This window comes from Patagioenas fasciata, chromosome 3 (assembly GCF_037038585.1).
Source record: "Patagioenas fasciata isolate bPatFas1 chromosome 3, bPatFas1.hap1, whole genome shotgun sequence".
Classification (NCBI taxonomy): Eukaryota; Metazoa; Chordata; class Aves; order Columbiformes; family Columbidae; genus Patagioenas; species Patagioenas fasciata.
Genome location: NC_092522.1, coordinates 14183070 through 14752851, shown reverse-complemented (window position 1 = coordinate 14752851; position 569782 = coordinate 14183070). Strand labels below are relative to the sequence as shown.

General features: G+C 47.4%; 16 protein-coding genes and 3 long non-coding RNA genes across 72 annotated transcripts; 7 read left to right on the top strand and 12 right to left on the bottom strand.

Annotated features, from left to right (window-relative positions):
• Positions 1–27973: 27973 nt before the first annotated feature.
• Positions 27974–43057, top strand: LOC139827507 (uncharacterized). The gene is made up of 3 exons (XR_011738139.1): positions 27974–38726; positions 39705–39949; positions 41182–43057. It is a non-coding gene; the product is annotated as an uncharacterized lncRNA (long non-coding RNA).
• Positions 43058–105953: 62896 nt separating this feature from the next.
• Positions 105954–168403, top strand: MRPS5 (mitochondrial ribosomal protein S5). The gene is made up of 11 exons (XM_065833210.2): positions 105954–106050; positions 116236–116373; positions 128659–128784; positions 129076–129309; positions 132289–132323; positions 147114–147204; positions 151041–151087; positions 152156–152213; positions 154039–154101; positions 166255–166391; positions 167822–168403. Exons 1-11 carry the CDS (start codon positions 105984–105986, stop codon positions 168044–168046), a joined length of 1221 nt encoding a protein of 406 aa, XP_065689282.1. The 5' UTR covers positions 105954–105983; the 3' UTR covers positions 168047–168403.
• Positions 168404–173423: 5020 nt separating this feature from the next.
• MAL (mal, T cell differentiation protein) lies at positions 173424–188987 on the bottom strand. Of its 2 annotated transcripts, none has more exons than XM_071805837.1 (4): positions 188916–188987; positions 175703–175870; positions 175399–175524; positions 173424–175148 (listed from the first exon to the last, which is right to left on the bottom strand). In XM_071805837.1, the coding sequence occupies exons 1-4, from the start codon at positions 188961–188963 to the stop codon at positions 175074–175076; spliced, it is 417 nt and encodes a 138-aa protein (XP_071661938.1). In that variant the 5' UTR covers positions 188964–188987; the 3' UTR covers positions 173424–175073. The 2 variants fall into 2 exon arrangements, with proteins under 2 accessions (XP_071661938.1, XP_065689283.1); XM_065833211.2 differs by lacking the exon at positions 188916–188987 and adding an exon at positions 179271–179525.
• On the bottom strand, positions 188916–213677 carry THUMPD2 (THUMP domain 2 tRNA and snRNA guanosine methyltransferase). Of its 4 annotated transcripts, none has more exons than XM_071805835.1 (11): positions 209967–213677; positions 209177–209309; positions 207748–208157; positions 206549–206626; positions 205139–205191; positions 204762–204849; positions 204083–204154; positions 203356–203470; positions 201559–201676; positions 199765–200014; positions 188916–189006 (listed from the first exon to the last, which is right to left on the bottom strand). In XM_071805835.1, the coding sequence occupies exons 1-11, from the start codon at positions 210147–210149 to the stop codon at positions 188980–188982; spliced, it is 1527 nt and encodes a 508-aa protein (XP_071661936.1). In that variant the 5' UTR covers positions 210150–213677; the 3' UTR covers positions 188916–188979. The 4 variants fall into 4 exon arrangements, with proteins under 4 accessions (XP_071661936.1, XP_071661935.1, XP_065691518.2 ...); XM_071805834.1 differs by lacking the exon at positions 188916–189006 and adding an exon at positions 196073–199107; XM_065835446.2 differs by lacking the exon at positions 188916–189006 and having other exon boundaries at positions 199157–200014.
• Positions 213678–213804: 127 nt separating this feature from the next.
• CUL9 (cullin 9) lies at positions 213805–250250 on the bottom strand. 9 transcript variants are annotated; one of them, XM_071805825.1, is made up of 42 exons: positions 250080–250250; positions 249389–249449; positions 247657–248265; positions 246702–246856; positions 245900–246433; positions 236761–236899; positions 234178–234368; positions 233309–233693; positions 232898–233099; positions 232404–232611; positions 232107–232300; positions 231747–231964; positions 231373–231607; positions 230867–230972; positions 230318–230548; positions 230046–230136; positions 229786–229957; positions 229468–229573; positions 229005–229100; positions 228747–228922; positions 228395–228528; positions 228139–228315; positions 227767–227882; positions 227094–227276; positions 226605–226762; positions 226095–226305; positions 225838–226003; positions 225542–225687; positions 225264–225381; positions 224667–224863; positions 224324–224586; positions 223883–224246; positions 223451–223591; positions 219259–219423; positions 219006–219169; positions 217999–218092; positions 217706–217780; positions 217098–217208; positions 215937–216054; positions 215456–215589; positions 215172–215266; positions 213805–214786 (listed from the first exon to the last, which is right to left on the bottom strand). In XM_071805825.1, the coding sequence occupies exons 1-42, from the start codon at positions 250134–250136 to the stop codon at positions 214588–214590; spliced, it is 7695 nt and encodes a 2564-aa protein (XP_071661926.1). In that variant the 5' UTR covers positions 250137–250250; the 3' UTR covers positions 213805–214587. The 9 variants fall into 9 exon arrangements, with proteins under 9 accessions (XP_071661926.1, XP_071661927.1, XP_071661928.1 ...); XM_071805826.1 differs by having other exon boundaries at positions 230318–230545; XM_071805827.1 differs by having other exon boundaries at positions 215172–215263; positions 230318–230545.
• Positions 250251–257156: 6906 nt separating this feature from the next.
• On the bottom strand, positions 257157–271658 carry SRF (serum response factor). Of its 2 annotated transcripts, XM_065833739.2 has the most exons (8): positions 271118–271658; positions 269438–269704; positions 263927–264188; positions 263392–263571; positions 261632–261751; positions 260779–260970; positions 260177–260253; positions 257157–259917 (listed from the first exon to the last, which is right to left on the bottom strand). In XM_065833739.2, the coding sequence occupies exons 1-8, from the start codon at positions 271553–271555 to the stop codon at positions 259822–259824; spliced, it is 1632 nt and encodes a 543-aa protein (XP_065689811.1). In that variant the 5' UTR covers positions 271556–271658; the 3' UTR covers positions 257157–259821. The 2 variants fall into 2 exon arrangements, with proteins under 2 accessions (XP_065689811.1, XP_065689812.1); XM_065833740.2 differs by lacking the exon at positions 263392–263571 and having other exon boundaries at positions 271118–271656.
• Positions 271659–277488: 5830 nt separating this feature from the next.
• Positions 277489–321173, bottom strand: PTK7 (protein tyrosine kinase 7 (inactive)). Of its 2 annotated transcripts, XM_065834390.2 has the most exons (20): positions 321037–321173; positions 293212–293505; positions 291985–292087; positions 291339–291529; positions 289473–289620; positions 288395–288525; positions 287870–288136; positions 287507–287640; positions 286947–287082; positions 286693–286812; positions 286419–286568; positions 285999–286149; positions 285517–285644; positions 285028–285231; positions 280717–280872; positions 280306–280538; positions 279701–279781; positions 279469–279620; positions 279213–279391; positions 277489–278370 (listed from the first exon to the last, which is right to left on the bottom strand). In XM_065834390.2, the coding sequence occupies exons 1-20, from the start codon at positions 321065–321067 to the stop codon at positions 278210–278212; spliced, it is 3150 nt and encodes a 1049-aa protein (XP_065690462.1). In that variant the 5' UTR covers positions 321068–321173; the 3' UTR covers positions 277489–278209. The 2 variants fall into 2 exon arrangements, with proteins under 2 accessions (XP_065690462.1, XP_071661923.1); XM_071805822.1 differs by lacking the exon at positions 287870–288136.
• A 2073-nt stretch (positions 321174–323246) lies between these two features.
• Positions 323247–328290, bottom strand: LOC136100621 (heme-binding protein 1-like). Its single transcript, XM_065835905.2, has 5 exons — positions 328055–328290; positions 327757–327842; positions 324771–324912; positions 324446–324629; positions 323247–324290 (listed from the first exon to the last, which is right to left on the bottom strand). Exons 1-5 carry the CDS (start codon positions 328227–328229, stop codon positions 324116–324118), a joined length of 762 nt encoding a protein of 253 aa, XP_065691977.1. The 5' UTR covers positions 328230–328290; the 3' UTR covers positions 323247–324115.
• Positions 328291–328447: 157 nt separating this feature from the next.
• On the bottom strand, positions 328448–355693 carry KLC4 (kinesin light chain 4). 7 transcript variants are annotated; one of them, XM_065835885.2, is made up of 16 exons: positions 355566–355693; positions 344014–344280; positions 343613–343843; positions 343173–343251; positions 342861–343086; positions 342457–342544; positions 341963–342064; positions 341494–341667; positions 341237–341336; positions 340702–340754; positions 337567–337634; positions 337383–337491; positions 336574–336723; positions 330250–330374; positions 330087–330144; positions 328448–329016 (listed from the first exon to the last, which is right to left on the bottom strand). In XM_065835885.2, the coding sequence occupies exons 2-16, from the start codon at positions 344260–344262 to the stop codon at positions 328927–328929; spliced, it is 1902 nt and encodes a 633-aa protein (XP_065691957.1). In that variant the 5' UTR covers positions 344263–344280; positions 355566–355693; the 3' UTR covers positions 328448–328926. The 7 variants fall into 7 exon arrangements, with proteins under 7 accessions (XP_065691957.1, XP_065691960.1, XP_065691959.1 ...); XM_065835888.2 differs by having other exon boundaries at positions 336601–336723; XM_065835887.2 differs by having other exon boundaries at positions 355557–355687.
• Positions 355694–355820: 127 nt separating this feature from the next.
• Positions 355821–357493, top strand: MRPL2 (mitochondrial ribosomal protein L2). The gene is made up of 6 exons (XM_065834797.2): positions 355821–356111; positions 356200–356341; positions 356425–356540; positions 356630–356740; positions 357086–357159; positions 357249–357493. The coding sequence occupies exons 1-6, from the start codon at positions 355841–355843 to the stop codon at positions 357459–357461; spliced, it is 927 nt and encodes a 308-aa protein (XP_065690869.1). The 5' UTR covers positions 355821–355840; the 3' UTR covers positions 357462–357493.
• Positions 357494–358106: 613 nt separating this feature from the next.
• Positions 358107–375705, top strand: LOC136100394 (cullin-9-like). Of its 19 annotated transcripts, none has more exons than XR_011738132.1 (30): positions 358107–358275; positions 358958–359566; positions 363388–363542; positions 363811–364332; positions 364973–365108; positions 365543–365733; positions 366214–366598; positions 366808–367009; positions 367296–367503; positions 367607–367800; positions 367943–368160; positions 368300–368534; positions 368805–368910; positions 369229–369459; positions 369641–369731; positions 369820–369991; positions 370204–370309; positions 370677–370772; positions 370855–371030; positions 371249–371382; positions 371462–371638; positions 371895–372010; positions 372500–372682; positions 373014–373171; positions 373483–373693; positions 373785–373950; positions 374101–374246; positions 374407–374524; positions 375003–375128; positions 375209–375345. XR_011738132.1 is itself a non-coding variant. In XM_071805811.1 (30 exons), exons 2-30 carry the CDS (start codon positions 358972–358974, stop codon positions 375491–375493), a joined length of 5910 nt encoding a protein of 1969 aa, XP_071661912.1. In that variant the 5' UTR covers positions 358107–358259; positions 358958–358971; the 3' UTR covers positions 375494–375705. The 19 variants fall into 19 exon arrangements, 11 of the variants coding, with proteins under 11 accessions (XP_071661912.1, XP_065691495.1, XP_065691494.1 ...); XM_071805811.1 differs by having other exon boundaries at positions 358107–358259; positions 374932–375128; positions 375209–375705; XM_065835423.2 differs by having other exon boundaries at positions 369232–369459; positions 374932–375128; positions 375209–375705.
• Positions 375633–485689, bottom strand: LOC136100395 (phosphofurin acidic cluster sorting protein 1-like). 4 transcript variants are annotated; one of them, XM_071805820.1, is made up of 25 exons: positions 485418–485689; positions 399337–399424; positions 390395–390484; positions 389897–390022; positions 389547–389709; positions 389301–389392; positions 388185–388265; positions 387328–387387; positions 386530–386681; positions 382622–382715; positions 382225–382296; positions 381798–381925; positions 381542–381674; positions 381313–381417; positions 380112–380218; positions 379643–379797; positions 379439–379549; positions 378480–378582; positions 378085–378117; positions 377695–377737; positions 377553–377595; positions 377309–377450; positions 376924–377147; positions 376610–376723; positions 375633–376510 (listed from the first exon to the last, which is right to left on the bottom strand). In XM_071805820.1, exons 1-25 carry the CDS (start codon positions 485597–485599, stop codon positions 376395–376397), a joined length of 2757 nt encoding a protein of 918 aa, XP_071661921.1. In that variant the 5' UTR covers positions 485600–485689; the 3' UTR covers positions 375633–376394. The 4 variants fall into 4 exon arrangements, with proteins under 4 accessions (XP_071661921.1, XP_071661920.1, XP_071661922.1 ...); XM_071805819.1 differs by having other exon boundaries at positions 381798–381928; positions 485418–485688; XM_071805821.1 differs by lacking the exon at positions 485418–485689 and adding an exon at positions 484950–485332 and having other exon boundaries at positions 381798–381928.
• Positions 425334–429149, top strand: LOC139827695 (uncharacterized). Its single transcript, XR_011738611.1, has 2 exons — positions 425334–426237; positions 428167–429149. It is a non-coding gene; the product is annotated as an uncharacterized lncRNA (long non-coding RNA).
• On the bottom strand, positions 439309–450780 carry LOC139827505 (uncharacterized). Its single transcript, XR_011738137.1, has 2 exons — positions 442217–450780; positions 439309–440291 (listed from the first exon to the last, which is right to left on the bottom strand). It is a non-coding gene; the product is annotated as an uncharacterized lncRNA (long non-coding RNA).
• An 8756-nt stretch (positions 485690–494445) lies between the features above and the next one.
• On the top strand, positions 494446–497889 carry LOC136100069 (transmembrane protein 121-like). Its single transcript, XM_065834818.2, has 2 exons — positions 494446–494594; positions 496361–497889. Exon 2 carries the CDS (start codon positions 496362–496364, stop codon positions 497298–497300), a length of 939 nt encoding a protein of 312 aa, XP_065690890.1. The 5' UTR covers positions 494446–494594; position 496361; the 3' UTR covers positions 497301–497889.
• A 1009-nt stretch (positions 497890–498898) lies between these two features.
• RRP36 (ribosomal RNA processing 36) lies at positions 498899–512885 on the bottom strand. 6 transcript variants are annotated; one of them, XM_071805807.1, is made up of 11 exons: positions 511058–512885; positions 510098–510497; positions 509830–509935; positions 509434–509680; positions 509056–509165; positions 503769–503907; positions 501622–501688; positions 500666–500770; positions 500473–500547; positions 500271–500388; positions 498899–500037 (listed from the first exon to the last, which is right to left on the bottom strand). In XM_071805807.1, exons 1-11 carry the CDS (start codon positions 511156–511158, stop codon positions 499898–499900), a joined length of 1608 nt encoding a protein of 535 aa, XP_071661908.1. In that variant the 5' UTR covers positions 511159–512885; the 3' UTR covers positions 498899–499897. The 6 variants fall into 6 exon arrangements, with proteins under 6 accessions (XP_071661908.1, XP_071661906.1, XP_071661907.1 ...); XM_071805805.1 differs by having other exon boundaries at positions 509830–510234; positions 510331–510497; XM_071805806.1 differs by having other exon boundaries at positions 509830–510216; positions 510331–510497.
• Positions 512886–512976: 91 nt separating this feature from the next.
• KLHDC3 (kelch domain containing 3) lies at positions 512977–535548 on the bottom strand. 4 transcript variants are annotated; one of them, XM_065834120.2, is made up of 11 exons: positions 535410–535548; positions 528879–529114; positions 526414–526590; positions 524095–524210; positions 523530–523601; positions 523103–523316; positions 522730–522816; positions 521411–521519; positions 514714–514787; positions 513813–513891; positions 512977–513616 (listed from the first exon to the last, which is right to left on the bottom strand). In XM_065834120.2, the coding sequence occupies exons 2-11, from the start codon at positions 529030–529032 to the stop codon at positions 513550–513552; spliced, it is 1149 nt and encodes a 382-aa protein (XP_065690192.1). In that variant the 5' UTR covers positions 529033–529114; positions 535410–535548; the 3' UTR covers positions 512977–513549. The 4 variants fall into 4 exon arrangements, 3 of the variants coding, with proteins under 3 accessions (XP_065690192.1, XP_071661910.1, XP_065690193.1); XM_071805809.1 differs by lacking the exon at positions 535410–535548 and adding an exon at positions 533260–533387; XM_065834121.2 differs by lacking the exon at positions 535410–535548 and adding an exon at positions 532910–533086.
• Positions 535549–535760: 212 nt separating this feature from the next.
• On the top strand, positions 535761–537058 carry MEA1 (male-enhanced antigen 1). Its single transcript, XM_065834123.2, has 3 exons — positions 535761–536062; positions 536180–536288; positions 536369–537058. Exons 1-3 carry the CDS (start codon positions 535799–535801, stop codon positions 536530–536532), a joined length of 537 nt encoding a protein of 178 aa, XP_065690195.1. The 5' UTR covers positions 535761–535798; the 3' UTR covers positions 536533–537058.
• On the bottom strand, positions 536937–569496 carry PPP2R5D (protein phosphatase 2 regulatory subunit B'delta). Of its 5 annotated transcripts, none has more exons than XM_065834117.2 (16): positions 569351–569496; positions 568398–568481; positions 561847–562045; positions 560503–560702; positions 560002–560112; positions 557880–557972; positions 557260–557390; positions 556749–556808; positions 555959–556067; positions 555013–555066; positions 552049–552219; positions 549878–550005; positions 547756–547857; positions 540862–540934; positions 540268–540387; positions 536937–539900 (listed from the first exon to the last, which is right to left on the bottom strand). In XM_065834117.2, the coding sequence occupies exons 1-16, from the start codon at positions 569375–569377 to the stop codon at positions 539763–539765; spliced, it is 1800 nt and encodes a 599-aa protein (XP_065690189.1). In that variant the 5' UTR covers positions 569378–569496; the 3' UTR covers positions 536937–539762. The 5 variants fall into 5 exon arrangements, with proteins under 5 accessions (XP_065690189.1, XP_065690191.1, XP_071661903.1 ...); XM_065834119.2 differs by lacking the exon at positions 569351–569496 and adding an exon at positions 569005–569143; XM_071805802.1 differs by lacking the exon at positions 569351–569496 and adding an exon at positions 568735–568755.
• Between the last annotated feature and the right edge of the window lie 286 nt (positions 569497–569782).

Genomic DNA, 569782 nt, shown 5'->3' with positions numbered 1-569782 from the left:
GCAGAGCAGAGAGGCAGAATCACCTCCCGCTACCTGCTGGACATGCTCCTTTTGGTGCAGCCTGAGATAGGATTGGCCTTCTAGGCTGCAAGTGCACATTTCTGGCTCATGTCCAACCTTTCATCCACCAGCACCCTCAAGTCCTTCTCTGCAGGGCTGTTCTCAATCCCTTCATCCCCCAGCCTGTACTGGTACTGGGGGTTGCCCTGACCCAGGTGCAGGACCTTGCCCTTGGCCTCGTTGAACCTCATTACTTTAGCATGGCCTCACTTCTCAGTTTTGTCCAGGTCTCTCTGGATGGCATCCTGTCCCTCAGACATGTCAACCACACCACTGAGTTTGGTGTCATTCACCAGCCTGCTGAGGGTGCACTCAATCCCACTCTCTATGTCATTGATGAAGACATCCAGACACCTTGCCAAGGGCCTCAAAGTGCCTCAACTGTGAAACTTGCCTCTAGTTGTTGGTCTTGCCTTGTTCAAGATCCAAGCAGCAGTGATTCTCCAGGGGCTCCGGTGAGCAACGCACCAGAGCTACTTCGGAGTAGAGGCTGTGTGAGTTGTCTCTATTGTCACTGCACTATCTCAGAGGAAAACTCTGCTTAAACTCCGGGAGGTGGGCAAGGACTCTTGTACTCAGGATTTGCAGGATGAGTTCTTCAGTGGTGAGACAGGTTTTCTTCCCAACTGCTTTCACCTTGATGGGTCCTTGCAACCCCAAAATTCGGAGTGTGAGTGACAATACTGAGGGTCTTAACATGGCTTTTGTTACTGTGGCAGTTTCTTCTGTGAGTCTTGTAGCCTGACATTTTCTGCTGGCTATCAGGAATGGAGGACTGTGACCAGGCTCCCAGATGCTGGGGAGCTGAAGTTATTCTGTGGAAAATTGAGTACAGATGCTTTCTCCTTCAACCTTTTTCTTCTCCCACTCAGAGTTTCCTTAAATTCTTGTGTTATCTCTTTTCCTTGTCCTGTTATGTTTAGACAAGCATCACTTTCACCCTCTCCCATAAGGAGATTTTCCATGTGCTGCTCTTTCCCCTCTCAGCCGCCGGTTGCTTATCTGTGAGGTCTGGTGGCCCTGGCTTCCCTTTGTTCCCCAAATACACTCGCCTGTCACCATTTGCAATAAGCAGAGGCCTCTTAGAGGGAGTTAGATGGTGTTTGCTGTCAGTATTAGAACCTGTTCTTCAAATGGAGAGACATTTACAGAGATGTTTGGTTGACTACCTCGCAAGAGTTTCAGTATCTTCTTTAACAGCAGGGTCTTACAATACTACCTTGAGACATGGGGAGTGTTCTTCTTTTTCCTCTTTCTTTAAATCTGTTCCTGATTTTTTTTTTCTGCTGTTCAGCTATTTTGCTCTTGGCTTGGGAAAGGAATTACAGCTGTAGCATGTTTGCCATTTATTGTATAGCCCTTTGAGGTTTTTGGTTCTGTCTGTGAAGGGTTTGTCCTGCAGTGTCAAAATACTTCATATTGGGAAGTCTACAAGGAAGGTATGTCTGTGTAATTTAATCAAGGGGTCAGGAGGAAAGTGTGCCACTTGGTGAACTCTTGCTGGGTCAGGAAACACACTCACTTGTTATACGTGGTCCTGCAAAGACTGGCAGGCAAAGGATGGAAGATTTAGGAAGCTGTTCCCATGATGGGCAAACATGATGAACTAGTATCTGTAAAGGGGGCTTCAAGACTCACAAATCCCATTCAACCCTAGCACATTTGTGGATGCAACTTATTTCTCACTGTGAAGTTGGATGCTCAGATATCTCTAGATTTTGCCAGTGTCTATCTCTCAACATAGAAGTGGTGAAGCTTTTTTAAAAAACAACAAACAAACAAACAAACAAAAACAAACAACAAACAAAAAGAGGTCTGTTCCTTAGCATGTATAAATTGCCAAAAGCAATCTAAGAAAAAGCTGCCTTGCAAATGCCACCTCTCTCTTTCTACACTATCTACCATGTCTCTGGGCAGCAGCTATGCGCTGAACTGCTGCCTTTGAAGTGTCAGGGATGGGTGCTCATTGACATACTTTGGAAAGCTCATTTGAACAGCTACATATCTCCATCCCATGTGTGGGCTTCTTTATTCACACTACCTGCTGCAAACTGGGTTTATAATAGTAAATAAAACATCACGGACCCCAATTATGATGGTGATGCCAGTTTTGTAACTACTTGGCTACCCTGAGGACATGCCTGTGGGTGGATTTATCAGACAAGCCACCCAGAGAAGTGTCTAATCACTTTTGTGATGTACTTTACAATGGCAACTAAATCAGCAGAACATTTATTATGGAGGAGAGCAGTAAACATATTCTTTTATGCAGGTTTTCATCACTTGTACACATCAGCATGTCTTTTATTCCCCAAAGCACAACATGAGATCTTTTTAGAGCAGAAAATTCTGTTTCATATGTTTCACAATGTATTTGAAGTCCAGCACCAAAACTTTTCCCTTGTGCTCAGCTCTGATTAAATCTGCCTTGGATTCCCAGGAGAAATGATGGCTAGAAAGGAGAGCATTCTGAGATCTCCTCTGATGTATTGATGAAAACATTGCTGTGTTTTGTATTCCAGCAGACATGCTGCTGTGCTTTATTTATATTTTCAGTGCAATACAATTTTATATGTATCAAAACTGGCAATGGAATTAATATACAGTATATAAATGCATTATAGAAAAAGAAAACTATCGCAGCTGCTTTAGAGAAGTGATTAAGATTTAAAAGGCAATTTGCCAGTGGGAGAAAACAAAATAAACTCATTATTTACCATGGCTGCATCCCTAATGGAGTGTAGAAATTATTTTATTAATGTTTTTGGTATTTCAGACGGTGTTGTGGGTTTTTTGTTTTGTGTTGGTTGGTTGGTTTTCGTTTTGATTTTGTTTTTCTTGATGACTACAAAAGATCTGCTTCTTTAACAGGAAAGACAATTGCTCCAGAAGTTAACACTTTCTGTGGCAAACCCAGTTGCTCTGACAACTGCTTTTTCATTCAGATGATAATCTTCAAGAAATAATTTTCTGCCTCCATTTTGGGCCAACATACTTGTAAGTCAACTTGATTTATCCTCTAGAATGGGTCATGGCATTTCTTCTAGAAAAAAATCTATGCAGAGGTGTTGGGCCACTAGATAATTTGAGCTCAGCAAGAAGGGTACAGAAGGACTTTGACTAGCTTCTAAAAAGGATCCTTGGACTTTCAAAAGTCTGGAAAGTATCAATATCATCAGCAGTAGAAAAGAGGAAGGTATTTTCAAAAGTCCTGGTGAAAAAGGCAGAGGAATGGGTCATAAAACTTCTTACAAGGTGTCTAGATCTGTGACCTGGTCCTTCTCAGCCAGACTTTTACAACCCTCAGTCATTTTCTTACCACAGTGAAAGCTGGTTCCACTCTCTAAACCCTGGGATTTTTCTAAAACCACTGATCTCTGTATTTCAGAGACCTTTTGAGACTTCTAGAGTTTTGTTTCTAATGACTTTCCCAGTACAAGTTTAGCTTGCCTAGACTAACGCTTTTAAATCAACTGGGCTGTAGACCACCCCACACTCCAGGCTGTTGACATGATAAAGATGATCTGGTACTTCAAACAGCAGGGAGAAACTGTACCTGTAAGAGCTGTGACAATCACTGATTTTTTAATTATTTTTCTAAGTTGACTTAGAATGAAGGGAAATAGCAGCAATTTTCTTCTGACAAAGAAAAGGCTTCTAGGTTTTGTTAATTGGATAGCAAGGAAATAAAGACTTGAGATGTGTTAATTGCTTCTGTTGAGATGTCTATTGACTGAGCAATTAGGATGTCATTGCAAGAGAATGCTCGTGTATTGGGCTAGACCATTTGGATGTAGAAATTTTGAAACCTTTGACTTTTAAGGTAACTGTAGCCTAAATAAAGTAAGTAAAGATGCTGAAATGGTGGAAGATAGTGCCCTGAATAGCCCTTGGGATATACATCTGCTCTGTGTTAAGTGTACACATGAATGAATCCACTTCATTTTGGCTAGCTGTCTGCTTTACTTATTGCAGGAAGCTGTGAGTACAAAAGACATAACAAGAACTTGTGTCGTAAGAAGTTCTTTAATCTTGCTAATCAAAGGATATTAGTAATGCCTTCTGCTTTTGCATATGACTCTTTGTAATAATTTTAGTAGAGCAAAAAACATATCTGTAGCCAGTTTCAAGCTAATCTGACTGTCAGCAAAGGTATCTTATAATTAAATACTACTTTAGTCTGTTCTAGTATCTAGGTTTTATTCCTTCAAGGCTTGGAACTAATTACATTCAGGTTTAACCTTAGCCTAGGCAATTTTCTCTGATAGGCTTTGAAAGTGCTAAGCTCCAGAGGCTGACCTTCACTTTCTCTAACAGTTTGGATACAAAGCTGTAGTGAGATACAATTGCAAACACTGCTTCTGAGGAATTTTAACTAGTACTTTCCTTTTACATTTGAACTCAAGCTGTGGGCTGAGGAAGTAAAAAATATTTAGCTAAGTCAGTGGAGCACAATGTAGTGAAAGTGTAATCTGAATTAAAAAATAGGATGCTTACTGGCCCCTGCTGCAGACCATTTGGCTTATTCCCTTTGGGTCTGAGATTCCTGCATTGTGATCCTGTGCACATCTATTTGGGCCAGAGAACTGTTATATTTCTTCATGTGGCAGCTACGGCAACCTGGGGAGTATCATAGGTAAGCTATTTTACTGCTAGGATACTAGGAGTATCCTACTAGACTATTCTTGTCTCTACACCAAGTAGTTCTTGAGTGCCAGGTGTTTGCTGCTTCCTTCCCTGGGGCAGAGGAGATACCTGACAATCTTCTTTTGCCCCGAAGTCTGAAGGAGGGAAGGGAAACTGCAGGTTCCTTCCTCTAAGGGAACCGCTGCCCGGGGTGGCAGGTCCAGGAAAGTGCTGACACTGTGGCTGAGTCATCTTGGGTAGGGCTGGAAGGCCTTGCCATGTGTAACATCTCCTAGAAGTGAAACATATTAGGTTAGTGCGAAAGTAATTGCGGTTTTGGACCATGAATTTTAAATAATTATAACTAGGCTCAAGCACAACTTTGTTAATCAAAATGGCATTTTCTTTATCCTGCTGGTTGTGGAAGCATTTTCCCCTCAAAATGTTGTCAGGATGCTTGAAGAAGTGGTAGTTACTTGGCAAGAGGTCAGGTGAATATGATGGATGAGGCAAAACTTCATAGTCCAATTTATTCAACTTTTGAAGTTTTGGTTGTGCAACGTGCAGTCAGGCCTTGTCATGGAGAAGAATTGGGCCCTTTCTGTTGACCAATGCAGGCTGCAGGTGTTGCAGGTTTTGATGCATCTCATCAGTTTGCTGAGCATACTTCTCAGATGTAACAGCTTTGCTGAGATTCAGAAAGCTGTAGTGGATCAGACTGGCAGCTGAGCACCAAACAGTGACCATGACCTTTCTGGGGGGCAACTTTGGCTTTGGGAAGTGCTTGGGAGGTTCTTCTTGGTCCAACCACTGAACTGCTTGTTGCCGGTTGTCATATAAAATCCGCTTTTCATCACATGTCACAATGCGATCAAGAAATTATTCATTGTTGTCATATAGAAGAAGAGAAGATGACGCTTTAAAATGACAACTTTTTTTATTTTCAGCCAGCTCATGACACACCCACTTATTGAGCTTTTTCACCTTTCCAATATTCTTCAAATGACAAACAACCGTAGAATGGTCAACATTTAGTTCTTTGGCAGCTTCTCAGTTCTTTGGCAACTTCTCATGTAGTTGTAAGAGGATCCGCTCTTGTCTCCTTTGTGAAACTTCTTGAATCCCCACTGCACTGTAAGTTAGCAGTTCCTTGGTCAAATGCATTGTTGATGTTGCGAGTTGTCTCCGCTGCTTTATGACCCATTTTGAATTCGAATACAAAAATAGCTTGAATTTGCTTTTTGTTTAATATCATTTCCACAGTTTAAAATACATATAAAATAAATAGCAAGGAATAAGTCAGTAGCAAGAAAAAAAAAAAGTGAGAAAAGCACATTAAAATGACATATAACATAACCACATTTATTTAAGAACGTATTCCAATATCACATGGTGAATTTCAACAATGCAAAAACTGCAATTCCTTTTGCACCAACCTAATTGTTTCTTGGTAACTTTTCAGTTTGAGTCACTGATTATTTTAGTGTTTCTTGTCTGGATTTTTTTGTTTGCTTGTGTGTTTTTTGGTGGTAGTAGTTGATTGGGTTTTACTTTTCTTGTTTCTTTTTGTTTGGTTGGTTGGTTTTGTTTGGGCAAGTGTTTCTGACAGAACCTGCTCAGCCCAGCAGTTCCTTGGTCATGCCCATGACCTGCTGTAACATGCAAAAGAATTTGACATGACTTCTTGGAAATTTCACCTGCTCTCAGTATTAGTAATCCCTGCCTGTGTTTTATGACGGGACTATCATTATTTGCCTCTCAGCAGCCCATGTTTTTTGATAACGTGCCTCTCATTCATAGGTATGAAATAAAGAGATGCTGTTTCACAGCTAGGAAAGTTGGACCACAGAAATTTTTGGTGTCTGTGTTCTTGGGTGCTCTTAGGTTCCCTTGGTCAGTTGTTTCTAGGCCATCTGACCTCTCCAGGGTTACAGATTTGCCAGTGTCTCCAAGACTAGCTTTCACCTGCAAAACTAGGAGACGGCAGAGTGATTTTGGACAGTGGTTGAATTCTTAGTTATTGCCTGACGCCAACAGCTGAAGGACAAGGCTTAACTGTGAGGAAATGCTTGCAGGGCAACATATTTTCCCTGAACCGTGACCGCCCTGGTCATAACATGAAAGCCAGTTGAAACTCTGAGAAACTAAAATATGCTAAATATGGTTTTGTCAGATAGGAATCTCTCTTCCAAGCAGAGATTACCCAGAGGGTGAGTTGCTCAGGGCAAATTAACATTCTAGAAATAATAAAGCAAGTTTAAACCTGTTTCTATTTATCTGACAAGTGATTTCAGGCTAATAATGGAAAGGGCAGCAGCATTACACAGTAATAGGCCTCCTTTCCGTTGTTCTGTGAAACTGCACTTCATTAAATGGAACCTTTCTCCCGTCCCTAAATAGTAAACTATAGCAGTAGCAATATAAAACCACTTCAATATTTTATAGCAGCTAAGGCTGCCTGCTATTTATAATTACAGTCAATACTTGGACTGGAGAGAAATGCCTTAATTTTCTTAATGTTTCATGTGTGGAAAAACAATCAGGCTTTTCTTGTATTTCTAATTGCATTGGCTGGCTCTAGGTGAGTGTGCTTTTCCAAACTATTACCAAGCCCTGGCAAAAGTAGAACTGAAGTAAAACCTTCTCATAACTAAATTCCAGTCCTTGTTGCAGCATACTTGTGCAAGCCTCTTATCGCAAGTCCCATTGAGCTTTGGGACCTCAGTTCCACATTCACAGACCTTAAACCTGGATTAAATTCTTCCTGGAAAGGAATGAGCCTGGGAGCTTTCTCTGCCCTGATGAGGGCCAGCTGTGTCTCGTGCCATCTCCTGCACCCCTATGGTCCTGCTAGGAAAGGGAAGGTGGGTGCCTGAGATCTTATGTGGGGAAGAAATGGAGAACAGCTTTGCTCAGCTAATGAAGTACAGGTAGAATAGAGGAGAGCAAAGCAGAAGCCATAAGTGGCAGAGATTTTTCTATTATCTCTTGGGTTGTCTTGCTGGTCCTTAGGAAAGGACAGCCAGGACCATGAAAGCTCAGGCCTTAGTCTTGAAGAAAGGGAGTCCAACTTGCTCGTGTGTGTATGGAGGACCAACACTCAAGTGGTGCAGTCCCTGTCCTTGGGATAGGGATGAGAGATTCCACCAAGATTAGGTGGAAGCCATTAGTTATAGCACTGAAAGGACAAATAAGTGAGAGTCAGAGAGCATTTCTGGTTGATGCTGCTGGGATGAGGGGAGTTGAAACAAAGACACTGTGGGCTCTAACTGTCCGTCTTTCTTGGTTCTGTCTCCAAAAGTAATGTAGGTAACATAATTCCCAGGTTCTTTCCAAGCAGTCTGGGCAGATCTACTGCTTGGCCTTCCCAAAGAGATTCCCAGTCTACAAAAAGCAGCACTTGTGTTGTCATAAACAAAATGCTTTTGGCTGTGTGCTACAGAGAATGTACATCTGCAGACAACTGTCCTGTTGATGTCCCCTTCATCTCTCTCCTGAAGCCTAGCAGATTTATGCATCTTCAAGACATCTGTCTGTGCTTAGATTTGCTTCCAACTGATTCAGCCCAAATTTGGGCTGTGGAGTCTAAGGCAGTGATATATGGATATGGCCATCCTGATCCACTGTGACACCTTCTACAGCCTGTGGTCTGCCTGAACACCAAAGGACCCACTGCTTGGATCATGTGCCTGTGCATTACAATGCAGAGCAGTCTGAAACTTGCACATGCTTGCAAACAGATATTGTGTGAAAATGCATGAGAATTACCTTCAAGAAAGTTCCAAATTTGTTTGTTCATTGCTGTAATTAACATGTCCCTGCGACACTGGTTGGGTAGTCAAATGAGGAGAGAAGATTTATGCACAACTGACACCCTAACTGCAAGCACTGCTAGAATACCTATAACACTGCTGAATGCTTGCTGTAAACCTAATGTGGTTAACACACCTGAGCACAATCCAGAGCAGAAATTTCCCCATCACTCACTGCCGTGCACAGTAAACATACACGCTCTCATGGTAACATGCTGCTTGCCACTGTGCACGTGAAGTATAGGCTATTTAGGTATGTTACCAACTTGTTGGAATTGAACTGCAGTTAATATGAAAGCTTTGACGGTAAGTAAAGATGAGGTGTTGACCTGAGAAAGAAATTATTTCACTTTCTTCCCAGAAATACTGATCCCAGTAAGACCTATCATGTATTAGCCATGTGTCTGTGTGACAGTTAATAGAGCTAATGCACAGGTAGCCCTGACAGTGGTGACTCTAGGCCCTGAGCTGTGTGGCCTATCAGGATTAGGATGCTGTATGGCTGAGTTTTCCATTGTGGAAGAAACATGTTCATTTTTACTGGAGCAGCTGCAGTTCATGGTGTGCTGGCAAAGAGGATGATAGAAAAAAGTGCTTGCTGCCTGTGAGCCTTTGACAAAATCTTTGCAGCTCCATTCGTTGTGCTGGCAGCTGTGAACATGAAGGCAGAGGTTGGAAGAGGAAACCTTGACCCGATATCTGAAGCAGAGGCTTTGCAGACAGAGGGAGCATCTCCAGCAGGGATCTGGGGATGGGCAAGGAAAACAGTATCTTTCCACATAGGACTGGGTCTGATCTGCTGCCTGCAGTCTCTGTATTTTTGCCTGCAAGGCCTTTTGCCATCTCCTTTTCTTTCACAGGAATGCACAGCAACACCTCAGCATTATTAAATAACAGTCCCATCCTAGAAACAGCTCTTCACAATCTTTTCACACAGCAGATGTGTAGCTTCAGTGAATCATAGAATCATTTTGGATGGAAGAGACCCTCAAGATCATCAAGCCCAAACATAAACTAACTCTTACACTAAACCATGCTCCTAAGAACCTCATCTATACGCCTTTCAAACACCTACAGGAATGGTGACTCAAGCTTGATGCAATGCGAGTGAGTGCTTGGCTATAGCTGGGCTGAGGAAGCTGCTGAGATGCTCCAGGGCTAGCCACTGAATCCCATCCTTGTGCTACTCTCCTGCTCCCTTTTCAAAAAACCACAATGGTTTTATGTCCTCTGGGGAGACCCATCTTATCTACTGTCCATGCTTAGGAGACATTTCATGGCCAATAAACATAGCCATTTGTTTTTAGTCTTCTTCCAAGTGAATACATGAGGTCTTTTGAGGAATGGTACCAGGGGAGATTTCCCTTGGTTCTCACAGTTCTCTGTCTGCCACTGTTTTCTGAACACCAGTTGGTTTAAGTACATATTCCAGCCCAAATGTTTGTGAAGGGAGGGCATCTCTGTGTAGGCCATTACAAATCTCCCAGGGATTTGTGGTTCCCATCCCTGCAGATTCAGCAATGGGGACCATTGCTACCTGTGGACTCTCCCTACCTATTAGTTGGATTGTCCCCTGGTTATACTTTATATTCTGCCTATTTCCATCTAAAATACTGCATGTTAATTTTACCTGCTGGTACTTCAGAGGCTGGTGGGAGTTTACATCTTCTTGGGAGCTGGATTAGCAACTAGATAAGCAGTGTCACTCAGATCTCAATGACTTTTGCCTTTTGTTTCTTCAGTTATCTTGGGGTTTTTTTTGTTGTTTGTGCGGTTTGTTGTTGCTTATTTATTTACTTATTACCTGTTTCAGGAAAGTGTCACATTTTAGAGAAAAGTCTCTGGAAAAGCAATTAAAGTCTTCATAGGTTGTTCAAGAATCTGTGCCCCAGTGTACTTGTGATTTGAACTGGTGCCCTGAGCCTCACAGAGGAAGTGCCCCAAGAAACACAAAGGCAGAACTACCAGAAAATAAAATAAAAAATTAAAAAAAAAAAAAGAGAGCGAAAACCCCGCAACTCTGCTGTCAGAGAGATTACTGCAAAGGAGGGATGCCAATTTTGAACAAGATGACTGCCAGCAGCTTAAACAGGGAGAGGAGCTCACCAACCGCACGGTCTGGGAAGAATTCTCACATGTATAAGGAAAAAAAAGCTGCAACAAGCATGGCCTGGTTTTATGACTTGGCTGTAGCACCACTAGCATCAGAGCAAATCCAAGTATCACTCAGGGCAGGGAAAAAAAAAAAAAAAAAAAAAACAAAAAACCAAAAAAACAACAAAGCTCTTTATCCAACATCTTTCTACAGTGTTCAAAGTGGAGCTCAATAGTACCTAGATTAAATTATCCAAGAAAAACACAGTTGTCTAATCACTTACATGGCATTTTGCAGTTGATGCTCATGCCAGTTTTGTCAGTCTCCCTCATGTGGAATGTTGCATACCTGTCCGCTTTCATCTTCCTTGACAGCTAGGTCATATTTGACAATTCCTCCTCTAAACTGATGTACCTGTATTCTCCATCTCTTTAGAAATAAGAGTTTTCTGCTGTATTAAATAGAAGCCATTGTCTCTCTCACAACCCTTAGCTCCGTTCTGGTATTTTTCTATAGCAAAAGACTTTATTGGAGCCGAAGTATGTAATTTTACAAACTCCTACACAGCCACAAAGCACACAGATATTCATTGCATCAGATTTACACAGAAAAGCCACAGACTGCACCAAACTGGTTAGGTAAAACGAAGACTTATTGTTAGTGGTGATCCGGACGGGGAAAGTGATGTGCTTTGAACCAGACCACAAAGTCATTTGTTTTTATCCCCCTTGGCTACATAGTTACTGTTAGGATAACCCTGAACTGGTTGCCTCCTCTTCCCTTTTCCAAGGACCATGGGCAAAAGGGCCCTTTGTGTGCAACTCTCTTAAGAAATATCAGAGCACATTCAGATGAAAAGGTTTGACGGTGAAGGGGGATATTTATAGATAATTTTGTTGCCTTAAAGACAGACAGCTAAGAGATAATAGCTAAAGTTTTTAAAGAGCAAAATAATGATTCTACTTTTCAGCCAGCCATTGGAGAGGAAAGTATATATATTTACATATACTTATGTTGAGGGTGAGAAAAAGCCCTAAGCTCTTCACAAGTGATTTTACAGTGTCTTCCTAGTTAATACCATCTGTGATACTTGCTGAAGATTTGACTCCATATCAATTACATACAAATGGCTGTGTGCCAACAACTGAAGCTGGGTCAGGAAACAACACCAGTGCAAAGGCTGCATTCAGCCTAGCCAAAGTCTGTAGTGGCAGAGCCCCCCCCGCCCCAGGGGGATGGGGTTGTCGCCAGCCTGGCTGAGAGGTAAAGCCAGAGACAAAAGAGACTAAAGGAGCACCATTAGAAGGTAATAATGAGTGAGCAATCGCCGGACACATGCGTGCAGAGTGCGTGGACAGTGCATGCAGCCTATCATGTTATTGTATAACACGAGTTACAACCAATCACATTGTTGTAAGGCGCGTGGACAGGGCAGCTTTGCTATAAAGCTAGCCCGGTCCAATAATAAAGCGAACTCTGTGAACATCATATTGGTGTGTCAGGTTCCGTGGCTCGCATGGATAAAGCAACACTTTGGTGACCCCGACGTGATCCTTCCTATCGAAGCAAGATCGCCGGAAGTGAAGACGCGAGGACGCCACCTGGGGGCGACACCAGCCCAGCGCTCAATCGTAGCGGAAAGTAGGCCTACGAAGAAGCAGGTGGCATGGGAAACACGGCATCCGTGGAAGAAAAAATAATAGTGAGAAGTATTCTGCAGCTGGCTGCAAGAACAGGAAGAATTTTGGAAAAAGACGCGGTGGAGCGCCTTTTACTATTCGCCCAGCGTAAGGGCTGTGTTCATTCGACGGACAAATTTTTTTCTCCCGGTACATGGGAGGACATAGGGACCGAACTATGGGAAGCGGTTACAAGTGGGAGCCGCGAGGCTTGCGATCTCGCCGGACCATGGCGGGAGGTCAGGCAGCTAATGCAGGAAGTCTCAGAGGAGCCGGAGCTGTGTGCCGTCCCCTCGGAGCCGCCCGCCGCGAGCTGCCCACCCTCCGAGAACTCCGAAGAATCAACACCGCTGGTATGTCCCGTATCAGATCTGGAGTTCTGGGGCGGAGAGCAAATTATACCCTCTGCGCCCGTTGAGCCATTGCCTGGCTCCGACAACGAATGGCAGCAACCAGCAAGTTTCAACAAGCCAGGACAAGTTAATCCAGCCGACGTGCCTTTGCCGGAGGACCCGATGGAACACCACGACGGAGCACCGCAGAATCGCCCTGACTTCCAGGAGGAGAGCCACGTGCAGAGCCTGAAGGACTTACTGAGACGGCAGGAGAGCCAGATGCAAGAAGTTCTAGAAGCTATGAAACGACTAGATGGCGGTAACAGTAAAACTTCGCGGTTAATAGCATATAAAAAGGCGTCAGATGCAATTAAGGACGGGCTGGAGGCAACTGGCAGGGAACGTGAAAAACGGGGAAAACAGGAAAGGGAGGGGGTGGAATTAGACCTCACTCCCGAGGAGCTCCGTATTAAAAGGGAGCGAATACAAAAATGGGCTAGACAATGTGTTGAAGATGGGATGTGGTCTGTAAGAGAAGCAGATGAATATTTGAGAGCGCGATATGGAAAAGGCCTGGAGACTGGGTTAGCAGATCGGTTTGCAAATATGCGTCGACTTACTGATCCACAGGGAAACACAAGGGAATTGTATAGCAGTGATAATAATGATAATTTGGGTGCTGCCCCTGTGCATCAGGGTAGAGATATTCCTCGAGATCATTCTTATAATGCAGGGCAACATTGGCAAGGGGTAATCAGAGATGCAACTATTGAAGGGATCATGTTACCTGGTAGTATTACAGCAATGCCAGTGCACATAGATAATAGAGGACAAAGGCAGTGGTCGCCTTTTGATTGGAAAACAGTTAAGCAATTGCAAAGTGCAGTTATGCAATATGGTATGGATAATAAGCATGTGATGCAGCTAATCAATTCATTTTTCAAGGAGCAAGTACTAACTCAAACAGGTATTAGGGCGTTGATGGAGTTATTGCTTCCTCCAATGGGGTATTTGCTGTTCTTGGACAAGTGGCAGGGGAAAGTGGAATTGGCAGTATTAGAAAATGTTCGTTTACCAGCTGATGATCCGTTGCGGTTAGCTAGCATGGACCAGTTACTGGGTCGTGGGCAATATGCGGATGGTGCTACTCAGGCAGCACTTCATCCAAGGATTTTGCAGCAAACGCAAGGGCTTGCCTTGGCGGCAGTGAAAGAATTGCCAAATAGAGGTAACCCTGTGCCACCCTATTCTACAATAGAGTGGATCCTGGGGAACCATATATGACATTTGTGGATTGTTTAAAAGAAGTGATAGATGCCTCTCCTAACGTGACTCCAGAGGCAAAAGCTGCTGTGGGGAAAGATTTGGCTATGATGAATGCAAACACCCAATGCCAACAGATATTAGCCGGTTTGGGAAAAACTGCTTCTTTAGCAGAGATGGTGGAAGCTTGCACACAGGTACCAATTATGCAACAGGAGGTAGAAAAAGCAAAAATACATGCTCAAGCCCACGCTGCGGCCTTGGATGCAGCACGTAAGCCTGCAATGAAAGGTGGAAGCCCTTCTTCTTGTGGCCTAGCATGTTTTACTTGCAAACAGACAGGACATATTAAAAGAAACTGCCCTCAATATGCTTAGCAGCATTGCAAAAATGGCATAACTCTCCAGTTAATCTGGTAACAGATTCTCTTTATGTTGTGGGAATTGTACAAAGAATACATAGAGCACTTTTGCAGTGAGTTTCCAATTCCTTATTGTTTGAAGCATTGTTAGATTTGTGGAACGTATTACATTATAGGACAGCACCAGTATTTATCATGCATATAAAAATCCATACTAACATAGCAGGTGGTCTAGTAGAGGGAAACAGCACCATAGACAAACTTGTGGCAGTAGCAGATATATCCCCTTTTGAACAAGCCAGACAAGCTCACGAATTCTTTCATCAATCCTCAGCAGCACTCCGAAAGCAGTTTACAATTACAAAGGAACAAGCTCCAGCCATTATTGCAGCTTGTCCTGATTGTGCCCGCATAGTCCCTCTCCAACAAAAGGGAGTAAATCCTCGGGGCTTGCAGCCAGGTCAGTTATGGCAAACTGATATTACTGAATTTGCACCATTTGGCAGACAAAAGTACATTCATGTCTCCATAGATACCTGTTCAGGACTGCTGTGGGCTACAGCCTTGACCTCAGCAAATGCGAAGGCAGTAAAACATCATTTACTACAAGCTTTTGCTGTCATGGGTGTCCCTACACAAATCAAAACAGATAATGGTCCTGCATACCACTCTGACAGACTTGCAGCCTTCCTCACCCAGTGGAAGGTACAACACCTGTTTGGAATCCCTTATAATTCTACTGGCCAAGCAATTATTGAGCGTGCACACCGTGCATTAAAAAATCTTTTGTCTGTTTTGAAAAAACAAGGGGGAATTGGTGTGAGCCCAGAAGAGGTATTGATGAAGGCATTGTATGTGCTGAACTGGCTTAATCCTAAAAGTGAAACTGAAATGGAACCGGTTGTTATGCACCAAATCAAAAATGTCAAAGATTTTTCCGAAAATGTGCCTAAGGTTAGTGTGTTTAATCCGACAACACAACAATGGGAAGGTCCTATGTCACTAATAACCTGGGGAAGGGGATATGCTTGTGTTTCTACAGGTAACCACAAAAATTCATGGATCCCAGCAAAGTGGGTGAGACCTTGGCTAGCTAACAAGAGAAGAAAACGATTGCAGTGATGACAACCCTTAACCTCAGACATGTTATCGCTTTAAGCAACGAATGTAGCCAATGTTGAGAATAACGTTTTGTAAAACAGAGCAGCAATTAATCTTTTGTTATTGGACATGTTCACAGTTATGAAGACTTTGATTGTATGTGTTGTTTGAACTTAAAAGATAAAAAGATAGAAGATTTGCAGAACAAGAAAATAACAGAAGATACTGGGTTTTTTGGGGTGAATGCCTTGTTTGGTTAAAAGGAATATTGAAAACAGGTTTGTTCTTGTTAATTGTAATTGTATTAGCCTTAATGTTCTTACCCTGTATTTCACACTGTATTTAAAGCATGATACGGCATATTGTTAATATTAAATAAAAGAGGGGGAGATGTAGTGGCAGAGCCCCCCCGCCCCAGGGGGATGGGGTTGTCGCCAGCCTGGCTGAGAGGTAAAGCCAGAGACAAAAGAGACTAAAGGAGCACCATTAGAAGGTAATAATGAGTGAGCAATCGCCGGACACATGCGTGCAGAGTGCGTGGACAGTGCATGCAGCCTATCATGTTATTGTATAACACGAGTTACAACCAATCACATTGTTGTAAGGCGCGTGGACAGGGCAGCTTTGCTATAAAGCTAGCCCGGTCCAATAATAAAGCGAACTCTGTGAACATCATATTGGTGTGTCAGGTTCCGTGGCTCGCATGGATAAAGCAACAAAAGTCACTTTGCTTTGCAGAACAGCGTAGATTTCATCCTGAAAGTCTTGCCATTTCCCACCTCCTCATTTCAGTTACTGAGTCAAGGAATCAGTTATTTGAAAAACCCTGTTTTTCCTCTACAGTTTGGCTTGGGATCTTGCTGATGCATCCAGATTCTCTTTTTCCTTCATTAATTCACATTTAATGCCAAGCAAAAGCAAATTTTATGCTCATATATGTGTCTAGGACCCCCTTACAGAGAGAAAGCCACACCTGTAAAATCAGCCTTCCTTCAAATTCATTACAAAAATTGTGAAGACATTTCAAACATTCTTCTGAAACAGACAAACTAGAATTTTCTTTCAGTTACTCGAGGAAACAAACATTCTGAGCAAGTGTTCTTTAATATTTTTTCATGTTCTTGGAAGAGGTTTTGTACAAATGTGAAAATTAATTAGGATGCAGCATGTAGGATCTTGTTTATGTGAACATATTTGTTGAAAGTTTATGAGGGCTGAATATTGCAGTAGTTGATGCGTGCTTGTATTTCAGTTTCTTGTGGATGCCATCTGGTCCAGTTAAGTTGCTCTGTTGTTTTATATGTTGTGCTGTCGTGGGTTTTTTTCTCTCTTACGATTTTGTGCCTACTGTTGTCGGGAAGGAGAGGGAGTGGGAGAGAGGCAAGTGTGGACAGGCTGGAGGGAGGATGAAATATCTGTGAAAGTACAAGCACAGGATCAGTTCTGATGAATTCAGTTTGTATATGTGCTTTACATTAGGAACTGGCAGCACGTGACGAGAAGGATGGGTACATCTCACACAGATTTTTGAACAGTAGTCAGCTAATTTCAGGAGTGAGAGAGAACATCTGCTGAGCTGTTAGTGAAAAATACGCATGCTTTTATCCCCTGCAAAAATGGACGTTTTCAAAGCTGCAAGTAGTATGTATGGTAGGGGACTTGAATTTTTGGAATGGCCATACCTGGACAATGCAATTGCTTTGCTGAAAGTGCTGCCTGCTCATGCTCACCATGCCTCAGCAATCGATGCATTTGTGGAGAGTGAAATTTCTTTCTGTTCTCCATTGTCCTGGTGTAATGGAGGAGTAACACACTTCCTGAAACCCAAATGAAGGGGCTCCTGATCTTCTGTGCCCAAGGTGTTGCCTTTTCATGCTGAGGGCTCATTTCTGCTAGAAAGTGGCTCTTCCTTCATGGGACAGACCTCATTTAGTCCGGTAGAGACCTATTTGCCCATGGACAACTCTGCATTGGTACCTGGTGATCTGGATCCTTTTCCTGTGCTGCTCCTGTGTTGACCAGCTGCCATCCTTTCCCCGTTGCCATTCCGTAACAGTGCTGTCAGAGGGTTTTCCATCTCCTTGGTCACAGATTTTTCCTCCTCCCTCCCAGGTCCTCATCAGTGAGTGTTAACCCTGCTTTCGGGACATCAGTTCTCTTCTCACTCTATGCAGGCAGCAGCAGATCTGTTGCAAAACTGATTTCTATTCCACAGCAATAAACTTCTCTCCCCATCATGGCCTCCAGGACAGCTGTGCTGGTGCAGAGAGAGACAGGGCTATTCCAGGGCTATTCCAGGACTGGCCACTACCAGCTGCAGTCTCCGAGGAAGCAAACCAGGTGACAGTGACATGCCTGTCTCCCCACAGGGACCTTGTGGAGTGTTTCTCCCTGCAGTCTGGCAGGGAAATTAATTTTTCTTTCAGGTGCGTTGTAGCTTAGCCCCAGATCCCCCCAGCCAACAGCTAAAACTACTTGCCACTTGCTCACCCTCCCCCATCCCCACTGGGATGGAAAGGAGAATCAGAAAACAAAGGCAAAACTCGTGGTTTGGGATAAGAACAGCTTAAGGGAAAAAACCAAACAAACAAACCAACAAACCACAACAACAAAACTAACAACAACAACAAAAAAACAAAGGTGGCTCTGTCCAAGTGGGCTGAAATAATCAACTAATGGACTCTAAGTTATCAGAGGGGACTGAAATGTTTATTATAAACCCGGATGAAGAGCAGCATTTCAGGCAAGGTGTAAATAGTTGCAGCTTGCTTACCTGGTAGCATTATATTGAACATCCCTTTTCCCTGTACCTTTATATTTAAAGTTCCAAAACACTTTGGAGAAAGTATTTTCTTTGCAGATGAGAAGGAAAAGGTTTCTTAATCAAGAGATTAAGATGTCATTAGTAGGCCTGTGTACATAACATAGCAAAAACATGTGTGGAGTGCTGTATATTGCTTCGAAGACATAAAAATTATTTGGTAGAGTTTAAAATCTCTTTTTTATGACACTTCTTAGATATAAGAGCTCTTGTCCTCCCCACACATTTGTGTAATAAATTAAGAGACGCTTTTAATAGTGTAGAAAGAGGCAAAGCTTTGGGTGAAACAAATCTCATTCTTGGCGGGTTGATTGGCTTTGAAGTGTCCTGCCAAATGTAGGAATTGTGGTGTTGCTCATAAAACAGTACACTGGCATAGAAAAGAGCTTAATGGCTCAGATGGTGCTGTCTTTTGTGTTATCTTGACCTTGTGTCAGCCACAAAGGCCATGCAGTCAACCCTGTTGTGTGCTGCGGCAAGGCCTAGGATCATCCTGTTCCTTCTCCAGTACGTCCTTCAACGTTTTTTTGATGAACGACTGTGCTTGGGACTGTGGTACTTTACAAGGTGCCTGCACAAGAGGAAACATGTTTCTGTTTCATTAATCCTTTTGCATGAAAATCTACTCTTGGTTGTAGGTGTAGCGTATCTGTCAGTCTAGCTTTCTTTTCTTTTGCCAGGAGAGTCCCATGGATTGTCTCCCGTGTCTACCACGCTGGGGTCAGCATGGTCTTTGCTGTAGCTTCTTAGCCCTTCCGTAGTATTAAATATTGAGAAGAGTAAAAAGCATTGATTTTCTCTCAGATGTTGAATTCCCTCTAACCAAAGATCATTGTAGTTGCTGCTTGCATTTGCTAAGTAAATATGTTCCAAGAGTGTTCTGTACAGACAGCTTTGCCACAATGTCCTGTCCTGCACTTAACCCTCTCAGTTAAATGAGGCTGGTCTGCATGAGACAACTTTCTGAAGTATTTCTCCCAGTCCTTGAAAAATTGAGACCAAGAGTAAAATAGATTGGTCAGCTTGCAGGGTTTTAGGAAAAAAACATATATGGGAATTTCGCTGGGTTTCAGCAATGATTTCTCTGCTCACCTTTTGCCAAATGCTCGAGCTCTTTGTTTAGTAGCCTTGTATTGACAAGTAAAATGTGTTTGTAATTGCTCTGCTGAATCCAAGCTCTGAAGTGTGGCGATTAGGGACGAAGCACACTGGGATGCAGACAGAGATGTATGTACAGTCAGTGATTTTGTTCAGGAAGGAGTGCAGAGCTGGGCCGATCAGAGAGCTGAGCCAGGCTGAGACCTTCTCTTTATTAGCCAGTGACAATTTATAGGATTTACAGATACGGGCCTGGACTAAGATGTTACATAAGATGTTTTTCCAATAATTGTTATTAAAAACACACCACACTCATGTTTGTTTCAGTTACGTTCCCACTCATTCACAGACCAGGCCCAAGGACATTCACACATCCCATACACTTGGGGGTGGTTATCCGGCCCGAGATACCATTCTCACGAGTCTGGGCTATAACGTTTTACAATTATGAGAAACGTACTTCAAAATAATCTGTCCGTAATCTGTTAGTATTACGTCTTGGACTGTCCAGATGGCCATGTTAGTATTGATCTTCCTTTATCATCCAGGTGTCTGGAACCGCACATCTTGCTTTCCCACATTTTACTTTCCAACACTGAAGGCTTTAATCTTTCATACAGTGATAATCTGCTTTGTTCCTGAGTCTCAGGATACCTGGAACATACAGATGATGACTGCTCTACCTTGTCCAAAATGCTTTTCTGGTGGAGGTATCTCTATGACAGGGTGGCATTCTGTGAGTAAATTCACAGCTTAAGGTTGAAGCTTATGGCAGTGTGCTTGGCTGACAACTGATGTAGCTGAAGCAGTAACCTCACTGTTCCTGGCAGAGGGCTGGTGCACACAGATAGGGACAGGAAGCCCTTTGAAAATAGCAGGTAAAACCCAAAAGGGATCACGAGTCAAAGCCCTCGGATGTTAACACAACAATAAGGTAAATTTATTTGGAATACTGTGCTTCCTGGTCATGCCTTTACCTCCTGTATGGGACTGCTCTCTGGGATGTGGGATGATTGTACAACACATTTGTTCCTCTTTAAAAGCAACTGTGGAAAGTTAGGGTATAGTTCTGGGAAAAAAAAAAAAAAGATACTTTGCAGTAATTCTTAGAGAACTCAGTCTGATTTTTGAAAAGAAGATGAAAAAGTAGCTTGATTACAGGGTATGACAACTTCACAGGGAGAAAATAGCAGGTATTAAAGGCCTTATTAATCTAGTAGTGAAAACCTGAACAAAAACAATGTCTGGAAATTAAAGGCAGGAAAGTTCAAATGAGAAATAAAGCCTGTTTTCTGGCAAGAAGGAGGATTGGTGTGATCTCCCAGTGGGCATAACAAAATCTCCTTTTGTGCATGCCTTCAAGTCCAGACTCAGGGCTGTTTGGGGACAATGCATTAGGCAGTTGTGAATAGCTGAGTTATACCTTAAAATGACTGGCCTGAGCATCATAGCTGGTGCTATGCAAAGGTCAGGAGATTGTCTGGTGGACTCTAAGGCTACAGAAAAAGATACTGTTTTTATGTGCATGGTGCTGCAAATATGGACCACGAAAAAGCTGTATTTGAGTTTTATCAACTTTAGGGCATTCCATTCATTCTCAAATGTTTATCATCCTCCCAACAAGGAGTATGGATGGCACTGGATTAAGGAATTGCACTGGTTTAAAAACAAATAACTGAAGCACTAAACCACACTCATTTTTAACCTTCTCCATCTAGATGAGTTAGTGAAGAATGCTAGGGAAAGTGCACACTCCTCAGTGTCAGTAAATGGGAGCTGTCATGTTCACCCCATCCTTGGAGTGGGATGTGGAAAGATGGTGTACGATGTCTGGAAAACCACTCTCAGCCCATGCCCTGTTGCTAACAGCTAACTCTACACAGGAAGCCTCATGAGTGGGAGGAAACGGCAATTCTTCTAATGGCAAGCATCTCTTCACCGCAAAAACAGATTGCGCTAATTCTGGTAGCACCTGCCAGAGTCAAGTAAAACCTGCTGGAGTAACACAGCCATTGCTGAACTACATGCCATGTTCCAACTTTCAGAAAGTAGTCATTACCCACAGCAAAGAAACTCTCTGCATCCTACTGACTTTGCTCTCTGGAGGTGCTTGGTATGGTCAAAGGAACATGCCAGACAGAAGTGCTCCTAGGATTTAAGTGGCCCTAGATGAAGGAGCTCATCTTGCTCAGCACTGAGAAAGGTCCTTCTGGAAACTGTCCTCTTCCCAAAGCATTCTTCCTCCTGACTCTGTCACATGGCTTCTGCCCTGGAGTTAGAAGGGTTGTTCTCCTGCTCTCAGCAGACATAGATTGGAAAACAGAATTAAAAGTGTTTTTCCTTACCATTCTGAGCATCTACTGCCTACAAAGGCTTTTGAGCATGTTTATAGGACCAGCTGCTAAGTCCACTTTTGACAAACTATTCAGACAATTTTTTTGCACCTAGTATTCAACAGCGAATCAAAATTCTGGGGTTTGGCAGTACCTGGATGAGACAATTTTCCTTTCAAGTTAGCCCAAGCTCTTTCCCACAGTGCTTATCCTCAGGCTGTCCAACCTGCATCTTCTCAGCTATAGATAACAACTATATGCTTTGCGGCAGCCAGAATAGACAATGGCTGGATGAATTGCATTACAGTTCTGGTCAAATAGACTCAAATTACACATTACAACTACTGAAGTTAGGAAACAAATAGAAAAGCTAAATCCTAGTAAAGGAAAAGGTGCCAGAACATACACTGATATTTTTACCGTACAGCTCCTCAGACTTTCTTGCTAAGAGGACCACCTCTCCTTACTTTTATTTTTCTCCCTGATTGATTTTTTTTGTTTGCTTGCCTTAATGGATGGAAATCTCTCAGTGGGCTTTTTTAGATATATGTTTAGTCTCCCTGGGAGACCCTTTCAATAACTTGCAGACCAGCAGTGGGGCACAGGTGTGTGCGTGGGAGAACTGACAGCAGAAGAGCTCAAATCTGTAACCTCCTTTCCGACATCTTTTTTCTTCAGCTTATAGTTGGGAATGAAGCATATTTTGAAATGTCTTAAAATATTAATATAGCATAAGCGAGAAGTGAGTGGGTGGGGATTCAATTTTTCCAATGCCAGCAACTAAAATAAAACAGATTAACTCTAAGGATTTGTCAGAAAAAAAAAAAATGTCAACTTTTCTGTGTTTTCCTGTTAGTGAATAAAAAAAAGATGTGGAAGCAAGAGCCTCTCCTTCCTGCCCAACAGCAAAACTTGTTAGACTGTTTAAATGGAAGGGCTGCTCACCTCCTCCTCGAAAACAAAACAAATGAAAAACCCAAACAAACAAACAAACAAACAAGTCTCCTGCAGTGCTACTCTAACAGCTCTCATTTACAGACAAAAATTGCGCAAAACTTTAAATGGTCATTTCCTACTTTTATCTTCTATTGGTTTTAGTTTTGTATGTGAGCACACTGAAGTAAACACACAATTATACACACAATACATTTGTGCCTGCCATTTGAAGTTCTGTTACTGGTAGAAAATGAGACTCTTGCCAAGAAAATTGGTCTTGTAGGGTGCAGAAAAGGGACATAATTCTTCATGCTGTACATACTGAAATTTTTCTTTGTTTTGAAGTGACTGATGAGAAGGGTTACATGTAGATTGAATCATGGTAGATGAGACTGCTCTGCACTGGAATTAGGAATTAGGCAAGTTTATGGGCCCGAATAGTCTGTCAGGCTCAGAGAGCTTGTCAGGCTCAACAGCTTGAAATTCAGTGGCAACTACTTCCAAGTGACATTTCTGAGAGGGTCAATATGGGGGTTTATTGATGATTTGGATGATGGGACAGAATGTGCTCTAAAACATGATGATACCCAACTGGGAGGTGCAAATCATATGCTGGAGGACAGGACTACTGTCCAGAGAGACCTAGGCAGGATGGGAATTAGGCTGGCAGGAACTTTAAGAAGTTCAAATAGAGCAAAAGGCAAGCCCTGCAGCTGCAACCCAACCAGCGTAGGAAGCAGGACAAACCAGAGCTAACAAATTATAAAGCAGCTCTGCAGAATAGATGAGTATCCTGGTAAACAAGTTGTACACTGGCAAGGCCACATACAGATGCTGTGCTCAGCATTGGGCTGCCTAGCACAGGACAACACTGTTGTACTGGATCAAGTCATTGAGCTGGTCAGAGCTGGAGCACTCAGTGTGGTGGAAGAGGCAGAGGGAGCTGAGCTTGTTCAGCCTGGGGAGGGGAAGGTTCTGGCACTGGCAACCACCTAACAGAAGAGTACAGAGGAATCAGATCTGGACTCCTTTCAAAGGTACATGGAAAAAGTATAGGAAGCCATGGGCATACTCTGCAACTGGGGTAAATCTATCACATGCTAGACTGTCTCGGATTGTCTTTGTTCTAGCCACAGTCTAGGGGTAGAGAATAATCTGCTGAAGTCAGCAGATAAGAATTCAAACTCCTACTTCAACCAGGGGCTCTCCCACAACATATGAGCCTCCTCGAGCAAATGGGTCAATCTCTGTGCCTTGAGTTCATGTTCTGGGGCTGGGCTGGTGAAACAGCACTGTTGTCTCTATATTTTGTAAGGCTTCTGTAAGACAGAGACCAAAGAAGCAAGTAAGAGTAAGAGGGCCCCTCATCATAAGAAAGACATTGAGGTACTAGAGAGAGTGCAGGGAAGGGTGACGAGGCTGGTGAGAGGCCTGAAGCACAAGTCTGATGAGGAGTGGTTGAGGGAACTGGGGCTGTTCAGCTCGGAGAAAAGGAGGCTGAAGGGAGACCTTATCACTGTCTACAACTACCTGAAAGGAGGTTGTAGCATGGAAGGAATTGGTCTCTTCTCCCCAGTAGCATGAAATAGAACAAGAGGAAATGTCCTCAATTTGCACCAGGGAAGGTTTAGATTGGATATTAGGAAAAAAATTCTTCACAGAAAGGGTTGTCAGGCATTGGAACAGGCTGCCCAGGGAAGTGGTGGAGTCACCATCCCTGGATATGTTTAAAAGGCATTTAGATGAGGTTCTTAGGGACATGGTTTAGTGCAAGAGTTAGCTTAGTTTATGGTTGGACTAGACGATCCTAATGGTCTTTTCCAACTGGAATGATTCTATGATTCTATTCTGTGATTCTAGGAGTGTCTCTTCTAGCTAACAGTGGTGGCTTGACTTTCCTCTAAAATGCACCATCAAGAAGGTTTTAGTCCAGTCACACATCCATCATACCTTGAGGATACCTCTTGAAAAGCATTAATAGTTTACCCTCCTCTCACATTGAGCAAGAGCACTTTTGGCAGTCGAATATCCAGATGATCAGAGGATATTGCTGCTTTGGCTCTTTAGTCTGCCATTGAGATCAGCTGGGTTTAGGATCAAAACTCCTCAGGTAAATTGTGTGCAGTATTAGTCTTCCACGGGAGCTAATGGGTGCTGGGGAACCTGACGTTAATGAACCTCAGCCAAGGACCAGACTTCTGGCATTAAAAAAGCCAGGATTTGAAGAGCTCTTTTTCAGTAAGTGTAAATTAGAGAAAATGCTATTTTCTAAGTACAGAACGGTACACGGTAGAAGGGGAGTGAGAGTAACAATTAATTCTTTAATATCTGACATTTACAGAGCAGCCACATACCCGTCACTTTAAAAATACTTCACTAATTTTGTAAATGAGAGTGATGCCAGTATTGAGATCCAGCTTCCTGGTAAACACAGGGGAAGTTGAAAAACCAAACACTATAGTTCAGGACAACTATACAAAATGCCAAAGAAAAGTCTTCTGTAAATATAACTGCTATTTCATGCCATGAGCATGAACTCAGAGTTGGATCTTGGGTTGAACTGCAACTGGAGGACAGATTTTCAGCATCATCCTTGTGCGGTGAGGCACCCAGCCAAATTGCTGGAGATCACGGTTGAAGTGAGGAAGTTAGCTCATATTTACTGTAGGCTTGCAGGTGTACGCAGGACAGCTTTCCCAAAGGTCAGTTGATGGGTGGAAATTCCCAGAGCTGCTAGGACCTGACTGTGGGGCCAGTCCTTACAGAGTGAGGTTAGTGGAAACCCACCTATAAACACCATGGGGGAGGTGGGGTGATTGCAACACATACTGTGCTCAGGGAAAAGCTCCTGCCCCTGCCCTCTACCTACACTTCATAGTACCTTCAAGAAATTCAAAAATAAGATTCCTGTTCTGCCTCTTAAAGCAGGAGGAAATATTATTAATATATCAAATGTTAGCTACGTATTGAATTATTTGATTCCATTGAAAGAAGCAAACACGCATATTGACTGACTGTGTCACTGGATATTCAGTAACAACAATAATGGATTCTTGTTTGTGGATTATTGATTCTGTAGGACCATCTCTGAGGCGCAAATCTGGAACTCTGCAGCTGGATGCAGGGTAACTGCCTTGGCACAGCACTGCATGTAACTTCTCTGCGAAAGTTTCATTTAGTCTGCTGCTTTCAGGACATGTAAGAATATCTCCACTTGTCTCTGTTCTCAAAAAGAATACCTTGTCAAGGAATTTCTAGTAGTACCTTAAAGCATTTGCATGGAATAATCAGAGATTTACATGCAATTTTTTGATCTCTTAAAACCTTTTTGTTTCTTTCTTCTTAATATTATTATTTTCAAAACAGCATTTTGAAATAACATCTTTCTTTCCTTCTCCTCCAGTTTCTTTTTCATTTTCTCTCCCCTCTAGCACTAGTAAAAGGAAACCACCACTTCCTGGTGAATTCTCTTCCAAACACCTTCCAGTTATTATCGCTTGAACTGATGATCAACTGATGGTTTTCCACTATGTACATACTGTTTCTTCCTTTATTTCTTGTTACATGGTAAGTATGTGTTGTGAGTCAGCTGAGGCAGTACAGGCAGAGCTTTCAAAAGTGGTAAGAAAGTAAGAAAGAAAAAGCATTCAGGGCCTGGGGAGCTAGTGACATTATAAATAGGGAGTTGCATAGGGAGTTGAAAACATAATATGTCACCTCCCTGTATTTGTCCTACTATTTATTTCTTTAGTTTTCAGGGTTTTTTTCAGCAGCTGGGGAGGTTTGAAGTATTACTAGGTAATTGAATTAATGGGAAATTGTCAGCTTGTTTATACGGTAAGTCTGACAAAGCATATCCTACCTCATGTGATTTCTGTAAAAAATAAAATCAGAAAAGACAGAACAAAGAACAGCAGCAATGCACAAATCCGCATCCTGTGATTCTGGGGTCAAAACTAGAGATCTGTCATTTGTGAAGAGCTTAGTGGGACACTCCTGCCTATACTCTGTAACCCATGGAGCAAGTTTTATGTGTGATGGAAACAGCTTCTTCTCGCCATATTGCTAACAGGAAGTCCTCTTCACTAGGCTTGGCACAAAATGGAAGCCCTAGTCTGCAGCTGTAATAAGGTAGGGAAATGAGAGAAAAAAAGCAGATGGCCTGGATATCTGGAGGTACATGGACAAAACCATGGGCCATGCAGAATTTAAGCAACCCAAACACCACTATCATTCTGCATTAGATCCTAGCTCCTGCAAAACATCAGTGGTGTAATTATTTTTTTTTTTAATCCATCAGCTTTAAATGTGATTGAAGTGCATTTTCTTTCCTCAAGGTTTGCAAGGGGTTTTTTTTGTTGTTTTAAAATGAAGGAAAAGGTGCAATTCAGTGCAAGCATTCATTTTCCCCAAAACCTGTAAGATTTTCACAGCCTAGCAAAGTTGTCTGAGCACAAAGTTTCTGCTACTTGCTTCCCCTGCTGTCCTCAGCAGCACAGTTTGTTCCTCCAGCCTTTTCCACATGGCAGATTTCCAGGTGATGTCTGCTTCTTTTCCTCTGCAGACAAATGGCTGCAAGTCTAATCTTTGTGCTAGTTACTTCTGAAAACCAAGGAATGGGGGCATCCAGCATGCTTAATGGGGAAATGCCCTTAATACTCAGCTCCTTAATGCATGCATTCACTTCTGCAGCCAGTATTACAGCAGTGATGAGATGCCTTAGACCCAAGTGCTTTGTAAGCTTAGCTCTAGCAGCCCTCAGAGAGCAAGGTGCTGAGGTAGTTATCTACCCAAATGGTGCCATCTCCACTGGCAAGTTGGCCACCAGTGTAATTTTTGGTTTTCCTTTCTCTTAAACCTGAAAATCTAGCAGAAATTGTGAGATGGTATAATGAGAAAACAATGTGTCTTGTTTATTAATGTGATTCTGCTGCACTTGGTCTCATCTCCTTAGTCACTCAGTGATTGAACCAAGGGTGGCCCTGCCAGGACAGTCCATCCTTTTGGGCAAAGTAGGTTTCAGCTAGCCTATTATTTTGGCTTCCAGCCTCATGGTAGTCTTTGAGTGCCTGGTCCAAAGATGGCTATTACAGGCTCAGATCCTTGCTCACGGCTTTGTGTCTGACAATACATGTGCACAAATAGGAGACCGAGCAATCCTTCATTCCCATTGTAATGATTTGTAATGATTCTTTTGTAGCTACTTTAGAGTTAACTGACTTTGATACCAGAGGCTATAGAATCAAATGACAATCCCTTTGGACAGTGGAATTAGTTTGAAAATAGCTTTTTCAAAAGGTAGATTGTCTGAGACAAAATAGTTGCCAAAAACATTTGGAATTGAAATGAATGTTGCTGTTTCATTTTTGCTTTTGAAAGTTATCAGTATTTGACATCTTCTTGCTGAATATTAGAAGATGGATGATCCTGGGGTAGGATTTTCCTTCTTTTTTTTTTTTCCTCTCTCTGCAAGCTTTTACAATATACTCAACTTCAAAAAAAATTAGAGATCAGAAGAAAAAGTAACCTAGCTGCTCTTTGCTGCTGTCAAATATAGCAAGCAAATACAAAACAAAACAAACACAAAAAACCGCGAATAAACAAAACAAACAAGAAAAACAAAACAAACAAGAAAAACAAAAACAACAAAACCCAAATCAAACAAACAAAAACACACAAACAAACAAACAAAATAAACATTAAAAAAACCCTCCAAAACCTTCAAATCTGAAGATGAGGGAAAACAAGGAAAACTTTCTGGATGTCTCTTGAACATGTACATTACTTAATTTCCATGTTAGAGGAGCTAGAAGTGTGAGGGGACATATTCCAAAATGTGTCATTTGGGGGAAAGCGGAATTCTTTCTCTCACCCTCTCTCTTCATTTTGTTTTGTTTTGCTTCTGAAAAAACTTGAACAGTATGCCCACAAGGGGGTTGTGTATTGATTTGCTCATGTTCCCATTTCTCTCTCTGATCCTGACATTTTGTTGAGATTGTAATTATCATTATGTACCATCTTCCTGCTACAGTGGCAAAATCAATGCATGATGTCAGTTTGGAGGCTGAGTTTGTAGACACCTGGGTGCTGAGGAAGACCACCACAAGCTCTTGAGACAGTGAAGTAACACTACCAAATGGAAACATCTTGGGCTTTGATTGAAATGATCGTTAAGCAAGCCAAGACAGTTTCAGAAGGAGTTATAGTGAAGTGAAGTGTGTGTCCACATGCTTTTTTGACTGGTGTAGTAGAGACTGGAAGCAAACCTCCTTAGGAAATCAAACTCCTTCAAAAGAGAGTCTTGTATCTTCTGAGTCTATTAAACTCTGCTGGTATTCTTGGAGCTTGGTGCAATTTGCAACTAATTGGATCTTCTCAAATGGCAAGTGAATTAACAAAGAGTCAGAGAAAGCCAAGCTCGTTTCTTGTGTAAGAACAAGAACCATTGTGGGATAACACAGTCTTCTCCTGCTCTAAACTATGATTTAGTCCTGTTTTGGCACAAATCTTCTGTGTTCTTCACTGGCAATTAATTTGCCTCGTAAAAGAGGGTGGCTGACCCCGACTATTGTGGGGCACAAGTTTAAGGTCCCTGTGCTTCTTGCAAGCACAGAAGGAATAGCACAAGGCTTGTCTGCTTGTCTGGCAGCTATTTGTTACCTCTGTCAGTGGGAAGGCAGTGTGGAGTTGCCCGGCAGTGCTGGTAATACTGACTGGGATCAATATGCCATGGTCACTGACTCTTGTTTTGGGTTTGTGTGGCAAGGTTTTGGTAGCAGGGGAGCTACAGGAGTGGCCTCTGTCAAGATGCCAGAAGCTTCCCCCATGTCCAACAAAGCCAATGGCAGAATGCTTCAAGACAGACCCACTGCTGGCCAAGGCCGAGTCCATCAGTGATGGTGGTAGCACCTCTGGGATGACATATTTAAGAAAGGGGAAAAAAAAGTGTGTACTTTCAGTCAAGGAGAGGAGTGAGAATATGTGAAAAAAACAACTCTGCAGACACCCAGGTCAGTGAAGAGCAAGAGGCAGGAGGTGCTTCAGGTGCTGGAGCAGAGATTCCCCTGCAGCCCATAGTATCTAACATTGTGAGGCCAGCTGTCCCCCCGCAGCTGTGGAAGTCCATAGTGAGCAGATCTCCACTTGCAGCCAGGGAGGACCCTATGCTGGAGCAAATGGATGCCCGAAGGAGGCTGTGACCCTGTGGGAAGCCCATGCTGGAGCAGGTTTGCTGGCAGGACTTGTGACCTCATGGGTGACCCACACAGGAGCAGTCTGTTCCTGAAGGGCTTGCACCCCATGGAAGGGACCCATGCTGGAGCAGTTAGTGAAGAACTGCAGCCTATGGGAAGGACTCATGTTGGAGAAGATCACGGAGGACTGCCTCCCATGGGAGGGACTCCAGGCTGGAGAAGAGAAAGAGTGTGAGAAGTCCTCCCTGAAGAGGAAGAAGCAGCAGAGATAGGATATGATAAACTGACCACAGCTCCCATTCCCCTGTGCTGCTTGTGGGGAGGAGGCAAAGAAAACTGAGAGTGAAGTTAAGTCCAGGAAGAAGGGAGGGTGCAGGGAAGGTGTTTCAAAATTTGTTTCCATTTCTTATTATCCAACACTGATTTGACTGGCAATAAATTAAACTAGTTTCCCCAAGTCAAGTCTGTTTTGCCTGTGATGGTAGTTTGCAAATGATCTCTCCCTGTCCTTATCTCAACCCTTTTATTATGTTTTCTCTCCCCTGTCCAGCTGAGGTGGGGAGTTACAGAATGGCTTTGGTGGGCACCTGGTACCCATCCTGGGTCAACACACCTCACCCACACACAGAAAATCAGTTAAACTACCAACAAAGTCTGAGGTTTAAGCAAGGAGAACAGCAGTTGAGTTTTGCTGTCAGCTAATTATGATGGTTGCTTCCTTTTCAGTGATGTTCATACAGACAGATTTCCAGTCTTCTCCCTCTGCTATGCGTGCTCTGCATACTTAAATGAACCTTGCTGGAGCCCTCTGTGAAACTGCTGACAAACTCCCTTGCAAATTGGCACAGACACTGACTTGCTGTGATCCCTCTCTGCTTGTGATAAGCAGGCACTAGCCATGGTGAGAATGAATAAGTTCTTGAGCAGATGAGACCGCAGGTTTCCAGGAAGATAAAAACAGCTGTGATATTTCCCCATGGGGTTCCATTGCAACACATAACAGTGGAGGACTTGTGCTCTGTGGTGGATTACTGCGTTATCTGTACAAAAGGTTTTATCTAGTCCTTTTTCCTCGCTAGACCAAACCAGTAAAGCATCTGTGTGTGGGCTTCAGTCATGTAAGTGATCTCTGTCCTTGGAGGTTTCCAAGGCAAAGACACAACCAACCTGACCAAGTGCTGGAGATAATCCTCCTCTGAGCAAGAGACTGGAGACCTGCAGAGACCTCTTCCCACCAGCACACCTGTAATTGTGAAGAACTAGCATCCTCCATTGCCAGCTTTTGCAAGCTTAACCCTCATCAGCATTGGCAGAGTTATCACTGGGCTGCAAGCCAGCTCCCCTGTCCAGCCCAGTCGAAGCTCACAGCAAAGGGAAAGCTCCCTTTACTCCCACGAGCAAGACGCAGCCAAAAGGCAGCTGTGAGAAGCATGTGAATCAGCAGTGCCCATTGCCATCACAGCCTAGGCTGGCAAATAGAAGTTTGCCTTATGCTCTTCTGCTTTGCTTCCTTTCTATCTACAGTACAGGCTGCAGAACACCCACATCTAGACATGGCCCCTGCCATTTCCAGCCACAGAAACAGCTTCTGAACAGAGGTACCGAAAAAGATTATCAGAGGGATGGAACACCTCTGCTTTGAGGACAGTCTGAGAGAGTTGAGGTTGTTCAGCCTGGAGAAGAGAAGGCTCTGAGGAGACATTATTGTGATCTTTCAGTACTTAAAAAGGGCCTATAAGAAAGATGGGAACAGACTTTGTAGCAGGGCCTGTTGTGATAGGACAAGGGGTGATGGTTTTTAACTAAAAGAGGGGACATTCAGGCTAGATATGAGGAAGAAATTTTTTACAATGAAGGTGGTGAAACATTGGCACAGGTTGCCTATAGAGGTGGGAGATGCTCCATCCTTGGAAACATTCAAGACCAGGCTGGACGGGGCTCTGAGCAACCTGATCTAGTTGAAGATGTCCCTGTTCACTGCAGATGGGTTGGACTAGGTGATCTTTGATGGTCCCTTCCAACCCAAACTTTTCTATGATTCTATGATTTTGCTTTCTTTTTGCTTTTCCTTTGCATCAGTTTAGCCAGATCACACTTCTGTGGTGCTGCTCTCAATTCTGCTCTGGAAAATGCAGCTTTGTGCTCTTATTCAGGACATGAGTCCTGTCAGGTGTGGTGGAAGATGTAAACATCCTGGGTGTGGGAAGAAAAAAAAAAAAAGAAGAGAAGTGGGTACAAGAGCTGAGAGGTTTATTTCCCAATAAGTTAAAGGTCCATCAAAGACAGTGATATTTTTAACTTGGTGAGCAGGAGAAATAGTAAGCTGGAATCACATGAGCTTATTGCTGATTGAATTACCTGGAGGGGTGAGTAGGAACTGAAGAACGAATGAAGGTGGTTAAGGAGGCTGGTTTGTCTGAAGGGGCCCAGGACACAAATGCAGAGATGTTTCAGGCTCTCCTGTTGTCTGAGATGGGAGTCCCAAGGAAGAGGAGTTCTTTAGGGAAAGTCCAGATGAAAATCCTCCTGGAAAGGATGCTGAGGAATAATCAAAGAAGACACAAAGACAGTTATATCACTGGTCTCATGAAACACAGGGAGAAAAATGTGCCAAAAAGTTTTTTAAATTGACCCCAAACCAGAATTCCCACTAATTGCTACTGAATGCACCACATGGAATTCCACACAGCCTGTGTTTTCAGTAGTTTCCCATTGCCTGTCCACAAAATACAAAATTCATGGCATTGCTTGTTTTCTCTGCTGATACAACGAAGATGCAGCAGCATGTTTATTAATTACTTTTCTATGTTTCCAGTCCTTGTTTTATGGTTAATTGCTGTCAGCAGTAGTTAACTAATCACAGGAGGATTAAGAGTCTCCGGTGGGTTTCTCTGGAAGGAAGTGGTTGAATTGATGCTTGCCTGTTTCCTGAATAATTATCATTGTTGTTGCTTTTTTTTAAATGGGGACATTGCACTGAAAATGTGATAGAGTTCCATCTGGTTCTGTGGCTGATTGAAGCCAAAATCAGATATGGACTTTTTATTTGAGAAATAAATTTCTCAGAGTTTTAGATACATGTTGTACAGAAAAAAAATTAATTCCAGAAAATGTGAGGAGGTCCTTCTGCCAGAGTTGAGTCAGATCCCATCTTTTTTCTAGCAGCTTAGAGACTGTACCAGTGGTGTGATCAAGGTGGGACTCCCAATGCCAAGTGTTACTCCATCACTGTGCACTTTGCAAAGTCCTGCACTTCTCCAGAGCAAGTTGATGGACCTGTTTCCCACAGGCAGCAAGATATTCTTAAAGAATGCAGAAATGTGAGTTATAGCCAACTTACCTCCTGGCTTTGCGTATTTACAGAGATGATTTAGTAATACGCCTCTGTGATTTTGTATATGTCTGGTTTTAACTAATATTGGGTCTTTGAACACAGTAACAGCTCTAGTTAATTACAAATGCTTAGTGATTCTTAAATATGTCCTCACTTCTGTATCATCTTGCCAATTCCCAGATGTTTCCAGAAATATTTCTTCTGTTACAGCTGAAAAAGGACGGTTGCTTGAAACATCTTGAAAGGTATTTTAAAAAATAATGTAAAAGCACTTCAGCAGCAGATGTTCGTTTTTGGCTTAGCAGTTCCAAACACAGGAGCCCAGGGCTTCCAGCAAGCTTTGCCTTAACACCACCACCGCTTACCCTATGACCATGAGCAGTGTATCCTATTGAAATAGGGAGTTTAAATCAGCAAAGAGAAAAAAAATCTATCAAAAGAAAATGCAAGGTGTCTTAATGGTCACTACAGTTATCTGAAATTAAGAATATTATCGGCAACTCCCTTGCCAGTGGATCTGTTTCATAACTGATACTAATGTTCAACTCAAACCAATCTGCATTCTTCTCCAGAGAAGGGAAAATTTTCATTTTTTCCAAAAAGGTTACACATTGCCGGAGTTTGATGTGTTATGGTTATGGTGGCACAGACAGGATGGTCTTTTTGGCGTCGAAGTGCAGTGACTTCTCATGGCAAGCTGGTATTTCCCTTCCCAATAACTGTCCTAGCAGCACAAAAAGTAAGCCGGTAACTCCGTGCCCTGGTTTTGTTAAAAACAAGACCAGTTTCTCTTTTAGTGAATTTTCCTTTCAGCTAAGTTCTTCTAAGTGACTGCATTTTTCTGAATTTGGCTGCATTTTTTTCCGACACTGTTCGCTCTGGAGCTGATAACGTTAGCAATGGTATACAGAAGAGGCCCAGGTTTAGACTTATTGCTATGGCAGACAAGGTTACTGATAAATTTTTCACATCCCTTGAGAGGGGCATATTTGCAAGGAGGGTAGAACAGAGCAGGTGACTAAAATAGACTAACTAAGTATTCCATTCCATACACATCATACTCCCTGTAAAAGTGGGAGATCATGAGGGTTTCGGTCTCTCTGACCATGGCCAGCATCTGAAGAGGACTCTGCCTGTTGTGCCTGCGATCCAAGACCTGGTTCCAGATCCTGCATCCCTGAATCCAGCTCTGGTTTACTGCGGAGTCCAGCCCAGGACTTTGGGTACCTGCCCTGCAGCTGCTGGAGCAACACTACGCTATTCCAGGAAATTCAAGATTGTTCTTGTATATTTTGTATTATTTTCTTTATTTATTAGTAGCATTAGTAAAGCGTTTTTAAGTTTTCCAACTTGAAAGTTTCTCTCCCTTTTCCTTCTATTACCTTTCCTAGTGTGGAGGGTGGGGGTTTAACGGAGAGCATCTGCCATAGTTTATTGTCTCCCTGCAGTAAATGGTGAAACTTCGAGTATTAGTTAAAGCAAGGCAAACTTCCTGGAGCAACCATGGAAGGAAAAAATAACAGGACTTTTTCTTCCATTCAAGTAAATGCCTTTAAATAAGAAGTTTCAACATTTTTGGTGCAAGCGTGTCTGAAAATCAAGGTCGGGGAAAAGAAGTATTTGTCATTGGACCCAGTTTGGTATTCTAATAGATATGAAATGTAAGGGTTTTCTGAATTTGTTCAAGCTCTCGTTTCTTGCCTTGCTCCTTTGATGCCTGCAGTGACTAAAAGAATACAATATATTTATCTCTTGTTCTCCTATGAGAGTTTTCTGGCTCAGCTCTCCTTCTAAGGTGACTGGTGCTCTTCTCCGTACATGCCTTGACTCCGGGCATTTACTCAGCTGTGTGCGGCCTTACTGTGGAGGAATAGGCATCACTGCACCCAGTCTGTGCTTGCACCCACATGGTGGGATGCAGAGATGGATGGTTCCCTGTCTTCCCCTCTGGAGCACTGGGACCACCAGGAGCACAGTGCTTGGATCTGTGTCATCTCTGTCACTGCTCAGCTCTCCTGCACAGGACTGCCTGAGCAGGGAACAGAATACATGGTCACTGTTGCAATTCAGTGCAAAAGCCTGTAATGAGGTACTTAGCATTTTTGGAGGCTGACACACACTTTATAAGTGCTGATCTTTAAATAGCTTACCAAGCAGATTTTGCATCCACAAAGGAGATTTCTAAGGGATTTTTACCCTCTTGCCTAACACCTTCTTCCACCTTTCAAAAATGGATTTTTCTAATGTGCTGCTCTAAAATGTGAGGGCTTGTTGTTTTTGTTGTGTTATTCATCACTGTGGAAATCTTGGCTGAAGCAGCATTTTTCCAGCTAGTAAGATGGAAATCCTGCCTTCCTAAGAGAACTAACAAAGCACCAAGAGAAGGGCTCTTGTGAAGACAGAAGAAACAACTGGGGGGGAGAAATCTGAGTAGTATTTTTCCAATAAGTGTTCTAATTTGTGTAAGCTTTTCAGAGAACTGATGGGTATTTCAGTTTGGGACTCAGGAGACAGTGAAGAAAAGTGAGATGGAAAGTCAGCCTCAAAGAGGAAGGGGAAAAGGTTCTTCCAGATGGAGTGAGATGAACAAGAGCCTTGTTAGTCTTGGTGCTGCCTACCAGTTGTGGTGAGCTCGACCTCTCACAATTTGCTTTTCTCTTCTGAAAAGTGAGATTATAATGGTATCACATGCAGAAAAGGCTCTTGCAAGACAATGCTGTCATATAAACTCAGAGCAGTTACTTGGGGTAATTGCCACATTCCCCTGCTAATGTTAAAGGGAACTGGTGGTGGTCTCTGCCTTCTCTGGTACATATATGTGGAGGAGCAGACTCAGTGATTGTGAGTGCGAAGCAGCGCCATAATCTGGCTTGATGAAATTCAATATCATGTCCAAGCTGTGTTGAATTCAGCATCTTGGGAACAGTGCATCAGGAACAATGCTGCAAGGCCCTTTCATGGACAAATGGCCACAAGAGCTGTTCTCAGGGAGCATCTCCTGAACACAGGCTGTGGAAGGTTGCTTGTGCCTGAAATGGCTGGCCGGCCACAGAATCCTCTAATTTTCTGCACAGATGCAGATTCAAGTGGATGATGAGGGCTCCAACATATATATAGTGCAAATTAAATTGAGGTGGGAATAAACAAAACTATTTCTAAACAAATAAGTAAATGAAGACCATACTTTCTCCAGATCATACTTCCTTCGCAGTGGTGCCCAAGCTAGATGAATACTGATTTATGCTTCTTAGGATAAGCAGTACTGAGGAGGGAGGTGCCATCTTCTTCATGACTCTGTTCACATTTTATGCGTTTTTGATTGTTTATTTTTTTTTCTAACATGTTGTAAGTCCTTTTAGAAACACTGTAGCATTTCTAATACTTCCCCTAGTAAAGCAAATTGTTTGTAGCAAGTAGGTTTTCTGATGAATCCTGGTCCAAAACTACTAAGAGATCCGCTAGGAGCCTTGGGCAAGTAGAAAGTGCCAAGCAGAGACCAGAGGTGGTGGAGCAGCAGCGAAAGACTGGGGAGGAGTTGAAAGCAGACAACCAGGGAAACATTCAGGTAGGACCATTCTCACCTATTATTTACAAGTAGGTATTTACTTCTTCATTCCTTGAGCTAAGTGCTATTCTGCTAAAGGACAGCAAGCACAGCTTTCTGAAACCTGGGTGTAAAATACTGTTATGGGAAAAGCTTTGCCAGGGCTTGCAGGTATGTTTATGGTACTGGCTCCTGTGAGGAGGTAACATAAATCCAGCACCAAGGCTCATGACTCACATGCAGACTGAAACCTCTGGCAGTTCATCGCACACAGTGACTCACAGGAAATGTTCAGCTTCCTGCTAGGCAGTGATCCTCATCTTGCAGCCTGACTTCTGTAATTTTTCCAGTTTCCACAGGCTTTCCAAAGGCTTTGTTAAGTACTTCAACTTCTGTTGCAAATAACTATATAAATGAGTAGTGCAGCTAAATCAATCTGACATTCACAAGTGCTCAATGAAGTGACATTGACCTGAAATCAAAGCAGTTCTGAATGGCTAATCGATGGTAAGTAGATCTGCATTAAAATGGGTGCAAGCACTGTGCTGCTGAGGTCCAGTTTCAACAGAGACTTAAGGTTTAATGCAGTGTGAGAGTCTGCCAGACTCAGAAGACAGAGGCAACATTTCCTCTCTCACTAATTCTGGATTGTCAAAGCAGAGACCTGTCCACATCTTCCACTCTCTGGTCTTATTCCTTTCTATCAAAATTTCAATCAGCAAGTTTTCTTCTGATTGTAAGACAGAACATCTCTAACCAACACCAGCAGCGCTAGACTATATTCTCAAATCATCTAGTGTCTCTGTATTTCAATCCAAAAATTATTCATATGATAGCCCAGAGCCTGTAATAATGTATAGTTGTGTCATTATGGGAACAGTCTTCAGATGACCCGTAAACCCTTTATACAGGGTGTACCAGGACAGAACAGCCTATAATGTAAAAGGGCTCATCACCTGGCATAGCATTTTGCCCTTGGTCTTAGACCAGTAGAGTTAGGATGAAACTACACCACTGGAAAATCCCATTCCATCCCATTCTGCTTGTCTCAAAACTCCCCTGTAGGCACACTAATTCAGGGACCTTGTGTGAAGGGTATATCAGCCATTTATTCCTGCTTACCCTTTAATTCCTATAGGCATAATCCCCTGGAGTGTGTGTCTGGCTACCAGCTCTCTGCTGCCCTTCTGGCAGGTGCGATCCCCATCCCCATGGGATTTACTCTGATACCAGTTATTACAGCCTCCCCTGTAACTCCAGGTGATTTTGCTCTTTGCACAAGTCCTTTCCACCCTCAGCTCAAGACTTGGCTCAATGTTTGTTAGCAGGACACCAGAGTAAAGCCAAGGTTGTGTAAATCAATCATGGTGATGAAGAAAATGGAGGCAGACACATCACTCCAGCTCTGATGGCAAGGTGAGCATGCAGAAAGGCAGCAGGGTTCAGCTCAGATCACCAAAGAGGAAAAAAAAATATTTCTATGCTGAGAGTTTAGCAACTTCATCCTCCTGCTGCAAGAGTCTACTGTGACACGATCCTTGGCTGAAGGGTAGATGAGCATGTCTGTGTCCTAAATTCACTAGACTAAGTTGTGCATGGAGAGACACCAAGGACATGATGACAACAGGACAGATCCAGCTGGCTCTTCCTTCTCAGATCCTCATAAGGAACATCTTTCCTTGCATATGACAAGTGAAGGCTCCCCTGACCATCTTCCCTTCCCTGCATCTCATTTCACCTGCTCTTCCTCTTCCTCTTCTTTGCAAGTAGAGGATGCTGGGAACAAGGTAATGTGAATGGGAAGACCACCCTGCGGCTTGCATGTCCTCTGAACCATAAGTGAAGAGGGGTTGGAGTTTCAAGGCAATTCATATACTGTGAATCATCAAATCTTTATACTATGAAGAGAGCTGAGGTCCCAGATCTCTTAAATGCCCTGAAAAAATTCATCCTGTGTTTAACACTGTCCTGGGCCTCTGGAATTGTGCATGTCCTGAAGCAGTACAGACCCAACTGACACACCACTCTCTTCCTCAGCTTGTAGGCATATCAGCGCAGAATTCGAGCTGACTGCATTTCATCTGAGCCCACAGAGGACCATGCGAGAGTCATTGCGTGCAAACCACAAGGAAGGGGTAAGAGCCTCTTCAGAGGTGTTTCTTGAAGCTTCATAGCAACTAGGAAATCTCCAGCAGTTTCTGAGGCCGATTCTCTCAGAAACCTTTGAAGACCCTCTCATTTACATGCTTTAACCTTGTTTACTCAGGAATCAGAGTCATGCAGGGGTAGGAGTCATGCAGGGATAGGCTTCTTGCACAGAGTAACAGCCCACAAGAGAAAAAAAAAAGCAGGATGACTCTGTCTTGAGCTTTTATTAACATTTCCAGTGATAAACCTTAAAGCGCTCTCTATATATAGCAATTATTTAAACTTTATAGTTAACTGACATGACTCCAAACCGCATCAGACAGTCAAGCCTTCAGGTAAGAGTGCAGCAGCCACAAGCATGGCATGGATGCTTTCGAACAGAAATAGTAATTTCTTTCAGTAAATTATTGCCCGATTTTCTCACCAGCCTCCCAGCTGACTGAGTGTGCTGCTGCAGTGATATTAGCTAAACCTGTATGCATTTATTTCACAAACACTGTGCTGACAGCAGCAAAACAGGTAGACCTCACCAATGACATCATGAGCGGGTTTTGACTCAGTGGCAGGGCTAGAGTTATTCGTGACTCTCCTCAAAATGTTTGCTGATAAACAAGCAAAATAACTGAAATAATTCTGTTTATTTCCCTTGCTATTTGCTGCCAATTAGATGTTAATAAATAATTGCCATCTTTAATGAGATAGTGACTGTGAATGATACCAGTGATGAGCTTTTGATGGCAGACTGTAAAGGGAAGACCACACACACATGCTGGGCGAGTTGTGCTATCATGAACCTAAGAAATGAAGAGACCTGTAGGTTTTTAATTCATAAGCTGTGAAGAGGTGGTCCTGAGAAGTGCTTAGCAGATCCTGTTCCATGTGGCCATCAATATACTGCATAGCCAAGTCCATCCAGGGACCCTCAGTACCCACAGTGACAGGATCTGCTTTCCTCTCTTCATTAGTGCTGCAGGAACAGCCTTCTGGTGTGATGGGAGAAGTGGTGGCATAGGAGATTTCTTCAATGGCAGAAACACTTCCGCAGCTTTGACTGAAGGACCTGTGCCTAAAGGAGCAGACTGTTCTAACTTCGGGGCATCTGACACAATTGAGATTCATTGGTTGTGCCCCCCAGAAGAACCGGTGCATGCATGCAGCTGTTCAGGGCAAGGAGGACCAGATCTGCAGGGGCCAACCTATGGCTAACACAGTGAGTGCCTCAGCAGGGCAGAGAATCACCCTTTATTATTGATCAGTCTGTTCTAGCTGACCCAAAAGATTTAATTTTGTTGTTTATAGCTGATTCTGAAGCCCCTAAACTGAGCTCATTGTAAGCGAATGTCACCAACTTCTGGTGAGATAAAACAGTGCTACTGGGGCGGGAAGGGGGTTGGGGAAGAAGGAAAGATTGTGGGTTGAGCAAGATGACAACTGAAATACTTTTCAGTTCTACTTGCAATATAAAGAAATTGTGAAAGAAAGGCCCTGCAGCATTGAAAATGTAGTTATGAAAACAGAAACAGTTATTCTAGGGTTTAAGCAGGAAGGAAACTGGGGGGTTCTCCAGTCCAACCTCTTCCTTAAAGCAGGGTAAGCTTCAAAAGTAGCCAGGAAAGAAAGATATCTTGAATCTCACCACAGACCTGCTCTGAGTAGAGGGGAGACTTTTACATGAAAGTGGTATGACTATATATTCCCATCAGTTATGTTCTGATTTAGCACATGGACATATTCCCACTAACTTAAGAAGGAGATTTGCTAGCTGAAAGATTTTGTCAGGATAGAGTTGCCTAGCTCTTTGCAAAGTTAATGACAAGAACAAGTTTGGCATAGGAAACAGGTGCATTCTCACCTTCATAAAAGAGAAAAGTGATACTACCATTTCTTTTTCTTCTCCCCATCTGCTGAGTAGTTCTTTGTCAATAATCAAATGTATTTTGGAAGATGAGAGCCTTAATATATCCCACGCATGAGATGAGAGGGGTGGCAACCTTGACTGAAAGGATCAAAAGAAATAAATCTATAGCTGTCCATTTCAGTAAGGTAATAGTTTACCTTTGCAAATAGGCTATTTGAAAACGAGTTGCCAATGATTTCATCTGCAGTTGATTTTGTCCAAGTTATCAGTAATGATCATATGCACTGACCCTGTTTGGTGGTCAGCAAGGTTGAGGGCAGACCTATATTTAACTCAGCTGTTTAGCTTCCTCCTTTGGGAGAAAAGTGTTCCTGCTATCACAGGTCAGAGTTTTAATCAATGCTATGTCAGAAAAACAAACAAACAAAAAAGAACCTTAAGGCAGAACTATCATGCCTGTGGAAAGGATGTCAGACTATGTGCTGTATGCACTGGGTGACATGTCCCAACCCTGTATTTAATGGTAGCACGGGTGAGTTTGAGTTCCAAGTCTTACTCATTATTATTAATTTTTCTTCTTACAGAAGGGAGATGGAAACACTTCGCACACTGACTCTCATCATGCAGCTCTGACCTATCATGCTCTGCAGCAAGCAGAGTCCTTCTGTTGGATTCCTCTCTCTTCTGCCTGTGGATGGACTCCCAAGAGCAATGAGGATGCAGCAGCTGCTCAGCTACACCAGTGCTGTGCAGATAAACTCAGCACTGGAGCTGAGCATCAAAGATTGCTCTAGAGGGGCATACTTTCAGCATCTGGGTTGAATCCCATGTAGTTTGAAACAGGTTTATCTAGCCTGGTTTGATTTGCTTGGCCCAAAGCGCTGAGACACAGGTACCTTTGACCAAGGGGCATTCTTGGTGGGCAGGTAGTTCCGACCAGCTGTTGGAGGTGACCTAGGAGACATTTGGATCTTTCACTCTGAAAACACCTGGTAGCTTGGAGCAGACTCCCCTGCCACCCTGTTTTCACACAAGGACACTGAGTGTTGGAGCAGAAGGTGCTGTAGAAGAGGGCAGCTCTGCCCTGCTCCTGCTACCAGGCACAGGAGGCACAAGGAGTCGCGGAAGCAACCGGCTCCTCTGACCAGCGCATAGGACCTGGCTGTTTGGTAGTGCAAACCTGCCACCCTAGGTCTTCGTAGTCTGGTCTGAACAGCTGGACAAGAGCTCCCTGACTCATGTTTTGAGCCTTATGCTAGGCATTCTTTTTCTGAAGAAAAGAAATAACCTGATGACACAGGCCTCCCAGAGCCTGGGTAGTCCCCACTGCTCTGGACCAGGATGCCTCTGCTCCCTGAGATGTCACCAGCACATCAGAGACACTCTCTCCTCACTGGTGTTGGGTAAACCTGCTGCAAACAGAGTCAACAGTGAGACATTTGTCCAGTGAACCTGTGAGATTTATCCTCTGGGTTTTTCCTCTTCACCCTTGGTGCAAGTGCTGTTGGTGCTTTCACATGAGGTGGAGTTGCTATTTGAGACCCTATTTAGGCCCTTTGCAGCTCCCCATCACACACACACACACACTTTTTGGTTGTGCAAGAATGGATTTGCAGCAAATAAACATGTTTACTTGTCTGTATATCCACAGTGAATTTCAGTACATTTCCTAGATTCCCTCTCACATGGACCCCTCCAGAGCAACGCTGACCTCTTATAACCAAGCAATACAGCTGAAATGTAAAATAGGCAACACTGATCCACTGACCTCAAAATCTGCTCCTGAATAAATTGTGTGTATATGACTGTTAGATAGCACAAAGTGTTCAGATGCTGAGCAGGGAGGTAAATTAATCAAATAAGTTGCTAAAAAAACCCAATAAAATTATTCAGCTGTGATATGAATCCTAAAACTTTGATATTTCTACCACCTTCCAAAGAGTTCATATCCTCTGGTTTTGCACACCAGAAATCTTATGCAAGTGATTTCTACCACAGGCTACAAACAGCTGCATCATAGTCTTACTTTCTTTTCAAGCTTTAATCAAAAAAAGAGTGGAACCAATCCATTTAGTGTAGACTTCTGGTAACACAATTAGTTAATTGAGATCCTTTCTCTCCTTAAATTCAAAAATGTTCCCAAGCCCTTAAATGGCTGCAAAATTAAGTTATCTTTGGGGTTTGTTCTGGTGTTGGCATGCTGGATTTTTCACAAAGCTTATCTGCAGCACCAGGACAATCTGCCACTTAAAATGCAACAGCAGGGATATTTTACTTTCTCATGCTTGGTCTAAAATCAGAGGTGTTCTTAATTAATTTTTAAAGCGCTCTTTTAAAAGGCTCTAAAGTAATTAAAAGAATGACAGGAGACGTGGTATATTACCAGTGCCAAATATGATTCAGACAAACTGTCACTAGAAAATGTCTTTGACAATTCGAAGTCCTCCAAAATCTATTATTAAAGCTGTTTGGCCTTTTTAATATTTTTTCCTCTGTCAGCCACAGTGCTAAAACGTAATTTCAGATATAGTAAAATATAAATTACTGTGGAGGGCTCTATTGCAGTTTGTTATCTTCTCTGGCATAAGGAACTTCTGGGATGCATGGTTTGTATCCAGTATCAGCAGTCACAAAGGAGTATGATTGCCCGGCAGTCAAGTTCCTCTAGCATGGCTGGTCAAAAGGAGTTTATGAATCTTCCCCCTTGTCTCTCCTATTTCTGTTTCAGGTTTGCAGACTGATACAGTAAGGGGGAGCTTTTCAGATAGTCCAACATCTCATTGCTCTCAGCTCTGGCATCAGCCTGATTAGTTCGGGGCCTCATCCAAGTCAGTCTGGAAAACTGCTGAAAGTCTTCTGAAACTTTTGAAACTGTGGTTTCCAAAGGGCATTTTGGATGTTGTGGAAAACAGTATCCATAACATAAAAATGGAAGAAAAAAATGTTTAAGTGTAACACAAAGCAAATGTACATTGTTCTTTCAGCCTTTTCTTCATTTGGGGGAGGGTGTCTTTGTTCCAGAGTTCTCTGTTCAGAGCTAGGCATTTTATTCTGGTCTGCAGCCCCCTCTCATAACCTTGAGCCCCAGGACTATTTTAAGACTATGACTGGAACAACCAAGTCCGTTTGCATCCTTTGAACCCCTCCTACAAATTTTCTTCTTTTTTGGCTGGCATTCTACAAATAACCTCCTACTGCTGCTCTTCCAGCATCTCCCAGCTCTCCTTCTAATTAAGTTCATTTATTAACTGAAAAACAAGCAGGGATTGACAGGTTGTGATTCCTGCTCAGCTGTTCTGCAGTACCTGGATTTTAATTGCTCTGGGTTGTCTTTTGCTTTCTATCCCTTGGCTAGGAATCGCAGTAGTTTTAATGTAGGATGTGCTTCCAATAGACTGAATATTTTCCATCCATACATTTCTTTTCCTGCTCACAAATTCTGACACCAACTGAGATTTCCACACATCACCATCTTCCCATCAGAGAAGATGCAGTTGCTAGCACACCTCCCCAGTAAAGCTTTTACAGGGTGGAGAAGGAACATGGTTGTGACCCAAGCTACAGCCAACCTATGCTAGGTTGTACCAGGCTTTGCCTTTTGCAAGCTGGAGGGCCACCATGAGCTACCACCCAGGCAGGTTAAAGTATGGGTTTGTACAAAACCCTCCTGTCTTGGTTTGGTTAGATGTTGCCAGGGATGGAGTCAGGGTCTTTGTACTACCGGTTTTGTTAACAAATATAATGTAAAAATAACACCTTAACTGTAAATACTGCATTCTCCCAGTTTTAGCTTTTGGTGGCTGAATCCTGCAGTAATTTGATTACCTCCTGGCAGCAGGGGCTTTATTCCTTTGACAGCTCTTCCAGGAGCCAGTGTCACTTTTGTGTCACTAACTTGCTGAGTACATGGAGCACAGCCAGTCCAGGGAAGAGCTATACTGGTCAGCTTTGTGTTTCACACTTAGGTCTCTCTCTCTCAGGGAGCTTACACTTCGCTTTACCTCTATGTCATATAGATGTGTGGCTGACTTCAGCCCAGGGAAAGCAGATGTCTTCTTGGAGCACTGGAAATTGCTGCTGCTGCTCACTGTTTGCATGTGCAGATTGTTCCATGAGGTGTCATGGCGAAGGATAAGGACAGTTAGAGAGAGATTTGCCATAAAAATGGACAAGGCACGGAAAGGGGAATCACAGTGAAGGGGAAGGGAGGTTGAGAGCCCTGGAGGGAGAGAGCTGGAGAAGAGTTGCATACAGCAGTCCAGGTGGCTGCAGGATGTGAAAATCCTCCCACTATTCAGATTTGCCTAGCAACTCTTTTCTTGGCTGCCAGCATTGCTGGTGCCTTCCCATACAGATGCAGCCTCCATCTGATGGGGAACAGAGGAGGAAGGCACTGTAGGAACACAGCCCCACTCTTGGAAGATCTGTGCCAGGTGCCTTGCAAAGAGGCTGCAGTGAAGGTGTTGACTCAATGGTTGCCCCTGGCTGCTTATGGCCCTGGTATGGTGTCACCTTGTAAGCAATGGCTCTTTTGCAATACTGCAGCACTCAGAACAAAGTGTTAAATAGGAGCCCAGCTTTATCTCCTAACAGTGTTCACAGGGATATGGCAGAGTGTCATCTACATAGCTCTCTAATTATAAACACCAACAGCAAAAAGTACTAGCCATAGAAAAGTGATGGTGGAAAAACACTGGTTTGACCTTGTTATATCTCTGGTCACAGCAGGGTTAAAATCTACTTGTTGACCTACTTGCAAATCTTCAGCTCTTCAGAGAGAGTCTTATAAATAGATACCTCTGACAGAGGCTCTTATATTCCAGCCCAATGGCACAAATCCCACAGTTTTTGTGCCTTGTGAGTAACACGTTGTGTTATAAAGTAGTACAGGGTCCTCTCAGAGACTGAATGATTCCCATGCAAGAAGAGAAAAAGTCCTGAATCAGAGACAGAGGCAAATCTCTTTGGCAGCAATGGTGACAGAAAAGGGTGCTGACACCAGACCCTGAGGCTGATATTCAAAGACAGCTGTGGGGTAGGTCTAAGAAAACAAACAAAAAAAAGATGGCTTCTGGGAAGGGGAGGAGAAGGTCTGGGAACCTATGGCAGGGCCTGGGGTAGAGTGATATCTGTCTCACAGAGCTGAGGAGGTGCAAAATGGGAAAAAAAATAGATCTGAGAGGTTCCCCAGGACAAGCATTGCAGTTCATAACCAACCGGAGATCACAGAAAGGAGCGATGTAAGTGGCGCTGTGTAGGCTGAAAGTTTCCATGAGGCGTGCTGAAAGGGATTTGTAACCAGAGACTCTATTTGGTCCTCTCTTCCCCCTTCAGTTGTGGTTCACTGGAGCTAACAGTGCTTCTACCACAGCCCCAGGCCCTTTCAGCATCTCTCCTTCTCTCCTCCCCCCGGTCTGCTTTGCCTGGAGAGCTTTTCCTTCAGCTTGCAATATGTCAAATTGTGCTCCTTGCTCTGCGGTGAAGTCACTGCAAGCCTTAGTGAAATCCATTCAGGCATGGTGGGTATCTTTTCTGACGGTGCAGCATTTCCCAACAGATGCAGCATTTGTAAGAAGCAAGATGAGGAGACATTTCCAGTCAACAAAGAGGAGAGACAAATGTCAGTGTCAAGGCCTGGGCTGCTCAGCAGTGAGAAGAGCAGAGGTCTCTCCATCCTAGTCATTTCTGTGGCCCATGTGATGGGCCTGGCTTCATGGACTCCCAGTGTTCGTGGGAAGAGACCTCCATTGGACTCTTGTCCAACCTCCCTTACGCAGGAACATCACAAATGTATAAACCTACTGGTGATTTTGCTCTCCAGTCTCCATAAACAAAGCAATAAGCCATGAAGCACACAGTACCTTGCTAGAGTTCCATGCTGCATGGGCTTTAGTAGCTTCCCTGGGAGGAAGGTGTGTGAGAAGCAGCACAGAGCAGCACGCATGATTTCCCCTGGGAAGAAGGAAGAAGCAAGGGTGTTTGGAGTTCAACACTTTCTCGACTTCCATGCAGCATTATGCACACACGGTATTCAAGGCAAAGCTTCTATGAGTTTAATAGGAGCACCAAGCCCCTCTTTCCAAAGTGCAACTCTCTCATCTTTTCACAGGACTGTGATATCTTTGACTCAGCAGGGAAGAATTTGACACCAGGCCTCACCAGGAGGCCATAGTTTTCAAAATACACCGTGCTTTCTGCAAGAAGCCTCCTTGCACACCCACTCTGTCCTGAAGGCCTTCACCCACATAGTGTTTTGGACCAACAACATCATTTGTGGCCTACAGAACACAATTCAGTCACTGAAGGAAGCAAAGAAGAAACACCTCAGTGAGGCCCATCAGAGTAGCCTGATCTACCATCCAAAAGAGTCTCTGACTGAGAAGAGAAAGGAACATCAGACATCAGTTTATTTCTCAGCAGCTTAGCAGGAAATACACTGAGACATGGATCATCTTGAGACATAAAGTGTCCTTGCAGTCATGGTTGAATCATGCTCCCCACCAAGCTGCTGAAACCAGCCCAAAAGCTTAAAAAAACCCATGCTTAACTGTTATTCAGCAGAATTAGCCTCAGCTCAGCAAAGAGTCTCTGTGCACTGGCTGAAGTCTCTCCTTTGGGTGCAGCATTGACTGCACAAATGTTCTTGGGGAAGCTTTGAAACTTGTATGAATCCTTTTGTCACAAGAATAAGGCAGGCTGAAATTTAAATCTTACCACATGTTTGGAGACAGTAATGGTCTCACAGTGGCCAAGCCAAAGTTACACACACAAGGAGATTATTCTCTTGAAAAGGAAGTTAAAAAACCTTAGAAAGTTAAGAGAATCAGACAAGAATTGGAAAAGCTGGTCTGGAAAGAGGCTGAGAAAAGGTGACTTTAGTCCAGGAAGGAGGTGAGGGGAGCAAAACATGACCTGCTCATGAAGAATCCCAAGAAAAGCAGGAGTCATCATGAGGCAGACTTTGGCAGAGAGAAGTAGTTTTGTAAAGACATCAAGAGTTAGTGTTCAGATAACTGGAGCTTTCAAAAGGGTATCAGACTTCTTTCCTTCAGAATACATGGCAAGACAGTCCAAGCTCTTTTTTTATTTGTAGAAAACTGTCAGACTTCTTTTATATTCCTGACTGGAATGGCATGCAAATGCAATTTCCAGAGTATTCATTTAAAATAGATTTTTGAAAAGGTAGCTTTGCAGTAAATATATTTTTTACTTTAAGGTTTCCCTTCTCAGGGAAACACAATGTTCCCAAGTGCTACCAAAATGACCCAAGGAGCTCTGATGAAATCCTAAATTCAAAATTGCTGAATGCAGTTTCTGTATCATACAGATCAAAATAGGCTGTTGCATGTGAAAAAGTCTCTGCTTATATTACAAGCAAAGCCTAGCAAAATATATTACAACCAAGACACATTTGGGTTTAGGGAAGATGACCTTCACCTCACAATGCATTTCTGTCAAAATAATACTAAATAATTTTCCTAAATAGTAACAACTTTTGAATTCAGTGATCTGATCTTGAGGAAGCTTATCCGTCATTTTTATCCAGAAGTTTTGTAGCAATAAGTCATGTCATAATCACTTTGGCATCTATTGATAGCCCTACAACATGACAAATTTACTAACAGTGAGCTTGCAAAATCTGTGCATTGCAAATTTTTCTAGGAGATTGGTCCATTTGTGTTTCTCCATCTTCATGCAGCAGGAAACAGGAAAACTGACTGCAGATTCTCTCCGCTTTCATCTATCCATGGAACCAGGTCTCCAAGCAGATAGCCTCCTGCACTAAGCCAGTTTGAAGCACTTTGCAAAGGTATTGCACAAAGAAACTGGATAAGCTAATTGATTGAAAGGTTTGCCATGTGTTTAAAAACCTGCTTATGAAAGGGTCTATAAATATAGCATGGACAACTCTTTACAGTGGTTTAATTAGCAAAGGTTTTCTATCACTATAATATGTTTTAAACCTATGTAAATCAAAGGAAAGAAATGCTGAAAGGCCCCTCTGAACTAGCTACTGAAAGCAAACTATAGCTGAGAGTTAAGGACCCCTGTTTTTTTCATTTAAAGTGTCACTATTTACTCTGTTTTTCCATCTGTAATGTACTGTGACTGCTCATGTTGCTCTGTGTGATAACATGTTATGACTATTAATAGCCACCAAACACAATAAATCCCTATTACCTGCTGTTACAGGGAAGTAGAGTAACTTTTTCATGTCATGAAAAACAGTGGGAAAAATACATAGTGCACATTTCTGAGAGTATTTCAGAAAGGTTTAAGACAGCAGGAAGATTTTGTTTAAGGATTTAGCTTTATCTGACAACCAAGCTGTAATATTAAATCCTCCTGAAATCTGCCATCAAAAATTCAAGGCTGGGTATTATTAGAAGCGCTAGGCTTGGCAATTGTTGAGAGAGGTATGGAAGTTTGACATCTTGCCCTGGTTAAGGGAAAGATACTAATCCACAGCTGGGCTAAGGAGCCAGGGAAGCTGTTCTGGTTAACGCCACGTGGTATGCATCGTGACCAAAGGAGAAAGAAAGCCTGTTTTCATGCTACATCTAGAACGCCTGCAGGCAGTGAAAACCCATCTCTCTGCAGTTAAATTCAAGGAATTAAAGGCAAAAATCAAAAAAATGAAGGTGCAGGGTTTTTCTGTCTTAGTTCCTAGATTAATTGTAACTCAAACTGCTTCTTTGTGAAGGACGACACTCTTTGGAAAGCACATGTGCAAAGTGATTGCTGATGTACAGGAGACTGAGGTCTGGGTTAGGATTTGAGCCATTTGTTTCTTGTTTCTTCCTACAATGGAGTTCGCATCTGCACTGGTTAGTCCCCAGGGAGGCAAAGGAGAACATGTCCAGCAGCCATCACTTGAGTCAATATGCATCTGAGTTTCTGAGCAAGGCTTGGAAGGGAAGGAACAAAGGAGAGGCAGTAATGTACCTTTTCAGCTGCAAGCTTGACAAAGCAGTGCTCTTGTTCTCTGGCTAGTCAGCATTCAGGAAAATTTTCCATTTGCTGAGGAGGTAGACTTAAATGTCCTAACAGGGCAGATCTCAGTGCAGTGCTTCATCCGCCCACAGGAATAGCATGTGCCTTTGGGCCTTGGATACTGTCCTTGCCCTGCTTCTCTCCTTCAGTACAAAGCTTTGAGCTTATCTGTTCCTCTCAAAGCCATTATACATCCCAAAGGGCTACATGACTGTGATTTTCCTTTGTGTTCATGAGCTGCTCACCATCACTAGCTGCAATGGCAAGGTGAAAGCCATAAGAAGCCCAGCAAGCCCGCCAGGTCATTGCCCCACCCCTTATTGTTATTTGTCTCTCTCTCCCCTTCCCTGTCTAGAAACCAGCCTTTCATGAGGACGCAGGCCCCAGACTGGTCCTCCACCTGATGCTTGCTTCCTGACTACTTTCCAGAATCCTTTGTCCAGCAGAGCACTGTCATTTCTCCTCAGTTAAAAATGTGGCTGAGAGACCTGTCTCTGTGGGGGTTGGCACAGCTACTGGTGGGAGTTGGGCTTGCTTATTCACACTACTGTGCTTGCCTATCAGCCTGAGTAAAATCGATGTGAGATGCAAAACCTAGTAATCCCTTGGCAGATGAGACTAAAACCATGTGGGCAACAGCTCTTGAATGTTCTGTATATAAGGCATTCAGTCCATTATCTGCTATTAAAAACAAACAAACAAAAAAAAAAAAAAACCAAACAAAAAAAAACAAACAAACAAACAAAAAAAAAACAAAACAAAAAAAAACAAAACAAAACACCACCACCTCAAGCACAGACTCCGTTGCTGGTTTTTAATTGCTTAAACAGTTTTACAGCAGTCAGATCAGGACTTGGCACAACTCTTGCTCTGCCTGTGTAAGACCTTCCCACTCGACAGTCATTCTGCACCTCGATTATTTAATATACCCTATTTGCTTGTAATAGATTACATTGACCCAGTCCTGGCATAAGAGAAAAATGCTTTTCCTCACAGTGCTAATTAGCAGCAATGGTTGCCTGTTCCCAGCAGAGTGGACCTTCTTTTGTCTGCAAAAGTCTTAAAACAGTAGAGAAATTGAAATACTTTGTGCTAAAATGCTGAAAATTTGCCATGCTGAATTGCCTGCCTCTTTGTGCCTGGCAAGAAGAGCTTAACGTGGATGCTTTTAATTTTGCAGTTGAAAAGATATTCCTGGCAGCCGTTCCTTGCTGTTGCTTTGTTCCATGGTTTGGTGATGGAGGGGCTGCTGGATGGCAACATATGTGGGAAATGTGAAGGGATTATCCATCTGTGGCTCTGGTGAGACGGGAACACCAGTGAGAGGAGGCTGGCATCTCCCATCCAGAAAAACTCTTCCAGTGATTCGCACTGTTTTTGCCATCTTCTTTAATGCACCTTCACAGGGAAGCAGCACTCATGGTAGTTTCTCTTAAAATGAACAAGGTCCTGCCATACCAGAACAAACCAGGAAAAATGTTAAACACAGTTTCTCACGGAAAATAAACTCCTTGGGATGCTGAGATCTTAGCCTTTATAAGGACATGATGGCTTCAGTGACAACCAAGCCTGTCAACCTTGCCTCCACAGGCTGATACAAGAAGGCTTATATGTCACAACAGCAACGTGAACTAGGGTCATATCTGAAGTAATTGTGTTTGTACCTAGTCTGTTACAATCCCAAGTCCCTAAAATGAAGCTTGATTTTTTGTTTTGTTTGGTTGTGGTTTTTTAATATGTCATTAACAAGTCAGCTAACACAATCCACATGAGACGGGGTACTTCAATACAATAAGGCCATTCTGGCATTGCTGCCACATCTCATTAATAACTAGCTACCCTGCTACTGCAACTCCAATTTCAGCGCTCCCATTTGTACTCTGGTTAATCACCACCATTTTTAGCTTGCTGATGTTAATTGGTAATTCATTGGGGCTCTATCCCTTTGATGGACAGTGATTTCATCTCACCACTAATGCTTCTACCCCACTGCCTCTCTGCAATTGATTCGTAAAACTACAATCAATGAGAATTAAGTTTGAAGCTGGTTCAAAATCAGAATCATTGCTGTAATTGATTCACTGTAATTGTTCTGTCTTATCCTCCTGAAGTCAATGCTTCCATTCGCTGTTATTGCCTTGAAGGATGCATAAAGGTGTCCTGCCCCAGCCCAATGGCAGCTACACCTGAGAGACTGAAGTAGCACAGAACTGCAGTCCCCACGGCTTAGGAACAGGAGAGCAACTGCCTGGCAGAAGAAGCACCTGTATCTGTCACCAGCAGAGCTGCAAGAGGATGCCTAGAGAAAACATGAAGAGAGCAGGGAGCCATGCTGCTCTCTCTGACCCTCCATAAGGAAATACAGCCTGTGCTCACCAGAGTTCAGGACTGACAGTGGCTATAACAAATGCACTTAGTCCCAGAAAACACATGTTCATGACCAGCATGCAAGAGAGTATCAGGCTCCACTACACTTGGAAGCACAACAAAAAGTGTCATGGCTGTGTGGTTACAGCTGTGATGGCCTGATCATACAACCAGAATGAGCCTTTGTAGGTACAGCTAATATATTCTGTTAGCTTGGGTGACATTATTGGGGAAAAGACCCTGCATTAGCCACGGATGAACAGCTTTTATGCACCTGCAGGTGGCCCTGGAGGACAGCATACTTGCTTGTCTCCAGCTAAATCACACAAGAAAACAGCAGCCCATGGCCCTGCTGCACTTGAAACATTACAGAATCACAGAATGCTTGGGGTTGGAAGGGACCTCTGAAGATCATCTAGTCCAACCCACCTGCTAAGGCAGGTTCACCTAGAGGAGTGATGGACATTGATTTCATGAGATGGAATTAGCAGAGCCTGACACTGCCCTTGTGTGTGGTGACACTGGGACCTGGAATGACAAGGCTGGGCTGGCCATGTGTCCACATGGCACCAAGAATTTACATGAGTTGCACTGGCTACTGCTGGCTGTGATGGCTTGTCCAAGTGTGGATTGGCTGCAAGCCCCAATAGCTCTTCTGAGTTAAGAGGAGTGATGGCACAGAGCTGAACCTCATGTGTTTGAGGGCCTAAGAACATTATGAGGGAAAGGTGAAAGCAAGATCCTGTGCTGGAAGAACATTATGTAAACAAACATTTGAGCCTCAGACCAAGCCTTTTGTGACCCTGCAGTTGCATATACATCTGTCATAGGCTGAGGGAGCTGTGGCACGCATTCCATGTACTTTGAAGGTCTGAGCAGGGACCTGAGGGTTTCTGGGGATATGCAATACTTATTCTCTGCTCACCATCCCGCTTCCTTCTGCCAGGCAAGGGCCCTTGCCTGCATGCTGAGTCCCAAATGATTCCTGCATCTTCAATGTGTGCAGGTCTGAGGACACCACTCTTCCCTATTAGAAAATTGCTTTTTGTTTGGTAGCCCCAGGGGCTTCTTGGTTCATATCACTGCATATGAGCTTTACACTCTGACAAATCTCCAACTGGGAAATTAATACAAAATTTAGGTTTGATTTTCAATATGAATTTGCATGGGTTCCATCAGCTCAAAGGAAAGTAAGACTGAAGCCAATGGCTCAGAGCAAGAGATGAGTTATAATCCTTGCCTACAAAAAATTCTTCTAGCTTCGATGCGTTGGCAAGCCTCTCCTGCATTGGCATCATGATTTCAAAACAGCACATCAAATTTGCTGCAGCTGCATACATTACAGAATCAGTGTTTGCAGCTCAGCAAAGATGCACTGAGTAGGCTTCCATCTGACTCCTAGGTGCACTTACCAGGAGTAAAATTGCAGGCTGGATGCTGACAGTAAAAGTTCAGTTGCCCCTCTGAGGTCTCAGAAGGACAACTGGTTGTTTTATGCTGTCAGATTTTGCTTGGCCTTCAATGCCTCAAGAGCCCAAAGTAATAATTATTATCATAATTATATATGTGTATATAAACAATTATAACAGCAATATCAATATCTAGGTGATAATATTAACTTGTTACTAGTAGAATAATTCCTAGGCCAAAAGGAAAGGGACCTGTATTTACCACTGTGAGATCCACGCTTAAAACATAAGGGAGAATGGATGTAATAATAAGGTAAATTGTATGAGGTTTAACAAGGCGAAGTGCCGGGTCCTGGACTTGGGTCACAACAACCCCATGCAGCACTACAGTCTTGGAGAAGAGTGGCTAGAAAACTTACTGGAGGAAAAGAACCTAGAGGTGCTGGTCAACAGCTAGCTGAACATGAGCCAGCAGTGTGACAAGGTGGCCAAATAGGCCAACAGCATCTTGGTTTGTATCAGGAATAATGTGGCCAGCAGGATTAGGGAAGAGATCGTCCCCTTGTACTCAGCGCTGGTGAGGCTGCACCTCAAATACTGTGTTCAGTTTTGAGGCCTTCACTACAAGAAAGACATTGAGGTGATGGAGAAAGTTCAGAGGAGGGCAATGAAGCTGGTGAATGGTCTGGACACAAGTCTTATCAGGAGCAGTTGAGGGAACTGGGGCTGTTTAGTCTGGAGAATAGGAGGCTGAGGGGACACCTTATTGCTGTCTACAACTACCTGAAGGGAGGCTGTAGCATAGAGGGTGTTGGTCTCTTCTCCCAAGTAGCAAGTGACAGGATGAGAGGAAATGGCCTCAAGTTGAGCCAGGGGAGGTTTAGATTGGAGATTCGGATAAAATTCTTCCAAGAAAGGGTTGTCAGGCATTGGAACAGGCTGCCCAGGCAAGTGGTTGAGTCACCATCCCTGGAGGTGTTTAAAATCTGCGTAGATGTGGCATTTGAGGACGTGGTTTAGAGGTGGGCTTGGCAGTGTTAGGTAAACGATTGGACTTAATGATCTTGAAGGCTTTTTCCAAACTAAAGGATTCTATGATTCTATTAATGAAGGTTGAGTTTCCAACTCAGAGAGGCAATTCATTTTCAACCCCCTTGCTCTTCCTGGAAATAGACAACTGGGAGAACTAAAAAAATCAAGATCTTTATCCCCATGTACAGAAGAATAGCTCCAGCAGATGGTGAGCCTGCAGACAGAGAGTGAAAATGTCAGGGAGCCAGGGAAGGGCGAGGAGTAAGCAAGATCTGAGATGAGGTGGGAGGGCAGTTTGCTGCTGCACTGGCTGGTTACAGGACAAGCCTAGTTATTGCAGCAGATTTAACCCCTGATAGTGAAGGCATGCAGCTCCCCACTGCCCAGGAACCTGGGCTTTCTTGTGGATGAGCTGAGCTGGGGGCCTGGAGGAGGTCCCCCCATCCCGCACTCCTGCACAGCCAGAAGCTGGTTGTCTTCACAGTGAGAACCTCATATAGGAGGTGGTGGGATCCTGCTTGCAAGGATCTGCAGCAGTCTTGGCCAATTATGTTATTTTCCTACTCTTTTCCAAAACAAAGAAAGGAGCAAATCCACATGGTTTTGTCTCTAGTTGGTGACATTTTCCACTCAATAGCATTTCCAAGAGAGAAAGACCTCTGTCACTGAATCAGAAAAGTAATAACTTCCTCTTTGCATATCTTAAATTTTCATCTTAGAATTTTGCTGTTAGCACTTTTCCATGTTGACAGCTACATAGCTGGAACACTTCCAGCAGATACCTGAACACTTTGGAAAAACCCTCCTGGCCACATAGCTCTTAAAATATGTCCAACTTTTCTAACTGGTGGAGTGGCTTGTTAAAGTGAATGGTGGATTTCCTTAAAGAGCAGAGAAGGAAATAACAACAATGGGGGAAAAATCCTGGAATGTGCCAAGGTCGGGCCATAATGACCTGATCAAATCTGAGCCTGGATAAGACATGGAAATATCAGGTATCACAAAAACAATAGAGTTCAAATACCTGTGGCAAATCCTTTCCTGTAGTTTCCCCTAAGAACGGAAAAAATGTGTGAACCTGAGTTACCTGGTGCTTAATTTCAAAGCATAGTGAAATCAAGGGGAATCTCTTGCTGCCTTCTTTAATGGCCTGATATATTACTCTTGGCAAAGGAGTAATTGCAATGCACAGGTGGCTACTCATCCATGCATAGGTTAGGCTATGCACAGAGCTCAGGGGCTTTCAGAGCAGATCTTGTTCAAATGTTCCTGGAGCCACTGGGAATACATAATCTATGGAAAGTCAATTACATTTGTTTCTTACATCTTTTTGTCCCCCAGGAGCAGCCCTAAACTTTACTAATGTGGAATTTTATTGTCATATCTTCCAAGCAAGTTAGCTTCAGTCTGTTAGTCTCGTGGTCACACACATGAGGCAGAGTCCTTGTGCCTCCAAGACAAGTTGGACTTACATGTACTCACCTGCCTCTATCATGTACAAAATGCACCCTGGCAGCAGAAAGTCTACTGAGATAGTTTTCAAATGTGTTGCCTATGGAGCAAATACCTGCCCATCACTACGACATGTAGTCCCATGTGTTAGTAATCTAGATGTGGCTGTGCATCAGGTCACCACTAGCAATGTGCATCACTAAATGTGCCTGTGGCTGTCCAGAGCCTCACTGGAGCTGAGAAGCTGAACATCTCCCTTTGGTTAGGAGAAGCAGTGCTAGACCCCTGGCAGCAGCCGGAGGAGCCAAATGACCTATGGTTGCCTAGTAAACATTTCTGCACATCACAGCATATTTGCACACATTGGGCATGACTGTCTCCAATGAGATGCCATCTGGAATAAGAACAGGCAACTTCAAGCATGCATTTGAGCATTCAGACATGATTAGAAAGAAGACAGGAACATGGAAGTTAACATTCAGATATTTCCCAAGCTTGTATACCTAGAAGCCAAATGCTCCAGATAAACAGATTGTGTCCTATTAAATAAAAACAGTGTATTGACAAAAGCTTAGCCCACAAGATGTCATCTGGATCATAGTTACACAACAGTGTGGCCATTGGCTATGGATATTCTCCCTGCATTCTTAATAAAAACATTAATGCTTTGATACCTTCCCTGCCCACCCCAGCTACATTTCAAGAGAAGAGGGGTTAGTTTCCTAGGAGGACAAAAAGTGCATTGAGACACTGGGCTCTTTGTGCTTGGAGTGCTGTTTTGCCCTGGAGTGTTTCTGTGCTCACACAGCTCCAAACACAGTGAAGTCCTCAGCCACGTCTGGATAATCCAAATAAATAATGATGATAACCTACCAGCTCTTTGAAAACAGATATACGAGCTAAAGTCAAAATCTATTAACCTGATTCTCAGGTAGACTAAAGCCATTTTAAGCTGCTATGGCAATGGAAAGGGCTTCATAATTACAGCAAATTAAATTTATAGTTGCTTCAGGGAAATGTTCTTAAACCTTTCTGCCTCCAGTTAATTATTGCTTATTTAACTTAAGATATTAAACATTACTGCAAAGACTACAATAGATTCTCCTTCCTTGTATATTCACACCTGCAAACTAAGCTGACACATAGTTTTCTCAATTTGTGGACTCTTAGACATTTTCAAGTGCAAGTATATTTAAACTTGCCAGGAATGGACCTGGAATAGCACAATCTTTCAGACCAGCAGATCTTTCAGAGCTGCCTGCTTACAGGCACTGCTCTGGTGCAAAAGGGGAAGAGGCGGCAGTCTTGTTCAGAGAGAACAGCTAAAGACCATCAGCTTTTCAAGGACGTTTTGCATAACAGAGGAATGTGGTTTTGGTGTATTTATCCATATTTATAATGTGCTTGTCGTCATGGTATCCAAGCATTACATAATGGATTTAAAACAAGAGCAGCAGCCTGGGGCTGTCATTTAAACGTACTTAGGTTTTGAAGGCTGAGGTGGGATTTTGGCAGATGCAGCGGTGCACAGAGATTTAGAAATGACATTAAACAACCAAGGAGCCGCTTTTCAGTCATTCACAGCCAGATGCTGCCCCTTTTTTGCTGAAACAAATTTTGCTTTCCACAGGTAGTACCAGGTGGTCCTCCCTAAAATCTTTAATTCATTAGAGTAGGTTTGTCCCTGACTGGGCAGTACCAAGAAGACATAGACAGGAATTTGGATGTCCTCTCATGCCAACACAAGTGGGAACTTCCCATTCCAATCACTCCATGGCAGTTCAGGATTTGTCAACACAAACAAACCAATATAGGTGTCTTCCTACTAAGTTAAAAGAGTAGGAAAAGAAAAATGAAAATCTATTCATGATAGGTTATGGCGCTGCTGTTACAGGTGAAGATATGTTTGTGTGTATCTATGGTAAGAGGATGGATCCCAGCCAGGGATCTCCAGCATCGCAGCCAGAGCAGGTACAAGAGCCATGCCTGAAGAAGGGATTTTTCTGAGTGAGTTTAGATCTAGGAGAATGAGCTGGCAGTCCCAGATGTTGGTGTCCTGCTTTTCTGGGGCTCACATTGTTGCTGCCTCTTGGAGGACTCCAGAAATGGCCTGTGCATCTGTGCAAAGAGTCATGGCATGGGCCTCTTGGTCTTGGCAGTATTGCCTCAGGATGTCCTGTTTTTGAGGGAGAGAGGCAGACACTACCACAGTGAGGCACAGTGCCATTAGGTTCTTTCACCGGTCTTCCACCTCCTAGCTTGCCCCTTGCTGGATCTCTTGCCACTTCTTAGTTCTTCAGCTCTGCTCTTCATCCTCAGCTAGGACAAGGGGAGGGCATGGGGCACCATGCAGTGAGACCTGCTTCCCCACAGCATTTGGCAAGCCAAATGCATCTGCTTCACTCATTTCCTTTGCACAGGTCTCAAGAATCTGCTGTCGGGTGAAGAAAACCCCCAGGCCCAATCTCAAGACTCTGCCTGAAACATTAGCCTTTTCTTACCCCATTAAGTTAAAAAAAAAACTTTCAACATTTGTATGCCCTGAAGGCTGCATACACTAAATCCAGTCACCTCACGCTTCTCTTCTCAATAATTGGAGCAGAACAAGCTCTCTTTCCTTACGAAGTATCATCTCCAGCCCCTGGTCAAGTTTTATTGTCCTTTTCTGGATTTCGTCCAGCTTTTCAGCAGCCTTCAAAGAGGAACTGAGCCTGGCTCTCCAGCTGCTCAGGGCCAGGCTCCTCAGCACAGCTGGTGCTCTGCCACTTCTCCCTGGCACGGTCAAAGGTGGCAATGTCCCTCTTGACTACAGAATCCCAGTAATGCCCCCTAAACCTTCCCTGTCCTGTGGCCTGCACTAGCAGAGGGACCTGGGAATTAGGTCAAAATTTTTTATTTCCCTCTTCTGAAAATGCATGTGGATCAAAACCACACAGAAAATGACTGAAACCAGAGAAAACAGAACTTTCCTCCATGACAAAGACTTTAAGCCACAAGCAGTTCCCCCTCCCCCAATTCTTCCACCTTTCTCCTTTCATGTAAATAAAGTTATATGTGATCCCTTGATTAATCTGAGTTTGGTGAGACTACAGCAATACATGTATTATATTCTTCATTGAGACTAATGTATTCCATAATCCACACTCCATTACATTGTTTAGGTGGTAAAACCACAACATGACTTTTGCACATCCACGCCTTCAAGGCAGTTGAAAGAATTTGGGTGGGAGGGGAAATTAATCTTCAAGAAGTGATGCTGAAATTTCACCTTTTCTTTCCACTTTACAATTAAATTAAGTATTGAAGCATTAGCATTTTCTGGATGGTGGAATTTGTTTGTCCAGTCCTAATAAAATGCACTTATTCGAATGGGATATACTTACTGTGTAAGTTCACTAAATGGCCCACTATTTTTATTATGTGCTCTATTATATATTTATTATACATACATGTATCTGGTAGGCTCCTGTTCATCTGAAATTGTAATCAGCATTGATAACACCACTAAACAGCAGTGAGTCATACACATCACTTAGCCAGGTTGTAATCCTTTTAGCATGGTCTTTGTGCTTTGTCCTACATCCACTCCCCATACCTAAGCTGCAACATTGCCCATAGCTCAGCAGGCACCCAGTTCTTTTGGAGTGCAGGTTATTTGTGTCTGCTGGGTGGTGGCTGGTGATAGCAGGGGCACCATCGCATACCCCTCCTGCTGAACACTGTCCAAGTGGCTTCCAGAAGCTTGAGGAGGAAAATACTATGAAGCAGAAATGAAAAACCTGCCCAAATAGCAAAAAAAGCATGTGCATTGGTTACCAAGTAGGGGTGCCTCTCCTAGCTGACTCGGCTGAGTGCAAAGCACCTGAGTGCTCGTTGTGACTTTTGCAATAGTGATGAAATAATTTGGTGGTATTAACAGAAACTTGACAAGAGCAGGGGTTTCTCAAGTGTTAATGAACTTTCCTGGAGGAATCTCTTCTGTTCAAAGATGGAAACGGAACTTGCTCTGCTTCCTGCCTCCCATTCAGCCTCCTTGGTTTTCCTTGCCGAATGGGATTAGTGACCTCAGGGATCCTGCAGTGAGGGAGGGCTCTGGCAGGAGTGTCGCCACAAGCTTACTGCAGGTAGGATTCCAGCTTTGCCTTGCAACATCACCGTGTTTGATGTCACAGAGAGAAATATTTCTCTTTCACTACACTTTTTGCAGAAATTAATTTGTTGAGTCCCAAAGGAAATAGTTGCATTTAATATGGTGAGCCTCAGGAAGTGGAGTGGTTTTGAGCCCAGGCTCATACTGGGCTTAAATTTCAGCTCATCCTTGAGACCCTCTTTAAAAGTAAGCACTGCATTTCAGGCCTATTCCTTCTCTCCTGGTCGCCATTCCAAGGTCCAGGATTTCTGATGGCAGGACCCTTCTACAGCATTGTGTCATGTCTAGGCCTGTGCTATGGGGCCTAAGCAAGCTCAAGGCATCTTCAGGGCAGAGCTTGCTCCATGCTTGTCACCCCTCTGCCGCCCCCTTAGCATAGTGCCCCGGGGGCCTTATGCTGCTGGGGTAGGCTGTTCCATGGTCCTTCTCTCCAGAGGAAAAACATTTTGTGCATTCAAGTGAGATCACACCTCAGACTGGCTTTTTGGCCACCCTGGCCCTGAGCTTGCAGAACAAAATGCCACTGTCCCTCCAAAACCCAACAGCATGAGGCATATGACAGCCTTCTCTATCCTTCAGTCTCTCCTGCCCCTGTCCTCCAACCACCTTACCCCCAGAGCATCTTGGCTGGCACCACAGTGAAGGGCAGTACTGTGCTCACTGATTTTAGCTGTGCTTCCTGGCAGAAGTGATTTAACTCAATGATTATTTGTTTGCACTCCTCCTAGGTGGCATTTGAGATCTCAGTCAAAAGTGTAGAACTTGGGGTGGGGTGGAAATCAACCAGCAGCATTTCAAAATTATGGGGATTTTCCTATTTTATTGGTCACATCAGAGTTTTGCTCTGAAGCTCCACACCTGTTCTGCTGTGAATTCTAATCAGTTTTAATACAAAGCATTAGTCATAGCAAAGCTCTTCTACAGAAAATATCTCTGCATGCAGCAACAATTATTCAATCTTAATGAAGTCTTGCACAGAGAAGCTGTTCCCTTTCTGCCCAGCAAGAGTGGGGAGGTGGAGATGAACTTTAGATTGCAAGCCCCAGTAAACTTGACTTTTCTATATTCATTCCTGGATTAGGCCGGTACGTGGATGTAGCTAATGGGCTTTCAGCAATCCCTGCTCATTTAGAAAGTCTGGAGAAAAGTGCCTGGGTCTCAACACAGATGTTAGTTCTATCTCTGAATACACATTCCTTGAATATTATTACAGCTGTGCCAAAGATGTGTAGTTTGCGGGTAAAATCCACTTTATGTTTGGTGCCATCTAGACACGGCAGAGAGATGGGCCTTGCCTTGAAGGGAGCATGGTCATTTTAGATACCTTTGTAGTAGGATATTCCCCAAGTATAAAATGTTCAGAAGGCTTGTAGTTTTAAAATGTTCAGGGTTTATTGGAGGGCACTTGCTATCTTCTGGAGTCTGAAGGACCCAGGCAAGGAAACATAAATAGAAAGTAAATGTTTTCCTTCTCCTCTACTGCTCCTGCCTGTAAGGACTGCTATATCCCTATCCCTATCCCTATACCAGGGTAAATTCTGGGGAGCGGCCCTGCAATTTGTGCAGTGAGAAGTTCTTTTCCACCAAGATGAAAGATGTTGATAGGTCTTTGTCTCAATGAAATTGTTTGTAGCCTTTTTCACCATAGATAGTAGTTGCACATGAAAGCTCTACAATGCGAAAGAACTTCTCTTTTTAGAAGCCACTAGACCTCTTAGAAATGGCACGTGGACACAGGCACTTCTCTACAGACCTTCTCGTTTTGAAAGGGTGTCTCAGGACTGCACTGCTTTTATGAGGAAGACTTTTTTTTCTCATTTCCAATTATAACTTCCCTTGTTCCTGTCCTTCCACTGTGCATACCTGAGATATCCCCCTTCAGACAACTGACAACAGCAGTAAGACTTCTTCTCTTCCCTAGACAAAAAAACCCATGATGTACTCTAGCCCCTTGATTGCTCTCATGGTTCCTTGCTAGATAACTCTTATCCTGGAGAACCCACAACTGTGCATGATACGCCAAGTGCAGCCTCAACAGTATCAAATAGAGAGGAATGATCAGTTTCCTTGACCTTTTGGCTAATACAGCCCAGTATGTAGTTGGCCTTTGTCATCACAAGAGCACACTGCTGGCTTGCAGTGTTGCCTGGTGATATTACACAAACACACACAAAGTACAAGACTTTGGAACAGCAAAGCTAATCCAAGCTATGATGTTAAGTGCAGGTTTCCCTCTCTTAATCCAGAACAATCCCAGTACCTGCCCTGCACATTAATGAAACTGCACCAACAAAAGGTTGTGGGACAGCAGTGAAATGGGATGGTTCATTAGAACTCACTTTCACTTGTTTTCATTCTTCTAGATGGAGAGCAGACAGGGAGTCCAGCAAGGCAAACTTCCATTTTCCTAATGCAGCGTTGCATTCTCATCTGGGCTGGAAGGAATATCCTATGAAGAGCAGCTGAGGACTATGGGTTTGTCTAGTTTGGAGAAAAAGAGGCTGAGGGGTAACCTCATGGCTCTCTAGAGCTTCCTGAAGAGGCGAAGTGGAGAAGGAGGTGCTGAACTCCTCTCTGTGCTATCCATTACCAGGATTCATGGAAATGGTTCAAAGCTGCATCAGGGGAGGCTTAGACTGGACATTAGGAAGCACTTTTTTACCGAGAGGGTGATCAAACACTGGAACAGGTTTCCTAGAGAGACGACTGATAACCCAAACCTGTAAGTGTTCCAGAGGCATTTACCAATGCACTTAATAACAAGCCTTAACTTTTTGCCAGCCCTGAGTTGGTCAGATAGTTGGACTGGATGACCGTTGTAGGTCCCTTTCAACTGGAATTTCTATTCTATTCTATTCTATTCTATTCTATTCTATTCTATTCTATTCTATTCTATTCTATTCTATTCTATTCTATTCTATTCTATTCTCTACAGTGATAACGCTTTGCAGACAGGAGAAGCACAAAGGAGAAGCTGCAAAGACCCAGCCATGGCTGCTAATTAGCACTTCATAGATCTGCAAAGAAAATAATTTTTTCTTTTGTGAAGAAACTGGGTTAATATGACCTTTTACGAAGAAAAAGAGAACACTGAATAACTGAGATGAGAAATAGTTGCAGCATGGACAGGTCTGAAGTGAACAGAGTTGAGAAGTGTGGGAGCCACATGGAATGAGTTTCTTTACACATTTCAAAACACAGAAGAGAAGGAAGAGGGTATAGGCAGCCTTGGTTTCTCTCTGAGCTAAAGAAGTTATTGGTTTAGATAATACCATGGCCTAAATGAAAGAGATGACTCACCCTTCTTAGTAGTTTTCAAATATCATTGGGGATTTTTTTTAAACCAGATTATCAGCTTTGCATCATAGGGAGTTGGGTGAGCCGTTGCTAAGAAATTCATGCACTAGGTAAAATGAACTCACTGTGGAGAGAAGAAATAAAACAGCCATCCATGAGTACTGCACAGCAAACAGCATCACATGTTTTCAGGCAATCTCACACCTTCAATGGACATATTTTGTAAAGTTCAGTCAAATGGAAAGATTTAATGTTTTTTATTCTCCTCCTTAAGTCACAATGACAAACCGAATTATCACTCCTGGGGGAAGCAGATGAAAAATCATCCTGATTCTTTTTCTATCTTTGCTTTTGAAGTGACTGTGGTAGGTAGAAATTCCATTTTCCACTGGCCTATAAGGAGTCTTAATGCCCCATTTGCCTTGAGAGAATAGGGCTTCTCTTCCTGTCTAAAGGAGCTGAGCATAACTTCCTAACCTTCACTCTTAGCCACATGGTCATGGGGTAAAACAGAGAATAGGAAGCTTCTAGAAAAGAAAATGTAAAAAAAAAAAAAAAAGTTTTTTGTTTGGATAATGGTGGATCGCTAAGGTTGATTATAATGCCTCTATTCAATGGTTTGGAAGGTAACAGAACATGACAGTCTCTGGCACTGAGCTGTTTAAACAGCAGTGCTTACTTTGTGCAACACCATGTAATTGTTCAAACAAGACATGGTGGCGGGTTGTTCTACAAGGAGCTACCTTTATTTAGTAATTTGTTTCATTAGCAGCATTTTCTCCACCACCAAAAGGTCAACTCTATTAAACAGCTAATTTCTCTTGGTCCTCTTTGTCAGGTTTGATGGAGGTCAGAAAATATTTCTATCAATCTTCTCCCACCAAGTGTTTCACAAAGTCACATCTATTCTCCAGTGGTTTTTTATTCGAAGGGTTGTCAGGTTTGGGGTTTTTGTGTGATTGTTTTTTTAGAGACTGCCAAAATTTTGATCAAAAATGATGCAACGGAACACTGTTTTGCAATTGTTTTCAAAAATAAATAATTTATTACTGGAGCAAGGAAAACTGCAGGACCAGATGAAAGCAGACGCAAAGTGATACAACAGGGAGGAAACAATCCTATCTTCATGTATAAAATGATGGCTTGAGAGCTAGCTCTTACCACTTGAGACGCTATGGTAGAAGAAAGGCATGAAAGTGCCAGCTTAATGCACGGTAGTTGAAAGGGTGAATCAAGCATTTGTAACTATAACAAAAGGAATAAACACAACAAAGCAAATATCACTGTGCTTCTCAAAATGATGTATGTACCACCATCACTCTGCATACAGTGTGCAGTTCTGGTCCCACATCTCTAAAAGGATGGGTCAGAACAGAAGGTTCAACAAAAGACGAGGAATGATAAGCGATCTAGTACAATGGCAAATCATGTAGGGTGGGACTCTTCAGTTTGGAGAAGCAACACTTTGGGAAGGCATGTTGACAGATGTCTACCAAATCCCAAGAGATCTGAAGAAACTGAAGAGTGACTGACTATATAAGACCTAGGGGTCATAAAATAATGCTACTTGAGGTCAAGTCCAGAATAAACAAAAGGAAGGAACTTATCATACCTCTGGTGTAAACTCGTGGAACTCCTTTCCAAGGGACACTGTGGGTACAGTACTTGGAAAAAACATCTGTCAGGGCTACTAAAAAAAATGGAACAACTTCAGGAAAGCCCCTGCACTGAAAATAGTTGCCCAGAAGAACATAAGCAGGGAAGGTGTCATGTATGCTTGACCTCTTCTTCTTTTGAAATACGTGAGAAAGTTCTGTGATGTACATGGAAAACTCAGTTGTCAGGTCATGGAATTCCTGTGGTTTTTATTGCAGTAATATCTGATGACCACAGTCTCTTTGAATAAAAACCACAGGATGAGTAAGAAGAAAAATAATGCTGCGCCTCCCTGAGTTATTATCCATACTACGAATTTTTGATACCTGTAGTGAAACTGGTGTCCACTGAAATAACACCCTGAAATAACTCTGGATGTGGGGAGAGAAGATTCAGGCTTCTGAAGGAACTAGTCGGTAAGGTCCCTTGGGAATATGCTTTTGAAGCTATTTGGGTCTGTGAATGCTGGTCAGTTTGTGAGAGCCATCTCTTAAGAGCACAGGAGCAGACAATTCCAAGGGGTTGGAGGTTAAGCAAGGCGGAAGGCTGGTTTGAGTAAGCAACAATCATCTTCTAGAACTTAGGTGGAAAAGGAAAGTGTATGGACATTGGAAGCAAGGACAAGTGACATGGGAGGACAACAGAGATACTATTTGCCACTGTAGGGAGTAAATTCACATGGCCAAAGCTCAATTACAGTTCAAGCTGGCCAGTCCTTTGAAGGACAAAAAAAAAGAGAAGGGGGTGGGGGAGCAAAAGGAGGATCAGAGAAAACACTGGTCCATTACTTGATCGGGTTGGTCACCTCACAAATACGTAGACAAAAGAGAGATGCTTAATGACACCTTCTTTTCTGTCTTTAACACTAATGATGGGCCCTGGGACCTCTAGACCCCTGTGTTGGACCACCATGACTGGGGGAATTATGAACTCCTGGCTGACTCTGAATTTGTTCAAGACTTGCTGCTCCAGATAGATGCATATAAGTATATGGAGCATCATGGGATTCATCCCAGGTACTGAAAGAGCCAGCCAATGTCATCATGAAACCTCTCTCCATGTTATGTTTCAACAATTTTGAGAATTTGGAGAGGTCACAGTTGACTGGAAGCTGGCAAATGTTACCCCAATTTTCGAGAAGGGCAAGAATGAAGATGCTGGTAATTACAGGCTTGTCAGTTTCACTTCAGTGCCTGGTAAAATGATGGAGAATGTTATTCTTGAAGTTACTGAAAAACACTTGAGAGAAAATGCAGTCATTGGTCATAGCCAACATGGGTTCATAAGGGGAAAGTACTGCTTAACTAACTCAATTTCCTTTTATGACAAGGTCACTCATCTAGTTAACCAAGGGAAGACAGTAGACATGGGCTTTTTTAATTTTAGCAAAGCTTTTGATATTGTCTCTCACAGTATCCTTCTGCACAAAATGTCCAGCATACAGCTAGACATGTCCATCATACATTGGGTAAACAATTGGGTGATGGATCAGGCTCAAAGGGCTATAGTAAATGGGGTTACATCAGGCTGGTGGCCAGTCACCAGCGGGGTTCCCTAAGGCTCAATTTTAGGACCAGTGCTCTTTAATGTTATTATAAATTATCTGGATGCAGGAGTCAAATGTACATTAAGTAAATTTGCCAATTATACTAAACTAGGGTGAGCTGTGGACTTCTTCGAAGGTAGAGAGGCCTTACAGAGAGATCTGGATAGACTAGATAGCTAGGCGATCGCCAACCATATGAAATTTAACAAGAGCAAGTGATGGTTTCTCCACCTAGGATGGGGTAATCCTGGTTATGTGTACAAATTGAGGGGTGAGAGGATGGAGAGAAGTCCCATGGAAAGAGATCCGGAGGTCTGGGTTGACAGCAAGCTGCATATAAGTCAACAGTGTGCCCTGGCAGCCAAAAGGGCCAACCGTGTCCTGGGGTGCATCAAGCACAGCATTGCCAGACAGTTGAGGGAGGTGATTGTCCCAGTCAACACTGCACAGGTGCAGCCCCATCTCAAGTACTTTTGTGCTATTTTGGATGCCTCAGTGTAAGAAGGACATCAAACTATTAGTATCTGTCCAGAGTAGGGGGATCAAGATGGTGAAAGGACTTGAGGGCAAGACTTACGAGGAGCAGCTGAGGTTTGGAGAAAAGGAGGCTGAGGAGCGCCCTCATTGCACTTTACACCTTTGTCAAGGGGGCAAAATAGGGGGAGGTGCTGATCTCCTCTCTGTGGTGCCAGCAATAGGACATGAGGAAACTGGATGAAACTGCATCAGGGGAAGTTCAGATTGGACGTTGGGAAAAGGTTCTTCACTCAGAGGGTGCTCAGTCACTGGAACAGGCTCCCCACAGGAGTGGTCATGGCATCAAGCCTTGTCAGAGTTCATGGAGCATCTGGACAACTTTCTTAGTTATATCGTTTAGTTTTAGGTAGTCCTGTAAGGAGCAGGGAGTTGGACTCCATAACCCTTATGGGTCTCTTCCAACTCAAGATATTCTATCATTCTATGATTTTAAGAGAGAGGTTGAGCAGGAAAGAAACACTGAGCCTTAGTCACACCAAGATCAGCAGTTGAAACAGGACAAGTCCCCTGACAATAAATTTGGCAATTCCTCCAGTGCTATATCCCCAGCTTGCCTTCTGCACAGGCTCCCCTCTGACTCTAAGAAGGCCAAACTGGAAGAAGTGGCTTGTTTTTTCACCAGGGGATATTTTGTGCACCTGTATCTTGGCCTCAGTCTCCTTGATGTGAGCTGAAATGATCTTCTGGTTCTCCAAGAGTTTGTTTTGTTCCCCATGGGCAAAGCCAGGATGAAGATCAGGAAGGCATCACTGTTCTGTGCTCCTCACAACAGAAGCAGGAATGGGCTGTCCCCTTGCATCCATAGGCTGAAAGCAGCCTTTTGAGGGTATGGCTGTGTCTCCACTGGGAAGGAGATGTATCTTTCTGTAGGGACCCTGAGGCTGTCACCAGCACTAGGTGTAGACAAATTCTGACAAATACAGGGATGAAGATCCCTGACTCTGTGTTGGCTTGGTTCAGCTCATTTTGTCAGGATCCTTTCTCCCCAGAAACGGAGGTTGCTCCTTCATGCTTGTGCTTCGTATTGCCCCAAAAGCAGGTCAAAGACAGTAGTTCTCACAGAAATCCTGGTCCCCTTTGTCTGAAAAAAGAGGGTAGTATCCCCCTGGGTGTGAATCTCTTGCTATTACCCAACCTCTTAGACCACCCGTGTTGGACAGTCACATGAGTGTTTGGGGTTTTGTGTGAGGTTGGGGAGGGGATAGTTTCATCATGCTGACTCCTGTATCAGCATTTTTCTGACAGTGAAGTGTTCCTGCTTGGCACAGCCAGCCATGCATCTCTCAACTTTCCACAGGGACAGAGTTTTCACTGGTCTGTGCAGAATGGTTTTTTAATTTTGTTGTTATGGTGCCCACAGCCAGTCTAATGAGGCAGGAAAGATGCTGACTTATTTGAGGGAACCTGTCACACAAGCATTTCTCTATCTGGGAGTGAAACCAGTGTGGAAGCTTATCAGTCCATGCATTCAAAGCAGGGCTATTGGCACTTCAAACTGTTCATGGTGTGGGGAATGCTCTGAGCTCCACAGGTCCAGAATATGCCTCTGGCTTGCTTGATAAGATGTGACAGGCCACATCCTGTCCCTAGCTGCCGCTTGGTGTCTACCATTCATCCCAGTCTCCTGAGAAAGTTGAACATGTTGATGGCTGTATGACAGCCAGCCTTGTTGCATTTTCCAATGCACATGTGGAAGTAAAGCCAAACACCTCTGCACATCCCTGTCCAAATTCTAAAATACTCCATGACTCCCCAGTGTTGGTGAGAGGCATCTGGCTGCCCCAGGGGCAGGAACACTTGTGTCCCAAGCTCAGTTACATGGAGTTATCCAACAATCATTACTACCCGCAGGTTTGTTTGTAGGATAGAAGCCATGAAAATGTCTGAGAGATGCTAAAACTGCGCTGGGATAAGGTAAGTGCGGCCAGCTAGGATTGGCTGACCCTCCCTACCAAACAAAGATAAAAGTTGCTGAAGGAGTTGGGAACTGGCACTGTGGTTTTTATAACTGACCTCCCAATCATGAAGGGCAAGCTGCAGAAAAACATATTTCCATTCATTCAAGCAGCACTGAATTTATTGAAGGAATTGCACTCTATTTGTGGCTTTTTTTGGGAAAGAGATTGAATTCATGCAACAAATTATTCAGAAGTAATTGTTTGCCAGACTCTCATTATGAGCTCTATAGAACAGAGGAGTTGAAATATCAGATACAATTAACTTGATGTTATAAAACCCTTTAGGGATGTAAAGACTAGACCCTGCCAGCCCTTCTGTACTGTAAAGGCCTGGTTGCTGATTACTTTAATAGGAATCTATGTGTATTTAGCCTGTGTATGTCCGCATGTAGTAAAATCCATGAAAATCTGATGAGATATTGTCCAGGATATTTCTGAGCAAGAAAACACCACCCCGGGCCAATGCAAGCAGAATTGAAGTGTAAGTCTTCAGTAGCATTAGGCATTCCTCAAGCTCATGAACATTAGCACTGAAAAGGATTTTCAAAATGTGTTGCAGCTGGCAGGATCTCGCTGAGAGCAAAGCTAGACCAGCACCAGTCTTCTTTCCTAATTAGATCCTTAATTACAAGGTCTTTGCTCAATGCAGTTAATAAATCTCTTCAGGACAAGACACTGTGAGAACAATCATTACGCTCATCACAACACAGGGTCTGTGGCCAGAGCAGTGGTCCATGATCTCTAGGGTAAAGAAAGTGCAATTGATTCATAGGCATGGGAAAGCAACAAATCAGATTCAGCTGACACAAAAATGTCCTACAGAGTCTATGCCATTTCACCAAATTACTTACAGCAGCTCAGGAAACTTGGATCTAGCCTTTTTCAATGCACCGCATTTGGCTTTTAATGCAAATTTATATTCTTGTCAACTTCTATTTTTTAGTTCTGTTCCAGCTGAACTTCATTGGTCGATGTGAAATGTATTTTTAAATTTTAGAGACCTCAGTTAAAAAAAAATAGTAATGGAAATTGTTTCTTAACTGCCAAGGGAACAAAAGATCAATTATTTGCACAGTTCTGGGTAGAAGCAATGGGAGAATAAAGGGAGGATGAGTCCTGCAGCTGAGTTGAAAGCATTTCTTGAAGCATTTTGGATGGTAAAGTTCATCATAAGTGCGCAGAGGCAAATACTGTGTATTCCTAAGGAAAATATATGTTGGACATTTCCAGTATTTATGGCTATCATTTTTTCAGAAATAAGTTTTTAGTGCTTTTCACATAAATGTTGATCTTAGAATAATTCCATCTAATTAACTAAACCCAAAACAATGTTTGCATTAGCAACTGGCAAAAGAGAGATTCAAATCACTGTGATTATTCCCTGAAATCTCACACAAAGGAAACTTAATAACATCTGTCACTTCCTCAGCTAGAAAAGAAAAGAGTATTAAAGGAAAAAACCAAGAGAGAACCTGCTGAGATAGGGGCCTCAAGCATAATTCCTCTAGTCTTTTTTTTTTTTTTTCTAAAACAACAACTGTGATGGTGATCCTTAGAACAACCTACAGTGATGATTCAGTTGCGCAGCCTGTAAACAGCGGGATCAGATTTACTTCACCTCACTACGCATTGCAATGTGGCATAAATCTGTAAAACACAGCTTGTAACCACTGTTAATAAACAGCCATCATTTTGTGCTTTCAGTGTAGAGCATGTTCAAGAAATAGCTGAGACTATGGCTGTGATGTAACCGCACCCAACAGTCTGAGTAAAAGGAAGGTTCCAAAAGGTATTGTTTTGTTTTCTCAAGTGTCAGAAGTAACCAGCCTAGGCAAGTCATGTAGAAATAAGAAGTGGAGGAGCAGCTTAAAACAAGGAGGAAGGCAAGGTGGCTGGAACTAACTGGTGCATCCCCAAGCCCTAGTAGGATTTAGGAATAAAATCAGCTGTTAAGAAGGGCCCAGTTCATGCTGCTTTTGTAAATGCAAACTATGTTTTGCAACCAAGAACACTATAATGATGGCAGAAAAGATTGTGCAGTTGTCAGACCTAAATTACTTGCACTGTGTAAAAGTGAGGAATGTTAACAGTCCTCCACACTGGACAGGTTGAATATAAACTGGGGTCTTCTATGCAGGTTAGACAGTGGCTGATGAATTAGTGAGTGTCCCAAGAACATCAATGGTGTCCTTGCAGGATTTAAGGTCCAGCACTTCGGTCCTCAGCACTTGCAGTTCTCTGGATGGAGCCAGGTACACATATCCACAGCTGATGTACAAACCTGCCCATCAGGTTTTTACACTAGCAAAATTAAAATGGAAGTTTTAAATTATAGTTCAAATAAGCACACTTTCCAGCCAGTTCCAATCTTTGGTAGGGGAAATAACCACAGGAGACGGGATCGGTAGGGATTTTGACCTGCGTTAAACTCTGGCTCAATAAAATACAAAACAAGAAACAACATTGAAGGACAATGATTGCCACTGCAAAAATCATGTTCTCAGGACATAGCAGATAACAGATTTAATGTTGCCTGTGTGAACTTTATTCTAACCCTCCCCTCCATAACAGTTGTTGATTGCAATGTAATTAAGTGCTTTTTTCTCCTGTGCTAATGTCTCTCTCATGGAAGAAATTTGATTTTTTTTTAATTGTATAATATTAAACTATAACATATTGTTAATGTCAATTCCTGCCAAGCAGCCTGAATGACAAATGCTGAGAACTTGAAAGGGGCAGTGTAATGTTATTTGTGACACTCAAACTGCAAGTTTTGTGTGCTGTTTAATTTTCTTTGGATGTAGCAGAAAACATTAAGCGGTATTTGCAATATACAGTACACAGTACCTACCTGGCTTTATTAAGAGAGAAAAAGGATTAATTCTAGACTAGACCCTGTTGAGATGGGTGCCTTCAAGACAGGAATCTGCAAAGGACCAGAACACAGCACCGTATCATGATATTTCATGCACCTTTCATGAAGGGCCCACCACAGGGTGGTGCCCATCAGAGAGCGGGGTCCAGCAGCTTGGTGGGAGCTGGCGGAGGGACAGTGCAGTGGGGCAGCTACTTTCATCTTCTGCACCAAGCCGTGGAGCACACAGGCTCCCAAGTGACAGGCACTGGAGCCTAGCAGAAAAGGGGATGTCAAGATCAATACATTGAAGCACTCAGGAAAATGGAAATTTGACCCCAAAGGTGTGACACTGGCTGTTGCTCAAAAGGTGTTTAACTCCTGTCTTCAGTTGTGTGCTCGCATCTGGCATGAACATGTTGGGTGAATTCTCAGCTGGCTTTGCTTGGCATACTGCTATTTGTATTCATGAAACTGCGTGGGTTTCACACCAACCATGGACCCGCCCTCACATGTGTGTAGGAGGAATGGAGCCAGGTGCATTTTCCTCGGTCAAGGCAGTAATATACAGTTGTTGGCAGCGCACTGAGTGGTTGCTGTTCATCAGAGGATTTGCTTGTTGGAAGCTAGGTGGTTTGCACATTCATGTTGGATATATTGTATTGTCTAGTAGGCATGTGTGCGTGCATTATACATACTAAATTGCACAAATGCAAAATTGCAATAATATAATAATATATTTATATTATACATGTGTTTATTGTATTAGCTATTTTGATGGGGAGACCTTATTGTGACCTTTCAGTACTCAAAAAGGGCCTATAAGAAAGATGGGGACAGACATTTTAGCAAGGTCTTTTGCGATAGGACAAGGGGTAATCATTTTAAACTAAAAGAACAGAGATTCAGGCTAGGCATGAGGAAGAAATTTTTTACAATGAAGGTGATAAAACACTGGCACAAGTTGCCCTGAGAGATGGTAGATGCCCCATCCCTGGAAACATTCAAGGCCAGGCTGGACAGGACTCAGGTCAACCTGATCTGGTTGAAGATGTCCAAGCTCATGGCAGGAGTGTTGCACTAGATGAGCTTTGAGGGTCCCTTCCAACCCAAAATATTCTATGATCTTAAGAGAGTTAGTGGCATCTGAGAAGCAACTGCTTTTTCAGTAAAACATGAGTAAAGAGGAAGTAGAAATTATTTGAGGGTTACCAAATCTGAAGTTAATGAATAACATTAGGGGCATCCAAAGTCACAAATAGCTCTTTGGACTGGCTGAAAGCACTTAGATCCAGAGTAATGCCTCCCAGCTGGTGCCATGTGGGGTGTACTATAAATATTCACTTAAAAAGAGGTTGCCTCTAACATGAAAGAATGGTAACACGTGGTGATCCTGCTGCAAAGGCAAAGAATCCTGCTTAGATCTGTGGAAAAAGCAACTGGGAAGAGCAGAGGGAGGGAAACCGATGCTGTTGTCAGTCCCTGCTGTGCGCCTTCCACCCAGCACTGTGAATTTTCAGCCTGGATTGCATCATCACAGTGCTGCAAGAGTAGGCCAGGCCCAGGGAGGACTAATCCTCCAGGTCTTGCTTCAAACTGGAGCTGTTTGATGTTAAATGGAAAAGAAAAAAGTCAGTATTGAAAGGAAGACCAAATGACCCCACCATCCTTTTGCCTTATGAGACAGTGCCATGGAATATTTTTAGGTTTTCAAAATTTAATGTTTTACACTTTGCGCACTTCTGTGGAAAAGAGAGAGCAATGGAGAAAAAAAATCTTCCTTAGGCTTTCATTCCCCTATGCTGTAGCAAGCCTCTTCCTATCCCTTATATCACAGAGTACAGAATAATGTAGGTTGGCTCTGAAAACCTTGCACCTAACTTCCTGCTCTGAGTAGGTCCAATTACATGGGTTTGCTCAGGGCCATGTTTAGCTAAGTGTCAAAGGTTTTGATTGTGGGGTGACAATAAAACCCTGACAGATGTATTGCTAACCTCCTCTCCCCCCTCTTCCCTCTTCAGCCCCGCCACCAACCCCCTTCCCACTCAGGACAGGCGATTGGGAGGAAAAGAAGGACAGAGAGAAGAGAGTTGGAAAAATTAAAGATCTTTTACTAACGCTGCTAATAAGAATAGAGAAAATAATACAAAATATACAAAACCAATCTTGAAAGTCTCAGCAACTGCAGAGCCGGCACCCGAAGTCCTGGACTGGACTCTGTAGCCAACCGGAGCTGGATTCAGTCTCTCACTAGGCCTCAGTTCGCAGGGACGACTAGCAAGGTCCTCTCCTAGTGTCGGTCATAAGCAGAAGGGAAAAGGGACGAGATCCTCGTGATCTCCCACTTTTGTATGAAGTATTCATGTGAATGGAATGTTATACACAGTTGGTCAGTTTCTTGGTGACCTGTTTCTTGTTGCCCCTCTCAGGAGATGTGAATCTGTGCTTATCAATAACTTTGCATTCCATTGCTATGTTTACCAAAGTATGTATCTGGTTATCCAGCAAAATGCAGCTAATATGAAGGCTTTAGCTGACAGGCAAAATTCACTAAAAGAGAAACTTGGTTTTTAACAAAACCAGGACAATGAGGTTTGAGTACCTGCAAGGATGGCAACCCCACAGTCACTCTGGTCCCTGTTCCAGTATGTGTTGTGAAAAATCCATTTCTCTGTAAAATAGAGAGTCTCAGAAATACAGATTTGCAATCATGGCATTTTCCCGTAATAATATCAAATCCATACACCTTTTCCCACAATGTCAGAACATTAAAAACAAAATCAGGAAATAACAACAGATGAGACAAAATATTTCAAAATGAAGTGAAAAACATCTTCCCTGTATCTTTTTTGTCAGAACCATGCAGTTCTCACAAGGCTTTTCTGCTTTGACAGAAAGGCATGTTCTTAGGGGTTATTGCCTGTCCTAAACTTTTGCAGTTAGATCTAACTAGGACTTCAGTCAGTGTTACTGTTTGATGGGGTTCTGGCATACAGCCTAGTGCCATTCTCTTAACTTGGGCTATGGAATTAGAGCTTGTGATGGTGTTTTTGACTCTTTAGTCTCCGTATTGGCTTCTCTGTTGCCATTGAAATGTCTCTAACCAAAACACACTGATCTGTGAATGCCAAGACTGGGAGATTGCTCTATTCACTGCATGGTTTTGTTTGTTTCTTTGTTCGTTTTGCCAGATACACTTTTATGTGCAATGGTGCTGTTTACAGATGGATATATTCATCTGGTGTTGCCCTCTTCCTTCAAACACTCTTACTAACTTTGATTTTAGTGACTGGATGCAGCTTTGCATTTTGCTTTCATTGTTTCTAGGTCTTTGTTTAGGTTTGTTAGGTTTGTTCTAGGTTTCTTGTTCTTCATTAGAAGACAGGTAAAATACTCAAAGACATAACCACTCAGCTCTGATCAGCACTAATGGAGTTAAGTGGTGAAACAGTTGTGACAGATCTGGGTCCAATTGTGCACATAACTTTTCAGAGGTTGAGTGTAAATGTTTTTGAGCACAGGAAGAGTGAATCAGTAGATGTCAGGAACTCTGACCTTTCTTTGGCCACTAACGTGAGCCTACATTTTCTTTTAACAGCCTATGGAAAGCTTCTTTTATGCTGGCAGAAAGTGTGTTTCAGAGGTTGTGGAGGCTGAAGTACATGTTACCATTTATCTTCTCTGTAATCTGTCAGGCTTTAATACAGTAAGGTGTCATCAACTCAGTATAAGGTTGAGAAAACGCTGGAGAAACCCATTGGAAAGGCAGCCTGGGAATTGCTTTTAGAGGCAGGGCAATCTACCAACCCTCTGCACTCAAACTTCGGAGCCTTGCCTCTGAAAGATGGGACATTTAAATCCTTATATGGATAGAGATTCCTTCTGCTCCACCTCCTGGTCCTGGGCCAGAAATGAGCTTTCATTTCACAGTTCCAAACTTTTCATTCTGTTTCATTACAGAAGGAAGAGAAGGAGAAGGAAGAAGGAGAAGGAGAAGGAAGAAGGAGAAGGAAGAAGGAGAAGGAGAAGGAGAAGGAGAAGGAGAAGGAGAAGGAGAAGGAGAAGGAGAAGGAGGAGAAGGAAAATAGCACAAGCTGAGATTCCAGTCCTTCAGTGAATTAATTATTTCTGTGTGTATGTGTACATACTTGTATGTATACACACATATATATACAAATACAGACATATATACATTTATACATAAATATATGTGTGTATATAGGTAGGTATGTATATACGTTCATATATATCTGTCGGACTTATCTCCAGGAACAGCTATCCATTTTTAAATAGTCTGTTTTCACAGAACATCTACAGTACATTTCCAGCACCTGAATTTCTGAGCACAGATGCCTGCTTTACAGATGAAGGAGTTGGCTCAACCACACTTCTCCTGGAGCTGAGAATAAACCTACTTTTTGCAAGATCCCTTACAGGGCATTTTTCTGCTGCTCAGCTCTGCCTCCCAGTGTGCTGTTTCTCTGACTTCAAAGAATAAAATAATATCGGCATTCCTCTACATGGGATATAGCCATGCTGATTGCTATCAGACCCAGACTAATTGCGCATAAAAGGATGTGAGGGCAAATTGGTCAAGTCTTCCCATCTTTTCACCTCCACACCACTGATGTTTGGTTTGCCCCAACCTCCCTGAGCCACCTGCTTATAAGTCTCCATCAGTGCGGAGATAACAGCAGGTGGTCAGCTACAACCTACCCAAACCACAGTGCCCCGATCTCCTTGGACCTTACCTCAGTACTGACCAAGATGCAAAATCTGCTGCATTTAATTTTAGAAGTGGAGACTGTAGAGGCTACAAAACCCATTTGCGTGGGGTATTATGGGTGCACATGCAAGTGTGTGACTGTGAGGTTACAACAGGGAGGACATCTTGTGAGAACCTTCCCAAAGAGGTTCTCCCTTTACCTGTGGATGTGTTTGCCACCGGTACTAGCCTGCCAACAGAGTACTAGCTCAGGTATCAGGCCAGAACATGGCATTCTAGGCCATTTATGGGAGCCTGAATCTACCTGAGTTCAATTCAGTCATCTAGGAATTAGGCAGCTGCTCTAAAATCTTCTCTTATGTTCCTTTCTAGTCAACAGAAAGAGACTGATGCCTCCACATGACTAGCCAACCTATTTGAAAAAAGATGTAAGTGAGAAGCTCCGGGTCAGCTGAGGTGGTGGTGGTGCAGTCTCCATGCTTAATCACCAGTCAACCTCTGTCAGAACTGCTCCACAGCATGTTTGAAAGCAAATTGGGCTCTTCCAATTACCAAAATGCCTTGAATAATGAAAAAAAATGAAACATCCCAGGTGGGTAGTGGTGACTGCAAACATACTTAATGCCTCAGTTATCCCCAGTTGCTTCAGAACAAAAGGCAGAACACAATTAGACCTCAAGTTTTGGGAAAATTATGATGCTGAGAACACCATCCAGTTCCATCTGTTCCCTCCGTCATGTAGGTGGGTCCTAGAAGGCAGCACTTGTTCCATTTAGCTTTAGGTTGATTAAAGAAGACAGCCATTCATATGAAGCTGTACTGAACCACAGGCATTTCTGTGGCTAGTTGAAAGCTAAGAGGTCTGTGCATTAAGTCCTTCTCCATAGTAATGGGAGAGATTCAAGGATGCAGAACACTGTCTAGGTTTTCCCCACTGTCGTAGTTCACCCAGTTCCTGTAGCATACTGACCATCATGTAGGTATGCCCTGGGTGCACCAAACAGTTGGTGTTCTGCCTCCTTTCTACAGCCATGTAAGTTCTAGACAATGCCAGTGCTATTCTTTCCATAGAAAATGTTTTGTACTTAGGAGAAACTCCAGACCACGAATCTTCTGTCCACAGAGCAAAATTCCTGGTGTTGAGTGTTTCACAGGCCATGGAAATTGCCAGCCCCTTGCTCTCATTCTCTATTCAGGGTGCTTGGACTCTACTTGGACTACATGCCCTGTGGTACTTCTGGTCCCTTCTGTCCATGAGGGCACACAGGATGTATCTTGGCAGGAACACCACACAGTAGTGAGGAGGCAGGCCCTTGGAAAACAAGAGCTCCCTGAGCTGTTGCTCAGCCATTCCCAACCTGAAGCTTGGATTGGGGGTAAAATCTTGGCCTGAAAAGACTATTATTTTAAAAGTGATTTTGGGGGGGTTGGATGTGGGAGGGTGTTGCTCTGTATATATGTATCTATCCATGGCAAAACCAAGCGATGTTTTCTTGCACAAGATATAATTCGGTGGACTGGGAGAGCTCTGTGTACAAGTGTAGTACAAATGTGACACACATCTTTTACTCACATGAACTCATCCTATCAATGATAAAAAGCAGGAATTCATCACTTAATGATTTTACCTACATTATTGGCCTTTACAGTTGTTACCATTTTTTCTAGTATATGAAAAATAAGTTAGGTGTTCAGATTGAGTTGATCTTGAACTGCTTTCAGTATTCGTTAGACACAAGTCCCTGGAGAGAAAGAGCTCATAACCACCAAATTCAGTGGTTAATGCAGCTGGTAACCAAGAAAGCTGCAGATCACCTCTTATAAACTTTCGCGTGGCTACACAGATGAGAAGGGCACAAAGAAGAAGAAGTCCAGTGTACCTTTAGGAATAAAGGCAGTGCAGTAGCTATTACATTATTAATGTAATTTACGCTCTTCAAGGACATGGATAGCTTAGAGTAGCTGAAGAGTCATCTTAGACTCCTAGAAGTGCTGGTTAGACTGGGCCTGTGGAGTTTTGAGTCCAACCTTTGACTCACAGGTGGAGTAATGCCAACTCTAGATTATGTGAGCTATGGTTCTGACTAAGTCTTGGCAGCCTTCACAGGTGGAAGACCCCACCTCTGTGGAGACCTGTGGCTTGGCTACACCACTCTCCCTGGGAAAATGTCCAACTAATCATCCCAAATGGGAGAGTTGGCACTTTGGTCAACTCCTGTTGTCAGAAGAACTTCTCCCCAGGGAGAAACAATGGTAGAGAGAGTATAGAGCTGTGGCAAAACAGAATGGCACTGTGTAGAAGGGGAAGACAAAGCTAATTTTAAACAAGACACATTTCAGTTGCTCACCCATTTTTCAACACTCTCAAGTACCTGGACATGTCTGTCCAGGATTTCCTGTGGTGACACAGAGGATTAGGAACAACAGATCCTGAGTCCTCACCTTGTCTACTGATACCTCACATGATACTGTGTGGCTGTTATTTTTACAACTCAACCCAGCCCTGAGCCTGCTTCAGCAAGAGAGGGAGAAGTCACACCCAGGACTCCTCCCAGTGCCACCTCCTGCCAGTCCCCAGGATTATTGATATTCCATCCTGGATTTCATAGCTGCTCTCAGTCTCTTGACTTGCTGCATATCCACCATTCACTGACTTCCTGCTCTGCTGCTTGTTCCAGTGCTTCCACACATGCACCCTCTTATAAACAACTGCCAAGTTTCCTTTGAAAATCTCTACAGAGCTAGAACGTTCTACCTACTGTCACTGAAAAAGGTAGCTCTTCTCTTCAATAAAAATGAGAGAGTCAGAGACAGTAAAATCAGTGCATGAACACAGCTAACCTGCAGAAACCTGTACAAAATGATGACCCTAAAGCAGGTCACCGTCCTGCTCCACTCTGCTCTGTCTGGCACTTGCTAGTGTGTATTGTGTGGCTGGAGGAAAACTTCTATAAGCTATGGGCAGAGCAAAGGAAACAAGACCTCTGCACTGGGCATGAGGAATGAGAACGACTTGTTGCTGCTTTGTGGAGCTATGTGTTCTTTGTCGTGATTGCCGTGGAAACTCAGGCCCTGGGCTTGTACAGACTGGAGGGAAGAAGATTGGTGGGGCGGGTAGCAGCCCATGTTTCACTTGGTTTTTCTCTGTCCTTATTGCAGGGAGCTGTTGTCTGCTGTACTAACAGCACTGGAAGAAGGCAGAAAAGTGAGTTGAAGAACTCCTGTCACTCCAAGGGATACCAGAGCTGCCTGTGCAACTGTACTGCGTTCAGAACAGGATCACTGCAGCCTTTCTGCTTTCTCTTGTGTGAAGACAGCTCATGATGGACTTCTACCTTTTCATTGATGAGCTGGTTTGTCAATGGAAAAGTAGTTTGTTGTGCTCAAAGCTTTGGTGATACCATACCAATTCCCTCATGTACTGCCAAGATCTTAGCCTTTTGTATGGTGTGCAGTGCAATGCCTAAAGGTGTTCCATTCCAAGGCAGCCACGTACTTTATCTCCTCACTTGGGAGTTTTCTTGCCTTGATGCTGCTGCTTCTTTGTCTTCTAGTTCTGCTTCACACTGTTTCTCCCAGGTCTCAGGGTCGCACTGGGTTTGCTCTGCACTGGTTGTGCAGGCCAAACAAAGAAGTAGCTTGCAGGAACATAACTGCTATCCCAGTGCATTTTTCAATGCCTCAAATACCCACTTCCATATGTACAAAACAGACATTTTGAAAACAGAGACAGTGTCCCACGTCTGATTTGACACAGGTTAAACACTAGCCTGAGTGATCTTGGAAAAGTGGACCTCAGCATTGCCTGATTCAGTTATGCCAAGGGAAGGCATCTTCTCTACACTCACTGTAGTCTGTATTGCTTGGCAGGCTGTGGATACACAGAGGATATAAACTGTGCTGGCGCCACATGCGTAAGCTCAATGCTGCCCCTGCTTGTGCAGAGAACACCCTCAAGAGTTTGTCTTACAGCAAAATCAGCTTTGCAGAAAAGGCCACCTTCATTTGTGACCTGCTAACACTCAACTTAGTGTAATATACATATTGAAACTGAACATGGTGAGTTGGGGCAGCCACCAATATCAATACAGGCTGGGGGATGAAGAGATTGAGAGCAGCCCTGCAGAGAGGGGCTTGAGGGTCCTGGTGGATGAAAAGCTAGACTTGATCCTGCAATGTGCACTTGCAGCCCAGAAGACAAATCGTGTCTTGGGGTTGGATCAAAAGGAGCATGGCCAGCAGGTTGAGGGAAGTGATTCTGCTCCTCTGCTGTGCTCTGGTGAGACCCCACCTGGAGTCCTGTGTCCAGCTCTGGAGCCCTCAGTACAGGAAAGATGTGGACCTGTTGGAGAAGGGCCAGATGAGGCCACAAAAATGATCAGTGGGCTGGAACAGCTCTGCTGTGAGGACAGGCTGAGAGAGTTGGGGTTGTTCAGCCTGGAGAAGACTCTGGGGACACCTTATTGTGGTCTTTCAGTACTTAAAAAGGGCCTATAAGAAAGATAGGGACAGACTTTTTAGCAGGGCCTGTTGCGATAGGACTAGGGGTAATGGTTTAAAACTAAAGGAGTGGAGACTCAGGCTAGACACAAGGAAGAAATTTTTTAAAATGAGGGTGTTGAAACACTGGCACAGGTTGCTCAGAGAGGTGGTAGATGCCTCATCCCTGGAAACATTCAAGGCCAGGCTGGACAGGGCTCTGAGCAGCCTGATGTATCAGTTGGAGATGTCCCTGCTCATTGCAGGGAGTTGGACTAGATGACCTTTGAAGGCCCCTTCCAACCCAAACTATTCTATGATGCTATGATTCTATGCTGGGGCACATCTGATAGCTTATTTGGCACTGTACTTACTGGATCCCCAGTTGGGGTGTCTGTTGTGGACTTAGCAGCCCTCCATTGTGCTTGTAGCTTCTGGCTCACACTATACTGTGGGGTGCACAGCCACCCTGCTTCTCCCTGGCTCTTCTTCTCTCCATGTGGCTAACTAGGGAACATTCTCATCCTTAACCTCCTTACAGGTTAGCTCTGCTCTGAGGAAGATTTGGCTGGCCTCAGTTTTTGCTGTTTGGTTTTTTTCCTCCAGTCCATCTCTTCCATTTTTTAAAAGACAAGTGAAATCAGTTTGTTACGGGGGGAAGCTGTGACCAGAAGGTGAAATGCTTCAATAAGAGAAAAAAAGGAGAGAAAAATACTGATGTCTTTAGCCTGGCAGTATCCAGGAGCTGTAAGTCTCCTGGGATGTCTTGTTACAGAAGATCAAAGAGGCTCAGAGGACACTTGGCTGCTTTGGAAAAAATCTCAAGAAAGCTCTTAGCTCCATCCACAAGCTGTTTCCCATCCAGTAACTTAGCCAGTAAAGTATCTTCTGAGCCTCCTTTAAAGCAGTCAACTAAAAAGTACAGAGTATGAAGTGGGATTTTATAGCCCCATGTATATTTCCAAACTACATTTATACTCCTTCTGGAGATTCAGCATGGAATTTTAATGCAGAGAGTGGATGATATAAAAGGCAAAGTGGGGACCCTTCTGGCATGGATGGAAACTGCTGAACTCACTCTGTACTCTCTGTTTTTGAGAAGATAGAGCTGGTGCTGAGCATATTGTAATTCTGGGGCCAGGGCTCTTGCAGGACAGAGGAAGAGGCACCCAGTGAAGCAATGTGTTAGGCTGCAAGCATAGACACTCATAGCATTTACTTACAGTTGAGCTATAGAAATGGGAGGAGAGAGCCAGAAACCAGAACTACCTCATAACAAGAACATTTATCAAGAGATAGAGTTAATAGGCCTGGCCACTATTGCTGAGCAAGCTAAGTAAGGATTTCCCTGGCACACAGGTGCTTTATTTCTTCTTTAGCATAATTCTGCAATAAAAGCTCTTTTTCCCCGAGGCATTAGTGGCAGATGACAGGCCATAAGTGTAATTGCATAGGTAAGACATAGCTCTTGCTGTAGCTAATGGTTTCTTTCCTCAGTAAATGAGTGATACAGAAAAAAATGTTTGCACTTGGTCCCTCTCAAGGGTTCTGAAAATCAGAAAAGACAAAAGCATTTTCTGAGCACAAAACAGCATAATGTATTCACAATTTATATACAGAGCATTGATTCTTTATTCTGAACGAGGTAACAAATATCAGGCAGAATGAGTATCCATCAGCCTGATCATGTGCTCAGCAGAACACGCTTTTTTGTAATGCATGGCATTCACTATATCACCAGAGTCAAAATATTTGTCTCTGTTATTTTGCCCAGTGACTGGGTTTCGTCTAAGCAAAGATAAAGAAAAATGCTTCTCAAGGTGTTCTCAGGTCTCTAAGTGTTTCAGATTTTCTCAACCCATCATGATACAGAAAGTCACTTTGAGGCAGCAGAAGACTCATGGGGCAAGTTTGCAGAAAAATACTGTCAGTATGCTGCCCCTCTCCACCAGACAGCTGGGCTCAGAAATGAAGACTGTCTCAACTACAGGGAGGTACAGGACCGAGACTGAAGGCCATCTTCAAAACTTATCAGCCAAGCACACCCTACTGGCTGCAGCATTGTCTGACCATCTGTCTAAGTACATCTCAGGTGTGCCAGTGCAACATTTGAGGTACTGAGAATTTGGAAAGAAGTGAAGTAATGGTGGACAGCATGATGAGGTAGGCTCTTGTACTTTCCCTGTTAAATAAGCACTGGGGATCTGTCTCAGTGCCTGAATGTGAATGCACATAACACGGAAAGAAGGACCAGGGCACTCCAGACTTGGGTACCTGTGGTCAGCAACCACTGCATTGAAGGAAGCAGCAATAATCTGTCTTGCAAGTACTTCAAGACTAACAGCCTGCCTCTGCACGGCTCATTTTCCCATTTCCTGAGACTATATAGAAGGTGCATCTTAGTTAGGAAACAACACTGAAGTTAGGATGAGATTATCAGCATTGTGTGCCAGTTCATACAACCTACAAAGCTGATATGACCTTCTACACTGCGAAGATTTATTTGGTCTACTAGACTGGTTTAACACCCAGCCTGATGGATGCTGGTTTATGGCAGGTCTTCTGAGAAACTAGTCTGGCTTTTATCCTGAAGTATGCAGACTTCTCTGGGTCAGAACTTCCATTTGTGTCTAATTACTTCTCCTCAAACTGTAAGAGCAGAAGCGTAAGGCAGCAGCTCCAGAAGCTTACTCTTCACAAACTGGAGATACGGCTCAATATAGGTAAGTGAAGGTCTGTATTGGGTAGGAGTTACATGCAAGCCTGACCTTGGTTTGGAGAGCTACAGAAGTGACCTGAGCCACAGTCAATCACAAGCCAAACAGGAGGCAACTGTGCTGTCACTGTTGTCTCAGAAGCAGGGTTCTTTACCCCATGTACAAGCAGACAAATACATACACACAGAGTTGAGACATCATTTTATTACAGAATTGTGCAATGTCAGGTGCTAGGTGATAAAACCACAAAGCTTGCACACCTTCTTCACAGTACTCTCATCATTTATAATTTTGATTTTGGTTAGCACCCTTCCAGGTTTACAGTCCCCCCTTCCAGGACTAGTTATTAATTTATATATGGTTACACAATCATTTTCTTGTACTATGCATGCTCATGCATTAGGGTCTTTACTTGGGCAGAGGTCTTTCTTTCGGTGAGTGTGACTTTTAGTATTGTAACGAGATTATTATAAGCAAAGTTCATCTAAAGAATACTCTGACAGTTTCAAGATATATGTTAAACAAACTGAACTACTTGTGCAGGTTCCAGGATGTTCAAACTGCAAAGGCAGGTGCTTCTGATAAGGAGTTCTTCAAATCACTTATATTTGTTAAAGGAGCAAACTGACCCAAAGCTCATACACTGATTTACATATCCTTAGGTTAGTAATTGCTGACAGGATTCATTCTTTTAAGCGGTAATGATGACATCACAGAAGGCGTGCCTCACACTGGGATGTATCACAGGCAGTTGTCCTCATTGCATGTGTGCAGTCAGCTGTTTTTTGCTATTTGCTATGGGTCAGCTGTGGGCTGGAGAGCTGTGTCTGAGCTGGGAAGGGATGCAGCCTTGCTGAAGAGAGTCCCAGAGAAAGTGTGAAGTGGTTTCCAGGTCTGAGGCCTACGAAATGTGCACTGTGGCAGAGAGCAAAAAAGAGCAGGTGTTGACTTTATTTAATCTGTCCTGGGATTGTCTTCTCTGTCACCAACATGACTGGGCTTGCAGTCTGCCCTGGAGGCTGCACACTAGTGATAAGCATAAATATTTTAACATTTTGTATTAATGAAATTGGCTACCATTTGGCCCAAAGATAATAGCTATCGAACTGTCACTCAGAACATTCTAGGTGTGAACAGATGCATTTTCCCCTGCAGCAGTTTTCCTCTGATATTAGTAAAGTTTGCCCAGAGAACATTTTAGCAGCTCATTAAACACAGCTGGGTATTTTGTGTAGCACTAAAGAAATTCACTTAGTAATTAACTAAATGTATGACAAGACATTTTAACCACTGTTGTTTTTCTTGTGTGAGTGGTTTTAATTAATCTCAATCTAATGTCCTCCTAGCTGATGGCATGGCAGAGGAGGATTGACTGCCATTCAGGGTGGGAGCAATCTGTGAAGCCTGATGGCCCCAACAGGCTTTTCATCAAGCATGTCAGATCCTACTCCAAAGCAACCATCCACCTCTGCACTAGACTTGCCAGCCTTCTCCCTCTTGTCTCCATCGTATTCCTTCCAAATAGCATTCTTGATATTTCTCCATATTTTGCTCTCCTCTTTTGCATTTCTATGTTTTTCCTTTGCGTTCATAGGTGCCATGTAGCTTTGCCCTCCATGTTGCTGCTGCTTCTCTCTTCATTAAGGGCTTTTTGGGTAGTTTTGCAGCCCTGTGGGTTAAGCCATGTCCCACAGCGGTTCTTCCAGGTGCCTTTGCTCCCTGGGGCTGTTGGACAGCAATGCCAGAGCTGCTCTCTGCTCCCCAATGGCCTCAGGCCCGGGGGAGCTTTGTTGAGCCAGGGCCCCTGCATATTGGGCACCCTGGGACCTGTTGGTCCTCTGAAATTCAAGGGATGTATTTATCATTCCTTTCCCTGCCCTGCTGCTGTGCTCAGCTGCTTGAATCCCCAGCATTGCAACTGCAGTTGCAATGGCCCAGACATCACAAGCACAAGCACAGCACAGCTCATGGAAATGCATCTTCAATGTCCAGATCACAGTGTTTGCTGCAGGTGATCACCATGACCTCCATCAAGAAAAGTAATCGTCAAAAAGTCTTACGCTAAATAGCCATGTGTTTTCTGGCTATGATGGGGTCAGAGAGTTCTCATCTGGTCCATCACTGAAATCCTTGCAGGGCCAGCTTAGTGCATGTCAGGTTTTAGTGCAGCCTGGATCCTATCATCCAGCACCAGGAAGGAGCTCCTGAGGGAGTGCTCTGTGCCATCCTTCCTCCCTGAAGTCACCATCTGGCCAGATAAGCATTGTAGTGGCTCTTCTGGGGCAGCTATGGCATTTGTTTTGCACTCTGAGGCAGGGTGACCTCAGGGACACCTCAGGGCTCTCAGTTCGCTCAGGGCACATCCTGGTGCTGGGCAGCAATGCAGTGCTGCAGCTCCTATGGCAACGGGGAGCAGCAGGTCTGCTGCAAGGGGGCAGCTCTGCGACAGTCACTTGTTAGGTCAGCAGCTTGCAAACAGTCTATCAGGATACAAAGCCATTGACTGTGGGGTAGGAAGCAGGAATGAAGATGGATAGGGAGGGCCCAGGTAATTCCTGCAGCTAGGTTTTGCTGAGCAGCCAGATCTCAAGCAACCCCTTTGCTCAGCACATGGGAAAGTCTGTAGCGGATTTAGGAAGGTGCTAAATATGCAGAGTTTGCATCCTTGCCCTATATGTGAAAAAAAAAAAAAAGTATTCAGCATCATCTGCAGAGCAGCCACCATGCATCAAAGTCATAATTTCACCTCTGTTGTTCATAAATGGTGATATGATTTTGTTTTTCCTAGCAAGTAATACAACATGGGGTATCCACTGAAAAAAACTTCATTACATCTCAATGTCCAACGTTCTTAAAGATATCTGGGATATTCCCTAAGTTTAAAATGGACGCCCACAACCTCAAGACAGAACTGAATATAATAATATGAATATAGTTTTTAGAAGCTTCCCTGTATGATGTTTTGCAACCCAAGAATGAAAATTAACTGGTGTATTGGAATATTTTGGCCTTGTTCCAGCATCGTTCAAAAAGTTTTATTTTGTTCTATTCCACCAATACAGAGCAGGTGTGATGTTTGTGAGATGGAAAACTCACGGATGAACTCAATTTTCCTCACAAATATTTTGGCATAGACTGGCATCTCTTTGCCTTGTCAGTACAACGTAGCTTGCAAAGTTCGGTGTTAAATGGAAAACAGAGCAAGATGAGAACCTTGCCTCATCTTCTGAGCATTTAATGTAACTTCACTGCCAGACTTCTCTTACTGGATTGTGAAATGGTGTTCTGTATGTTGATCACAGAATCACAGAATGTTAGGGATTGGAAGGGACCTCAAAAGATCATCTGGTCCAATCCCCCTGTTGGAGCAGACGAGGTTACACAGGAAGGTGTCCAGGTGGGTTTTGAATGTCTCCAGAGAAGGAGACTCCACAACCCCCCTGGGCAGCCTGTTCCAGTGCTCTGTCACCCTCACGGAAAAGAAGTTTCTTCTCAAATTTAAGTGAAACCTCTTGCGTTCCAGTTTGAACCCATTACCCCTTGTCCTACCATTGGTTGCCACCGAGAAGAGCCTGGCTCCATCCTTGTGACACTCACCCTTTTGTCACGGTCCGTTCGGCGATGGACTCATGATGGTTCTCTTACCTTGATCTCACAGCACAAAATTAAGGCGATCAAAATGCCAAGGGGTTACGATTCAATCAAGCAGTGTTACTTTATTAATTTGGCTGTAAAGCAGCACGCGATAGAGAGAGAGAGAGTAAGAAAGAGAAAGGGGAAAGAAACGGGGAAAAGTAAAGGAAAATACGAGAAAAGAGGTTGCGTTTATCACCAGTCCAGTTCCAGGAGCGTTCCTCTGGTCTCTGGGTCCCGTGGAGGCCGACTGGTCCTCTGTCATGGTTCAGGATCCTCTGGTGGGAAGATCTTCGACAGTGTTCATTCTGGAGTCATCTTTTTGCTTCTTCACCCCATCTTGTTCCCATTGTTTTAGGCCGGTCTCCACCTTGATTTCACAACCCAGGCTCATACTGCGCAGGCTCGAAAGATTCACACTTTCTTTTGCCAACGCTTACGTGTCCAGCATTCGGGGGTCTTTCTCTGGTCCATTGGGTGACCTCAGGACCCTGGGCGAGCTTCTGGGCATGCTCCTTTTCGTCGGCCATTGTTTGAGGGAACAGATGAGGGACACGTGTAACTGAAGCAGCAGGTGAGAACACGTTCTTCTGGACGGCAGCTATTGCTTCTGGGTCAAAGAGATCCTCATAACAATAGCTTTCAGGAGGTGGGGGCTGGTTTGGCTGGAGAAGTAGGCAAAGTCCACACTAGCAGGAGCCACCCCGTATCAGAGAAACAGTTCAACACAATGCTTCTCCTCAGGCCTCTCTCCAAGTCATTGTCCATCTGTTCTTATGGTCTCAGCTTCAGTTCTCTAAGTTTTTGATGGTGATGTTCAGGCAAATACTGCTCCATCTTCAGACTGACTCTCACACCTTTATATATTTGTAAACATTAATAAGGTCACCCCTCAGTCTCCTCTTCTCCAAGCTAAAGAGCCCCAGCTCCCTCACCCTTTCCTCATAAGAGAGCTGTTCCACTCCCTTCATCATCTTTGTTGCCCTGCGCTGGACTCTCTCCAGCAGTTCCCTCTCCTTCTTGAACTGAGGGGCCCAGAACTGGACACAATATTCCAGATGTGGTCTCACCAGGGCAGAGTAGAGGGGAAGGAGAACCTCTCTCGACCTGCTAACAACCCCCCTTCTAATACACCCCAGGATGCCATTGGCCTTCCTGGCCACAAGGGCACAGTGCTGGCTCATCGTCATCCTGCTGTCCACCAGGACTCCCAGGTCCCTTTCTCCTTTACTGCTCTCTAACAGGTTGTTCTCCAACTTATACTGGAACCTGGGGTTGTTCTTGCCCAGATGCAAGACTCTACACTTGCCCTTGTTATATTTCATTAAATTTTTCCCTGCCCAACTCTCCAGCCTGTCCAGGTCTCTCTGGATGGCGGCACAGCCTTCTGGCGTGTCAGCCACTCCTCCCAGTTTGGTGTCATCAGCAAACTTGCTGATAGTACACTCTATACCCTCGTCCAAGTCATTGATGAATATATTGAATAATACTGATCCCAGTATTGACCCTTGAGGTACTCCACTAGATAGAGGCCTCCAACTAGACTGCCCCATTGACCACGGCTCTCTGGCTTCTTCCTTTCAGCCAGTTCATAGTCCACCTCACTACCCAATAGTCCAGACCGCACTCCCTCCGTTTAGCTGTAAGGATGCTGTGAGAGACTGTGTCAATGGCTTTACTGAATTCAAGATAGACCACATCCACTGCCCTGCCATCATCCATCCACCTTGTTATGTCCTCATAAAAATAATGAGGTTGCTCAAGCACGACTTCCCCTTAGTGGAGCCACGTTGACTGCCCCTAATGACCCTCTTATCTTTGATATGCCTTGAGATGACACCAAGGATAAGTTGTTCCATCACCTTCCTAGGGAGGGAGGTGAGGCTGACCAGTCTATAGTTACCCAGGTCCTCCTTCTTGCCCTTTTTGAAGACTGGAGTGATATTTGCTTGCCTCTCGTCCTCAGGTACCTCTCCTGTTTCCCAAGGCTTGGCAAAGATAATGGAGAGTGATCTAGCAATGACCTCAGCCAGCTCCCTCAGCACCCGCTGGTGCATCCCATCCAGACCCATGGATTTATGGATGTCCAGATTGCCTAATTGTTCCCTAACCCAGTCCTCATCAACCAAGGCAGACTCCTCCATTGTCCTGACTTCCTCTGGGGCCTCAGGGGTATAGGGCTCCTCAGGACAGCTTCCGGCAGAGTAGACAAAGAAGGCATTCAGTAACTCTGCCTTCTCTGTATCTTCTGTCACCAGGGCACCCACCTCATTCATCAGTGGGCCTACATTGCCTCTGGTGTTAGTTTTATCTGCCACGTATTTGAAAAAGCTCTTTCTGTTGTCCTTGACCCGTCTTGCCAGGTTTAATTCTGAGGCCTTAGCATTCCTAGTTGCCTCCCTACACCCTCTGACAACAGCCTTATATCCTTCCCAAGTGGCCAGCCCCTCCTTCCATGATCTGTAAACTCTCCTCTTCCACTTGAGTTTACCCAGCAGTTCCCTGTTTAACCACGCAGGTCTCCTGGCTCCCTTCCTTGACTTCCTACATGTTGGGATGCTCTGATCTTGTGCCTGGTAGAAGCTGTCCCTGAACACTGATCAACTATCTTGGGCCCCTTTACCTTCAAGCAGCCTTGCTCATGGGATTTCCCCTAGTAATTGCTTGAAAAGGCCAAAGTTTGCCCTGCTGAAATCCAGGGTTGCAATTCTGCTTGTTATTCTGTTCCTGCCATACAAGATGGGCTGTAATGGGATCCCACAAGAAGCTCCCATGTCACTGCTTAATATGCTGCTGAGCAGGAATCTGGGAAAATGCTGATCATTGTCTTTTTAGGCACCAGACCGGCAGTGAAGTGCTGTTGATAGAGACATCTTTGAAATACCTCTACAGTCAAAATCTGCCAACCACAAACAAACAGGCCATTAGAAAGATCACCACAAGCAGCCTTCCTCTGTCAAACAGCTTCCTGAATTTCAATATTGTCAACTGGAAGTGGGCAAACATTAGTAAACATAACTTTATTTTGCACAGTCCCTAAGGTATTCTTTTTCCCTCCTGTTTAATGTAAGGAAGGCTCTGTGTAACTATGGAAACCTTCAAGCTCACTTCACCCAGGTTTGGAAGGAGGGAGGCAGGGGCAGAGAAAATGGAGAAGAGATGCTTTTTTCTGTGGCAGATTTCTCACAACTCCTAAATCAGACAAAAACAAAACATGAGTTCTCTTAAGGGAAGTAATTTATCTTGTTCCACGCAAATTAATAATAATTTGAACACAGACTAATTCCCGATCTTGGTCTCTATGTTCTGGATCCTTCTCACCATCTGGCTGAGCCTGGGGTTTCAGTGCCTGCATGTTGCACAACTCACCATCCCTGCAGGAAGGAAACAGTGGGAAGAAAATCAGAAGGAGGATCAGAAGCATGAGAGTTGTAGAGGGTCCTACAGCTTTGCTGGTGGACTCATAGCAGGAGCGGAAACAGGAATCAGATCCCTGGTCATTATCCTTTCAGCCAACACATCCATTGGTACATTCTTCCTTTCATCCCAAGGACAGAGCTTTTGGTCTTGCACTTGTCTGTGAGAGTGTCAGTCATGGACACTGTGCAGTTCCTGCCTGCTCTTTGGGCAAAGGGGGTGGTGGGAGAAGATGAAGGCGCTGACAGGCTAGGCCCTTCTCTCCCAAGGCAGGGTAAATTTGCCCCTGCAGTACTAATCTTCAATGCAGGAAACAATACTGCAGGTGTTGGTAAGACCAGAAGTAAAACATCCTCAGAGTACAATTACAGAAACTAAAAGTAAGCAAAGGCTAAGGCTTTTTGTATTGCCTTTCTCAGTTGTATCAGCAACTGGGATGAAAGTTAGTGCAGGCCCAGGACCCAGGGATTAATGCCTGATTATGAACCAAAGATCAAAAGATCACAAGATCAAAGACCACCACAGCCTGGTGATGATCAAAGAATAGTGTTCAACACTAGCAATCACATGATATACTATTTGGCACACGAGCACTTCAGCTCTAGCCAGTGAAAACTTTAGCCAAAACTCTCCTGCTTAGGTGGAATATAAAGGCATCAAAGGAAAAAAAAATAATTGTAAAAAATTAAAAACTGCATAAAAACTTGAAAAAGCCTTATAGGCAAAACAGACAATAAAAATTAGACACTACAACACATACACAGCTCTGATTGGCAGGGTTTAAGAAGAAAGGAGGTCTATGAGAACAAGTGACTAAAAGAGATTGTAGCGGTGGAGTGGACTGAATGCCAGGCAATGGAATTTATTAATTATGGTGGATAAAATGCATATTCACTCAAACAGCATTTTTTCCTTGCCTTTCTTTTGAATGGATCAGGTGATTGTTCACAGAGGAAATGGAGCAGGAGGAAATATTTTGCACTTCATACCATGTCAAACTGTGTTTGTTACAGACAAACACATTTTCATCAGTAGGCCCCAATTATTTGTATCTACAGATCCAAAAACAATGGCTGAGGAGACAATCCAGCTCATTGAGGTTCATTCTTAACTAATACTAGAATAATTTCAACTGGAAGGAAAGTAATTTTGCCCAGGACCTCACATCATCTAGTCCAACTCCCCCCAACACAAGCAAACACTCTCAGAACTGGTCCAACTAGATCTGGTTCCTACAGGAGCAAATCTAGAAACAGCAGAGGAGTTTCCAGAGTCTGGGACATGCCAATATTTTGCACATGTGCAGACAGTGAGTGGAATGACCTGGTAAGTGTTATCATAGAATCATAGAATGTTCCGAGTTGGAAGGGACCCACAAACATCATCAAGTCCCAACTCCTGGCCTTGCATAGGACAACCTCGAAATTCACACCATGTGTCTGATGGTGTTGTCCAATTGCTTCCTAAACACTGTCAGGCTTGGGGCTGTGACACCTCCCTGGGAGCCTGTTCCAGTGCTCCACCACCCTCTGGGTGAAGAACCTTTTCCTAATGTCCAACCTGAACCTCCCCTTGCACATCTTCCTGCCATTCCCTCGGGTCCTATCACTGGTGACCAGAAAGAAGAGATCAGCACCTATCCCTCCTCCTCTCTTTGTGAGGAAACTGTAGACCACAATGAGGTCTCCCCTCAGTCTCCTCCAGGCTGAACAAACCAGGTGACTTTAGCTGCTCCTCATACACCTTCCCCTCCAAACCCTTCACCAATTTCATGGCCCTCAAGATATCGGATACTATAATATTATCAAATATAGTAAAATTAACAGAGAGATAAAGAGGAGATTGGAGCAATGTGGATGAGATTAAGGGTCTTCTGGGAAATAGGCTTGACCTGCATTTTATTTTTGTGAGACATGACAGGTTTGCTTGCCAACTGCAGGCATTTGAATGGAGCAGCTATACTTCGGCTTTGGGAGCACAGTGAAGTCCTGCAGCATTTCTGTGATCCAAGTTATGCTGCACAGCCCTCAAGTGGGTGATGTGACAGAGCCAGGAGATGCCACAGTGAGGGAAGAACGAGTGTTACTCCCTGTTTACCCTGAAGCATTTACACCCCTGAACAGCTGATTCAAGTCAATCTCATACAGCTGCTGAGAGATCCACAGCTTAAATAAACCCCTGGGGCAAAACAGGGGACCTCTGGCAGCTGTCAGGGATCTTGCTGCTTTCAGGCAAGAACCTCTTCTCATCTGAATATGGCAGTGACACCCCAAGTGCTTCCAGAGCCATATAAGGCCAGCGCTAGGGAGATGTATCCCTTAGAGATCATCTAGTAAGGAGTGCTTAAACTCAAGCAGAAGCTCTGATGTTGTTTTCAAAACAGCACTATGAGATACGATATCCAAGATCTCACGAGTCCACAGAGATGCCCTTACCTTTTGCAGACTCTTGGTTCTCATGGCAACAGTCTCCATTTTATCAGCTAGCTCAAATGATTTTAGGAGGTGATTGGGATAGTCTGTTTTCTTTATGATGTCTGCACTACTCAACCCTGCCAGGTTATGGTTTTTCCCATGTTTTTCTGGGCTTTCACTAGCATTACAAAAGCTTTGCCAGTTCTGCAGAGGAGGACTGTAGTTCAAGAACTTCTGACTTGTTATAGGTCAATACCTGCCATTCTCACAAGGCTAGCAGGTTTTTGCTAGCAGCTTAGATAACTCTTTTTTCTACCTCTTTGTTGCTTCTTGTTGGTCTGATGATTAAACCAACCTTTAAAAAAATGCATTCTCTTCAGGACAAATTTAAACAGAACAATGTTTTAACTTCTTGGCAGTGTTCATGGTGTTTTGTTTTGGGGTGGGTTTGCCTCTTTTTTGAGTAGGCACATCATGAACCAGATCAGGTTACTCAGAGCCCCATCCAGCCTGGCCTTGAATGTTTCCACGGATGGGGCATCTACCACCTCTCTGGGCAACCTGTTTCAGTGTTTCATCACCCTCACTGTAAAAGGTTTCTTTCTTGTATCTGAATCTCCCACCTTCTAGTTTAAAACCATTACTCCTAGTGCTATCACAACAGGCCTTGCTAAAAAGTCTGTTCCCATCTTTCTTATAGGCCGATTTAAGTACTGCATTTAAAGCTGCAATAAGGTGCAGAGCCTTCTCTTCTAGTCTCGAGCTATTCCACGGGACTCCATGGGCACTTCTGTCTTCCTGCCATTTCTTTCCCTGTAAAATGGAGGCATTTGCACATCCTAAGTGGCTGCAAAAACCTGCATCAACTGAAGACTACTGACTTGATATATTGTACAGGAGCTGATTATTAGCAACTTTTGAGTCTTTCTCTCTGAGGCTGAAGGGAAAACCAGACAGGGCCTCCCTGAGGCAGGAGGAGGGAGGTGAAGCAGTGTGGTCAGTGTAATCTGTGGGGTTAATGAGGCTATGCCATTTCCCACGTTTAGCTCTCTGTAGTGGTTGGACTGTTCATAGGTCAGGATCTGTCACATAAATGTTGAGGAGCTGCAAAGGACTCGATTTCAGGAAAATCTAGTGTTTTGCATGATTTGCTTTCTACTTAAGTGTATTACCTTCTGCTGCCACTGACATCTTCATATTGATGGAATATTTCAACAGCTTCTTCAGAACAGAAAACGAAAACCTGCACTATATATGTTCTATACTAGTTCTCAATTTTTGTACAATTGCTTAGATCAAATCTCGACAGGATATGGCTGTGAAGTTGTTCCACTGATTTCCAGTCAGCCACTAATTGCCTAGAGGTCCCAGCCCATGAAAACATATCACAGCATGAGCCAGGATTCCTCCAGGAGTACTACCTCATGGTTTGGGTAAAACAGCACTGGAGATAGAAAGAGGAAAACACAGATGAGTAGGGACTAATAAAAAGGAGGAATACATCGGCAGACTGACAGTAATGTTACAGCTTTCTGGCCCTGCTGTCAATCTTCCCCAGTCCATTTCACTGCAGAGGCAGTTGTCCCATAGGAGCCCATTCTCACCAGTCTCCTTTCCCAGAGCCAGCTGTTTTTTGGCAGCTCTCATCCATGGTTGTGTCTGATTGTAGGGACGTAAGTGTGCTTTGTGCACACCTGGCCTGTGACTTGCAAGTATTTCCTAGCCATATGTCCCAGGCTGCATCCAGCCCCACCTGAATGGCCCCTGGTTGACCTTGGCTGGTGGCCAGGTGGCCACGAAGCTGCTCTATCAATCCCCATCCTCAACAGAACAGGGGGAGAAAAATACAATTAAAAGCTTATGAGTAGAGATAAGGACAAGGAGATCACTTACCAATTACTTTCACAGGCAAAACAGACTTGACTTGGGGAAGTTAATTTAATTTATTGGCAATTAATAACAGAGTAAGATAATGAGAAATAAAAATCTAAAACCACTTTTTCCCTACTCCTCTGTTCTTCCAGGGCTCAACTTCGCTCCTGACTTTTCTAACCTCCTACCCTCGAGCTGTGCAGGGTGATGGGGAATGAGGATTGTGGTGAGTTCATAACACTTTGTCTCTGCTGTTCCTTCCTCCTCATGCTTTTCCCTCACTCCAGTGTGTAACCGTGCTGAGATTGAGTTCATTTTCTTCATAGTAGTTAGAATATTTTCTTTTCAGTAGCTAGCACAGTCTTTTGGTTTGGATTTAATATGAAAACAATGTGATAACACACTGAACTCCCCATGCCTTTCATAGAATCATAGAACACCAGGTTGGAAGGGACCACAGGATCATCTGGTCCAACATTTCTTAGCAGAAGTGTAGTCTACACAAGTCTACACTATCCTGTCCAGATGAATCTTAAAAGTGCCAAATGTTGTAGAATCCACCACTTCCCTGGGGAGATTATTCAAACTGCTGATTATTCTCATTGTGAAAAATTTCCCTCTTGTTTCCAATAAAATCTCCCCAGGAGCAACTTGTACCCATCGTCCCTCGTCTTTTCCATTAGACTCTTTGTAAAAAGGGAGTCTCCATGTTCTTTGTAGCCACCCTTTAAATACTGGAACGTGGTGATGAGTTCTCCCCTAAGCCTTATTTTCTCAAGGCTGAACAAGCCCAGTTCTCTCAGCCTTTCCTCATATAGCAGCTTCCCAGTCCTTGGATCATCTTTTGTGGCCCTTCTCTGGACCCTTTCCAGCCTGTCCACATCTCTTTTGTATAGCGGGACCAAAACTGAGGACAATATTCCAGGTGTGGCCTGACAAGCACTGAGTAGAGCAGGATAATGGCTTCTTTGTCTCTGCTGGCGATGGCCTTGTTGATGCAGCTCAGCATCCTGTTGGCTTTCTGTGTCACAGCAGCAGCACACTGTTCACTCGAGCTTGTTGTCCACCAGGACCCCCAGGTCCCTTTCCACAGAGCTGTTCCCCAGCTGGGTAGATCCCAGCCTGTGCTGCACCCCTGGATTATGTTTTCCCAGGTGCAAGACATTACACTTGGCCTTGTTCATAAGGTTCTTGTCAGCTCACTCTTCCAGCCTATCCAGGTTTTCCTGCAGAGTGGCTCTCCCAAAGTGCCTTTGCCCGGCACAGTTATTTTTTTTTTCCAATAGTCAGGCTGTGTTTTTGACTCGGTATGCAAAGAATGTGAGGACTCACTGATGTTTTGGTTGTCACCAAGGAGACCAAGGACTTTTTCAATTTTACAGCTGCACGTTCAGATAGAAGCTGGGAGGGAGCATAATGTGACAGCAGCCAGACTTACATCCAAGCTGACCAGTGAGATATTCCCTGCCATTAATGTCATGCTCTGTATATAGCTGGAGCTTCCTTTTCTGTTGTGTTGGTGTTTTTGTTCCTTCATGGATCAGCTGCTTGGGACTGGGGTGCTCTCTTTTTCTGGGACTGGCTGTTTGGTATGAACATCTTTGAGCACAAACTGCTGTCCGGGTCTCCACTCTCCTGGGATCAGCTGTATGGGACTGGTGTATATGATCACTGGTCAGGGATGCATTGGGTATCAGTCACTGCGTGGTGAGCAATTGTATTGTGCATCACTTAGTCTGTACATTTATATACTTTTTTTTTCCTTTCTTTGCTGTCCTATTAAACTGTTCTTATCTCAAATAATGAGTTTCTCCCTTCCTTTTCAATTATTTCCCCTATCTAGCTTGGGTATGTGCAGGTGGTAAATGAGATGTTGCATGGTCCTAGTTACTGGCTGGAGTTAAACCACAACAGTAACCCATGGGATACAGTCCTTCATGACCTTCTCCAATGTGAGTCCTTCCCACGGTCTGCAGTTCTTCACTAACTGCCCTAGCATGGATTCTTTCCATGGGGTGCAGTCCTTCAGGAACAGACTGCTCCAGCATGAGTTACCAGTGAGGTCACAGGTCCTGCCAGAAGCCCGCTCCAGTGCAGACTCCCCATGGCATCACAGCTTCCTTCAGGGCACGTCCACCTGCTTTGGCATGGGGTCCACCCATGGGCTGCAGGGTGGGTATTTCCTCTGCCATGGACCTCCATGTGCTGCAGGGGGACAACCCAACTCACCAGAGTCTGCACCACGGGCTGCAGGGAAATCTCTGCTCCAACTCCTGGAGCACTTCCTCCCCTCCTTCTGCACTGACCTGGGTCTATGCAGGGCTGCTACACATTTTCTCACTCCTTTCTACCTGCTGCTGTTGCGCAGCAGTTTTTATCCTTTCTTAAATATGTTATCCCAGAGACACTACCTACGTCACTCATAGGCTCAACTTTGGACAGCAGCTGGAAATGGCTCTGCCTGACACGGGGGCAGCTTCTGATGTCCTCTCACAGAAGGCACCCTGCAGCCACTTCCGTATCAAAACCTTGCCACATAAACCAAATACAGGCCCCACTACATCCCTGAGAGTGAGTGACACTTGAGTGGTGGGGATGGCTGAATCCCAGACACACCCAGATTGCTGCTGTTCCTGTTAGCAGTTTCCCTGGGTGCTCTCAGGAGCAGAGGAAAGAGATTTTGCCTGCTCTGTAGGGAGTTGGAAGCGCTGAAGTCAGCACTGGCAGGGTAGCTTTTTATGTCCTCTTTTACAGCATGATCAGGCTTACTTACTATGCCCAAGAGATAAGGGTCTGAGCTCCCCTCCAGATGCTAGGATGTCTGAAGCAGAGAGTACAGACCAGTCTCACATCTATTCTGCCTATGTTTGTTCTGTATTTCAGACACTGGCATAAAGCAGCTCAGCTGCACGGCCCAGATCACCTCCACTAGTTCACAGGCTCTACGGACAGAGGAAGGGTTTTTTTTATTATTTTTTGAGCGTTGCATTAATTTTAAATTTCCTCATACTCTGACATGTCAGGGAGGGAAGAAAGAAAATCCCATCAAATCTTTTCTCTAGAAATGTAGTTTAAAGAGGAGATGACAGTATGTTTTAATTTTTTAAAAGTTCTCTCAAGCAAAATTAATATTTATTTTGTGTCTGAAAGCATCCATTTTCTGAGCCATAACTTCTAGTGTCTGTTATTCATAATGTATCTTTTGGCTTCTTGACATTCCCTAGAGATGTCCCAGTCCCAGGCAACATGTTTCTTATTAGGACTGAATTCTACAGACCCTAGGTGGACACTGAGATCCTCCTCAGGAAGACAGGGCAGTCTGGCTCTTCTTGTTGCTGTGAGAGAAGTACTCAGGACAAGCTCTTGGTATTTGGTACAAGCTTCTTCATTTTCTGCTGCCAGTGGGGGCAGCTGACACTAGAGTTAACTTTTTGCTCAGTTCTTCACTATATTTGCTGTCTCATGAATGAGCCTTTGGCACCTAAGTTGACCTTGGTGTTGCTCAAACAAGTCATTCAGATAGGAAGCAACTGAACATAAGATGCTTAGCTGCCAGATGGCAGGACAGCCCTGGACAGCAGCCCAAAATATTACAATCTTTGTGTCTGCAAGTTCTCCAGCTCACAAGGCACCCTTGCCACCAGCACATGAAGGAGGCAAAAACAAGTGACTACGCGCAGGCTGATTGAGAACTCATCCAGGATGTCTTTACCTGCTGGCACTGTGTCATCTGTATTCCAAGCACTGACTGCTAGAGCTTATTTAACAACCTAAGCTGGGGAACTGGGGCTGTTTAGCCTGGAGAAAAGGAGGCTGAGGGGAGACCTTATTGCTGTCTACAACTACCTGAAAGGAGGTTTTATCAGGGAGGGTGTTGGTCTCTTCTCCCAAGCAGCAAGTGGTAGGACGACAGGAAATGGCCTGAAGTTGCACCAGGGAGGTTTATATTGTATATTAGGAAATATTTATTCACCAAAAGGGTTATCAAGCATTGGAACAGGCTGCCCAGGGAAGTGGTTGAGTCATCATGCCTGGAGATGCTTAAAAGATGAAGTGAGATTCTTAGGGACGTGTTTAGTGTTAGAGTTAGGTTATGGTTGGACTCCATGATCTTAAGGGTCTCTTTCAACCAAAGTGATTCTATGATTCTAAGTATATGCAACAGAAAGCTGTCCTGAAGGTCCTGGAGTCACTGCCAAAATTGAGATACTGCAGGTAAATAATCTGTTGGTCTGGCATGCATCATTAAACCATAATCAATGAAAGATCTGTATGGGGTGATTCAAAGACAAACACTGCATTACATGGTCTTCTTCAAGTACAGTGTTTGTAAAGAAAGAAAACAAAGACCGTCAATAGTCAAAGGAGGAATTCCAATTCAGAGCCTTTAGATTTAGTGCTGGTGGCAAATGCCTTTGTCCTGTATAGAATTTCTGCCCTCCTTTGTGGTAATTGTTATATTTCAGGATGACCTGTATCTAAGTTGCCTGTTGTGTTCTTTGTTGTTGTTGGTACTCATGCGCCCAATGGAGGCAGTGATCTGAACATGCAAACAAGAGCTTGCAGCTTTATTTCATTTCCTGCCGTCACGTGACAGTGGACCTAGCAGGACAGTCTTTGCAAGAGGTCTGCAGATGTGAGTGTTCAGCTTAACTTCAGCTGCTATTCCTGTGCAATTCTCACTCCACCCTCTATTTCACATCAGCTCTCAGGAAACTCAAGTGCTGAACACCTGAAGTGAACCCTCATGTGACAGAAGCCTTCAAGTTCCTGCTCTTGGAGTCTGCTCACACCAGAACAATAGAGACAATGGATTTGTGCAAAGACCCTGATTTGTCAAGTGTGCTGCCATTGCACTAACCCTGCCACAGCAAGCATCCATGTTCCCCAGCAATGCTGCTACTATGGAGTCCAGCAGCAGCCCTTCAGATCCGGAGTCCACTGCGCACCTGAGTGCTAGCAGTTGCTTTTTGGAGATAGCAGCCTTCTGCTTAGCAAATGATCCACGTAAGTCAGGTGGAACATGGTTTGTTATTGCCAGTAATGGGAAGAAGAACGTATAAATAATGTGAAGAGTTGAACAGCTGCTTCGTTTGCTACTGCTGTATCCCTGGATGCTGCCATGCAGAAATCAACTGTGATGTCTTTGATGCCAGGTGACAATAATACTGAGATCTCAGAGGGAATGTCTATTTCTTTAAAAGATGGATCAATGCTGTCAGAAGAACGTTACCCTGGCTGAGAGGTATCTTTGAGCAGCCTTCTGGGTCTACCACCCTGCTTTACATATATTTTTATTGTTCTGTATAACTGATTGACTACTTTTCTGATTGTACAGCCTTCAAAACAGGTGCCTGGCAGTAAGCATCTATTTCAAGAGGCATGCAAATCACCTTCTGTCCTGCCTGCCATTCAGTATACCTTAATGGAGCTGGCCACAGGAAGGACTCCATCTACCTCCATCTTTCACTTTGGCAGGTTATTGATGTGTAGCTTGTAACACTGTACCTCAGCAACACTAGAGAAGTGATTGCAGTAGTCATATTGACCTTTCCAGTAAGCTGCATACTGGTTTCACATTGCTCTGTTAAGAGCTTGGCCATGGCTTTTGGGACTGACAGATGCCATTTCAAAAGAATTAAATACCAAGGAACATCATTTCTGAAAGACTCATAACAGCAATGGCAGAAATACCCAGGCATCTTCAGAACTGCAAGTCTGTTTATGATATTTCTTTTGGCTTCATTAGCAATACCGCTGTGCAATTGCATGCCAACTATTATGAATGGCTAGTGCAGCTGCTCATTTCCCTGCTTGACTCTGAGCAAAACCAGTAGTTGCAAGGTCCATGCTGACCACTTACAAATCAAAAGTGGAAGAACAACCAGGCAAAGAAAGCAGTGATTGCTCTAGATACATGTGTTGGTATAATTTTGTATTGTGAAGAAGCAAGGGTTTCACCTGGTGCCTCACCACACAATGTTGTTAAAAGCAGCATCACTACAACTGCTATAACTCTGTCATGCATATCCCTGATAATGTGGACACCTGAGATTCACATGTCGCCTCCTCCATAAAACTGATGCTTATGCCCAACTAATAAAAAAAGTCAAGCACCCAGAACTGTTGAAGAAAACAAGTGATCAGCCAAGCCTGAGATTCATGGCCCAAAAAAAGAGGGGGAGAATCAGAGAGGTGGAGACAGAACACTGAGCAGGCCAGGAATGTTTCTGACTACAATTCAGTGAGTGGGTGTACTAAACACCCATTGAAGATTTCAAATTACTGAAAGCTGACTGGTTTCTGCAGCTGTGCAACGTCTCTAGATTAGAAAAAAGATGTATTGTCTTTGTCACTCTCCTTGGCAGCTGATCTTTGGTCCCAGAGGTACACTTCTGTAGCAATACTGGGGCTTTACAGCATGGGAGCCTCCACAGACTGGCACAGCAGAGGAGGAAATGAAATGCCATGGAAACTGCAGGCAGGAGCAGAAGGGTAGCATTTGCCAAAGGAAGAGCTGATTCTGCCAGCACAGAGCAAAGGAGTGACCACCTAGAAGACAGTGCACCACAGTTACTCCAGACTGGCTGATGATAACACAAGGTTTTGGCAGAAACTCTAAAAACATTCTGGTAGTAAAAGACGACAGCAATCTGGTGAGTATGCCCCATGCCTTCATGAATACTGCTGATAGCCTTGCTCTGGCATCTTTAATGACACCTTGCTGAAAGAGGAGATCAACAGTCCCAAAATGTACAAAAGCAAACCGTTAAAGTGCAGTTTTCCATGGAGAATGTATTATGCTTTCCCCTGTCAACCCTTCCTAGGCAACACTGGCAACTGTCTGTTGCGTTTGCAGAGAAGAGATGATTTAGCCCTCAGCAAGAAACCGGGAATGAGGCCACTTCCACGTGACACCAAGGCCTGGGATCAAGGTGGACATCCAGGCTGAAAGCCCCCAGTTCCTCACTATCCAGTGTCCCAGACAGGTAAGAAGGGTACAAAAGCTTTTATCTCCAGTACCTGGGGGATGGGTCCCTGGCACACAGCTGTTTCCACCACACCTGGAAGATCCTCCTACTCCTTTTTAAAAATGCATGACTTACTATTAGTTGCTAAACAGCTAAATACTCCTGAGATTTCCACATTATAAGGCCACCCACAACTGCCTGTGCTGTCTCACTTCATCTCGAGCCCTGAGAGAAAGGTCAGGCTGATTTTCCCTGGGACAGAGGAGTGCCTAAACCAAACAGCCAGTTCTGCTATTTTGGAAACTTGTTCATCAGAAACTGATTGGGACACCAGCCTATTCCCTGCTGGAGCTGACTCAAAGTGAATGAAGTCTTTCTGACTCCACTAGGTCTCAGAGCTCTTCTTCTGCAGATACATTTCCTCTTGTAGATCTGAAGTTCCAACCAAGGAGCCAAAGCAGTGTAATGCATTTAGTTGACACTCGTTTTACAATGGGAAAGCATGCATTGGAGAGTAACTTTAAACAACAGAGATTGTCAGGCAATAAACCAGGCAAAAAAACAGTGTTTATGTCACAGTTATTAAAAATTATCAGTTTTGCTGAAACAAATGAGCTAGATTGAGACTTTGCTATTATTCAAATATAGGAAAACCCTAAACAAAACCATGTCTCCTCTGAAATTTTTGCCTGCTGGTGTTAGAGTGCACTATTCATCATCCTTCGCTGGAGAGGGCAGTCTGCCTTTGAACAGTGCATTATCAGCCTGCATTGCTGTCTCTCCCAGTGACAGCACTGTTCACACATCTGCGACTAATACCAGTTCAAATCTTCTTTACTGCCAAGTAAACCAGTTATCGCAAGTGAAAAAATTGGAGCAAATACGGTTTTCTCCAAAATGTAAATGACAGCATGCCCAGACAGTAGGTTTACTGTAATTGTTTTCAGTTCTGGCAGGTTATCAGGTATGATGGGATTTTTGTCTACTCTGAGACAGCAAAGAAATAGCTGCTAACATAACTTCCAGTGCTTGACAGACCAGATAAGTCTCTCACAGGAATGCAGTGGAATAGTAAAAGCGCCAGGCTGCCTGGCGGACACCTGCGGAGTGGGGCTTTTTCCACCTTGGCTTCTCATCCCAGGCAGAACGGTGGCTACACCATGGTGTTTTAACAAACAGTTGTTCCTCCTTCTGGGTAGATCACCTCTCTGGTTCCTTTTACCCACCACCTATGCCTTTCCTGCCTGCCACAACAGTGCCATGCTGGTGCTAACCAGGTGCCACGAGTGGCTCAGGTCATCTGCTTTCTCTCTCACTTCTCATGGCATCACCCACAACAGCTCCTTGAACAGCAACCAAGCACTAGCCCTAGCACTTTCTGGGGACCCAGCCCTCACACGAAGACTTCTGCAGGCTGCTTGTGCCTCTGCAGAGCTCAGGCATATAGGGAGATTTAGCATGCTACTTCCAGTTCTACGGAGGGAACTTTGGGTTCAAACAGGTAACATAGTAATAGTTCAGAGCTAATGGAATCACATCTTTAAGAGGGTCTAAGTGAAATCCCCATGCCCCTAAACCTCACAACCATTCTGAGTCAGTTCAGAACTTTGTTAACTTCAGACTTGAAAGGTTTTGCTACAAAATGATTTAGCCTTTTGGAAAGTTTGGGTTCTTTTAGTAAAATATAGGTCCATTTTTAGGGGAGGAAAATAATTTTAATAAACAATTCTCACAAAGGGGGAAGTCTGTCTTCTTTGATTTGGATCTTGAAGAATATCCAGTAGTGAACTCCAGGAACTACCTTTTAGGACTGTGTACTACTTTTTTCTCCATCATTTGTAGGCTGTGCAGCATGGTAAGAGACTGGATAGTGTATAAACCAATTCCCATTGACACGAGACCAAATACGCTCACCCCTACACTGCTAGCGTTGATCAGCTGCAGCAGTGTGAGAAGGTACAGCTGCTAAACAGCCATTTTACTGGCTGCAATTTTTTTTTCAATGTAACAAATATGTACAAGGCAAATTCTTTCTCTCCAGTAAATGATGCACAGAAAGTGGCATTTCCATTAGATCAGCCAGTGTATAAGAGTGTAATTTTCTACATGACACAATTACTTCCAAAAGGAAGAAATGTAAACAAATACTGCAATAAACATATCTGCAGGACTTTATGAGGGACTAATTGTTTTTATCCTCAGTGACACTGCCTGGGTTACATCCTGAAATACATGGTATCTTAGTGCTGTGAGAATGGGCAGGGCATATTTAAAGTGCCTGAAGATTAAAATCCTGTTTAGAAAATTATATATTGCATCAATTTTCTGGCAGCACCTGGTCTGGCAGCACACTACAGGAAATTATTCTTTACAGCTTCTCAGTGTATTTTTGTTCCATAAGGTACAAAGCAACCACTGTGTTACATATCAAATTTATGACAAATACTGAACACATTGCAGGTTGCATGCTTCTGCTCACTAATGCAAATTAAGCTATTTGTTATTACTGTAGTCTTTAGCACTAGAAATAGTGCATGAGGAAGAAGACTAGTAATGCAGTATATGAAAACACCTGTATTGCAGAATAGGGCAGTCAGACCAATAACTCCAGTGGCTTTGTTGCACAGAAAGGAGAAAAATAAGAAGGAAAAAAGCTGCTATGAATAATTTCCAGCAAAATTTTCCCTGCCCCAAAAACTGCTTTGATAAAAGCAAGAATTCATCCCCTAGTGTTCTGCCTTTCCATTCTTGGCATAATAACACCCCATAGCCACAGTGGCAGGCACCATGAGTAGGCGATGGTTCCTGCCTCAAGACGACTGCACTGAAGGGTACAAGGTGTGTGCAGCATGCTGAACTACCAGGTATGGTTAAACTTGCTGCCACGAGTGAGTTCAGGGTCTTGAGCAGTTCCTAAAGCACATTTAGTTCTTAAGCTGCTGCAGTTCAGAGGAGTAACAGAGCTGCAGGAAGACTACAAGCTGTGTTTGACACCATTATTGTCAGGCGCAGGGAAGTTTTCTAAGCTACAGGCAAAGTTAATCTACACAGCAAACAGCTTCTGCTGGAGCTCACCTGCCCCTTGGGACCAAATGGCCACCAGCATCCCCAGAACTGCAATCGTGCCGTGTCTGCCGCCCTAACCAACAATGCAGAGCCACCGGGAACAAGCAGCCTCTGACGAGACACCTCACCTAACCGAGCCCCATTCACCAGAAGCACAGCACAGTGTGTGACAGGGGGATGGAACCACCGGGAAAGAGATCGCACCTCCCAGGAACGCCGTACCAGCTCTAGGCAGTGCTGCTGCCCCGGTATTGATGCGAGGTTTGGTTCTGGGCATCAGCCACCGCGCAGCACCGGTGAGCCCCCGGCTGCACCCATAACCCACCCCCTCGGCTGCCGGCACCGGCGGTTGCGAGGGCTTGAAACGCCGCGGTACCAGCGGGCCGCTGTTTGCTTCAGCTCCCGCAGGCCGCGTGTGCCGCCTGGGTCGCGCCGAACGGCAGAAGGACGGCAACTGACGGACGGTGGCGCCCAAAGCCCGCCCCCTGCCACACCAGAGCTGCGCGCCACCGCCGCCTGTCCCTACCCCGCCCTGGAGGAGGAGCCGTCCCACGCCAACGGCGGGCAGCGCCTCAGCGACCGCTGGGGTCCTGCCGCGGGCCTCTGATGCGGAGCTGTTCGGCGGCTTGCCTGTTGGACCGTTAACAGTGTACCTGCTGTCGGGAAGGGGTCGGAGCTGTGGAAACGTTCCCGTAAGTCTTCAGCTGAGTGTCACACGTTGGTTTTCACCGTTCTGACCTACTTTCCCCCCCAGCCAGTCTCTCGCTGCCTCCGCTTTCTCATCAGGCAATGTGCGGGGCAGCTAAGCACGGTGGCTGAGAGCGGGGGAAGGGGCGAGAATGGCGGCAGCGGTGGTGGCGATCGGCCGCGCGTGCACCTACGGTGCCTTCCGAGTGGCGTGGCGAGGTGACGGGGGAGCGCGTGGTACCTGTGGTGCAGCCTCGGGGGGCGGTAACCGCTCGCGGGCCCGTCTCCCGTGGCAACGGCTCGGCCCAGGCAGTCGCCACCTGAGGCAGGGCCCGAGCGGTTCCCCGCAGCCGGGGGTGGCTGGGGATGTGGGTGTGTGCGGACGTGGAAGGTGGGTTTGCTCTGTTGCTATAGATCTGGGGCATGACCTGAGAAGAGGAGACTGAGGGGCGACCTCATTAATATTTATAAATATGTAAAGGGTGAGTGTCAGGAGCAAGGAGCATAGAGCCTGGGTCTTCTCAATGTCAACCAACGATAAGACATGGGGCAACGGCTACAAACTGGAACACAGGAGCTTCCCCTTAAATATGAGAAGAAACTCTTTCACGGTGAGGGTGACAGAGCCTGGAACAGGCTGCCCAGGGGGGTTGTGGAGTCTCCTCTCCTGCTCCGGCAGGGGGATTGGACTAGATGATCTTTTGAGGTCCCTTCCAATCCCTAACATTCTGTGATTCTGCCCGCTCAGGGGTTACAGCACAGCGTGTGTCTGTGCTTCAGAGTCAACTGATCCTTGTCATATGTGGGCGTCTATACATATACGTATTTGTATTTTATAAGCCCTTACCCTGATTTTCCCCTCCATTGTATTAATTCCAGTGTGAGAAGAGAGTTTTGCTGTTTGTTGGACTCAGGCCAATCTGTGAGACTTAATGATAGTTACTGGGGCACAATATTAAATCACAGAATGTTAGAGATTGGAAGGGACCTCAAAAGATCATCTAGTACAATCCCTCTGCCAGAGCAGGAACACCTAGATTAGGTTACACAGGAACGCGTCCAGGCGAGGAGACTCCACAACCTCCCTGGGCAGCCTGTTCCAGTGCTCTGTCACCCTCAAAAATGGCTAGTGAATAACTCAAAAACAACACATAGATAAGCAGGTGCTGCTCTGTATGTGCACAGGTCAGAACACACCACAGTTGCATACATTCTCTTATCTCTTCAATCACTCTGGGTCCTGCATGAGCTAGATATGAATTCTGGTTTACATCTAAACAATGCTAATGGGGTTTTCTAAGCAAATGTTTATTTTAAAGGCTGTATGTTGCTAGGCATTGTGAACCTAGTTGCCTTTGCACGTGTTGTTTTTCTCCAGGACAGGAAATGTGATAAATACCTTGTCAAATAACTAGCTTCACACATTGTCATCAGTAGGTAAGGTTGCTGTTTTTTGTACTTAGGAGTTTCCATATTTCTTTCTTCACATGCGTTAAAGATGTACTTCATATCATAAATGGGCTTTAGGTATGCAGTTCTTTTCATTAGTCATCTTGTATCAGTCATTATTAACCCATCGGAGTAACCTGAGCAGTAATATATGCCTTGAGATAATGGAGAGAAGTGGTTTGCTTTTTAATTCAAATATTGGGTTTTTGCCCATTCTTTCTACCTTTCTTCTCTTTTGCCTTCCTGGACGTTTTTAATTGATAGAAATCTAGATTTGTTTTCTAGAATTCTTTAATTCCTCAGTAGCCGTTTCTTCATGGATTTTAATCCTCTGTGGTCATTTTTCAAAATTCAAACATATTCTTTTTCCCAGTAGAGGTTAAAATATACTAAAGAGGAAAGGAGAACATTTATATTTTTCCACTAAGTATCAGAGTTGACTTCGGATCTGTCCTTCAAAACTTGTGGTTAGAAAACTGGGAAAGTTGTCTTTTTATATATGAGAAATAATACAGTATAACTGAAAACTTCTGCTGGGTGGTATTTTCTGAATACATAGATAATATATATATATATATATTTTTTTTTTTTTTTTTTTACCTGCATGCTCCTCATTAGAGAAAATGTAAGTCTTTTCATTATACAGTGTTTTTAAGCAGTGAATACTACTGAGGTTTTGACACAAACTTAAGGTGATATAGGTGTAGTTATTGCAGTGCCGTGGGTACCTTAGCCTTTTGTTTTGCTAAGTGCCCTCCCTGTCCAGCTTTGGTGTCTGCCTTTCATCGACAATGTCCCCTTTCACCCAAGCTGTCCTGGCACTGTTGCAGAGCCTTTGGGGTGGTATTTTCCCCTTGTTCTGAAATGCTGTGGTCTGTATGATCTTGCAGCTGCAAATCGCAATAGTGTTTGGTGGGTTCTCCTGGGTAGCAACTGGCAGTAGCAAGTAAAACTTCTCTTCTTCCCTTTGGTTTCCACTGGGTTGTAGGTGTTGTATTCATTAGGGGATGCTATGAAATACCTTCATGGTGCTTAACAGCCAACCAGCCTGCATGTATCCAGTGAGGAGTCTAAAAGAGTCCTGATGAAAAATATATACATACTATGGGAAATTCTTATGGGGGAAAATCATCTGCGGCACTGGAGACTGCCTTGGGACACATCTTACTGTCTCCTTTTGCTTTCCCTTTTCCTCCGAAGAGACTTCCATCCTTAGGGTTCATTGTAAGCAATCAGCTGATAAATCCTGGTGAACCTCTCCTAGAATCCTTTATGCAGCGTAGGTATCTTCTATACACTTCAGTTTTAGGCAGAAGTCGTAATGAACTACATTAATGCCTCTATGTTCTCCAGGGACAGCTGGTGGCTGAGATGGGAGGAAAGGCCAGATTACAATGGTAGAAATATAATATATTCAAGCTTGGTATTAGAACACCTGGAAGCTGGGCATGCTTTTTCTTTCAGCCGAGGATGTCCCTTCTTTCTAACCCACCTTCAAAGGCAAAATACATTTCTCTAGCTTCCTTTGGCTTCTCCAGTATTCTACAAATTTCCTTGCCTCTCTCTGACAAGAATAAAATCTAAGCAGTTAATGAATTTCAGGTCCCTTTTCTTCCTCAGGACAGTCTATAATGAAGTGATACCTATTATATAACCAAACTGCAATTAAAGTCTGAGCATTCAGGAAGATTTGAAAGTAGTCCAGTGGTGTTTCCTTGGTGAAGGGAAACATTTTCACTGTCTAGTCACACAATATATCCTTATATGTATGTATACCTTTCTTGCCAGTAGACCAGGAAAAGTAAAAGGCTGCAACTGCTCCCAAATAATTTATTGAAATAATACGTGTCTTTTCAGGTGTGGCTCTCTCTGATTTGATTACCTTTGTGTTCCACACTTAGCCCAGATAGATATTCACCATTTCCGTGTGCTGTGATTTTGAATGCATAGTTTTTAGTTTGAGAAATTAAATTCTTCACATCCAAATCTTTCTAAGGTAGCTGGAGGGTTTTCTAAAAAGCAGTATGTATCAGTGCAAAGATTTCATTACTATGGGGGCCTTTCTTGAGCACTTATGAGATGATATGAAAAAAAAAATAGTAACCTTTCTTAAGTGTCTTCCCTGTTGTGGTTATTTGTTTGAATGTGTTATTTCTGTGTCTAGCAGTTTCATTTGAATAAAAAGCAGAAAGCATAATGTTCAACAGAAAAGACAGACCAAAAAAACCTCAACATTTAGTTGCCCATCAGAGGCTAAGTTAATACAGCTCGATATCTTTGGAACTGCAATTTGGAATTTAATCAGAACATCTGTTTTCTTGTACAAAAACCTTTTGAGAATGTTGTGGTTATTTCAGCCTAGAGCCTCCCATGTGTATGTCTGGAACAATTCTGGGCAGTTCTTCCGAAGTTCTAATTATAACCGCAAAATAAGCATCTTGATGGCTCTTTTAAAAAGTTTTTTTTTTTTACAATGCAGTTCTCACTACTGAAACCAACTTCATGCAGTGTTTCTTCCTCTCAGGAACAGAACTGAGTAAGAACAGTATTCTGTATTTAATTCCTGTGAAAAATAAGCACAGGAGTATAGATTATTAAATTGTTGCCAGTTTTTTAAGAAAAAAAATAAGCTTTCCAAACACTGCGTTCACTAGGAAAGTAAACGTGGATGTTTGGCGTGCGTGTTTTTCAGGATGTTAGTTAGGCGATACAGAAAGCAGATGGCAATGCCTGCCAGTTTTGGGCATTGTGTGTGGTGCCAGGTGCTGCACCCTGTGCATAAATCTCCTACAGGTATCATGTTAAACCAGTATGTAACTGAAATAAAAGTTAGGAAAGTTATAAGGAAATGTGTACAGTAAAGTAGTAGGCTTGTATATGAACTAGGGTGAGTGTAGAAGCAAAACTGTTAGGAATTTAAAGTTTGCAAAATTGAGACCATTAACCCATTAGGTTTACTTTTCCACCTATGCTGAGATGCATTGTTCTGTTGCATCTTGTGAGAAGAATGAAATGGTTTTATAATGTTTTTTTAAAGTGAATTTTTAGTGCTGTATATATGTGTATTTTTACTTGTATAAAATTTTGTATTCAGCCAGTGAAAAACAACGCTTAAAAATTAGTACAGGGTTTTAATTGTAAGCTTTATAGCAGAGAAGTATCACTGAAGGGTTAATTTTCTGTTAGTGCAGAGCACAACTTAAATATATTAAGCATGTGTTTTGTGCTTTGTCTTTGTGCTTTTGTGCATGTCTTTTTGCTTTGATGATGTGTCTTTTGCTAGTGCAAGACATCAGTCCAGCATTTATGACCTGTCATGTTTTTACAAATGATTCAGTTTTGAAGAGCTTATTGCAAGAAACATTTTAGATTTTAAATAAAAATGCCATCACATATGTTTGGAGGATATATAAGAAATGGAGGATATGATGCATTAACTGTATATACTTACATGTCAAAATGCTGGTTTATTGAGATGTGACATTTCAAACTGTTTACATTCCATAAATGCTTTTATTCTTCGCTCTCCTTTTCAAAGTGCCTATTCCCTTGGTAGCAGTATGTGTACAAAGTGTGTGTGTGTACTTTACTAAATACCAGCACTCAGCGTTTCAGACTTTGGGAATCATGTGGGTTTGGTTTTTTGTCTGGTGTTTTTGCCATGTCTTCCTCTATCTCTTGTCCTGCAGCAATTCAGAGACCAAAGCAGTCTCATCTCCCAGTGTTCAGAATATGGTCAGCACAGCCCCTGAACTTTCCTAGACATATAATTTTGATTGCCAGTTCAGAACTGGTGTTTTCTCTCTGCCAGTCTTAAAAGTATAAATTGCTCTCACTTTTTAAAAGATTGAATCCTTGATGAAAATAGATTTGTTGCTGTTTTCATTGAAGCCATGATCTCACTCTGGACTTTAACAAGTCATGCTATGAATTGTACTAGTTGGATGTTACAGTACTTTTAAAAAATGACTTTGGATCACCAGACTTTTAGAGATCAGTTGAAGGTCTTCTTTTTTCTATGATACCAGTGTTTATTTGGCTTCTCCTTTTTTTGTCATTTGACTTTTTCCTCTCTTCTGTGCTCCAGCTGTTCTGTCAGGATTTTATTTCTGCAGCAGTTATTCATCTGATGCTACTGTCTCTTGATTCTTCTTACTGTTGTCATTTTGCCCTACGTTTATTGCCTCTGTAAAGATTTTTTTCAAATCTCCATCATAATTTCAGAAGACAATATTTAGAATGTGAAACTTTTTCTTTGCTAGTCAAAGTAGGAATAAAACAACCAAAAGCACATTCCATTGCATGTATTTTTGATAATGAAGTAAACTATCTTAATACTGCTCTGTTTTCCAAATTAATGTATTGTTACTTAGGCAGAGAATTTAGAATATGCTTTTGTATTACAGAACTGTGAAAGAAACCAACACCTCTGCTCCTAGAAGTGCAGATCACCAAATCAAACAAAGCAATGACTTTCTCACTCTAATGTTTGAATGTATGTTTAAGCCTGGCCCAGACAATTAGTGTTGTTCATGATGTTCTAAATGTTGACTGGTTATTTATCTTGTTTTAGCTAATAAAGTGTTGCTCCAATAGAGAAAGTGAACATTTGTAGAGCCAGTTTAGCAAACAGGATATAAGAGGAGCACTCAGACATGGCAAGACAGGCAAGCTAAATTCATTTGCATCATTATTCACAGGCAAAAGAAACAAGAGAATTCCATATGGTACCCCTTGGTGGTGATGGTGCTGAGAGTTGGCAGGTAGTCCTGAAATTAAAATAACTGTGAAAGAGGTTATGGGACAAATCTACAGCATCATCATTAGCGGGATCAGAAACTATTCACAAAAGAATTCTAAGAGAATTCCAGGCTGAAAAAGAGTAAGAGTGTGTGACCTCCCCTTTGAAATTGCTTTGGTACCTGAAGGGTGGAAGGTGGTAAATGTGGCACCAATCTTTTACAAACAGCTCACAGAACGAATGTCTGTAAAAAGATTATGCATGCCTTTAGTAATGGATAATGCAACCTTACAAATCTCTTAGAGCTTGGGTGTGCTTGTTGTTTTTTCTGAGAAACTCGGTAGGATAACGGTGATCCAGTTAATGCACTGTGTATGTGATTTCCAAATAGCTTTTAACAGAGTCCGTCACCACGGACTTACAAGAATTTCAGCAGTTGTGGAATATGAGATGAGGTCCTGGTGTGTTAAAATAATCTGCTGAAAGGTAAGGAAGAGTGTTGGAGCTCTTTCATCAGAGGGAGATCACCAGTGGAGTTCCATAAACATCTGTAGCATATTCATAAGTGCATTGGAGAAGAGGTTGAGCAGCAAGGTAGTTAATTTTGGTGATAGTACTAAGTTATTTAGAAGAGAAGGACTGACATGGGAGTTCCCAAAGACTGAGTGCATGGGCAATGAAATGGTGAATAAATAACAGTGTAGATAAAGTGATAAAGTTCTGAATCCCTTCATATCAAAAGACAAAGTCACAACTGGAGAAGACGAATACAAAGGAGAGAAGGTTCACCAGAAATACTATAGCAACAGCTGAGTAAGATGGGACTTCTCAGCTTGGAAAATGCTTCCTGAGGAAGTATGACAGAAGTCCATTAGGTCACATGTGAAGTGGATAGGAATTGACTTTCTCTTCCAATCTGACAACTAGGCCATGGAGCTAATAAAAGACAGGCTGAAAATAATAGAATAAAAAGCGGCTAGGTTGTTATGTGATGAGTAGTAGATATGTGGACCTCCTTACCAAGGAGTGTTGTGGATGCAAGATGCCTACCTACATGATTCTAAGGAAATCATCTGTACTGAAAGTAGCGAGAGACTGAGAAAATACAAAGAAGGACAGTATTGTAAGTATTTGCTCACTTTTTGCTCTTCCCCAGGCAGTTGTATATAGTCCTTACTGGAGACAATGAGCTACTTAGGCCACTAGTCCGAACCACTGCATTTGTTCATAAGTATCCACATGTTTCTTTTTCTGATTTTTCTCAAAAAGGTGTTAAGAACTAGGAGTTATTAAGTCTTTGTATTAAAAGAAGCTTGTTCAAGGAAATTATCAGTACATGTACTCGTGTGTGTGAACACATCATTTATAGGCCAACAGAAGTATGTGAAGTGGGGAAAAGTGTGCCACTTCAAGTTATGTTGGAGGCATGACAAAAGTTGTAAGTGCATGAACAAAAGAGCATTAGATTTTGCAAGTTATTTTGAAGCAATTTCCAGGCAATTAAAAGGTAAAACAAGGAAAATATAAATACTGCCACACAGTGCAATTTTAAATTAGTTGTAAATATATTACATTATTTTTAAAAAGTAGCTTCTTTACTCTGATGCCATTCAAGAAATAGATTAATGACTTACATTTGGGTGAAAATTACTCTCAGATGAACTGCTAATTTAATCTTGTAGATTAACAGTTTGTCATTAAATGACTATTGAAAATGAACAGAACAGAATATTGAAAATGAACAGAACGGAATACTGAAAATGAACAGAACAGCTGAAAAATTGTGTTTATAGGTTTATCATTAGCATTGTCTATGGAGTGCTTATTAGGAGTGAGTGCTGCTTCAGTAGCAGTTTGAAGTGAAAGGAAGTGTTTGAGTAGTGAATAGCATAGTTTGTGTGTCTCATACTATGGCTCAGTGATATGTTCTGCATTCTCTGAGAATTTAAGAAGATATTTAAGAATCTTCTATTTCTTGTTCTCTTGTTTCTAGACTGCTTTTTATTTCATTAAAATTAATAGTTTTTCACAAAATGTTAATAGTGGAGTTTTATTGTCAACTTGAACTTTACATAGAGATAAATTATATTAAATTTACATTTTAAGACTACTTTGAGAGAAGTTTTTTAGAATTTCCTGATACATTACCTTAATTTACTGAGTAGATTGTTATTTTCCTAGAGGGAGCTAGTGTATTGACTTGAAAAACGAATTGTTATTGATACTGGATGGTAACAGAATATGACAAAATTCATGCTTATTTTCTGCTTTTAAATTCTAGCTGAAAAGATTGAATTTAAATGTAATTCAGAGAGAAGCAGCTTTTAAAATTTATTTTAATTTTATTATAATTTTCTGATTGACATGTTGAATAATCGATTTCAAGACAGTATAACCCTTTTTAGTTCGAATATGCACACTGTTTGGATTGATTATACAAGCAGGAAAAATATAGATTCCTTAATTTTGAAGAACCACCACTGTGCTGGTCAATAAATGGAAGTATATCTTGCTTTCATTGTTGTAGGTAAGCACCTGAGCCTTAGCAGTTATAACACGCGCTCTTTGGCTAGCAGCATTTCAGCATTAGCTGAGCCACCTGACAGAAAATGCATCACTGTGTACGCTGTATTGAAATAATCTGTTCTAGCTTTGTCATTATCAAATCCAGAGGGCCATGGGGAAGGTACTTCTGGAGATACATTCTCCTTTCAGGATGTCAGGGTAAATCAGGTTCACAAATTCACAGAATGACAAAATAGTTGAAGTTGGAAGCCTCTGGAGATTATCTACTTCACCTTCCCTGCTCAGAGCAGGGTCAACCAGAGTAGCTTACCCTCAACCACATTCAGCTGAGAGTAAAAAAAACTGTTTTCTTATGTTCAAGTGGAATTTTGTGTTTCTAAATTTGCATCCATTGCCTCTTGTCTTGTCACTGGTCACCAATGAGAAGAACCTGGCACAGTCTTCTTAAAACTCTCCCTTCAGATATTTATGTACATAGGTAAGATCCCTCCAGAGCCTGCTTTTCTCCAGGTTAAGCAGTCCCAGGTCTCTCAGATTCTTCTCTTATGAGAAATGCTCCAGTCCCTTAATCATCATCATGACCCTTCACTGGACTTTCTCATAGAATCATAGAATATCTGAAGTTGGAAGGGACCCATAAGGATCATGAAGTCCAACTCCCTGCTCCTCACAGGACTACTTAAGTCTAAATCATACAACTGAGAGGGTTGTCTAGATGCTTCCTGAGCTCTGTCAGGCTTGGTGCCATGACCCCTTCCTGGGGAGCCTGTTCCAGTGACCAGTTACCCTCTCAGTGAGGAACGTTTTCCTAATGTCCAATTCTCCATTATGTCCACATCTCTCTTGCACTGGGGATCCCAGAAGTGGGCACAGTGCTCCATGTGTGTGTCACTTGTGCTGAGGGGAGGGATCACCTCCCTCAGCCCACTGGAAATGGTCCTTCTAGCTCAGCCCAGGATGCTGTTGACCTTTTTTGCTGCAAGGGCACGTTGCCGGCTCATGGTCAGCTTGGTGGCCACCAGGATTCTGCAGGCCCTTTTCTTCCAAGCTGCTTTCCAGCCATTCAGACCCAGGATGTATTGGTGCAGGTGGTTCCTCCCCAGGTGCAGGACTTTGCATTTCACCTTGTTGAACTTCTTAAGGTTCCTGTCAGCCTGTTTCTCCAGCCTGTCAAGGTCCCTCTGGATGGCAGCACAACCCTCTGGTGTATCAACCACTCTTCCCAGTTTTGTATCATCAGCAAATTTGCTGAGGGTACACTCTGCCCCACCACCCAGATCATTAATGAAGATTTTGAACAGGATTATTGGGAAGATTTCAGATTTGGTTTTCATAGTACATATAGTATTTAATGTTGTATTTATTTATCACTTTTGATTGCGTCCAGGAACATTACTGCAAATTTTGCTGCGAGGACAGTATTTCTGCCCTTTGAGGGTACATTCTCAGTCTGTCAGCAATATATTAGGAGGCTTCTAATCTTATTTTCTTTGTGATATTTTCTACTGTAATATTTTCTCTCACTTCTACAACTTGCTTTACACTTAAAGACAAAAGCTTCAAGTCTGATGCCTTTTGGAAACTAAGCTGTATGAGTAAATATTACTGTTTTTTCTTCTGGTACAGAAAATGCTGTTTCAAAGAATAAAATGTCCTGTATATAAACACATTTCTGTCTTCATTCTCAGGGTTTGCTTCTGTGCCTGTGAACGGGAGTTGCTGTTCATATTCTAGCCTGGCATGGGCTTTGCAGACACGGTGTTTCATCTCCGCACCCTGGAATGTGACAGTTGAGCAACGCAGACAAAGCAGTTTCTTTAATACATGTAAGTCTTAAGCTGGATTGAAATTATTAACTGTAGTAAACAGAAGAAGGAAAGAAAATTTTGCTTTGGAGTGATACAGTCATGAAAATCTATGTATAGTAACTTTTTGTATCTGCTCTAGTTACAAATCTTCTAAGATTATAGTTGCAGCTACAACTCTTGACAGAAGTACATGCACACAGTCAGTTTATCTTTTAATAGCAAGCATGGGTTTGATTTATGTCACAGTGATCTAATACATGTGGTTGGATAGAAGGAGGAAACACCTTCCCCTCTGTTTCCTAGTCCTTTATTGACCATATTAAATTGTGTGTTTATTTTCCAAATTATTTTTGAGCCACAGGAAAGTCGTACTGCTCAAGCTGTGCTGTCTCAAAAATGCAATAACTAAAATGCAGTAGTGTGTTAAACAAAAATTGTTGATAATGTCCTGGCAATTGTCTGGCCAGCTGCAGTGTTTTCCTCTAAAGAATTACACACATGCTTAACATAATTGAGAAGTTATGGCTCTTTAAATTCATAGTTGAGACTAAAAGATACTGAGATAGCTGAGGGGCTGTTACACCTGCTTTGTGCTTCCTTATCCTGTCCTATAGGGGAAGAGAAGGAATGGTAAGAATGTAATCTCTGGAGTAGATAACTGCAGCAGTTTGAGAGTCAAAATTCTTTCACTGTTTATAACCCATAGAATGTAAGTGCTCTGCAAAATTAGGCTTTCAGAACTGGTGGTCTCTTCCTATTCTTAAAATTGGAGTGACAGAATACTGTATTAACTTTCTTTACATTTGCTAAAGAAACAGGTCTTAAGCAGTTGTGCTTTTTGTCTTATCCAGTAAATTTTGAGCATTGAGTGATTTCAAACAACTGAGGGTCAAGGTCTCAAAAGATCTGCAAAAGGCTGGAGTGTGAACCAGTAGCTCTGCATGGTAAAGGTTTTCTAATGATTGCAACTGCAGGCAAAATTAATTTAGAACTTTTTTGTAGGCACCAGAGCAGTCACAAGATAAGAATATGTAAGAATATATAAGAAGCTAAGCACTGTTTTTGTTTTGTTTATCTTAAATTTAAAACATAGCGCTCCAAGTGATTGCAATATGATTACGATTTGTAGGTTAGATTTTCCTTAATTATGCTCATGTTCATATTCACAAAGTCTAGATGTGGTCTGTTTTACCAGGAATTTTGCCAGCTGTCTTGTTAGATGACTTAATTAAAAATATTTGTTATGATGACATCACCATTGTTTGGCTTAAAAAATGTTAAACAAATTACATTTAGGCAAACTACCTAAAATTATTGGTTTAATTAATACAATGTAACAATTTGGAAGAACTTAAGTGTACTTTCTTATTTATTCAGGAGAAACAGTAGCCATCAGATTCAGAAAACTGAAAGGTTTATATTTCAAAGTACAGTTATTCTAAGACCAGTTTCTCTCTCAGAAGTAAAATGTAAAATCTTCAAAATTCAAATGAAGTCAATATTAACAGTATAAATCACTCATATCCTTTAGAAGAAGTGGTAACATTAAAAATGCAAATATGACAATTTTATGTGAAACAATTTTCAAGTGAAATGTCAACCAAATGACAGTCCTTTGTGACTGAGAAAGGTGACTCTACTTCTCTATCTCATTAGTGAAAGCTTACTTCTCTTCCATCATACTTTTAAAGATATTAACATGCTCTTGTTAGTTGGGTCATTTGTACCTTCAGCTTAACTAAGCGAAACTGCTTAACTCGTGTAAATAGAAGGAATTCCTTTAAACAGGAGGAATTGCGATTTAGGCAGTCTGTGGTCCTTACCCAGACAGCTGTCTCCTGTAACTCTGACAGAAACATACACAGGTTTATTCTTGACATATTTCAGTGAATTTGTAATGAAGTAATTCAAAATGATCTTGTTATTCCAAGATTAGCTTCTGTTCCTCCCTCCTTTCCCCTTTCTACCCTCTCTGCTATGGGAAGCAGTTCAGTTTCCATTTACTTAACAGTTTCACATGCTTATTTAGAGACGTCTTCCATCTTCAAGCCTGAGGTTTTTCAGATCATGTTAAAAAAAGTAACTTCTGAAAAGTCTTGCCTTCTTTTTCAGTGTGTCTCAATAGACCTGGTATTTGTCTGCTTGTGCCTGTTTCAGTCCAACTTTTGTCTGAGAGGGTGGGTAGGGTAGATCTGTTTTCCCTACCTTGTCACACGTTTACATGCTCTTACGTGCAGGCATACAGACTGAGAAATTCCACCAGTTCAGACTTTCTGAACAGATGCTTAAGCTTCAGTTGTTGAGAAACATTGATAGAAAATGCTGTATGTTTAATGGAATGAGTATGTATCTGTCTGACCTGTAGATGAGGAAAATATGCGATTTCAACTTGACAGTCATAGGATTGGGTTGATATATATGGGCTGTTGTTCCTGAAGACAGCAAAGGCACTCAGATCTGTCACCAATACTGAAACAATTTGGCCGTCTCCCAGCTATAGAAGTTATATTTTGACCCAGTCATCCAAACCAGCAAGCATAATTTTCTCAACATCCGTTGTGTATACGAGTGTATGTGAGAATAAAGAACTTTTGAGACTGGGACTATGTAAAAATTACACTTTCCTACTCACATTATTAATTTGATTAGCTACCCTTGGGAACAAATGAAAACAATTACTTCATTCCTCTGATACTAGGTGGTGCATCCTCTTAGGTTAGAATACAGAATAAGTAATATGGTGATTTTTTGGAGGTTATAGAACTAGATAGTAACAATCAAGGGAGAATACTTTAGACCAACAATATAAAATCATACTCCAAGTAACACGTTTTCTCTCTAGAGGCTTTGCTTACTGGAAGCAGTTGTACTCAGTGTAAGTCTATGTGTTTGTGTTCTTTATTGGAAACATCAGTTCCTGAAAGCCTGCTCTTTAATTACATTTTAGATTAAATTTTTGTAATCCTATGTGAGTTTTCTTTGGATCAAATTGTTCCTTTTTTCTGCCATGCCTAATTTGAGGATCAGAATGTTTTTTTTTTTCAATTTTTAAATAAGTTTTCTTTAAGTATGAACACTCCAGATAAACGGTTACTGACTTGCCACTTGTAATTGTCGATAGTAACATGAAGAGTTTTGATATTTCAGGATTAAGGATGTAAAGAGGTCCAGTTTTTTTTTTTTCTCCCCCATTTTGCAAGAGGGATACCTATGTGTGTATATGTGTTGAAGAACATTTGTTTAATTGTTTTTAGGCAGAAAAAGGTATGTGAATATTAAATGACTTACCGTTAATTTTACTTAATAGGAAGCACTATTTTATTTGGTTTTAATTTGTTACTGTGCAGTGTAACTTTTATGAAGGCATTTGGCCTCTCTTTTTTATTTTGTTTTGAGGAAACAAACCAGGCCAATGGGGTTTAGTTTGCAAACCTCACTGAAATCTCTGTTTTCTGTATCCATCTGATGACACTGAGACCAGCTTCGTAATACTTATTATTTTTTTTGAAGCTGCAGATGAAAGCTTTAATAATCAAAACAACCTTCAAAAGCATTTACAACAGCATCTGTTAGCTAAGTTACACAGTAGGAAAAACGTTTTTCATTGTGAGGATAGTCTGACATTTGACCAGAGTAGGGGTCTGGAGAGGTTGTGGAATTTCTATTACTAGAGATACTCAAAATATAACTGATCAAGTTTTTGGCCATCCTCACATAATCTTGAAGTTGAATTTATCTTTGAGGTTGGCTCTGCTTTGAGTGTGGGATTAGATCAAGGACCCCCTGAAGTCCCTTATAATGTAAAATTTTCTGTGAATGTGTGGTTCTAATGTATTTCATTCCTTGTACAGTATGGAAGATGTGGAGTTGAGTTTCACTTAAATGTACAAGGTGACACTGGAGTAGAAGCAACAATATATTTTCATAACTTCAAATTTAGTGACTTAATAATGTAGCTTGAGTGGGAAAGGGGGATTGTGTGCTTTAGGAGTCATGTTTAATTTTTTGTTGTTGTTCTCAAGTAACTCCTTGAATAATTTTAAGCATTGTTTCCATGTTTATGTCTTAGCTTGTTCTTTATATTTTGTGCTGTCCATATGCTGTTTTGTTTCCTAGTAAAACCATATATAATGAGAAATAGTCTGAGTTTTTTGGCTAATTATGTAGTAAAAATTGAAGCTTTAGGAAGCAATAGTTATACAGAGAGGAAAACTAATGGAAGATAAACCACATACATGCTTAAGGCTGAGAATCATAGAATCATAGAAGCATTTTGGTTTGAAAAGACCTTCAAGATCAAGTCGAACCACTAACCTAACCCTGCCAAGTCCACCTCTAAACCATGTCCCATCTACATATCTTTTGAACACCTTCAGGGATGGTGACTCAACCACTTCCCTGGGCAGCCTGTTCCAATGCCCAACAACCCTTTCTGGAAGAAACGTTTCCTGACATCCAGTTTAAACCTCCATTGGCACAACTTGAGGCCATTACCTCTTGTCCTATCAATTGCCACTTGGGAAAAAAGCCCAACATCCCCCATGCTACAGCCTCCTTGCAGGTACTTGTAGACAGCAGTAAGGTCTTCCCTCAGCCTCCTCTTCTCCAGGCTAAACAGCCCCAGTTCCCTCAGCTGCTCCTCATCAGACTTGTGCTCCAGGCCACTCACCAGCTTCATTACCCTTCTCTGTACTCACTCCAGCACTTCAGTGTCTTTCTTGCAATGAAGGCCCAAAACTGAACATAGTATTCGAGGTGTGGCCTCACCAGCAGTGACTACAGTGGCACAATCACTTCTTCAGTCCTGCTGACCACACTATTCCTGATACAAGCCAGGGTGCTGTTGGCCTTTTTGGTCACCTGGGCACACTGCTGGCTCATGTTCAGCTGCTGTCGATCAACACCCCCAGATCCTTTTCCACCAGGTAGCTTTCGAGCCTGTAGTGCTGCCTGGGGCTGTTGTGACCCAAGGGCAGGACCCGGTACTTGACCTTGTTAAACCCCATGCAGTTGGCTTCAACCCATCAATCCAGCCAGTCCATATCCCTCTGTATGGCCTTCCTACCCTCCAGCAGATCAACACTCCCACCCAACTTGGTGTTGTATGCAAGCTTAATAAGGGTGCATGCAATCTCCACATCGAGATCATTGATAAAGAGATTAAACAGAACTGGCCCCAATACTGAGCCCTGGGTAACACCACTCATGACTGGTCACCAACTGGATTTGGCTCCGTTCACCACAGCTCTTTGGGCCCAGCCATCCAGCCAGTTCTTTATCCAACGAAGAGTACAGTTGTCCAAGCCATGAGCTGCCAGTCCCTCCAGGAGAATGCCCTGGGGTACATTGTCAAAGGCTTTATTGAAGTCTAAGTACACAACACCCACATCCTTTCCCTCATCTACTAGGTGGATCACCTTGTCATAGAAGATCAGATTGATCAAACAGGACCTGCCTTTCATAAACCCATGTTGACTGGGCCTGATCTGTTGGTTGTCTTGTATTTGCTGCATGATGGCTCTCAGGATGATCTGCTCCATGACCTTCCCCAGCACTAAGATTAGAATGATAGGCCTGTAATTCTCCAGATCCTCCTTCTGGCCCTTCTTGTAGATGACCATCACATTTGCCAACTTCCAGTCAACTTGGACCTCCACAGTTAGCCAGGACTTCTGTTAAATAATTGAAAGTGACTTGGTGATCACCTCCACCAGCTCCCTCAGCACCCTTGGGTTTGGCCCCATAGACTTGTGGGTGTCCAAGTGGTGTAGCAGGTCACTCACCATTATTGGGGTTTCATTCCACTCCCTGACCCTGTGTTCCAGCTCAGGGGGCTGGGTACCTAGAGCGCAACTGGTCTTAGTATTAAAGACTGAGGCAAAGAAGGCATTTAGTACCTCCGCCTTTCCCTCATCCTCTAGTACTATGTTTCCCCCCACATCCACTAGAGGATGAAGATTCTCCTTAGCCCTCCTTTTGTTGCTGTTGTATTTTTAGAAACTTTTTTTGTTCGCTTTTACAGCAGTAGCCAGGCTCAGCACTAGTTGGGCTTTAGCCCTTCTAATTTTTTCCCTGCGTAACTTCACAGCAGTTTCCCTGCATAACTTCATGGGACAGTCAGCATGGCTTCGCCAAGGGGAAGTCACCCTTAACCAACCTCATAGCCTTTTATGAGGACATAACCAGGTGGATAAGTGATGGCAAAGCAGTGGATGTGGTCTATCTTGATTTCAGTAAAGCATTTGGCACAGTCTCCCACGGCATCCTCACAGCTAAACTGAGGAAGTGTGGTCTGGACAATCAGGTAGTAAGGTGGACTGTGAACTGGCTGAAGGGAAGAAGCCAGAGAGTCGTGGTCAATGGGGCAGTCTAGTTGGAGGCCTCTATCTAGTGGAGTGCCTCAAGGGTTGGTACTGGGACCACTACTATTCAATATATTCATCAATGACTTGGATGAGGGAATAGAATGTACTATCAGCAAGTTTGCTAATGACACCAAGCTGAGAGGAGTGGCTGACACGCCAGAAGGCTGTGCTGCCATCCAGAGAGACCTGGACAGACTGGAGAGTTGAGCAGGGAAAAATTTAATGAAATATAACAAGGGCAAGTGTAGAGTCTTGCATCTGGGCAAGAACAACCCCAGGTTCCAGTATAAGTTGGGGAATGACCTGTTAGAGAGCAGTGAAGGGGAAAGGGACCTGGAGGTCCTGGTGGACAGCAGGATGACCATGAGCCAGCACTGTGCCCTTGTGGCCGGGAAGGCCAATGGCATCCTGGGGTGTATTAGAAGGGGGGTGGTTAGTGGGTCCAGGGAGGTTCTCCTTCCCCTCTACTCTGCCCTGGTGAGACCACATCTGGAATATTGTGTCCAGTTCTGGGCCCCTCAGTTCAAGAAGGACAGGGAACTGCTGGAGAGAGTCCAGCGCAGGGCAACAAAGATGATGAAGAGAGAGGAGCATCTCCCTTATGAGGAAAGGCTGAGGGAGCTGGGGCTCTTTAGCTTGGAGGAGGCTGAAGGGTGACCTCATTTATGTTTATAAACATGTAAAGGGTGAGTGTCACAAGGATGGAGCCAGGCTCTTCTCGGTGACAACCAATGATAAGGCAAGGGGCAATGATTATAAACTGGAACACAGAAGATTCCACTTAAATATGAGAAGAAAATTCTTCTCAGTGAGGGTGACAGAACACTGGAACAGGCTGCCCAGGGGGGTTGTGGAGTCTCCTTCTCTGGAGATATTCAAAACCCACCTGGACATATTCCTGTGTAACCTCATCTGGGTGTTCCTGTTCTGGTGGGGGGATTGGACTAGATGATCTTTCGAGGTCCCTTCCAATCCCTAACATTCTGTGATTCTCTGTAGTATTCCTGAGTTGCCTGCCCCTTCTTCCAAAGGTTATACATTCTCCTTTTATTCCTGAGTTCCAGCTGCAGCTCTCTATTCAGCCAGGCTGGCCTTCTTCCCCACCAACTTGTCATTTGGCACACAGGGACAGTCTGCTCCTGCACCTCTAAGATTTCCTTCTTAAAGAGAGTCCAGTCTTCCTCGATTTCTTTGCCTTTCAGGACTGCCTCCCAAGGGACTCTACCAACCAGCCTCCTAAACAGATCAAAGTCTGCCTTTTGGAAGTCTGAGGTAGCAGTTCTGCTGAATCCCATCCTTACTTTTCCAGAACTTTTTACAAGATATGCACAGTTGAAATGCTGCCCACAACCTGCCAGAAAAAAACATTACTTTTAGCGTGAAGAGCTTGAACAGCCACTGTGGAAACAAACTCAATGTGCAAAGTGTTTGTCTGTGTTCTCTAATTTAGCTAAGTAACTTTTTTCCTGAATTGGCATATTTGTCTTGCTCCTCAGTAGTAGATTCTAGGCATCTGGTGTTTGTGTAGTAGCCATGAAATTATGAAAAAAAATTGTTTAACATGGAAGTTGTAAATGGAACCCAAAGTATCAAACTTAATACGTAGAGGCTTCTCATGGGACATTTTGTAGATTGATGTGATTTAGACACTGGTTCCTAAAAATTTTTGAATTGTAAATTATTATTATTTCCCATAATAGAAATGTACATAATGTATAAGGACAGTGTTAGAGTGGTTAATTTTCTGAGATCATCGGCAACATGCAGCTTAAACAAAGTACAGCACTTTACATTTTACAGTAATACATCACCCTGGGGTATGACTGAGGGTTCATTTAATGGTGTGCTTCACCAGAACTAGCAGGTTTATGCATCAGTCAGTTCTACTGAAGGGTGACTGCTACTGGGTATGTAGCTTTATCAGAGGTTGAAGAGTTTTGATAAGACTTCTGAACAGCATTTCAGTCATTGCTATCTTTTGTGTTACAAATGGAGGAAGCATCTGACCATAGTTTTCTTTGGCTTTGGAGCCTCGATAATTGGTTTTGATGAAATTGGTGAAAGAATACTAAAATGTTGTTGTGATCTGTTACGAAAAATAACAGAAGTATAGGTTATTATGTCATTAATATCTTTTGATCTCTGCTACCATGCTGCCACAAGACTATTTGTCATCAAAAAAATTTAAGAAAAAATTGTTTGTAGGTGGAAAAAATGAGTCTACTTATGTGTTTTACAAATTTGATCCTTTCTTCCTTTACTCCCTTCATTTTTCCAATTTACTGCTGCTTGTCTTTTTTCGTACTTTATATTATAAGCAAGCTGGAAACTCATCTTGTAGAAGGCAAATAAATCTGCTTTTAATCTCAATTTATTAGGGTTTAGGATACTGTTTTGTGATACTTTTTTCAACAAGTCTTTTTTGTAATACTTGAGAGTTACTGAGGTGTGGTTTAATATTATCTTCCTCTGAAGTAAGGAATAGGGCTGTCTGGTTCCTGAAATTCAGGGTTAGTATAGAAACACACAAAACCAAATGCTTTTCATCAAAATATTACAAACATCTTTTATGTAGATGAAGTAAAATAGAGTGTTGCTATAGAAACTTAAGTATTGGCAGGTATTAACCATTGCTTGCATAAAGCATGTTTTCAGCAAAATTTAGTAGTGGATCTTTTTCAAGGCCATAAAATAAACTCTTTCATATTACACTTTTTTTTTTTTTTTCAGTTAGTAGATGTGTATTTTTCAGTAACTGACTAGAAATGTGGGATGACTTATGAATGGGTCTATTTTAGCTCTGGAGGAATGCATGCAGCCTTCCATTTTATAAAAGCAAAATAAAGGCCACAAATCAGTGAGAGACATACCTGCTGTACTGTCTTCATTTCAGATTATTTCTGCAAATGTGAAAAGCAGTACAGCGATCCTCATTTCTGTTTGGGCTTATTTATTTCTCTATAAGACTTTTCTTCTGCCTATGTATATGCTCTCCAATCATCTTGGTGCTTTGCTGTCAAGTCAGATGAACCTTTCCTGTGGTCAGATTTTTATTTTCTTTGTTGCTGTGTTGTCTGTCATAAGCAATGTTCCCACCATTGTAGTCTTCTTGACTGCAGCCTGTCCTGTCCATAATCCATTCTTGTCACTTTGTCTTACAATCAATGTGATATCTGCCATCTTATAAAGAACTCTCAGCTCTGAAGCCCGCAGGCTTCTTATGTGTTTCATTAAATTCAGCTGCTTTCCAGTGATGACATTATTATGGACTGATTAGATGAACTGCATGTTGGTACCAAATGTGACATTTTCCTTTGGTTCTAATTTTGTCAGAATTTGTGCAGTGTTTGAGGCCAAACTTGACAGTCTGACCTCATCTCACTGAATTTGTTGGCATTGACTGGTCTGCTTTGGTAAAAACAATCTCTTTACTCTGTGACTTTTGCTGTTTTCCTCTATTGGGATTAAGTGATTTTATCATACAGATATTTAGAATACAGCTGAAAGTGCTGGGGTTTTTGAGTGTGTTATCAACTCAAGAGCTCCCTGTTCTTGTCTCTAAACTGTTTGTAGCTGCCCCTCTGCAGCCGCTTTGGTAGCTGTGATGACTCCTTGTAGGCCACACAAATTGTAGTAGTTTGGAGAACTGTTCCAGCTTAAAAATAACCTTGCAAAGATACAAAAATGTAAATACCTTTATTATAATTCCGTGTTTCCAGGCTAGCAAGATTATCATAAAAAAAAAAAAAAAAAAAGTGAGTTACACAATGTTTTCTGGATAAGTTAAGAGGCTTAACGTGGTAGATTGTCAACCTTCCAACTCATGCAACAGTCCTGTAGTCCGCTTGACATTAAAAGCTTCATCATACATTAGCCTACTTGCCATCAGTCGTTTTCTATACTCAACTTTAATGCTGTGCTATCTTAGGGTAATACTCACTACTTGTAGACAGTCTATCACAGTTTGGCTTTTATTGAAAGCAACACGCTGAGTCAGCAATGAAGTTTTTTGAGTACTGTGCAGCTGAAGGTTTGGGGATTTTTTTTTTTTTTTTTTTTTGCATTTAGCACACATCTACATTCATCCGTCTGTTGTAATCAGCTGGAAATGTTTTAAACCATGAACCTTTGGACACTGGGGTTTGCTTCAATGTCTAGAAAAGAGAGTGTAATTTCAGGTAGAAATTTTATTTTTTACAGGGACTAAAGCCTACCCAGGAGCAAATACAATTCTTGCTTCACAACATATAAGAAGTGTGATAAATGTTGCTGTTATTTACAATCCATGGGCATTTCTGCTTGTTTCTAGTACATAATTTCTACTTGTTCATACAGCAGAAATCTGTATTACATATTTTGGCTTGTTCTGCTATTTGTACAATATGTTATTTGGGTATGTAGTGACTTTTTAGGCCATTCTGCTCTTGCTCATCTTGAGAGAATATTATTTTCTAGCTACTTGGACTTGTGATGTTGTATGTCCTTCTGTCAATGCTTGCTTTCCAATGTACTGAGCTTTGATTACTTGGTTCAGAATTGTATTATACTTCTCAAAAAAGAATCACAATAATGCATCCCACTTTGAAATGGATTTTTGAAAAGATGTGCATCATACCTTTGGAAGAGAATGAAATAGACTATTCCAGTTGGTAGAGACCTGCAATGATCATCTAGTCCAGCTGCCTGAACGACAGATGGCTGACCAAATAAAAACGTAGTTGACACCATATACAGACTTATACCCAATACAAACCAATACAAAAATGAACCTGGCCACTTAATAGTAGCTTTAGAAATCCTGCATAGCTCCTGTCCCACACCTTGTTCTCGATACAGCAGAGCTTCCCCAGTTCCAATGTGTTTGCCAGTCAGTGGGACAGGATCTCTCGCATGCATTAATCTAACAGGCATGAATTGCTATTAGGAAACTGTTGTGATTTGAGCTTAATTATTTTAATTACCTTGGTTAAAAGTGTGTACTGACATTTTTGTCTGCTTTAAGTAGACAAAATCAGTTTGTAATCAGAGAAGACAAGATTTAAACTACCATAGGAACATTATCCCTGGGTGAAACACATCATAGCATTAATCTGCAGATACAACAATGGTGACACTTGTGTATTCTGTGGTGATAGCCTTGTCTGGACTAACAGGATGAAGTATTGTCTATGGTGTCTTCTTCACATCATCAGTTTCATTTTGGTCTAAGTTATGACGATATCCTGTATTTCCTTCAGTCGGGAAAAGCGTATAATATGTGCTTCTGAATTCGTGCTCTCATATGTTGGGTGAAACATCTTAAGACAGTGGATGCACTGTACACAGTCACTGAGAGGGGAGACCTGACCAAAGCCTAAGGCTCTTTAAAGTTTCTTACATTCCTTCCTCTTTACATCCCTTTGCATTTATACAGACAAGAAGGGGGACCTTGTATTTTGTCAGAACATGGGAACTGCAGCAGACTCACAGAGTTTGTTAACTTCTTGTGGTTTGTGGCTTTTTAAAGCAGGCTAACCCTTGGATATTTTTAGGAGTGATTCAAGTTGACTGTCATTGATATTCATCCTTGAATAAGTACTTAGAAGTATTGTTGCACTGAGTTACTAATGAATATTTTCTTTTAATAACGTGTGAATTAATACCTTACTGTTTACTGATTAGGAATGTTTGCCTTTAGATTGATCTTGGAAATCCTTTTAAAAACCACACCGCTGGCTGGGTGACTGTCTGGTTGCAATCATCAGGAGTAGAGGCAGATCTCTGCACCAGCTACGTATCCACGTAGTAGGAAATCACTTTCTTAGCAAGGCTGTAATACTACAGTATAAATCCAAGCAAAAACCAAGCAAGAGTTAACATTTCAAAGATTTGTTTGTTTTGTTCAGCTTCAGTTACCAATATAAGATGTACATTACTTATGAAAGCTTTTTTATTTCAGTGACAGCTGATGAGCTTTGGAAAGGAGCTTTGGCAGAGACTGGTGTGGGAGTAAAGAAAGGAAGAGGAAAGAGAAGGAAGAAAAAGCTAAGGAAGAATCTCAATAAAGGCCAGGAGATTGGTGAAGGTAGATTCACACATAAGGGGCTGACGACATATCGTGTATAGTGTTTCTTGATTTAATAAATTGACAAATTGTTGTTAATTTCTGTGGTGTCAGAATTGCTTGAGATATCTTTGTCTTTAAATAAAATCTCAATATGATTGTTTAATGTTATTCTTGGTTTTTAGATATAAATTCTTTATCATAAAATGCACTTGAAATATATGAGAACCTTCCATTTTATTGCATTTACAATGTGCAGAGTTTCAGTCCTAATTTCACGTAAAACATAGTTTTTTCTTTGTTATTTTTAAGGCCGTTCTGGTTTCCTCTGGCCTGGTCTTAATGCTCCTGTGATACAAAATGGGAAAGTCCAGGCAGTTACTCAACGAAAAAAAGAAGAACGAGAGAGAATTCAGTCGGAAATTGTTCAGCAGAGAGATACATGGGAGAAGAAAAGAAAAATAAAAATTAAGAGAGAGGGAGGATGGAGTGGGAAGTGTTGGGGAGGTGTCCTTTTGGATCCTCCTGACCCGGGTCCTAATGGAGGTAAGAAAACTGAATATCCTAGTATTATTTAACCTTTCCGATAAGGGACTCGAAGAAAGTGAGATCCAGACTTTTCCTGTGATTGAAAATTGATTTTATACTTCTTTCTTATGTACCCATATGTGAAGCAAGACAGCTAAATCAAAGAACAACTTGTGTTAACACAAGTGAAATTTGTTAAATCACTGCTTAGCTTAATATGGCTGCTAGACCATTGTATTATGTTATAGGTGTTACACTGTATCACAGAGTACTGTATTAGGTTGTAGATGGTTATAGGAGTCTTGAAATATAGAAATATTTTTCAGTGTTCAACATCAATTGTCTTGAGTGTGAAATTAACCATTTTTTATAGTTCCTTAAAGAACCCAGTGGGATAAATCAGGCTTTTTTTTCCCAGTTCAAGTAATGAAATACAGTTAAAGATTATATAGTTTGAATGTGGCTAATAGGAGTTATTTATGTCTTTATTTACTGCCTAGTTAAATATCATAGTGAAACTGGAAGTTCTGTACAGAGCAGAGAGGTGACCTTAACATTTTTTTACAAAGCTGTTACTCAGAACACTAGAAGTTCTATACTAGCTTTGCTTAACATTTAGAAGTCTGATCTTTTAAAACTAATTAAGTAGGAAAATGAGTTGTTACTCATGTTCAGCTGAGGTTTTTTTGTGAAGCGCTTAAAGATGCTTGTATGTTTATTGTCATCTTTCTGTAGACTCGTATAGTAAGATGAGCTATGAAAGGCAGTTGGTGTTTTCTGCCACTGTTTCTTCAGGCTTGTTGCGATCATTCTAACAGTTAAGGTGCTTCATCTTTTCAGAGTTCTCTTTTTCCAATAATATATTATCCCAGTGCAAGCTTAGATCTTGGAACATATCTTGCAGCAAGTCAACATAAATGGGAAATTAGATGCATGGAATCACAATTATGTTGTCTGGTCTTCTTACAGTCACCTTTGCTCTCCAGTCTGTCTGGTTCTTTGTTTATTAATTTCTTTCTGTCTGTGAATATTCTCTGATTTCATTCTATTGGACATTAATTAAAAATTCAGACATGCTTTGAACCAGGCCATAAGGTAGTGAGAGCATTATCTTCCTAGTGAGATCTAATGCTTTTGTCTATGTGGATTGAAGTTATACTGGCATTTTGTAGCTTTCTGCTTTATAAATTCTGCCGTTGTTGGTGTCTGCTACTTCTCTCTTCCCTTCCCAGGTTTTCCATTTGTAGCTGCTGTTGCTCTGGTGTCTGAGATATACATTGTTTACCTCCGATTTACCTTGTGAATTTAAGGAGAGCTTGTCTGCCAATCCCTTTGAGTATTTTTGCTTGTCTTCAATTTTAAGAGCAATTCATTCTACTTTAATATCAACATAATACTGCAGTATACAAATGAAATAATTCCTCTATTTACTTGCCTGTGTTTCATTTTATTACCCTGAAAGCAAATATACCATGGAAGGCAGGGACACGACAAAGAATTTGGCAGCCTGTTGCTGCAAAACAGGACATCTGCAAAATTAATGGATTGATCCAAATTCCCCATAAGTCAATGGTGGAATTCAGAAAAAATCAAGACAATTCCATGGTTCTAGTTCCATACTTCGAGCACAAGACTATGCTATTTTTAAATTCACATATATTTTCAGGTAGTTTATTCCATTAACAGAAGTGGCAGCTGTAGTCAACAACATTTTTGCATGTATGAATTTTACCTTCTGGTATTTTCCTTGATTTTGTTTTTGACTGGTACTATTGACGTACTATTTACTTGTTTTAAAGTTGGCTGTGTGGAAGCTGTAGTAGTCAAGTCAAGTTCTGCCAAAAAGAGGAAAGGGTACTACAATCAAAACAGGAAAATGTAACTGTCAGCTTGTATTATAAATGTGCTTGAGAAAAAGCAGTTTCTGATTACTATACACTAATTTCATTTTGATCTGTTGAAAATTGTGTGGCTTTTCACATCGCTAGAGATCTTTCAGCATTTTTTTTATTCGGAGAATTCATAATATTACAGGGGAACTGAGACACTGACTGTGTGCAAAGCACTGTAAAGGTGATAGGAGGAATAGACCTGAAACCACCAAACTCAGTCCTTTTGTCCTGAGGCCCTGGCATGGCCAGAATCATATGCTGCAGCTTCCCTTCAGCAACATTCATGTTTTCTAGTGAAAACAGGTACAGGAAGTTTATAGAAACTTCAGTGTTGTTAGTGTACAACATCTGAAAGATTTGGTTGATGTTGACAAATACATAAAAAAAAAATCCAGATTCTGAGGATGTACCCATTTTTCTATCAGCTTTGCTTTCTGTGTGATGTTCAAGGTAGTTAAATTAGTATGTCTTGCTTTACTGTTTTTAAAAAAAAAAAAAAAGATTATTTTTCTTTGTGCTGCTCTGGTTATTGAAGTTGTACAGTCTTTAGAGACTGTTTCCATCTTACTTCCCTGCATATATGGTACTTAAAAAGATGAGATATTGATTGTAGCTGGAGGTTATGGTCCTTAATAGAGCAGAATGAATCTATTTAACAGTTGTCATATCTCAATTATAACAGAAACTGTGTTGTAATTATAACAAGAGTAGTGTTATACTTTCTGGGAAGTTATCATTTTGACTGGATTTTTTTTAAGCTAGTTTTCTTCACATATGTTGACTTTACTGAAGAAATGAAAAAATCTATGCTTTATAAGTAAAAGCTATATGCTGTTTTTTCACTGACTTTATTCTAAAAGAGTTTGAATGAATGGAGTCAAGTAAAATAATATTTGAAGTATTTTTGAAAGGAAACAACTAATAAAGCTCACTTTAGATACAATTGTTCAAATTATTCATATGGTTTTTTGCTTACTGCTGAAATTAGCTTATAAATTACAGTTACATAAAAATCGTGTCCTTTTAAAATGATACCACCTACAGGGACCTGTGCTGATAGGTAAGTAATATAAGGAAATGTAATATCCTGTTTTTCTCCCAACAGAAACTTACGAAGAATTTGAAACAAGAGTCATTGAGGTAAGCATTACAGATCTATTCAAGGACTTTAAATACAGACTACTATTTTATATTAAGCTTCCAATTATTTAACCAGTCTTTGCTAAGTCAATCTTATAGCAAAAGGAATTAATCTGGTATTCGATTTCAACTACTTGACGTAATGCTCCAATGAAAAGAATACCAGATTATCTGTTGAGCAGGTAATATGTGATTCTAAGGTGGTTTGGGGTAACTCTGAAATGGCAAGTGTGACAGATAAAGCTTTAATAGTTGAGGAACAGAAATAATAAGGAACATAGTGAAGTATTAGCGTTATTTCTCAGAAAAAAATAGAAGTAGGAAGTTCTATCATTCTGCTTTTAAAATAACCAAATAATTAAAGGAGGAAGAGGCAACACAGGGCAGAGAATGAGTAAGACAAAGATCCCATTTTATGTGCCTCTCAATTAATAAAGATATTCACTTGTCCTAGACGTCTTAAACTATTATATTTGTATCTTCTCGGAAAAATATCCCGTCAAAATTTTGCATTCCTTATTTTATATCCACTTTGTTATTGTGCTTATTGACAGAGTAAGGATGATGGTTATGACTGGACTAATGTAAGTTTTGTTTCCAGTCTCACTTCTAAACAGCTTGTGTTACATCATCTCACTTTGAAAATAGCTATCAATCAAAAGTAGTAACTGACAAAAGATGTCTGTATTCCAATATTTTCCTTCTCTCTTCTTTTGGTAAATAAGATCGAATGTATGCTGTAAATCCCACTGTCTTTATTTGGAAGTAAAAGGCTGACTCCCACATGCTTATCTTGCAAACTTATTCCTGGTTTGGATTCACAGAATTCTCCGTACTCTTGAACTCTGTGACTGGCTGACTAGGGCGTCTTAATGGAAGCCTGGAATATTTTAAAGAACAGCATATGTCCTGATATGCATTCTGCATGTCCTGAGTATTTAATGAAATATAACGAAGCCAACTTCTGGGTCCTGCACTTGGATCACAACAGCCCCAGGCAACGCTACAGGATCAGAGAAGAGTGGCTGGAAAGCTGCCTGGCAGAAAAGGACCTGGGGGTGCTGATTGACAGCGGGCTAAACATGAGCCAGCAGTGTGCCCAGGTGGCCAAAAAGGCCAACAGCATCCTGGCTTGGATCAGGAATAGTGTGTCCAGCAGGACTAGGGAAGGGATTGTTCCCCTGGTTCAGTTTTGGGCCCCTCACTTCAAGAAAAACACTGAGGTGTTGGAGTGGCTTCAGAGAAGGGCAATGAAGCTGGTGAGGGATCTGGAGCACAAGTCTGATGAGGAACAGGTGAGGGAACTGGGGCTGTTTAGCTTGGAGAAAAGGAGGCTGACGGGAGACCTTATCGCTGTCTACAACTACCTGAGAGGAGATTGTAGCATGGAGGTTGTTGGTCTCTTCTCCCAGGCAGCAAGTGGTAGGACGACAGGAAATGCCCTGAAGTTGCACCAGGGAGGTTTATATTGTATATTAGGAAATATTTATTCACCAAAAGGGTTATCAAGCATTGGAACAGGCTGCCCAGGGAAGTGTTTGAGTCACCATCCCTGGAGATGCTTAAAAGACATGTAGATGAGGTTCTTAGGGACATGGTTTTGTGGTGGCCTTGCCAGTGTTAGGTTAACGGTTGGACTTGATGATCTTGAAGGTCCTTTCCAAACTAAATGATTTGATGAAATGAGTAAATTACCTTAGAATAGTTTTATTTTGGTAAATTAAGAAGCTACAGAGTTGTACAAAAAAAGTTAATCTCATACACTGGATGACGTCACTGTTTTCAAACATACAGTAACTTCCCAATATGTGACTGGTGCTATGCAATCCTTTGGTTGGTTGGTGTGAAGTGATATTAGCTGACTACTGAATCCGTGTCACTCAAGATATTTGCTGACTGACAGCAAAACTTTAAGCTAAAGGGTAAGGTCCTTAACACTACCGAAAAAAGTTCTTTAGCAACCCAAATTCTTAATGATTTCAACAGAAACACCACTCAGAATGTGGTCAGAGAAGATACTTATTTCAAATATGATAAAGGTAAAGTTTGCTTCAATAACAAAGTAATCCATTGGTAATAATTTTTTAGTGGTGAAATGTAAAGTGTTTGTAATACAGATATGTGGATATATATTACCTTTCAGTAGAAAAGCCATTACTGAAGAAGGCAACTTGCAACTCATTCCAAAGCTGACCATTAACAATTAGCCCTATGCACACCCACACTGTCACAAGATATTTTATGCTTCCCATTTATCTTATTAGGTTTTTTTTTTCATTTCCAATACATTAGTTGCTATGGAAACAATAGAGCTAACATAAGCGTTGTTGGGGGGAATCATGACTTCAGAAATAAATTGGTTTCTTGTGACTCATTTGCTCCCAGTCCAGAATCAGATGAAGCACAGCATCCAAAGAGGGAGCAGCCATGGAAGTTAGAACAATTATTTGCGCTCCATTCTTGCATGTTCCCTTCCCTTCTACTTGCAATGTAATTTTCGTGAACCTTGTGGTAGCAGTGGCCAAGTCATTTCCAACTCTGTCTACGGCAAGAAATTTGGGTTTTAGACAACTGAAGTCTCAAAATTATTTATTGCAATACCTAACATGTTAAAAGAATTTGATATTTGCTAAAATAGTTGATCTATTAGAAAGCAAAATCTTCTACAGTGTGGCAAATTGACCACTTCCAGCTTGGGGCATCAGAAAGTCCCCAGATAAGATACAATTTGATCAAGTCTTTCTTGTTCGTGAAGGAGAAGGGGCTAGGTGATTCAGTATTAGTTGGAACTTTTTTGTGGTGGGGTGAGGTCTTAGAGACATGTTCAGCTCCTTGTGCCCCGAAGCTCACTTCACCAGTCTGTGGAGCTCCACAAAGCAGGAAACTGTGCCTATGACTCCTCAGGTGGGCTGCAGGTTGGAGGAATTCATTCTTGCACAGCGTTCTGCAGAGGTGGTCGTGTGCCAGACCATATGTCTGATTGCATTTTGCTTGGAACATGGCCAAACATCTCCCTTTTTGAGACAGGAATAAGTGAACTAGTTCCTTGACAGTAAAATTAGAACTGCTGCCTAAAGAACTGTGAAACCTACTGTTGACTTGGTTTGGAGAGAAAGGAGAAGATTACCCTTTAAGTGGGTTTGTAGTCAAAGAGGGGAGAAGATAGCCACATCCTTGTCCAGAACAGGACCAAATGTCTAGAGCAGAGTCCCTTTATATGCCAGTTTTGTGGGGCGCATTACCACACAAGGCTGCATAGGTTTAGGAGTAGGACGTGAGATGAGCAAGAGACCTTAAAGCTAAATCAGTGTCTAGTTTCCATTACTGTCTCCTTTGAGGAAAAACAAAAAAAAACAAAAAAACAAAAAAAAAAAAAAAAAAAAAAAAAACACCAAAAAAAAACCAAAAAAAACAAAACAAAAAAAACCACAAAAAAAGATACTTTGAATTAGAGAAATAAATAATCTCCTTTAATAATACTGCTCTTACATGATGCCTTATTTAGAGACTGAGAATAAAAGGTGGAAACAGAAGTACTGAGTAACAGCTGTGAACCACATCTCTCATGTGAAAACAAGAAACAGTTTTCTGTCTTTTTGGTTTTAGCTCTCAACTCTATGACATTGTTTGTGTCACCTGGCTTTGAAATAATGGTCAACTTCTTTTTGCTTGAAATTGTTTTGCCGTTCCTTGATGAGTTACTTTCCATGAAGAAATGTTTAATTCAGAAATGGTTTTCACCAACATTTGAGAATTTTAGTGTTTTATTTTATTTGATAATAGGAGTCTATCCATTGTCTTAATTGAAATATATGTGGCCTGAGTAGGTAAGATTTTGCTCGAATTAAAATCAAATAGCTTTTACATGGCCTTGCATAACTAATAAATACTGTGTACAGGGTGCAAGAGTAAGAACAGAGTTAATATAACTGAGAGTACCACTCATGCACAAGCATAGCCTATTGGGAAGTGGGTTTCTTTAAGTCTGTTATGAGAAACATTTCCTTAACCAGAATAGCCTGATTCACAACATCTCCTTGTATGAAAATTAAAAGAATAATCAGGCAAGTCAGAAGATGAGTTGACTGACAGCTCTACCTCAGAAAAGCCTCTGAGAGTTCTCTACTGTCCTGATAAATGAAATGGATTTCTTTTTCCTTTATTATCTTCCTGCATTTTGCTGAGATGACCATCAGTTGGGAACCCATCCAGTGACTGGAATGATTTCTAGGTTAATCCTATCTATCAAAATCTTTGCTTGTTGCACTAGTTTTGAGTATCTTCTGAGACACAGAAAACACTGATGTCATAATGTCAGATTGGGTAATTAAAAGTCATGAGTTGGTTTATATGTTTCAATAAGTCCTCCTAAGGGGAAAGACATACGCTGTTCCACATTGCTGTGATAAGGATAAGAATCAATGGATTTAAATAACGAGCAAGGGAATTTTAGACATAAAGAATAAGTTGCAAATGGGAAGTTAAATTCTAGAATGGATTGTCTGGGAGTATATGGGATATCTGTCACTGGAGGTTTTTAAAAACAAGTTTGATAAATCTGTCAAGAGAGGGTGGGGAGGCAAAATCAGTAACCTTCTAACCCATTTTCCTATGATTCTTTAAGACTTTTCAGGTGCATTTCATTCAATCTGTAGACATCTTTGTGCACTCCACTTTATTTTGCTCTATAAGTAGCATAATTATTAAGATTAAGGCAGAATTACCTTCAAAGATATGCACTTAGCTCCCAAGGAGTGTTCATCTGACACTGTCATGAGGTAAAAGGACATGCTTGTTATCTCAGTAAATGTCATGAGAGGGAACAGGAATGCTTTCCTCCTTGGCAGCAGCTGGGAGTATTCTGTAATCTAGTCCATATGCATATAGATCTGCAGCCGTTGAACTGTTCTCTTTCTGTATCTGATGCATTTGAGAATAATGCTGTCCTGTTGGAACTTCCAAAGGGCTCTAGCAAATGTCCTGCCTGAGTTAAAAGTGTATTTTCTTCCTTCTCCTAATTTCTAGAGACCCCTCTCCCCCTAAATGTAGTGAATCCCTCCATCACTGGGCTCATGTTTTGTTTGCCCTGAAATGACAGTGTGCCAGCATTGTCTCAGTTGTCTCTGCTATTCAATAGTGCTCTTCTGTGGTAACAGTTGATATGTTGATCAAAATCACTTTGCAAAATTTGTTGAGCAAAATCACTTTGCACATTGCTCAGAGTGATGATGACATCCTTGCAAATGAAAAATAGTTTCTTTTTCAGATTTTTTTTGTCAGTCGTCTTTAATCTTTTTTTTTTTTCCGCAGGCCTTTATTTGCTTTGCTGCTTGATTCATATTTTCGCTGATTTAAGTCTTCATCTTTTTTTTTTTCATTTTTATTAATAATTTTATTTTTTATTAATAATTTTTTAGTGTTACAGCACTTAGATCTTAGAGTAAGATGAGTATTTGTAGGGTCCTCTCTGTTATCTTGACAAAGCTCTTCTATTCTTTGAATATGATCACTGTTTATTTTAAAACTAAATTGCTGTTTCAACTTTGACTTTTCAGTGTCTTTAACAGAATGTGTCAAGTGGTACTGATACACACAAGAACAAATGGAATTAAAGTTTATTGAGGGATATCTTTTCTGTTAATGAGTGTATTCAGGTTAAGTCTTAAGGTAACATTTATCAAAGGATCTGACCTTCACCGGCAGTTCATATTTAATGCTCTGTATGTCATGTATATCTAAACAGACATGACTGTAAACCTATCCAAATGAGTTTGGTATCAGGTTTTTTTCTGTTTTCTCAAGTATCTCTAATACATTCTTGTCAGATTTGTCATTGATGCCTAGAGACAATAGAAAATAAAATGAGTAGCAAACTTGCACTTAACGTCACATCTGGTTTGTTGCGATAATAAATGGATCGCATGCTTCTGTAACTTATTGCTAATGCTGGTGTGCATTTGTCTAGACTTCCCCAAAACAGCTTTTAAAGGACGGTATTGTTGGAATAAAAGCTAGTGATCATCTGATCATATGTAAGTGGATCATTTATGTACCAAATTCCCATTTAATAATGTTTTAGAGATTATGTTGAGAATGATAAATGCAACAAAAGCGAACATTTACATGAGCCCTAATGAGATGTCCTGAATTGCTCCGTACTGTTTTTATGCATTCTTATTTTTACATGTAAAATTAATCTATTCAGGTTTAAAACTACACGTGTGTGGTTTCATTTGAGATGCTGAAGAACCAGAAAAGCTGCCTCCATTTTTTTTTTGTTCCTCTTATATCAGGAGTAGCCATACACAAAGTAGATTGTTGTGGTGGGTTTTGGAAAACCCACACAAATTGTTAAAGCTCCTTCAAACAAATTAGTTTTAGGAGGAGACTTGGCACTTTGGATTTCAACTCTGATGTAGCAAAGACCATTTGGACTGCTTAGCCTTTAGCTGTTTGAAGGCAACTTGTAATACTTGAGTTGCATGGGCACCACTCATAAAACAAGTGATTTTTCTTAATGAGCCCTGCAGTTGGCAGTGCTTTCAGTTAATTGAAAGGACACATTACGGAAAAGTGGCTGTTGTTTTGTTTGGATACTACAGTGGGTTTTTACTAAAGTTGGCCGTTCTGTGCTGGCATAAGTATTTACAGTTAAATTCATTAGATTAAACAACGAAATAAGTTGCTATGCAGTGGTTCCATGTGCTATAAGAATCTGTTTAACTGCTTTATTATATCGGAATAATAAAAAAACTTTTAGAAGTAGGCTGTGGCTCTACTGTTGCATGAGATTGCCACAGATGTGAACTGAGAAAGAGTAATGTTTTTTGCAGAAAAATAGCAGCAGCAGGAAAAACCTCTATATTCAAAGCCAGCAGTGGGCCCAAGATAATTGAGTCCTATAATTTTCTGATAACGAGTACGAGTTTTGAAATAAACAGATCTTTTTTAGCATTCTTATTTTAAATAGATGGCATACCTGTTGCTATTTCTGTATGTGTTTTCCGTTTTGTTTATCTTCACAGCAGTACAGAAGATTAAAATAATGTTTGCTGGGAAATATACTTTGTAGCAAGAACCTGAAAGCCATTTTTAAAGGACTGTCTTATGAACAAAGATGTAGAAGCCCCTTTCCGTTTTGATTAGGCTACTAAAAAGGCTGTGCTCCTTTGCTGAAAGAGAGGAATTGCTTATTAAAGTGTTTTCTTATAATGTAGGAACAGAAAAGCTAACTTATTTTTTCCCTGCTTGTAGAATAGAGTACAGACAAGGTCAGATTTTCATATTAACTAGAGCTAAAGCAGTCACAGAGAAAAAACTGCCTTGAGTGAGTGTTATGGGAACAGCAGCAGGGACTGCATATTGGTTTTGTTTCTGGCTTTCCTATAGAGCAGTGGTGTCAAACTAATTTTCACCGGGGGTCAAATTAGCCTCGTGGTTGCCTTCAAAGGGCTGAATGTAATTTTATGACTGTGTAAATGTAGGAGTAGTTATATTTACACAAGTCCTAAAAGTACATTCAGCCCTTTGAAGGCAACCATGAGGCTGATGTGGCCCCTGGTGAAAATGAGATTGACACCCCTTCTGTGTTACTTAGAGTAGGTGACATGGGCTACATCCTTTGAAAAGGAAAAAAACAGATGTAGTGTAGCTTTAAGCGTGCAACATTGTGGGGTTATTCTAAAGGATCTGTGCTCAGATGTGAGGTGTAATATGAAGGCACATTTAGGCACGCATTTTGTCAGTAGCACATTTGAGCTGTTGTTCTTCCTAGTGAGTTATAAAAGAGAGAGTTGTGCACATGTGACATGATTTAGTGAATAATTTCTCTGCAGATTGGGCTTGTTACAACTGGATGAAAACTGCACTTCAGGTCTATCCCAGAGCTGTGATGAGTTAGTTTATGTGGAAAACACTTCAAGTATCTGGTCAAAAACTTTCATCTATTTTGTTGAGTGAGGGGTAAAGGAGTCCAGATTATTTTCTGTACTGCAGTTTTGTCCTTGGCGAATGGATGCACTGTAAACAGAATGGCTGGTTCTAATCTTCTTGCTTCTCAGAGGTTATAGCTACTGAATCAAGTTCTTCAAGAGAGAAGTCCTTTATTTATTCTACTGATGGCCAAGATGGAGACAGTTCTGATTGTTAGGTTATGTGATAAAAGGTCTGTCTGCTCACATGCAAAGGAGTGCAGAGGCAATAGCAGGTAGAGTAACCTGAGTAACACCCTGCTGGCACTGCTTCCAGTACCATTGCAGGAGAGCCATCACTGCATCAGTGGCTCATCTGCACAGACCAGAGCGGGGCACAGGCGGGCAGAGGAACCAAAATTACAGATTTGGAGAAAAGGGCACTCTGTTTGCCTCTTCCTGTGGCTGTACTGGGATAGCCTTAGCACCACATTCCAGGAGTGACCTCTGTCAAGATGAGGTTCTCCAGAGGACCGCACAGTCTGAGGGGGAGTTACTACCAAGGGGTAGGGGACACATTGTGGAATGCAGGGAAGAGCACTTCGGTATTATACAAGACTTATGGGATGTCTAGAGCAGGAGCCAAAGGGAGGGCAAGGGAGGAATCTAGGTCACTTGAAGAGGAACAAGTATGGGAAAATGGAGCAATAAGGGCATAGAAAGGGTTGCTCACATGTAAGCAGGGTTGGTCAGTATGCTTATCTTACCATGACCTGTGTCTGATCAGTATAGTCTGTCCTGACTTCCTATTAAACTCAATTTCTAGCTATTCTCCTGGGCTAGGGACTCTTGTTTACTGTGTGCATATGCATGTATGAGGAGGTCTAAATGCCAGCAACTGGAGTGTATCTATTTCCTACTAATGCACTTTCATCTTGATCAGCCAGAGAGAGGAAGGCTGTTAGTGCTGTTTGTGTGAGTACTGCTCATTTCTGTTTGTGTTGATCTGCAGGGCTTGCTGTATATATATGCATATATGTGTTGTATAGGTGTGTTTATGTCTTTGCCCTCTGTGCTTGCATTCCCAGCTTTCTTTAAGGGTACATGAATAGAGAGAGCATCTCCTCCTTTAAGGATCCATGGTTAAGGATTTTTTCATTGTAAAAAGGGGATAATAAGAGAGAAGCCATAAAAGAGAATATACAGTATCACAAACCTGACTGACAAACTATAGGGCAGGTAGTAATGAGAACCAAACCTGGTCAGCCACACTGGTTGCTAAGGGTATGTAAGTACTGTTTAACCTTGGGCAGTGGCTAAATTAGTAAACAGCTGCTTGTGTGCTCTCATCTTTCCTTCCCTGGGGGGAATGAACAGAAAAGGAGGAAAGACTCGTGGATTGAAATAGAAACAGATTTAATAGAACAATAATAAGAGCGATACAGAGCAATAGTTAGCCACCATAATGCACACTCCCAGCAATGAGGGTGGACACTGCAAGCACAGCGAGTCCAGTAAAATGCAGAGATGAAGCTATGCCCAGAGCAGGAGCCCTCACAGACAGGGCAGCTTGCCACTTACATAAGGAGCGTGGCATTCATGGTATGGAATACTTCTGTTGTCCAGCTTGATTGGCTCTCCTGGATCCACTTCTCCCTACATTATACACCTGCTTACTTGCAAAACATGGGAAACTGAGGAGCATCCTCGGTTTCCCTGGCAATAAGTATCAAAATCAGTTTTCCCAGCATTTTCTTCATGCCAGAAGCTAAAGAAATGGCAGTTGTGGAGAAGATAATCAACTCTACACCAGCTAAGCATGAACATTACCTAGGTAGCAACCATAAATAATAGGCATTATCAACACTACTCTTACACTGAATTAAAAAATGCCACAGGTACCTAGCTGAAAACTGACCACCCTGACTGAAACCAGTGCATAGGTGGACTGTGACAGCATTTATTTCATTAAGATTATTTGACAGAGGTCCAGTGGGATACTATGGAAAATGGGGAAACTGTAAGCAAAATATATGGAGACATAAACATGACAGACAGATGTAATGGTGGCAAAGAAACAAACCTTGTCAGTCACACACATTGGTGGGCTATCAAAAAAGCTGCCGGTAAACTGGTATTTTGCAACTCATAAGGATGCAAATCTGAGGGTCCACGATATTGGAGGGGTGTCACTGGAACTGTGCAAACTGCTGAAGGAATGTGCAGTAGAGGGGTCGAGAAGGAACAAAGGAAATATAGACAGAAAGGAGGAGTATAAAAGGGGCTGGCTGCATTTAAGATGGAACCAGTCCATAGACTTGCCTGAGTGAGCTCTGCGCTTGATCACCACAGTCTATCTTCTTATTAAATCCTTTCATAATTATCTCACTGTCTTATCTCACTCTGTCAGACACATGCATGAGATCTGCAGGCACTGAGTGCAAGGACTTTGGGAGGCTGGCATTGAGTGGACACTGGGCCAGCAACTGGCATCAGACCAGAGATTTGGGTACCCCCAGGCCTCTGGTGTCAGGTGCTGCAACAAGTGAGTGTCCTAGCCTCAGTATTTGGAGGGGCCACAGCTCTCTGGATTTAGGGAGAGTCCTACAGAATTTGAGCCTGGAATGCCAGCTGCATGAGGGGACCAGTGGGTGTGAAATTGGTGCAACTGCAATCAAACTGGGGGGTTTGGGCAGCCCAGAGTGGGTGGGATCTCAGTGCAAGCTACAGGAGCAGCTGAGTGTCTTTGCCACCAGTGTGTCCTGAAAATCATCTACTGAGAGGGACTAGGGTGAGTGAAGCAAATCAGGGGCTCAGTGCTGGTGGCTGGGGCAGGACCACAGGTTTTAGCCTGGTGCCAGCTGCTGTGGAGGCAGTGGGGAGGTGTGGGTCTGTGTCTTCCCCAAACTTGATGCTTGTTTGGGGGTGGTGGTGTAATTTACTAGCAAACTTCAAGCTGGACTAGCCACTGAGTAGGAAGCCTGGGATCCAGATGTTGGGTCACGCAAGCAGAGTTGCTTACAAAGTTACTTTTATTCAGGGGGGCCTGTGAATGTGGAGTACCTTTGAGACAAATGTGTGAATGCTGCATGTTTGCTACTAAGGACCAAGTTGGACCAGCTGGCAAGTAGAAGATCCATGAAGTGGGGAAGAGGGCCTGGCCAGTGGTATTAGATGGACAGAGGCACCATGGTGGTAGGTGGGCGATCTGCAAATGTGTGTGTGCTCGCGAATCTAGAGGATGTGTGCATGGGCCTGCATTAGTGAATTACAGTCTCTAGCAGTTGAAGGGGAGGAAAGGGATATGGCTGTTTATACTTAGTTTTTATGGAAGTCCTGGATGTTGGTGTTGTTTAAGGTAGTGCCTTGTCAGTGACAGTTTATAACTGGACATGGCAGTGTCTTGCACATTTGTCTCTGGGATACTTGCTCAGCTTTGCTACTTTTTGAACCTGCAGCCACATCCCTCAGCCTGGCTGGGCTAGACTCCAGTGGCCAAGCGGGACAAAGTCCTGGGCGTGGAGCTGTGGGAGGTGTCCATTCCTGACATCCCTTAATGACCTGGGAGCATGGAGCTATGACAGCCTTACCTCTGTTGGGCTGCTGAATTTGGCCCTGCATAACACATTAAATGTCAGTACGGACTGATAAATTCACTAGCTAGCTGTTCTTGAGAAGATCACATCTTAGTAATTGTAGCAGAAGACAGACTGATTTGCCTTCTGAAGCACTGCCCTTGCCACTGCCCACCATTTGCACACGTTTATGGAAACCGTGTGATACCCTTGTCACTTGTCAACAAGATGAGTTCAGCCCTCCAGCTAACCTGTGGAATTTCTGATTTTTTTTTAGGTACAGTAGGTTTTAGTTACAGCTGGGAGACGTTCTGTCACTGTGGTACAAATCTGCTCTGCCTTTGGTGCTTTTCACAGAGAAGGCTGATACAGTCATGATCTTGCTAACATGGGCTTGATTTTTGTTTCCAGGTTTATTACTCAATTCTTTTGGGTAACTGGCTTCCCAAACCTTTTGTCTATGTCCCTGAGCCTCTCTAGGCTCACTTGCATGGAAGTGCTTTGCTTTCAGCGGTGCACCCTGCTCTGATTTTGCTTTTGTCACCGTGTACCTTAGAAAAGTATTGGGTCCAGAGGACCTTATGCCATGAGGAGACCAGCCTGTGCAGACACTCTTCTCTGCATAACAACAGCGAAAGAATAACACCATCAAGAGTGTGGCGGCAGAGGTGGCAGGTTCCTAAAAATCACTACTACAATATGACTTCTAGAAAGGAGGACTTTCCACGGGCAATCAGTTTGGCCTGTCATTCATTCTGCTTTTACAAGAACAAAACCTTGAGGGAAGTGTTGGGTTTTTACCTTTTTCTTACAGAGTGCAACAGCTGAGAAGTACTTGAAATCAAAATAACCTCTAGCAGCCTGTCTCTAAGTGTACCCTATTTCCCTATTCTCAACTCTGCCTTTGAAACTGTTCCTTGCTGTTTCTCCTCTTAATGAATGTTTGAGGTGGTTTCATTTTGTATTTGAGAGATGCTTTTCTTCCCTCAGCTCTCAAAAGAAAGCTAAATTTGCATTATCACCACTGGATAATGGATGCAGAGAGACAGTCAACTTGAGGTACACCGTGATTAAGGTTGAGCATGCATCTGTTTTCAAATTTTAAAAGTGGCAATCTGGTAAATAGGGGTGTGTCTTAGTTTCAGTTGCTTTTCAAAGGTTACACTGTTTTAGAAGTGGAACATTGTTCATTGCGTATTAATTAATTCCAGTCAGTTTAATGCTAGGCTTTCATCTGCATTCTTTACTTGCAAGAAAGAAGGGAAGCATCACTGAGCACATGCCAGAAAAGCTCTGCTTTCTTTGCTGTCAGGAAGCATGAGGCTATGACAGGGAGAATCTGAGGACACTGTTGTTGCAGCAGTCATGGCTGCCTGCACACATTATTAAGCTTGAAAGGCCTTTGCCACATTTTGGGAGAGATGCAATAGCACTGATTGTGATGGGTGACTGAACACATTTTCCTTCAGAGCTGCTCAGAAACAGCTGACAAGGGCAGTTTTAGGAAGCCTTCTGGAGAAGCTCATTGCCAGTTCTTCATTGCCACCTTCTGGAGAGGAGAATAATAATTTTTGAGTACATTCTACAGACTACAAACATCATGCCCTTTATTTTTAACAATATGCATGCCAACTGCCTTTTTTTTTTTTTTTTTTTTGTACAAGTACTTATTCAGATGAGCAGTGGAAGAAAAAACTTAAATGCAAAGCAAAAATAACATGTGCCTGATGCTCCTGGAGAGATTACTTCACTCTCTTTTCCTTCATCATTATTCTGAATTTCTGTAAATAGCCTATTTCTAGAGGCGCTTTCATCTTAGGGGGCTTGGGGTTTTAGCTTGTTCTTGTGAGCAATAGAACTGCAGAAAGAAAAATTGCTTGGAATAAGTAATTAGCAAAGCTGATATTTCTTAAAGTGTTCCCTGGAATATATGTGCAGCTTGAATTTAACAGCATCTTTATTTTAATGAATGCAAGGTGGAATTTTTCAGAAGCACTCATTCCTAATCTGTACCTTGTGATGTCAGTGAAATTTCTTGGTTTGGAACTTAGTGTGTGTATGTGTGAATTTCAGTAAGAATGTTTAAGCCATGACCAAGTGGTTTATGATAATCTGCTTTCAGATATATAATGCTACAACCAGACTAGCTTCCTAAAGAAAAGGGTGGAACGCTGCTTAATTCACGTATTGACAATACATGTTTAACTTATCTGTTATTATAATTTATGGAAATCATATTGAAGCTTCAAGAAAGTAGACCCTGATGCACTTGAGAGGAGAGATAAGAACCATGAAGTAAATTGTATATTTTGACTGGCAGTTCTGAGACATGGATATTAACACAGTCAAGCAGTATCCAGTATGTTATTTTATATGTATATGTATTTTTTATATTTACCATACATTATATTTTTATATAGCTTACACAATAGCATATGAACTATACATTAAAATGTATGTCTATATTTAAGTAAACATATATTTTAATATATGAACAAAACCAAGGAAGCAAGAACGGGAGAGTAGAACAGGAGGTAGATGGATAAAGAATGTCAGATGATATATCTAAGGTAGGATACTGTAAAGCAGTGACTTGCCTGTAGTCACATAGGGAAGTCTGTAGCAGAGGCAGAAGCAAGTTTAGGTTTCCAGAATGCTAACCATAAGGCTAGCTGTCTCCCCAGTTGTTGTTGTGTCTCCCCACTCTAAATTAAATAGCTTTCTTGCATCTGTGCTTGAATTTCTTGCAGAGTTTCTGTAAACATGGTTAGTTTCAGGAATGAAATACCATTTTTTTCCTCCCCTCTCTCAAGTGAAATCTTCTTTTTAGCAGCTGTCATCTCAGTAATGAGACTTCCTTCTGCAGTCTGCAGGTAGTTTTAACCCATGTGAAGCAACAACATGCCTTGAGCAATTCCTGAGAGTGCTTCTAAAATATGTTAAAACATGAGGCGCAGTGAGATATTAATAGCACTTTCAATTTTTTTCCATTGTTTTAGTCACAGTTAATATCACACATGAAGCTAGCAGCATTAGAGCATTATCTTTTGTGCAGCTAAACACAACGGAGGGGATATTTTAATGAAACTCTACTGAGGTAACTTCTATGTCTGAGTATAGGTTTTTGGCAGCCTACATATTGGTACTCACTAGATGGTACGTGTTGATAAAGACAGAATATATTGTAATATACTGTGAGATTTCATAACAGACCTCTAATTCCCTTTTGGTAAACTGACTCTCTTTAAAACAAAAGTACAGTTGGATTGTGCCATAACAAGGTGTTTTCTGTTTTTTTTCTTCAGGTAAAAAATGTGTTTTGTATGAAGGCAAAGGAAGGCAGAAAAAAATCAGTACGTGCCTTAGTGGCTATTGGAAATGGTAAAGGGGCTGCAGGTATGTGTATTTAGTGTATGTAAAAGATGCCAAATTAATCATTGTTTGTAATAGTACTTTGGAAGTTATGATGACTTAAAGGGATACTTTGAAAAAAATAAAATAAATTTTACCCTTTTTTCCACTGGACAATGTTGAAATACCTGTAAGAATTTTGAGTTTCATATATAAAGCTTTATAATCAAATTATGTATGTGTTCTTTTGCACACTTTGTTATGTATAAAAAATAAATTGGGAAAAGTAGTAATATATGATTAGGCTTGGAGCATATATTATCCAGTGGTAAAAACAGTTTTTATTTAACTCTAGAGTGATGGAACTAACCACTGGTAGATCCTACCAGAGGGATCATCTATGCTTTCCTGTACATACTGTTTCTTTTTACTGTAGGTACTGTTTATGTTTAAAAAAAAAAAAAAAAAGCCTGAAAGTACTCAGCCATGCATATCTGCATTCGTTTCACCTAGACTTAGACACCTAGCTGCAAAGTGTAGTTGTTTAGTCTTAAGTCAAATAAAAGAATCGGACACCTGCAAAAGGTGCCTGGAATTACAGGTGGGCTGAAGCATCCCATTCATCCTGCTCTACTGGTGGTGGAAGAAAACCCAGCTGAGTGTGGCCTTCACCAAAGTGCCTGTGCTTGGCTAAAATGAATCTGGGTCTCCATGGTTAGTAGAGTACATAGAGTCATAAGAAAGTAGGATTCAGTGGACATGGGTTTGTCTTTCTGGTTTTGAAAATCACTTTCATGTTGTTGAGGTTCGTGGGGTTTTATTTTCATTTGCTCTAGCAGTGGTGACCATGTTGCAGCGAAGGGCAGTATGACTCATGATGCATTATCCTGTTTTATTTTCTACCTAATGTTAGTATTTCTAGGTAGAATTAGCGTAAATCTAGCCGTTTGGTTTTTGGGGGTCTTTTTGTTTATTCATTTTTTTGTCTTCCTAAGTCTCAGGTTAGTCCATTGGAGGTATTACTGGTTTTTGTTTAAAAACGGCTTGTTTACTGGTAGTCTCAACTAGCATCTTGATTCAGAAATTTTTAATGAACCTATATTTCCTTCTAATTTGACTTCTTTAGGAAGCTTTCTTACTTTATTGAAGTTAATCATTAAAAAATCCACTTTACAGGCTTCCTACAAATACTATATTTGCACTTTTATTGAAAAATAGAAGTACTCGGGGCAATTTGAGTCTGGCCTCATAGCAACTTCAGTGATCTGCAGCTTTTGACCCACTTGTAGGCTTTCTCCATTATGACTTTTTATAATGGCCTCTTCAGCAAGCAATTTGCAGTCTAACCATAGAAATTCTGTCTACAGCATAAAGTAAATTGGATAAATAAAAAGAGAGGTAAAATGATGAAGGACCTTCTAATATGAGCTGTGAAGAGAGACAGCAAAGACTGGAGAAAGAATACTGGTCAGAGATATTCAGTTTAGTTGTGATTTCCTTGTAACAGAACTCCAAGCACAGTTCTGCATGCAGGGTGCTGGTGACCAAAATATCTTTAGAAGCGATCAAAACCATCTCAGTGCAGCATTTAACTTTGATTAACTAGCCCTGGATCCTAGCTGATACCATGGTACTACTTCATATGTTAGTAAGATCATTCACATCAAAGACATAGATGACTGATATCTGGCATATTGTGCAATGTTATTCTCCTTAGAAGTTTGGAAGCTGCTGCAGTAAGTAATGACAATTCTTTCTTAAAGTAAGGAGATTAGCAATCTTGTCGAGAAGAGCCTTTTGAGTTGGTCAGAATTGATCTTTACAAAATGAGGAGAAAATAATTCACTCTACTGCAGCTTTTTATGGAGTTGTATGGAAAGTAAAAAATGGCAAGAAAAATTCTTAGTTGAATCAGTTTTTGCTGATGATGGTGAACTCAATATAGAGAAGGCTGAAGTAGTTCCTGTGTTATGGTTGCAATTTTCTAAACCAGTGTGTGCAATTTATAAAAAAATAAAATACGTTTTTAAAAAAATTTATCAACCAAAAGAAAACAAACAAGGCACACAAGCACATATTAGTACTTCAGTGTAATGGTATAGCCAGGTGTTTATATATTGGATATTACTGGATATAAAATACTTCACAATATTACATACTGGGAAAGCAAAGGCAGGCATTCCATGATGTATTCGTCACTGCCAAAAAAAACAGCGAAACACTATCACTGTCTTTTTAAAAAATCTGTTAAGGCTAGCAGATATTCCCAGAAAAGTGGATTTTCTTTTAAGGATTTTCCATTTCACTTTGTCAGTTACAAAAATTACTGGATATCCTTCATTTGATGGTACATGCTTTGCTCCTGGTAGCTAGCTTTTGGGATGGGTCAGATTCCAAGACAGAACTATAAAAGATAATGCTAATGCCACTTAATTGTAAAGGCATGAATAAAGAAACTATTCAGGCACTCTGTACAGCAATTACTTTCTTGCAGGTTTCCAGTTCTGTTATTAATGAAATAGTGTTTATCTTTCATTCTGTTTTCAAATACCAGGAATTAAAGACTGTTCTTGTTGTTGCAGGATAAGTTTTATCTAAGAAGCACCCTTGAATGTGCTAACTTTTTCTCGATAAGGAGACAGTTTTTGTGCATTCTCCTGTGGATACAAACCAATGTATATTAAAATTCCCTATAGATCTCAAAAGGACTGTGCAGAATTAAAAGAACAATCAGCTGAAAAAAAAAAGTGAATAGCTGTGAAGTAAATAATCTAAATAATATAATCCAAATAATAGAAGATTCCTACCTCTATCAAGAGGTAGGAATATGGCACATATTGTATTGGTGACAGAGTACAGGAAAGTGCATTTGCATTGCTATATGATTTAGTAAAGAAAATCCTGTTTTCAATATATATGTAGAACATCCATCTTTTGGATGTAAATAGTCTCCTGTAATGTCTGCATGAAATTAGTGAACCAGTGTTGGCCAGTGGGTCCAATCCCGTTTATTTCTGGATTAGGCTTTTGGATACAGGTAACCCACAATCCCAGCTGACACAACAGAAGCATCAAAGGACCAAAGAGCTACATCTGCTGATCTGAAGTTAAATGATTTTAATTCCAATCTACCTTGACATTGTTGGACTACAGAGTTTGTAAAAACAGTTGTCACATCCTCATATGCATTTCATACAGTCGGTTGTTGCCCTGGTCTGAGCTGACTGCAAATACTTCAAGACTGCCATGAAATCTCTTCATCACTACCATAGTTCACCTGGTAAATCGGAAGATATCTGAGGGTTCAGAGAGAATTAGGTAGCACTTAGTAAACTGTTAGTCTGTTTTTCCTCTGTTCTACAGGCATGTATTTTTTGCAGATGCCCTACTCTGTTAAACCTGGTTTTCGTAGTCTCTATTTCAGTAAGAGAAAGCCAGTCTCTTTCTTCACTTCTACGGTCTTGGAACTGCTGTTTGTACAGATGTAGCTGATATATCTGCATCACCTTCCATTTTGTCTTCCTTCCCTTCTTTCTTTTTAAGCGGAAGTGTGGGCTAGTTTTGACTGAAGCAGTCGCCACTATTCAATTGTTTTGAACAAGTTTGGACAAATACACAGAATACATAACTTAAGCCTTACTTGTTTTCATTTGACAACAAGCAATTGCCATCCAAATGTTAGGTATACAGAACTTCTAAACTATTACTTTGTCTGGTTTATTTGGTTATCTTTGGACCATTTTCTGAGTATGATCTCTGCAATGGAATGGAAATAACAGGTACTAAACGTGGTTGTGAAGTTCTGTGTTTTTTCCCCTCTGCTTTCTGAAGGTCTTGTCTCCTGTATTTCTCAGTAATAAAAAGACTTTTCTGTTTTTCAGGTTTTGCAATGGGAAAAGCAGGTGACAGGATGAATGCTTTACGGAAAGTAGGTTGATTGTATTATTTGTTGCTTTATGGCAAGCACAAATATTTCATACCTAAACATTTTTTTTAGTAATACATATGTTTTGTAGTCTATGCAAAGAAGTCCATGTACATGATCTGTCCATCTTGATACAAATAATCATAGAATCAGAGAATCATTTACGTTGGAAAAGACCTTTAAGATCATTGAGTCCAAAGGTAAACCTAACACTGCCAAGTCCACCTCTAAACTGTGTCCCTAACTGCCACATCTGCACATCTTTTAAACACCTCCAGGGATTGTGACTCTACCACTTCCCTAGGCAGCCTGTTCCAATGCCTGACAAACCTTCCTGTGAAGAATTTTTTCCTAAAATTCAATCTAAACCTTCCCTGGCACAACTTGAGGCCATTTCCTCTTGTCCTGTCACTTGCAAAGAGTCCAACACCCTCCATGCTACAATCTCCTTTGAGGTAGTTGTGGAGAGCAATAAGGTCTCCCCTCAGCTTCCTCTTCTCGAGGCTAATCAGCCCCATATCACTCAGCTGCTCCTCATATGACATGCATAATGCGATTGCCTTGCAATAAGATTCTGTTAATGCAGTCTTTATTCTCTTTCTGGTCCCTTTTCTATGTCATATACCTATCCCCCTTTGCTCACATGCTTCCAATACCTACATAGCATACAATCTGCTTATACAGTTAGTGTGTAGAAATTTTTTTCTTACACATGCATAATGACATATTAAGGCTACTTTTGACTTCAAGTTGCTATTTGTCTGTATTAATCTAGTTTTTGTTGTAATGCTCAACTAAGCTATCAAAGTAGCAATGCTAAATTACACAAAGTTTGATAAAGTTGCTACTATATTGAGAAATCTTTTAAAATATTAAATCTATTAGGAGAAAGTAGTTCTTTAAAGAGAGCATTTTAATTCCCATTAAGTAAATGGTTTAGATGTGGCAACCTGTTTCCCTAAGCTTTATTTATTGGGCTTTTTCTGTCTAGTTAACAAAAAAAAAAAAAGTGCATTTCAAACACTTCACAGAAAAATTCAAGAAAAAATGCTTTTTGCTTTTATTCCCTAGGCGAAGAATAGAGCAGTACGCTGCTTACATTTTATAGAGCTGTATCAGAACCACACAAGTAAGTATTATGATTATTTTAGACTCTTTCTTTAACTTTCAATAAGTACTGAATATGTGAACAAGAACAAGTTGCAACTAGTTACAAAGCATAAAAGATGTTAACTAAAACCTTTCTGATTTGATGCATTGTTTTATTATTATTTGTGCATTATTTTGCTTCTCCAGTATGCTGCGTGAAATCTTAGCCCCAACCTGTTTTAGCTAGATAGTGGTAATGTCAGAGTACATAGTCTGTCAATCCCTGTGTAAAATAAATCACCATTATCTGGAATTAATATGTGGTTTACTCTTCACTTTCACTCAGGTTTATATCAATAGTTGAAGAAAAGTACATGAAGAAAAGAATACATACTATGAGACGTTAAAATACTGAGAGATTAATTTTCCTTCTAGTCTCCTGTGTTTGCCGTGAAAGATGGGGACAGACTTTTTAGCAGGGCCTGTTGCAATAGGACAAGGAGTAATGGTTTTAAACTAAAACATGGGGGATTCAGTCTAGATATAAGGAAGAAATGTTTTACACCGAGGGTGGTGAAACACTGACACAGGTTTCCCAGAGAGGTGGTAAATGCCACATCCCTGGAGACATTCAAGGCCTGGCTGGACGGGGCTCTGAGAAACCTGATCTGGTTGAAGATGTCCCTGCTCATTGCAGGGGGGGTTGGACTAGATGATCTTTGAAGGTCCCTTCCAACCCAAACTATTCTATGGTTCTATGTTTTAAATTTGAATACTTAAATGCATGGTATTTCAGGGGTTTTTAAATGAGGACGGGTAGTGGTAAGATTAGATCTCTGCTGGCTCAGTTTGAGTTAAGGAAGTGAGGTTCTGTCTTCTCTCTAAACTGAACTCCTCTATGTTTTTCCCCTTTGTGTGTCAGATATGATTCCCTGTTGACTTAATCCATGTATGCTGACAAAGCCCAGCAGCCAGGGAGAACGTGGGCTGGAGAAGTCGGTCTGATGTTTTATTGTCACTTTTTGTTAGTTAAATTGAATACTGTACAAGTCCTCTCTGGTGTCAGACGTGGTACCAGTATGCCAAATATTCAGTTATCTTTCAGAAAAAAATTGAAAAATAGTGTCTTATAATAAGAGTATAGTAACATTTAACCAAGTCATGTAAATTAATATTCAGTATAATAAAACTTTAGCTTACAAATACAAAACTGCAGTTATCCTCATGAGTGTATTCCTTGAGCACTATTATTTCACACTAACAGATTAGGGATTTCATTAAAAACTGGCAGTGTTTCCACCATGCTTTCCATTCTACTTAACATAGAGATCTTCTCTGAGCCATTTTGAGTGCAGTGCTTGAATCCACTATTCAGAGACTGAGCCACTGAATCAAATGTATGTAACAGCCACACATGAAAGGATGTAAGTTTGGGGTTCCTTTTGTAGCAGAAAGAAGCAGGAAGACTTGAATGGTAAATATTCTGTACGGAAAATCCAAGAATGCTTAAGCCTATGGGGAAATCTTAGGTTAAAAGCCAAATTATTAAAAAATTGGAGCAAGAGGAAGAAGGTTAAATTGTATCACATGAGCTCACTTCAAAGATATACGAGAATTGTTGGAGGCATACAGACACTTCATATTTTTCAATAGTAACATAGCATTCACAGACACGTAAACGTTCCTAATCTATTCTGGAAATTTACTTTGATTAACCATTCTCTTTAAAGAACTCAGAGGAGAGTAAAACCAGCTTCCCATTCACACTTCTGAAAAAGAAAGGTACTCCTTAAATGTGCTGAGCTAAACCTTTTCTAGAAGGAAGAATTCAGCTGTAATGCCTTTTTTTTTTTTCTCCCCTCCAGTTTACCATGACATTACAGTGAAATTTAAAAGCACAAACATCCGCATGAAGAAGCAAAACAAAGGTAATTAAAGCTGCCTGGAAATTTTGAAGTCATATTAATTACTGACTGGTATTTATTTGATTAAGTTAAATGTGTGCAATGTCTGTTTACTTCAGAGATGGATCATTTGGTGCTAATCCACCATGTTTTAAATGTTGAAGATGATCAATTATTTTTCATTAGAAATATCTACCACTGATGGCAGGGCTTTGTTATTGTACATCAGGGTTTGTCCCTCTTACAATGTTGGGAGCTCTGTTCCAGGGTTTTTTTCACACTTATTTTATGTAGTTCTGTCTGCTCTATATTAACTAGATGTGGAAAAGTCTAATCTAATAGCATAGATGTTGGAGGCAAAGGTCTTTAGAAAAACCCTGCAGGTTTTTCTTCTCACCATATGCCCCACGCATGCTTTGGAGAACTGGTAGACTCATTACATTATTTTTCAGTGATTTTTTTTTTTTAATTGCTGTTTTCAAGACAAGATTCAGAGGTAGTTTAGTATGCAGCAGTGGGAGTGTTTCAAATGGGAATCGGAGTGCAGGTTGCATCTGTCTGCCAGTGTCTCTTGAACCCATACTGGGATAGCATGGGCAGATATCCTCCCTCAACAGCCTCAGGCTACCTGTGGTCATGAGCTGCAGCCAGGACAGCATCCAGCTTGCTGCTTCTTTGAGACCATTACTGCTTTGTTTTCTCTAAAATCAAGAGCTCCCAGTGTGGAAACTGTTATCTAACCTGGCTCCTTGTGCACCATGCCAGCACAAAGAGTATCTCATTGTTATACAGCAGCAGTGTTTTCATTTCTCCGTCTTTGCAAGCTGTTCTTCACTCTGATCGCAGTTCTAGTACAAGGAAATGCTTCTTTAGGCTCCTACAGGTTAGATGTGCATAGCAGTGGGTCCGTGCCTGGTAGCTCCCAGCTCACAGGTCTGTTCTTCCACAAAGCTACTGTTAAGTGATGTTAGATGTGCAGTTGCCTCCTCCAGACACTTCAGCCCAGGACCCTTCTGCCCAGACACTGGAGCCCAGCCCGATACCCAGGGATCCAGGGCCTTTGGTCAGGCTGAGAGTTGCAGCTGTCACTTTCCTGTTTATAGGTTCAACCAGTAGTGAAGCTGCATATGCATCCCAGAGATACACAGACACACAGAAACACACACAGGACACTGACATGGTCAACCACAGACAAGGCACTGCCTTCAACAGCACCTACATACAGAACTCACATAAACACAGCCAAGCCCCCTCCTCCTCTTCAGCTGGCAGAGGCAGATCACTAGTGCAGGCACACACAGCACTCTCCAGGTTCGCAAGCACACACACATTCATATATCCCTTGAATACCAGCATGGCCCCTCTGTCTGCCCAGCACCCCTGCCCAGATTCTGGGCCCTCTTACCCACTTCACGGATCCCCTACTTTCTGACTGGTCCAGCTTTATGCTTGCTAGCCAACACACATGCACCCACACACTTATCCTTCCTGTGCTCCACATTCACAATCCCCCTGGGTTTATATGAGCACAGACCTCCTACCCACCTGATACTCCAGCCTAGACCTGAGACCCCCCTACTCACTGACTGGTCCAGCTTCAAGTTTGCCAGTGAAAACACATGCACACCTCATGCACACCAGGACTGGGGAACAAACAGCAGCCACTGACAGGCAGACAGGCTGTGACTTGTGGTCCCGCTCCAGCCACTGGTGGGTTTATGCAGCACTATTGATTCTCACAGCCTTCTCAGTCTGAGTCCCCCCTGGTTCACAGTTTTACCATTCCAAAGTCCAGGTTGATCTTCCTGGAAGTGGCACCTGTAGTTTCTTGATAGCCCATCAGTTAGTGATGATGTTTGTTTCTTGTCATTGGCTCTCTGTTTATGTTGTCAGGTCTGTGCCTCTGTATATTTTGTTTTGGGTATTTCCTTAGTTTCCCAAATGATGGGGTCCCTAATCAGATAATTTCACTAGAATAAACATTCTCACACTCTCGCATGCTCTCATTGATGAGTGTGGCTGACCAGGTTTGATTCTCATCCTTGCCTCCATCATAATTTTTTGGTCATGTTTGTGTCCGTGTATGTTCTTGTCACTCTCCCTTACAGCTACCAGTCCAGTAGAAGTACTTGTAATTAAAAATACTTTCAGTCAACAGTGGTACTGAATCCCTGTCAATGAAGTATGACAGCTCAGCATGTCTAGTGTCACCAGTTCTGCACCAGCAAGACACAGCACAGATTTTATCATTGGACTGGAAATTGATGGAGGACCAAGACTGGAAATTGATGGAGGACCAGGACTGTGTTCCCCTCACAGTTTTAGCCAAAGAGATAGACAGCCCATCATAGATTGTTCCTCAGTTGTGTGTGTGCTGTCTCTAGTAGCTCCCACGTGAGTGCTGACCTTTTGAAGACCTTGCTGACTTTCTGCTACGCCTTGTCTCGCCTTCAGAGCTGTTCCAATATGTGCTTTGCCGCGCAGGGATACATCCAGAGCTACCTTGTAAACTGCTGTCACATTCTTCAGAATTGCAACATAAAAAAAGTTTTAACACATGAGGTAGTTTGGGGAGCTTGGTTAGCTTATTTCTAATGTATTGCAATTTTCAGTGTGATCCATTTTAGCTTCTAGGGTCTTGCTGTTTTGAAGACCTGCAATAATGGCATGAGGTCGTTTCTTTGCATGAATCTTTTGAGTTAAACCTGTATGTACAAATGTTTGATTTGACTTGTTTAGCCTGATTTTGTTTTCAGGACAGATAAAGATAGCTGCTGTTCTATACAAAACATTTAGTTTGCTGCCGAGCACCCTTAATTGTCCCTCTAATTTTAATATACAAATAGGAAACTAATTCACTTACATGGATAGTTCTTTGTAAATCACTTCAGTTTCGGTATGATAAGATCTAAGCTGCAAGAACATTTAAAGATTAGCTTATAAGAAGTCAGAAACTTGGGATAATTTTCCAGTCAGAACACTGTCATGTTCAAATACTTAATTCATCAATTTCTACAACCTTTGAGTATACTGAAGCATTGATGCTTTGGACATACTATTTGATTTTGTGTATCTGATATTCCTGTTCTGCACTATCACATTAGAAAGCATCTAAAATTGCTGTGAACCTTCAACACAATTTTTATTAGGTGACATTTTTATTCTGGGATTAGGGGTTCTTTTTATCAGCATGACAGTAAAATGATAGCATGGGCTTAGAAAAATCCTTACAAGTTAAGAGATATGGAGTCAGACTGTGTTATCTTTAACATTTCTGCACTTTTTTTGCATTTAAGGAGCTCTTGGGTGGTAAATTAGGTCATTTGGGCTATAATTTTTAAGATAACCACTCAAACTTCAGTTCAGTCTTCAATGTAATGAAGCAAAAACATGCCTGTAGCAAGAGTAGCACAACTGAACTACACATTTGACTGTGCGTGTACGAACAAATAATGCTATTACTGTTAAAGGAATATTCACATTAGATGTTTTCTTGTAGTGGAACATAGAATAAGATATACCTTCTCACCTCATCTGACATGTTACATTAATGAACCTCAGAAGCAAGAACCATCAGGGTCACTATATGATTAATATTACCTCACCAGACTGTTGTCATAATTTATTTCCATTTTTTTTATTAGATTTGCCTCTCTATTACCTTATCTTTTTCCCAGGAGGGATCTTTTTGTAGCTGACATACTGCTGTTGCCCTGCCCAGTGAGGCTTTTCTATTCAACTTGGAGAGTGAAAATTGCATATGACAGAAAGGTTGAGGTTGGAAGGGACCTCTGGAGGTTGTCTTGTCTAACCTTCTGCTAAAGCACAGTTACACAGAGTAAGCTGCACAGGACATGTCCAGACAACTTTTGAACATCTCCAAGGACAGAGACTCCGCAGCGTCTAAGGGCAACCTCTGCCAGTGCTTGGTCACCCTCACTGTGAGGAAATGTTCCCTGGTGTTCAGATGGTACCTCCTGTGTTTCAGTTTGTGCTTATTGCCTCCTGTCACTGTCCACGCTAAACAGTCCTGGCTCTCTCAGCCTTTCCTGATATAAAAAATGCTCTAGTTGCTTAATCATCTTCATGACCGTTTGCTGGACCCTGTCCAGCGTGTCCATGTCTCTGTTTGCACTGGTGATCCCAGGAGTGGACACAGTGCTCCAGGTGTGTGTCACTTGTGCTGAGGGGAAGGATCACCTCCCTCAGCCCACTGGAAATGGTCCTCCTAGCTCAGCCCAGGATGCTGTTGACCTTTTTTGCTGCAAGGGCACATTGCCAGCTCGTGGTCAACTTGGCGGCCACCAAGATCCTACAGGCCCTTTTCTGCCAAACTGCTTTCCAGCCATTCAGCCCCAGGTGCAGGCGGTTCCTCCCCATCCTTGAACTTCTTAAGGTTCCTGTCAGCCCATTTCTCCAGCCTGTCAAGGTCCCTCTGGATAACAGCACAACCCTCTGGTGTATCAACCACTCCTCCCAGTTATGTATTATCAGCAGACTTTCTGAGGGTACACTCTGCCCCACCATCCAGATCATTAATGGAGATGTTGAACACAATTGGGGCCAGTATTCATCCCTGGGGTACACCACTAATTACTGTCCTTTATAGTTCGTGCCACTGATTACCACTCTTTGGGCCCTTTTCAGATAGTTTTCTATCCATCTCACTGCTCATCCAGCCCATATTTCATCAGCTTCTCTGTGAGGATCTTATGGGAGATAACATGAAAAGCCTTACGGAAGTCACGATAGATAATATCCACAGCTCTCCGTTTCATCACAGAAGGTTGATCAAGCATGAATTCCCCCTGGTGAATCCTTGGGAACTACTCCTAATCACTTTCTTATATGTCATGTGCCTTTAAATGGTTTCTAGGATTGGTTGTTGCATCAGCTTCTGAGGATTTAGGTAATGCTGACGAGCCTGTACTTTGCTGGGTCCTCCAGTATTGCAGCATTTTCCATGTCTTGTGTCACCAGACCCTCTGCCCCTTTCAACAGCAAGCCCACATTTTTCCTGGTCTTCTTTTTGCCACTTAGATTACTTATAGAAGCCCTTCTTGTTGCCTTTGACATCCCTTGCCAGACTCAGTTGGGCTTTAGCTTTCCTAATGGCATCTCTGTGTGCTCAAAGAGTGCTCTGTATTCTTCTCAGGTTACCTGTCACTTTTTCTGAGTTTTGTCATGAGCATCTTCTTCATCCATGCAGGCTTCCTGGCATTTTTGCCTGACTTCCTACTTGTTAGGATGGACCACTCCTGAGCTTAGAGGGCATGATCCTTGAGTATGACCAGGTTTCTTGGACTCCTCTTCTCTCCAGGGCCTTATACAACAGGACTCTTCCAAACAGATCCTCGAAGAGCCAGTGCTGCCTTTGACCTTCACATCCCTAACAAACCCTTCCTTGTTTGTGAGTACAAGGTCCAGCAGGGCACCTTTCATTGTTGACTTCTCTGTCACTTGAGCCAGGAACTTGTCAATGCACTCCAGGTATCTCCTGGAGGTTATGCTGTATTGTTTTTCTGGCATCTGTTGAGGTGGTTGAAGTCCTCCACAAAGACCAGCACCTGTAAATGTGGGGCTCCTTCTAGCTTCTGTAGAAGGCCTCATCCACTTGTTCTTCCTGATCAGGTGTCCTTTAGCAGACATGCATTACAGTGTCACCCGTATTGGTCTGTGTTTTCATCCTTACACGTAAGTTCTCCGTTGGCTCATCATCCATCCCCAGATGATATCTAGAATGCAGATCTCCTTGCATTCTAGATATTTTCTCACGTAATGGGCAACCCCACCTCCTTGTCTTCCCAACCTGTACTTTCTTAAAAGCCTGTATCCCCCCACTGTAGCACTTCACTCATGGTAACCATCCACCACGTCTCTGTGATTTTAACAAGACCATAGACCTGCAACTGCACACCGATCTCTTAATTCTTCATGTTTATTCTCCATGCTGCATGCAGTAGTGCACAGGCACTTCAGAGAGGTACCTTAGCTTGCCAGTTTCCCAGAAAGCACTTTTCCATTAATGATGCCTTGCAGACACTTCCTTGCTTACATGCAAATGCTGGAGGTGACCCTGCTTAAGCCCTGTTTTGATGATTTTTGTTTTCCCTTTTGTTCATATCCCTCCAGACCCCTTGTTCGTTGACCCTGCCTGTCACCCCCTCAAAGTGCTACTGATAACTCTCTCCCTCTCCTGTTTTTCCTAGTTCAAAGCCATCCTCACTGTGTCAGCCATCCTACTGGCAAAGGTACCTTTGCCTCACTTAGCAAGGAGGATCCCATCTCTCGCAAGCACACATTGACATTCAAACAAGGTCCCATTGTCATAAACACCAAAACTCTCTCGCCAGCACCACCTCCACAACCAATTGTTGACCTGCATTATCAGTGCCCTTCTCCTTACACCCTTGCCATTTCTCAGCAGAGTGAGGACAACGCTACTTGGGCCCCCGTGCCCCTGATGCTTGCCCCCAGAGCTCTGTAGTTGCTTTTGATACTCTCCAGCTTGCTCCTGGCAGTATCATTAGTGCCCTCATGGAAGAACAAGGAGTAAGAGAGAGTCAGACAAACTTCAGCAGTCTGCAACATCTGGGATCCAGGCTCCTGGCAAGCAGCAAACTTCTCTAGATGACAGGTCAGGTCAGCAGGTGGGTGCCTCTTCCCTGTAATAGGGAGCTGCCCATTACTATCAGTTACTGCTTCCTCCCAGTCTTGCATTGTTCAGGGTCAGTTGGCCCAGGTACTTTACTTGAAAGCACAGCTGGGTTCTCCTCAGCCTTGAGGCCCATGAAGCTGTTTTATAGTGGCCTTTATGCAGAGGTGGAGCCCTCCTCTTGATGCCAGAAGTCACTAGGTTCCATTCTTTACCTTCCCCAGAGGTTGCACTTGCCATTCTACTGGGTTCTGCATGTGTCCACACTAGAGGTGGGGTCTGAGCCTCTCAAAGCTGTTAACACCATTGAGCAACATTTGATACCTATGAACACCATTGATTGGTAGTGCTTGGAAAAACTATGCATTGTGCATTTTGTTCTAGGCTTCAAATGTGCTGCAGCAGGATAGTTCTCTTGATCTCTGGGGGATTTTTCATGGTCCATTATAATCCCCTGATCCTTTTTCTGTTGCTGTTTAGTCAGTCTCCTCTATTTTGTACCTGTGCCTTTGATTTCTCAGCAAAGCACTCTGTGTCTGTCTTTGTTGAATTTCAGTGTTTTGGTTTCAAACTGGTCTCTCCAATTAGTCAGGACAACATTGACTTCTCCTTCTGACCTGCAGTACTCTTGCAGCCTCTCCCAAGATGATGCCCTCAAGCAGTTTTTTTTTCTGTTCCCCCATCCAAGTTGTCAATGAAGACACTTGCAGGTATTAAAGCCGTAACAAATCCACAGCAGCATCCTGTCTGGAAAATGCTCTTGGCCTGACAGCAGACAGCTGGTAACAGAGAAGTAAGAAATCATCATTAAAGTACATACTAGTTTATTTGTGAGAGTATCATACTGAACTGTGTCAAAATACAAGTCCAGTACTTCCAACTTAGCACCTTAGCCTTGGTAGCTTCTTGCTGCCAGTTTTGGCCAGTGCTTTGCCTTGCTGTGTATCTTGCCATTCTTCCGAGTTACACAACACATTAATGTATATGTATATATCCTCCAAAAACCAGGAAACACTTTTCTACTTAATGAATATTTTCCCTGTTTTGTGACTGATGGAACTAGATTATGCATTTCATGAAACAGGTTTGATGTTGTCAAAGAAAAATTGTGCTTATGTCCAATATGCTCTGGACAGCAGGCATCATTGGCCTTAAGAAGTGTAATGACAGATCAGTGTGTAAAATTTGTATGCGTGTGTGAAAGAGGCTTCATTATGTGCTCATGACCTGAAAACAAGCTGTAACATTTTATGTATATGCAAAATTGAGGTTTTAGGGATGGTATAAATAAAGCTCTTGCTGATTTTACCTTATTCATGACAGGCTTTTGTGTTATACTCTAAGAGTTCATAGCAGCAGCAGGAGCTGGCTGTAATTTAAGAATAATTAAATGACTTGTGGACATACTACAGAACAAGATTTAACTTGAGGCAGGCTCCGGACTTCATGTCTGCCCCCATTCCTGGTCGCTCCTGTTTCTAGCACGTGTCATCTGGTTAGAATGTACCGGGGGCATTGCTCCTCTGTGCCGCAGACTATCCCACCTTTTGGAGTGTAGACGGCACTTAATCTTTATCTCTGACTTGACTTTACAATTACAGGGGTCATGAGACTGCTAGCCACATTGATGCATCTCTAAGTAGTGTAAATTAGTTCCTAATGTGAATTAATAAGGGGAAACCCAGAACAGTTTGTCAAATACACTTATGTGGCTGTGAGGCCCAGCACTGATACCCTCTAGCTGTAATTAGTAGGTATAAGAAATAAATATTATTCATACTTTTCATATTAGAGTATGGCAAATGTAGACTGTCTTCACTTGAAGTATAAAAGATTCTTTCTGTTTCGTGCTGGCATTACAGCTGTATAGATATATATGCTGAAGCCTCTCATTTTGCATAATTAAGCTGGCAGTTTGTTTCCAGTTCCCATACACAGGAGTCAGGCAGCTATGTTGACAAATGATTGCAATAAAAACTAATGTTTTGGTAGAAAAGGTAAAGTCACTCTGAAATGCTCCTTTCTTGAATTTGTTCCTAATCGCTGCAAAGTGGAGAAAACTGTCATCATTATAGTCAGGATTACATATTAGACAAGTGAAAATCTAAGTTAAAAAAGTAATGTAATGTGAACGTGTGAATGTGAACTTGAATCAGAACAGTCCCTTAGTGTATTTAAAGTGGATATTCTATGTCGTGGTTGAGACAAACAAATGACATAGGCCAAGTTCTTCGAGGAGGAAAGTAGTAGATGCCATTTGTTGCCACAAGTGCATTTTTATACAGTTTTACCAATTCATGTGTCTCTTTACTATTGGTTACAAGTTACAGCAGTAACATCTCATTGGCTATTTTTGCTATCATCAATGTTACTCTTTTACTCACTTCTCTCTCACAGGTACATCCTTAACGTCTCCGGATAGTCATTTACTCCTATCTTTCTCATGGGTAGGCCTTGTTATCTTCAAGGCTAATTTCTGTTCCCATGCCCTCCGTCAGAGAATCCATGGACCCACCGTAATCCCACACAATTCTATTTCCAAACTCTTGTTAGTGGCTACCCAGAAAACCTAACATGGATTGCCCAAGACAGGTTGTATTAATTTATAGGAGGGATACATTTTAAATATTTATTTTGGTTACATTTGTATCTTCTTCAGTATGCGAAAATTTGTTACATTTCAGTGACCCTGTTGTCCTATATGTGCCTTATTGAAGTAGAGCCCAATAAGGCAGCTGGCCGCCACAAACAAGTTAAAGCTGTCTGAGCCTCACTTTTTCTCCACAGCTGGAGCTTGCAGTTGGAATCCTTTGCCTCTGTGTTTGGAATAGATTTTGTTCAGTTACTAATGAACTGATGAACTAGTTTGCTTGCCTAGTTCGTGTTTTAACAATCTGCAGAAACCTGATTGAGATTAGATGTGAGAAAAGCAATAATAAAAATGTCAGAAGTTAAATGCCAGGGAATGTTTAAATTGGATATTAGGAAAAATTTCTTCTTGGAAAGTGTTGTCAGGCACTGGAACAGGCTGCCCAGGGAAGTGGTGGAGTCACCATCCCTGAAGGTGTTTAAAAGATGTGTAGATGAGGTTCATAGGGACATGGTTTAGTGCCAGTATTTGATTAATGGCTGAACTCAATGATCTTGAGGGTCTCTTCCAACCAAAATAATTCCATGATTGTGTGAACTAAGTTGCTGAAAATGAAACTTTTACAAACAGCCTTTCAGGGGTCATTCACATGTAATTGTGTCTGAAACTTGACTTTGTTGTGTAGCAAAGAAAAGTATTTTCTCAAGTGGCAGAACAAGTGGCTTTGGATGGTTATAGTTTCTTTTCCAATTATAAGGTAAAAGAAAAAGGGACATAGTGGCACAATAAAACATGCAGCACTGGAATAGACATTTTTTCCTTCATTTACACGGCGGTAAGATTGTCCTACAGAGTACACTAATCAATAACCTTTTCAGCTTTTCAGCTTTTAAGTAAGATACATTAGAACTATCACAGATCAGTTTTTTTAAGATTAATAGAGCTAGGCCACGTGAAACAAATCTCTCTGGGAATGAGAGAGTAAAATTAGACTCTTGAAAAAATAACTCCTTCATTAAAATCTGGCAAGTCTAAGAAACCATTTGCAATTAATGCTAACATACTGCAGTCGTTCATTGGAGCTAATATAATGCTCTGTGATAGAGATGGATGCAGATGACCTCTGTTGTGTTTGTGGATTTTGAAATATGTTTGTCTCTCCTCCTCACTCACCTACAAATTTCAAGTTGTTAGTTACAAGCTTTTGTAATTTAACCTGCGGTTTCCACAGAAACACACAAGCATTTTTTCAGTGAGCTTATTGCTTTGAACGTTAAGTTGAAAGCAGAGTGTCACAATGCTAATTTGTTCTTTAAGCATGATTGAAATAATCGTTTTTTTGTTCTAGAAACATAGAGTGATGATAGAAACATTTGCTGTCTTTCCAATGTTGTTTTAGCTCCAAGGGGTCTGTTGCCTTCTTTATTTCCATTCCCTGTCCTTCACATTGTGCCACTAGTGTAATAACAAAATATAATTCGTGCCAATTGCTGGGTCAGAAGAAAGGAGGTGATGTCTCTGCACAGTACCTTGATAATCTGTGCTGTCTTACTCTCTTGATAATGTGTATTATTCTGCTAGCTTTTGTAAACTGAAGGGGAAAAGCATCACTTTTGTGGCTGGCGGCTGTTATATTTTGCATAGACTATGAAGCTGGTGCGTTGCTGTTGCTGAGTCAGGAGGCAAGTAACAGGTTCACGTTGTGGAGATCAGCTGCAAAGTGTGAATTTGGTATAAGTGGGTGTAATGATGCCTTCCTCAATTTGCAGGCAGCTTCAATCCCACTTTCACTGCTCAAAGCGCTGCTTACCAAGAGCTGAATAAAATAAATAGGTTTTATTTGGCTACCCAAAGGCCTGTGGGCAGCAAAAGATGCCACTACCAGTGGGCACTTACCCTCTTTCCCAGCAGTTCTGTGTTTAGGTCAGGCTTTTCTGTTGAAGCACTATTGCCCACAGACTTGGACTCTGCTTTTCCTTCCCTCCCCAGTTTCTCTGCCTGCTCTGTGTCTGATGGAAGCTGTGAGCACCACCGCAGGCTTTAGGAAGGCTCTGGAGGCCTCTCACCTAGTAGCGATCTCCCTGGTAATGGAGACACTGGCATTGCTTCTGCTGCAGGGTCCTTCTGGAAGGAAACCCAAAGGACAGCAGTACTTGAGCGTACCAGTTGTTTTGAGCAGTAACTTCACCATAGGATACCAGTTTAAATCCTTCCATCATGTACATGAACCAGGATTTTGCAGTCAGATTTACAATCATTAGTAGTTACTGAAGCCATCATTCAGCACTTGGTCACGTGAAATTGCAAAGGGAGTAGTTTTGAAGCTACGTAGGTATTGCTTTTTAGAAGATACAGTCTTGATCCTCTCCCCTTGTAATGGCTTCTTTTTAAGTTAACCTGTTGCCTTGCTTCTCTGCTTCTTCCTCTTCCTATTATTATTGTTGTTCTTGTTGTTGTTATTATTGCTAGTATTATTATTATTTCTTCTTGTTGTTGTTTTGGGAAGTACTAGAGTGGTATTTTTCTGCTGAGTGGGAGGAAGAAATCGCCTCTTGTTTGGTGAATGTTCCCAGGGTGGTGGGGTCTGTTTGTCGAACATTATTCTAAAGCTGCCAATAGAACTTCTAAGGAATACTACCCAAACCTGTAGTATTAAACAGTTCTTCAGGTTGCATTTTTTATGGTTTTATATTTTGAGTTTACAGGTGGTGACATTTTTGTTTGGTTTTGCAATATGTTAAGTAAGGTATATTTAGTACAGAACAAATCTATGATCTTTATTTAGCATGGCTGCAAAGACTGGGAAGAATGGTCTTGCCAGAATGGTAACAAAAATAACTAAGAAGAGGTTTTAGTCCTCTCTTCTTCCTTAGCTAAGTTGTGTGCTTACAAATAATCACATAAGGCTAATTTATGGTTTTGTTTTTCCCAGGGTATGGTCTTCATTGCCACCGAGCTATCATCACCATCTGCAAACTAATTGGCATTAAAGACATGTACGCCAAGGTTTCTGGATCCAAAAACTTGATTAACATTACCAGAGCTCTCTTTAAAGGCTTAACACAACAGGTAGATTGTATTCTCAGTGGTTCTGTACGTTAGATCAGGAGATAGAACAGGATTGATATCAGAACAGATTGTAGTCAAACGGTTTATGTTCTAGGCTTAAAATGAAGTAATTTTCCAAAGAGCAACTAAAATCAGCATGTGGGTAAATCCTCAGCAGTTGTATGAAGTTGTCAAGTCAGAAATAGCTGTATGTAACTCTGCCTGTTTCCACAGCCAAGTGCCTCCAGGGGACATCTGAATTTCTGGGCTTTCATTTGTAGTATTTTTGGTGACATTTGAAAAACAATGGGCAGAGGAAGTTGTAGCCTAGCTTGATTGCTGTTACCTGTTTGTCTGCATTCTGAGTTTTAATTGTCTAAGGACCAAACATCACAGCTCCTTCTATTGCTAGTATAATTTAAATCTCCGAAATAAGTCAGAGAGGTGGTGCCATTTCCTCTAACTCAAAGTGCTCACGTTGGAGGTGTCTTTCTCTGAGCCACCTGCCTGTAGTTGATGGAAAAATCTAACATGCAGCATTTCATCTGACTGCTTTGAACACTAGCCTTATGATGAGTCAGTCCTTTGGAAATTCCTGGTTATCTCGTTTGGTTGTAGTCTCGGTAGCTCCCAGGATTTATCTGCTTGCATTCCCAGTATAGCCCTGCAAACCTGTAGCTGTCAAATCTGTCACCACATCCTAGACAACTCTTCCAGTTTTAGGGGGTTATGATCCTCTTCACCTAATATGATTGTTACAGATTCTTATCAGTGTCTGAGGTTAATCAGGAGGTCTGTCATAGGTTTTTCAATGCATTGTCCCTGAGAAGTCTTCCACAGAATGAAGAGTAGAAGGGCCTGGTGCATAGATTATTGCTTTGAGAGATGTGCACTTGATATATTTTCTTGCCTGACCTGAATGGGAAAACCTTCCTGTTCCTAGGAGACATTTATTCTGTAAAATCTGTGTTAACAAAATTTTTATGTGAGGAAGAGGTATAGTTGGAAATAATGTTAAATTCACATAATTATATTAGCTAATATTACCTGTCAGTGCAGTAATAAGGACTTTACTGTTGTCAGAGCAAAATTTATATCCATAGAAAGATGTAAAAATGTTACAGCACGTTACTGACATGCTGACATGCATTCTTATTAGCAGGGTGTGGCCTCTCTGACCAGATCCTTTGCAGGAGCAAGTTCTTCTAGGATGACATTGTAATGCTGCATATCTGCACTCTAGCTACCTAATTCCTGATGCTTATGAAGTTAGCTCGTTTGAAACCCATGAGAATGAGCCTAACAAGTCATTTAATTTATACAGTATTTAAACCATTTATTAGTAAATTACTTTTTTTTCCCCTACCCCATATACCATGTAGAGTTTGAGCTGAAGTGAACCAACATTGTGCATCATTGCTTTGGTCGTCTTCTCTCTTTCCTGCTCCCAGGAGACTCACCAGCAGTTAGCAAACCAGAAGAGTCTCTACGTAGTGGAGTTCCGGGAGGAGCAGGGCCCTCTGCCTATTGTCGTGGCACTGCCTGAGGGGCCTGTTCGCAAGGATCCTGAGCCTGAAGATGAGGTTCCAGACACAAAGTTGGAGTGGAGTGAGGTGAAAGAAGCTCAGGGCATGAAGAAATCTCCCTGGGTGAATGTCAGACGGACAGTATGGTAAAAGCTTCGGTCCCTCTGTCTCTTGTGCTCAGAGGTGCAACTGGGAAAGCCCAACCCAAATGGACAGGTTGTGTAGGGTTACATTTCAGAGGAGGGCATCAATAGCTCTCTCATGCCATTCATATTGCTGTCCCATTGCTGCCATTCAGTAACACTGTTTGCTTTCCCACAGTTCTTCTGACCACTTCCATGACTAGGAATGTTCAGACAGAAACAGCCAGTGAACAGACCATGACTTTGCATTTACTCGATTCGTGAAGATGATATTTAATCCAGAGATCCCATGTTTCTTTCACAAGCTCTTGGGAAACAACTAAAAAGATAAGATTGTGAAAGAAATAAAGAATCTTCAGAATGAGTTCAGCGTAAGTTTGTTGGGGTCTTTTTGCAAAATGCCAGTTTCTGGGATATCTTGAAGGAAGCAGCAGCAGTGGGAGTTAATGTGCGCACTCTATACCTCCCTAGGCTCACTCATTATGGTGAGGGAACTCTGAAATCAGAAAGGAGGAGTTATGTGTCTTTCCAGTTTTTCACTATGAGAGTAATCAGGCATTGCAATAATCTCCCCAGGGAGATGGTGGATTCGCCTTTTAAGGTTCAGCTGGACAGGGTGCTGGGCCATCTTGTCTAGACTGTGCTTTTGCCAAGAAACGTTGGACCAGATGATTGTTTTGGTTCCTCCCAAACCTGGTATTCTATGATTCTGATGGGGAAAGAAGGGGGGCAAGGTGATGGTAGACAACAACTGGAGTTGTGCAATTCATGCAAGTCGGGGAGTTGCCCAGTTATCTGAGGACAGCCACCCCACAATCTCCTGTGCGATATTGGAGAGCTTTTTGACTGACATTGGAAGTCCAGTCCAAAACCTGCAATCCAGCCTTTCTTATGGTACTCTCTTCTGTACATGTGCTGGGATAAGACCTAACTTCATTTTCTGCCAGTTTGGTACGGAGCACAGTAGGGTCTTGGACCCTACCCAGAACTCAGAAAGTACTACAGCTGTTAGAGAATTAAAGGAGGAAGAGAAAGTCCACGATACACAGCAGCCTCTGACTGGAGATGGGTAGACCTCTTCATGTAGCATATCTCCAACTGAAGCACACAGAGGTATGTGCTAGATTCTGTTAGCTCACTGATTGGAAAATCCATTACTCAGTCCCATCAGAAGATAAGCAGACTCTGCATTCACATGCTAGGACGCAATGCTCTACCTGGCAACTCCATGTTTTTCTCTTGGGCATGGCAAAAGAGACACTGGGACCCAAACGATGTTTTATCACAAAGTATTAGAGCAATCTGCGCTATAAAACAATTTAGGAGTTAACTTCTGTGCCTCCCAGTCTGTGAGCGCTTGTCATAGCATTTCTCTCTATGCCAAAATATATTTCTACCACCTGTTTTACTTCAAGAATAGCCTGGGAGTTTACCTTTGAAGTTGTGATGCTAAAGACACTTAAGAGCAATATTTTGCATCTATTTCAATGCAGGTTTCTAAAAAGAGCAGTTGCGTAAGTTGGTGCAAAAGGAATTGCGGTTTTTGCATTGTTGAAATTTGCCATTTGAAACTGGAATACATTCTTAAGTGTGGTTATGTTATATCATTTTAATATGCTTTTCTCTCTTTATGGTTTTTTGCTCCTGACTTATTTCTTGCTGGTTATTTTATTTTAGACTATGGAAATTATGTTAGACAAAAAGCAAATTTGAGCTATTTTCTTATTCAAGTTCAAAATGGTTTGTAAAGCAGCGGAGACAACTAGCAACATCAACAACACATTTGGCCCAGGAACTGCTAACAAACATACAGTGCCAGTGGTGGTTCAAGACATTTCACAAAGGAGACAAGAGCCTTGAAGATGAAGAGCATAGTGGCCAGCCATTGGAAGTTGACCAGCTGAGAGAAATCATCGAAGCTGATCCTCTTTACAGCTACTTGAGAAGTTGCCGAAGAACTCAACATCAACCATTCTATGGTCATTTGGCATTTGAAGCAAATTGGAAAGGTGAAAAAGCTCGATAAGTGGGTACCTGACTGAAAAATCAAAAAAATTGTCATTTTGAAGTGTCCTCTTATTCTACGCAACAACAAACCATTTTTCAATTGGATTGTGACGTTACAAAAAGTGCATTTTATATGACAACCGGTGACATTCATTGGTTGGACTGAGAAGAACCTCCCAGACACTTCCCAAAACCAAAGTTGCACCAGAAAAAGGTCATGGTCACTGTTTGGTGCTCTGCTGCCGGTCTGATCCACTACAGCTTTCTGAATCCTGGAAAAAACACTACATCTGAGAAGTATGCTCAGCAAATCGATTAAGTGCACCAAAAACTGCAATGCCTGCAGCCGGCACTGGTCAACAGAAAAGGCCCAATTTTTCTCCATGACAATGCCCAACTGTACGTCACACAACCAACACTTCAAAAGTTGAACGAATTAGGCTATGAAGTTTTGCCTCATCCACCATATTCACCTGATATCTTGCCAACTAACTACCACTTCTTCAAGCATCTCGACAACATTTTTCAGTGGAAAATGCTTCCACAGCCAGTAGGATGAAGAAAATGTTTTCCAAGAGTTCATTGAATCCCAAAGCATTAAATCCATGACACTACAGGAATAAACAGACTTGTTTCTCATTGGCAAAAATGTGTTGATTTTTAATGGTTCCTATTTTGATTAATAAATATATGTTTGAGCCTAGTTACAATGTTTTAAAATTCACAGTCCAAAACTGCAATTACTTTTGCACCAACCTACTAGTAGGGTGAATGCCATTTGCCTTTTCAGAACTTAAAAGAAAGTAATATATTGATATAAATGCTTGTGTAGATGTTTTACCCACCATACAGTTTGCTCATCACTCACAGATAAAGCTGACTGTAAAATGAGAAACATCAGAAATTCCTGCATTTTCTGTGGAGCTGGCCATAATTTTTCTATTAAATTTCTTTGCTTTCAGACAAAGCAAATTCTTATTCTGCAATTCAGAAGGTGGAAGTGCTTCTAACTCATTGCATCACTGGAGGCAAGGTATCCAATATGCACATATTTGAGGAACAGCTAAGATTGCAGTTAAAAAGCTATTAAATTAAGGAAGAGTAGGCAAGATTACAATCTGGGCATAGTTAATCAGTTATATGTCTGTAATCTTGTTTTGTAATCACAGGAGCTAAGCTTTTGACTGCCTTCAAGTGGATAGTCTGTTTTAACTAAAGTCCAATTGCCTGCTCACTAGAGCAGATGACTGCAGACCTCCTTGTTTTGCTGATGAAGCAGAGGAGAAGAGCAGAGGTGGAAACTCCAGTTACACTACCAGCTGAAAGCTGCTGGTGGCCACAGCTATGCAGTAGGCCTGTTTTTAGCAGTGTGATGGAACTTGTAAGTGGTCTGGAAAAAGGGGCTGATTTGTGGCTAAATGGGCTGCTACAAGTGCAAACAAATCCCAGGAATGGGGAAGATGAATGAAATGGCATGAGGAGGATGCTGTTGGATATGAAGTGCCAGCCCGGATGGGTTTGGAAATACCTGAGCAAATGCAGAGCCTGGCATGGAGCAGCCCCATATATTGGGCCAGGCTGGGAGCAGCTCTGCAGGCAAGGACTGCAAGTGCCTTGTGGTCAACAAACTGCAAGGGCCAACTGTCTGCAAGCAGCACTCAGCAGAGCCAGCGTCTCACACTCTCAGGAGCCACGCTAACATGAAATTCACCCCAGACAAGTATCTCCATGGGAAAAGGATCAAGTCTGTAGTGTCCATCATGACCAACATTTTCTGTGTGGTGACAGCCAGTTCTCAGGCCAATGCTATGCTTGGGGCTCTCTGTGTGAACAAGACTTGGTGTGTGCATATATTAGATGGTTTGTGCATCCTGGGATATTACTTGAGCTCTGAGTAGCATCTTTCCCTTCAGAAGCACTGAATGGCACACTTCATGCCATTTTCCAGGCAGCTACCTTGGGCTGCCCAGCTTCCAGGATATGTGGATCTTCATGGTTGCGTTAAGATGATAGGAGGGCTGGGCATGATAGGCAATGAAGATCTCAGGGTTATTTTTTTTAATTTTCTCTTTTTTCTCTTCTTTCTACCATGTAGGGAACATGCAAATTGCTGCAACTCATCTGGCACCTGACCAGTGCCATTCAGCAGCCTGACGCAACAAAGCCACACCTCACTGTGTCACTGTCTTGTGCTAGTCCCATCAGCCCTGTGCCAAACAGCGATACTCATTCACCTACACACTGTTCAGCTGCATGCAGTTGAAGTTAGGGCCACACTGGGAGGGTTTCAAAGCTGCAGCACTGCTTTGTATTAGTTCATTTGGATGTTCTTGGCCCTGTGGTGTCTCTTCTCTCTGCCCAGCCCTCCCTAGGCAAAGACTTGGCTCCAGTTACACTGAGGCCACAAGGCCTCCCTCCCAACACCATGTCCCCAACCTTGTCTCAGCCCACTCCACAGCTGCACTGGGGCTGATGGGCACTCCCACACCAGCAGCACCCAGATCTTTTTATTCTCTGCTGTTTTACAGCAACTTGAATGCTGGGAGGGAAGCTATCTCAGCAAACCAAGTGGGGCCAGAGGGAAAGGGATAAACAGGTGAACTAGTGCAGACCTGTGTAAACTGGTGCGTGGCAGGGAAAGAAGCAAAGGGCAAAGGAAAGCAGAAAGAATTCAGGAAGAGATGGGCACATTGCCAAGACATAAACTGCAAAAGTGATGGCCCCAAGGCACAGGGGCATGAACGTGAGGGGGGAAGCAGCTCTGCTTGGCACAGAGGTGCTGGCCACACCTGGGTGCGGAAGGTGAACAGAGATATTGCAATCCAGGGTCCAGGTTATGACCACGGATGTCTGCCTTTGTAAACAGAGCCAATCACAGAGGCATCTCTGCATTTTAGTGCTAAAAATCAAGCATATTAATAGAAGCAGGTTAAATACGGGCACCAAACCTCCACACACACACACCCCATGATGATTTTGAAACCAGTTTCAATACGTGCATTTAAACCTTCAGGACTAAGTGACATTGTCGAAAGTGGCTGTGACTTCCCTCCCTGTTCTGAAAACAGGTTTATTTTTTCTACCTCTGTTGCAATTGGCTTACTTTTGTCACACTAACACAAACAGGTCAGGCTGGTTTTTCAGCAAGGAAAAAACAAGGAAAAAATATTTTCCTCACACTGCAATTAAAAGCTTCAATGCAAAGCCATGGTCACAGATGAAAAGACCCCTTCTGGATCTGAAGCAACAGAAATGCCTCAAAGTCAAGTTTTATTTCCCTTCTGTTCTCCAGTCCTTGTTATTATCCAGGAAATTCAGACACAAACTGAAAGGGCTAATTTGGTACCACTGTTTATTAGGCACGTCTATTAGGCACATCTAACATGTGAAAACACCCCTTCTTGGGTCTAAACCCCATTTAAATTTACTCAATGTCATAGTTTAACCCCAGCTGGCAACAGAGCACCATCCTGCTGCTCACTCTCCATGGTAAAAGTGAGGAAACTTATGGGTTGAGATAAAGACAGTTTAATAAGCAAAGCAAAAGCTGCACACACAAGCAAAACAAGGAATTCATTCACTGCTTCCCACGGGCAGGCAGGTGTTCAGCCATCTCCCGGAAAGCAGGGCTCCATCACATGTAACAGTGACTTGGGAAGACAAATGCCGTAACTCTGAATGTTCATTCTTCCTCCTTCTTCCCCCAGCTTTAGATGCTGAGCATGACATCACATGGTCTAGAATATCCCTTTGGTCAGTTGGGGTCAGCTGTCCCATCTGTGTCCCCTCCCAGCTCCTTGTGCACCCACAGCCCATTTGCTGGTGGGGTGGTGTGAGGAGCAGAAAAGTCCTCAACTCTGTGAGCCCTGCTCAGCAATAACAAAAACATCCCTGTATTATCAATACTGTTTTCAGCACAAATCCAAAACATAGCCCCACGCTAGCTACTGTGAATAAAATTAACTCTACCCCAGCCAAAACCAACACACTCGAGTTAACACTCTGGAGTAATTTAAGCATTCAGATGAACATCATCACTGAGATTAACCTGAGTTGGTTTAGCCCCTGGCTACAGAGCCCCACAGGCTCCCCTTGCCAGAAAAACCCTCTCATTCATTGCCAAGTCTGTACTTCCTTCATAGGCATTGCCCTCGCACAGTGCTCCTGATGCTGTACGCAGTTGTGTGCCTGTGTGCAAAGGGAAAACAGCAGAAATGACTCATCTATTTGCAAAATTACAGCAAACCCATCTTTATTAGCAACATAGTGCTGGCATATGCAAGACTAGCCATGCACCAAATACAGGAGTTGATTGCCTCTGCTTATACAAGATGTTATTCTAATCATCCATACAATTCTCCTGCAGTCTACCACAAAATTCCTAAATTGTATTTTGTGGGGGAATTGAATACAGCGATAATTCCTGGTATTATGGTTGTGCCTCATAATTCAGCAATACCTTCCAGGGGCTGCAATAACTCATATTGCTCAAGGCAAGTTAAATATTGTCCCCATTTCTCATCACAAGTCAGAGATGTCATTTCCAGAAACTGCATGAAAATATTTTGGTTTTGTCAGAGCACGTTTAGGGAGGGAAACAGGCTTACACGGAGAGACAGCAATTAAAATGACTTGGTTTCATACTCATGCTCCTTAGTGCTGGTTGTTCAGGCTTCCCCTGATGGCAACAACCCTGGAGGCATGAAGGTGCAGTTCTGAGAGATTTTTAGCACCTCTAACTTAACTATATTCTTCTTTCTAAAGCTGGATGTTTTTCTACTTGTGCTCTAATTACCAACATCAAATTGTACCAAACCCAGAAGAAATTGAACGGAAACAAGTTGTCCCAGGATATAGCTTTCTCTAGCAGGCTCTTAGTCTTCATTGCCATAGTCCCACATAAAAAGCTGCTTGTTTATAGTATATACACTAAAAAACAAAACCCAAACCAAGCCTGGAAACTGTAGCCATTGAGCAAATTCCATGCTCATGGGGTGACCACAAGACACACTTGCAAGGAGAGGCTTTTAGGACGATTTCCATCGCAGGAGTGAGAACACGGTATGGACCACATACACCAGGGTAGCTAAGAATGCAAATACCTACAATGGAAAAACACATCAGCCAGTTAATATTTTATTATACGGTATGAGTTCCTGCACTGAGCAAACACCTTGTGATGCATGATATTCCTATTGACTCTTACATGTTTGGAGACATTCATGCATAGTAGGACTGGAACTTATTTCTTTTCCCCCCCTCCCTGAATGGTTGGTTCATGCAAAGATTTGCCCTTGAGGCTGCTCCACAGTCACCTCCCCACCTTCCTTCCCCTACTTGCCAGGCACTCACCACAGCAGCAATGTTCTCTTGGTACAGTTGTTCAGGAGGCGATGATCTAATGATATAGGTGGCATAGGCTTCAGACACAGCAGCACTGAAATAGAACAGAGCTGCTATCTCCTGGCAGATGGCATCCTAGGAAACAAAGATCACACAGTCATTTCCAAGGAGGGAACACACTGCAAAGGGGAAAAAAAATGAATGCCCACAAGTAAGCCCCAGCCTGCAATTTGGGGTGCAGTAGCAGCAAAGGAGACAACTGTCTACCAGTGATACCAGGGAGGGGAGAGGCCATGCAGTTACATCCACTTACCAAGGTGACCCAGGAGCTGCTGCCCCTATGCATCCCACAGATGTAGAGACACAGGAGGGTGATGGACATGACAAAGCAGAACACAGACACAAACATCACCCAGCCTTGCAGCACAGGTGATGGGACTTTCGAGGATGCCACCAGGATCCAGACAAGACCCCCAAAGATCTGCAAGCGAAAGTGGAAGAGAGAACAAACATGGGATAAATTGGCTTATCCAGAGCAGAGCCAAGATCCACACACACCTCTAGCACTGCACATGGGAAATAGCCCAGGGATGCCTTTGAGTTCTTCCCAGCCTCCACTTGAAACCGGGTATTCAACTGGAGCACCTGCCTCTGATCTTGACCCAAAGAAGGCCTTGCTGTAGTCTTGCCTCCTACTGTCACCACTATTCATGCCCACCCCACATCAATGTGCACAGGAGGCTAGGTTAGACACTTCTGAAGGCCAGTTTTGATGAACAGGAGGCTTATTTCAGAAAGGCAGGGTTGTTTCACATCCAGTGTGGCAGGCCTCTGAAAGAAGTGGTGTCAAACCCAGCTCACCTGCACACACGGCACAGACATGCAGCCTCATGAAGGCCCCAGACATGGCCTTAATGAAGGCCATGTGCAAGTGTCACCCTGAAAGGAGAGAGAACAGGTTGAAGAGAGGTAATACCGCTGGTTTTGCTCTCTGAGGTAGTAGAGGAGATATAGTCAATGGTCCCAGCTCCTCCTGGGAAGGGGAACTTGTGTTGCTGCTCCAGCTATTTCACTTATGCTTTGTTAGCCACACCAGAGCTGCACCAGGTCCCAACTTCAGGTCAGGTAGCATGTGGGACCCCATCCTTCTCAGCCAACCTTGGGAGTTTGCTATGTGTTTCCTGGTGAGGTGAGGAACACAAGGACTGCTATATCTAGATTCCATCCTTTCTCCACCAGAAGATTCCTACATAAGAGGATGAGAGCACAATGTCCAATGCTGAGGAGTGTCCAAGCTGCAAGTTGTGGTTTTGCACTAAAATGTACTCAGTAGCTTTTCTCTGCTACAAATCAGCTCAGTTGTTTCTTGAACCTGTACAAAATTTAGTCTATGCAACACCCTACGATGAACAGCTCCTCAGCTGAACCCACACTGTGTGGAGATGGGTGCTGCTCTGAGGACCTATCCCTCATCACTGGTTGATCTTGATTTTTCAGGCAAATATCCAGAGGTAAGAGACCCCCACTGACTCTAAGACCCTTCTTATCACCAGTGTCTCCCGGGCCAGCCTAATCCAGTATGCAAGTACCAACTCACACAAATCACGGCATTTCCACTTCCTTGGAGGCATTTTGCAAGTGGAAAATAAGTTTCTGATGTATGATACTCCAAAAATGTCACATAATTTTTGTCACTCCATATTTGTAGGGAAGTTCCATTGTGCAAATTGATACATTAAATCAATGATGTGGTTGAGACCTTGCAAATATCTGAGTGAAAATAAGTCTTCCAAAGTGCTGGTTTTTTGCTGTCTCTTGAAACAACAAAAGACTGTCACTTGAACACTAATTCAGTCCCTGTAATAACTTGCATGGCAAAGCTAAAGATTCTGGAGAAAACCTTATAGTTGCTCCATTAAAATCCAATACAATTGGGGTGAGATATGAGGTTGAAGGAAGAAGTATCGCTGTCATTTCTTACCTCTCCCCATCTCTCCCTTCTCCAGGATGTGATTTCTCAGGCAAGTATGTTTGATGTGGTTTGATTACTGACTTTGGTTTTATGGTGCTGCTGTTCAGCAGACCCATAAAAATAAGGAAAGGGTCAAGAGGTTTTCAATAACAACCCCCAAGTAGGTTGGGGACAGCAGTCTGAGAAAAACTTACGCCTTAAATAGCCTTTTACAATGCAAAGCTTTGCAGGGCAATGCAAAGCAATGCAGAGCTTGTTTCAGCTTTTCCACATAGGCCTGGAGATCCATATATGCCAAAAGCTTTCCAAATAAAATACAATACAAGAATTAAGCCCAGCCTCACAGAATAAAAATAGTAGTTCTTAATCAGCACATCCAGATGTGGCAATCAGCTGAGATGCAGGCAGGACTTCTGGCATTTTTACAACTGTCTTAGCATTTGAAATGCCTTTTTTTTTTTTTTTTTTTTTGTAGTTACCATAGCAAACCACTGTAGGCAACCTCAGATTCCACTAAGGGAAGCTGCCTCCTTTGTACACAGCAGGGCTAATACAGCTGTACAACCTAGAATTATACACCTCTGGAGATGGAAAAATCTGGTTGTGCAGCATTCCTCTTTCTGGATGGTTCCTGAGCCTTTAGGATCCACATTTCCAGATTTTACCCAAACCAAAGGATAAGGTGCTTATTTTTGTCTCATTAAGCAAGCTGCCTTGCCAAAACCCCTGAAGACAGGAATTACAAGGAGTTCAAAGCACAGCCGGTACTGTAAGCATGTCAACACCTGTGGCACATTCAGCACCAGGACTAACACAACAAGGCTAGTGTGACCACCAAGCATCTGCCCCGTCAGAACCTCCAGAGGGACTTTGCACCCTCCTTCATGCAGCTGCAGAAACCTGGACCTTGCTCTCAGAGCCTGGACACAGAGACAAAGCCCTCAGGGAACATTTGAGGGAACCATTACTTTATCCACAGTAATGCCTGCTTTAATCAAATTCCTCTTTGCTTGACTGCTACCATTAGGAGAATAAAGTAAACACTGAGCACGGACTGAGTTAAGTGACAGAGAAGGATCGGGTCCCAGATAGCAAAGTTGAATTTTCTAAAATTAAATAATCTGAGTGCCATCCTGCAACACTCAGACAAACCCCTCAATGCTGGATGAAAGCACTTGGGCTTTGGAAAAAGCCTCTCAAACTGTTACGAGAAAGAGCAGGTTGCATGGGCAGAAAAAACAGGGAAAAGGTTCTGGTTGAAACTTTCCCTCATTAGATCAGTGCTCACAATAACTGCTTTTAATTGCCTGTGGCAAATCCATTAAGATTAGGATCTTCACACAAGCTCAATGAAATTACAATATGAGAAGAAGTTACAAGGTGTTTGTTCACTTCTGCTTACCCACCATTGCCCACACACCCAGGTCCAGCACTGCACCTCCAGCTCAGGAACGTTGCAGCTAAGCAGTATAACTTCACCAGCCTATGCTCTTTATTGCTTCGAACAATTTCCTTAGCAAACCTTTACCCCCTGCTTTAAGCAAGCAGTTTATCCTCTGCCTGTATCAACTGCCAAAATCATCTCCCAATTAATTAATCAGCTCAATTTAGCAAGCTAGTTTAAACACACCAGAAACCCCTTCAACTTTGTTAGACAGGAAATTACAAAAGGTTTTCAGAGGCACCAGAGAAATACTCAGCAGACTAAAGGAGAGATTCAGAGACTGGAACTCAGGGCTTGGCGTTTTCTTTGCAGGTAAGACAGGCATCAGGGGCTGCCCCCAGACCCGTATATCTACTGAACCACGCACTTTGTGTCAGGTCTTATCCTTCAAACACCTGCAGCATTAAGTGTGCTGGGTGCCCCACAAGCAACAGCTCTCCTCCCCAGTGAAAAAACAACACTCACAAGTTCAGGAATGAAGAGCACATCTGGGAGAGTTGTCAGGACAGCCAGACCGCTGGGCAAAGATCTGGTGGAAGGTGCCGAGGACATCGCAAGCCGCTCCCACAGTGACTGTCAGCTGCTCTGGTTCTAGCTGCCTGAGGTACCTCCTAAATGCAGCTTGCTTCCCTCTCTCTCTTTCTTCTTCCCTCCCCTTCTGCTGCCAAGTGAAGACAGGTGTGAACAGCACAGGTGTGGCCAAACCCTCTGACCAAGGGTCACTTGGTGTTTGATGGGAGCCACATGGGAGGTTTTCAGGAGATGTGGGCAGCCTTGAGGCATTTTGAAGACAGCTGTCTCTACACAAGCTGAGCATGCAGGGCAAGTCCCTGGGTGGTGGTGGGTGGCACCAGCTTACATCTGAGGGCAACAGAGAAGACCTGTACCCACCCAACTGGGCAGCTTCTCATCCCCTTTATTTGCACAGTAAGTCAGTGTGTCCCCCACCCACATGAGCTGGTCACAGCAGCAGGCACAAGGTCAGCTGGTAGCCAGGGCAAGCCAGGACATGCTAGCTACTGGCAAGCAGTGAGGCTGAGAAATGTCTCACAGGTGGAGATGCATCTCAAGACGGGGCAGTCGAATTGCAGGGCAAACCATTTCCATCCTCTCAGAAGGAGATTGGATATACCAAGGTAACAAAAATGACCTAAAATAATACAATTTCCCAAGTAATTTTGCTTTCTTTTTTGTTGTTTTGTTGGCTATTGGTGTGGGGTTTATGTTGTGGGTTTTTTGTTTGGTTTAGTGGTTTTTTTTGTCTGGAGCCCATGGCAGTGAGTCATTCCCCTTCCATAAAACAGAGTGTTTACTTCTTTTTAATACATTCACTTGAATAACCAGTAAAACCACACAACTCTGGAAGCTAAGGCCAAAGACATGAAACATCAAGACAATAAAAGGAGCAATGTGGCAATGCACGTTACTGTGGACCAGTGACCCATGGATGAACTCCCTATTTCAGCAACACTCTATACATGGTGCTTGCCCTTCTGCAGATGCTTGCATGCACAAGGCTCTGATGCAGGGTCTGGAGCAGGAGGTAGGGCTGCTTTGTTGCCAGCCCCACATGCCTGGCACATGTAGCCCTGATCACTCTCAGCTCTGGCCCTGAGCATCCACCAGCCTCCTCACAGCTGCAATGGGGTGCACGTTCAGTCATTGCTGCTTTGCTCTCTGTGACTTTGCAGCCCAGAAGGCCAACTGTATCTTGGGCTACATCAAAAGGAGTGTGTCCAGCAGGACAAGGGAGGTGATTCTGCCCCTCTGCTCTGGTGAGACCCCACCTGGAGTCCTGTGTCCAGCTCTGAAGCCCTCAGTACAGGAAAGACATGGAGCTGTTGAGGAGGGGCAAGAGGAGGCCACAAAATGATCAGAGGGCTGGAACAGCTCTCTTACGAGGACAAGCTGAGAGAGTTGGGGTTACTCAGTCTGGAGAAGAGAAGGCTCCAGAGCAGACCTTATTGTGGCCTTTCAGTACTTAAAAGGGGCCTCTAAGAAAGAAGGGAACAGACTTTGTAGTAGGGCCTGTTGTGATAGGGCAATGGGTAATGGTTTTAACCTAAAGGAGGGGAGATTCAGGCTAGACATGAGAAAGAAAATTTTCATAATGAAGATGGTGACACAGTGGCCCAGGTTGCCCAGAGAGGTGGTTGATGCCCCATCCCTGGAGACATTCAAGGCCAGGCTGGATGGGGCTCTGAGCAACCTGATCTAGTTGAAGATGTCTCTGTTCATTACAGGGGGGTTGGACTAGATGACCTTTGAAGGTCCCTTCCAAGCCAAACTGTTCTATGATTTTATGATTCAATGACTGCAGCAGCTGGTGTCCCAGCCCTAGGGCAGGAAGAGGGTACTCTGGGCAGCACTGATGGTGGTGGCGAGGTTGCATGAGCCAGCTACATTGGAATAATGGTGGCAGCTGCTCCAATGATGCAGATCCTTCTGGCTGGGAGCACGATAGGTTCATTTTGGAGCAGGCTGGCAGGCAGGAAGAAATGGGGAGAGCTCTGCAGGGAGGAAAGGAATAAACAGCTGCCCTGAATCCAAGGGACATGGAGAGACTTGGGGCATCAAGTGTAAGAAAAGAATGTTAGGAAAGATAGACTGCCTTAGCTTATTGAACTATTTGCTACACTGCTTCTTATAGAACTTGCTTAGCATAACTTGCTTAGTATAACAAGTAACTAAATTTGGTGGAAGCCTAAGGCCACAAGCTGTGAACTTTCAAACTTCCTGCCTGGTTAAGCAAAGAAGGGCCCCAGAGTTGGTTCAAGCCAGAAAATAAGGGAGCTTTTGATCGTCAGCAGGAGCTGCATCCCTAAAGTAAAGGAACAGAACACCATATCTAAAGAAGACAACAAAAAGCAGAATGTGAGAACTTACTAATGTTTTGTCTGTTGCCAAGGACTTATTTTTCTTCCAGCTGCAGATGCAAAATAGCAGTTAATGGACAGCACCTAGATAGGTGCCCTCAGAGACAAGAAATGGCTGCTTGATGAAAATTAAAGGATCCGATGAAGAACGGGCAGACTTCAAACTCTAATTTTACAATTGCCCCAAACTGACACGAGGGATGGAAATTTTAGATTGTAAGAGTATAATTGCCCAGGGTTTTCTTTGCTTGGTGTCCCTCTTCCAGAGGCACACAGCTCAAGATGCTCTCTACACTGTATCTTACAAATGTATTATTTATTTTAAAGGAATTTCTGGATTTCATGCCTGAGACTCTGCTTCAGGATACCTAGGGCAAAGAAACTTCATTAACAGTTTGGTGTCCCAGATGAAACCCTCGGCCACCACCTTTGGAGCTTCTTGTCTTCAAACCTCCTGCTGTTGGCAACAAGTCAGTTCACCTGGGACCTTTGAAGTGGGAGACACTGAAGAGTGGAGTGTTAAAATTCCTAGAGCAGATTTACTGAAAATATTGCCACAGCTTGTTCACAGATGTGTGACTTGATCAGGGTAAAGTGCACATAGTGAAAGAGACGATGGGAAATATACCCAGCATAGAGAAAGGGACACCCTTAACCAAGGTACTACAAAACTAGGCAAAAATATATGGTACAGTGAGTTTGTCAAAAAAGCACACAATGACCTTATGTCAAGAAGATTGGCCGTTTATAACTAAAACACAAAGCCCAGCAGAACAGTGGCCACCAGGACAGATGGATTATCGGTATGTTTGGGATGATTTGGTGTGGGGGGAAAGCACCCAGGCTGGGGAATCATGACAAAAAGAGGTAATGCTTGCTGTAGCAGAAGCTAGTGCTTCGAATAATAGAGTTTAGACTGTGTCTGCCACATCTTTCACTTCTTCTTCTCTGTTCTCTGGCACTACCATAGCAGCTGCAGACTCCATTCTATGATCTCTAATGTGCTGCCTAATTGCTATAAAATATGTATAAAGACTTTTCTTATTTAGCCTGGAAGAAGGATGTCTCTGTATCAGATATTGCTCAAGAGTCTGATCAGTTCCTCGAGTTCCTGGGTGCCCTCAACAACAGGGTGAAAGCTGAATGTGGTTCCTTCTTAGGTGGGAGGAACCTGAGCTGAACATGGCCAGCTTTCCTCAGGAGGAACTGTGCTGTGTCTCCTCATGTGCCTGCCAGCCCTGTGCCCTCTATGACGGATGCACTCAAGACCCACCCCACCCCAACCAAACCAGCAGCAGTTTGGTCCAGGCTCCAATGGAGGTAAATGCCTGAGCTGCAGCTGGGCCAAGAACTCCTTTTAGGAAACCCACAAGGAAGCAGAATGGCAACTAAATATGGATAAGTTGTGGGTACAAGGAGTCTTGTGCATACCTTTGCCCCTGCATGTATGCAATCTGACTATGAGCCAAACACTATATTCCATAAATATGACAGCCTGAGTGAGCCTACTTTGATCTCTCCCTGCTAGACAAGCTGGCTGTATGGTAGTGATCTTTTACTACTCATAGATCACTGGATAAGCCAAATTTATGTTTTATATTAATCATTTAGCTTAAGCAAATATGTATTGGATTTTTTGAAGTCCTGCAGCATCTTGATTTTTCAGAGTCCTGCACCACTTGGTTTGGGGGTTTTTGTGGGAGCTCTGCACTGGGGGCTTTTATGAAGCCACCTATCCTGGGGTATTTTTGGGAGCACTACATCCTGAGGCTTTTTCCAAGTGCTTCACCATTTTGGTTTTTGGGAGCCATTTATGGTTTTGCTCTTTTCTGGAATGTTGCAACACCTGTCATGTTTGGAATAATTTGCCACAGGGACCTGCAGGAATGTATCACCATTTGTTTTTTTAAGGAGTCCTGCACATGTGATTTTTGGGAGGCCTGCTCCATTTGGATTTTTTTGGGAGTCCTGTACCATTTGTATTTTCATGAGTTCTGCACGCTGGGGCTTTTTTTGGCATGTTTCACTATTTCGGGTTTTTCTGGAAGCCCTTTATGGTTTTGATGTTTTCTGGAATGCTACAACAATCAGCATGTTTGGAAGGCATCACCATGCCATCCCAGAAGAGAGTATCACTGTTTTTTGGGGGAGTCCTGCACCATTTGGTTGTTTGGGAGTCTTGCACCACTTGCCTTTTTACAAGCTTTGCACATCAGGGATTTTTTTGAGCCCTCCATGTACTGAGATTTTTGGAGCTCTATATAGTGGGGCTTTGGGGGAGCTCTGCAGCCTTGGGCTTTTTCACCACACATCACCATCTGGATATTTAGGAGTGCTCTATTCAAGGCTTTTTCAGAGCCTTCCATTGCTTGATGGTTCTTTGATCATTTCACCCTGGGGCTTTTGGGGAGCTCTGCACTCTGGGTTTGTTTGTTTGTTTGTTTGTTTGTTTTCAGTGCATCACTATTTTGTTTTTTTGGAAACCCTTTATGGTTTCACTATTTTTGAGAATGCTACTATACTCGGCATTTTCTAAATGCTTCGCTGCATTGCCCTTGATTAGTGCTTCTGTGCCTCCAGCCCATCGGAGTGCATCACCATTTTGATTTCTGTTAGTCCTGCATCATTTGGTTTTTTAGGAGCTCTCTATAAGGGGTTTTTTTGATCGCTTCTATTTGGAGCCTTTTTGGAGCTCTCCACCCTGGGGTTTTTTGGGGGCCTTCACCATTTTGGTTTTGGGAGCCCTTTACAGTTTGATTTTTCTGGAATGCTACAACACCCAGCACTTTTGTAGTGCTTTACAACACCACCGTGGATGAGTGCTTCATGGTTTGCTTTTTGGATTCATTCACCATTTGTTTTTTTTGGAAGCTCTTCACCCCAGGCTTTTGAGAGGTCTCCACCCTTGTGTTTTTTCCTTGAGCTCTCCACCCCAGGGTTTTTTGGAGTACTTCACCGTGTAGTCCTGGAAGGATGCTTCACTTTTTTGCTTTTGGTGGGTTTTGGTGTCCTCCAACATTTGTTTTTTTGGAGGCTTTTTCCATCCTTGTGCTTTTTGAGAGCTCTCTGTTCTGGGTCTTTTTCAGTGCAGTTCATATTTTGGTTTTTAGGAGCACTCCACCCTGGGGCTATTTCAGAGCCCTCTGTCACTTGGGGTTTTGGAGCTTTCCACCATGAGAATTTTCTTGGAGTACTTCAGCATTTGGCTGTTTTCTAGGATGCTACAATGCCTGGCATTTTTTGAATGCGTTACCCTTTGGTCTTTTGGGAGCCTTTCACCTATCACCTTCTCCAGGGAGCTATTCACCATTTAGATCTTTTGGAGCACTTCATTCCCTTGCTTTTATTGCAGTTCATCACTCTGCATCTGTCAAAAGGTGCATCATTTTAGGATTTTTGGTTCTTTTAAACCACTTTCAGTAAAATGTCTCTTAGATTTGAAAATCTTTAGGAAATGTAAATACTGCATAATACAGATGGAGTTCTCAGAGATGTTCTGACTTAACTGGTGTTGACATCTAAAATCATTTGGGAACTCAAAATTACATGTTACAGGAAAATAAGTAGGAAAAGAATTGTTGAGGTTTTCCTTGCTTAAGAGTAGTAGCACTGTGTTAAGGACAAGTTCATGTTGAAGTGCCTAGGATTGTAAACCATGAAGCCTTTTAAGAATCCCATTGATGATTTGTATTTTGGATTTGTCTTTTATCTTTGCCTTTTTCTCTAGAGCTGCAGAGTTGTTTCGGACACGTAATATATGCAAATTGTTCTGGATCACCATTCATTTGTGCAATTCCTTTTGTAGGGTATTATGCTTGTTAGAAGTACAGTGAACTTCATACAAAGTCTCATTATTTAGAAAATGTCTGATTACATTGGCTATTATAATTCTTTTTAATGCAGCCTGACAGATGTTTTATCCTAGATATAGTAACTGCTTGATATGCAAGTACTAGACCTTTTAATGCTTGATTTTGTGAAATTATTGTCATAATTTTAAGTGTATCATGCCATGTAATAAAAAGCTTTTAAAGGGCTCTGAAAAGTCGTGATGCTCTTTCTGGCAGAGGCTCCTCATTCTGTTCAGGTATTCATATATCTTCTGTCTGCTTGGGGACAATATAGGCAGGACATAGTGGCTCTGCGTGTTGTGGAGGTTTGTAGACCCTGTTCATAATGCAGAGAAACCAAGCTGAGTTACACATATGTGTACAAGACCTGAGAAACTCCAGCTGAAATTGTCCATAATGGCTACCTGCTGCAGCCAAAAGCTTATCAGCAATATTGGCCAGGTGCTTTAGGATTTTGATCAGGAGTGCACATCACTTCTCCATTTTCCTTTCCTCTGAGATTCAGCCTCATGTATTTCAGCCTATTTATTTACTTACACACACACACCCGCCACTGGCTTCATACATAATAAATGCAAGTGGGCAACAGAACAGGCTGGGGCCATTTTCACAGCAGAGTGAAGAAAATCCTTTTGCTCCAAGACCCTGTGCAGTAGCCCCAGTAGTCAGAAGGGGCCACTACAACAGTCTGCTGGTTTTGAAGCCCTGGCACATGGATAGCATTGCTATTCATGCTGTGCTGCAGAGTACACAAGAGCTGGAGCAGGTATTCCCTGAAGGGCACCTCCAGAGAACATCTGCCACCCAAATGAAAAGTTTGAGTGTAGCTGGATGGTCCTTTTCCACCACAATTGGGCAGGTGGTCACAGGCGAGCCAGAGCCCCATGAGAATTTCAGGACTGTGTCCACAAAAAGTGCCAAATTCACATGGCTCCACTAACCTGCCCACAAACAGTCTAAAAGGTTTTGTCTCAAGGAAGACTCGATTTCTTTCTAGAAAGTCCATGAAAATTGCAAACACACTGTAGACAAGATCCCCCAACAAAGGCCTTAGAAATCATACACAAAGTTACAAGTTTTTCCCACAGTCTGTTACACATTTAATGGTGAAAAAATACAGGTGTCAAGATTTCAGCCTTGTTGTGAACTGAACACAAGTCCAGTGACATACAGGCAAGGAAAGAGGTACTACTGTAATTAGAGAAAAAAACTGAAGACTTCCCTAATGACAACATTTATTCCAAGCACCAGAAGATGAAGCATTAGCAGCCTTTAAAAGTGTACTTCAAACAATGAGACACTAATTGTGCTGGAAAAGAAGTAGCTGAGAAAATTGCCTTCTAAAAAAGTCCTACTTCAATTGCCACGGAATATAACCTCGGAGCTCCATTCTCTGGCTCCACCACTTAAGACAACAGACACAAAAAAACCACCAAAAAATACATATGGACAAGAAAAGCATTGTTGAATCCACTTCAGGCCCATTACAATCTTCCTATAGTGCCCACATCACTGAGGAAAAAACAGTTCTCGAAGCAATTCTTCTCCTTCTGCATCCATGTTTTAACATAGGCAGATTGGACCTTTGTAACATTGTTCCATGCCGCTTCTTTTGATCCTAACAAATCTATGTGCTCCTTGCAAAAGTGATTGAACAACTTCATTGTCTTCTGAACTTGGTTCTGTGGGACACTGGACTTGCCTGAACCTGTTGATGCTGAATGGTGAAGTTACCATGAGTCAGCAGAAAGCAGTGGGTTTTGACTTGAGCAACATGCTTAACTTGCAAAACAGACATAACGGGTGCGATCTAACACTCTAATTGACTGAGTGACACCTGGGGTGAGGCAACGGCCCTACAGTCCAATGTTGCTTCAGTAAAGCGAGAAAGACCCCCGTACACCAGTATCGAATTCCTTGCCCCATGCTGACTCATCAGGCCCCATCCACCCTCCAGAATTTACAACCCTTGCTAAGGGCCAGTCAGCACATGATAATTGACTTACTCTCACCTTGCCAAGAGTATAAATCTAGCATTTAGAATCCTCCACTTTGAGGACAAGAATTCAACTCCAGCATATGAGACAAACTGATGTGTTTGCTCTCTTCAAGTAGGGATGACTCCTTGGTAAGTGCTGCACTCCCAACTGTGCCAAGTAACCCCGGGAAATTTTACTTAGATTAAATCCACGTTATAGTTAATAGCTTAATTATATTCTTGAAGTTAGTGAATTTATCAACAGCAATTCCAAATTTGTTATATCTGTCACTTCAATAAATTAGCTTTTCAACTTTGCAAATCTCTTTCAGTTAAAGTCCTTGAGAGGGCTCTGACAGGCAAACATTGGCTCTGATAAGTGGCTACACACACAATCCTTTGAACTTAAACTGTTGACTAAGCCTAAGACTGAGATCAGATTTCCTGAGGAGTTTAGAAAGCAAGGAGGTCCTTTCTGAAACTCATGACTCAACGGGAGGGCCTCCCCAGCCACACATCAGACTCATACTCTTAATGTGACAGGTTGCCAGTCAGAGTCTTCATTAGTAGGCTCACACTCCTCATCATCTATCAGGCTGTCATTATGGTTGTATTCATTTGGTTATTCATCACTGTCACCATCTTCCTCCACAGCCCTTTTTCCTGTAGGGACAAAAATGTCTCTATTCATGAATCGTAAATACAGAACAAGAGAGACCTCCTAGAGACCATCAAGTCTGTCTTTCTCCTCAAGATGAAAGAGAATCAACTAAGCACCCTACCCAATGCTGACAATTTGGGGGCTGATGTTCAAGACTCTCATAAAAAGCTGTGCCATCTCTTCTTTACTGGTTCAAATCCCAGCCTCTAGTTACAGAGGAGCCAGAAGGTTTTACCTGTCTCTCTGTAGCACTTTTTTTTTTCTTTCTTTTCTCCCCAAATTTTCTTTAGCCTAGACTACACTGCCCTTACTCTCCCCTTCATCTGTCCTGTCTTCTTTCCATGCATCTGATTCTTATAATACTCTTGTCTGGAACTCAAGCCTTTTTCACAAGGTCATGGCCCAAACACAGCTACAGGCAAGGCCTTGCCCATTCTGGGCAGATATAAGGTACTGCTGTGTGGTTAACCTACACTCATATGGTTAGTAAAATACACCACTATGATTGCTTTTCACAACTACTGTTCCTGAAATACAGCCAAAGCACAATCAGTTCTCATCAACTGCAGCCCCAAGACCTGTTTCTGCAGAACCATATCATAGAAGTTAACACAATACGTAGCTGGTTACCCTTCACTTCATAGAATACAGCTAATTACAGATTATTGTATTTCTTTCATTTCTCCACTTTGAGATCATTCTATATATAGTCATACAGTATACCAGTGTAACAGCCATACTCACCGCTCCCTGCACAATATCGGGCATGACGTTCACCTTGTCTCTAACCATAATTGTTCATGAACAGTCAAGGATCCAGGCTGGTTTCATACAACTGTAAGCACAGGCCACATTTTCTGTTAGCACTTAGAAAACAGTATTAGGCCTCCCCATCTCCAAAGCAGAGTTTATGTTCATTACTAACTACACAACTCCCAGGCTTCTCCCTTGAAGGCAAGAACCCCCAAAAAAACAATGGTGAAGGACTCTCAAAAAACTAAACCATGGTGCATTCCACTCCAGAGCAGCATGGTGAAGCGCTCTGGAAACAAGCCCCCAAAGTGGGGCTCTTTCTCCACACACACCCCCCCAGACCCCAATGTGTCCATCTGTATGCACCCTGCCAATAGCCCAGGTTCTTAAAAACATGACAAAACTTAGCTACTTTTGGCCACATGTCCAACACCCATTAGATCATCTTCCTATGCAAAAAAAACTTTCCATAGCACACTGCTGCTGCAATTTTTCAGTAAACTTGGTAAGCACATAAATTTATGGATGATGTATAACACATGCCCAGATAAAACACTGACATAGATGTGGCATTTATCTGAGTTTTACTATTTGGTACCTCAGTTGTCCCTGTCTTTTCTATAAAAGGTTCTTACAGATGATGACATTAAAAAGAAAAAACAAACAAACAAACAATACATAAACACTACACATGCACAAAACCCAAAACATATGAAATTCAAAACCAGAAAGAGACATTTTTGTTTTAGGGGTGTTGTGCAGGATTTTTGTAGGCAAGTTGAAGATGGAAAGTGAGAAAGAGATCAAGAGGTTTGTGAATATTGGTGATAGATATTCAACAGCCTTTTTAATTTTTTTTTTTTTTTTTTTTTGAGGAAATACATGTCAAATGCTCTTTCGCAGTTCAGTATCTTACACTGGGGGTCCTCTGAAATGTCTTAAGTCATAAGGACAAAAAATAGCTAGTCTGGTAAATTACTTCTAAAGTTCTTCTGAAATTTGGTAACTAGACATAGAGAGGTCACCAAAAAAACATTCATTCTTACTAACTTCAAGGACTTCATGGGTAAAAGAAGCCTGAAGGCCTAAAATAACCAGTAAACTTCATGAATAACTTAAGAGAGTTTCTATAAGCAAGTTGAAAAAACAGGAAAAATCAAAGTATGCTGAAGTTCTCCTTTTACTGTACTGCTGTAGCACACTTCGGCATAACTCAAAACATCTTTTAAACCTGAAGCCAAAGCTATTGTCTAAAAAGTTGAATATAGACACTAAGCTTCCTGTGTTCTACTGAGTAACCAAGGAAGCTAAATTTTTAAAAAGCAATTAAGGAACCATAAAATTCTAATAATTATTTCTCTTCTAGAACTGTTGCATTTGATTACTAACTGAAAACTGAGGAGCTGTTTGCCCAGTGCTTTCAGGATACTTCTGTGCACCTGCACCCCGCTGTGGGGAGAGGGCAGCAGAGCTGCTCGCCAGCACCCAAGCAGCAGCTCCTGAAAGATGCTCAGCTACAGCATCTTAGCTCCTCAAGGGAGTCTTGGTGCCCAGAGCTGCACTGTGGTGGACCACAGCCGCACTGAATGCTCTGCCCACTACACAGGGCATAGAAGGTGAGACGAGCCCTGCTTTTGCTTTTTCCCCATTCACTTTCAAATCAAAAGAGGCCAGAATTGCAGAATTTAATGATGCAGATAGGTGCCCAGCTTTACAGTGGCTAATGGTCTCATTTAAGTCACTTTAGGAGCTCAGGGGCTCACATCTTTTGTTGACTGGACGTGTGACTCATCGAATACCGTAAGGCAGGGCTGTCAAACTCATTTTCACCAACAGCCACATCAGACTCACAGTTGCCTTCCAAGAGCCAAATGTAATTTTAAGACTGTACAAATGTAGGAGTAGTTACATTTACACAGTCCTAAAATTACATTTGTCCCTTGTAAGGCAACCATGAGGCTGATATGGCCACCACTGAAAATGAGTTTGACACCCCTGCTGTAAGGTATTGATTTTCTTACCACAGCAGCTTGAGAGCTGGTTGTGAAACCACAAGTGGAGGAGAAAAAAAAAAGCCAAGACTATAAAAAATAGCCAGCAATAAAGTCTAGAAATAAACACAGCGTGTATTCCTGTGTTCAGAGATCTACCCAGGTCATTCCTAGCACAGCTGATCTCAAACCTTTCACTGTTCCTTGGTGTGGCAACACTCTTCTACAACGCTGGGAGTACTGGCATTTGCAAATAATTTGCAGGTAGAAGGTTATGAATAGATCCTGAGACCAGTGGGAATCCTATAAGTCAAGGAGTAGTTCAAACTTGATGTACTGGGGAAGGAAGAGTTAAAAAATAAATTTTCTCTGGCAGCCTTCCCTGTGAGTCATTATTTGCTCACCCCACGGATAGCAGCAGGGTCTCCAAGCATCACTGTATGCTGAAACAAATATGCTAAAGACATTAAGAATGGCAAAAACAGGAGTTCCTTTTATCTGTGCCAGACAACAAAGGCAACACATTAGAAAGTGGCACCACTGAAGCATGTGCTAAGATTTCTGTTCCTTGTTTCTTTTCCCTATTCTTATTTCTTTTCCCTATTATTTTCATAGCAAGAAACTAACATAGCAAGAAACTAACATATCAAAGTCAACATTTTTTTAAACCTACAAGATTCACAAGAAAAATTACTTAAGCTTTAATGAAAACCTGAGATCATCAGGGACTTTTTAATACTTAAAGACCTGTTTTGGGGCAATTTGTACTAGCAAGGTAATCAATGAGACACAACTGTAGTGGATACAAGAAAGGAGATCCTGAAGTTATGCATCCTGCATGCAGCTTGGATGTGCAAGTCAAGCTGGAAAAATTTCACAGGCTTCAGGGACATAGCTAGTTTAGGAAAAAAAAAAAAAAAGGTAGTTTAAAGTAATTATTTCTGTTTAACAATACTGTGTCTAGCTGTCAGAAATGTATTTCTCTGACTGTTGGTCCATGGGTCACTATGGTCCACAGAATGCTATAGCAACTAAAGCAAGATGGAAGGAGGGTAGGAGCTACTGACAATTTCAGAATGAATCTGAATAAAACATTTGAGGATACTCATCACAAAGCCCTGTGCAGTGGTGATGCCAAAAAAGCTATCAATAGTAGACAGACAAATCTATAGGCACATACGGAGCAGGACATGCAAAATCCCAGCCAAAGGAATAGAGTCCGAGCAGCAGGCAGCCTTGCCACACCTGCACTCTCCACCCTTTGTGGTCAATTTCTTTTGATAATAGTTGAAGAACTGTTGAAAATCATGGGCAGGAAAGAACAAGCATTGTGTCTTTTCACCTTCAGTTCAGGCATTTCCTACTTTCTTCAGCATCAGCAGTAGTGCAACTCTTTGGCCATCTGACCATTCTCTGGAACAGTATCTGCCTGGGCATATGAAAGCCAGAAATGAGGAATAAAATCTGATTTAATGCAGGTTACCAATGCCTTCAGGAAGAGCAGGTTACCAACTCCTTAAGGCATTGTTACTTAAGAAAATAGGACATGAAGTTGACAATCTGAATAAGTTATCACTTTGCATCCTATTCCATTTGGGGTTATTAGCGTTGAAGTTATGTCACAAGTAAGAATAACAATTGCCTTTGTTAATCTGGGTATTAAAAAAAAAAAAAAAAAGAGAGATATCCTTATTATAGTAACACAAGGGTTCCTTGCAAAGGACGAAGATTATGTGCCCCTGACAGATCTCCGTTGTGAAATAATTCCTTGCCTAACCTCGGAGGAATGAGAGACTGAAAATTATACAATACTTCAGTCCTTCTCAACACATGTTGGAGTTGGTTCCAACTCTTACTTTGAGGGTGCATGTGGATGTACCATACAGTAGCTCAGTATGTGGAGGACACTGTCTGATACTTTCATTTAGCATAATCACACTAAAGGTGCCAACTACTTACAGGATTTGAGAGTGGAGCATTAATAAGGGCAGAAGAAAAAATTCAAAAAAGTATTTTTGAGTTGGCAAATACAACCAAAAATTTCAAAGAGCCTCATGTAAGAAAATACATGTTCTTTTTTTGTTTCCTCTTGCCCCTTAAATGTTCTAATTCCTGGCCTTTCTGATTATGTTAACAGCAAAAGCCAAGAGTTGTTCCTCCTGTCCCTGGTTCCATGAGCAGGAGCCAGCAACTAATCCCTTCTCATGCAGATTTCACCATGTCAGTGGGAATGCGTTACATAGGTTTTCAAGAAGCAAAGACCGGCCTACAATACCTGCACCTACAAGCAGTCACTTTACTAAATGTGTACAACATTTACACAATATTTACCCTGGAAAACCATAATAGAGATCCTCATTCTACCAGCGGCTGAAAGAACAATACTCTTCTAGAGAGCTAGGTTGCCATATCTGGGGAGGAGTTAAAAAAACAAAAGTCCACTAACTGCTAAGTCAAACTGGAGAAGCTCAAACAACCTGATCTCTTTCTATGACAAGGTGACCCACTTAGTGGATGAGGTAAAGGCTGTGGATGTTGTGTATCTAGGCTTCAGTAAAGCCTTTGACACTATATCCCACAGCATGCTCCTGGAGAAGCTGGCAGCTCACAGATTGGAGAGCTGTACTCTTCACTGGGTAAAGAATTGGCTGGATGGCAGGGCCTAAAGAGTTGGGATGAATGGAGTTGAACCCAGTTGGTGAGCAGTCATGAGTGGTGTTCCCCAGGGCTCAGTATTGGGGCCAGTTCTGTTTAATCTCTTTATCTGGATGAGGGGATTGAGTGCACCCTTAGTAAGTTTGCAGATGACCCCAAATTGGGTGGGAGTGTTGATCTGCTGGAGGGTAGGAAGGTCATACAGAGGGATCTGGATCAGCTGGATTGTTGGACTGAGCCCAACTGTATGAGGTTTGACAAGGCCAAGTGCTGGGTCCTGCACTTGGGTCACAACCACCCCAGGCAGCGCTACGGGCTCGGGAAAGAGTGGCTGGAAAGCTGCCTGGAGGAAAAGGATCTGGGGGTGTTGATTGACAGCGGCTGAACATGAGCCAGCAGTGTGCCCAGGTGGCCAAAAAGGTCAACAGCATCCTGGCTTGTATCAGGAATAGTGTGGCCAGCAGGACTAGGGAAGTGATTGTGCTACTGTACTTGGCGCTGGTGAGGCCCCACCTTGAATCCTGTGTCCAGTTTTGGGCCCCTCATCATAAGACAGACATTGAGGTGCTGGAGAGAGTTCAGAGGAGGGTGATGAAGCTGGTGAAGGGTCTGGAGCACAAGTCTGATGAGGAATAGGTGAGGGAACAGGGGCTGTTTAGCTTGAAGAAAAGGAGGCTGAGGGGAGACCTTATCGCTGCCTACAACTACCTGAAAGGAGGTTGTAGCATGGAGGGTGTTGGTCTCTTCTCCCAAGTAGCAAGTGATAGGATGAGAGGAAATGGCCTCAAGTTGTGCCTGGGGGGTGGGGGTTAGATTGGAAAAATTTCTTCCCAGGAAGTCTTGTCAGGCATTGGAACAGGCTGCCCAGGGAAGTGGTGGAGTCACCATCCCTGGAGGTGTTTAAAAGACATGTAAATGAGATTCATAGGGACATGGTTTAGTGGCAGGTTAACAGTTGGATTCTATGATCTTGACAGTCCCTTCCAACCAAAATGACTCCATAATTCTATAATTAAACAGGAAATAATTGCCTCTGTCTCTGTGACAATGATAGGATGAGATGAAAATGCTGTATAAAAATGGCCACTCACTAGAAATAAAAGCTAGGTTTTGTTGCTACTGCATTATACAAAAAATCATTAGCCAAAACACCTCACAACTGGAACGACCATTTTACTCTGAAATAGGGAAGAAAAAAGCAATGATAGAGCAGTACTTTGATGGGCTCTACTGGGAAATCCCAGCCAAGCAAGAGATCTGCACAGTATGTATCTGAAACGAAAAGGGGGAGGGGGGCTAGTATTTACCACTGCCTTTAAGATATGACACACCAGCAGATCCAGGAGAGGTCTGTGAAGCTGTACCAGTATAGACCTAAAATCCAAGGTCCAAGGAGGTAAATCTCTTGCCAAGTTTGTATTTCTCCTTCAAATGGAAGCTGATAATATAAGGTGTATAATGCTGCAACAAAAACCAGGCCAAAAAGTAAAGTCCAAGACAGGTGCTGAAAATAATTAGGTTTCCCATTCTGGTAGGAGGTGTGATACCAAAAGGAGACAGCTACAATTTTAAAAAGCAATGCTTTGATAAAGGTGATGTTAAATAAACAGATCTGAAACAAAGGCAAACAAAAATCCCTACGCAAGACACAGATTTGTAGTTAAAGAAACCACAGTCACACAAAGTAAGCCCTGTGGTACTTAGCACAGTAAACACAGGATAGCAAAACATCCACTCCTCTTTGTCTGCCTGACAAGCTCCAAATGGCGATTAAATCTGAAATAGAGAACCCTCAAAACATAGACATTTATTCCTAGCAACACCAAAAAGGATGACTTCCTGGACCGCCCCAGGAAGGAGGAGCAAGGGCACACATGCAGAGAGAAGATATTTGTGTGTAGGACTGCAAAATGGGAGACTCCTCAGGTTCATCTGTTCTGGACACATTCTCTTCCAGGAGTGCCACCAGAAACCAGAGACTCTGAAACACAGTTGGCAGCAGAAAGCAACAACATTCATCAGGTGTTCCCCAGAGACACTCGCAGAATCTGAGTTTCAGCATGAAGCAGCTGAGCTAGTAGATACATGACTTCCCTCATCAAAACCAACACCCATGCCAAAGGGCTGGGGAGCAGAAAATCAGGCTTTTTCTTCTTTAAAGAGAGACCTCAAGCAAGGCACATCCTACAGAGTTCTGTATCTCCATTTGTTACCTGGCTAAAGCCATAAATAACAAAACAAGAACAAAAAAAAAAAAACACAAATAAAGCAGACTTGGTATAACAGACACCTTTGCAGGAACAATAATCTCACTGATTATCATGACTATTCGTATTCTAGTAAAGAGACAGGCCTTTCATTTTGTAATATGCTGAAAATCTTTGAAGGGTCCACTCACACTAGATGAATGACTTCTGAGATGGCAAATGAAGTTCAACTTTTATTAAATCATAGTAATGATTTTTTTTTTCTAAGATACGCTGTGATATAAATTAATTGCACAAATAAATGGATCTAGAATCATCACAGAATATACTTCAAATCAATGTGCTGTTACCACCAAAATCTTAGGTATTAGGATGGGGCAAACAGGACAAATTATTAGTATGGTCTCTGTCAGAATACCATGTGCAGCACTCATAACCCAAACCCTCAAAAAATAGCATTACATTACAGAGGGCCTGGGAACAGGGATGATTGGAATGTCAATTTCATACCAAGAGTCAGAGAAGCCTTTTTAAATGTGAGATAAAGTAAACACAGCGCAAACAAAATTAAGCATCTGCCTCCCCATTGAACTCTGGAAATAGTTCCTGAAACCGAGCAGGACAGGACAGTATCTCTTTTTCACAACCAAAAAAACATAATTATTCTTTTATGCTTTGCTGACCACCCCACAGAATTATATGTTCTGTGGCAGTGAAATACAAAACTACAAAAGACAGAAATTATTTCTATGACAGAACTAGTTTTCACCCTCTATAGCAAGTGTAATTTTGAACAAGAATATTTGACAGAAACAGAAGACAAATTTCAAGAATTCTCCTGACACATAACTGCAATCAGAAACGCAATTTTGCTGTCAGTCTCTAAATTAGACTTCAGATGAAGCTAAATTACTTGACAAGTAAGTTTACTGAGCCACAGAAAACAAAACCATACAAATGAAAATGTGATATGCAACACTCAAGAATATTTAGCTCCAAAAAAACACACTATTAGCAGGTCATCTGTCTGTGTTTTGTTACAGATACATCAACTGTCTGACAAAGTAGTAACTCAGTTTCACCAAGGGGAAGTCATGTTTGACCAACCTCATAGCCTTTTATGAGGACATAATGAGGTGGATAGATGGTGGCAGGGCAGTGGATGTGGTCTACCTTGACTTCAGTAAAGCCATTGACACAGTCTCTCACAGCATCCTCACAGCTAAACTGACGAGTTTGGACTAGATAGTTGGGTAGTGAGATGGACTGTGAGCTGGCTGAAGGGAAGAAGTCAGAGAGTCGTGGTCAGTGGCGCAGAGTCCAGTTGGAGGCCTGTATCTAGTGGAGTCCATCAAGGGTCAGTACTGGGACCAGTATTATTCAATATATTCATCAATGATTTGGATGAGTGAATAGAGTGTACTATCAGCAAGTTTGCTGATGACACCAAGCTGGGAGGAGTGGCTGACACGCCAGAAGGCTGTGCTGCCATCCAGAGACCTGGACAGGCTGGAGAGTTGGGCGAGGAAAAATTTAATTAAATGAAACAAGGGAAACAAGGGAAAGTGTAGAGTTTTGCATCTGGGCAGGAACAACCCCAGGTTCCAGTATAAGCTGGGGAAGGACCTGTTGGAGAGCAGTGTAGGGGAAAGGGACCTGGGGGTCCTGGTGAACAGCAGGATGACCATGAGCCAGCACTGTGCCCTTGTGGCCAGGAAGGCCAATGGCATCCTGGGGCGTATTAGAAGGGGGGTGGTTGGTAGGTCCAGAGAAGTTCTCCTTCCCCTCTACTCTGCCCTGGTGAGACCACATCTGGAATATTGTGTCCAGTTCTGGGCCCCTCAATTCAAGAAGGACAAGGAACTGCTGGAGAGAGCCCAGCACAGGGCAACAAAGATGATGAAGGGAGTGGAGCATCTCCCTTATGAGGAAAGGATGAGGGAGCTGGGGCTCTTTAGCTTGGAGAAGACTGAGGGGTGACCTCATTAATGTTTACAGATATATAAAGGGTGAGTGTCATGAGGATGGAGCCAGGCTCTTCTCGGTGACAACCAACGGTAGGACAAGGGGTAATGGGTTCAAACTGGAACACAAGAGGTTCCATTTAATTTGAGGAGAAACTTCTTCTCAGTAAGAGTAACAGAGCACTGGAACAGGCTGCCCAGGGGGGTTGTGGAGTCTCCTACTCTGGAGACATTCAAAACCCACCTGGACACATCCCTGTGTAGGTAGCCTCATCTGAGTGTTCCTGCTCTGGCAAGGGGATTGGACTGGATGATCTTTTGAGGTCCCTTCCAATCCCTAACATGCTGTGAATTTTAGCAGTCTTGAGAGGAGACACCTCTGGACAAGGTTTTACTTAAACTTCTGAGAGCCTTGCAAGATTAATGTTTTAGCTATCTATCATGGCAACATAGCTTCACTGAAAAAAATTATTAAGAACATAAAAAACATCATCTCTCACATCCTCACTGAAAACAGTGTTATGTCCTCAGGATACATTAAGAACTAAGCAATCCAGATGAAGCTTCATCTCCTACAACAGACTTGCAGTTAGAAGAGACACATTACTGTTGACTGTGCATAACTGACAGAGAGCTAAGGGGACAAACAAGTTAACCATTACCTTTCCTGCATTGAATTCACTACTGTCTTCTTGAAGGCTTCCTCAAAAGCTGAACTTGGGTGAGAGTACGGATAACTATAAAAATATTGTTTTAAGCCAAAAATCTGTACTTGTGGTGCACTAGCATGTTTCCAGGTACCAGCTAAACAGCAGGACTCACAGCAGCGGTATCATACCAATATGACCCACACCATCCTTCCCTTCATGTCTCCATAGCTACCTGCACCATGTACTCTTACTCCAAATTCCAAGATCTCCATAGTACAGGCTCTGCTGTGGAAAGCACATGGATAAAGCAATGCTTCCAACAGGCTACACACAACAAATTTCAGAAAAAACAAAAAGCAAAAAAAGCCCAAACAAACCCAGATGCACTACTAATTGTTATCTCCATACTAACCACAACATGAGTCCATCCCAGGTTGCCAAGTTGCAAATGTTTGTCCAAAAGAGCATCTGAAAAGAATCTGCAGTCATTCTCTATAAAAATACTTCCCCATCAACTCAGCAGCCACAGGAAAGCCTTGAATTAAGACTATTCCTCCCTAAATACCCTTTGCATTGACTATAAGAACTGCTAAGACCTTTGTCTTTTCAGGCTTCTAATTCTTCATCTACTTGGCAAGTTTTTCCATCTTCCACATCGTGCACTTGGAGTAACATTATGAAGTGAAGAAAGCATTTTTTATAGAAGTGTCTTCACCCTAGAAAGTTAAAACATACCCGCTAGATGCATGCAAACACTGCAAAGACTTAATACAGAAAATAGTTTATTTTCAATTCCAAGAGATATCAATAGCAACATTTCTAACTCATCAGAAATGAGCTTTAAAATACAAGACTGCCAGGCACATGGTAAAGCATACATCCAGCCTTCAAAAAAAGCTGAAGACTTCTTCAGACATGATGTGCTTCCTAAAAGATACTGCCAAAGGTGAATATCCATTTACATTTAATATTACCACATTTGTTTTTGCAATTCTGCAAACAAAGACTTTCTTCTCCCAAAGAACCTCTTCCTAATACTGAAACCCTTAGCTTAAATGAAGATTTTCAGACTCTGTCTTATAAAAATATTTTACAATAAAAACATCCAAAACACGAGCAGTCATCTTCCGCCTCTCCTAAAAACCAAAGAGAGATGGGCAAAGCCTTAGGACATCCAAAGAAATTGAGGTGAGCTAACAAACGGCACAGGGTTTGTTCGGATCAGCAGGGTTCCACCAGATCACTGCCATGCTGCTTTTCAAGTGTATCAGGAGTCAAGTTCACATAAGCATAGTGCAAGAAAGTTGCTGATTCCCAGCAGTAGAGATCTTCCTATATCTGTATATGAAAGCATCTGTCTTTCCAAGACTAACCTCATAGACACCATCAGGCACCAGAGACTCAAAATGTGTCTGTCGACTGCTGAGAAAGGATTCGTCAACACCATTCACCAGGGAGGAAGAATTCTCATCCACATTCAGGGCTTTTGCAGTGGCGGTTTCACTTGTGCTATCAGAAATGGCATGAGAAGAGTCCTTTCCAGCACACTTGGTAATGCCATCCATGCGCTGATGGAGATCTTGGCTCAGCAGCAATACAATAGTGCCTCCAACACGAAGTACTCTGGTAATTGCAGAAAATATAAAGGTTAGGTGTTCATACTGCCTAGCATTCATCTTCTGTGCAGAACTCAATACTGCTGACACTTCAGATGCCAACTGCATTGGATAAAACACCTAAGCACGTTAAAGGGCATGGCTCAACTCAGTAAGCTACATCTCCAAATGGAACTGAAACTCCCTGTCTTCATAACTCTTCCTAAATGGGAGAACTGGGCCCCGTCCTGACTTCCAAACATTTCCGACCTTGGAAGTTCTTTTCACTAGGTTAGCAGGGAAGATGAACTCAGTTTTTTCCCCTTACATGAGTCTCTAGCAGCCTGCAAAGGAACAGCTTCCCAGGACAGCAAGAGCTTCTCAGATTGATAAGGCAATTCTGGAGCTGGCCTTTCCCTTTGGAAATGTTAAAAGGTCTGTCCTTTCTGTGCTCCACTGATACTTAACGGCTTTCAAACTCAGGAAACAGAGGAAAACTAACCATTGTTTGTAATCAATTTTTTTTTTAGTACACGAGGAAACATTACACTCAGCTTTGAAAGAAGGGAAAAAAAAGTACTATCTTCGCTCTGTTCACACCAAGCAGACTAAAAAGTCTTACTGGTGGGGCTCCTATAGTCCGTTCCTCACCTCCACTATCCCAAGGAAATGTTTTGCTTAGGATGGCCCAACAGAGCAAATGAGACCAGAAGACAAGCATGGCCAACAGGAGGGGCAGTCAGTGTAAGCCAACGTAAGATTGCTCTGCCAGTTTGTGGAGCTACCTCACCTTCCTCACCATCATCCCACCACATTCCTGCATTTGGTGAGCAAGGTCAACACCCACTGAAGACCAACCCTACAGAAAGGCCTTGTTTTCAGCCAAGAAATGAAATAAAGGGACAGACGGTTTGAACTGTCTGTTAGAAGCAGCTCACTATTAACTTGTCTCAACTCTGCCATAAAATGACAGGGTGAGAGATGAAAGGAGACATCTAAAAGCAGAGGTGGCTAGCTGGATATTCCAGTACACACTAACAGAAAGGAAAATGCATACCACATTTTCCGGTCTGAGATCCTTCCTGCCAAGGCAGGATGGTAAAAGCTTGGTTGTGAACCCAAGAGGAAAGCCTATGATTCCATACAAGCAGACCACAACTAAGAAAGGATTATTGCTTTATTTGCCTAGCCATGTTTTGTCTACGTCATCCTCTCCTCTTCCTTCTTTCTGCCTTGTAAAAAACATTTGTGAGCCATGCTTTTAGCTCACGCGTGGCTCACAAATGTTTCACCATCATGCCTTGTAAAGAATATTTGGGAGTGTAGCTCATACAACAAGCTCGTTCCTTGTCAGCTTACACTGCCATCAGCACTTCCACAGCTTGCAAGACAAGTCACAACAGCCTTTAAGGGACAAGTGAAGGACTCAGACTTTCACAGCTTGCACAGGGTCAGATTACAGAGCTGGAGAATGTTTGGAATAAAGCAAACCTAAACCTGATTGAATGCTGAGGATCACAAACCATCATGACATTTATAGCAAACCCCAAGCATGTCAGAGGCCACAAATACCTTTCCATTTCCTGGAGAATATCTGGAAGGAGCTGTATGTCTTTTGTGATCTTGAACTTCTTCCCAAATGGAATATCCGAAATCACAGCATCAAAGCTTTCTGAAGGCAATGGCAGTGCTGCAGAATAAAAGCAGATCTTTACATTCAACTATTAGAAAAATGAACAGCAGCTATGTTCCCATTCATCTTACAAAACTGTCTGCCAGCTCTTTTGCACATTATGCACCCAGATTAGCAGTGCCTTCTATACTCATCCTCACAAACAGCACTATGAAGCCACCAACATGATGCAGACTAGGAAGAGACAAATGCACGAGCATGCGGTTTAGCTTGCAGATTTCCTGTTACTGGTGATACCTTTGCTCCAAGAGCAAGACACTCCCAACGGGGTACTGCATGCTTCCAAACTAACTGCTGCTTCTCAACATGCAGTGCATCTTTACAAGCAAAATGTAAAAGAAGAGCTAAGCTTGCAAGCACTTTACTTAGCACAGATATTCAGATACACACGTATGAGGTGCAACCACATATTACATTTCCCAATAATCTAGTTTCAGTCAGAATTACTTGGATTCTGTTGGAACTAGTGTCCTTGAAGTACCACCCCACAGTTTTTGTATCCTGGGAATAGTAATTTCTCTTGACCATGAGGCAGCACTTCCCCCCTATGATGAGGAAGGCAGCCACATATCAGGCTGTGCTGGCCAGAGCATAGCCAGCATGTGAAAAGGTGAGACTATGGGTTCTCCATCACTCAGGATGCTCAAAACTCAACTGGTCAAGGCCATGAACAACATGACTCACCTTTGAAGATAGCCCCACTCCCAGCAGATGACAGGACTAAAGACCTTCAGTGATCCCTTCCCACCTAAACCCTGCTGTGATTCTACACCAGCCTTTCCAGAACTAGCTGGAGATGGTTCTTGTACCATCCTTGCATCAACACTTGCAGCACAACCATTATCTACACATGGAAGGACAAGTTACCTACAGTCCTTCTCAAAACATGCATAAAAAACAGTGACAAAGACACCAGTTACTTGTTCAGCATTAGGAAAGCCTGATATCAAAGTACCTTCCATTGGCCAATGCAAATCATAGCTTTCAATAAATAAAGATATATATATTCTTATAAAAAATAATAGTTTTTACCATTCTAGCAAGAAATAAATATTGCAGGGTAAAAATAATATGCATACTTCATCATCCATGCACAGGAAAAAGCACCCAGCTTTTGTCTGTCATGAATTTCCTATAGGACTAATTTAGACTTGGGCTTTGAAGTCCAGAATAAGGTCATAAAATTATTACCTTCTCTCCAGATTAGCTCATGAACTGAGAGCAAACACGCTCCTTCTTCCAGGAGAAAGACATCATCATTTAAAATACTCCTATTACAATTCAGCTGAGCTTAATGAGTCATCTGGTATATTTAAGTTACAAGCAACATTTTATCTGGATTTGTTCTTTCTGTGTTCTCATAAGACACAAAGAACTCTTGTATGGTAAGCACTCTTTGTGGTATTCACAAATTTACAATTAAGACAGATAACTACTGCCCACATATGACAATTACTATTTTCATTGTCTTCTGCTGAGTTTATTCTTGCCAAAGTTTGGGGGCAGGGAGGGAGAGCAAATAATCATTCACTCACTAGCACTACAGAGTCACTACTCAACTATTAGTTGAGAGTTAGCTCTCCTACACATTACCTCAAGAGAACCTACACTACCTGTACAACCCCAGAACCATAAAAACCTCCAACATGTCTCACTTGGAAAGCCTACAGACATACCTTTCACAGAAGCCTTTAATAACTGAATCTTATCCATCAGGCCTGCAGTCCTAACATTTACATCTGCACCCTCTAACTGTGAATCACTTATATCAGCACCCCAGTAAAAGGCTTCCTGTTCAGAGAAAAAGAGAAAAGTCATTTTCTTGACAAAGAGGTGTGTTTATTTTATAAAATATTCACAGAACTGCTTTGTTGCACAACAATTCTTCCAAGACAAACCCCTTGCTAGGAGATCTTGTAACATTACACAGAGCAATATAGAGACCCAGAGGACAGAAGAATTTGCCTTCACTCCTTTCAAGTTTTGGTCTGCTCAAGAGACTTATAACTTACAGAAATACTGAAGCTATGTCCTAACAGCAAGGCTCCAGCTGGCTGGAGACAGCCTGCTGCCTCTAGTACTGACAACTGACTGTACTGCCACATTGACAGCTCCATTTCCAGGATAAGCCCAGGCAGTTTTAGAAGTGTATGGTTGCCTCACACAAACCATGCGGTATAAATCCAGGGCTCCCAGTACCTGCCTGCACAAGTACATAGGACTTAGGTTTACATTCCTGTGGAGGAACATTTGTATTAAAACACTTCTGATAGCTATCTAAAACTATCAGTTTGGTTCCAGCTTTCCAGTAATGGACTTTGGTATAACTATGGTACAGATTTTTCCTGATGCAACTACAAGACATCTTGCACAGGTCCTGCCTGTTGCCACTGTGATACTCACAGGCCACTCTTTGGCAGCTTCCAGCAGTATTGTTCCTAACCCACACATGGGATCCAGCACAAAGGCACCTGCCTAAAAAGTAAATGGGTTATTGCATCCCAAACAAGACAGACTCTTCTCCCAGGACAAAGCTTACTCAAGGATGTACAGATCACCAACATACTCCCAGTGAATCCAGTGTAGGTAACAACAACCACTGGTTCACCACGCCAAACTTGCCTGTAGAAAGCAGTAGTAGAAAGCATCAATAGTTTCACTAAAGCCAGTGCATCAATGCACCAATTTTGAGGTGACATCTAGAGGAAAAATTATGAGTGGACTGCAGATGGATATTAGTAACAAATTAATCTGTGGAAAACATCACACTTGGCTTCCGTTTTCTCTTGGGAGAACAACCGCAAACAAGGTTTTAAGCCTGGACAGTGAAAAAATCTTGCCATTTAGACATATATCTATACAAGGAATAACACCTCTCCTGAGAAGGACCTGGATTACCGCAGATATCTGGTTGAACAGCAGGTGACAGCACACACTGATCACAGATCAACCCTGCCCACACGCATTAAAGGATGGGGCATTAAAATCACCACACTTTTTCAAAGCTCCAGCTCCAGCTCTGACAAGCAGCAATCTCCCCTTCATTTGGGACTCTACATCTTTGCCATGAACATTCACTTACACTGATTTCAGCCAGAGATGCCATGGCCCACGCAACTGTTGACCGCAGTCCTGCTGTTTTGATATACTCCCTGTTTGCTAGTGGAAGCCTGCAGACAGGACACAAAAAAAATCAGCATAAGATAACGGTACGGCCAACCAGAAAAGCCCAAGTAATATGAAAGAACAAACGAACTTGACAGATCTGCAGACAGACAGTCTGCTTTTATTTCTAATTCACTGCAAAGTCTGTCCTATGTGCTCAGATAATCTCCAGACAGACCACAAGACTAATGAGACACTTCAGCGAATATTAAACCAGAAGATAAATACTCAGAGTGGACAACAATGTGCCTGTTCTGATACTGCCAAGACAAATCCAATAAGGAGAATGCCTACCTGAAAAGAGGAATCCCCACCACGGAGTGAATGTCATTAAGATGTACAAAGATCTGAAAGAGGAAAAAATAACATTAGAAACCCTCAACCTGACATGACAATAGCTTTAACTCATTTAAATGAGACAGAACATGTTTCTACAAACTTCTGATACGAGTTTTTAAGAACAAAAATATATGCTTTAGACAATTATGATTAACTGGAAGAAATGCTAGGCAATCTGAATGCCACCTTAAAGAGGATTTAATATTTAAGCAAACTGGGAGGTGAATTTTGTCAGCCAGGAATCCATCAGCAAGTACTTGAATCTTTAAAGGAACTGATTTCATAAATTCGAATTGATATTTTTAATTACACAACCATTTACTCTAAACAGGAGAAGATTATTCACTGTATACTAGCACTCAGGTATTCTCACCTGAATGTGAATGTGTGTTTTGGGGTTTTGTTTTGTTTTCTTAAAAAAATAAACCCACACACAAGTGACACTAAGGGGCATTTCAGATGGAGGTAAACGTGGGTAATTCTTCCAGAAATACCGGTAGCTCAAAGCAATTTTTCTCCTGTCCCATAGGCAGCATCCCAAAAGAAGACTGAGCTCTCCAATAGGTCTTGCATGACTGCAATCCCTCCTCATGAAGCCCAAAGATAAACATAATGCTGTTAAAAATTCCCAGTCTTCAGCACTTGAGTGGTTTTGGAGCAAGAACTGGGACAAGAACAAGAGCCCCATTTGAGGCTCAACAAAGCCATATTTGATTCACAGCCTGGGAAAACCAGAGCCAGTAGATGAACTCATAGCTTTTAGGCCCCAAATTCCCCAGCATCAGTATCAAGAGCAGCTTCTATCCACCAAGCACAGGGATGGAAAACCAGCTTATCAAGAGCAATGAGTCCTTTCCAAGGTCTCCAGACAGCTTGTACTACAGAGGGTGTCTTAAGCAAGCAGCTTGTCGCGGACATGGTCTAGGAGGACGCTTGCCCACAAACAACCTTCTCAAGCTGAGTTCCTCAAGAACACAGCCTTGTTGCTCACTCTTTTCCCCCACAGAAGCCAAACAAGCCACCCAACAGCTCAGGTGATCACTGTTGTCAGCAGAGTTAGAGTCCAGCAGTTTGTAAGCATGCTGGATCTCAAGACATCGCCTGTACGGATCCTTCCCCTGACGTACAGGCCCATGCTGGCCGTTCTGGTATTCATTACTGGAGCTTAAGTGCTCTGGAAGTTGTGCACACACTGGCCATACAAAAGTTTTGCTCAGTGCTACCACATGATTTCTAGTTAAATTCAGCTGCAGAAAGACAAACAGGGAGAGGTCCTGAGCTCAAAGGCAGCAGAGAACAAACCAAAAGATACCAGGCACAGTTCCAGAAGCAGCAACAAGCCACTTGACAGAGAAGCACCACTACCTCTAAATCGGGATTCCGCAGATCAGCCCTCCACCCAAACTGCTTCATGAGCGCTATGCCAATGGCTCTTCCAATCTCCTGCAAGCAAGAAGAACAGTCACAGGCAGTAAAAATAACAGAAATAAGAAAACTACAGACCTCAACCTTGACTGTACAATTCTTATAAATACCTGGGAAATTAAAGAATCTCTAACCCTAGGAAAACAATTTGTACAAGGACTAGAAGAGGTACAAATGTGGAGAGGGAGGGGCAGAACAAACACACCACAGGATAAAATGACTATCACTCAGCTGGAGTGCAGGATGCTGAAGTTCAAGTCCTGTCCAAGGTACAGCAAAAGTTATAATAATTTCAGGATTATTTATCAAGCACAAAATATTTCTGATGGCTGTAAACTAGATTACCTAAGAGAATACCCATGAGTGCACAACTACAACTCACAGTTCTAACTCCATTCAAAGTATGAGAGTTCAAATGCACAGCACAAATTTGAGCAAACATTTGTGTCAGTACGCTCATATGAATATGTCCCAACTTCCCAAGTCATTAGCTTCAGCAGGGAAAAAAAAAAAAAATCCAGTTAAACTACTGTTATCTTCAAATAAGAGAAATCTACATAAATGGCAGCTACACAGGTTTGGTTTTTGTTTTTTGGTTTGCTTTTGTTTGTTTCCTCACAGTACAAAAATATTATACATGAAAAGTACTGAATGGAAGGGGCTCCTGTAGGTCTCTACAGCACCACTCTATCCCAAAATCCAACCCCCAAGGACACCTCCCAGGGCTGCACCACCTTCCTGGGTAACCAGTTCTCCCCAATACCCAACCAGAGCCTACCAAAGCTCCAAGTTCCAGCTTTTGCTCCTTCTTCTACATTGTCTGCCAGAACTGAGAGGAGTCTGGCTCCATTGTCCTTGCAACAGCCTGTAAGCTATTATCAGATCACTCCTCAGACTCCACAAGTCCAGCTACTTCAGCCTCTTTTACTTATCCTCAAAAAAGACATCAATTTGAAAAATATTTAGGGTAACTGCCCAGAAACTAACAACAGTCCTTGTATTTCCACTTGCTTAAGGTCAATGCAGATCTGATCAGTTTGTTATTCTAAAACATACAACACAATTTAAACTACAAACAAAACTACATATCTTCCTTCACCTTTGCTAAATTATTTTAAAACATAGATACTTTAGCATACCTGTGACGTAAGTATTTTGGCAATCGCTCCGCTACAGCGACAAGACACTCTGAAGCTAAGCTTCTCTTTCACAATAGGTTCCTCTCCACTGCTTTTGGAAGCATTTTCTAAGGAAGCCTTGCTTTCAGTCCAGCAGTCCTGATCACTCTCTCTCTCCGGAACCACACAACTCTCTTCAGCTTCCTCATGACATTCCTCAAACATAATTTCTCTCATTTGTTGTGTCTTCTGCCTTTTAGTTGCAATATTTGTCTCTTCTTCTGATTTTCTCTTGAGAGGCAATCGGTTGTCTTGAGAGACAACATCTTTTTTCCCCTTGCATCCATGAAGGTTCCTCCAAATAGAGATAACATCCAGCCAATAGTCTGGTTCCTCAGTGACAAGGCTTTTAATGTCATGCAGCATTTTCCCTGAAAAAAAAAAAAGTTTCAGGTTAAGCTGTTCAGTCTCAGCATTTGACCACCACAGCAGCAATCACAGACAAAGTTGAGCTCCCAACACCCACATACCACACTGGAGAGACCCAGCCATCACTTTGAATATAAGCTCTGCAGAATCAAGATTAAATCATGCAGGGCTTGAGCTGTGCAGAAGAATTCAGCAGCTTTAGAAAACCAGACCACCTCTGAGTTTCATTCCCAGAGTCAGAGGACCAGTCTACCATGCTGTCCTCCCCAGAAAGCACTTGGTCCAGGATTAGAGACCCGGGAAAACTTCCAGGGTTGAAAGACAGACATGAACGTGAATCGCTTTGATTCAGATCAGAATAAAAGCCATAAGTTTATAAAGGAAATCAACCTGCCTTCAATCCTGCAAAGTCTCCAACATACACCTAAACTTACACCCATGGGTGGTTGAATTTGCTCCAACAAGAAAGGCACAGGGAATATGGAAGCAAATTGACTTCACCTTGAAGCTGGACAAGGGAGGAAAAGGGGAAAAAAAACAAAACAAACACAAACACAAAACCACAAATGGGATTTCTATTTCTCATTTAGAATCATGGTTAAATTTGATCCTCAAAGCTGAAGGCCATCTTTGATTTCCCAAACAAAATCTCACTAGCACGCAGATATCCACCCATCTTATCTGAAATTCTTATTCCAACACTGACAAAGAATATCACCTGAGTAGCTGAGTTTTACAAGAAAACTGTGAACAGGTAAGTAACACAGGACATATGTCTGGATCCACTTTGACTAAAGGAGAACTACTCATCATTAAAATGCACACAAGTGGTTCAGAACAGAACTTCAGTTTCATTATTTTTTCAGAATTTATTATTGTCAATTAGAACTGCAGCTGTTAGTAAATAAACAAAATAAATACTAATTTTATAAATAAAACTTGAACAGGGGCTTCACGTTTCTGAGCACACACTGTGAGCAAACTGGAGGAGATGATCCAAGGGAAGGAATCAGTGCCATACCTTCATTTCTAGAAACGGCAAGTGGCGTTTGTTTCTTAAGCAACAAAAACAGTCTCTCTCCAGACTTGAGTTTCTTTAGCTCGCCCAGCTCCGCCTCTGTGCTGAAGAAGACCTTTCCTAAGACACAGTCCACCTCAGAGAGAAAACAGAAACCAAACCAGGAAGGTGTTGCAGATGAGCACTTCCAGCCACCCCTCACACCTACAAAGTCTCTTCACACTAATCCCAGAATGCAAACTGATTACTGTATTTAAAAAGCTAAGCTAGGGAGAAGAGTAACCAATGAGCCAGGAATCCATATTTTAAATAAACCAATAAGGGGAGGGGCTTGATGAACAAGATGGGTAAACTGAGGCAAGTGTTGGGTAGTCTGTAAACCCTACAGTAACCAACCAGTGAGGAACGGGAGGGAATTTGTGGCCGGGATTTGGGGCGATATAAGCAGTGGCTTTTTGTCCTGTTCCGTGTGCCTACCTTTAGGTAGAACACCTGGTCTTGCTAAATCGTTAATAAAACATGCTTTGCTGAGAGATCCTGCCTGGGCCTATTACATTGGCAAGGTAATCGTTTCCTACAGAGGGGACACAGCCTGCCTGCGTCAAGGGCTGGAACAGGCGACGCTCAGGGGTCCAGTCTGACCCAGGCCGAGACAACGACCGGACCCGTGGGGCCCCACGCAGGTGGCAGCAACAGCCCACGCTTCGGCCGCCCGGCTCCAGGGTGCAAAGGCAAAGATCCGCGTTCCCCGCCGATCCGGACCGTCCCAGGTGGGCACCGGCTCCGCCCTCACCTCCGTGGCGCCCAGCCGCGCCCGCACCTCCTGCGCCAGGAAAGGCTCCAGCCCGCGGCCCGCCGTGCAGAAGAACCGCCCGCGCCCCGCCGCCATATTACCCCGCCCCGCCGCCCATCGGGCCCGGCCCTTCGTGGCCGCGGCCCCTCCTCCAGGGCGACTCTCCCGCCTTGAGCCCTTCATGGGAGGGCAGGGCGTCGGGCCGTGCTGCCAGAAAGTTATTTAGCAGCGCCGGGCGCGGAGTGTGTTTGTACACCCGGGGGCAGATCTTCACCTGCCCTCACGGAACCGCTTCACCACTAAATACGTTTGTCACCGTGACGGGCGCCGCACGGGCCACCTGCTCAGCTCCCCACAGCCAACCCCAGGTCTGCAGCGCCGAGGGCTGCTTAGTCTGAAGAAAACAAAGGGGAAGTACGGTGGCAGGCTGCGCGGCAAGAAGAGGGTGGCAGGAACGTGTTGTACACTGCCCGTGGTGATGTGGAAGTCATGGCCTTGGAGTCGCACAGCCACACAGGTTCAGGCGAAATCGGGAAAGTCTTTTTCATAGCACTTGAGGCAAGGTCAGAAGAGGAGGGTTTGGCTGTTTCTTAAAGCAGGCTGGAGAAACCCATTAGGATTGGTAACACAGGGAGAGGGACTAAATTACTTTTCTCCCTTTTCAGTCATTTTATTGGTGTTGCACCAGTGAACATTTCCCTTCACATGTTAAATCACCCATCACTAACCAAGCCCAGGCACAGGGTCTCACGCGGAACACACTATGGAGCACCTTCAGGGTTTTGCTTCTGTCAGCTGAAATGTTCAAAATAAGCGTCAGATGTTAAACGCTCACCCACAGCACAAGGAAAAATAAGGAGGAACACAGTGAGAGCTGCTGCATTGCAGGGGGATGAGCACAAACCACAGAAGGGGCAAATGCATGCCTACACTGCAGCCTCCAGCAGATACCCGCGACAGTTTGCCTGGGGACAGTCAGTGGTTTGAAATGCATAGGAACAGCCAGTGGAAATGCAAATACAGGAGATCCATGTGCGGGGCAAGCACACACATGTCCATCAGCAACAGATAAACATCACAAACTGCATCAGTAGTAGCCTCCTGTGCAGTGGTACATAAACCACCATCCCTGGGGCCAAATCCACTCTTGCTACCGGGGCAGAGCTTTGCAAGGGACAAATTCAGTCCCCTTTCCCAGCAGGAACTGAACAACCTATACAGTACTGATTTACTTGCTGAGCGAGTGGAACACTGACAGCTGCCTTTCACCAGGCAACATGCTTATCTAAGTGACCTGCAGCTGCACAGCGGAGAGCAGCTGCCAGGGCAGTCAGACTGTGTAGCCGTCTCAGCAGACACCTGGCATTTCCAAGGAGCCTCCATCCCATTTGGCCATCAATGCAGAGTAGCTGTGTGCCCATGTGAGGATGTAGGGATGGAACAACTTCACAAGAGTACCTAAAATCCTCTTTGGCAACACTGCAGAGTTTCCCTCAAAGAGTTGCACATTCAATAAGGTGAGTCCCTCTTTCAGTAATCGTTTTTTTTCCCCTCAGATGAAGTCTCATAATACTCACCCCTGGCCATTTCAGCATAAAGCTTACCAGCACGTGATGGACACCCACAGAGCAATACAGGTGGTCTTTGCCTGTCACCACTGCATTTCCATTTAGGATGTTAGCTGAACGCAAGGAAGGGGGAAAGGGGAAAAGAAAGAAGGCAGGAAGGCAAGGGAAGGGGAAGGCAGGGGGAGAGCAAAGAGAAAATTGATGGAATGAAAGGAACAACAGATAAAACAAGGAAGGCCGGCAGGAAGGGAGGGAGGCAGGAAGGTGAGAAGGAAGGAGAGCAGTTTAGGTAGGTAGAGAGGAAGGCAAGAATGGTCACGAAAGGAAGGAAGAAGGTATGGAGGAAAGTAATGAGAGAAGAAATAGGATAGTAATTAAGGAAAGAGATCAGAGAGGCAGGAAAGTGGGCAAGGAGGAATAGAGGAAAGCAGAAAGTCAAAAGGGGGGGGGCAGAAAAAAGGGAATTGAAGTAAGTACGTATGTAAAGTGAGGACAGAGGGCAATGAAGAACGGAGGAAGTAGGAAGGAAAGAAGCATGTACAGTGAGGATGGAGGGGAATAAGGAAGGAGAAGGATGGGAGGAGGCTAGAAGGGAGGAGGGAAAAGCAGGAAGGAAGGTGGGCAGGTTGCACATCTGTAGATATTGTACATATCTTTGAAAGTGATGTGCTAACTCATTTTACTGTAAATAATTTGACAAGCTGTTGTGATCTAGGGAAATGGATGCTCATCAAAAGTAATGGAAGTAGAGGGGATAGTAAGTAGTGAATAAAAGGGAACTTGGTAATCACGCTGCATAGTCTTATCTGCCAGCAAAATCAACCGGCTTTACCTAGGTGGACAGACCATCTTACTTAGCCTGGAAAAGGACTGTGTAATTTATGTGTGATAAATAAATAGCTGAATACCTCATCATCCAATTAATGATGTACATGAACAGATGAATGAGATTCACACTGGCCCTACTTACTATCCAGCAAAACCACAGCCAAGAGAACAGGCTTGGTGGAACCAGCAATGAAAGAAGACCTGAGCATGACCTGAGTCTGGTGCTGTGAGGAGACGTCAAAGATGTACAATAAATGGGAGACTCCATGGTTGAGCAATTCAGGCCATGGTCCAGTTGCCAGTGAAATACTATTGACCATTTTTCCCACTTACCCAGTGAGGTGTGTGGAGGGGTGACCCCCAAAGGGCTTCCATTGCTGATGCCAAGTACCTGGCACAACCTGTTCCAGGGCAGTGTCAGGTGGAGAGTTTGACTGGGGCAGTACACCTGTCACACCATATCGCAGATGTCCTAAGATGGTCTCAGAGAGAACAGAAATCTCTTGCGGAGCAGATCAAAGGTTGATCTTAATTTTCAGTATAAATATCGTTCATGAAAGCAGGGCCTCACGGTCCTTCTGACTTTTTGGGTTTTAAGCACCCATCCAGGAGACAGTGGATAAAGAACACCAGGCATGATTCTCCACATGAGGAACTCAGGCATCCAGGATGTTCTGTTCTGTCCCCCAACAACCTGGGAAATTCAGGCTGTTCCTGCAAGGACTTGTCACACTGGGGAAGATAAGGGTGTCTGGGTATTCGCCCCCCCCCATCTCTCCCTGTAGTGGCCCTGAGGAGAGGGCCCAGAGAAGTGTCCATCTCTGACTGTGGGTAGGGAACCCATTTGCCACATAGAGAGAACAGAGCCGGGACTTCTACCATGACAGGCTCTGGGGTTCAGCCAGGAGGCAGAACCCCAGGCAGGGCTAGGAGCAAGGAGGGTGGGAGTGGAAAAATCAGTCCTGTCTCCATGGCCTACCCCTGACAGTTGTCCCCTGCCCAGCATCTCCTAACAATCCCACTTCACTCCCAGATGATACCCAAGGCTTGAGAAGAGCCCTGTATCTCCAAAACAATTCCACAAACTTCCAAATCACCCCTCAAGCCCGTATTGCAGTCCCGTATCTCCCTCCTGCTGGGTACCAGATGTGACCACCTCCATCAACATGCAAGAATTCTGTCTTGCAGCTGCTCCACAAAATACCAGCCCCATCACTCTGGATGGTCTGGTCCCCTGCCCTCTATTCCATCCCTCCCCATGCCTCTTACTGTTTCCTGAACTGCCCAGGAAGGAAAAGCCTCTTTGCAGGGCAGACTGCACCGTCTGGGTGAGGATCCCAAACCCACACCAGTTTCTCAAGTAACTTCTGGGATGAGCATTTCCAGAATGTTCTGCTCTCCCTTCACAGCCATGTTTGCCATAGACAACAAGAGGCTCGTGCTAGAAGAAAACTGTTTCTTTTTTAAACAGAATGGTTTTTCAACCCTTGTTCCTCAGGGTTTTCTTTTTCGGCAAAGATAAAGTATTATCTGAACATCTGCCTATGTATGTATATATATATATATCATGTATGTGTGTGTGCATGCATACCTGTATACACTCAAAAATGGTCCTGCAAACTTGTGCCACTCATAGCAGCCCATCCTGCTTCATAGCAGAGAAGACACCAACTCCAACAAACAGCAAAAAAGCTGTCCCGCTCAGCCAGAGGAATGCACTGAACCACATCCATCTGTGGCTCTGGAGGGAACCCCACCAGCTCCAGGTGGGAGGCTCTGACTTGAGTGTAAACACATTGCTTTACAGTATTTCTAGACACCAGCTGTACTAGAGAGTGCCGCACTAGGACACACTCACCTGTGCCCAGCCCCTGGGGAAAGCATGCCCAAGGACACAGAACAGTCTTTCAGCAATCCCCACTTTGCAGCTGGACAGCAATTTTCTAACCCAATTAGATACCTATGGGCAGAAATGGAGACAAGGAAGAAAGGCAAAGAGATGTCTTTCTGAGAGAGGTGGCCACAGTAACATAGCCTACCTGACCAGAGCAATGTTTTTGCATAATAAGGGGAAGTCACTGAGCAAGCAGCCCTCAGAGGAAATGCCTCTTTGTTCTGCCTGAAAGCTTCTCACTGTCTTTGAGGAAAGATGCTAATACAAACAAATTGATCAAGACAGAGTAGAGGCAGAGGTCCAGGCTGGTGGGCTGAGTGACAACCCACTTCTAGTCATAGGCATCATCATCATCAAAGTAGGAGTCACAATCAAGGTTATCTGACTCATCATCAAACAGAAAGTTGTCTTCATCAAGGTCGTCATCTTCATCATAGTCTTCCTGCCACTGTGGTTCATACTCCTCATCTTCGGCTTCTTTTCCACCTTCATCTAGGTTGGGGGAGTCACACGAGATGGTATGTTTTGGCCTGTTGAGGGGGAGAGCAGAGCCCTGTCTGTGAGCAGCAACCACAACCCAGCCCCACACCACCCTCATCCTCCATACTACTATTCACCTCAGCATCCCCACCCAAAGCCATGCCTCAGGGTCACAGCAGCTGTGCAGGTGCACCTAGGAGAAGGTGATTCAATGGCCTTATCCATGCATGCAGCACAGGGCTGTGTCAGAGCAGAGGTTTTGCTGGTCTTCACTACTATGTCACATAGTTACCTCAAACCACAACACAGGATGCAAGTAATCAGTATCTGTAATTAACTCTTTCGTATGTCAGCAAGCACAGGAGAAAACTCTGGTCACCTGCTTTTTGTCTGCACTCACCCACCTTTCCTTGTTACCCCACTAAGAAAACTCACCCTACACAGGCAGAGGCTGAAGAAGACACATTGGAGAGTTTCACGTTTCTCTGACCAAGACCAGCCAAAGTCTGGAGCCCAACACGGAAATCCTGCTAGCATGAAGAACAGCCAGAAGAGAGACAATATGTGAGCTGGGGCGTACTTAGTGCTGCAAACCCCCTCCCCACATACACACAGCACTGAGAGTCTATCCTCTCAGCTGATCAACCCCCTTTCTATGTTTGCCCAAGATCAAACTAGACCAGAGCAAGACAAGGCACTAACAGGTATGTGGACTTCACCTGTGTGGACTGCCAGAGAAGTGCAAACAGGCGCTGCTTGATCTGGTGTACCAATTCCAAACCAGCACTGAAATGCTCTGCTTTCAGGAGCTGAAGAGAAGAATCCAGGTCCTGGTACTGCAGCAGGGTTTCCTCTACAATTCAAGGCCAAAGTCATACTGTTTCCCACACTCTTAACCAGAGATTGAGTCCCAGGGCTCTGATTATGAAGCCAGTCACAGCTACTTAGGTCTCCTGTGCATGTACATTCCTCTTTCAGAAGGGAATGTGTTGCTCCTTACTGCATCAGTCTCCACTGGCAGCCCAACTGCTTCAGTGGATTTCCCAGAAATGACATCAAGAAGGCAATATGGGCTGGGAGAAGTAAGAGAGACCAGCTGTGTGCTGGTGTGTACGCTATTGTCCCACTACAGAGCTGCCACCCTTTGAACCAGACAGCTGGGAACATTACTCTCTACTTCAGACAGGCTGTGGGACTTACCCAGAAGGATCTGCAGAGCATTAGTGTGCAGCTCTAGGCTCTCGGTTTGCTGTTCCACAATATCCATGCTTTCAGTGTTCTGGTTATAGTAGCTGTATACACAGCAGTAGGCCAGCACCTGGAACAGTACAGAGCATGCCGTAAGCATCCTCCTTCAGCTTCAGAGTGGGCAAGAAGAGAGTAGCATCAAACCCTTCCAGTCTTCATCATGTATCAGTGGCTGAGAGAAGCCTGGCAGTGCTTCTGGGTCTGTGGTAATAGCCCAGTGAACCATCATGCCAAGTGAAAGCAGTGCCAGGGTACCCAGAGCTACTCATAGGATTGGAAATGAATGTGTGATCATTTTGTACTGAAGTCTGAAATAACCAGTTATTCCCACCTGCAAACCAGCACAAGAACACAGATTGTAAATGCAAAATAAGTATGACTGATCAGCAGGCGGAGAGTCAAAACAACCAGCACACAGTATCTACACTCTGCCAGGCAGCCCAGGCTGAACTCAAGTGGCAATGAACTGAGAGAACTGAGCCCAAAGGGAAGCAGGCATGGTGCATGCACCAAGAGCCCATGACAAAGGCCTTTCAACAAGTGACAAACTCCCATTATGAATGAATGACCCCTAAAGCCATCCAGGCACCCAGTAGGAAACAAGACCATGGTTTCCATTTAAAGAAATGGGCCAGAAAAGCCAGCAGAAGAAAGCAACAGTGACATGTGTCCTGGCAAACACAAGGGCTACCGTATGGAAAAGATAAAATAGGATCAGACACCCTTGTTCTACATGCCTCTCTCAGAATCAAGCCTGCCAGCACCAATAAGGCATATATTGCAAAGGCAATACTGCAAAGGCAAATTGGAATGGACCAAATCCAGTATATGAAAACCCTGAATATAGATCCTTGTACTAATTCCATGGTGTCAACTTGAGCTAAGCTCCAAATCCTATGACCTGACTGTGAGGAACACACAGCCCAACTCAAACTGAGAGCAGGGAAAGGCAGACATGACCTCTTCTTCTGCCCTGGTGCTATTCCTCCCCTCACGCTTATTCTGTCTCCCCTCGTTTGGAATAGAGCAAGCCTGGCATCTCCTAACTTTAAGAAAGGCATAAAGCACACTGACAGAATTAAGTCTAAACCTTAGCAAGTTATCCAGCCTTACCTTCCGTGCTTGTTCGAGCATCTTGCAGGCATCAAGAACAAAGATCAAAGTCCTAATTTTTGGCATCACACTGATAGAAGAAACCCTGTTCCTCAGACTCATGGCAAATTCCTGCAATAACCACAGGAAGGAAAAAAAAAAAAAGACAATGTCAAGCTCCACAAAATAAAAAAAAAAAAAATTAATTTCAGCACAGATAATTGGCAAGCATTTTGAAGCGCTATTCCAGAAGATGTAGGCAGCAGGAGAGCATTTACTGTACCCAACTAAGATATCTCTACTATGCCATCCCTTCAACCTTCTATAGTATCTCAGCTCTAGAAAGAGTTCAGCCTTCAGTCGCCATTGCTTCCCAGTATCGCATCAGCTCGAGCATGTGAACACCACAAGTGAGATGTTCAACTTCAACAACAGACTTAGTAGAAGAAAGCAGGTCAAGAACTATCTGTAACACCAGAGCAAGTGTGAAATAACCAAGCATCTCCACCTGGATCTGAAGTCTGATTCTTAGCTTCAGGTGACATACAGTGATAGACAACAGAAGCTGTCCTGCTCACCAGGGCTAAGGGAACAGAGTCAGCATCTGCAAAGGAAAGAGGAGGCCTTACCCTTGCATGATGATGAAAGATGCATCTCTCATTGTAATCCTGAAAACGCTTCTCCTGCCAAGCTGCTTTGCTCACCTGAAAGGAAAGGTAGAAGTAACCGGTAGCAATTTCCCTCAAGTACCAGAGTTGCCTGGAAAATGCTACCACACATACAGACTTTGACAATACTACCAATATTACTGGCAAGTGCACAAAGCCCAGAGTAAAGGACACAAGTGGAGATCCTTACCCTCTGATAGGCCAGGTGCACCTGAACACAAGCAGGAACCACTGGGATATAGCAAACCACTCACCACAGCAGAGCAGTTGTAATAATCCTTATGAGTTGGCCTCCAGGGCTTGAGGCAACGCCAACAGAAGCCATGATTACACTTTGCACACGTCATACTGCATGGTAGGAGAAGAACAAGGGGAATCACTCAGTCACTTGCAGACAGTTCCTCCCAGGGCTCCCTGACATCACAGGGCTGGAGCATACAACCCAGTCACTTCCATCCACTCAGTACTATGCATTTCCCTGCATGTATTTTTTTTAAAGCCTTTGCTGGAAGCAGATGATGCTTAAAAGCACTCATTGTGTCTCCAAAAATGAGCTGGGAAACCTGGCAGCACAACCTTATGGTCCAAACTCACCAAGTACTTCTAGGGTAAACTAAGCATTCCACATTTTGAAGCAAGATCCACATGAGCACCTCACCTCTTGCACCAGTAATGCAGCACTGCGCAGAGCAGAAAGGCACTTCACAGCCCTAGGGCCACACACAACTTGTGGGGACAAATCACAGCCGGGCACTAAGGGCTGTGCCAGTGCAAGAAAGAAACAAATGGTGACTCCTAAGCCCTGTCTTCAAGGCTAGATGTAACTCCCCTATCATGTAAAAAGCTGCCAGAGATCCAAGCCAATTCAAAAGAGGCAGTTAAAAGAAAATTGCTTGAAGTTACAGGTACAGGTGAGCATGAAAGAAAAAATGGTGCTGAGATATCCACTTTCCTAACCTGTACCTCTGTATGTCTACAGCTGATTCTGAGTGCAGACAAGTGTATGCTATAAAAAGGTACTGCAAAATGCATTTGGGTTCTGCTACAGAGCGATCAACAGATTTAACTCTGAATGCTGGGGAACATTTTGCTTTTACTAGGAATTAAAAGCAATCACTCATTCCTCTCAAACTATAAAACCGACCTGCTATAACTCTTACTCCACAGCCAAAAAAAAAAAAATTAGAAAAAGGCACAATGGACCTAACTGTATGTCTTTGCCCTTTCCTGTCTCCAGTAGCAAACAAAAATGGATACTTACTGCAGGCACCCCTCATTTTTCTCTATCTGAGCCTGGCAGCTTGGGCAATGCTTTGAAATGAGCTTAGCTAGATGTTTGCTTTGGGCTTCACTTGTCATTCCCTCATAATACCCATCGTCATCCACCCACTGAGATATGTGGCTGCAGCTGGCAGGATAATGGGCCTGAAAGAGAGAACCAGTCAACCACACAAAAGCCAAACAGTATGTGCCAAACCCAAGACACTGTTCCCTGTGATACAGCTCAGCCTCACCTCTGGAAAGTTGCAGTTGAAGCAGGATATCCAGGAGCACTTGGAACAGGCTGCCCCATAACCAAGTCCATCCTTGAGGAGGATCTGATCACAGCCCTGAGGGTTGGTGCACCATGTCAGGTTGGAGCAACATTCAACATAGCCTCTGAGGAGGGCTTTTTCATACTGTAATAAAGAAACCAGGAAGGAGATTTAAGGCACAGAAGCTGCATGGTTGAGCCTTACAACTGGGGTCTGTTTCCTCTGGGCTCCACATCTGACTGAACAACTGCTCACAACAAAATGGCACTAAGTTAGTTTACCCTTTCATCCCCTTTGTGTAAGTTCCACACCCCTCATGTTATATCTGGAGGCTGTTTCATATAATCACAGAATAGCTGAAGTTGGAAGGCGCATCTGGAGATAAAAACTAGTCCAACTCCTCCAGCTCAAAGCAGGGTTGCTCAGGACCATGTCCAGTTGGATTCTGAGTATACCCAAGGATAGAAATTACAAACCTCTCTGCCCAACCTGTTGCAATGTCCCATTACCCATACTGTTAAAAAAAAAAAAAAAAGGTTCTTACATTTAAATGGAATTCCTTGTGATTCAGCTAGTGCCTCCTGCCTCTCATCCTTTCACTGGATATCACTAAGAAGAATCTGGCCCCTTAATACCTTTTGTGTGTTTACACATGTTGATAAGATCCAACCCTGAGGCTTCTCTTCTCCAGGCTAAACAAACCCAGCTCTCTCAGCTTCTCCTAGAGGTGTTTCAAAACCTAAATCATCTTTGTGGCCTTTTGCTGGATTCTCCTCAGTATGTCCATGTCTGTCTTGTACTGGTGAGCCCAGAAATAGACATAGTACTCCAGTACCAACACTAGGTAGAGGGGAAGGATCACCTTCCTCAGCCTGCTGCCAGCACTCTTCCTAATTCAGCCTAAGAGGCTAGTGGACCTTCTTAGCCACAAGGGTAGACTTGCTGGCTTACGTTCAACTTGTTCTTCACCATGATCCTTTTTTTTTTTCCTTTTGGTCCCATCATCCAGTTCATCAATGAAAATGTTAAACAGTGTTAATCTTAGTGTCAGTCTCTGGGTTATACCACTGGTAACTGCCCTCCAGCTGAGCTTTCTGCCATTGACCATAACCCTTTGAGTCCAGCAGGCCACCTCACTGTCCACTCATACAGCTTCTATCTCATCAGTTTTTTCTATGAGGATGTTGTGGATGATGGTGTATTATAGAAAGCCTTAGTGAAGCTGAGATAACATCTTTACTCATCCACAAGGCCAACAATCTCACCATAGAAAGCTGCCAGGTACTCTTTTAAACTTTTTCTAAATCCCTCAGCAGACTTTTGCTTAGTTACATGATGTGCAAAGGGGAAGGAGACTCACTTTGCCCACAGCCTGTAAATATTATTGCAGAGGAAAAGGCAAATTGGTTATCAATAAGGGACTGCTCGGGTAGGCGCCCAAGGATGCAACTACACTGCACATTGTAGCTTAATTTTCTATGCTGAGTTACAATACTACAGTGTAAGGACTACAAACATACACAAAGCTAGAGGAAGTTCAGGAGAAACCCCATCATTTTCATAGACCTCCTACAGATATTTTTGCATACTTGGAGAGCTGCTCTATAGCCACCAGGCACAGAAATGACAATACAGATCACAACGAGCACTACAGATAAAAGGTACAAGCCCTGAGCACTGAAGGGCTCAGACAGGGCTCACATTGGTTTCTCTCTCTTGTTCATTCTCTCCCCCAGGCAACCTAAACCAGAGTGTGTGCACTGACTGGCTGCAAGGGTGTCAGCCAGTGTCATGGCAAAATGCCTGGTGGAGGCTGTCTCAACAAAGCCACTTCATTCTTCTCAGAGAGTCAACATCTGTGTCTGTTGTCATCCCGTTGATAGGTGTTGTGATCATTTCTGCCCAGACATCAGTACTCAGAGAGATAAATGGGTACTGAAGTCAGCAGACAACAACAAATCACAGCCTTCACAGAGGCTGAATTTCACATCAGGAGTTTCGCTCTATCCTGTTTTCTTGGTGAGGAGACAGAGATGCAACTGCTGAAGTAGATCTAGGATTCCTACTGGAACCATAAGAGAAAGAGCTGCTCTTAGGAAGTCTAAAAGAAGAGTGAGCAAGTGTTCAATGAAGGTTTGGGAAGAAAACTAGCCAGGTACAATCAGGAAGTTGGCAAGTATCACATGACACTGACCAACAGATCTTGAGAGGAACCTTTGCGCGTGCTAGAGTTAATCCAGGTATGGAGCCCATAGCATGATTCCCAGCAAAGAATCCCTGAAGGCAGAATGGAAGACCAGCTCTGAAGAACAGACTCTCCAGGAACCAGGTTGAGAGAAAACCTCTTTCAGAAATATGATAGGGTTTATGTTTTGTAGAAAAACAAGTATGAAAGTTAAAACTCAAATGTATTAGCAAGAGTGCAGTCAGCAGGCAAGAGATTTCTCACAGCTATTTGGCACTGCTGACACTGTTGGATACTGTGAAGAGTTTGGGCTCCCAAGTAAAAGAAAGACCTTAACAGACTAGAGAAAATGTCATCCACAGGCCATTAAGATAGACAGAGGCTGGACCACAAAACACAGGAGGGGAGGTTGAGAGAGCTGGGTTTGTTCAGCCTGGGAGAAGGCAGCAGAGGAGAATCTTACCACTGCCTAGAGCTACCTACACATAAGATGCAGAGAAAACTGAACCTGGAGCAGCGTGTTTTAACTGCAGCGTCCGATCTTCGCACAAGAATGACTATTTTGAGCACAGGGTTGGACCAGAAATTCCCACATATTACTGCAACCTAAATTATTCTACGACTATATGTGCGACTATGCAGGAGGCCTTAACACTCCAGCTATACCACTTACTGAGCAAAAAGGGGAATACATAACATTTCAGTGAGAGCATCAGAGCAACTTGTTAAAATTGACTCCTATTCACACTGACCTGCAATAATTTTTTTTATAAAATGGCCATAGCAACAGGATATTAAATCCTGCTCTCAGAGAGATGTGACTATAGGATTTGCAAAGCCAGTAAAAACCAACTGCCCAGCTACGTGAACTAATTCTCCAAGCACTTCTTATAGAAAACAAGATACAAAAGATATATCAAAGGAAATGCTCTTCTGTAGCCTTGCCCATTTTGTTTGCCAGTTTGGAAGGTTAAAGAAAAATTATAAGATGGAGCAGTCTTTATGACTACTATTAATTTTTCATTATGACTGTTCACATGGGATCATAATAACAGTAACAAGCTGGAAGAGGAGGAGAATATTTTTGGAGAAGCAATTGCTGGTGGAGGCCTGTCAAACAACAGAGCAGTGGAAAACAGATGAGACACTTGATCTGCTCAGCTATTAACAAAAATAGTCAGTCATGCAATAGCCAAACCACTGCCATTAGGCAAGGGTATGGGGGTGGGGGGTGCATTCAGCTCTAAGTGATAACTCAAAACTGAAATAATAGGGAGAAAAAGTAGCTTCTGCCTCAGAACAAGTAGCTCCTGCTTCCCCCTGCTGACTGAGATCTAAGGTGGGGAGAGCTCAGGAAGTCCAGTTTAGAGATGTATGTAGATCCACATGGACTTAATTAGAGCAACGATTAAGTCTGATGTGATGACTTCTGTCATCTTCACAAAAACCTGGAGTGCTCAAAGCCAGAGGCTGATAGAAGAGAAAGGATGTTGGGGTCGTTGAGGCAGCAATAAAATGAAAGTGCTTAAAGGTTTCCTCTTTGTTTGCCCTAGATTTTACAATTGCTTCCAGCACACCAGCAGAGGACACTTGTCATGCATTAGCTGCTATCATAGCTCCCACCTGGTCCTCAACTAAGGATGCACCTGAAATGTTGTTTGCTGGAGACACATTTAAATGAAATACCACTGTGCTCTTTTCCTGATGTTATGTATGTTTGCTCCCTACTGAGCAAAAAGGGGTAACATAACATTTCAGTGGGAACATCAGGGCAACTTGTTCAAATTGGCTGCAACTGATCATTGTCAGTACCTGAATAGCTGGTATTGACCACGATCAGAGACAACAGACACCACTGGTCAGAAATCTGATCTGCCTCGATTATCACACTGTCAGTCTTAGTAATCTTAGCAGCAAGATTATCTGCTAGTGCTGACCAAAATGAAATAGAGCTTAGACACCCAGTAACCATCTCTCCTATTTCACCTTGGCTATAATCTCCTCGGAGGAAATGATGGAACAAATGAAAGCTGCAGTTGGCTGTGCACGGCACTCAGATATGGGACAGGTGCAGCTGACAACCATGTTCTGTTCAATGCGAGTCGCAAGATACTCACTCCAACAGGGCTGTGAAGGCAGAAGAGGAGAGAACAGAGCTAAACGGGAGCTGCACCACCTGGGCCATGCCACCCTGGAAGCACAAAACCACCACAAACCATGGATAAATATTCAAAAGCACAAAGGTGGGAACCTTTGGATCTGAAGGATCACAATAAACAATGGAGCTGAGGAAAAAGAATGTGTGTGATCTGTGAAAATCACCTGAAAACAGCTTCACCACAGCAAATCAACTGCCACCAACTAGGCAGCAGCAATTCCCTACCAAGTTACAGGAGCCAAAGGTGCCAGGACCTTCACCTTGCAGCAGTAGTGCATGCAGCAGAGGGTTGGTGGCTTCTCAGCAGGACACAGCTGGTTCACACAGACTGGGCAGTGGGTTCCTGGGCTCGGGGGAGGCTGGGCATCCTGCACTTGCAGCCCCGAGGAGATGAGCAGGGTCTCAGGATTCTCCATATAGCACTGGATCAGGAAATCCACATTCCACCTGCAGTGCATGAGGAGGTGCCGAGCAACATCACTCGGGATGCTCAGAGTATCCTGGACCTGCTGTACTGTCTGGTTCATGAGCACCTTCGCCTCCTCTGGACTAAGTGTGTGCCCCATTGGCACCTGCAGCATTGCCATGAGAAACTCTTCCAACCTGCCTATCCCAGGATTCAACCTGACATGGAGAAATGCGTTATGTCCATACAGGGTAGACAGGCACACCCCTCCACACCTGGTGACATGCGTCCCTACCGATACAGGCAGTCTGCGTCGTCATCATCATCCAGAGATACCTCTGGTGGCCTGCTCTGAAAAACCATCTGTGCCTGGCCCCCAAGAGGTGTTGCGGGTTCAGCAGAGATATATTCCAAGACATGAGGCCTCTCTTCGTGGCGCCGGAGATAGCCCTGGTTCAGTAAGTGCAGGACACAGGACAGCACGTCCACGCTGTGGCAGCAGAAGCTCAGGAACTGCAGCCCTGGACACAACTCGCCCCTCTGACAGGCATCAATCACCTACAGCAGCAAGGGAGCCCCACACTGCAATGCAGTGCAGCACCCAGGAAAACCCCCTCTCCTCCTCAATCCCTCCATACCCTAAACACCAGGTTGTCTATGTGGAGCTGCTTCTCCACCTTGAGGATGCGGGTGATGAGGCAGCAGAGGACATTCCTCTTCCTTTCCAGGGTGCTGACATCAGCCCTCTCCACCCGCAGGTACCTCTGCTGGGGCAGCAGCCTCAGGTGGCGGCCAGAGGCACAGGCCAGGGCTGCCTGGTTCACCTGCAGCACACCTGGGGCCAGCACCCAGCCTGGGGTCAGCCAGGCCCTGAGCTGGGCCCTGAAGGAGCCCCAGGACACACGTGGGGCTGCTGGACCCAGCCCTGGGCCTCCTGCTGCAGCCTTCACAGGTGTCGGCCCCATCCCTGTTCCTGGCCCCAAGCAACAGTGACACCCACCACCCCTGGCCCTGGTCCCCAACCCTGCATACAGACCCGAGACCCACCCACCCATGCTGATACACACCCCACGCATGGCCCCAAGACCAGCCCCACACACCACCCCCAGCCCCCAACTTGAAAGACAGACCTGCACCCCAAACACCCACAGACCCATCCCAGCCCATTCGCTTCCCCTACAAGCTCAGGTACGCTCACCCCAGCATCCCCAGGGGCGCCCCAGCCCCACACTCACCTCCTGGCGTGCAGCTCCGCACCAGGATGCCCTCGCCGTGGGTCAGCGGTGTCAGAGCATGGTGCAGCAGCTCAGCAGGGAGCCCGGTGGCCTGCAGCAGGGCCTCCACAGCCACCTCCTGCAGGAGGGCGTGGAAAGGAATGGCCGGCCAAGCCCAACCATCCACTGGCCCTGCCAAACAAGGGGGGGCCTCTGCCCCAAACACCCCTGCAGACCCCACCAGAAGGGAGGGCACAACCCTGCTGTGCTCCAGCACCCACCGCAGCACCAGCTCCTACCTCAGCACTGTTGAAGCACAGCAGGATGTACATCTGCAGGGTGGACACGTGGAGGATGCAGTCTCCAAACTGCAGCTCAGCGTGGCCCAGCCATGTCCACTGCAGCCGCCGAGGCTTCGAGTACTCCCAGCCCAGCTGGCTCTGGCCTGCCAGAGATGGCATCAGCGCCAGGGCTGGGGCCAGCTCTGCTGGGCACTCCCAGCACTTCCCAGCACTGCTGCTGCTGCTGGCTGAGCTGCTGAGGGGGAGGCTGGGCACCACGAGACCCCCCGCACACCCACGGCCGCCACACTCACTCCGCCTGCAGAAGGCAGCAAACTCATCCAGGGGGGACGTCAGGGCGGCAGAGAAAAACCTCCCAGGTTCATCCATGTAGCAGAATGGGGACACAGGCCAGCAGCGTGGGGACAGGGCCAGCACCTTCACCTCTGGCACATCTGCCACCGAGGCTTTCCCCAGCACCTGGACATGAGGGCAGCTCAGCACAGGCCCCAGGATCCCTGTGAGAAATGTGGGCAGCCTCCTGCTCTCCCCACCCCACCAGCACGCTCACCTCGTCCAGGCCCGTGTCCAGCTCCACCACCCACTTGTCCTGCTCCTGCAGCCGGAAGAGGTAAAACTGCTGCTGGAGCTCCTCTGACTCGGCCAAGTTCCTCAGCATCTCCTGGGGGAAGCGGCTGGGGAAGCACAGCCCAATCTGCTCCACGACAGCTCCTTCCAGCCAAGACAGCCCTTGCGCCAGGAGCCGGTCCCCCAGGTAGTGCCTGCCACAGGCCACAGGGTCAGGTCAGGTGCCAGCCCAAGCCCTGTGGCCACCAGCCACCCACTAGCAGACAGAGATGGCCTCAGCCCTCTCTGTGCCAGGCTAGGCAGCACCCGTCTCCCTTCCCTGTCATCTGCAGGAAATGTGCCCCTCACAGCCTTTCCCCTCCCCACACCAGAGATGGGAAAAGCAAGTGGGAGCATCACAGCCACACCAGCCCAGGCTCAGCCACAGCCCCAGTGCCCTCGCCTCGCCATGCCACACCAGCCCTCTGGTGCTGTGGAGACATGGCACCCTCACCGGTAGAAGTGCTCGAAGGTGTGAGCAAGCTCCAGGCCACTGAAGACAACAAAGGGTTCCAGGATCTGCTGCAGCTGCTGCAATGGCCCCATGCTGCCTGCAGCCCCCTGCAGCTCCTGGATCTGCCTGTCCAGGTAGCGGGCAAACTGCTCGCTCACCTGCAGAAGAACAGGGCTGGTGCAGAGGGGGCTCACTGGGGGGCCAAGGCCGGGCTGGGGAAAAGTGCCTGAGGGGAGCAGCCAGGAAACCCTGGGGCTCTTGGGCAGGGGACAAGGGTGCGCAGGCACCAGCCCAGGACAGGACGCAAGCACTCACAGCTGGGTACCATCCAGGGCCACCGCAGGACCTGGTTCCATGACCTGACTGTGGGGCTAAGACACCCCCCACCCAGAGCTCACCCAAGGCTGTGGGCCAGGGCAGCCTCCCCAGCCAGTGCCAGGGGCTGGTGACACCGGGGCCCGGCACTGGTGCCGCGCTCCCTTGACTCACGTGCAGGGTGGTGAGGAAGGAGAGTTCCAGCAAAGCCCCTGCAAAGCCCTGGCCCAGGGCCAGCATGAAGGTGGCCTGCTGCCCAAAGAGCTCCTCTGTGGCCCCACGCAGGCGCTGGTACAGCCCGCAGTATCGCTCCACGAGGTCTGGTGCCTGCCCTGCCACCTCCAGGAACCCCTGCACCTGTGGGGAGGCAGCACGACAGGGGTGAGCCCCACAGTGGGACGCACCTGTGCCCTGCGGGAACCTCCACAGCCCCAGCCTTGCTCTGCCGACACCGGCTGCCCGGGTCTCGGCCAGTGGCCAACTGGAGGCCCTGGTGTTGTCAGGGGCTGCTGAGCACTTGGGGTGAGGAGGGAGCAGAGCCCAAGGGCTCAGCAGAGGCTGTGGGGCAGGACAGAAGTGCAGCAGCCACCCAGCAGGAATAAGTTGCCCAATGCTGGACCCGTCTCCTAGCCCGGGCACAAGGGCCAGGCTGACGTCTGAGCCCTGCCAGGGTGGCAAGTGCAGCAGGGCTGTCCCCATACCCCTCCAGGCTCTGCAGAGGTCAGATACAGCCCCAAACCCCCCTCACTATCCCAGGGCAACACCAGGCCCCGCTCTCCACAACACCTGCCTGGCACACAGTCCCACGTGCCCTTTCTGGCCTCACACCTGGCTGTCCAAGCTCTACCTGCTGCTGCACCACGCCACGCCAGCACTGTGAGATGCCCCACAGGCTGCTCGACCTCTCCACCGCTGCCTTCGCAGCCCTGGCTGGCACCTCCTTGTTCTTCCTCTCCTGCCCGCCTGCCAAGGGACAGTCCTGGGCTCAGTGTGGCTCTGTCCACAGGCTCCACACAGCAACCACAGCAGCCTCTCCCTCTCCCCAAGGGGCAGAGGAGATGCTGGAGAGGCATGGCTGCAGTGGGGGCACAGCCATCATTCTTTCCCAGCTCAGGAGCCACAGGACCCTCCCTAGAGCTCCCAGGCAGATCCCCGCAGCCACAGCCCGGCACTCGGGACCACCACCCCCAGCTCCACGGGAAGGCAGCCCCTCACTCACCAGCTGCTCTTGCCTCCTCTGGCTCTGTGCTGCTGGGGTCCACATGCACCAGGAGCTGGGTCAGGCGCCGCACACGGGAACCAAAGACAGTACTGTGGCTGGTGGCGCGGTGGGGCAGCTCCACACTCTCCAGGTACTCCCTCAGCAGCCAGGCCAGGGCACTGATGCCTTCGGGGTCTGCGAGGCCAACCAGACTCAGAGCAGGGTGCCTCAGCCTGAGGCACGGTGTGGATGGGCCCAGGAGAACACAGGGTACCTGGGCTGGTGATGCTCTCCACCAAGGGGCTCACCAGGGCCTCCCAGCACGTCCTGCCCAAGGCCCGGGCTGCCTCATCGTCAGGAAGGAAGCAGTCGGCAAAGCCCTGCTCATGCCGCAGAGCCTGGTTCAGCCTGCAACAGCAGCTGGGCAGCACACACTGGGGGACTGCAAGGTGGCCCTGGCCCTCTGGGACTGCTGGTGGCCAGGAGAAGCCAGAGTCCCTTGCTGTCCAGCTGGGACACCCGGCTGCTCCTCTCCTGGCCACACAATCCCCTTGCGGGCTGCCAGCACCGTCTCCCCAGGCCCTGGGACACCAGGGACATGATGACACAGTCGGTAGACAACTCACCTGCCAAAGAGCTGCAGTAGTCGCCTCCGGTCCCGGCAGATCTCCTGGCACCAGGTATGAGCCTGAACAGTGTAGGAGAGGAACGTTCGCCTGCACAGCTGCTCCCTGAAGACTGGCCAGAACGTGGGCTTGGGACCCAGCACCTCGATGCCACGCACACGTGTGTCAATGCCGCCCTACAGGAAAGTGTGACCCTTAGCTCCTGCAGCCTGTCCCTGACACCCTACACTGCCAGTTCCTGGCCTCCTGCTCCCCTACCTGCTGGCACCGCTTCACTCGGATCTGGATGACAGGCCAGAAGCGGGTCATATTCTCCAGCAGGACCACTCTGCTGTCTGAAGGCAGGATGGTCACCTGCAGGTAGACAGTGTGCTCTCAGCAGGCCAGGCGGCAAGCACCAGCCACCCTGCGTGCTCCCCAGCCAACCCACATTATGGCCATGAGGTGTGTCCCCCAGCAGCCCCGACACAGCCAAAGGGCACCCCCGGCAGGGCCCCATCCATGGCTCACAGCCCCAGCGCAGGATGGGCTGCAGGGCTGCCCCTGCCCAGGTCTCCAGCTCCCATTGCCTACAGCCAGGAGGAGGCTCCCACAGCACCTCCTGCTGGCCCCACCTCCCTATGGGCCCCACAGCCAGGGCAACACCTTCATGGGGCACAGCAAGGACCAGCCCACTGCCCCTGTGGGGCCCCATGGCCAGAGCAGCCTGTGCCAAACTCACTGCGTTGAGCTCGGTTCTGATGGTGGTTGGGCTGTCGCCCCCCAGCACCACGACACGGGCCGGCATGTAGCTGGAGTCCTCGCTGGCCACCAGCATGCTCATCTCCCTGCAGCACAGCAAACATGGTGCTGCCAAGCTGTCCCCACCTCCCTGCCCTGGCCCCTGCCAGCCCCACACACCGCTGCCCACATCCAGCAGCCCCCAGGATGGGGACCACTGGGGCAGGGCTCGCACAGAGCCTCCAAAGCCCTCTCCTCCTTATACAGCTGCTGGCCCTCCTGGCCCCAAGGCCTCCCAGCCCTGCCGGGCCAGCCCCACCTGACCAGCACCCCACACTGCATGTGCACAGTGATGAAGTGGGAGCCAGTGCTGCCATTTGACTCCCAGTAGGTCTTGGGGTTCCTGTCTGTCAGCTTGCTGGCCCGGTGGGGGTTGGAGGAGACCTGCACCTTCTCCCAGCACTTGTCCTCCTTCGCCTCCACGCTGGAGCCTGTGGGGAGAGCATATGGAGCCTCCAGCCGCCTGGCCAGCATATACCAGGCACAGGGCTCCAGATCCCACTTCCTGCTGTCAGTCACCTCGGCACAGGTTGTGCAGAAAGACGTCAAAGAAGGGGATGCTGATGGGCTGCTGGCTCCGGCGATGTTCCTCTATCTGCCCCAGCACCAGCTATGGGATGGGTGAGGCTCTTACCAGGGGCTCTGGGTCCTCCTCTCCTTGCCCACCACAGGGCTGTGGCAGGCAGGGAGCAGACTGAGGCTGAGCAGACTGAGGCTGCCCCTCAGTGCCCGGGACGGCTGGATGCCGCAAGACCCAGACGCCCAGTGCAGCCAGGCCTTCCCAGGGCTACCTGGATGCAGCCAGCCAAGATGCTGGTTGTCAGCTTCCTGCAGAGGCTGCTGTACTTCTCGCAGTCGGTCACCAGGTCGAGCAGGGCTGGTGCCAGTGACGGGGCTGTGCGGTGCTTGTCCAGGGCTTTGGCCAGAGCCTCACGAGAGCCCGCATGGCACAACATCGCAGCACAGTCCTTGCTGGCACTGGCCAGGCGGTGCAGGAAGCCCACAACCTCCTGCACCACCTGCTGAGTGGCAGCCATGAGTGGCCAGGCTGGCACCAGGAGCCCTCCAGCCCCAGCAGCAGGTTCTGCAGGGCTCCATCCCCCTCACCCTGACACTGCAGCGGGGCTCATCAGAGCCCAGCCGGGCATGGCACTGGGCACACTGGCCATGAGGTTGTGGCCATGGCCAGGATGGCCACTGCCCACCTCTCTCAGTGCGTTAGCCATGACACACTGGACTCCAGCAGGCAGGGACCTGCTTCACCAACACTGGGCCCAGCCGACACACAGCGCAGCCACCAAAGCTGCCCCTGGCCGCCGGGAGTCCCACAGCCTCCTTACCTCCCCATCGCTGCTGTGCGCACTCAGGGAGAACAAACAGGGCTCCACACACTCGTGCCAGGGCAGCACATCCTCCTGGTAACCCTCCAGGAACTTGTTCAGGATCCTGAGTGACAGAGGGGGGGCCAACTCAAGCTGGGGCAGACAGCAGTGCCAGGGGGAGCCCTGCTCCCTACCCCACTGACAAAGCCAGCACTCCACACGGACAGGGAGCCAAGGCTCCCCAGGCATCTCGGACACCACACCAGCACCCACGCATCTGCTGCACTGCCCCAGCATGTCCCAAACAGCATCCACGCATGTGCTGCTCTGTCCCATGTGGCCCCATGCCCCGGGACACCCCGATCAACACCTGTGGATGTGCTGGGGTGCACCTACCCTGGCCCACAGTCAAGTTGAACAGCCCCATACACATTGACAAATGTGCTGTGTCCTGCAAACATCACCACAAGCACTCACACCTGCTGCGGAGGACCCAGATCCCCCAAGGATGCTCAGGGACCCACCTGAGGATGCTCAAGCTCATGGCCTTCTCTGTCCCCAGCAGCTTCAAGCTGCGCAGCAGCAGCCTGAAGCACCCATGGTCCTGCAGCAGCCGGGCTGCCTCACCAGAGGGGACAGGGCCTTCGGCACAGAGCTGCCGCTCCAGGACCACCACCACCTCCTTGGACAAGGTGCTGTTGTCCCCCAGGCTGCCCAGCAGTGTCCGCACGTCCCCCAGGCCCAGTGGCACCTCTCTGCCTGCCAGGACAGGGACATACAGGCCTGGCCCAGGCACTCACAGGAGCCGTGCCATGGGGTGCTCTGCCCCACAGGCGAGGCAAGCCGTGCCCACTGCGTCCCGGCGCTGCAGCACAGTGGGGCTTTGGGTGCACGGTACCTGCCATCTCCAGGCGCAGAGGTAGCCGGTGCTCTGCCAAGCGGTTGATGGTGCTGAGGGCCAGCATGGCCTGAGGGCAGCCAGTGCTCTGCCTGTCCCACCAGCAGCTCTGCAGCACCGTGTGGAGGTCACAGCTCACCAGCTGCTCTGCCAGGCCCCGGTGGCCGTCGATCAGCATGTTCACCACCAGCAACCCATTTTGCACGCCTGAGGAGCCCCTGCAGGGACAGAGCCATGCAGGTGCCTTCCTCCCCCCAGCACAGAGCCTCCCCTGCACCCACAAGCCACCTGCCTGCCTTGCCTGACTCTCAACACAGAGGGTCCCCCCGCCTCTAGCCACTGCCCTCGCTCTGCCCCTACCCTGGCACCCTCTGCATGGTGCTCATGGCAGCAGGGATGGCACTCAGCAGACTTGCCGAGCCCTCGCTGGAAGCAGTGCCGATGCTGGCAAAGATCTCTCGCATCATCTGCATGTCAGTCTGGTTCAGGGGCAAGACCTTCCCACTGGCGCCTTCTGGCTCGCCAGCCATAGCTCCCACCAGCACCTTCAGGGTCTGCAAGGTCCAAGCAATCAGGAGGGCAGTGGGCATCTCCGCCACACCTGGGCAAGCCAGTGCCATTCCTGCCCGCGTCCAGCACACTCTCTGCCACACTCACCGCCAGGCCGGCCTGCTGCACCAGGGCAGAGGAGGCATGCTGCTGCATGCCAGCCAGCATGGCCCACACACCACCCTCCGTGGCAAACGCCATGCGCCAGTCGTATTTCATCATCAGCATGGCCAGCAGTCGCAGCGTCACTGCCACCAAGGCCTTCTCTGCCACCTCAGTGCTCAGCAGCTCCACCACCACCTTCACCAGCTTCTCCCTGCACAGGAAAGGATGCCTCAGGAGCAGCTGCCTGGCACTGCTGCTGGCACAACAGCACCCCGGGCACTGCCAGCCACCTTCACCCTGCCCACATGGCTCTACCGCAGCTGGGTCAGCCCCAGCAATCACACTGCCTGGAACAAAAGGACACAAGATCCACCACTCTTCTTGCCTTCACACTCCCACTGCCACCTCCCGCACCCCCACCTCCACCACTGGCCCCCATCCTGCCAACACAGCCCTCCCCAACCAGCAGGATGGGTGTGCAGCACACCATGGCTCACCCAACACTCCTGGTCCCCAGCCCACCCTGGACTTTGCTGACTCGTGGCTCAGGCTCAGGCTCCTCCTCCAGGATCTTCATGATGTGCTTGAGCCCGGCTAAGCACAGTCCCAGCTCTGAGCTGCTGCTCTGGATCACGTCCACCATGGCTGCCATCTTGGCCAGCGAGCCCCTCTCACCCGCCTCATCGGAGCTGCCCAGCACTGGCGGGAGGGAGGCAGAGACATGGGCACATCAGGGCAGCAGTCATGCCCCAGTACCTCCCATAGCACTGAGCACTCACAGACCCAGCACCCACGAGCTCCCCCCTTCCCAGGCAACCCCCAGGTGCCCTGCCCAGAGCCTTCCTCCGCCACGGCAATGAGCCACCTCCAGCTCTGTGTGGGTGCCCCAGTGCATCGCAGGCCATTACCTCTGATCTCCTCCTCTGGCACCTCTGGGAAGAGCAGCCCTTCCCTCTCAAGGAGCTCGCTAAACAGCTGGGAATCCGACTTTGCCACCGCAGCGAGGGCATGAGGTGGCACTGTGGATGCGGAAAGCTCTTCCTTCGCTGCCTTGGCCATTGTGATTTCAGGGACAGTGCTCCTGCAGCCAGCACCCTCCAAGGACACTGCAGTGCTCACCCTGGCATCCTGCTCAGCCCTCCTACCAAGGAAGTATTTGGCGTAGATGTGGGACCCACGCAGGTCACGCTGGATGCTGCCCTGGCACTTCTTCTCCAAGACCTGCAGCACCTTCTGAGCCAGCTCCACAGGTATCGATAGCTGGATCAGGGCTTCTTCATCCACCTCCGGCAGCTGGACAGATGAGGTCAAGTTCAACCTCAGGCACTCCCTACCCCATGCCCCTCCTGACAGCCAGTGCCAAAACAGACAGAAAGGCTGCACCGCCAGGGGACTCCAGGGCCACTCCCCAGTGCCACCCTCCCCTGGCTGTCCCCAGCCCAACCGCCACCAGCCCAGACCTCCCACATGCACTCACCACCCAACCGCAAACAGCAGAATCACCCCATAGGCTTGCCTCACCTACCCAAACCTCCCTGGACACTGTACTCTTCCAGGGTCATGGGAGATTGCATTTTCTCTCATCTCTCCCTCACCCCTTTGCTGTGCCAAGCTCCCCACACACCCACCACCCCCCACTTACCCATTTCAGTCCCATTTCTGCCCCATTCAAGCTGTCCCTGCACTGCTCATGCTTGTTGTCTCATCCTCTGGGACCAGTCGCTTCACTCTCTTCCTCCCTCCCTCCCATTTGCCCACTGCAGGCTCTGCCAAGCACCTGTTCCCCCTGGTCCTGCTGGATGAGACAGGTGATCTCCTTCTGCCCTTGTGCTTCCAGCTTCTTCACAAAGAAGAGCAGCTCCCACCACTCAGCACGGCTCAGGACCTCTGAAGCCTTGGACGGCTGCTCCCCCAGGTATGGCAGGGAGTACAGGCCCCCAAAGGGCTTGCAGAAAAACGGCTGCGCAACTGCAGGAGAGCAGAGCAAGGACGGGCACTGACAGCCCTGCCAACTTCCCCATCCTCTGCTGCACACCCCGTGCTCCCCAGCGAAAGAGTTCATGCGGAACACCTGGGCAGAAGAGATTCCCACTGTCCCACAGCCCGCTATGGTAAAGGAAGGTGACAGGAAGGCAGTGAGAGGGGGAACAATCTGGGAGGAGACCCTAGAGAAGCTGTAGAGATGGGGATAAACATCTTCGCTTCAACCTCTTTGGGCTGTAGAATGTTAAAAGCACCTCTAGTTCACTGGTCCCCCAGCCTGCTCCCACAGTGCCTAGAGCAGCCAGGGCAATGCACTAGGACACCCACCACCTGCATAATCCACGCAGCTGCAGAAGGGGAAACAGAGCTGGCCCAAGACAGAATCATAGGATAGATTGGAAGAGACATTCAAAGCTCATCTAGTCCAATCCCCCTGCTATGAGCAGGGACACAGATCAGGTTGCCCAGAGCCCCATCCAGCCTGGCCTTGAATGTCTCCAGGGATGGGGCATCTACCACCTCTCTGAGCAACCTATGACAGTGTTTCATCACCCTTGCTATAAAAAAAATTTCTTACTCATGTCTAACCTGAATCTCCTCTCCATTAGTTTAAAAGCATTACCCCTTGTCCTATTGCAACAGGCCCTGCTAAAAAGCCTGTCTCCATCTTTCTTATAGGCCCATTTTCAGTACTCAAAGGCTACAATAAGGTCTCCCTGGAGTCTTTTCTTCTCCAGGCTGAACAGCCCCAACTCTCTCAGCCTGTCCTCAGAGAGAGCTGTTCCAGCCCTCTGATCATTTCTGTGGCCTCCCCTGGTCCCTCTCCAACAGGTCCATGTCTTTCCTGTACTGAGGGCTCCAGGGCTGTATGCAGGACTCCAGGTTGGGTCTCACCAGAGCAGAGCAGATGGGCAGGATCATGTCCCTCGATCTACCCTGGCCACACTCCTTTTGAGGCGGCCCAAGATGCAATCGCACTTCTGGGCTGGAAGTGCACATTGCTGGCACACGTCCAAGATGCTAGAGAAGTCAATAGATTGGAAGCTAATTCTGCTATGAGCTTCTCTCTTTTCCAAATGCCTCTTGCCTGCTAATAGGGCAAATTCTTACAGGCAAAAGCAAAACAAGGCTGCACAGTTATCACACTCCTTTTAGCTAATACATTCAAAATTAAGAGAGGGAAATAAAGTCCATTACGTAGGCTAGATATTCCCTAGGTAATTTAGAAATAAGAGCTGAACGAACACTTGCTGATATCTGCCACGCAACAACTTGCAGTTCTCTCTGCCAGTGCAATGTGGGTGACATTCACCACCTCAAGACTCAACAGAAAAGGGACAAACTCACTTCAAAATGCCCAAGCGTGCCAAGAGCAACTACATACACATCTGACTACCAACAGTCAGTCTGTGTGAGCTAATTTATCCAGCTGACAAAGATACACAGCAGAAAGCATCTGCTTTTTCAATTCAGTTTCTATGTGGGATATCATGACTGGAAAGAGTTTTACACAGAAGTGAAACAGAGCCTATGCTTCTGCCAAAATCAGAGATAAAGAAAAAAGGCAAAGTCTAACCAATTTGTTTTAACTTAGCCACTTCATACTGTTGTGCAGTTAAGTCTTCAGTTACAAGAGACGGAAGCCATTAAAGAAGCCATGTTTTCAACTGGCAATAAGAATATTTTGAAGTGGCTAATTAGCTGCTGATCTCATGCACGTTCTGTCTCTTGCAGCAGTTAAGTCCAAATTACTCCTACAAGATCACAGGCGTGATAAAAGACAGTTTTCCATGGCCAGAGTCACATCAGATGCCGAATTAGAAACGGGTATCTGAAGTCTCGGTTTTCCCTTTTATCTTCTGCCAGTACAAGGGCAATGTCAAAGGATTCTAGGAGGTTCTGCAGATGTCTTATGAAAACAGCACATCTACTGCTCACCTTGCCCAAAACTGAGCTGTATGAAGTTAAACAAACTGTTGGCACGTTAATGCTTTTAAAAATCCACATGATTTATTTAAGGGGACCTGAGCGTGCACAAAGCAGCTTCATCTCGGAGAGATCCTACATTCTTATTTCGGTTTGTTCAGTTAATTCAAACACACATTTTTGACAGTTGCAATTTAAATCAAATGTTATGCTTTTTATATCATGACTTTTATTATATCATGACAGAAGTCTAGGATTCAAAAATACTCCATGCAACCACAAACCTTTTAATTACTTAACCAGCTCTACATACAAACTAAAAGCTCATGGTACTTTCTAAATCCAACCTGGTAGTTACTATATGTTCAGCCATATAAAGTTCACCACTTGAAAATACGCCACAGCAGAATCAGAGATAACACAGATATAAACATGCAGCACATAGTCTCACCTGTGTCTAGATTAGAGCTCTCTATCAGACTACGTTCTTTTTCCTGAGTAGCAGGATCTTCCCACTGATCTCCAAAGCCAATGATCTCCAACATGTGCCAATGCATCCAGTAGGTCTGACCTGTTGACTGCCATAAAACCTGTGGGTGAAACAGATCTAGATGATCAGATTTGCTCACTCATTCAATCCTCATGATACATTTGTCCTCCCATTTATTAAACGCAAGGAGATAGCAAGCACTGTTCAAGAAGACCACCTAATTCATATACAGATTTCAACACACACATTGTCTAATTTTCAAGCATACCACCTTTATTAACTTGTTCCCCTGGTTACACCTGGATCTTTGTTTAAAAAAAAACAACCACCAACTTTGCCTGCAACCACTACAGATCTCATCTAGCACAGCACCAGTGACAGAAGTGCATCTAGTTAAGCATGCCCATTCAAAAGTGCCCATCAGTAGGTGCCTCGGGAAAAGCACACAAAGGAAGAACTTAACCAACACTGTCCCAAGGTAGATGAGCTGTATATAAAGGGTCTTGAGGCGCAAACCACCTGGTGAATGCAAATGTAGAGAAAACTGGTTTTCCTACTCTGATTTTACCTTGTATTAGTTATACTTTTACACATTGGTCATTCACCAACCCTCTCAGATGGGTTTGGGGCTCTTGACAAACATGTCTCAACTAAGGCAATTGTTTTCTGTACTTTGTCCAAGTCGCCTCTCAAAATCAGAAGGATTTTTTCTAATAGCTTCCCATATTGTAGTTTTACATTTCACCTTCTGATAGCAGAAGGAGGACCCAACAAAACAGCAAATACAACATCTCAAAAAAAAAACACACAGCAGAAAAATATCTGGGTTACGTGATTCACTGAGCTCTTTTGGAGTTACACCAATGCTACTAGGACTCCGTTGTGCTGGAGAGCTAAACAAATAAGATGCAGACGGGTTTTAAGAAAGTACTATAACGAAGGAGATTTAATCAAACCCTACAAACACTAATTAGTCTTCAATTAATCTCTGACCAAGTTATGTACCAAATATCATATCAAAGGAATCATGGAAAGAGATGACTGAAGGATCAGATACAAGAGTGAAACTTTTTCTTCGAAAGGCAAAGAAAGCAACAGAAAACAGAGCAACAAAGGAAAAGTAAGAGGAGGTAGGAGACAGACTGATGATGGACTGACCCAAATCAAAAATGCACGTGAATTTGCATTTTACACATAGAAAACTGACAGCTAGCCTCAGGCAGGACAAACTGCAAAAGCAGAACTAACCAAAGAGGAAGGGATCAGATTTTAATAAAGACCAGGGAGAAGCAGTTCTTGTAACTTGAACTCACTAGTCACCAGCAGATAAACTGTCAATACAAAACAAGTGTGATACACAAGATGAGAAAGAGGAACAGAGATAAAAATCAAGTTTCCCTTTGAAGAGAGACTGATGGCAAAAGCACCAATGATCAAGACATGTCATTACAAAGATGTTTTTGAGGTGTCAGATTTCTGGTATCTCCCTGTAGAGAAAAACCTCGTTGAACGGTTTGACTCACAAGTTTCTCACATTACTCTGGGGGACTGCTACGGACACATACAAGGATATGAACATGAAGAGCAGGGTAACAATTAACACCCACAAAGACTGCATGTACATTCTCAACTTTCTAGACAGGCTGGAGGGCAAGGAACACTAACAGTGGCAGAAACTAGGTGCTTCCAAATATAACAGCCAAACTTTTCACTTAATATTTATTACCATGTAGATCTCATTTTGCCAGTAGTGTGAGCCTTACAGAAGACTGTTATTGAAAATATGCCTGGATGGAGCAATTGCAAGTTCATTCAGCCTTGTTAAATAGAAAAATAGACAGGGACCAACTGGACAAAGGGAATGGAAGTTAACAGTACACTTCAGCTTGTGAATTAAAAAAACCCTTCTGAAATTTATATTACAGGCAACAGGAGAAAAAAGTGAAAGGATCTTGGTGCTCTTTCCAAGTGCCTCATTACATTAAGAATAAAAGCAAGTACAGGCTTATAAGAAATAGAAAACAGAATTTTAGAAAAACACAGATCTTAGAAAGCAAGGAGCATAAAGATAAAGAGAGAATCAGCAGGAAACATATTTCCTTTGCAATTTATCCTTACAGACTGGGTTATAAAAGACAGAAGGTTTATCAACCACTTAAAAATAAGATGCAGTTATTCAACTGAGGGGGCCTGCAATGAAATATCACCTGCGCATGGTCCAAAACTAGAAGACTATTTTACTTGAATGTTGAGTAAATACAAAAGAAACAAAGTATAGAGATACAAATCCAGAAGTTGCCACAACTGAGAGGGAAGCAAAATTCTGTTCAGAGGAGAGAGATGAAAGGCATGCCAAGTAATCTGCCAAAAGCACAGTTGGTAAGTGGAAAGGATTTAGATTGTTCAGTGGTACTTCCATGTGATTGACAAACACTAAAACCAGTGCTTCTGATTTGAGAAAAAAAAAAAAGTCATCAGTACAGCTTCACTACTTTGACTTCAGTAGCGTGCAAAGCATTAAAGCATATTTTAGTGGAAGGAGCAACTAAAGGTGTTCAAGATAACAAATTTGAATTAATAGGAAAACCCACTTCAAGTTTCATTTCTGACAGATTGGTGCATTAGCTTTCTTTGCCAAAATAACTGATTTTCTAGATTTAAAAAAAAAATCAATTAATTTCAATTGTCAACTTGAGTAAAGCACAGGGTATCAAACGGTAAATTATTAAACCAGAGAAGAATGTGATTAAATAGAGGAACTGTGGGCAAGAAATCTGCTTAACAGAACCCAAGAACTTAGTGTGAAGGGGAAAGAACAGGACTAGAAGAAGGTGCAAATAAGATGGGCAGGACACATTTGCAGAGCACGTGCTGCCCTAACAGTTACACTCTCACAATACCAGCACATACCGGTAACATCCACCACCGAACAGGCAGATAATGCTGGAAGCATCCTTCATGCACGTGCACATTTCAGAGCATTTTAAAGCTGCTGGCTTAAATTCCATCTGCAAGAAGTGCTCCAAAACTAGAAGGTAGTTAAGGAGCATGGACCAGACTAAGCTAAAGTTATCCAAAGGTGACTGGAGAAATTCATCCTAAAAGCAGTTCTCACTGAATGAACAAAATAGTATCAGAATGAAGAAGCAGTATGCAACTGGTTGAGGAAAAAAATATATATATTCACACAAATTCCCTGTGTTCAAGAAAGAGAGACAGTAAGAGAAAAGAAGTAAGTCAGTGTTCTTAATTGGTTAATTTTTATTTGTCTGTGAATGAAAACAATGGTATTACACAAAGTAAAATGGGCCATAGTCCAAGAAGGCTAGAGAATCTTGTGCTTAACAAAAGCCAAAAGCGGATTTAAAGGAGGTGGTCTCCAAACATGCAGAAGGCAATGTCAAATTCTTTACCTCCTCTCTGGAATGGTTGGTAATGAACTTTAAGTTCCAGCAAGAGAGATTTGGAAGGAGTACTATCAAGTCATACATTTCTACAGATAACACAGTGAGGCTTTTCAGCTATTGACTGTTGAATATCAGCAACACAGAGTTTCGCACTAGCATGGCTCTTAAGTATGTTCAGAGGCCATTTACATCCACATAAATCAGCCTGAAGTGGGGAAACCTTTGAGCACAGGCTGAAGTAGCACCTGAAGTACAGCTCCGACCAACTGAATTGGCCTAAGATTCCCTAGTTATCATCTGCAAAACTATAGTATGCACTTTTGCAAATTACTTTGAGGCAAGAAAACAATACGAAATCCACAACTGCACACACTAACACGTGTGCAGTGGTTACAGTTTCTCATTTGAATGGTTATTATCTCAATTTAATACAGATTTCACTAACTGAATTATAGCCCTGTTTGCAATCAACACAACACTGGACTGAGCAGAGGACAAAGCCAAAGACAGCCCTCTATCTATGGATAGCAGCTAGCTAAAGCTTGATTTTTTCAGAGAACACAAATTGTGCCTGTAGCTGCAATGTTTGGGAAGTTCAAGAGCATGATCAAAGTGCAGGTTTAGCAGACAGCCTATAGAAATGTCCATACACAGACTAGTGATGCACAAAGCCCACCAGTTCCCCAGCGCATAGTCAAAACAAAAATCTCAGCTCTCACTGAACATGCCCAGCCTTCAGGACTGAGCAGACAGTATCAAGAAAAAGGTCTAAGTAGGAACAAACACTTCTCTGTGCCCACAAAAAGGCCGGAGCAGCATTCACGTGATCTCCCACTCCCAGGCCTGAGGGAAAGCCCTGCTGTTCAGCCCTGCTGCTCCAGCACTGACCAAAACACTAGCAGGATATTCTGGGAGGTGGTCCCCGGATGCTCTTTTGCTTTCCATAGGGTTCGGTGCTACTGTGTTTTGAGCATAAGCTGCTATCAGGGGCAGGGTGAGGTTTCTGCAGGAGCTGCAGTCCGGAATTCGCAATGGCTGCTCAATGGAATTGTTACTAAGAAAGCGAGCTGCACATCAGTGTTGCCACGTGGTGAGAGACTGCGCTGTGTATCCCTCACTTTGTATATTCTTTCATTATTGTTATCGTTTATTTGTTTTTCTTTTTGCTGTCCTGTTAAATTGTTCTAATCCCAGCCCACAAATTTTGCCTTTTGTTTCCTGATTCTTCTCCCCATCACATCAGGTGCAGGGGAGGGGTGACCATGTTGCATGTAGTTCTAGTTGTTGGCTATGGGGGGCTGAGGCTAAACCATGACAGTCCTTTTTGGCACCCAATACAGGGCAATGCTGGGCTGGGATAATGACAGATCTCACCAGAGCATGTTAAAATACACATCTTCTAAAGTAGTTAAGTAATTGCTGGTCATGATGTTGCTTTGTTTCTTCACATGGCAGTGTTACGTGAATTCTTACATGTGCTATGTATTCCCTGCAGTGCTGTTTAGCACCTCTGGGAGAAGGAATAGGGTTATCATATTACTGTCCTGTGTAATATAGACTTACAATATACTAACATCTCTCGCTATGCGACTAGGCTGGTATTTCTATGTGGCGTTGTTGTCATTTCTGTACCTTGTGTGCCATCTCTTGAAACAGATCAGTAATCACACCCAATCTATGAGTGCAATCTCATGTAACAAACAGCCCCATATGGCCAGTGCATAAATCTAGTGAAGACTGGAGACTAACCACAGACCGTAGTGGCCTGAAGGAAGTTACAGTTGCAGACATGTTAAAACTGCAATTTGGACTGGAGTCCATGGCAGCTCAGTGTTATGACACAACTGACAGTGCTAATGTATTTTTCTCTATTCCTTTGGCAGCAGGGTATAGGCCACAGTTTGCTTTCACCTGGAAGGGCATCCAGTACACCTGGAAAAAACTGCCCCAGAGGTGGAAACACAGCCCCACCATCTGCGATGGACTGATCCAAACCGCAATGGAACAAGGTAAAGCTCCAGAACACCTACAGTACATGGATGACATCATCATATGGGGCAACACAGCAGAAGTTTTCAAGAAAGGTGAGAATAACTCAAATTCTTTTGAAAGCCAGTTTTGCCATAAAATGAAACAAGGCCAAGGGACCCAGTTTTTAGGAACACAATGGCAAGATGGACATCATCAGAACACAATGGATGTGATCAACAAAACAGCAGCCATGTCTCCACCAGCTAATGAAAAGGAGACACAAACTTTGTTGGGTGTTTTGAGTTTTTGGATAATGAATATTGCAGACTACAGTCAGATTGTGAGCCCTCTATATCAAGTGACTCAAAAAAAGAACAATTTCAAGTGGAGCCCTTAACAACTACAAGCCTCTGAACGAATTAAAAGGGCAATAGTTCATGCAGTAGCACTTGGGCTGGTCTGGACAGGACTAGATGTTAAAAACATGCTTTACACCGCATCCAGAGATAATTGTCCTATCTGAAGTCTCCGGCAGAAAGCACCAGGGGAGACTCAAAGTCGACTCTTAAGTTTTTAGAGTCAGGCATACAGAGGATCCAGGGCCAACTATACTCCAACTGAAAAAAGTGAGATTGGCAGCATATGAAGGGGTCTGAGCTGCTTCAGAAGTGGCTGATGCTGAAACACAGTTCCTCCTGACACCTTGACTACTGGTGCTGGGCTGGATGTTCAAAGGGAAGGTCTCCTCTACACATAATGCAACCAGTGCTACATTGATCACACAACAGGCTCCAATGGCGAATCCTAATCACCCAGGGATCTCAGAAGGCATTACAGACTGGCCAGAAGGTAAAGACTTTATAATGCTACCAGATGAAGACGAGGTGACACATGCTGAAGAGGCCCCACCATACAATAAGCTACCAGAGAATGAGAAGTGATACGCCCTGTTTACAAATGGATCCTGTCGTATTGTGGGAAAGCATCAGAGGTGGACAGCTGCTGTGTGGAGTCCAACACAAGCCACAGAAGCCCCTGAAGGATCAGGTGAATCAAGTCAATTTGCAGAGGTGAAAGTCATCCAGCTGGCTTTAGAAACTGGTGAATGAGTAAAGTGGCTTTATATCTATACTGACTTGTGGCTGGTGGCAAATGCCCTGTGGGGGTGGTTACAGTAATGGAAGAGGAACAACTGGCAGCACAGAGGCACACCTGGGCTGTTGAATTGTAGTGAGATATTGCTGCCCGACTAGAGAACCTGCCTGTAAAAGTGCAACATGTTGATGCCCATGTGCCTATAAGTCAGCCCATTGAAAAACAGCAAAACAACTAGCAGGTGGATCCAGCTACCAAGATTAAAGTGGCTCAGGTAGATTTGGACTAGCAACATAAAGGTGAATTATACCTAACTCGATGTGCTCATGGTGCCTAAGGTCATCAAGGAGAAGATGCAACATATAGATGGGCTCGTGATCAAGGGGTGGACTTTACCATGGACACTATTGCACAGGTTATCCATGAATGTGAAACATGTGCTGCAATCAAACAAGCCAAGTGGCTGAAGTCTGTGCGGTATGGGGGGCAATCGCTGAAATATAAATATGGGGAGGCCTGGCAGATTGACTATATTACACTCCCACAAAACCACCATGGCAAGTGCTATGTGCTTACAACGGTGGAAGCAACCACCTGATGGCACAGGGAGTCATGGCAATCAGAGAAAAAGCGAAACATTGCACCCACTTTTAAAAGGGTAGAAAGGAGGACCCAGCTTCACATCTGTGCCTTGGAAGATCATGGAACAGATCCTCCTAGGAGCTGTGCTAAGGCAAATGGAGGACAGGGAGGTGATTCAAAACAGTCAGCACAGCTTCACCAAGGGCAAGTCCTGCCTGACCAATCTAGTGGCCTTCTACAATGAAGCAACTATATCAATAGACAAGGGAAGAGCTATTGGTATCATCTATCTGGACTTCTGTAAGGCCTTTGACATGGTCCCTCACAAAAATTAGAGAGAGATGGATTTGATAGGGGGACTATCTAGTAGATAAGGAATTAGGTGGATGGTTGCATCCAGAGAGTAGTGGTCAACAGTTCAGTGGCCACATGGAGATCAGTTACAAGTGGTGTCCCTCAGGGGTCCGTGCTGAGACCAGTTCTGTTTAATATCTTCATCAGTAACATAAACAGTAAGATCAAGTGCATCCTCAGCAAGTTTGCAGATGACACCAAGCTGAGTGGTGAGTTGACTGCAGTTATCTGAGGAACAGGCTACCAACCAGAGGGACCTGGACAGGTTCAAGAAGTAGGGCCATGGAAACCTCATGAGGTTCAACAAGGCAAAGTGCAAGGTCCTGCATCAGGGTCAAGGCAACCCCCAGTATCAATACAGGCTGAGGGATGAAGGGATTGAGAGCAGCCCTGAGGAGAAGGACTTGGGGATACTGGTAGATGGAATATCAGACATGGGCTGGCCCTGTGTGCTTGCAGCCCAGAAAGCACATCTTATCCTGGGCTGCATCAAAAGGAACATGGCCAGCAGGTCGAGGGAGGTGATTCTGCCCCTCTGCTGTGCTCTGGTGAGACCCCACCTGGAGTCCTGTGTCCAGCTCTGGAGCCCTCAGCACAGGAAAGACATGGACCTGTTGGAGAGGGGCAGAGGCGGCCACAAAAATGATCAGAGGGCTGGAACAGCTCTGCTGTGAGGACAGGCTGGGAGAGTTGGGGTTGTTCAGCCTGGAGAAGAGAAGGCTCCAGGGAAACGTTATTGTGGCCTTTCAGTACTTAAAAGGGGCCTCTAAGAAAGATGAGGACAGGCATTTTAGCAGGGCCTGTTGTGACAGGACAAGGGGTAATAGTTTTAAACTAACGGAGGGGAGATTCGGGCCAGGCATGATTCAGACACTTTTTATAGCAAGGTTGGTGAAACACTGGCCCAGCTTGCCCAGAGAGGCGGAAGATGCCTCATCCCTGGAGACATTCAAGGCCAGGCTGGACGGGGCTCTGAGCAATCCGATCTAGTTGAAGATGTCCCTGCTCATAGCAGGGGGGTTGGACTAGATGATCTTTAAAGGTCCCTTCCAATCCAAACTAGTCTATGATTCTGTGATTCCTCCCCTCTTCAAGTACTGAGGCATTTCTTCTGAACTCTGGCACAAACTTTGCAACTTAATTGCAAATATGCAGCTCTAACAGCTCTTTGCAACATCAGTTCTCATTTAACATCTACTCAACAAAAGGGTCTTTTTAAAGGAAGACATCACGGCATATACTCACAGATCAAAATAAACAACCACATAGACTGTGTCCAAGCCACTGAGGACAACAGCATGTCATAAGTACACTCACTCACATACCAAGACTTAAGACCTTTAAGCACCTTTTGCTGTGTTACTCATCTGTGCCCACTAGCCTGTTCGCAAACCACCCCCAAGATCAAACTGGAGCTAGGAACTGTTCCTGGGAGGCACAATATGGCTACCTGTTTTAGGGGCTAAGAAATCTCAGTAGGACAGTCCATACTAAACCAGACTTGCTTTCCTTGGGACACATACTTCCAGCTCTGAAAGGTGACTTCTTTGCAGGAAGATGCAGACACTGTCCTAATTATTATATGTCTGGTGTCCAACTTCCTGCACATGAAGACATCATTAGGAAGTCATCAGTCACCCCTGTCACTTCCCTCTGCCATAGCAGTCAGACTACTTCCACTGGCGACCTACCTGTACAGTGTGCATGCTGTTAGTGCTCTGAAGACACTCGCCTTCCTCCCCAGCTCTAACATCACCACAGTCCTCCAGCAAGCGCACTCGCATGCCACGCTGGAGGTTTGCCCGTAAGTACTCCACGTAGCCACTGCAGTCTGTGAAGTCTGATGGGGTCAGGAAGGCACAACCCTGCTTTTTGTGGGGACCATGATTTGAACTGAGCCCAGGCATTTGGGCAGCAGTGCAGGATGTGGCCCCGTGCTGGAAGATGGAACGGGTGGTGCGAGGCTGCAGCTCCTGTCTGGGCAGTGGTTCTGGCTTGTGGCCATGGTCCCAGCCCATCACGTGCACCAGCTCCAAGATGAGGTTTGCCATGGCCATGCTGAACTCAAACTCCTGCTTCACACGGCTTCTCTCCTCAGGGAGCAGGTTGGGCACAGGGCAGTCCTGCTGCTGCCCTCCCTGCTCCACGTCACTGCTGAGCTCGTCCAGGAGAGAAGTGACACACAGGTAGTGTTTCACCAGGACGAACAGCAGCTTCCCAGGGATCTGCAACAAGCACAGCTGTCAGACTCCAGTCTGCAGAGCGCCTCCAGCCCCCACATCATCTCCTGGCTCAGAGACAAGGCTCTCCCCTTGCCTCCCCACCATCCCTCAGCCCAGATCTATGTCAGCTCTCCCTATACCCAGTCCTGCTCAGCTGCTCAGTGATGACTGCCCTCCTGTCTCAAAGAAGGACCCCAGCTCTGGTCACTCACTCTCAACCTTCCTGACCCCTGAAGCCCACAGGTCCGAGGCTGGCAGGGCCTGCCACTACCTGGGGAATGTGGATCCCCTCAAAGGACATGTGGTGCTCTTCAGAAGATGTTGTCTCAGCGAACAGTTCCAGCAAGGTGTAGCGACTGTCAAAGTCCATGTGCTGCTCAATGCCATCCTGCTGGCTCAGGGACAGCAAGACATAGGCTCTGCTCCCTGCAACAACAAGAGAAACTCTTCAGGCCCCTAAAGATAACCCTCCTCACGCTCCGCCCCCCCCATTCAATGAGACAGATTCACAGGCAAGGAACAGCTTCGCTGCTCAGTGTAATCTGGATTAGCAAAATTTTACTCCACTGAATATCACTGCATTTTTTCCACCCCTAACACTGCAAGATTCCCCCGAAGCAGCAACCCCAAATAACTGACTCCAGGATAGGGTTCCAGGGAAGAAAGAAAGTGAAGTTTTAATCCAGCTCAGCCTCCCATCTGCCCCACTGCAGAGCCACACGAACTCGGGCACTAGGACAGGGAAAGCCAGACCTCTTGTGGGACACACCACCACCAGCACCCTTCCAGGTGCACACAAGCCCCATCGGGCACTTCCAGGCCACAGCAACTCCTCTCAAATGAGAGGATGGGGTGAGGACCAGTACTCTACCCACCGAGGCTGCAGGAAAGGCTCCCCACCAAGAACAGGCCAGAGCCATTCCAACTGACAGCATGCAGCAGAGACACCCCAACACTCTGCCAAGGCCCCTTGACATATATCCTGCTAATGGTTACTCAACATCCCAGCTCAAGAATCTGTCAGGGAAAAGAGCTCCCAAGTCTCAGAGCACCCCAGACAACTATGACTGAGAAGCTGCTTGGAAGCTCCAGTCTTATTCTTCCCCTTTTGCCAACAAGCCCCAAGACACACTGCTTCCCAAGCAGCCCACACCTGCAAAAGTACCAGCACCCCTCAGCTGCCCAGCAGCACCTTCTCAGTGGCACTGAGCACTAGCAGGCCCCACCTGCATCATGTGAAGCCAGGGCCCTCAGCATGTTGCCAGCACTGTGGCGGATTTGCTTCTCCTTGTGGCACAGCATCTTCATCAGCAAGTCCAGGGCTCCCGTCTCCTTGAAGGCACTCGCCAGCGAGCCAATGCTGGCGTAAGCGTTCAGAATGTGGATGGTGTTGAGGATAAAGGACTCGGGGGCCCCGCTCTTGCTCATCTGCCGCCTGGCTCGCTGCACCAGGCTCCTGACATCAGCCTTCATCTCCAGCAACGAGGCTTCATCCAGTGGGACATCTGCAGTAAACGGGCTGGCTGCCTTCTCCTCTTTCACCCACTGCCCTTCCAGCTTCCTCTTGCCCAGCAGCGTTGGGCAGGTGGCACAGACCTCTTCTGCAGACATCCACATGGAGATGTTCTCTGGCTTGGTCTCTGCACAGGAGGCACCGTTGCCTCCCACTGCTCTCTCTTCCAAGCTGACAATGCTCCACTGGATCAGGTACTCGGGCTGGCCGTCATGGCCCCGTCGCTGCCGGAGCAGCTCCTGTGGGTAGGCCTGCAGTTTGGGTCCCAGGTGCACAAGTAGGTTGCCATTGTGCCTCTCGTTCACCATGGCAGGAAAAGTGCCTGCAGAGACAGAGGGGAAGTAGAGGCAAGCTTTTATTTCTGAGCTGCATGCCAGAGAAAGTGTGAGCAAGTACCTCAGTTGCTTGACAGTAGAAGTGGCTGAGGCACAGCTTTTGACCCTGAAATCCTGGACTCAGGATAAAGCTCTGAAGAAAACCCCATTTTGCATAAGGTCACATCCTCACTTCAAGAAAATAAGCCAGTGTTTCATTTACAAACCCTGTTCCCAGCATTATTGGCACACACAGAAAGAGGCTCTCCACAAAAAAAAGAAGGCTAAATTCAGATCTTCCTACAAGACAACAAACAACAGGAGCCCTGGGTCATGTTGTCATCTCTGCCCCTGTTCACAACATGACCCTGTGCAAGTTGCTGCTTTTGCACTTCTGTCTTTCCTCTTGTTATTTAACATTGATATCTGTTCAGACTGCAAGTTTACCCAGACCTCAGTCTTCAGGCAGACACTCTCTCTCACTGTGGAGCTGGACATAACTTGAGTCACCAGGCCCTGAAGAAAATAATCAGCAATCTCTCAGATCAACTTCATATATATCAAATCAGGTCACTATCCAAAAGCCACTCAGTATTTCCTCCTTGACATCCTCTCAGATGTTCTTTGCCTTTATGATGTTTAACCAATGGGTAAATTCAACAAAATGAAAAGATTGCTGTTCTCTGTTGCCTGATTGTTCAGTGTATCTTATGACTACAAAGAAGCCATAATACGTCTTTGCTTCCATCTATTCAAAGAGGACCATGAAATAATTTGCTGCCTGAGTGTGAACAATCAGCTGGCCAGCTGTAGAAAATACCACACACAATGATCTGACTTCATTACTACAAAGGATGCCAGATCAGAGCCTGATAAGAAGGTTCTCAGAGGAGCTCAGGCAGGTGACAGTGGGACACATGAACAGGCCCTCATCACTGAGACATACCAGCAAGAGAAGCAACATGCTGTTCAGCTGTTAACACAACTAATTCTTAAAAAAGGAGCTAACATACATCAGAAATAGTCAATCCATGTACAACTGAAGAAGATACAGACTGTCAAAGACAATGATAGGCACATAAAAGATGTTTCTCAGGTGCAGTTCTGAACTCCACAGAAATTCATATCTACCTTCAATTGTGCCTGCCTTGGAATTTGCAAGAAGCCAGCTGGGAATCTTCTTGCAGTCTCTCTGTAATAAAAGGACCAAGCTATTCTCCTGTGCTTTGTAACAGTGTTTAGATGCCACACCATAAACCAAAGATTTTCCCTAACTGTGCTTGTACAGTGCACATATAAAATCCTACCCAAGAGGTTCACATAGAACAAAAATCACAGTAAAAGAGAAGTCTCTGTGAAGCATTATTTTGATAACTTCACCCTATCACCACATCATGACATTTAGTATGAAAAAAAACCTCTTTAGAGCAGAGCTAACAGAAGGGACCCAAAAGGATTTGTAGCTAGGTATACGAGAATTTGGATTTAGGGCATCTGAAGAAGTAGCTGCAAGGTGTATAACGCATGAGGCATACTGGAGCCTACAACAACCCACAACTAAACTGTCACACTGCTTAAATACACGCACTACAGTGAGTTTCAGAGTTGTGGCAAATGATACGCCAGCTGTGATGCCAAATCCATAAAGCACCGCGGCAACGGGTTCCGAAGCACAGCCCAGCACGGCCTGGGCACAGGCAGGCAGAGCATCCTATTCCATCCCATTCCATCCCATCCCATCCCATTCCATTCCACCCCCAGGGCTGTAGGGCCAGGGCCCACCCGCTCACGGAACCGAGCGGGGCCGGCAAAACCGATCTACCTCGGCAATGGCCGCCGCGGAAAAGCCGGGTTTTCTCTCGGGCCGTTCCAGACCCATCAGCAAGCCCCGCTCCTCCTCCTGCTCTCTTCGCTCCCCGCTGTCCGTCTCCCCCGCCCCAGGAGCCGCAGCGAGGCCTGCCGCAGCGCCACAGCAGGGGGGCAGGGGCCGGCGGGTCCGGTCGCGGCGCACGGGGTGGCGGCTCAGCCCCCAGATCCGCCACGGCACGGGGAAACGGAGGCGCCCCCACACGCGTGGGGATCCCTCGGGTGACCTCGTCCCCGCCCGGCGCCGTCGCAGGGGAGGAACCTGCGCAGCCCCGCGCCCTGCACTTCCGGGTCCCCGACACGCACGGGCGTGCGCACCACGCCCCCTTGAGGTGGCGGCAGGAGCCGCGAGAGCTCGGGGAGAGGGTGGAAAAAGTTTGTGCAAACACACCTAAATATGAGTTAGAAACAGATATTCTATTGCTCTAAAGTAAAACTATATCTTGGTTTAAAGATGCGCCTGATTTACTTCTTTTTGCCACTCATATCAGTCCCCATCACAGAATGACGGAGAATATCAATTGACATGAATTATGCGCCTTCAGAAAGCGTTGTCCTTATTCGTAGTGTCACAACTTTTCATTTCAAGCAGTGCGACCTGTAGGTTTAAGATACTCTTTTACAAAATGGGAAGAAGAATAAGGACATAAGCAGAAGCACCAAAAACATTGCCAAGGATATTTGTGGCCATATTCTTTAACCTGAATCAGAAGAAAGAAGATGACAGCCATTTAGATAGGGGATGGAAGTTCCTGTTGCAAGACTTCATATGTGATAGTTGATCAAGATAGTAACTCGAAGAGTTTCGGTCAGTGGCCCGATGTCCATGTGGAGACCAGTGACAAGTGGCGTCCCTCAGGGGTCAGTACTGGGACGGGTGCTCTTAACATCTTTGTCAGCAACATGGACAGTGGGAGTGAGTGCACGTCAGCAAGTCTGCTGATGACACCAAGCTGAGCAATGTGGAGGATATGCTAGAGCGCATCCAGAGGGACCTGGACAGGCTCAAGAGTTGTGCACGTACAAACCTCATGAGGTTCAACAAGTCAAAGTGCAAGGTCCTGCAGGGCAACCCCAGGCACAAATACAGGCTGGACACAGATTGGATTGAGAGCAGCCCTGAGGAGAAGGACTTGGGGTGTTGGTTGATGAGAAGCTCAACATAAGCCAGCAATGTGCACTTGCAGCCAATGATATCCTGGGCTGCATCAAAAGGTTTGTGGCCAGCAGGTCAAGGGAGGTGATTCTGCCCCTCTGTTCTGCTCTGGTGAGACCCCACCTGGAGTCCTGTGTCCAGCTCTGGAGCCCTCAGCACAGGAAAGACATGAACCTGTTGGAGAGGGGCCAGAGGAGGCCACAAAAATGATCAGAGGGCTGGAACAGCTCTGCTGTGAGGACAGGCTGAGAGAGCTGGGGTTCCTTAGCCTGGAGAAGTGAAGGCTTCGGGGAGACCTTAATGCGGCCTTCCGGTACCTAAGAAAAAAAACCTGACAGGGACTTTTTACAACGGCATGTAGTGGTAGGACAAGGAATAATGGATTTAACCTAAAAGAGGATAGATTTAGGTTAGCTATAAGGAAGAAATTCTTCACTATGAGGTTGGTGAGGCACTGCGACAGGTTTCTTCAGGAAGCTGTGGATGCCCCATCCCTGGGAAGTGTTCCATGCCAGGTTGGATGTGGCTCTGAGGAATGTGGTCTAGTGGAAGGTGTCCCTATGCACGTCAGGGAGGTTGGAACTAGATGATCTTTAAAGTCACTTCCAATCCAAACCATTCTATAATTGTATGATAGTATCTTCTGATTCTTCTAGCTACTACTAGAAACTAGAAAAAAAAATTGAATTTGGGAGCTGAAGACTGCATCTGCAGCAGCTCAAGGTGTTCATGTTACAGTGGGTGTTGGTATGGGTTCTGTGGTGATTAATGGAATTTGTTAAGGACTGTTGCAGGGTAGGTGAAAGGAAGGCTAAAATCATGTAATGTCAGCACTAACATTATTGCAAACACAGTGGTAACCAAAAATTACAGTGCAACAACTTCTTCAGACTTGGGGTTCTAGGGTAATTTTAGCCCCATACCCCACTCTCCATCTACCTTGTCTGGCTTCCTTCAGTGAGAAATGTGCTTGCCCTCAGCTATTTTCAACATTGCTAGAGAGGCAACTGAAGCCAGTTGCATACAAGTTTGGCCCGTTTCCAGTTCCTTTCCTGCTTTGGTGTTATACTGATCTTTGATGCCCATACCATAAAATCTAAATGCTTTTCCTTTGCCCGTATTTCCCTTCCTTGACAGGCCTGACAAGAGTCAGCTAAAATCCAATATGTCCAGGTTTCTATCGATCTGATAAAATATGTTTTAAATTATAAACAAAAAATTAAAATTATAGGATAAAGGGATGAGAGTCTGCCTTCTTATTTGATCCTGGAGCAGCTTCATGTGTGTGGCCATCCTCATTTCTGCCCTTGGTACTAATACAACTGATTACGCAATTTCCATGTTTTACAACACCAGTCAGAAATTAATAAAAGCAATGTAATTGCAATTAACTATAGGCTGGATATATCAGTGCAATGCTGCACTAGTCTGTGGCGACCATCCTCTAAAATGGTGTTACCAATGCTGGAGGGTAAATGTTTGTGTTTCTAAGCCAGCCTCTTGATTTCTCAATTAGTATGTGCAATCTCTGTAGATGCTACTGAAGCTCTCTTTCCAGAATCCGGTGGATGCTCTTGAAATCTCTTTGTTTTCCATTAACATGGCATTTTCCTTCCCTGTTAACTCTGAATGCATTTCTAAAACCAGAGGATCAAACTGGTATATAGTTATATCATGCTTTGCCTTTACAAGTCACTTCATCACCTGTAGAGATAAACACAGTATATTTGCACTGATGAAAGGGAAAATAACTTCCTAAATGTCACACAACTACGTAAAAGCTGATACCACATTCAGAACCACTGCTGTTTTCTTCTGTTCTTGGCAGCTGTTATTTTGTGCATATACTGCACCTGCAGCACTGCTGTGTTTAATTTCACAAGCACGAGATGGTGGTAATGCTCTGCAGTAGGAAATGCAGCCTGGCTTGTAACACCTTGAATGGATCTGGGGAACTACAGACCTATCAATCTAATGTCAGTGCTGGGGAAGGTCATGGAGCAGATCATCCTGAGTGACATCACATGGCACATACAAAAAAAACCATGCGATCAGGACCAGTAAACATGGGTTTATGAAAGGCAGATCCTGTTTGACCAACCTGATCTCCTTCTACAACAAGGTGACCCACCTAGTAGATGAGGGAAAGGATGTGGATGTTGTGTACTTAGACTTCAGTAAAGCCTTTGACACCATATCCCACAGCATTCTCCTGGAGAAGCTGGCAGCTCATGGCCTGGATGAGTGTACTCTGAGATGGATAAAGAACTGGTTGGAGGGCCAGGCTCAAAGGGTTGTGCTGAACGGAGCCAAATCCAGTTGGCAGACAATCACGAGTGGTGTTCCCCAGGGCTCAGTATTAGGGCCAGTTCTGTTTAATCTCTTTATCAATGATCTGGAAAAGGGGATTGAGTACACCCTTAGTAAGTTTGCAGATGACACCAAGTTCGGTGGCAGTGTTGATCTGCTGGAGGGTAGGAAGGCCATACAGAGGGATCTGGACCAGCTGGATCATTGGGCTGAAGCCAGTTGTATGAGTTTTAACAAGGCCAAGTGCCAGGTCCTGCACTTGGGTCACAACAACCCCGTGCAAAGCTACAGGCTCAGGAAGAGTGGCTGGAAAGCTGCCTGGAGGAAAAGGATCTGGGGGTGTTGATTGACAGCGGCTGAACATGAGCCAGCAGTGTGCCCAGGTGGCCAAAAAGGCCAACAGCATCCTGGCTTGTATCAGGAATAGTGTGGCCAGCAGGACTAGAGAAGTGATTGTGCCCACTGTACTCAGCACTGGTGAGGGCCCACCTCAAATACTGTGTTCAGTGTTGGGCCCCTCATCATAAAAAAGACATTGAGGTACTAGAGAGAGTGCAGAGGAGGGTGATGAAGCTGGTGAGGGGCCTGGAGCACAAGTGTGATGAGGAGCAGTTGAGGGAACTGGGGCTGTTTAGCCTGGAGAAAAGGAGGCTGAGGGGAGAACTTATCACTGTCTACAACTACCTGAAAGGAGGTTGTAGCATGGAGGGTGTTGGTCTCTTCTCCCAAGTAGCAAGCGATAGAACAAGAGAAAATGGCCTCAAGTTCTGCCAGGGAAGGTTTAGGTTGGATATTAGGAAAAAATTCTTCCCAGAAAGGGTTGTCAGGCACTGGAACAGGCTGCCCAGAGAAGTGGTGGAGTCACCATCCCTGGAGGAGTTTAAAAGACACATAGATAAGTTTCTTAGGGACATGGTTTAGTGACAGTGTTAGTTTAACAGCTGGACTAGATGATCTTGAGGGTCTCTTCCAACCAAAATGATTTTATGATCAGCTGGCCACACCCCATAGCCAAAATTGTCACCAACAATAAATGGCAGTGGACAGATAGGATAAAAGCATCTTGTGATGCTGAAAGTTTTTCTGTGGTATTCAAATGCTCTGCTTACGTCTTGACTCTGATGGTCTTGATACCATGCTTAGTCAGTCATTTAACATAAAAATAAAGATTATGTCTATGGTATCTTGCCCCCTGTCAGGAGTTTTATGCATAATACACAGACCCCCATGCACAAACAACATGGGGTTACTTGTGCTGATACGGGTTTTATGGTGCTGTACCACAATACATATCTGTGTAGACACAGTGAACATGGGGCTGGCTGTGATGTAACCTGTAAAAGTGAAGTACCTCACCTCCCGATGGGGAAAGAGCCATTTCAGTTGTGGTTTGATCCTAAGCACTTTCCGAACAATCCTCTCCAGCTACACTGAGATGTATTTTCTCCAGACTGCACTGTGAAGGATAGCACAATTTCTCCACCACACAGACATTTACCAATGCTCGGCTCTCCTTACATTATATTGGCATCTGCTCCGGGACCCCATGCTATGTAGAGGGTAGTAGTTCCAATTTTAGCTGGCATACTGTTGACCCAGCAGCACCAATGACTGGAAGGAGCCCTTCTCCCTTTGATTTCTTTCCCACCTCACTTTACTGAGCCCCCATGTGCCCTTGACCTAGCTTCTAGGGGCCTACAGGCACCTGCTTTTTACCTGACTTCAAGTAATGCCTCTCCAGTTTGGACTTTGAATATTGCCCTGTCTTCTCAGAGCAGTCTTCCGCAGGGAATTTAAAGTCTTGGTGTTGAGCCTCATAAAGACAATCAGGTGTCCAAAAGTACTGGACTTGGAAGAGGGGAAGGGAAACAACCTCATTTTAATTTGAGACCCGGATCAGATGCCTGTCAAAGTCAGATGAACCTGTTCTGCCTGGCGCCTTTCAACTGGTTTTTTTTTTTAAGCCCAGTTTGTTCTTTCTCCTTGTCCAGAAGCCTGGGGATGGTACTGCACACACCAATCACCATGTCTGGATGCTCTCAGGTGTCAGCTGCCTGACATCTCCTGTGATGACAGGGCCTTGGCCAGTATCACTTACCTGTTGAGTCCCATATCAGGTAAACATTACCTTAACAACAGCATCTTCATACAAAACTTGTATCTGTCTTGGATAAACCTCTGTCACTACCAAAAAATACCTCTGTCCTCCTTTGGTTTGTGGTAGTTTATCAACCTATAAATATATAATCCACCTGGAGCCAGGCCTAGGGATCATCTTTACTTTCATGTTACAATAGCAAAAATTCCTCTTCCTAGGCCTTAGTTGTTGCCTACTTACTCCATAAGCAACATGGGCTGTTTGTTCTCCCCATCTTAACCCTTGCTTGAGGTCATCCTGCTTCTCCCAATTAACACTAATGAATTAGAACAATTATTTTCCCAAAGTCCACATTCCTCCTCATTCCTGTTTGTTGTTTCTCATGACTCAACACCATGCCCTGCTCACCACTGCCATCCCTGAGCTTTCAGAAGGGACAGCCCTCACAGCCCTGCTGTCCACCACCTGCCCCTTCTGGGCCACTCATCAGCTCTGAGGCTCCCAGAGGAGAAGTCCAACTGGTCAGATCTCACCTGTGCAGAAGGCAGTGGAGACAGATACTGTGCTCATTTGACTGAAAGCAAGTTAATTTTCTTCAGGCAGTTAGAAAACTTTTTTTTTGTACCTAGTATGGTGGTTGTTTGGATTTAGTTTGAGAACAAGATAACACCCTGGCAGAGAGTTAAAGTTTTTAATTGTTGTTGTCTGAGAGCAAGGTCTTTTCTGAGCTCTCTGCCCACAGGTGTGATGCAGCTATTACGGGGGCCATAGATGGGGCAGAGCTTTACTGACATCCAGAGTGATCAATAAGAGTATTCCATGCCATTAGCATCGTGCTTCATATTTTAAGGAGAGTCGGGACTTTCTGGCTAGAGGGATGGACAGGGACAGAGATCTGTTTTGGTTCAACTCTGTTTCGCTGGAGTTCTGTTTGGGAGTTTCTTTAGTTCGGCCTTTTCCCACCCTGCCTTTTTGCCTCTGGGCCTTTTCAGCCTTTTTCTCTCTTCTCTCTCCAGGATCAGCTGTTTGGGACCACATCCTGCTTCCTGGGACTGGCTGCTTGGTGCAGACAGAATTCATAAGGAATTGCACTGAGTATCTTTTATTTTATATTCTATCTCCATGTTATATATATTAGTAGTAGTAGTGGTAAATTAGTATTATTTTATTATTCTATTAAACTGTGTTTCTCTCAATCTGCAAATTTCTGCCTTACCTTTTGATTCTCTTCCCCCATGGGGAGGTAGGGGAAAGGGGAGTGAGCAGTTATTGTGGTTTTCAATTGCTAGCTCCAGTTAAAGCACAACAGAGACTTTTGTGCAGAGAGCCTCCTCTTTGCCACATTGTGCCCAGAAAGCCTCCCACCCCCTGCAGTACACAAACCGGTGCAGGAATCTGCCTCTGATCCCCATTCACTGGCCCTAAGGTGTGTGTCATTGCCTTCCGTAAAGCACGGCCAAGATCCCAAATCTGTGCACAAAATGATAACATTTATTGAAAGAGTAATTTTTTTTTAATACAAAAGAAAGCTCTGTACATAGTACTGTGATTACTCCCACATCCTTCCAGAAACACAACCCTGGAAACTGGAGGGGAAAAAACAAAAAAAAAAAATCCCACACACACTTATGCGTACACACACACGCGCGCACACACGCACACACCCCTCAAACAAGTAAAATGAATTTAAAATGTCACCACACAATAAATGCCATTTCATCCCTGATACACAAGTGTTCTTAACAAGTCTGCACTTAAATAAAATACACCATTAGCGTTTAACCAGCAGTTGCCTTTGGGGAGCAGGGGAGGGGGTGCAGTTGAACACCCTGAAACAGCAGGGGCACTTCTGCCCTCCCGGCCCTACAGCTCTGCTCCACAACGCCAGCAGAAGCAAAGCGGAGCAAAGCCAGGCCACAGCGATGCGCTGGGGCAGAGGACAATGCAAACCCAACCCCATCCTTCTCCCTGGATGAACTCCAAGGTACCCAGCCTTGTTTTGGCACCATCACTGAGCATCTTTCATGCACCTAGCGACGGAGCACAGCACTCCCACACACTCCTTACTCTGAGAGCAAGTACACTAATGGGAGGCAGCACACAGCGTCTCACTCACCAGGATGGGCCACCCCACAAACCCTTCCCAGGCTGCAAAACAAACCAAGGGCTCAAAGACCATTTTGGGAGATCTTACACAGGGGCTTAGAAGGGACCTGTCCACATCTGTGCACTAGGGAACAGCTCTGAAGGGAGAACTACAGCTCAGATCATTAGCTAGGAGTTCAGGAGATGGCACCTGCACAGTGAGTAGGAATCAGCCACTGCAAGGCACTCACCCCCCAGGGAGGAGTGGGGATGCCCATATCCCTTAGGTAGTTACAGGTAGCACTGCTCCACACCAAGAGCAGTGACAGAACTGGTACAGGTCCCAGGACCATTAGAAAACCCAAGCCCATCTCTGGCTCCCAGGCACACTGCAAAGCCCCTTGCACCTGAGGGAAGGGGTTTCCCACTGCTAGAGACCAGCCACTGCTTCACTTGCCTTCTGCCCATTAAGCCCAAAATGATGGGTATGGAGTCCTCAGTACAGGTAAGCAGGAAACAAGCATCCCACTTGGTTCAGCTTGATCCCTGGCACATGCTGGTGGGTGGAGAGTGCAGCTTAAACGCTAATGCTGAGGGAACATGTCCAAGGTTACAATACAAACTCAAAAAGCAAGGCCCCTTTCCTGTCTCCATGCCCACCCACCCCCCTCCCATCCCCGTGGTACAAACCCCATGAAAACTGTACAGGAGCCAAACTTTTATTCCTTAAAGAATTACATAAATACTGAGTTTAACACTTAGAAAAATAAAGTCATTTTCTTTTTTTTTCCTTTTTTTTTTTTCCTCCAAGGCTTCTTTTGTCTTTAACTTAAAAAAAAAAAAAAAAAAGTTACAGTAGCTGCTTCTTCCCCTAAGGGTTCAGCAGCTTCTCTCACTTGCTCGCTCTCCCTCCAGGGACAGGGCTAGGTAGCAGAGCCACTCAGAGCAACTCCCATGCAGGACCACACATGCTCCAAGCCCTTCTGTCCTGGCTTTGATGAGCCTGCACAGGCTTCACAGCTGCTCCTCCACAGCCCAGGATGGCCTGCACATCACCCTGGGATTCAGAGGAAGAGGCTGCCACCTGCCCAGCAGCTCAGTGCTGCACGGGCTTCTTCCCTTCGACACTTGAGTTGTTTCTCCACCTTGCATCAGATAGAAATTTAGAAAGCACTGGCTGGAGCTGCAGGGGGGATGTGCGAAAGACCCAGCCACCATCCTCTGGGTGTATGGAGTCCACAAGCAGTGCGAGGGCTGAGAGGAAAGCGTGGGGCTGCACCAGCTGCAGAGTCCCCCCCACCCAGGAGGTCTCCAAGGCACCACTGTGCTCCTGAGCATCCATCCACTGACCACCTCAGCTTTGCGAGGGAAGCCACCACATCTGCCAGCAGCCCAGTGAGGAGGCACTGAGGGCAGAGGGCTCCCTGTAGTGCAGACAAGGAGGATGGGGCTGGTGCTGCAGGCTGTGCCCTGCCCAACCAGAAATGCACGTGCAAGCTGGCCACTTGCCCCTGTCCAGAGCCCAGGGTGAGCTGGTGCGGCCAGGACCTGTCACCCCCACAAAGGCACATTGCTGAGGCCAGAAGCACAGCCTCGGCCCACTCCACTCCAATCTGTGCCTGCGGCACAGCTCTGGGTCTGAGCTGAGCCCCATGCAGAGCAAACACTCATGGGCAAGGTGACTCAGAGTGCCCAGAGCCTCCTGTTGGGAATGGCCTGCAGTATTTATTTACAGCGCAGAGCAATCCTCCCCCATCAAGAGACAAATTTCTTTGGCTGGCATGAGACAAACACAGCTATTGCAGCATCCAAACACCACCAAGCCCTGCATGGCCCCAGCACAGCCCCACCACGGGTGGGTCATACAGCCCCATGTGCATGCCTGTGTGTATGTGTGTGGGTGGGTGTGTGTGTGTGCATGTGTGGATGAAGGAAACGTGAAAAGGCAACAATAAATAACTGGTGCAGTCTGTATGAGAAGGAATTGCCGCCAGCCTCGGCACTGGCACGACAAGCCAAGGACAGCACAAGGCCAGCAGCAGAGGCCTCTCAGTCACTCTTGGCGCTGTGTGAGGTGTCCAAGTTGACCACCTGCAGCTCCGTCAGGCTGCTGCCACTGCTGCTCTGCTGCCCGATGACAGCCATCTAGAGAGAAAAGGGAGGAGGAAGCACTGAGAGACAGACATCATGCCCTGAGACCACATGTGCTAGCAGCCAGGGTGGCACTGTCCCTTCTCAGCACCTGTCCAAAGAGTGCAAGACTTCCTCACCCAAGGGTGGGTGGCATTCCCAGGCCTGAGGACTGGTCCTACCCAAGGGAGCAGGTCTGCCAGATCCACAAAGCATCTGCAGGCAGAGGCAGAGCAAGGACACCCCCTGAACATGAGTACCACTCTGCACCTACCTGGTGAAGTTGGACAGCTGAGACTGGGATCTGAACGGTGCCTGATGGGGCTGTCAGGAACACTTGGGGGACGCCACCTGCACAGAGAAAGGGTGCAAATGACACCATCCCTTAAGCAGTACTCCCCGCATGGGTCCTTTCTCTGAGCTCCATGGAGCTTCCCAAGTATGAAGGTGCCTGTTTGCATACATGGAAGCATCCAAGGAAAAAGCCACACACGCTAGTTTGCCAAATGCTGGGAGAAGCAGGCACAAGCCCTCAACCCAAGTCTTGCCTGTATGGCTTCATGCTGCTTTGCCCCCCTCACGCAACCACACATCCTCTCCAGAGTCCCCAGCTCCCTCCACTGTCCCATATACCACCCATCCCAGCAACCCTCACCCTTTTTCCCCAGCAAATGGCTCAAGCAATCCTTTTCATAGCAGAAAGGTGGGATCTAAAAGCACGCATCAGACATCACCCTTGCCAGGTCTTTGTATAGTTGCTAGGACTGCTTAGAAGAAAATTCCTCAAAATCAATATGCAACATAAAGATACGCAAGACAAGAAAAATCAGGGTGTCAGAGCACTTAAGGGAGCACTGACCCAGACAGCTGTCTTACCCTGATCCTGGACCTGGCCGTGGGACACCTGCATTGCTGAGGGCGTCTGTGAGAAAGCGTTGAGGACTGCAAGTCCACCGTCTGCAAGGCCAGATGTGGGCGCGTACATCACCGCATGTGGGCTGGGGTACATCATGTGGCCACCCACAGTGGTTGGCACAGACGACGTCATGATGGTCGCTGGGAGGGTCACTGGCACCAGGACAGACTACACGTGAGCCACATGAAAGAAGTCTGCTACACTCACATGCCTGCTCGGCACCCCTCCCTCAGCTACCCTTGGCATGCTGGTCTAAAGTGTATGGAGGTACCCATCTTGCTCTCCCAAGCTCTTTGGGGAAAAGCCCCGGGAAACAGGCAGTTGAGCTCAAAGCTCTCTTTTAATAAGTCAGTACAAGATGACAGAAAAGCACAGTAGCCAGATGCCCCAGAACTGAATTAAACTTGACATACAATTTTCCTGATGAAGCTTCAATAAAGCTGTTGAACTGGATTCAGCCTGCAACCAGGCACTTGAACTCAGATTTTGCTGACAACAGATGTGTCCTCTGCATGTACAGTAAAAATTGCAAGTAGATGTGAACCAATGCCTTGTGCTAGGGGCAATGACGGCTCACTAAGAAACCATCTGAGAACTGAGCAATCTGTTCCCTGCTCCATGCTGCAAGAGCAGATGATACAGGGGCTGGCAACAGGGATAAATACACCTGGGAAACTGTCAGAAAGCCTGGGACATAGTTGGTCTGGAGAAGGATCCTGCACAAGGAGCAAGCATGAGGTCTATCAGCGTGGGTTGTAATCAGCAGTGGTCATGAAGGAAGACAGAACAAGGTTATCGTAATGTGCCAATTACCTGTTCCGCTGGAAGAGGTCTGGGTAAGGTCAGTGCTGCTGTCACTAGAGGGAGACGTTTGCTGTGGTGCCTGGTGCACCTGGATCGCCTGGACTGGGACCTGCTGAGCCATGGTACCACCTACGGAGAGAGATGAGTCCATGAGCTCAGCAGGGATACAGGCACTTTGGGTTATGAGAAAGCCTCCCCAGTCCTTCCCCGGCCATGCACAGCTCCACAGCGTGGCTCTGCACTGTGCTGGGCAAGGTTAGCCAAAAGCAGGACATGGCAGAAACCAGGTCCTGACACAAAGACCAGGCCAAAACCTGTTCTTTCCCGGCAGGCAGAGGCAAAGGAGGGGTTAGCTGGCCTACAGGGCTCCAGAGAAAAAAGGCCACAGCAGCTGTTGTCCAGCTTCCAGGCATGGGTCAGGAATGTCTGGGGGCTCTCCTCAACACTCCTGGTTGCATCAAGGCACAGCACAGATGATGTTGGGAGAAGACCCAGCACATGCCCCCAGCACTGCCCATGGTCAGCAAGCTCTGCCAGGATCATCTCCCTGCACCGAGCAGAACTGCCCAAATGTCCAGTCCAGTAGGGCCACACTGCCTTCACACTCTGGAGCTCAGCTCCATCCTTCACATGGCACTCAGGGAACAGTTTGTGATCTCAAGGACATCACAAGTGCTCTGTCCAGGGATTAGAGACCACTTGACCACCAGATACGCATCACAGAGCTGCAAGGGCACAGACACACAACCTCCAGTCCACTTGTTGCAAAACTCTTCAGTTCCAGAGATGGAGCTCAGCACAGGAAGCTCCCCTCAGGCTCAGGTCCTGTCTCCAGAGGGAAGAGCAAGGGACACCAGAGAGCAGGAATCACCAGCCACCTCGCTCAGACTGGGCATCTCCCCAGGCAGCAGACCAGAGAGAGAGACACAAGTCCATTATTCTCTCAGCTCCTCCAGATCACAAGAGAAATCCAGTCCACTTGTATGGGATCATGCTGTCTGCCAGGGCCCAAAGGAGCCATAAGTACTCCAAGAAAGCATGCGTGCTATCAGACTCATTGACTTGGGCACAAACAGGCAGGACACAAGAAATACTGTCTCACTTTCAGTGCTGGTCCTCAAATGATGGCTGCCCCCACAAAGGAAAGCCTAGTCCTGCTCTGAAACTCCAGCCAAGGGCATGTCCAGCCCCAGTGCAACACCTGGAGAGTCTTGACTCTCAACAAGAAATTCCTACTCCTACAAATTCCTACACAAGGCAGCACAGCAGCACCACTCCCTCCTCTGCTCTGGGTCTCTCCTAATCTATCCTCTGCGCTGTGGTTCAGTGACTGACTACAGAACCAAGTACGAAAGCAAGGGCAGCTGTTCAGAGCCAAATGTCAGCACCCAAAAAACATCTATGGGGCATCTGAGTCCCTGTGGTCTCCTTCCATCAGTCCTCCCAGCAGCACAGTCCAGTCTCAATACAGCCACACCAGGGACCTGTCTCCTGTGCATTTACTAGCCACAGGGCAAACCCTGGGGCAGTAGACTGACAACTCACTGCTTCCATTGGTCTGTATGCCCCAGGATGCTGCTCTTGCCTATGCCAAGCATTCTCTGCCCCGTCTGCCCATCTCTCCCCAGAAGCCACAGCCAGGGTGCCCTGTGCTCTGCCTCTCTGCAGTCACACCTCAGTTGGGGGTCAGCTCTCTGTCCAGGACCAGGATCCCCACAGATGCCTCCATCCCCCCACCTCAAGCAAGCGGAGGAGAAGCGAGTGCTGACCTGTCAGTGACATGATCTGCCCTCCAGCTCTGGCAGGGAAGCGGAAGACTGTCTGTTGTGCCTGCTGCAGCTGTCCAGCCATACTCATGACCACCTGGCCCTGCTGGCTGGAAAGAGCCAGGGAGTGCGGCTGTAACTGAGTGAGAGGAAGTGTAGGGGTCCCCGGAGAAAGGGAAGCACCTGCCAAAAGGAGGGAGAAAGAAAAGCTTTGTCACCACCAGCTCTTTTCACTCCCTCCAGGCTTCTTGGTGCTGCCCTGGGGTCTCACCTCAGCTCCCTGCCACCATGCCCTTCCCAACAGCAGGGCCAGCTAGCAGCACCCTAAGGAAACAGTCACTACATGACTCTTCTCCAGCCACTGGCCTGGCTGGGCTTGAGCAAGGAATCCCAGCCAGGTTCACCCTACAGCAGCAACCACTCTGCCTCCTCCTGCCACTAGGTCTCCTCTCCACTGGAGAGGGCAGCAACACACACCAGGTGCAGAGATGGATGGGTGGATGGATGGATGCAGTCCTCAGCCCCTAAAGGCACTGACCTGACATGAGGGTGAAGCCAGTGGGTATCGGCATGAGGCCTCCAGATGTCACTGCACTGGCTCCAGTAGTCTTCAGCACTGTCCCGTTGGCACTTGTGACGGCATTGGGGCTGATGCTGGCAGACACTGGCGCCAGGTAATTAGTGATGGGGAATGACGGGCCACTGCTGACCTGCATGGAGGTCGAGGTGGTGGGGGCTGTCTGGATGGTGGACGTTGTCCCCGGCAGGTTGGTGACAGTGAATGCTGGTTTCAGTGCATCCTGAGGAAGGAGAGATTGTGACAACTCAGATCAGCCATTGGATTCTGTCAACATCTGCCTGTGAGACCAAACCAGGTTCCATAGATTGCACTCCCATGCTAAACCATACCCCACAGCCTGCTGCCAGCACATGGAGTAGAGCCAGGGTAGCAGAGAAGAGTTGCTTGTACAAACATGAGGAGACCATGACCAGTAATGCAGCATGAGGAGAGATGGAGGGAGCTCAGCATAAACCTTGGATACAAGCCCAGGGCCACACAGGTCCCCCAAGAGACTTCCCTGCAAGACACCAAGGGATGAAGCAACCCTTCCCCTCCCCAGGAGTTCCCATAGCCTCCAAGAAGAGAACAGTCTCTTTTTAGCACACAACAAGCAAAATTAGTCCTTGCAGGGACAGACCTACAGGCAAACACACTGTCTCCTGTCAGGAATACACAGCGCTTCCCTTTTAGCAGGAAACACATGGCCAAGAACAAACACAGAACTGGTTCTTAAAGGCAGCTCTACACCAAAAGCGGCAAGGGAGAAGTGAATAAGGCCAAACCTAGACACCAAGGAGGCCCAAACACAGCCCTGACAGCTACTTGGGCAGGCCCTGGGGAATGCCTCCACAAATCTCCTGGAGTAAAAGGGAGAACCTGGCCAAGGGAAGTACCAATTTGCCAGTCCAGTAGCAGGAGATGGGCACAAGGCAAACGCTTCCAAGGGACCTCGCATGTGCAGGCTGTAGCCAACATACCATACTTCTGCAAGCAGCATCCGCAATGTCTGTCTGAGGACAGCATCGCCAGGGAAGTTGAGCACCAGGAGGAAAGGGGCTCTGCTCTGGGCCAGCACTAGCCTGAGCAGCTGGCTCTGGGAACAAGGGAGGAACATGTGTTTCGGGCTGCTGGGCACCTAACACCCCAGATTTCCACAGCCACAAAGCATGTGGCTGGACATGGCTTGAATCTGCAGGAACCAACCAAGCTCAGCATGATCCCTCTTGCACCTGGCAGCCACACTTCACCTAACACGCCTCCTTCCCCTAGATCCCCTTTCGGATACCCAGGGTCTCCACAGCCCCCTTTCCTACCCTGCTCAGCTGGCCAAAAGCAGACTGGAAATAACACTGCTCCACAGGAGACCATGCCACAGGCCACAAGGGACCTGCTGTCCTCGTGCCCTGCCACCAGAAAGCCTGGGAAGTTAAAGCTGCCACACTCCCACCCCTCCTGCTGCAGGCTGGTGGGCCCAGCTCTCCCACGTGCTAAGCCTTGTTCCCAGCTTGTCAAGCTGCCAGGAACGAGGAATTCACAGCTCAACGAACAGCTAAAAAAGGGAAGGCAGCCCATTTTGGAGAGGGGGAGCCAATCCCAGGAGCTCAGCTGTGCCCCAGAGCCTGGGGAGGGAAGAGAGCAACACCACTCTGCCTTGGCACCACAGTCCCTGAAGTCCAAATTAGAAGAGGCACATGATAACACAGTGAAGCCCAGCAGAGGCACTTTCCATTAGCTCAATCACAAACTCCTGCCCTTCCACATGGGACATGGAGGCTATGGGTGTCCTACCCACGCGGGTGACAGAGCAGAGCTCTTCCCAGCCCTCTAGGCTAGAGGAGCCATAGCAGAGCAGGCCAGGTCCTGCTCCCAGCTTGAAAAGCCAAGCTCCCTCATACCCAGATGTAGCCCTGAAGCTGTACACCCCTGAGATATAGTCCTCAAGTGGCCAGGGCTCTTAGCATACCCTCACACTCCCTACTCTCAGGGCTGGAGGAGACATACCAAAAGATTTACAGCACTCTACTCAGGGAGATTCCCAGGACTCCCTAGAAGCACAAGGACAAACCTCAGTATGATCAGAACAGCAGAGGTACTCAGGAGGGATGAACTATGCACACCCTGTCTCTACCCTCCCTACACTGCCACAGGTGAGACTCAGATTCTTCCTGTCTTTGCTGTAGCAATAGCTTCCAGAACATAAAGAGAGCTGGGAGAGACTTTGGGTCTGGACATCCATTGCCTTCTCCCCATGCCTGTCTGAGATACCCTAGAGCCCCATGGCACTTGGGCTCCCCCCTGTACCCTGCAAACCCCAGACTACATGTACAAGGCCAGCCTCCAACAAGAGCCAAATCATAGGTCACCTTCAGCAGCAGAGATTATCCAAAGGGTTGTGGACAAGGCCTGAGGCAGCACAGCAGTCCTGAATGCCTTTCCCTTCCTGATCCAGCTATACATCCACTCCCCACCATCACTCACTGCAGACTTCAGTTTGCAGAGCAGTGCCTGGGGAACCAACACACAGCAGAGAGGTGCAGCACAGTGGCAGATGTCTGCACACACCCACACCACTGGGCATGCTTGGTAAAGTTACACAGCATGAGTGGACCACAGGGCACAGCCCAGGCCATTTGATCCCCATTGTGGACCATAGTAGGTCTTGGGGCCAGAAACAACTCCACTCCACAGCTTCTGGGGGCTGCCAGAGACAAAGCTGTTCAGCACAACCCAGACGCCCCAGCCAGCATTATTACATGGATGTTGCAGGACGACTGGCCTTGGAGGTACATGGGAAAACCCAACCTAGTCTCCAACACCTGGTCTGCATTCCAGATGGGGCAGAAAGTCCCACCTTTCCCCCATCCCAAAATATGACAAGATCAGGGCTACTCTCATGTTCTGACCCCAACCTAGAGCCCCTGAGCTCCCTCCAAAATCCCCTCTCCCACATAACCACACCCAGGAGATTACAAGAGGGCATGGTATCCTTTGGGGTTCTCAAAAGACCAGACAGGTCAGTGCACAACAGTATCATCATGAGGATATAGCTGTGGTCTCCAAAGTACAGCACACCCCAGTCCCGGCCGCAGTCTGAGCTCAGTTCGACAGCACGGAGCTTGGGTTTGGCACAGCAGGAGCATCTCATAGATGCTGCTGCCTGTAGTAGGAAGGAGTAACAGCCTGGCTGCATGGCTCCCCCCTCTGCCAAACACAAGCAGGTTTTATCCATACAGAAGTCCAGAAAGCAAAGTTCACAGCAAGGCTAAGGAAGAACTGCCCAACCCTCTCAGAACATCCTATGTGGCTGGACTTAACAGTCCAGACACTTAATTCCCTGCCATCTCCCGCAATGAGGCATCCATAACCCAACTCTGTGTACCACCTATCCCTCAGCAAGGATGCCAGACATCTAGCATGGCCCACCCACAGGCTCCCTTCATCCTCAGAGGGCTTCTTGGTCTGTCTGAATTGGGTTGATCTCTGCCAGAGCACCAAACCAGGCTTCCAGCCCTGCAGAAGGCACAATAGGACTGAAGAGGGTCAGGGCAGGACTGTTCCCAGCCCCACAGAGTTTGCCATGACAAGAACCTTCAGCAGGCCAGGGGTGGGTTTAGCCCAAACGTCAAGGAGAAGACAGGGCCACAGAGCTCCTCTAGCCCCAACCAGATGCCAGCTGTGGCCACAAGGCACCCCACACTCAGCATTACCATTTGCGAGTACTGGAATGGAGCTTGTAGGACACTAAGTGGGGCTTGCATCAGAAAGCAGGCAAAGATAAGTTGTATTAAGATTCTCCTCTGCCAAGTAACTGCACCCCAAGAACACACTTCTTTTGGGGCCATCGAACAGTATTCTCAGGGAAAAATTTAAAGTACATGATGTGGACAAGCCCCATACCAGAGACAGGTCAGCTGCCATACACAACACTTACTGCACCTCCAAATTACTCCAGGCACAGGTAAATTATCTCATTACAAAATTCCCACAAGACTTGCCTTTTCATCCAGGAGAAGCCCAAGAGACACTAGTCCTTACAAACACAGGCTGCACAAGGGAGAAACTGCATCACGCCAGGTTTGGACAGCCACGACTGTTGTTGGGCTCCCATCAGCGGGAAGCCTTCCCAGGGACTGCTGGGCTCCAGCACAGAGTACTCCAGCCAGCAACACCTTGACCCACCACAGCTCCTCTGCCTGCAGGGATCTCTAGGACTGCAGAGATTTCTCAGGGCTCAGCAGTGAGAAGATTTTGCTTGGTGCAGCACTGCATATGTGTGGAGAAGATGGCATGGAGGAATGGCAGCTGCCAGGTACCCAGCAGCACCATGACCAGAACTGTTGGGCTGCCACAGGATACAAACACACATAAGAACAGCCCTAACAGCCTCAGACAACATGCTGAGCACGCCTCAGGGCTGCACTCGCTGCCTTTGGGATTACAGCAGAGATCTCAAACACCCTTCTCTCCAGGTTCTGTCTGCTAAATGTTTAGTGGCTACTGTATAGCAAGGATGCTGCCATGGCTTGCATACAGTTGGCTGGATGGCTCCTAGAGCAAGGCCATGGTCAATACAGAAAGACGCTTTCGCAGCAACCCCAGTACCCATGCCATGAGCACAGGTACAGCAGAGCTGCAGCAACTTGCAGCACCCAATAGCACAGGCCTGGGAAGCTGTGGCACAACCCCCAGTTCAGCATGTCCTCTCAGTCTTGCACCACAACCTACCTCCCTTGCCTCCCATCTCCAAGTATCCAAGCACCACCCTGCAAAGGAGGCACAGGGATACAGGAGCCAGCTTTCTTGCAACAGCTCCAAGAGCACCCAGGGACACGGGGAAAAGACCTTCCGGCAGAAAAGGGCTATTGCCTGACTCTGCACCCACGGCTAGGCCCTCTGTAGCACTCTGGGCAAGAGGCCACAAGTAAAGGCGGCAGGCAAGGGCCAGCGCCTGCAGGGACACCAGGCAGAGAGCAGAAACCGCCTGTCCAGCCAAATGTTTCCATTCCCCATGTCCTCCCTGCCCCCTTCCAAAACAGCACCAAAGCAAGAGACAGCTGCAGCTTATAAGGAATGTGAGGGGCCCTGCCAGGGACTCTGGCGAGGGAAACCAGGCCTTATAAGGCCATGGAGGCAGAATCAAATTTTTATCAATGAGTGCAAGAGCATGGAGACGCCCGCGGAGAGATAACAAGGCTGAGAGCTGGCTGGGGGGTGGGCTGGGCCCAGTGGGGAGCCCTGATGCAAAGGCCAGGGCCAGGACACCTGCCACCCACCTCCCTCCCCCTCCAAAACACCACTACCACCAGTCAAGTAATGGAGCCAGCCCTCGGAGCACAAGCTTGCTGGAGTTGCAGCAAAAGGGGACCCATCCTCAGCTCTCCAAGCTGCTTTTCAAGGAGGGCTGAGGATGACCACGGCTCCCAGCATAGCCACACAAGCCGTGCCCTCCAGGGTGCCCAGGCATGTGGCTGAGCACAGGAACGTTACCTTGGTCTCCCCACTGCTGTCTGACTCGGACACCTGGTAGGTGAGGTCCGTCTCCTCGAAGCCTGTGGCGCTCATGCGCTGGTCAGTGGTGGGGTCTGAGCGCGGCGGTGAGTCTGGGGAGTTGAGGCATGTTTGGATCAATGCCTTCCCCGTCTCACTGGTGATCATGGGCTGCAACTTCCGCGTGGCAAACGTGTACACATGGCCCGTCTCACTGGCCACCAGCAGCAGGACTTGAGTGCCAGTCAGTGTGGAAAGCTCGTAGGCCTGCCAGCAACACAGGGGAAGAACAGGGAATCACAAGCAGCAGGAACGCATACAGTGCAGGACAAGAGTCCCTAGCATATCCTTGTGCTTCCAGCATGGCACTCTTTCTGCTCACACCAGCTCTAACTCTCTGCCACCCCACAGGAGCTGTGGCCACTAAAACTAACTCAAGATTGGTTCCCTACATGTTGAAGTTCCCTGTGCTGTGTTCCCATCTCCTTTAGTGTGCCCTTAGGGAATGTGCATGACAAGACGCCACGGGAGAAGAGTGGCTGCTCTGAAGAGTAGGCTCGGGACATGGGGACACTGGGCTGTCCCTATTCTGGAAATCCCACCTGTGTCTCCAGAAAGATCTAGATGTCTCCCCCCTAAACCTCTGCCAAGCCATGTGAGAGGATGCTATTCAGCCCATGTGTCTCTGCTACCTCCTGTCCCTCACTGACACCCAGCCAGACAAGGACCCAGATTCCCCTCTCTGTATTCAGAGTCCTGAGCAGCCCTACCAACCAGGACTGACCTGTGGGCTAAAAAGAACACTCTTCATATGCCATCATGGCACACTCAGTAGTCTTGGACAAGCTGTCACTGACAGGATCTTCTCATTCTGCATCCTGCGCAGGCAGGATGTGCCCAGCAGTACCCCAGAGCTGTTACCACCTTCCCAGTGTGCGTGAAGCCCAGCCTGGCTGGGATACAGCACTGCTCGGTTGTTCAGAGGATGCTACAAGCACCAACAGGGATGCAGATGAGCCAACAGTATCCAACTGCACACAAAATCTCCCGTTTCTAATCTGTCTTTGCACAACGGTTCCAGTCACCAGGAAGCATGGAAGGCACTCCGGGCCAACCGAGACATGGTGCTGGCCCCTTTCAAGGCCAAAGGACCCAGCGCGGCTGAGGCCTTGGCAGGGCATCCCGGCTGTGCCACAGGACTGGCGCAGGACCTAGCAACGGCTCACGAAGAGGCAGCCCGAGGACTCCCGGGGCATCGGGCAGCTCTAGCCGAGGGCTGGAGGCTGCACCGGGACGGGCCTCCCCGAGCGCAAAAGCTGTGCACCGGCGTGTGCACCCGGCATCCCCTGAGTTGCGTGAGGACCGTTCTCGCTCCCGACTGCCCAGGTCCCTGACCGGAGCCCCGCGGACGCCAGGGGCCAGCCGCAGGCAGCACCCGGCCCCGCTGGAGGCTCCCGCGCAGCCCCCCGGAAGAAGCTGGAGCCGGGCCGCCTCCCCGCGCGGGGCCGAGAAGCCGCCGCCGTTTCCGGGCACAGCCCCGCCGGCCGGCTCCCCGCTCAGCCCGGCTGCGCACTGCCCAGGGCCAGGGCTGGCACTGGGCCGCCGGCCACGGACAGGTGGGTGCCAACCGACAACCTCGGGCGCCCCTCCCCGCGGCCGCTCGCCACCCCGGGGCCGCACCTTCTTCATGATGCCGGTCTTCCTCTTGCTGAAGGTGGTGTAGCGCCGCAGCTTGTTGTCGATGAACTCCATCTTGATCTTCACCCGGCCCCGCGTCTTCTTCCCGGGCTTGGCACCACTCACGGCCCCGCCGCCCCCGCCGCCGCTGTAGGCGGCTGCCGCCGCTCCCGCCGCGGGCCCCGCCGCCACTGCCGCCTCGGCCAGGCCACGCTTCACGCCACGCCGCTCGCTGCCCAGCTCCTCCTCCTCGGCCGAATCCGAGTCGCCCTCACTGCCGCTGTACAGCGCCTCCCGCTCCAGGCGGCCCCCGGGCGGGCCCGCCGCCGCCCCGCCGCCGTTCGCCCCACGCGGCACCGGTACCGGCGACCGGCCCAGCCCCGAGCCGCGAGCCAGCGCGGCCGCGGCGCCGTTCCCGGCCCCGGCCTGGCTCGGTAACATCGCGGCGGCGAGCGCGGGTCGGATCGGGTCAGGCCGGCCTCGCCATGGCCCCGCCGCCCGCTCCGCGATCACGGCCCCGCTCCGCCGCCGCCCCCGCCGCGCCGCGCCGCCCCCATATAAAGCGATACAATGTTGCCTTTTATGGAGAAGACGCTCCTTATATGGGGCGAGCCGGCGCCCCGCCGGAAGGCGCTACCCCATTGGCTGACGGCCGCTAAGTGCGGGCGCCCATTGGCCCGCGGCTGGCTTTTGATTTGCATTCGTTCCGACTGCGCTCGCGTCACTCTCAGATTGAAACACGCAGGGAGGCTCTTAAAGAGACAGGCACGCCGCGCGGCGCGGACGGGGCGGGCCGGCCGGCCGGCGACGGGTGCCGGTGGAGTGCTCCCGCTGCGTACGCCGGCACCCGGCCCGGCTGTCTTGTGGCTGAGCGGCGGAGGTTGGGCTGAGACACCTGCTCTTCCAGCTCTCACTCCCCTGTTACTGCTGCCAGCTCCAGGAACTCGTGTCCTCGTAGGGGACACACCACGTGAAAGAGACCCCTTGCCTTGCCGTCTTCAGGATACAGTAACACCACTAGTAGGGCCACCTCTTAATGATGCCACCAGGTGTTGCTCCAGGCAACCCTCCACCGTTCCCACACCCGGTAGGTCTGTGTCTGCCTGGGGGTTGCAGGGTCTGCCTAGGGTCAGGAGAAGGGGCTGCAGAGGCATTGAATGGGTCGGGGGGGCACAAGGGTGCCTAAGGCACTGGACTGGGCAGATATGACCAAAATACACATTGCCCAAGCACAAGTTGACCACTGGCCAGAAGAAGAAGGATGGGCCCACAGGTACCTTTTGAGTCCACAGGAGGAGAGAATGGGGTCCTGGCTCACAGCGTCCATGGGCAGGACAGACTGACTGAACACTTGTCACCCGAGGGAATGGCTGGGCTGGCCCCTGTACACACACAGGGACCCATGTCCACGCCCACTGCAGCTCAGAAGGTTCCTAGCGGGTGGCACAGGCCATGTATTCTGCTCAGGTATGAGCCAGGATCTCCACAGGAGGGGGACAACCCCCGCAGACAGGACAATTGGGTACAAGGCAGTCTGTTTGTGGGTTAGCAGAGGTGCAGGAAGGACCACACAACCCCAGAGCTTGAAGCTGGGAGGACAAAGCCACATCCTTGGCTGAGAAAGAGCTCTCCCACACCATATCCTACAAACAGGAGCTGCAGCCCAGGGCAAGACCTCACTTCTGCCAGCACCAGCCCTGCCACAGACCTATTTTGCCTCCTGGGCACCCCGTGGAGGGTTCTGCAGCTTGCACAAGACCTTTCCATATCCGTCTCATCACTTAGGACATGCATGCTTGCCACCAGCCTTCACAGCTGTCTCCCATTCTCTAGGGCTAACCTCCTACAGAGCAAGAGAGTAATTGCAAAACCAAACACCCCCCTCACTGCTGCCACCGCCTCCCCCTCCTCCCCGCCAGCCATGCTCCTCCAGTGAGCACACATGCCATTTATAGCTCCTAGCAGGGCTGCTGGGACTCACATGCCTCCCATCACATGCCCTGGCCACACTCCCTTTACTCTGAGCACAAACTACACCTGGCACAGGTGAGACAGAGGCCTGGCCATGTCACACCAGGCCGAGGAAGGGTCAGCAGACACCCTACATGGCTGGAGGCACAAGTTCAGCCGAGAGCAGCTGGCACATGGATCTGAGAGCCAGAGCCAGTCCAATCTACTTGCTCAGCACAAGTCTGCAACTGCTGCAGGTACCAGGATGTGGGTTCCTCTTGCTCATGGGGCTTCTACGTGCTCCTCCTTTCTCCTTCCCCTTGGACCTTTTGCTCTCCAGACTGTAGGATAGTCTACACAGGCAAGAGGTGAGAGCTAGCTCTTTTTGGGCTGGCTCATTCCTTCTGCTGCCATCTTCTCCCTTCCTAGCCTCATCCTGGGAATGCCTTATGAGATACTTGTCTCACCTGTGCTCTGGATATGACCAGAACATCAGCCTTCCTCTGAGCTTCCTGGGGTTCTAATCTCTCACCAAGGCATCAGACACACGTTGTAAAGCCAAGCTCTGTTCCCCAGGGCCACTATTAGCCACAGGACACAAAGTTTCCAGCAACACAACCTCCCTAACCAAACCAGCAACAAGTGGCAGTTGAAAACAGCTTGAACCAGGTTTTTGGCCACTTGACAGTCCCATTTCATCTTCAGGGCTGTTTTCACAACCACCTAGTCATAAAATTCACATTTCTAACAGTCTTTTTTACACAGCTGTGGGCACAGCACTTGACACAGTGTCATAGAAACCTCTTACCCAGTTACCACCGAGGATCCTTCCGGACAAGCTGCTGCCTGTGCCAGGGCCACTATAGCATCAGCCCTGCTGCCAGTTGCCTCCAGCATCATCCCAGCCATCCACATCCCCTTTGCATCCCTATTCTAGGCCATTGCAACAAGTACTTTCTGCATCCTTTTTCAGCTCTTTCCAGCTCTCTGGGGAACTATTAAACACCCTCTGCACTCAACACTGCAGTTGTGATGGTTTCTATCCTGTTACTGGTCTTCTTATCATTGATACTTCAGCAGATGGTCTTTTCTAACAGCCAGATCTCTTCTGTCAGCAGTAGCAACTAGATCTGAGGTATTGCTGCTCACATAAAATGAGGTAAGGGCATTTCTTAATGTGTTGGGTTTTTTTGGGTCAGCAGAGGGGTGTTTCTGCCCTTCATACATGATATCAGGGAACAGCACAAGTAGGACCACTCCCTGAGGGGTGCCTAGTCAATACCTAAGGGTGACCCCATGCCTTCACTAACAGGTATAGCCCCACAGTACCTGAGCAAAGCAGAATCAAGGTGCTGGTAACAGGGCCCATCCACAGAGCAAGCAATGAACCAAGTCCAGTATCCACCCATTCACGTGATTGCGTGAAAGCCAGGACTGGATAATAAGGCCACAATATATGCCCAGAAGACAGGGCTAGAGGTAAGGCCAAAACAGGAACACCTACAAGATGGCTCAAAACAGAACTGAAGGCCCAGGCTTGAGCTTAAATGCAGCTCAAAAGGGTGGGAGGTCCTAGCTGAGGCTGCTTAGGACAATTAAGGCTCATTAGTTCTCCCACAGGTGCCTGACACAGCTGCATAAGAGCCATGGGGCAGCAGATGAAATCAGAGCAAACCAAAAAGCTCTTCTTCAAGCTACATAATGGATCTGTGCACTTATTGTCCTGGGGTGCTCACAGCATGCATAGTTATAAAGGGATAAAGTTGTAAAGGGATAAACTTGGATAACTTTCTGGAAAGAAAAATTATCAAGGGCTGCTGAAAATGCCTGGTTTGGAGATCCTTATGCTTTAGGGATTTGTTAGCTAGGACAGTGCCTACCTCTTACATTGTTCAGTAAATGTACAATTTTGGCCACAGCTGGTGGCTTTCTGCTGTTCTTTCTGGCCCTGGATATGACAGGTTGTCTTCCTTTCAAAGTGGCTTTTTTTTTTTTTTTTTTTTTAACAAGTTCATTCAACTTTGGCTGAGGAAATTGGATCACACCTCTGTAAACTGCCCAGGTCCTTTCATTCTCCTGCAGGGGCTCTGGTTTCCTGCTCTCCTCCACCACACATTGAGCTAGGAGTGTATTTGCTCAGCTTGCTGTTTCCAATTAGTTTGGCCAACACATGTCCCATCCCCAAGGATATAAAACTTCATAATTACATCATTCACAAAAATATACTATCTCAACCCCCATCTTTCTGAACTCTTTGGGTCTGCAGTTTGTCCTAGCTTTGGTGCCTTTCCATTTGTGTACTTTCCCATAGTCACCAGGACTTGAGTCCCCAGGATGTGTTGGCATAAAGTTGAACACCCCATCCTGACATTGTTCACAGAACCAGCCCACTGCAGCCACGTCGTTTCCTCCCAGTACACAGAGATACCTGTGTGCATGAAGCTGACAGAGCAACGATGTCACTCCAGAAGTCCTTGGCATCTCTGTTCTCCAGCTGTGGCATCACAGCGATGCCGCTTCACTGGGCCACCACAAGTGATGGTGCCTGGTTCCACCTCCAGCCCACCCAGGAGCTTTTTGAGGGAGCACAGCAGTAGTCCTGCCACTCTGCCTGTCACAACACGGGGCAGCAAGGTGGGAGGACGAGGATTGTTCGCTGTGTCTGAGATGCAGAAGGCCTTCACCTGGGACAGAGACTGAAGGTCACTCACTGATCTGCCTGTCATCTGATGCTGTACAACTGCCCTTCCCTGCCACTCATCTCTCAGCCTTTGAGGAAGAGCACCAAGGACCAGGATGAAGTAGGTAACCCCTGCTGAGGGATGAGATGCTGCAGTGTAGGAATGCCTCTCCATCTACAAGGATCTAGTATCTACCCCCAAGTGCCCAAAGAAGCCGTTGCAGAACCAACTGGGAGTATTTCTGGGGCAAGTTGTGCTCTAGAGGTAGAGAACACCACAGGGATGCACAGGCAAAACAAGATATAATTATCAGTAATGTGGTTGCAGGAATCAGCCCACAGTGTACAGCTGTCCTGCCCAGAACACAAGCCAGCAGACACAAAGTCCACACGAATGGGACAGATGGGAGAGATGGAACAAAAGGACATCAAACAACAGCAAATGCATGTGAGAGGTCACTTGCAAGTTGGCGAGCATGCACGCAGCAGTGATACAGCACTTATACACTTCAAAAGGGCTGTGTACACACTGGGAAGGACTGGAAGGACCGACAAGAGGGACATGAAGCTGCAAGGGGGAGAGAGAGCACATCCTGGGACATCTACCCATAACAGCTCTGGGACTGCCTCAGACCTTTACCACTCTTGGGGGGAGCTATTTTTCCTAATATCTAATACGAATTTCCATTGTGCAGCTTGTGCCCATTGCCTCAAGTTCAGCCCCAGTAGGCCTCCTAGGAGAGCTCAGATCTTTATCCATAACCCCCTCAAGTCTGATGAGGAGCAGCTGAGGGAACTGGGGTTGTTTAGCCTGGAAAAAGGAGGCTGAGGGGAAACCTTATTGCTGTCTACAACTACCTGAAAGGAGGTTGTAGCATGGAGGGTGTTGATCTCTTCTCCCAAGTAGCAAGTGATAGGATGAAAGGAAATGGCCTCAAGTTGCACCAAGGGAGGTTTAGATTGGATATGAGGAAACGTTTCTTCCCAGAAAAGCTCATCAGGCACTGGAACAGGCTGCCCAGGGAAGTGGCGGAGTCACCATCCCTGGAAGTGTTTAAAACACATGAAGTTCTTAGGGACATGGTTTAGTGTCAGATTAATGGTTGGACTCTACAATCTCAAGGGTCTTTTCCAACCAAAATGATTCTATGACTGAGGCTTTCTTGTATATCACCTGCCCGCCCCTTCTTCCCCAAGCAGAGACTGTCAGGATCCTGCCCTTGCTCACAGCCATTGCCGCAGTCCACGCGTGACAACCGCAGTCCCCTAGTACCTCCATCCTGGCCTGGCCCTGCTAGCTCCTCGGTCCTGTAAGACACAGGAGGTGACATCTCCCATGTGAAAACACAACCTAGTGCTGGCTGCAAAGCTGACCCAGGGCCCAGGGGTGGGTGCACAAACCCCATTACAGAGGAGAAAACTTGCTGTGAAAGCTTGGCTACCTTAACTGGGGGGAAAGCCTGTCAACATGTCCTTAATCACTTACTTGCAGGGAGTCCTGGAGGGACATTTTCTTGAGACTATGACTGCCCAGAGAAACAGCAAGTGCTGAGGTGAAGTGCTCTGTCAGGGCACGACAGCCTGGGAATGGCATCTCAGATGCAGCTGGGAAGGAGGCAAAAGGGTTGAACACAGGAGAGACATGTCTGAGGAACCAGACCCCAACCCTTCTCAGGAACCATTTGGAGGAAAAGAGTCAGCCAGCCATCTGACAGCAGCATCTTCCAAAGAGCAAAAGACAATCAAACAAACAAAAAAAGCCTTCTTTATTGAGAACAGCACATAAAAAACCCAACAAAACCCAACCCTTCTTGGCTGCAGTACCCTCTGCTCAAGCAAATAAACTAAACCCACTCTAGGCTGCATTCCAGTAACAGAAATACTATGGTAGGGAGGAGTCAGCGTTCTGGAGGAGGGAGAAAGGGGATGCTGCCCAGAGTCCTCATACAAAAAAAAGGCACGGGGTAGCTGGGAAAGGTAGTGAGCTCCTTCATATGCCAGGCACTTTGTGTTCCTGCTGGCTGGCCTGTACCTGCAAGGCGCAGGGGTGGCAGGCATACCTAACACAGATGGACGGAGAGATGGATGGAGACAGACGCTGGGCCAGGCCAGCAGATATGCCCATGGTGAGTGGGGACAGAGAGCCTGGTGCTGGAGCCCAGCTCTCACTGGGTGAGGGGGAGCTGCACTCCATCCACGCCAGCAGCCCTAGGGCACCAAGCTGGGTAGCTGGGGAGCAAAAGGCAACAAGAGCTGTCTTTTTGGGACCCATGGAGGAGAGGGGTGAGGGGTGGGGCTGGGGTACACTGGCTTGTGCTTTGAGTCCAGCAGCTGCTGGTGCCGAGCTGCTCGCTGGCACACAGGGGTCAGGCTCAGCAAGGGGCTGCAGGAGTACCGGGGCCCTCCAGGCACCTACAGACCCCTGTCCACCCCACTATGTCCTTCCCCAGCAAGGGCCAGGTTGCTCAGGCTTTGCTGTCAGCTGGACTGTCCCCGAGAGCGGTGGCAAGCTCACTGAAGGAGGGTCGATCCTTGGGGCTGGGGGCCCAGCAGCGCTGCATCAGCTTGGCAAGGCGGGAAGGGCATCCCTCAGGGTGCGAGAGCTTTGTTTTTCCTGACTGCAGACCTGGTGTGAAAGAAAAGTCCAAAGGGAAGAGGTGTGATCGTCTCAGCAAAGTACAAGAGCAGCATCTCTCTATGTGGGCTGGAACAGCCTTGCCAGCCAGACCAGCACCATGTCATAGAATCACAGTATAGTTTGGGTTGGAAGGGACCTTCAAAACTCATCTAGTCCAATCCCCCTGCAATGAGCAGGGACATATTCAACCAGATCAGATTGCTCAGAGCCCCATCCAGCCTGGCCTTGAATGTTTCCAGGGACAGAGCATCAACCACCTCTCTGGGCAACCTGTGCCACTGTTTCACCACCCTCAGTGTAAAAAACTTCTTCCTCATGCCTGGCCTGAATCTCCCCTCCTTTAGTTTAAAACCACTACGCCTCCTCCTGTGACAACAGGCCCTGCTAAAAAGTCTGTCCTCATCTTTCTTAGAGGCCCCTTTTCAGTACTGAAAGGCCACAATAAGGTCTCCCTGAAGCCTTCTCTTCTCCAGGCTGAACAACCCCAACTCTCTCAGCCTGTCCTCAGAGCTGTTCCAGCCCTCTGATCATTTTTGTGGCCTCCTCTGGCCCCTCTCCAACAGGTCCATGTCTTTCCTGTGCTGAAGGCTCCGGAGCCGGACACAGGACTCCAGGTGGGGTCTCACCAGAGCAGAGCAGAGCAGAGGGGCAGAATTACCTCCCTTGACCTGCTGGCCACAAACCTTTTGATGCAGCCCAGGATACGATTGTATCAAGAGGGGATTGTATTGTGTCAAGAGGGGAGATGTCACACAGCCTGGCTGGCCCCCTCTACTACAAAAAAGGAAATATGCCACAATGCCAGGGACAGCACAGGTTACTCTACATACCTGCTAGCACCTCATCATCTGCCATTGGGCTGTAGGGCATCTCTCCATGCATGAAGACCTCCCACATGAGCACCCCAAATGACCACACATCTGATTTAGTGGAGAACTCGTCCTCCAGCACTGCTTCAGGTGGCATCCAGCGCAGCGGTATCCAGGCCTGGCGGAAGTGGTAGTACTCGCTGCAGGCAGGACAAGCAGGCAATGAGACTGGTGGCACCCCATCCCCTCCCATTCCTCCCCAAGGTTTCCAGCTGACCTGTTGTACACATCCTTGCTGAGGCTCAGGGATGAGACCTTGACCTGCCGCTGGGCACTGACCAGGCAGTTCCTGGCTGCCAAGTCCCGGTGCACGAACCTGCCGTTGGAGAGATGCTCCATGCCCAGGGCCACCTGTGTGCAGAGAGACACCTGACCCCAGAGAGGTATCAGCACTGGCTGCCCTCCTCAAGGTCCCCAGCCCCACAACACTTCCAAAACTGCACTATCACCTTATGTTTGGTAGTGAGGGGCTGTGGCTTCAGAGACTCATCTTTGCTCTTGGAGATCCTCAGGAACTGCTTCAGGTCCCCCTGGGAGACAGACAGCAACTCAGAGACAGCACCTCTCCATGCAGTGCCTGCATATGGAAACCCCATAGATCCTCATCTCCTGGGCCACAGTCCCTGCCCTTTCTCTTCTGGGTCTCAGCTGGCTAAGATCAGGGAAAGCAGGTCTGATGTTTGCAACAGGTTTTTCATGCCCCAAATTGATTTCTCTCCCATGAACTCCAGGCTCCCCACAGTAGCCCTTAGCATTCGCAGCCACTCTGCAGCATGGGGTCTGAGAGCTTAACTCACTCAGCTGAGTCCTAGGCAAAAACCACAAATCGGGAGGATGTGGAAACAGACAAAGTCACCTCTGGGTCTTGCAGGAGACCCTCATTCCCCTTGAAACTCCTCCACATGCTGGGAACAGTGTTAAGCTCAATCTGGTCTCCTTACACCTTGCTTGCCCTGTGTTGCCAGCCTGGACCATGTCACACTTGCAGGCCCCATGCCCACTGACCACCCCTCCTCCTTGACCTCACTGCAAGCACTGCTGGCCAGGCCCTTACCAAGTCCACATACTCCAGGACCATGTAATGCGGCTCTGCCTCACGGCATAGCCCCAGCAGCCGCACCACATTGGGGTGGTTCAGCTTGCCAAACATTTCAGCCTCTCGCCTGAAGTCCATCTGCAGCTGCTCATCCCGTGTCTGCAGGTTCTTCACCAGAACCAGGGATTCCCCCTCACCATCCTCTGTACCTTTTGCCTTGGCCAGGAACACTTCACCAAACTCCCCCCTGCCTGGAAGTGTAGAGCAGCACATGGGAAGACAACAAACATTAGGACAGCACAGTATTTCACAGCCCAGCAGCTGCAGGCCCCTCTGCAACCCAGCATATCCAGTTTTCTGGCACATGCTGGGGTTTCAGCCACAGGTTTTCTGCTGGAGTGGGGTCAGGGCCAGCCTGGCCCAGCATACCCAGTGTTGTGATTGTCTGCAGGCTTGAACGTGGAAAGTGCATCTTGTCAGCAGCACTGTGCCGCTTGCTGGCCCCAGAGCTACTGCCCAGGTTGGTCAAGGCCACTTCTTCCTGGATCTCTGCTGTCATCTGCCCATTCTGAAGCAACGCACTACCTGCAAGGGAAGCACAAATGGCTTCAGCATCCTGGCAGGCTGTGCAGAGAATGTCAGACTGGCTATCAGCACCTTCTAGGGCTGACACTCCAAACACCCACAACTGGCAGGCAACAGAGTGGCTTCCAGACAGTCGTTTCCTCTGGGCTCATGTTTGGCCACATTTCAGGCTGCCCTGCAGCCACCCTTGAGATCAGGTGCTGAGCAATGGCTTTGGTCCCAGAGACAACCAGCTCCCTTCGGCCTTGCCCATCCCATGCCACTCAGTCATCCCAAAGGAGTGGCTACATCAAAACTACAAGTGACAAAACTCTGCAGAACAGCAACAGGAGATTGGATGGGTGAGGCAGAGAGAGGACCCTGGTTGCTATAGCCACAGTCTCTTCATGCCAAGAGACTGAAGTCCACCTGGTGCTGGCTGCTACAGCCTGACCCCCCTGCTCCTGCTCACTTCCCAGCAAACCAGCAATGCTCAGGTCCTTGGAAATCTTGAACCTGTCAGACCAGATCAGCTTGGAGTTTCCTTTACTGCCTAGGTTAAGGCAGTGCTAGGAAGCATAGAATCAGAGAATCATAGAACAGCTTCGGCTGGAAGGGACTTTCAAAGGTCATCCAGTCCAATCCCCCTGCAATGAGCAGGGATAACTTCAACCAGATCAGGTTGCTCAGAGCCCCATCCAGCCTGGCCTTCAATGTCTCCAGGGATGGGGCATCTACCACCTCTCTGGGAAACCTGGGCCAGTGTTTCACCACCCTCATTGTAAAAAATTTCTTCCTCATGTCTGGCCTGAACCTCCCCTCCTTTAGTTTAAAAAACACTGTCCTTGCAATCAACCCCAACAAGCCTTCTGCTCAGGAACTCCACTAGAAATTTCCTTGGCACATACAGAAGCCAGTGAACGGGACAAAATATTATTGCTGTAAGAAAGCAGAGAATCCTGCATTTTACAGGCAGCTTGTAGAGGAAAGGCTATATATTATAGATAACTTTTTCGATAGTATACCTTGATTTTGAATACATTTACTGCTTGGATCAGACTTGGTGCTAGGAAGCAGTACTTTCCACAAGCTGAAGTAGGCGTTTGAATGTAAAGCAGGGCACAATGCTCAGCTAAGGTGGCGGACAAATTTGCAGCATCACCCTGCATGACTGTGCATACTCCATTTCAATTAGTCCAGGAGCAAGCATTAAAGAAACACCTGGCCATGCAAAAGGATTTAGTCCCAAAATTAGGACTTGACCCAACATGAGGTAACTCCAACAGGAATCCCACTGCCCATAATTTCCATTAGGGGGTATTGTACAGAAGCATGTGTACATACATGCTTACAATGCATGTGTATAATGGAGGTACCAGCCCAACAGCACATCCTGAGTGCATGCAGCCACAATGACAGGGACTGTGGCTTTGTCATAGGTAGGCCTGGAGCTGTGAAGACTGAGATGTGTTGACTTAAGTGCCATGACTATTCTCAGCTGTCCTTTCTCACACACTGGAGTAATATTTGCAGAAGATCACAGCAAAAAAACACCATCTACCCAATAAACTGAAGCTCGGTGCTACTTACACTCTTCCTGGTTTTATGCTAATTATTCGCAAGACTGTTTGACCCTGTGCTGTCTGCACTCCTGACTGATAGTGTCTCAAGACTATGAGCTTGAAGTCAAGAGACAACCACTGCAACTGTGCCAAGAAAATATCGAAGGCTACAGAGCAAGTACACTGCCACCAAGAGACAACACCAGCAGGCAGCAATGACAGACACTTGTGAGAACAGACATCTCCATGTTTCACAGAGCTTTGACAAGACAGCAGATAAAAAAGGGACTTCAAAAATGAACAAGAAATTTAATTTATGTATCCAGCAGTCCAAAGGGAAATCAAGTGTAGAGGAGCTGCCTGCTTTGCCCACCTGCCTGCAACACTTGAGCATCAACTGGAGAAACAGACACAGCCTCACTGCCCTAGAGAAATGAGCACATGCTAACGCAAAAATCAAATGCTCCCCTCAGTCCCCACAGCTGTTAACCTCCCCACAAGCTATGTCTGTGTTCACCCAAACAAAGCACCACAGACAGAGGGACACAGATAGCAAACACCCTTGTTACGGAGGATGTGGTACACCAAGGATGTGACATTGGAAGGTGATCAGCTTGTTAGGAGTGCATTGATCCATAGGAAATCCATAGGGAGGATCCACTGCAAATCCACAAGAAGGTCAAATCTATCTGGATTCTGAGGGCACTGGAAAAGTCAGCTAGTGGCTAGCCAGGGAATACTTGTCATCAGGTAGATGCTGAGATACTTCAGGTCACCCATCTAAAGAGGGACCACATCAAAAGGAGGAAAAGAGCCAAATCTTTGAAGACTATGGTGAAGGGGGTAGCTCTACTGCAGCTGACAGCAAACACAAACCACTTATCCAGAGAGGCTATGGAAGTATCAAGAAGGAGTGCAGATGTCTGGGCAGCTGGGTCTGCTTGTAGCAGTGAGGATGCATCCCTCTGACAGCTAAACTTGTTCCAAATGAAGGGGATAAGAAGAGGCAAACTCTGGCAGAATAAAAAGAAAAATATAATAAAGATAGGCCAAAATAAAAATCGGAGACCAGCTCAAAAAAAAGATTAAAACAAATTCTTTCCCAGGAAGAACATGCTGGCCAGAGCCTGTTGGCAGAGGTGAGCTGCCTGAAACTTGTCCAGAAAAGAGCTCACAGAGGTGACAGCCACAGAGCACAAAGCTGCAGAGATGCTCCTGCATCCCTGCTCTGAGGAGGTTTCCCACAGCCAAACTTCTCTTCTGGAGGTTTAGGCTCTGTTCAAAGCACCAATACAAGAGGAAAAACAGAAGACAAAATCAGTGGTGATGTTTTGCCAGGATCCACAGCAGCTCCCACATGATCAGGATTTGGCTGTGTACTGGAGAACTGGGAGGGGGAAGCACAATGTCTGCATTTGTGGTGGTGGGGGGGAGATCCAGGGATTTATAAGGGCAGCAAACTCAACTGCACCCCATCACTTACAAGTCCTCACTGTTATCAGTGATGCAAGGACAACTGTGACATCAGGAGAAAGCTGAAACAGCTTTTAGAAATGAAAATCATGCCGCAGAGATCTCCTGGTTTCACTGAAGGAGTCATGTAGCTCACACACAATGGGGATCCAGTCCAGTCTATTTGCAGGGATTTTGTGAAGTCTCACGGAAACAGCTGTCAAAAAGCAGCTCAGCTGCCACGGGACAGGAGGGAACATCCTCCAATGGACACACAGAGGTAGGAACCAGGGTAGTACAACACGCTGCCAACCTGAAAGGGGTGCTGCTGCTCCTGGCAGCTGTTTGCCAAAACCACCAACTTAGCTACCAGCAAAGGTACAGGCCAGCTGTGGCCAGCTGCAGAGGGACACTGAGCACTGGGAGGTGCAGTCAGAGATACAATGTAAGGGAACAGTGGCACAGCTGGGAACAGGACACAGCAAAGCTGGGTCACTCTGCAAAGCTAGATGCACCAAGTCCTGTCTGGGACTCCCCCTTTCAGAAAGGTGACAGTGCAACCAGAAAGGGCACTCACAGGAACAATGAGACATACAGAAGAGCTGTGTGTTCCAGTGCAGAGCTGAGAGGTGACAAGCTTGAAAAGCGAAGAGATAGTTTTTAGATAACCTGTTACGCTCCAGAAGCCCTTGTTGGAGGATGCTGTAGAGGTTCAAAGCTTATATGGGTTTCAGAGATAACAAGATGACCTCACAGCAGGGTTCAGGGCTGTTCAGTAAAAAGTCTTTCCTCCAGCACCAGGAGCTGCTTAACAGTGATATGAATAGGCTGGCAGAGTACTACTACAATTTCATTATATTGCAATAGGGATACTCCCCTTCCCTTGGCAATGGGTGGACGTGATACCATATATGGGTGCTGAAAACCAGGAACAATGCGTACAGAGACAGCCACAATGTGGGGCTGAGATTTCACACTAACTTGCCTATTTCTCACCTGGCAGCAGGTCTCTGCCACCAGCCATTACCAAAACCCAAGAGCAAGAAACTCCAAGGGTAAGGAGGAGTCCCCTCTTCCCTGGGAGCTCCCTGCCCTTCTGTCCCTCCAGCCTGGGCTAAGGGGTCAGCAGTGAAGTCCCCATCCTCAGGAGTGCCAGCCTCACCATTCAAACACTCCATTTCAGGCTCCTCGCCCTCTGGGTGCTTCTTCAGCCTCTTGGCTTTTCTCCGCTTCTTACAGTAGAACATCAGCCCCAGCACGATAATAATGTAGGCAACAGCTGCCCCCACAGAAAGCCCAATGGTCTGGATCATCTTGTAGGGTGTGTGGCTGCCAGGTCCCTCATCCTCTTCCACTGCCGGCTTGTCTGTGGGGCAGAGAGCACGAAACTCATGAAGGTGTGGAGGGATTTCTCAAATCCTGCTCAGGAATCGGCCGGAGTAATGAGAAAAGACCCCCACCCCAGCTGCTGTGGCCACCTCCTCATCCAGCCATAGCTCACAGATTGTTCTGCATCCCTGGCAGGGGTGCTGCTGTGACTCACTGGCAGGCATGACCTGACATACAGCACCCACCGGTGGGGCCAGAAACGGGTCTTAGAGCTGCCAGGGACACCAGGAAGCCATGTCCTGACACTGGGCACCTCCCTTACCTACAACATATAGGAAGGCCTCACGGTGCTTGATGTTGCAGCTGTTGCCAGCGATACAGGTGTATTTTCCAGAGTCCTCAGTGGTGACGTCATAAATCACCAGGGAGCCATTTGGCATGATCTGAATCCTGCAAACCACACAGAGCCCTGTGCAAGCACCAGAGGGCAGAGGCAGGCTTGGGGCACCTGCAGCCCCATCTCCTCAGGATGCCTCAGCCCCATGCCCCATTGCAATCAGCTTGAATCTCAGGCTGTGCAATGCTCAAGAAAAAAATGGTTGCAGCTCAACTGCAGCTTGGCAGGATGTAGCAGAAAGGGTAACCTTGGGGCTAGGAGAGTCCAGGCTCTGGGACACAGTGACAAATGACTGTATGCCCCCCCAAACTGGGACCCCAAGACCATGCCATTGGCACCGGCATGCTGGGCAGGCACGCAGAGTGCCATGCTGCACCACACTGCAGTTTGGAACGGAGGCTGTGTACCTGGGCAGGAGCTTGCCAGGATCCAAAATCTTGTCCTTCCCTTTCCACTGGATGTGCGGCACGGGGTCCCCCTCTGCCTGGCACTGGAACATGGCTGTGTGTCCCTGGTACACTGTTGTGGGCTCTGGCTCTAGCTTGAAGGTAACGTAAACTGAAGGCAGAAAGGCCAACACAAATGTTGTCATGTCCTCGGAATGGTGCTGAGCTCCCACAGGGGAACAGGGCCAGCACTGGCACATACCCTCTCAGGCTGTATGCAAAGCACTGACAAACCAGAGACTCATGTGCCATGGGGCAGATGTGGGGGTCAGGCCAGACATTTCTTTCTCTGCATGGACATGCCAGTTGGGTACCACCCAGGCAAACCCACTGCAAGGTCAGCACAGCAGGAAACCTACCTGCCTGCCGTAGAGCCCTCACCTGCTACCACAAGCTGCACGGTGGCACGGATCTCACCCTGTGGGCTGTTGGAGGCGATACACGTGTAATTCCCTGAGTCACTCCTGCTCACCTTGTGGAAGGACAAGATGCCAGCGTTGTGGCTGACATGGGATGGCAGGCTGCTCCCATCTACAGGATGCAAGAAGAGGGACATAGCAGTAATGCACAAAGCACTGTGCCACATGAGGTACACCAACACAAAGCTGCTGGGGCCTCAGGTCAGAAACAGACCCAGACCCAGAGTCCTCTTTACCTGTTTTAGTCCACTGGATGGTGGGTTTTTCCCGGCCAGTGGCTGAGCAGGAGACTGTCACCTCCTTATCAAACTCCATGCACTGCAGCGGCTGGGGTGGAGGGGTGAACTTCAGCTTCTCTGCAACAGACAAATGTGCTGTTAGAACCGCCCCCAGCCACAGGAGGCAGCGGAGCTGGGGCGTCTCACACCTGCACCCTGCCAGGCAGAAGAGCTCCCCACAAAAAGAGAATGTGGAGTGCTTGTCAACATACCTAGCACATGCACCCGTGCGTATCCCTCAATGCTGCCTGCCGGCGTGCTGCTCACGCACTTGTAAATGGTCCCATCATATACCTCCACGTTGTTGATGCGCAGCGTCCCATTTTCAGAGATCTCAAACCGTGAATCCTGCCCAGAGGGAGGTAAGGAGGGAAGGGAGCAGGGCAGAAATGATACTGTCACCAGCACTGGGCTCAGACTTTGCTTGTGGCACTCCTGACGTTCCACATGCTCACACTGTTCCTCAGATAGACACAGCTCTGCTGAGACCCACATGGAGAACTGAGACAAGCTGCAGTGACAGCTTTCTGAGGGACATCTCCCTTGTCACTGCCCCAAAAACACAGAGTTGGCTGCCAGACAAGTGGCTACAGACAGCCCGTTTTGCACCCATACACCAGTAGGATGGAGATGGTGCCAAGAACATGGCCAAAGTGGGGTGACAGGGGTGCTGGGCCTATGATAAAGATGATCAACAGCAGTAGGAGGAGCTGAGCAGGTGCCTGTCAGAAGAGCCCATGAGCAACAGCAGCAGCTTGCCCCATTGCCTCACCTCGGAGATGGAGACACCGTTGCGGTACCAGGTGACAGTGGGTTTCAGGGAGGCCTTGCTGAGGCAGTGCAGGTATCCTGGCTTGCTCTCCTCCAGCTGGCTATCCTTGGGCATCTCCACCCACTTGGGTACCGCTGGGCATGGAGGCAAAGGGTTACACAAGGCCACTCACCAGCCCTCTGGTCAGCACCAGCGCAGACCAGACAGGAAGCATGCAGCCAGTCATGGGGCTCTGCAGCCCAGCTACAAGAGATGCATTTCTCTGCGTCAGTGAGGTGATGCATCATCCCACCTCCACTCACCCCAACCCCCCCATTCAGTGCCTTTTTCTCTGCCCCCAGCCCTTCTCAGAAAGCTGCCTACTAGCCACAGTGATGCTCAGCTCCTGCTTCTTCTCTCCAGCCTTGTTGGCAGCATGGCACGTGTAGGTCCCCGCGTCTGCCTCTGTGATACTCGTGAAAATGAGCTGCTCTGCCTCTTGGTGCACCCTGCCAGAGGTGGGAACTCGTTCCTGGTTCCTCTCCCACCAGACGTGAGGCATGGGTATGCCTCGTGGGGGAATGCAGGCCACATGGTGCCCCTGGTTTGCCGTCAACACCTTCGGGGAGAAGGGTACCATTTCTTCGATCTCTGAGAGGAGCAATAGACAGCAGGGCTCAAACAGGGCAGGAACATGTAGCAAACCCACCGTTATCATCATCTCCATGGGAGGCACCAGCCAAGGGAGAGAGCATACAAGCTATGTTTGCTTCCCTCATCTAGTCATTTCACAAATAAACCAAGCAGTTCTCCATGTACTGACCCATCACTATATTGTCACATCACTCCAGAGTGACACTGCAACTCTGGGACCCACTGCCCTCCCTGCCACCAGCCCTAGGACCTTACCTGCTAGCTGCAGAGTCGCCTTCAGCACAAGAGGTTTTCCTCTCTGCCCACGGCCAACGCACTTATAGACACCAGTGCTGCGAGCCCTCACCTGGGTGATCAGCAGGGAGCCATTGGTGAATACGGTGGTCCTGGGCACATGGGGAGAGGCAGGGCTCAGTGGGCATTTCTGCGGGACATGGGCCAGAGCCAAAGCCCCATGATGTCCTACATGAGCACACGGAACTAAAAGGAGACTTTATGTCTATCAAAGCTTCCCACTGTGGGGGAAGCAGCACAGGAGATGGTAGGACACATGCTTCATGGAGGAAATGAGCTAACAGAAGTCTCTTTCTGTGGGAAGAGCTGACTCCCACCAAAAGATGCATCACCAAACTGGGCCAGCTCTGAAAGCTGACAGTCACAAAAGGGGACATGGGGCACAAGGTGGCGCCCGGGAGCTGCCAGCCCACTGGGCATCTGGAACCGAGAGTTTACTACTTGCCTTGCATAGTCTGGCTGACAGACATCCTGGGCTCCATGATCACCACCCATGGGCAGCCTGGGCTGGGAGATGTCCCCAGCTCTGGTGATTGCCCCATGTGTAGGTGTCTGGGGCTCAGAGGATCACCATGTACTGGTATCTGGGGGTGCCATGGGAGGTGTGCCTGAGTCTGTGGATCTGGTCTGTGGGCATCTGGTACTGGGACACACCCCTGACTCTAGGAATTGTCCTAAGGGGTTGTCTGGGGCTTGAGCTGTTCCTGGCTCCATAAAATAGCCATACATGGACATGTGGGGCTGGGAAACATCCCCAAGAATGGGGATCACCATGTGTGGGCATCTGTGACTGACAGACCCACACACTCATTGGAGGACAAACTGCTTGCTGAGTCCTATGCAGATAAAGGCCACGCACAAGTACCGAGGCCCCATTCAACCCAAGCCAGCCAAGCTGAGAAACCAATTTCCATGTCCAGATGGATGCTGAATGCTTGCCCTCAGGCATAGCCAGGGTGTGGCCTCTCTCTGGTGCTTCTGGAACATGGTGCCCCACATCCTCCCACCCTTGCCCATGTCACTGGGGTCCCCCTATTACTTGGATCTGTTGGTGACAGGGCTGTCTTCAAAAAGCCACTCCTGTGTGGGAGGGGGCACAGCTGCAAACTGGCAGTCAAACATGGCCTCTTCGTTCTTGGTCACAATGAGGTCCTGAGGGACGATCACTGCCTGAGGAAAGCTCTCATCTGCAATGGCAGAGACCACAGGAGGGTGAGAAGAGCAGAGTGGCCTTTCGTGACCCTTCACTAGTGCCCTGAGAGAAACACAAAGATGAGCTGGGTGCTCCCTGAGAGCACACAGTGTGCCTGAGGAGAGAGACATTGTGCCAGCACTGCTGTAGTTATACAGCCAGAGCCCAGGACTGCATGCAGTAGCTGCACTGGAAAGAGACCCTTCTGCTTACAGAAAGGCCCTGAACACCCTGGGCTCCTACCAAATGGATTAAATCTGGCATTGGAGAGCAAATTCCCTTGTCCAAATCAATTCCAAACACCTCTCCAATGACAACATCTCCTTTCTCTGGGCCTCGCCTCCAAAGGCCAACAGGGTGTCTCACCCACAGAACATCAGAGTGCCAAAACCAGCAGCACCTACAGCTTCCAGGATCCAAGTCTTATTAAAGGAGGGAAAATCCTGGTGCTCCAGTTCCACAGAATCACAGAACAGTTTGGATCAGAAGGGACCTTCAAAGGTCATCCAGTCCAACCCCCCTGCAATGAGCTGGGGCATCTTCAACCAGATCAGGTTGCTCAGAGCCCCATCCAGCCTGGCCTTCAATGTCTCCAGGGATGGGGCATCTACCATCTCTCTGGGAAACCTGTGCCAGTGTTTCACCACCCTCATTGTAAAATATTTCTTCCTCATGTCTGGCCTGAATCTCCCCTCCTTTAGTTTAAAACCATTATCCCTTGTCCTATCACAACAGGCCCTGCTGAAAAGTCTGTCCCCATCTTTCTTAGAGGCCCCTTTTAAGTACTGAAAGGCCACAATAACGTTTCCCTGGAGCCTTTTCTTCTCCAGGCTGAACAACCCCAACTCTCTCAGCCTGCCCTCACAGCAGAGCTGTTCCAGCCCTCTGATCATTTTTGTGGCCTCCTCTGCCCCTCTCCAACAGGTCCATGTCTTTCCTGTGCTGAGGGCTCCAGAGCGGGACACAGGACTCCAGGTGGAGTCTCAACAGAGCACAGCAGAGGGGCAGAATCACATCCCTCAACCTCCTGGCCATGTTCCTTTTGATCCAGCCCAAGATAAGATGTGCTTTCTGGGCTGCAAGCGCACATTGCTGGCTCTTGTCCAATATTCCATCTATCAGTATCCCCAAGTCCTTCTCCACAGGGCTGCTCTCAATCCCTTCATCCCTCAGCCTGCATTGATATCAGGGGTTGCAATGACCCAGGTGCAGGACCTTGCACTTTGCCTTGTTGAACCTCACGAGGTTCCTATGGCCCCACTTCTTGTGCTTGTCCAGGTCCCTCTGGATGGTATCCCGTCCCTCAGACATGTCAATTGCACCACTCAGCTTGGTGCCATCTGCAAACTTGCTGAGGGTGCATTCTATCCCAATGTCTGTGTCACTGATGAGGATATTAAATATACTGGTCCCAATATGGACCTCTGAGGGACATCACTTGTCACTGGTATCCATCCAGACATTGTGCCATTGAGCAGTACATTGACCATACATCTGCTCCACAATGACACAGGGGCAAATTTACACCTGTAGACAGGGTAATGTTCAAACACGGCCAGGCCTGTCTCTGGAAAGAGGCTTCACACAGATAAAACCACACCAGCCTGACACTTCCCCTGCAGCCTGACTCCCATCCTGCAGCAGAGGGAGGACTCTCAGCAAAACAGTAAAAGAGCTGAGCCCCCAGCCCTGAGCAGCCAGGACACAACTCACCAATTATATTCAGTGTGAAGTTGTTCTGGCTGCAGATAGAGCCGACAGCACTGCGGGCACAGCAGTAGTAGAGACCATTGTCGTCAGGGCTGGCATTCTGGAGGGTCAGCGTTCGCTCCTTGTTGCTGACAATATAGGTACTGCGGCCGTCAGGGAGGGAGGTACCATCCCGAAACCACTGCCATGCAGGACTGCAAGATAGGGACAAGAGGGTGAAGGGGTGCAGGACACCGGCAGGGCTCCCCAGAGAGCACGTGTGCAGAGGAGAAACCCCAGAGATGGCCCATGTCGCTGGCTCTCTGTCCCCACTGCTGTCCCCAACACAGACACAAAGCCATGAGACATGCAGCCAAGTGGACGGGACATGACTGGAAAGCAACGGAGTGACTGTAGCACACCAAGCAGCTCAGTGACTGGACTGTGGCAGCCCGTCCTTACTGTGCTCCTTGCTATGAGGCTCAGAGGAAGCCATTTTCCTTCTCCCCCAGGGCTCAGCCACAGGCTCAATCCTGTCTTTCGCCTTCCCTAGACTCTACTGAATCCTCACAGGAGAGAGGAGAGAAAGACAGAGAGAGAAGGGAAGAGCAGGCAGAGGAGATGCAAGGGGACCCCTGACAGGGTCCATTCCTTGCAAGGCAACCCTTACCGCGGGTGGCCATCAATGTGACACCGCAGGACCACTGTGGAGGATGGCTGAATCTCAGCTATGCTGGCCGGTTGCTTCAGCACCACATTGCCTGTCTCAATCCCTGCAGGATCAAAAAATATCAAAACAGATGGCTCTCCAAACCTACAGAGCCCAGGTGGATGCCAACTCAGTAGTAGTCAGAGCAGGTAGCAAAGGCACAAGCACAGAATCACAGAATAGTTTGGGTTGGAAGGGACCTACCAAAGGACATCTAGTCCAACTGCTTCAGTGAGAAGGGACATCTTCAACTAGATCAGGTTGCTCAGAGCCCCCTCCAGCCTGGCCTTGAATGTTTCCATGGATGGGGCATCTACCACCTCTCTGGGCAACCTGGGCCAGTGTTTCATCACCCTCAGTGTAAAAATTTTCTTCCTCATGTCTGGCATGAATAACCCCCTGTCTACTTTAAAACCATTACCCCATGTCCTAATGTAACAGGCTCAGCTAAAAAGTCTGTCCCCGTCTTCCTTAGAAGCCCCTTTTCAGTACTGGAAGGCCACAATAAGGTCTCCCTGGAGCCTTCTCTTCTCCAGGTTGAACAGCCCCAACTCTCTCAGCCTGTCCTCACAGTAGAGCTGTTCCAGCCCTCTGATCATTTTTGTGGCCTCCTCTGGCCCCTCTCCAACAGGTCCACGTCTTTCTTGTACTGAGGGCTCCAGAGCTGGACACAGGACTCCAGGTGGGGTCTCACCAGAGCAGAGCAGAGGGGCAGAATCACCTCCCTCGACCTGCTGGCCACGCTCCTTTTGATGCAGCCCAAGATACGATTTGCGTTAAGCCTACATGGAGTAAAAGGAACGCCCACCCTGTAAATGTCACACTTTGCCCTGTGTAGCTGTTCTCTGAGGGATAAGTGTGGCTCTGAAAAGATCTGCAGCGCTTAGGACACACTTTGTGCAGTAACATTCCTATTTCATATATACAAATAGGGAAGGCAGCGGAAGAAAGCATCTCTGATAGCCTTGGGGACATCAGAAGACACAAATGGTCTAGAAGGTACGAAGGACATGGCAGCTGGAAAGGAATCTTACTTGCCCTGTATGACCACCATCCACATCCACATTAGCAGGCAGCCTGGTAAAGCTTTTCCCAGTCTTGTGCCCTCCCAGGTTAGTGGTTTGCCCTGTCCCTGGTGGGCAGCACCCGACTGTGGTGTGTTCCTGGCTGCCCTCACCCCACACTCACACTTGATATTGAAAGATGCGTTGGCTGTGCGAGCCTCTTCCCCAGTGAGCAAGTTCCTCGCTATGCACTGGAAGTCCCCAGCATCCCGGTGGCGATCAACAGCAGCAAACTGCAGGTTGCTGCCTTCCTTGAAGCGCTGATCCGTGTCCTGAATGGGGAGCCCATTCTGCAGCCATTCAAACTCCACATTGGCTGGTTCCTCCACCTCACAGCGGAGGATGGCACTGCGGCCATGCAGGGCATCCTGGGAGTATGGCTCCTTGGTGAAATGGATCGTTGCCCGAGCCCCCACAGCTGCAAGACAGAAAAAGAAGGGCACATTTAGAGCACAGGCATTGGGAAGAAAGGAGTAGGTGAGCACGAGCTCTTCTCAAGGGTCTCCAGACCGTTGAAACCGCCACGCTACAGGAAACACACCCCAAAGCACATCTGCCAAACACCATCCCTGAGTGGGAGTTTAGACAGATGTGTGCTCAGATTCCAGCACAGCCACTCTGAGGCTGTCTCTCCAGCAATCACTGGGACAGGGCTGCCTGAGCTTGCCACAAGCCCAGGAGAGCCCTCTGCTCCCTGGGGACATGGGTGTCAGGAGTAAGCTCTCCTGAACCACTGCTGAGTATTTCTATGTTGAAGATGTCTCTGCTCATTGGAGGGGGTTGGACTAGATGATCTTTGAAGGTCCCTTCCAACCTAAACTACTATATGATTCTATGAGTGCTGGACTTCCAGCCTGAACAGTGTATGAGCCAGAAAGACAGTCATGAAAACACCAGAGAGCAAGCAGCTTCCTGGGCAGCACAGATGTTTCTTTGAGCTTCTCTTGTCCTGTTTTTTTTGGGACATAAGTCCCAGCCATGCGTCAAGATTGGCCCAAATCAGAAACACCCATAGACTCTTTCAAAGCTTCTCCCCTTGGGATCATGTCTCCATCTCACCTCCACATCCTCAGAAATTACCGAGAAAAAAAATTGGTTTGGAACAAGGATTGCCCATAGAAATAACACAGCAGCTGCTGGAGCACAGCACAAAAGGATACAGCAGTGACACCCCAAGCTTGTGCTGGGGACTGAACCCACTTGCAAGTAGGAGTGGAAACAAGGAATTCCAACAGTCGACCCCACGTTCTGATAGAGGCCATGGGGTGGCTCTGGAGAGCTGGAAGCACCTCTTTGCAGCGGTTGAAAAGCCCAAGAATCTTCCTTCACACACTAACCCTCACCCAAGAGCTCAGCGTCCCAGGGACAGAGAAACCAGTGCTTCCCTGGGCATCGCCTGATGTGGCTGCCAAAGACCGTGCTTGCCTATTCCTAAATCTGTCTGTAGTCTGGGTGCAGCAGCCATGCAGGCACTCAGCTCTGCGGCCAGATGGCTGCAGAATGGAAAGCAGACAAAGGGCAATTCAGCACATACCGATCGCTGTTGGACTTGGTTCCCAGCACCACACTCTGCAAGGGAAGAGGCCAAGCCAGGCAGATTTCAAGCATCTTAAGAAGAAATCTGTCATGAAGGCCAACAATAAAGTGGTCAAAACAGTAAGTTCCCACCACCGCAAGGAAAACGGCTTCAGAAAGGGGTCACCTGGATGAGTTACATGAGCAGAATCCAAGCCCATCTGAAGGGCAGTTCATCTTTGGAGGGTCAGCTGCATCATGCTGCCTGGAGTTTGTACAAAAAAGGGCCAGCACAATTGCATTTCACTCAGTGCTGGTCAGTTGAGAGCTTCAACAGCCTCACCACATGCCTCCTGTTGCCTCAGCATCTCCCATGTCCACACAAGACGACCTGGCTTTGTGGACAGGGGACATGATGAAGGCTTGGCAGCAAGCTCCACATTGGAAGCAGGGATTTTACAAGGTGTCAGGAAACACTGGGATCCAGTTCCCCAGAGAAACAGGAGAAACTGTTTATGTCCTTATGTTCCATCCTAGGGAAACAGACAACTATTTCAGCTCAAGTAAGATTTTTGTGATGAACACCTCATGAGAACAAGTATAAAAGCCAAAGCAAAAGGAAACTAAAGAAATAAGTGCTAACGTACAATAAAACCCATAAACTTGTGTTCTGTTTTGACAATAGTATCCAAGGTGCCATGGATGGACTGCCTGCACGTGCTGGAAACCACTGTCCCAACCATTTATCAGATTTGGGCTGCAAGGAATCCATCCCTGAATGAAGAGACTGAGCACACCCTCAGCAAGTTTGCTATGATATTGGGAGGAGTGGCTGATACACCAGAAGGCTGTGCTGCCATTCAGCGTGACCTGGACAGGATGGAGGACTGGGAAGAGAAGAATCTAGTGAAATTCAACAGAGGCAAGTGCAGGGTCCTGCACCAATGGAGGAATAACCCCATGCAGCAGTCCAGGTTAGGGATTGACCTGCTGGAAAGCAGCACTACAGAGAAGGACCTGGGAGTTCTGGTAGACAACAGGTTGACCATGAGTAAACAACGTGCCCTTGTGACCAAGAAGACCAATGGTATCCGGGGGTGCATTACAAAGAGTGTGGCCAGCAGGCCGAGGGAGGTTATCCTCCCCCTCTACTCTGCCCTGGTGAGGCCACATCTAGAGTACTGTGTTCAGTTCTGAGCTCTCCAGTTTAAAAAGGACAAGGAACTACTGAAGAAAGTCCAGCACAGAGCTACAAAGATGATGAGGGGTCCACAGCATCTTTCTTACGAGGAAAGACCGAGACAGCTGGGTGTGTTCAGCCTGGAGAAGAGAAGGCTGAGAGGGGTCTTATTTATGCTTATAAATATCTCAAGGGTATGTGTCAAGAGGATGGGACCAGACTCTCTTCAGTGGTGTCCAATGGGCACAGACTGAAACATAGTAGGTTCCATCTAAACATCAGGAGAAACTTCTTCACAGTGAGGGTGGTAGAGCAATGGAACAGACTGCCCAGAGAGGTTGTGGAGTCTCCTTCTCTGGAGACATTCAAAACCTGCCCGGACTCATTCCTCTGTGATCTGCTCTAGATGAACATGATTTAGCAGGTGGGTTGGACTAGATGATCTCCAGAGGTCCCTTCCAACCTCAACCATTCTGTGATCCTGTGAAAGACCAGTAGCAGCTAGGTGTGGTCCAGATGTTTTGGGCTGGAAGACACCACAAATTCAGAGCTGGACACAGCTTTTGACAGTATTCTAAATCTAGAGCACCAGGGCCCAGTGTTTGGAGATGGGAAATTTGTGCAGCCCTTGTCCAGGAAAAGGCTGCAGGCAGCAGGGTTCATATGTCCCCTTCCATCTCATCTGGGCTTTTGAGACAAAGGCTCAAGAAATCTATCCAAGCAGAAGGCTGTGTGGCACGCCATTATGCCAGAATTTGGATAAAACCTGTATAAAGCAAACAGATATCATTACCTGTACTGAATGAATAACAAAATGCCTCTGCTTGTTCCACTCACCCAGACAGAGGACCTCCCAGCCACCACTGTGTGTCAGAGCCATGGTCATGCATGGCTTAGCCACTGGAAACTGCCAGAATCAGCAGATGAGAGGGTTCTTGCAGCACCTGGGCACCTTCACAAAAGCATATTTCTACTGTGGCTTGCATGAGCTAATTTGGGCTGGGCCACATTGCAAGGAACTACTGAAAGAATCAAAATGACTCTTTCTCTTCCCTTAGCTAGAGCCACCCTAAAAAATAGCCAGCAAAAAGCAAGTTTATTGCAAGTCAGCTTAGCAAGCCGAAAGCAGTGCAGAATTCTCTAGTAACACAGCTGGGACAGCCACAGTCCCACAAAGCCAGCAGCAAGCAGCAACCCCAAATGTGTGTCCTTGCAAACACCCACTCTCTGCATATATGTTTGACACAAGCCACCCTTGCTTGGGAGAAAAAGAAACCCTCAACACGTTTCTGGCCTAAAACCATTTCAAATGTGGCTACAGAAAGCTTTTCAGGAAAGCTTCAGCCAAATTAGATAAAGAGATCTGAAATGCAGCACACTTGAAAACACACAGTGGTGCTTTACCCAAAGGATATTTAATTGAAATGAAAAACCCTCCTGTTAGGGTAACAGATGAAGGTTAAGGGAACTGCATAGGGAAGTTGCACTGGTACATACAGTTCCCCAGGGTATCATTCCCGCACACCACAGAGAAAATCATCTGCAGGATGCACAAGGACAGAGGGAAGAGGCAGCTCAGATTACACCCTGGCTCTGTGAGCATACTTAGAGCAAAGAAAGATGTGAATGCAAGAATACAACATCCTTCACACAGAGATATCCCCATGCTCAAAACTAATTTCATTTATTCAAGGAGGCAAATAGCAGCCTCCCAGGAAAAACACTAACACCTGCATTGCCAACCCGAATTTCTACCAAATGTATCTCAATTCACTTTTGGGGCTTGGTATGTCCCCAGGACTGGGCCATTGAAGCCTTCTCCAAGGACCACAGTGGACTGAGCATGTGCAGAGCATTTCAGGGTGACAAAACCAGTAAAGCCGCATCCAGGACAGACTTTGTGAGCAACCCTATGAAGTTAGCCACTGCTGCCTGAAGCTCTTGCAGGGCAAGTTTTCAATCCTGTGAGCTTGCCAGAAAGCAAGGGGCTCTCCACACCTCCAGCAAAAATGACCCAGCCCCACGGTAGAGACACAGCATTACTGCAGCAATTTGGCAGCAGACTGCAGCACAGCCTGGGAATAGCTTTAGTTTGGGGCTGTTCTCCAGAGCTAAAAAACAAGAGATAGCGTTGCTGTTTTAACAGCCAGAGCTGTAAGAAAATGCACCACACTGGTGAAGAGTCTGGACAGAAGGACATGAACCTCATGGATGGCACACCCTTGTGGGATGCTGGGCTTTGTAATCATGGCAACACAGCCAGAAAACACATGGAGTGGCAGAAATCACCCCTGGGGAATCAGCCAGCTATAAGGCTACTTTTAGGGCTGCAGTCAACAAGAGGGTCTGCAGCTCTGGCACAGCTTGGCCTGGCAGTGAAAGCACCCAGCCCATCTCATGCACCATACCAAGGGGCCTGAGAGCACCATGGATACTGTCTGGGGAGCCTCTGCCATGGGGCAGCCAGGCCTCAACGTAAGCTGGGTTTTACATCCATCCATCACTTAACACGATAGTGCCAGTCCCACACTAGCGCTCACCTGAGAACACCCCAGTAGCCCAACCCTAAGACAGTGCTGCAGAGCAACTGTGCGATCTGGGAAGACCAGGCAGTCCTGTCCCTCCTGGCAGGCTGAGTCACATCTTGAAGCAATCAAAAAATCATTGTCTCCTTGCCTAATGACATCACTTGGAAATACAGCCACAACCACAAGGCCTTCAGCTGTTACACAGCCCCCCACCCCTGCTGTCTCACTCACCTACACCATGCTGGGGAAGTCACAGGCAAGCTGGCTAGCAGTGGCCTGTGCTGCAGCACAGCAGATTCCTGCCCACCCGGTGCAGGAGGAAAGAAGCCGGAACAGATCCCAGCAGGTGATGGCTGCCTCAGCAGGTACTTGCCACAGCTGCAGTGCCAGCAGAGCCGTGGGTGCACTGCAGTGCCCCACATCCCCAGCCCCAGGGCAGATCCATGATTCCCTCAACCGCAAGCCACCCACCCCGAGAGCGTGCCCAGTGCCAGCTCCTGGGTACCTCCTTACCAAGCTAAAGGCGCTCGGGACAGAGGACAGAAAAAATAAGGGATCTGTTTCACTTTGTACCCAAAAGTGCCTCAGTTACCAGCCTCCCAAGACACCAGAGCTGATGCAAGGACATAAGCAATCCCAAAGCTGTCTGCAACCAAACAAGGAATTAAAAGCATGGGAATGGGATCTGGGAGAGGGCTTTGTGTAAGCTTAAGGTTTCCTGATTTGGAGAGTAAACCTAGCACTGTGGGGCTTCTGCAGCTTGTAGCCTAGACCCACCCCACAGCCAGGCCACAGGAACGTCATTCTGCAGACCAGCTTCCAGGGACGCTTCAGCAAAGTTCACTCTGGCTGAGCTCAGCCTGATGTGCAACGCAGCTCCTTTAGCGCTCTGAATTTGGAACAGCAGATTAGAGGAACTATAACTCATCTGCAGTATCCAGGGCAGCAAAGCCCAGAGCACCCAAGCTGCATCTTTCCTCCTCAAAGAGCAACCATTCTCCTCCTCTTCTCCCTTGCCAGCAGCAGGCACTGGATCTGCCCCAGCTGTGGAGGGGGACAGCTTGTTTAAAAAGAACAAATACAATGAAGACCTATAGGTACCAAGATGCAACAGAAGGAGGTAGCTGCAAAAACTGGCACAGCCAGCTCCCCCAAGGAGTTGTTCTGGCACAGCTAGTCATTGTCTGTTCTGGCTTCTCAGAGCAGAGAGGACCACAAATTCTCCCATGCCAGAGCAGGGGAGCTCACAGTTGTCCCACTTCCACTGTGGAGCCAGTGCTACTCGGGGATACACGACCAGCTTGCAAGTCTCAGACCTGAGGTGGTAGCTGGGTCTATTTACACCACCACCTCAGCACCAAACTAGACAGAGAGTTTTGTAACACACTGTTAAACATGTGTTTCTCGTCTGTTTTCTTTAACAGTTTGCAAAGATGCCATGTTCCCTAGGAAGGCACTGCAGCAGCATCCACGTGGGGAGCCTGCACTCCCTGGCTCCCCAAATCTGCAGGGCACTTTGCAATACCCAAGGAACACAGCAGCTCACCTGGAGAAGGCCCTGGGTACCTTGCAGCAACCACATAGCGCAGAAAGGAGGCCAGGGATAGAGCTAGGAGCGAGAAGGGTGACTTGGCAAGCCCCCACCACTAACTAGAGGTGGGCAGTGAGAATAGCCCAAGTCCATGCCCAGGCTGTGGTCCTTCAACCTCAGACTGAAAAAGCAGGATTAAGAGACATTTTCACCACTTTCTATCAGGTGACTAACTCTGGATGTGTCATCTAATTAACAAACCTCAGCAAAGCAAGGTGGCAGCAGTAGCTTTTTGCTACCTGGTAATCCACAGCTGACTTATCAGCAGCCCACCATATCCATACTATGACCTTTACACTTTTGCCACTGCCATTGCTCAGACCATTGAGGAAACAATCATCCCAGCAGCAACAAAGGCTATTCATCTTCAACGAGGAATCAATCACTAAGGAAAAAAAAGGAGGTTTGACTGAGCTAACACACTCTGGATGAATATCACTCTGCAGCACTTGCTCTGAGCTCCATAGACCTGTAAAAAGGCAAGAAAGATGCAGGTAGAGCATTCCTTTGAAGCTGCCATCACATCCCTCAGCTGTTCAGCTGCTGCTAACCCCAAGCAAAACAACCCAGGCCACAGCTACAGAGACCCCCTGGAAAAGAGCATCAAACCTCAGCAGAAGGGATTGAGAAGCTCACACTGTCCCATGTCCCAAAGGAGCTCAACATGTGATGGACATGGACAGCCATAAACACGGGAGTGATTTAGCACCATGTTCTCCAGCAAAGACATCAGGTCAGAGCAGAAGTCGGTTGTCAAAGGCAACCAGAGACATGTTTTCAGAAAAGACTGTGACCTGTGCTCCATCCCAAGGCCACAAAAGGCACAGCAGGAATCATGTTAGAGTTGGGGGTCCTGGACTCTCACAGGTTTCAATAAAACATTCCAAAAAAGAATTATCAAACAGGTCTTGTCTTTAGGAGCAATTTATTAAACATCATTGTCTGCAGGCAGCAACTTCTTCTGTTGTCAAGTCCTTGGGAATAGCTCCAATGTGAGGGCTTTGGTTTTAGCCACTCTTGGATCAGAAGACTTCGGGTTCAAGCCCCAGCTTGCTTCCAAAAGTTGGGCAATCAAATCACTGGGCTGGATGGAGCATCCCGAGCTTGCTGGTCCAGAGGAAGTCCCAAGCTCCCTGTGAGAACAAGGCTCCACTCACCACAGGCAGGTTTAACTCCTCACATAATGGGTGTGAGCTCCTCGCCAGCAACTCAGCCCACACAGGTTTGGCAGCAGTTCTCACAGGGGAGCAACAACGTTCCAGACACTGAAGTGCTGCTAATGCTCAGGACTGCAGCTCTCATCTGACAGCCCTTCCTTCTTGCCACAGCCAGGCAAAGCATAGAATCATAGAATAGTTTGGGTTGGAAGAGACCTTCAAAGGTTATCTAGTCCACCCCCCTGCAATGAGCAGAGACATCTTCAATCACATCAGGTTGCTCAGAGCCCCGTTCAGCCTGGCCTCAAATGTTTCCAGGGATGGGGCATCAACCACCCCTCTGGGCCAGTGTTTCACCAACCTTGTTGTAAGCAATTTCTTCCTCGAGTCCAATCTAAATCTCCCCTCTTTTAGTTTAAAACCATTACACCTTGTCCTGTCACAACAGGCCCTGCTAAAAAGTCCATTCCCATCTTTCTTGCAGACCCCTTTCAAATACCAAAAGGCCACAACAAGGTCTCTCTGAAGACTTCTGCAGGCTGAACAACCCCAACTCTCTCAGCCTGTCCTCACAGCAGAGCTGTTCCTCTGATCATTTTATTGCGTGGCCTCCTCTGGACCTTCCCCAACAGGTCCATGTCCTTCCTGTACTGAGGGCTCCAGGTATACAGTACTCCAGATGGGGTCTCACCAGAACATGCACAGCCCCACTGTCCCTGTGAGACGTGAGCCCCAATGGATCCACGCATGACACCTTTTCTCTCCCTTCCCCATTCATGATCGTCATCCAAAGGTATCATCAGCACTCTTTTGCTTGCCCACAGTGCCAAGGCTCCTTCCAATACAGCCTCTGCTGCAAATAGCCACGTCTGCAGAGAAATAAGCCAGCCCTCCCCAGGCTGGTGGAGCCACGAACAGCAGCATGCAGTAAAACTACTTGCCTGGCCTCTTGTCCTGCCCTCACTGCTGTCACCAGACCAGGGAAGCACTTAGTACCTTGATCCCATGTCCTGCTCCCCATCCACTGCAGCCCAGAGGATGCAAGCTGCCACAGAGCAAGTAACACATGCCAGTATCTGCTCTTTGTCCTCGTGAGGCTTTCGGCAACCACAGGCCCCCGTACAGACCTCCCATTCAGGGCTCGAGCAAGCCATGTGTTTCCTGGCACAGTTCATTATGAACATGCTCCTAATAAAAGCAGATTTTTGGCATGCAAGAACTGGGAACAACACGTGGGGCAGTTCTTCCTCCCCTCCTGGTCACAAACACAGAGCGAGCAGGATCATTTGTGCCAGCTGAACCTGTAGAAGCAGGTAAGAAAAGTCACGCTTAATAACACAAACAACTCCCCCAACTCACAGGTCAGTCCCTATAGCCAAATAAAGCAGCTGCTCAAAGCACGTCTGCTCCACACACAGCCTGTATCACTGCTTAGCAGCTAAGCCAAACACCCAGAGACATTTGCATCTCCAAATGATTTCCAGTCAGCATGTTTTGCCATGCAAGAGATTCCAGTTGAGGAAGCTTTTCAGATGGGTAGAGTTGCAATAAACCACTCCCACCAGGCCAGATGGAAATGGTTTGATGCAGGCAAGGAGCTCTGAACATGACGGGCTTAGTCTGATCAAGTCCAACATCTGGAAAGTCTTTGGGCACCCATCACATCAGCCTTTAAAAAATATGTTGTTTCCCACTCCAGTTAAAATAAAACCAAAAACTCAACATAAACCCAGGAAAAAAAAAAATTCCTATTTGAGTCCACAACACAACTAGATGGGTACAAAGCAGCCTTTCCAAAATACGTTCAGCTACAGCAGCTTTGGCTTCCTGAGCTGGGAGGAACTTCACCAACACCTAGAAGCTCCGGGTCTGGGATAAACACAGCATGGTCATGCTAAGGTGGATCAAGATGATGACAGACTTAGGAAAACACCATCTATCTGCCCCTACAGTTGTAACACACACCTGGCTCCAACAGCCCTGCTCTGAGAGCATGGGTCTGCTCAGACAAGCACCAAACCTCTCACTTTCATAGCGGTTTGCTCTGGACTTGCAGAAGATGCGATGCCTGCATACCATCACTTCAAACCAGTTATCATACCACCACATGCTCCATAGAGGGCCATGTTGAATCAGCCTGTACCACTGCTATTTGCATCCAGGAACAAAGTTGCAATTGCAAAGCACCCAGACATGCAACCTTCCAGGTGGGATTTTGCAAGGGCGAAAAGTCATGGACTCCATGCTATCCAATATGAATTCAAGTGAAGCCATTTATTACAGAAACAAGCTTCCTTATATACGCAGTTATTTCCTGATCACATGTCCACACTCCAAGCGTGCATTAGCTGATTGGATATTGTCCATGTTCACAAGCTGTCCATGCGCCTGAGTCTCACTGCTAATAGGTCTGTTGATTTACATCTTGTTGAGGAGGACCTGTTATTGTAGAACTGCCTCACTCCCACAGCAAGTCCTGTTTTCAGCTTTCTGAAGCAGTCTTGAAATTCCTTTGAGCCTGACTGGTTTAATAACAAATCTCCATCTAATAGAAACCCATCCACACATTAACTTCAAGAAAATTCCTCAAATCTCCCACAGGATTTACTGATCCAGAGGACAAGTAACCCAAGACGAATGTAGGCACAGAGGCATACCCATGCTGTAACTGCTGGGGGCATCTGCTTTTCCCACAATACTTGGCTGTTTCACTTCGGTCCCAAATGGAAACTGCAAAGCTATTTCCCTCCATCCCTGTAGGCCAATGCAAGACTACATTCGCCCAGATCTTGGCCACCCTCATGAATCCCACCAGGAGGCCTATGACCATGTCCAGTTTTGGGCCCCTCATCATAAGAAAGACATTGAGGTACTAGAGAGAGTGCATAGGAGATGACAAAGCTGATGAGGGATCTGGAACACAAGTCTTATGAGGAGCAGCTGAGGGAACTGGGGCTGTTTAGCCTGGAGAAATGGAGGCTGAGGGAAGACCTTATTGCTGCCTACAACTACCTGAAAGGAGGTTGTAGCATGGAGGGTGTCGGTCTCTTCTCCCAAGTAACCAGTGATAGGACAAGAAGAAATGGCCTCAGTTTGCACCAGGGGAGGTTCAGATTGGATATTAGGAAAAAAATTCTTCCCAGAAAGGGTTGTCAGGCACTGGAACAGGCTGCCCAGGGAAGTGGTGGAGTCACCATCCCTGGAGGTGTTTAAGAGACACGTGGATGAGGTTCTTAGGGAATTAGTTTAGTGCCGGTGTTGGGTTAACAGCTGGCTTCTATGATCTTGAGGGTCTCTTCCAACCAAAATGATTCTATGATTTTATGATCAGCTGGCAACATCCCATTGTCAAAACTGTCACTAACAATAAATGGCAGTAGACAGATAGGATAGAAGCATCTTGTGATGCTGAAAGGTTTTCAGTGATATTCATATGCTCTGCTTACGTCTTGGCTCTGATGGTCTTGATACCATACTTAGTCAGTCATTTATCATAAAAATAAAGATTGTGTCTATGGCATCTCCCTGTCAGGCATTTTATACATAATACACAGACCCCCATGCACAAACAACATGGGGTTACTTGTGCTGATATGGGTTTTATGGTGCTGTACCACAAGACATATCTGTGTAGACACACAGGGGTGGAGTCACCATCCCTGAAGGCATTTAAAAGGCGTTTAGATGAGGTTCTCAGGGACATGGTTTAGTGCTAGAGTTAGGTTGTCATTAGACTTGATGATTCCGAGGGTCTCTTCCAACCAAAATGATTCTATGATTCTATGACATAAGGCAGAAGCAAGCCTTTGTTTCGAAACAGCTGCTGGTCTACCACTGAGTGACAACTGCTCTGCAACGGGACCGCAGCCTGAGCTCATCCCTGGTGGGCCACAGCACCTCTCCATTGCCCTCTGCATGGAGAGGTGCTTTCAAACACAGACCCCAAGCATCCATTGAGAAGACAACTCTGCCCTTCAAACCAAGCTACCAAGCTTTAGAATTAAAGACAAGTCACAACCACTGAGCCCAATTTACATTAGCCTCCCCAGAACTGTTCAGAGAAGATGCAAGCTGTGAGGGATTTTCTCCCTGATAGTCAGCAAGTCCCCCTGCCCTTCCAGGTCCAGGATCCCATACTTGGGAATAGCTAAACCAAATTTCTGAGCAATTATCACCAGAAACCAGACGACCTTTGAAGGCCCCTTCCAACCCAAACTAGAATAGAATATGATTCTATGATCTTTGAGGAGACATGCCTGGTCTCAAAAAAAGGATGACATTTTGTTGGAGCACTGAGACAGCTGTGTGGTCCCAGGCCCCTAAGAGAAGCCCTGGTACCCCTCCTGAGTCCCCATCCCAGAGAACCAGTCCAAGCCATGAGCACAGTGCCAGAGTGGTGCAGCTAGGAGGGAGACAAGGCAGAGTTAGCAACCAGACTCCAGCTTCTCCTGCCCAAACACTCAGGGCACAAGCACATGCTGGCAGCTGTCTACACCACTCTGCCTCCAGCTTGTGGAGAAGGCTTGCTTTGGTCAGGCAGGTGAGCCTGTGCCTGCTTGCTGAGCAGCAAAGGCAGTGGTGGCCATGGAACTCCCAGGAAGGCCAGGAGAATATCTTGGTGGCAGATAAACAAAGCAACAAGTGAGACAGTAAGGCCGCAAGCCCAATGCAGGAGCTGGGAATCCTGCTGGCTCAATAAAACCATCTTTAATAGTGCGTCAGCCAAAGGTTCCTGAGCAGACATCACCAGCTGCATTGCCAAGCTCGACTGAGAAACACAAATGCTTCAAGGGTGACTCAGCACCAGCAAAAGGCTTGCTGCACCCCCAGTCCTGCCAGCTGACTCTCCCAGCCTTGCTCAGAGCCCTTGAGTGATTCCCTGGCTTCCTCAAAAACACTGACATACACTACTGTCAGTGCATGGCAGGCTGGAGATGCAGCTAATCTGGAGGTCTAGTGCTCTGGCTGGCAAAGCAAAGGTATTTCCCTTTTCTTCCATGAAAGAAAACATGGCACCCAGACGCCAAGTAGCGCCAGGATGAGTCACATGCTCCCTGTGCAGCACCATCAAAGGATGATGCTTCCCCACAGTTTAAGCAAGGGGCCAGGTCTTTACAAAGCAAAACCCCTCTGGTGATAGAGAAGAGCCCTGGCGTGTTGAACAGCCAGGTAGTTCCTGCCAGTGGGAAAGAGCTGTGGCAGAGCTGCAGCTCTCCTTGCCCCAGGGCTGGAGGCAAGACCCTGCAGCAATGACACTGCGTTGCTTCACCCACAAGGTCTGTGTGGCTGAGAACTTTGCCTTGTGGTAGTTTGGGCCAGCACCTCCAGGTATCACACAAGCATTCACTGCTACATCCTCACACCCCTTCATCGAGGCTGACATTGCTCCTGTCATCACAAGCCCAGCCAAGAGGGATTTCTCCACAACAGTACTGTGTGTGTGCAGAGGGAGTCCCTGGCCAGGGCTTCATGTTTTTCCTGTTCCAGCTGAAATGGCATTCCAGGAGATGATGGGGAAAAAACCTGAACAAGCTCCATAAAGCTGCCTGGTGCTTCCCTTCAGAAAATAGGAGCTTCAGCCAGCTCAGAGAATGGAAACTCAGGCTGTAGAGACAAAAGAAGGATGAGGGGGGTGGGGAGGAGGAGGCCAGAGCAAGGGAAGCCGTGCAAAGAGCAGAAGCATGCACATGAAGCCTCCAAGCAAAGCCAGCTGCTTCACCAACACACTGTCAGAAAGACAAGGCTGCTGCTCAGAGCTGGCTTCTCTCCAGGCATTGAGGACGTTGGGTCAGCACCTGAGCCAAAGCTGCGCTGGGCATGGTGCACTCATGCCAGAAAGTCCTTCTTGCTCCCCCAGGTCTGTTTGCTGGAGAATGAAGCAGATTTGGCAGAGAAGCTGACCAAGCGAGCTGCTTCTCTGCATGCTGCCACCAAACCCACTGGAAGTAGAAAAACCTCCCCGGTACCATCCAAACCTGTGCTGGTTCTCAGATATGCTTGGTCAGGACAACTTCCAGATCTTGGTTCCTGAAGGGGCCAGGTGAGAGGGTTACAAACCTCACCCAGCAGACCCCAAGCCTGACACAGCTCACCAGCGAACTCCACCCACACCCTGAGAGCAAAAGAGCTGGGACAGCACCGTGGGGGTATGACTGAAGGGAGAGGGGTTGCAGACAAGAACTCACATCTACACTAGTACAAGTACCCGTGTTGTCTCCCACTCCATTTTGCTGGCAGCTATGTGTTTACACTATCTACAGGGACTTCAAGCCCACTCTTAAGCAACCCTCCAGCCCTAAGAAGAACTCTGAGAGCTGGGGACAAAGGGACAGCTGCACTCCTGAGTCTTGCGTGCAAAGAAGCAGACAGGGAGCTTATTTATCTCCCAAGCTCTGCTCTGGGATAAATATTTTAAATCTCTCCAGGTCACGGCAGTATATTTGCAGTTAAATTTCCCCTTAGTTATCTGCCTGTAGAGACTCAGATGGGATTTGCCACGAAAATCCAGCTGGCTAAGCTCTCCCAGACAGCTTATAGCTCATGGGAGAAATGGTTCATCCAGTGCCATAGTCTTGCCACAGCAACTGCTGCAGGGGTTCAGTTGTGCACCTCTGCATGCAGCTGCCTCTCTGTAGCCCACCCACAAGTATCCAGTCGGCCACTCTGCCTTCCCAGGGACGGCACAGAGGCTGGGGGATGTCACATACAGCTCTACATCCCACAGCTATTCTCCCCACAGAGCAAGGCTGTGCTGTGGGTCCAGTTCGAGGTGAGCAAGTCTCTGGAGCATCCTGTTTCATCACTTGGTTTACTGTAGGTTTGACCTGTTTGTTCTCCTCTAATCAGAAGGGAAGAAGCTCCCAGGAAGGGTGCTCCCAAGAACACACGTCAGCTTGTCCTAGCAGCCACCACGGTGCTGCAAGCTAAAAACTGCCCCATGTATCCAGCAATGCCAGAGACAAGGGGACCTGCCAAAAGACATTGAGGAGACACCTGAAATCAGCCTCATGCTACTGGCTGCATTGGTGCCACTCTTATTTTTACAAGCTCTACACTGCTGGGTTTTAACTTCCGCCTGCACCTGAAGCTTGCAGAGGAGGGCCTGGCTGTCCACGGCTTCTCCCTGGGTTTATATAATTTGTGTGTCACCCCCATGAACATTTCAGGGACATTACTCCACACGTCCGTTTTCAGCTATATGGCACTGCCTTCTTCCTCACTGCAAAGCATCATCCAAAACTCCCCATATCTGTCTCCAACTACATCCTACAGGTCTGCAGATTTCATCCAGCTCCTCTTTTCGTTGCTTGTAAAGCTGAAGACCAGCCCTGTTTCACAACCACCATTAATGGTTGTGCAGGGCCACCACTGCTGTCCTACTACAGACCAGGACCTGCGTCCTGATGGAAACATCAACGGGGAGGCTGGGCCTGCAGCATCACCTCTGAAAGCAAAGACGGCACGGAACAGTTCCTTGTTTATTTTCCTTAGAGCCATTTATGAAACTATTTGTAAAAGCCACAAAAATAGAAAAGTAGACAGAGAAGCTAATATTTCTTCTGCTCATGCAATATTAATTAAAAGGTAGCTTCTCTATGAGACATTGCTACATTACCTTTCAGCTAAAAATAGATAAAAGTCACTGAGTGGGAAGAATATACAAGCAAGGCACTTTCTGGAATACTTTTAGAAATTGATAGCTAGGCAGAATGCTTGCCACAGACAGATCTAATGCAAAGCCCCAGTGACAAATTAAAGAAAAGTTCAAGTATAACAGACGTGCAGAGACAGAAATTCATACTGCCCAAATCTCCTTGAAAAACTTTTCTCCATAGTGGCAAGACAGCTAATTCCCAATGTATCTGTAGAACAAATAACTCTTATTGGACAGTCACTAATCCACCAGTTAAGAGCACAAGGACATCCTAAGCAACCAAATGCCAAGGAAGCACACAAACAGTAGCAACAGACACTTAAAAGCCAGGTCTAGGAGAATAAGAAGTTGTGCCCAGATATCTGCAGGTGCTTGGCTACCTGCTGTGGCCACTCAGCAATCCAGGTAAAATGGACTGATTGCTCCATCAAACCCACAGCACGTCTTCATCTGCACAGGAGCCACCCAGGAGAGCATCTCCAGACGGCGAGAGGCAGGACCAAAGCTCAGTAGGGCCACAGCAACACAGGGTGATACTGAAGGATGCCCAGAACAACACTCTTGTTTCCCGGGTGCTTATTTCCTTGCCAAAATGTTAATCACTCAGACTAATGGTTTCTGCTTCAGGACACGTGGGTTTGATATTCTTCCTCAGCTCAGTGGAAGAACTCTTATCAAAAACGTCTCCGATTTCCGAGAACCACCTGAACATCTCAGTAGCCCTGCCCCAGCTCTGCTCTCATTTCTCACCACTTCCCTGTCTCAAGGAGACAACAGCAACCTCAAGATGGGATGAGGAAGCCACATCCACACCTGGCAAAACAGCAGTGCTCACAGCCGGGCACTGGAGATTAACTGAGGAACAGGGAAGTCCGAGAAGTGCACAGGTAGCATGACACAGAGAGGGTCTGGATACAGGAGAAGAACCAGAGGCAAAACTGGAGAAGGAAGGAACAGCTGCACCTGGGGAGAGCAACAAGGCAGCAAGACAGAGGTAGGACCTAGATGGAAGAGTCAGTCCTGCTGTGGCCGGTGAGGTCCCAGCAAGCAGCTTCTCCACATATGCATCTGAAGGCTGCAAGCACACACAATGGGCAGGGAAAGCCATCGGGAGCTCACTCGGCAGAGAAAAATCACACATGTCACCTTCACAGCTCGGCTTTTGCTCAGAAGACAGTGGATAAACATCTGTTCAAACCTGTCTGGAGGAAAGGCTGATCTCAGGACGGTTAGCTGACATTCAGCCAGCTCTCTGCTGCAGTTGGAAGCTCAGCCCAAGAACTGGCTCCTCCCACAGCACCTGTCAGGTGCTCTCTGATGGCTCCCAGTGTTCACAGCAGGCAGCATTGAGGAATAGGAACACAGAACAATGCCAAGTAACTCACAGGAAGCTCTGTTTTCTTTGGTCTAAGATGATTTGCACAACTCTTCAACAGCTGGAGGAGACTTTTGATGTCAGCCTCTCTCCAGCGCAGCTGCAGAGACAACTGAACATCCTCAGCAGCACAAACCCATCTACACTCCCATGGATGGTTTGGAAGAGTTGAACGCACTGCCTGGCGTGGCACCGTACAAGAGTACCTGGTTTTATCTTCTCTGATCTCGTCTTTGCTGGAAAAGACAAAAACCATAACCTTTCTGCCTATGAAAGCTTCCCACTGACACAGGCACTGCCAGTGACTTCAGAGCCAGCACCATGTCACGCATGCAATGGGCCTCCCCAGCAGAGCCAGGACACACAGCAAAGCATGCTGCATGGAAAGCAGTAAAGACACTTGCAAGCCCCAGCTTGTCCTGCCTTTAACCATTTGGAGAGTCACTCTATGTTTTTGAATCAAAGGCCTTCTTTGTGCTACTACAGAGGCTGACAAGCAATCATAATGAGGAGAGCATTTATAGCTGGTCTTAAGAAACACCATGCCTATCTTCTGCCAGGACCATGTTTGACAGCAAAGGACAACCCTGCACAGAGCTGCCCAGAGGCACATAGGTCTCCCCTCTCCAGCCAACATAGGGTTTGGCCTCCTCATGCTGTGTCTCTGGGGCAGAGCACTCTGCCTTGGGGTGATGGAGGAAAGAGCCAACTTGCTGGTGTGCCCATATCAACAGCAGCAGGGCACTGTCCTGGCTGCTTTTCAGGGTGGCCTGAGCTGCACCCAGGCATTGAATCCTGATGCTGGGACAAACCTCATCTCAAACAGCATCACAGGAGAGGAAAAGCTATAAAGCCTGTCACCCCAGAGCTACCCTGAAAATAAATACCTGTCATTAGCACTGAAGTCAGAGAGCAAAGCGTTCACAGACGCTCCAGTCCTCCAGGACAGAAGTTACCTAGGAGGTGAATGTATGTCAACCAGGAGCCGAAATACAAGTAGACTTCTAATAATCACTTAAACCCCAGCCCCTTCCCACACGGCTCCCTGTGCGTGTCACCTTTTTCTTACAGCCTGCAGTATCTCGCTTTGCAAAGCGGGAGGGTTTGCACACCCAAAATCTGATGTGTCACCCTACTTTCCAGGCAGCAGTCTGCTCGTATCAGTTTACCTCATTCACTATGTTGCACAAGATGAACAATAATCCAAAACATCCCAACCTCAGAGGTCCAGACCATCTGACAGTGGTGAAGAAAGATTTCAAGGCCTTGGGATGGATGGTAAAAGAGTCTGGGGCTCAAGTTATTTTCTCTTCCCTCCTTCCAGTTTTGGGTGATGACATGGGATGGAAGAGAAAAATTCAGTCTGTAAACAATTGGCTACAAGACTGGTGCTACAGGCAGGGCTTTGAGCTCTTTGATAACAGCTGCTTTTACAAGACACCAGTCTAAACAGTGATACATGGCTAAGGTTTATCTCGCAGGGGCAAAAGGATGATGGGACAGGAATTAGCATGGTTCATTTGGAAAGCTTTAAATTAGACTCGAAGGGGGACAGGGTGGTACCTGGGCTTGCATCGGTGGGGCAGCACTCTAGAGTTGATGAAGGCTGGGAGGCCTCCCAACCCCATAGGGTGAAATTGGGGTGCTCACTTTGATCTCTGAAACGCCTGTACACCAATGCGTGCAGCACAGGGAACAAGCAGGAGCAGTTAGAAACCTGTGTTCGGGCAGAAAACTATGACCTGGTGGCAATTACTGAGACATGGTGGGACAGCACACATGACTGGAATGCGGTCATCGATGGCTATGTCCTTCTCAGGAAAGACAGGCCAGTCAGGTGTGGTGGTGGAGCTGCTCTTTATGTGAGAGAGCAACTACAATGTATTGAGTGTTCTCCAGGCATGGATGAGGGTCGAGTTGAGTCTACGGGTGAAAATTAAGGGGCAGGCTGGCAGGGGTGATACTGTTGTGCGTGTCTGTTACAGGCCACCAAATCAGGGTGAGGAAGTTGATGAAGTCTTCTACAGGCAGCTGAGAGCAGCCTCGCAGTCACAAGCCCTGGTTGTGGTGGGGGATTTTAATTTCCCTGATGTTTGCTGGAAGGACTACTCAGCCAGCCAGCCACAGCCCAGGAGGTTCCTCCAGTGTCTTGATGATAACTTTCTGATGCAAAGGGTGGAGGAGCCGACTAGGAGGGGAGCACTGCTGGATCTCATCCTCACTAACAAGGAGGGCCTGGTTGAAGCAGTAAAGGTTGAGGGCTGTCTTGGCCACAGAAACCATGAGATGGTGGAGTTTAGGATCTCATGTGGCAGGAACAGAATACTTAGCAGAATCGCAACCCTGGACTTCAGCAGGGCAAACTTTGGCCTTTTCAAGCAATTACTAGGGGAAATCCCATGCGCAAGGCTGCTTGAAGGTAAAGGGGCCCAAGATAGTTGGTCAGTGTTCAGGGACAGCTTCTACCAGGCACAAGATCAGAGCATCCCAACACACAGGAAATCAAGGAAGGGAGCCAGGAGACCTGTGTGCTTAAACAGGGAACTGCTGGGTAAGTTCAAGTGGAAGAGGAGAGTTTACAGATCATGGAAGGAGGGGCTGGCCACTTGGGCTGTTGTCTGAGGGTGTAGGGAGGCAACTAGGAAAACTAAGGCCTCCTTAGAATTAAACCTGGCTAGAAGGGTCCAGGACAACAGAAAGAGCTTTTTCAAATACATGGCAGATAAAACTAACACTAGAGGCAACGCACACCCCCTGATGAATGAGGTGGGTGCCCTGGTGACAGAAGATACAGAGAAGGTAGAGTTACTGAATGCCGCCTTCGTCTCTGTCAATACTGCCGGAAGCTGTCCTGAGGAGCCCTGTACCCCTGAGGCCCCAGAGGAAGTCAGGACAATGGAGGAGTCTGCCCTGGTTGATGAGGACTGGGTTAGGGAGCAATTAAGCAGTCTGGACATCCATAAATCCATGGGTCTGGATGGGATGCACCAGCAGGTGCTGAGGGAGCTGGCTGAGGTCATTGCTGGACCACTCTCCCTCATCTTTGCCAAGTCTTGGGAAACGGGAGAGGTGCCTGAGGACTGGAGGAAAGCAAATGTCACTCCAGTCTTCAAAAAGGGCAAGAAGGAGGACCTGGGTAACTATAGACTGGTCAGCCTCACCTCCATCCCTGAGAAGGTGATGGAACAACTTATCCTTGGTGTCATCTCAAGGCATATCAAGGATAAGAGGGTCATTAGGGGCCGTCAACATGGCTTCACCAAGGGGAAGTCATGCTTGACCAACCTCATTGACTTTTATGAGGACATAACAAGGTGGATGGATGATGGCAGGGCAGTGGATGTAGTCTATCTTGAATTCAGTAAAGCATCTGACACAGTCTCCCATAGCATCCTCACAGCTAAACTGAGGGAGTGTGGTCTGGACGATCAGGTAGTAAGGTGGACTGCGAACTGGCTGAAGGAAAGAAGCCAGAGAGTCATGGTCAATGGGGCAGAGTCCAGTTGGAGGCCTGTATCTAGTGGAGTGCCTCAAGGGTCAGTACTGAGGCCAGTATTTTTCAATATATTCATCAATGACTTGGATGAGGGACTAGAGTGTTCTATCAGCAAGTCTGCTGATGACACCAAGCTGGGAGGAGTGGCTGACACGCCAGAAGGCTGTGCTGCCATCCAGCGAGACCTGGACAGGCTGGAGAGCTGGGCGCGGAAAAATTTAATGAAATATAACAAGGGCAAGTGTAGAGTCTTGCATCTGGGCAAAAACAACCCCAGGTTCTGGTATAAGTTGCAGAACAACCTGTTAGGGAGCAGCGTAGGGGAAAGGGACCTGGGAGTCCTAGTGGACAGCAGGATGACCACGAGCCAGCACTGTGCCCTTGTGGCCAAGAAGGCCAATGGCATCCTGGGGTATATTAGAAGGGGGTGGTTAGTAGGTCAAGAGAGGTTCTCCTTCCCCTCTACTCTGCCCTGGTGAGACCACATCTGGAATATTGTGTCCAGTTCTGGGCCCCTCAGTTCAAGCAGGACAGGGAACTGCTGGAGAGAGTCCAGCACAGGGCAACAAAGATGATTAAGGGAGTGGAACATCTCCCTTATGAGGAAAGGATGAAGGAGCTGGGGCTCTTTAGCTTGGAGGAGAGGAGACTGAGAGGTGACCTTATTAATGTTTACAAATATATAAAGGGTGAGTGTCATGAGGATGGAGCCAGGCTCTTCTCAGTGACAACCAATGATAGGACAAGGGGTAATGGGTATAAACTAGAACACAAGAGGTTCCACTTAAATATGAGAAGAAACTTCTTCTCAGTGAGGGTAACAGAGGGTGTAACAGGCTGCCCAGGGAGGCTGTGGAGTCTCCTTCTCTGGAGACATTCAAAACCCGCCTGGACACCTTCCTGTGTAACCTCATCTAAGTGTTCCTGCTGTGGCAGGGGGATTGGACTAGATGATCTTTTGAGATCCCTTCCAATCCCTAACATTCTGTGATTTTGTGAAGTCAATTCACACGCACTCAGAGGCCCCGTGCACACCCCAGTCCACAAATGCCAGACTTCCAGTCTGCTCCATTCAAATCAGAACTTAATTTGACAAGGAGAAGACAGGCCATTGGTATCCCACCAGGAAGTTCCATCTCACATGAGGAATCATCAGCTAAAACCAGTCATGCCTCCTCTCCAGATACACAATTTGTGTGTACCCGCTGTACAAGGGAACAGGGATTTCTCAAGGACTCATCACTGCAACGTTACACGCTGCCAAGTCTCAGTCTCAATTCTACTGTGGTTGTATCTGGCTAATTTTCATTTCTGCTCTCTGGGGCACATGGACACCTCAGTATCCATCTGTTCACTATCAACAGGGATGTTGTAAGCAGTGACCTGGGCCTTCTCTGAACGTCAGCTAATATTTTAAGTATTAAAATGTGTTTTCAAGAGAAGTCTTCGCAGAACAACTTCAGAGGGTCAAAATCAGAGAACAGAGCATGGATTTTTGAAAACTGACCAAATCAAAGCAGCAGCCCCAGGCAGTAACAGTCTGCAAAGAGTATCAAAAAAAGCACCTACCCATCAACCTTCCCAAAGTGCTCTAAGACAAGCAGGCTCAGGAATGGCCCAAGCTGGCCTGGCACACCAAAACTCCTCATCCCAGGTACACAGACCAGGCTTTCAGATCACTCTCTTGCCTCTCTCTTTGCTGATGAGACAGCAAGTATTGGTTACCTCTCAGAGGAGAGGAAAGCAGCACAGAGATTGCTTCCCTGAAAAAGGTAAGGCTTAAATTAAGACTAGAAGTACTGTACAGCTCAGCCTTTTAAACTCAGGAAAAACATTTTTCTATTAAATTTTAAAAAAAGCTGGCACGAGTGAGGAACAGAGCTGGAGCAGCAGTCAATGAAAAGCACATGCGTTGCAGATCTGGCTGCCAACACAAATTGATGCTTTGAAACAAAGACCACTTGTGTTTGGCTTGAAGATCTTCCACCACTACTCAGCAGGGGCTGCACAGATTAAAGAGAGACATAGGTAAACACAGGAGAACACTGCTTGCTGCCAAGTGTTTTCCCAGAACAAAGGAACGATCCCAAATGGAGTCCCTGCCTTGACGGAGTGTCATGGGTTCATCCTTACCGTGCTGCAACCTGTCAAAGCAGGTAGAGGCAAGAGGTAACATTTGACAAACCTTTGGATGGGATTCTATTCAACCTGAATTCAAGCAGCACCAAGACCCACAAGACACACAGCCTAGACCCAGAGATCTGCAGCTGCTTAATGCATTGAATGTACCTCCAACCTCAAGAGCCGACAGGAGATTCACTACAACCAGCCTGCACCCGTCTCCTATGAAGAGCATCCAGAAGAAACCCCAGACAACTGTTCTTCCAGTGCTCCACCCATTGAAACTGCAGACACTTGTGAGCATTCTGCAAAGCTGCTGGTGCAACCTACAGCTGTATAAAGACACGCCTTGCAAGCCTCTTTTCTTTCCCACTGCCTGCACAGTGGTACATTCAGAAAGCACAGGAAGATTGAAACAGCAGATGGTCTTCCTCATGATGATCCTTCAGTCTGGCCCTTTTTTGTCTAGGGACATCATCTATCTGGCCTAAACCAAACAGCAATAGCAACAGTTCCCATTCCAATGCAAGGTAGATTTGTTGACATCATGTGACTTGAGAAGTGGTGGGACACTGCTCCCTCACATAGCACCCAACATCAATACAGGAAAGCAGTCCCTGGATCAGATCTCTCAGCAACAGGTGAGGAAGAAGAGACAAATGGAAAGCTGACAACTCATCAACACAACCGGTACAGGAGACCCTGACAGGGTTGGGTAGGATGGAGGAGGTGGAAGTGCAGGACCCTGCCCAGGCCACATCCTCCAGAATAAAAAAAGCCGTGTGCTTGCTTTCTGATGCTGTGGTTCAATAACTTTGGCTTTAGGAAGTGAGCAAACAGCTTCTAAAAGACCCCACGGTCCCCCACCTTACTCATGCTCCCTCTGAACAACCTCCCTAAATGCAAGAGATGCACAATGCATCTGGACTGCTGAAAGCTCACAAGGACATCAGGAACAAAACTTGAACCACATGCAGAGCCTCCTAACCATGACAAAGCCCAGGAACAGGCCCTGCTCTAGCAGGCAGCCACATGAAAAGCCTGAAAACCTGCAGAATCTCCTTCTGCTCCCTGTCAGGTGTCTCTCGGAGAACAAATCCTTCCATGCCCAGCAGTGGGATTGCTTCTTCCAGGCAAGCCAGCACAGATGGTATGCTACATTCACAGGACAGCACTTTAACCCCACTGTGCAATATAACTTCTGCTTTTCTAACAGACCAAAGCCATTTCCAAGCAGCTCTTGCATGTTGTCTCTCAACATCCTCCAGGCAAGGAGCAGGACATGGAAACAGCACAGCACCTCTGCCATGCCTACGTGCACACCGATGCTCAAGAACCAACACGTTACCAATTGTCAAATCATCATATCTTCATCTGCCTTCCCCCTCTTCCCCAAGACACAGCTCACTTCTTATAAATGTAAAAGACAGTACACTTGTCCTTCTCCCACATCAGGCATGACCAGTCTTCTCCAGGAGGTATCACCATGCCAAAGGTGTTCACCTGGGGGAACCTGGAGGCTCAGGAGACTGCCACTCATGTCAGGAGAACTTGACTTGTTTCCTTGTGATCTGGACGAACAATTGCATGTCCTCCAGTCTCAGGGGAATCTCCTTGCAAACACTGCAGCAGCAACTGCCTTCACAAAGAGCACGTTTGTACCCAAGTCTGTCTGCTGCTAAATAAGCATTTGTTTCAAGGTCCCAAATATTGAAAGCAGTGGAAACACCCACTGCTAATGTGAAATATTTTGCATTCCAGGCCTGAGAGCTACATTTGAAAATGTTCAGAGAGGAAAGAGTGTTTATTCACTGGAGAGAGGTGTAGGTCCAGCTATTTACTTAAGTCCACGTGTGCTTGCTGGAAGACAGCTTTGATCTCTACAGCTCACATAGCAGATGAATTGCCGTGAAGGAAAGAAAAATATTAGTGTAAAGTTCCCCTAGTAAATACTTGTAACCTGGCCTCACAGCCTTCAGATCTTTTTTTAAGTGTCTTATCACTTACAGCCAGACTGGCTCTTGCATTCTTGCCTGTTGCCCCAAAGCTAGGCTCTTCTCTTCGCACTCCTTTATTCCCTTCTTCCCTCCATTCCCCTTGGGTTCTACAGCCTTTAGAGAAAGCACAGCCTGCCCTCCCAGGACACATACACCTATCTGCTTGGATGCAACATGGACCAGCCTTTGCTCAAACAAATCCATCTGAGTAACACACAGATGTGCAGTGCCAACCACCCACCTCTCTTGAGTAAGAGTGTTTCAGTAAACTAAGGACCCAAAGGAATGGCAGGAAGATGTGCCAGGGGAGCTTTAGCTTATACGTTAGGAAAAAGTTCTTCACCCAGAGGGTGGTGGAGCACTGGTACAGGCTCCACATGTGTCATGGCCCCAAGCCTGACAGTGTTCAAGAGACTGGACAACACCCTCAGACACATGGTGTGAATTTTGGGGTTGTCCTGTGCAGGGACAGGAGCTGGACTCAATGATCCTTGTGGGTCCCTTCCAACTCAGAACATTCTATGATTCTATGACTGGAAACAAATATACTCCCATCAGCAAGAACACTGATCACCCAGCGCACAACTAAACACGGGTGCCCATCTGCCTTTAGAAGACAGTCTCATTCCAGCTCAATTAAGAGATCAGAGGACATCTTTAAAGGATGCAGAACATGATAACCTCAGGTCACTGCCAGTCCTCAGCGGTCCAAGACCCACTGTGGAGACAAAGAAATGCCTACAGCCATGACTATGGTGTCACCCTGCCTGTGAAGCTTCTGCGATGTTGAGGTTACAGCCTGTGCAGAGCACTGCCTGAGCACTGCTAAGTCCCAAGGGGGATCACATGCTTCATAAGAAAAGAGTGGTATTTGTTTGTCACCGCTTTTCCCCAAAACAGCCAAGAAATGTGCTGAGCAGCTCTTCAGCTGTTCAAGGGATGCTCACTCAGATCAGCTATCATAGAACTTGGTCTGGCTGCAAAGGACTCAGAGCCACTGGAAAACAGATGGCAGTTCAAAGAGTGAAAGTCAACCAAGTTGTACTATTGGGCATTTATTTTGGACTGTTTAAACCCAAGATACATTCTCAGATCCTATTTAATCATTCATTTTTTCAGAGATTTTCTTCTTTCAGAACAGGCTTCCTAGCAAGCAAAAGAAAAGCAATGCCAAACAGAAACATACAGCTCTACACAGGACATGGAGGCACTTCCAGAACAAAACAGATCTTTGGGGTTTTTTTAGCTTTAAAGAAAAGTTGACTCAGCAAATACTTCTGCTAGCGTTTCAACCACATGTTCCAGCAGAAGCCAGCGCACATCTGGCATGCTGCAGTGTCACTGCCAGAAAGATCACAGCTTCACTGAGCAACGGAAATGGAGGAACAGGGACTGGCAGCCCAGGCACCGAGCACTCCTGGAACACATACGTGGCAAAGGAAGATCACAGAAAGGACCCATGTGAGCCCTGGATACCCCACATGTCACAGGGCTTTTCCCTGGCCCTCTCTCCAAACAGCATCCACAGACAAAAGGAGACACTGCACCTCAACCCACAAAACAGCACTAGCCTGCAAAACCTACACAGCAAACCATTCATTTTGCACACATTGCTGGTGTCTGGTATTTTTTACAGTGTCTGTGAGCCAGACAGCAGCACACATGGTCCTGCTCAGCAGGAGAAATGAGAAGGAGGGTACGTGTTTGGACCAGCACAGAAATGCCAGCAACTGGAGAGGGGAGCATGCTGGTAGGAAAGAGGGCAGAGAGCACTTGTGGGGTGCCACTTGCACACCCCAGCTGCTGGTGGCAGCATGCTGTCAGGTAGGTGAACAGTGCAGCAGAGACCCACAGCTCCAGATCACAGCCCAAGCAAAGTATGCGCTCTCCCTGCAGAAACAGCCTTCCCAGAAGGCTGCCTAGGCAATCAGCATTTACAGTGGCAATCAGGTAAATAAGTGTGGCTTTTTCATGCTTATCAGCTGTAAATTGGACATCACTTGCAGCCTGGCAGCAGGGCCCAATCACAGCTCCAGACATGCAAAGACCAGCACTGCTATAAATACCTTTCCTTCAGAGGCAGTATCCTCCCCTCCAACCCCAGGTGCTGGGCTAAGATTACTCTCCATTTTGCAGCAGAAACTGCAAAGCAAACTGAACAACCGTGCATGGTGACACAGAAGGGACCACAAGTGGATACTAGCAACATACAGGACCCTGTCTGCAGTGTTCCCAGCTGAACAGGGCAAGAAACAAAGCAGTGTGGCGTGGGGCAAACTTGGGACCTTCAAAGCCAAGCTAGAAACCAGTTCACAACCCCTGTCTGTGGCTCTTGCACCACAGCCAAAACTCCAGGATCTTCAGGTGAGAAAGATGGCTCCAGGAGGCCAGTGGGGAAAACCATCATGGAGCAGAGGGAGGGAAGATGACTTTGGGTCTTGCAGCTGGAGTTGAACACCATGAAAAGCAGCAGCCAGAAAAATCAACCAGCTGCCTCCAAGCCACTGTGCTACTGATGAGGGTGGCTGGCTCACACCCTGCACAGCATGGCGGGTGGCATGAAGGAGATATCCACATGTGCTCAGCAAGGACTAAACCCCTTCAGTGGCTGTAAAGCCAGTTTCCACAGATGGGAGCCCACTGTGTGACCACTGTTTTTCCTCCGAGTTTTGATCCGTTCGAATTAAATGGGAAAACCACCCACTGCTGCACCCAAGTAGCCCCTCTGGGGTCAGCCCTCACCACAGGACCCGGAGAGGCTACGAGATGGGGCCAAGCCCGGCGAGTGGCGGCTCCTGAAGCCACCTCCCCGAAGCGCCGCTGCTCCGGGAGCGCATGTTCGCCATCTCCCAGACGGCAAATGTCTGGCACATTTGCATCCCAGTTCATTTAAGCGCGACGCTCCCCCGCACGGGCTGGCGGGCAGGGCGAGCCGGCGCACGCCGGGAAAGGAGAGCCGGGCAAGGCGCTCCGGCAGCTCCTACAGTGCAGTGGGGCTGGGGGCGGAGGCGCGGCTGCCCTTCGGGGTCGAAGCGACGCGGCCCCGCGCAGCCCCTGTTCCGCGCCGCAGCCACACGGGCCCGTCCCGGCCCGCCGGGACCCATCACCGCCAGGCTCACGGGAGCCCGGAGCACCGGGGACTCGGCCCAGGAGACCACCGAGGCAGCCTCCACACCCTGCTGAGGGCGGCAGCCGCGAAGCCCCTCCACCCTCGCCCCCACGACGGCCCCAGGCGCGGCCCCGCTGGGCACGAAGCCGCACCGCCGCGGGTGGGCACCAGGACCCGCATCCCCAGGGCAGGAGAGGCTGCGGTACCTGGCCCAGCCCGCACTCACCCAGCATCAGGAGCGCCCACACCGCCGCCATCCTCCGCGCCGGTCAGTGCGCGCGCCAGCCTATGGCCATGCCGCCGCCCCGCCTGCCGCTGCTGCCGGGAGGGGCTTCCGGGGGCGGGGCTGCCACCGGAAACCGGGCGGGGCACGGGTAGCGGGAAAGCTGGGCCCTGTGGGCAGTGTTGGGCTCGGCCTGCCGCTCCCGCCAGCACCCTCCCGTGCAGAGCGGGCCCGACGAACCGCACCGGCGGAGGAGACAAGAGGTGCGCCCTGCTCCTGTCTGTAGCAAGCTCCAGCGTGGGGCGGCCCGAGCAGCTCCCCTTCTGCCAAGGGGCTCCTCCGAGGCAGGCTGTTTGTTGATGGTAGAAGCACCCTATCTGTACCGTTGTTGAGACCCTGTAAAAGCACGGGGACACCTGAGAGCCAGGAGCTCTGCACCCTGCTGCAGCCAGAGGGCTGGAGACACAGCCCCAGCTGCATAACACATTGGCTGCTCCTTGCTGCTTGTCTGCATCAGCTGGTCAGGGCACACCTGTGCAAGCTGGCCTGGCCACCTGCACAGTGCAGGCTGGAGGCCTCCCTCCCTGACCAAATGTCTCCTAGGAAGCCTGCTGCAGCCCCGTGCCACTGGCTCTGCCAGTTGCAGCTCTGAACACCAGCTTGCCAGCTGGTTTGTTGAGCCTCAAGAATGCTGGCTGCTTTTGGTACTGCCCAGAAGACTTGCCATCAGACACCCCACAGTATCCCCAAGAGTGCTGCTGGATCTGCCACAGAGGATGCTGAAGGCTTGACCCGGCAAAGCCTGTGGCACAGACTGGAGCATGCCTGCTGCACTGTGTGGTGGTGCTGGACCGGTGCTGCAGCAGAGGGCCCTACCGTTAACACCTCCAGCAGGGCCTGGGAGACTATGGAGCTGCCCCTGCAGGGCATGTGGCTCTGCAGCTTTGCCAGTAACCGCAGACTGGTCTTCTCTCATGGGAAAGCCACTGCTTCCTGTCATTGACAGCTGTTCTGATTGTGGTTGGGGACCAGGCAGCCTCAGAGGAAGTGGCAGCCTATTCAGCAAGCTCTAGAAAGCAAGTTTACTTCCACTTGCAAGCTCAGGGCAACCAAGTGAAGCAGCTGATGTCTAGTAAGGGTCTCTGTCCCACACATGCTGGCTGACTTTGCTCTCCCACTGATGCTGAGCCACCTCATCCCAGCCTCACATAAGGGAATTACTTCTCCTTGCCCAAGAGGTGAACACAGCACTGCTGATCCAGGTATCACCACTTTTATCTGAGAAGCACTCGCCACATCAGCCCTCAGAGCTGCAGGCTGTCACAGCACCTCCCCAGCCCTACCTGCCTTTAGTGCCCCAGGGACAAGAACCACACCACAAGATAACCAGGAAACCACTGACTGCTCTTGCTGCGCTTGCCCAGACTCTGCCTGAAGCTTGCTTACTCCCTCGAAGAGGAAGGTGGAACATGCTTGGCCCTGCTCTCCTCACAGCCACAGGCTGGGCAGCCAGGCTCCCTTGCTGCCACAAGGCAAGCCAGTCCGGACAGGGCAGAGAACAGCATCTGACTGAAAAATGGAGCGGCAGAAGCCACCAGCACTGCCAGGGCAACGAGACCACAGAGTTGGCACTGGTCTTGCCCCCTCTGGTTGCAATGTAGGGTCAAAGGGCCAGAGCCAGAGTTTGAGCAGCACCAGCAGGCAGCGAGGAACAGAGCACACCTCCAGTTACAGGAGGAGGAAATTCTTTGGGAACTGGGTCAGAAGCAGCCATAAGTTCCTCCACACCGAGCTGCTTAAGCACATTCCTGCAAAAGTACACCAGTTCCTGCAGCCAACCAGAATGATGTGCAGTCACATTGGAATTCTCAGTGCCCAAGATCTGGTGTCCATGTGCAGTACAGTCAAAGGAGACTGCTTTTTTTGCACAGGTGAAAAATGAGGCTAGAGCAGACCCCATCCAACAGAAAACCACCTTACCTGCAGGGGAGTGTGGCCACAGTTGATTGTAGCAGCAATGTAAGCAGCCTGTGTGGCAATGCAAAGGCTGTTCCTGGCCGAACACAAGGCCATCACCTGGGCAAACATTAGAGCCCTTCTAACTAGCCACAGCTTTACAGCCTAGAGCATTTTGATGAGGGAGACAGCAAGGCTCTTCCTAAGCTAGCCTGGGTACCCTCCATTTCACCACCATCACTGATCCGCAGCTGAAGTTGTTTGAGCTGGGTTTATTTACTGTTGGCACTACCAGCTTTCCCTGGGAAAGTGCAACGGTATTCATGGTTGTGAAACTCATTGATCAATGCACAACACAACACACAGCAGTGCCGCTGCTGCTGCTGCTGTCAGGACCTGTCCCTCTCAGCTTGCAGCAGGTCCACAAAACAGCACCCACAACTGATGACCAAAGGCTGCCAGTGCCCCAGCCCTGGCTGAGGGATTGTGAGTGATAGCTGGGGAAGTACCCAACAGTACAAAAACAGCCACCCCAGCAGGAAACATTCAGGATCCACATCTCGCTTGTGGGGAGCCCTTTTCACCCTCAAACTCCCATCTCTGCAGCAGCATTTCAGTGGCTCCATTTGGAACAGGCAGCCATTTTCATAGGACACAGGCCACAACCCAGACAGAGCCTCACACCTCATACACAGTCACTTTCCTTCTAGACACCCTCAGCTTGTGATACTACCAGCCGCAAGCCCCACTAGTGTGCCTGGCACAGCTCTGCAGCCCCAGCTCAGAGCTGAAACCCAGGGCAGGCTAGCACATTGCACAAGTCCACACATTTACTGCCTGACGTGAGCCCCCACCAGGTGCTTCCCACCAGAAGCTTGCTGCAGAGGCTCTCTCTGGTGCCACCTGCAGCTTCAGCTGGCCCTTGTGGGAGCAGGTGAAGTGCAGACCAGGCAGGTTTTCCCCCATCTGGGCACTTGCACAGCAGCATACAAATCCACGCCTCAGTCTCTTGGGCTGTCATTTTGTGGATGAATGGTGGGTCAGGATGTGCATTCATCTCCTTTGGGTCAGAACTGCCATTTACACCAGGTCCAGTTGCAGGACGGTTTGCAGTCACAGAGGGGACTCACTCTGCTCGGCAGATGAACCAGATCTCATTGCGGCGCTGAGGGATGCTAGGATTTTCATAAGCAGCCACGATGTAGGTTTCCCGAAGGACAGTGTCTGTGGAGCCCAAGAGCTCCCAGAAGAGACTGATCTCTCGCAGAATTGTCTCCTCAGTGGTCATCCCATAGAAAACCCTGCAACAAAGGGAGCAACTTAAGCAACAGAGCCAGCACATTCCCCCTTCCCACAACCAGGGCTCCCATTACCCTGCCCAAGGACCCACAGCAGCCATGCAGGGAGTTCATACACATCTGCTCAGCTAAGAAAACACCTCTGATGCTGGGGTCACCTGGTTATAACCCGGAGTGATGCCCTCTCGGTGATGTGGATTTCAGGGTCCATAGGAACAGGTGGGTTTTGCTGGAACTCTCCTGGGAGATAATAGGCAGTTACAACCTCACGCTCCAGCTCGGTCCCCTCCTTGGTCAGGTGGATTTCATTGAGCACTGGGACTGTCATGCCCAGATAGCAACCTGGAAAGAGGTAGGAAGGCAGTGGGCACAGTGAGACAGCTGGGTCTGTGGTGGCAGCCCTCCTTCCCACTCCAGACAAACAGTGGCAGGGCCCTCCCTCTGTGCAGCCTGCCAGCCCCTCCAGCCCCTGACTGCACACACCTACAGAGTTTTCCTTGCAGATGTAGCGCATGAGCTTCATGAAGCTCATGGAGATGCTCTGCTCATACATGGGCTCCCCCTTGGTGACACACGCCCACTTCCCAGCTGGGTACCGCCGCTCCTCGTAGGCTGCTTCCTCACACTGAAACAGGCCACAGACAAGTCAAGTCAGAGTTAAGCACCCTGACAATACTGCACTACTTGGGTCGTAAAACCAACACTGACAGGCAAGAGGTGGGGAGATAGGACCTTGCCAAAATGGGCCTCCCTGCTAGTCATTGATCAGCAGGGGAGGCCAGAGAAGGCAAGGGAAACTGGTATCACACACACCTCAGACAGGACACTTAACAGCACCAGGCAAAAGGCAGCAAAAGGAAAGGCACAGAGAGGTGACAGGGTGCAGGGAGGCTTGGAGGCTCCTGACATGCACAAGGAATGCAGCACATCCTCAGCAGGAGGCAGAGGACCTTCTGCTCCTCTCCAGTTGCTGTCCTGCCTACTCACAAGGATGTTCTTGATACCAGGCACCCAAAGGCCTCCAGTAAGGTTGACATGATTCTCAAGTGCAGTGGCTTTTCCCTAGAGTATTGCATGCACAGAGGATATCAAGAAAAAAAGCCTCCTGCACAGAAGAAGGGAAAGTCTGGCAGAAGAGCTCTAGTACCCAGAAGAGGTTGGAACAAAACTCCTCTCAGATCCTTCTCTCTCACCTAGTGATAGGAGGAAGAAGAGACATGAACCCAGCTGGTGCAGAGGGCACAGGTCTGTGGGATGGGTCAGAATCTCTATTTCCAGCAAAGATGTCCAATCTTCTAGACAAATCCAACACAGAAGGGTGGTGGGAGAGTGGGGAAATTGCATCTGGATCTGCACACAGTCCAGCTCATGGCACAGTTATAGCCACAGGTACTGCATAGAGATGGGGTGCACAGTTGTAGCCAGCACCTATCTTCCTGCTCTCACCTTGTTCTTTAGCCAGATTAAAGCTGTCATGAGACAACCTTGTTCCACAGAGCTCAAGGCACCTGTACAAACTTCTGCACTCCACAGCAGTGCTGGCAGTGAGTGAGCCAGGAAGTTGTGACGAGTCTCAAGACTGAGTGCAGCCTCACTGTGCCTCTACCCAAACCAGGTCTTTACTCAGAAAGCCAAAGCAAAGGCAGAAGGAAGGCACCTGGGTTGCTTGTGAACATCAGTGGGGTGGGAGGAAGAAGATTGCCCCAAAACACTGCAGGCCAGCTAGCATTTGCCCTCTAGATGGGGCCATGCCTGCTATTTTCCCACCAGGTAAAGAAGAGCAAGAGCATTTTCCAAGCAAGGAAACCACCAGTCCCTGTACACCAGGGGTGTCAAACTCATTTTCATCAGGGGCCACATCAGCCTCACAGTTGCCTTCAAAGGGCCGAATGTAGTTTTAAGATCGTAGAAATTTAGGAGTAGTTACATTTACACAGTTCTAAAATTACAGTCGGCTCTTTGAAGGCAACTGTGAGGTTCATGTGGCCCTTGATGAAAATGAGTTTGACAGCCCTACTATGGACTATTTTCAGCTGTCATCTGACACACCACTTGTGAATAAACCTATCAACCCACCAAGGCACTGTGTCTGGTTCTTCCACAGCCTAGTCTTTATATTCAGCCCTTCCACTCCAGAATATGAGACTTGACCAAGAGAAAGAGTGAAAATGCCTCACACAGACACAGTGGCAAGAGGTCCCTGCAATGTGAGCTGGGGAATTAGTGACTGAGTACTAACAGAGCAAGACTCTGTAGGTGGCATAATAATTCACCTGCCTCCAAAATGATGAGGGCTTGTAGCACTGACAGCTCAGGAGGAGCAACCAAATACTACTGACCTGCTCAAGCCAAGGAAATATGTCCTTAAGGGCCCCAGCTCCAGAGTCCCCTCAGCACTAACTCCAGGAAATGGCTCCTGCCTCCTCATGGTGGCCCAGAGTCAAACTCCAAGAACCTTCCTCAGGCACAGAGGGGATGCCAACAGCAACAAAAGATCTTCAAACCCCACAGAGACTTGGGGCCCCATTCCTGCCTGGGATGGGCATAGGTACAGAAGAGCCCCAACTAAGTCCCTTGGACTCAGAAGAACAGGGAGTGTGGTGAAGCCTCAGTTCAGAACTGTACAACTCACATGCTGAGACATGTTTTACAGGCAGGAGTGCTGGACCTCAGCCCAGGAGAAACTGGTTAAGCTCTCCTCATATGGAGGACAAATAACAATTGCTACAGTTCTTGGTAGCAAGCCCAACGAAGCCTGCAGATGCACAGGAACCAGACTGACAAGCGTTTCTTCGCAGTTATTTCTCAAGGCTCAGAAGCATGCTTTTGTGCGAGAAGGTGTGTGACTCAGCCAGCTAGAACAGAACTTCAGGCAGAGGGTACCGTGTTTGGATTGGTAGTTGTGACAACAACACATGCTCAGGTCTGATAGGCATGGCCACAGGCCCCACATTCCCCACAAAAACATCCTTATCTTGTGCCAGCTGAGATCTCCAGCTCAACCAGTAGCCGCATAGCTAGGAGAAACGCAAACACGGCAGGACTTCGAGCTGTGCAACAAGGTGTTTTGAGCAAGGCAGGGAGCAGGCTCTGAACTGAAAATTCACTCTTGGATGTGCCCACCCCAGCAGAAGACAGGTTGGTAAAGAAGGCAGCTAGAAGCCAGGAGAAAGCAGCAAGACCAGTTCAATTTTAAAATAAACATTGGGAAGTTAAGCATTGCCATTACTCAACATAGAAGAAGATGGGGAAATGATACAATGCTGCCCCAATCCAGAGTTGCTATCCTGGCGGCTGTGCTTCCACAGAAAACTCTGCAAGGCTAGTGTGCGCAAGCTGACACGTGGCCACCTTCTCCGCAAGGAAGATGCTCTCTTTGCTGCCCAGGCTGGAGGCAGCACCAGCGCCAGCCTCTCCACGGGCAGGCAGGGGATGGAAAGCTGGGTGTGCAGAAAGGAGCAGGTCTCACCTTCTCGTGCTGCGAGAGGGTAACATACGGCACGGGCTCGCGAGCCTGGCTGTGCCGGGTCATCTGGACGATCGGGCCTGCCATGTCTGCAAGGCAAAGCACAGGAGAGGCGAGGCTCGCCCCGGATGGACAGCAGAGTGAGTCCCGGGACGCACCTGGCTCGGCCCGGCCCCGAAGCCGGCTCGCATGGAGCTGTCAGCCCTAGAAGGGCACCCTCACCCTCCGCGGCCCAGCTCGGGGTCCCCCCTGAGGCTGCCCAGATAGCGGAGCCCCCGCGGCGGGGCGGCTCAGCGCTCACCTCGGGGCAGGCTCACTCGGTGAGTACTGGCTACGGCCTCCCAGTAGGTGAACAACCGGCCCCGCTCCTCGTCGTCGTCGCCGTTCTCCTCCTCCTCCTCGTCGCCGTCGCCAATCTCCCCGCCCGCGGCCTCCTCGCCCAGCCCGTCCAGGTCCTCCAACGTAATACGCGCCATCGCCCGCTCCGCCGCGCACTCGGAAGCGAGCGGGCGGGCAGCGCCCCGCCCGCCGAATGACGGCACAGCCGCCGTCACGAGGCCGCGCCCCTCGCGCGCCAGCGTGCGCGCTGCCGAGGTGCGGGGCGCGTGCTGCCCTTTTTCTCCCGACAGGGGGAGCCCGCGCCCGCGCCCTCCCCCCTCCGCCCACGTCCCGCATACCACGGGCTGAGCCGGGGTCGCTTCTACGGCTGGTTTTATTTAATAAAATAAAGTACAGCGATCAACCACCGCGGTGAACCCGCGCACGGCCGTCCCCGCTCCCCACAGCCGCCCTTGCCACAGCCGAGGCGTGCGACCGGGCAGGGCTGCGTGCGGCCTGGGGCGCTCCTGCCACCGCCCCGACCGGGGCCGCCTCCCTCCCCCGGGACTGGCATTGCTACCTAGCTTAGCGTGTGCGACTGGGGCCGAACGTGCCGCCACCGAAGCTGCCGGCTCTGGGTGCGCAGCAGAGGAGCATGCGTGCAGGCTGCGGTTCCCAAACCAGTTAGGGGCTGACGGGGCCCCGGGCCGGGTGAGCAGCCGGTGGCACAAGAGCCAGTGATGGGGAAACCCGAGCAGTGGAGGTGGGGACGGCGGCAGGTGCTGCCCCGGGCAGGGCGAAGCTGTGGTGCGGCAGCAGGGGAGGGGCCCGGTGCAGAGGGCACCTGCAGGCGGGTCAGTTGGAGGAAAGCAGGGAGCTGTGGGAGGACAGGTCCATGCTGCTGGCGCTGAGGCCTCTGCTCTCTGCACGGAGACCTTGGGGGCCCTGGAAAGCACATTGCTCATGAGGACCAGTACCTGCAATCCACAGCCCAAAGCTTCCAGCCCACCTCCTGCACCCCTTGCCTTGCACCATCAGGACTCTCCCAGTGCTGTGATTGGCCACCTCTGCCCCCCCTACTCCCATTCTCCAGCTGGAGAGTTTCATAAAATGGCCCAAGGTAGAAAGGACCTACACCAGGATCATTGACTCCAACTCCTGTCCCTGCATAGGACAACCCCACAGTTCACATTATGTGTCTGAATGCATTGTTCAGTCTCTTCTTGAACACTGTCAGTGCTAGGACCATGATGGTTCCTGGGGAGCCTGTTCTAGTGCTCCAGCATCCTCTGGGTGAAGAACCTTTTCCTAATGTCTAACCTACACGTTCCCTGGCACAACTTCCTGACATTCCTTCAGGTTCTGTTGTAAGTTGCCAGAGAGAAGAGCTCAGCACCTGCCCCTCCTCCCCTTGTGAGGAAGCTGTAGACTGTGATGAGGTCTCCCCTCAGTCTCCTCCAGGCTGAACAAACCAAGTGACTTTAGCCACTCTTCATATGGCTTCCCCTCTAAACCCTTCACCAACTTCATAGCCCTCTTCTGGACACCCTCCAGCAGCTTTATATCTTCTTTATCCTGTAGCTCGTAAAACCACACACAGTGCTCTAGGTAAGCCCGCACCAGTGCAGAGCAGGACAATCACCTCCCTCGCTCAGCTGGCAATGCTGTGCTTGATGCACCTCAGAACACGATTCGTCCTCTAACTGCACTGGCCCTTTAACCTTCAGTTTTGAAGCCATGATCTCAGAAGAAGGGCTGTGCAGCTGTCCAGGGGGTGCAGTGGTGGCACCAGCTCAGACCACCTCTTGAGAAGGCAGAGTAGCTCCAGCCCCACACAGCAGAAGAGCACCTCTGTATGGATGAACACCTCCAATGGGGTCCCAGACACCACACATGTGGCCCACTGTGCCCCTCACTGCCTGTACCACTGGCCATGGCCCCTGCAGCCAGCTGTGGCAACACAGTCCCCACCCCAGCACCCATTCCTGTACCAGACCTGCCCACCTGGTGCTTACCTCAAATGAAGCATCGCTAGACTTGTGCAGATAATTTAATGATGCAGCTCGTTTCATGCTACAAGAAAGCAGAGGAGAGCAAGTGTGATCTTATACCTGGCCAGACCTCAACAGCCTCCATCCACCCTGCACCCAGCCTGGCCCGCACAGCTCTGATCCCTACCTGGTGTTCCTGGGCTCCAGGGGACCATTGCCCTGCAGCTTCTTGACCAACATCTCACTGCTCCTCCGTATGACATCCCGGATTTTCCCCAGGGAGCTGCTGCGCTGGAGGGTGCCACTACCATCCTGGACACAGAGACACAAGCCAGGGCGATGGCTGAGTGGCACCAATCAAGCTCTGGTATGCTGCAGACGAGTGGCCAGGACCAGACTTGGCTCCAAACACCCACTTGCACTGAGGATTTTGCCCTGGCCCAGAGCAAGCTTACTGCTCACTACATGGCTCCCCATCACCCCAGTCCATGGGACATGACCATGGAGTTGGGGACCCCCACCACCATAGCCTGGTACATCCTGACTGGACCTCTCTGCTGCCTGGTGCAAGCCCAACAACCAATCCCTGATGGGAGCACCAAGCTTGGAGGTGCTTCTGTCAGGCAAGGACATACTGCTGAGACATTCATTTCCAGAACTCCCTCCCCATTTGCTGCTGTCTGGAGATTGTCCTTCCCTTTCCTCACCGTGTCATTGCTTTTTCTCCTCTCCATCCAGTACTCATCCTGATGCACATCCTAGTCCTGCATGCCAGGCCAACAGGCTCACCCATATCATACAAGACCAGTCCACATGCACACACAGCCTTGTCCCATCTCTAATGCCCTCAAGACAATTGGCTCTGAGCCTGCTGAGCAACTCAGGCAGCTCCATCTCAGATGCATTCATGTGGCTGCACCAAGCAGGCACTACTCACCTTAGCCCCCAAATAGTGTCCACCCCCATTAGCTGCCCAAGGTGGCACAGCCTTAATCTTGTTCCCCAGCCCATTTCCTCCCACATGCCCCCAAAAGTCCCCAGTACTCAGAAAAGCACTCTCAGCCCTTGACATGCTCTAGCCCATCTCCCATGTTCAGCTCCACATGCATGCAAGGCTCAAGCTGCCAGCATCACACTAGCTCATGCCACCGTGCCATCATAGGACTGATCTCCCCTCCTGTGGCCAGACATGCTTTTTACACAAGGTTGTGGCACCACTGCTGACATGGAGTTACTTTTGCCCTGATGGCCTGATAACAGTAGTCCTCCCTGTTTCTGATCCCAATGGCCCCTGGTACACCAGGGCAGAAGAAACAGAAACAAAGGAACCTCAAAAGCCATCTGCTTCTTATGAGCACATGTGGAAGCCTCTTCGTACCACTCCAACTGAACAAAATGCTCTGTGGCCCAGGCTGGCAGCAGCAATTTCCCCAGGACTGTCCATGAACCTCTGCAGGGTCTCTCCCTTAGGCCTGTCACCCCCTTGTGCTGACCCCTGTGGGTTGTGGCCCTGGGGAAGGCTTTTCCAACACCCCCACCCCAGTTACCCAAAGCTGATCCAGTTCAGAACCCTCTTCAACAGCTGAACAGGACTTTTTCTATCAGTAAACTCTTCTCATCCATTCTTGGGTAAGCCAAGTGCATTGAACCTCATTCACTTTCTCATCAGGATGAAGGGTTTCCAAACCGGAAGCCGTGTGCTGTTGCTGCAAGGTACCCATTCACCAGGAATGCAGAAAGCACCAGAAGTATTAGCAAAGCAAACAGGCACCTGCCTGCACCAGGCATCCTGGGCAGGTTTTGGAGGAGCTGGCCATCAGTATGTGGCACTAGCAAAGACAAGGATGGTGGAGGGGTGTCTTTTGCCTTGCACTAGACTTGCACTGGATCACCACCCTCCATGCAGGGTACTACCACGTCAGGCACTGCTCCTTTTGCCAGGGCAAGCAAGCCCTGGAGAAGAGAACACAGCTGGGCAGGTGAGCAGGACCATGGTATAAGGGCAGCAGGATCCAGCCAGGAAAGACCCTCTGGGGTCAGAGCTGCAGGATGGAGCCACAATTACCAAGCTGCAGTGGTGCAGACTGACTGCAGACCAACACCAGAACCTAACGGTGCTGTATGCTGGGTTAAAAATAGCCTCCTTTCTCTCTCCACCCTCTTTTCTGCAGGATTATTTTAAACCCAGAACACTTAGGGGCTTGGTTTACCAAAGCTCACACCCCTTTGCACCCACCAGGATGAGAGCACTCAAAAGAAAAAAGCAGCTCTACCACTGAGCGGCTCTCCATTGTGTGCTCCCACCCTGCCTGCTGCATAGAAGCAGAGGACTTGGGCAGGATTTGGCAGCACGTGGAGCTCAGCACTGGGGGACACAATGGGGTATTTCTCTGGTTAATGGAAACATCTGTCAGGAAAGGCACAACTTTGGAGGCCCCAGGGCAGCCCTGTCACACATGGCTACAGAGCTGAGGTTACTAGCAAACCTGGTTTGGAGGCTAGGGAGAGGCAAAGCAGAGCTTGGTCACTCATCTCCAATGCTCAGCCTAGGAGAGGTGCCCTGGGGGCAGCGTATCTCCCTGCATGCACACACAGACACCAAGCACCCCACACCTGCTCCAGCAGCATTTGCACCCACCACCCCAGGGCTGACCAATGCTGGCCTACTGAGCATGGAAAGAAGCACAGGGCAGCAGTTCAGATCTGTCTACCTTTAATCAGAGGTACGGTTGTTACAACACCAGGTCCAGGACATGGCAAAGCACAGGGGCAGGCGGCACTGAGGTTCAAATGCACCCTGCACTGGAGGCTCACCACTCTCCAGAAGCATGGAGCAGCAGTGGGAGACAGAGGCAGGGAAGGCACAGCCTTAGAGCACTCAGCCCTGGACTCCACACCCCATGGTCCTGAGGACAAACCTCCTTTCAGCAAGCACAAACTCTCAGAGGAGCAGCATGCATGTGCCCCAAGGCCTCTGCACCAACATGAGAAAGCCAGGCCCAGACAGACATAGGCACATTTAGTATCACAACCTGCCAGATGGCTAGCATGAGAGAAACTATCTAGCTAAATAAATAAGGGGGAAACCCTGCACTGGTCTCTAGTCTCTATACTGCTAGCTGCAAACTCCCCAGCTTTCTTGCCATATCAGGGGGCCAGGCGGGGTTCGCTTCCTATAGGAGGTGGCATGAGGGTACACACCCAAGGATGTGAGGCTTAAGGCAGTGGTGGTCTGGCCCTGGTAAAACATCCCCTTTCCCCACAGTGACCAACAGCACCAGACCCTGTGCAGGTCTGGAGTCACATCAGAGGCACTGAGCCACCACACACACACACACAGGGTCAGCACTGTCATCTTAGCAGTCACATGCTTACAGATTTCCCACCCACTTGGCCAGGGACAGCCAGACAGTGAGTCATAGCTCCACACCTGGCAAACCAGGTCCTGTGTTCAAGAACTGGTCTCCTCTATGAGCAACCTGACTACTTCTCCTCTTGTGGAAACCTCCCTCTAGCACTCCCACTTCCCCACATGCTCAGAGCTTCCCAAGCCCTAGCCTTGCCTTTTCCTTTCCTTTTTTTCCTTTCCTTTTCCTTCTCTCTTTCTTTGTACCTCCTTTTTCTCCCAACCACTCTGCTCCGAACTAGCCTGTTCCCTATCTCAGCCACTTCCAATGGCCTGGCCCCTTGCAAAAAAGTTTTGCTTTCCTCTGCCTCCAAGGAACAAACAGCTTCACCCCTGCCTCTTCCTCCTCCTAGCAGCCACACCTGAGGACCCTGGAGCAATAGGGAGCTGATTCACCCCTTAATGCCATCAGGTGAGGAATCTGGCTACAGTATCAGGTCAGGAGGCTGCAACACCCAAACACACTTGTCCTGGCAGGTCCCTGTTCCATGCATGGCCCTTGGCTATCAAACCCCCACCACATCCTAGATGTACAGTAGCTATGGGTCACCCTACATTCCTGTACCCCTGCAGAGAGACCCACACACTACCCCCATCGGTTCCAGATCTCTGTAGAGAGAAGGGTGGCAAGACGGGGACTGCCCCTGTGCTGCAGGGAGTGCCCAGCTTGCCAGTGGCCAGTGCAGGTTTGCTACAGGGCACTAATATCAGCTAGGTCTACAGGGAAGAAAGCAACTAGGGACATGACAGCCCTGCAAAGACCAGGCCTCTTTGTCCCAAAAGAACTCCCCATCTTCATGCCTCCATCCTGGCCCCTGCAGAGATGGAGGGCAAAAAGCTAGGAGGGTTGAGGATGTCTAATGATGGTGGAGTCAGCACACTTGGAATGAAGACAATCCCCCGCAGGCCTGGTCTCCAGGGATGTGCAAGGGCAGGCTGGGGGTGGGGACACACACAAGGGGATGGTGACCCCTCGCCCTGGCCTGGGGGAGTGGGCAGCTCCTCGGAGATTCTTCCTGCTCTTGCTTGGCCAGGGGACTGGTGCTGGGCCACGTGGCCAGGGACTCCTCTGCAGGTGTTGCTGTGCCCTCGCGCGCCGGGAGGGTTGGGGGACTGGCGTGGAGTTCTTGCCGAGGAAGGAGGGATGGTGTGGAGGAAAAGTCGGAAGATACAACACAAACATCCAGGTGATTGCGGTGGAGGGGAAAGAGGGAGTCTCGGGAGGCATTTAAGCCTAGTGCACAGAGAGGAGAAAGACACAATTTACAAGGCTGTGAGGTTGTAGGTCACCCAGAGAGCAGGTAAGAGATGGCAGCAGAGCCTGCTCTGAGGGCAGCACATCCAAGGTCTTTAGACCAGCACAAGGAACAACCGGTCACGACAGATAGGAGCAGCAGGAGCTCCACCAGCCTTCTATTTGGGGGAGTTCCAGCGCAGGGCTGCTGGCTAGGGAGAGGAGGCTGGCTATGCATGCAGCAGGCTGGAAAAGGCACCCAGCACCAAATGGCAACAGCCATGTCCCCAGGGTGCTGAGCTAGCCCACAAACCTCCCATATGCAGCTGGCTGGGCCAGAGAAGCCCTGCCAGGCCCCCTGCGGAAGGGTCACATGAGCAGGGACTGTTACCCTTGGCTGGGTCAGGCTGGCATTACCTACTTGCCTTGGGATGATCAGCTTGGAGACCATCAAGAATGTCTCCCAGATCATGATCAGTGCAAAGCAATCACCCAACACCAACCACAGCCAGGAGGAATTGCAGAGAGACACCAGCTAGGACAAGGACCAGGTGATCCTAATCTGAACCTGTCGCCCTCCCTCTGTGTTTGCCTAGCTCCTTTACTAATGGGGAGTGCAAGGGCCCATGGTTGGTGCCTTTCCAGGGCCCAGACTCTCTTTGTTCCTGATGCCAAGAGCTGGGACAGAGAACAGCTCTGCATCTGGCAGAGCTGCCCAGTTCCCTCAATGCTCTTCTCCCCAGGTCCCCTCCAGCCACTTCCTGGGTACAATCCACAATCAAGAGAGCCAGCAGGCTTCAGGCTTGGGTGTTGAGGGGCTGTCATGGCAATAGGGAAGAGGAAGGAGGAAGGGAGGGAGCTCATGCAGGTGGGGAGGGAGCTGAGCCAGGTGGGGAAAGGTTAGTGACAACAGATATGAGGGGAGAGCGAAGGACTCTGTGTGCTCGGTGTGTCACCTGTGTCAGGCTGCAATAACCTCTGGATACCCAGCTACACTACGCTTTAAACTAGAGTTTGCAGGAGGAATAATAAGCATGAACAACTCTAGCAGCCCTCGACGCAAGCATCCACCAGCACCATGCTCACCTCACTTGCTGCCTCTTCATCCTTCTCCTTGCAGAAGACAAAAGGCACCTGCCTCAAACCTGGACTGCTACCTTCCTCCATACTCAGCACTAGTGATCAAAGTGCCCCTCAGTCTCAAAGCAAGCCTAGACAGGCTTAGGTCACCCTGTCTGTGGTTCAGCTAACATGAGCCTCTTTTGCCACCACTTGTCAGCCTGGCCTGGTATTCCAGAGGCCTGCCTTTCCCCACCTCTGCTTGGCCAGAGCCCATGGAGGGCATGAGAGGAAGAGAGCAAAGATGCTGGCTGCAGACTATTCCCATGCCCTGCAGTTACTCAGGCACATACACACACACAACCCTCCCAGGCTCAGCATTGCCTGTGGTGAAACTGCAGGACAGACAGTCAAGCTGGTCACAGGGGCTGTGTGGGCCTGAGATGGGGCCAATGCTCTCAGCCAGAACCTCAAGAGGGGAACAGCAGGGAGAGATGTTAATAAGGTTGCAAGGCTAAGATTAAGGGCAGACCAGGCCCAGCTCATGCTGTGTACTGCCAAGGCCTGGCAGTCCCCTGAAAGCAAGTGCCCTTAGTTGGGGATATCTGGCCTGTACACCAGAAACCAGGCCCAGGCACATACCTTTATGGGCTGGCTGGCTCATGCCAAGAAAGAGAGGAAGGAAGTTTGCAGGGAACAAACGGAGGCAGAAAAGGATGCCACGACAGGTCATGCAGGGACAGCCCTGAGCCAGGCTGTCCCTTCCCTCTGGCAGCCGGCTGAGGCCATTCTTGATAGTGTCTTGTACTTACCCCACTCCATTCCACGCCCATACTCACTTCCTCGCTACCGTCTGTGGCATTCTCGTACTTGACACCGCTCCCCAGGCTCTGACGTCGCTCTGTGCCATCACCCTCCTTCAGGATCTCCACTACCTTCGTCTGGTTGATCGGGTCAATGCCCTGCAATTAAAAGGGGATAAGGACGCACCATGTTTTGCCCTTCTGCGTTCTTTCCCTCTAGCAATCTGCTGTGCCATCACTGTGTTTGGCCATTGCCCCATCCCATCCAAAACTCTTCAGCACAAGAAGGATGGAGCCAAATGCCATCCTGCACTTAGCAGTCCCTGGTTGGGTTCCCAGCTCAGTGAACCCTTGATCAGGCCAATAAACCACCCTAGTGGACAAGGGCTTGCCACTCCAAAGCTGACAGCTTGCTTTCTTCACATTTTGGTGCGTGAAAGTTCCTGCTATCTTTCAGTTTTTGTGCTAGGTGCTTACAGCTCCTGCTTTATTATGTGAGGACTGATAAGAGTTTAGGTGAAAGGTACTCTTAAGAAACCCCTAGTGTGTTCACTGGACCAAAAAATAGTGGGAAGAAAACATCCCACATACACACACTGACATCTCCTCCGTCACACACGTACATGTGTGTACCGCTGCACAAATGCAACCCAAACCACCAAGGTGCTCTGGTGTTACGGGTATGTAAACCAGGGACATCAGAGTATGCAAAGCCCAGGAGAGACCCTCACCACACCCCAAGCCAACTGCTGTGCCATGACCTCCCACCCCAAGCCCCACAACGCCCCCTCCACCAGAGAAGGTCCCTCTAGGGTTACCTGCCGACGAGAGCGGACTGCACACTCCTCCAAGGTCTCAGCTGCCTCTAGCTTGCCCTGGCGTCGATAGAGCGCACCTAGGTTCCTCAGAGTGGTGTTCACAGTAGGGCTGTAGTAATAGATGGAAGGTGAGCAGGAGCCTCAGGGCCATCCCTTCCAGAGCCCACAGCAGCCCACCTCTTACCTGCTAACCTTACAGGCCTTGTACCAGCCACCATACTCAGCATATGGAGCACTGTCTCTGTGCTTGCTCTATAGGGTGAAGAGAGAAGAGAGCTGTTAGCTCCATGCCTACTGCCATTCTCTGGCCTGTGCTCTCCCACTGGGTACCAGGGCAAGGCTCGAGGCTGGGCTGGTGTGAGAGTGCAGCCTTTGCAAATACAATGCACAACTGATGAAGCCCAGCATGTCCCTGGAAGAAAAGCTGAAAGCCCATTTGCTGGAACAGATCTGGGCTGTGAATACAAGTGATATCCCAACCCCAGCAAGGACCATAATGCCTTCTCCTTGCCCCTTCCATGGTACCAAAGGCAGTGAAAGGACAACATAGCCCATTTTCATGGTGCTGTGGAGAATATGACACACCCCCAGCATGGAAAAGGCAGACAAAAAAAAAAAATAACCAAACTACCAACAGAAACCCCATTAAGTATGGACACTAACCCTCTCAACCATGGCTAGCAAAGGAATCAGCCAGCCACATCCAAGCCTTCTGCCTGCAAGGTCAGACCTGCCCCACAGCAGCTTACCACAACTAGCTGTCTCCTCTCCATGCCCTGCCTCCGCACCCCAAAGCTGGCTGGCCCTGCCACAGCCAGGAGCAAAAAGGCTGCTGGCCAGAGCAACAGGAGAGGGGACAGAGCTTAATGCTCAGGAAGAAAGATCAGAGCCAGGACAACGCCCTTTGCAGGGCCAGCATTGCCCTGGGTCAGTGGGAACCACAGCACCAGCATGCAGGAATCGCCACTGCTGCAGAAGCAGGGCTGCTTGTCCACACACTGTGCACCCTGGTGCATAGCGAGCACTTGGGGGTGTGCCATGGCCCTGGTTCTGCACCCACAGGACACATGGGCTGGGCAGGAACCACCTGGCTCAGCCCTGAACCCAACAGGGTTGCTCTCACCAAGCCAGTACAGATAGCCACTGCTCCACAGCAGTGGCTCTGGCAGGGACTCTAGCCCCAAAGAAACTGTTCTCATAGGGACCATTTTTCTTACTCGGTCTCACAACACTTCTCAGATCTTTACCCATGTGCTAGAGCCTCCCTGAGCCATAGGCACATGTGGGTTTCCTTGCAGCAGAGCCTGCACAATCTGGGCATGGCCCAAGGACTCAAAGCACCTCTGAAGTTTGCAAAGAGGCAGCCCTATGAGGGTGGCTGAATTTGAGGGAAAAGGTGTCAAATCCCCTGGGGCAGAAAAAGCCTCACAGGCCAGGGCTGTCAACTGTGCCCAAGGCTTTGCTGCTGGCACAAGCTGGCCTCCCCCTACTGCCACTGAGAGCAGAGGGAAAGAGGGGCAAGGGAGAAAAAAAAAAAAAAAACAACACCAAAACAGAAGCAAAGCTCTGCAGGAGGGGTTTGATGCTTTGAGATATGGAAACACAGCACAAAGCAGAGCATAACAGCCCCAGCCCCTAGGCCAGAAGTGTGAGCAGGTGTGTGGTTACCACTGCCTAGCCAGGAAGGTCATGTCAACCATGCCATGCCAGGGGACAGGAGCCCCATGAGCAAGGAAAGAGGCTCAGCCCTTGCCTCAGGCTGTAAACCAAATCTCACTCCAATTGTAGGTCGTTGAGCCTGCTTGAGCCTGTTCTCTTGCCCTGTAGCAAAGCTTGCATTACCTGGAGCATAGCTCCACACCACAAGTATCTACTTTTGACCTTTTAATTCTCCAAAGATACCATCAGAAGTGTTTCAATCTTAAAGGGGGCGAGAGGAGCCCAGTCACTACTCCAACCTCGATTTCTCCTGCACAGGATGGTGTCACAGCAAGTGTAACTTTGCAGCACAGCCTTCATAGGGCAGCAACCAGTGCAGTGCAAGATGGAGCTCTGCCCTGCCTTGGACTGAGGACCACACAGAGTGGTTAGAATCACAGAATTATGGAATGTCCTGAGTTAGAAGGGACCTACAAGGATCATAGAGTCCAACTCCTGTCCTTGCATGTGACAACTCCAGAATTCACACCATGTGTCTGAGGGTGTTGTCCAATTGCTTCTTGAATACTGACGGGCTTTGGGCCATGACTACATCCCTGGGGAGCCTGTTCCAGTGCTCTAGCACTCTCCGGATGAAGAGCCTTTTTCCTAATATCTAACCTTAACCTCACCTGGCACATCTTTCTGCCATTCTCTCGGGTTCTGTCACTGGTTGCCAGAGAAAAGAGATCAGTTCCTCCCCCTCTTCCTCGCCTTGTGAAGACACTGCACGCTGCAATGAAGTCTCCTCTTAGTCTCCTCCAATCTGCTCCTAGGGCTCACAGGATAGGACTGACAAGTCACTAAGCCAAGCCTGCAGTCTGAGCCCATGTGGGATGGGGCATGCACCAAGGGCAAAGAAAAAGAAAGGAGTGTCTGTTCCCACTGCAGCTAGGCGACTAAAGCAGAGCCCTTCATTCTGCTGCTTCACTCATCTGCCAAAAATCCAGGCGAGGTCTTAGGCTTGGGAAAAGCCAAGAAAGGACTGCTGAGCATAGAGTAGGACCTGGGCAACAGAAGCAAGTTTCTTTGCCTCTCAGCCTTGTCCAAGGCAAGCACAACCTATGCCTATCCTCTTTAAGAGGCCAGCTATGACACAGAACAGCTAGGGCCCACACTGTGCTGAGATCTTTTTCAGGAGGTTTGGCTCTATTTCCTAAGCAAGGTGGTTTCTTCTTGATCTCCACTTTTCCCCATGCAGCCTTACGGCTGCTTCAGAAGCAGGTTGTCCTCTGGGTAATAGCAGCTCTTTGGAACAGCATGCCAACACCCTGCAGCACAAACCTCTGCCATCTTCCATTTTCCATCATCTGTGTGCCCTGGAGGGATTGCTGAATCAAAGAGAGGGGGCACATGGCCACAGCTGAGAAGCTGAACAACCACCTGCCCCAGGAAAAGCATCAAGCTGATGGGCCTTCCCCCAAGTTGCCCCAAGGAGCAGTCATTCTTCTCTCCCTACTCTCCAGACCCCTCCCTGGTCTTCATCAGTGGCCATGGCAGTTCTTCAGACTGTGGGAAAGAGGGTCTGGCCATGGTAAGAGAGGATCAAAACCTCTGGATCTCCTTCCCCTCCCAAGGCTCTTGCTGCTATCAACAGGTAGCACCACCAGGTCAGACTCACCTTGCTCATCTCCTCTCTCTCCTCTGCATGCACCCAGATTGGCTTGTGTTCATCTGTTTGGGGAAGAACACAAGACAGCTCTGCAGACCACCTCACCCTGTTGCTCTGCCACTTCCACTGGGGCTCACCAGAGGGAAGTGACACAGCTTCCAGATCGCCCTGGTCCCAAGCCCCAAGAAAGGCAACTAGGGAGGAAGGGAGGAGTTTTCCCATGGGGGAATATCTGTGCTAGGTGTACAGGAGAAACTTCAGGCTATGCTTGGGAATGATTGTGCCACTCGCCATTCCTCATTTTAGCTACAACAACTCCCAATCCAGTAAAGACCGAGAGCCAGAGCTCTCCAAGACCCCTTTTGAGACAAGAGACAAAGCAGCATAACACACTAGAATGGCAGTGTCTCAGGGGCTGCCCAAAGCATGGGCCCTGCAAGGCCTCCCGCCTCTGTCAGGGGGATACCAAGAACCAGCCTGGCTGAGAGCCAGGAGACCAAACTGCTCACTCTTCCCCACACCCAGCAGCTTCTGCTGTACAAACCATCCACAGAGCCAAACTCCTTCACGTGAGCACGGGTCAGGATCTCCTTATACAGCACCTCTGCATCTTTGTATTTCCCTTGCTTCAGGTAACAAGAGGCCTGCAATCAAGAAAACAGCTCCAGCATCACTGGGCAACACAGATTAACTTCACCCCACTCTTGCAGCTCTCTCTCTGCTTCTTCAAGCACCAGGCAATGCTAACCTTTCCCATGGCACCACTTCTCATCCCCACATGGCCTTTCCCCAGGGTCTCACCAGGTTGTTCTTGGTCTTGGCCACATTGGGGTCATCAGGACCCAGGCAGCTCTCATATATCTCCAGAGCCCGGCAGTAATAGTACTCCACCTCGTCATACTTGCCCTGGTTCTGGCATAGCAGGGCTAGATTGTTCAGCTGCTTGGCCACATCAGGGTGGTCTTTCCCTAGGACCTGGGTAAATAACGGAAGCCACAAAAAGTCAGCACTTAAAGACTGCATTCCCTCCAGGACATGCCTATGTCAGATAGAAGCCAAGGACTAGGGAGGTAAAGAAGAGAAATCCCAGCTTCCACCTCCTGGCAGGCCTCTCCAAGGCTGTAAACACTGGAGAGATAGGATACATACTGGCAGAATCAGCAGCCAAAGAGACTAGGTAGGTCCTGCATCTCCCAGGTGCAGTGAGGTAGTGGGGTAACCTCTCCCCTTAGGGAGACCTGGAAGGAAGGAGTACATGGCAGACCAGTACCTTCTCACGGATCTCCAGGGCTCGCTTACACAGTGGCTCTGCTTCTTTGTACTTCCCTCTCTTGCCATAGAGAACTGCCAGATTGTTCAAAGTTGCTGCCACCTGCAGAGACATAAGTTCATCCATGAAACAACGCAAAATCCAGTGGAACGAAACAAGGGGTGCAAGCAGCAGTAACAGCAACTGTCCCATTTCCTTTGCCTCTTCAGTACAGCTGCTTCTGAAGAGGAGGAGGTCCAGAGCCAGAAGGCAACTCTGCCTCCATCGCAGGATCTAGGGGAAGTCAACTCTTGACAGGTCATACTGAACAAGGCAGCAGAAAAAACTGAGGAAGTAAAATGGAGCTCCACACCATGTGAACAGCATCCCTCACATCACAGAACACACTGCTGTGCTTGGTAGTCCCGCTGCAGACATGCCATAAGGGTGCCACTCTTGCCCCAGTGGCACCCTCAGATAAAGGGAAGTGACTGAAAGAGGAAGGAGACACTCACTGCTGGATGGTCTTTGCCCAGAGTCTTCTCACGGATGGAGAGAGCATCATTCAAGAGGTGCGCTGCCTCTTTGTATTTATTCTGATCCCTGCAGTGCAAAGCCAACAAGTTATTCAGGATTTGGGCACCATAGCCCCTGGCAAGTAGAACTGTGAACAACAGCTCTCCTTCCACACAGATCCAGCTCCCGCAGCCCTTTCATTCTCCATTCCCTCCTACCTTAGGAAGTCCCTAGTTATATCAGGGAGTTTGGTGGTCCAAATACCTCATCTGTGCCAAAACCTTTTTGAAAGGCAAACCACTAGAAGCCGGGGAAGCTCCCTGTTACCAGAATGTGCTGTCCTAGTAAACAGGAAAGGCAGAAAGCTCTCCTGGCCCAGTCCTGCCTTCACTACCATGCTCACCTGTATACTAGTGCCAGGATGTTGAGCATGGTGGCCACGTCTGGGTGATCATGGCCCGATGTCTTCTCCAGGTCCTCCAGCGCCTGCTTGCAGAGTGGCACAGCCACCTCATAACGTCCCTGTGAGGCGTACTGGATAACAAGGTTGTGGAGGGTGCGCAAGCGTGCAGGAATCTCATAGCCTCCCTGCTGGGCAGCTGCCACTGCACTGCTGTGCTGGTGGGGTACTGCAGGCACAGAGCAATAAACAGGAGGCACAGTTGGCACATCAGGCTTGAAAAGAGCTAGCAACCATGCATGAGTAAACACTTACATCCAGGACCATGCTCCTCCTCCTCATTTGGGAACAGATCATCCAGAGAGTCCTTGGTGGAGTCACCTTCTTTCTCCTCCTGAGAGGACAGGAATCACAACACTGTTGGTTCTCAGAGGAGGCAGCAGCAGCCCAGGCTGAGTCAGCTACCAACTTCTCTCTGCTGCAACCCACCAAGACCTTCAACTTCCCTTGTCTCTCCCACCATCTTCCCCCTCACCCAACAAAACTAATAAAGCCAAATTCCCACAGCATGGCCTGGCATGCTACTCCACATTCTCCCAGAGACCCTGCCTGCCTCATGCCAGCTCCCTTTAGTTACAGGCATTGCTGCGCTGGGAAGGGGCAAAATCCAGGACAATGCTATCACACCTAAGCAATCCTGCTGGTCCAACTTCCCCCACCCCCAAAGGTGGCCACTTCACAGGACAAAGGCATACCGAAGGTGAGACATCCTCATCATACTTCTTCAGCTGGTTCATGAACTCAAGGTGTTTCTTCTCTTCCTCCAGCTGAGCCACAGTTTGTTCACTGCGCTGCAGCTTCTGCTGGGTATTGGCAAGCTCATCGCGCAGCCACTGGTTCTCCTGGCACAGTCTCCGCACCTGAGCACGCAGCTTCTGCTTCTCCGACTCCACAGCATTCAGATGGTTGGACAATGCCATCATCACCTTGTCAAGAGTCCCAATCAGTAACCACCACAATGCTTAGGGCCAACCCTCAGGGTCATGCTGGCCTTCTATACCCAGCCTCTTGCTGCCCCTGCAGCTTATGGGGAAAGGCCACATGCCCACTGCCTTCCCCTGTCAGTAACACCTAGGAGGGCACCCATCACTCTCACCTGAGCTTCTCCAAGTCCCAGTTCAATCATCTCCACTGACTTGCGGAGCAGGTTGGATTTCTCATGCACAAGATTGGCTTCTTCATCTTTCTTCAGACACTTGATAGTCTCCAGCAAGCTGTGCAGGATCGAGTTGTGTTCATTCTTGAGTGCCTCCAGCCCTTGCATCACCAGCTTGGTGTTGGAAATTATCTCTTCTTGGCTCAGCTTGTCCAGTTTTTCCTCCCTTGGGTACACCATGGTGGACATAGTCCTACTCCTTCAGCCCTACACAGAGACAAAACCTGAGCACCTCAGTGCTGTTTCAGAGAGACACAACTAGACACAAGTGTCACAGACTCCTAGCAGCCAGAGACAGTGTTCAACTGGTTGCCTCCATTCCCCTTCATCTTCCCCTCTCCCTTTGACAGCAGGCAGCTGTCAGGGCACATGTCTTTGCTTTTGTGGCAGTGAGTGCTGGCAACCAGTACAGGCAGCAAACATGGGCAGAAGGCAAAAAGGCTAGAATCAGTGCTGACCTCCAACACCTCCACACTTCCAGTAGTAAGGAAAATTGATTTAGGTTCCATCTAAGAGCAGAGATTTGTCATTGGCAGCTCTGGTTGCAGCGTGCACAACTCCTACTCACAGACCACTGATGCAAGGAGGCTGTCAGAGCTCAACACCTCTTCCAAAGGCAGAAGAAAGGTAACAGAATGTGGAGGGATGCCAGCTCAAAGTTTTCTGGTTCCTCAGTGAAAAAAAATCTCCTAGAAGAGCATCTTTCAGACAGATAAGACATCAGGGGCCTTACTGGGCAAAACAAAATATTCCCTGACGAGTAGAGTACACCCTGAGGATCCCAGCCCTGGCACAGAACAGTCATTGTGGCAACAAAGGACATAACATCACCAGCATGAACAGAATCAGCCTGTGTGGGAAAGCTTAAATATACCAACTGCTACAGTCGCACCACTGTAACCCCTGTGTGAGTGTCAGCTTGAAACAGTAACAGCTTTTCCAGCTTCAGTCACCCTGCTGCCAGCCAAAGGACTCACCAGGATGGTGTAAGGATTCTGGACTCCTTCAGTGTCCCGTTTGCCTCACATATACAGCAGGGGAGTACCAAACTGCTGCCTTTGCACATGTACGCCAAGGGCTACAACCCACAATGTTAGCATGGCTGCAAGATCCTTGCACAGAAAACCCAGGAGCTAGGAAAACACAGCAGGCCAGAGGATGAGAGACGTAAGAAGCAGGCAAGATCTCTTTCTGCAGGTCAACAGTACCCTGGCTACTCCACGACTTATTCGCCTGTCAGCCTCCCCACCAAGTGAGCCAGCCTCTTCAGATGACTCAGCAATGGCAGGAAAGCCACCATCAGTCACTCCAAGGCTATCCTCCTGCAGGGCTGCAGGCAGCCAGCTGTGCTGCCCAGAACTGGCAGCACCCTGAGCTGGCAGGAGGCACAGCAGCCTGAGTGTCCAGGACGCTGCTGCCAGGAGGCTGACAAAGGGCTGCAGGAGAACGTGGGGAAAAAGCTGCCAACAGACTTGCCTTTGTCCTCCTGCAGGACCCACCTCTGCATGGTTTGAGCTCTTGGTTTGGCAGCAGCCTTATGGTTGTTCTACCAAGTGAGCAAAAGTGCTGCCCCAGGTACAGGAATAGAGGGAGTAGAGCTCCTCTTCTTGGCAGGGTCCCTTTCCTCCCCAGCTGTACACTCTGCCCAGGGGGCTTGAGGACAATCCCTCAGCTCAGCTACCACTATCTCTGCCTGGCAGTGGGCACCAAGCAATACAGAGGTCCAGTTTCTTCCTCACTGCAGCACTGAAAGTGAACACGGTGAACAGTGCCGACACAGTTGCTGTAAACACACACATCTCATCATACCCACACATTTCCTCTTCTTTAGCCTCACTCTTCCAGAAGTTCCTGGAGTTGTTTTATAGGCCCTGAGCTCTCCGCTCAGTTCCTCTGGTTTCTCTTCCAGTGTGATGCAGCAAGGAAGGGCAGCAAACTCTTGACATACAGCAGAGACCTTACTGAACCTCAGTAGGGCAGAAACACCTCTTGTCTCTCGATGACTGGGTTCCTATTTGTGCCTTTGAGCAAGAGCCAAGTCCTCCCCTATCTAACCCAGAATTGCAATGCTAACTTCACATTCATTTCACAATCCAGCATCAGGACCAACCCTGAGCCATACTTCACTGCATCCTTCACTTTCGGGTATCTGCCATGCTCCACAGGCAGTTACCCCGTGCGTTTTACACTGAAAAGTCTCATCTGGACTGTGACATTTCCCAGTTTGCTTTAGAGGAGACCATATGATAAGAGTGGCACGAAAAAAAAAAGCCTCATTAAGATCAAGATGGAGTGCACAGACTACTGTTTCAAAGACAAGAACAGGTCTGTTGAGAGGTGGCTGTCATTCATATCCTGTCTTCCAAACTGATGCTCCAGAAACTGGCACCTAAGTGTTCTGGTCCATAATTCCCCTGGTTATTCTTTTTCACACCTTTATATCACATCATGGGGAGTGATTGAGTGCTAAAGCAACAAGGGAAGCCCTGCCTAAGGCAGACATCTGTGGGTAAGCACAGTTCCGGAAGAGATGTGCAATGATTCCGAAGTCCAGACGAAGAGGCTGGCAACCCGAAGGACCCTAGTGCTGCCACATCTGGCCAAGCACTGTTGTCCTGCTCTGAAACAGGTCCAGACAGCCCCCCAGGAAGGCTCAAGAGGCACTTACTGCTTCCACAGAAGCCAAGGTAACAACTGCTAAGGGGTGCAACTGCCCCATCGCTGGATTCAGCTCATAAGGAAACACGGAAACAAGGAAATTGTGCAGCGAGAGTCCTCTGGAGCATGGGCAACACTCGGAACACAGGGAGATCGCCAGGAACAGCCTCATACCCAGCATACAACAAATCTAGAGCTCTGCCTTAAGGCTCATACAGCTGTACAGCACAAGTACGTACTGGAAATGCTAACAGTTTTCATGGAAGCATTATTTATGTCCATACAGAGCTTTTGTTGCCACAGTTTAAAAGTACAATACAAATGCACTGGAAAGAGGAACATGTTACAAATCATGTTAAAAAGCCACCAGAGCTCACACCTTGCTAGATAACAGTCAGACAAGACCCAGATCCACAGAAATCAGGCTCATTAATTCCAATGTGCACAGAACTACTCCTCAACTGAGAAATCACTAGCTGTGTGTTAAACCACCAGTGCCTCTACTACAGTTACATCCTGCCTTTCCTCAGCCCTTCCAACAGAAAAAGCTTTTGAGCATTTCACAGTCCCCACGATCAACTAGTTTTTCAGAACTGTAAAGACCTCAGACTGTCTGAAAAGAGACAATAATGAAAACGTTCTGACCCACAGCACATCAGGTTCATCCTACCCTGCAACTACATCCTCAGATGCTCAAGATATACAGGCTCCTCTCAAGAATTGTGCAAACAACTCTAAACAACCCTGATCTTCCTTCCACAGGATGACATCCCTGTAGCACAGCTCTGCTAGGTACCAACATGCTTCTGGTGTTCAAGGGTGGACATGGGATTGTCCAGGCTGGACACAGTGTGTAAAACCTGAGAACAGCACACGGGCTATTCACTTCTAAGTACCAACAAGAAAACAAAGAGAAGACTGCAGAGAAGTCACTTAAATGCTGCCACTTCTTGCCCAGCAAAGAAGAACAACAAACACTGGTGGAAGCTGGCTTATTATCCCTCCTAAGTGACAGTTCTTCCCTACAGAACATTGTTTCTAGTTCTCCCCAGTGCTGACAGGTCTACGCTCAGTGCCTAGCCCTCCAAAGAGCATCACAGAATGTCCTGCGTTGGAATGGACCCACAAGGACCATCAGGTCCAACTCCTGTCCCTGCATAGGACAACCTCAAAGTTCACACCATATGTCCGAGGGCGTTGTCCAAACACTTCTTCAATATTGTCAGGCTTGGGGTCATGACAACCTTCCTGGGGAGCCTGTTTCAGTGCTCCACCACCCTCTGGGTGAAGAACCTTTTCCTAATATCCAAGGAGGAAATATGGCAACCAACACCAAGGTCAGGCAGGCTGAGGCTGCTGTATGAGCACTCTTCCTACTCCTGCACCTTCAGTAAAGGGCACTGAGTGTCCTCTATCCAGTCAGAAAATGCACTCAATGGTTCCTGCAGAGGGGAAGACACCACCTTTTTGCTTTCAGCAGGAAAAGGTTCAGACTGGAATAGGAAGAAAGCATGCTTTTCAAACTAGTTCCCTGAGAACTGGAGTGCCCAGCTCCTAGCTTATCCTGCTGCATTCGTCACAGCTCCGCAGGTGTCACAGCCCAGGTCTCCACCAGCACGTTTCTGCTCTAGTTGGCATGTCTTCCCTATTTATAGTGAGCTGCTAGAATAGTCTGGCTTTCCAGTAACATACATCTCCCCTCCCTGGCTCCCATTTGGAGGAGTGCTGCAGGAAGACAGGGAAGGAACATGCGTGCACTGAGCTTTGTGGCAGTCGCAGGGATCAGGTGGGAATCCACCAGCCAGCAACCTTCTCCTCTATTCAAGTGCTTAACTGGGAAATCACTGTGCATCAGCAATTTCCGCAGCCCACTTTTCTGTCTCTGAAAACTGCTCCCACATGCAAGAGTTTCAAGAGGAAAGAGCTGGAAGCCTCACTGCTTACATCTTAAACCCACAGCAGCTGCCACAACAATAACGAGGACGCCAGACCAAATAGGTCAAACTGAATTTTAAAGCTTAGATTATTATGCCAAATGCTAGAAGACTACAGAGAGCAAAAAAGAATAAGCACCAGGGAAATCAGGAGTCAACTACAATAGGACAGAGACCTCAGGTCTACACATGCCTCAACAAATTCAGTTCACTTCACTGCCTCTCTGCATGTCCCTGGATCAAATATATGCAAGACACAGGGTACCATCACAACTTGCACAAGCAATGCTGTCAAGACAATAACTGCAGCTTCCTTCAAACTGCAGATGGCTTGTCAGCACTTTTTGCATAGAAGTGGGCACAGATTTTTTAGCAGCAAACTCTTCTGCAGAAGATGATCGAAGGATATAGTAGTCGCAGAAAAACAGCTGGGTTCTGGAAAAAAGCAAGTCTGATGCATAGCAAGAACAAGTGACTGCATTTGGGAGACACATAGCAATGGTAGCATTGAGAAATGTAAATACAGGGCTTAATGTCTTATTTTCACGATACTAATCCCAGTCTCATGCTGTGAGGCATGCTTTTGCTTCCTGGAGAAACAGTAAGGTTATGTATTTGGGAAGCAAAGCAACTTGATAAAAGTATGGAGACTGTTTTGGTTGGTTTTGTTTTTGTGGGGTTTGTTGTTGTTTTTTGGTTGTGTTGTTTTTTTTTTTTCCTTCCTTTGGACCTCTGCCAGCTCATTACTGTTAAACAACAGAATAAAGGGTCTCTAGAAAGACTGAAGACTGGTTGATCTCCAATGAAGCTAGAAGTGACATGGCAAACATACAGCTGAGTCTCCAGTCTTAATGGATACTGTAATAAAACCTCAACCTAATACCTTGGCAACTGAAAAATAAAATAAAAATCAATAAAAAGTAATCAGAGTGCCAAGGTTGCAGCCACTGCAGAGGCTGTGTCCATAAGTACAAATTTTCTCCTTATTTTGTGATACCATAGTGTCAGAAAGCAGAGACTGTAGGTTACAGCCAGCCACACAGAGTCTCTGAGGCTTCCGCTGCACAGCCAGGACATGTTGACACAGCCAGGATTTTGTACACTGCCATGGCACTACCAGAACAGCCACTGTGCCCAGGGTTACCACCTCAGGCCACCTGCAACAGAACCATGGAAAAGGAACAAACTGGTGCTGCTGACCTGCATATCCAACAGCCATCATTTCCAGAGCTGCTCCAATATGGGTAAAACAAGAAAGATAATCAGCTCTGTATGGTGCCCAAGAACTTCACAGCCAAGAGCAGTTGCATGCACACTTGTTAAGGCTTTAGAAACAAAAGCAAGAGAAGGACGTTTTGCAAATGAAGGGACAGATGGGTGTGCAGTCAGCTTCAGGGTAACATCAAGAACTGCAACATGAATAAGGGCCAGAAATCAGAGGACAAATGCTGGACTCCTAAAAGTAATAACTGGTAGAATAATTGCAGTATATGGCTCCATCCTGGGATACATGCCTGCTGAGGTTCATGTGAGGCACAGAGCAGGAACAGTGCTCTGCAACGCTTGTTACCGCTGTCAGAAATGCTTGGTACCATCTAATGCTCCCTTACACAAAGAGGACACAAAAAGAGGAGATGTCAGGAGTCAGCACCCTGGGAGTACTCTGAGCTGCAATCCCAAAGCTAAAAGATGTCACTCAAACTCCTACATGCATTAGGTCCTCTGCCACCATCTGTCTCTGGCTCATGAGATTCTCCAGCCTACTGCCAAAAAAGGGGCATGAAAAGCCACACCTTCTGCCCAAAGTTCTTTCTCAATCCCAGCCTCCAGCCTGGACCTTTCTAGAACTGCAGACAATCTAGAAAGTTGAAACAACACTCAGATGATTTTAAGTAGCATAGAGAGACCGTTGTGCTGCAACTTCCTCCCTAATAAAAGAATCTGGCTGTTGTATCACTTGGAAGGGATGCTTAGAGGTCTCTTAGAGGTCTCTGGTTCATCCCATTACTCAAACCAGGTATCTGATCAGGTATCTGTGTCTAGTTAAGGGTTGAGTATCTCCCAATATGGAGATCCCCTGAGCTCTTCAGAACCCTGTCCCATGGCTTAACCGTGCTCATGTGGGAGGAAAAAAAACCCAACTAACCAAACAACCCTCATCTGAATTTCTTACATTTGCCTTTGCTGAACACCACATCAGGACAAAGGGACCAGGCACCACAGTACTAGAAGCTGAGGAAGGGAATGCATCACATGCTTCCTTTTGGCAGGGTCTCATGGGGATAGGGTCCACCTGTCCCAGAGCACAAAAGGCAATACAGTCCAACTCCAGCAGTCAAGCAGGGAGTAGAGACAAGGAGTCATCTCACCCACAATCTCCCACATCCTAAAAGCAGGACTCTCCTTAGCACCCAGGCACCCCCTTGCGTGGTTTTAAAGCCAATCTCCAAGCCCAGAAAGGCTTCCCCCAACTAGCTTCCCTAAGCTTCAGAGTCATGTGTAACTCAGGACAAGTTGATTGTGCTGTTGGAAAGATCCCAGCCCTTCCCAACCCCTGGACAGGGATCAAGACCAGGATTACTTCTTTCAGCAGCAGCTGACACATGCTAGATCTAGCTGAGTGTGAAGCTCCAGATACTGGAAGGCCCATGTTGTGCAAGTGTGTGCTAACCAGCAGGTTGCAAGAGCCCCAGGAGCTTTTAACTAGGACTAAGGAACTAGATTTGCAGCCCAAGCTGAAGGCCTCTCCTACAAGGAGACAGGAGGCTCCCTCCCTTCCTGCTCTTTCCCTTCAGCACTAAACACTTCTCTGTCCCAAAAGCTTCAGCTCCCCACTACCTAAAATCTCTAACAGAAAACACACTGTAGCATAACCTTCCCAAAACCTAGGGCTTTACAGGGACTTGGCCATGGTGACTCAGGTTCACATTGATCCCAAAAGGACTTGGGAGTTTCCCATCCCACTCCTGCCTTCTAGCCCACAGATGGAAACAGCTACTAGGGTTTGTTCTGATTGACCAGAGCAAGCAATTCATGCATTACCAAAGCACGATCCAATTTCAATAAGCATATGTGCTCTGAAGAAGACAGAGGAGATGGTCTGGTTGGCTTTTTATCAGATCATTCATTCCTTTTCAGACCAGAAAATATCTTATTCCATCAGACATTGGAGGCAAGAAATGTTTAAAAAAACAACCAACAAAAAAAACACAACCAAAAACTCCACAAAACTGCATTAACATGTGCCATTAGCAGAAAGCCATACTGCTCCTTACAGCAGTTGATGCTGTTTACAACCTCAGCTGGCCAGGGAAACATGCACCTTTCAGCAAGCCATTCGAACAGGAATAACAGTCATCGCCAGCCCCACCAGCTAGCACCTCTAGATGAGTTGATAAGACCTTGTTTTTAAACTCTTGCTCATGTCTGCAGCAGCTCACCAAATCCATTTTGCATCTGCTGTGCCTGGGACTACAGTGAAACACCATTAAAACCTGTTTCCAGGCTAGCAGAGACAAGAGCTAAGCAGCTGGAACAAAGCCAGGACAAGCATCTCTTCCTAGCTTCAGAATCTGATTGGGAGTCTCACTCTATAAAAGACAGAGTGAGAGCCATTACCTTGCCCTGACAGCATGAAGCAGTATTAAAGCAGGCAGAATAATTCCCAGGAGCCAGCGCCTCTGCAGACATCTGTCTAATGTGAGGGCTATGCACTACATGTGCCTCAGGAGCACAGGAGACAGCTAGGATGGAGCTGGGACCAGAAAGTGCTCTGGACACATGGTAAAGCCCAAAGGCACCACACTCCCTCCACGCTGTACCTGGGCAGCTGCAAAGACCAGCTGACTACAGGCTGCAAGACTGAGCTTTTATTTCCAGAAACAAATAGGTCTTGTAAACTGTAACAAAGCAGCCAAATTCACAGAGACAAAGCTCTACCTGCATAATAAGCAAAAGATCTGTTTTATCTCTGGCTCTTCCAACCAGCTGGAGTTCTTTGAGAAGCTAAACAGCTCCTTCCTAGCAAATCAAGCTTTTATCCAGCAGCTCTGCCAAGACCAAAAATCTTGCCAGGTGTCCTTTGTGCCCCAAGAGCTATTTTGGTATTTAGGGTTAATGTTGTTCTTCCTACCTGGACATTCCTTCAAAACAGCAGATGAAATAACACAGCCTTCCTTTTCTTTCTGCCAATTACAGCAAAACTCAGCCATGTTTATTTAACCTGTGTCTGAGTTGGCCAGATCTTTGACCAGCTGTGTGCTGAACACCACCCTCCTTCCCCTCAGGCGGCGGGGGGGGGGGGGGGAGGAAGAAGGGGGCGGGGGGAGGGCAGGTGTTTTGCACATCTCCAAAATGGCACTGGAGACCAGAGACCAACAGGAGACCCTGGCAAGGAGCCACAAGGGAGTGCCAGATGCCAGCTATGCAAGGCACAGAGAAGCCAGTGGTTACTGGTAACATGCTGCTGCCTCCTGTCATTGTGCAAATTTCTCCTGGCTGGCTGGCCAGAGCACTCTGCTGCAACACCATCCCCTAGACACCTCCTCCCAACCGCAATCTCAAACTCCCAGTTTACCAGCAATCGCACCTCCACCTCCCTGCCTTTGGTAGCGTGCATCTCCACTTCAGAACAGCTTAGCAACAGTTTAATAATGGGAGGAAGGTTTAGGAGGAAACAAGGCTCTGAAAGTTTGAGAGCCATTGCTGTATGCTAGGAGCTGCCTCCGTCATCATTTCTCCATCTTTGTCTGGCAGCGGGAGGCACGCCCGCTGAATATCCTTGGGACGAGCAAGCCAAAGAAATCCCTTCATCCTTCCTCAGTACCACGACAGAGAAATTATCTGCCCACTTAGCTAACTCCAAGCTTCCCAAGGAGAAAAGTTTTCATCAGCTCTGCCTGAAATTGCACTTCAAAGCAGTCCTTTGTTACAGGACAGCTATGCACCCTGCTTGGCTCAGTCACTGCACGAGAATCCTTCCCCACCCTGCACCGCAGAGAAGTGGTACCTGGCTGCCTACAGCGGCTCATCCAGCATTGGCACTCCCGAAAGCTCCAGCACCAGGAAGAAGCACAGTCCACAGCGATGCAGGGCTCCCACAGTGTCTGCCAGGCTGCCCTCTGGTTCTAGCAGCAGCGCAGGCACCAGGCGCTAGGCAGCCAACCACACTGCAGCAGGGGGAGGGGAAAAGATGCAGCCAGGCTCGAGAAACAGGACAGTTGGACGCTCTCCAGGGAGTGCAGAAAGCACCATGCACACCAAGCCCAAAGCTCCCTTCTCGGGGACCCACAGGAACACCAAGAAGTAGGGCTGAGCCCCCACAATGCCACTGCTCGCTGCCCACGGGCTCTACTCCACCATCAGGCTCAGCCACAGTAATCTCCGTACACCCAGCTAGATCTACTCTGTCCTACACTCAATCTTGCCACAAAAGGTTTTACATCCCATTTGGTACTGCTCTCACCTGTATCCCCACTGCTGATGCCATTCCAGGCCCTAAAAGCCAAGCAAGTGGAGCTGCAGGGAACCCTCCAGCTGTGCAATGGCTACTGCCATGCCTGCAGAAGTGGCCAGATAGAGGACAAGATCACTGGGAGTCCCACTGTATCAGCACCACACAGTGCAGACCTGGACCAGGCTCCTCTTGGAAGTCTTCATTCAGTCTCTACATGCTTTATGCAGAGGACAAATGCCACAGCACCAGCATCCAACATAGCCAGTGGCTTGTTGCTATGACCATCCCACGGTAAAATGTAACCTTCACAATGCTGATTACAATATTTCATGAGCCTCTGGAGACACACAGTCCTCAGCTACCTACACCTGCACAAGACAGTGCTTCATCAGGATTCCTGTCCCCTCCTCACAGGTTCCCTTAAGAGCTAGAAGGGCTTCAGGTGTTCTAGGAAGCCCAGCCATGTTGACACACAGGCTCTCTCTTGCCTCATCTTACAACACACACTTCTTCACTAAAGCATCTTAATGTTCTCCTTTCCCTAGTTCAGGACAAACCTGGCTACAGCACTGGTATGCACAACTACAGCACAGTTTAAAAAAATCATGTAAGTTACATAGCAGGAGCACAAACATATTATTTATCTTACACTGAAATCTATTCCTGGCAGTGAAGACAGCCTAATTATAGAGCAGTGAATCCCGCAGTCTGTGCACACAACACCCTGGAAACAGCTATGGCTAGGACACTCGGGCTGTGTCACAAACACACGGCTACCTCGGGGGCTCCAGGCCTCCACAAGCCGCCCCTGCACGCCGCGCAGGAGCGGAGGCGGCTGGGAGCACCGGGGACCGGTGCTGCCTCAGGAGGGCGGGGGCCAGCAGGGCCCCCCGTACCAGTTACTCGCCCTGCAGCCGGAGCGGGCTGGGTCCGGCTGCCAGCGGGCACACCCCGCTGGCTCCAAAGTCCGCAGAAGCAGTGCGTCTTATCGCCGACCTCACCGGCGCTGCGGTACGACGGTCCCGGGCCTGGCGCTGCCCCTCGCCCCTGTTTCCCCGGAGGGCAGGGCGCGCTACCGCTCCCGAGCCACGACGGTCACGGACCCAACCCCGTGACAGGGGTTCCCCCGTGGGGCCCTCACCCCGCTCCCTCTGCCTGCGGCTGGGCTCCGCCCCCGGCCGCCCCGGGGAGGCCGCGCAGCTCTGGCCGGTGCCGCCCGGGCCCCGCGTCCCCTCCCTCCGCCATCTGCTGCTGTGTTCCCGCCGCCGAGTGGGGGCTGCCCGGACCCGACTCGAGGCGGGCGGTCACCCTCCCCACGGGCCCCGGTCGGGGAACCGGCAAGCCCCCAAGACAGGGAGACCAACCGTGTCGCCTGCCCGCGGCGGCCACGGAAACGACCGAACCCCAGGCGCCACAACACCATCCGCTGCCCCCACCCGTTCAACCTGCTTGGCGCTCGGTCTCGATGGCCAGCGCAGCGCGGTCGCTGCCCCGGTTGCAGTCGCACTCTCTATGCGGCGCTGCGGGTAGGGCGGGGCGGGAACCGAGCCCGGCACCACCCACCCCCTCAGCGGCACAGCCCCTTTAAATCCAACATGGCCGCCGGCCCGGTCCCGCCGGCTGCAGCGCGCCACCTGCCGGCAGCAGTACCGCCGGTCTCTGGTGGTGTGGCCCCGCCCCGCAGCTTCCGCCGGAATCCCCGCCCTGCGGCGCAGGCGCGATGGCGGCGGGGGCGATGGCGGCGGGGCTATGCCGAGCGTTCGGGGCACTCCTACTGTCGGCCGCGCCGCGTCGCGCCCGGCTCCCCGTATTGCCTCTCGCCCCACTGCCCGGTCCCCCGCCCTGCCTGCCGGAGGTTGCGCTGGCGGCTCTCCGCCGCGGGCTGAGCGGCTCGGCGCCGCGCTACACTACCGACCCCATGTGGAAGTGCCGGGTGAAGTACACGGTGCGGCCCGTGGGCATGAAGAAGACGGGCGGCCGCGACCACACAGGTGGGCGAGTGACCGGGAGCGGGCAGGGCCCCGCGGTGGGCGCCTGGGGCCGGCGGGGTGGGTGTGCAGTCGCTCCCCTGCCCCGCAGGCCGCATCCGGGTACGGGGCATCGGCGGGGGACACAAGCGGCGGTACCGCATGATCGATTTCCAGCGGCTGCGCTACGAGGATGGGGCCCCGCAGGAGTCTTTCTCTGAGAAGGTCATCAATGTCCGATACGACCCTTGCAGGCAAGTGCGGGGTGCAGGCTCGGCACTGGGCCCCCGCGATTGTGCCCGAGGTGAGCCCTGCCCAGCGTGGGTTCCCTGTGCAGGTCGGCTGACATTGCTCTGGTGGCCGGTGGTAACCGTAAGCGCTGGATCATTGCCACGGAGAACATGCAGCCAGGGGACATCATCAAGAACTCCTCTCACATCGGCAGGATGGCAGGTGCATGCAGGGGCAAGGGGTGACCGTGATGGCCCTGCCAGGGGCTCATTGACTGCTCCATGCCCAGATTATCAGCCTCTGTCTTCCAGTGTCAGCCAACGAGGGGGATGCCTATCGGCTGGGGGCTTTGCCTGTGGGCACACTGATCTGCAACCTGGAGAGCCACCCTGGGAAGGGAGCACAGTACATCCGGGCAGCTGGTGAGTCTCTGGGTAGGGGACCCATCATCTGTAGCCAGGTTTGGCTTAACACAGAAGGAGATGGAGGGCAAGGGAGCACAGCTCTGAGTGGCTAGTGACAGGGAGTTGCTGTCCTCTTGTCTCCCCACATGAAGGTGTAAAACAGCCCTCCAAAGAGGGGGTGGCACCTCTGTCCTGTTGCTTCCTGGGGTTGCCTTGGGGTCTTGCCTTCAGGAAGAAGTGCTACATGAAGGGCAATGGTGGGGTCTTTGGGGAGTTCCCAGCATGGGGCTGTGCTCATCACAGGGTGGGATACTTTGTCCTGCTGCTTGAGGCAGCTGCTGACTCTGCCCTTGTCTGCTGCAGGGACTTGTGGGGTGCTGCTGAGGAAAGTGAATGGGACTGCCATCGTGCAGCTGCCCTCCAAGAGGCATATGCAGGTAGAGAAGACATGTTGTCCCTGACCTGACTGACTGAGCACATGGCCATGCATCCCCAAGGAAGCCTGCAGCTCTTCTCTGTACCCTAGGTGCTGGACACCTGTGTGGCCACGGTGGGCCGTGTGTCCAATGTCAACCACAACAAACGAGTGATTGGGAAAGCAGGCCGGAACCGCTGGCTGGGCAAGCGCCCGCACACAGGTTTGTGGCATCGCAAGGGAGGCTGGGCTGGGCGCAAGATCAAGCCTCTCCCACCCATGAAGAGCTACGTCAATCTGCCACGGGTTACAGCACAGGAGTGATGCTGGGGATGAATAAAGCATTTTCCATGCCACTGCTGTCATGTCGCTGCTGCCTTCTCTGCATGGGGCCTCAGGGTGCTTTACCTATGGGATGTGTCTGGCTGTGTTCAGCCCCTGGTGGCACTCTGGCTGCTAGGAGAGATGAATGCAGGGCTCTGGGCTGACTTGGCTTGAGTTTGGAGTGGATGCGGGTCCTGATAGGGTCAAACAGAGCTCTGTACAATTGTGCCTAGCCTGACAAGGACAGCTGGGCTCTGTCCCTACCCTCAGCTTGTGGAGCATTGGAGACAAGTGGGCAGCCCTGTGGTAAGGCAGGATGAGGGCTGCCAGACAGGGTGACCTGCTGTGCAGCTGGGGATCGCAGAGCTCAGCATCTCCCAGCCTCAGTAATGCCCTTGCTGACCCCCACCCCCTTCTGCCGCCGGCTGCTCTGCATTTCCCGTCCCACACTGACCAAGCCCGCTGTCTCCCAAGCCACAGCCACGCCTCACGCAGCTCCCAGCTCTCCCAGTGCCCCCAGCTCTCCCAGTGCCTCTAGCCTCGTGCGGCCATCCCGGTCGCCCTGGGTCCCGCGCGCCCCCTCCCGGGCGACGTTTGGCCCCGCGCGGCTCCCGTTCGGACGGGCCCCTGCGCATGCGCGCCCGCCCACCCGGGTGTGGCGCCGGAGGTAGGGTGAAGCGGCCTGGTCCTGTGGCGGAGAGGGGCCGGACGGGGACGGGCCGGGCCCGCGCCTCCAGCGCAACTGTTCTGGGGTGGTCCTAGGCCTTTCCTGTTTGGGAAGCCCTGTGGGAGGCCCAGGTACTGGAGCCCCGAGGTGAGGCAGCCTGGCCCGCGGACGAGGCTGGGGAGGGCTGCGGCAGCCGGGGTGGGCCGAGCCGGGCCGGGCAGGACAGGGCAGGACCGGACGCTTTTTGTGCCCTGGAAGCTCGCGTGGTCTACGCCGAGAAGGAGCTTTGTTTCTGTCCTCAGCTCGCAAGGCTGCTCCCCGGTGGCTGTGGGGCCGTGCAGCCCGTGTCCGGCGTCCGTGTTCTGGGAGCCGGGGCACAGCCTGGTGCTGGCATGCGTGGTGTCCCGGCGGGGCGATGTGCAGCGGAGCCCTTCAGAGCAAGCCCTCGCTTGGAGGGCTCTGTCAGCACAAAGCCAGGCTTTGCTGCTGAGTTTTCCGGGAAGACCTGCCTTCTTCGAGCACTGCTGCCAGTGTTTCTGCCGTGCCTGCAGCCTGTTCAGCAGTTAAAAGCTCACGATGTCCTGCCCTGTTGTCATGTTGCTGCATGTATCTATTTTCCAGGGAGAAAGTGAGCTATATTTGTTAACTCTCTTGTGTTAGAGGCTTAGAGCATTGACCTTGAGCACAGCCAGTACAATAACTCGTTTTATTTCTCTTACGCTGCCACATTACAAGCACTGTGACCCGCAGGATCATAGATCTATAGCCATAGCAAGGCCTGTGCCTCAACCACCTCTCTGCAACTCCTGCTTCCCCTCTGTCTCTGCAGGCGCTTTTCCTGCCATGGTGAACGAGAGGCACAATGGCAACCTACTTGTGCACCTGGGACCCAAACTGCAGGCCTACCCACAGGAGCTGCTCCGGCAGCGACGGGGCCATGACGGCCAGCCCGAGTACCTGATCCGGTGGAGTATTGTCAGCTTGGAAGAGAGAGCAGTGGGAGGCAACGGTGCCTCCTGTGCAGAGACCAAGCCAGAGAACATCTCCATGTGGATGTCTGCAGAAGAGGTCTGTGCCACTTGCCCAACGCTGCTGAGCAAGAGGAAGCTGGAAGGGCAGTGGGTGAAAGAGGAGAAGGCAGCCAGCCCGTTTAATGCAGATATCCCACTGGATGAAGCCTCGTTGCTGGAGATGAAGGCTGATGTCAGGAGCCTGGTGCAGCGAGCCAGGCGGCAGATGAGCAAGAACGGGGCCCCCGAGTCCTTTATCCTCAACACCATCCACATCCTGAGCGCTTACGCCAGCATTGGCTCGCTGGCGAGTGCCTTCAAGGAGACGGGAGCCCTGGACTTGCTGATGAAGATGCTGTGCCACAAGGAGAAGCAAATCCGCCACAGTGCTGGCAACATGCTGAGGGCCCTGGCTTCACATGATGCAGGTGGGGGCTGCTAGTGCTCAGTGCCACTGAGAAGGTGCTGCTGGGCAGCTGAGGGTTGCTGGTACTTTTGTAGGTGTGGGCTGCTTGGGAAGTAGTGTGTCTTGGGGCTTGTTGGCAAAAGGGGAAGAATCAGACTGGAGCTTCCAAGTGGCTTCTCGGTCATAGTTGTCTGGGGTGCTCTGAGACTTGGGAGCTCTTTTCCCTCAGAGATTCCTGAGCTGGGATGCTGATTAACTGTTAGGAGTGTTAAGGGATGTTAGGGGTGGCTGTCTCCTCCAGCAGGCCCAGCATCTCTCTTGTCCCACCACTGGAGTGCAGCCTGGGGATCTGGGGTCCATCAGGCTGAGAGATGCAGCTGCCGCTTTCTTGTTTGCAGGTTCAACCAGTAGCAAAGCTGAGCACCCATCCCAGAGACACGCGGACACACACAGAACACTGACATGGCCAGCCACAGACAAGGTGCTGCCTTCAACAGCATGTACCTATGGGACTCACACAAACACAAGCACAGACAGCTGAGTCCCCTTCTCCTCTTCGGCTGGCAGAGACAGAAGGTCACTCGTGCCAGCACACACAGCACTCTTCAGGTTCACAAGCACTCATGGATCCTTTGAGTACCAGCATGGCCCCTGTGTCTGCCTGGCACCCTTGCCTGGATCTGAGCCCCACCACCCACCCTAGGCACAAGGGCACCAGCTGCTCCACTCGATGCTTGCTAACAAACATGTAGCACTCAGACTCTTGTCCCTCATGCAGTGCATGTTCACAGATCCCTTTGGAGTTCCAGCACAGACCACTACCCACTTCATATCCCAGCCTGGACCAGGGCCTCCTATTTGTCAGCTTGTCCAGTGTGAAGTTTTGGTCACAGATTACATGCAAACATCATGCACAGCAGGACTTGGGAAGATACAGATGTTCATCCTCGCTCCACCAGGAGCATGCACTGCAGTCCTGCTTCAGCTGCTGGCGCTGAGCTCCTCACTTCCTCCCAGCAGCTGTTTTTTGGTACATGTGCCTTTACCGGCCCAGTGACTGATGGCCAAGGACCACACCTCCAGTCGCCAGCACTGGTACTCTCCTACTCAGTCTAGTAGCTGACACCACAGACCATGGGTGCCTACACCCCAAGTCTGATTCCAGTAACTGGCACTCAGTCCACTCTATGCCAGTCTCCCCAGTAGCTGGCACTCCGGGCTCAAAGTCTGTGGGTCCCCTCCCAGATCCAGAGGGCAATGGCCCCTCCAACTGCTGATTCCAGAACCCTCAGTCACTTTGATCATGAACACCACAGGCCACATGGCTCCCATAAACCCAGTCAGGCTCCAGTTGCTGGCACCAAACTCCATTCATGCACATGCAGGTCTCTCCAGTAGCTGGCATTCAGTCCTTGCAGCACACACACGTGGGATAGGGAGAGAGATAAAAGACTTACTAAGAAGATGTAAGAAGTAAGACAAATGGCAGTGATCAGGTTTGAGCGGCGGAGGAACACGCAGGTCGACTAAATATGAGTGGTAAAGCATAGTTTGATTTATTAGCCCAAATAGCATATACAGTTCACAATAATTATGCATACCTGTCACCTACTAATTGGCTTAAGCTCTAACAGTCACATTTGCATGGTCCTCCTACTTGCAGCTGCTAGCTATGCTTATTCTACATTCTTGTGCTGTTGAAAGCTGTTTGTGAAACTCTGCCAAGGTCTCAGTCAGCGGTTCCCACTGCGGCCTAGTCTTGCTACTTATGCTAAGGCCTTCAGAACAGAGTTCTGCTCGTACAACTGCTAAACCATTTGTCACGGAGGCACCCCGAGGCTAATTTAAGGGACAACAGGGTCCAAAACAACTTTTATTAAACCGGTGAGAAGCAGGGTTTTAGCACTCCAAAAGTGACTTAAATATAGGTTCGGGTATCAGTTGAGGAAAATTATTAAAGGGCAGCAACTAGTACAACAGGCGGTCCACAGAGTGCATGCATGTGGCTTCACCCAAAACAATGCCGGAACCACCCCCGAGTCCCAGAGGAGTGCACACTTGCCTGAACACGGTGCGGGATTATTCTTAAAGAGATACAGGTAAAGCGTACACTCGCGATTCTGCGAGGGTATATTTATAATACACTCGCAATCCTGCGAGGGTTAATTTACTTACACGTGCAAATGTGCACGGAATATTACACGTGCTTATGTGGAAGCACGGGAGGAAAATACACTCGCAATTGTGCGAGGAAATAAAGTTACACTTGCGATTGTGCAAGGAAAGAATTTTATACGTGCTTGTATTAAGCACGGGAAGTTACATGTGCATATGTGCACGGAAAGGATAAATATACTCGCAATCCTGCGAGGGGTTTTACTCACACACGTGGCGGCAAGGCAAGCGGAGTCTCCATCCCGGGGAGGGGGGGTCTCGGCGGCAGCATCTTCAACTCTTGCTCCGAGAGACCGGCGACAATGGGCCCAGTCTCGACGAGACAGTCCCGTTTTTATACTGGCTGATCAGACCTGACCGTAGGCATTCTAGAAGCTTCTCTGCACCCCCACACCGTGTGTGGGGTGCCCCTGAAGCCTCCAAACATCCCCCACACTGGTCACAGGTGCCCAGCGGCTCACTGGCGCCTCGGCACTCCCTTCTCCTAATGGCCCTGGCCAGGGTGCTCTGGGCCAAACAAAAGAAGCTGTTAGCATCAAGTAGCAGAGAGAGGGAGATGTGCCTACTCCCTCCATACTGAAGAAGGGGGGTTTGCATTCTGCCACACCATTCTCCAAAAATCAAGTGCAGGGCTCAGACAAGAGCACTGACCAGCCATAGTTTACACAACTGTCTGCTTTTATACGCCTTTCTGAGCACCCCCTCGGTGTTCCTTGCAAGTTCCCTTCCCAGGCACAGTGCCCCATGGGTGGACACAGTTCCACTGAGCACCCTCCAACATCTTGGACCCCCAGGGTTACATTTTTATGCCTTGCAAAGTCCCAGTTTGCCTGCAGTTTCTTCATAGTCCATCAGTTAATGCAACTGACTGGGTTTGTTTCTGATTATGTCTGCAAGTTTTATGTCTCTGTGTGTTCGTCTCCCTTCTTTTCATTATCATCCTGATTTGACAAGGTCCTTAGCCAGATAATTTTACTGAAAAATAATAATTCTCACACTCCAGATGTCCTTCCCAATTAGTGTGACTGACCAGATTTGTTTCTCCTCACTGTTTCTATTAGTCTTTGTCATGTCTTGATTCTTTGTGTTCTTATTTATGGTTTCCTACTTAATATCCCTTTTTACAGTGAAAAGGTGCTTGACCAGACACAGTGTGGTCTCCTTCCACATACCCTTACAATGAAAACTTGTGCTGAGGGGCTTAGCAGAGCCTTGTTGGGTAGAGCACTGGTCCTCACCCCATCTTCTCATTTGAGAGGAGTTGCTGTGGCCTGAAAGTGCCCGATGGAGCTTGTGTGCACCTGGAAGGGTGCTGGTGGTGGTGTGTCCCACAAGAGGTCTGGCTTTCCCTGTCCTAGTGTCTGAGTTCGTGTGGCTCTGCAGTGGGGCAGTTGGATTAAAACTTCACTTTCTTTCTTCCCTGGAACCCTGTCCTGGAGTCAGTTATTTGGGGTTGCTGCTTCGGGGGAATCTTGCAGTGTTAGGGGTGGAAAAAATGCGGTGATATTCAGTGGAGTAAAATTTTGCTATTCCAGATTAAAGGACAGAACTTGGTTCTGGATTGCACTGAGCAGCGAAGCTGTTCTTGCCTGTGAATCTGTCTCATTCAATGAGGTGGAGGGGGGTGAGGGTTATCTTTAGGACCCTGAAGGGTTTCTGTTGTTGCAGGGAGCTGGGCCTATGTCTTGCTGTCCCTGAGCCAGCAGGATGGCATTGAGCAGCACATGGACTTTGACAGTCGCTACACCTTGCTGGAACTGTTCGCTGAGACAACATCTTCTGAAGAGCACCACATGTCCTTTGAGGGGATCCACATTCCCCAGGTAGTGGCACGCCCTGCCAGCCTCGGACCTGTGGGCTTCAGGGGTCAGGAAGGTTGAGAGTGAGTGACCAGAGCTGGGGTCCTTCTTTGAGACAGGAGGGCAGTCATCACTGAGCAGCTGAGCAGGACTGGGTATAGGGAGAGCTGACATAGATCTGGGCTGCGGGGTGGTGGGGAGGCAAGGGGAGAGCCTTGTCTCTGAGCCAGGAGATGATGTGGGGGCTGGAGGCGCTCTGCAGACTGGAGTCTGACAGCTGTGCTTGTTGCAGATCCCTGGGAAGCTGCTGTTCGTCCTGGTGAAACACTACCTGTGTGTCACTTCTCTCCTGGACGAGCTCAGCAGTGACGTGGAGCAGGGAGGGCAGCAGCAGGACTGCCCTGTGCCCAGCCTGCTCCCTGAGGAGAGAAGCCGTGTGAAGCAGGAGTTTGAGTTCAGCATGGCCATGGCAAACCTCATCTTGGAGCTGGTGCACGTGATGGGCTGGGACCATGGCCACAAGCCAGAACCACTGCCCAGACAGGAGCTGCAGCCTCGCGCCACCCGTTCCATCTTCCAGCACGGGGCCACATCCTGCACCACTGTGCAAGCAGCCCTCACTGCCCCACCAAAAGAGCCCCTCAGCATCTTCAAGACGCGCTCAGCCTTCCCAAGCCGCAGCAGCTATGTGGAATATGTGCAGGCAACACTGGTGCGTGGCATGCGGGTGCGGATGCTGGAGGACTATGAGCAGGTCAGCGCAGGTGACGAGGGCGACTTTCGCCAGAGCAACGATGGCATGCCACCAGTGCAGGTACCTCTGCTGGGAGGCAGGGGCTGTTGCGGGCCCTCTCTGCTCTGTTGTGCTGTTGGAAACACACAGCCTTGTGTGGGAGCAGCAGGGTTGGGCTTGCTTACCCTCAGCTGGTGTGTGTTGAGCTCTTCTCAGAATTATGTAAATAAATACGTGAATTTACTGTTCATCATAATGGATAGCTGCCCCTTGGTAAACATATATATTTGTATTGGAGAAGTGTTATGGTAGAAGACAGGCTAAGAAAGTTGGGGCTGTTCAGCCTGGAGAAGAGAATACTCTGGGGAGACATTATTGCAGCCTTTCAGTACCCAAAACAGACCTACAAGAAAGCTGGAGAGGGCCTTTTTACAAGGGCATGTAGTGATGGATAAGAGGTAACGGCTATAAATGGATTGAGGGTAGATTTAAATTAGCTATAAGGAAGAAATTCTTTGCTATGAGGGTGGTGAGGCACTGGAACAGGTTGCCCAGAGAAGCTGTGGGTGCCCAATGTCTGGAAGTGTTCAGGGCCAGGCTGGACAAAGCTTTGAGCAACCTGATCTAGTGGAAGGTGTTCCTGCCCATGGCAAGGGTGTTGGAACTAGATGATCTTTAAGGTTCCTTCCAACCCAAATCATTCTATGATTCTATGATTCAGGTGCACTGGCAAGCCCTGGGCTGTACGTACTGGGTTCACTGGCACATGGTGGAGATCATTGGCCCTGCAGGACAAGAGGAGCATGAGGGCCAGGAAAAGATGTCTGCCCTGACACACAACTACAAGCTGGCAGGAGGTAAGCAGCCTGCCAGCTGGGCCTGCAACTTTTCTTTGCAGCGCTTCTGCAGCTGCACACTGGGTTCTGCAGGTGGTGGGCATCCCAGTGCATGGCCCTGTCTGCTCCGGGCACTGTGGGAACAGACTGGGGGACCAGTGAAGTAGAGGTGCCCATTTTGAGCTTGTGCTCTTAACGTTCTACAGCCCAAAGAGGTTGAAGCGAAGATGTTTATCCTCATCTCTACAGCTTCTCTAGGGTCTCCTCCCAGATTGTTCCCCCTCTCACTGCCTTCCTGTCACCTCCCTTTACCATAGCGGGCTGTGGGACAGTGACAATCTCTTCTGCCCAGGTGTTCCGCATGAGCTCTTTCGCTGGGGAGCACAGGGTGTGCAGCAGGGGGTGGGGAAGTTGGCAGGGTTGTCAGTGCCCGTCCTTGCTCTGCTCTCCTGCAGTTGCACAGCCGTTTTTCTGCAAGCCCTTTGGGGGGCTGTACTCCCTGCCATACCTGGGGGAGCAGCCGTCCAAGGCTTCAGAGGTCCTGAGCCGTGCTGAGTGGTGGGAGCTGCTCTTCTTTGTGAAGAAGCTGGAAGCACAAGGGCAGAAGGAGATCACCTGTCTCATCCAGCAGGACCAGGGGGAACAGGTGCGTGGCAGAGCCTGCAGTGGGCAAATGGGAGGGAGGGAGGAAGAGAGTGAAGCGACTGGTCCCAGAGGATGAGACAACAAGCATGAGCAGTGCAGGGACAGCTTGAATGGGGCAGAAATGGGACTGAAATGGGTAAGTGGGGGGTGGTGGGTGTGTGGGGAGCTTGGCACAGCAAAGGGATGAAGGAGAGATGAGAGAAAATGCAATCTCCCATGACCCTGGAAGAGTACAGTGTCCAGGGAGGTTTGGGTAGGTGAGGCAAGCCTATGGGGTGATTCTGCTGTTTGCGGTTGGGTGATGAGTGCATGTGGGAGGTCTGGGCTGGTGGCGGTTGGGCTGGGGACAGCCAGGGGAGGGTGGCACTGGGGAGTGGCCCTGGAGTCCCCTGGCGGTGCAGCCTTTCTGTTTTGGCACTGGCTGTCAGGAGGGGCATGGGGTAGGGAGTGCCTGAGGTTGAACTTGACCTCATCTGTCCAGCTGCCGGAGGTGGATGAAGAAGCCCTGATCCAGCTATCGATACCTGTGGAACTGGCCCAGAAGGTGCTGCAGGTCTTGGAGAAGAAGTGCCAGGGCAGCATCCAGCGTGACCTGCGTGGGTCCCACATCTACGCCAAATACTTCCTTGGTAGGAGGGCTGAGCAGGATGCCAGGGTGAGCACTGCAGTGTCCTTGGAGGGTGCTGGCTGCAGGAGCACTGTCCCTGAAATCACAATGGCCAAGGCAGCGAAGGAAGAGCTTTCCGCATCCACAGTGCCACCTCATGCCCTCGCTGCGGTGGCAAAGTCGGATTCCCAGCTGTTTAGCGAGCTCCTTGAGAGGGAAGGGCTGATCTTCCCAGAGGTGCCAGAGGAGGAGATCAGAGGTAATGGCCTGCGATGCACTGGGGCACCCACATGGAGCTGGAGGTGGCTCATTGCCGTGGCGGAGGAAGGCTCTGGGCAGGGCACCTGGGGGTTGCCTGGAAAGGGGGGAGCTCGTGAGTGCTGGATCTGTGAGTGCTGAGTGCTATGGAAAGTACTGGGGCGTCACTGCTGCCCTGATGTGCCCATGTCTCTGCCTCCCTCCCGCCAGTGCTGGGCAGCTCCGATGAGGTGGGCGAGAGGGGCTCGCTGGCCAAGATGGCAGCCATGGTGGACGTGATCCAGAGCAGCAGCTCAGAGCTGGGACTGTGCTTAGCCGGGCTCAAGCACATCATGAAGATCCTGGAGGAGGAGCCTGAGCCTGAGCCACGAGTCAGCAAAGTCCAGGGTGGGCTGGGGACCAGGAGTGTTGGGTGAGCCATGGTGTGCTGCACACCCATCCTGCTGGTTGGGGAGGGCTGTGTTGGCAGGATGGGGGCCAGTGGTGGAGGTGGGGGTGCGGGAGGTGGCAGTGGGAGTGTGAAGGCAAGAAGAGTGGTGGATCTTGTGTCCTTTTGTTCCAGGCAGTGTGATTGCTGGGGCTGACCCAGCTGCGGTAGAGCCATGTGGGCAGGGTGAAGGTGGCTGGCAGTGCCCGGGGTGCTGTTGTGCCAGCAGCAGTGCCAGGCAGCTGCTCCTGAGGCATCCTTTCCTGTACAGGGAGAAGCTGGTGAAGGTGGTGGTGGAGCTGCTGAGCACTGAGGTGGCAGAGAAGGCCTTGGTGGCAGTGACGCTGCGACTGCTGGCCATGCTGATGATGAAATACGACGGGCGCATGGCGTTTGCCACGGAGGGTGGTGTGTGGGCCATGCTGGCTGGCATGCAGCAGCATGCCTCCTCTGCCCTGGTGCAGCAGGCCGGCCTGGCGGTGAGTGTGGCAGAGAGTGTGCTGGAGGCGGGCAGGAATGGCACTGGCTTGCCCAGGTGTGGCGGAGATGCCCACTGCCCTCCTGATTGCTTGGACCTTGCAGACCCTGAAGGTGCTGGTGGGAGCTATGGCTGGCGAGCCAGAAGGCGCCAGTGGGAAGGTCTTGCCCCTGAACCAGGCTGACATGCAGATGATGCGAGAGATCTTTGCCAGCATCGGCACTGCTTCCAGCGAGGGCTCGGCAAGTCTGCTGAGTGCCATCCCTGCTGCCATGAGCACCATGCAGAGGGTGCCAGGGTAGGGGCAGAGCGAGGGCAGTGGCTAGGGGCGGGGGGACCCTCTGTGTTGAGAGTCAGGCAAGGCAGGCAGGTGGCTTGTGGGTGCACGGGAGGCTCTGTGCTGGGGGGAGGAAGGCACCTGCATGGCTCTGTCCCTGCAGGGGCTCCTCAGGCGTGCAAAATGGGTTGCTGGTGGTGAACATGCTGATCGACGGCCACCGGGGCCTGGCAGAGCAGCTGGTGAGCTGTGACCTCCACACGGTGCTGCAGAGCTGCTGGTGGGACAGGCAGAGCACTGGCTGCCCTCAGGCCATGCTGGCCCTCAGCACCATTAACCGCTTGGCAGAGCACCGGCTACCTCTGCGCCTGGAGATGGCAGGTACCGTGCACCCAAAGCCCCACTGTGCCGCAGCGCCGGGACGCAGTGGGCACGGCTTGCCTCGCCTGTGGGGCAGAGCACCCTATGGCACAGCTCCTGTGAGTGCCTGGGCCAGGCCTGTATGTCCCTGTCCTGGCAGGCAGAGAGGTGCCACTGGGCCTGGGGGATGTGCAGACGCTGCTGGGCAGCCTGGGGGACAACAGCACCTTGTCCAAGGAGGTGGTGGTGGTCCTGGAGCGGCAGCTCTGTGCCGAAGGCCCCGTCCCCTCTGGTGAGGCAGCCCGGCTGCTGCAGGACCATGGGTGCTTCAGGCTGCTGCTGCGCAGCTTGAAGCTGCTGGGGACAGAGAAGGCCATGAGCTTGAGCATCCTCAGGTGGGTCCCTGAGCATCCTCAGGTGGGTCCCTGAGCATCCTTGGGGGGTCTGGGTCCTCTGGGACAGAGCAGCACATGCGTGGATGCTGTTTGGGACATGCTGGGGCAGTGCAGCAGATGCGTGGGTGCTGGTGTGGTGTCCGAGATGCCTGGGGAGCCTTGGCTCCCTGTCCGTGTGGAGTGCTGGCTTTGTCAGTGGGGTAGGGAGCAGGGCTCCCCCTGGCACTGCTGTCTGCCCCAGCTTGAGTTGGCCCCCCCTCTGTCACTCAGGATCCTGAACAAGTTCCTGGAGGGTTACCAGGAGGATGTGCTGCCCTGGCACGAGTGTGTGGAGCCCTGTTTGTTCTCCCTGAGTGCGCACAGCAGCGATGGGGAGGTAAGGAGGCTGTGGGACTCCCGGCGGCCAGGGGCAGCTTTGGTGGCTGCGCTGTGTGTCGGCTGGGCCCAGTGTTGGTGAAGCAGGTCCCTGCCTGCTGGAGTCCAGTGTGTCATGGCTAACACACTGAGAGAGGTGGGCAGTGGCCATCCTGGCCATGGCCACAACCTCATGGCCAGTGTGCCCAGTGCCATGCCCGGCTGGGCTCTGATGAGCCCCGCTGCAGTGTCAGGGTGAGGGGGATGGAGCCCTGCAGCACCTGCTGCTGGGGCTGGAGGGCTCCTGGTGCCAGCCTGGCCACTCATGGCTGCCACTCAGCAGGTGGTGCAGGAGGTTGTGGGCTTCCTGCACCGCCTGGCCAGTGCCAGCAAGGACTGTGCTGCGATGTTGTGCCATGCGGGCTCTCGTGAGGCTCTGGCCAAAGCCCTGGACAAGCACCGCACAGCCCCGTCACTGGCACCAGCCCTGCTCGACCTGGTGACCGACTGCGAGAAGTACAGCAGCCTCTGCAGGAGGCTGACAACCAGCATCTTGGCTGGCTGCATCCAGGTAGGCCTGGGAAGGCCTGGCTGCACTGGGCCTCTGGGTCTTGCGGCATCCAGCCATCCCTGGCACTGAGGGGCAGCCTCAGTCTGCTCAGCCTCAGTCTGCTCCCTGCCTGCCACAGCCTTGTGGTGGGCAAGGAGAGGAGGACCCAGAGCCCCTGGTAAGAGCCTCACCCATCCCATAGCTGGTGCTGGGGCAGATAGAGGAACATCGCCGGAGCCAGCAGCCCATCAGCATCCCCTTCTTTGACGTCTTTCTGCACAACCTGTGCCGAGGTGACTGACAGCAGGAAGTGGGATCTGGAGCCCTGTGCCTGGTATATGCTGGCCAGGCGGCTGGAGGCTCCATATGCTCTCCCCACAGGCTCCAGCGTGGAGGCGAAGGAGGACAAGTGCTGGGAGAAGGTGCAGGTCTCCTCCAACCCCCACCGGGCCAGCAAGCTGACAGACAGGAACCCCAAGACCTACTGGGAGTCAAATGGCAGCACTGGCTCCCACTTCATCACTGTGCACATGCAGTGTGGGGTGCTGGTCAGGTGGGGCTGGCCCGGCAGGGCTGGGAGGCCTTGGGGCCAGGAGGGCCAGCAGCTGTATAAGGAGGAGAGGGCTTTGGAGGCTCTGTGCGAGCCCTGCCCCAGTGGTCCCCATCCTGGGGGCTGCTGGATGTGGGCAGCAGTGTGTGGGGCTGGCAGGGGCCAGGGCAGGGAGGTGGGGACAGCTTGGCAGCACCATGTTTGCTGTGCTGCAGGGAGATGAGCATGCTGGTGGCCAGCGAGGACTCCAGCTACATGCCGGCCCGTGTCGTGGTGCTGGGGGGCGACAGCCCAACCACCATCAGAACCGAGCTCAACGCAGTGAGTTTGGCACAGGCTGCTCTGGCCATGGGGCCCCACAGGGGCAGTGGGCTGGTCCTTGCTGTGCCCCATGAAGGTGTTGCCCTGGCTGTGGGGCCCATAGGGAGGTGGGGCCAGCAGGAGGTGCTGTGGGAGCCTCCTCCTGGCTGTAGGCAATGGGAGCTGGAGACCTGGGCAGGGGCAGCCCTGCAGCCCATCCTGCGCTGGGGCTGTGAGCCATGGATGGGGCCCTGCCGGGGCTGCCCTTTGGCTGTGTCGGGGCTGCTGGGGGACACACCTCATGGCCATAATGTGGGTTGGCTGGGGAGCACGCAGGGTGGCTGGTGCTTGCCGCCTGGCCTGCTGAGAGCACACTGTCTACCTGCAGGTGACCATCCTGCCTTCAGACAGCAGAGTGGTCCTGCTGGAGAATATGACCCGCTTCTGGCCTGTCATCCAGATCCGAGTGAAGCGGTGCCAGCAGGTAGGGGAGCAGGAGGCCAGGAACTGGCAGTGTAGGGTGTCAGGGACAGGCTGCAGGAGCTAAGGGTCACACTTTCCTGTAGGGCGGCATTGACACACGTGTGCGTGGCATCGAGGTGCTGGGTCCCAAGCCCACGTTCTGGCCAGTCTTCAGGGAGCAGCTGTGCAGGCGAACGTTCCTCTCCTACACTGTTCAGGCTCATACCTGGTGCCAGGAGATCTGCCGGGACCGGAGGCGACTACTGCAGCTCTTTGGCAGGTGAGTTGTCTACCGACTGTGTCATCATGTCCCTGGTGTCCCAGGGCCTGGGGAGACGGTGCTGGCAGCCCGCAAGGGGATTGTGGGGCCAGGAGAGGAGCAGCCGGGTGTCCCAGCTGGACAGCAAGGGACCCTGGCTTCTCCTGGCCACCAGCAGTCCCAGAGGGCCAGGGCCACCTTGCAGTCCCCCAGTGTGTGCTGCCCAGCTGCTGTTGCAGGCTGAACCAGGCTCTGCGGCATGAGCAGGGCTTTGCCGACTGCTTCCTTCCTGACGATGAGGCAGCCCGGGCCTTGGGCAGGACGTGCTGGGAGGCCCTGGTGAGCCCCTTGGTGGAGAGCATCACCAGCCCAGGTACCCTGTGTTCTCCTGGGCCCATCCACACCGTGCCTCAGGCTGAGGCACCCTGCTCTGAGTCTGGTTGGCCTCGCAGAGCCCGAAGGCATCAGTGCCCTGGCCTGGCTGCTGAGGGAGTACCTGGAGAGTGTGGAGCTGCCCCACCGTGCCACCAGCCACAGTACTGTCTTTGGTTCCCGTGTGCGGCGCCTGACCCAGCTCCTGGTGCATGTGGACCCCAGCAGCACAGAGCCAGAGGAGGCAAGAGCAGCTGGTGAGTGAGGGGCTGCCTTCCCGTGGAGCTGGGGGTGGTGGTCCCGAGTGCCGGGCTGTGGCTGCGGGGATCTGCCTGAGAGCTCTAGGGAGGGTCCTGTGGCTCCTGAGCTGGGAAAGAATGATGGCTGTGCCCCCACTGCAGCCATGCCTCCCCAGCATCTCCTCTGCCCCTTGGGGAGAGGGAGAGGCTGCTGTGGTTGCTGTGTGGAGCCTGTGGACAGAGCCACACTGAGCCGAGGACTGTCCCTTGGCAGGCGGGCAGGAGAGGAAGAACAAGGAGGTGCCAGCCAGGGCTGCGAAGGCAGCGGTGGAGAGGTCGAGCAGCCTGTGGGGCATCTCACAGTGCTGGCGTGGCGTGGTGCAGCAGCAGGTAGAGCTTGGACAGCCAGGTGTGAGGCCAGAAAGGGCACGTGGGACTGTGTGCCGGGCAGGTGTTGTGGAGAGTGGGGCCTGGTGGTGCCCTGGGATAGTGGGGGGGTGTGGGGCTGTATCTGACCTCTGCAGGGCCTGGAGGGGTATGGGGACAGCCCTGCTGCACTTGCCACCCTGGCAGGGCTCAGACGTCAGCCTGGCCCTTGTGCCCGGGCTAGGAGACGGGTCCAGCATTGGGCAACTTATTCCTGCTGGGTGGCTGCTGCACTTCTGTCCTGCCCCGCAGCCTCTGCTGAGCCCTCGGGCTCTGCTCCCTCCTCACCCCAAGTGCTCAGCAGCCCCTGACAACACCAGGGCCTCCAGTTGGCCACTGGCCGAGACCTGGGCAGCCGGTGTCGGCAGAGCAAGGCTGGGGCTGTGGAGGTTCCCGCAGGGCACAGGTGCGTCCCGCTGTGGGGCTCACCCCTGTCGTGCTGCCTCCCCACAGGTGCAGGGGTTCCTGGAGGTGGCAGGGCAGGCACCAGACCTCGTGGAGCAATACTGCGGGCTGTACCAGCGCCTGCGTGGGGCCACAGAGGAGCTCTTTGGGCAGCAGGCCACCTTCATGCTGGCCCTGGGCCAGGGCTTTGCGGGGGCTTTGCTGCAACTCTCCTTCCTCACCACCCTGCACGTGAGTCAAGGGAGCGCGGCACCAGTGCCGGGCCCCGGTGTCACCAGCCCCTGGCACTGGCTGGGGAGGCTGCCCTGGCCCACAGCCTTGGGTGAGCTCCAGGTGGGGGGTGTCTTAGCCCCACAGTCAGGTCATGGAACCAGGTCCTGTGGTGGCCCTGGATGGTACCCAGCTGTGAGTGCTTGCGTCCTGTCCTGGGCTGGTGCCTGCGCACCCTTGGCCCCTGCCCAAGAGCCCCAGGGTTTCCTGGCTGCTCCCCTCAGGCACTTTTCCCCAGCCCGGCCTTGGCCCCCCAGTGAGCCCCCTCTGCACCAGCCCTGTTCTTCTGCAGGTGAGCGAGCAGTTTGCCCACTACCTGGACAGGCAGATCCAGGAGCTGCAGGGGGCTGCAGGCAGCATGGGGCCATTGCAGCAGCTGCAGCAGATCCTGGAACCCTTTGTTGTCTTCAGTGGCCTGGAGCTTGCTCACACCTTCGAGCACTTCTACCGGTGAGGGTGCCATGTCTCCACAGCACCAGAGGGCTGGTGTGGCATGACGAGGCGAGGGAAGCACAGGTGGCACTGGGGCTGTGGCTGAGCCTGGGCTGGTGTGGCTGTGATGCTCCCACTTGCTTTTCCCATCTCTGGTGTGGGGAGGGGAAAGGCTGTGAGGGGCACATTTCCTGCAGATGACAGGGAAGGGAGACGGGTGCTGCCTAGCCTGGCACAGAGAGGGCTGAGGCCATCTCTGTCTGCTAGTGGGTGGCTGGTGGCCACAGGGCTTGGGCTGGCGCCTGACCTGACCCTGTGGCCTGTGGCAGGCACTACCTGGGGGACCGGCTCCTGGCGCAAGGGCTGTCTTGGCTGGAAGGAGCTGTCGTGGAGCAGATTGGGCTGTGCTTCCCCAGCCGCTTCCCCCAGGAGATGCTGAGGAACTTGGCCGAGTCAGAGGAGCTCCAGCAGCAGTTTTACCTCTTCCGGCTGCAGGAGCAGGACAAGTGGGTGGTGGAGCTGGACACGGGCCTGGACGAGGTGAGCGTGCTGGTGGGGTGGGGAGAGCAGGAGGCTGCCCACATTTCTCACAGGGATCCTGGGGCCTGTGCTGAGCTGCCCTCATGTCCAGGTGCTGGGGAAAGCCTCGGTGGCAGATGTGCCAGAGGTGAAGGTGCTGGCCCTGTCCCCACGCTGCTGGCCTGTGTCCCCATTCTGCTACATGGATGAACCTGGGAGGTTTTTCTCCGCCGCCCTGACGTCCCCCCTGGATGAGTTTGCTGCCTTCTGCAGGCGGAGTGAGTGTGGCGGCCGTGGGTGTGCGGGGGGTCTCGTGGTGCCCAGCCTCCCCCTCAGCAGCTCAGCCAGCAGCAGCAGCAGTGCTGGGAAGCGCTGGGAGTGCCCAGCAGAGCTGGCCCCAGCCCTGGCGCTGATGCCATCTCTGGCAGGCCAGAGCCAGCTGGGCTGGGAGTACTCGAAGCCTCGGCGGCTGCAGTGGACATGGCTGGGCCACGCTGAGCTGCAGTTTGGAGACTGCATCCTCCACGTGTCCACCCTGCAGATGTACATCCTGCTGTGCTTCAACAGTGCTGAGGTAGGAGCTGGTGCTGCGGTGGGTGCTGGAGCACAGCAGGGTTGTGCCCTCCCTTCTGGTGGGGTCTGCAGGGGTGTTTGGGGCAGAGGCCCCCCCTTGTTTGGCAGGGCCAGTGGATGGTTGGGCTTGGCCGGCCATTCCTTTCCACGCCCTCCTGCAGGAGGTGGCTGTGGAGGCCCTGCTGCAGGCCACCGGGCTCCCTGCTGAGCTGCTGCACCATGCTCTGACACCGCTGACCCACGGCGAGGGCATCCTGGTGCGGAGCTGCACGCCAGGAGGTGAGTGTGGGGCTGGGGCGCCCCTGGGGATGCTGGGGTGAGCGTACCTGAGCTTGTAGGGGAAGCGAATGGGCTGGGATGGGTCTGTGGGTGTTTGGGGTGCAGGTCTGTCTTTCAAGTTGGGGGCTGGGGGTGGTGTGTGGGGCTGGTCTTGGGGCCATGCGTGGGGTGTGTATCAGCATGGGTGGGTGGGTCTCGGGTCTGTATGCAGGGTTGGGGACCAGGGCCAGGGGTGGTGGGTGTAGCTGTTGCTTGGGGCCACATGTAGGGAACAGGGATGGGGCCGACACCTGTGAAGGCTGCAGCAGGAGGCCCAGGGCTGGGTCCAGCAGCCCCACGTGTGTCCTGGGGCTCCTTCAGGGCCCAGCTCAGGGCCTGGCTGACCCCAGGCTGGGTGCTGGCCCCAGGTGTGCTGCAGGTGAACCAGGCAGCCCTGGCCTGTGCCTCTGGCCGCCACTTGAGGCTGCTGCCCCAGCAGAGGTACCTGCGGGTGGAGAGGGCTGATGTCAGCACCCTGGAAAGGAAGAGGAATGTCCTCTGCTGCCTCATCACCCGCATCCTCAAGGTGGAGAAGCAGCTCCACATAGACAACCTGGTGTTTAGGGTATGGAGGGATTGAGGAGGAGAGGGGGTTTTCCTGGGTGCTGCACTGCATTGCAGTGTGGGGCTCCCTTGCTGCTGTAGGTGATTGATGCCTGTCAGAGGGGCGAGTTGTGTCCAGGGCTGCAGTTCCTGAGCTTCTGCTGCCACAGCGTGGATGTGCTGTCCTGTGTCCTGCACTTACTGAACCAGGGCTATCTCCGGCGCCACGAGGAGAGGCCTCATGTCTTGGAATATATCTCTGCTGAACCCGCAACACCCCCCACCTCTCAGGTCCAGCCCCAAGTTGCCTTCCAGACTGTAGAGATCAAGACTGCAGCACGCCCAGCCTCTGCTGAAAGGAGACAGACATTTTCTACATTCAGGTAGACAAGGACTTGGCTGGGCTGGGAGAACACAGCTGTGCTTGCTGGAGTGGTGGCTGTAGCCAGACCCTGTCCCCATTTTTTCTCACCCACCTGTGCTGGGCTGTGTCCTCAGGCACAGAGGAATACACACAGCCCCACCATAATGGTACCAGCATTAATTTATTAAAATTAATCCCAAAAAGTAACCATACAATAAATTTAAAAAAAATAGAATCTTGTAAAAAAAAAAAACAAAACCAAAACAGGTGCCCCCATGCCACATCTCCACGTGGCAGCACCATGGGGCAGGGCTGGCCAGGAAGGGATGAGGAGATGACACTGACCCCCAGCAGCCTGAGGACAGGCTCAGCAGCACGATGCCAGCTTCTGCAGTGGGGCTGCAGCAGGACTAGAGAAGCTGCTGAGGCTCAGCCCCACAGGGCAGGGCCAGGCACAGTAGCATGGGGCTGGCAGTGGGGCTGGCAAGGGGCAGTATGGGGGTGGTGGACTCTGCTCAGCACCTGTCCCCTGTCTCCCAGGCAATCCTGCTGGCTCCAGCACCGTGGAACCTGCCTGGGCCCAGCCCAGCTGGGCCCCACTGGCTGGGGAGCTGGGGAGAGAAGGGGCCAGAGCCCTTGCTGGGTCCCTGCTGGCTGTGCCAGCCCTCATCCCAGGCTGCTGTTGGAGGTGAGGGGAGGCAGGTGGCATGGTGCCCTGGCTGGTGTTGGAGGGTACATGGACCCAGTCTCACTGGCCTCACCTTCACAGGTCTTGGCCCACACAGGGGGCGGTGCAGGTGTTTTATCTCCCTCTGCAGAGCAGGCAGGGGCTGGGCCGCAAAAGAGAGGAGACAAGAGCATGTCTGTCTCTCCATCTGCTCCTGTGACCCTCTGCAGCTCCATCCCAGGGCTGCTCTCCACTTCTCACACACTCTTTGAGTAGCCAAAGATGCCCACAGGGAGGTACTTGACATGCGTTGGCCACTGTGCTGCCAGCTGGAAAAACTTCACATCATTCCACTCTACCCCATCTATAGAGACTGAGAAGAGAGTGTATGGTGAGGCACAGCCCCACCACAGGCAGCCTGGACTGCTGGGTCTGAGACCTCCAGCCCCATGGGGCTTGCGCCTCCCCTTACCTCGCAACATGGTGTTCTGGTGCTTGGCTGTGCAGATGAGGCGTGTGATCCCTTCGATGACTTGGCTTTTGGGCTCCAGATCCTTCTCTTTTGGTTTCTTGCTCAGGAACATCACTGAGGACCAAGGAGAGATATGACCAATATTACAATGTCCCCACCTGGCCCTGCATGGGAGCCCTCACCTCAGAGCTGGCTGCACTGACTGGCCCCTGCTGGGGGTGTCTCAGCCTTGCCCTCCTGTGGGCTCCCCCCACCCTTTTAGCAATGAATTGTGGCCCCATAGCCGGAGAGCACCCAGGGGTGGGCTTGGTTACCTTTCTTGTTTTTCTCCTTGGTGACCACTGTCATGGCCATTGTGCTAGGGGGCACCAGCTCCCCTGTGCCAGGGATGCGGCTGACCTGGAGTGAGCGGAAGTTGCTCTTGAGTGTGTTCTTGATACCCGTCTCCCGCTTCTCGCCCTCCTTCTTCCTGTCCAGCCCTTGTGTTGTCCAGTAGTCCACCTGCAGGCCCATCACCTCCACACCAGGGCTCAGAGATCTGGGCAAGATGGGCAGCACCATGCAGCACACAGATGCTGTCCTTGCCGCTCCCCATAGCCCAGCTGCAGCCTGCTCTGGGAGCATACTGGCCCAAAATACAGCACCTCAAACCCTCCCACCCCAGCACCCACTGCCTCAGACTGCATGGGGCTTCCTTACCCAGCACCCGAGAGGCCACTGCTGACAGACGGGGAGGGTGGTGGGGTGCTCACAGTCTCCTTGCCATAGGGGGACGCTCCACCAGTGGCTGGTGCTGAGCTCAGCAGGGAAGGGGTGCAGACTGTGGCATCATCCGAGTCCACTGTGGAGGAAGAAGGTGGGTCGAGGGGGGCTCAGGGACACCAACAAGGGCCTCCCCACAGCAGAGAAGGGAGCCAGGGACTGTGGGCCCTCAGGGACTCACCAGAGGCGCTGAAGGACTGCTCCACCAGACCCACCTTCACCACCTGCAAGGACAGACAAGTCATGAATCCCAGCATCAGCAGGGCTGTGTTACCCCTCTCCATCTCAGCCCAAATTGCTTGCTGGTCCCTCAATGCACTCACCCCCACAAAGGGTACAAACTTCTGGCAGGAGTCCTCATCGGGGCTGCACAAGAAAGAGAGGCTGGTCAGGGTCTGGGTGTGCTGACCAGCAAGTGCCTTGTAGCCTGGGGACCCCCAGGCTGGAAGGGGCCAGTGCTGGCTCATGGCCACTGGGACTCTCTCCTCTGCCCTCCCTTCCCATGGGATTCCCTGTCCCCCACATGGCAGCATAGGGCACACTACACAAGGAGGCAAGGTGTTGGCCCCTCCAGTGCTGGGAGAGGGCTTGCATGCGGGAGGGTAGCCCTGCCCCGCTCTGGGGTCACGGCTCCTCTGCACGGCAAGAGGGATGGACGTACATGGGGGGAAGGGAGGAGGCCAGGCAGCGGCACAGCAAGCACAAGCCAATACCTGATATAAAAATCAAAATAGAGACTTCTCTTCCTTGGGTGCCAGAAACCAAGAGAAGGGAAAGGTGAGAGTGCAGCTGGAACATGAGCGTCAACCCCCAGACAGCACCATGCTGGCTCACAGCCCCCAGCCCAGCCCAGCCCAGCCCCGGCAGCTGGTCCCCACTGTGAGGGCTGCCAAAGCCAACAGCTGCTGGAGGGGTCGAGTGCTCCGGGGGTGGCAGGAGATGGCACTGCAGGCCTTTCTCTGTGGAAACCCAGCTCCCCTCAGCACCACATTGCTCGCTGGGGAAGTAGAGTGCTGGTCCCCGGTCCTTCATTCGCTTGTCCCCCATTTCCCGCAGCCCTCTCCCAGGCACAGCCCAGACCGGGGCTGCACCTCAAGGCCACACTCACCTCTTCTGCTTGTAGGTCAGCATGGCTTCAGAGATGGGGAGCTGGTGAGAGAGGCTGGCTCCAGCGATGAACTGGGCGACACGGCCTGCAATGTCTACAGTGTCTGTGGGCACAAAGAGCAGTGAGACACTTGGTGACAACCAGGCTTTGTGGGCAACCAGGGCAACTCCCAGTATCAGTGTAGGCTGAGGGATGAAGGGATTGAGAGCAGCCCTGTGGAGAAGGACTTGGGGGTACTCGTGGATGAAAGACTGGACATGAGCCGGCAATGTGCGCTTGCAGCCCAGAAGGCAAATTGTATTTTGGGCTGCATCAAAAGGAACGTGGCCAGCAGGTCGAGGGAGGTGATTTTGCCCCTCTGTTCTGCTCTAGTGAGACCCCACCTGGAGTCCTGTGTCCAGCTCTGGAGCCTTCAGTACAGGAAAGACATGGACCTGTTGGAGAGGGGCCAGAGGAGGCCACAAAATTATCAGAGGGCTGGAACAGCTCTGCTGTGAGGACAGGCTGAGAGAGTTGGGTTTGTTCAGCCTGGAGAAGGCTCTGGGGAGACCTTATTGCAGTCTTTCCGTACTTAAAAGGGGCTGATAAGAAGGATGGGGACAGACGTTTTAGCAGGGCCTGTTGAGACAGCACAAGGTATAACAGTTTTAAACTAAAGAACGGGAGATTCAGGCCAGACATGAGGAAGAAATTTCTTGCAATGAGAGTGGTGAAACACTGGAACAGGTTGCCCAGAGAGGCGGTAGATGCCCCATCCCTGGAAATATCCAAGGTCAGACTGGATGGGGCTCTGAGCAATCTGATATAGTTGAAGATGTCCCTGCTCACTGCAGGGGGGTTGGACTAGATGAGCTTTGGAGGTCCATTCTGATCCAAACTATTCAATGATTCTAAGACTTGGTGGCAACTGGGCTCCCCGCTTCAGGGCACTGCTGTTCCCAGCCTGCCCTGCTCCTCACCTGCGATGGGTGGCTCAGCCCTGCTGAACAGCTCCCGCCATGCTGTGTCCAGGAAGAGAGTGCTGTATTTGTTATCCACTGAGGCCAGGTACTTGGCCAAAGGGTGAGAGCCTGTGGGTGAGAAGGGCCATGTTGGCTCCAAGCTGGGAAGCCCAGGTTGGTTGGAGAGGACAACCCTGGGGCTGGGCTTGTGGTGGCTCTCACCCAGCGGCACAAGCAGGAACCGAAGGTAGTTGAGCCAGTCAGGTGTCTTGCTGGCCAGCTGCTCCACAAAGAAACGGAGGACAATGCTCAGGTAGCTCTGATCCCCTGCCACCACTACCTTCACTGGCGGAGGCATGTGGGAGTTACAATTACAGCTGCAAAAGGGAGAGCAAAGGAGACCATGGGGGACAAGCTCAGCAGGTGGCTCTTGGGGCAGGGCACGTGCTCAGCGAGGCCAGTCAACCCAGCATCAGAAACCCACTGCTGACCATTTCCAGCTTGCTGGGAAGTGCCATTGGCACAGCCAGCCCTGGGATTGCCCACTCTCCCCAGGAGCTATACCTGCTCCTATAGTTGTCATGTCCACAATCCCAATGGGTCCTAATGAGCCCCTGCTGGAGCCACGTCCTTTCCCAGCCCTTCTCTGCAGTCACAGGGAGCTGCCAGGCTGAGCCCAGGCTGTACTCACTATCGCTGGATGCGGGAGACGGTGGTGTTGAAGGCTGCTTGGATGTCCGCCACGGAGCAGGTGGATACAACCAACTGCTTGTGCGCCTGGAGCTGCTCACTCACGTACTGCCAATGCAGAGAGCTCGGGTTAAGGCACACTGAGGGGCCATAGCTGTGCTGGCCAGCATCAGCCCACACTGGTCCCTGTGCTCCCAGGATAGAGATGGGGTCTCTGTCCCCACCCGTGCCACGCGAGGAGGCTGAAACCATCAGGTCCCCCTGCTGCATGCCTGAGCATCCTCACTCCTTCCAGCTCCATTCTTGCCCTTAAACACAGCAGTCTTTAGCCTGTGATGGGCAAGGGCAAAACTGTCCCAAGAATGAGGCTATTATCCTTGAGATAAAGGGTCCAGGGACCCTCTGATTTAAATCCTGCCATCCCACAGCAGGGCCCCACTCTTGGCTCAGTCCTTCTCTGCTCATCCCCTTCTCTTGCTCTCTCCCATTGTGGCACTCCAAAATCAGGCTAAACACGAGGAAGAAACTTTTTACACTGAGGGTGGTGAAACACTGGCCCAGGTTTCCCAGAGAGGTGGTAGATGCCCTGTCCCTGGAGACATTCAAGGCCAGGCTGGACAAGGCTCTGAGCAACCTGATCTGTTTGAAGGTGTCCCTGCTCATTGCAGGGGGGTTGGACTAGGTGACCTTTAAAGGTCCTTTCCAACACAAACTATTCCATCATCCTATTATCCTATCATCATTCTGTGCCTTTTCAGATGTCTGTGTGCAGCTGAACAGTGGTAAGACAGGCTGTCATGCCAGACAAGGGGGCTTAGAAGATGCCATGACAGGGTCTGGGAATGGGCATTGCTCCTTTTTCCCCATCAGGACAAGAGCTAGAGCAGGAACATGCCAAGGATGTGTGGCTTGGGTCAAGACTCCACTACCTCTCGCTGAGAAGCCATTTCTTCTGCCACAAACCCTGCCTTGATCCAGAAATGCTGGTGTGTGGCATATGATGGAGGAGATACACCAGACTCTTGTACATGTAGCTCAGCACTGCGAAATGTACTGTCTCCCTGAAAGAAGGGCCATGTTGGGGGAGAGGAAGGCAGAGCTAGCACCAGTTTCCCTAGGACATGCTGCCATGGTTGGGAGAATCCCCTGGGACACTGCTTGCAGCTCCTCCCACGCATTCAGCTCCCGTCACGCCTACTCACCTGCCCCTGCCACTCAGCAACATTCACTAGCACGATGCTCTCAGGGAGCTGGTCATCTGAGACTAGGATCTGGTTCAGCTGATCGTAAACAGACTTTCGGGGCACCTATGACAGCATCATCACAAAAATTAACCCCAGCTGGCTGCTTTGGCTGCTCTAGCCATGGCTGAAGGCCTGGCAGGGCTCTTGAGTGAGAAACCTCCAGGTGAGGTAGCTTCCAGAGCCTCACCTGGGTACTGTGCCATGAGTCTGGAGAGCTCTCGCTGTCCAGGCTGCTGGCGCGGCCACCCTGTCCCTTTGAGCTCTGCCGGTCTTTCACAGAGGTGCTGCGAGGACGCCACAACTGCTTGCTCTCTGCCTTGCTGTAAGTGAGAAGCAGGAGAGGTGACACTGTTGAGGAAATCCCATCTCCACCAACCTCAACGCACCCCAGGGAGCCAACGTGGGCCCCCTCAGCCCTGGCATGGGGTGCAGACCCACCTTACCTGGGAGACACAGCACCAGGGAGCTCAGCTTTGGTCCCAGGGCCCAGCTGGGCCAGCTTGTCCACACTGCTCTCCTTCACGGTAGCATCTCCAGGGGACAGCCGTGAACATGGCTCCTCTGTGGCCAGCTCCTGAGGGACACACACAGTCACTTTGCACACACTGCTCTCCCTGCCCTGCTCCCTGTGCACATGGGTGCACCCATCCAGGATAGACCTGGTGGCCCTGCTGGAGAGCCAAGGTTGCAGGGCCTTGAAGGGGCTGGGCTGCATCTCCTGCAGACCCTAACCCTCCTTCCACTCTTGCTGCTCTCCAGCCCAATCTATTTGTCCTTCCAGTCCTGCTACCAGGCTGGCGGGCAACCAGAAAGCAAGGTGAGGCATATGGGAAGTGCAGCCCCATACCACATCCTGTAGCCTGGACTCACCAGTGCAGGGACCTCCACTCCTGGCTCCTCCTGTGGTCGCAGTGCTCCTGGCTTCCGCTTGTCTGCCTCGCCCTGAGGAACAGGGAGTGGGGTCAGAGCAGGATGAAGCGTCCCAGGTGGGGTGGCTGCCAGTGACCAACACCTGTCCTCACAGAACACATGCTCCCACAGGGAAGCCCGGCATCCCCCTGAGACTGGTCCCAGGGGATGCCCCCCATCGCTACCTGTCTGCCTGCACTGAGAAAAAGAAGAGGAAAGAAGGGAAGGAGCAACCCCAGGCAGATGCTGCCAGAAGCTGTGGGATCAGAGGGAGCTGCAGGCACTGTGGGGTTGATGGGCTGGCTGGGGAGGGAAGGGAGCAAGAGGTGGTGGTGGTGGTGGTGGTGGTATAACTCACAGGGCTGCCCGACTCTTGATCCTGCCCTTTCTGGCTGTGCAGACTGCCGATCTCAGTCTGGGAACCAGAATGAGAGACTCCCTCAAAGAAACGCCTGCAGAGAAACAGACAGACGAACAGACGGACAGACAGACAGATGGGAGAGAAAAAGGCAGGAATAAGAGAGGACCAAAGTCATCATGATCCCAGCACAACCCTACCAGCCTGTCCCAAGCACAGAGCACCATGGAGAGGTCCCCAGTGGGACACAGGGCCAGACACACAAGTGTTCAAGCACCTCACAGGTTAGGGACTGCCAGCCGCACACACCATGGTCTGCTGCAGCAATGCTGGGTGCAGGGACAGGATGGTGCCACCAGGACTAAACCTGTGGCCCCTGTGAGTTGGAGGCAGCATCCCTGTCTCCTAGACAACAATGACTTCTCTCTCAGGTGATCCCCTACCACTGCAGTGAAGGGTGAGGAACTGTTGCCCCATCTCACTCGCTGACTACTGTTTCTGAACACTTCCAGCAGCAGCTTCCACATTCATTTTCTGCTTTCCCCTTTCCTGAGGCTCTGAAGACCACAGTATTGCACACAGAACAACACCCCATGTAATGCAGCAGCACAGCAATATCTTGTTTTGTTCCCCAACACTTAAATTTGCCTTTTTTTAGGTATCTGAGCTGATGTTTTGGTAGAGCTGCACAGCTCAACTCCAAGGTCCTCTTCCCACATCACAGTGGGCAACACAGGAATTCCCTTGGGACAGCAGGACTGTCTCTGCCACCACAGCATGAGCTTTCACCTTTGTTTCCCCTTTTTCCACCCGTTGTTTATTTACCAAGGACCCCCTCCACATGCTGTGGGCTGCTCAAAGACCAGTCTTTTGGAAACTAACAGTCTCTATCACCAGATCTCACTTGTCAGTTTTCCCAGGACCCTTGCAGAAACTGCAGCCCATCTGCAACATGTGACTTCCCTGCAGGAGATGTGAGCCAGCTTCCCTCTAAGCTCTCTCTACATATTTTCTCACTAACTCCCAACTCTCCTGATTTGCATGGTGTGCAGGTGGGGATACCAGGTTGCAGGTTTCGAGGGATGGCCACAGAGGTGTAGAATTTAGAGCAGTTCTTCTGTTAGGACTCTGTCAGGGTTTCCATTGTTTTCTATTGTCCTCATCTGGATATATCTGCAGGGCACCTACAGACCTCTGAACATCTACTCCTTTTACTTTCTTTCTAACTTGTTTCCTCATTTGTATACACCACGCTGTGTTGCCAGGCACAACAGTGTTTGTCAGGTTCTTTGCTTTTACTGCTCTTACAAGGACATTTCATCTCAGTAAATTATGGTCGCCACCACAGAGCAGCTCTTCAGCAGCAGTGTTTATACACTGGCTAGGTGAAGTCAAAGCTCAATTTTCCTCACTGGCTCTGTGACCAACTGCTTCACATGTTCATTTACAAAGCTACAGGTTTAGAGTTGGCATTGTGGCCCAGTGGGACATTTTCTCCAGGTCATACAGGGTTAAATGATGTCTCCTGTTATTAACATATTTCTGCTCTCTCCATCTCTCCGATCTCTGCTGCAGGATCTCAGGCATTGTCACCACTCTGTTCAGACATTACACTTGCCTTTTCACAGCTGGAAATTTCAATCCATACAGACCATGTTAATAACTTGAGTCAAACCAGAGAAATACGTAAGTTTTCTAATAATTCATCCCTCCAACCAGCATCTCTCCCACACTCCTCTGTACTGTTCAGTAATCCCACCAGAATGTGACATACCTCTGGGGCCACTGGCACCTCAAAACAGTATCTTCATCCCCTCCTTTTTCTCAGACATTGGATGCATCTAGATTGTATACACTTGGTCTGGCTTTCAACATCCCAGTTAAATGGTTCTGTCTTTCCTTTCCCCGTGGAAGCCGTGTCTGTTTCTGCCCTCTCCCACTTGCAATTCAGAAGCTTTCATCCCTAGAGAATGTGTCACACTGAGCACAGAGCTCTTCTGCAACTCTCAGCTTTCCCTGTTCCACAGTTTAAAATCTCTCGTATTGGCTTGAGTCTGAGTCTCAGCAGGTTGAGATTTAGGTAAATTCCAGCCCTTCTGCATAGCCTCCTTCTGTTTGCAATGAATTAGCCTCCTGTTCCCCATCCATTTCCCAGTCACCTGTGGAGCCATTTGCTCCTTCACCTCTGATCTTCAATCAAAGGCCTGTTGAGGTCTTATCTAACAGCCTCCATTCTAGGTCTATTTTCTCCCCAGTGCAGAAGCAGCCTACAGCTGCATGGCCACCCTGGCTGATCAAAAGGGTGGCTATCTGCTCCCAACACCACTGGCCCAGCCCAGGGCACCAGCCGTTGCTTGCTCTTAAGGATTATATTAAAGCCTTCACAGGGTCTAGCAAGGCTGCCTATGACAATAAACAAATCCAATGTAAGGATCACATCTTGAATTTACAGGCTGGACTGGAAGGTCATCACCAGCTGAGAAGGCTACATAGGGCCTGAAGACCATGCAGGCTGCACTGAAGACCTTGGCAGCTCCCACATCTCCTTAGAAAAAGTACAGACCCAGTAATGTGAATTCAGGGGGTACACACTCAGCACTGTCAGAAAGTGAGACACTAGAGAATAAACCAAGCTAGGTACACATGAACAGGCTGAAAACCAGTCCAGGGCCCACTACCAGAGACAGCAGCAAACACCCAAGGAAGACTATACAGGCAGGTACAAGCACAAACCATCATTTCAGGATGCTCTCCCAGTGACCAGGTGTTTGCAAGTGGGGATCTGCAGATACAGGGTGAGGTCTTATATTTAAATATCCTTACTAGACTTTTCTTATAATTTACAGAGTTTACATACATAAACCATTAACTGATAACAAAGAGACCTTCATTTTTCTCCAACAGCATCTTTGTTTCTTTAAAGCCTTCATTAGGAGAACATTTGGAACTCCTTTTGAAGTGCAAGTAGACCACCTAAGCAGCTCCCCCTTGCTCATGTGTCTCCTGTCTCCTTCACAATGACTTGTGTGTTTGTGGAAGACAACTTCTGTCACATTCCTGTTTCTTCCTAGGGGTTGCCAAATCTAGCAGACTTAATTTCAAACAGTTAGCCTGTGGCAGACCAAGTCTGCTACCTCTGCTAAGTACCTTCAGCAGGGATTCCAGCTAATCCAAATGATATTTAAATACTGAACTACAGAAACAATAATGACAAGTAAGCTTGGTTTAACTAGAAGAGACCGAATTCAGTGCACTGTGAGGCAGCCATGGAGAAAGATAATAAAAGGCAACTTTCTCACGAAAGGACAGCACAGAAACAGAACAGCCATGAGCAGAGAGGCCAGGTAACCATAGATCACTTAGAGACCTCTGTGCCAGGTCAATAGTGCTTGGCAGAGCAAGTCAAGCCACTGGGTGCCTGGGGAATGAGGTGAGGAACATTAATGATGGTTGCTAAGTCACCTGTCTCCACAAAGGGTGGGAACGCAACATGCAGATCTTGTAGGGACATAAGGACTGGTCCAAGCAGTCACAAAGTGCTCAAAAGACAGACCTGCTTCAGTATGGAGAGCCCTGAGAAAACCAGGACTGTCAACAGAAAGATATGAGAGCTGGGAACAGCAGGGGTTTAGATGAAGTAGGTGTTTTTCCAGCAGATCAGTGTCAGATGCTGGACTGGCAGGAAATTAAATGAGACTAAATGTGAAGGGAGCCAGGTTTAATAGGTAGTTTTGAGTTTATTAAACAAGATATGCAAGCGATGAGCTCAGTGGTGCCAACAGAATATGGTGATGAGAGTGAAAACAAGATAATGCCTGCATTAGCCCAAGCAACAGAATAGTGTCACAGAGCATGCCTCCCGGTCCCACAGACTGTGCTGTCGGCCTATGACTCCCTGCAACCCTTACCTTAGGGTGGGCTTGGGTGTGCTGTGCACACTCTCATTGTCCTCAATCTCCGGACCACTGTCACTATTGTTGCACTCTTCCAGGCTGTCATAGAGCAAGCCCAGGTCTTCTTCCACCTCTTGGGTCTGGTCTACAGGGTCAGAGTCCAGGACCTGTGGGACCAAGTCCAGAGGACAATGAAGAGATACAGAGTCACCTGCATACCTGGCTAGGCACATACAAGCTCCCTCCCAGCCATGAGGCACACCACAGCACTGTTCCCACCTCAGAGAGCCAAATCCAGCCTGTGGAAGAAGCAAGTGACACTGTCATTGGGCCAAAGGATGGTGCCACAAGCACGACATCTGAAGGAGTCTCAGACACCCATCATACTTACTGGGAGAGTTAAGACACCTAGTAGTGACCTCCCCTGGCTGTGCCACACACTCAGTGCAGGCTCCAAGCTCCCAGCCAAGGCCAGCTGCCTCCAGGCTGATGTTAGCCTGTTCTCAGTTGTGAACAAGATTGCCCCTGCAATGCCAGCTCCTGGGGCAGAGCCACGGTATAACAGCACCCCTCTTCCCCTGGCCCCTCTCCCTAACAGAAAGGTGTTTTTGATTTGAGCATAAGGCTCAGAGCCACCTTCCTGAGGCAGAGGCCTTTGGAAAAGCCAAGCCCCGGTCTATGCCATGTCTCACACCATCACCCCTGAGCACCTGCAGCTCATGTCCTGTGCTCCCAGCCAGTGGGAACCAGGACTCTGACACCTACATGTCTGCAAGAGACACTGTCAGGTGGTGCAGCCTTCCCGCTTCTTACCTCCTCTGTCACTTTAAACCTCTTCAGCAAAGCCACAAATTTCTGCTTGAAGTTTGGTTGCTAAAACAAAACAAGGAAAGAAAAAAGATCAGCAGAACTAGCAAACCAGCTTCCCAGGTGACTAATGTTCAGGCTGTGGTTGCTCTCTTTAACATGCTGTCGGCTCCTTTCTGGGTCCACAGGCCCAAGGTCAGCTATGATCTCCCTTGCTCTTTGAATTTCCTGGAGGAGTTGGACTAAACCTAGACTCTGCAAGAAGCCACTGTATCTGGGCATGAGGGAGGGTTCAAAGACTCAGACTCTGCTACAGGTTGGAATAGCACTTTCTCTCCATTTAAATCGCCTTTCTCCCAAGACCATCCGGTTCAGGGATGCTGCCTTCAAGCACAAAAACAGGGGGGACAAACTCTGGAAGAAGGTGCCCAGGGACCTGCAGGGCTGAAGGAGATGGAGAGATGCTTGGGGAGCAGGAGCCTGGCAGGGTAGCTTCCCCCTTCTGCTGACAGGCAGAAGAGCTGCTAATGGCTCACTCTTCCTTGCGCTAACTTTCCCCTTCCTCAGGGACAGAAAGAGAAGAACCATGTCACAGCAGCAAGTCAAAACTGTGTTGCATGCAGATCATCACTGAGAGGGAGCCAGGCTAAACACAGTGCAGACCATGAGCTGGTGTGCAGCTCTGCACAACAAGCTGACTCACTAACGGCAAGAGGTTTGCACCTTCTTCTCAGAGCCCAGGGCTCTCTCCCCTGCTCTGCATCAGGGTGAACATCCCCTTCAAGCCCCCTTCACTCCTTGCAGGGAGGTAAGGAAGTGAATCCCTTTCATCCCTTTGATCATATTGTAAATGCTAATGTTACTCTGGTCATCGATGTTGTTCGGATCATTTTCCTTCTAGCCTTCTTGGTTTTCCTCAAGTCATCTTCTTCATCAAACAGATCCTGCAGGCAAAAGGTCACAGCACATCAGAGCAACTCAGAGTGCAGGGAGCAGCATCTCCCAGAAATTCTCCCACTCCACACTTGCCTCCTATTTTGAAAAGCTTTGGTATACTCCACCCCCAAAGTCTTCCTTCTCACTTCTACCTCTTTCCATGCAGCTTCTCCCTCCTTAGCTTTGTCCCCCAACAGACCTTCTTCCCCAGTGCCTTTGTCCCCAGGCCCCTCCAGGCAAACATGTACCAGCAAGATTCAGAGAAGAGACAGCAGCTTTTCTCTGACAGTCCTTATTACAACCTGAAACTCTTCTCTCTGCACTCACCATCCTCCCTTGTGACCCATGAGCTGTTCTCCTTCTCACCCATCTCCAGGGTTAACTCAAACAGCACAGCATCTGAGCTCACAAAAAGTGTCCTTCCAGGGATCAGCATCAACAATACACACAGCTCTCAGAGACACAGAGTCCTGACGTGCGAACCCAGCGTGATGAGACAGGAAATGTGGAGGATCCTGAACAAGGGTTTGTCCCTGTGCTTGATCAGCATGCTACCACAAGTCTTTTTTGGCCTTGAGTGTAGACACCACAACAAGAGGACAGCAAACAGCAGTGGCACAGCTCATCACAGAGCTGGGACAGGTCTGCCACCTTTGACCATTTTCAGACCCAGACTGTACTTCTTCCTAAAAGCTCTATCCTGTCTCAGAGAGGGCAGCTCCGGTCCATCATCACAGGGAGATGGGAGAGAATCATGGTGCAAGGTGGAGGGGGCTCAGCAGGGGTTTTGCGCTGCAGACCAGGTGGCTCCAAGAACACATGGGTGATGCCTACAGCTCCCCAAAGTCCCTTGCCCCACCATGGATTTGACAGCAGCCCACAGTTCTTCCTGCTGTCCGATATTGGGGCTCTCTATCCTCTGAAACCATGACAAATGTTTACAAGGAAGACGGGAGGGTTCAGCACGATTGAGACCCTCAAACTCTGATTCTTGCCCCAGAAATGGGAACAGGACATCAGCCACCCTGGCAGGCCTCCCTTACCTGACCCTGCACAGCATCATCGCTGGCTTCCTGCTCCGAGGAGAAGCTATCATCCTCTTCTTCAGAATAGTTATCAATGTCTGGGGAGCGATCTGAAAGCAGAAAGTGCAGATGCCACAGCTAAGCATGATGCCTGTCATGACTCCAGTGAAATGACTGGTATTGCTGGCAGGTGCTTGGGGATGCACTCTGTTACCCACGTTCTATTCCAAACATTTGCCTTCAGATCTGTGAGTGCTAACACACCTGAAGCTTTGATTTTAGGACCTGAGGGGACGCTCCCATCCTCATGGTCAATGGGCTGACTGGACAAAGAGTAGATGCTGATTTCAGCCACTCGGATGTTCGTGTCCTTCATGTTGCTGTGGAGACCCAGAAGCTGCCCGCCATCTGTCGGGTGCTGCATCACCTAGGCAGAGAGATAAGCCCCTGCCAGGGTGACACAATGACAGCTGGCAGCCCACCCCCTCTGTCTTATAGTTAGCCAACAAGCCAGAGCATTCAGCACCCAGAGCCTGCCAGCCAGCCCAGCTCCCTTCCCAGCACTGGTATGGGGAGGCCATGCAACGGTCCCCTGTGTTCCCAGCACCCTGTACCTCGGCCATGTTAATGATGCCCACTGCAAGGGTCTTGTAGCCCAGGATCGTGCGGTTCTTGTATCTCTTCCTCCGCTGCAGCATGATCTGCAGTTTGTTGCCATCTCTCTTGAGGAAGTGTGGGTACTGGGGAAGTGAAGCACAGGGAAGATGAAAGCAGAAGGGCAGGGCTCAGCATGACACACAGGTAGAAAATTCATTCTCAGTGCTGATGTACAGCAAGATCTGACCTGCTGAGCTTTGAGGCACCCCTCAAGGGCCACCTGCACTCTGCATGATCCTTCAAATCTACATTGTACTGCAGAACAAACCCTGGAGCAATGGAGCAGCACACCAGCAGCAGGAATCTGTGGTGTTATGATCTGAGCACGGGCAACCACAGGAGGCCCCTCCTCAGAGTCTGTTCCCTTCACACTGAGCCCTCAAAGCCATGCTTGCCAAGAAATGCCAGTGAAGGGAGCACTAGGGAGGCCCAGGGGAACAGGCAACACAAGGTACCTGCAGTGAGAAGGTAAGCTCCAGCTCGGTCTCCATCAGGCCACCAGGAGGAAGGATGTATTCATTTGATCTCAGGACTCGCTTTGAACCCTACAACAAGATTGGTAGATGCACACAGCTAAGCTGGAACGTCTTGACCACAGACTCTACTGCATCAAACACACAAGTCATAGAATCATAGAATAGTTTGGGTTGGAAGGGACCTTCAAAGGTTGTCCATTCCAACTCCCCTGCAATGAGCAGGGACATCTCCAACTAGATCATGTTGCTCAGAGCCCCATCCAGTCTGACCTTGAATGTTTCCAGGGTTAGAGAAGTCAATGGTATTCACAGTCCGCAAAGAAAGAGACTCTGTTCTGTTCCACCTCACAGAGCCACACACCGATCAACGCTTTGCAAAAGCCTGCAGTTTCTCCTGAGCTGCCAAAGGCCCCTTTTCCTTGCCCACCTGCCAGGGAGCACTTGTTCTTCTCAAACCTGCTTTGCTTAATCTGTCTCCTTGCGCCTGGAGCCCACCAGCTGCTGTAGAAGGGCACACTGCTAGAGCCAGAGGGAGCCATGCAGGGGAAGGAAAGGCTCCCAACACACTGCCTAGCCAGGAGAGGGACAGGTCCTGGAGCACATCTCTGCCCCACAGCAGATGGACCCAGTGCAGAACCCTGCCCAGGCACAGCTGGCAGGATGGTTCTGCTGGGACCAAGGCAGGATGTCCCAAGGAAGCACTGCCCTTTACTTCTGTCCTTTCTTTACTATCTCTATGGCTTGGCTGCTGACAGAGACACTAAATGACCAGGCTTTCTTGATCACAGGGTGGCATAATTCACAATTCCCCACAGAGGGACCATGTCCTGTCCACTGACTGTGTCCTCACAGGGGTGTGGGACCAGCTCCAAGTATAAAATAGCTCATGGTGGTTCCTCACTTTCTCCGGTCTCCCTGTGAATAGGCCAGCAAGCTGAGACATTGATCTAGGGAGACAACAGGATAGACCAGTACAGTTGTTCTTGCAAATCATTTATTATTGAATCATTGAATCACAGAATATGAGATTGGAAGGGACCTCAAGAATCATCTAGTCCAGCCTTTCCTGGCAAAAGCACAGTCTACACAAGACGGCACAGCACCTTGTCCAGATGAATCTTAAAAGTGTCCATTGTTGTGGAATCCACCACTTGCCTGGTGAGATTATTCCAATGACTGATTGTTCTCATTGTGAAAAATTTCCCTCTTGTGTCCAACTGGAATCTCCCCGGGAGCAATTCGTACCCATTACACCTCATCTTTTCCATTTGACTCCTGGTAAAAAGGAGTCTCCGTCTTCTTTGTAGCCACTCTTTAAATACTGGAACATGGTGGTGAAGTCTCCCCTAAGCCTCATTTTCTCAAGGCTGAACAAGCCCGGTTCTCTCAGCCTTTCCTCATATGGTGGCTTCTCAGCCCTTGGATCATCTTTGTGGCCCTTCTCTGGACCCTTTCCAGCCTGTTCACATCTCTTTTGCATAGTGGGGACCAAAACTGACCACTATATTCCAGGTGTGGCCTGACAAGCACTGAGTAGAGCAGGATAATGGCTTCTTTGTCTCTGCTGGCGATGGCCTTGTTGATGCAGCTCAGCATCCTGTTGGCTTTCTGTGCCACAGCAGCAGCACACTGTTCACTCGAGCTTGTTGTCCACCAGGACCCCCAGGTCCCTTTCCACAGAGCTGTTCCCCAGCTGGGTAGATCCCAGCCTGTGCTGCACCCATGGATTATGTTTTCCCAGGTGCAAGACCTTACACTTGGCCTTGCTGAACTTCATAAGATTCTTCTTAACCTACTCTTCCAGCCTATTCAGGTATTTCTGCAGAGTGGCTCTCCCTTCCAAAGTGTCCTTTTCCCCACTCAGTTTGGTGTCATCAGCAAACTTCATCGGGTCCCTTCCAACCCAAACCTTCCCATGATTCTATGATGGCTTTTGCAAGCACTCCTTAAACTGTGAGATAGTGAGCAGATGGGTCAAAGCTAACCAATTAGGCACAGCAGTCCAAAGGAAGTGGGTCCCACCTCGTATATCTTGCCACTTTGCAGGACCTCATTGCACCCCTATACCCTTCCCAGCTTGATCCTGACAAATGCCGTGGCCAGAGACCCTTCAGCAACTTAGACAAATCCTAGATTTGGCTAAGGTTAAGTGAGCTTAGAGCCTTGATGAGGTTAGAGCCCCCAGCTCTTCAACTCCACTGCAAGTTTGACAACAGCCACAGAAGTCATGACAGGAGCATGCAGGTGGCGCCATACAGGAGACCACAGTTACATCCCCTCTGCAACCAAAGAGAATGGCAATGGATGTAGATGAGTTTCAGCATCAGCGAGCACCAGGGAAGCTTGCTGATGGGAACTTCAGCAGGGTCCAGCAAACCTGGGTGGAGCTGATGTAAGTCTCTCTTGCACCTCTGTTGCTTGTGTTACCCATGCTAGCAAGGAAAAAAACCAAAAAAACAGTAAAGGGGAGGCAAGAGGGCTTCCACATTTTGCAATGGTGCAGCACTATATTACATTACATTACATCTCTTTATGTGAGAGAGTAACTACAACGTATCGAGTACTGTCCAGGAGCAGATGAGGAGCGAGTTGAGAGTCTGTGGGTGAGAATTAAGGGGCAGGCTGGCAGGGGTGATACTGTTGTGGGTGTCTGTTACAGGCCACCAGATCAGGGTGAGGAAGTTGATGAGGCCTTCTACAGGCAGCTGAGAGCAGCCTCGCAGTCACAAGCCCTGGCTGTGGTGGGGGATTTTAACTTCCCTGATGTTTGCTGGAAGGACTACTCAGCCAGCCAGCCACAGCCCAGGAGGATCCTCCAGTGCACTGACAATAGCTTTCTGATGAAAATGGTGGATGAGCCAAGTAGGAGAGGAGCACTGCTGGATCTCATCCTCACTAACAAGGAGGGTCTGGTTGAAGCAGTAAAGGTTGAGGGCTGCCTTGGCTACAGCAACCATGAGATGGTAGAGTTTAGGATCTCATGTGGCAAGAACAGAATACTTAGCAGAATCACAACCCTGGACTTCAGCAGGGCAAACTTTGGCCTTTCCAAGCAACTGCTAGGAAAAATCCCATGGGCAAAACTGCTTGAAGGTAAAGAGACCCAAGATAGTTTGTTAGCATTCTGAGACTGCTTGCAAGCTCAAGATCGGAGCATCCCAACATGTAGGAAGTCAAGGAAAGGAGCCAGGAGATGTGCTTGTATAAAAAGGGAACTGCATGGCAAGCTCAAGCGGAAGAGGAGAGTTTAAAGATCATGGAAGGAGGGGCTGGCCACTTGGGAAGAATATAAGGCTGTTGTCAGAGGATGTAGGGAGGTAACTAGGAAAGCTAAGGCCTCCTTAGAATTAAACCTTGCAAGTGGGGTCAAGGACAACAGAAAGAGCTTCTTCAAACACATGGCAGATAAAACTAACACTAGAGGCAATGTAGGCCCACTGATGAATGAGGTGGGTGCCCTGGTGACAGAAGATACAGAATCACAGAATGACAGATTCACAGAATCACGGAATATTAGGGATCGGAAGGGACCTCGAAAGATCATCCAGTCCAATCCCCCCGCTGGAACAGGAACACCTAGATGAGGTTACACAGGAAGGTGTCCAGGCAGGTTTGAATGTCTCTAGTCTTCAAAAAGGGCAAGAAGGAGGACCCGGGTAACTATAGACCGGTCAGCCTCACCTCCATCCCTGGGCAGGTGATGGAACAACTTACCCTTGGTGCCAAGGATAAGAGGGCCATTAGGGGCAGTCAGCATGGCTTCACCAAGGGGAAGTCGTGCTTAACCAACCTCATAGCCTTTTATGATGACATAACCAAGTGGAGAGATGATGGCAAAGTGGTGGATGTGGTCTATCTTGACTTCAGTAAAGCATTTGACACAGTCTTCCACAGCAGCCTCACAGCTAAACTGAGGAAGTGTGGACTGGATGATTGGGTAGTGAGATGGACTGTGAACTGGCTGAAGGAAAGAAGCCAGAGAGTTGTGGTCAATGGGGCAGAGTCCAGTTGGAGGCCTGTATCTAGTGGAGTGCCTCAAGGGTCAGTACTGGGACCAGTATTATTCAGTATATTCACCAGCTACTTGGATGAGGGAATAGAGTGCACTGTCAGCAGGTTTGCTGATGACACCAAACTGGGAGGAGTGGCTGACACGCCAGAAGGCTGTGCTGCCATCCAGCGAGACCTGGACAGGCTGGAGAGTTGGGCGGGGAAAAATTTAATGAAATATAACACAGGCAAGTGTAGAGTCTTGCATCTGGGCAAGAACAACCCCAGGTTCCAGTATAAGTTGGGGAATGACCTATTAGAGAACAGTGTAGGGGAAAGGGACCTGGGGGTCCTGGTGGGCAGCAGGATGACCATTGTGCCCTTGTGGCCAAGAAGGCCAATGGCATCCTGGGGTGTATTAGAAGGGGGTGGTTAGTAGGTCAGAGAGGTTCTCCTTCCCCTCTACTCTGCCCTGGTGAGACCACACCTGGAATATTGTATCCAGTTCTGGGCCCCTCAGTTCAAGCAGGACAGGGAACTGCTGGAGAGAGTCCAGCGCAGGGCAACGAAGATGATTAAGGGAGTGGAGCATCTCCCTTATGAGGAAAGGCTGAGGGAGCTGGGTCTCTTTAGCTTGGAGGAAACTGAGGGGTGACCTTATTAATGTTTATAAATATATAAAGGGTGAGTGTCATGAGGATGGAGCCAGGCTCTTCTCGGTGACAACCAATGATAGGACAAGGGGCAATGGTTGTAAACTGGAACACAGGAGGTTCCACTTAAATATGAGAAGAAACTGCTTCTCAGTAAGGGTGACAGAACACTGGGACAGGCTGCCCAGGGAGGTTGTGGAGTCTCTTTCTCTGGAGACATTCAAAACCCACCTGGACACATCCCTGTGTAGCCTCATCTGGGTATTCCTGCTCTGGTGGGGGGATTGGACTAGATGATCTTTCGAGGTCCTTTCCAATCCCTAACATTCTGTGATTCTGTAATCACATTTCTCACTGACACCAAAGCAAAGCTTTAGCAAAACCTTCCTTGCTTTTCAAGAGGCCCAATCTGAGCTATCTGCAATACTGTTACCAACAATAGTGCAAAGTAGTGAGGCCTTCCTGTAAGCAGTCTCCCTAAAACTGAAGACAGACGGTGGAGCTGATTCCCTTCACTACCCATGAGCTTTCCTGGCCAAGAATGCACTGAGTCTTCCTTCCTGAACTCTTCTTTAATAAGAGATCATAGGTGGTCACTCTGGCAGTGACCATTTACTTCAGCACATTTAGCATTTGCTGTTTGTTGCAGAGAGATTATACACCAAAAGATTCATTCATTCATCAAACCACACATACTAGTGCAATTATTCTTCTTGAAGATGCTGTTTCTGGGGACACTATGTTTCACTAAATGGATGGGACTCACATATGCCGTAGGAAATACTGATCACCTTCAGGAGCAAACCACAACCCAGCAGAAATGACCACTGTTCCAAATAACAGATTAGAAGCTAGCACCTGAAGGCTACCACCTGCCTAACAACAACAGAGAGTTAAAAAGAATTTGGGATTTCTAATAAGGTTGACACAAACCTCATGAGGTTCAATAAAGGCAAAAGCAAAGTCCTTCCCTAGGACGTCCTGTGACTTTGCTGCCTGGAAAGAACCCAAGACAGCAGGACAGGCTCTGCAGAAATGGATAGGGGGTTACCCTACACTGGTGTCAATGCCCAGTTTTAGGTACAAATCTGTCCTGATGGGTCTTGTTTAAGACACAGGGTTCAGGCAAGAAGAGCATACCAAAGCTGCAAACAGTTATTTAGAGGGTAGCTGGGATTGCTCAGGCAGGAGTGGAAAATCCTACAAGTGGTTGCAAAAAGATTAGAAACAAAGCATGAGTGAGGTTTAGACAGAAAACTCTCTATATACCTTCCATGCATGGCAAGAAGGAGCAAAAAAATCCAAGTTCCTGCAGGGAGCAGGACCAGGGCAGCAAGGAGGGCTGGCAAAGGCAAACGAGGTTTTCAGCCTGGCCTGTTCCGTAGTACATATTGTGGTCTACAATACAGGAGCTGCCAGTATCATCCCTCTACAGCAGCACCCAGAGTTGAACCTGAGCCACCAGTCACATCCTGCCAGCACCTTGCAGGAGGATCTGCATTCCTCCCACAGCACCTGTCATGGGAGTTCAAAGTTCTGGGAGTGATGAGGCTTGTTTTCGTCTTTCTTTGTTTCCTCTATTCACTGCTCAAGACTAGGTGTTCCTCTGCCAAGAAGGATTACCATATTTCCCTTCACATCATAAACAGTTACGATGCCAAGACAGATATCTGCACCTTTATGGAGCTGAGCCGGTCACATCTGAATCTCTTAATGCCATGCTGAACAATCCGCAGATGGAAATGCTCTATGACCTCTCCAGTCTTTAAAAACAAATAATGATGGGTAGAGGTTTAAAAAACACTCAAGTGATATGAGGGTAGGTCCCTTTTCCACAGTATTTCAGACTTTATCTCACTGGAAGTCACTGAACATTAAATATTCAAATCAACTCTGGGAAATGGTTATGTTCTATAGACAATGAAAGCTCTCTTGGTCTTTTGACAGAGGTCTTTTCAGATGAAAGAGCAGATAACAGAACACGCCACACTTGGAAGCTGGTTTTTAAGACCAGAAGGCATGATCACTGTGAGAAGAAGATCAGATATTCTAGACTGGCTTACACTATCCTTTGGGTCATGTACCTTCATTGAGCAGACTGTCTCCAGTGCTGGGGCTGTTGTATTGCTGCCAGCCCCACTCAGGCAGGGTCAGAGCTTTGTTTCCATGCAACCTGCCTTTCAGAGCAGCAACTTCCTGATGGGCAACTTACTTAACCCAACGGAGCTGCTCCTGAAATGAAAGAAAATACAGTTCCCCTTTCCACTAGTCCCCAGCTGTCCCATTGGAAACCTGCAGGTCCTCCATAAATTACATGCATCAGCTGTTTCCATCCAAAAGATGGAGATGGCAACACTTGCTGGGCAGCCTTCAAACAGCATCTTGCTAGCATGACTCATCTGTTACATAGGAGAGGAGCAGGAGGGACGGATCCATATGAGGCCATTCTGTAGATAGGCTGTGCTTAAGCTGCCTACCACTTCCATCTGTCTTCCAGGAGGGCTCAGCAGTCCCCAACCCTGCCAAGGCAGGTGGAAGCATCTGCGGAGGCACACAGGTACAGCCCACTCCTACAGTGAGTGCTGAGCCACAGGCTAAACCAGGCAGAAGCATGCTCCTCCAGTTTCTTTCAGCTTTGCATGAAGCCTACACCAGCGTGTCAGCATGCAGCCATGGGTATGTGGCCACACAAAGAGGGGGCGATCATGTTTAGATTGAGACCCTGAATGCAGCCTCTATTCACTGGCAGGGGAAGGAGTCTTGTAGTGAAGAGCCCCTGTGGCCTCAAACAGTCACTACTAAGGCCTGTGACTTTTGCCAAGAGGGTGCAAGGTTGGCCTGTGGCAGGGATGGGGGTGATCAGTTTGAAAGAGCTGGAGTCCCACTGCACAGTCTCTTCTACAGTCTCATATTTGCAGCACATGTACATTCTCAGCACACAGCATCCCCAGCATAAGGTGGCTGCACAGGAGCCCAAGGTTCTCCAGTCCAGAGAAGCACAGACAGCTTGGACTGACAGTGCAGGAGATAAAAGGAGTGAGGGATCAGCCTAGCCCTCCCAGCCATGTGAGACCCACAGCCCCCAGCTTGCTCCCAGCCCCCCAGTCCTGTGCTGTTGGCATCTGTGGCCCAGCCTTGATTGCTCCTGCATGTCCAGAGGCCAGGTAGCCCTCTCCTGCCCAAGAAGGGCAACAGGTCTCAGGGCTGAAAGCTCTCCTCAATGGCACCATTGAGACACTGACCAACAGTGTGTGGACCACAGCACCTTCCTGCTGTTCTCACTCCTGACCCCAGGTTTCAAACATTTCACTTTCAGTTCCTTCTGCACAAGTGAATCAGGTCTGCCATGAAGGCAAACTCCAGCTCCCAGAGCTCCACTAATACGGCAGCTTCCAGCACTAATCCAGGATTTAGATCCTGATGTGTGTGGCACAAAGTGCTCTGTGGGAGCACAAAGCTCCCATCCCACAGCTTTCAACGGCATCAGCAGCATTTTTACCTGCTGCCGAGAATGAAGGACACCAGCATCTCAGCTGGGTTAGGGGAGCTGTGGCAAAGAGAGCATACTCAAGAGGCATCTTGCTTCTATGCTGTCCCTTGGCAGGTAGAAAAGAAGTGCCTGCACCTACAGGGACCCATCTCTTCACCACCAGCTACAGAGAGGTAGGCGAGGATATATATTCTAGGATGGGGGCAAATTCCCTCTTCCTTTGGTGACAAAGATCCTCTCCCCTCCCCTTCCCTCTGCCTGGTTCAGAGCAGAGGCACCAGGCCTAGAGAGATGCACAGAGAAAGGGAGGGGACAGCAGATGCAGCAATGAGATCACATAGGGTGCAAGTGTCAGCAGAAGTCGTGCACAGAGCTGCTGATCCCTTCCATGCTTCCCATCCCACCTTTCACTCCCCATGGAGGGGATCCAGATGGGGGGCAATGCCCAGCATTGAGCCTGTTTAAAGGGTTGGGAATGGTGAAGTAGGGGATGCCCAATTCTGAACAGCAGCTTGAGAGGAAGGCCTTGGCTGACGCAGGCAGGGAAGCAAGATGCGCTATGCAGAGGCCTAACCAAATTCATTCCTGACATAAACCAGCACTGAGCAGCTTTCTGCTGTCCCTAGAACATCATTCCCACCTGCCTGAGAGCCAAAATCCACCTATGGATGCTAAGCAAGACATAAGCAAGGGGTGGGCACAAGGCGAGTGGCATGCAAACCAACACTTCACAGAAGGCACAAGGATGGGCTTGCTGCTATCAGGCAGCAGCAAGGAAAGGAGCCTACCTGAATCTTGACAGCAATAAGAACGGAGCTCAACTCTTTGTCCAGCTCTTTCAGCACTGTGAGTTTCTTCAGGCGGAGACTGCAGAGCCTGTAAGACAGAGAGAATGGGACACATTCAGGCACCACCATTCCTGGGGCCCTGCCACATGGTACCCGGTGCTCAGAAGACAGCCTGGCTGCTTGGCCCAGCCGCAGGCACAAGCTTGGTGGAGGAACACTGGCATTCATGCGCCACTGAGACAGGCCATAGGGAAAAAAAGGAAAGAAGGAAAATTAACGGAGCTAAAGCAGGCTTAAAGGATTAGAATGCAACAGGAAGTCCAACCGCAGGCCATGTGGTAAAGAGATCCCTTCCCAAGTAGGCCTGTTGCCAGCTCTGCTTAAATCTACCTTGGTCACAGCGCTGTTTATTTATAAACCAAAGCACTTAAATCCACTCTTATCCTGGACTTAGTTAAGGCAAATATTCACATGCAGACATCACAGCTTGGCTCTTCTCTTGCACAGTACCACAGAGATAACTTGGGAAGCTGGGGGGCAGGTGCCCTGCAGTAAGCCTCATACAGCAGAGCCACCCTGACAGCCTCAGATCTTGGGGACTCAGCACCGTAAGTGGCACTTCCAGGAAAAGGCCACAAAGGAGCCTGAGGCTGAGTGAGAAGAGCTACTTTTGCTGCCTGAAGGATTAGTCAGTGCCTGTGAGACAGCCAGCCACCCCGATCTCCTGCCTAGGAGCCTGCAACAGGACTCCCACAGGGACTACTTGTGAGGAACAACATGCCAGGGAGCACAGACCAAACATGTTTCTACAACAAGCAACATGGGCACACACATTTTGCAAGCTAGCCTCTGTGTGCTATGCTCAATGTCTGCAGTGCTGCAGCCAGCGGTACCCAGGACTTTTGTGGGTACCATTGTGCTGTACCTGAGATTTAGGCCACTCTTCCTGGAGAACAGATGGGTCACTACCAAATGCATTTCTGTCTGACACACTGTGCTCTCTGAAGGCCCAATCTAGTCCTCCCTGCTTTTTTGCCTCCCCCCCCGCCCCGCTTTTTTTTAAGGAAAAAAACATGCTCTTGCTATGCTAACATACAGCAACAGTGTAGAACCACCCAGAGGTAGAATGATAGTGGAAAGGGAAGCATAGAAAGCCATATTGCAGGGCAGGTTTGGGGTTTAGCAAGGACTCTCCTCCTACCATGTGCCCGTTTTCCCTGCTAAAATTATTTCAGCTGGTGCAGAAGGTTTGCTGGACTGTGACTGCAACCCTGCTGCTCAGTCCTTTGATGCTAGGTAGCCAGGCATGGTGGACACCAGAAGTGAGGACCCTGGGAGCACAGGCAAGCTCTACCCATCTCTTTGCTAGATGTTCTGGAGTCCTTCAGCCAAAGACCCCTCAGCCTGTGCACCCCAGCACTGCAATGAGTGATCCCATCTCTGTCCACCCTTCCCCTCTGAGCCTCTGCTTGTAGAAAAGGGAGAAATCTTACTTAGGGCAGGCTTCTTACTCCCCAGAAATATGTAGGCAAGGTTAGGAGTGAGCTCCTCACGAAGCATGGCCAAAGACGAGGAGGCCACCTCTAGGGCTGGGAGGGCAGGACTCGGTGTTAGCCAGGAAGATGGGGTATAGCAACCACACCAGATGTACTAAGGAATAACTTGCAAAGAGGCTAAGCTTAGCTAACATTGTCACTAACTAGTGCTAACTTTGACTGTCTCTAGTCCCTAAACAAGCCACAGAGAGGAATGAGGCATGAATGTCTAATCCAAAGACAGAACCATCAGCTAATTTTCCATAGAAGCATTTATCTAGTCATAATATTTACCTGCATGGAGAAGTTATCCCCAAAAGATTAAAACTTCCACAAGGACATATCAAGTCTTAATCTGAGGATATTGAAAGATTATAATTCTACCTGGCTATTGTTCTCATTGTAAAAACACTCCTTATCTGAACTAGTCCACTGATTAGCTCTTCATGCTCCTTTCTGAGGCACTCAGGACTCCCATCAGTACCTGATATTTTTCCTCAAGGAAGAATAGATGCATACTGATCAGCTCTGCCCACTTGGGTAGCCCTTTTATCTCTGATAAGGCACTTTAAAGCTTTCTTATTCTTCTTTTACCTCTTTCCAGTTTTCAAGATCTCATTTACACAGTGGGAGATCCTGTACACTGCCCCTGGTCCTTCCCATATCACATGCAGGTTTCCCCCTTCCACCCTCTGATCTTATCCTGCTCAAACATCTGATTAGCTCAGGTATAGCCTGTACCCTGCAACTCCAACTCCTTTCCAGAACACTGCTTTCTAAAATACTACTACCCTTCCCACAGGGATTAGCACACATATTCTGGAGTCTAAATGCACTTATTTGCAGCACAAGAGCCTACAATTTTTAAAAGGGTGCTCCTTAGCATCTTGGTTGTCCCTGATGACCCTCTTTTGATCTGTTACTTAACCAAATCCTGCATCACCCAGCTCCGCGTCACCACTACGTGTGGCACCAGTACTGGACAGCAGTGGGCTTCACACTAATCCCTGCAGATCTCTGTAGGACAGGATTGATCTACAGTATGCTTCGCAGAACACTTCAGCCAAATCCCATGGCAACTACCACACGGACTTGCCCAAAACTGATTACTGTGTAATGCCCCCAAAACACCGAACTTTTTTGGTAGATTAGTTATAAATCAGGATCTACTTGCTCATATAATTAAAACAGGATAAGTAACAACTGTTCTCGAGCTATGGAACTACTGCAAGGACTTTATATTGAGTTGTGTTTAACAAGATTGTATAACACCCTGACAGGAACAAGGACTGAAAGGAACAAGGACTGAAAGCAACAAGGAAAATGAGCTTCAATGAGACAGTCTGACAGGCTCCTGGATCTCCAGTACTCCTACACTTCGACTGCTGTTCCTTTACTGGTGAGAGGTACTCACCGTTTCCTGGTATTATCTTCAAAAATGCTGCCTTCTTTCCATCACTAACTGAGATGGTCAGTCAGCCAAAAACTCCTTTTCTTGACTGTGGCTTTTTAAGCATGCAACAAAATAAAGTAGCTCCTATGTTTAATTCACTCTGCTCTACCTTGTTATTCAACCTGATGCCAAGCAGGAGCACACACTGCTGACCAAGCAGGAGTACATGTTCACATACACACATTCATACCCCCACCACTGCCACTCCCACTAAGGAGCAGGCACAGGAGTGCACTGACGCACAAGCACATAGACAGACAGACACTCTCGCTTCACTAAGCAAGCACTGACTTTTGAAGTCGAGGTTACGAACTGCAAGCAATTACACCAAAATAAGACTGAGGGGGGGAAAGAAAAAAAAAGAGAGAGAGAAGCAAACCCAGGAACTCACGAGTTAACTGTTTGACAACATTAAAACCTCTAAAGTAAAATTAGAAAATTTGAGTATGCAATTTTCTAGAGTATGTCTTAGACACTGAAGTCATACTTTGAAAACACCCCAAAGCATCATTCCAGGCACATTTTTCTTTTTTTTTTTTTTCTGCTCCAGGTTGCAGCTTCCCAGCTGTTTCCTTCCTCTCCAGTTAAATGACGAATGTGGAGCTTTTGCTCTGAAGTCTGATGAAACACTTATAACACCATCACCAACCTGGCCTGTGAATTCATCTTGAAAAGCAAAGCTCCTGTAACATCTGCATGTTGTGAAATTCAGTGTCATCAGCAAAGCACTCACTCCAGTTGTTGTTTGCAAATTCATCCAACCTCCTGTGCCAGCAGGTGACTGCTGCTCACAGATGACACACACAGCAGCTAGTTTTACTGTTGCATTTCAAGGCTGATGTTTCAGTGAACCCCACACATCTCTAAAGCCCCTGATGCTGGGGGAATACAAACCAGAGGTACAATTCCCAAGGATGGCAGAGAGGGAAGGAAAACAGGATGAAAATACATCTGTGCACAGTACAGGAGGAGCAGCACTTTGCCCATAAGCCAGAGAGCAACTGTTAAGGAGAGGAAAACAATTTTGATCTACCTACCTCAGTAGAAAAGATTTGGAGGCACACCATACACAGTGGGGGAGCAGCAGCTCTAGAAGAACCATGCAAAATTGGAGTTGCACAACTCTCCAAAACTTGACCACAAACTGGCAAAGGTGCCTGGCAGAGAAGCAGCTTGAGCTCTTTGTAAACAAGGAACCTCAGACATCTCTTTCTGCACAGGGCAAAGGCACTGGGGAGACAGAGGTGCCAAGGAGCACTTCTACTGGGATTGTTCATTGAAGGTGAAGGGTAGTCTAAAGTAAGGCAGCAACGAGGGCTCTCTGAATGGTATATATGGCCACTAACAGGATATAAAACCTTAATAGCAGGCCTCACACTGCTTTTGTCCTGCTGGCACCCTGGGCTGTTCAATGCTTGGCTTACTGGCTACAGGTGAGTGGCAGCTCATTCTCTGGGCAGGATTATTTTCCTGAACATTTGCACTGAACTCCTTGTGTGGCAGCAGTCTGGCTCCCTGTTTTTTGCCTGTAGCTCACATGCCACCTAGAAATGTTAGAGTATGTCCACTTTTCCCAGCACTGGCCCTCCACAGGTCCTCGTCAATGCTACCACCCTTATTAGCTGCGTAATTGTGGGCTAAGCCTTCAATAGCAGCAGTTCATCAGCTCCTCAATATTCTTCCTGAGTTTGACAGCTCAGGTTTGCCTTTCAAGGAGATACCAACCTCTGAGACTGGGCTTCTGGAGAGAATGCCAGATATTCAGTGGGGTTCAGAAGGTATGGGACACTCCTGCACCCCTGCTGTGCAGCACGTATTTCCCTCAACGCCACCCGCTAGAGGGCAGAAGGTAGCCAGGAGCAGACACTGAGCGATGGGGATGCTCTGCAGACTGGCTAGTCTCATAGAGAAGTTTGTAGAAGTAGCTTTACCCACTCTGATTAGAGGGGTGTCCAGCCCTACAGCTCACCTCTGACAGTGGCCAAAGCAGGTGCCAAGGGAAGAGCACACAAACGGGATGCGAGCAGTGAGATACTGGCTGGAATGCACTCTGTCATAGCTCTCTGAAGTACAAGATACTCCCTGAGCTGTAAGTGATGTGTATGCACGAGACACCACTGATGCACACGGAGGGGAGGAGAGACCTACTCCATTTTCAGAAACGAAGTCCCTGCTCCCAGCAAACAGGAGTGATGAACTGGGTCAGCAGCAGGCTCTTCATCAAGCTCTGCAGTTCAGGCATCAGGATGGGTAGGTGGGCTAGTTACATGCTTTAAGATGAGCTGGGATGGGGGCTGACATCAGCCTGCTTTGAGAGCCTCCCCCATGGAAAATATGACAGCACACAAGGCTTGGTAGCACACTCTTGCCTCTCTGCCCTCCAGCAATTGCAACTGCTGCAGCTTGGGAAGGGCAAGGAAAGAACGCTGTGCTGAAGTGATGTAACACAGTAGGATGCAGAGGTCAAAAGCTGTGACAGCACCCTTCTAGGGTGCCCAAAGAAAGAGTGAGGGCTAGGGCCACCAAATGCCTGCTGTGTATCAGGTCCCCCAGCTAAGCTATGCAGGGTGATGTGCAGCACAACGGCTGGTGCTGAGTAGCAACCACCTTCTTGCCTTGAGAGAGGCATTTGGGCTCCCCAGTGTCCTGGCTGACAGCAGCTTGCTGCTACCAATAGCACACATCTGCTGTGCTGCTGGATCCAGAGCTCACTTCTGTTACTGCAAATTGCAGTAGGTTTGACTTATCCCAATTCCCCAGAGTCCTTCCAAAAGCAAATCCCAAAGCATGAGGGACAGGAAGATAAAACTCCCCAGGTTGCTACATCCCTTTATTTCCTGTAAAGCATTTTTAACTAAAAGAGAGAAGATTCAGTCTACACACGAGGAAGAAATTTTTTTCCAATGAGGGTGGTGAAACACTGGCCCAGGTTGCCCAGAGAGGTGGTAGATGCCCCATCCCTGGAAGCATTCAGGGCCAGGCTGGACAGGGCTCGGAGCAACCTGATCTAATTGAAGATGTCCCTGCTCATTGCAGGGGGTTGGACTAGGTGACCTTTAAAGGTCCCTTCCAAGCCAAACTATTTTATGATTCTGTGATGATTCTATGATTTCAGAGTTTTTGGCTCTGTCTGCCTTAGGAAATCCAGGCTTTTTTTCCCAGGTGACTATTCCCAGTCCACTCCATCATCCTACCTCCTTCCAAGTGCCCCTAGACAGACCAAACCCAAGGCCAAAGCTCGGACATTCTGGAGCTGACACTCTTCTTCCTTTTGTCTCTGAGGGCTATAACAGCAAAGGAATGTAAAGACCATGCTGAGAAGGGATTCCTTCTCCCCACAGCAGCAAGCTGGCTGCACTACACAGAAGGAGGACTGAGGGCAATGCCATGCTGGGAACAGCAAAGAATACCAGTGTCGGCAAGGTATACATTACCAAGAGCAAGATGGCACCCTCAGTCAGGACAAATGAGAGACAACGGGAAGAAAACAGTGTCCTGCAAATAGATACGTCCACCTTTCCTTGTCTTTGTGGCCAGCTGCCTGCAGCTGCCCAGAGTCCTCCTCACAGCCTTGTGTCCTGGCTAGCACATGCCCTTGGGACGGCCATTCGAGACAGACTGCAGCTTCTTTTCAAAGAGGTCAGTGCAGGCCCTGCCAGTGCAACACATTAAATGGGACCTCAGCACCAATGTATTGAGTTGGAGCACCTCATTTTTTCATTTTTCATATCCTCACAGGAGAGAAAGCCTACCCCAACAGGCCCCACTGTTCTCATCTGACTGGGCAGTCCATGAAAGGTCACCATCTCATAGTGTATGTCCATTTATCAGGCATGCCCTGCTCTGATCAGCCCTTGGAAAACTGCCTAACTCTTTAATCTCTGGGCAGATGATCTTTGGTTTGGTCAGTGAGTTGCCCTTGAGCTTGCTGCACCCAGCTGCTCTACTAAACACACTCAAAAGCAGCTTTCCCACAGTGTCGCACAGGGACCATGCATGGTTCTGCCAAGGAGTTCTGACGGCCACACAGGGGCCTTCTGGGAACAGCCTGCTCTCCTATCACCAGCTCTTAGCACTCCTCTGTGTTCAGATACGTATTTCATAGTACTGAGGTACTGCTGAGACGGCACAGCCGCTCACAGCAGATGCCTGGGGAAGAACAGGTCACACCTCAAAAAGATACAACAGTTAGGACAAAGCATAGCAAAGTCATCCTCTTCTCCAGGGCTTTCGAAACTGCTATATGATAGCTGTAGCCAAACTGCAGCCAAAACTGTTCTCGGACCAGCCACTATGTTTCTTTCACAAAGTTTTAACAGGTTTTGCTTTTGAAATATCCTTGTTAAAAGAGATCAGTCAAGATGCATCATTGAATATATATCAGCCCTAAATGTAGGGAGTCACACAAGAAGAGGCAGATAGACCAACAGCAGCGCTGTGCTCAGGGTACATAGTACTATTTTTTCTGAAAGCTATTATATATCTACTACAGGCTTTCAGTTGCTTTTGTGTTGCCAAAATGTTAACAGGCAGGTAGCGCATATGGAAGAAGATCTGAACTACTCAAAGTACTGCATTACTAATGAAAGAATGGCTGCTCAAGACAAGTGCTAACATCAAGATTGCCCTGCTTGTTTGCTGCTCGTGGCATAGTAAGGAAGGGTGGGCTGTTTCAAGCAGCAGGGCAATGAAACAGAGGCATGAGAATGCATGGCTTCCTCACTGCCATTGCAGAGGCCATGGCATCCCAAATCAGGACAGAGCGAGACCAGCTGCAATGGAAAAACAGCTTTCACACAAATGCTTGGCCAAGGCCATACACCAAATCAGGGACAGGGCAATAGGTACAGACTGAAACACAGGAGGCTCCATCTAAACATGAGGGGAAACTTCTTACTTTGAGGGTGGCAGAGCACTGGAACAGGCTGCACAGAGAGGTTGCGAAGTCTCCTTCTCTGGAGACATTCAAAACCCACCTGGACACATTCCTGTGCAATCTGCTTAAGGTGAACCTGCTTTAGCAGGTGGGTTGGACTAGATGATCTCCAGAGGTCCCTTCCAACCCCAACCATTCTGTGATTCCGTGAGTATTCCCCATTATCCAGCATCCCCACTACACACAGACAGCAGTGACAACTTCAACCCAGCAAAGCTGCCTGGGATTCCCACTGTCAGGCGTGCAGCCGACCACTCCAGAACACATGTGCTTTCCTTCTGAAGGTTGCTGTTCTGTTCTCTGAGGCTGGGGCACGCCTCATCACGTGGGCAAGTGTATGCCAGCATCTCTCCATGCACATTGCTTCTAAACAAGACAGATGTGGCTTTCTCAGACTGATACAAATGCAATAGTGGAAGCAATTAAAATATAAGTTTATATGATTAAATGCTCCTGTCCTATTCCCAGTCAGATTTTTCTAAGCACAACTGTCCTTTGCAGGTTCCATAGCTACAGACAGCTTCACAGTTTTGGACTCAACAATACAGGCAGCCTTGAAAAGAAGTGGACTACTTTGGCCTAGCAGCTGTTTGTGTTGTGGACTCCTGCCTAGTACACAAGTGCTTGCTGCTATGCACATTTTCAGGATGGCTCAGTGTAGGACACTGTACGCAGTAGACAGAAAGACAGCTAAATCAACATATTACCTGAATGCCACCTCTTGACCTGAAGACTAATTTCTCCTTAGAAATGCCACTTCCTGACTCACCCCCTCTGTGGACTAGAGAGTTCCCACATGCTTTGCTAGTGTGATGGTTTGACTGAAAATGGGTTAATTTTCTTCATGCAGTTAGAAACCTTTCTTTTCCACAGCTAGCATGCTCATTATTTGGACTTCATTTGAGAACAAGAGATAACACCCCAGCACAGAGTTAATGTTCTTAATTGCTCTGGTCTGAGAGCCAAGGACGTTCTGAGTGCTCTGCCCACAGGTGTGAGGCATCGAGGAAGGGGGACAGAGATGGGGCAGAGCTTGACTGACATCCAGACTGATCAATAAGAATATTCCATCCCATTATTGTCATGCTAATTATTTAAGAAGTCAGGGCCTCCTAGTTTGCTCTCTTGCTCTTCTCTTCTGCTCTCTCTCTGTTCTGTTTGCTCTGGGGCACAGTCAGGGGAGTTCTGGTTGGAATGTTTAGTGTGGATGGAGTTTGTGGGGAATTGCCTTGAATATCTTTTTTTTAATAGATAGATAGATACATTTACTAGTAGTGTATTAGTATTTTGTTATTTTATTAAACTGTGTTTATGTCAATCCAAGTTTCTCACTTCCCTTTTGATTCTCTCCTCTACTGGGGGGGTGAGGAAGGGGGTGAGTGAGCAGCGATCGTGGTTGCATTGCTAGCTCGGGTTAAACCATGACAGCTAGCCGGCATAACAAATCACACACAAGACATGCATCCTTCCTACCCGGATGTCAGGCGTCATTCCTGCCCATGCAGCTAGTCTCACTGTGGGAGGAAGAGCAGCTGCTAATGTGGCTCCAGGCCTACCCAGCACCACAAATTCCAGGCAGGATGAGCGGTGCCTCTGTATGCTGTCAGTACAGAACCTCGGCAACAGCAAACAGATCACTAGAGCCTGTCAGCATCGGCAGAGTTATTCCTGCCGCTCCTTAGCAAGTCTGCTCTCTCCAGACAGAATTCAATATAGAACTCTGCCCAGGAGAGCATATGAGCTAGGAGGGACCAAACGGAGAGTTAAGGCAGGTACCACTGTTCACTACAGCCTTTGGCACATCCAGCTTTCCTCTGTGCTATTCAACACTTCCTTTCTGAGCCAAGCCACTGTAGGGAAGAGCTGCTCGATCTCTGATGGTACCAGCACAGCCCTGGACCCAGCACGGCTACCAGCCAGGCTGCTACTGTTTTATCGCAGCTTCATGCCTGTATATGAAACTGCACTAAATGCCTCCCTCACACAGGACAGCTCTGCTCCAAAAGCCTCCAGCCTGGCCACATAGGCAATATAACTAAGACAAAACACAAGGAACAGATGTCAATAACAAGGTAGAGAATGGCCAGCTCTCCACTCTGATGGGGCTGCAGCTTCAACATTTGAACTGACACATTTTGCTGGCTGTGAGGCTTCCCTGCACCAGTCATGTGGTTTTTAAACTTCTCTCCTTCTGCTCTTCCATAAACACTAAATGAAGTTGCCCAACAGGTTCAAAATATGAGAGGAAAAACTGCATGTTGCAAAATTATTTCCCTGCTAACATTTAATTTGATTCAGGTCAGATACAAAAACCTGGCACCTAATAATGTCATTTTAGAGTCTGGTCATGCTGCTCTGTGCTAGAAAAAGTCAGCAACAGAAAAATGCCCTACCAAAGCATAATGGCTTAGTATTATCGTCCCCAGGATCTGCACAGGCTGGAACACTACTATTTCAATAAAGTTGCTGTCCTGTGTTCCCAAATGTATTCGGCCTCTGTTCACAGGTTTCTCCACTAGTTTTGCTTTAAATCTTTTCCTCTTAAACAGTTCATAATTGTGTACCCACCTGTACTTCCATACTGCAGTGCTGCTGAAAACACTGCTTTTGAAAAGCCCACCACCTCAGACCTCTGTGTCTCTGTGGACTACTTCCCAGGAGGATGAAAAAGACTGACTAAAAGTCAGCTTGAATTTTCTGCCTGGAGTTTCCCAACAGGTTTTTAACCTCTCTGATACACAGGTCTCTTAAACCACTGGTCTAGACCAGTGAGGCCACTGTGCTGACCACATACAACACAAGGACCCTTGTCTGAAAAGTGGGGGAGCTATGAAAGGACAGCTTTTAAAATCATGGGAGAACAATCACTCTGTGCATTCAGTGTCAAAAGCAAGATCAGATGGTGTAACGGAAACTGTGAGATCTGCCTAGAAAGACCTTATGGGCTGCTCCAACCTGTCACTGTCACAAATGTACCAGAGCTATCTCTCACACCACATGGCAAGGAGCTGCAGCTTACCTGGTGCTATAGAACAGTTTTCCTTTTAGCACAGAGATGTCTGCAAATATTCTAGTGTGCGCTGCTTCTCCTTGTCAGTGAGCTTCAGAATAGCCCCTCCTGGTAGAGACGTCCATCTCGTCACACCACTGCAATCGAAAGCTGTTGGGCTGTTTCTACCCAACCACGCATGCTTTTCTGAGGCAGAGATGCCACACAACCCATGCAGCATACTGGAAATGAGAAGGCTCATGCCTGATCCATAGCTGAGTGGTACCATTGTATTTACCAGAAAACCCCAGCAATAGAACAGTGCCTTGTCCTCAGGTCCGCTTCTGTAAGATCAGGCTCTCTGGGAACAGGCATCCAGAAGCACAGACTAGCTGCCCTGCCAAAGAAGAACTGTGTCCAGGGAGCAGCCTGAGCTCCAGTGGGCCAGAGCAAAGGCAGTTTCCCATTGAGGACCTCTCCAGGCACTGCCTGCCGTCATTCATGCTTGCTGGCACCACCAGATTACCCCGCAGGCCACCAGGTTGCCCAACAGGCACAGGCCCTGCTCTCCAGCTTGGGCTCAGCAGTGTCAGGCAGTTCCAGACAGGACGACCAGGCCCCAGGGGCTCCAGCAAGCAGCACACAGACTGAGCAGGTGACACTCTGTGCACCTGGAGCTGCTCACTTTCAGCCACTGTCTCAGGGGAAAAGGACATTGTTTCCAAGGATCACTGTGCCCATTCAGCATCTCAGCAAGCTGGAAGCAAAGCCAAGACCTATAATGACAGACATTTTGTCTAGCAAAAGGGTCTGTGAATAACTTGGTGCGCCTCCTCACCACATCCTCTATTACAGCCACACTGGGCACATTCAGCCATGCAAAGACACTCTGGCCAAGAAAATCTTAATTTGTAACATACATGAAAAATTCAACACCCTACCAACCACTTATTCTCTTCAAAGCAAATTTTTGTAGTGCTCACCAGAGCATCAGAGTGCCTATTGTAGAATTCGGAAAATAGAGGGACAGGTGGTTTATCACTCAATCCTTCCCACAAATTCATGTGAATCTGCGGCTGAAGTGAAGGATTTCCTGCATAATAAGTGCACACAAAACCACCTGGTACAACAGAGGTGCTCCTTTATACCCATTATCTGGGCATGTGTTGGCCAAGTCAAACCTGTATGTTCAGATACAGTGTCCCTGTTTTCTTTCTAAAGTACTCTGAATTTTATACAGGAGGTCATTGAATGTTTCTTAAATGAGTCATCCCTAGCTCTTCTACATAGCCTGTTAGAAAAATGTGTGCTAGTGCACATACCTTGGGACTGGTCCACAGGCACCTCTGCACCAGCCAACTGGAGCAGAAATGACAAAAATGTGACTTTTTTGCTTCACTGGTCAAACTGTAAAAGAAGCCTATAAACAAGATAAAAGCTAATTCAAGCCCAGAATAATACTGGAAAGTTTTGAAAACAGCCATGAGCGGACACCTCTGAATCTGTCTAACACAGAGGAAGTGTAAGCAGAGCAAGCAATAAGACTACAAGTGACTCTGAAATTCAAGCCAGTCACAATGTTTAAGAGAAGGACATAAGCCTAGGGACAACAACATCAGGGGAGCAAACTTAACTAAAGGTCCAGGATCTAGACATACCAATAGGGTAACCACTCAAAGGAAAAGCCTGGTTGAGAAGTATCTGGCAGTTCTTTAACAGAAATGCTGTAAAGGCATCAGACAACCCACCCTAATGCCTGAAGGTAGGGGCATTGTCGTAGTTTAACCTGAGCTAGCAATATAACCATGACAGCCACTTGCACACTTCCCTCCTTCCCCCCATCCCCAAATAGGGGAGAGAATCAAAAAGGAAGGGAGAAACTTGCATTGAAATAAACACATTTTAATAAAATAATGAAATAGCACTAACATACTACTACTACTACTATATATAAAATGAAAACAGAATATAAAAATATACTCAATGCAATTCCTCACAAATTCTGTCCGCAACAAGCATCCAGTCTCAGGCAGCAGCACCTGGTTCCAAACAGCCGATCCCAGAGAGAGAAGAGAGAAAAAGGCTGAAAGCCCCAGAGGTCTCTGCAAAACAGCAGGATGGGAAAAGGCCAAACTAAAGAAACTCCCAAATAGAGCTCCTCTGAACAGGTCTCTGTCCTGACCCCAACCAAAGCTATCCAGAAGATCCTGATTCTCCTTAAATATGAAGCATGATGCTAATGGGATGAAATATCCTTATTGATAAGTCAGATGTCAATCTAGGTCTGCTTCATCTATGCCTCCCTTAATTGATGCCTCACACCTGTAGAGAGCACTGAGAATGTCCTTGGCTCTCAGACCAGAGCAATTAAAAACATTAACTCTGTGCTGGGGTGTTATCTTCTTGTTCCCAAACTAAGTTCAAACAGCAACCATGCTAGCTACAAAAAAAGAGAAAGGTTTCTAACTGCATGAAGGAAAATTAACTCGTTTTCAGTAAAACCAGCAGGCACACAGCAGCCTGCCCAGATGGCAATGCCTTCAGTTCCCAGGACCAAGAAGCAAGCATGTAAAATATGAAATTAAGTAAAATTACCAAGGGCATGAACAGCAATATGCAGAAATCAGAACAAAACACAAGCCCAGAGAAGCCAAGGTCCCCAAAGCATTCATCAGCTTCTCAGTAGCATGTTATATTCACTGGTGTTCAGTTTGCAGCTATAAATAGGCTGCCAGTTCAAAGGAGAGGTGAATCTCTTCCTCAGGATAATTGCATATGGAGAAGAGGCTGTTCCCCCAGATAGGCTGAAGAGCGTTGCTACCCAGTTACAAAAGCATTGGGTCTTTTGTTAGCAAGATTCTTTGGGTGCAAACAACCTACTCTTCCCTCTGTCACAGGCGAGTGTAAGATAGAAAAAAAGAGACTCTACATCAGATCACCACCGTTGCTTCTTATTGTAAGTGGCAGGCGGCAGGATCAGCCTGGTTGTGGTGAGGGGATAGAGGCACAGAGGCTGAGGTGAGACACAGGTTCACAATACCTAGAGACCCAGCAACTTTTCAGAATCCTGGAAGCAGCATAGACCATCTGACATGCTCAGAGTACCTCGCCTCACAAACACAAGCCATATGTCCAGCAGTGGCAGGGCCAGGGACACCCAGCCCAACAGCAGCAATCCTGGCGGGAGATGCTTAGAGTTGCTCTCTGGACCAACTTGACACAGGAGAAGCAGTTTCACCACTGTCACTACAGATACAGCATTCTTCCCCCAACATCTGCACTAGAGCAGCAGCCCAGCATCTCTAGGATTCCCATATTCAGCCCAGTCTGTCCTACAGTAGACAAAGCTACACCCTATCAGCTCCCCACTAACAAGCACTCATAGCCAACATAGCATGCCCCAGAGCCATGTCACGATATAGGGAAGTCCCACCCAACCTTATGTCCCACCCAACCTCTCATCCACTGTAACCCTGGCAATGCTGTTTGGAAGAACCATTTTGCGGTATCACTGTGGTCAGCTCCAGTATCAAGTACACTGAGGGATCAGGTGTTGAGTTTGATCTTGTCCACAGAAGCAAATACCACCAAGGTCCTTTGGTGTTACCTGCACATAAAGATGCTTGTTTAAAGGGAATAAGCAGTTGTGATGGGAAATTCCGCACAGAACAATGTGGGCCTTTACAGACTTGTAGTGCAGCCAACCCTGCTTTGTACGAAGGGGAAAGACAGCCCAAGAATTGAATTAGCAACAGGGAGAATTAAAATATGTTTGTAGCTTGAAAGAAGGAAGAAGGTCTGGGAATCTCCCTTTCAAGGCATCAGCCATTGATCGAGGAGGCTTTTACTTCAGAAAGGCTAAAGGGCAACATTATGCAACCAGAGAGGAAAGTGCTACAGTGCTTTTGAGAGGAAAGGCAGAAGTGCTTACTGAGGTCCACAACCAACTAGGACACTGCTTGCCAGAACTTCTCTGCCAGTACCCATGTGAGGCTGAACAGTGCGATTTCAAACTGCCACAGTAGGTTCAGCTGCATCCTCTGCAGTTTCTTCTACCTGATGAAGGGTATATGCCAAGCCGGCACTCATTCAGGTTTTTTAACATGCACTAAAATTGCATTGGCAAATTTAAATACAGCTATACAAGCATAATCTCTGCTTAAAATCATCATGTAATTAGAGAAGCAGGTACAGGTCAGTTAAAATTGGACCCCACTGAAGTTACTCCTACCCTCATCAGGAACATATACGATGCTGCCGTCCTTCACACTGCAACAGCCAAAGCATATGCAGCACAGGGCCAAGGCTGTGAGACGAAATTTACCTGCTTAAAAGCAACTAACTCTCCAGCACTGTCACAAGGCACAAGATGATCTGATATTACCCTAGTCAAATGTGAGTACTCTGCATGTAGAAATCAGCCTTGTTCACTGCAGAGGTTTTGTGAGATTTTTCTGAAACCTGCTTTGTTTCATTTGCACACAATCATTCTGAATTATCCCACATATCCCAAGCAATCCAGCTCATGTTCAATGTCAAAGGGACTTCCAGGTAGCATCCATTCATGGTCTGTGTCATCAGAGGAGATGAAAGGTGACAGTAAGGGTGGGATGGGAACAAAGAAACTGCACAATGAAAGGAAGGAAGAAGGTTTGCATCCAAAGAAGAGATAAGAGCATCTTGAAATAGCAGGACCACTGTAGGCAAAAACCGCAACTTCTGGGGAAGCCAAGAATGAAGTCACAGAATCACAGAATCACAGAATTGGCTAGGTTGGAAAAGACCTCAGAGATCATCAAGTCCAACCCTTGGTCCAACTTCAGCCCATTTACTAGATCATGGCACTAAGAGCCATGTCCAATCTCAGTTTAAAAATCTCTAGGGACGGTGAGTCCACCACCTCCCTGGGCAGGCCATTCCAATACCTGATCACTCTCTCCGTAAAGAACTTCTTCCTAATATCCAACCTAAACTTCCCCTGGCAGAGTTTAAGCCCATGTCCCCGTGTCCTATTGCTAACTGCCTGAGAGAAGAGACCAGTTCCCACCTGGCTATAACTTCCCTTCAGGTAGTTATAGAGAGTGATGAGGTCACCTCTAAGCCTCCTCTTCTCCAGACTGAACAACCCCAGCTCCCTCAGCCTCTCCCCATAGGTCATGTGCTCAAGTCCCTTCACCAGTCTTGTTGCTCTTCTCTGGACCCGCTCCAGCACCTCAATACCTTTCCTGGACTGAGGGGCCCAGAACTGAACACAATACTCCAGGTGTGGCCTCACCAATGCAGACTACAGGGGAAGGATCACTTCCCTTGTCCTGCTGACCATGGTATTTTTGATACAGAACAGGATACCATTGGCCTTCTTGGCCACCTGGGCACACTGTTGGCTCATGTTGAGCTTCCTGTCAATCAGTACCCCCAGGTCCCTTTCTGCCTGGCTGCTCTCCAGCCACTCTGTGCCCAGCCTGTAGCGCTGCAGGGGCTTGTTGTGGCCAAAGTGCAGGACCCGGCACTTGGCCTTGTTGAACTTCATCCCATTGGAATCAGCCCATTTTTCCAGTCTATCCAGATCTCTTTGCAGAGCCCTCCTGCCTTCCAGCAGGTCGACGCTGCCCCCCAACTTGGTGTCATCAGCAAATTTGCTGATGATGGTCTCAATCCCCTCATCTAAATCATCAATAAAGATGTTAAACAGGACTGGACCCAACACTGACCCCTGGGGGACACCACTAGTGACTGGCCGCCAGCTAGGTGCAGTCCCATTCACCAGTACTCTCTGGGCCCGGCCCTCCAGCCAGTTCTTAACCCAGCAGAGAGTGCACTTGTCCAAGCCACGGGCTATCAGCTTTTGAAGGAGTATATTATGGGAGACAGTGTCAAAGGCTTTGCTGAAGTCTAGATAGACCACGTCTACAGCTTTCCCCTCATCCACTAGGTGGGTCACCTGATCATAAAAGATCAGGTTGGTCAGACAGGACCTGCGCCTCCTAAACCCATGCTGGCTGGGTCTGATCCCTGGTCCATCCTGGAGGTGCTGTGTGATTGCATTCAGGATGATCTGCTCCATCACTCTGCCAGGCACCGAGGTCAGGCTGACAGGCCTGTAGTTGCCAGGGTCAGCTTTGCAGCCCTTTTTGTGGATTGGGGTAACGTTTGCCAGTTTCCAATCATTTGGGACCTCCCCAGTGAGCCAAGACTGTTGGAAGATGATGGAGAGCGGCTTGGCGAGCTCTTCTGCTAGCTCCCTCATCACCCTAGGATGGATCCCGTCTGGTCCCATAGACTTATGAGGATCCAGATGGCTCAGTAAGCCACCAACTATTTCCTCTTGGAATACAAGGGGACTATTTGCCTTCCTATCCCTGTCAACCATCTCCAGAGGCCAGTTATCCTGAGGGCCATCTGTTTGACTGGTAAATACTGAGGCAAAGTAGGTATTAAGTACCTCAGCTTTCTCCTCATCTTTGTTAACTATATTTCCCTCAAAGTCCAGTAGAGAATGGAGGTTTTCCTTGCCCCTCCTTTTGTTATTAACATATTTAAAGAAGGACTTTTTATTATCCCTAACAGAATTGGCCAAATTAACTTCAAACTGCACTTTTGTTTCCCTGATTTTTTTCCTGCACGATCTAGCTATTTTCCTAAATTCTTCATAGGTAGCCAGCCCTTTTTTCCACAGTCTGTAAACTCTCTTTTTATTTCTGATTTCCTTCAAAATCTCCCTGTTTAGCCAAGTCGGTTGTCTTCCCTGCCGGCTAGCCTTTCGGCGCACTGGTATAGCCTGATCCTGTGCCCTCAAAACCTCCCACTTGAAGTATGTCCAACCCTCCTGGGCCCCCTTGTTTTTAAGCATTGTTTCCCAGGGTATGCTCTGAACTAGACTTCTGAATAGGCAAAAATCTGCCCTCCGGAAGTCCAGTGTAAAGGTTTTATTGATGGCTCTCCTTGCATCTCTAACTATTGAAAATTCTATTATTTTGTGGTCGCTATGCCCCAGGCGGTCTCCAACCACTACATCTCCCACCAGCCCTTCTCTGTTTGTAAACAGTAGGTCTAGCAAGGCCTTACCCCAGGTAGGCTCATTTACCAGCTGATGAAGGAAATTGTCCTCTATACACTCTAGGAAATTCCTAGACTGCCTCTTCTGTGCAGTATTCAGCTTCCAGCAGATATCTGGCAGGTTAAAGTCCCCCACAAGAACAAGGGCTGTCGATTTTGAGACATCTGCCAGCTACTTGTAGAATAATTCATCTCCTTCATCATCCTGGTCGGGTGGTCTATAACAGACACCCACGAGGACATCAGCCTTGTCGGACTTCCCCCTGATTCTGGTCCACAGGCACTCAACCTTGTCACTACTGACCTCAAGTTTAACAGAGTCAAGAGACTCTCTAACATATAAAGCCACCCCTCCACCTCTCCTGCCCTGCCTGTCTTTTCTGAAGAGCTTGTAGCCACCCATAGCAGCACTCCAGTCATACGAGTCATCCCACCACGTTTCTGTGATGGCAACTATGTAATAGCTTTCCTGCTGCACGATGGCTTCCAGCTCCTCTTGTTTGTTGCCCACACTGCGTGCATTAGTGTACATGCACTTCAAGTGGGCTGCTGATTTCACTCTTAATTCAGGCTTTTTGTCCTTAGGCTGATCTTTGGAGAGCCCAGTTTCAATCCCTTCCCCCTTCAAACCTAGTTTAAAGCCCTCTTGATCAGTCAGGTAGCAAGTCCTGGTAGCACAGCACCTGTCCTTGAAAATCACCCTCCCAGGACCTGCAGATTACAGGGTACAGTTGCAAAGTGTAACTGGTCCTCACTCTTGCTAATAAAGTACACAGTCCTGCCCAGACCCCAAGCCAGATTTGTCAGTCATGGATGTACATTAACACTTTTCAGGTGGGTGTGTGTTCTGGGGACCACACAACAGTGGCTCTTCATCTGGGCTGAGAACCTCCATCATTTAGTAGTCCTGGGGCTCCCTTCAGATTTCATTATACTTGAGCCTCAGTGCAGCAAGAATATTTGCAAAAAGTTCTTCTATTTAATCTCCTCTGTAACTGCCTTTCTCCAAAGCAGATGTACAGATAAAGGCCAAGCCACACATCTTAGAGTGAACAAGAAGTTGAGATATTCTATTAAAATCTTCTAGAAAAGAGAAATACACCTTAAAAATACATGAAAATTTTAACAATCATCCTACTATACAGCTAATAAAAAACAATTTTTTGTGAACTTAAAAAAAGTTTTTGCAGTAAAATTGCTTCATACCTTTAAAAACTCAAAGTGACCACAGAGAACTCAGCAGTCTGATATCTGGAGCTAGATTTATTAGGTTGGTGCAAAAGTAAATGTGGTTTTGGACCATGAATTTTATATCATTATAACTAGGCTCAAACGCATCTTTATTAATCAAAATAGGAACAATTACAATCAACACATTTTTGCCAACAAGAAATAAGTTTGTTTATTCCTGTCGCGTAAAAATCCATGCTTCAAGAAACTCTTGGAAAGCATTTTCTGCATCCTGATGGTTGTTGAAGTGTTTTCCTTGCAAAAAGTTGTCGAAATGCTTGAAGAAGTGGTAGTCAGTTAGCGAGAAGTCTGCTGAATATGGCGGATGAGGCAAAACTTCGTAGCCCACTTTGTTCGACTTGTGCGACGTGCAGTCAGGTGTTGTGGAGAAGAATTGGGCCCTCTCTGTTGACCAATGCTAGTGGTAGGCATTGTCATTTTTGGTGGCTCTCATTATTTGCTGAGCATACTTCTCAGATCACAGAATCACAGAATGTTAGGAATTGGAAGGGACCTCGAAAGATCATCTAGTCCAATCCCCTTGCCGGAGCAGCAACACCCAGATGAGGTTACATAGGGATGTGTCCAGCTGGGTTTTGAATGTCTCTGGAGTAGGAGACTCCACAACCCCCCTGGGCAGCCTGTTCCAGTGCTCTGTTACCCTCACTGAGAAGAAGTTTCTTCTCAAATTTAAGTGGAACCTCTTGTGTTCCAGTTTGAACCCATTACCCCTTGTCTTATCATTGGTTGTCACTGAGAAGAGCCTGGCTCCATCCTCATGACACTCGCCCTTTATATATTTAAAAACATTAATAAGGTCACCCCTCAGTTTCCTCTTCTCCAAGCTAAAGAGCCCCAGCTCCCTCAGCCTTTCCCCATAAGGGAGATGCTCCACTCCCTTAATCATCTTCGTTGCCCTGCGCTGGACTCTCTCCAGCAGTTCCCTGTCCTGCTTGAACTGAGGGGCCCAGAACTGGACACACTATTCCAGATGTGGTCTCACCAGGGCAGAGTAGAGGGGAAGGAGAATCTCTCTGGACCTACTAACCACCCCCCTTCTAATACACCCCAGGATGCCATTGGCCTTCCTGGCCACAAGGGCACAGTGCTGGCTCATGGTCATCCTGCTGTCCACCAGGACCCCCAGGTGCCTTTCCCCTACGCTGCTCTCTAACAGGTTGTTCTCCAACTTATACTGGAACCTCTGGTTGTTCCTACTCAGATGCAAGACTCTACACTTGCCCTTGTTATATTTCATTAAATTATCCCCGCCCAACTATCCAGCCTGTCCAGGTCTCTGGATGGCAGCACAGCCTTCTGGCGTGTCAGCCACTCCTCCCAGTTTGGTGTCATCAGCAAACTTGCTGATAGTACACTCTAGTCCCTCATCCAAATAATTGATGAATATATTGAATAATACTGGTCCCAGTACCGACCCTTGAGGCACTCCACTAGATACAGGCCTCCAACTGGACCCTGTGCCACTGACCATGACTAGATGTAAGGGATTCAGAGGGCTGTAGTGGATCAGCAGCAGAGCACCAAACAGTGACCATTTGGTGCAAGTATGGCTTTAAGAAGCGCTTGGGAGGTTCTTCACGCTCCAACCACTGAGCTGGTCATCACCAGTTGTTTTATAGAATTCACTTGTCATCGCACATCACAATCTGATCAAGAAATATATTTTCAGTCAGCTCATGAAGCACCCACTTATCAAGCTTTTCCACCTTTCCAATTTGGATCAAATACCAAATGACTGTAGAATGGTCAATGTTGAGTTTTCCAGGAACTTCTTGTGTAGCTGTAGGAGGATCAGCTTCAATGATTGCTCTCAATTGGTTGTTGTCAACTTCCGATGGCCGGCCACCGTGCTCCTCATCTTCAAGGCTCTCATCTCCCTTGTTCAACTTCTTCAACCACGACTGCACTGTAAGTTCATTAGCAGTTCCAAATGCATTGTTGATGCTGTGAGTTGTCTCCACTGCTTTACAACCCATTTTGAACTCGAATAAGGAAAACACTCAAATTTGCTTTTGTCTAACATGATTTCCATAGTCTAAAATAAATATAAACAGCAAGTAATAAGTCAGTAGCCAAAAAGCATGAAAAGCACATTAAAATTCTGTATGACATAAGCACATTTATTTAAGAATATATTGCAGTATCAAATAGCAAATTTCAACAATGCAAAACCTGCAATTCCTTTTGCACCAACCTAATAGCTGAGCACTAGCCCCAGCCTTGAAAGCTGCTTCTTGCCCTGGGTGCACAAAGAGAATAGTGTGAGCAGAGAGAAATGAAACACTTTGGTTCATTGGCAAGTTGCAGTGTTGAGAAACCCAACTGGAAGCTTGGAAAAGCTGAACGCTGATTTTCCTCTTTGAACCTGCAAGTAAAAGGGAAGAGTGTATACTATAAGATCTGCAAGCTCCAGACTTGGAAGGCCCTGAACAGAATTCGTTGGTTTCTGAGTACTCAGGAATAACAATCCTCTATCCAATTAATTGGGCTTTCTATACAAAATGCATTTAGATGAATGTTCTTATAATCCAGTACATGTAAAGTAGTCTTAGTGAGCTAATTTTAAGGGACTGACCTTGGAGATTTTAACTGAGCTTTCATTTCTACATAAAAGCAGATTAATTATTTGTGAATTTTCAAGCTAGTAAACACAAAGCGAGTGACCCTCCAACTTTTAAAAAAGGAAGCTAGAAACAAATATGGTGAATAACCCTATAATTTTTATAGAGCTCCAGGAGGAAAGACAGCAGGGAGTTTGCATGTGATTTGGTACACATTACATTGGTGACCATTGAATCATTCTGGTTGGAAAACACCTTTAAGATCATTGAGTCCAACTGTTAAACCAACATTGTCAAGTCCATGTTCCTAAGAACCTAATCTACGCATCTTTTAAACACCCCCAGGTATGGTGATTCAACCACTGCCCGGGGCAGCCTGTTACAATGCCTGACAACCCTTTCCAGGAAGAAATTGTTCCTAATATCCAATCAAACCTCCCCTGGTGCAACTTGAGGTAATTTCCTCTTGTCCTGTCACTTGCTATGTGGGAGAAGAGACCAACACCCTCCATGCTACAACGTCCTTTCAGGTAGTTGTAGACAGCAACAAGGTCTCCCCTCAACAGCTATGCTATAGGTAAGTAGTAAAGAAGTTTCCAGAGACAGATTACTGACTTCAGTCTGCTTCTGTAAGAAGGTACATAAAGCTTTTTACATGTAACTGAGATGCTCCAGAAAGCAGAAGCAAGGATGCAGCAGAGCCCTGGGGAGGCTGCTAGCAGTAGCAGCAGCATTACTATTAGCATTTGGTACTACAGCTCTGACCCATTTTGAAGAAAACGAGTTTATGTTGTCTGACAGCCTTGCATGTTTCTCTTCTTACCATCAAAAGGGAGAAGGGATCCAACAGAATCACACAGAATCACAGAATGTTAGGGATTGGAAGGGACCTCAAAAGATCATCTAGTCCAATCCCCCGCCAGAGCAGGAACACTTAGATGACGTTACGCAGGCAAGTGTCCAGGTGGGTTTTGAATGTCTCCAGAGGAGGAGACTCCACAACCACTCTGGGCAGCCTGTTCCAGTGTTCTGTTACCCTTACTGAGAAGAAGTTTCTTCTCAAATTTAAGTGGAACCTCTTGTGTTCCACTATCACTCCAGCCTCTGAGGACTCCTACTAGCAGCACACAGATCTTGAACTCTGTCAAAGAGGCCTGAGGTCCATTGCATTTGTGCTGGTACAAGTCAAAGATATGTGCACACTGTCAGAAGTAATTAACATGAAGATGCATTGACCTTGTTGTGCCTAAAAATTTTTCTCTTCATTGGCCCAATATTTTTAGGATAAGTCCTAGCGAGATTTCTGAAGCAAACCTCCCTCCCTGGGACATGCCTTTATGATATGAACTGGTGAGGCACTTCTATCTTGAAATTTATGCCTCCAGCTGAGTCTGGCATTTTAAGACACCCACATTTTACGCTTTTGATCTAGATCTATACTTCAGTCCCAAAGCATTGGCAGAGCAGGAGACTGAGGTTGTCTTCTTGGTACATATTACTCCCATATTCGAAGACTAGGTACTGGGCTAAGAATTGGCAACATAAGGCACTCTTGCTTACATCACCCAAAATCAATTCTATTCACAGAAAATGGCATAAAGCCACAAATGTTCTTGAAAACCTGACCTGCCTCATTAACATAAACCAAACTGTGTTCTCCCACTTTGGAAGTGGTCCAGCACCTACCCGAAGCAGCGACATTGAATAAATTTATTTCACACTTGAGGTAGCTGAAAAATTCAGCACCCACTTGACTACTGGCTACACATGTCTGGAAAGAGGAAGCGACAGGTTAGTTCTACCTAAATGCTGATTGTCCTTAGCAATGCAAGGACAGGTGTAACTTTCATAACAGAAGAACAGCTGCTGCTGTTAACAAGGTTTCTCCTGTGTCCAGCCTTATGCACACACTGTCATAAGAACAGTCATTCTTAGAAGTAAAGCATTTCTGTTCTCCATGGTCAAACAGGAGCCCCAGGTACAGTACAAGGTCATAGCAGGACACACTGGTGCCCTCGCAAGACTTGTCAGTCTATATATATCCTGCAAGTCCAGAAAGCTGTTAAAAAGCCTATTTCCAAGGTAGCAAAGCCTAACACACACAAGAGCCACAATGCTGCACCTCCCAATGTCTTCTTCAGGCTGCAAGTCACTGTGCCAGCCAGTGGTACAGAATAAGCCCCTCCTTGTCGATGTCCACACTTCATTTCCTGCTATGGCAAACTCAAGAAAGTATGTCCTGCAAGCTGCTGCCTTGTGTAGCAATGCACAAATACAGCCTATGCAAATGCAAACATGCTCACAGCCAAGCTCTGCTCTTTGACTGTCTTTACCACCAGACTGTGAGCAATGTATACCAAAAGACCCTTCCTTTACCAGGCACTGTCTCCAGTAGATGATGCATGGCCATGAAAACAAGATGGATATGGAAAGGAAGGCCAACTTGCTGCAAACCACTCCCACCACAGGCTGGTCTGGGATATGCTGTTTCTAAGGGAAGGCAGATCAGGGTACAGTGCCAAAAGTTCCTCCTGCCAGAACACTCATCTGACAAGAGTCCTGCAGCAGCATATTGCACATCTTTGAAGATCTCTCAGGTAAGAGGAAAGAGACCCATGTGGACCAGGCTCAAAATACTCCTGTTGGGAGAATGAGGGGTGAAAACAAGCCAGCCAGGTTGCCAGAAGTTGGACAGCAATACTCAGCTCCCATTGAGCCTGGTCTGAACTGGACTCAATGTTTCTTTGGCTGAACAAGTTTCTCTTCCACTGCTGCAGTGGAAGAGAAGCAATAGCACACATTATGCCCTCAGCTCTTCCCCTCCAGATAAAGAGCAACTAGCCAAAACACAGCTGTTTGTATTCATCTCTTCGTTTTAGCTATTGTGACAGATTACTGGAGCTTGGACAATTCACCTTATCCTCCCACCCCACTACACTACTTAGCAAAACTGCTGGTCATTCAGTCACATCTCCTCAACACTCTCCAGCACTGTTCCTTCTTTCAGATGAGAAAGCAGGATGCAGAAATGGAAATTGAGATGCCCAAGATCACAGAGAAGTTGGACCCTAAGGTACCACTTCGGACTTGCACCTCAGGTCAACAGGTGCCAGTCTAGCAAGGAGCTGGTATTTTCTACAGGCCTTTATGACTTACATTCATGCCACAAATCTCTTCAACAAAAACAGATGAAGGTGGATTGTGTTGGGCTCTTATAGTCTTCATCAAATCTCCTTCTCTCCCTCCAGACATTCCCAACAGGCAGGTTTCCTTGACCTACTTTTCCAGAAGAAGAGAAGTTTCATCTGCTTCCCCTGAATTGCAATGAGCTTCCATGTGCCAGCAAGCAGTTCCTTGAGAGCAGGGGAATGAGCAGCCAGCACTTCCTAGGTGGAACAGCCACACCATGAGAGAATCAGAAGCCCCCATGCCCTGCCATCAATACAAGCCCACCCAAACATCCATGTATATTGCAGCACAAAGATGGGGGGTAGCAACATTTGATGCAAGCTGGGCTCTGTATGTAAACAGATATGTTTCCCCACGGAAAGTATAAATACATTCTGTTTGTGCACATCTCTGTACACAGAAACTGGAGAAGGAGAGGCCCAGAAGCACTCACTCTCCTGTCTCCATGAGCCCTCTAGCAGATGTTACGATGTTGTCATCCCTCTCCAAATGCTCAGAGCCTCCTCTATGAACTGGCTGGATCCTTGCACAGGCAAAATGCAGGCATGAGGACTGCCAAGAGGCAATAGCAACCACCTTGGAGGGGAGGTCACCGAGATAAACCGTGGGTTCCCCATTCCACTTTTTCAGTTTTCAGGTTCTCATTTCTGAGAGCAGACGTGAACATTTGCAGTGCAAGGGGATCATCCTACAGCCCCGGCAGATGAAGTACCTGTGAGATCAGAGTTTGAAATGTGACCTGTTTCAGCACATGGATTTGCACACCCTCAGAGCTCCTGTGCAACCACACAGTGCCAGACCAATCCTGGGTACCTGAACAGGCACTGCGCGTTTAATGGATTAGAGCTAAACTGCCAAGTACTGATAAGTGAGCTCTCTTTTCCCAGTGTCTGGAACAATACATGTTTTCTGTTCCCAGTTATTTATTCCTCACTTTCCACTGCACTATGAACTCTCAGCCTCTTAAAATGGGAGATCAGAAGGTCTGGCTGGCAGAGTTTTTAGACAAATATGCCTGAACAGCTGAGGCACTGGGGACATCAGCAGAGGTATACAATAAAATACTTGCTACTGCACTACTGCATGTGACATGAATGTTAAAAAAACATAGAGCTCATCAAAACTTGTAGCTGGTTCAGAATGTTGCCACAATAAACTCAGCCACTTGTCTCCAGCTGCCAGAGTGCCTCACATAACGGCTTCTGATTGGAATGTACCCCTTAAACCATGCTTTATGGCTTCCCTGGGATTCAGCATCAATGATCCTCTTTCTAAGGAAAGGCAAGAAGTCTAATATCACACCATACTTCACAAAAAGAAACCGGATGAAGAAATATGCCCCCTTTAAATACCTGTGCCGATCTCTGGAAAGTTTCAAGGGCTCCAAACCAATATTTTGCCAAGAAGAGACATGTCAGATTCTCAGCACTCTCAAGTCAAAAAAAGATTGAGCCCAAACAGCTCAACTTGCATTCCTGAAATGCAAACCTAAGCTACATCCACGTCTTCAGCACAACATCACAAACCCTCCCTAGAAATTCAGGGAGCTAAAGCTCTACAGAGAGTATGTGTGAGTGTGTGTGAAAGACAGTCCCTCAGGAGACACTCCCTGGGCTGGAGTTCTTCAGTACTATAACAGTCTTCTCCAAGAAGAAATATTTCTGTTTAGGATTATACTGAGCAGGTACCTGAGTGCAGATCCCTCCAGATCTCTACTGGTGAGCTTTCACCGTGACAACTGACTATGTATTCCTGCTGTTTATTTAAACAATTATTTATCTATGTGAGGGCTTTTCCCTTTGTTCCACAGCTGATTTGCTTTTTAAGAAGTTCCTCTGAGAAACCTTGCTGAAGGCCTTTTGGAAATCCAAGTAGTATTTCAACTGGATCTCACAGTTCTTATGCCTCAACATTTCCAAAACATCTGACAGGTAAATCTTCTTATTGCAAAGGGGCCCATACGTCAACATCGTATCCATTCATGTGCTCCACTAACTCTGTTCTTTAGCGTCTGTTAGTGTGGTTGATGTTGACTAGTCTACAGTTACTCAAATCTCCCTTAAAACCCTCAGAAAAGGGTAGCTTCCCATCAGCCACTCCCATTCTTCTGGAAAAGTCACCGGCTGAAGCAAGAAGCTACATATTGCACTCAGTCCAGCTATTCCAGACTGCTCTCTGTCCAGACTGCTCCTGGGAACCTAATCCTGGGCTACTTGCTCAAGTTTTTCCTCCATCTTTTCCATAAGTTCTCCCGCTACCACTTCAAGCTGTAAAAGGCTTTTCCAATGCACCCACTATAGAGAAAGGTTTCAGCCAAGGAAGCACCCAAGCTGTTCACCTTCAGAGACAGGGGGCCGTGCTTGCTCTTCTTATGCTCTCTCTGTAAACATTCTGTCAGCCACAGTTAGGACTTGTGGCTATGGCAGTTCTAGACCAAAACAGTACAGACATATTCATGTTCTTAGGCTCACCCTAACCAAACCAGTGATCACGCAGATATCAAGATATGTATCATTTAGCAGGACACTTACTTGGATTATTTTTCCATTTTGTTAAAGACTTTGCAGTCTCAAACTGCATTAGAATAAAGTTCATTCATTCAAACTAAGAAAACAGCAGAACTACAGCAAGGCTACATGAGTACCTTTAATACAGCCTTGTTTAATGTTCTTGTTTCAAACTTCTCTAACAGTGGTTATGCATGTCCATCCTTCTTGTATTGCAATCCCCCCCAAACTCTTTTGCAAAAGGAATTTAATGTTCTAAATCAAGAAATACAAAACTATTCAAATAAAAGAATCATCCATTCTTGGATAAGAGTTTCTTAGTAAATGACTGGCATCACAGCTTCATCTGTGTGACACTGCCTGTGCAGTGTCCAACACTTCTGTGTGAGGCTGAGCTGTTAGTATCACCTTTTCCACCAGAATAAGAATACCAAAGCCACCTTCCTTTGCAACCAAGGCATGAGAAGGGATGACAAACCAATTTTGGTTTGTCACAGTGATTCTCAAGGTTATTCATCCTCAGATGGAAAATCCTTCCCTGAAAACAATTTCAGTCTGTGAGCTAGACCATCACATCAGCAGGAACAAGCAAAGAAACATAGCCACTGATGCTAAATTAACTGACGTTACTCTGTCTCAAGCCTCCCATTTTTTTTTAGCCTTAAAGAGACAGAAAGAACAAACAGAGTCTGGCAGACTCTGAAGGGTGTCAAACACATTGCTGAACCTATACAGCTCCCAGAAGTGTGGAAGGAAGTAACACTAACACCAAGACTTTAGCAGAGAGCTTCTCCAGAACGCACACAGCTACATCAGACATCCTCTCCTTCCCTCCTCTGAAAAGGCCTCCAGAGTTCTTCCAGGCACATTCAGCTGGTGGTGTGCAAAGACACTGTCACAGCACACCATAGCAGCAGAAAGTCAGAGAGCCAGTGCTGCAGCACCCAGTGCCCTCTGTCACATACATGCTGCCGTGTCAGCCTGCACTGTCCACACTTACAGGCACTGCATTGAAACCCCAGCAGTTGGAGATGGAGTGGGGGAAGCACAGAGGTGTGCTCCCTGCAAACAGATTGGCACAGCTCCCCTAGCAACTGAGACAGCAGAGAAAAGGTCTTTTTGCCAGCTTTCTACGTACCAGCTGCCTGCACAGTATCTGCACTAATAGCTGCTTCCCCAGCACACACAGGAGGCATCAGGCACAACCCTGGGAAGAGAGCACCTTTTCTGCAGCCAGAGTGCGAGAGTCAGCTCTTTTCCTGAAAATGATACTTTAACGTAATCTTGTCGGACAACTTTAACTGCCCCTCTGCCAAGTCACAACTGCTCAGCCTGTTTTCTTTTGGTACACAGGTCATTAATGAGGTATCTGAGCAAGAATAGCCTGCAGATTCACCCTAGGAAATTATCTTAGCAAAGGACTCACAAATCAGACAATGGCTCAGAATGACCAGAAGATGCTGCAATGAGAACCTGCTCCAAAAGACTTCTCAGCTCTTGGACCTGTGGCTTCCCTAAAATTACCAGTCAGTAGCAAACCGCTCAACCACAAGTATACCCTCCTCAGTACAAGTCACAGAAGACAGTCAGACCCTAGGGAAGGTTAACCCCAGACATCATGAATCACAGCACAACTCACAGTTCTCTCACACTCAGTTAAAGCAGACAGAATCTCCCCACACTGATTACTACACTATTTGTGGTCAATAAAACAATGTATTACTGTGAGACACTGCTTGTCCTGGTTTTGTTAAAAACAAGACCAGTTTCTCTTTTAGTGAATTTTCCTTTCAGCTAATTTCTTCTAAGCAACTGCACTTTTCTAAATTTGGCTGCATGTTTTTCAGACACTGTTCATTCCTGAGCTGATAACGTTAGCAATGGTATGCAGAACAGGCCCAGGTTTAGACTTATTGCTATGGCAGCCAAGGTTACTGATAAATTTTGCATGTCCCATAAGTGAGGCAGGCATATTGCAAGGAGGGGCGAAGAGAACAGGTGACTAAAATTGACCAACTAAGTATTCCATCCCATCCACATCATACAGACTATAAAAGTGGGAGATCATGAGGGTCTCGCTCTCTTCAACTATGGCTGGCATCTGAAGAGGACCCTGCCTGTCATGCCTGCAATCCTGGGTCTGGTTCCAGACCCTGCATCCCTGAATCCAGTTCTGGTTTACTGCGGACTCCAGCTCAGGACTTCTGGGTGCCTGCCCTGCAGCTGCTGGAGCGATGCTGCGCTACCCCAGGAAATTCAAGATTCGTCTTGTATATTTTGTATTATTTTCTCTATTTGTTAGTAGCATTAGTAAAGCGTTTTTAACTTTTTTCCAACTCGAAAGTCTCTCTCCCTTTTCCTCCTATTCCCTTTCCTTAGTGGGGAGGGCAGCGGGTTAACAGAGGGCATCTACCTCAGTTTATTGTTGCCCTGAAGTAAACGGTGACACTGCCCAACCACATCTTTGTTGTAAGAGCATTTGCAGCCTTAACCATGGATCACTGCTGCTACTCCTCACCAGAGCACTCTATTGTGGACCTGCCTGTACACACAAAATGTGCAGCAAATGAATGGGCTCTTGGAAAAGGGGCAGATAGGCAGGGTAGAGACAGCCAGCTGACCTCAGCAAAAAGGGATGAACTTCCATGATGTGTTTCCAATGCCCTCTCAAAGTACTGCAGCCAGCATGAAATCTCAGCATCCTCAGATACTTAAAAAGTTGCTAGACAGAAATCCAAAACATCAGAAAACTCACATCTGAGATCTAGCTGCAACTCAGCCAAGAGGTCATGCATAACAAAACAGATAAACGTGGTTATGCTCCAAGGAGCTTGATGTAGCTCCAGTCTGGAAATCAGTACTTTACCCTGGAATAAAAAAATCCTCAGCAGCTGTGCAGCCACTGTTTCCTCGGTAACAGAGGCAAAAGGACATCTCTGCCCAGCACTGCTCTGCAGAGTCCTCCCTGGAGAGCCACAACCAGGGCAATGCCCCACCAGCTTTGTCACCTCCTCTGCACTCTCTCTAGTACCTCAATGTCTTTTTTCTGATGAGGAGCCCAAAACTGAACATGGGATTTGAGGTGGGGCCTCACCAGTGCCGAGTACAGTGGCACAATCACTTCCCTAGTCCTGCTGGACACACTATTCCTGATACAAGCCAGGATGCTGTTGGCCTTTTTGGCCACCTGGGCACACTGCTGGCTCATATTCAGCCAGCTGTCAATCAACACCCCCAGGTCCTTTTCTGCCAGGCAGCTTTCCAGCCACTAAGGTCAACAGCATGTAACCACTGCAGTTGCACAATGATTGACAGCTACAAGCCCAGTTACCACCTGAAGCTCAAGAACACTATCAAGGTCTCAATATGCTCCTGGGTCTTTCATGGTCTGTATCCAAAGGGTGAGCAGTAATAAATAAAAGCAGTAGGCAATATCGCTTAGGTTAAAGAAAACCCACCACATTATTGAGATCGGGAGCCACTGTTCTTACAATTAGATACAGAGATACTTGCTCAAACTGGAACACTATCCACAGCAGAAGCACTCTGCAGCTTTAGTCCAGGTCCTGTTTGTCGAAGGGATTGCATCAGAACAGTTATTTTAAAGACTCAGATTGTTAACTTAAGCTTTTAATTAGGCTGCACGGATATCTTGGGGAGGGTTCAGCCACTCACTGGCCCCCATGACCAGTACAGAAATAGCTCAGAGTTATGCTATCACTGACACTTTTGACCTACGATTTCCTGTGCACTGCCATGCACATGCACCCCTGGCAAGTGAGAGGCCAACACTGCTCCCATCACATTAGCACAAAACCTCCAATTCCTCCCCTACATAGTTGGGGACCTCTCTGAGTAGAGCCACTGGTAAGGTTCAGCAGCACAGACCACTGTCTCCCTGAGCCAGGCCACGGTCACGCAAAACCCTGGTGTTCAGCCTCAGAAATCATCTGTCCCAGATCAAGGAGCAAACATGGTCACAGCCAACTGAGAGATCAGACAGAAGCAGGTTTCTTGCAGACAATTCTGACTAACCACAGGTGGCAAAGGAATTTATTTTAACCCTTGCCAGGCGAGCAAAGCAGCCCGAACTCTTCCCCTCACCAGCTTCATCCCCTCCCCTGCACTCTCTCTAGTACCTCAATGTCTTTTTTATGATGAGGGGCCCAAAACTGAACACGGGATTCGAGGTGTGGTCTCACCAGTGCTGACTGCAGTGGCACAATCACTTCCCTAGTCCTGCTGGCCACAGTATCCATGATACAAGCCAGGATGCTGTTGACCTTTTTGGCTACCTGGGCACACTGCTGGCTCATATTCAGCCACTGTCAGTCAACACCCCCAGGTCCTTTTCCACCAGGCAGCTTTCCAGCCACTCTTCCCTGAGCCTGTAGCACTGCCTGGGGTTGTTGTGACCCAAGTGCAGGACCTGGCACTTGGCTTTGTTAAACCTCATACAACTGGCCTCAGCCCAATGATCCAGCCAGTCCAGATGCCTCTGCACAGCCTTCCTACCCTTCTGGAGATCAACAATACCACCCAATTTGGTGTCATCTGTAAACTTACTAAGGGTGCACTCAATCCCCTTATCCAGACCATTGATAAAGAGAATAAACAGAACTGACCCCAATACTGAGCCCTGGGAAACACAGCTCATGACAAGCCGCCAACTGGATTTGGCTCCGTTCACTGCAACTCTTTGGACCTGGCCCTCCAGCCATTTCTTTATCCATCTCAGAGTACACCCATGAGCTTCCAGCTTCTCCAGGAGAATGCTATGGGATACGATGTGAAAGGCCTTACTGAAGTCTAAGCACACAACATCCACATCCTTTCCCTCATCTACTAGTTGGGTCACCTTGTCATAGAAGGAGATCAGGTTGATCAAACAGCATCTGCCTTTCATAAACCCATGTTGACTGGGTCTGATTGCACACTTTTCTTGTATATGTGCCATGTGACGTTACTCAGGATGATCTGCTCCATGACCTTTCCCGGCACGGAGGTCAGACTGACAGGTCTGTAGCTCCCCAGATTGTCCTTCTGGCCCTTCTTGTAGATGGGCATCACGTTAGCCACCTTCCAGTCAACTGGGACCTCCTCAGTTAGCCAAGATTGCTGACAGATAATGGAAAGTAGCTCAGTGATCACCTCTGCCAGCTCCCTCAGCACCCTTGGATGTATCCCATCTGGTCCCACAGTCTTGTGGGTGTCTAAGTGGTGTAGCAGGTCACTAACCATTTCCCCTTGGATTATTGGGGCTTCATTCTGCTCATTATCCCTGTCCTCTGGCTCAGGGGGTTGCGTACCTGGAGTACAACTGTTCTGACTATCAAAGACTGAGACAAAGTAGGTATTTAATACTTCAACCTTTCCCTCATCTTCTGTCACTATGTTTCCCTCCACATCTATGAGGGGATGGAGATTCTCCTTAGCCCTCCTTTTGTTGTTGATATATTTATAGAAACATTTCTTGTTGCCTTTAACAGTGGTAGCCAGGCTCAGCTCTAGTTGGGCTTTGGCCCTTCTAATTTTCTCCCTGCATAACTTCACAGAATTCTTGTATTCCTCTTGAGTAGCCTGCCTCTCCTTCCAAAGGTTATAAATTCTCTTTTTATTCCTAAGTTCCAGGCGCAGCTCTCTATTCAGCCAGGCTGGCCTTCTTCCCTGCTGGCTCGCCTTCCAGCACACAGGGACAGCCTGCTCCTGGACCTCTAAGATCTCCTTCTTGAAGAGAAATCAGCCTTCCTGGACTCCTTTGTCTTTCAAGACTGCCTCCCAAGGGATTCTGCCAACCAATCTCCTAAACAGATCAAAGTCTGCTTTTCAGAAGTACAAAGTAGCAGTTCTGCTGACCACCCTTCTAACTTCTCCAAGAACAGAAAGCTCAGTCACTTCACGATCACTATGCCCTAGGTGACCTCCAACTGACACATTGCCCACGAGTCCTTCTCTGTTTACAAGCAACAGATCCAGTGTGGCTCCTTCCCTAGTAGGCTCACTAACCAGCTGTGTCATGAAGTTGTCTTCCATACACTCGAGGAGCCTCATAGACTGTCTCCTCTCTGCTGTGCTGTACTTCCAGCAGACATCTGGCATGTTGAAGTCCCCCATAAGAACAAGGGCTTGTGATTGGGAGATTTCTCCCAGCTGCCTGTAAAATATTTCATCTGCCTCTTCATCTTCATTGGGTGGTCTGTGACAGATTCCCACCAGGATGTCCGCCTTGTTGCCCCTCCCTTTGATTCTCACCCATAGACACTCAACCCTATCATCACCTTCCTCAAGCTCTAGACAATCAGAACACTCCCTAACATACCCCACCTTCTCTCCTTCCTCACCTATCCCTTCTGAAGAGTTTATAGCCATTTAGAGCAGCACTCCAGTTATGAGAGTCATCCTGCCATGCTCCTGTGATGGCAACTACATTCGTATAGTTGCACTTCAGCTGCGCCACTGATTCTGCCACCTTTTTCTGGTAAGAAGCCATAGTTCCTTTGTGGCCATCATCAAGTGCTTCCATGGTATCTAACACATCAATAACCCTTGTGTTTCTCTTACTGCATGGCTCTCCACCCTCCATCTCCACTGGGATGACAGACTGAAGTGCCTTGCTAGCACTACCCTCTAATGCTGGCATGTCACTCTTGGGTATGCCTCTTCCACACCTGATTTCTTCCCCTTATCCCTTCAAATCTAGTTTAAAGCCCTCTCAATGAGTCTTGCTAATCCCTGCACCAGGTACTTACCCCTTTTGAAACGGGCGTGTCATATTTATTGCTAGCAGGCCAGGTGCCATGTAAGCTGACCGATGATCAAAAAAACCAAAATTGTTCTGGTGACACCAGTCCCTCAGCCAGGTATTGATCTGCTGGGTCTCTTTTCTCATCATACCCTTCAACTGTGGGGGCAGAGGAGAACACTACTTGTGTTCCTGATTCCTTGACCATGCAGCCCAAGGCCCTGAAGTCTCTCTTGATTGTCTTTAGTTTTCCTTTTTCAGTTTCATCACTGCCTACTTGAAAAATTATTAGGGGATAATAGTCTGAAGGCCTAACTAGGGCAGGAAGTTTTCTTTTTACATCTTTAACCCTGGCTCCAGGGAGGCAGCAGGCTTCCCTAAGAAGTGGGTCTGGCCTGCATATAGGGCCTTCTGTTCCCTTTAGAATGGAGTCTCCTGTGACCATGCCCAGCCTTTTTTCCTTTGTGGGAGCTGTTGTGATGGAGGGTGCAGGGTGACTTATCCTCTGTGGCACCTCCAACTTAGTTGAACCACCTCCCTTGTTGTTTGGTTCCACCTGCAAAGTCTCATACCTGTTTTGCAAGGGAACCTGGGAGAGTGGGGTGGTCACAGCAGGGACCCTTCTCCTTCTGCAGTGGGCAAGAACTTGTTGCCATTACCCCTCTTTCCTGAAGCTGCTGCATTGGTCTTACCTGCCCCTGTGTGGCCAGAGCTTGATCCCACCAGTCGATTTCCTTTTCCAGCTCTCTGATAGTTCTCAACTATCACAGAATAGTTTGGATCAGAATGGACCTTCAAAGGTCATCTAGTCCAATCCCCCTGCAGTGAGCAGGGACATCTTCAACCAGATCAGGCTGCTCAGAGCCTTGTCCAGCCTGACCCTGAATGTTTCCAGGGATGGGGCATCAGCCAACTCTCTGGGCAACCTGTGCCAGTGTTTCACCATCCTCATTGCAAGAAATTTCTTCCTCATGTCTAGCCTGAATCTCCCTTCTTTGGTTTAAAATTGTTACCCTTTGTCCTATCACAACAGGCCCTGCTAAAAAACATGTCCCTATCTTTCTTATAGGCCCCTTTTAAGTACTGAAGGGCCGCAATAAGGTGTTCCTGGAGCCCTCTCTTCTCCAGGCTGAACAGCCCCAATTCTCTCAGCCTGTCCTCACAGCAGAGCTGTTCCAGCCCTCTGATCATTTTTGTGGCCTCCTCTGGCCCCTCTCCAACAGGTCCACGTCTTTCCTGTACTGAGGGCTCCAGAGCTGGACGCAGGACTCCAGGTGAAGTCTCACCAGAGCAGAGCAGAGCAGAGCAGAGCAGAGGGGCAGAATCACCTCCCTCGACCTGCTGGCCACGTTCCTTTTGATGCAGCCCAAGATATGATTTGCCTTCTGGGGTGCAAGCACACATTGCCGCCTCATGTCCAGTCTTTCATCCACGAGTACCCCCAAGTCCTTCTCCGTAGGGCTGCTCTCAATCCCTACAACCCTCAGTCTGTATTGATACTGGGGGTTGCCCTGACCCAGGTGCAGGACCTTGTACTTGGCCTTGTTGAACCTCATGAGGTTTGCATGGGCCTACTTCTTGAGCTTTCCAAACAAAATGTTTCTATGATTCTATATTTTTCTGAGACTAGATTGTTGCCAAGTGGACATGTGTGTCTGATAGTTTTGTGGTGCATGGTCACTGCCATAGTTGTGTTATACTGTCCAAGCCACACAGTTCACTTAAAGTAACTTTTGACTTTGCAAAACCTTGAGCCTGGAGATGTTCTGAGTATTGCATGTGTGTGATAAAAATAACAGAGAAGCAAATATACGATCAGGACTTGAATTCTTGCAGAGCTGTTAGTGATCTGAGAAGCCACAGGAGTATCATATTTCTCAATTCCCAGATGGAGATGCCTCATAATGCCTGCGCAAAATGTTCCAGGACGCTATTAACATGGAGCCTGGATGCTGCAGAGGCCATACATGGATAGAGCAGAGCTGTTTATTGTATGGTAGCCCAGGTTCTGATCTTCAGTCTGGGCAGAAGACTGTGCATGCTAGCGTGTGTACAGTTAGCTCGCTGTGTGAAGAGGGGATGTGCCAGGGGAGCTCTTGCACATTTGAGTTGGGTTTGCAGTCTACCTTGTGTCTCTTGAGTATATCACAAACATACCTGAGTGTCCATTCCCAAAGTCCTGGGGGGTTGATGAGAAATGTAGTAGACCAAGGGGCAGGGGATGATGCTCAGGGCACAGAATTGCTGTTACTTGCTTCTGCTTTTGCTATTTCAGTGTCATCTTAAATATTTGTGTTACATCTCATTGCATTTTGGCTCTTACTTGCTAAGGCTGGTTGCCTTAGCCACCAGGGCCTTGGTAACTAGGACAACAGGACTGAGCAAGCAAAGGTAGAAATAATGGTAATAACTTTCTCAACTCTTTCTGAAATTGGCTTGTATGAACCAATATTATGCATGTGGGCGACCTGTGCCAGCAGTCTGTTCTCTCTTTCTAGCCTGACACAACCTGAAATCCTATGGGCAGCACCACCCTAACAGAGCTGTGTGTTGTGCCCTTAAACAAATGGACACAAGCCTGTCAGGGAGATGTGAATTTTACTGGCCACCTCCAACATGGCAGCCTGTGTTGGGGCTGGAGCAGAGTCCAAGGGGCACTTAAGGCAAGCCCTTGGGGGCCAGCACTTGTATTCCCACCAATTTGATGGCAGATCCTGAGTGGAAGGTGTTGGGGTAGTGTGTCTGCTGCGGTGGGGAAGCTGGTTCCCAGTGCTGGGAGCAGCCACTGGCTGCCATAAAGACAATTTCTTCCATAGACATTGTCCTCTCCTGCAATAGTTATCTATTTGCTGTTTGTTTGCTTACTGTCAGACTGAGAAGGGTCTGGGAAATAGTAATTGGTGTCCTTTCCCTCCTGCCTCAGGTGACTGGCTTTTGGGTACTGTTTACCCTATAGTTGGATGTCAGTTTTTGATGCAGTTCTGCTTTGCTTTGAGAGTAGGTTGCTTCTGTCCTACCAGGTAATCCCAAATACTGACTTGGGACAATGAAATTATATCTCCCAACCTACCTTTGAAACATATTGCTCCTGGAAGGTCCCATGGGGCTGCATCCTGCTGCGTCTGTGCCTTGTTACTAATGCCTTTTCTGCAGTGACAAACCACTGCTGTGTTCTCTCCTCTGAAAAGCCTCCAGCCCCATGAATCTGTGCTAGCAAGGCACTTTTCTGGTATCCCTCACTACTCTGTGTGTTGGTTTCCTTCTCTCTGCTTGTTTTCTCTTAGCTGAAAATTATAGGGAGCTGCAGTAATCACAGTCAAGGGATTCCCTGGAATCACAAGCCTGTTCCTTGTGGGCACACAGGGCAAGTTTAACAGACCTTCTTTAACACTTTAGAACAAAATTAGTCACCATTCTTAGCAAAACTAAGCCTTAAAAAAAAAAAGTCAAAGAACTTGTACGTTCTGAGAGTTTCAGCAGTGTTTGGAGGAAGGGTTGTAAGCTTTTCGTCCTCTGTGAAGACTATTCTTGAAGTGGCAGGGGAATATGTGTGCAGCATGGGAAATGGTATTAACTGTGGAAGGCTGCCACTTCTGTTTGCTTGCAAACATCACTCCATACTCCAGTAATGAATTCTGCTGCTTGCAGAGAAAAGAGCAGCCTCAATTGGTGTCTTGCTGCAAAAGGAACTTGGTATTCACTCTGCCTTTGGTTTGGATGTCATTTAAATTTTGAGCTAGATGATCAAAATCTGTTACTTTTCATGCTGGAGTGCAATACCCAAGTGTTAATGTTTATGCCAGCCTTCCTTCTAATTCCCTGGTCATAGGTCTGTAGTCAGATACCCATGACCAAGGCTCCCTTCTTCTGTGCCACAGTGCAAATTTGGGATCACTCAGCAATGCACAGAGAAGGACTGGAAGAACTGCCCCTTCAGGAACACAGTTCAGGGACTGCAGCATGTCCACCTTTTGCTCAGCCACAAAACAGGGGAAGAGTTCGGGCTGCTTTGCTCGCCTGGCAAGGGTTAAAATAAATTCCTTTGCCACCTGTGGTTAGTCAGAATTGTCTGCAAGAAACCTGCTTCTGTCTGATCTCTCAGTTGGCTGTGACCATGTTTGCTCCTTGATCTGGGACAGATGATTTCTGAGGCTGAACACCAGGGTTTTGCGTGACCGTGGCCTGGCTCAGGGAGACAGTGGTCTGTGCTGCTGAACCTTACCAGTGGCTCTACTCAGAGAGGTCCCCAACTATGTAGGGGAGGAATTGGAGGTTTTGTGCTAATGTGATGGGAGCAGTGTTGGCCTCTCACTTGCCAGGGGTGCATGTGCATGGCAGTGCACAGGAAATCGTAGGTCAAAAGTGTCAGTGATAGCATAACTCTGAGCTATTTCTGTACTGGTCATGGGGGCCAGTGAGTGGCTGAACCCTCCCCAAGATATCCGTGCAGCCTAATTAAAAGCTTAAGTTAACAATCTGAGTCTTTAAAATAACTGTTCTGATGCAATCCCTTCGACAAACAGGACCTGGACTAAAGCTGCAGAGTGCTTCTGCTGTGGATAGTGTTCCAGTTTGAGCAAGTATCTCTGTATCTAATTGTAAGAACAGTGGCTCCCGATCTCAATAATGTGGTGGGTTTTCTTTAACCTAAGCGATATTGCCTACTGCTTTTATTTATTACTGCTCACCCTTTGGATACAGACCATGAAAGACCCAGGAGCATATTGAGACCTTGATAGTGTTCTTGAGCTTCAGGTGGTAACTGGGCTTGTAGCTGTCAATCATTGTGCAACTGCAGTGGTTACATGCTGTTGACCTTAGTGGCTGGAAAGCTGCCTGGCAGAAAAGGACCTGGGGGTGTTGATTGACAGCTGGCTGAATATGAGCCAGCAGTGTGCCCAGGTGGCCAAAAAGGCCAACAGCATCCTGGCTTGTATCAGGAATAGTGTGTCCAGCAGGACTAGGGAAGTGATTGTGCCACTGTACTCGGCACTGGTGAGGCCCCACCTCAAATCCCATGTTCAGTTTTGGGCTCCTCATCAGAAAAAAGACATTGAGGTACTAGAGAGAGTGCAGAGGAGGTGACAAAGCTGGTGGGGCATTGCCCTGGTTGTGGCTCTCCAGGGAGGACTCTGCAGAGCAGTGCTGGGCAGAGATGTCCTTTTGCCTCTGTTACCGAGGAAACAGTGGCTGCACAGCTGCTGAGGATTTTTTTATTCCAGGGTAAAGTACTGATTTCCAGACTGGAGCTACATCAAGCTCCTTGGAGCATAACCACGTTTATCTGTTTTGTTATGCATGACCTCTTGGCTGAGTTGCAGCTAGATCTCAGATGTGAGTTTTCTGATGTTTTGGATTTCTGTCTAGCAACTTTTTAAGTATCTGAGGATGCTGAGATTTCATGCTGGCTGCAGTACTTTGAGAGGGCATTGGAAACACATCATGGAAGTTCATCCCTTTTTGCTGAGGTCAGCTGGCTGTCTCTACCCTGCCTATCTGCCCCTTTTCCAAGAGCCCATTCATTTGCTGCACATTTTGTGTGTACAGGCAGGTCCACAATAGAGTGCTCTGGTGAGGAGTAGCAGCAGTGATCCATGGTTAAGGCTGCAAATGCTCTTACAACAAAGATGTGGTTGGGCAGTGTCACCGTTTACTTCAGGGCAACAATAAACTGAGGTAGATGCCCTCTGTTAACCCGCTGCCCTCCCCACTAAGGAAAGGGAATAGGAGGAAAAGGGAGAGAGACTTTCGAGTTGGAAAAAAGTTAAAAACGCTTTACTAATGCTACTAACAAATAGAGAAAATAATACAAAATATACAAGACGAATCTTGAATTTCCTGGGGTAGCGCAGCATCGCTCCAGCAGCTGCAGGGCAGGCACCCAGAAGTCCTGAGCTGGAGTCCGCAGTAAACCAGAACTGGATTCAGGGATGCAGGGTCTGGAACCAGACCCAGGATTGCAGGCATGACAGGCAGGGTCCTCTTCAGATGCCAGCCATAGTTGAAGAGAGCGAGACCCTCATGATCTCCCACTTTTATAGTCTGTATGATGTGGATGGGATGGAATACTTAGTTGGTCAATTTTAGTCACCTGTTCTCTTCGCCCCTCCTTGCAATATGCCTGCCTCACTTATGGGACATGCAAAATTTATCAGTAACCTTGGCTGCCATAGCAATAAGTCTAAACCTGGGCCTGTTCTGCATACCATTGCTAACGTTATCAGCTCAGGAATGAACAGTGTCTGAAAAACATGCAGCCAAATTTAGAAAAGTGCAGTTGCTTAGAAGAAATTAGCTGAAAGGAAAATTCACTAAAAGAGAAACTGGTCTTGTTTTTAACAAAACCAGGACAAGCAGTGTCTCACAGTAATACATTGTTTTATTGACCACAAATAGTGTAGTAATCAGTGTGGGGAGATTCTGTCTGCTTTAACTGAGTGTGAGAGAACTGTGAGTTGTGCTGTGATTCATGATGTCTGGGGTTAACCTTCCCTAGGGTCTGACTGTCTTCTGTGACTTGTACTGAGGAGGGTACACTTGTGGTTGAGCGGTTTGCTACTGACTGGTAATTTTAGGGAAGCCACAGGTCCAAGAGCTGAGAAGTCTTTTGGAGCAGGTTCTCATTGCAGCATCTTCTGGTCATTCTGAGCCATTGTCTGATTTGTGAGTCCTTTGCTAAGATAATTTCCTAGGGTGAATCTGCAGGCTATTCTTGCTCAGATACCTCATTAATGACCTGTGTACCAAAAGAAAACAGGCTGAGCAGTTGTGACTTGGCAGAGGGGCAGTTAAAGTTGTCCGACAAGATTACGTTAAAGTATCATTTTCAGGAAAAGAGCTGACTCTCGCACTCTGGCTGCAGAAAAGGTGCTCTCTTCCCAGGGTTGTGCCTGATGCCTCCTGTGTGTGCTGGGGAAGCAGCTATTAGTGCAGATACTGTGCAGGCAGCTGGTACGTAGAAAGCTGGCAAAAAGACCTTTTCTCTGCTGTCTCAGTTGCTAGGGGAGCTGTGCCAATCTGTTTGCAGGGAGCACACCTCTGTGCTTCCCCCACTCCATCTCCAACTGCTGGGGTTTCAATGCAGTGCCTGTAAGTGTGGACAGTGCAGGCTGACACGGCAGCATGTATGTGACAGAGGGCACTGGGTGCTGCAGCACTGGCTCTCTGACTTTCTGCTGCTATGGTGTGCTGTGACAGTGTCTTTGCACATCACCAGCTGAATGTGCCTGGAAGAACTCTGGAGGCCTTTTCAGAGGAGGGAAGGAGAGGATGTCTGATGTAGCTGTGTGCGTTCTGGAGAAGCTCTCTGCTAAAGTCTTGGTGTTAGTGTTACTTCCTTCCACACTTCTGGGAGCTGTATAGGTTCAGCAATGTGTTTGACACCCTTCAGAGTCTGCCAGACTCTGTTCTTTCTGTCTCTTTAAGGCTAAAAAAAAATGGGAGGCTTGAGACAGAGTAACGTCAGTTAATTTAGCATCAGTGGCTATGTTTCTTTCCTTGTCCCTGCTGATGTGATGGTCTAGCTCACAGACTGAAATTGTTTTCAGGGAAGGATTTTCCATCTGAGGATGAATAACCTTGAGAATCACTGTGACAAACCAAAATTGGTTTGTCATCCCTTCTCATGCCTTGGTTGCAAAGGAAGGTGGCTTTGGTATTCTTATTCTGGTGGAAAAGGTGATACTAACAGCTCAGCCTCACACAGAAGTGTTGGACACTGCACAGGCAGTGTCACACAGATGAAGCTGTGATGCCAGTCATTTACTAAGAAACTCTTATCCAAGAATGGATGATTCTTTTATTTGAATAGTTTTGTATTTCTTGATTTAGAACATTAAATTCCTTTTGCAAAAGAGTTTGGGGGGGATTGCAATACAAGAAGGATGGACATGCATAACCACTGTTAGAGAAGTTTGAAACAAGAACATTAAACAAGGCTGTATTAAAGGTACTCATGTAGCCTTGCTGTAGTTCTGCTGTTTTCTTAGTTTGAATGAATGAACTTTATTCTAATGCAGTTTGAGACTGCAAAGTCTTTAACAAAATGGAAAAATAATCCAAGTAAGTGTCCTGCTAAATGATACATATCTTGATATCTGTGTGATCACTGGTTTGGTTAGGGTGAGCCTAAGAACATGAATATGTCTGTACTGTTTTGGTCTAGAACTGCCATAGCCACAAGTCCTAACTGTGGCTGACAGAATGTTTACAGAGAGAGCATAAGAAGAGCAAGCACGGCCCCCTGTCTCTGAAGGTGAACAGCTTGGGTGCTTCCTTGGCTGAAACCTTTCTCTATAGTGGGTGCATTGGAAAAGCCTTTTACAGCTTGAAGTGGTAGCGGGAGAACTTATGGAAAAGATGGAGGAAAAACTTGAGCAAGTAGCCCAGGATTAGGTTCCCAGGAGCAGTCTGGACAGAGAGCAGTCTGGAATAGCTGGACTGAGTGCAATATGTAGCTTCTTGCTTCAGCCGGTGACTTTTCCAGAAGAATGGGAGTGGCTGATGGGAAGCTACCCTTTTCTGAGGGTTTTAAGGGAGATTTGAGTAACTGTAGACTAGTCAACATCAACCACACTAACAGACGCTAAAGAACAGAGTTAGTGGAGCACATGAATGGATACGATGTTGACGTATGGGCCCCTTTGCAATAAGAAGATTTACCTGTCAGATGTTTTGGAAATGTTGAGGCATAAGAACTGTGAGATCCAGTTGAAATACTACTTGGATTTCCAAAAGGCCTTCAGCAAGGTTTCTCAGAGGAACTTCTTAAAAAGCAAATCAGCTGTGGAACAAAGGGAAAAGCCCTCACATAGATAAATAATTGTTTAAATAAACAGCAGGAATACATAGTCAGTTGTCACGGTGAAAGCTCACCAGTAGAGATCTGGAGGGATCTGCACTCAGGTACCTGCTCAGTATAATCCTAAACAGAAATATTTCTTCTTGGAGAAGACTGTTATAGTACTGAAGAACTCCAGCCCAGGGAGTGTCTCCTGAGGGACTGTCTTTCACACACACTCACACATACTCTCTGTAGAGCTTTAGCTCCCTGAATTTCTAGGGAGGGTTTGTGATGTTGTGCTGAAGACGTGGATGTAGCTTAGGTTTGCATTTCAGGAATGCAAGTTGAGCTGTTTGGGCTCAATCTTTTTTTGACTTGAGAGTGCTGAGAATCTGACATGTCTCTTCTTGGCAAAATATTGGTTTGGAGCCCTTGAAACTTTCCAGAGATCGGCACAGGTATTTAAAGGGGGCATATTTCTTCATCCGGTTTCTTTTTGTGAAGTATGGTGTGATATTAGACTTCTTGCCTTTCCTTAGAAAGAGGATCATTGATGCTGAATCCCAGGGAAGCCATAAAGCATGGTTTAAGGGGTACATTCCAATCAGAAGCCGTTATGTGAGGCACTCTGGCAGCTGGAGACAAGTGGCTGAGTTTATTGTGGCAACATTCTGAACCAGCTACAAGTTTTGATGAGCTCTATGTTTTTTTAACATTCATGTCACATGCAGTAGTGCAGTAGCAAGTATTTTATTGTATACCTCTGCTGATGTCCCCAGTGCCTCAGCTGTTCAGGCATATTTATATAAAAGACATGTAGATGAGGCTCATAGTGTAAGGAACATTTAACAATGAACTGTTGCTTTTACATAACTGAGGACCTGGCAGCTGACCCCAGCAGGGGGGAAGGACCGAGAGACATCAGACTATGAATTCTCTTACCGGAATATGTACTGACACCTGTATACATACCGATACCTGTATTGATAAGTTAATTTAGGGGGAAGGTAGCCAAAGTACCAGGAATCCATATCTTAAATAGATTGATAAGGGGAAGTGTGGAGGGGTTGCTGTTAGATGGAGATTTGTTACTGAACCAGCCAGGAATTTCAAGGCTGGGAACAGGACCTGCCGTGGGAGAGAAGCATCTCCGAAATAACAAGGCCCCAACGTGGTGTAAATCAGCGGACCTGTCAGCAGTGAGACTTCAGCGCGTGGACAGCTCGTGAACATGGATGATATCCAATTAGCGAATGCATGCTTGGAGCGTGGATGCATGATCAGAGAATAGTTGCATATATAAGGAGGTTTGTTTCTGTAATAAATGGCTTTGTGTGATTCACATTGAATTGGAATGCTGAGTCCTTTATCGTTCCAACAAATGGTGACCCCGACGTGATACTCTGAATGGCGTCTCACTACGATCAAGGAAAAGCCTGGAGCAGCCCAGCCGGAGGCGGTTCAGCTGGACTGAAGACCGGACGGAGGCGTACGGACGCCCTGGGGATAAATTCGTCAACAGATAAATTCGTCGACGTATCACCGGAAAAGGTGAGCAGCTGGGGGCAGGAGGAGGGAAGAGTGAGGTTATGGAGCAAAACGTATTTTCTGAAGAACAAGCCGTGGTTAAGCTCCTCCTGCATATTCTCTCTGTGAGAGGACTTAAATAGGAAGAAAGTAACATACGTAGACTGCTAATTTGGTGTAGAATTAACGGCTACCCGGGAGAAACCGAGAAGGCTTTTAAACACTAACTTTGGGATGATAAGGGCAGAAATTATGGAATAAGGTCAGCAACGGAGATGATAAAGAAGCTAAATCATTAGTAACTACATGGAAGCTTATAAAAGATTTTAAGGCTGAACGGTCTGCTGCTACTGGAGTTTTTGTAGTGTTGCAGCTTGATAAGAATCCTGAAAGTCACTGTGAAGTTTAACCAGTTCTCGTCTTTGATACCCTCCCTATTCCATCCCCTGCTGTGCTTTCGGCATCCCCGATAGCTCAGCAGTCCGGGGCAGGAGGAGGAAAAATGCCAAGCGGGTGTCCTCCTACACTATTACCCAACCCTGATGAGAACAGCGAGTCCAAAGGATTGGAGTCAGACAACTTTCCCAAAGAACCTGTGAAAGCTGAGAATGCTAAAGTCATAGACAAGTCCTTTTACCAATTTGTATCTGCTTTTACCGCCTTTTAACCCTCCAACTTCCATGAGAGAGCAGAAGGAGTCGCCGGATAAGAACTGAGTAAAAGAACTGTGCGAAAGATCAGATCAGCTATTAGTGAGTGAATCCAACAGTCAGCAACGCAGTCATGCTGATCGTGTCAGGAAAGGGGATGCGCTTGGGAACTCAGGTTATACAAATAATTATGATGCTTGAAAATATTGGCGAGAATGTGCACTGTTCCGACCGTTCAAGTCTGTGTTACCTGATGACTCGGAAGAGGATGAGGGTTTGCAGCATTTTCTTGAAACGTTAAAGGAGTATGTGTACGAGTTGCCCCGAAATCAGATGAGAACCATGAAAGACTCAAGTAAAAGTAGACCTATGCAATGTAACTCCTATAGAACATTTAGGACAGAATGATGGGGATTCGTTGAAAGGGACAGGTATCCCCCAGCTCTTGGAACAGACACTAATTGATACACCACAATTACAGGCGCTATTAGTTTCTGAAATCCTGAGGCAGTCAGCAGACCTTGCATATCAAGCTATGAGAGAGGTGCTTGAAACCAACAAAGCAGCCAAATCATTTGCAACTATTAATCAGGCTCCCAATGAGAATTACATACAATTTATTGACCACCTTCAAGAGGCCATCAATAAACAGGTTGAAAACTTAGAAGTTAAGGAAGCACTGGTGTTGAAATTAGCAGTAGAGAATGCTAATGTTTGCTATCAGCATGTTATTTGCGAGTTTTACAGTACATATTATGTGCTCCTGTGCACTGCCACTCTGAAAATCAAGCAGCTTGTCAGGAATGTGAGTTAATTGTTTTACTAGTTGTTTTTAAGTGTGCCGTAAAACCTTCTCCCCGCTTCTCCCACTCACGCTGAAAGCAGCCCTGTGCTTCTCCCCCTCCCTCCCTCTTCTCAAGGTTTTTACTTGCAAGATGAGGTCAGGAATGATTGTTTTCAGTTGTGTTCCTAAAAAAATCGGTATTGGGAGGTGTTTTAAAACATAGGAAAGCACTCGGACAAGAAATCATTAAATCATTTCAGATAGTTTTACAGGCGGGGCGATTTGAACTTCAACAAGCTGAGAGACAATTAACTGATAACACACAGGTCAGAAAACTTGTTAAAGTCTGCAAGATGCTTTCCTTATTAACCTGTTTTCTTTGTGGGTATCTGTTTAACCATGTTGCAATTTTGGTAGGTCTTTGTTATATGGTACGATAAGTTCACAGTCTGTTAAATCATGAGAATCCGTTGACTCAAAATGTGCATTTTGTGACAATACAGAAGATCATGAGTAATTTAGTTCTTTACTGCATGAATGTGATGGTAAAATTTTGTGTGTAGTAGCTGTTATTTTTCTTTCTAGCATGCTAGCTTTATTCCGGTATCCAGACTGCACAACTCTGTGATAGGCTGTGTCTCATCTTGATGTGCTGGATTTGGCTCTTTTGTATGCACACCAAGTAAAGAATCCTGGCTTTGGGATAACAGTTGTAGCGCACCAGATGAGACACTAATAAAAACCTTGCCCAGTCCAGCTTGCTGCGGCAGCGGGTGCCGGTTGGGCTCCAGTGCGCACTGACCTGTTTTGTCAGGGATTCCCAGCGGTGCCTCTGCCTGGCTGAGCAGTAAGCAGTTCAAAGGTGCAATGCAAAAATTGAGAGATTGTCTTAAATTAGTGTAACTGTGATCCATCTGCATATTTGAACTTGGTATTTGGTTTTCATATCTGAGCTCAGTATTTTAATTTGCATATTTATATTTGGTACCAAAATAATTTTGTTTGGGGAGATAATTACAAAATGGGAACCGGTTCCACTGCTAAAATTTCACTGCTAAAATTCCACCTTGCTCCCCCTTAGGATGCATCCTTGCGCATTAGAGTAATTGTTTATATTATCATCTAGTAATTTTGAGACCAGAAAAGAATTTAAATTGTTAAACTCTGTTTTGCATTGAAAAAAACAAACGAACAAAACAAACCAAACAAACAAACAACAACCAACCAACCACCTAAATGCTACGATGAATGTGAACTTGGTATTGTATGAGGTTGTATTTAAAAGCTGCTAGAATATGAACTGATTTGGAATCTAGGAAAATGGAATAATGCATTGATGTTTAATATACTGTTTTTTGACATCTATGAATTGTAAAAGGTAAATGGGGCTGAGGAGTGTGGCAAGTCTTGAGCTGGTTGGAATTGTGTATGAAGTGTGTTATGGTTGGAGTGAAATGGGAGAACAAAAAAGCAAAATATCCCAGGCCTGTGCCTGAACATGGATTCCGGGCCTGTGTGAAGCTGCCAGATAAACTCAGGTCATTGCAATTAAGGAGTTTGCGCCAGCGATTACGCCAGCTGCATGGCCTTGGCTATATCTGAACTGCAGCAAGAAGAGAAAGAAGAAAAAAAAAAAAAGGAAAAACCTGTTTTCCCACTGCTAAGTGGAGAAAGGGGGGCTTTACTCCCCCCGCTCTGTCTTTTTTTTCCTGGAGTATTGTCATCCATCCTTGTTGTGGCACTGTGTTGCTTCTCAGCTTTGAATCAGGGGTTGTTGGTGATGTTTCTTTTTGCTTCTGTCTTGTTTCCTAGGTTTTGGCACATCTGGGGAAAGAGTTCATAATTCTACCTCCTTGCTGAAGTCAGTCTTTTCACACTGGTCAGCTTTGGGGAGGTCAGAGTGCTCAGTGCTTCTCTGGGTCAGACTGGTACTGATTAAGGTGTGGAGTGCAGCCAGGTTGGTTTGATGTGGAATTCAAACTGATTTGTTTTCATGCTAGGCTGGAGATTTTGCCATCCCAGATGGGGGCGAGAGAGAGGTTTTATTCTCCCCTCCAGCAATGTTACTGCTAGAGAACTGTAATAGTGTATCAAGGAGTCTGAGGGTGAAATTTAAAGGCATTGCCAGTGGATCCATAGTTCTAATGAAGCTGGGAAATTAAACAAAAAAAAATTTTTTAATAGACTTATTCTGTGGTAACTAGTTGTAAGAGACTTCTTAGTAAATTCACCATGCTAGTTTTTGAGGTCATGGAAGAGAACGAAAGAAAGGCTGTTTTTTGAGACCAATAGAATGCCAAATTTGGAACAAAGTTTTAATACATGAATTCTTGTAGTTGCCAGAAAGTCCTATACCTCTCTTGGGTCAAGATTTGTTAAGTAAATTGTAAGCTCAAATAACATTTTCTGAGAATTCTGTTTAGTTACATGTCCTACAAGAATCTGCCTGGATCGTGCAGATCTGCTTGCTGCAAGTGAGAAATCTCCAAGGAAATTACAAATGCCGTATTTCCACTACTAGTATTAACAGCCAATGTTTTGATAAAGCAAATACTACACTGATAGATCTGAAACAGGACTTTGATCCGGTAAGAGAAAACAATATCCAATAAATATGACAGCCAAAATGGAGTCAGAAACTTTGAGGAATAGATTTATGAAAACCTTACAGGCTGACTGCATTCAATTGGACTTGCAGATTTGTCTATGAAACCACCTGTGGCTTTTGTGGGACAGTATGATGAGATTGCTGGCAGATTGATATACTGACTGTTATATACCAATTGTCACTCTGATCAAGAAAATGCAGGGAATGAATTTAAGTCTTAATAGGCCATGATCCTCTTGTCATATATGTACCATCTGTGAAATTTAATTCTGATTTTTTTTTAATTTGTAATCTATGTCCTTGTAAATTGCACTAGCTGGTTTTCTTAACAGCACAGCTTTTGGCATGCCTAAATGTAAATTGCTGCAGAACCTGCAAGTCTTTAACATCAGGTCATAGGCCATACTTGTATTTGGTCTGATCCTACATACAAGCACAGTTTTTGTTGATGGTTCTGGGAAGTCTCATAAAGCTGTAGTGGTTTGGTGTGGCATAATTCTGTAAAAATTATTGAAGGTTCAGCCCAATTAGCAGAACTTGGCACAGCTTTAAATTACTTAGAGCTTTTTAAGGAGGAACCTCTAAATTTGATTTGTGATTTTGAGTACGTAGTCAAGATCCAATGCACGTATCTAATTCCGAACTTTTTTTGTTTGTTTGTTTTTTAAAAAAAAGGGCGGAAGTAGGAGAAACACCACAAAACCAATTGTCAAAAGCATTGTATGTGATGAAATACTTTGCAAGTATGACCCAAAACCATGCTAAATCAGAAAGAACCTACATTAGTTATGGTCAAATCACTAGTCAATGGAAAAGTCCACATCAATTGATAACCTGGGGAAAAGGTTATGCTTGTGTCATTACAAGCCAAGGATTGAAGTGGATTCCTGCGAAATGGGTCAAGCCATGGCTGAATAAAGACAACAAAGATTCAATGGATGCAGATGGACAGGAGGGAGATAACTTGTGAGGACTGTTTCAGATGTAAACCATGGATCCTAATTCAATGTTACAGATGCTCACACACCTGGTGCTCTAGAAGCCTATTAGCAAGCAGGTGGTGTATCTTCTGTGGAGAATGGCAATTTGAACAATCAGCAGGAGAGCCAAAAGGTTGATATTACACTTAGATAGTCAATGCAAAAATGAGGTAAAATTATGAGACATTCCTACAAAATCTACAAAATCACGCAGTTATAAATTTTCTACTTTTAACATTAGGATTATGGTTGTGCTGTATTAACTTGTTTGATTATTCTGAATCTATTAATAAGTGCTTTAGGCAAACTAGAACAGTACATTAATAAGATTGCCGTAGTAAAGTTAAGGTTTGACATATAGCTTATAAGTTTTGGAATAAAGTGGGTAGTTGTTTGATCTTATTAAATAAGGCTTAATTGCATTATATGTAACTGTAATTATTGTGTTAATCATGTGCTGTATATTGCAGTGTATTTCAAAGATGATTTAGCGTGCTGTAAATGGGGCCTGGCTGGTTCAAGAACAAAAAGGGGGAATTGTGGAGGGGTTGCTGTTTGATGGAGATTTGTTACTGAACCAGCCAGGAATTTCAAGGCTGGGAACAGGACCTGCCGTGGGAGAGAAGCATCTCCGAAATAACAAGGCCCCAACGTGGTGTAAATCAGCGGACCTGTCAGCAGTGAGACTTCAGCGTGTGGACAGCTCGTGAACATAGATGATATCCAATCAGCGAATGCATGCTTGAAGCGTGGACGTGTGATCAGAGGATAGTTGCATATATAAGGAGGCTTGTTTCTGTAATAAATGGCTTTGCGTGATTCACATTGAATCAGAATGCTGAGTCCTTTATCGTTCCAACAGGGAAGGGTATTGTGTGCGTTGGGATAGTCTGTAAACCCTGAAGCACCCAACCAATGGGGAACAGCGGAGGGAAATTGTGGTCGGGATTTTGGGGAGATATAAGCAGGGGCTTTTTGCCCTATTACGGGTGCCTACCTTTAGGTAGAACACCCAGTCTTACAAAATTGTTAATAAAATATGCTTTGCTGAGAGATCCTGCCCGGGCCTTTCATATTTGCAAAATAATTGTTTCCTACAGATCTGGGGGCCCGTCCGCGATAAACGTCATCATCTCGGGGGTCCCTATCACCGAAGGACAGGAAGGCACGTCCTGTTGATTTCAACGGTCCTGTGGATCATCAGTAGGGACTCCAGGAGAGACCGACAGAAATCCTGAGGCTGTATTGAAAAAGGCGGATCTCTGCAAACCATAGGGGAAAAGGGAAAGGAAGAATTGGTAGGCACAGTACAAGTGACCAGGCAACTCTGTGCACAGTCCAAGGTAAGAAAACAGACTGTTAAGTATTACCTTGGTGGTCGGGGGCATTCTGAGAGGAGGGATGAGGTGGAAGGAGAAGTCTCGGGACTCAAAATGGGAAATGTAAAGGAAAAATTATAACATTCCTCCATACAGTCCTTCAGAGAGGATGTTAAGGTATTGGGGAAACATGTGATGTACAAAAAAGGAAGGATAAATAGAAAATGATAAAGCATTGTGTTTTGTCTGGACAAAACAGCCCATAATAGAGTGGAAGGTATTCTGGCCAAAATACGGATCCAAGATCTAAATTGGTACATAAAAAAACTGTAGGGGGTTTAAATCTTCCTCCATACCAGGGTGGGTTTGAGTCCCTCCCTTGCTGCAGCATGTTTTTGAGTGCAAAGTGTGTGGCCTGATCAGTGTAAAGTGCACATAAAAGGGGTTTCAAGTCTCTCTTGAGAATGGGAAAATATCCTTTAGTCATAAACCGTTGATCAAGTCTGAGACTAGGATAGGATCCAGCCGCACCTAAACTCCTCTCTGAAGGAATTTAGAAAGCAAGGGGGTCTTTTCTGAACCTTGTGACTCAACAGGACGGTCTCCCTGAATTTTTTTAGTGATGGGAAATAAAAAACTCGGCATAGACTAGGGGACGCCCTTGGCCGAGATATTGCAAAATTGGGAAAATATTTATGGTACAGCAAGTTTGTCAAGAAAAGCATACAATGACCTTATATTGAGAAGATTGGCAAATTGTAACTAAAAATCACCTAGAAAATGAACGACAAATGAATTACTGGCATGTATGGGATGATTTCACACATGACCACCATAAAGAGGATGGTCAAAAATGAGTATAAAAACCTAGAGAAAGAATTTTAGCTACAGTTGCGAGTAATTTAACTAAGGCGCTTGCAGAGCTGGTCTCTGCAACACCCTACACTCTGCTCTCTGTATCACCTCTTGATTCCCTCCCCAACTGTCTTTGTTGTGCTTACTGCTTTTGCTGGGCTTCACCCTGGGATTGCTAAAGTTATTTTGCAGTGCAGCCAGCAGCAGATGTGTGTGTGTGTGTATGTGTGAGTAGGGGAAGAAATGTGAAAGCGGGGTGGGGGGGGAGATGTACATGTGAATGCCCTCCAGTGTTAAATGGATGCACCCCCTGGCACCCTGGGGATTTGATTATCTGAGGAAATCAAACTCTTAAGGGAAGATGGGGATTGATATGCATCATTATTTTCTAATTTTTTGGGGGGATATAATCGATCCTGAGACGATGTTAGCCTGTTATTGAGAGAGTTGGTCTGTCCAGAAAGATCATTTAAAAGAATGTGGAGCTAACCCTACAGACAGGGGGAAACTGCGTGGCCCCAAGGTGATTCTAATTGAGATTATCATAATCAAACAAATGGAGATAATTGCCAAACAGTGGTTAAAAATCTGATAAAAGCTTTCAAGCTTTTGAGGAGATAAGAGTAAATTGAACTGAAGCGCAGGAGTGTATACAGGAGCCAGAGGTGCACTGACTGGGAAGATTTTTGGAAGGCTATGTAATGAACTGGTAGCAAGTGCGTGGATCTAAGGAAGTATTTCAGAGAGCATGTGCCAGGTTGGCAGGAAGAATTTGCAAAAATTCTGAGTGTGGTCATGTTTGTGTATGATGGTTGGGAAGAGATGTGAAAAGCTGAAGGAGATTGATTTGTTAGCAGCAGCTTTAGCTAGGAATTTTCTAGTGAAAGATAAAGATTGAGGGAAAAAAAAAGAACACAACAAAAAAATGCAGAAGATTTAGACCGAAGTCAGTGATAAAAGTGAGAGAATGAGAGAAAATGGAAAGCTATTGTGGAAATCTGGGATATTTACCCCTAGGGCAGCAACTGTTAGAAATGCCTAAAGGAAGAAAACTCGATACACTTTGGAAAATCAGTGGGGCTGAAAATGTTTTTGGTGGTGGTGTTTCTTTTTTTTGTGGGGAAACTTGTTTAAACTGCAAAAGGGCATATAATTGGTAAAGTAGGAGGTAATGAGGTCTAGTTTTCAGTAGAAACAGAAGCTACCCTATCCCTTCTAAATTCTACCCTAAAAAGATCTAAAACTGAAGAAAGAGTTGTAATAAATGGGGCAGCAGGGGGGAAGGAGAGACGATTATGAATGAATTCCTATTTGTGATAATAAGAATTAAAAGTGTATGCAGAAGGAATATATTAGTGGAGATCCCCCAGCTTATTTATTAGAGAAAAATCTTTTACAGGCTCTGTGTGTGAAACCCTGTAAACCCTGAAGTACCTAACCAATGGGGAACAGGGGAGGGAAATTGCAGCCGGGATTTTGGGGCGATATAAGCAGGGTCTTTTTGCCCCATTACGGGTGCCTACCTTTAGGTAGAACACCCGGTCTTGCAAAATCATTATTAAAATATGCTTTGCCAAGAGATCCTGCCTGGGCCTATAATATTTGCAAAATAATTGTTTCCTACAATAGGGACATGGTTTAGCGCTAGAGTTAGATTAGTTTATCATTGGACTCGATCCTGAGGGTCTCTTCCAACCTAAATGCTTCTATGATAAGCAACTCTTGCTGTCTTGGAACTCCAAACAGCATTTCACTAAGCTTAGTTTTTTCTGCATGGTTTCTGTTAAGCTTCACAGAAATGGGGAAAAAACTATGTGCTTTATATTTGAATTAAGATTCATAAAAAGACACCAGTTATGCACAACCTGTTGGACTGAAAAATAAAAACTAGAACAGCTTTTGATGAACATTGCATGTTTAGCTTGACCTGAACACTAAGAACACATTTGGGCTGGGCACCTCATAAGAAACATGAAAAGACCATTATACTGGGATGGGTGAACAGATCTTGAAGAGAAAACAAGAAAATTTCAATCCAGATATGCATATACTACCCTGTGATGCATAATAATAAAATTCAATTTATAGGAAACAAAAAGAGACTTTTATCTCTCTCCAACCCTTAATTTCCCTATATTACAGCTGTGTCTACCATTTAATTAATCAGCTTCTTATCTTTTATAAAACATCCACATAAAATGGGAAGTTTAATTTTCTCACTGGGGATTCACATTGTCACGCTCAAAGAGATATCCACCCAAGGCCATGTGAGTGTCCTCATGAGAAGGCATCAAAGCTTCAGAAGAAAAATTTGAGTATTTGGAGCCAACAGTGCTGCCCACTGATCTAACAGGAGTGAAGGGGATAGCTCTACACAGGCTGCTCATTCCAGGGAGGACATTCTAAGAAGCGTCAGATCCTAAATCACGTTGAGGGCTTTAAAAATTCTGCCTTCAAGGGCTTAGCTCAAGGCCCTGTTTGAACTACACTCCACTCAAACAAACTTCTGAGGAATGAGCTCCCTTGCAGCAACCACTGTTTCAAGAGCCATGCTTCTGCTTAAGTTATCAATAATGTTTCACCTAAAAAGAAAACAGCACAAGTTTTGAAATTACTTCCAAAAAGCTTGATTTAAATTGTGGCTTAGCTCACACTGACCTAAATGCATCAGGCCTGGGAGACAACAAAACCCTTTAACTATGGCAGAAATAAGCAAGCGAAGACAGCAGGGAGGTTGCCAGTGGCTCTTGCTAATCCGCCCAGCTGGAACGAGGGAAGAAAGAGGCCAGCATAGAGCTGCAGCTCCCTGCGAACTCCCTGCCCCTTTGGGGTCTGCTTTGCTCCTCCAGCAGGCAAACTGCCCCAGGGCCTGGTCCTCACTTCCCCCTCTCACCAACCAGATGAATAATGAAGCTAATTGGGAAGTTGGGAATCAGGCTGGGGCTTGAGGGAACAGCAACTCCACAAATCCATGTCAACAGGCCCACCATAGTCAGAAAAATTAGACAGCAAAGACATTCTAGCACCTGGATGAAAGCGAGTTACCCTGCTTGCTTGCAGTAAGACTGCAAGCCTAGCTCAATCTTATGAATGGAAGATCTCCAAGGGAGACCACAGCAGCTTGGACATCTGGCACAGGCTCAGTATCCAGCAAAGCCAGGCTGTCAAGGTACTGGAGGGCAGATCCTTGAACTGCTTCCATGATCAATTCCCTAAGCTTTTTCATTTGAGGGAACAACGCATTGGAGATCTTTGGAGACTGCACACATCAGTCGCAGAGCAGAATGCATGCTGTGTGCAACACAAACAGCTTGTTCTCTGGCTAAAAAGTAGCCTGAGCTGCTTCAGCACAATAGGCAATAAAAACATAAAACTAGACCTACCAAAGTGGATTAAGTAGTCCTCAGAACCACTTTATGAGTGCTGACAATAATTCAGAGCACAGCGGTCTTCCAGCACTTTCCAAAATCCCAGAAATAAAATCGGGCATTTTCCCCTCCTTCTTGTTTACATCATTTCTCAAAACTTGAGCTTAAAGTACCTGATATTAAATACCTGGCTTAAGCCTCTGTCAGACAGCACTACAATCCTTCTGGCTCAAAGTATTAGCAAGAGTTAGTAGGCTTAATGCAATTGCTTCTGTCAGCCCCTCTGACTGCTTGTAGCTGCCACATAGAAAGTAAAAATTATTCCAGCAATTCTAGAAATACCCTGAAACATGAGACTCATGTACCATTTGCATTTCTGTCAACAGTGCTTCTGCCTCTCTCTGCAATATCCCAATTTGACAGCAAGTCCAGCCTCACTGTTGGTGGTGCTGCAGGATGTAAAAACTCTGCAACAGAACACTTGCAAAACATAATAAACCCCAGATGTGCACACATTCAATTGACAGAGAAAATATAAGATATATGCCTTAACTTTTCTTGCAAGAAAATAGATTTAACCCAGCAATGTGAACAGCTATGAAATATGAAGAAAAAATTCAGAAGATACAGGTGTCAACCAAACTCTAAGACAGAGATCGGGCAAAAAAAAAAGCCCCTGCATCAGTTACAGGCACCTCTGATTCCAGGTGTTGTGGCAGCATTCTGACTTCAGGCCTGTGAGAAACTACAAGAGTCAATGGCGTGGGAACAAGCACTGGTGGAAAAATACAAGAAGCAATGACTGCATACTGATTGATACATCTAGGACAGAGGGATTGATACAGGATTGATACATCAAGGACAGCAGGGTAACTTGTGATAGACCAAAAAATGCTTTTATGGTAGTGTCCTGTCCCAACAGGTGGGATGAGGGACGAGTTAACTCCGAACGTGACATGCACCCTGACTCAACAGATGAGATCAGGTGTGAGTTAACTCTGGATTAATTCTGCATGGTTATGTGAAGTGAATGACAATCACTCCAGGGGTTGAATTCAATTATGAGTTTTACTAAAAGCAAGTGGTAGAAATACTAATTACAGCAATTAGCGACTTGGCAAAAGTATTTTATGATATCACAGAACTTATCAATAGATTAACAGCAAAAGTCCTTCTACGAGCGATGGACTGGCAACCACTAGTAGCTATAGTACAAAACAAGACTTTAATGGCAGAACTTAAAATGTTGTTACTCTTACATGTTCAAAAGAAAGAGAGAGAACAAGAGTGGTAGAGAGGGAAGGAAAACTAAGGGAGAGAGAGAAAGAGAGTAAAATATCACCACTCACAGAAGGAGAGGCAAAGAAATAGGGATATAGAAGGAAAAAAAAAAGAGAAGGAAAGAGCAGAGAGAAAGGAAGGAAGAAAGAAAAGGGTGAGGGATCCAGCCACTCTTACGGCTCCACAGTGTGGATGATGAGACTTGTATGATGATGATGTGTGGCCTCCGATGTCCTGCTGCAAGGCTGTTGGGATTTGCAGTTCCTCCAGTGTCCAGTCCGGTTCCCAAGGCAAGGCTGGTGGGTGGAGGGGTCCTCAGGGTGGTGAGTTCCCTACCAGTGCTGTTTTAGGTGAGCTTTTTATAGCCCTCTGAGTAAAATCTGGGGGGAAGGCTTGATTGCAAAAGATCAACAAGTCTCAACAAGTCCTGGGCCATGTTGAAGGGTCTCAGCTTTTCCCCTTTGTGTGCCATGCTGGGCATATCAGAAGATGGTGCTATGTGCCTCTGGCACGTTCCCCACCTCTGGTATTGGCCTGTGGCTCGTTAGCTTGTCATTGATATGTAAATCGCAGTTCACCCTAAACTGGATGTATCATCTCCTGTGGCTGGATGAACTGGTTTTGCCACAATGTTTCGTCCACTATCCTTATCAGTACACCACAGGTAGCAACTTTGGTGGGAAGGCAAAATGGATCGCTTAGGTAATGTCTAACTTGGCAAATCAGCAATGCTTGAGCAAGCATCCTAGCAAGTATAAACACAAGCCTGAATTTGTAATGTCTCTCATTGCACTTTATTGAGAGCCTGTGCCTCATTCGCTACAAATGGCACCCTGAACAGGGACTTTCAATGTGGCTGTAAAGGAACCGGTCATTTCGGTAGTGAAGCCAAATCAAACCAAGACCGGGAAACAGAGCTGGGGAAACAAAGGCAGTAGAAAGAACCAGGAACCAGGAAAATGCATACTCATCACTGAGAAAAGATGGGCGATTGGGAACCGTGGGAGGTAAGTTATCCCTTGAACAAAGCCTACATGTTCTTCAATGTTTATTAAGAAAGCAAAATCAGGACATACCAGGAGTCCGATTAGTGACTTTATTAGAATGAATTGCTAATCATGTGCCGGACTTTCCTACAACTGGTACATTTCAGTTGGAGGCATGGCACAAAGTTGGAAGAGAACTATTTGAACAGGCAGCATCCGGAGATAATGCTGCTTGTGAACATTTATCTACTTTGGGGAAAATTATGACTACTTTAAAAGCAGCTCAGAAGGAAGTAGCTGCACAGGTCACAACTAACTGAACCTTCTGCTCCTCCCTTGCCAGGGAAGGAGGGAGATCCTGTAACTGTATCGGGCAAAAATGCACTAATCATGGACGCAGTAGTGGAGAAAGGGCTGTCTGCTAACGAAGCCCCCGCTTGTATGCTACAGCAAATGGTTTCGACAAAAGATGGTTTGTGGGAGTCACCCAACAACCCTCTTGATCCTGGCACGACGGACTCGGAGCGAGAGCCTGATTTACTCCCCCCCCCCCACCCCGGATGCTACTTTGCAACCGAAAGTGCACGCTAATTTAATCATGTGAAATAAATGCAGACAAAAGGCTCTGAAAGCAGGAGACTGGAAAGGGGTTAAGGCATGCCCTGTGATCCATAGTGAATGGCAAACTCCAGGCTTTCAACAGCTACCATATGATGTTGTAAGGGAATTACAGACATTAGCTAAAGAAAATGGAGTTACTTCATCATTTGTTATAAATTTTTTTGAAGTGTTAAGCTCCTCCTGCATACTTACACCCCATGACTGGTGTTCTTTGTTGAGAATGATTTTAACCACTACTCAATATACTGTGTGGCTGTCTGATTTTCAGGAGAACTATACTATGGAGACTAGTGATAATGCATATCAGCAAAGAGGGATTGATTACAGTCATTTAGCTAGGGAAGGTGCTCATGCTTTGCCAGAGAATGAAGCTGCATATACCAGGGACATATATGGTGTAAAGGCAAAACTAGCAATGAAAGCGGATCAGAAGTTGCCAGAGGTTGGGAGATGCCAATATGGCATTTTCAAAAATCTTGCAAGGATCACAGGAACCTTATGCACAGTTTTTAGACCGTTTGCAAACTGCTTTGGAGCAACAAATTAATAACAATGCAGCTTGTGAGTTGTTACTAAAACAACTGGCTTTTGAGAATGCTAATGCTGATTGTCGGCGTGTGTTACAGGGTAATAAGAATAAGGAAAAGCGTACTATAGCAGAGATGGTGAGAACGTGGCAAAACATAGGGTCAACTGAACATTATAGTAGCTCTCTAGCTGTCATTATAGCAGCACAGTTGCAGATGTTGGGAACAAAACTGAGACCAAGATGTTTTCGTTGTGGGGCACTGGGTCATATAAAGAAAGATGGCACAAAGTATGCACACCAGGCTTCAAAGAGTGGACCTCGGAGAGACTGTCCAAAATATGGAAAAGGCGAGCACTGAGCTAGTGAATGTCGTTCAAGGGTTAATGTAAAAGGGGAGCCACTTAACCCTTCAGAGCAAATTAACCCTTCCCATGGAAAGGGGAGGTGGGGGCCAGGACGGTATGCCCCAATCAGACAAATGTGAGTCAAAACTCATGGCCAGTGATCTCCTCCCTGCAACAGCTGGAAGTGCAGGGGTGGACTTGGCCGCCAGCCAATTAGTGACTAGAATTACTACTGCTGTAGTGGTTATTCCCACAGGAGTGTGGGGGCCTTTAAGGACCTAGCGTGCATGCTTTGTTAATAGGTTGATCATCCACTACCAAGCTGGGTTGGTTTGTTTTATATGGAGTAATTAACTCTGATTATCAAGGTGAAATCAAAATTATGGCTCGGACACCTGTGCCACCTTGCTACATCCCTTAAGGTCAGTGGCTTGCTCAGTTAATACACTTCTGGAGTGCTACCCTTGCAGAGAAACGGCCCTGAGATGATGGTAGCTTTGGAAGCACAGGTGAAACCCAGATTTTCTGGTCAAAAACTATTCAGGCAGCACAACCCATGGTTACCTGCTCCATAGATGGTGGGAAGTTTCGGGGTCTCCTAGATACCAGTGCTGATGTGTCTATCGTTCACAGTTCTGAATGGCCCACTGTCACTCCTGCATCCACTATTATTGGAGAGGGTGGTATTCAACAGCCACATCAGAGTACACATCTGTTAACCGTACTTGGACCAGAGGGGCAGCATGCACCATTTATCACACCTATATCATGTACCTTATGGGGCAGGGATGTATTAGGCCAATTCAGCACAGTAGTACACATTGATTTTGAACAGCAAAAGTCTTTTTCTTAGGCGTCATTGATCAGACATTCCAAAAATCCACACAGGATGTATGCAAATTGAAACGGGCAACAGATAGTCCAGTTTGGGTAGATCAATGGCCCCTAAAAAGGGAATGGTAGGAACAGTTACAGAAATTAGTTCAAGAACGGCTAGCTGCAGGACATACTGTTCCAACACCAAGCCCTTGGAACACTCCAGTGTTTTGTATTCCAAAGAAAAATGAGAAGTGGCAAATGTTGCACGCTTTATGCGCAGCAAATGTTGTGCACCTACAGGTGCACTTCAACCTGGTCTGCCTTCTCCTGCAATGTTGCCAGCAGGATGGCCAATGATCGTAATTGATTTAAAAGACTGCTTCTTTACCATATTGCTATATCCTGAGGATGCCCCCAGATTTGCATTTTCTGTTCCTTCACTTAATCAAGCAGAGCCTGTGAAAAGATACCATTGGGTAGTACTACCACAGGGGTGAGAAATAGTCCAACCATTTGCCACACAGTAGTTGCAACAGCCTTACAACCCGTAAGGAAGCTGTACCCCTCAGGTTGTATCTATCGTTATATGTATGATATTTTGGTTGCCACATCACAAGAACAAGACCTGCAACAAGTAATGCAAGCACCATGTAACACTATACAAAAGGCTGGATTACAAATCACACCAGAAAAAAATTCAGAAAACTGCTCCATGGAAATATTTGGGATAGCAAATAACAAAACAAAAAAATCATTCCTCAGCCAGTAACTCTTAATGTCATGACCTTAAATGACTTACAAAAATTGCTAGGAGCCATAAATTGTCTCCAATATATTTTGGGTATTACCACAGAAGAACTGCATCCACTTTTTACACTTCTGAAAGGAGACCCAAATTTATTATCTACTCGGGCGTTAGATGACCAAGCTCAGCACACAATACAGAAAGCATCTGATGCTATTGAACAAAACCAGGGATGGCGACACAATCTGGAACTGCCTATTTGGCTGGCACTCGTAGCTAGTAAATTCCAACCATTTGCAGTACTGTTTCAACGGGACAAATCATTAAATGATTTTATAAGTGTTAGAACGGTTTTTTCTAGCTCACACACCAACTGAAACAGTTTGGACAATTAATGAAATGTATGCAAAACTAGTAATTAAAGGCAGAGTGCGTTTACATGCTATAGACGGGACAGACCCTGAATGTATATTTATTCCTACAACAAAAGAGAATTTGCAATGGTTATTAACTGAAGATGTGAATTTCCAGATTGCATTAGCGTCATACACAGGAAACATATCAGTTCATTACCCTCAACATAGACTGTGCGCTGAGATTGGTAATTTACCATTGTACAGCAAACGCCGCTGTCAGCAACGACCAGTAAGCAACAAAATTGTTTTCACAGATGCCTCTGGTTGCTCATGTAAAGTTGCAATTATGTGGCTAAACTCAGGAACACAATGTTGGGAACACAAGGTAGCAAAAAAAAGAGATCAAGGGTCAATACAAGTTCTTGAGCTAGCAGCTCTTAGGATTGCTTTTGAGGTATTCTGTAATGAACCTTTGAATGTTGTAACTGATTCATATTATGCAGCTGACAGACTTAACCGCTTAGAAGCTTCTTTTCTTAAGGAAGTGGATAATCCTCTTTTGATGGCTGAACTGAGAATTAGGTTTCTAATAAATCATAGGCATCATGATTTTTAGCAATGCACATCCACTCTCACATTGCCCTTCCAGAACCTCTTGCAGAAGGCAAGAAGAAGGCTGATGCACTAGCTATGCCACTTATTGTGCCTAAAGCCTTTGAGCAAGCTATATTATCACATGATTTCTTTCACCAGAATGCAAGGTCACTAAAATGACAATTTCAAATTACAATGGATCAGGCCAGGAGCATTCTTACGTCCTGCCCTGATTGTCAACGGTTCGCACCTATGCCATCCAAAGATGCTGTTAATCCACGAGGAATTACTGCTAATGAAATACGGCAAACTGATGTAACACGTTATTCTGAATTGGGTAAACTCAAATATGTACGTTTCTATAGACACTCATCCCAGATTTCTTGTTGCTACTGCACACTCATCCCAGATTTCTTGTTGCTACTGCACACACTGGTGAAAGAGCACGCGATGTCTGTAAACATTGGTTAACGTGTTTTGCTGGTTTAGGAGTCCCACGATGTATAAAAATAGACAATGGTCCAGCCTCTTGCTCCAGCAAAGTTGGCTTCTTTTTCAATGAATGGGACATTTCCCACATTACGGGAACACCTCATTCACAAACAGGACAAGCTATGGTAGAACGAGCTCATCACAGTATCACAGTATTTTTTGGATTGGAAGAGACCTCAAAAGATCATCCAGTCCAATCCTTCTGCTGGAGCAGGAACGCCTAGGTGAGGTCGCACAGGAATGTGTCCAGGCGGGCTTTGAATGTCTCCAGGGAAGGAGACTCCACAACCTCCCTGGGCAGCCTGTTCCAGTGCTCTGTCACCCTCACTGAGAAGAAGTTTTTCCTCAAATTTAAGTGGAACCTCTTGTGTTCCAGCTTGATCCTATTACTCCTTGTCCTTTCATTGTTTGCCACTAAGAAGAGCCTGGCTCCATTCTCATGGCACTCACCCTTTATATATTTATAAACATTAATGAGGTCACCCCTCAGTCTCCTCTTCTCCAAACTAAAGAGACCCAGCTCCCTCAGCCTTTCTTCATAAGGGAGGTGCTCCACTCCCTTAATCATCTTTGTTGCCCTACACTGGACCCTCTCCAGCAGTTCCCTGTCCTGCTTGAACTGAGGGGCCCAGAACTGGACACAATATTCCAGATGGGGTCTCACCAGGGCGGAGTAGAGGGGAAGGAGGACCTCTCTCGATCTACTGACCACCCCCCTTGTAATACACCCAAGGATGCCATTGGCCTTCCTGGCCACAAGGGCACGGTGCTGGCTCATGGTCATCCTGTTGTCCACCAGGACGCCCAGGTCCCTTTCCCCTACACTGCTCTCTAATATGTAATTTCCCAGCCTATACTGCAACCTGGGGTTGTTCCTGCCCAGATGCAGGACTCTACACTTTCCCTTGTTAAATTTCATCAGGTTATTCCCCGCCCAACTCTCCAGCCTGTCCAGGTCCCACTGGATGGCAGCACAGCCTTCTGGCGTGTCAGCCACTCCTCCCAGCTTAGTGTCATCAGCAAACTTGCTGGTAGTACACTCAATTCCCTCGTCCAAATCGTTAATGAATATATTGAATAATATTGGCCCCAGTACTGACCCCTGAGGCACTCCACTAGATACTGGCCTCCAACTGGACTCCACACCATTGACCACCACTCTCTGGCTTCTCTCTTTAAGCCAGTTTGCAACCCAACTCACTACTCTATTGTCTAGACCACACCTCCTCAACTTAGCTGTGAGGATGCTGTGAGAGACTGTGTCAAAGGCTTTACTGAAGTCAAGGTAGACCACATCCACCACCCTGCCATCATCCATCCACCTTGTTACATTCTCATAAAAGGCTATGAGGTTGGTCAAGCATGACTTACCCTTGGTAAAGCCATGTTGACTGCTCCTAATGACCCTCTTATCCCTGATATGCCTTGAGATGACACCAAGGATGACACCTCTTTCCCAGGGACAGAGGTGAGGCTGACCGGTCTATAATTACCCGGGTCCTCCTTCTTACCCTTTTTGAAGACTGGAGTGACATTTGCTTTCCTCCAATCCTTGGGCACCTCTCCTGTTTCCCAAGCCTTGGCAAAGATGATGGAGAGTGGTCCAGCAATGACTTCAGCCAGCTCCCTCAGCACCCGCGGATGCATCCCATCGGGACCCATGGATTTATGGATGTCCAGACTACTTAATTGCTCCCTAATCCAGTCCTCATTGACTAAAGCAAACTCCTCCATTGACCTGGCTTCATCCGGGGTCTCAGGGGTATGGGGCTCCCCAGGACAGCCTCCAGCAGAGTAGACAGAGACAAAGAAGGCATTCAGCAATTCTGCCTTCTCTGTGTCTCCCGCCACCAGGGCACTCACCCCATTCATCAGTGGGCCTACATTGCCTCTGGTATTAGTTTTATCTGCTATGTATTTGAAAACGTTCTTTTTGCTGTCCTTGACCCCTCTCGCCAGCTGTAATTCTAAGGAGGCCTTGGCTATCCTAGCTGCCTTCCTACATCCTCTGGAGACCTTAAAGCTATGCTTACTAAACAAAAGAGGGGGGAGCCTGGCCTCTCATGCCAGGAGCGTTTATGGAAAGCTTCTTATGTCCTGAATCTTTTGAATTGCAATGATACTGGATGTAGTAGCTACGAATGACAACATAGTACCAGCATATCAGAACAGCAACAGCCTCTAGTGATGGCAAAAGATCCTGTATCTAAGAAATGGTCAGGACCTGTTGATCTAATAATCTGGGGAAGGGGCTATGCTTGTGTCTCTGCAGGTTCTCAAGTGAAAAGGATTCCATCAAGATGTGTACTACCTTATGTTGACTCCTCCTTGGAGTCTTCGGGTGGCCCCTCAACAGAGGACTGATTCAGCAAGAAAATGTATGGCTTACCTTAGCTAACTTAACCTGTGCAATTACTCTCTGTGTTTCTTTGTCCACACCAACAGATCCTTTTCGTACATGCTTAGTAGGAGTGCCAGTAAGAGAAGAACGTTTAAGTAACTTATATAATGAAACTGTTTGAAGCAATTGCACCAAGCCAGGAGTTATGCAGCCATGGTGGTGGTGTCAGGAAATTTGGAAACAGACTGCCTGGGAAAAAGCTACATGCTACTGTGAATAAATTGTACAAGTTTAATGATTTTTCCTGCATTTTTTCTTGAACCACAAGAGCTAGACATCATGGGGAACTTACAGGCACCTATTTGCTTTTATCTAAATTTCACAACACATCAGTATATAAATAGTTTAGGGCTTGATGTGTCCCCTACAGGGATATATGTCAATCACTCCCTGTGGTGCAATACCACAAGTGTTGATCAAGTCACTCTTGGAACAGCTTACCTGAGGATTTGGTTTTGATCTGTGGGCAGCGAGCATGGAAGGGAATCCCAGGGAGAATGGTAGGAGGGCCATGTGCTTTCGGACAACTAACACTCTTTCACCCTGACATTTTACCACACAATAGAGCTGTACGGCAAAAACGAGGCATACATCAGTTCTCAGATTCCTGTAACTCAAACATAGAATTTTGGGGTAAAGGTCAGAGAGTTTTAGCAAGCCTTTTTTTGTCTGTAGGTACTGCACATGCACTTGCAACTTTAAACAAACTAGGCTGCTGGCTTGCAAAAGAAGCTAACACTACGAGCCTAGCCCTGAATGGTCTTTTAACAGACGACGATGCTGTAAGACATGCTTCACTACAAAACAGAGCTGCCATTGATTTCTTATTATTAGCTCAAGGTCATGGTTGTCAGGACTTCAAAAAAATGTGTTGCATGAACCTCAGTGATCACTTAGAATCCATCCATGCCAGCATAACTAAATTAAAGGAATTAACAAAGCAATTGAAAAAATAAGATGATGGTGATTTCTGGAGCCTGTTCTCTTGGCTGGGGGGCTAGGACCATGGTCAAAACAATTAATTATGCTCGTAATGTTTGTGTGTGGAGTCTTATTGCTTATTCTGATTTGTACACCATGTGTCTGATCTTGTGTACAATGAATGATTGAAAAAAGTTTTAATCGTGTAATGGCTATGCAATTACATGCTGCTATGGCTATGCAGTTATTAAACAAATAAGGGGGAGATGTGGCAGTATTCTGACATCAGACCTGTGAGAAACTACAAGAGTCAATGGTGGGGGAACAAGCATTGGTGGAAAAATACAAGCAGCAAGGACTGTACACTGATTGATGCGTCGAGGACAGAGGGATTGATACAGGATTAATACACCTAGGGCAGGGGTGTAACTTGTGATAGACCAAAAAGTGCTTTTATGGTAGCAAGTTTGGTGGTAACGCAAAATGTATCGCTTATGTAACGCCTAACTCAGCAAATCAGCAACACTTGAGCAAGCATCCTAGCAAGTATAAATACAAGCCTGAATTTGTAATAATTTGTAATACAAGCCTGAATTTGCACCTTATTGAGAGTTCCTGCCTCATTCGCTACAAGGATTGGTAGCTAACTAAAGCACATGGTATCTGCCCACAGCTCTCCATGCACACCCTGTGTATGAACCTGTACCCCATCTCTCCAGAGTAATGCTGCTTACTCCTCAAAAGGCGGACTGAGACAGTCTCCCACAAGTGACTTGTACTTCAGCATCCTGTATAAAGAAGAGCTGCTCACAGACACTTGAGCACTGACTTTCAGACTCAAGGTCAATTTCCCCCCTGGAAAAAGAAAGGCTTAAAGGAAAGACACTTCATTTGTAGAACAAAGAACTCTGGTGGTTATTTGTTAGCTGTTTCTGGCATTTTTTCTTTATTTCGTACACCTTTTGCTAAAGCTGGTATCAGACCACTATTGATAATCTGTCCAGCACACACCTTTGACTGAGAGCTGTACTCCTGATTCAACTGTCTGTAGCATAAGATTTCAAAGCCCTGTGAATATGCCTACTACACACTTGCTGAATGATGTTTGTTTGCAGCTCCAGGTACACCATAGCAATTTGGGCTTAAAACAACTCTGTCCCCAGTAAATTCTGTAGCAGCTTCAAACAGAACAAGAAAGGATAAGTTCTTACACATGCATACACTGCTGTAATTTCCTGGGGAATCCCTATGCTTCGGTGCAACTCCACTATGCTTTGGTGCTTTTGGAAGAGCCTTTCTTCCAGTTAGAGACATATTTCCACCTCTGCAGAGTATTTTCTTCAAGGAGTCAACTGGAGAAGGTGCCAGGGTAAAGGACACCTGGTAACACACCCACTAGAACCAGCACTCAATGAGAAATACCTTACTCTACCCAGTTATCTTCCAAAACACCATTAATTAAAGCCAGCTCAAAACAAAATACAAAGATGACTATTTATCCACATTAATCAAATTAATAAAAAGACATTTGTGAATAAATAAAAAGGAGGATTTAATCTGTTTACACTATGGTTAAATCAGAAAGACTTATTCCTTATACAGCTGACCCCCCCCTCGACAAAACAGCACAACTTCATTTTGTGGACTTCATGCTGCAGGTTGTGCCCATTAGCGAGCATGCAATGGGCAGCATCTAGCAGACAGATATCTGCTACTGCTCATAGCCAGCTTCCCTGGCAATGCCCCCAGCAGTCCAGACAGTTCATTTCCAGGTTAATTTTCAGAGCCTTGTAAGAGATGTTCACAGAAATCAAGTACCATCCCAGTTCTTTGGGAACACCAACATCCCTTTCAGAGGGTACAGGCAGACCAGCTGGTGAACCACGACAGCAGTTCCCACCACCAGAAGCCAATGCCTTATTCTCCACTCCCTGTGACTCCACACCACCAGTGTGTGTTTGAGTACCTGATGAATTGACTCAACCTGCTAATCCAGCAAAAAATGAGCCTAAAAAAAAAATAAAATAATGAGTTTTTTTCTTCCAGAATATCACTAAGATGGCTTGCCACATAGTCAGACATGTACTGGAACCAGTGCCAGAGAAGGGGTGCCAGTCCCAAGCTACAAGGCTAGGACTGCCAGTTCACACCATCCAAGGCCTCATGCCATGTGTAGCGGGTTTGGAATTCAGCCCAATAAAAGAATAATGCTCTCCCACCTGCTTGTGAAGGAACCCAATGCGTGAGTCACCCACAGGAAGCACTTTTAATGCCAACTACACATATCATCTGGCACCCCAGCAGAAAGGCATGTAACTCAGTATGGCTTCCAGCTATGGTGAGACAACAGCAAATAGTCAGTTTGGGGTGCCACACATCTTCCTCTCCCTCAGTATACCATAGTGCTAATATAGCCTCATCAAGACAGTACTGTTGGCTTTGAGCACTTTTATTTAACCTGTTTTGTCTTCTGCTGAGTCCTGAAATCTACTGCAGAGATTTCTATTGACGATACCAGCTGTGCTGTGATGAGAGCTCACAGAAACATCTTTGGATCGTGCATCCCAGCTACTTGCATTGCAGTAGATGAATTATGCCAAACAAAAAATATTATTTGGGAAAGAATAGAATAGAATAGAATAGAATAGAATAGAATAGAATAGAATAGAATAGAATAGAATAGAATAGAATAGAATAGAATAGAATAGAATAGAATAGAATAGAATAGAATAGAATAGAATACCCAACACCACAAACAAACACCACCACCACCACCACTGATATTTGAGAAGATACTTCTTAGAAAACGATTCAGTGTACCTCCTAAGGTTCAGCATGTAAAACTTGCCCTGGGACTTTTTTTTTTTTCCATATTTTTTTAAGATGAGGAGGGACACTAGTCTTAAAGGTCTGGCTGGCCTGGCCTCCTGTAGACCATACACAAACACCTTATTTGCTCAGGAAAATAGAAAATGGCAACACACCAAAACCCACAGAAAAATGGTCCATCATTTATCAGGAGTAACAAAATAACTTGGGCTCATGTCAAGCCATCTCTGAAATCTATTGCTCTTTTTGTAAGGTATATCAAGAGAATAACAAGCTACATGGCTACCTGCAACTCTTCAACAGATAGACAAAGCAGTAGCCTGATTGCAGGAGTATCTCATCCAGCAACACAGTCACTGATATTAATTAACAGGAGCTGAATGTAACAGTTGCAAAGTTGAAACTCAGGAACTTCATAGTCATTGTTGCATTAAACAGCACCAAAAGTTACAGAGTTTTGAAGAGCTCTGATAACAATCCTGAACAGCTCTGCCTGGATCCAGCAATGGCTGCTCAAGTTGTTGCCTAGAAATCATTTCCTTTCCCAAAACAAAGTACTAATGGGTAGGAGAAAGCTTCCCTTCCCCACCTTACACTCCTGGCCTGCAAGTCGCCAACAAAGAACCAGGAAACTACAAGGAGTTCTTTGGAAATGGGGAATACCACCATCATCTACTCTCACAACCTCATAGCTGGGCACAGTCTCAAGGAGATTGCAGCATACCATGACCTGTTTGTTCTGCTGCATTTCAAGCAGGTAGCAGAGCTTAACTGCACACTAGCATCTGCACAAGCTGTCCACAGCCAGTTCCCACATCCAGTACTCAGCTAGTTGGTCATCTTGTGGGCTTTACCATTGCCTACCTTCTCCTCTCTGGCATAGGCCCCACTGCTGTGTTAGCTGAACCCAAACAACATTGCGTTACCTGCTGCAAGGTTTGGAAGTACCCATATCCAGTTAAAGTCTGAGACTTTTAGGTTGCCCTGTACGGAGTCGGGAATTGGACTCAAGTGATCCTCATGGATCCCTTCCAATTCAGGAGATTCAATAGTTCAATGATATTTGATCTGTAAATGCCTCTTTTGTCTTAACACACTCCCGTAACACCTAAAGCTTGTGAACCAACAACACCGCAAAGAGCACCTGAGCAGCTGTAGGATTTGCTTCACACCATGGTAAGCCAAACTTTAAAGCAACTTCCAGAAGGGCTGTAGACAGCTTTTTTTTTTTCTTTCTGCATATGCCCAGGGAGAAGCAAATGAGAGGAAAGTTGGGACTGTGCTTGAAAAAAGCTTTAATTTTTCTTTTCTAATAAATAAAATTTGTAACTACCCAGACCCCTGCTTTGTCTAAAAGCAGAGCAACTGATTGGAGATCAGTATCTCTAGTAGATACTTCACAGATAGCTTGCATGCACCTTCCCATCTTTTTAGGGAAAGAGGAGGGAGGGACAGAATTTCAGATGCACTGGAAGAGGTTTCTCAGCAGGAAGGAGCAAAGGCAAGGGGTGTCCATGCCCAGCAGCACCACTTCCTGGAAAGCTGGCATTTCTCCCCTCATCCACCGAGTGACAAACTTTCTTAGAAAAAGTCAGCTATCATAGATGAAGAAACCAAAAACAACAGTATCCTTCCAGCAGCCAGGTTTCAGAGCGGATTTTCATCAAACTCTCTTTTTGCCTTCCAGCAGAGCTGCTGCTAGCTCAAGAGAGTCCCACCAGGCAACGCTCTTCTATGAAGGGGCAGCTTCTCAGTGTCCTTGTCATATTACTCCATGCTCCTTTGGACTGGTGAAAAAACTAACTCAAAAGAGAGAAAAGAACTCTTACCAGCTTATCCTCTGCTAGGGATGTCAGCTGCTAGGAGTTAGTGCTGGATTTGCACTCAAATTCATACTAACCAGTCACTCCAAACACCACTTTCAGGCAGACTTTCCCATCTGCACTTCCTGGGCACAACAGTATATTTCACACACTGCAGTCATGCCACCTTATGCTTGCTGTAATTCTCATGTGTTAATAAACTACTCACACTACAGGTGATTTAGCGAAGTAGCAAGAGACTGGAAGTCTGCCAACAGCCATTGAAAAACAGCTTTAAATGCATTCCACAGGACAGGAAAAAAACTCAACCGCATACATAGCTCAGCTTATTCAGATCTGCAAAAAAAGTAGGTGCCTGAAGAGCAACCTAACACTGCACATGTTTTTTTACACTCCAGAGCTGTGGCCTTAAGAGCTGTCTGCAGTCAGGAACAGGATTTTACAGGATTTTGTAACTGGACATAGCCCAGTCATTCACAGCATAGAGACAGATCTGATTCCGATGCTTTAGGAGCATCTCGCCCATTTCACTTAGAAGCTGCAGCTACCGAGAAACACACAGCTTGCCCTGATAGAAAATTCCTTATTTTATTAGCCACCTTCCTTCAGAGGAAAATCTGCATACCCCTTCATAATCAGATCTTTACTCTTAAAGAAAGCTTCTAGTCTGGTATTCAGAAGATGACGTTCCCCAAAACCATAACCTCAGCAGGCAAAGTAAAAAGAAACTAAAGCCTGCCTTAAGAATCACAAAGCTTTACAGAAAACCTCCTACTATAAATACAACAGAAACCACATGCCAAATTCTGTGAGGATGGGGAAGAAAGATTGGCAAGAAAGAAAAACCCCTGTGGGTCCTGCGCAACTCTAAACATTTTTGTTCTCAGGTATGTCCACATGGAAGAGTAAGATTTTTTTTTTTTCCTAGTCTCTAATGCATTGAGGCCTTTCAACAGAGAAGAAAAAAAAATAATTCATGTTTAGAGAGTACATGTTGTGGACCTGCATACATACTGTAAGAAAGCTTATGAGGTTCACTCCTCAAAGCACAGCAGGTATAAGTCAGAGGGGAGGAAGCATTCAGCTTAGGTGCATTTGCTCTAAGTTTGTCCTTCATTGGGACAATTTAATGTTAGTGAAAGAGTATGGTGAAACTCTACACAAGCAACAATCCTTGTGTTTCAGGCTGTAAATCTTAAGACAGCATGTCAAAACCAAAGTCAGGAGAACTCAAGATCAGAGAAGGCTGCATTGCATGTTTGCAGCTTTAAGTGCAACATAGTACAACACTGAAAAGCTCTTTTGAGGCAGTCATACACAACCTCTTACAAATTCCCAAGCCTGAAAATCTCTCTGCTACCCTGTTTCACAGGTCTGGTCATTTTACTACCAGGTCACTAGCAGCTGTAACCGCACCACCTGTCATTAGCAGACCTACTCAACAGTTTGTTCAGGAGCTGGTTCTCCTCCCAAACATCACAGGCTGTCTATGCACAAGAACATGGTCACTGGGCATGAAACAGACTCCTTCCCTCAACACCCCTTTTATCTAATCCTAAACTTTAAGGCTTAATCCTTCAAAATACTTGTATCATAGCCAAAACATGAGAAACCTCGAGGTAGTACAAAAGCTGAAAATATAAAGGGAAGAAAAACTGCAAGTGCAAAGCATAGCTGGCTCTCACCCAGCCTCACCTGTCCTTTATATGATCTGTATGTTTTATGAAACAGAGAAAAGCTTAATAATTGTGGCAATCAGAGAGATCCTAAGCAAACACCATAGCCTTGTGTGTTCCTACTGTGCTTTACTGATATAGTTACAAAATGGCTTTGAACTCAATAGGACAGAAGAACAGAAATCCTGTCCCATTTTTGCCCCCTCTCTCTAGACCTGCACACCAGAGATGTGGCCAGTACCAGCGAGCAACTTCTTTGCTTTAAATAGATTTATTGCTTTTCTAAAAAGCTGAGCACCTCTGTCCCAGGAGAAGGAGGATGATGTGCAACAGGCAAAACACGGTGCAGGTGTCACATCCAGGACAAGTGTGCTGGTGGAGCCAAGTATTCTACACAGACATGTGCTTCAAAGGTAGTATTTCAAATACTCTCCATGACCACCTCTCATCACCAGCTGTCATTCAGAAGCAGTAGCTGTGACTTGCCACCCCATGAGCATTCTACAGGTACAGAAGCTAGTACACAGAGCTGGTACTCCACAAAAAGTCCACAGTTACAGGGAGAAGCAGGAAGGACTAACAGTCTTGTCACCACAGCTCCAATTCAAAGGTCTTTTGCAGTGCATGCATTTCCAAAGTGTCCTTGACAAGGGTGGCAACTTGTCACTGAGGTCCATTTTTTGTCTGTCAGGTGTGGGATGGGTGTGTTTGCATGTGCGTGCATGTTTCAGTTACATACACAAAGAGCACCAGATGCTCTACGGAATATACACCACATTTTTGTGAGAAGAAAATATTTGCTACTGCAAAAAAGGGAGGAAGTTGTTTAAAAGTCTCCTTTCAGAGTCTGAGATTCTCTCTCTAAACACCAGGAAAAAACAAGTTATTTCCCTTCAGTGGCTTCATTTTCTGTAGTTCCCCCATCTTGCTCTCTGCCCTATTGCTTGGACAGAGAAATCATATCAGATATCAATTTACCTGCACTGTTGACAACTCAGGGATCCTTCAAGATTGCTGTCAGCAGCAAACGTTTATTCTGGATAACAGGAATTCATTTCTGGAACCTCACATGTTTTACTTATACCATCAAATACAACTAGTGCTGGCAAAAGCAACATGACTCTACGCTTTCACCTCTTTCAGGGTGCTGCACTGTCAGGTATCACAAGTAAGATGCTCTGTAGAACTGCCTCCACCTGGAGAGCTGAGACTGTAACCAGCCTGGAAGAAATCTACACTGAACACTTCTAACCTCAACTGAAAGTTTGTTTGGCTTGAAATCACATCTACTCTGAAGGCAGAGACCATGGAGCTTCTCTCACAAAAAGTTACCCCAGATTTTAAATCTTGATGTACTTAGTTTTGCCTTCTTCCCAAAGAGAGTTCTGAAGTCCTGCGGATATCAGAGCCAGCTCTTTTTGAAAAGTCATTTACTCTCAGAGTATTGAAAAAAAATAGATTGCAATTAAGCAGAGTTATTAATCTTTCGTCACCTGGGACCCAAAGCCCATTCATATTCATGTCAACAAGAGTGTTTGCCACTACAAAAAGGACTGGACACAACACAGGTGTCTCATCATTTTTCAGAAGAGAATAAAAGATCATCTGGGGGCCAATAACTAACTGCTCTGCCTTCTGGTCACAGCAGCTGACCATTTCTGCTATCCCATCACCAACCATTTTATCATTCTCTCGGCACAAGCCACCACAATCCACGGCTCACTTTCTTACATATCTCACAGCTCTGCTACCTACCCAGAGGAGAAATAACCATGGCCACAGTGGTAGAAGTGCTCTTTGGAACATGCATTTCAAGATACCTCTTCTCAAGATGAAGGAACTATCAGGATCAGCTAAAAGCTCCAGATTTTCCCCAAAAGACACTTAGATCTATGAAGAAAGTGCCAGGGTCACTTAAAAAGAGAGTCTGGAGAATCCAGTGGCAGGCAGTTAGTCCTTCTCTGTACAGATAGGCAGGACTCAAATTTTGGGGTCAACTGTCTCACACTCCTTAGACAAAATCCAAGTGGTCAGTGTGAAGCCTCATCATAGTTTCTTCAGGTAATAGTCAAGACACAGAGAGATGTGATTTCTGTCACAGACACCAGATTCCTGCCTGCAAGGGTATGAAATCAAGACTTCTCTGCCCTAACTGGGGTCCAAGAGTGTCAGAATTAAAGGATGGCAGTAACTGGATTGGTTACTGTAGTCACAAACAATAATAAGGTTAAGAGATCTCCTTTCCCTCCTGTTTGCTGGGCTCTGAGTAGGCAGAAGTTACAAGGCAAGGCAGTGGGTGTTAAACCTTTCCTCCTGTTGCTTAAGAGGGGTGTTCGGGGTTGTTAATTTTGCCTCCTACTTATAACTGACACTTCTCGCCTCACTGGTTTAAAGACACATTTACCAATGTGTACAGGGAGCAAGGGCACCTTGCTGCACAAACAGTGAATGAAACAGACTCCTTGAAACCATTCTCCCATCACTCTGCATCCTTTCACATTAAATACCCACACGGATGCACCACTGGAAAGATCACCACTCAAATTTTGCTTAAACTACTGCTGCTAGTCATGACACAGCTTCACTTGAAAATGCACCATTCTCTCCCACTCCCTCTCCCATGTTTATATTGGCTCTTTCCAGGTTGTCTTCTCACCTTCTTTTCCCCTTCGGACTCTCAAGTACCACCCCACTGGAAAAAGACAGCAAACCTTGAGGATGGTTGAGAGCTACCTCTGCAAAGCACCCCGGCACATCAGCCTGCAAAGCAGGGGGTTGGAAGAGAGACAAGTTCTCCATCACAGGGGATCTCCAGCCTCCCTCTAACCACTGATTTCCATGAAACATGGTTCTTTGAGGCAGCTGCCCTCAACAAGCCAGGACAAAATTGAGCAAATAGATGAGAAGCTAGGAGGGCCAGACAGACATAATGTATTTTCTTAGTAGTTTCCTGTGTGAGGCTACAACACATTTGCTGTGTTATTCACAATACTCAAACATCTGGGGGGCTGGGGGAAGGGAAAATTAATTGAGGACAAACTATACCAAACAACTGCTGCCCCACCATGTGCACAGACAGGAGAGTTGCAGTGACATCACCACATCCCCCAGACTCTCCTACAGCAAGATTTCACTGCTCTTACAGAAGGCAGCAATTTAGATTTAAGATCTTGTTCCAGGCAGAGAGGGAAGATTTAATCCATCTCTGCCACTTTTTAACTGTTGAGTGAATCGTTTCACCTCTGTTTCCCCCTCACCCATGTTTATCCAAAGCACTGAGTAAAACCTGCACAGAATAAGTAGCTTTTCATTATAGCATATCATGCAGCACCTACCACAACAGAATACAAGACTCTGCCATAGCCTCCTGGCACCTCTTGTCACACAAGCTGATTTCCAGATAATAAGCACATTGTCAAGCATCTCCTGAGGAAGCATTAGGATCTGCCCAGACAATCCATCCCATAATGCACAGCATGCTACTCAATCACACAGCCATTAGCCTCCCTCATGCTTCACTGCAAGCTATGCAGACATTAATTGCTCCGACCAGGAGCAATATCTTTCCTCAGCACAAAGAGCCCTTAAAACCTCAGCAGAAAGTAAAAAAAAAAATAAAAATCCCAATTGACTTTCACATACTGCTCCCCAAAATTTCCTCCAGGCCCCACCAGTACCCATAGACTTCTGAGTCTGTTCAGGGGATTCCCAGCCAGCAGCATCCAGACTAGACAGCAAGGAAAACTCTGCTGGTGACCCGGCTCTCAAATAGTTTCTCTCCAGTTGCCCCTTTCTGAGCACACTCTGGCTTCCTAGTCTAGCCTTCCAGTCTCCGAAGTCAGGGAAGAATCCTCAGCCATATCCTCAAGCTTCAGCTTTATCTTTCCATGTCAGAGAAATACCCCAGACTGTATGGGCAGTCTTGTAAGGCTCTATTTTTCCCAAGAATTACAAATTTCTTTCTTTACGAGTACTGGCACTGTGTTGGGAGCAACCCTTCCACACCTCGAGGTCACTTCTGCCTTGCAATACAACTCCACAGTCACTCTAGCACAAGCAAGGAAACAGTAACACTGCAGCACAGAAACAAGCTGCTGGGAACAAAGTGGGGAGAACAGGATCATGGGTCACAGCTATGGCTTCAGGCAGGGAAAGGGTTATTTGAACTAGAAGAGCAAGCAACTTCAGATCATACATCTGAATCTAAGCCTCACTTTAGTGTCGAAACCGCCAGATCATCTTTCTGCTGTTTTCAAACAAGTTACTTGTTTAGCAAAAAGCATGTGACCAAATTCATTGCTGCTGCATAACAGCCTCCCCAGAAATGTTAGAAAGAGCTTACTAAACAATCCACTGGTCAGTGGTAGGGCTACAGGCTACAGCAACATTTTTTAAAATTATATTTTACAGGCAACAAAAAGGGTACATTACTTGGGAAATGACACATCTTTAACTGGTCAGTGCTTTACTTACTATCACTGTGTTTTAACTTCCAGCTGTTCACTTGAGGTCTGCACAAAAGCAACCTCATGCCACACAGAAAAAACAGAAGCAAAAGTCTGCAGCACCACTTTGATCTTCTGTCATATTATCCATGCTGAAATTAGGCATTAGTATGGCTAATGTCACAGAACTTTTTTCACAAATGTAACAGATTTTGAACTTCTCTGTCTACACAAGAAACAGAATTGCTGCACCAGCTGCCCCCAAATCCAAGGCTGCTTTAAAAAAAAAGATGCTCCAGTGCCGGTTTGGCTGAGAGCAGCAGTCAATGGCATGGCAAGGTACAAATGCACCACACCTCCATGGTGGCACAGCACTAGCAGTCTGCCACAATAACTGTTGCTGAACACCTCACTCACTGTGTCTCTGGGCTAAAATAAAATGTGTTAATGAATTAACCACCACAAAGCAGGGAGTGATTACAAAAACACTACTTGCAGCCATGTCTACAGGAGGAAAAGAACAAGATGCAGTGACAAGCACCTTTCAAACAAGTTTGAAAGTGCTGATGGGGATGCAGGACAGGCTACATCCTAACACTCATCACCTGGCAGAACTTGCTGGGATACACCTAAAAGTCCACTGGAGATGTGCCAACATAGCCAAGCTGCAAGAAGCAGTGAAATGGGGTCAAGGTTAGTCCACTGATCCACATCAACTTCCTCCAGTTCTCTGCTGCAGGCATTTGTTCAAGTGCCAATAGACACCTGTCTGCCAAGCCCTGCTACAGTGACTTAAAACACAGAGTATCCCCTCTCCTGGTAGAGATCTCCACACATGCTGACAAAAAGGGAACATGTGCAACACAGCAGCTTCTGTAATGCAGTCTAACAACTTTCCTACTAATGATGAATGCAGAGTTAAGGCTGCATTACAACTTGCTACTTCTGAAGTAGTAAACTCACCAAACAACCCATCTGTTTCCTTTGCTGTTATGTTGAGCTGGGAAGTACCTTAGATCTGACTATCTGCAGACTCCGGAATATGGTACCATAGTAAGATACATCTGGGAAGAGAGCACAGGGGAAGTACTGAAGTGATACAATAGCAGTTATACAGGCTTATGGAAGAGACAGCACCAAACCAGTATGGGCATCCATTTGTGAGGCTTCTTCACAACTGTAAGAAAAAAAATTACATTAAAAAAAAAAGCTTAATTCTAAAGAGTTGCACAGTTAAGACTCTTCACCCAAAAGAATGATTCTCATCAAAACTGGTAAATCTGTGCATAGGATTTTCATGCACTTGCAACAGAAGCTGTTAATAACCAGAGACTGTACAATGCAGTTCTCTGCTCAGATCTTCGTGTGTGGAGCAGGTCCCTGAAATAACGGTGACTTGTTCACACTTCCACAAACCAGTACTGCAACAGATAAAGTTATCCCCAAGCAAGTATGAACATTTCATCAATACACGAGTAAGAAGAACAAACTGTAAATTCAGAGTAATGGGAGTGTTGTCCTTTTGTCTGACTGGAGATTAAGGAACATAATAGGCAGAGAAAAAGCTTGAAGTCAGGGGACCTGACAAACATCAAGGAAAAAATGAGTAAATTATTCATATATACAGTATGCTATGAAATCCAAACGGACATCCTGAGTCAACTTTTAACAAAGGAGCACACAAGAATGGAAGGAATATCTGGAGCAAGCAGCCTCAAGCATAAGGTATGAGAGGACTGAAAGAAATGTCACCTTGCAGGACTGTATTTCAGAAATATAAATACAGGAAAATTCAAAAAGTCTAACAAAAGAAAAAAACTGATATTTGTTAAGTAAAAAAGCCTAAAAGCCACCTAAAAGAAAGAAAAATAACATCAAGAATGTAGTCCAGTTGAAAAACACAAGCCATATAAGAATAAGATGTGACCATTGCAGCTTCACAAGGAATAGTCTACAAATTCTGGAAAAAAGGAAACAAAAAAAGTAAACTACTTAGAAAATTTAAAAAATAAGATTCAGAACCAAAGATTATTATATGTGTGCAGGGGAAGACAGACGCAAGGAAAAAACATGAAAACAGTGCCAAAATTATCAGCAGGCATGTGCAGGGCTTGTTTTTGAGGGAATGAAGTAATAAGAAAGTGGATGTATTGATAAGGTAGAAAATAAATTGATTAGTAGAAGATAGATGAAAGAACACAGGTGAAAATGCAGGACAAATAAAAGTATAAAATAAAAGTATAAAAAATATATACATAATATTTTATATGTATATATAAATAATGTAAATCTAAAAATCTAAATAATGTAAAACTAAAAAAAAAAATCTAAATAATACAGATTTAGAGACACTACTTGAACTGTTACTGAAAATCAGACAGCAGAAGAATCAATGAGAAGCTTTGAATGAACATGATCTTCTCCCCCATGGTAGAAAAAAAGGTATTAAAGAAAGAAAAAGAGTACCAGAACCCTTTACAAGGGAGTTACTCCTATTCTAACCCTGCTACCATTGTAACAGTACATCAGCTAATTGTTCCTGTTTTTCAGTTTCGGAAAATGGAACCAGAGACATGAGTTCCAAACTGGGTATACTGATAAGAATTTAGTTATCATATGCACAGAAAAACAGTTAAAAATACACAGCTGGGCATGGAACCTGGACATTTTTTGTCCAGGAGATGATCCCACATGCACTGGCTTTGGATCTCATGCTGCTTAAGTATGATAAGTATGATAAGAAGGATTTACAGCGGAGGTGTAAAAATCGGCATGAGTAGGAAAATAAGGAGAACCTAGAAAAACTAGAATAGCAGCCAAAATACAACAGGAGCTTCTATTTACTAAACAAAATCCCTCACTGGGCTAGACTACATGAGACAGGAGAAACAGAAAGAGCATGAGAGATGGCAATGGGCAGTAAATGACAAAGAAGATAGCATTGCAACAGCCCTGAAGAAAAAGCCAGTTTGATTTTGAGCTGTGTGCTCAGAGACTGAATCACAGCAGGGAGTGGTCTCTGTAACCACAGCTGCAATGCATTAAGATACCTGCCCTACTGCATCTCTCCTTCGGGTCCACTGCAATGAATATACTGAGCATCCAAACAAAGCCTCATTTATCTAAGAGACTTTTAAGCACAAGAGCAATATCACTTATGCTGTCTGCTTCCCCAGAGGCAGAGACAGTTTCCTGCTGCCACGTCCCACACAGAGGAGTAAGACACACTCGTTTCCCCAAACAGTATCCACCAGCTTTGACGTAGCTTAAAAATAAAAATTAAAAAAAACCAAAAACCAACAACAACAACAACAACAAAAAAAAACACACCACAGAAGCACAGCTTCCCCACCAGCTGGGACGCTGAAAGCTTGGACCAGATAAGAACACAAGGTATTCAGAAAACAGCCTTGGACAGACTCAAATCTGACATGCTATAAAATGCAGTATGTTTCTCACCTCTGGTTCTTTTTTGGTAAATAATTTCTTCTGAAGTTGACTGGAGACATGCATCAAACCTAGAATCATTGCACATTACAATCAATTACACAAAAGCATCAGCAGAAAATTCATCAAATAATGGATCTGCTATGGGAACCCCATAAGATACTGGCACTCAGCAATTTATCCTTTTGACAGGATAAAGGTCAGATGATCTCCATCCCAGAGGAGGGTGCACTACACACATACTACATAGTTGTTAGTAATCAATCACAAGTAACTGAATGTGCCAGAGGAAGCAGAATGAGCACTCAGTGTATTAGCACAATAAGAACAATGCAATATTTTTATAAGCTATCAGACAAGTGAGCTAACACAGCCTAGCTAATGAATGACACTCTGGAGAGCAAGGCAAGGAGGCAGTGTGGCAGGAACTTCAAACAAAATTAAACCTTCAGGAAAATCACCATTAATATTCTGAAAGGAGCACACACACACATCCCCTCAGTCATACTGGCAGGGGACACTTGTCCCAAGGTCCACTAATGAGCAGAAAGAAGGAATAAGAGACATTAACTCAATTATCATATGCTCAGAAGTGAAACACTGCCAGAGGAAACGTGCTCCTCTGCGACAGACAAGCCACAGAGAGTGACAGATAGTAGACAACACATCAGATACACTACATTGCAGGCTTATAGCCAAGCCCACAATATTAAGAATAATAAGCAATCCAATGGCTGTTCAGGACATTTTGTTTTCCATATAGGACTAAAAGGAAATCATAATTCAAACACAGCAAATATCACCAGTTATAAGAGACTGTTGCCTTACAAGAAACTGTGGCCTCTCTCAAGCACTCCCTGGCTGTTGAGCTATGTTGGTTTGTCATGGCATCATAGTATTTTTTGAGGAACAATCTGGAATCATTTAACATTCCCAGGGGTGCAACTCTGCAGCTTACCCAAACAGAGCAGATTTTGCTGAGATTGGAAGTTTACTATGAAAATGCCTGATCTACGCAGAAAACCACTCAAGAACATCTCAGGCAGACAGATATATATTATTCCAGCTGAAATAAGTGTTTCTTAAAGAAACACCCAGTTCAGAGACTCTTTGTGCTGAAATCAGATTCAGAAAAGGAAACTTTTAGGGGTTTTAGAAGAAGACAGGCAATACTCCTTGCTGAGAGGAAACAGACCCCTGAGTCCACCGCTGTCAGAGCTGCCCGCTTCATGAGGCTGTGAGGTGCTGCCCACCCAGCTGAATGCAGCTGTGCCATAGGAGAGCACATTTCTCCATACCATATGACCCATACTACTCACTGCAAGGCTTCCCAGACCTCAGGCAAAGGAAAGCAAGCAACTGGCTGCACAAACGATGTCTTAGCTAGTCTCCAGCAGGTGTCAGGTTAATAGATACTGTCTGCCCAAACAGGACAACAGGGTTGCAGAGACAACATTTGCCTCATGGTGCTTCAAAGGATCATATTTTCAGTTGTACTTGCAATAACTGCTCTCTATCCAAGGAGACATTCATTAGGCTATAATCTTCCCAAACACACATTTGCAAGTTTAAATGACAGAGAATTCAGGGCATCTTCTGAAACATAATGTCCTGAAGGTGCACATATACAAACTCACAAAATGAGCCCAAACCACACGCATTTCCCTAAGTCAATGCTTTTCTGACTATCATAAGCAGGAGACGCTGTGTTTGAGCACACTGTGTGGGTGGCAGCAAGACTTGGAATGTTTCTGAGCTCATGCATCCTACTGAGATATGAGCTACTCTGGACGAAAGGCAGTATATTTGAATCCTTGCAGCATCATTCACAGCATAATTTCTAGAGGTAGAATATGCATTTGCAACCTGAGTTCAACAATCCGGACACATTATCCAAAATATAACTCGTATCTCTCACCTCTAACTAGAAATGTGATGACTTACTGCTGAAACAACATGCACGTAGCACTGAACACAACAGCTGTGTCATAGAAAAAGAGTAAGAGTGAACACAATCACACAATCTTATCTTGTTTCCTAATTAAGAACGTGCATTTATGTGCACTCAGATGTTACAGAGAAAGAAAAGGAAGAGCAGTCCTATTAACAGATTAAAAAATACCACTACTTGGAAAGAATGAGACCTGAAGTATATTTGCACAAAGTCCATTCATACATTTTTTTCCAAATGTACTGTCTGATCAGCATACAAAACAACGAAAATACAGTAAGACATTACCTTGAAGTGACAGACATTTTGCTTTGGCAAAGTTCTAGTACATTTCTTGCAGTCTCCATACAGTGAAAAGCTGCTACAACGCTTAAGTGTACTTATTTGCATGGTATCACAATAAAGATGTTTTCTTCTACCTCAGAACACCATTATGAAGACTTTTACTAAGATAACTATGAGTAGAATTTAAGACTGATTGATTGACTATTTTAGCAAAAACATGCCTCACATCCTGCAGCATGAATCAACCAGGATTGCTTTTCTTCTAAGGCATCACAATGGGAAGCCAATAATCCCTATCCCAGTGGGTAGCCTAGCTGAAGATGCAAAGAGCATTTTGCTTGGTTTCCAGGTGCCTACTTCCTTCTGCCTCTCTGCATAATAACCTACAGCCCGGAAAATTCAGCTCTGCCTCCCCTGAGAGCCACCCGAGCCAAAGGCAGCTAAGTCTAAGCTATGCTTACTCAGTTCATAGGAAGAGCATTAAAAGTTCACAGATCTCTCTCAACCTGGCCCTGAAAAAAGAAAGACCCCAGCAGGAGGGATGATACCTCCATTCTGAGAGCAAGTTAACTTCCAAAACTAAACATGGACTTAGTTTAGTCATGCATTCCTGATTCAGCAGGAAAGATTTCACTTACAGAAGAAACTTAGAAAGCCAAGATCCTCCTATAAGACATCAGAATTCTTACAGTCATACCACTTCACTGTTCAGTAAATTGGGGCTTATACTTCATGTTGCCTATTTTTACTGGCCCAGACTGCCTCTCTGAAATCCTGCAGGCCTGGACACAACCTCTCCTGTCGAGTATTAGCAGCCAAACACAAAGCAACCCCATAAAGGTTGGTCTAGCCCAGTCCTGCTCCTGCAGCACACAGAGCTGCACTTTCAGAAAATGAAACACCTAAGAAGGAACACAGGGACAACAAAGAATTTCAATACAGAGTCTAGAAAAATAATGGGTGAAAGCATTAAAATCAGTGCAAAGTTCTCCTTTCCCTAGATATGTATAGGGGTGAAAGAATTGAGACTACACATGCATAAGAGACAAAGAGACCCAAGGGAGAAGGATTACTGCACTTGAATTGATATTATTTTGCCATCACACCACCCCCAGAGAACAATAAGACCAGAGACCACCTGTACTGGACACTGGGATAGTACAGTAGAGTTTCTACCTTGAAGAACATAATGTCAAGACTAAAACATAATCTAAGCAGATCAATAGAGGAAGAATATGGGCAAGCAATAAGGAAGCACAGTGCACAGGTATACCATTAACCCAGCTCAGGTTTGGGGCTTCACCTCTCTTCAGTTTTAGTAAACAGAAATACCTGCCTGGTAGGGGCCCACTTGTGACCCACTCACTCAGGAAAGCTTGGGCTAGCTGAAGACTAGAAAATACAGACACGTCAGTCCCACACTGGTCACTGTGGCCTGACAGGACTTCTCCAAACACTTGCTGACTGTACACACATAGCAGCACACCCTGTTAGAGCCATGGCCTCTGAAGGAAGAATCAGCTTCCATCAGCCTCTTCCCATCCTAACAAATTTTGTATCTGAAGACATTCCAGAGAAGAAATTTCATATTAATTCTACCAAAGTTTCCTCCAAGCTGGTGTGTCAGATGGCTGCTCCCACAGCTACCAACACACAAAGAAGCTCACGCATTAGAACAGGCATCTACACAATGCTAATGGAAAACTGTCCTTGTGAAAAGCCATAGGATTCACTGGGCCAAAGAGCAGTTCTTCAAACAATTTTGTCAAATGCAGCCAAATGAAGCACACAACAAGGGAAAATTGTGCTTGACAAAACTGATCACCTTCTGTCATGAAGTAATCTGCTCAGTTGATATGGGGAGAACAGCTGACTTTATCTACCTGGATTTCTCCAAGGCTTTTCATACAGTTTCCCACAGCCTCCTCCTAAGGAAACCAATGTGTTACAGTCTAGATAAGTGCTGTGTGGTGCGTGGGCAACCGGCAAACAGACTGTACCCAGAGAGTGGTGGTAAATAGCTCCTTTTCAAACTGGCAACCTGTCACAAGTGGGGTCCCCCAGGGATCCATATTGGGCCCAACAATGTTTTTAATATATTCATAAGTGATCAGGATGATGGGATCAAGTGTACCTTGATGAAGTTTGCTGATGACACCAAACTGAGTGGGGAAGAGGACACTTTGGAAGGGAGAGCCACCCTGCAGAAAGACCTGAATAGGCTGGAAGAATGGGCTAAGAAGAACCTTATGAAGTTCAGCAAGGCCAAGTGTAAGGTCTTGCACCTGGGAAAACATAATCCATGGGTGCAGCACAGGCTGGGATCTACCCAGCTGGGGAACAGCTCTGTGGAAAGGGACCTGGGGGTCCTGGTGGACAACAAGCTTGAGTGAACAGTGTGCTGCTGCTGTGACACAGAAAGCCAACAGGATGCTGAGCTGCATCAACAAGGCCATCGCCAGCAGAGACAAAGAAGCCATTATCCTGCTCTACTCAGTGCTTGTCAGGCCGCACCTGGAATATAGTGTTCAGTTTTGGTACAAAAGAGATGTGGACAGGCTGGAGAGGATCCAGAGAAGGGCCACAAAGATGATCCAAGTACTGGGAAGCTGCCATATGAGGAAAGGCTGAGAGAACCGGGTTTGTTCAACCTTGAGAAAATGAGGCTTAGAGGAGACTTCATCACCATGTTCCAGTATTTAAAGAGTGGCTACAAAGAAGCAGGAGACTCCCTTTTTACCAGGAGTCAAATGGAAAAGATGAAGTGTAATGGGTACAAATTACTCCTGGGGAGATTCCAATTGGACACAAGAGGGAAATTTTTCACAATGAGAACAACCAGCCATTGGAATAATCTCGCCAGGCTGGGCTATCTTGTGTAGACTGTGCTTTTGCCAGGAAAGGTTGGACTAGATGATCCTTGAGGTCCCTTTCAACCTCATATTCTATGAACTTTCAAACCTATGATACACCATTTCTGCTCACCCACTGGCATCCTGCCACCCATGTAACCCACTTCTAAACTCAGTCTCACTATAGCTAGTCATCCTGCCTTTGATTTGGTCAAAGCAGTTCCTCCTTGCAGTACTTCCATTTGTGAAGACTATGTACATAGACATGCTTCACCATCACTAAGTCTATGCTATATATCTGTAGCTTCTATTCTTTCTGCAGGAAGTCAACCTGGTAATTCTGTCCTGCTCTCCAAATTCCAGCTTGGGAGTAACCTACCCACAAATAAACTATACCTGAAGTCACTTTAAAGTTATGGAATGATCATTGCTTCCTGCTCCAAACAACTGCCTCAGCATGTGTCATCAAAAGGTGCACTGGCTTTTGACAGACACATGTTGCAAACTCCTCATTTGCTGCCTGCCCAGCCCAGGACCTCCTGGGGCACTGCAATCACACAAGTTTTCTCTCCTAGCTCAGAGTGTTTCAGAATATTTCTACTCCAACCCATCTTGCCACTCAATCACCAAGTCTCTCCCTACAAAAACAACAACCTTCTGATGTCCTTTCACAAAGGATGGTGTTCGCCTGCTCTACAGGAACAATTATTTTTCCCCTCTTGAATTTTACTCCTCTAGTTTTTGTGCAGCACTGAATACATCATTTGAAGACAGCATACCATAGCCCAGAGATACATAAAACCAGAGTGACTTCTTCAATCTGCCCATTAACTCTCATGAGAAGACCTCCTGATCAATGCCTGAGTGGGCCAAAAGACACATAGCTCATTAATATATCCAGCACCTCCTGGCTCCAAGACAGGTCTTTGCACTATTCCCATAATCTACCTTGGACATACCCTTAACCATAGTCAGCAAGCAACATTTACACTATTCAACTTGTCTTCCAGCTCTGCTAGAAACACAGCTGGCTGCGCAGTGAATCCTATTTGCTGCTACCTATGATCCGGAGTGCAGGTGACACAGGTAACCCCACAAGCCCATGCATGCCAAGTGGCCACTACCTGGCTTTAGGGGACTGGCTGTAAGGCTATCGTTCACTTCAGGAGCAAAGAGGCAGCTTTCAGAAGCAGTGTGGCCACGATGACATACGCCACACTGAGATCTTCCGTGGCCATCCCGGCAGACACTAGCCAGAGGCCGCAACATGGAGTCAACGCAGCCGTGGTCCGGTGCTGGCACACCCAGCCCCGCCGGTCCCCGGTGCTTGCCGCTGCTCCCGCTGGACGTACACCGGGCGGCACGGTTGGGAACGGCAGCCGAGGCAGCTAGGAGCGCGGCCCCAGGCCCGGCTCGGCCCGGTGGGACAGAGATGCTGCAGAGGCCGCCGATCCCCGAGGCGCAGGGGGGGCGGCCGGGGACCGCCTCCTCTCCGCCCGTGTCATCCCTGGCCCCGATCGGCCACGGGCTCACCAGGGCCACCTCAGCAGAGCAGGGCGGCCCTCGGCGGGGCCGCGGGCGGCGCGGCTCACCTGGGCACACAGCTCGGCGCAGAACGGTCAATCTCCCACGTCGCGAAGAGATTCATGGGCACCGGGACCGCTCCGGGGCCGGCCACCGCCATCGCCGCCGCCGCCGCCCCGCCGGCCACCGCCGGGGACCCCGCGGCGGGACTCGAGCCCAACGCACCGGTTGCCGCCGCCGCCGCCGCCATCCCGCCGCCGCTGCCACTGGCGACGGGGTACGGCCCGAACCCTCGCCTCAGCACCGGCCTCCGCCTCGGCGCGCGCGCGCCCGCTCGCTCGCGCGGCAGGGCGGGCCTGAGCGCCCCGTGACCGCCAACCCGAGCGTGGAAGGGCGCGGCGGGGGGGGGGTCCGTAACCAATCAGAGTGCGGCTAGGGCGCGGCCTGCGGCGGAAGACGAGCCAATCGGAGACGGGAAAGGGCGAGGATGGCGACTTGGTCAACCAGCCAATCGAAACCGAGAGAGGGATTGACCGAAGCGGCCAGTAGCCAATTGAAGAGAGAAAAGGACGCGGCCGCCTGAGAGGGGCCAGCCAGTGGGAACAGCGCCGCTGCTCCGGCTGGGGGCGGGGGACGTAGTGGCGATCCCTTTAAAGCTCATCAGCCTCAGCAGGCGCAAGCTCGATGAGAGGTGTGGTTGCTCTCCCGCGAGCTTGCTCGTCCGTCTGCCAGCTTGCTCGTTCGCTTGCTCTCTCGCTCCGTGGTTGCGGCCTACTCGCAGGGTTGCCATGGCAGCGGGGATCCGAGCGATGGGGCTGCGCTGCTCCACCCCGGGGCGTTGTCGCGGCCGGGCGGGGGTGAGGGTCGCACTGCTCTGGGGCGGCCGAGGAGAGCCCCTGAGGACCGATTCAGAACCTGGCCGTGGAGGCGCTGCGCCTGAGGCCGGGGCGGCAGGTGATGGGCTGTCGCGATCTGCCAGCGCCCCCGGGGCGGTGACGGGCTTTCGGCTGCTGTGGGGATGGAGATGCCTGGGCCTCGCGGAGACCGGGTTGAATAGAGTGACTGGGAGCAGGGGCAGGTGGGCAGCACGGCGAGTCAGCAGGTGGATGTGGAGTGGACAGCTGTCAGAGTGCAGGAGCAGGGCTGCAACAGGGAAAATAATAACAGGGAAAATACTAGCTGGATTGTTGGCCTGAGGCCAATTGTGTGAGGTTCAACAAGGCCAAGTGCCAAGTCTTGTACTTGGGTCACAACAAGCCCAGGTAAAGCTGCAAGCTTGGGGAAGAGTGGGTGGAAAACTGCCTGGAGGAAAAGAATCTGGGGGTGTTGATTGACAGCCCATCTGAACATGAGCCAGCAGTGTGCCCAGGTGGCCAAAAAGGCCAACAGCATCCTGGCTTGTATCAGGGATAGTGTGGCCAGCAGGATTAGGGAAGGGATTGTGCCACTGTACTCGGTGCTGGTGAGGCCGTGCCTTGAATCCTGTGTTCAGTTTTGAGTCCCTCATCATGAGAAAAACATTGAGGTATTGGAGAGAGTTCAGAGAAGGGCAACAAAGCTGGTCAGGGGTCTGGAGCACAAGCCTTATGAGGAGCAGTTGAGGGAACTGGGGCTGTTTAGACTGGAGAAAAGGAGGCTGAGGGGAGACCTTTTCACTGTCTACAACTACCTGAAAGGAGGTTGTAGCATGGAGGGTGTTGGTCTCTTCTCCCAAGTAGCAAGCGATAGGACAAGAGGAAATGGCCTCAAGTTGCACCAGGGGAGGTTTAGATTGGATATTAGGAAAAACTTCTTGCTGGAAAGGGTTGTCAGGCATTGGAACAGGCTGCCCAGGGAAGTGTTGGAGTCACCATCCCTGGAGGTGTTGAAAATATGTGTAGGTGCGGTTCTTAGGGACATGGTTTAGTGCTAGAGTTAGGTTATGGTTGGACTCAATCATCCTGAGGGTCTCTTCCAACTGAAATGATTCTATAAAGATCCAGGGGTTTCATGGGTTGAAACTAAAAGCAAGATGAGCCTTGCAAAAGAAAGCTGGGAGCTAAAACTGACTGTTTTCTCAATACCCCTGGGAGCAAGGACTCACCAGAGCATCTGCAGGGGCAGACCTTGGGGCAATCCTGTGGCACAGCAGCTGAAGAAATGCATTGCTGTGGTGCTGTTCTAGCAGAAAGGATCCCTTGCTGGACCTCATCTTTAGCAGGGCCTTAGCAGAGGATCTGACTGAAATGCACTGCCTCTGGAAAAATGGAAAAGGACCAGTACCAAATCACCAGAGTGAGGTGATGCTTGATGTGGGATACTGAAAGGAGGCAGAGATGAACAAAGAGCTGCACTGCGCCTTGCTCAAAACTACCTGAAAGGAATGGCCAAGTCAATAGTGGCCAAACCACAAAATAGAGAGAAGTCCCCAGCTTCAGCAAGAACTGCACCAGGACCTGAGTTGTTCAATATACTCAGCAGTGATGGTTTTCCATTGATGCATTGCTATTGCAGGCAGACTGTAAATTGTAGCTTATGTCAATGAAGGGATTAGGTTGTAAGAAGCAGAAGCAACACAAAGTTGGAAAGCTGCTGTAGATCTTGAGCAAAGCACTTGTGTTTCCAGAATGTTATTAATAAATATTTCAGTGTCACTTTGCTGAATACTGATTTCTAATTTATAGCCTGTCCCTTGGACCTCTTCTTTTTACTGATGTTTGTCAGTTCTACGTTTCATCTGCTGTTGAGCTTCAGGTCTGTAACACACAGGTATGCACATTAGCTTGCGGTTTGAGTAGATGAATAACATGAACCATCACATCAAACTTTCTGACCTTGCTCTCTGCCCCCTTTTCTAACCCATTTCTGTATCTGTTGAACAGCACAGGTCCCAGCGCAGTTGCCCAGACCTCCTATCTTGCTTGGAAAACAGCTTGTTTGCTGCTTTGATGCTCCTTTAAGCAAATCATTAATGTATTACCTTTCCTTTCATCCTTGAAAGCCTTGGTTTTCAAAGAGCATTTGCAGAGGCCTTTGTGGAAGTCCAACTGGATCAAGGATGAGCTGCATTTGCATAGCATTTTGCAGACGAGTGTGAAAACCTTGGTTTGCAGCAGGAAGGGGTTATGTAATGGTCATGCTGACCTGGCCTTATGTCAACTTTTCTACCCATCATGGTTTGGTTTCGGGTGGGTATTACCATTGCCTTTCCCCAAAAGCAGCTGACTGCTCCAGATGACCCTGCTAGATCTGGAGGCTTGATTTGTCACTAGAAAACCATCTTGATGCCCCTCCACCTGTTTGCTCTCATCCATTTTTCTTTCCAGTCTTAGTCATCATTCCCAACGATTTGTGTGGTATGTTAATAGGTCTGAGTGCTCCAGGCTTCCAGGGATGTCCTCTCATTTCCAGGAGGACAGGGACACTTCTCTGCTCAGCCCAAGGCAGCCTGGTGAAGTGAGAGTTCCTGGTCACAGCCTTCCTGTTAGCCCCCAAGGGCTGGCAGTCCTGCAGCTCTGCTGGGCCACCTCTCTGGGCCTTATCATAGAATCATGGAATGTCCTGAGTTGAAAGGCACACACAAGCATCATTTAGTCCAACTCCTGTCCCTGCATGTGACAACTCCGCAGTTCACACCATGTGTCTGATGGTGTTGTCCAATTGCTTCTTCAACACTGTCAGGCTTGGGACTGTGACACCTCCCTGGGGAGCCTGTTCCAGCACTCCACCACAGCTAGAAGAAAACTTTTTCTTTTTTTTTTCTTGGGTCTGTTTTCTGCTGACTTAGTGACATAAGATAGTGCTTCTCATTCCTGGGTGAGCCAGGACTGCTACAGAGGTGGCAGTGAGGAGAGCAGGACTAACGCTGCTGGCAGTGGGGAGTTTGTGGATACATCCAGTTGTTTTGTGAAAGAGTAATAAATAACAAAGTTGAGATACGAATCAGAGCTTGAGGTTGGTTAACCTGCATAAGGAGAAATTAAGGTTTTGTTAGCATCCAAATTGAGAGCAAACAAGATTTTTTTTTTTTTTTTTTTTTCCTATTCTGGGGCATTTGTGAAGCCAACAAGTGTCTGCACGTATATTTTAAGTCACGGTGACAGTACATTTACTACGAGATCTACCTGGTGTTTTCCACCAGGAGATTTTTGTACCTGTTTAGCTTCTACACATGCTGACCTGCTGAAGGTGACTGATCCCATTATTGGTGTGTGGATGGTGGAGCATTGCTCTGGAAAAGGTTAACAAAGCAGCTTAGACCTGTGCAAGAACTGGATGGGTAGAGCTGTGCTGTTTTCTGTTCATGTTAAATGACAATTTTTTTCCCTAGTGCCCCTCTGCCTAATCACAGAATGTCCTGAGTTGGAAAGGACCCACAAGGATCAAGTCCAACTCCTGTCCCTGCATGGGACAACCCCACAGTTCACACCATGTGAAGGTGTTGTCCAGTCTCTTCTTGAACACTGTCAGGCTTGGGGCTGTGACTCCTCCCTGGGGAGCCTGTTCCAGCGCTCCACCACCCTCTGGGTGAAGAACCTTTTCCTAATGTTCAACCTAAACCTCCTGTGGTACATCTTCCTGCCATGCCCTCGGGTTCTGTTGTTGGTTGCCGGGGAGAAGAGATCAGCACCTGCCCCTCTTCCAGCCCTTGTAAGGAAACTGTAGACTGTGATGAGGTCTCCCCTCAGTCTCCTCCAGGCTGAACAAACCAAGTGACTTTGGCCACTCCTCATATGGCTTCACCTCTAAAACCTTTACAGATGTTGTGGCCCTCCTCTGGGCACTCTCCAGTAGCTTTATATCATTTTTACACTGTGGCACCCAGAGAATGCCCATCACTTCCAGTCACCTCTGCTCAGTGACTGTACCATGCTCTATGATCTGTGATGCTTTCGCAGAGCTGTTAAAACTCTCAGCGTTGTCCCCAGGTCACAAATGGCCTTTCCCCGTCACAGCCACCACTTGCAGTTTCCTGCTGATGATCTTCCTCTTTTTCCTGCATTTCCCCTGGAGAGATGTTGCGTGGAACTGAGGTAGATTTCTCTCTCTCTCCCTGCAGCCTGTTCCCTTTGAGCACCCCTGTCCTTAGTGCAGCTCATGTCTTCATTTTGGCCTTCTGGCTTTTGTACAGATGAATCTACACATTTGTTCTCAGGCTATTTCAATGTGTCTTGTTTATTTGGGGGCTTAGTTACACAGCCTGCTCTTAATTTTTTCCTACTTTTGTGTTATATTGACTTTGTGCCTACAGGCCTACTGTGCTTCTCCACACACAGTGGCTTTTCCCTGTCTTTGGGGTCAAAATTTTCCTGTGTCTTTCATTGTAAGTACCAAAGCCTGGTTGTCTTTCAGCTTAAACAGAGCCTGGTAGAGTCATTGTCCTATTCAGCTGCTTCCCCACCTCCTTTTAAGCTGAGACCTTCATGTGTGCCAGGCACCAGCTGAGACTGAGATGTACTTCACTGTGGATATGATCTTGAAGCACATCAGGGAAAGCAGCCAAGGAACTCTTGCTCTTTAATGTCAAGGCAAATAGCTTGAAATGTGCCACCAGAAACACCCTTTTTTTTTTTTCTTTATGTGCTATCCAAGTGGACCATTTTCTCCAGCTTCTCCTCAGCACTTTAACACCATTTAGAGACTTCATAGAAGCAGGCATCTTTGTCCTTGGCAGACAAGGCACCCCGCAGTGTGCCCCCATGAGCTGGTCAAGCCCTTGCAGAGCACTTGATTCCTTTGGTCCAGCACTTTTCTCAGCCACACTGTTCCTGGAAAAGTCATGTGCCACCTCAGCCTTTGCACTCTGGACAAGGTTGAGGTGCAGCAAGACATGGCAGCTGCTCAGGAGTAGAGCATTTCTCTTCATTACAGATGTCCCCCTCAAACTGCCCTGACTTTAGCTGTAAGAGCACCTCTTGTGGTGCAAAATCATGTTTTCTCTATTGTGAACTCAACCTGTGGGCTCCTGCTGCCAGCAGCCCCACACCAGCATGGGGCAGCAGGCCTGGCGCAGGCACATTTGGCTGTGCTCTGGGCAATATGGGGCTGAGAGGAGCTCACCCCAGCAGTGCTGTGGGTGCTCTGACTACAACTGGGGCTGGAGAATACATGGGAATGTTCGGGGGTTACTCTGGCCCTGGGGCCTGGGGGGGACAGGCGGATGCTGCAGGTCACGTAACCACCCACCCCATGACAAGGAGCCAAGGGTGGCTTTGTCCTGAGCAGGCTGCATAGGTCTGCACTGGCCCACAGTGGCTATGGCACTAACAACTGCTCCTGTGAGCTGTTCCTCCAGCCTGGACCCCAGGGACAGTGCCACTTTGCCAGCGCGTGGGCTGCTGGTTCCTGCTGCACTCTCAGGTACCTCGCCTTGTGATGGGCTGGGGTGGCTCCCTGCTCTACAGGACCTCCAGAATCTATGTGCTCCAGACTTAATGCCACAAACCTCAATTTTCAAAATCCTTTTGAGCCCAGGCTACCAGGACAACATGTGTTACCAGCTACTGCCTTCCTCCCTGGGTGCATCAAGGTGGTCCAGCATGTGTGCTGTCACAGCTCTGCACCAAGTGCCCCTTATCATGCTGTTTGCCATGATGGTCCTTTCACTCCTCCTCTGAGCTGCTGCCAGCAGAAGTACAACAGCCACTCACTGTCCCTTCAGATGTGTGATACTGCATATGCTGTGTTGGATATCAAGGTTTTTCAATAGAAAGCGTTTTCATAGAGGCACAGCCTGCACCCCAAAGGACATTGTCGCCATTGCTTAGTGCCATCCCCTCCATAACATATTTTGACAACTGGTTACCTGGATTGACTGTGTATGTTCATTCCTTTGTTTTCCTGCTTGTCAATTTCTTGCTTCTCCATTCTGATGTCTCCTTCCAGAACCTTGCCCCCCTTAGGTCTTTTTGTGATGTTGAAGTACCCTTCAGCACTCTGTGATCCTTTGTTCAGAATCTGTTCCTTTTTTGGTTCCTTTTTTTTTTTTTTTTTTTTTTTTCAATTGCCTTTCTGAAGGATGCACTTCAGTTCCAGCCACCTCTCACCCTCCACACTGTGGCTGGGCTCTGGGGGACTCAAGGCTCTTTTGGACACTTGAAGCTTTCAGCATGGTCCCCAGGCTACTGCCAGCCTTTCCCCACCGCAGCCACTGCTTGTGGTTCCTTAATGACAAACTTCCCCCAGTTCCTGCAATTCCCTTTCAGTGATGTTCAATACGACTGACAGATTTCTCTGTCTCTCTCCCAACAGCCTTTCAGTGTGTTGTGATCACCACCCTAGAAGCACTCTTCAGTGGTAATGGCGGGTGCAGATGTCCCACGCAGCACAGAGCTAAGCTGAACATGCTTTTCTTCCCAGGCCTGGAGCCAGCAGCAGCCAGGGAGCAGCTAAATGCTTGGGAACCCTGGTGCACTCCTCTTCGGTTTCCTTCCATATTGTCTCTGAGCACAGCTGCATCCACATGTAAACTCTGGCACCCTGGGTACATCATTGTGTTTTAGAGAAGCACGTAAATATCTGCTCTTGCTGGTTAGTTTTATGTGCCACATTAAAGCAGCTCTTTACTGCTTCCCGCACGAATGTTGTCACCTCCTGCCCCAGCTTCTAATGAAGACTCAGGGATTTTATGATTCCAGCCCAGGTATGAATCATGTTGTCTTTAGCCACACTGCTTGGTAGCTGCCTACAGCACCTTCTTCCTACCTCTGCTATGTGGGTACTTGTGTGGTCACCCCTGGGGTCCCTCCATGGACAGACACCCTTTGCTCCTCCCTAGAGCCTGCAAGAGACTGCCCTGATAGTGAGAGCCACTGCTTCTGTGTCCAGCAAGAAAGATCTAGGGTTTTGATTCTTTGTTGCTTGCCCCTCTCATGCCTCACAGTGCTCTCCGCTCAGCTTGAGTTGCAAGGTCTCCTTTCCTTTCTGGGGGCAGGTGGCTTTCAGTGCTTTGTTTCCTTGCTCTTTCAGCCCTTCTGGACCGAACTCTTTACCTTGTTCCACCTGTCTAGCTGAGATGTCTGCTCCTTCCACCTGCCTGCATAAACCAGACCACGCTCACCATGGGACATGCAAGTTGAACCTGGATGCTGGTTCAGTGTCAAGAATATGAATCACGCCTGTAGTGTCCATGGCAAATGGGTTTGCCATAGACATTAGAGGCAGGCTTCATATTTTTGTGGTGCTGCCCAGGGTGCTCCTGGCCATCACATACAACAGGGGACTTATGGTCACCCTGTCAGCAGCTGGAGGTGAGGTGAGATGCACTTCTCTTGACACACCGTGACAGTGACTGGCACTTGTTCTCTCACTCAGGTCTATGCCTGGTTTTGCTCTTGGCCTGTCTCCAGAGATCCAAGCACCTCCCTGTCTTCCAAAATACATATATTTACAATGAGTGGTTTGAAGTCATAGTGGAAATATACTGGAAAACCTTCCATGTGTACCTAAGACCTAACTCAGAAGCAAGCTCAGAGTTACATGCAGTAAGCTGCTCAGGCTGACAGAAGAACATTTGCAGAGAAGCATGTCCACCAGGGTAAGAGAAACCTTTTGCTTTCACTGGCCCGGTTTATCTGCATACAAGACCCCGGCTGCGCCCAGCCCGGCTCTACCAGTGTCCTGCAGAGCTCGAGCTCCCCAGGACCCTGCAGAGCAGCATGGCTGGGAGCCAGGTCACAGCAGTATGTGGGTTCCCCTGCCTGTTCCACCAACCAGTCCCCAGCGAGGGGTCCTGGTCCCTCCCTGTGGGCAGCCAGTGGGCAGCAGCCATGGTTCTCCTGAGGCCTCTCCTGGGCTGCTGCAGTGACCACCATGGCCCTGGGGGTCTGGGTCTGAGGGCAGAGGGGCCGGGACAGTAGAAGGCCCTGTGGCAAGAGGAGGCTGTGGAGCTGGAGGTGGGCTGGAGGCGCGGCAGGGGATGTATGCAGGATGTTGCCGCCGAGCGGGAGGTCAGCAGTAGGGTACCCGGGCCATGGGGAACAAGGGGCGGCGGCGGCGCCGGGGTTGTCGGGCGTGAAGGTGGGCAGAGGGGACAGGAGCAAGAGAGGGCAGCGGGTGGTGCCGGCTGGTGCCGAGCGCTCTGGACAGGCGGGGGCCGCCGCAGTCCCCGCCCGCTAGCCTGCCGGGAGGGGCCAGGCGCCGCCGCAGAGCCGCCGCCGGGGCTCGCCGGGCGATGCCGCGCCGGGCCCGGGGCCACCGCTGGGGACCCCCCCACCGTCACTGCCGCCGCCGCCACCCTACCCTGGCGCCCCGGATAGCTGCCCGAGGTAAGCGCGGCACGGGCTGGGGGCGGCGGGCCACGGGCCGCGCCGGGCCCCCTTCTCGGGTCGGGCCTCCACGACCGGCGAGCAGGGCCTGCCCTCCCTCCCCTTCCCACCTCTCCCCTCCAGGCGCCCCGGGACTCGGGACAGGCAGGGCCGGGGGCGTCTGTGTGCCGAGGCACCTCTGCTCACCCCGAGGAGACGCAGCCCGCTGAGCTGTGGTCAGGGCTGCCTCCAGCTCCGGGCCGTGGGGTGGAACATGAGAGAGCCCCAGGTGTGTAGCACATTCCAGGTATGCCACATCCATCAGCTCCCCATGCCCACCAGCCTCTGCTCTCTCCCCCTTAGAGGCACTTGCCTCTGGCAGGCTTGGGCATCACCTCATCCCCCAACGTGCTAGGATGCTACTGGGCCTGGGGATGCACAACTGCGCAACTCCTTCGTCCGAAAAGCAGGAGTTCAGGTAGCTTGTAGCCTGGCTAGTCGATGTCAGTGCCAGGAGTGCAGGTATGCAGGGTTGACCATTAACCATGCAGCATCCATCCTGCTCCTAAAGCATTTGCTCCATGGTCATATGCCACCCGCACACTGCCCACCAGGTGACCAGGATGGTGGCCAAGGGCCCCTGCATGGCCCAGGGAGTGGGGTGGCTGTATGGGCTTTGTGCAGGCAGCCATCGTGCAGTGCTGTGCAGTCAGCAGCCCAGCTTCATCCTCCATTTCAGCCAGGGGGCTGGCTCCCCTCCAGAGCAGCTGCTGAGCTGTGCCTCGCAAGGCCTTGGCTCCATCCTCCCTCCATCTCTGGCAGCAGTTGCCTGCAGCTGTGCTTGGGCAGGCGGAGTGAGCTGGACAACCCCGGTGCAATCCAAGGCAAGCAGGGTGATTTTAGGGCCCATGCTTTGCTCTGTCCCAGCCTGGGAAGGATGAGCATCCAGCTGAAATTGAGGGCCTGCTGCAAAGCTCCTTGTGTCCTGGAGCTGAGGGCTGGTTCTGCTTTTCCTTGCCTTTTTGGTTAAAAAAACAATATTGTGCTGGGGCAGCATGGGCATAAGCAAACTGCTGTAGGCAGATCTCTTGGGGAGTGTGAGGCTGACGAATTAATAGAATCATAGAATGGTTCAGTTTGGAAGGGACCTTAAAAGTCATCTAGTTCCAGCTTGTGCTACCATGGACAGGGCACCTTCCACTAGGCTAAGTTCAGGAAACCGAAGATTTTGAGTTGATTTCTTCCCTCCCACCCCACAGGACAGCCAAGCTAGAAATGATCCTTCATTTCATGCTGTGCATGAAAATAAAGGATACTAAAAAGAGAATGGTCCTGGATCATAGCACTTAAGGACCTGCTTGGGTTAAAAGCATAGATGTGGTCTTGTATGCCATGTGGCGGGGGGAATATAAGCAGTGCCGCTGACTGGAAAATCCAGTGGAAAATAAGGCATGTGCCCTTCACAGTGGCAGAGGGCAGTAGCATCCCCTGAAGGCTGTCCAGCTGACCCCACTGTATCCCCATGTGCAGCCTAGGCCAGGAGCTGGGTGTCAGCCAGCATATGCCATCAGCATGGCCGGCCAAGAGTCTCAAGAGCACTTTGGCTAGGAGTCTGGATTTGGCACAAACCAGGCACATCGGATGGGATAAGAGTCTATGAACCACACACCTCCACCCTCTTTCAGCCATCCACAGTTGTTGAGGAGGTGGGGAGGGCAGAAGGGGAATCAAGGGGGGATGGCGAATCCCAACAACTCCCTGATGGCACTGCCTGTTCCTCCGTGCAGGATGGTTCCCCCACCACCTGTCAGCAAGCCACATGTGTGCCTCTCCACTGTGCTCATCATGACCAGCCTCATCCTCATGGATGCCTACCTGGTGGAGCAGAGCCAGGGCTCCAGGAAGCTGGGCATCTGTGTCATGGTGGCAGTGGGTGACGTGTGCTTCCTGCTGGTGCTCCGCTATGTGGCCATCTGGGTCGGGGCAGAGGTAAAGACAGCTAAGCGGGGCTATGCCATGATCCTCTGGTTCCTGTATGTCTTCGTTCTGGAGATCAAAGTCTACTTTGTATACCAGAACTATAAAGCTGACCGGAAAAGCCTGGATCTCATAGCCCGCAAAGCGCTGACCTTGCTGCTCTCCATCTGCATCCCAGCCCTCTACGTGTTGTTGGTAGCCACGGAGCACATGGAATACATCAGAACATTCAAGAAGAAAGAAGATCTCCGCAACCGCCTCTTCTGGGTCATTGTGGACATGCTGGACGTGCTGGATATCCAGGCCAACCTGTGGGAGCCCCAGAAGAAGGGGCTACCGCTCTGGGCTGAGGGCATCATGTTCTTCTACTGCTACATCTTGCTCCTGGTCCTCCCTTGTGTGTCCCTCTGTGAGATCAGCATGCAAGGGATTGGCATCATGCCGCACCGGATGATGCTGTACCCCATGCTGAGCATGCTCACTGTCAACATCACCACCATCTTCATCCGAGGCAGCAACATGGTCTTCTTCAAGGACACCCGGGTCTCCAGCATCTTTATGGGCAAGAACATGCTGGCTATCGGGCTGAAGGCCTGTACGTTTGTGCAGTACCGGCAGCACCGGTACCACATGCCCCAGGGGCCAGACCCGGCCCTGCAACACAGCACCCATGCCCAGCCCTCCCCAGGACTGCACAAGTCCCGGGACCAGCCTGCCAGCCCTGAGGAGCTGGCCCAGGACAACACATGACAAGCCAGCAGGAGCCACAGCCTGGGCACCACCAAGCCTAGTTGTACCTGCAAACACAAGGCGAGCCACCGAGCTCCCTGCCCAGATGGAGGGCAATGGCCCTGCTCTCTCCCTCCCTGGGTGAAGCTGCTCCAGTCCCTGAGGGTCGCATGAGAAGGGCCACCGTAGCAGCCTTCATAAGGCCCCAGAACAGTTTGGGACGTCGGCACCCCATGACATGAGATGTGCAGCGGAGCAGAGGAGGAGGTCAGGTTTGCCTGCTGTGTGCCATGTCTGGCTGGGGCCAGGCAGCCCTGCCCTGTGCTGTGTTCCCCCTGTCAGTGCTCCCCACACAGCACTGCCCTCCAGTCAGCCAGGGCTCAGGCCAGGGTGGCTGCACAGGGACACCAGGTCATCTGCTCCACTGCTATGGTTGACCCTGTCTTGGTGCCAGGCAGCAACCTGCTTCCCGCTGGGTGAGCCAGGCTCCCAATGCTGGGGAAACAAGGCCTGGGCCCCCCCTGCTTATCACCGCTCTCAGCCTTGGGGGCTCAGAGGGGGTAACTGTCCTTTTCCTTATCTCCCTCTGCAATAAAAGACCTGAGCCCTACAGCCTCCTCCTGTCTGTGTCCCCGTCAGGAGGCAAGTCTCCCAAGCTCCCATGAGTGCCTGTCACTTGTGTGCATGGATATCTGGGTGCAGAGCACATCTAGGGTGGGGGGACTTGCTCAAGGACCACCCAGGCCTGAGGAGGGTATCTCAGGGACCTGGGGCTGTAGCCATTCCTGCTGGCCAGCAGTTTGGAGATGCAGGTTCTTAGAAGCCTGGTGGGCTCTGAGAGTATCAACAGGGGAGAGTATGTGTTGAAACTTTATCGGCCACCACTGGCTGTAGAACCAGCTGGAACATCCAATTTAGCAGGGCCTGTTGTAACAGGACAAGGGGTAATGGTTTTAAACTGAAGTAGAGGAAATCCAGGCTAGACACAAGGAATTTTTTTTATGATGAGGGTGGCAAAACACTGGCACAGGTTGCCCAGAGAGGTGGTAAATCACCCACCCCTAGAAACCTTCAAGGCCTGGCTAAACAGGGCTCTGAGCAACCTCTAGTTGCAGATGCTCATTGCAGTGGATTCAACCAGATGACCTTTGAAAGTTCCATCCAACCCAAACTACTCTACGATTTCTACTAACTTCCCCCAGTTACACTAAAACCTGTCACCAGAAAAGAACTCGCATCACCCACAAGAACTGCAGTGGTGTCACGTGCTTACGCAACTCTGAGACAGGTGTGATGGAGTTGCTTATCATTCCATTGCTTGCTCATGGCAAGGGCTTTCCCCCAGGCCCCACACACCAGGTGCCTGCCCACACAGCAGGGTTGTGCCCAAACAGACTGTGCCCTGCAGAACTGAGGCACTTGTCCTAGTGCACACTCCAACCTCTCCGACACAGATCATCTGGGTCACATCCACATTACCTTGTCAGCACAGCCACAGGAGATGGGGCAATCAAACTGAGCAGGAACAAGAGAGCTGGTGGTCATGTGTAATGTTGGAGATAACCATTAACTCCCTTAAGTTTAAATGCTTTTGACTGTAATAGTACCAACACTAGGAATAAAGGAAAACTGAGGTGTTTTATTTCATAGAGAATCAGTTTCCTCGAAGCACTAATAGCCCTGTAGAGACCACCTGAAGAAGCTGAGAAGAGGCAGCCCCACTGGAGAGATCCCAGGCAGCAGCACCTGAGCACAGTCAGCAGCATCACCCGGCTGCATGGAAGGGCAGCCTCACCAGGGGCTGTAGAACAATGAGGAAGGGTCCAATCATCTCTCCTTTACTCAGCACTTGTGAGACATTCAGATACGGCAATGCAGGCAGGGCTCCCAGAAGATGGATGTTGGTCCTCTGGGCTGACTCCTGCTGAGGATGTCAAAGTTGTCAGAGGCTGGAGTGCTGCAAAGAAGGGCTGAGGAAAGAGGGTTTATTCACCCTCAGGAAGAGAAGAGCATCCCTTGCCACCTATCCTGCAGACCAATGACAAGGCTATTAGGAAGACAGAGCCAGGCACTTCACTGAGAAATAGACAACATGGACTAAAACCAGGCAGGTTTCCTTGAGCGGGGGGGGAGCTGGGGGGGGGGGGGCGGAAATCATCTTGAGAACTCAAAGCAGTAAAGCAGAGGCTAAGAGAGGTGGTGGCATCTCTCCTTTGACATTCCCAGACCCAGCTGAGGAAGCTCTGGACAGGCACCATACCAGAGCCCTCTCACCCAAGGTCCTTTCCCACATGAGCTGGTGTCTGATAAGACCTGGAATAGAGCCAGCACTGCAGGGTAGGGCTCATGCCCCCCAAGCTAGAGGAAGAGATGAGCAGGTTGCAAGGACTGAGATACCATGTACATTTGCATGACAGACTTGTCGCCACCCAGGTGTGGTGTAAACCACAAGTGAAGAGGACATTTTGGCTACAAAAAGCACTATTTCCTTCAATTCAACCTCTGCTCTGCTGCCTAACAGCATCACAGCACAGTGAAAGGCAGATACTGGGAGGAGCAATGGCCTTTCAGGCCTGGCCACGACAGAGTGAATCCCACACAGCATATCTGTGTGGCAGTCACAAGTTCTTCTGTGAGGGCAGACGGCGCTTGTCTTTGATGGCATTCCTCTTCCTTTTCTTATTCAGGAAGCTCTCCAGCTTTCCACTCCTCTTCAGCTCTGCATACTTCTCAGCTAGCTCCAATTTCCGCTTCTCAGCTGTAGAGGGGAGAAGAGCAAGGTTTTAAACTGAAGCCCAAATCATCTCTATAGACCAGCCCCTCCTCACGTCTCCCTCCCTGGCTCCAGGCCTGGCTTGTCCCTTGACTACCAGTGCTAGAACAAGCCCTTCACAGCTCTGTGGAATATTATGGACGGCTTGCATCTAGCACTTGGAGTCCTGTCAGCAGTACTCTAGGTCATCCTGCAGCATTTTCACGCTGAGTACTTACATTTCTTTAGGAAGAAAGGTTTCTTTCCTTGCTTGGCCAATTCCCTCTGTTGCCTCTTCAAAGACAGCTCCCTCTCTCTCAATTTCTGCTGCTTTTTCTGTGCTTGTTCTTGCTGTGTCTGTAAAGAAAGGATGGCCTGTGTCTAGGCAGACCTCATGTCACACATAGCTTCACAGGAAAGGAGATTCTGCACTGAACTCACCATGCGATTCAGGAGCTGCTGGAGTTTCTCCTTCTGCTCCACATTCCGGCATTTTTTCAGCTGCTTCTGAACCATCTGAAGAAGACAGCAGAAAGCTGCATGACTGCCTGCCACCTGCACTGTGAACGGCCTTTGTGGAAACTGCCCTTGCCAAGCAAGGCTCTTCTGGCCAAGGATAGGCACACAGCATTACCTCCTTCTCCTGCTTCTTGATGCTGTCCAGGAAGCTGTAGGTCTTCATAAATATTTCAGGCTTATACTCTCCAGACAGGTCATCAAATCGAGGGTCTCTGTGGACCTGAAGGCAGGGAAGGCAGGTAAGAGCTGCAGCCCACATTACCCTCTTAATAGCCTGCTTAGTCTCCTCCCGTGGGTCAGGCCCTGCTTTTTTTTTTTTTAACCAGCAATACTATGCACCCACCCATTGAGAATATCTGCAGTTGACAAAGACTGAGTTCAACAATCAAGCTGGCAGTCCCTCACAAAGTCATCAGGTCTACCAGGCAACAGACACTTCCATTTGCAAGTCCACCACCCAGGAGCAGCCAGTTCAAGGAACAGCAGCAGAAGTGCTGCGTCCAAACACCTGCAACTCCCAGACCAAGAGCTGGCTGAACATGTGTTGTCAAGGTGGCAGATTTGGGAATTCAAACCTATGTGGATTTTTGCAGACTACCTGTATCAGGTCATACAAAAAGAGAGAGACAAAAAGACATCTCTAACTGTGGAAATTAATGTATTAAGATGATCCAGCATTATAAGTCAAAGTTATATTCAGCTTAGAAACTAGATGGACATTTGAACTTTCAATGGAATTACTACAGAACAAAGACCATAGCTTGCACTGTGATCACCACTGGTGCCTGCTATTATATCTTCTAACAACACCTGGGTCTCAAATGTTCAAGTTAGTCTTCAAGTTGCACATTATGTAGGGCAGCAGGTTCTACAGAGAGCAGCCACACCTGCATCCCATCTTTTGTTCTCCCCAAAGACATGATACCATTACCTGCACTCACCAGACAGCAGTCCAAGCCCTATCCTCCAGAAACAGCCTGTGTCATCTTCCACAGCCTCATTACTATGTCTGTGGTAATAAGCATCACTAACGGAAGTTAGCTCCTGAACTGGGGAGGGGGAAACACTCACCTTCTTTGTAACAGAGATAACTTGTCGCAGAAAAGGTACAGGCTTCTTGGCAGACATTTCCAGTGGCCTAAAAAAAGAGAAAAATGTACTTAAGAGGAACAGGGGACAGAATGGAGGCCCAGGCTAATGTGTCAGGAGGTTAGCCAGACCCTAAGGAAAACATTACTACATGGTGCTGAAACAGCAGACTCTCACACTCAGTCCTCACTGTGATACCTAGAGAGTAAAAAGGTGATTCAGTCAAAAGTCAGATGAGGCTGCTACAACCAAATGACCTAGAAGTGCATGGTTAAAAGAATTCTACACAAAACTTGATACAGCCCCACTGTATCAAGTGAAAACCTACCACCTGCATCAGTAAATGCACAACACTTAATTATTCCTCTCCATGTCTTCATTTATCATGCAACAACCCTCTTCTATTCCTGGTCCACCTACTCTTGACTAATATTTACACTGGAAGGTGAGACCAAAGTTGGGAATTTCTGCACTGACCTGGTAATTAAAAAATCATGCAAATTCTACTGTGGCCAGGTTCAGCAAGAAAGCAAACCATAACACAAAAAAAGGTCAGCCCCCAGGAATAAGGGACATAGAGCTGATGGTAGATATCCCAAAAGAGGCTTCACAGTGTATCAAGACCATGAGAACCATAGTGACAACCAATTAAGTGAACAAGTTCTCCTTGCAACACAGGCCTTTAGAGATTGATGCTTTAAGTGTATGCAGGTGACAGTATAGGGTGAAAGAATGGGGTATAACTCTCCCCATATTTCTTGGATGCTGTGTCCTGCGCTTTATCAGTACATCAGGCAAGTTATGAGAAACATGAGAAGACCTGTGAATGACCTGCTGAGAGTCCCCACAACATGGGTATGATACCTACATCCAGCAACACAATAATACCAGGTCAGGAACACAAACAACCCCACAGGCATAAGTAAGCTTTCCAAATCACAGTTAGGGTAATGTTCGGTGTATTTTCATGTCTGCCAAGGTGGCTACACCCCTGTACAATGCTCCTGAGTCAGCTTTATACAGCACTGCTGAAGCAGCACAACTCCAGGGGATTTCCCAGAAGTTGTTTGTTTTGTTTTTTAAGCAGCTCACTTCCATAACAAAAAGCATGAGAGAAACAGCATGTTGATATACAGTGATGCATCACTTAAAGGATTAGGGGAATTAAATAAAAAGAGAATTATGCAAACTGCGTGGCAGAAATAGAGACACTGCGTGAAGACGTTGCGCTACATAAAATCCCCCAGACTCTTGGGTAAAAGATAAAGCAGAAACATTAATCAACTGTTTACAGCAGAAGGAACGCATATTCAGCAGAGACTCAGAAACAGGTTAGGGAATGCCAGGGTAACACAAGAAACCTGTTCAAATCACTTTGATACCACCCTGAGGACTGAAAAACATGTAACTGCTGCAAATAAAGGGTAATGGTATAACACTTGTTACCAGTGGGGGCCTGCAGAGGACTATAAAAATATCTGATAGTTTTTGTTGTGTTCAATACATTTTATAGTCATCACACCAACTGCAACTACAGAGTATGCAAACAGGAGACGTAAAGGCCACTAAGAACAGGAAAAAGTCTGTGACAGCAAAGTCAAAAAAAGGAAAATCAACACAAACAAGCCATAGATGAGACAAGGATGAATGAAATTCCAGAACAACTGGCTGTCACTGCAACTCCAGCCAGTGTGAGCCAGGCAAAAGATGCTGATAAGCAGGAAGGGCTTTAGAAAACAGCAGGGTAACTATTTCAGGGCCCAGGGGACACAAGTAAACCACCACCACACAGCTTAAAAGAGCAGCATACCATGCTGTGGGTTAAAAGTGCCTTAATATAGAGGATGTAAAAGAACTGAGTGCTGATTTAACTATCAGGTAACAGGTGGCTGCTGTGGATTTGAACAGGATAGGATATTAAGAGCTCTTAAACAGCAACAAATCATTCCCAAATGAAAGACTATAGTGAAAGGCATTATTGTATAGCACATTAAAGGAGATCTACACCAGTTCTGAGGCAATGGCAACACTATAAGGAGCTCCCAGCATAACTTCTGGAGTGTAGAGAGCACACATGCACATTTTTGTGATCACAAAATCACATTTTTGAGATCACAAGTCCTCTTTACCCCTTTTTGCTTTGTTGCTGCTTCACTGTGGCTTTGGTAGGTTTTGCAGTTTTCTTCCCATTGGTCACCTGCTTGTGCACTCTTGTTTTCATAACACTCTGCACCTGCAGTCGTTCCTCAAACGACATGTCAGATTGATCTGAAAGAGAATGCAGCACACAACTGAACTGAACAGCTTCTCAAGGCACTTTCCACCACCAAATTCCACCAAGAGGGATGTCTCGAAGCCTGAAACAGTGACATGAACACAGTGGTGGCCCATACAACTGCATGGCAGAAAGAAACTACTTCTCCCCAGCATGCCTTTGCTTCTCTCTTCACTCGGTAAGACATGCAACTCCATTTCAAAGCTTTCACCTGGTACAAAGAGTGGTACAAGCTCTGCACTGGGCTATATTTTGCCTTTAAATGGGCACCATCACATCTCTGACACCACAAGGCCAGCCAGAAGGCACAGGAAAACCCCGTGGCCTGTTGAGTCTGTCTGTAAAGACCTGGAGATGGTCTGTAAACTACTGAAATCTGGATGTTTAACCTTCATCTCACTACAAACAGGAATAGCTTAGAGCCTGATTCACTGGGGGAAGAACAAAACCCCACAACACCAAAAGGCAGTTTCATATTTTAGCCCTACTGTGAGCTACCCACAGTGTTATTCACACCTTGTGTTTCATAAAATATTCCTTCTCTCCACTCACTGCTGGCTAGAGAACCAACACAAGAAAGAATAAAACAAATTCTACCCAAAGTGCTGATGAATGCACAAGATCTTCTTCTGGAATTTTCTGTTGCTGTGTTTCTTTAATATCCCTGGTGCCAGTAACCTTTAACATTTCTTATAACTACAAAGTAAAAATATTATCAACAGTTCTTTCTGAATTCACACTTTTGGGTGTTCAAGACTAGCAATTTCTTAAGGCAGCACTTCGATATGCTCATTCCATTCTCTAGATGACAGTAGGGGCAAAAAGGAACAGGATGGTTTGCACTGGTTCCCTTCTGAAGGAGAAAGTCTTGCCAAACACCGCCTGGGTGGCATTTGCCAGCTCAAAACTGCAGACCAGTGCTGGGCACATGGTTTTTCCAAGCCTTTGCACTACTATGCATTTGGCACACAACAACCCAGCTATGGCATAGCAAAAACAATCACATCCTGCCTGAGGTGGGCTGAGGCTGGCTGGATGTTGGGTGTCCACCAAGCTACTGTCACTCCCCTCCTCAGCCAGGACAAGGGAAAGAAAACCTAATGAAAGATTCGTGGGTTTAGATAAGGACAGGGAGAGATTGCTCAACAATTATTATCACAAGCAAAACAAACTTGATTTGGGGAAAATTTATTACCAGAGTAGGTTAATGAGAAATAAACCCCAAATCTTAAAATACCTTGCCCCCACCCCACTGTTCCCAGGCTCAGCTTCACTCCTGATTTTCTCTACCTCCTCCTGCCCCTGGAAAGGCACAAGGGAATGGGCGCCGTGATCAGTTCATCGTGCATTGCTGCGCATTCCTCCTCAGGGAGACTCCTCACACTCTTTCCCTGCTCCAGTGTGGGGTTCCTCTCATGGGAGATCGTTCTCCACAAACATCTCCAATGCGAGTCCTGCCCATAGGCTACAGTTCTTCACTAACTGCTCCACCATGGGTCCTTCCATGGAGTGCAAGCCCTTCAGGAACAGACTGCTCCTGTGTGGGTCCCCCATGAGGTCACAAGTCCTGCCAGCAAACCTGCTCCAGCATGGGCTTCCCACAGGGTCACAGCCTCCTTCGGGCATCCATTTGCTCCAGCATAGGGTCCTCCCTGGCTGCAAGTGGAGATCTGCTCACTGTGGACTTCCACAGCTGCAGGGGGACAGCTGGCCTCACAATGTTAGATACTATGGGCTGCAGGGGAATCTCTGCTCCAGCACCTGAAGCACCTCCTGCCCCTCTGCCATGGTTTCACCTGAGCTAGCAATAAAACCACAGTAGCCACCCACTCACCCCCCTCTTCACCCCTAAATAGGGGAGAGAATCGAAAGGGAAGGGAGAAACTTGGATTGACATATACCCAGTTTAACAAAATAACAAAATACTAATACACTACTAATAAATATTTTTATAAAATAGAAATAGAATATAAAATATACTCAACGCAATTCCTCACAAACTCCACCCACACTGAACAGCAGTCCCAGGAAGCAGCACCTAGTCCTGAACAGCTGATCCCAGAGAGAGAAAAAGAAAAAAAGGTAGAAAGGCTTGAAGGCCTCTGCAAACAGCGGGATGGGAAAAGGCCAAACTAATGCGAGTCCTGAACAGAACTCCCCTGGCTCTGACAGAGAGAACAAAGAAAACAAAGAAGACAAGAGAGAGACTGAAGATCCTGACTCTCTTTAAATATGAAGCATGATGCTAATGGGATGGAATATTCTTATTGATCAGTCTGGATGTCAGTCAAGCTCTGCCCCATCTCTGTCCCCCTTCCTCGATGCCTCACACCTGTGGGCAGAGCACTCAGAACGTCCTTGGCTCTCAGACCAGAATAATTAAAAACATTAGCTCTGTGCTGGGGTGTTATCTTTTGTTCTTAAACCAAGTCCAGATAATGAGTGTGCTAGCTATGGAAAAGAAAAGTTTCTAACTGCATGAAGAAAATTAACCCATATTCAGTCAAACCATCACACTAGTAAAGCATGTGGGAGCTCTCTAGTCCACAGGGGGAGGTGAGTCAGGAAGTGGCATTTCTAAGGAGAAATCAGTCCTCAGGTCTACTGACAGAATATTTTAATAGTGGTGCAGGATACCAGACCAGACTTGACCACTCAAAACCTAATGGGGAAAGTACCTTCCACACAGTATTATCAGTCTATGAAATACATCCTGCTATCTACTTGTAGAAGATTGAATTAGCCACTCACATTGATAAAAACATAATTGATATCAGCATTTAAAAAAAAAAAACTGTTTTGGGGCAGAAGTGAATGTTACTGCTGGGCAGCAGATCTGGCAACTGTGTGTGTGAAAAAGTTGCTGGCTTACTGCTCCAAGGCAACTGGTCCTGTCCACAGCCTCTGCATAAGGAGAGCTCAGGATCCTTAAAATCTGTGCTATGGGTTCTCCATCAGAATATTTACTAAAAAGGACAAGATTTCTTTAGTTGTTTCTTGCATTTTTTTCTTGACACTTTAACTTCCCAACTTTTATTTAATTCCTTTTCCCCCTCTAGAATATAATTTACCCCTTGTGTGCACACAGATAGCGGGGCACCCCACCCACCACCAGCATCTCCTTCCCAAAAGCCCATCTCTGGATGAGATGCAGCTCCCCCAAACACAACAAGGAGCCTCCTCTCACAAGACAACCAGGAACTTCTCTCACCTGTGACACACTGTGCCATACCACGTATTTAACATCCACACCCATTCCCTCACAATTTTCATTTTTTGCTCTCACCTTGATGAAGACAAGGAAACCACATTGGTGTACACTGCTGCAGAAGAAAACAACTGCCTCAATATCCCAAACCTGAGCACCACTGCTGTTCTCACAGCTACACACTACCTTGTCCTTCCAGTTTACCTGTCCCCTTAAGGGCATCTTAGACAGCTGTTGTCTGTCCAAATCTGCACCAAGCAATTGTCTTTGAGAAGATGTGCAAGATCTTCCACACACGGGAAGAAGTGGCCACTGTTCTTCTAGAGACACCTCAAATAGCTCAGAACGGTACACTGCTCTTGACCCCCAACTCCTCCCTTGAGCAGAGTAGGTGCACGAAGGAGCTGCAACACGGGAAGTGATCAGGCCAGTTCCTTCCCCACCCGATGGGTGTCCAGGATACTTCGATGCGTCGCGGCCTGGGTGACGCCTGGTCCCCAGACCTCCCGAGTGCGGCCCACCAGCGGGGAGAGGCGGCAAGCCCCAGGCCGGAGACCGCCGCGTTCCCCGGAGGGCGCTGCCGCCCTGCAGGGCCACTTCAGCCGAGCAACCCTCACCTCTCCCGCTGGACCCCACCGCCGGCTCCTCCGCGCCCTCAGCCCCCAGCAGGCTCCCGATCTCCTCACTGTCGCCGCCATCGCTGCTGCCGCCACAGCTCCCGCCCTCCGCCGCTCTCAGCCTCCCGAGGGGCTGCTCCGCGGCCGCAGCTCCTCCCTGTGCCGCCGCCCGGGCCCACCAGTTCCGCCGGGGCCGGCTCCTCACGGGCTCCGGCCGCATCACCGCCCGCGCCCAGCAGCGCCACGCGGGAACCCGCCCCGACCTCGGATCCCAGCCCGCGCAGCAGCGGGAGCACCGGAAGCGGACGGACTGCGGCGGCACACACGCAGACAGAACTGGGCGGAGGAAGGGATGTTTATTGACGGGCGTAGGGCGCACAGTGCGCGTGCGCGGTAGGAGGCCCCGCTACCTCCAGCGCGTTGCCCAGGAGGCGGCCCAGGGCGGTCTCGTGAGCGCCGGGGTGGAAGGGCTCAGGCTCGGGCCAGAGCGAGTGCCAGGTTGCGGTGGCGGGCGGCGAGAGGCTGTCGGCCAAGGCGCGGAGCTGTGCGGCCAGCAGGCTGAGCTCCCGCCCCGCCGGCGGGACGGCGGCAGGCGCGGGCGGCGGCGCCGCAGCGGTACGGGGCGTGGGGCGGTGCTGTCGGGCGCGCAGGTAGGCCGCCTCCTCCTCCCTGCAGCGGACACAGGGATGAGGGGCGGCCCGGGGTGCGGCACCGCCCGGCCCTCCTCCCCGTTTGAACCCTCACCTGAGGCAGTGGCTGGTGCAGGTGATAGAGTGGCCCCCGCTGTCCCGCCGCGCCGAGATGCGGAGCCAGGCCCAGGTGTGGTCTCTGCGCAGCACCCGCAGCACTGCTGTCCCTGCTGTGGCCCCGGCCCCGCGTGCTGCAAGCAAGGGGCTGCATCAGCCTGCAGCAGGCACAGTGTGCACAGGTGCCAGGGCAGAGCGGCATGCTGCCTGGGGACCCAGCAGGCTGCCCTCACGGGGCCTGTAGTCAGTCACTGCTCTGGCCCCAGCAAAGCAGAAGCCACAGGTAGCAATGTCAGGTCCATAAAAGTCCCGCCCTCCCAAAAAGCTGGGGCCCAAGCGGGCTTGTCCCTCCTCTGCACTGTGGCAGAGCAGGGTGCCCACATTCCCAAACTTGGAAGCTACTTGTGACCTTACAGACAGTGTACGGAGCACGTAACTAGTTCTCTGCTTTGTCCTTTTCAGAGCAGAGAGCCACAGTGGGCAGGACTAAATTCACTTCTGTTGTCCTGGACAGCCATGTTTCAGGCATAGCCAGAGAAAAACATGGATGTTCCCAGGCCTGACACTCACCCACGGCCCTGTGCTGGGCAGCTGCTAGGTCAGCATCCTCAGGGTGCAGGAGGCTGTACCATGACTGTCCAATCAGTTCCTCCCTTCGGTAGCCAAGATGATAGGTGACACTGGGGAAGACAAGGTGAGTGGTGACTGAGTGCTTTGCAGGGTTTTTACCATGTCAGCAAGGAACAGCTGTTGCATGATGGAGGAGACAGCAAAACAACAGGGATACAGAAATGAGTTGCAAATGAGGGAGGGAGGAGGCTTGGGAAGCATCTGGGAGAGTCTTGCTGTTCATGCAGGGTTTGGCCTGCATCTGACATGCAGGTTTGGTGAAGGGAAATGATCTTGGCTGTCCAAGCCGCAGCTGTGGTGTGAGCAGGCACCCCTCACCTCTCTGTGACATCAGTAAATGTCATGTCTAGGATGTGTGTGCTCTGGAACAGGTCATCCTGGGAACCAGCATCACCATCTGTGGGCAACCGTGCCACCAGTGTGCAGAGGGCCAGGAACACTGTGGTGGCGGAGGAGGCTGGCTGGCCGAGGGCTGCAAAGCGCCCGTGCACTGCCACGGCTCGATTCCCCCCGTGCTGCAGCCGGAAGGCTTTGGATGTGTGCATCTCGCCGACAAATGTGACTTCTGGAGGGAAACAAACCAGTCAGAGCTGCTTGGCCGTTCCTTTGGTCTGCTCCCAGCAGAACTGGCTAGCCCTGGCTCTCTGACCACAGCCACTAAGGGTCAGAGCAGGGCGGCAGTATCTGTGAGATGACAGCTCCGGTCTTCCTTACCCCGACCGGGCTCCTCCTGGGCAAGGAGGAGCTGCTTGCGCACGTCCTCGTGTGCTTGCCCATCCAGGATGTCGAAGACTGTGTCTCCCTGGGCAAGCAGCTCCACCTGATTAAGAGAGGGCTGCTGTGGTGGACTGAGCCAGCCCCAGTGGGCTGTTCTCTGGCACCAGGAACTCAGAGCCCACTGGAGCCACAGGCCAGCATCTGCTGGGGCAGCGTGTTGTGCACGCAATACAGGCACCAGGCCAGATACAAGGGCATGCCTTACCACAGAGAGGCCCAGAACCTGAGCCACATTCTCTGAGACGTAGACCAGTTTGCCACTGGCGGAGAGCACCAGCAGAAAGCCCGGCAGCAGAGAGAGCAGCTCTGTACCCAGGGCCAGTCCTGCAGGAGGAGCCAAGTCTGCAGGGACGGCAGGGTGTGAAGTGGTATTTTGGGGCAGGAGGAGTGCCCCACACAGAGCCAAACTAGTGTGGGGTACAGCAGTGCCATGGGTACCTGGGGGGAACAGCTGAGCCCCCCGCAGTTGGAGGCACACCAGGGCCATGGTGTGGAGGTAGGAGAGCCGCTCCTTCTCCCGTGCAGAGATGGGCAGCAGGGAGCGCAGTGCCTGCAGCTCCACATTGATCTGGTCCCGGCGAGCCTTGGAGGCACTCTTGGTTGACCTGCAAAGCCAGGTGACTGGGGTGATGTGTCCAGGGAGGGAGAGGCACAGTATTTCCCACCCACAGCAATGAGAAGAATTGCAAACCAGGAGACATGGGGTGGTGATGTTCCCCTAGAGAGGCTTAGCACGTGTGCCCGCTACCTCTAGGAGAGCAAACCTTTGGTGGCTGCTCTGTTGCAGTGGACGCAGGCAGAGCTGCCCATGGCTACCCAGGGGGACACACTGCTGGCGTGGCTACTGCCGCTCTCTCAGGGGACCACATTGGACAATGACGGAGTGGTAGCCCAAGTGACATAACCCCCCCTGCCAAACCCCACAAGGATGTAAACTGCAACCAGTGCCAGAATGTGAGCCCCAGCCCATTTCATTGGCCTTTACTCTTCAACCACCTGAAATCCCTCTGCCTCTCTAAGCTTCCACACCTCCTCCCCACACATCAACTGGCAGACCCCGTCCCAGGCTGGTGCCAGCCCCTTAGAAGGGCTATCAGCCACTAGGCAAGCTGGCTCAGGGCTCTCCTCTGTAGGAGGCCATCACAGGAGGTGGGAGGGAGCTCACCTGAATGGCCTCGGGGTGCTGGGCACCTGCTTGCCACTCCTGAGCAGGCAGCTCATCTCTGCCTGCAGCGGCCTGCGGCAGTGGCTGCAGAAGATGGTCATGGTGCCGGCAATAGGATGTCCGCAGCTGGCAGCAAACCACCACCTCCTTTGCCTCTGACTGCGTCCAAACCTGCTGACCCTATTGCTCCCGGCCTCCTTTTGTACCCTCCTGGGGTGCAGGGGCCAAGCTGCGGCGCATGGAGAGAGTTACCTCTCATGACGCAACACCCAACAGCTTAGAGCTATTTTTAGAAGGCAGGCTGCTAAAAATAGCCCTTTCAGCAGGCTGCAATCTGAGAAGGGAAGCAATAAAAGGAAGCTGGGGTCTTTAAAGCAAACCTGGCTGCTCAGGAGGGGGTGATGATGAAGGTAGCTGGAATCCCCCCCATGGGACAAACATCTGCCGGCTGCTGGCCCATTGTTGTTGCCAGCCCAGCAGAAGGTCCACAATGGGCTGAAGGCCTGTGGATAGTTCCTTGGAGGGGAGCGGGGTGCCTGCAAGCCTCTCCCTGGTGAGCCCCTTCTTTTTCTTCCCAGAGAAGCCTTCTCCACACCAAAGGTTTGCTCTCCTAGAGGCAGCTGGCATGAAGCACTGAGGCTTTCTAGACCCTGTCTCCATGTCGCAGAACTTGTAATTCTCCCCAGAGAAGCCCCAGTGACAGCCACTCATGGACAGAGCCAGAAGCATCTTGGGGAGCCTCTGTGCTCAGCACCATGTTGCCCAGTGCAGTGAGCCTGGGTAGTCCACAAGTGTTTCCTGCTGCCTGGCACCCTGCAAGGAGAGTAAGCTTGGTGCTTTGGTGCTGGGAAAGAGGATGCCATGGCAAAAACCTCCAACATTTCATGGCACAGCTTGAGAGAGCCTGTGGCTGAGGCAGCTGTTTGAGCAGGGAAGTTGGAGCTGCTGGATAACTCATGGGAGATGCCTACCTAGCCCTTGCAGGTAACCTGCAGGTGCCAAGGACCACGTGGGGGGAGCCCAGCTGAGGGTGCCCTTCCCTGGGCCAGATGTGCTGCCAGCACACCCTGGCTCTGGTCAGGCCCCACACCTGCCATTGATGCTTGTCACCCACCACAGCAATGTGCTGCCAGTACCTGAAGAACAAGTTCTTGTCACAACTGTGGTGCCTTCTGTTCTCTTGCCACGGAGTTTTCACTGCTCCCATACCACTCCAGGGTGCTCCATTGCACCCATATTGGCCACCTCTTGCAGGCTGAGGAACCCAGGCACCTCTGGAACCCCATGCTCCTGGATAAGAGGCACTCAGTCCTGGCTATATGCCAGCCCTCGGGACAGGGGAGATGGCCTGGGCCCCTTGCTCCCAGCACACAGGTGCCACCACTACCACCTCTTGGCTGCCCTGTGACTCTGGCATCCCAGGAAACACCCTGAGCACTTCCATGGTTTTCCCTGCATTAGCCATGCTATGCTTGCCACTGGAGATCTTCACATTGGACACCTCGCCTCTATGGGAAGGGGCTCAGGCGCAGCCTCCCATGCCACCCACAACAGTTGCCCCACACCTCCCTGGGGCAGGGAGCTGTAGGGCACCTGCACTGCAGTCTTGCCCCTGCATCCACCTTCCCAAGGCAGCACAGGCCAGGAGATATGTGCTACCTTCCTCCCTGCCATCTCAGAGGGCAGCACAGCCCTGGGCAGGAGGCAGGCATGCCAGGGCAGTGTTGCTGTGGGGGGCCCAGCTCCCCTTCTCCCACCCCAGCCAGGGCTGTGGCTCATACCAGCTACAGCCCCCAGCTGCCACAAGCCTCCAATGGCCTGCAGCTGTGCAGGAGGGCACCTAGTTCCATCTCTCCCTTCCCACACCCTCTTCTCCCCCTAGTCTGCCTGCTTGGACACACTAAGCAGCAGAAACCACATCTGCCTCAGCATTTATAAAACTTCCCCCAGTTGCTGTTTTACAACAGGAGCTGGGTAGAGGGTCCAGCTGGGCCCAGGCCTTCGCATCAGGCTCAGTTTCAGGCTGGGTCATGCCCTCAGGTGCTAGTATGGCAGCCAGCACTGGCAGGTACAGGCATGGAGGTCCCTGTTCTCTCAAGGCTGTGCAGGAACAGTTCATGGCCCAAGGCCAATCCCAGGCCATGGCTGTTGGCAAGAGTTGATTCAAGCCCCTGGAAAGTGGCCAGGGATGAGGCCAACATAGCTGCATCTCCATAGGCAAGGAGAAGGAAGGCAGGAGATGCTGGAGCCATCACCAAGCAGGAGAGTTCACAGGTGTGCTGCTGGGGTGAGACGATTTCTTCCCTGGTGGCCTGCTATGCCTGCACACTCAAGCTGCCCAAAGCATTACAAGAGCAGAGGGAGGCTTGACTAGGGCAAGACAAACTCAGCTCACATGTTCCTTGTTTGAAAGGGCTAAAAACTCATGCAGGCAGAGTAAGAGGTCAGCATGTGGAGGGACGAGGGCAGGGCAGTAGAGGGACGAGCCGGCATCAGCCCTGGGAAGAGACGATGGGGCGGCTGATGGTGCTGTTTGTTGTCATGGCCGAGAGCTCCCATCTGTAACACACCAATGGGATACAGTGATTGCAAGCACAAACACAGTGCCCAGGGCAGGACCAGTTGTGGTCTCCAGCCCAGCCTGCCCCAAAGCTACACAGTGCCAAGGGGAGGCCCAGGCAGCCCTTGGCAAGGGCCGGAGCACCCCAAGGACGAGCAGCACCCATGGGGCACCTCCCAGCAAAACACACAGTACCTGATGTCATGGGGAAGGCAGGACTGATCCAGGTTGTACTGAATCACTGCCAGCTTACACAGCGTCTTTAGACTGGGGCCTGTGGAAAGAAGGCAGTTAGTACAGCAGTCCTTGTCTGGATGCTATGGGGGGCGGCGGGGGGGAAATCCAGGCATCATGCAATCAGTGCCATAGGAAACAGGGCAGAGCACCCCAACCACTCCTCTGAGGGACAAAGCAGGGTGCACACCAGGGACAGGCTTGGCATGATTGGAGCACTGGAGCATCTTTCTTAGGAGGAAAAACTCAGCAGAGTCTGTTCAGCCTAGAGAATAGAAGTCTGAGAGGGAATCTTATTTATGATTATAAATATCTCAAGAGTGGGTGTCAAGAGAATGGGACCATACTCTTTTCAGTGGTGCCCAACAGGCACAGACTGAAACATAAAAGGTTCCATCTAAACATGAGGAGAAACATCTTTACTCTGAGGGTGCCAGAGCACTGGAACAGGCTGCCCAGAGAGGTTGTGGAATCTCCTGCTCTGGAGATATTCAAAACCCGCCTGAACACTTTCCTGTGCAATCTGCTCCGGGTGAACCTGGTTTAGCAGATGGGTTGTACTAGATGATCTTCAGAGGTCCCTTCTAACCCCACCCATTCCGTGGGTTTTTTTTTGTGCTCCTACAAGAATCCTGTGTGAAGGAGCACATGAAGAGCCATGAGCCTAGTCGCAGCCTGCAAGCACAGCTGCATCTCTGGGGGGGTCTGGCTTAAGCCATGTACACCAGCCAGAAACAGCCACCTGGTTCTGAAAGACAGTACCCAGAGCCACACAGGACATAGTACAGTGCTTCACAGCAGGGCCTGCTCACAGGGCACCTTGCAGTGAGAGGCACAAGCTGGGCAGGGAATGCTCACGTACTGAAGTCAAGGATGTAGAGATCTGAATGATCCATCAGGTCGAATTCATCACCCATTCCCTCCTCCGGAGATGGGCTGCAGAAGCCAAACAAAGTGCGTCAGTCAGTGCCAAAACGCTTGTACACCAGTAATGGTCCCTTGGGCTCCCCAAGTGCTGAGCAAGTTCAGGCCTCTTCCTGGCTTGCCGGCCCCGTGCAGAGGCTCTATGATCCCTTCTGTCTGTCTGTTTCACCCAGCAGCATCCAAAGCCACTCTCGCAGCTTCTGACAGAGTACGCAGAGCTGCACAGAGCCAGGGGCAGAAGCACGTCCTCTACAAGACACAGCAGGGAATGGGGGAGCTGCCTCCTCCTCACACACAACCACAATGACTCCAGCTGCCAGCCTTCCCCCTCATTTCACCTGTCTCTTACTTTGCTGCACCTCCAAACACAGGTTCTGCGCTGCAGGAACAATCCCTTTTCCCTTCTGGTTACACTGATCAGCTTCTGGCTGGTTTCACACTCTCCTCAGGTACCTCCAACAAATGAGCAACCCTGAGGCCTCCCCCAGAAGGTGACACCCACCCTCAGGGCAGGAGGAGAGTGCTGACAAACAACTGCCTCCAGAGCTGAAGCTTGTTTCAGGACTCTGTTTGCTCAGCAATTTCAGTGGATCTGACCCTTCAAAGAGCTCCACTCAGAGAGGCAAAGCTGAGCCCCAGGACGAGACCAAGGATGACTCTGAGCAGGCTGGAGAGGGAATGTCACAGCAGCTCCTGAGAGCAGGCAGGCATGTTTGCACAAGCATCTGTCCTGCTTTTTGTGTGATCAACAGGCCCAATGGGTTGCTCCAGAGCAGGCAGGGCCAGAGAGGCTGGCATCACCTGGAGAACCTAGCATGCTGTTGGAGACTGACCAGCTTTGTGGCAATGCTGTATCATGGAAGGCTGCCCTAGTAACATGTTAGGAAACACAAACAGATCAAACTGTCTGGGCACGCAGGGTCAGCCCAGCCCTACACAGCCCCAGACACCACATGGGGCAGAAGGACACAGCCTTTGCCTTGTCTTCTTACAGACCTCAGGCCAGCTTCATCTCATGGCCAAGGGGAAGCATGTAATGAGAAGCACAAGGATTTGGGAGAACATCACACAGGACAGGCACCTGATCTAGGAAGAATCAGACACCACATTATGGCACAATACAAAGTCCAAAAAGCTGTGCTGGTGTCCTCAGTGAGGTAGGTGAGATAAGCTGGAGACCCAAGAGGACTTTTTGAAGGCTTTCTAGTTGTGCTGCAGATCACAGGAGCCATGATCTATCTCCAGAGATGGCAGCAGACTCGGCAAGTAGCAAGTGGCCATTCAAAGAACAGGTTGCCCAGCAAAGTGGTAGATGCCCCATCCCTGGAAACACTCAAGGCCAGGCTGGACAGGGCTCTGAACAACCTGATCTGGTTGAAGATGTCCCTGCTCATTGTAGGGGGAGGTTGGACTAGATGAGCTTTGGAAGTCCCTTCCTGTGTAACCTGATCTAGGTGTTCTTGCTCCAGCAGGGGGATTGGACTAGCTGATCTTTTGAGGTCCCTTCCAATCCCTAACATTCTGTGGTTCTGTGATTCCCTTCCAACCCAAACTATTCTGTGATTCTATGAAATTTTTTGCAACCTGGAGAAGCAATGAAAGGAGTCATATGCTGCAGGCAACACTGCTGTGCTCTCCCTGCCCACCTCAGCTCTAGCTTCCCAGGGCTGTATGAAACATCTGCAGACTGCCACATGCTATATATGTTACTCATGCTATGGAAAGCTGTGAGGTGGATTCTCCTGTCTAAACTCTGAGGAGCACCAATGCTGCTGGGGACAGAGGCAGCATGAACTGTACCACATTGCCCCCAAGCTGCAATGGGCCAGAGTGTGATAAGACATTTCTCTGATGACAATATGGAAGATGCTCTGCAGAAGTTCAACTTTTTCTACAGAGGAGGAAAGGCAGTAGCAGAGAATAAGCAGATGCTGAGGTCTTCACCTGGCTTAGTGTCAGCTCTTTCCCTCTTTGTCACAACAACCATATGTACCTGCTGCATTAGCACAAATTCTCCAGCAAAAGCCCACAGGTTAGCAACCTGCAGCCTGGAAAACATCCTATTAGCTTGCATTCCTCTGACCAGGCCAGCAGCTGGACTGCTTTTGGGTTTTTCTGTATGAGCTGAAGCTGCATCTTGGCACAACAGCACAAGGTCAGAAACAGATTCTGCCTAACCACACACTGTTCATCTCTCCAGTTCTCACATAGTTAAGATCTACTGCAATTATTTCAGCACAGCCATTGAGATGTTGTAAGAGAAGTAAAGAGAAAGCAGCTAGGAAACATTTGCATGGCAGGGCAAGAACAGACATTTCTCAGTCCAACTCATGAATCACTGTGGGCCACAGCTCCCTGGATTGTACCAAAATGGGGATGGCATTTCAGAAGACTCAATCTGAGCATGTGTCAGGCACTGACCAGTGCAGTCATTTTAAACTAATCAAAATTTGCTGATACTCCCCCTCCATCTGATGTTGGTCCTGGAATGCTCATAAGGAGCAATGACTTCAGGCATTTCTAAGGAAAAGACGGCCCCACCTTCGGTTTCATGCCTCTGCAGTCTCAATGGAACAGCCAAAGCACCTGAGAGACCAGTCACTGCACCCCCAAGCAGAGAGATCAGCCCATGCTGGAATAGCAGGACTTCAGCCAGGAGAAAGCACTCCCATGGCTGATAATTTTTCGGAGAATTTGAAATAAAAGAAAAGTGTTTCAAGTCCTGTGTTGGTTTGTGACAAGGCAATTTAGCATGTCCTCACCACTCACCTGGGACCTTATGCAATGACTTCTCACCCCAGTGTCACTTGCTTCCCCACCAAGCTTCACCTCTCACAGGACATGAGACAGTACTGAGACAGTACCTGTCCCCTCCAGGTCCCCATAACCCTAGCACAAGTTGCAGTGCACAGCTCACTGCTGGCAGAGAAGACCTGTTGCTGATGGATCCCATCTGCCCGGATACAGGCAAAATCCCCTTTAATTCCACCCCAGTGTGCTCACTATGCCACAATCTAATCTCACATCCACGTCACAGGAAACCCTAGACCATCCTTATCTTTCAAAGGAAAGCCAGCAGGCACCACATCTGTGGTTTTAATCACCAAACTGCAAGCAGCCTGGAGTTCAAGACCAGAAGAGACAAAACTCCCAGACAGCAGGGTGCAGGGCACTGCTTTGCCAGCCAGTCCCCAGCAAAACTTCTTGTTCCAGCTGCACAGTTCAGCATGTTGGTGAATGTGCCCTGCATCAAGCACCTAGTGAGAGCCCCTCCTCCCTTCAGAGCCAAGCATTTCTAAGCCTTGTCAGGATAAACACGCTGTCAAGCCAAACCTGGACTGGCATCTGTTCAGCTAAACTCTTGTTTCATAGCATCACCTCTCCCCTTGTTCTCCCTTATGGATGGTCTCTGCATGCTGAAGTGCTGGTGGGTTTGGGAGGAAACCACACCAGGGCCACAGCTGTTACATAGCTAATGGGAACACTGAGCTTAACACTACATGACTTCCCAATCACTCAAATGGGCCACAGTGAGAGGCCATAGCTGGGGTGAAAAGACCAGGCTTTGGGCAGGTATACAAAAGAAATTAAGCATTTGGATGCCACAGGAGCAGGCACCCTGCAGAAGTGCCTCCTGAACTGCCTACAGGGTGCATGAATCCTGTAAGCAAGGCAGGACACAAAGGGGTTGGTTTTGCTTGCCCATCCCCCACTGCTGCTGCCCAGAAAATGGAGCCCTGCTGAATTCCACCCCCACTCCCCTCTCCTCCTCCCAGGGCAGAGGAGCACAGGTCAGCAAGCAGACCGCAGGGAATTCTCCATTACAACGACTTCCTGGAAAACTTCTTATCTCGACAGGCAGCTCCAGAACACACCTGATAACTGTTACAGGAAGCAAACACAGCCCCCAACCCTGTCTGCCCCTTCCCCAGTCTGCAAGACCTGACCATCTAGTCCAAGCAGGTTGTGTTGCTGGCTGCCAGCTTCCTACACTAGTGCTGATGAACTGGCCTCCCTTGGGGTTGAGCCTGGATTAAGTTGAATACTTTAGTCATTTGGTGGAGAGGGTGCTGCTGTGTTGCCTGGCACAGGCAGACCAAACTCCAAAAATCCTGTGTCAAATTTGTCATGGTTTGCTAGCATTTCCTAGGAGTGCCTAGGTTTAATGTCAGAATTCATAAAATCACAGAATCATTTCTGTTGGAAGACACCCTCAGGATCACCAAGTCTAACCATAACCTAACTCCAGCACTAAACCATGTCCCTAAGAACCTTGTCTAAACACCTCCAGGGATGATGACACTAACACTTCCCTGGGCAGCCTGTTCCAATGCCTGACAACGCTTTCTGGCAAGGATTTTTTAGTAATATCCAACCTAAACCTCCCCTGGTGCAACTTGAGGCCATTTCCTCTTATCCTATGTCTTGCTACGTGGGAGAAGTGACCAACACCCTCCATGCTACAACCTCCTTTCAGGTAGTTGTAGACAGCGATAAGGTCTCCCCTCAGCCTCCTTTTCTCCAAGCTAAACAGCCCCAGTTCCCTCAACTGCTCCTCATCACACTTGTGCTCCAGGCCCCTCACCAGCTTCGTCACCCTCCCCTGCACTCTCTCTAGTACCTCAATGTCTTTTTTATGATGAGGGGCCCAACACTGAACACAGGATTCGAGATGGGGCCTCACCAGTGCTGAGTACAGTGGCACAATCACTTCCCTAGTCCTGCTGGCTACACTATTCCTGACACAAGCCAGGATGCTGTTGGCCTTTTTGGCCACCTGGGCACACTGTTGGCTCATATTCAGCCACTGTCAGTCAACCTCACCAGATCCTTTTCTGCCAGGCAGCTTTCCAGCCACTCTTCCCCAAGCCTGTAGCGCTGCCTGGGGTTGTTGTGACCCAAGTGCAGGACCTGGCACTTGGCCTTGTTTAACTTCATACAATGGGCCTCAGGCCAATGATCCAGCCAGTTCAGGTCCCTCTGTATGGCCTTCCTACCCTCCAGCAGATCAACACTGCCACCCAATTTGGTGTCATCTGCACTTACTAAGGGTGTACTCAATCCCCTCATCCAGATCATTGATAAAGAGAATAAACAGAACTGGTTCCAATACTGAGCCCTGGAAAACATCACTCCTGATTGGCTGCCAACTGGATTTGGCTCTGTTCACTACAACTCTTTGGACCTGGCCCTCCAGCCAGCTCTTTATCCATCTCAGAGTACACTCATCCAGGCCATGAGCTGTCAGCTTCTCCAGGAGAATGCTGTGGGATATGGTGTCAAAGGCTTACTGAAGTCTAAGTACACAACATCTGCAGCCTTTCCCTCATCTGCTAGGTGGGTCATCTTGTCATAAAAGGAGATCAGATTGGTTAAACAGGACCTGCCTTTCATAAACCCATGTTGACTGGGTCTGATTGCACACTTTTCTTGTATATGTGCCATGTGATGTTACTCAGGATGATCCGCTCCATGACCTTCCCCAGCACGGAGGTCAGACTGACAGGTCTGTAGTTCCCCGAATCCTCCTTCTGGCCCTTCTTGTAGATGGCCATCTACCATACAAAGCAGCACCCAGTATCTGTTGAGAAAACTGGATAAACTCAGCATCTCTGCACACCTCACCTGCACTAAGCACTCACACCCACATGGACATCCTACAACTAAGCACCCACCTCCACCACTCCTGGGGCCTGAAGGCCCTTCACTCCATCAACACAGTGGTATGGTCAGCCCATCAGCATAACCTGCCCTGCCTTGTTCTCTGTCCCAACCTGTCTTCAGAACTATTCTCAAAGAGCCACTGTCCGGATCCCAGAGAAAGCCTCAAAGCTTTCCAAACCATGTGGAGGTCTGAAGGCATTTCAGACGTCTCTGCAAGGTAGATATTGGCAAACAGGCCTGCGCTCCAGAGCTGCAATTTGTCATTCCAGACAGCATAGAGCATGTCCTGGTGATGGGTCATTTCCTTTCTTTTAGCAGCTGTTAAGCCTCTTGGCTTCATCCAGCTGCCCTGCACCCTGACAGTATCACTTCCAGTGTTTGACAGCTAAATCCTTTACACAAGGCCACTTTTGTGAATGGAAACTTTGCTATGGAACACTGGCACAGAAGGGAATGTTGTCTTGTGTGTATGGGCTACTCAAACAGCTCCTAGCTGAGCTGACATCTGACTGCAGCTTGGTAGACACCACACTTGCCAATGAAAGAAACTCCAGTGGGAGAAGCAGGGCAGCACATGGGGTAGGATTAGTCAGTCTGAGCTCTGCTACAGTACTGCAGACTGAGATACTTGTCCTTCTGACACCAGGATCTCCTCCCGGCTCCCCACCACCTCTTTCACAGAAAGCTCAACCATGGCACAAACCCTCATGAACAGGATGTTACATACTTCTGCCTCTACTTGTACAAGAGGGCTTGTAACCAAGTGCTTTACAAGCCTACATGACATCTTCAATCACCCTCTTGGCCTCTTTCCAGAAAAGCCCTGATCTACACAACTTCTTACACTTGCAAGGTAGATGGACAGTTGCCATGTGGCTCTGAAGTGCATCTGATTATAGTATAGGACAGAGAGTGGAAGGACACTGTGCTGAAGGGCAAACTGTCTCACAGAGCCACCCCACACAACTCACCTGGTGCCTCCAAAGAGAATGATTTTGTCCCCCACTCTGCAGCAGCACTGCCGGCGTCGAGGACACGGGCCTTTCCCCTTGGGCTCAATCTTCCTCCAAGAAAGAGAAACTAAGGGGTAGAAAAGAGTGCACCAGCTTGTCATAAGAGGCTGGCCAAGACCTGGGTATAAGCAGGTTATGGATTTAAACAAATAACAGCAAAACCTGAGGCCCACTTCCCCACAGAAACTAACTAGCCAATATCCACCCTCCCTAACAACCTCCTCTTCTGGCTAGCAGCAACATGATGCACTTCTATAAGGTTGTTACTGAAGTGTTGCTGGGATGCCAGGTACAGCCCTGGAGCTCTGCCTGCTGAGACAGGAGTTGCAGGTCAAGGCCTTTTGCTTGTAAAGCCTGAGCACCAGGACCCACGGGTACCATGGCAGCTGGCTGGACATCACAGGGAACTGTGTGGGGCCGGGCTCTGGGAGCAGGCAGCCTCCCGTCCCCAGCAGCACCCTGCTGCAGTCCTGATGTGGAGGGAGCCCCAGGAGCCAGCTCCATCTGCTGGCAGCTACTGTGGATGCAGAGCACCCTTGCAGAGTGGGGACTGCTTGGACAGCTTGGTTGTGGGAGGGGAACATGGGGAACTGAACCAGGTGGAGAAGACAGAAGCCTTTGTCCTTGCTGCTCTCTGTGGCCTGGATGGTGGGGGGCGATTAATCGCTAATGCACAGCACAGACCTTTGGGAGGTCTCACACTAGCTCATAGATCAGCTTGGGGAGTAGCAAGTTGGCCACTCTCAGGCAACTTTACTACGCAAAGCAATTAGCAAACCAAACCAGTCAAATGGACTATGGAAAGCGCTGAGGACCTCAAAACAGCTCACAGCTGACTGATATTCGCAGTACCAGCAGAACCACCACGCCTTTTGCTGAACAGTTTGATCTGGTACCCAGAGAGTGTGGTATGGTGATCCTGCAGCTCAAGTTCAGAGACCAGCTATGGTCTCTCTCTTCCCTAACCCCATTGCTTCCCTATATCTTATTTTCTGCCAACACTTCTGCATATTTAAGAACACGACAAAATTTTGCCAACCACCCTTTGATTAGCTGTGTCTTTCAGGAACACTTTTTCCACTTTCTAAACTGAGATTTGGAGACAGTCTGCAGAGGAACAGGGGTCCCAAGCACAGTAGCAAGCTCCTGTCAATGCCATCAGAAAAGCCATTCCCCCCCAAGCAGGCTGCGAGCCCCTGGAGACTACACTCATCTGAACACTCACAGGTTTGAGGGCCTTGAACACTAGCACTGCAACAAGTTAAAAGCATAAATACCTGGATTGAATTTCCAGAGGTCATGAAAGTGTCTGTTCAGGCGTGCATTATAGCCACCAAATACATATAGCTCCCCGTTGTAGCTGACTGTGGAGAGCAAGCATAGACATTAATATGCCACCTATGGCAGAGCCCAGTAGGTCCCTGTTCCAACAAACACAAAGCAAAGTGGTGCTGGTTGTCCACTTTTGCTTACATCACCTTCATGTGCAGGGCTACACCAAAGACTTTTCACTGGGCAGCACCTTTCTGTAGAAGCCAGGCTCTGTGCACCCCTTGCTACCCCACATCTCCACCCAGCAGACCAGACACCCCTCTTCTGAGGCAGGCAGGAATTTCCTTCACTGTCCTCTCTCAGCAGACCCACACTCACATGCTGAATGACTTCGCCGGCCTTCAGGGAGCACTGGAGTTGGAGGAGAGTCCAACCAGGAGTTTGTTTCCGTATCAAATACTTTTATGCGGTTGCAGTAGATCTCATTGTTGGAGTGAAATGGCCCAAAACGATCAGCTCTGCCACCAAATACATACATCTTTGTTCCAATGATGGTAGCTGAATGGAAGTCTCTCCAGCGAGCTGGTGTACCCTGCAGGGGCAGAGTAAAACAGAACAAGAGAAAGAATGCAGATTATCCAGGGAGATGACACACCTTGATGGGAAAGTTGGGGTGACTGCCTTCTTCTGGAAAATTTCCCCTCCTTGCAGATCCCAGTCACACCAGATAGAAGCTGCGAGAAAAGTGTGTGCAGCTACCCCAGAGAACAGCAGACACAAACCAAAGTGAAAAGCAGACACTGACCTTGGCAGAGATTAAGGTCCACATCATGTTTGTGGTATCCAGTTTATGAATATCGTTTGAAAAGCAGTCAGCCTGGAAGACAACAGGACAGCCTGGTCACAAAGGGACTGAGAAGCCTGGTCACATCTGACCCCAGGCAGGATGCTGTTCCACAGACCTGATGCATCCCTTTGAAGTCAATTGTGCTCCACATGGTTGTGCTCCACAGTGTCAGGGAATTTAAATAAATGTAGACCAATATATATTTATTAAAAATATTATGTTTTTATCTAAATTTTGATGACAAGTGAGACAGAAAAAAATTATATATAAAAATATTTATATTTTTACCTCTATATGTTTTGCAGAAGAAAAAAAATCCACCATTTTTTTAGGACTACTTTCCCAACCATCTTCTCTGCAAAACAATTAGCATAACCTGAGTAATTAATGCTATAACTTTGCTGAGAAATAAAAGCAACTACAGATACAAATATGCCCCTGTATCCTGCCTCTACCAATGTCCTGGGCAAGAATGTCCTCTTTCCAAAGGGACCGCCAAATAACAGTTACAGACACTACTCACCAGCTGTTCGTAGCCTCCAAAGATAAACATGCTCTTTGCCAGCACACAAGCCGAGTGCCCATCTCTTGCTCCTGGGACCATTCCAGACACCTTTGGTGTGAACCACTTGTGTGTGTCTGAAACAAAACAGGAAGTAATGCTAAGAAAATACAGTAGCTGTTGGGATGGTATAGCTCTTTATTACTGTTCTTCATTTCTAAGACAGAAATTCTTCTCTCTTTCATACACAGCACTTGCTTCTCCATAGAGGCTGCAAGCTTCTTCAGGCAAGGCCACCTGTCTGAGCCTCCACAGAGGGGCACAGTGACAGAGATCTCAGCTCTTGGGCATGGCCAATGACTGCCCAATCTGACAAACAGCTTACCTTTTATATGAAAGTAGCACAGCACTGCTTGAGCAATGTTATTTTTACTGAATCTCTTGCAAAGACTACTTGTGAGTCACTTATCGATGCTGCATTTACAGTTTCAATTACAATGAAGCAGTGATGCTAAGTGGCTCAGCTGACCTCATGGCATGGAGATGCTGACTGGTTAAGCGAAACTAGGTCTCAAATCCAGACAGAAGTCAACCACAAGCTCACCATGTCAATAGAGCTACTATGCACATCCCCACCTCAGAAGCATGGCTCTCCCTATTTTATCCACTCCTCTTGTAACATTCTCATCCCCTCTTCAAGGGAAACCTTCCTCCCTCTTTGTGGTTCCCCTCACACTACTCCCCAGGAGCCTGCACCAGTCAGACTCAACCCTTTAGCCCACACGCTCCAGAGGTTGTGGCTTGATTTAGGGGAGGACTTCAAATCCAGCCAGAGCTGTTCTCCATGCCAGTGCAACATGGAGCCAAGCCAGCGACTCACTGCCAAGCACAGGCACCTGTCCCAAGAGCCCAGAGAGGCACAGATAAGCCTGGAGGTAGCAAGACACATTCCTTGTCCCCCCCCTCAAACTGCTGTGAGCTGCCAAGAGCAGTGTTTATTTCAGAAAGTGGTAACAGGGGAGCCAAAGCAACATTCTTCATGAGGATAATGACTCCAAACTTGGGTTGCAGCCACAGCTATCAACCTAGACTCTAGCTGGAACCACACAAAGGGTCTTGCAAGGTCAACAGAATTCCTGGGCAGCCTCTAGCAAGAAAGCTGCAGCGACTACCGAGTTGCTTTCATTCAGGGGGCTGCTTCCAAGCCCAGTCACATGGTAGCAGCAAGAGCTCACCCAAGTGCAGCATGTCAAATTAGAGATGGAAAAGACCTCGGTGTGTGATCTGCTTGGCATCCCAGGGGACAAAAAAGCACTCAGCCAGGACTTTATCCAGCCTGGTGAGACTCTCACAGTGGCACTTACACCACAGACATGGGACTGCAACTGCCAGCCTCACTTTCCAGGATTGGCAGGGGACAGGCAGAGCATGTACAGACAGCTGCAGAAGGTTCAGATCAGGACTGAAGTCTGGCCTTTCAGTTAATTTTCACTTAATGCTGAAGTGCTGGAGGGCTCTGCGCAGGCAGAGGTTTACTGGTGGCTTCCCAGCTGATATATCGGGGAAGGGGGAAACTCCAAGGCCAGAGAGCAGCTCCAAGCTGTGAGGTGTTTCCTGGTGAAGAATAGAACCCATGATCAAGCACCAAAACAAGCAGTTTCCTTGCAAGTCAGTTACTGGTCAGTATTTGGATAGACCTGGCTTCAGAATCCAGGTGTACTCCCTACCCTGACACTCCTGTCCACCCAGGTCCTGATGATGCCTGTTCTCCCCAACTGAAGCCAACTGAAAAGCTCAAGGAATTTAACTTTTAGGTTTATCTAACTTGACTCACGCCTTCCCTTATTTTGCCATCCTGTCCTTGACTCATTCTGTGTTTTATTCCTCACTCTCCTTCATGCTTTCAGAAAGAAAGACCATCCTGCAGAGGAACCACAGTCCTCAAGAGCTCTAGCTGTTTCCTGCTTCAACCTTCAGCCACTGTTAAGGAATAATATATCGCACAGAGAGAATGCTCCAGCTGTAGTTACTATCAGAGAGAGCACACAAAGCTGATAGAAAAATATAAACCAGCTTGACTATTAGACAAGCTCAGTAATCTGTGTTCAAAGGCTTTTACAGAGAATGAAGTATGTAGACTCACTGACCACCCTGCTTCCCTTCTAAACCTGCTGAAACAGCCAGCAACACCAATTCCCCATTTGCACCATTTCCTCCAGACTGCCACTTTGTAGAGAGACTGAGGGACAGGAAAACAAGTTGGGGAGTACTGTACTGGGGCAGAGAGAAGGTCTCATCAAGAGTAATTGTGACAAGGAAGAGCGAGAAGCTGGAACTTACTGACATCAAAGGCATAGAGCACGTTGCAGGCTCCCTCAGTGTCGTTGCGACCGCCCCATATGTAGACAGTGTCATCTATGAGTACTGCTGAGTGCCCATACCTCATGTAGGGCACTTCTCTTACATGGTCTCGGCTGTTTGTCCATACTGGAGGCAGCTTGATCCAGCGCAGAGAGACTGAAAGCACAAGTTTGAGCCCATGTCAAATGCTAAGCCCGCTTACATGTGCTCACAGGCCACAACCCATCCTGCATGGGAACATTCTTCCCCCTATGACAAGGTGCAGAAGACATCTAGCAAGAAAGACAAAGCTGTGTCTGATCCTGAGTAGTGGCTAGTAAAGGAATATGGAAGCCCAGTTTTCCACTGGCCCTTGTCATAGGCAAGACTAGAAGAAGAACTGGAGGACCAGAGGACTCTGGACAGAAATGGGCTCCATTCTGCACCAATTACACTGAAGAGGTTTCCCTCTGGCTCATTCTAGACTGAGTGAAGGTACAGCACACACATACATTTAAAAAAAAAAAAAAAAGGGGGGAAAGAAAAAAATCAGAGGTGATAATGAATACAGACAGTACTTCAGGTTATTGACATTTTTAAAGAGACTCAAAACTGGAAAAATGGGCAACACAGGAATACTTCACTGCAGCAACATGCAAAGGAACATATGTGAAGGCACCATTTGGACTTGCAGTAGTGGAGTTTAACTAAACCAATGCAGCAGCTTTGTGGGAACAGGTTTTGTTTGCTTTTAGTTTGTTTAGGCTGTCTATCTCCTTTTCCCCCATTCATATGAGTTCACTCCGCTAACCTTGTGTTACTAATAGGAGCTCCTTGTGTTTACAGGTTGTCCTTCCTGGCAGCCTGTATGTCACGTTTAGCAGCAGCCAGAGCAATCAACAGGTATTACCAGGTTTAATGGTAGTGCAAAAGTCACAGTGAGTGTTCCATGGCCATTACATAACAGCACCCAGACACCGTCCCTCTACCATACACACAGCCTACCTTTTTGTTTTCAACACAGACAGAACACAAAACACAGCAGAAAACAATCTGCAGTTCCCCTGAAATACTAACATAGGGAAAAGGCCGGGCATCTTAGAAGGTGAACATCTACCCCAGAGGCAGGAAGAGCACTGAGGAAGCAGAGCAAATGCTGAAGTCAAGCTTCATGCGATGTTTCCTACCTAAAACAGAAGTCTTCCTCTTTGGAAGAAGGATCATTCAAAATTTGGCATCTTGGCTTTAGCACTGCAACCTGGCAAAGCTGAGCAAAGGTGTGCTTGGAAAGCCAGTGTCACCTCCCAGATGGTGGCTGCAGCATCATGACAATTATTTGGGAGTGGTAGGAAGCAAAGACAATGTGGGAGCATTATTTGGGCACGGTAATTATGCTTCCACTGTAAGAGTAGTGCTCTACTGGCACATTTTACAAGCTGCAGCATTCAGCTGTCCTGAGTGTGAGAGCCCAGTCTCTCTGAATGAAGGTTAACATCTCTTCAGAAGATACTGAGCTACACTCCCCTCTACACTATGAGCAGGTCACCTTAGCAGCCCTGTGTAACCAATGCCTCCATCCAGTACTGCACAGGTCAGTCTTCTCCACAGTCAGAGGAGCAAATTCAATGCATCTTACGAACCAGTTTTATCTACACAGCACGTGTGTGCTAAGAGAGCATTTAGCATGCTATCCAGTCTGCAAAACTGGTCATTGATTCTCTGCTCTTGTTTCTGTTCAGTTAGACTCATCCAAGCATCTGTGCAGTTTTTCAACCACCTCCCTAATTATAGGGAAATACTTAATGGACCAGCTCAGTAACCTCTTCACTTCAAAGACCACTGAATCAAGAAATATAGCCTCTTCCACAACAGTCATGGCTACAGCTCAGCCTCCTGACAGATACTGGCTACCCTATACAAATGGCTCCAGCTCCTGTTCTAAGCCATGCTGTGAATCTACATGAGTGCTGCCAAATAGGAAGGCCTCCATCCTAGCCGTATGCCCCTACTGACTCCATCATGCTGGCAGCAGTTGTCAGCTCGCCCCATAGGGAAATAGCTCAGGACTAGAGACATAACTGAGGCACTGCCTTCCACCCTATCAGCAGCTAAGCACAATCATCCTGCAAACTGAATGGGGGATCTAAGCTAGCTAAACATTGCCTCTTTCCACCTAGTTGAGTTCACAGAGAACAAGGACAAAACAAGCCATTGGTTATCTGGTTACTTCTAGTGAGTCCTTATCTAGCAGTATGGTGAATTACAGACCCTCTGTGCCCTGCCCCTGAAGCTGAAAATCCAGGGCTGCACAAAGGCAGAGGTTCCCACCTACAATGATAAGTTTTTTTGCAAATTAGAGTCAGACAGCATGTTACGGAGCATAACAGGTTAAGTAGCAGCGGGCAAGAAAACTAATAACTCAGCCCAGCAAGCCACTCCTTCATGCACCACAAAGACACATTTACCTGCATTAAAGACATGGACATCAATCTGCCGCAGAGTCTCATAGTCTTCTCCAGAACAATATCCACCAAAGGAATAGACTTTGTGCCCAACAGCCACGGCTGCGTGATTCACTCTCCGTGGCCCACCTTCCAAGTGCACTGCCCACCGTAGCATTCCTCCCCACAAGCCAGGCAGTCTTCAGGGGCCCCAGTGCCACAGCCACATGCTTCCCAGGCCACCACGATGTCACCAGGCTCTGTAACAAAGACAGAACGCTAAAATAACATGATCCATCTCACTTATCTTCCTTGAAAGCCAACTACAAAGGTGTGTGTCCTCACTAATCTGCTTCCCAACTGGAGAGAGTTTTACTCTTCCCTTGGGAAGGAGACACAAGGCAGGTACCACAACCAGAGCAAGGTTCAGGAGAGCAGGCAGGGATACCTTCACATACAAAAAAACCCAACACCCTCAGGGTAGCTATACAGGCAGCACAAACCAAGAACATTCGATGAAGGCAGCTGAATGCGGTACACCTGGCAGTTCCCTGGTCATCTACACATCCTAGACAAGCCAGAACAATTTGTCCTCATGAATGAAAACACACAGCAAGAGCCAAGTGTGAAGGTGAAAAGAACGGAAGAGAGTGTGTTCTTTGTATCAGTCATGAGAAACAGCAGAGAAAAATATTTTCAAAAACCACCCAAAAAAACCCCAACAACAACAACCAACAAAGAACCACCCCTACATAAAGCAACCAACTCCCTGATACAGGCCTGGACTACAACACTAGCATTTGGACCCATTGATTTGAGCACTAAGGTCCAGCTTAATTAAACACAAGAGAAGAGAAACCCCCTAGTCTGGGAAGAAAGCTCTTTGCTAATGATCAGAATAAAGCCTTTTTCTCCTGCAGCAAATTCAGACATATCTATGAAAAACTTGCAACATCATATCTCAGTTAAGCAGCTGAAAGGCTTCATGCTTCAAACAGATGGCTTAGATCAGCTCTTAGAGAAGTCACCACAGCTGATTTTTGCAGAGATTCTCCTTTGGATCTAAGGATCTGGAGCACAGTCCTGCCCAGGTGCTTCTGCAAAAGTGGGTTGGTTTAATCCTTTACCAGTTTCCTCACAGCTGAAAAACAGCCATTAGAAAAGACATCAGTGTTTCAGACAGCCTAAAGAAAATTCTCTTTTTATTGCTTGGTTCGAACTTCTTGGAAGATGCAGTCAGCATGCTCCCACCCCCCACTCAGTTTTAGTATTTGCAGAATGCAAAAAAATTTACGGATGCCTTAGAACAAGGACTAAAATTACTACACATTTTCTCTGTCTTTTCTTTTTGGAAAGCAGTGAGTTTTCACAAGAAAGACTTTCCTCCTGTTTAAAGTTTCTGAAGTAGCTGGGGAGCAGCAAGAAGGGGCAGTGCCATGCTGCTCTGCTCCTGTTGGCCTTCCCCAGCCCTTCAGCCATGCAGAGCCACTATGTATAACCAGGCACTGGCACAGCCCATCAGCAGTCAGGTCACGGCAGCATCTGGCCCACCTGCACCTGGGGAAAGGGTCAGAGATGCTGCCTAATAGGGAACTCCTGCTTCCAGCTCCAGCCATGCACAATACAGACAGTTCAAAAGCATCCAGAAACCAGTCACTTCATTTCAGAACTCCTAAATCTCAGCAACATTTGAGTAATTTCTTTTAAAAGTGATTTCATTTTTTTTTTCTCCAGAATGCAGACCAGCAGCCAGACCATGCTCTGTACCTCAAAGTTACAGCACCAAGACATGTGCAAAGTCCAACCAGAGAGTACCCTGCAGCACTACTTGTAACAGATGAGCACAGACCAAGGAGTGCCTTGTGCAAAGCTGCTTCTTCCTACAGCAACCACCATAACCTAAATTGCAGTCAGCAAACCAGAAAGTCATATCAAGCTTTTCTCCATCAGACCTGCTCCAGAAGGGTCCAGGAACAGCCCCTCTCTGCTCCAAGCCATGCTTCACTGTATGTCTGGAATCACCCCAAATTCAGATCTAGTGTAGGGTTTTTTATTTTTAAATTAATATTTTTTTAGAGCCAGGCAGCAGCTCTTGTATAAGTCCTCCACAAAATTACAGAATAGATGAGTTTCCATGGAGATCACCAAAGTCACCTTTCGGGCTATTCTGAAGACTTCACATATCTAAATCTGTTTCCTGCCTCAGTCATGAGTTACCACTGAAAAAAAATCTAACCAATATGTTCCTCAAAAATAGCTTCTTGGTTAAGTGATTCTGTAAGAGACTCCTCAATGATCCTAACTGGACTTTATCACCAGTGCCAATATTTTCAACACCCTTCCGACTGAGCCTGATCCTGGAAGATTAAGAGGATTAATCTTACTTCCAAGTTCTCCACTTGTTTCCTCCTGGGCTAGAGGAGTGCACTAGCCTGGTATGGCAGGCAGTCATTGTACCAAGCCACTTGCCTTTTTTTGCCAGAAAGGCTGGAAAAAGTCTTTTTCATCCCTTGGAGTTTACCCAAGCCATGTGCCAAGGGATATGCTGCTGCCAGAACAGGACACTGGTCCTTTTACTCCAACAGGAGCTGACTACCCTGCCGAACAGTTTCATGATTAAGATTAGTCATTAGAAGACAGGAAACAAAGGCTGCACATCCTAAGAAGTTAATCTGGTCAACCAAGAAGCAGCAGCTCAAGGCCCAGTGGGTTACACTATAGAATGATATCAATGTAGCAACAACGCGCAATGTTGTTTCCTACAATTACAACTTCTGGCAAAGGTTTGGGGTTTTTTTTCAGATATCAGCCCTTCCCACGAGGCATGTGGGTGTAGGCAGGTCCAGGGCAGTCGCGGGGGTGATGGGGTTGAAGTTGCCTGCCCTTCTCCTTGGATGGGGAAGGGGACACCCCTACAGAGCAAACACAGAGCTGAGCCAGCACAGCCTCTTGCTGTCAATCATCAGATTCAGGGCATGCATAAACACTCATTCACTTTATGAAAATAAAACAATTAGAAGTGTGAAGTGATCATTACAGGTTATTATATTAAAAGGCAAATGAAAGCACAGGATTTAACAAGCTGCCAGGGCTTTTCCAAACGCGAGTGCTCTTCTCTACACTGTAATGAAAACATACAGCCAGACTCCATCTTCCTCTTCTGCCACTCCCCACAACCCTGCCAGGAAACAATCATGTCTTCCTGCCTTTGCCAAGCATTTGTTCTTCCCTTTTCAGCCACGCACAGGTCCAAACCCCCTCTCTTCCATGCACAAGCCCCACCTCCCGAGGATCCTCCATGCTTTCTGTATCCATTTCTAGCCTCTCTCCTCTCCTGCCTTTTTTTTTTAAATAATTTCATTCAAGCAGTCTTCTGTCCCAAAGTCCATTTTCCTCCTGCAGTTTCCCTCTCTGCATCATCTGCAAATATGAGTTAAACACATATTTTGAGGGAAAAGTTATTTTCTGTCTTACAACTATGCACACTATTAAGTTCTATTTCAGGTTTTCATTTCCAATAATAATTTATAAGATATAAATGAGGACATAAATACACCACTTTCCAACATGATTCCTATAAGGACTTACTAGTAGGAGACATTAATACACTTGACATTAGGCAGAATGCCTTAGATTTCTTTAAAGATTATATAGGGTACATCTGGGAGGGGAAACAGCAAAATCAACATGAAACAATTTACTAAAAATTTCCCCTAACTGTACAATATTAAGTTATACAAAATATATACTGTGTTTTCTTATTTAGGACACCAGTAACAGGGATGTAGGCTATAAAACACATAAATATTGATCAGATAGAGGCAAATTGTACCAGAGAACTGGTAGGGCACTGTCTGCAGGAGGTGGGACACATCCCAGCTCAGGCAAACCAGGTCCTTTTTCACTCTGTACTGCAAACCAAAGGGACAGTCAGAGACATGGACATCATGGATCAGAGGAAGGGCTTTCACAGCACAGAAAAATTAAGCTTGAATTGTTTAGATCACAGAAGCTATTGCTACTGCCAAAAGCAGTAAAAATAAGAGGAGGATTACCTTCTACATGGATTCACACAGTCACTGAGCTAAGCGTGTACCCCTTTTCTCAATCCCGCTGAGACACCCCTCTCCTCCTCAGAGCTGCACCTCTTTTAAAGTAGTCTCCATAGCTTATTTGTGCTCACAGCAGAAGATGGTTGAAGGTCTGAGGAATCTCCTTTGACTGATTCAGCACGTCCAGCTGGAATCATGTCCCAGTGCCCCCAGGAACTATGACCTTATAGGCAGACCAAAAGGTTCCATCAAAACAAGCACAGGTTTCTTATACAGCGAGAGATTTTCTAGGTGAAACATGATCAAAGAAACTGCAGTCCCACATACTGTTAGCTCAGCATACACTCACTCACCTTAAAATCAGGAAGCTGTCTGCCCCTCTTCCCCCAGTCTCAGTGGGGAGAAGCAATGCACTGAGCATCCTGACCATGCACTTGGGTCTCATTCGCAGAAGTGCACGTGTTCTACTGTTCAAGCCAATGCTTGCTTTCACCAATACAGGTGTCAGCTCCCCACTTCACCTCTACAAAAACTAAGAGATCTTTTCATTTCATTTTTAAGTTAGCTCTGCATTCTTCAAATACAGCACCTACAGACAGTGCTCCCAAATCTCTGGCTCTCCTGTTGTCTGAAGACACACATAATGCCTGAAATAACCTTCATCCTAACTGCCCCAGCTTATACCTACCAGGAGGTAGGTATATAGCATATAGCATCTGAGATCACCAGAAAAGTCACTCAATAATTTATCAATAGCATATCTTTCCAAACTGTTGTGGTGACCTGAGCAAAGTGGCATAGCTGGAGAGAGCTAAAAAAAAGAAGTGAGCAATCATGGTTTATATGGACAGATTTTTCAGCTGTTTGTTCTATTTGTGTTAGACTTTCCCTACAATTGACTATGAAAACATTTCCTTTGAACTTCAAAGCTACAGACCATCTCCAACTACAGGAGCCAGATGAAAATCTCAGAACAAAAATACTTATCCTAGGATCCACTTCTTTGTGCAAAGAGAACTCACTGGGCTGCCTCATTCATCTACACACAGAGAAAGAAACCTAGAGCCATTTGTGAAAGCTGCTCAGATCAGCATTGCTGCAGTCAATTCCCACAGCAAGGGAGAGAACCCCAGCAGAAAGTGGCCTGGATCTTCAAGGGCTCACTCTGTCACCTTCAAAATTACAGTACCACCCCAAGCAGAGCAGCCAACCGCCTCTGCAAAGTTGCTCCAGAGAGCAAATCCTACCATGTGGCTCACTCAGTCCCATCTCCCAAAAGATGCCAGCTAACAAAGTTTAGTAACACTTAAAATAGCCCAGCCAGCTCACAGAAGTCCATATAGACGCTTCTATTTCAAGTATATGCAACTTACTGTTAGAAATAGCATGAGAACAAACAGCTTTCTTTACTCATGCTTGACATTTATCTGATGCTTTGACTATACTAAGGTAGTGCACAATTGCAAGCTTGCACATTCAGCAGCTTAGACACTAGCAATGCAATTCCAGCACTGGTAAACCAGACTGTGCTAGAACAGCCCCTGGGCTCATTAACTGAGACCTATCTAGAAGCTCGTATTAGACACAGAAATCATAGACTGCACTGCTGAGGCAGAAATTCATTCCAGTGACAGTCCCTGCAGACTGCAGCACCGCCTCCTTACTTTTGCCCAAATATTTTGCCCATGGTCAATTCACATTTGCTCAAAGCCCAGCTAAAATTCTGCAGCTATTAAGCTGACTTCTCCCAGTACACACCTTGCCTCCCAAACCCCATTGTTGCTTCTCTATGGAGTGCACCTAAGCTTCTGAGACATTCCTTGACCTCCTCTTCCCCACCGGGAATTTGCCTCAGCTCCTGGCAAATGTCAAGCTGTTTCTGCCATGCCGAGGGCAGCCCTTCAGAGGCAGTAGGCTCAGGAAAACCAAGAGCACCTGCAAACGTGGCGTTTCTGGTTCAAGCAAAGGCCAACTTGTTTCTTCCCCGGCATCTGCTGCCACGCCGGCACCAGGACCCGCCATGCAGAGCATTTCACTGGGCTCAGTGGGCAGCGTCAAACACAGCCAGGCCAGGCTCATCTCTGTCAGCCTTTGCTCTGCCTTGAAGGAACAGGCACGAAGCCCCAAGCTCATCAACGTGGCCAAGCCTGGGGGAAAGTGGAAACAGGCTGAAATCACACAGCCCTGAGGTGATAGAGAAAGAGGGCCCAGCGACGGTTACACCAGGGCGCGGAGCCGGTTGGCTGCTCCCTGCACCAGCCTCTCCGGGCCACCCTGCGCTTCCAACCACCGCCTCAGGGCCTTACCCTCCCCGCGGCCAAGGGCAACAGGGGGGACGGCGGCTCCGAGTCCATCTCTCGCGGAGGAGCTCAGCGGTAGCTCCAGCTCTCCCGCCCGCCGTTGTCAGCCCTAACAACTCCACCAGCTCCCCGGGAGGGCGGCGCGGACGCCTCACCCCAACGACCCCCCTCAGCCCCGGTCCCTCTCAGCCCTAGTCCCATACCTAGCAGCGGGAAGGCGCCCCGGCAGTCCCCTTCTGACGGCCGCGCCCACCGCTCCCTGGGACTTGTAGTCCGGCGCCGCGCCGCGCCGCGCCGCGCCGCCCAGCCCGCCCGCCCGCCCGCCTGCCCGCCTGCCTGCCTGCCTGCCCAGGACCGCGGGCGCCCTCCCCGGCCGGGGCGCCTCGGCCTGGCACGGCCCCACAGGGCCTTTCCGAGCGTGCTAGGCCCAGGCCCGCCTCGGGGGTGGTGCCTTCCTGTGCCCTGCCCTGCACCGCCCCGTTGCCGGGCACGTTAGGGCGGGGCAGCGGCGGCGCGCGCCCGTGCCCCCCTCGCACCGCCCCACGACTACAACACCCACAGTGCCCCGCGGCAGCGGCGCCGCGCCCGGTGGATGGCGGTGGCGCAGAGCATGGGGCCGGGGCGGGTGTGTCCAGAGGAGCCGGGGCCGCCAGAGGCCCCCGATGGCGCGGCGGGCTGGAGCGGTGACGAGGAAGAGGAGGAGGAGGAGGAGGAGGAGGAGGAAGGCGGCGGCGGCGGCGGGTACTTGTACCAGCCGCTGAGCCAGGAGCCGGAGCAGGGCCCCGGTGAGGCGGGCCTCCTCGCCGGCCCGGAGGGCTGCGCTGAGGCGGGCCCCGGCCTGCAGGAGCGGCTGCAGGTACCACCCAGCGCTTCCTATCTGTTCGGGCCGGGCTGGGGGAGAGCTGCGGCAGGGCGGCGCGGCGCCGCGGGCAGGGGAGCAGGCCCGACCCCGGCTGCCTGCCTCTCTCTGCAGATACTGAGGCTGCACCTGCCTGACCCGCCGGCGGACAGTGAGGAGGAGGAGGCGACAGAGGAAGGTGCCACGGCTCAGAGCAGCCGCAGCTCCATCCCCATGGATGCAGGTAACGGTGTCTCCAGCGGGGACCCTCCCGGCTGCCCGGCGGCATGCTCGGGCGCAGTGTCATGCCCTTTCTCTTCACAGAGCATGTGGAGCTGGTGAAGAAGACAATGGCCAGCGTGAGGCTTCCTGCCCTGGGCATCCCTGCCTGGGCCAGCCAGATCTCAGAGGACCAGTGGAAGGATGTGGTGCAGCGCACACTGCAGGCTCGGCAGAGCTTCAGTGGCCCTAGGCCTGAGTGGAAGTGAGGGCCGAGCTGCATCGGGGGGACTGCTGACCCCAGTCCTCTCTCTGCCATGCAGATGAGGTGGGCACCCGCTGCCTTAGAGGTGGGTGGTGATGGGACTTGCCAGCATCAACCTTCCAGTTTCTCCCACTGACATTGCCTGACTTCCCCTCCTGCTCCTCTTTCCTGGTTCTGGCTGGCATGTAAGTTGCTGTAATGTCCATGTGTTGGCTTCCTCTGGCTCCAAGGAGCCTGACATGTATGCATGTGGAGGGAAGGGGCTTCACTAGCTTTGCCCAGATTCCCTTGGGACAAACACTGGATTTGTCCCCATGCTGTCAGTGCTGGAGAAGTCCCTCTCCATGCTAGGGCCCCACTTCCCAGTACAGAGGCTGTGTGCTGGAATATCAGAGGTGGAGTCCAATGTGTCTTTCCAAGAGATCGGTTTTATTTAGTTCTGTACATACAGGGACATCTGTACAAAATCAAACACTTTCGTACTATGTAATGCTCTACTGAAAATAAAGTACACCATATGTACATATGAATTGTAAGCAGCTTAATACTTGTGTCCAGGGGGTGAATGCAGTAGTTAGTTTTGCTTGTTCCCTTGGGAGGAGGGAGCCAGGTGAAGCAGAAGAGGCAGCTCCAGTTCTGTCCATTTGGCTGATGTGGGGAAAGGCATAAGCAGAAATGAGCAGTGCTAATGCTAGAAACTAAGTGTTGTGCAATGGGCAGCTGTAGCGTGGCAGACACAGGTCTGCCTATGAGCAGGATGTGTGGCAGAGAGGGTGAACACGCTCCTCCCCTTTCTCACATGGTCCCTTTTTTGGATGTCCAGGACACTGGAATGAATAGGCAGCAAACTAATGGCCAGGTGAAGGTACTAAGGATAAGCTCCCTGACCCAGAACAAGACGCACAAAGCTATGAAGCCATACAGCACGTAGTTGTGATGCGTTACAGTCCTGCCCCTGCACATGGCATGACCCTGGTAATGTTCTTCTTGCCATGCTCAGGGACTGCTGGCAGAGACAGACCATCTGCAGGACAACGACTGCCTCTGTGCACCAGTGTCCTTTCTGTGCGCAGAGCAGCCCGCAGCAGGGAAACGTAGCCGCTGCTGAGCTGCAAGCAGGCTCGAATGAAGGCACACATGCTGTAGTGCTCTAAAAATGAGGTGGCGGCCTAAAAAGCAAGGCTAAGCGGAGGAGTTGGAAAGCCTGTACTGCAATGGGGAGAAACATCCTCCCCGGCCTGAGTCCTGCTGCAGGTGGTGCTCAGCCATCCTTGTCTCCACTCTGCCCCGAGCTGCTGGCCACTCCTGTGCGCCCTCCAGCATCACCCAGTGCACACCTATGTGCTGTGAGGTAATTGATTGGCAACTGGTCATGAGCTTGGACTAATGTTCAAAATAAGCACTAACCTCCCTGAGGTGTTTCTTAAGTGTCCCGATGAACTGGCCCACTGCATGAAGCAGAGGGGAGGCGATGGGGTTGTGCGTGACTGTGGGTGATCTCAAACATAACTCATGCCTGCCAGCTGCTCCTAAGAGATGGTGGCATCATGCCTAATGAGGGCTGAGCTGAGAGACAGGCAAGGGGTACAGGATACATAGGGGAAAAAACAGCTTAGTTTGGGTTGAAGGAAAGATGAGCTGTACACCAGCAGTAAGATTAGAGGGGATGAACCTCTGACCTGGGAATGGTTTACTGGTGATGAGCAGATACAGGACATTCTGCAACATCCCACGATGCTGCAAAGCAGTGTCAGACTAGCACCGACCCTGTAAGCTCCCTGCACTATTGCAAACCCACTTAAGCTTACGTGTCACGAAAGCAAATGCAGCAGGTAAAGAAGCAAGGCAGCTTTTCTATCACGAGCCAGCCTCTCTGAGGTGGCACCTTGGTCTGGGACTGAATCTGCACCACAAAAGGCAGGGGAGAAAGCTGGATCACAGCAGCACCTGAGTGCTGTGCAATCCCCTGGGCTATCAGCAAGTGTGCTCTAAATGCTAAATTAGCACGAGTTGCTGACGCACCATATGATAAGTAACAAGGGCCTTAGGCCACAGCAGGTGCCGAAGTAACAGGGCGAGGAGAACTTTGGTCAGAGCACACACAGAAGCAATTCAGCAGTAGCACCTAGCCATTGATCATAACGAGGAGACAACTGAACACTCACAAACTGCACCTGGCCCTGTAACATGTAGCTGTTGCTTCCACTATTTTGCAGAAATGACTTTAGCAGCAAAAGCTCCCTAGAAACCTTGGCCACTGCAGAGCTAAGGATGGGATATGGTGACAAAGAGAGAGCTGCAGGAGTATTTTAATTGAGCAGGCAGAGGAAGAAAGCAGATGTCAGTGGCTGACACCTGCTACAAAGCAGGAAGTTAATTCCGGGCCCACAGTTAACCTAAGGCACCGGGATGGAGATGAGTCAGCACGGACCAACACAAACAGCTGAAGTAATTCACTTTTCCACAAGAGAGCTTCTAAGGATGCTCTAAAGGGAGGGCTGCAATAGTATGTAGTGCTTGCACCCAGCCTTTACTGGGGGTGGCGAAGCACTGAACCCCCACTCCACTGACATGGGAACAGAACAAGGGGCTTGAAGCAAAAGAAAGGTGGAAGCAAACATCTCCTCCACTGTACGTAAGACTCTCCAGCTGTGGAGCTGCACCCCGAGGTAGGGCAGAGAGGCAGCAGAGCCACCACAAACTCTGCTAGATGCTGCTGCCTGAACCCCCACAAACTCTGCCAGAGCTCAGCCTGAGGCCTGACCAAGGCAGGGCTTGCCTGCACAGGCAGTGTGGGGGCAGACTTGGCAGAGATTGGGCACCTGGGGCTCATAGCAGCATGCTGAGCCACACGGGTTTGTCTCCAGCCAACACAGAGCTTGTGCTGTGGGGCAGCAAGGCTCTGGCTCCCAGGCAGAGTAATAACCAGGCAGCAGCTGTAAATGAAGCAACTCCTGCCTGGGTTGATAAAACTGCAGGTCAGGGAGGCTCCTTTCACACACACACCCCCAAGGTGGAGAAGTAGGAGGAAGGAGGAAAAGCAGGAGGACATGACAGTAGTGAGATACAAGTTATAACATAAAACCAGATCTACCCTGTAGGGATGCAGATGGAGTGGAGGACAGGCACAGCTCACCATGTTCATTCCTTATTTATGCATGAGAACCGAGTGCATTTCTGTGACCCCTGGGGTAGAAAATGGGGCAGAGCTTCCTGGGCCAGCTCCCGAGCCCATCAGAGAGCCTCCTGACTTGAGGTGAGAAACTCTTCTGCTCTCTTGTGGGCCTCCAGGGCTTTTATAGTGTAGACGTCCTGAGGAAGCTCAGATTTCCGGCGCAGCAAAACTTTCTCCTTCTTAATGTCTTTCAGCATCTACAGACAAACCAAAGAAGTCAGGGATCAGTAGGAAACCCCTGTACCCCTCCAGCCTCCCCGTCCTTTGACTCCCACCGCTCAAGGATATGCTGGGTGACGCTGCAGCATGCTGCAGGACAGGCTGAGAGCCAAATACAGGCATTAAGGACACAGAAAAGTCCCATCTGCACTTTCTCCAGAAGGGGAAGGTTAGCTAAACTCCACTCTTCAGACTATATATGGGTTGATCTCTAACAATCAGAGACGAGATTAGGGGCATTTACTCTCACAACATTTTGGAAAGAGCCAGTTCTGGCTGTGGGACTATGCTGATGTCCTGGCTGGTCTGAGAGTAATTGTGGAAGGACCCAAGTCACCTACGCACCTGCACAGCCTCTGTCTCCACTGTTTTCTTCAGTAGCTGTATATCCTCTGCAGTTGGGGTCTCTGTTTCCATACAGCATACAGGAGGAGGCAATGGTGGAGGTGCATAATACATGGGGTACTGCAGACAACACAGAGAGCTGGAGAGTCAGCACGCCATCTACCACCAAGCCACCTGCCCCAGCATACTAATACAGCATGTCACACTTCTTCCAGCGGTTCTCTCTGGCACCCACAAAAGTAGCAGTCAGTACACAAGACAGGAAAGGAATATTTTCTCCTATCCTCCATGCCTACCTGTGCACTCTGAGCCACGGCACACTACACGTGCAGCCACAGCTGAGAGAGGAATCCATGAACATGTACATGTTCTCTATAAGGCATTACTTAAAGGTCAGTCCTAGAGGGGGCCAGGCTGGTAAACTACTGCCAGCATCCCCAAGACCCTAGGCCTTGAGAAGGACAGACCATTGCTGCAGCTGTGTGCACAAGACTGCGATCAGGCGCTTAGAGCCTGCTCCCATGAACTGAGGAAGCAGGTCAAGACCCCTAACACATTCTTGCCTCATTCATCATAGGTCCTGCTGCTACCCACCTGGGGGTTCAGCCGGGCCAGCTCCTCTATTTTCTGCCACATTTCTTCTCGTTCCTTCATCCTGAACCTTCCCCTACAGAGAGAGAGAGAGTGCAAGCATGAACTCCCAGGGAAAGGGTAGCTTTCACCCACAGAAAGACAAAAGCAAGACAGCAGAAAAGTGCAGGCAAAGGGAAGAGCTGCTCTGTCCTTCAGAGACCCCTAATTCCATCTACAAGCGGAATACGGCAAGAAGAGGGGACACGCTGCAGTTAGCAGGAGGTAGGCAGGCCTCGCCTCAGAGCACAGGGTGGCAGCACTGGCTGAACAGGTTCATTTCCCCTGGCTTTGTGCTGCAGGAGAGGAGCACAGCAACTAGTTTCTGGAGTAAAGCAATGACACAAGTTTGGATATCAAACAGATATTTTCCTGGTGCTTCACAGACATAGAGGAACAAACTGCCACCTCCACAGAATCACAGAATCATTTTGGTTGGAAGAGATCCGCAAGATCATGTTAGTCCAACCGTTAACCTAACTCTGGCACTAAGCCATGTCCCTAAAGAACTGCACCCACACATATTTTCAACACCTCCAGGGATGGTGACTCCAACACTTTCCTGGGCAGCCTGTTCCAATGCCTGAAAACCCTTTCTAGGAAGAAATTTTTCCTAATATCCAATCTGAACCTCCCCTGGTGCAACTTGAGGCCATTTCCTCTCATCCCATCACTTGTTGCTTGGGAGAAGAGACCAACACCTTCAATGTTACAACCTCCTTTCAGGTAGTTGTAGACAGCGATAAGGTCTCCCCTCAGCCTTCTTTTCTCCAGGCTAAGCAGCCCCAGTTCCCTCAGCCGCTCCTCATCAGACTTGTGCTCCAGACCCCTCACCAGCTTTGTTGACCTTCTCTGAACTCTCTCCAGCACCTCAATGTCTTTTTCTTGTAGTGAGGGGCCCGAAACTGAACACAGGATTCAAGGTGGGGCCTCACCAGTGCTGAGTACAGTGGCACAATCACTTCCCTAGTCCTGCTGGCCACACTATTCCAGGAAGCCGTTGGCCTTTTTGTCCACCTGGGCACACTGCTGCTCTATTCCTAATAGAGCTGCGGCTCAACTGCCCAGTTTTCTCTCTCTCTGCGCTAAAATCTCCGCTTTATTTTCGAATTTAACTACCTGGCTTTCATCCCAGCTACTTATCTCTCTAGCATGCTATCTATCCATGCTAAGGAAGTTCTTATACTCTACCATATATGTAAGAAAGTAGACTAAAAATGAGACTGAAGCTGCCGAGCATCTAAGCAGCAGACTACTCCATCAGAGAACACAGGGTCAAAAAAACCAAACCAGAACAAACCCCAAATGACTAACCCATACCTCATTTTCTGACAGAGCTCTGGAGATCTCTGCAGGAGACTGTGACCAGTAGTTAGCACTGATCCTCCCTAGCATTTTTCTACCTCAACCTCAATCTCTCTGGTACCCTTTTAATGGCTGGTTATCAGAAACATATGTACTACTCCAATCTTGCCACTGGAAATGTAGACCAACATGTCTGTCCACAAAGGCCCTCACATCATGAAGGCCACTGACCCTCCAAAGCAGTATCTACTTTTGCCAGTATCACATCTACTGCAAAGCCATGTAAGGCTGTAACAAAGCTAATTTTGCTTGGGCAGACTACATGACATTACTAGTCTGGTACAGAGTGAGCCAAGAGCACTCATCCATTCATTCAGGTACATGCATCTCTAGGTCTTTCCTTTCAGATCACCAGAGCAGTTTGAATAACATCAGGGAAGCCCTGCACTCCTCATTGCATTTCAAGATCCACCAGTTTATCCATTATGTGCTCCGCTGGTATTACAAAAGTCCACTTTGCAAAAAGAATACCCAGTCTGATTGAGAGCAGTGCTTCTGGAAGCTTTACACCTGCGATCACTCTTTTCAGCCAAACAAGTATCTCCAAAGAATGAAAACAAGTTTCATCTTTATTTTGACACCACATTGACTTTACTATTATAGCTGTCCAACATCTCTCTATAAGGGAAGCTTCCTTCCAGCCTCATCAATCAGCCTGGCTTTACCTCCTACACATTTCCATTGCAGTCTACCTGAAAGTGTCACTCACTCACGTGAGTCTTTGGAGAATTCTACCTTTCCAAACAGCAATGCCTCACAGGGCAGTGCTAAGTCTACAGGAGTCCCAGCCCTGCTTTCTAGCTGATGTGCACCTCATCAGCTCTCTTCATTCCTAAATCCATTACTTAGCTGTATGAAAAAGCCACCAGCAGGACATCTGGAAATGAAGAGCTATATTGGGAGGTATCTTCTCCTTCCCACTGCTCTGGTGGCAAGGTAGCTGCTCCCAGGTGTCAAGGTGGCCCCAGGGCTGACACCACACCTCTTGAAAGGCCCTTGCACTTTTCCAGAAGGCAGATTCAGGACAAGACACTTATCTATCACAACCTCCCCACTGCTTTCTGAAGGGTTCTAATAATTCAAACAGTTTCCAGATGTCTGGGGAGATTAGTGAGGCACAGTCAGTCCATCTGCACTGAACAGTACAGAGCCGCCACCATATGTCCCAGAAAGAGTCTGTCCCTCCATCACCACCTTTCACTGCAGCTGCACAGCCAGGGGTGCAGTAGTGACAGGTCTGAGCTGGCATGTCACTTGTAAGCACCGTAACTACTTAAAAACATAGCTAAGCCTTTTCTGAGCAGGAGTCTCAACATCTGGTTGCAACTTAATTGCATACCTACAAGCTCTCTCCTTTTCACCGTTTCACATTTATTGGCTTTGCATGAGCAGTCCTTTCCACACCTGCTGTATTCTAGTTCACAGCAAAAGGTGTCTAGTAACAACTTGGGAAAACACTTCATAGGTTTCTCTTCCTTTTTCTATCTATGGTAAAGAAGCCACAGAATCTCAAAGTCATCAGTCTCACTGAACAAGGCTGAGGTCCTGTGGAGAAAGCAAGGCATCCACACAGTTAAAAGTCAATCCTGCATTACAGTGATCCAGCCAGCATTGCCACAGGCAGCCTTGGGAACACTGTGTTACTGCAGAGGCACTAGACTTCACAGCCTCACAGGTTTTTATTAGGAAAAAAAAAAAAAAGAATTACCATTTCTACTGTGTTTAAATCCCCATGTTTGAAAAGAAAATGGCAATTGACTGCAAAGCCACATTACTGTACAGTGACAGGCATAGTCTGCAATCAGCACTGCCAGAGAGGAAGCAGAAACGAGCTGTGGACGCAGTGTATCTTCTCCACTGGAAGGGAGGCAATGGGACTTGCTGCTCACCAGAGCAGGTCACAGCAGGAATGTCACGCCAAACTCCAAGGCAGACTCTTCAGCTATGACACTACTTCCTTCCACCAGGAAGACACCACTAAATAACACTTTTTGCTGCTGTGAAACCTGCTTTTTCTAACCCCATTCATTCCAGCAATGACTCATTCTGTTATGCTCCAGAACACGCAGCCACAGTGTTAAGAGCACATGGATTTGCTTGGATATTTCGAAGACATGGAGATGACATTTTCACAATAGACTTAAGCAAAGAATTCAGGTGTACTGCTTGAGTAAACTCAGGTTTCTAACTCATCTTTCCAAATGCATGCTCCTTTTCCCCACCATAGTCCCATGTCCTGTCCAGTCCCAGCCCTTTGCCTGACAAGCCCTGATCTCCTCACTTCTCCTCTAATTTGATCCCTTTACCTACCCAGTTCCTACTGTCCATTGACATTAAAAATAACAGTAACACCACCATCCCCAACCTGGCTCTTCACTGTACCTCAACCTAAAGTCTCTACCCTCCTTTCTACCTCCTTGCCCAGATAAGCTGCTCTTCACCCCAGCCTGTTGTCCTACCCCATTCCTTTCTGCTGCTGACTTCCCTGTCCAGTTGTTTCCAAGCCCATGTCTATAGACCTTTCACAACTTTCCAGGTCTAGCATCCCTTCAGAAGGTGACATTATCACACTTTTCAAGCCAGAAACGGCTGTTAATGCTGTGTTAGTGACAACAGAGTTGAGCCTTCTTGTTTTCACCCAGAGAGGCCTCCTTAACTGAGTCCCTGTGGCAGGGAAATCTCACTTAGCTGAGGAATTGTATCACGCTCACCGTAAGCAAACTCATCTCTGATTCTGCTGCTAAAAGACATTTTTACATCCCACCCACCAAGCTTTCAACTGACATTTTACCAAATTTGGTTATCTAGCATAGCAAAAGGTATATCCTGGATAAAACCCAGTACAAGGGTTTCTGAAGCTGGAGAGGTCCCAGTTGACTGGAAGCTGGCAAATGTCCCAATCTACAAGAAGGGCAACAGGGATGACCCTGGCACCTACAGGTCTGTCAGCCTCACTTCTGTGCCTGGCAAAATCACGGAGAAGATTGTTCTGGGAGTTACTGAAAAACATCTGAAAGACAACACAGTCATTGTTCACAGCCAGCATGGGTTCTTGAGGGGAAAGTCCTATATAACAAACTTAATTTCTTTCTACGACAAGGTTACACACCTAGTCAACCAAGGGAAGCCTGTCAACATGATCTTTTTGGATTTCAGTAAAGCCTTTGATACTGTCTCTCACAGTATCCTCTTGGACAAGATATCCAGCACACAGCTGGGTAAACACACAATGTAGTGGGTGAGCAATTGGCTGACGGGCTGGGCTCAAAGGGTTCAGTAAATGGGGTTATGTTGGGCTGGCGACCAGTCACTAGTGGGGTTCTGCAGGGATCCGTCTTAGGGCCAGCGCTCTTCAATGTCTTCATAAATGATTTGGACATAGGACTTGAGGGAATACTACTACTTCGCTGATGACACAAAATTGGGAGGAGCTGTTGACACTCTTGAGGGCAGAGAGGCCCTGCAGAGGGATCTCGACAAACTGGAGAACTGGGCAATCACCAACTGCATTAAATTCAACAAGGGCAAGTGCTGGATTTTGCACTTGGGACACGGCAGCCCTGGCTGTGTGGGGGGACGAGATGCTGGAGAGCAGCTCTATAGAGAGGGATCTAGGGGTTCTAGTTGACACCAAGTTGAACATGAGCCAACAGTGTGCCCTGGCAGCCAAGAGGGCAACCATGTCCTGGGTGCATCAAGTACAGCATTGCCAGCCGGGCGAGGGGGGTGACTGTCCTGCTCTGCTCTGCACTGGTGCGGCCTCACCTGGAGCACTGTGTGCAGTTCTGGGAGCCACAGGATAAAAAAAGATATTAAGCTACTAGAGAGTGTCCAGAAGAGAGCTATGAAGTTGGTAAAGGGTTTAGAGGAGAAGCCGTATGAGGAGCAGCTAAAGTCACTTGGTTTGTTCAGCCTGGAGGAGACTAAGGACATACCTCATCATGGCTACAGCTTCCTCCCAAGGGGAGGAGGAGAAGGTGCCAATCTCTTCTCTCTGGTGACCAATGACAGAACCCAAGGGAATGGCAGGAAGATGTGCCAGAGGAGGTTCAGGTTGGACATTAGGAAAAGGTTCTTCACCCAGAGGGTGGTGGAGCGCTGGAACAGGCTCCCCAGGGAGGAGTCACAGCCCCAAGCCTGATAGTGTTCAAGAAGAGACTGGACAACACCTTCACATGGTGTGAACTGTGGGGTTGTCCTATGCAGGGACAGGAGTTGGACTTGATCCTTGTGGGTCCTTTCCAACTCAGGACATTCTGTGATTAGGCAGAGGGGCACTAGGGAAAAAAATTGTCATTTAACATGAACAGAAAACAGCACAGCTCTACCCATCCAGTTCTTGCACAGGTCTAAGCTGCTTTGTTGACCTTTTCCAGAGCAATGCTCCACCATCCACACACCAATAATGGGATCAGTCACCTTCAGCAGGTCAGCATGTGTAGAAGCTAAACAGGTACAAAAATGTCCTGGTGGAAAACACCAGGTAGATCTCGTAGTAAATGTACTGTCACCGTGACTTAAAATATACGTGCAGACACTTGTTGGCTTCACAAATGCCCCAGAATAGGAAAAAAAAAAAAAAAAAATCTTGTTTGCTCTCAATTTGGATGCTAACAAAACCTTAATTTCTCCTTATGCAGGTTAACCAACCTCAAGCTCTGATTCGTATTTCAACTTTGTTATTTATTACTCTTTCACAAAACAACTGGATGTATCCACAAACTCCCCATTGCCAGCAGCGTTAGTCCTGCTCTCCTCACTGCCACCTCTGTGGCAGCCCTGGCTCACCCAGGAATGAGAAGCACTATCTTATGTCACTAAGTCAGCAGAAAACAGACCCAAGAAAAAAAAAAGAAAAAGTTTTCTTCTAGCTTACTGAACTGACTCAGCTCATCAAGACAGGTCATACAAGCACCAAAACCAGCACAAGGAAAGAAAAAAAAATGTTCTTTTTTCTTTTTACAACATTGTCACATAGGTATTTGCTGAACTAAGATTTTATTCCCACCATTTGCTCTCTGAAATTCCAGATATTATTCCATCTTTATTACTGGAAAATTGAAAGCATCCTGTGGCATGAAAGATGCGTTATGTCCACTGCAGCAAAGCTCTTCAGAAAAATCTTTCTAAAGCAACAGAATTCCACTGGCATCACTACAACATAAAGAAACCAGTAAATATTTCCAAGGCAGAGTATAAGCAACTCTGAAAGGTGAGTATCCTCTACACTGCAATTTATTTCCTCATGACTCAGCAAATTCTGCCACTCTTTTCCACACTACCTGCTTCAGTAGAACTGAAAGGATTTTTATAAGGGCACACATTTTACCTCTTCTCATCCCTACACACAGTTATTGCTGAGGAATCCTACTTTTTGACAAAATTATTTGTACTACCTTTCCCCTCTGCCTACTGACACGTATCATCTGTTACTGTACCCAAAAGGAGACTCCAGGAGGAGCTCAAGTTACTTGGCAAGACCCTCTTACTCACTTCTGTTTCTCTGCCTTGTATTGCTGTGTGCAGTCATCAAAAAGCTTTTGATTCATCTCCATGAACAGCTTCAGTGCATTGTAGATCAGCCCATGGATTGTCCTGCAAAGAAATGGGGAAAGGAGAACAAGTTGTGGTCGTACCCTCCAGGCTCTCAGCCCTGTGATAGCTCCAGCAGCATAGACTAGAGCTAACAGCAGCAGCAACTCATAAACCACAGCAATGTGACAAAAGATCTACACACAGTCTCAGCTCTTAGCATAGAAGAATCCCCTCCACATACACAAAACTATCACACAGGGAGAAAGAGATGGAGAAGAAAGAGAAGACCACTGGAACAGGTCTGCTTTGACTGTGGTCAGACTAATGAGTGCAGAAATAAGTATTCATGTGTTTATTTCTTGTAGACAGAAACTGGAAATGAAGGGTGCTAGGGAGCTGCTCAGGGCTGTTCTCAAGGCGAATTCACCTAATCTACCTTTAGTGCATCCCACAGTTCACCTTCCATATACACAACGATATTTTTGGGCTGCCCAGCGTTCAGTCACTGAGCTGCCCAAAACACTGACATTCAGCAGCCCTGCAGAGATGAGAACTAGCACAAAGAATATTACAGGAGAAAAGAAGACTTCATGTCAGCAATTTATGGATAGGTTGAACTGTGTGTGAGCTCTCTCTTAGGACAAGGACTCTCCCAGAGAATAAATACAACTATTGAAGCTGTCTTTGAAATACGTGACCTAGAAGCAAAATATGAGAGACTCAAAGGACTGAGATCTGTGCCTCCCCAGCTCTACAGCTGGAATAAAGAAGAGAGCTATAGCCCCAGTGGATTTATGCAGGCTGTCTAACAAAGGGTTGGAGCAGGTGAACTACAGGAAGGAAGAGGAGAATCAGATGTACTCAACCTGCCTCAAGAAGATACGGTTAGTGCTAAAACAAAGAGAAATAAGAGAATACTTCAGCACTTCTGCCATACCACTGGGAAAGAGACAAGGCGGCAAACAGCAGCATCATGAATCTTGACTGGTGCAAGAAGGAAACAGAACTGGTGAGGGGTTTCAGACAAGAAAATAAAACTCCTTTTCTGAGCTCTAATCAGGAGAGGCAGTAATAGCGGGTGAGAGTGTGTCTGTGCACATCTGTCTGCATGAACACATGCATATCTACACACACATCCTATGTGCGTGTGCATGCATGTATGTGCCCATCTGCACATGTGTGTGCCTGCTGGGGTGCATGTGTATCTGGACATTGGTATGCATTCATACCTACCCCAGTCTTTAAAGCAACCTTGAGTGGTGGCTCAGGCTCATGCTTCCTGATGCAATGAAGAGATGGGAGCAGTCAAACAGCAGACCAGTGGGGAGCTCTCTTAAAACAAGTTCCACCTGAGAAACCTGTCTTTTGCAGTATACTCCTAAGCCCTGGACTTCCCCAGCCTCCCTAGAATTATTTTGCTCTCTTTCCACCCTCCAGAATAGGGGAAGATTACTTTTTTTTTGTCTCTTGTGTTTTTTTTTTTGCTGGAAGACTTTAGGATCTCAGCTGTGGACTGAATATTTTTAGCTGATTTATTAAAAGGAAGTGAGTTTTACAACTTCAGTTAAGCATGTAAAAAAGTCAGAAGAAAGGTGAGCAGGAAGTTAATGGGAGAACCACAAAACAGACTAGTATTGAGGAATCAGACACAGGGTGCAATAATTTGACATGGGACTTCTGCTCAGTTCTACTTTCTCCATTCTTCCTGAACTCACGGAGTCAGGCACTGCATTAGCCAGCATCTCTGGTCACGGAGAGCATCTGTGTGATATATGCTAACAAGCAGCCAGGTGTAGGCTGGAAAACCTCCAAGAGACCTGCAGCATTAGTGATATGCAGGTATCAAACTCTGCGTAGACTCGACGACCCCATGGTGGGTCACTGCAGACACCTGACCCCTCGCAGAAGTGGGCCAGTGTGGCACTTTTCCATGTTGATACTACGAACAACCACTCTGGCTCGGCGCCTGGTGTCACCAAGTGCTGTGCATCATTGCAGTGCAGCAGCACGCCCCAAGATTGCTACTAAGTCAAGCAATCCTGCATGTGCAGCAAGTGCTAGGGCATGCGTAAAGACCTACTTGTTCCAGTGACTCTTGGAGTTCTTGTAGAGTGCTGGAAACATGATCGGGAGAATTTTGGCTGCGTTATCGCTGATCAGGCTCATGATATATTCGTTGTTCCAATAGTACAGTGCTCGCTCTGCCACCTGCAGCGGGAGAGAAAGCCATCCTTGGAGACGCTCCTGCCAGTAACACCTGTGGTGCACACGTAAACCGTGCAGTGCTGAGACCAGAGCTTGCCACCACCCAGCTCAGGAGCAAATGGTTCCCCACACCGTGGGCAGCAGGGTTGAACTTCTCCAGCTTCCACAAGGCCATTTGTCCCGGCCACCCAGACTTCTTTCCATTAGGCTCTGCTAAAGATGCCTCACTTTCCCGGGGAAAACCTCATGTTCTTGACTACGTAAGCCTACCATCAATATACTGATATACAAGACCTGAGGACAGTAATATCATTCACTCCAGGTTCCAGCTCAGACTAGCTCCAAGCCACCTTAATTTCCTCAGACTGTCCTCTGTAAAGCTCCATTCCTCCCTGCTGTTACCCACAACAAATACCCTCTGGGCTTTGGAGGGTGCTTCAGCCACCAGGCCAACAATTCATCCCCCTAATTTAGTAAGGGTGAAAACACGAAAAATGTTAGGGCAGCCATCCTGCTCTGACAAGACAAACGAGTCTAACAAGTTTCCACATAGTGATAGACTCAATCACAATTCTTCATATTTAACCAAAAATCTGGGCAATGCTAATCCATGGTCTTAGCACTAGCTAATGGCTTAAAAACCTAGGGAGAGAGACATCCAGTCTGTTTTATATTTCAGATGATGAAGAACTCACTATATCCCATCAACAAATTGTTCCACACAAGTAAACAAAGTGAAATTCGCTTCATGTTCACTTACCTAGCTTTTGTTTCCAGCTATCAGATCTTATTAAGCCTTTGTCTGGTAGATTAACACACAATCCACTCAGAGAAAACTCTCCCCCTACCAAGGTGTTCAGCCTTACCTAGAAGTCTATTCCTATTTTTGCTCTCAAACTGTAGACACTAAGACTGTTCAGCCTGACTGCACTTGACACCTTTGGGGTTAATTTTCTAAGGCTGTTTGTACCTTTTCCAGATTTTTCAGTCTTGTTTTTCAAAAAGCTGGCAGCAGATGAGGGCTGCTATCAAGTACAAGATGCCTTTCCTCCAGCATTTACCCTACTTTACTCAAGCTCCTTAGCTGCCTGTGGTAGTCCCTTCCACGCCAAAGGTCACATTAATCCTTTGGTTCTCATCGCCACACCAGTAACGCATGTCCATCTTGTTTCCATCAAGCTCCCCCAGTCCTTTCCAGGAAAGGGTGATCTTTTACACACACACATGACCCAGACTGACTTCATTTTTGTTTTGTAAACACATGACTTTGTACCTCTCTGTAGCAAAAGACAGACTGAAGCAGTCTGCCTCACTGTGCACTCATGCTCACTCTGGGGGAGTGCTACGTCACTATTTAACAACCCACCCATACCTGGGCCAGCCATGTGTTTCACCAGCAAGCTGTCTTCTTCCTGGGCACTTACCCTTCATGGCAACCTAAACCAATGAGCCAAGAACACCTCCTAGAAGCTACTAGCAGGTCCTACCATCCTGGACTTTTAAAACCTTAAGACTACCAGCCACAGAGATAGTTTTAGCCTGGCACTACAGCCAGCTTCCCTTTGGTGGGAACAAGAAAGCAGCAGACTCTAGCACTTTTTCAGTGTACCTCACTCTTTACCACCTACACCAGAATAATACTAAGTCCCTTCTCTGCACACTGTCTCTTTGGTTGCCCCCCCTCCAATACTGCAGCCAGTTTGGTTTTACTGCAACAGCGTGACACTGGAGTGGTCTCCTCTATGTTTGCTAGACACAACAGGAGGTGGCAGAGCACCTCTGCTCCAGCTCCAGCCCACTGCACTACATTGTGCTGAATAGCCCAGTGCAGCAGGAGGAGGTCCACGAATCCGCTTTTGTCTTCTCTTTGGATGCACTTGCTCTGTGGTGAGGGCTCTCACAGCCTCCCACCACATGTCATCCCAATACTCACCCTGGTCACACCTCTATGTGCCACAAAGACAAGCCCAAAAGCTGTGGTGTCACCCTCACATGCCAAATGGGTTACAAGCCAGTGTCCTATCCCCTCCCTGGGCTACAACCCACCTGGAAGTGTGGGCTGGAAACACACTTGGCCAACTGCCTGAACAAAGGCTCCATAACTTTCACAAACTCAGATGGCTCAATCACGTCCAGGATCTCCTCCAGCTCATTTAAAAACATCACCTCCTTGGGACTGTGAGTTTTCGGCCAGAACTTCAGCAAGCCCACAATCACCTGAGTGGGGAGGGTATACAGAGACAATGTTAGAGGCTAAAAGTTAACACCAGCTGTGAAATAATTTTTTAAAGGTTTGGTCACAACAGCAGAGGGCAGGGAGTAACAGAAGATACTTTATCAGAAAGTCAGGGTGAAAGTGGGAGACCGAGGAAGAAAGAGAAGCCCAAATTCTGTCAGGTCACACACAAGACACCCAGCACTGCACAGGCTGCTACGATTCTGTGCTACAAGCACAAAGCTTAGACACACTTTTTCCCCAAACACAGTTTAACAAGAAAGGCTCAAAACAGAGTGGGCAGGGACCAGCAGAAGGTGCAGAGCAACCATGGAAGATCAACTAATAAACCTGGAAACTATATGGAGAAGGGCACTGAGAAATCATTATTCAATACACTGCAGAGCTTGAACACCAGGGAACAATCAATAAATAACGCAATGGATGGGTTTGGGACATGCAAAAGGAAGTACCATTTCACACAAAAGTAATTGGATTATGGAGCTCATTCTTGCAAGACTTTGTGGAAACTCTAAGTCCAAACAGACTCCAGAAGGGAGTAGACAAATTTATGGAGTTTACACCTAATGGTGATAATTAAATATAACAACGCAAATGCAACTTCTGGTTGAGTAAATTATTGCTTGCAAGGTCCTGGAAGAGTATACTAGGGGAGGGGCTATACCCCACTTGATTATATTTATTGATTTTTAATACTGCTTCCTTTCCTACTCATCTGCTTCTAGACATGGTCAAAGGCAGGATCCAAGATCCTGCAGACCTTTACTTTGTTGGAGCCATTGGTATGGCATTTACAGAAATGCTAATTCTGTGGACACTAAATCCACACACAGTAGCAGTAGTAGTTGCTCTTTAAAACTCTGTGTACTTCAGCACCTGATCCTGAAGCCAGCACTGGAAAGGAAGTTCACAGCAGTGGAGAGACAAGTAGTGGGTAATGCAACATCAAGATTAGAAACATCTGAGCATTATGTTTCCACCAACTCAAGGTTCAAGAAGCCAACAGTTCGGTATCCTCAGTGTTTGTCATTACTCGGGTCTGCCATTCAGGCAAGAGTTAGCTTCAGTGACTCAGACATAATTTCTCCTACAGCTAAGGTGGTGCAAGGTGTGTCTTTGCTATTACTAAGAACATCTGAAGCCTTGCTCACCTAGCAGTCATTCAGACTGCTGTTAATGCAAGAGTTACCATGTCAAGCCTTGCTGAGCAAGCTTCTGGAAGGCCAGCTCTGAGTGTGGACCTAGTGAGTGATCTGGCAATGGTGGCAATGTCTCCTAGTGCATTCAGAGCCTTGCTGATGCACAAGGCCTGTAATTCTTCAAGACTTCAACAACCCAAATAATCTCAGGAGTCTTATTCAAAACCTTCACAAGCAGAATGCTTCAACAGGACACAACCTGTGGCAATACGGCCACGGTATGTCTGGTTTAGACTCAATGCAACATCCACTGAAGGTAATAAAACTGGGTCATCCCACAGCTTTCCACAAACACCAAACCAGATCTGGATCTCTAATCCAGGTGCCACTAACCCACTACCCAGGAAGCAGTGATGAGCTATGGAGCTTTCCTATTTGAACAACCTGCAAAATTGAATCCTGGAAATTTTGACAGATTTCTATTTCTTTCTTTTCCCTCACCCGACAGTAAGTGCTTTGGCAGGAGGCTGCTGGGCTGGATGTCAGCCACAGGAAGTACTCAGCATGATCAGGAAGCTACTTTACGCAGTTAGTTCTGGAGCAGGCTTTTGGGAACACAGGAAATGGAGGACCCACATTTAGAGGAAAAGCTAGAAAATCTGCTTTGGCACTGCTGGTGTCACAGCTGAGAAGTCAGAAAGCTGACAACAGCTGACCAGCTTCCATTGAGCAGTCAGGCCCACCACAGAGACACACACTCCAACCAGAGAACAGAACAACCTCAGATAGCGTTACTCATTAAAATGCTCACACTTTCTGGTGTTCCCTGCTACAGTGACACAAGTACACGTTCTTTGGGCATCTGCTGTTTTGAGACTGTGAAGCTCAGCTCTGTAGAAGACATTTCCTGTCCTGCAGTGGGTGGAGAAACACTTTTCTGCTGCACCCTCTGCCAAGCTGGCATATAGCCCAGTTAACACTGCAGGTCTGTGCAGCCAGTAACTGGAATATGTCAGATGTCCATCTACACTGCTCACACGTTTTAGAACCTCCTGTTTTCCAGTGCTACATCCTGAAGGCAAATGCATCTACAGTGTGACTTAACACTATGGAGGTAGTAAACTGATGCCACAGCACAAAGGAGAATACTTTCATTACAAAACAGGGGCTTGTCTCAGTAGACCTTTGTGTCCTAGCTTCCTAACCTCATCCCCCAAGTTTTTCAGCCAACTCTGGCAGTCTGGAGTGAACTCTTACTATTTCAGGGCCATTGGGAGCTCACACCTGGTTCCATCATATATCAGATAGTCATGTGTTTTGTCTCTGCAGCATCTGTCACCAGCAGAAATCCCTGCCTTTTCGGACAGCTTGATATAGTGTCCCTTCTGCTATACCAAGAACTGAAGCACAAAGGAAGACTATAGCCTACTTTCCTGAAGCTTTCAGGAGAGGATGCTAAAGGCTTACACATGAAGACCACAGCCCTTTCTGCCCACAAGATACCAGGCAAACCCAGTAAGCAATCCAGTTGACTCCCAGCCTCTCTAACCTTTTTTCACCCTTGCTGTACTCTAAGGAAGCCATTAAGCTTTTTGGGACTTGACTGACACACAGAGATTAAGCAAGGTTACTCACTGGCTCTGTCAAGCTGCTGTCTTTCTCCAAGAACTGTACAACACAGTACGCCAACTGTAGGGAAAAAAAAACACAAAAGAAAAACAACCAAAAAAAACCACACACAACAACAAAAACATGGCAAGATTAGAGCTTCCTCAAGTGTACCAGAGATTTAAGTGCCACCATCACCCTAAGCTGGAAGTCACATCATGTCCTACACAGTAGGTGTGATGAGCAGACAGTTGCAGTTCCAAATGAATCCAGTTTTTCTGATGGCAGGTGAAGACTCTAAGACCAGGCAGGCAGGGCCTGAGCTCAGGATATTCGTGCAGAATAAAGGATAAAACTCGAGCCGCCTAGTGCAGTCTGCAGCTAATACATGCAAGTGCAAGCACCAGTGCACACCTGCGAAGGAACAAACCTGACTATCCTAAAGCCTTGCCCCATAAAAACAAGGCTGAGAGAACAGACATCACTGCTGAGCACCCATACCTTTTCACTTCCTAGCCCGAGTCCTGATCTTCTCTGCTCTTCTATTACATATTCTATATTGCAAGAAATTAATCTCTATCCCAGCCTAGCTGTTCAACACACTGATTTCTCCACATATCTCAGTGGTGACTAACTTGACACAACACACACACAAGCTGATGGCTGCAGCTGGGAATTTTATCACTCCATTTTCAGCAGGGCCCAAATATTTCACAAACTTCCAGCACAGAAAGGCAAAGCAGGCCACCCTCCTGTCAGCTAGTGGCAAAAAACACACATGTACATACACGCCCAGGCACCACAAGGCTGGGACAAATCACCACAACAAGGGAGTAACGCAGAGTCCAAAACATCTCACAGCAAGAACTCTGTACAACACAGTCATGGAGCTTGGTGAACAGCTATAAGCAAGCCTGAACAATGGCTTTTGCAAGAATCACGATCTACTCTGGGAACTTGAAGCACTTCTCACCTGTGGGTGGTAGACACTAAGAGACTTCACCTTGTGTAGTGGTAACAAGACCCTGATGAGAAACATCTTGTGCTCTTCCTTCAGAGGCAAAGCAAACCCATTGATTATGCTGAAAAGAAACAAGAGTCTCATTAACACCTTTACCCAGCAGAAACATAGTATCTCTCACCTCAAGAGAAACAGTGGCTTGCCCTAGCTCCCATTAGTCACTTGAGAAAGCACCCACCAGAAGCAGCACGGTTGCTGGGGCCCAGCCTGCATACCAGGCTCAGCAAGAGTGCTTCCTCAGCAGGCATGGCACAGAAACGTCTCTGATGGGGCCTCTGCTCTGTCCTGTGCCAGGCTGAGCCCACACACACTTAAGCAGAAGCTCTGGGGAAGGCCAGGACAGAGGCAGCCAGTCCTTGAGGTTTGTACTTCATAGAACAGGAGGATGGTGGCACAACAGAGGGCTGCAAACAGAAGGGCAGCTGAAGCCATGGAGTAGGCTGTCCACTGCTAAGGCTTCTCAGGGCTGTGAGGAGCTCTTCTCTTTTACTGCCTACTGAGACAAGACAGCAAGCGTGACTGGACTTGAACAGGAGACAAATCCAGAGAGGAGAAGGTTACCACGGCATTTATCAGCAGGCTGGAGAGTACTTTCACCGTGTCCTTCAATCAGACTGAGATACTCTAGAAGAGGTGGCTCCTGCAAGAACTGCTGAAGGAAGGCACTGCCAGCTCACGCAGCACACTGACCTGGGAGGTCTCACTCACTATGGACCCTCTGGGACTTTCAAAATGACCTTACCTTCCCAGGATCTCCAGCAGCTCTGCAATCCCATTGTGGTGTTCTGTTTCATAGATGAACCTAAAGAGGAAAGAAGAATGACAGGTCATTGCCAAGTGCTGGATATAGTTTGATAGGCAAAAGGAAGGAAAAACACTGGAGGCAGAGAGTTTCCTAGCAAATAACAAAACTCCAAGATGACAGGGCAAGATGTAAGAGATAATGCAAATAAATTCATGACCTCCAAGATGACAGGGCAAGATGTAAGAGATAATGCAAATAAATTCATGACCTCCAGATCAGCTAAAGCTCACAGGTTCCAACATTTGCTATATGTGCTGAAGACAACTCTCACACCATCACAGCTCCTAAGCAGAGATGAATGCTATCCCTATCAAAGTAGTGTGACATAACTGAGTCAATTAGCTAATCACAGTTTGGATCAGAGGGAATCACAGCCCAGTGTCCCAAATTTATCTCACAGGATTGTCCCACTCACTCACTAGGCCAGTGGCAGTAAGAAACATCTCACCTGTAAAATATATTGTTGATCTGCCGCCTCACATACGCTCGCAGACCCAGGAACTTCCCATAGATCCTGTGGAGAATAGTCTTTAGGAAGTCTCGTTCTCTGGGGTCTTCACTGTCAAAGAGATCCAGCAGCTGTGGGGAGAGAAATTCAGTCAGTGTCTGCATACTGCCTGTCTGGACAAAGCTACCAGCAACACTGAGTACTGCTTCTGTTAAGCAAAAGTGGCTCTTTCAGTTGAGTGACGCCTTCAGCATCCTGAGCACAGCAATTGCTTCCCTGAAACATGCAGCCTCTTAGACACAAGCTGGAACCATCGAGCACTTCTTTTGCCTGCACATTCTACACAGCTGCATGTCCCTGGATTTCTCCTGCAAGGCCCCCAGTGCCCCTCTCCACCTGTACAGTGCGTGATGGATTCCAGGGACTACTGCTTGCACACACTCTCACCCCACACAGAGAATTCTGGCTACTTATTCCAGACTAGACAAAGTAAAAAAGAAACCCCACATCACCAAGTACCTGCTGACAAAGCCAGACTGTTTGCATAACACCTCAACCAAAAATCTGCTTCATGTCCTTCATAAAGGTGGTGCACAGTGGCAGGGGAAACAATTACTTACAGATAGCACAAACTTCTGGTCAATGTATTTCTTGGCTATGTTTGGTTGAAAGTCAGGTGATTCCAGAAACCGGAGGAAGAACTCATACACCAGCTATGGGGGGAGAAAGAGAGATCACTTAGAAATACACCCTCCCCATCCGCTCACCAGTGTTTACTTCAGATTTTAAAAGTTTTCCTTCTCCTTAAGGATTCTGGGAAAGGCCAAGAAGCCTGAAGTGGAGCAAAGAAAACAAAGCAAGCTGCATTTCCCCACCCAGTGGGATCAGCTCAGCTCTGATGGGCAAGAGGATGGTGGCACATAAAGGCCTGAGTCTGCATGAGGTCTCCTCATGTCAGGTCTCACCAAAGACAACAGCCACCTACTCAGATGAAGATACTTGGCCTGGGAAGATATTCTCCCTTCTTCAGCCCACGTCTCTACAGTAAAGGGAAACCTCCAGAGGAGGTGGTAAAGGCTCAGGCTTCATTGGAAGAAGCCCCTGAAACACAGCAAGGAAGAAGCAGAGAAATGAAATGGAACCCAGGAAAACAAATTGTGTCCTCTGCATCCTGCAAATTGACTCCAGATTGGCTTGGACCTGCTAAGCCACACGAGCTACACGTTGTCCCACCTGGACAACAAAGGGCCACTTGCTTTAAGAAGGCTGTCAGTACTGAAACAGCAACTTCTGGTCCTGTTGTGCTCCTAGAAGCATAAGTCTGTTCCTAAGCTGACCCTGAGTAGTAGTTCTGAGGGACACTAGGCCAGACATGATTGCTGCAACCCAAAGGTCTGATTCAGGAGTTGAAGGAGCTATGGGGCCACCCACCCACTGCCAAGGCCCAGCTGCCAAGGACAGCACCACAGAAAAAAACTGAGGTGATGACCAAGAAACTCAGCACACACTTGCCACAAATCCATGCTGGCTGCTGCGGACTTAACTCTGAGAAACAAATGCTTCCTGGCATTCATAGCATTCTGGTGCTGTGGAAACACTGCTTCTGTTGATGCTCACATCCTTATGTCAACTGCAGCAGTGAGAAGTGATTAACCACTGCTGCAGAACTGCACCTTATTTCCTCTCGGTATTTTCTGCTTCACTCTGCAGTGCCTGGCTCTTGCTCTGCCTTTTTCTGCTTGACAACGTGTCCCTGTGCAAGTTCCTGGGGAGACCCCCCTAAGTTTACCTCCCAACTTCCACTGCTGAGCTCTGCTAAACCATGCTCACTGTTGCTTTCATAACCATTTCCACCTAGATTGTCTGAAAGTCTATTTTCCCAGACAAATAGCCTAATGAAAAGATCATTGGTTCCCTTCCTCCAGCTGAATTACACCCAGCATACACCCAGACTCTTGTCCCAAGTACCAAGCAATAGGATGAGAGGAAATGGCCTCAAGTCATGCCAGGGAAGGTTTAGATTGGATATTAGAAAAAAAAAAAATCACAGAAAGGGTTGTCAAGCATTGGAACAGGCTGCCCAGGGAAGTGGTGGAGTTGCCATCCCTGGAGGTTTCTAAAAGACATGCAGATGAGGTTCTTAGGGATATGGTTTAGTGGTGGACTTGTCAGTGTTGGGTTAATGGTTGGACTCGGTGATCTTAAAGGTCTTTTCCACTAAAAATTATTCTAGGATTCTATACAGGAGACACGCTAGCGGGTGCCAGCACAGGCTTTGCTTTGGCACCAAGCAGTCCCTCTTCCTCCTTGTGCCTCCCAGGGAGCTGGGCAAGGAGAGGATTGCCAAAGCAGGCAGGAGTGTTGTGTCCAAAGCTGCTGAAGCACAGAGGAAGAAGAGCCTTCAGGAAGGACATTAACACTGCTGGGAATAATTTCTTACACAGGCAATACGGCACAACTTCCTCATCACCAATAAAGTGTTCACTCCTAGCCTACCTCAAGGCCACATGGGACTACAGCCATTGCAAGTGACTGCTGAACACAGGCATCAGCCTGTTTATGTTGCCTACAGGCCACCTCTGACCCATGGCTGGCAGGCCTGATCTTTCCTCATCCCCACACCAGCAATCCCTGCATGCTGGGGGAGCAGCCAGTAGCAGGGCTGGCAAGCTCCAGCATCACATGGACTCTCAACTTCCTGGAGATAAATTCACCAGACCTATATCCCCCACACCTCCTCACCTGAAGGTGCGGCCAGGCAGCCTCTAATGTAGGCTCATCTTCCTCAGGGTCAAACTCTGCACCTGTCGGGTTGGATGATGGAGGGAGTGTCCGGAAGAGGTTCACTGAAAACTGAGGTGAGTGAAAAGGTGTGTGAATGACATACCTGCATCTCATAATGGTCCTCCCTGTAGCAAATCCTTCACTGCAGAGCAATGCACTGTGATTTTCCATAGCTGTGCCCACAAATAAATCCTTCCGCACAGATTGTAGGGTTACAGTATGCGTATGAACTACACAAGTACAGTCTGTGCCAGAGACAAGAGCTACCAGCTCTTCCTACACCAGGCACTGTCACCCCCCCACTTCCTTTTTCTCTTTCTGGGGGTGGGCAGATAAAAAGGAATGGGTAGGACTGGGGTCACACTCCTCTCTGAAAAATCCCTACCCCTTCCTCCCCACATGCTTCCAAACGGCCCCTATTTCTTTGGCACATAAATGTGTACTGGCCCCACGCCCTACCATGATAACAGCTTCAGGATAGATGGCCTCAGTAACAACATCACGATTGTGTGTGATGTATTCCACCATCTCATTGAGACCTGCTCGCTTCACCTCCTTGAACTTCAGGTCACTGAGGGGGTCAGAGATGAAGTCAAACAGCACGCAGCACTGCCGCAGCTTCTGGATGAAAAGCTCTTCTCGTTCGTGTGGAGGAGCATCTGTCAGAGAAAGTATGGACATCTGTCCTTGGAGATAGGCAGAACATCATCCTGGTTTGCCTAGGTATCAGTGTGGTTTGCTCCCTGTCCTGCATTTTCCTTTGCCCCCTCACAACGCCCCTTGAGCTGGCAGGGGAAGAGAAGAGGCAGTGTTACCCCTGCTGTGGAGATGGAACAGTGCAGGCAGAGGGATTGCAAAGCCTCTGGAGACACTACCCCATAAGGCAATTTCAAACACAGCAGCAGTTTCTGATCTGATAAGCATTGATCCCTTCTCAGTACAAGGTACAGTGGAAAAAAAACTGACTTAACTAGCTCCCATCACAGACCAGTGACAACCTCCAGTCACAAAGGGAGCTGGGCAGAGGACACTGCAGGCTAACCCTCCTCCCAGAGAGCAGGGCAGAACAGAGGGGACAAGGAGGCAGAGGCCCTATAGTAACAGTATTCTCTTTTGGTATGTTGCCACTGAAAACTACACACTGCTAAGGCAAATCAGGCAAACTGACCTCTTGCTTGCAGAATGCCTGCTGAGCTGCAAGGCAGTCGCCTTTTCTAAAAGGACTGCCTGTTGCTGTGAGTAATGTCAGCAATGGGTCTGGCTGGGTAACTGCTGCAAATGCTTTCTCCTTGTCCACACTTAAGTCATGTTTAATTGCACCATTATGCAGACTAACTGCTAATGCTGGGTAATTGCCCTCATGTGGACAAGTTCAATAGCACTACTGTAATTTGCAATGGAAATGAGGAGAAGGCCTGGTCCTCTCCCAGGAATGGATGTCTGTAGGAACCAACAGCAGTACGCACCCAAGGTCTCTGCACTTCACCACCCTCCTGCACAACCTGCCGAAGAATCTGAGGCAATCCTAAGAACATATAAGCATGAGGGTTTAAATCAGTTCAAATGGGAAGGTAAGTACTGAAGTTCGCATTGAGTGTCCTCCTTTTCTTTTAGGCTATCCATCAATTCTCAACCTGCTGCCGAGTCAAGTACCTTTCCCAGAGCCATCCCTGCTGCACTGCCAACAGGAGGGTAGCAGGACACTGACAGGGTCACTTTGGGAAGAGCCCTTATACCACCCCACTCTGCCTGGAGAAGGTGCAGCTTGTCATGCAAGTCACCCCCACCCCACAGCTTCTTTACCTTTAAGGGCTGGGAGCTTTTGTAGCTCACGGTTTTTACTCAGGTTGAAGCGAGAAGAGCTGTGCCGACGCTCCTTCTTCACAATCTGTGGTCCCCCTGAATACTTGATCTTATTCAGCTGGGTTGGTGGGGGAGCACTGTTACTGGGCCGCTTATTTGAAGTTGTCTGCTGCTGTTGCTGCTGCTGAAGCTGCTGAGCCTGATGAGGGAGAATAAAACAACTCATAAGTTTTTACCTACAAGCCTCGCAAGCAATCTGATGTCATCATTATCTTCTTGGACTGAGGAAACCAGGCACGTTTTTCACTATTGCACTTGCAGTTCAGTGCATGTTGCCTGCTCCTGCAGAGCTCTGGATCCACTGGTTGCATTTGCAGCATATGTGCAAAGCAAACACCATTTTTACTCATATCTGTGAGGTACCACAAAGACAGTGGAGCCTCTCGGCACACTGGGTGCTAAGGAAAGCAATGCCATGTCTTGCAAGAGGTTACAGGAAATTGTTGACGCAAAAAAGCAGGAATAAAAACTTTCCATGGTCCAAACAGAAATTTCAGCGTGCTACTGTGTGCAATGACAGTACTCTGTACAACACAGAGCAAAGAACTTTCGAAAACTAGCAAGTTGCTTCTTTATCCTTGTGTAGGGAAGCAACTGGGAAAAAGCAAAGCAGCGTGCAGTACAGAGGAGACATGAAAGCCCTGGAAAGGCTAAAATCATTGCTCCATCCACAGACAGGTTGCTGCTAGTCTAAAAAACACACAGGCCATGCCCAACCCTGAGGTCCAAGGCTGGTGGCTTTCCCAACCCATCCCAGCTGCTCCCTCCATTTCTGCCTTGTCTCAGCCTCACTGCTGTCTGAACTTCTCCTGTGAACTAGCATCCAAGTCATTCATCTAGCTTTTAGCCAAACAACCTCTTTGCCTGCACTTTCCTCCAGCAGACATCCTCTCCACCTCATGCTTGTTAAACAGCACTTACAGGGGCACTTTTCTATTTTTAGCAGGTGACCAGAAACTCAAGACAGTGTTTGTTCAGCTCAGCTCTGTTCTGACCCGGCTGAAGCTCTGCTGGTTCGAGTCCCACTTGGGCCATAACAGCTCAATAACTGACCCTTTAACTGACCCAACTCATGGAAATCTTAACATGGAAGAAGGCAACACCCATTGCACACACAGCATGTGGGGAAGCAGCAAGGTAGGAACAGAGAAAGCTGCCTACAGGGAGACAAGTGCAAAGATTCCCTGTGAAAAATAGTGCTCAACACAAAACACCAATTATTTCGTCAAGCCATTAGTTTGAACCAGAAATCAGAAATATTTTGGTTCTGGTCTGGCTCTGCTTGAAGGAAATCTGTTCTGTTTCAAGCTCAGCTTCAAGCCAAGATAGGGGGAGACAAGAAGATTGGAACACTCTTGAATTCAGGTTTGATCTGTTTCTTTTCATGAAGTAGCACTGTCCCACAACGAGAGGAAGGGGTAAGATGAGCTTATGATGAAAATAGCTGTGTCAGTCAGACAAAGCTGGCTCAGACTACAAATCAGAGGCAACTTTTTCTGAACTATGGTCTCTTCTCAGTTAAGTCAGGCTGAATCCTTGCTGGTAACCTCCCAAGAGTGAGAAATTAATTCCTCATCCTGAGTATTTGGGTATCATTGCAGCAGAAACTACTCAGTTGTTGCCCAGATGCTTTTGGGAAGGCTAGTCCTTTACTCTCCATCACTCTCCTTCCACAGGGAAGGAGGGCGAAATCTGAATGCTGAGCCACCATGGAAAAAAGATGGTACAGGGAGAAACAAAAGGTACACCGCCAGCCTCATAGGTAACACTTAGGGAAGCAGGACATGTGTCCTCTCTCCTAGCTGACAGGACATGCCTGTGCACTCCCCATCGACCCAGAAATGACACAGGCAAATCATAGAAACACAGAACAGTCTGGGTTGGAAAGGACCTTCAAAAGTCATCCAGTCCAATGCCCCTGCAACAAACAGGGACATCTTCAACTAGATCAGGTTGCTCAGACCCCCATCAAGCCCGGCATTGAATGTTCGCAGGAATGGGGCATCTAGCACCTCCCTGGGCAACCTGGGCCAGTGTTTTACCACCCCCATTGTAAAAAATTTCTTCCTCAAACGTTCTAGGCATGGAGTGTGTACTGCCTGTGAACGGGTTGTGGCCACACTGACTTCACCAGGGGTCTGGAAAAGTTCTTGCCACCAGCTTCTGCAGTCTTCAACAGCTGGCATGAAGAGAGACAAAACACAGTTTCAGGTTTAGCTGCTAGTTATTTAGGAAGCAGACATACACATGGAAGAAAAAAAAAATCACACAACTGGGTTTGTTAAAGAAAAATCCAATGATGAGGGAGATCATATGTACTCTTACGCTGCAGTGCTCAGAGGGTTTTAGGACAGATTGCTTCTATATGGACTTTCTGGCATCAAGCTGAATACTTTCTTTCAGGGTGTGCTTCCTGTGGCAGGCCTGCTGTTCTTCTGCCTTCAACACCTCCTACCTTGGCACAAGAATCAGAAGAGGCTTCTTTTAAGTTTCCTAACACTTCTCCAAAGTTTCCAACTCTGAAAACACAGCAGACTGTTAAAACTGAAAGCTTTTAACTTAATGCACAAGTATCAATCTCACAAACTGCTTCTCCAACATGAACACCAGCTGCCCACTCCATGGCTGCTGGCAGACATCTCCCTGACAAGGCTCAGCCCCTTCCTGGCAGGCAGGGCTCACACCACCACCGCAAAGGTCAGTGTAAGCTGCTGAAGTGACTGGGGAACAGCACAAAGGTGTTCGCCCAATTGTGGTGCAGCAGCCCCACCTTTGCCACTGTGGTGGAGAAGCTATTCATGACAACAAATGGGCCAGCCCCAATTGCAACCACATTCTAACTCCCCCAAGCACAGGCTCCCTGGTCACAGCACTTCCTCCTCACTGGTTCCCACTGCCTCCTTGTGAGGAACATGCCTTCACACATCAATGACCCCCAGGCCCTGGGCTTGCTCTGTGCCATTTCTCTTCACCCCAGGCTGCCAGAGGCAGAGACTCTCCTCCCCCAGCCACCCTGAGCTCTGCCAGCTTCTCCTCCACTCATGCGTGACCTCACCTCTGCAGGCACTTCTACCATGGCTGGGTGCATCGCCACTTGGAAAGCCCTTCTGCCTCACTGGTCCCTTGAGCATCGCCTGCTTGATAAGCTTCTGTCAGCCCAGATCTGCTCTCAGCTCCTCCTCCTCTTCAGATGACTCTTCCGTTCCCATCCCTCAAGTCAATACCTGCTCTCTTTGTCTGCTGTTACACAGCTTTCCTATTAAAATCAAGCTCTCTGCCTCAGAAGTAATATTAACACACTAATGTCTATCTCTGAATAATAAACTCCAGGTACTGCAGTAACAAACCCCATGGAGATATCTGCAAAATACAGCAGCTCAGTAAAAAGAAGCACTCTCTCCCAGAGCTGCAAATCTCATCAGCGAGGTTCCAAGCTGCCCTTGAGGCTGCAGAGCAACTCCTCTCTCCTCTTTACTGCTGCTGCTAATCCTTGCTCTCACTTCCAGGTCATTAACTCTCTTCCCCACCCAGCTGTCTCTTCCAGTCTTTCTGGCCAGGAGGAGTAACTCTTTATCATCCCCTCATTCAATGCTGCCTTAGTCTCTGACATAATCTATTTTTTTCTTCTTAAATAGCCACACAGAAATTCTCTCCATTCATATTTTCATCATGTTCCAGAGGAACGAACTAAATAAACCTTTAACTTCCCACTCCCTGCTCTCATGTTTTCCTCCACTCCTCCTCTCTCTTCCTGAGCAAACTGCCTCCCCAAAGCCAGGGGCTGGCCAAGCTCTGCTGGCTTTTCACCTCAGACAGCTTCACCCTAAGATGGGCATCTAAAAGAGCACTGCACTACCCCTGTACTTATGGGAGAATTCAAACACTTCCTTCTCTTGTGGGGATGTGCCTACTTTTAAACATATCTGTCCTTTCAGATCAGCTCCACTAAAAGCTCATTCACTGCAGAGAATAAAGCACTATGCTTGAGGGTTTCTAACTGACTCCCACCCCTTTCATCTCCCTCCACAGAGATGTCCATAGGAGGTCCTCATCCACTACACTTTCTCAGATTTGTCAAAGCAGAGTTGCTCTTCAACCAGCTTTACTCATTCCACCAGCCAGACAACTTGCAAGCAAAATCAGTCACAACTTTCTGGTACTGGGATAAATTAGGGCTGACTCCTCCCCAGCTCCTTGGAGCATGGTGTGAGAGAGAAAGTGTGTACTGGAAGAGGGCTGCTCAGATGCTCTCCTCCAGCAAGCCCATCATGCACCTATTGAGACATGAAGAAAAAAAATAATTCTCTTTGGTTCACACAACTTTCACTCTAGAAAAGGCAATCAAGTAACTGTAACTCTATGGAGGAATTTACTGGACACAAAACTCTCGCAATGGCAGCAGAGGCATCCAGGTTAGGCTCAGCCCATCAACCCCACCAGGCAACACCATTCCTAGCGTTTCAAGGGTCAAAGCACCTCCTGCTTCTGACACAAGGAAGGAGTCCCTCTCCCAGCACACGTTACCTAATTCCTCATGGCCCCCCAAATATGAAAGTCAAAATACCTTTCTGTGCTTCCTGAAGAGCAGGAAAATCGCATTCAAACCAGTATACATTTCTTCTCATCAAGCAAAGAGCTCTCTTCCATTCTGCAGCAGAGCAGCCCAGAGACAGGAAAGCACCAAGAGAGAACAAACTCCACCGCAAACTCAACAGGGAAACGGAGAAGATACCTGTGACAATGCACACTGCATAGGTGTCTCCTTTCTGCTTTGCTCTCTGTTCCTATGATCAAAGGAGACCCAGCCTTCCATCTTAAAGAAGGGCTGGATTTTGTCTGCAGTATGAGGAAGCAGCTGGGTATGTTTTGTGGGAGGGAAAATTAGATGCACCAATTCTAAGTTTCTTCTGCACCCAGAACAACCAGACACTACGTGCCATTTCAGGTCACGGAAGGAAGCTTGCAGGCTGTACTACTCTTCCTTTCTTGCTGCACCACTTGTAACCAACAAAATAGCACCGCAGCCCACTGCTCATTTGGATGGGGACATATTGGAGTGCTCTGCTTTGATGGCTATCCGTCACACTCGCATTGCAAAACCCAGGCCTTCCTCCCTCTTCTCAGAGCTGTGAACCCAGTAGACAAAAAATAAAAGGTAAGCTTGACTCCATGATGTCAAGGCAGGAGTCCTCTCACTTCCTCAGAGTCTGCAGACAGTTCTGCCAACACGCTGTTTTCAGTCATATACACAAAATCAGCAGAAGCCAAGACCAGGATGGGATATAAAAAGAAAATCTACACAACTGCTACCTGCTCTGAGGCAAACAAACTCAGCTTCTGATTCCTTCATGGCCACATGGCAGGGCAGCCATGAGCACAGCCTGGACCATGAAACAGAGTGGCTAGTAAAAGGGGTATTTTCTGAGCCTCTGCAACACAGATCTATGCTTTGGAGGAGACTCTATAATAACCTTATTTTGACTACAACCATGCCACTGAACTACAGATTTCTTCTCAGTCTTCATTAGCCTTTCATCTCCTACCTCAAATCCTCCAAATCACAAGTGCAATGTATTCCAGAGAAGACTCGAGCACACAGACTTCTATGGACATAGAAGTGACACATCTCATTTGCCAAATTGCATGACCATGCATGCTTCCTTGGACACGTGTACAATGCTCTTCCGAGCCAAGTCTCAAAATCATAACCTCATTGTTTGAGCGCTGGACAAACTCAAGTCTACCAGAAAAGTTCCAGTTTACCCAAATTTTTGTTAGTTCTAAGCACAGCTTATCATGTTCTGCTGAGTCCATTCTAACACATATAGCTTGGCAACATCAAAATTAAGAGCAAAGGAGACTCTGCACAGTTGGGAATACAGACCGTGCTGCCTTGTGAATAATGTTGTGTTCAGCAACAGAACTGTTATATCAAAGGAGAACCATTTAATCTTTAGCAGTTTATTCTTGTAGGTGTTCTATCCCTTGCTTCCTGATCTCACTCCCCTAGAAAAAGCCTCAGAAGAGGCATTTCATTCCTTTTTTATTGCTTCTCACTATTCCCTCACTCTGACACAAGGTGACAACGGAGTTTATTGCACTTTGCTCTGATAGGAGCAAGGAAGCTGCTCCCATCTGTCAGGCTTCCTCCTTCTTGATAACCATGGCTCTTCTCTCTCTGCAGCCAAATTCACCATGCTCTGCAAGAAGTGTTTGCCATCAGCTTCTTGCCAAGTCTCTTTTTGCAGGGCTGTAGTGTATGAGACTCATCCTGGCCTCTTCCATAGTCATTGCTCCCTTTGAACCAACTTTTAAGACAAACTAACTTCATCTTAACTTTACTCTTCGCTGCTGTCTTCTCTGATTCCTTAAGATCTTGAAGACATAAGTTAGCTGGCAGAGCAGCCTGAAGCAGCTAGAATGAAAGACGTCATTCTTCCTCAAAGATGAGCTGCACACACGCTCTGCTGTATCCAAGGTGAAAGCCTTACCTCTTCTGAATTCTCTGTCCCACCATCCTTCCCGCTACTGCCACTGCCAGGCTTTGTGGTGCTTTTAGTAGACTTCGGAGACTCCTGAAAAGATGAAAATATATTCAGAGAAAATTTCACCTTGTCTAGAATTCTGGCATCTCTGCAGAGTCCAGCTGTGCATGAACACTGACCCACCCTACCTCCACCCTTGTAGCACTCTAAGCCCTTTTCCCTGAGGAAGGCACCCAGAACGACGCCCGCAGCATGGGACACCCACGGTGGGGGCTCGGGCCCAAGCGGGAGTGGTGGTGGCACATCCCGTCCTGATCACCGCGGGCAGATCCCAGCCGGGCACCTTCGGGTGACGGAGTCCCACGCCGACCCAGCCTGGCCCAGTCCTTCCCCCGGGCACGGCCCCGCCGCTGCCCACGGGTGCTCCAAGGCGCAGGGCATCCACAGCCCCGACAGCCACGGCCCCGCCCGCCCGCACCGGGCGGCGGCAGAGGCGGATCCGGGCCCCAACCCCGCCCGTGGGCAGCGCCGCAGGCAGAACGGGCAGCGGGGTACCGGCAGCCGCCGCCGCCGGCCGCCCCGCAACGGGGCCGGGACACGGGTGGGACCGTACCTCCCCCACCGGGGACATGGCGGGGGAGGGGCAGCCGTGCCCCGCAGCCTCCGCGACTTCCCGCCGCCTCCCGAGCGCGCGGGGCGGGCCGCAGCCCCCCCACCGGGCTCACGCAGGGTAACCGGCACAGCCGGCCGCCCCTCGCCCGGCGCGCGCGCCCCCGCCGCCCTCCTGCACCACCCGCCCCGCCCGCCCCGGGCGCGCGCCCCCGCCCCCTGCCGGCCGCAGCCCCGCGCGCGCCCCCACCCAAGGGCCGCGCCGAGTGAAGGCCGCGGCGGGGAGGGCGGCGGGAGCGAGGCGGCCGGTGCCCGGAGCGCGCCAGGTCACCCCCGCAACGCCGCCGCACCTTCTCCTTCTTCAGTTTGTAGGGCATGGTGAGCGCCAGGCCCCAGCTGCTCCGCGCCCGCCACCGCCTGCGCCCTGGCCCAGCCGCAGCGCCCCGCTCCCATTGGGCCAGCCGCGCCGGCCGGCCTAGCAACAGTCTCCGCCACCGCCGCGCGGCGCTGACGTAGGGCAGAAGATTTTTCTCATTGGCGAAACTGTGCAGCGGCACGCCCCCTAAGGGCGGGGCGGCGGGCGACGGACTCTTCCGGGGGAGCATCGCTGCTTGCGCCGGTTCGTGGCGGGTCTCGGCTCGGTGCGGGCGGGTTAGAAGCGGCGGTGCCTGAGCGACCTCCACGGGGAAGCAGCTCTAGGGGTGTGGGACCAGGGGACGGTCTCCACGGGAGCCCCGGTGCAGGCAGGCGACCGGCTACGGTGGGGGAGGTGCGGAGCTGCT

What these genes read in the sequence shown, in the direction of transcription:
- MRPS5 (XM_065833210.2), top strand. Translation starts at nt 105,984, where the DNA reads ATGGCGGCAGCGGTGGTGGCGATCGGCCGCGCGTGCACCTACGGTGCC. An exon ending in TGACCCGGGTCCTAATGGAG is followed by an intron (nt 129,310 to 132,288) that starts GTAAGAAAACTG and finishes TTCTCCCAACAG; the next exon opens with AAACTTACGAAGAATTTGAA. An exon ending in AAATGGTAAAGGGGCTGCAG is followed by an intron (nt 147,205 to 151,040) that starts GTATGTGTATTT and finishes TCTGTTTTTCAG; the next exon opens with GTTTTGCAATGGGAAAAGCA.
- MAL (XM_065833211.2), bottom strand. Translation starts at nt 179,357, where the DNA reads ATGTCCTCGGCACCTTCCACCAGATCTTTGCCCAGCGGTCTGGCTGTC. An exon ending in TGCTCTTCATTCCTGAACTT is followed by an intron (nt 175,871 to 179,270) that starts GTGAGTGTTGTT and finishes TTTCGCTTGCAG; the next exon opens with ATCTTTGGGGGTCTTGTCTG. An exon ending in GCAGCTCCTGGGTCACCTTG is followed by an intron (nt 175,525 to 175,702) that starts GTAAGTGGATGT and finishes TTTGTTTCCTAG; the next exon opens with GATGCCATCTGCCAGGAGAT.
- THUMPD2 (XM_065835446.2), bottom strand. Translation starts at nt 210,149, where the DNA reads ATGAAGGGCTCAAGGCGGGAGAGTCGCCCTGGAGGAGGGGCCGCGGCC. An exon ending in TGCCGTTTCTAGAAATGAAG is followed by an intron (nt 208,158 to 209,176) that starts GTATGGCACTGA and finishes TTTTTTTTTCAG; the next exon opens with GGAAAATGCTGCATGACATT. An exon ending in TGCGGAATCCCGATTTAGAG is followed by an intron (nt 205,192 to 206,548) that starts GTAGTGGTGCTT and finishes TTCCTCTTTCAG; the next exon opens with ATCTTTGTACATCTTAATGA.
- CUL9 (XM_071805825.1), bottom strand. Translation starts at nt 250,136, where the DNA reads ATGGGTCTGGAACGGCCCGAGAGAAAACCCGGCTTTTCCGCGGCGGCC. An exon ending in GAGTGAAGCGGTGCCAGCAG is followed by an intron (nt 228,923 to 229,004) that starts GTAGGGGAGCAG and finishes ACTTTCCTGTAG; the next exon opens with GGCGGCATTGACACACGTGT. An exon ending in GTGGCGTGGTGCAGCAGCAG is followed by an intron (nt 227,277 to 227,766) that starts GTAGAGCTTGGA and finishes GCCTCCCCACAG; the next exon opens with GTGCAGGGGTTCCTGGAGGT.
- SRF (XM_065833739.2), bottom strand. Translation starts at nt 271,555, where the DNA reads ATGTTACCGAGCCAGGCCGGGGCCGGGAACGGCGCCGCGGCCGCGCTG. An exon ending in ACAGCAGTGGGGAGACCAAG is followed by an intron (nt 264,189 to 269,437) that starts GTAACGTTCCTG and finishes CTCCTTCCTCAG; the next exon opens with GATGCACTGAAACCAGCATT. An exon ending in GACCTCTTCCAGCGGAACAG is followed by an intron (nt 260,971 to 261,631) that starts GTAATTGGCACA and finishes TCCTGGTGCCAG; the next exon opens with TGACCCTCCCAGCGACCATC.
- PTK7 (XM_065834390.2), bottom strand. Translation starts at nt 321,067, where the DNA reads ATGGCGGCGGTGTGGGCGCTCCTGATGCTGG. An exon ending in CTTCACACTGAATATAATTG is followed by an intron (nt 289,621 to 291,338) that starts GTGAGTTGTGTC and finishes CTGCCATTGCAG; the next exon opens with ATGAGAGCTTTCCTCAGGCA. An exon ending in CGTGCAGCTTGTGGTAGCAG is followed by an intron (nt 286,150 to 286,418) that starts GTGAGGGCTCTA and finishes TTCTGCCTTCAG; the next exon opens with TTTACGTTACCTTCAAGCTA.
- LOC136100621 (XM_065835905.2), bottom strand. Translation starts at nt 328,229, where the DNA reads ATGGCGCGTATTACGTTGGAGGACCTGGACGGGCTGGGCGAGGAGGCC. An exon ending in CCGAGTGAGCCTGCCCCGAG is followed by an intron (nt 327,843 to 328,054) that starts GTGAGCGCTGAG and finishes TTTGCCTTGCAG; the next exon opens with ACATGGCAGGCCCGATCGTC. An exon ending in TCACTCCGGGTTATAACCAG is followed by an intron (nt 324,291 to 324,445) that starts GTGACCCCAGCA and finishes CCTTTGTTGCAG; the next exon opens with GGTTTTCTATGGGATGACCA.
- KLC4 (XM_065835885.2), bottom strand. Translation starts at nt 344,262, where the DNA reads ATGTCCACCATGGTGTACCCAAGGGAGGAAAAACTGGACAAGCTGAGC. An exon ending in ATGAGGATGTCTCACCTTCG is followed by an intron (nt 343,252 to 343,612) that starts GTATGCCTTTGT and finishes CTGTCCTCTCAG; the next exon opens with GAGGAGAAAGAAGGTGACTC. An exon ending in CAGTCCGCTCTCGTCGGCAG is followed by an intron (nt 336,724 to 337,382) that starts GTAACCCTAGAG and finishes TTTTAATTGCAG; the next exon opens with GGCATTGACCCGATCAACCA.
- MRPL2 (XM_065834797.2), top strand. Translation starts at nt 355,841, where the DNA reads ATGGCGGCGGGGGCGATGGCGGCGGGGCTATGCCGAGCGTTCGGGGCA. An exon ending in ACAGTACATCCGGGCAGCTG is followed by an intron (nt 356,741 to 357,085) that starts GTGAGTCTCTGG and finishes TGTCTGCTGCAG; the next exon opens with GGACTTGTGGGGTGCTGCTG. An exon ending in CCTCCAAGAGGCATATGCAG is followed by an intron (nt 357,160 to 357,248) that starts GTAGAGAAGACA and finishes TCTGTACCCTAG; the next exon opens with GTGCTGGACACCTGTGTGGC.
- LOC136100394 (XM_071805811.1), top strand. Translation starts at nt 358,972, where the DNA reads ATGGTGAACGAGAGGCACAATGGCAACCTACTTGTGCACCTGGGACCC. An exon ending in AGGGGATCCACATTCCCCAG is followed by an intron (nt 363,543 to 363,810) that starts GTAGTGGCACGC and finishes TGCTTGTTGCAG; the next exon opens with ATCCCTGGGAAGCTGCTGTT. An exon ending in TGGACACGGGCCTGGACGAG is followed by an intron (nt 373,694 to 373,784) that starts GTGAGCGTGCTG and finishes CCTCATGTCCAG; the next exon opens with GTGCTGGGGAAAGCCTCGGT.
- LOC136100395 (XM_071805819.1), bottom strand. Translation starts at nt 485,599, where the DNA reads ATGGCGGCGGCGGCGGCGGCAACCGGTGCGTTGGGCTCGAGTCCCGCC. An exon ending in TTGCTGAGTGGCAGGGGCAG is followed by an intron (nt 380,219 to 381,312) that starts GTGAGTAGGCGT and finishes CTGCATTGGCAG; the next exon opens with TACGTGAGTGAGCAGCTCCA. An exon ending in TATTTTGATTTTTATATCAG is followed by an intron (nt 377,738 to 378,084) that starts GTATTGGCTTGT and finishes TTTCTTGTGCAG; the next exon opens with CCCCGATGAGGACTCCTGCC.
- LOC136100069 (XM_065834818.2), top strand. Translation starts at nt 496,362, where the DNA reads ATGGTTCCCCCACCACCTGTCAGCAAGCCACATGTGTGCCTCTCCACT.
- RRP36 (XM_071805803.1), bottom strand. Translation starts at nt 511,158, where the DNA reads ATGACCATCTTCTGCAGCCACTGCCGCAGGCCGCTGCAGGCAGAGATG. An exon ending in TCAAGAAGCAGGAGAAGGAG is followed by an intron (nt 500,548 to 500,665) that starts GTAATGCTGTGT and finishes TGTCTTCTTCAG; the next exon opens with ATGGTTCAGAAGCAGCTGAA. An exon ending in ACCTTTCTTCCTAAAGAAAT is followed by an intron (nt 500,038 to 500,270) that starts GTAAGTACTCAG and finishes TCCCCTCTACAG; the next exon opens with CTGAGAAGCGGAAATTGGAG.
- KLHDC3 (XM_065834120.2), bottom strand. Translation starts at nt 529,032, where the DNA reads ATGCTACGGTGGGCAGTGCACTTGGAAGGTGGGCCACGGAGAGTGAAT. An exon ending in CCTCTGGAAATTCAATCCAG is followed by an intron (nt 521,520 to 522,729) that starts GTATTTATGCTT and finishes TCTACCCCTTAG; the next exon opens with TTTCTCTTTCTTGGAGGAAG. An exon ending in TCTCTACATCCTTGACTTCA is followed by an intron (nt 513,892 to 514,713) that starts GTACGTGAGCAT and finishes TTCTTTCCACAG; the next exon opens with GCCCCAGTCTAAAGACGCTG.
- MEA1 (XM_065834123.2), top strand. Translation starts at nt 535,799, where the DNA reads ATGGCGGTGGCGCAGAGCATGGGGCCGGGGCGGGTGTGTCCAGAGGAG. An exon ending in GCCTGCAGGAGCGGCTGCAG is followed by an intron (nt 536,063 to 536,179) that starts GTACCACCCAGC and finishes CTCTCTCTGCAG; the next exon opens with ATACTGAGGCTGCACCTGCC. An exon ending in CTCCATCCCCATGGATGCAG is followed by an intron (nt 536,289 to 536,368) that starts GTAACGGTGTCT and finishes TTCTCTTCACAG; the next exon opens with AGCATGTGGAGCTGGTGAAG.
- PPP2R5D (XM_065834117.2), bottom strand. Translation starts at nt 569,377, where the DNA reads ATGCCCTACAAACTGAAGAAGGAGAAG. An exon ending in ACCAGAAGTTTGTGCTATCT is followed by an intron (nt 557,391 to 557,879) that starts GTAAGTAATTGT and finishes CTCTCCCCACAG; the next exon opens with CTGCTGGATCTCTTTGACAG. An exon ending in TGGCCCGGCTGAACCCCCAG is followed by an intron (nt 540,388 to 540,861) that starts GTGGGTAGCAGC and finishes TGTTGTCTGCAG; the next exon opens with TACCCCATGTATTATGCACC.